Source organism: Capra hircus, chromosome 5 (assembly GCF_001704415.2).
Source record: "Capra hircus breed San Clemente chromosome 5, ASM170441v1, whole genome shotgun sequence".
Lineage (NCBI taxonomy): Eukaryota > Metazoa > Chordata > Mammalia > Artiodactyla > Bovidae > Capra > Capra hircus.
In genome coordinates this window covers 113,134,871-113,671,719 of record NC_030812.1, presented here as the reverse complement: position 1 = coordinate 113,671,719, position 536,849 = coordinate 113,134,871, and the positions used below count along the sequence as shown (strand labels likewise).

The 536,849-nt window shown below is 51.1% G+C and overlaps 6 protein-coding genes and 2 non-coding genes across 10 annotated transcripts; 5 read left to right on the top strand and 3 right to left on the bottom strand.

Moving 5' to 3' along the window:
- Positions 27,050 to 58,165, bottom strand: SAMM50 (SAMM50 sorting and assembly machinery component). The gene is made up of 15 exons (XM_018048880.1): positions 57,954 to 58,165; positions 52,470 to 52,580; positions 51,133 to 51,234; positions 50,312 to 50,399; positions 48,047 to 48,153; positions 46,814 to 46,944; positions 46,487 to 46,574; positions 45,203 to 45,331; positions 44,634 to 44,705; positions 43,427 to 43,513; positions 40,573 to 40,643; positions 39,254 to 39,321; positions 34,296 to 34,442; positions 33,127 to 33,268; positions 27,050 to 27,258 (listed from the first exon to the last, which is right to left on the bottom strand). Exons 1-15 carry the CDS (start codon positions 57,972 to 57,974, stop codon positions 27,213 to 27,215), a joined length of 1,410 nt encoding a protein of 469 aa, XP_017904369.1. The 5' UTR covers positions 57,975 to 58,165; the 3' UTR covers positions 27,050 to 27,212.
- On the bottom strand, positions 69,981 to 90,818 carry PNPLA3 (patatin like phospholipase domain containing 3). Its single transcript, XM_005709739.3, is given in 10 exon segments — positions 69,981 to 70,591; positions 70,593 to 70,650; positions 72,120 to 72,224; positions 74,397 to 74,529; positions 77,414 to 77,608; positions 80,515 to 80,575; positions 82,091 to 82,300; positions 85,653 to 85,718; positions 86,995 to 87,227; positions 90,481 to 90,818. Coding segments are annotated over 10 exon segments (1,320 nt in total). The 5' UTR covers positions 90,668 to 90,818; the 3' UTR covers positions 69,981 to 70,519.
- On the top strand, positions 123,111 to 135,478 carry PNPLA5 (patatin like phospholipase domain containing 5). 2 transcript variants are annotated; one of them, XM_018049123.1, is made up of 9 exons: positions 123,111 to 123,398; positions 123,971 to 124,203; positions 126,320 to 126,385; positions 126,658 to 126,867; positions 128,135 to 128,195; positions 129,338 to 129,511; positions 131,334 to 131,466; positions 134,157 to 134,264; positions 134,829 to 135,478. In XM_018049123.1, the coding sequence occupies exons 1-9, from the start codon at positions 123,206 to 123,208 to the stop codon at positions 134,911 to 134,913; spliced, it is 1,263 nt and encodes a 420-aa protein (XP_017904612.1). In that variant the 5' UTR covers positions 123,111 to 123,205; the 3' UTR covers positions 134,914 to 135,478. The 2 variants fall into 2 exon arrangements, with proteins under 2 accessions (XP_017904612.1, XP_017904611.1); XM_018049122.1 differs by having other exon boundaries at positions 134,157 to 134,273.
- SULT4A1 (sulfotransferase family 4A member 1) lies at positions 143,976 to 171,938 on the top strand. Of its 2 annotated transcripts, XR_001918134.1 has the most exons (8): positions 143,976 to 144,191; positions 158,323 to 158,453; positions 159,627 to 159,707; positions 161,402 to 161,528; positions 165,176 to 165,270; positions 167,486 to 167,624; positions 169,011 to 169,144; positions 170,448 to 170,548. XR_001918134.1 is itself a non-coding variant. In XM_018048879.1 (7 exons), the coding sequence occupies exons 1-7, from the start codon at positions 144,023 to 144,025 to the stop codon at positions 170,558 to 170,560; spliced, it is 855 nt and encodes a 284-aa protein (XP_017904368.1). In that variant the 5' UTR covers positions 143,976 to 144,022; the 3' UTR covers positions 170,561 to 171,938. The 2 variants fall into 2 exon arrangements, 1 of the variants encoding a protein (XP_017904368.1); XM_018048879.1 differs by lacking the exon at positions 169,011 to 169,144 and having other exon boundaries at positions 170,448 to 171,938.
- On the top strand, positions 182,434 to 439,894 carry EFCAB6 (EF-hand calcium binding domain 6). Its single transcript, XM_013964311.2, has 32 exons — positions 182,434 to 182,544; positions 182,730 to 182,842; positions 205,474 to 205,619; positions 214,968 to 215,179; positions 227,262 to 227,350; positions 238,123 to 238,189; positions 262,713 to 262,849; positions 267,018 to 267,130; positions 275,476 to 275,600; positions 282,602 to 282,750; positions 299,449 to 299,556; positions 301,792 to 301,897; positions 311,149 to 311,316; positions 312,978 to 313,037; positions 313,134 to 313,294; positions 319,335 to 319,508; positions 321,620 to 321,788; positions 344,567 to 344,681; positions 346,944 to 347,077; positions 351,999 to 352,234; positions 365,811 to 365,907; positions 371,450 to 371,568; positions 382,597 to 382,791; positions 388,783 to 388,938; positions 395,100 to 395,295; positions 398,587 to 398,778; positions 420,660 to 420,887; positions 428,431 to 428,661; positions 430,178 to 430,337; positions 431,772 to 431,956; positions 436,623 to 436,772; positions 439,620 to 439,894. Exons 1-32 carry the CDS (start codon positions 182,434 to 182,436, stop codon positions 439,740 to 439,742), a joined length of 4,725 nt encoding a protein of 1,574 aa, XP_013819765.2. The 3' UTR covers positions 439,743 to 439,894.
- Positions 212,562 to 212,633, top strand: TRNAG-CCC. The gene has a single exon. It is a non-coding gene; the product is annotated as a tRNA-Gly (tRNA).
- MPPED1 (metallophosphoesterase domain containing 1) lies at positions 449,850 to 533,602 on the bottom strand. The gene is made up of 7 exons (XM_018048878.1): positions 533,410 to 533,602; positions 519,757 to 520,043; positions 510,426 to 510,607; positions 481,358 to 481,583; positions 456,481 to 456,596; positions 454,606 to 454,719; positions 449,850 to 452,176 (listed from the first exon to the last, which is right to left on the bottom strand). The coding sequence occupies exons 2-7, from the start codon at positions 519,978 to 519,980 to the stop codon at positions 452,058 to 452,060; spliced, it is 981 nt and encodes a 326-aa protein (XP_017904367.1). The 5' UTR covers positions 519,981 to 520,043; positions 533,410 to 533,602; the 3' UTR covers positions 449,850 to 452,057.
- TRNAC-GCA lies at positions 472,967 to 473,038 on the top strand. Its single transcript has one exon. It is a non-coding gene; the product is annotated as a tRNA-Cys (tRNA).

Sequence of the window (536,849 nt, the reverse complement as noted above, 5' to 3'; positions counted from 1 at the left end):
GGCACGTGGTAGGCAATGGCTACATGGGTACCCTCGTGCACACCTCGCCCTGTCCCAGGGGAACTCCTGGTGATTCCGGCAGAGGAATGAGCCCTAGTGTGGAATCGGGCGGGTGTTCAGGAGGAGGGCAGGGCAGGAGGACCAGAGGGGACAGTGTAGGGGCTCCAAGGAGGAAAAAGAGGAGGAAGGGGTTTACTGTGGAGGTGATGTGGTGGACTTGGGTTCTGCAGAGTTGATTCTGGGTGAGGTGGGTAGGGAAGGACTGAGCCTGGAGAGCAGGTCCCAGGCTTCAGTGACTCAGGAGAGACGTGAACAGGTTTGTGGAGAAGCTCATAGGTGGGAGGACTCCCAGGCTGGAAGGGGTGGGGAGTTAAGCCTGTTTCCTGCTGGGCCCAGGCCAGCAGGATGGGGGCCTTCCCCAGCAGATAGAGACTATCAGAGGAGGCCCGACCGGGGAGGAGCATGGATGGGGTGGCCAGGTCTGGGTGTGGGTAACATTGTTTTTCTGTCTTCCCGGGGGCTGGCCCTCTCCATTTCCGGCAGCGGAGGTTTCTTTTGGCCTGCTGATTGGTGCCAGGCCCTGCCCTCCCACGGAGAATGCGCTGACCACAGGGGCAGAGCCTTGCCCTCTCAGAGCTGGTGATCCAGGTGGGCCCCACAGTTAGGAACCCAGCCAGGTGGGAGGGCAGCCGGAGTGTTATGGACCAGGGTGCTTGCCCTGCTTAACCAACAGAAACTGATCAGAGGCCAGACAAGGCTTCCAGGCAGGGCTTTGCTGGGGCTCTGTGCAGCAAGGGGGAGCGAGAACAAACCACAGGCCCCCTTCCTCACTTACTGGGGGACAGGCAAACTGGTTCTTTATGTGGGGTGAGGGTAGGGGGTATGTCCAGGGTCGAGTGGGAGGGGTGGCTTAGGTGGTTTGTCACCCCTTAGGTGATCTGCAAGGAGAGCCAACCAGTCCATCCTAAAGGAAATCAGTCCTGAATATTCATTGGAAGGACTGATGCTGATGCTGAAACTCCAATTCTGTGACCACCTGATGCGAAGACCTGACTCATTGGAAAAGACCCTGATGCTGGGAAAGATTGAGGGCAGGAGGAGAAGGGGGCCACAGAGATGAGATGGTTGGATGGCATCACCGACTCGATGGACATGAGTTTGAGTGAGCTCCGGGGGTTGGTGATGGACAGGGAGGCCTGGCGTGCTGCCGTCCATGGGGTCGCAGAGGGTCGGACACGACTGGGCAACTGAGCTGAGCTGAACTGAGGTGATGCTGAGTGCAGGGGGCAGGTGCAGTGCTTTTGCTCCTGGCTCTTCAAAAGTGGCAGTGGGGTCTTCTTGGTCTCTCTGTGTCTTTTGTCCAGAACTTGCCCTAACTGCACATGTGCGCAGTTATTTTTAGTCCTGCATTGTTTTTGTATTTTGTTGCTGAAGGAGAAGTGTGTCCAGATGCAGGCATAGCAGCAAAGCGTCCTGAGTCCCAGGCCTGTCTCAGGAAGAAGAGAAGGCATATGGATACCCTCATCCTCTCATTAGCAGCAGGCAGGATGGAGAGAACTCGAGGGAAGACCCAGGTACCCGGGAGAGGAGAGGCGAGCCAGGGATGCAGGCTGCCCGGTGTGACTGAGTGAGCGGATGAGGTGGGGAGATCAGTGATCCCCCACTAGGAACCCTGAGGATGGGTTAAAGCAAAACCCCGAGCCAGAGACCAATTCAGAAGCTACTGTAAGGGGCGAGGCCAGAGTTGCCCGTGGCAGTGGCAGAAGGAAGGGACAGGTAAGAATAAACTTTCAAGGCTGCAAAGCACAGCCCGTGGGGAGTCCTTGGATGACTGATACAGGGACAAGGAAGGGTCAGAGGGCTCTGAGGCTTCTTACCTGCACGGCCTGATTTGGGGTTACTAACCACACTGGGGATAACACAGAAAGATGGTGAATATGGTTATTGAAATCCTGATGGGATCATGGCACAGTCAAGGCTAGAATGCTCTGAATGCTGAGGGAGACTGACGTCTGGGGCAGGGGTTTCTGGCCCCTTTGAGGATCTGGTGCGCAGTATAGACTGTCTCCTCTAAGGAAACACACACACACACACACACACACACACACACACACACACACACACACGAGATGCTGCACGCTGTTTACGGACATCACAGCCAGCCCACCCTCCCACCGCCCTGGGCACAGCCACAGAACCCCGGGGGAGAGCTTGCGATCAGGGGAGGGGGAGGAAAAAAAACTCTTGGGAAACAAAATGGGAAAAGCTGAGCTCCCGGGCGTGGTCCTGGCGCCTTGTAATTGCCCAGTCGATGATTAGTTGGATATTTCATCAGTGGCTCCAGCTTCCCAGCGGACACACAGAATTTACAATTTCTGTTCAGTCACTGCTACCTTGAATACCACAAAGACAGATTGCAGCCTACTTTAAAAGATGCCGTTACACCATGGAAGAATCTCTCTGGAAGATACTCAAATCCTGCCAACCGCCCACCTATTTCAGAAAGAACTATTGGCTGCAGTCAACTGATTCTCAGTTGGAAGAGGAACTGACTTGGGCCTCACATGACAACGGGGTTCTGGAATTTTGTAGACATCATGTGTGTAGAAACTTAATCATGTTTCCAGTGCAAAGTGGTACGTACTGCTGAGAAATCCATGCAAAGCAGAGACTTCAGAGTTCAATTCATTGTCGTTCCCTCCCCCGAGGTGAGGGATGGTCCTGGCAGCCTCAAAGATGCTGGACCATGGGCTCTGTTTCCCTTGCACCTCTTGGACTAGAGGATAGTCTGATTTTTGTTTTTTTAATGGTCTTGGACCTTTGACCTTCTTCTTTTTAAAAATTTTTGACTGCTCTGAGTCTTCATTGCCTGTGTGGGCTTTCTCTAGTTGTGACAAGCGGGACCTACTCTTCCTTGCAGTGCTTGGCCTCCTCGTTGTGGTGGCTTCTCCTGTTTCCAACCGCACAGGCTCTAGGAGATGCTGGCTCAGAGCTTGTGGCTCCCAGACTTGGTTGCTCCTCAGTGTGTGGGATCCTCCCAGATCAGGGATGGAACCCGTGTCCCCTGCACTGCAGGAGGATTCTTATCCACTGCGCCACCTGGGAAGTCCTGGTTTCTTATCAAATGCAGCTTACAAGCTTTTTTACGATTATTGTGTTAGTTGTAACGTATTTGTTTTTGACTCTTGTATGCTACATATAACAATCAAGAAATGACTTAGTGGCTGTGGATGAACTTGGGTTTCTTTTGCAGGGTTAGAGGCTGGAGGGATTAACCTAAACCCCAGAAAGTTTCCCTCTCTCCAGGCCTGGCTCCTGGGGAATTTGCCCAGCATTCTCTCCAGAGCAGTCTAACTGAAACAACTTTCCAAATTGCTTTCAGAGCAGCAAACATCTATATTCACTTGAAGGTTGGAAAGTGCTGGTCGTTAAGATTGAGAAAGAATTTAATGAGAAGCAGAAAAATGATCTTGTCCTGTCCCCACCTACTCGACCTTCCACTTCTTTAGTTCAGTTGAGCACTCAGTCATGTCCGACTCTTTGTGACCCCATGGACTGCAGCACACCAGGCTTCCCTGTCCATCACCAACTCCCAGAGTTTACTCAAACTCATGTCCATCAAGCTGGTGATGCCATCCAACCATCTCATCCTCTGCCGTCCCCATCTCATCCCACCTTCAATCTTTCCCAACATCAGGGTCTTTTCCAGTGAGTCAGTTCTTTGTATCAGGTGGCCAAAATATTGGAGTTTCAGCTTCAGCATCAGTCCTTCCAATGAATATTCAGGACTGATTTCCTTTAGGATGGACTGGTTGGATCTCCTTTCAGTCCAAGGGACTCTTAAGAGTCTTCTTCAGCACCACAGTTCAAAAGCATCAGTTCTTCAGTGCTCAGCTTTCTTTATGGCCCAGCTCTCACATCCATACATGACTGCTGGAAAAACCATAGCTTTGACTAGACAGACCTTTGTTGGCAAAGTATGTCTCTGCTTTTTAATAGGCTGTCTAGGTTGGTCATAGCTTTTCTTCCAAAGAGCAAGTGTCTTTTAATTTCACTTGCCCCTTTTAATTTCATGGCTGCAGTCACCATCTGCAGTTATTTTGGAGCCCCCCAAAATAAAGTCAGCCACTGTTTCCATTGTTTCCTCATCTATTTGCCATGAAGTGATGGGACCGGATGCCATGATCTTCGTTTTCTGAATATTGAGTTTTAAGCCAACTTTTTCACGCTCCTCTTTCACTTTCATCAAGAGGCTGTTTAATTCTTCTTCGCTTTCTGCCGTAAGGGTGGTGTCATCTGCATATCTGAGGTGATTGATATTTCTCCCGGCAATCTTGATTCCAGCTTGTGTTTCATCCAAGCCAGCATTTCGCATGATGTACTCTGCATATAAATAAGCAGGTGGCAATATACAGCCTTGACATACTCCTTTCTCAATTTGGAACCAGTCCGTTGTTCCATGTCCAGTTCTAACTGTTGTATCTTAACCTGCATACAGATTTCTCAGAAGGCAGGTCAGATGGTCTGGTATTCCCATCTCTTTAAGAATTTTCCACAGTTTGTTGTGATCCACACAGTCAAAGGCTTTGGCATAGTCAATAAAGCAGAAATAGATGTTTTTCTGGAACTCTCTTGCTTTTTCTGTGATCCAGCAATTTGATCTCTGGTTCCTCTGCCTTTTCTAAATCCAGCTTGAACATCTGGAATTTCACGGTTCATGTATTGTTGAAGCCTGGCTTGGAGGAATTTGAGCATTACTTTGCTAGCATGTGAGATGGGTGCAATTGTGTGGTAGTTTGAACATTCTTTGACATTGCCTTTCTTTGGGATCGGGATGAAAACTGACCTTTTCCATTGCTGAGTTTTCCGAATTTGCTGACATACTGAGTGCAGCACTTTCACAGCATCATCTTTTAGGATTTGAAAGAGCTCAACTGGAATCCCATCACCTCCTCTAGCTTTGTTCCACTTCTTAGCATGCCACATGCATATTGCCTGTGCCACAGGTTGGCATGCACTTTACATTTAGAAAACCATTATGAAAATCAGATTACATGCAGCCACCCCTATGACAGAAAACCATTTGATTTGCTTTCTAAAGAAATGATTGATTGATTTGCTTTGGCTGTGCTGGGGCTTTGCTGCTGGTGTGCAGGCTTTCTCTAGGTGTAGCGAGCTGGACCTGCTCTCTAACTGCAATGCTCCAGGCTGCTCACTGTGGTGGCTTCTCTTGTAGCTTCAGTAGTTGCAGCTCAGGGGCTCTAGGGCTCAGGCCTCTGAGTTGTGGCGCATGGGCTTAGTTGCTCCTTGGCATATGGGATCTTCTCAGACCAGGGATTGAACCCGTGTCCCTTGTATTGCAAGGTAGATTCTTAACCACTGGACCACCAGGGAAACCCCTCGATTTACTTTTGAACCATGGCTTCCAAAGGTTCCATCTCCTTACGCAAATGGCTCAGTGATAAAGAATCCTCCTGCCAACACACGAGACATGGGCTTGATCCCTGGGTGGGGAAGATCCCCTGTAGGAGGAAATGGCAACCCACTCCAGTATTCTTGCCTGGAGCATCCCATGGACAGAGGAGCCTGGCGGGCTACGGTCCATGCGGTCACAAAGAGTGGGACCCGACTGAGCACATGATGGATGGATATAAGAATAAGAAACAAACATTCCAGGAGCACAAGCCGGATCCAGGCCCTGGGGGAGGCCCCACACCGTGTGCTCTCGGGCAGACTCAGAGCCAGGTTCTCCGGCTATGCTGTCCGTCTTCCTTGCAGATGGCAGGCTCTGGGCCATGCAGGTGGATGTCATTTGTCCTAACACTTCAGTTGCGGCAGACCAAACAAGCCACCTCGAAAGTAACCAGACAGGAGAATGAATACAGCTATGGCTATATTCATGTAATGGAATTCTACAAGCAATCAGAAAGAGCAGCAGTCACCCTATCTCAAAAACATGTCCAGGGACTTCTCTGGTGGTCCAGAGGTTAAGACCCCGAGCTCCCAGTGCAGGGTGGGGCACGTTCAATCCGACGTCAGGGTAATATGCCACAGGTGATGCGATGAGGCCAAATTAGAAAAAGAAAAAAAAAATGCATTCAGCAACAAAAGCCAGTGCAAGGCACACACTGGGGGAATCCACTCATTTGAAGTTCAGCAGCAGGTGGCCTCTTTCCTATGCTGAGAGTGGTCAGAGTTCTGAGTGATGCACGCTGGCCATGTCTTGGGCTGGCTGGGGCGGGGTGGGGCGCTGGGGCTCACACAGGTTGTTTGCTGAGTACAAATCCATCACCCACACACTGGAGGACTGTGCCTGTCACTATGTGTCAGTTACACCTCCATAGCGGCTCGGGGGAAGGAAAACGAATGAGTGACACGCCAAGGCAAGATAATTTGAGTGCTCTTCCTTACCTGCATTTGGGTTTCATTCCTTCTTAACGCGTCTCCTGTGATAATATGGCAGCTCAAGAAGCGCTTAAAGGGAGTTTTAAAAGCTGCAAACCTTCTCCCATTTCCCTTCCAGAGGAGAAGAGATATCTTTCAAAACACAAAAAACGGCCTTTAGCTCTCGGGGAGAGAGAAGAGAGCTCATTCGAAGGAGGAATGAAACTGTGAAATGTTCCCCTGTGCTGTTCATTTTCAAACCTAGCAATTTCAGGAGACTTAGAAGTGTGTAGGCAAGCGATAGAAATACTTAATTGATTCAGTGATGGAGAAAATGCCTTATTTCCCCCAGGTTACACTCCAATGCAGTCTTTCTGCCCTTCGGAGCAGCTTTTTCAAGCGAGCTGTAATCATAACATCCAAAGTAGTCGTTTGAACGGCGTGATTTAATCAGTTTGCTAATTTAGTGATCTGGCAAGGGAGAAACCTGTGATTTTCGCCTTAAATGCTAGAAGCATGAAAAGATGACCACACTTGCCTGGAATCTTGAAACTGTGGTGGTAACACTTTTTCCCAAACCACGTGTGAGAGAAACGCAAATGCCTGACTGCAGTGATCAACAGCTTTTCACTCAAGCGTTTTTGGAAACATCAGCACACTTTAAAACAAGGGAAGTTGGATTTTCATTTATTGGCAACTCCTCTGAGTCTTCTTTTCGCCTCGTAGGCAAATTAAACTACACATACACTTTGTTCCTGTAAATATTTTAGAGATGAGGAATGCATGAAAGATTGGCACCAAGTTATTAATTCCTCATGTTGCATGGGGGAGAGATTGGGAAAGTCCTCTAAAAGATTATGCCCCCTTCAAAAAAGATCGACCCCTAGCTTTCAGAGAGCAAGTTCCTTGAAAAATGCCAATATCTCTTATGCAGATGGGAGAACAAAGGCCCGGCCTATTAGACAGTAACACTTTAGTCTAAATTTCTTTCACCATTCATTTATCATAATGTATTATCACTTGCCTAGAAAAGAAAAGGCTTTACTTTCCACCTCCTGTCTCACTGGGCACAGTAAGGGAATAAAAGCTGTGCTTTTTTTTTGTTTGTGTTTTTTTACATTTATTTGGCTGTATCAGGTCTTAATTGCAGCAGAGCCGGCACAATGGCTCAGCAGTTGTGGCCTGCAGAGTAAATTGTCCCACAGCATATGGGACCAGCAACCAAACCCATGTCCCCTGCTTTGGAAAGCAGATTCTTAACCACTGGACCACCAGGTAAGTCCTGAGAGCTGTGCTTTGTATGGAGGGAAAAATGATGAAAGGTAGGGGTACTCTAGGGCAGTAAGCTTGCTGCCAGATGGAGCAGGGGAATTAGCCACCAAGCGCATCATGAGAACATCACTGGGGCTGGGGAAGACAGGGGCCAGGGTAGGGATCTATGAGTCAGACAGGAACTATTTTCCACTTTTTGGGCCAGACACCCTTTGCAGCTCCTCAGTTTTGCTCTCATAATCTGAAAACAGCCACAGACAATACGGAAGCAAACGCATGGCTTTGTTCCAATGCGAGTTCATTCTGCACTCTGAACTTTGGAGTTCATATTATTTTCATGTGTCACAAAACATTCTTTTGATGTTTCTGTCAACACAGTTAAAACATGAACCCATTCTTAGCTCACAGGTGATACAAAAAGCAGTTGGATTTGGAAGCAGATTATACCCAAACAGCATTTCATTTAACTGCATTTTTTTAATTTCTTTTTTTACTTCTTATCTGCATGTTTTTGCCAGAAAAGTAATAATGATGGCGCCACTAAAAATCAATGCCTAAACGTGCCAGTGACTCAGAGTCTGTAACTCCAAAGCAGTACACAAAAGCTTCCCGTGCATTGGAAATGTATTGTTAGCACACCTCTTCCAAAGTGGGTCAGTAACAACTGCGCTTCTTATGTCTTACTTATTCTATAAGGCTTGTTTATTCTGTAAGACTCTCCACACCGATACACAGAGGTAGGAGTATGTTGCAGCTGTTGGTGGTGGTGGTGGTTGTTTAGTCTCTAAGTCATATCCAACTCTTTTTCAACCCCCTGGACTGTAGCCTACCAGGCTCTTCTATCCATAGGATTTCCCAGGCAAGAATACTGGAATGGGTTGCCATTTCCTCCTCCAGGGGATCTTCCCGACCCAGAGGTCAAATCCACGTCTCCTGCATTAGCAAACGGGATCTTTACCGCTGGGATAGATTGTCTTTCTGGAAAATAGGAACCACTCCAACATACATCACTGAACACGTAAGTTTTAAAGCAGAGTCCAGCGACACCATAGGACATGGAGCAGGGCAGGGCTGGCTGATGTGTGTGACTCCACCCACGATGTGGGGTTAAATAGAAAAGCAAGTTGCGCTTCCACTTTCCACACTTACGTACTCATTGGCTGTACACACCCTGGGTGTCAAGGTAGGTACTGGGCATGACTCCAGGCCTTGGGACATACCATGCACCAACTCGAGAAGGCCTGCCCGGCGGAGCTTACATTCTCACGGCAGAGGAATTGAGTTAGTGATTTTGAAAACCCATGTACAAGAGAAAGACAAATATCACGATATTGCTTATATGGAATCTAAAAAAATGATGAAATATACTTATTTATAAAACAGAAAGAGACTCAGAGACATAAAAAGCAAGCGTATGGTAATCAAAGGGGAAATGGGAAATTAGGAGTTTGGGATTGACATGTACGCACCATCATATATAAAATGTATAACCAACAAGGATCTACTGTATAGCACGGGGAACTATACTCAGTATCTTGTAGTCACCTAAAGTGGGGAAGAATCTAAAAAAGAATGCACACAGATGCACACCCGAGTCACTTAGTTGTACATCGAAGACGGACACCACATTATAAATCAGCTACATTTCAAATAAAAAATTTTAAAGGAAGTTTTCAAAAAATAACCCAAGTACATATATGTGTTCTACATACGCACATTTTACACATATGTGAACCTTTACGGAAATCCACCTTTTAATCCTCAAACACTCTGTCAAGGGGAGACGGCTGATTTTGAACTCTGCCTTTCTATCTGGGAGTACTAACAGTAACTAATGGAAATTTATTCAGAGCAAATAGAACTGATTTCAGGACTAATCAGAATACATTTTGATTGAGAAAGCAGATACTCAGAAAGCACGTGATCATCAGGGAAACACACCATCTCGTGCATAAGGGAGACCAATTTCCATTTGTTCAGGGTCACGACTCCTATATTAAAGTATGTTTTAAAGTCTGTTCCATGATTATCCACCTCTCACACCTACAGTAGTTCATCACTAACTGAGACCTGAAGGCTGAGCAGCTGTAAGCAAATTATGCTTTGGAATCAGGAGAGTATTAAGCTGTGAAGCTCAGCTCTGCGTGATAAATTATCTTAGACTGTCAAAATTTCAAATTTGCAAGGAAATCAGAAAATGCAAGGCTTGAAAAGGCTATTCGATTGTCAGTGCTGTTTAAATATTTATTACTTACAAAGCAGAAAGAGACTCACAGACTTAGAGAATGAAATTATGGTTACCAGTGGGCAAGGTGGGGGAGAGGGACAGTTAGGGAGTTTGGGATGGATGTGTACACACAGCTATATTTAAAATGGATCACCAAGGACCTATTGTATAGCATAGGGAACTCTGCTCAATGTTACGTGGTGGCCTGGATGGGAGGGGAGTTTGGGGGAGAATGGATACATGTAAATGTATGGCTGAGTCCCTTTGCTGTCCGCTTGAAGCTATTACAACATTGTTAATTGGCTATACTCCAATATAAATTTAAAAGTTAAAAAAAATTTATTATGAAAAAACTACTAAAATGTGGAGCTGATTTTTTTTTTCCAGAAACACTACGGCAGCAGTAGCCTGGGCCCTTGCCCTCCAGGTGGCTGACCATGAAGCTACCTGTAACATAACCTACAAAGCGTTATAAAAGCCAGCCCCACAGACTGCAACTAAAAACACTTTTCTATAACGAAATGCTGCAGTTTTCTTGTTATCTGAAAGAAAAAGGCAAAATGTCTTTATTTTCTCTAGATGCATCATGCCTTCGATGCAGTAAATATTCAGTAAATATTTTATGAATCAGAAGAGCCTGCCCCTAGAGGTAGAAACAGCCTAGTGTCCATCACAGATGAATGGATAAACAAAACGTGGTCCAACCCTACACAGCCACATGCGATGCCTACCCACGCCACAGCAGGGACCGCCCCGAGGACGTGACGCTCAGCGAAATAAGCCAGACACAAAAGAAATACCGTACAATTTCCCTCACAAGGACACCTAGAAGAGTCGAGTTCTCAGAGACACAAAGTAGAATGGGGGTCGTGGGGGGCTGGTTTAATAGGGACAGAGAGAATGGGAGTCGGTTTAATAGGGACAGAGTTTCAGCTTTGCAAGATAAAATGAGTGTGGAGGTGAAGGGCAGTGATGGTGTCCAACAGCGAACTTAACGCCACTGAGCTGTGTATTTTACATGGTTGAAATGGTGGCTTTTATCTTAAGCATATTTTTACCACCATTTTTTAAGCCCGTGTCTAAAGCCCCAAATAAATCGGGCCCCGAAAATAAAGGTAATGTAACAAACGGAAAAGTACCGAGTGGGAAAAGCTAAGACTTTCCCAGGGAGAAGAAGTAATAGGAAAGAGAGATGGATGAATAAACCAAGCAGTTGAAGATGGAAGAGCAGAGTGGACAGTCCCCTAGAGACAGAAGAGGGTTAACTGGAGGGCCAGCCCTGGAGAAGGAGAGGATGAGGGATTGCTACACCGCCAACCCCAAGCGGACGATGGGGATGTGGAGAATCGCACGTAAATCCTGCTGCAGAGTGGGGTGCATGGCCTGGTGAGAAGGCCCCCGGCTGCACCGCAGAGCGAGCGCAGCAGAGAGTAACCAGCTTCTGGGAAGAAGGGGCTGTAGACGGTCCCTGCCCTTCCCTCTCTCCTCCCCACCCCTCCTCCCCATCCTGGTCTTCCAGCCTCCAGCTTTCCAGAGCTCCCCGCTGACCCCATGATGGCCCTTCCCCCACAATCAGGCAGTGTTGCCTCTGCTTCTGGACCCCACACAGAGCCTTGCACACACTCAGAGCCCAATCAGTGTTCGCTGGATGGTTGGAAGGATGGAAGGATGGATGGATGGATGGATGGATGGATGGACGAAGGGCAAATGATGGATGACAGGAGGCTGGCGGTAATTATGGCAGGAGGTTACTCCTGCCACTTGGGATGATTGTGACGTTTGCATCCTCCCAGGAAAGCTTTTATTGATGGACACAAAGTGTTTACGGCTTCTTCGTACACTCAGTCCCAGTGACAGATGTGGGGATGAGTAAATGAGAGAAGGCGTGACATTAGGAAGCAAAGCTTTACTGGAGCTTGCTTTCCGGCAGCCTCTTCAGGAAGGAAAGGGGGGCTGACAAAGCCTGTGCTGGGGGGAGAGTGGGGTCTAGCGTTCAAGGAGGGACTGGAAGGGATCAAACCACGTCAACCCCAAACCCCCCCAGGCGCTTCTGAGTTAATGCACACCAGCTGGCTGCTTGGGGCCGTGGGAAACCATAGGACCTAGAGGAGGAGCGCTGGACCGGGCCTGAGACTCTGCATTGCTGACGCACCCCCAAGTGAAGCTCACGCCTCTGGCTTTTTGGTTCCTGTGTCAGCCTCTGAGTGGAAAGGCTATTCAATACTCTTTTATTAAAAGGTCACCATGGGCATCTGGGATAAGAAAATCGCTGCCCGCACCCTCTCCCACCCCGGAATATCACTTGTTTTCTCAGAAATTTCCAAGTGTATGATGGTAAAAGAATCCCCTTTAACGCATTCACTGTATTAAAATGATGCACAGCACCGATCCTCCAGGGCCCAGTGGGAACCCCAGTGACCGAGCCTGGGCCTGGGAGGTTTCTGGCATTCTCAAGCTATTTTTTAAATCCTCCAACTACTCAAATAGTTACTTTTTAAAAATGCATGCTGGTTAGACTTCCCTGGTGGTCTGGTGGTTAAGAAGCCAATGCAGGGGACACAGGCTCAATCCCTGGTCCAGGAAGGTCCCACACGCCGTGGGACAACTGAGCCCGTGAGCCACAGCTACTCAACAGTCCCTGCTCCGGAGTAAGAGAAGTCACAGCCACGAGAAGCCCATGCATTGCAGCCCGAGAAAGCCCATGCGCAGCCAGAGACCTGGTGCAGCCATAAATAAACAAATTCAAATTTGAAAAAAACCTCCAAAACAAAAAAATTAAAATTAAAAAAAAAATGTATGCATGCGGCTCGCCTGCCCTCCCCCTTTCGTGGAAAGGGAGACCTGGTGGGGGCCAGGCCGAGGGATGGGAGGGGCAGACCCCTGCCAGGGAGGAGGCGCCTGGGCCATCTGCTCAAGGGAAGGGACAAAAGGCCACTGTGAGTCTGGTCGGTCGTCCCCCCACCAAAGGATGAAGGTCTCCCTTTGAAACCCGGATTCCCCCTTTTAGTAAAGGGACCATTGTCACCAGAATGAGGCTCCAAAGGCCAGGCCCGGGTGGGGGGCGTCTCTCCTATCCTGACCCCCTTCTTCACCTTCCGCCTCCTCTCCCGTCCTGACGCTCCTGCTGAAAGAGCGTTCTGTTCTCTGCCGCCCCCTTCATGCCTTCATCCCCAACTGTCCTTCGCACGGTCTAATTACAGGTTGAATTGTTTCCCCAAAGCGTGTTGAAGCCCTGTCCTGGGACCGGGACCTTGCCTGGAAGTAAGGTCTTTGTAGATGTCATGGAGTTAAGATGAGTCGTTAGGGTGGGCCTTCGTCCACAGACCGGCAGAGCACCCAGGAAGCTGGAGGCAGTCCACAAGCCAAGACACACCAACGGTCCCCTGGGACACCAGAAGCTAGAGAAAGGCATGGGAAGGTCCTCCCAGAGGCTTCAGAGAGGCCTTGTGGATTTGGACCTTGATTTCGGACTTGCCATCCACAGTCAGCCCCAGGGGAGCAGACTGACTACCCCCCAAGGAACCATATGTATTTGGAGGGTAGTCTGGCTTCCCTGGTGGCTCAGATGATGAAAAGAAATCCGCCTGCAATGCAGGAGACCTGGGTACGATCCCTGGGTTGGGAAGATCCCCTGGAGGAGGACATGGCAACCCACTCCAGTTTTCTTGCCTGGAGAATCCCCATGGACAGAAGCCTGGCGGGCCACAGTCCACGGGGTCGCAGAGAGTCGGCTATGACTAAGTGAGCACTTAGTGAAGTCAGCCAGTCCCCTGTCTGGGATATGGGGTCATCGGGGACTCCTTCTCCTGGACCTGTCGGTCGCTTGTCTTCAATCTCGTTATCAGCCCGCCTCTCTACAAGCCTGAGCTCATGCTTTTGTCTCACTCACCTGGATCAAGATAAGGGTCTCCCAGCCAGGAAATCCCAAATCTGATCACGGCGCTCCCTGGCTTCATTTTTCAAAGGCTTCCCAAGGCCCCCAGTCCTTCCTTGGCGCTCCATGGTCTTGTCACCTGACTCGCCATCTTTTCGCCTGACTCCCAGCTGTCCTACACAAGCCCTCCTTGCCTCCCCAGGCCTTGCCTCTCTGCCTTGACTCCCTCCCAGGCCCAGCGGCTCACCTCCTTCTCGGTGTCTCTCCATCCCCTGGAGGCCCTTCTGGTTGACCCGTCACACTGGGTGACACGGGCATTTGGCACATTCGCTGGTTCATTCAACAAACGTATCGCGTGCCTGCTCGTGTAGAGCTTCTGTTCTAGGGGACAAGAGCTCACACACACACAGAGTTTGAATGGAAGACTGTCGTAGTGAAGGGCAGGTATGCGGGTTTATGGGAATCCCCTGGTGTTCCAGTGCTGAAGACTCTGAGCTTTCCCTGCCTGGGGTGTGCGTTTGACAAGGTCCCACGAGCCACGCGGCCAAACAAAAAATTATGTGGGTTTAAACACCACACTGACATTAACGATTCCCACGCTTCCCTCTTCGGTCCTGTAGCCACTGGGCTCCAGATCCACGAACCTCAGGGGTTAGCAAACTACCAGCCCAGCTATCCAGCCTGTGCCAGTTTTGTAAGATCCGAGACCTAATGGTGGTTTTTAAATAGTGAAAATACATCAGCAAAAGAATGTTTCCTGGCAACTTTTTGCTCTTTTTCTTAACTTTTTTTCTTTTTTAACAATCAGATTCTTTGCCACTATTGCAGATTTTAATATAAGAATAATCAAGCTCCTTGGAGAAATGAACACTTTTTTTTTTTTTTTGGCTGCACCATGCAGCTAGTGAGATCTTAGTTCCCCAAACAGGGAGCGAAACTTCTCTCCTTACATTGGAAGTGTGGAGTCTTAACCACTGGGCTTCCAAGGAAGTCCCATGAACACATCTTTTAAATGCTTGATTTTTCTTTAATTCTGCTACCAATTATTTGGAAATATTAACCCAGAATATTTGAGAGAACTGTGTTTTAAATAGAAGTTTACTACTTCCCTGGGAGTTCAGACAGTAAAGAATCCGCTTACAATACAGGAAACTTGAGTTGGATCCCTGGGTCAGGAAGAGCCCCTGGAGAAGGGCATGGCAACCCACTCCAGTATTCTTGCCTGGAGAATGCTATGGACAGAGGAGCCTGGCAGGCTACAGTCCATGGGGTCATAGACTCAGACACGACTGAGTGACTAACAGTTTCACAACCGACATTCCAGAGCAAGGGGCCTTAGAGGCTGTGGGTGCTGTTCGAGGTTTATGTTCATTGCTGGATTTGAAACTTGTATAGAACTTGGAATGTTCTTTATCCTGAAGCCTTTTGTCTGCGGGTCTAGTGTGCCTTATTAATTTCAGAGATCTATTATTCATTTCCCCGCGGAGCAGTCAGGAACGTGCAAGAGAATCACTAGCTAAGGCTCCCGTCACCGCGTCTCCCTGAACCATCCGGACTCTGACAGGCACCAGCGGCCTTGCGTGGGAGCTGTCAGATCTGGAGTCAGGCTTGATGAAAGAGCTGCTTTCCTTCCCGGCCTTTACCAGTCTTCTGAGCTCTGTGTGCAGTTCAAATCGATTCCACTTGTTTTCCAGGCTGTCTTGGCGTTTCCATCTCATTCCTGAAGAAGGCAAGCTATAGCTTTTCATGTATACATCTTAGGATAAACATCAAGATTGGATCTGACTTAAATCACTAAATAACACACACTTTGCCTATCTCATCCGAGGTTTTCTTTTAAAACAATATATATATTTATTTTTTTAATAGAACCTGCCTGACAAACACACCTTCAGCCAAGTGATCAAGGCCAATGTCACAGCCGACAGCCACGGTGACAGCATGTGCCCTGATGTGACGGGATGAAAATGACAATTTGCCCCTGTGGTCATCCCCCTCAAGACCACAACTCCAGTCTGATCAGGAGAAAAACAGCAGGCAAACTCCAAGCCCACAACTCCAGTCTCATCAGGAGAAAAACAGCAGGCAAACTCCAGTTGCTTCTGCACAACCAGCCCAGGCCTCCGCCAAGCTGTCAAGGTCATCAAAAAAGAAAGGAAGTCTGAGAGATCGTCACCACCAGAGGAGCTAAGGAGACAGGACAACGGGGGGTCATGTGGGACCTGGGCCAGAAAAGTACATTGGGTGAAAACGAAGAAAATCTGAGACTAGACGAGTTAATGGTAACGTGTTCATGTGGGTTCATTAGTTGTAACAAACAGACCCAGACTAATGTGATGAATGTAATTAATTGCTCATTAATTATTGCAATAATTGCTCATTAATAATGAATGTGATTAACAGGCTCATTAATGTGGGAAAGCTGGCTGAGGACGGTATGGAAACTCTGCCCTCTTTTCAAAATGTGTCTGTAAACATAAAACTGTAAGGCAGAAGGCTCAGTTTTAAAAAGTTCATCATCGATTTTTAAAGAGCTGGGTTACTCTTTTCACCTTCATTTCAAAGGAGAGATTTCCATTTTCCAAGTTTTCAAAGCGCATAAGGAAGTCAAGTGGGGAATCTGTTATGAGCAGGCAGCAGCCTTCTCCGCCCTCTGTCCCCACCCAAAACCTTTGCAAATCAATTAGATATTTTTAGAATCCTTTTGGATCTGTGGTTCTTAATTTCCCTTAAATGGACTTCAGGCGTTAACCCTCCTGAGTGTTCTGGCTTCGTCAGCAGACACGAGCAGTTGCAAGCGAACCGAGGGGAGGTTGCGGGGACCCGGGGGAGTGTCCGTGTGCAGACAGAGTGCCCTCCAAAAAGCCAACCACAGTCCACCTGAGAGCTTGCTCACCTGTCCCCCACCTGCTGCTGGCAGGGCGTTCCGGTCTCGAGATGCATTTGCCCTTCCTCTGCCTTTGGCTCAGCCTCTCGGTGACTGATGACCACCCTCAGCAATCACTTAGTTTCTTTTCCTTTTCAAGTCACTCAAGGCTAGAAGAGGTGGGACTTGTTTCCTTATGTTCTCTGACAAGAGAATGACATGCAGAGAAATGAGCTCTTTTCCAGCTCCAGAGTCTCAGACACCAAGGACTGGGGAGCACTGTGTGTCTTGGGAGTGTCCGGAGAAGCAGAACCAATAGAAGATGACATATCAGTACATGTGTCTCAGGAGGGGTAGACAGCTAGACGGATGTAGTCTCCTCCTGTATAAATAGAGATAGACAGACAGATCCCAGGGCAGGCATCAGCCAGCCCACTGAGGATCCGAATAAAACAAAAGTCGGAGGAAGAAGGAGGTTGCCCTGTTTCCTGCCTCTCTGTTGAACTGGGACATCTCCTCTCCTCCTCTCCTGCCACTCAGCTGGATTTACACCCCAGCTCTGCTGGTTCTCAGGCCCCGGACTTGGACTGAATTATGCCACCAGCCTTCCCGAGTCTAGCTGGTGGACAGCCTCTGTAATGGAGTGAGCCAATTCCCTGATTAAATCTCCTTTTATATGTATATATATCCTACTGATTCTGTCTTTCTGGAGAATCCTGTCTTTGTTCAGTCGATAAGTCACGTTGAACCCTTTGCAACCCCAGGGACTGCAGCACGTCAGGCCTCCCTGTCCATCACCAACTCCTGGAGTTTGCCCAAATTAGTGTCCATTGAATCGGTGATGCCATCCAACCATCTCATCCTCTGTCATCCCCTTCTCCTCCCACCTTCGATCTTTCCCAGCATCAGGGTCTTTTCCAAGGAGTCGGCTCTTCGCATCACGTGGCCAAAGTATTGGAGCTTCAGCTTCAGGATCAGTTCTTCCAATAAGTATTCAGGGTTGATTTCCTTTAGGATTGACTGGTTTGATGTCCTTGTAGTCCTAGGGCCTCTCAAGAGCCTTCTCCAGCACCACAGTTTAACTCCTGGAAACGCCCAGCTACTCTCCCCCTGAGGCCTTTGTATAGGCTGTTCCTCTTCCTAGTTGCTGTTCCCTTCACCTGCTGTCCTGCCTGCTTGCTTCTCCTTCCTCACATCTGTCTTCAGAGAAGCCTCTTCGGACCCCACACAACAGGATCAACACACTCCTCCAGCACCTTCCTGGATCTCCGAGACGCCCTGGAGAGTCAGCCCGGGCTACCCCCAGGTTGTGGGGGCGGGCGGGACCACAAGACTGACGAGGAGCTGACTCTCAGAGAGGGCGAGGGGCAGGCCCTGCAGAACGGAGGACCAGCGGCTGGCAGCTACAGGTCACTGGAAATGGCCGGGGGGAGCGGGCACCTGGGGCGGGACGAGGATAAGGGATGAGCAGACACGAGGCCCAGGGCCTTTGGGGATAAATAAGAAGGCCACGTGGATGGAGTACGGGTTGGGGGTGGGGAGGCCCCTTGCACTCCTGCTCCAAGCCCAGCACCAAGCACGTGTGTTGAGTGAATAAGCAAACGAACAGAGAAAGTGAGGATTCAAGGCCTCTGGCACCTGGCTCCTGAGCACGAGCTTTTCCTGTTCCCCACACCCGGAAGGGCCAGAGGAGGCTGTTTCCAGACAGACAGGAGGAGAGGCCAAGCCCAGAGCTGAGGCCGCGGGGATGGGAAGGGTTGGAGTCCCGGTGGCTCAGTTCCGGCCTGGCCACTGCAGCTGGTTCCCATCGGTGCTCAGGTGAGGGCTGTGCATGGAAGCTTGAGGACCAACCCGACCTCGCCTTTACTAGAGCAGCCGCTCAGGAGCCTCACCCCGTCGGATCTCAGCACGTCCCCCCGTTAAGGACAGCATGTCCACTTTCACCCAACGTGTGCAATGTCAACTCACGCCACGGTCTCCTGACTGCGCTCTAACGCTTCCAGCCGTGGCTCTGCCTGCCTAGTGTTTCAGGGAAATTATGTTTAGATGAGCGGTAATTTCTGGGTGTGATAATAAGATTGAAGCTGCTGTACTTGGGTCTCTGACTCAGTCTAGGGAGGTCACCTTCTATTTCACATGACGGATGGAGCCAGGCTGGCTATTATCTCAGCCAGGTGAAGTCGGAATACTTTAATTGACGAAGCCCATCTATCTCGTGACAAAGTAGGAAATGCTTCCTTTGTTAGAAACGGATTGATGGAAAAGGAGGAAAAACTGGGTAGAGAGGCTGCAATTTTCATAGCTGATCCAGATTCATAGAATGTACGTTCTTCTCAAAAATGATTACTGTTTATTTCCCCAGCAGGATAATGCTGAGTCCTCTTTCGCACGAACAGTCTTTGTTCTTTAAAGTTATCTAATGATTTGGCAAAGGAATCCGGTAATTTACTCGTCAGGGGAAAGCCATGTAGACTCACAACCAGGCCTGGGGACGAGGTGACCATCAGGCCCTCTGGCAGAGCATCCTTTGTGCTTCTAGGCGGCTGGTTTGACCCCAGGAAAGCAGAGTTGAGACAGCTTCCCATGGTTCACTTCTCAGACCCACATGTGTGAGTGTAAACGTAAAACATGCCTACATTTTATTCCAAATTTAAACCAATCTTTTCTCTTTACGGTACACCCAGGTGATACTTCAGGAAAGACTCAAAATTTCTCCCCTGCTCACACCACGCTCTGGACAGTACTTACAATCCAAGCTAAAGCCCACCCACCCCAATGCGGATCACGGGTCTGAGCCCTACTGTGTGCCAGGCCCTCCACGTACATTTCCTGCAACACAGAGGTTCCACCAGCCCCATTTCACAGAGGAGAAATGTGAGGGCAGGGAGGGGAACATGGTTTATATCTGGTAATAAAAGGAGGGTTTTTAATTCCCAGCTTGTCCCTCAGCAAAGACAAGAGTCCCTTCTCACTCGGGTCCATACAGAGCCCTCACAAGTACTCTAGGAATTAGTCTGGTCCTTTGGCAACTACTCCAGTGCAAATATCGGATCACTTTCTGGGGAGGGCCTCTGCCGGCTGAGAGGACTCTGTTTGTTTGTTTGTTGGTTTGTTTGGGGGGCCGTGGCTCATGGCTTGCAGGGTCTTAGTTCCTTGACTAGGGATTGAACAGTGGAAGCCTGAAGTCCCAGCCACTGAACCACCAGCGAAGCCCCTGAAATAACTTGCTTTGGATGATGATACATCAGGGTTTCTCAATGTGTGGTCCATGGGCCCCCAGGGGCCCCTGAGACTTTCAGAGGGTTTTCGAGGTCAAAGCAATTTTTATAACACTAGTGAGTGAGTGATAGTTGCTCAGTCGTGTCTGACTCTTTGCAAACCCATGGACTGTATGACCCCAGACCATACGGGCGATGGAATTCTCCAGGCCAGAATACTGGAGTCGGTAGCCTTTCCCTTCTCCAGGGGATCTTCCCAACCCAGGGATTGAACTCAGGTCTCCCGCATTGCAGGCGGGTTCTTTACCAGCTGAGCTACAAGGGAAGCCCACTAAGATGTTGACAAAGATTCATACAGTCAAAGCTATGGTTCTTCCAGTAGTTATATATAGATATGAGAATTGGACCATAAAGAAGGCTGAGCGCCGAAGAATTGATGCTTTGAATTGTGGTGTTGGAGAAGACTCTTGAGAGTCCCTTGGACTGCAAGGAGATCAAACCAGTCAATCCTAAAGGAAACCAACCCTGAATATTCACCTGAAGGACTGATGCTCAAGTTGGAGCTCCGACTCTTTGGCCACCTGATGTGAAGAGCCCACTTAGCTGGAAAAGACTCTGGCGCTGGGAAAGATTGAGGGCAAGAGAAGAGGGCAACAGAGGATGAGATGGTTGGATGGCATCGCCGACTCCATGGACATGAGTGTGAGCAACCTCTGGGAGACAGTGAAGGACAGGGAAGCCTGGCGTGCTGCAGCTCATGGGGTCGTAAAGAGACACGACTGAGCGACTGAACGACAGCAACAAAGACGTCACTTGGTGATTCAGGTCACTGGGGTGACGTGCACTCGCGCAAGCACGACAGTGGGTACAAGCTCTGGGGCCTGGACACGGGGGAGGGCTGAGCCCCAGCCCGCACTCGAGGTCACTGTATCCTACACTCTGGGGACTGAAGCAAAAATGCCAGGTTCACTGGAGAACATCCTTGGTGAGGCAGAAACACTGGATTTCATTAAATTCTAGCCCTTTAACATTCTGCGTACTGACACGGGGGCACAGAAGCACGTCTGTCTCAGGGGAAAAGCTGAGTGGCTGGGCTGTGGGAAAACAGCCACTCTTCCCACGGAGCGTCAATCATCCTTACTTAAGGAATGACTGATGACCTGGGGTTATTCAGATGGGTCACTTGGCAGACGTTTCCTTGAAAATGAATGAAGTGAGCTTCAGGGAAAGCAACTAACAGAATTTGCTGCCAAGGAGACCATGGGAGCTTTCACGTGAAAAGTGGAACTTGGGGAAACCTGCATCTACCACTGTGAGCTTGGCAGCTTCGCAATACTTACAAGATTTTTCTGATGAGATCGGTGGTGACATTAATGAATGTGGTCTTTTAATTTTGCATAGTCATACCATTGGTCGGTATTTGGAAGATTTGCACAACTTTGTGGGCCAGTATTTCCCAAATGACCAATGTATGATGCTACAAAACTGTGCCTGGGTAGGCAACAGCACCCCACTCCAGTCCTCTTGCCTGGAAAATCTCATGGACAGAGGAGCCTGGTAGGCTGCAGTCCATGGGGTCTCGAAGAGTTGGACATGACTGAGAGACTTCACTTTCACTTTTCACTTTCATGCGTTAGAGAAGGAAATGGCAACCCACTCCAGTGTTCTTGCCTGGAGAATCCCAGGGATGGGGGAGCCTGGTGGGCTGCCGTCTATGGGGTCATACAGAGTCGGACACGACTGAAGTAACTTAGCAGTAGCAGCGGCAGACCCAGTTACAGTGCCAGATGGACCCACGGATTTGATGTAACTGAGTGTGAGAAGTCACTGATGTGATTTCAGATTCCAACTGGCAACTAACCTTTGAAAAACCATCACTTGTTGAGTTTTGGTGAATTATCAAAGAATATTCAGCCAAGTCATCTGAAAAGACTATTAAAGTAACCACCTCTAAGAACTTCCCTGGTGGTCCAGAGGTTAAGAATCTGCTTTCCAATGCAAGGGATGGGAGTTTGATCCCAGTAGGGAAACTAAGATTCCTCATGCTTGAGGACCAATTAAGCCCGTGCACCATAATGAAGATTAAAAAAAGATACTCTCCTCTTTTCCAAATACCTATCTATATGAGGTTAGAGTTTCTTATATATTTAAACCACTTTAAGTGCAAGAGATTGATGCAGAAGTAGATATAAGAAACCATGTATTTCTGAAGACACCTAATAAAGAGATTTGCGAAACTGCAAAACAATGCCACTCTTTCACTCTATTTTTTGGAATAGTTTTTTTTTCTTTCCCCCATAACATGTTATGTATGATAGCAAGCAATGGGTTTGTTATTTTAAAATGAATTATATTTTTCAAAATTTTGTTTTAATTTCTAGTTCAGTAAGTATTCATATCCATCTACATAAACAAAAGCTCTTTGGAGGGTCCTCCATAATTTTTGGCAGGGCTAAGGAATCCAAGGGCCAAAAAATCTGAGAAACACAGCTGTACACAATCATCTGAAGAGATCAGTAAAAAGATAAGAGGTAATATTTAGTTATTGTCCCTGAGATTAAATGCTGGTGCTTTTAAAAACGGTCTAATAAGTGGTTGTGTCCTGGAGATCATTGACTATGTAAATATCTCATTGAGCGGTACTGATGGCTTGGGAGAGAATTTCTGGGTGAGCATCATCTGGTTCAGAAAATGCTGTGTAAGGCTAGGGACAGGGCTGGAGTTCGAGTCCAGCCTGAATCACAAAGTACCCACTGCTTTCTCCTTGTATCTAACATTGAAACACAGGCAAAGTGATCGACGGTGTTACATGTCACCTGTGAGTTACACGGGGGCATAAAGCCTCAGAAAACCCACAGGCGGCATCCTTGGGACCCGGGAATCCAGCACCTGAAGGGACCAAACCCAAATCCTGTCCTTTGACAGAAGAGGGCTGCAGCCAGAGGGAAGGAGGGGGTGGGGCTGGTGAAGAGCCTGAAGGACCAGAGCAGCATCATGACGTGGGGCCCATGGTTATCCACCTTCTGTGCCTCCTCCCTGGACACGCGCAGGTGCTCCCACTTCTGACAGGCCCACGGCAGGAACTATATAGATGCTAAAACAGCCACCCACAGCCCGCGGGCACCCAGGGGTGGAGATGCGTGCTGGAGGAGAACCACTCCCAGCTCCAGCCCGCTGCTGCCTACAGCAATGAAGACTTCTTGTCGTCAGACCCACTGCTTTAGAGAAGCTAGAAATGGAAATCTTGGGTACAGCCACCTGATTTATTTTTTGGCCGCACCGGGTCTTCATTGCTACATGTGGGATCCTTAGTTGTGACATGTGAGCTCTTAATTGCACCACGTGGGATCTAGCTCCGCGACCAGGGATCAAACCCGTCCCCCCTCCCCACCCCGAACTGGGAGCACAGAGTCTTAGCCACTGCACCACCTTAGGAAGTCCCCAGCCACCTGATTTCAAACATTTCATTTTCTTTCAAATGCAGCTCTCTGCTTCTTGTTCTAGACTAAGGCATCCACTCCTCTTTGGTGATCTTTAACCTAATAGTGAAGCTGAAGCTCCAATACTTTGGCCACCTAATGCGAAGAACTCACTCACTGGAAAAGACCCTGAGGCTGGGAAAGATTGAGGGCAGGAGGAGAAGGGGACAACAGAGGATGAGATGGTTGGATGGCATCACTGACTCAATGGACATGAGTCTGAGTAGGCTCCAGGAGTTGGTGATGGACAGGGAGGCCTGGCATCCTGCAGGCCATGGGGTCAAAAGAGTCGGGACACAGCTGAGCAACTGAACTGAACCGAACCGCACTGTGCATTTGAACACATCTAATTATCCCGAAGGTAGGTTTATCTGGTCTTAAAGAAGCAAATTCGCATGGGATTTAGAAAGACGGTAATGATAACCCTGTATGCGAGACCGCAAAAGAGACACAGATGTACAGAACAGTCTTTTGGACTCTGTGGGAGAGGGCGAGGGTGGGATGACTTGGGAGAATGGCATTGAAACATGTATAATATCATATGTGAAACAGATCGCCAGTCCAGGTTTGACGCATGATACAGGATGCTTGGGGCTGGTGCACTGGGATGACCCAGAGGGAAGGGATAGGGAGGGAGGTGGGCGGGGGGTTCAGGATGGGGAACACATGTACACCTGCAGCGGATTCATGTCAATGTATGGCAAAACCATTACAATATTGTAAAATAATTAGCCTCCAATTAAAATAAATTTATATAAAAAAAAGAAGCAAATTCACAAACTAAAGGGAATTCTTAGCTTCAGGAGCTGTGGGGGTATGAGGAAGATGTCAAAAGTGGGGTCTATGCCGGAATCAACCTAAGGGGAAGTGTGGCCTGATCATCGTCAGCAGGGCCTGCGTGACTGTCCTTTGCTCCAGTGCCCAAGACCCTTGGAAGCACAGCCTGTTTCCTCCTTGGATAGTAAAAGCCTTGCAGACAACAGACAGCGGGGTGGGGGGTGGCTGGTGGCTCAGCTCCAGGAGCACGTGGCTGATGAACTTGTGTAAAAGGTCAGAATGCGAGGGCAGAGACCGCCACAAGGTCATGGCAACGGGCAACACGATGCATCATGGACGGGTGTTCTTCTGTAGGCATTGAGACAACTGTCTTTGCTGAAGCCAGCCTTGGTCACATGCACAAGGAGACTGGCCCAGCATGCTTCCAGCAAGGGAGATGGCAGCGTTCCCCTCCAGGATGAAGACACGGAAGGCTTCGTGTCTCGGCCCGTTCCTTTGCAGAGTGACGTGAAAGCCTTATTGAACAAATACTGAACTCTGGTCTAATCCCAAATGCTCAGGTATTTGGAGAAAAATGAAGTCAAATTAAGATGCAAAGGGAATTCCCTGGTGGTCCAGTGGTTAGAACTTGGTGCTTTCACTGCCGAGCAGCAGACGCAGGTTCGATCCCTGGTCGGGGAACTAAGATCCCACAAGGCAGGAGGCGCGGCCACAGAGACTCATGGAGGCAGGGCGGTGCTCGTCACGCTCCTTTCTATAACATCTTTCGCTCTAAACAGCAGCTATGAAGCTCAGTCCACAGTGAACCGGCCTGGGCTCTGGTCTTCCATGGACGGCACTTTGTGAAGGGCTCCTGGCTTTCTGCTCCGGTCTGCCCACTGAACCCCACAGAGAAGGGACAGAATTCTGATCTCACCCCGTGTCTCCACGGCTTCCACTCCACCCTGTGGAGCAGCAGCCTGCGAAGTGTGTTTGCCACTGAAACCGGCTCCTGACCTGGCAGACGGCCGACCTGCCATGCTTTCATTAAGGAGCTGGGCTGGTGGCCCGAGGTGACCCAGCCCTGCGTGACTAAAGATGCACCATTTCAAAAGTGACTTCTCTTTGGATTCTCCACCAGAGTAGAAGATGAATTCACAAAGGTCACGGAGTCTGAGAGTCTGGGCTACCTGGATTTTTACTGTTCCTAATTTGTAGCCTGAACACAACAGAGCTATACTGTGGGTTTCTTATTTTGCCAAGTGTATCAACGTGAAACTGGAAACAATAAAGCAACTCGGGAAAAAAAGTATGTTCTCCTAGGTTCCCAACTATTAAGAGAGGTAAAATTTTCTCCTTAAATAGCCTCTGCAAAATCTCCATAGTTCACGTGGGCAGTGAGGGGGACATACACCTCAGAGGCCTAGCGCAGGTGGGTCCCTGGACTTGGGTGGCCTTGGTGGGGATATTAACTAGGTAACGGGAGGATGAAGCTGAGGGGCACTGAGCCCCAGCCGGGGTCATGGGGGTGGGGAGGGATATCCCATAGGAAACTCTCTGGCTAAGGCCCTCTGGGGCACCACCTGCACCCCTGGACATTTTTACAGGGCACCATTTTTAGAAGTATTCAGAGGAGGTTTAAATTGTTAAAACTTTCTTCTCATGTGGCTAATTAAGTCTACCCTAAAATATTGAGAGATAGATACTAGGTGTGTTAGGCAGGATAAAGGTTCCCTAAAGATGCCCACATTCTAACTCCTGGAACCTGTGGGTATCTGATTCAGTGTGGCCGCGGCATTATTAGATTGTGGTAGAACTGAGGCTGCTGACCATCTGATGGTAACATCAGGCCAGCCTGGAGTGTCTGGTGGGCCCAGCAGTCACAGGGGCCCAGAGACGAGGCAAAGAGTCAGAGGGAGACGGAAGCCTGAGCTGTGGGCTTTGAAGACACAGGAAGAGGCCATCAGCTAGGGATCGTGGGCGCCTCGGGAAGCTGGGAAAGGTCAGGAAACCACCCCTCCCCTGGAACCTCCAGCAGGCACGCGCCCCTGCGGACACCCTGGTTTCAGGCCAGCAAGACCCATTTTGGACTCCTGGCGTATGGACTGCAAGGGGACAGCTCTGTGTCACTCTGAGCCTCTAGGTCCGCGGTGCTTTGTTAGGGCAGCACAGAAGCGGATTCACACGCCTTTAATAACAAGGCGGCCGCGCCTCCCTCCGGAGAACACGCCCTCCCTCCCTGCCTCCCTGACGTCAGGCTGGTTCATCCTCGCAGGGCGCTCACACTGGCTGACATGGCCCTGAGCCTGCAGCCCCGCACAGGCCCTTCTCAGCTGGCATCAAATTAGAGCGCGCACGCCCCCCAGCGGCAGGCTCTGCGGATCGCTTCATGGAGAACGCCCATCGCAGTCACGAGGGTTTGAGGCGGGGCTCACAGTAGCTTTGAGAAACAGCCCAGACGGACTATTTCAGTCAACCCACCAAAAAATATAATAGTAATGATGATAATGAGAGTTGTTAGTCACTCAGTCCTGTCTGACTCTGAGACCCTATGGACTGCAGCCCGCCAGGCTCCTCTGTCCATGGGACTCTCCAGGCAAGAATACTGGAGTGGGTTGCCATGCCCTTCTCCAGGGGATCTTCCTGACCCAGGGGTCGAATGGGCATCTCCTACACTAGAGGCAGACTCTTCACCACGGAGCCACTCACCAGGGAAGCCCAGGGATGAGGATACTAATAACGCTTTCTAATGCTGTTTTACAGTTTGCTAACAGCCATCCCATTGCTGATTCCACCTAATCTGTGGCAACTGAGCACTGAGACCCGAAGAGTCCGGGATGAAAGGGGAATCGGGAGACGCCTGACCGGCCCCTCACCCGGCGGCACGCACGAAGGAACACGCACAAAGCCACCTGACCTCCGAGAACGCGGCATGCGCAGCCTCGGAGAGGAACTCCCATCCACGACGCGGCCGAGGATCTGTATTTGAAAATTTATTGACATGGTTTCCCACAAGGACTGCAGTCGAAGGATCCGTGAAGCGTGTCTGTCTGGAGAGAGAGAGTGGCCCCGAGAACGTCAGTGCTGCCTGGGTCCTGGAGCCGCTGCTGGGGGGCCGGGGGCCGCGCCGCATCCACTACAGGAACCTGATCCCAGCTCCAAACTGGACGCCGTCACAGATCCTGGAAAACAAAGTGCTTTCTCTTACGACAGGAAGTCAACGCTCGGGTCTGCCCTGCTCGCCCCGCTGCTGTCAGATCCAGAGACGTGCACGGCTCAAACACAAGGCCCACAGCCCTGCCTCTCAGGAGGCCCGGGCCCTCCTGGCTGCTCGGCCTCACCCGCTGGCCCTGGCTGCTCCCTCCTCTGCATTTGGAGGACGGACGAGGGAACGAAACGGGAGACACAAATCCCCCTCCCTGCTTCCTCCTCTACTCCTGTTTCCCCAGTCCTGACCCAACTGGAGACAACAAGAGGACCTCGGAGCAAAACAGTCATCAACAACAAAACTCTGGTGGGGGTGGTGGAGGTGGTGGGGGGAAGCTTTGTTTGTTTCTAAGGCTACCAGGATGTCCCAGGGAGGTCGGGGAGGGAGCCGGGAGGGCAAAACCAGAGGAGTCCCAGGGTCTGGCAACAGCAGAACCCACAGCCCAGCAGGGTTTGTCCCGACCACCTCTTTGCTCCTCTCGCAGGAAAGACACAGGAGGTCACGTAGGTTGCAGCATCTGCCACCCACCGAAACTTTCGCAGGTTCCCTTCTGTGCACTGTTGATCACCAGCTGACAGGCCCCTGGGCCCAAGATCAGATGGGCAAGGAGGCCGAGCAGCGAGGAGGCGGCTGTGCTCACGGCAGGGTCCTGGGAGCCGAGCTCCGCACCCAGATGCACGCGTGCCCGAGGGCCTGGCCATGTCCATGACGGCCTGGCCCCTGCCCTGGCCACACACAGGCTGAGAATCACCGGCCGAGGTGCGTTCCTGGGACCCCCCAGCGATGTCAGTGCCCACCAGGCCAAGAAGGGCCCCCGGCACGGAAGGTGGTCTCCCGCACTGTCCAACTGCTGGCCAGGCTCAGAGGCAGGACCAGGGCTGTATGGTCCTGGGGTCACAACACCAGGAAGCAGAAGATTCCAGCGAAAGCAGAGTTCCAAATCCCAACCGGCAGTTGACGACGTGTTTGCGGAACACGGCGTGTTTTTGCAAGTTCTGACAGTTTCCAGAAAAACTGGACAAGAGCAGCCCCCTCAATCAGAGGAGAGCTGATGGTGTACTGCCACAACACCTGTGCCTCGCCCTCCCCGCCCCTGGAGCTTCAGACGCACGAGAGCAGACAGATGGCGGTTTTCAGCCTGAGTGAGCAGGGGACAAAATAACCTGATCAATTGAGAGACTCGACACAGAGAATCACTGCTGTTGCCACTGACCGCCTGCAGGGTCAAGGGTGCTCACTGACCAACGGCGTCAGCAGAAGTCACCTGACCAGAAGGGGCGGCCACAGTCCAGCCCCAACGTGACCCTGAGTAAACCTCACCACTGTCCTTAAATGGCAAAGACCCACAATCAGGACCGCGACTGTGTGTGCACAGCTTAATTCCGCTGAGATCCAAACAACGTGTCTTTACCTTTTATATTTTCGGGTCCATAAAAGGGGGACCAATGCCTACATTCGCTATTTAGGAAAGTGTCTGAAAATAGGCTACAAGATAAAAATAAGTCAAGTCCTAGGTTTACATGGTTCAGAAACAAGCAGGCATTCCAATAAAGGCTCGTTTACTTGAACTATATAAACAGATTAAACAACTTTACAAGCGCATGTTTATGTTCAGAGACCGTATAAACGTGTCACAGGAAAGATACTCGCTACACATACCCAGAACGGTGTCGCTGATGCCAGGAGCGTGCAGACAGCCTCACCAATCACCCGTCATCCTGTTCTGTGTCTCCTGTAAGTTGTAAGTCTGTAACTCAGGAGGCGCCTCAGAAATCGCCTGTGTCTTCAGTCGCCCCCTCCCGCTGGCACGGTCTCCGGCCCTGCAGGGTCCCCCAGCATCACGCTCTCATCCTCCCCGTGCAGGCCCCGGGCCTGAATCTGGCACGGGCAACTCAGCGGGAGGCAGGCTGATGAGGGCCAGAACTCAGAGACCCTGGTGTGTGCCCGAGGGGAAAAGGCCAGAGGAGACGGGAGGGGACGAGAGTGCCCGGAACTTAGTCCCTGCCCAACATCAAGGGCCACCCCACGCCTCGCTTCTGCCCCTGCAGAAGGGGTGCAAGCTGGTGCCCGCAGGCATCTCCTGCATTTGCCCCCTGGCTCCAGCTGTCCTTCCAGAAGTTTCCAGTCAGGTATCACCCCCTCCAGGAGGCCCTCTCACACCCTCAGCAGCCGCCGCGACCCACTTCCTGTCCTCCTCCGTCACTGACCACACGCTGCCCTCCCAGGCAGAGCCGCCCGAGTCCCAAGCGGGTCTCCAGGGACCTCCATCAGCAGGGCACAGAGTGGTCACATCAGAGCTCAGAGGCAACGGTGTCCTGTGTCACCTCCGGTACAAAACGCACCAAGCATTTCACTATGGTCTCCATCTCTGTAAAGGTCTGAGACCCTAATTACAGAGTGACTGCGTTAACTCGGGGGTGTCAGGGGCGGTTTCTACGGATGTTCTGCACACACACGATTCCCCATCCTGCCAGCTGCCTGATTTCAGAAATAAAGATCAAACAACTTCCAGTTCCGATGAGAAGACTTCAGACGGAGCCATGCACTGAGTGAAGAGAGCCCCCTGCACAGGGACACCGTGCGCGGCAGCAAGCGCTGCAACCGCCACGGCCCTAAGACGGACCCGCCGCGGCTCAGGGGGCGGCGCAGCCTTGTGTCCTGGTCTAAATGTCCCGTGCACGGCCTGCTCCCTCCTTCCGGAACTCACAGCTGACATTAATATCTGAACTACATTTCTCAGACTTAACCTGAAGAGAGGGAACAGAGGGGAGAGGGGAACACGCCGGCTCCCTGCAGAGTCTGCGAGGCAAGTGGACCCAGCCGGGCTTCCCCAGAGCCTCGATTCTGGGAGCACAGCGACACCCAGTGGCCTCCGAGGACGCTGCACCCACACTTCAGCCGGAAGGACGGGAAGCCTCCCCAAAGCCAGTGGGGCGGACCCAGGTCGCACAGCCAGGGACAGGCAGGGGCTGGGCCTGCAGCCCACCCGCAGCGCAGCCAGTCGCGGGGCCGTGGCCGCTCCTCCACGGCTGACAGTCACGGTGAAACAGCCGAGCTACAGCGAAAACGCCACCCGTGTGTCCAGGCTCCCCGGTAACAAGGAGCATCTGTGACCTCTTTATTTGTATGATCGGGACTAATCTCCACCAAACAATCGTCATGGAGACAGCCTGGGTACTCTCTGAGACAGAGAAGCTGGTAGCGAGTCAAAGTGTGCATGAGGAGACAAGAGACGGTTTTCATCTTTGCACGCTTTTGCCCGCGGGGCGGGGGTTGGCACAGCCTCACCGCGGGGGTCTCTGAGCGAGCGGCGGGGTGCTGGGCTCCTCTGCTGGCATCGGAGGTGGAGGGAACAGCGCGCACTCTGGACTCAGAGGGCTGGCGCCCCCTGGCACCCCTGACGGACACACACACCATCGTCCTGCCCACCCAGGCCCATTACGGCTTGAGAAGCGCCGGCTCGGATGGCTCTCTGTGACTCCATCCCAGGGTGGGTGCAGGGTCAGCACTGCACCTCGGCCCCTCCCTGCAAGGGATCAGTGAGCACCTGGGTATTACACCAGGGAGCCCGGGGCCACACCTGTGGCGGGCAGCTAAGATGTCACCTAGTAGACAAGCCCGGCCCTGGGCAAAGTGCCCGATCGCCCACGCTGCACTCTCCCTGAAATCAGGACACGTCACCCATCGCTATTACGTGTCTCCATCACAGTGAGCCAGGCGGCAGCCCCGGGCACCCTGCAGACGGGGGGAGAGCGGGGGACCCACTGTGCTTCCCAGGGGAGCAGCTGGCCAGGGCGACTGCACCGGTCACAGCAGCAACATGAGGAGCAACCAGCCCTGCTGACACCACACCAGACACGGCTCTGCACGTGCACGGATGCTCACTCAATCAGCCCCTAAACCGGCAGAGCGGTCACTACCACTAGCGCCACTGTCTAGACGTGAAAACAGGCCCGGAAAGGTTACGCCATTCACCCCGGGCCACACGGCGGCCGAGCTGCGCTCCAGAGAACACCCAGCCTGAGCACCCAGACCCTCCTCGGCTCTGCTCCGTGCCGAGAACAGGCAAGGTGTGGAGGGGCGCTGACCGTGGTCAGAGCCGCAGACCTGTGAGGGCGCAGGGAGGAAGGGCTCCGACACCATGGGCGGCTTGGTGGCCCCGGCCTGAGCCAGCCTTCCAGCGAGACGGGCAGGGCAGACAGCGCTGGGCCGACAGCCACAGGGGACTCGGCTGTTGGACGCTGACCCGTGCCTAAGAACACAGCCTGGTCGGAAGGCCCCCGACACAGCCCCTCCCAGAACACCGCCACCCCCCGCGCTGGGTGAAACCAGAACACTGAGACCCCCCGACACAGCCCCTCCCAGAACACTGCCACCCCCCCGCGCTGGGCGAAAAGAGGAGGGAGCGGAGGCGGCGCGGGACCCCCTCCAGCATCGCAGACCACAGCTCGGTGCCGGATGCCTGGGAGACGATGACTCAGCATCACGGCGGACCACAGACAGAACACCAAGGAGAAAAACACACAGCCATCGAGACTCTGAACTGCGTGCGTGTGAAGATACTCAGAGGTTAACAGAAACACGTGGCCTCCCCACCCGCACAAGCTGAGGCCCGAACCCTAAGCCCACGTGACGGGACCTGGAGAGGTGACCCAGTCACCACAGACGAGGGAGCTCAGCCAGGACGGGGTCCTTGGTGGGCTCAGTGTCCCTGTGAGGAGAGACACCAGAGACCTTGCTCTGTCCCCAGGTGAGGACGCAGAGAGAAGGTGCCACCCGCCGACGAGGAAGGGCACCCTGGGCCACGAACCGAACCTGCCAGCATCCTGACCCCAGCCTTCCCAGCCCCCAGACAGTGAGGGATCCACGTCTGCTCTCTAAGCCGCCAGTCCGTGGTATTACATACTAACATGATGATATCTCTGGAGAAGGCAATGGCACCCCACTCCAGTACTCTTGCCTGGAAAATCCCATGGATGGAGGAGCCTGGTAGGCTGCAGTCCATGGGGTCGCGAAGAGTTGGACACGACTGAGCGACTTCCCTTTCACTTTTCACTTTCATGCATTGGAGAAGGAAATGGCAACCCACTCCAGTGTTCTTGCCTGGAGAATCTCAGGGATGGGGGAGCCTGGTGGGCTGCTGTCTATGGGGTCACACAAAGTCAGACACGACTGAAGCGACTTAGCAGCATGATATCTCTGGGCTTCTTGAACTTTCTAAAATGAGCACCAAACACTTCAAGAAACAGCATTAATTTCTTCTTCAGCACAAATCCATGACAGCTGGAGAAATGCCAGACAGCCTGTTCCTCTGCCGCCCAAAGAAGGCTCTGGAGGGTGCAGAGCTGCGTCCATCCCAGCCTTTCCGGCTCCCGGCCCCACAGCAACACCTCATCTCCCTCAGCACAGGCCAGCAGCGCCGGCCACCGCCTCCAGCCAGCCTGCCCGGAGGGCTCCCGCTGCTCGGCAACAAGTACAAACAGCGTGAGGTCGGGGGACAAGGATACCCCACAGCCTGTCCTCCAAACCAGATGGAAAGAAAAACCCCGCGGAGAAAAGTCCCTGTATTTTCACTCCTTTGCCAACTATTCAATTTCTCCTAAAGTCTTGAATCTTAAAGGCTGTTGGTGAAGTGATTGCTGCTGCTGAGTTGCTAAGTCGTGTCTGACTCTTTGTGACCCCGTGGACTGTAGCACACCAGGCTTCCCTGTCCTTCACGATCTCCTAGAGTTTGCTCCAACTCCTGTTCATTGAGTCGGTGATGCCAGTGATGAAGCAGGTTCAAACAAAGTACGGTGATGGGAGAGTGCCATGTGCCTCTCGAGAGGACCCCCGCACCTACCTGTCCCCGCGCTGCACGCCCATGGGGACGCAGTAGTTGAGCTCCAGCCGCGCGATGTTGCCCAGCCTGAGGACGATGCCTGCCCCGTAGGACCAGCGGATGCACTCGGCCAGCTTCCGGATGTGGGCTTTGGGGCCCTCCCCTGAAAAGATAGGGGAAGGGGGCGTGACCAACCGCACGCAGCCCCCCCACTCGCTGTCTGCAGACAGCCCTAGCTCTCACTCTCCGTGTGGCCTCCGATCATCGTGAGAGCCAGGTCGAGCTCTTCGAGGAGAATGCACGAAAGTGACACTAGGTCCAAACTCAAGACAGGGCTGGGGACCACACTGCCTCGCCGCCCCAGGACGCGGGCCTCTCCATACTCTGGGCCCGGCGCGTTCTGGTCCCTTTGCCTAGGATGGCATTTTCCCCATCCCCTGAGCACCCAGGAAGCTTGACTCCAAGCCTTGGTTTCTAGACACCTCCCACGCCCCTGCTGCTGGATACGTCTGTGCCCCTCACCCAGCCCTGAGCTCCGAGAGGAAGAGACTGGCTCTGTAGCTTTAATGACCGGCACAGAGTTGCTGCTTGAGAAATGTTTGCTAAATAAATACTTTTTTTTTTTGGCAAGAGAGCACCAGATGGTTTTTCACGTATGTTTTCGTCATGTAACCAATCGCTTTACTCTGGGCGTTGTATCAGATGATGTGGGCATCGAAGGCGACCACGTGCGTGCTCGCTCAGTCGTGCCCAGCTCTTCACCACCCTACGGATGGTAGCCCACGAGGCTCCTCAGTCTATGGAATTTTCCCAGCAAGAATACTGGAATGGGTTACCATTTTCTCCTCCAGGGCATAGTTGGTACATTTAAAGATGACATAATCTAAACCAGGGGCTTCCCAGGTGGCTTAGGAGTAAAGAACCCGCCTGCCAATGCAGGAGACACAAGGGACGAAGGTTTAATCCCTGGGTCGGGAAGATCCCCTGGAGAAGGAAGCGGCAACCCATTCCAGTGTTCTTGCCTGGAAATCCCTTGGACAGAGGAGCCTGGCGGGCCACAGTCCATGGGGTCAGACACGGCTGAGCGACTGAGCACAGCAGTCTAAAGGAGACAGATCCCTGCTCGCGTCCTGTACTTTGAAACATAAGGTCAGGTGTGCCGACTGGCCGCTAAGGAGTCCAAGTCTTACCGTAGTTGAGGTTGCAGAGGTTCCCTGCGTTGAGGAAGAAGTGTGTCCTGAAGAGCTCGCCAAAGCCACCCTGGCCGGGCCGGAAGGGTAACGGGGTGTACAGGTGCAGCCCGCCGGCCCAGTAGGCTTCCCCACCCAGGTAGTCACCTAGGCAAGGAAGGAGCGCAGATCAAAACGAGTTCACAGGTTCAAGACCACCCCGACGGCCCACCATGAATAAAAGCGAGGGGTGTGCTGTGATCAGGACACACTCCATGCCTGGCCCACGAGCAACTGCTCTTCTAACCGCTGAGGCTGTCGGCCTCCTTTTAAACAATGTTTCTTATTCTCTTGGTTTGTTTTATAATTTGCTTTAACTGAAAAAAAAAAAAAAAAAGCTAATACATCATTTAGGAAAGAATGAAACCAGTAATTGATCGTATCTGTGAAATGCTTAAAATAAAACAAGTGAACTAACGGAAATCGCTTTCTCCGCAACTGCAGATGACCAGATCATTGTTGCTTGGCAAATGAAATGCATTATTCTGCAGAAATTTCAAGACGGCACTACAGAGAGACAAAATGCAGAAAATGCCTCCGCAGTTTCTGGAAATGGTCAGACTAGCTACTGACCCAAAGGTACGGAGGGCCTGCTCCCCGCTGCATAAGGACACCGTCCCAGCTCAACGTCTTCACAGAAGAGGCTCGTTCTCAAAGGTTCTTGACCACTTGGGGTTTTGTTTGTTTGTTTACATAATGCATAATAATACAAATTACTTCTACAAATGTCCCTATTATTTCAACTACAAATAGCCACAACATTAAAACAAAACCCTCTGAACTGTTTATACTTTGTTACCAAATACCATTTGTAAAGTGCCTCGGTCTCCTTTAATACAAAATGACCTGACATGACAAAGAAGACTACAGGTTGTCTCCGAGATTAACCTCAAGGGATGAACTGCTTATTCACTTAGAGACTCCAGCGTCTCCTCACCCCCGTCAACACTGAAGTTCTAGAGGAAACACCGGACCGAGCGCCGGAGATCAACCGGGCCTGCTTTTCATTTCCCAGCAAGCGTTCCTCTCCTTCCTTAAATAACCTCTTTTATTCTCATCGTGGGGGTATAAAAAAGGAAATTCTCCTTTAATTTCTACCTTTAAGAGAAAACCAGCTAACATCCCAGTGTCCTTCCTTTCAATGAATTACAATGAAATATCAACTAAGAAAATAAAATGTAAGTATATATGTGCATATCTTTCAGTCTTGATTTGCTTTTCACTTACTGTACTATAAGCACTTCTTCTAAGACTTCTTATTCTTTGAAAATGCGATTTTGATGCCTGAATAACCACATATATGGACCATAACGCAATGACCTGTGGTTCGGTCGCTAAGTCACGTCTGCGTCTTTGACCCCATAGTCTGTAGCCCACCAGGCTCCTCTGTCCGTGAGATTTCCCAAGCAAGAATACTGGAGTGGACCGCCATTTCCTGCTCCAGGGTATCTCCTGGGGCACAGATGGAACCTGCCTGGCCTCCTGCAGGCAGTCTCCCACACTGGAGGCTGACTCTTTACCAACTGAGTCACCAGGGAAGCCCAATGTAAAGACCTACCCCTTGACTACTGTCCTGTCGGTGCTGAACTTCTTGAGAGTGGACGTTAACCTGTGATGGGCTTTCCTGCACATGCACACGGTTTTAAACCATTTGAAGTATAATATACACAAAAAGCACACACATCCTAAGTGTACAATGCAGTGAATTTCCAGGCCCAGAACACACAATCCAGTGAGCACCCAGACCAAGAGACAGACACACGCAGCGCCCTGGGGAGGCCCTGTGCCCCCTTCAAATCACCACCCACACCAAGGGCAACCATAGCCTGTTGCCCGACAGCACGGAGCCCTTTACCCGGCCGCCACTTTGCACAGACAGTCACAGAGCATGCACCTGCTGGGGCTGACTCTTTTGGGGGGAGGCGTATGTTTCTTAAGTTTGTTCAGGCCACCCCATCAGTGGCTCTAACTTGCTCATCCTCTCTGCTATATCATAAACCACGGTGTGAAGACACACCGTTTAGCTGCCTGTCCTGCGGCTGGCGGGCATCTGGGCTCCAGGTTTCAGTGCTGTTATCTGTGTGTGTTAGTCACTCAGTCGTGTCCGACCCTGCAACCCCTACAGACTGTAGCCAGCCTGGATCCTCTGTCCACGGGATTTTCCAGGCAAGAATACTGGAGCGGGTTGCCATTCACTTCTAGTTCTTGTACATATATATATATATATGTATGTATGTATGTATGTATGTTTTAGGCTGTTGATAAGTATTGTCAAACTGCTTTCATGAAAAGTTACGGTGATTTACACCCTTGCTCACAGAATCCTACCAATGGCCTTTTAATAGGTAATTAAATAAAACATCGCTGTGTTTTAATTTTCAGGCAAATGGAAGACTCCAAAACTTTTATCTAGTCACTAAATAATACTTGCTACAATGAAAAAAGAAACTGTTACTTTTCCAAGAGAAAAGGACAGACTAATAAAAGCATCCTAACAGCAAATGAAAAGAAATAATTTATATTTTATACAAAAATTTATGCTGTGGATGATCACTATTTTTAATAATATAAAATAGGAGCAACAAAGATGTTTAAAAAAAGTTAAGAAAATCAGGATAGACTATTTTATAATGTAATAACATGTGTCCTATCTATACGATGTTTTTCATAACACATGGCAATTCTCTAATAAAATGTCAAGGACTGGAGAGAGTTCCTGAAACAGGAATGCTCACACTCTGCTAGACAGACTATGATTGAGCACAATATAAACCCTTGAGGATACTCAAAATCCACGGATCTGGCAATTACAACCTAGAACTTTATATTATACAGTAAAGCTTATAGATAAACACAAAGATTGAGCGAGGTTATTCACTGACACATAGTTATTTAAAATAAGAAAAAAACAAAACAGTCTATAAATGTCTAACACTTGGGATTTGATTTAGAAAGGTCACAGTATGGCAAGCACGTGAAATATGCAGCCATTAAAAATGATAAGGCTTTTATCTTTCTGAGTCATTTGCAAAATGGTATCGCTATTTTGGAGGACAGTCTGGCATTTTCTTACAAAGCTAAACATAATTTTACCATACAATCCAGCAATTGCACTCCTTGGTTTTTACCCAAACGAGCTGAAAAATCTTACGTCCAGATAAAAAAAAGCCGCACACAGATATCTCTATCAGCTTTACTTGTAACTGCAAAAAGTTGGATGTCCTGCAAGCAAGATGTCCTTCAACAGGTAAACGGATAAAACACCCTGTGGGACAGCCATGCAGTGGGGGGAGCATTATTTGGTGATAAAAAGATATGAGCAATCAAGCTATGAAAAGACACAGAGGACTGAATCACTGTAGTGGACATCCGAAACTAATGCAATACTATAAATCAGCTATACTCCAATTAAGATACACACACACACACACACACACAGCTCCTTAGACACACACACACACACACACAAATTTGATAAACACATTGACCAAAAGAAGAAAAAAAAGAGACCGAGGAACCTGAAATGCGTACTGTTTTGTCAAAAAAGCCAGTCTGAAAAGCACATACACTCTATGACTCCAACCATATGACATTCTGGAAAAGGCAAAACCAGGGAAGTAGTGAAGGAAGGTCAGAGGCCATCAGGAGCAGAGGAGGAGGCAGGGAGGGAGGAACAAACAGGTGGAGCCCAGCGAAGGTTCGGGGGTGAACGCTGGATGGATGCGTGCCATCACCCATCTGTCAAAACCCGGACACTTCACAGCATAGGCGGGGGATGCCCACGGGAACCATGCAGCTTAGTTGGTAGTAACATGTCAGTACCTGGAGAAGGAAATGGCAGCCTGCTCCGGTACTCTTGCCTGGAGAATCCCACGGACAGAGGAGCCTGGTGGGCTACAGTCCACAGGGTTGCACAGAGTGGGACACAACTGAGCGATTTAGCAGCCGCAGCAGCACATCGCTGCTGGCTCATGGGTTGTGACAACCGTCCCACACTAACACAGGACTAGTGATAAAGGATCCTACGGGCGTGTACGGTGAGCTCTGCACTTGGTGCCCAAGTTTTCCATTAAACCTACAACTACTCTCAAAAATAAAGCCCATTACACAGCGTATAGAGTCGACATTTTATGAATCACTACGCTGCACAACTGAAATTTATGTAATATTATAAACTGACTATATCTCAGTAAACAAATAAGCTTAATATAAGCACAACTGAAATTTATGTAATATTATAAACTGACTATATCTCAGTAAACAAATAAGCTTAATATAAAAGTGTAAAAAGTTTGCAAAGTGCAGAAACGCACTTTAAAAACCTTACTAAAAATCATCCATCAGTCCCATCACCCAGATAAACCCATGACTGCTGTTTAGCTGTATTTCCTCTGAGTCTTTTTATAAAAATGCATGCTTATTGCTTACTTTTACTATGTGCATTTTTTCTTAATTTTAAATGAAGTACACTACTTAAAAAAATTGCAGTTTGTCAATGAGATAAAATAAGCAGCCATAAAAAATGATAAAGTACTTATTCGTATAAACATCGTTTCATATACTGTCATTGAGGGGGTGGTGGGAGAAACAGGTAAGAACACAAGCGTGTAAGAAAACACCACGTGTATGTGGACACGTGTGTTTAAAACCACACAACGCTCACAGCTTGAGATGATGGGGTCACAGGGCACTCTTGTGTATGTTCCGCTTAGCTATACTTTCTCATCGTCTATCATTTCCTCAACAAATAAACACCTTTCCGAGCCTGCTGGGTGACGGATGTTAGGTGTCAGTTCCGCTGGTGAAACATGAGTATCTATTATTTTGGTAATTTAAACAAACAAATACATAGTTCAAAAATGAGATGTAAATGCAGCTTCGGTTTTTTTCAACGTGGTGTGTTCTGGGGAAGGACAGACCTTCGCTCTGTGGCCCGACGCTGTGCATGCTGAAGCCCCGCACGCTCGTGGGTCCGCCGAGGTAGAACCTGGAAGAGGGAAGAGCTGTCAGAGGAAGCCGCCGTCACACACCGCGAGTGCAGAGGGCGCACACTCGCTTCTGGGTGGCCCAGGCCGCCACGCGCTGCACATCTCAGGACTAGGGAGATGCACACGAGAACGGAGAACGCCAATAAAATCCAAGCTTTGCGGTCGGGGAGGTACTTCATCATATTAAAAATTGTGTATTCTGTTTGAGTATGAAAGAAATAAGTTCATACAGGTTATCATTTAGTCGCTCAGTCCTGTCCAACTCTTTGCAACCCCCATGGACTGTAGCCCGCCAGGCTCCCCTGTCCATGGGCTTTCCCAGGCAAGAACACTGGAGCAGGTTGCCGTTTCCTTCTCAAGTGGATCATCCCGAGCCAGGGATCGAACCTGCATCCCCTGCACTGACAGGCAGATTCTTTACCACAGAGCCACCAGGGAAGCCCCGTGTAGGTTACAGAAGCACAGAGAAACATTTAAGAGAGTAATAAAACAATCCTGTCCCTGGCAAGCAGGGTTAACGTTTGGGATTACAGCGAATCCTTGAACAACCCATGGGCTTCCCTGGTGGCTGTGATGGTAAAGAATCTGCCTGCAATGCAGGGGACCCAGGCTCAGTCCCTGGGTCAGGAGGATCCCCTGGAGAAGGAAACTGCAACCCACTCCAGTATTCTTGCCTGGGAAATCCCATGGACAGAGCAGGCTGGTAGGCTACAGTCCATGGGGTTGCAAAGAGTCAGGTACCACTGGGCGACTTTCACTTTCTTTCAGTTGAACAACTCAGAGGTTGATCCAAATATACCCTGCGGTCAGTCCTCTCTGCCTGAGCTTCCTCCACAGCCACAGATCGACCACCTCCTGACTGTGCAGTGCTGCAGTGTTGGCTGCTGAAGGCACCCACCTGTGGCTGGGCCCCCGGGATCAAACTCACTTTTGTTAGGGTCACAGGTACTTCCTGTCAGTCGATTTTTTGTGAATGTGTTATTTGTGTGAGAGTGTATACATACAAATTTATGTACACATCTGTAGTATATTGGTGAGATACTATATTTCGCATACATTTTTTGCATCTTTCTTGTTTTTAAAAAATTAGCATAAAGCTATACAGGGTATTTTGAAATTAGCTTAAACTTAAAAACTAAATTAAAATGTGAAATAAGTGCTCTCCTAAATAAACTTCTTTTGTAAGAAGCTGACCAGAAAGACGCAAAGGCAGCCGCCTGCAAGCCACCCATTCATTTATCATTACTCACCTATCAGCAATGCTCGATGGCTTATCACCCATGGGTACCAACATTCCACCCCAGAGAGAGGCTGAAAAAACCTGTTGAAATAGAAACAAACAACCGTTTTCTTCCAGCGTTTCTTTCCTTCCAACAAATATCAGCAGACAGAAAATGCACTGAGGTCTGGCCGCAGCCCCACATGTCCGGTGCAGAGCTCTGGGCTGGGGCGTGAAGGCTGCAGAGGGGAACTCCTGGCTCGGGCAGGGGAGGAGCCACAGCTCGAAGCGTTCTGAGGACATCTGCGTAACTCGCAACTTCAAGTTTCAAGACGTACGAGACATAAGCAAAAAAAAAACAAGCCCAAACCCTCAGCAGGGCCTGGCTCTGACACTGGGCAGCCCCCTCCCTTCTGAGAAGCCAAGCCCAGTGGGCCATGCCATGGGCAGATGGGGGAGGGGGACCAGACCCCGACAAGGGAGTTGGCATCCAAAGGCCTCTGTGGCTGGGCCTCACGTCCTGAGGACGCCTGGCCTCTCAGGAGAGGGAGGCAGCAGGTAAGAAAATACCACAGGTAAGAAATTCAGGGCTTTGCCGGTGGCTCCGTGGTGACGAATCCACCTGCCGATGCTGGAGACACAGGTTTGATCTAGGAAGACCACAGGTGCTGCAAAGCAACTGAGCCCACGCACCCCAACTACTGAGTCTGCACTCTAGGGCCCTGGAGCCCGCGCTCTGCAACGAGGGAAGCTGCCACAGTGAGAAACCCTCACACCCCGACCAGAGAAAAGCCTGCAGAGCAATGAAGGCCCGGCACGGCCAAGAATAAATAATAAACTAAACAAATGAAAAAAAAGGAATGCAGAGACACACACATCCAACCCAGCCCTCGGGGACAGCGCTTCCGTCTGACAGGTCAGGGTCAGGGCGATAAATGATCCCACGCGGGGATCCAATCTTCACGCCACGTCATCCCCGCCCAGAACTGCCCCAGTGATGCCTGAGACCACAGTGGGCCCTCTGGGCTCCTGACCCCCGGCCATCATCATGCGCCCCCCCATCTCCTGAGTGCTCCCCACAGGCTTCTGCCCAACTTGTCCTCTTGGACGTGCAAAGTCCACGTCCTTCAAAGCTGCCCAGAGGGCTCTTTTTTAGAAGCTTCTGTAGGAAGAATCACAGATGAAAACTGGGGCAGAGTGGGCAGAGAGGGCCAAGCACACGTTCTATTCTGAGAAATGCGTCTTTGCTCAACAACGGGAGAGACTGCCGCAGAACAGGGCGAGGGGCTGGGGCCTGGCACGCAGCGGGGCGGCCGCCCCTTGGACAAGACGCTCCTGACAGACTGTCCTCCCCGCCCCGCCACCCAATGGTCACAACCTAAGGGAGGGGGGCGACAAGGAACACTGATGCCCTGCCCCAAGACAGGCCCACCAGGCCGTGTGTCCCGCTGAGCTCAGTGACCACAGGAGCCCCAGGTACCCCCACGCCTAGGCCTCTCCACCCGCTCCCTCCAGCACCGGGCACCCCAATTCTTCAATGCCAGCAGGACGACGAGCCCACCCCCTGGTTCCCTCACGTCCTCACTCCCTGCTCACCCCAGTGAAATCTCACGGCCCATTACTAAAAACGAGCTGCTTTATGCACCTCACATGGCTGTCCCTGGGTGGGCTGGCGTGGGGGGGAAGACACCACTGAGGGTGGAGGGGCTCCTCAAAGACACCCCCCCCGACCAACGACGACGAGGCAGCACCCCCGCGGCCACCTTCTCCCCCGCAGCCTGCTGTCCTGCTCCTCACGCCTCTCATCACCACCTGCCGGATTATATACCCATCTCGTCGCCTGTGGGACTCCCCCTCCACCAGCGTGTGAGAGCACGGACTGCTTTATTTACTGGGGTGTTCCTGGTGCCCAGACAGTGCCTGGCAGCCAGCCCGTCTGTGTGAGAAGAAGGGAGAGACGGATGTACGCACGGATGGACAGGTGGGAGGACAGACGGACGGGCAGACGGATGGGTGGATGGAGAGCCGGGGGCTGCACGGAGGGAAAGGAGGCTGAGGAAGAGACACCGAGGCTCGGAAGAAGGCATGACGCAGTCAAGGAGGGCTGACGGAGTGCCCGGGAGTGGGCACAGGAGGGGACCGGAGAGAGCTCGCTGAACTCGACAAGGAATCGGCCCCGGCAGCCTCCGGAGAAGCAGAGAAAAAGAAAGGCAGGGACCGCACTCTGAGTGCGCCAAGTCCAGGACCAATCGGAAGCAGTGATAAACGATTTCACAGTCAGAAGAAACAGCGTGTACCGTTTCGTCAGAACTCGCACCCCGCCGCCAGGTTCTGAGGCAGCAGTGGGGTGTGGAGAGCTGCCCTAGCCACCCGGGCGCCAGGCAGAGTGGACGGAAGGCACAGTGTCTCCCGGCCTGGAGCTCCGCTGCCTCGGGCAGAGTCTGGTCACTCACTCCTCAGGTCCTGAGGGAACCAGGAGGAACTAAACCAACCAGGCTAAAAACATTTAACACAAAGATTCTGGAGACACCCAGAGCCTAAAGACCTAGCAAAGTCAGGTGAAGACACAGAATTTCTAGGGACGTAACATCAGGAGGCAAAGACGACGGCACACATGTCCTGCAGACACGTTTCTTGATGGCTCTGAGATGGTGGTGAATGGGGAAGGCGCTCTTCCGTGTGAAATGACTGACAGGTGAGTTTTAAAGGAGCTAGTTATCGCTTCTCCCCAGAGCAGCCTCAATTCTGGGCACACTTAAGAGATGACGCGCTTGAGCTTCAAGCTCGACTGTTCTCATTTCCTTTTCCGAGCTCTAGATATTCGGGAACTGCGGTCTAGTCAGATTCCAAACACACAGGTCACAAGCTGCTGGCGAGATACTCACTGTGTCAAGGATGAGTTGTTTATTCAACTGAAGCTCAAAATCTTCTTTTAAGAAGCTCACGTCCCCTCCGGTGTAGCCGGCCAGCTCCTGTCAGGGAGGGTCTCAGGTGGGACGGGGCCCACAGACTGACTGCAGAGTCACTGCGGTCAGCACTACAGGCTGCTGCTCTGTATTCTCAGAAAGGCAACAGACCAGGTCTGTGTCCCAGAAGCTGCGTCCTGGTCGTTCGGGACGGCATCCGGGGCCTGGCAGAGACACTGTCACCAAACACAGAGCAACCACAGAGAAGCTCACTCGTTACGCGTGCCAGGAGAACGCTGGCAAGACCGGCGTTCACTACAGAGCCTGCTAAGGACGGTACGGTGGCTCAGCCGCAGAGACCCGCCTGCCGATGCAGGAGATGTGGGTTCAGTCCCCGGGTTGGGAAAATCCCTTGGAGCAGGAAATGGTAACCTATTCCAGTATTCTTGCCTAGGAAATCCCATGGACAGAGGAGCCTGGAGCGCTACAGTCCATGGGGTCGCAAAGAGTCAGGCACGACTTAGCGACTGAACAGTAACAGGATTTTATGACTTGTTTGGCCCAATCAATGTTTGGAAAAAGAATATTAGCCCACCTTTCACAATTTCGCACATTTTCATATGAAAATGGGAGAAGGAAATGGCAACCCACTCCAGTACTCTTGCCTCGCGAATCCCATGGACAGAGGAGCCTGGCGGGCTGCCATTTATGGGGCCACACACAGTCGGACACGACTGAAGTGACTTGGCAGCAGCAACAGCACGTGAAAATTGGATTGCCAGCTGCTCCTCTGACACTGAGTTCAGGCAGACAGCGGGGCGGAGCCCCCTTCCCAGCCGGCTTCTCCCCGAGGTCACCGGCTGGGCCCTGCCAGTATCCGGGTCACACCCCGGGCTCGTGTGCTCATTGAGAAACCAGTCCCACAAGTCACGACTTGGCTCCTGGTCTGTGGAGCGACACATCAGAGGCTGGCTCCTCACCCTGACTCTGAGCTCCGTGAAGGCAGTCTGAGCTGCAGAGAGCATATCCAGGGCTAGGAACCCTGAGACGGACAGACACCCTCAGAGGCATTCCAGAATGGCCTTTACAGCTAAAGGCAGCTGCAAGTATTAACAGTGTGACCACCCCCGAGGGACGCCCCAGTCCCCCAGGAGCCTGTAGGGGCCACAGGTGAGGGAACGCTCACCTGGTTCACCTTCAGCAAAGCACCTCTTTTCGGCAGGATGGAGGAGTTCCGAGAGTCGATGACCATCGAGTGCTGGAAGAGGCAAGGACGGGGGTGTCTGCACTTCAGTATGGAATGACACCAGACACTCCCTGAGTGCTGGCTGCTTGCCAGGCTCTGTGCCGAGTGTTCCCTTAGGTGGCTTCGCCTTCAAGAAAACCTCCCATTCTGTGTGAGGACCCAACAGAGTCAGCGAGACAGGTCACGTCTGCTGGCTGGGTGACTCCGACCCCGTCCCCAGCCCTGTTTCCTCAGGGAGCCTGATGCCCTGACGGACATCAGCTCAGCCCGCTTCCAGCTAAGACACCACAGTGGGCCCTTATTCCCTCCGTTTCTATCACCTCCGATGTTACTGAGGAAAAAACAACGTGAGGCTGTGTCCAGATATTCACAGTGACGAGTCCTAGCCACCGTTCTAGCCGCCCCAACCGTGACGCTGCTCAGTCCCTCCCAATGGAGGGAAACACCATTCTCCCAACACATATGGCCTGGCTGCACCAGGGCAGGCACACGCCGAGCAAAGCCCTCACCGAGAGAGACGACTTCAGCGAGTGCCCGCTCTCCTTCCGGACGGCGAAGGACGCGGCCCTGGAGAGGCAGCCCAGCTCCCGCCAGACGCCCTCCCACTTGACCGTGTGGCTCGTCTTCCAGGTGGGAAACTGCAAGCAAACACAGAGAACCGTCGGCCTCCGTGCTGCGCGGACGCGGCGTCACCCCAGCCCAGGCCGCGGGGTGACGCGCCGTCAGATCATCAGCCGATTAAAAACTATGACACGCTGTGGAACGACAGGATGGGAAGAGAGGAAGACAAGGCAAGCGGGGAAGGAGGGAACGGAGGCAGGCGGGGCAGGGCTGCGGGAGAAAGCCAGGGTCGCCATCAGAGGGAGAAACTGCTTGAGCAGCGGGGCTGTGCTCCGAGTCAGGAGACGGGCGTCGCTGGTCTGATGCTGCAGGGAACTTTATAACTACCTGGTTTCTTTTCCATCGGAAAGACCACGGGACACACACCCCACCTGGTTTTCTGAAGCCAGGCAGGGTGACCCAGCCGCCTCAGCCCCCAGAGAAGAGCGGGGAGACGGGGTCACAAGCCCGTGACGAGTGGAGGCACTGGGTGGGGGGCATGCCACAGTAGCTTCCTGGGCCCCTCCCTGGAGACGCTCACCCAGCAGGGCACACAGGGCCGTGAGCGTGCAGGAGAGGCAGCAGCGGCGGGTCGGAAGACCGCACGCGGGGAGTTACTTTCACAAAGCGCATGCCTCCAGTCTTTCCTCATCAAACTAAAGCCCACACCAGGAGGGGAGGAAGGGGGACGGCTAGAAAGGAAGGCAAAGAAGGGCGGCGTTCGTCGTAAAACTGAAAAGCGGCCAAACAGCAGTGACTCTGCGACGCATCTCGCTGGGAGTGAACGCGCTATAAGCCAGCAATGAAAGTGCCCGGTAACCTGACGTGACCTTAACTGGCTGTCGGGAGCCATCGATCTGAGCGTGCACAAGGAAGCACAAACAGACGGTGTCCCGGGAAGTCAGGGGCAGGGAAGAGATGTGACCAGGTCAAAGCATCTGCCGCCGTGGGGGGTGGCCACCCTCTCTGGCCCTGGCAACGGGCACTGGGCAGGTGGGGAGGGGCCACCCGGGAGGCAGCTGGCAGCAGGACAGGGAGCACAGGGTGACCCGAGCATCGGGGCCCGCAGCTCCAAGCTTCAGCCCACGTGGGGCTGCGCGCCTGGCCCTGCGCCCTCGGCCGAGCCTGGGCATCAATCGACAGGCTCAGGTCCCACGTAGGCACACAAAGGGAAGGACGGGAAAGGCACTCACGCTGTACTCCGCTGATACGCCTCGGTCTGTCTCCCGGAGCGAGCTCCAAGGGAACTGTCCCGTGACTTTGTATAAGTTTACGGAGAAACTAGAAGACAAGGGGACAGAGCCTTACGTGCTGGGACGGCGATTATACCTGGTGTACCACCTAAATCAACAGACTCACAGCGACGCCTTGGGGCTCATCTGCACGGGGAAATCCACACATGCAGTGACGCGACAGAAGCGTCGGCCGATTCTGCAAAGCTTCCTTCCAGAAACTCCCACCACAGCTATCTTAACCCCTAAACCATGCCACTGAACACAACGACCCGCTGGGCTCCCTACTTTCTATCGAAGTTTCCGGGCTGTGGTTTGAAGAAGGACAGGCCGTACGAAGTTTCTTTTGTTCCATAGGAAAACTGGAAAGTCACCTTTTCTGCCCGGCCTAAAAGATTAGGGAGTTTGAGGCCAAGGACCTGGGAGCAAAAGAAAAACAGCAGAGGTTTTGTAAGTGAGTTCATCTCTGTCATTTCTGTTTAGAGTCCACTCACAAGAGGTGCCGTATGGTATTTCCCCTCCTCTGACTTACTTCACTCGGCATGACACTCCCTAGGCCCATCCATGTTGCTGCAGATGGCATTATTTCACTCTTTTCAATGGCTGAGTAATATTCTATCATATATACGTACCTCTCATGGACTTAGAGGACGAACTTATGGTTACTAGCAGGGAAGGGAGGGGGGAAGGGATAGTGAGCGAGTTTGGGATGGACATGTACACACGGCTGAATTTAAAATGGATAACCAATAAGGACCTGCAAGGGGAACTCTGCTCAATGTTTTTGTGGCAGCCTGGATGGGAGGGGAAGTTTGGGGGAGAACAGATACATGTATACGTATGGCTGAGTCCCTTTGCTGTCCACCTGAAACTATCACAACACTGTTTATCAGCTATACCCCAATGCAAAATAAAGTTTAAGAAAACAAATGGAATCATACCAAAAAAAAAAAATAGCAGGGGTTTAGATGTACACTAGGGTCCACCTTTCATCTGTAATTGCTTTTCTTCTTTAAAGCCTGCCTCTGCCGAGGGCACACGCCTGATGAATTTTAGGGTTAGGCTAATCCTGCTGACTGTGAAGCTCAGAGAAACTAACTCTATGTGCTTGGAGTTCAGGAGAATTTGAACAAGAAACTATTAATACGAACATGGGTTATCGACACCTCGTTCTCAAACAATCCGTCTTCATAACAAAGCGTGTTATAATCAACTCTAGGAAGATTAATGAGAACCACAGGACAGCTTACAAATAAAGACTAAAGGTCATGGGAAAGCTCTGAAATTACCATTAGTTTTTAGAGCATAGTTCACAACTGGGGACTTCCCTGGTGACTGAGACTCCACACTTGCCAGGTTGGAGGCCTGGTCAGGGAGGCAGATCCCACACGCTGCAACTAAAGATCCCTCACGCCACAGCCAAGACCCAGAACAGGCAAACAAATACATGTTTTCTGAAAAATAAAAAGGTCACTATGGCAAGCCCCACCCTCAGGAAGGGAAAGCCCGTCCGTGTCTTACCATACTGCCTTCGTTGTTCCCGACCATGGTGTTGTAACTGCCCGTTAACCTCCTTAACTCAGTTACTTCAAAGGTAACGTCTAAGCCATTGGGAAGCGCACCATCACCTAGTAAGTGAGAAAGATGAGACAATGAAGACAGTCTGAGTGTGCAGCTTTATTTTCGGTCCCGCTGTGATACATGACAGAACGCAAACTGAAGCCTCCGCTGACTTTACAACCTCCTTTGGAACACACACGCTCTGGTTTAAAGCCCAAGAACGTGCGTGAAAACCCCATCACATCCCGACACACGGGTCTGGTTTCTGCGGTGGAAGACGGCGAGGTCAGGGTTTGCTGAAAGGAGTCATAAGCAGCAGCAGCAGCATTACGCAAACACACGTCATTTGCATCACTTCCTTAGGGTACTTGTTCCCCAACAAGTGAGTTCCCTGAAAATGCCAGGGGGGCCTCAGTTCAATGGACGTTAAAACGTGGAATTCCAGTGACAGAGGGGCTCGGGTAACCCTGACAGAGAAGCAACAGCTCGACCCAGGTGTACGACGTGGATGGTTCTGTCCTTCTCACGCTGGTGGCGTGGGGCCTGAGTTCAGTGCAGCTGCCCCTCACCCATCGAGGGTCCCAGGCGGCAGGGCCCTGAGCGCCAGAAAGGCCGAGGTTGATCCTGCAACCCTGGCTAGACACCCATGGCCTCTGGGAGCTGTCAGACCCACGGACACCCAGGCAGGGGCTCCCGAACTCTCAGATTCAGCTGGTCCAGGCTGGAGCCTTGGCACCAGTTTTTTTTTTTTTTTTTTAATTAGCAGACTTTATTGTTTAGAGGAGTGGTTTTAGGTTTATAGAAAAACTGAGCAGAAAGCACAGAGAGTTCCCATAAGCCCCCTCTACACACACCGCCTCCCCTATTCACACGCTGAGAGGCGTTCCTGTTGGCTCGCGTGGCTGCGCTAAGGCTCAGTTTTGGCACTGCACGCTCTAGGCGCTGGACGAATGGGTGGTGCCCACATTCTTTCTTAAAAGCTCCTGGGTGGATCTAAAGGCCGCCAGGGTGGAGAACCGCGGACAGAAGTGGACCAGCTGACCACATACACATCACGTTCACAAGACAGGAGAGCACTAAACCTGCACGCCACCCACAGGACTCGCCACCAGCAAGCACTCCGGAGCCCTGGCGAGGGCCACTGCCACACCCGTCCCGCTGGGGGCAAGGCCAGGGGCTCTGCTAGCCACAGATGAACCTGTACTCCAGGTGATAGAAACGCCTTTCATTCACACAGCATTTTATATTTTTGCAAGCACTTTCATATACTGTTTCATTTTCATCTTCTCAAAATTATCTTCCACTCAATCCTGAAGAGTTCACTTGTTCTCTGATTCATTCCAAATTTGTAGTTTTCGGGGGGCGTCGGAACGGAGTGAACCGCCACACACGGGGTCCTTCATGACCCGCCTCCTGATCCTTCTCCTGCCTCGTCTTGTATCACTCATTCCCCACGCCTGCCTTCCGGCTCCGGAGCCCTGGAGTCCACCCAGTGACCCTTTCCCTCTGGCCTCTGGGCCTATTCTCTCTCCCCAGAACATTCCTCATCAGCCCTGCTCCCCAAACGCACTCACACGCCTCTTTTAGGTCTCAGCATCTGCGTCACCTCGTCCAGGAAGTCTTCTCTGATCCACTTTGCCTCTGCTGACCGAGAGGCTAAGTCTCCTCCCCCAGGGCCCGGCCCCAAACAGCACAACCTATCAGCTGAACTGTCCTCACTTCTCTGTCTGTCCCCAAGCCTCTTCCACTTGACCAGAAGCTTCTTTGGAAAGACACCATGTCTCGTCTGCCATAGTCTCTTCCCACGGCAGGGACTCATTAACCAAAGAATAAACACCAAGGTAAGACAGCTGCCCAATATCATAGCAATTGAGCAAGTGAACAGACACTCAAAAGTGAAATCTGACTCCCACTTGCCTCCTCTTCTTAACACATTTAGGTGGAATCTCCCAAGAGCTTATTCGGACACCCGCTGAGGTAGGCTATCCCAAAAAAAGCTATCCCAAAAAAAGCCCGGCTCTCTCCTTCTCAGAACCCTGGTCCCATCCAGGGGCTCAGCAAGCAGCATCTTCAAAGTCACCTGACCTCCCTCGGCCTGACATGAAGACCCAGTGAATTTCTTGAGAATGCATGTGCTCTCTGCCTGGACACATAAATAGTGTCCGTGATCCTAGGGGAACAGACGAAAAGGTGAAATCAGAGAGAAGCTAAAAGCAGGATGCCTACCCTGACACGTATCGATCAAAACATCCACTTGTCTAAATATTCCTAGGCGCAGTAACTTTTCACGGGCTTCGTGAGATTTCCTCATAACCTGTAAGAGAGAAAAACAGAGATGGTATTCCTCTAAGATACAGAGACATACATGGTGGCTGTGAGACCAGGCTGGCGGCTTAGCATTCGTGCAAAGTTGATGATTCCCTGAGAATATTAATCTTTAAAAAAAAAAAACAAACTGTACTGTTAAAAGTGGGAATGGCTAAACACTGCTTAAGAGATCACATGCAATGGGGACTGGAGCCAGCCGGACGTGGTCACCAAGAAGCTGCTGGCGACTCTGCCACGTACCTAAGTGTGGTTCCGAGAGCAGACACAAGAAAGCCACAGAGGAGAGGACGGTACAAGCCGGGAAAGACGCAGCTGGATAGTCAAGTAAGGGCCCGAAGAGTCGGCGGGGGCGGGTGGCAGAGAAGAGCCCACCCCACCACGGTCATGGAGGGCCCTGAAGGGAAAGTGCACTGAGCACCAAGGGGGTGCAGGAAGGGTCAAGACCCCCCACCAGCAGCTCCAAGGCAAAGCCAGGACGGCTGCAAGGGACACGGGGAGGGGCGGCCCTGGAAAGGACGGGGGAACACCTCTTCTCTGGAGTCAGGGTGGACGTGAGAGCATGTCAGTTTGTGGGGGGGCTTCTGGGAATAGAGGGGGTTCAGCCCCCTTCCCGGTAGGAGGCGAGCTTATCAGTGGGGGCGGGGTACCCGGTGGTGCGGCAGAGGTCCATGGGGTTCAGAAGGGGATGGGAAGAAGGCCACACAGAGCGGAACACTTGCCTCGATAAGGTTTTTAGCCTTAAAAACATCTCTAATTTCACACATGATGATGTCGTCCTTAGTCCTTCCAAGTCCATCAAAATGAACGTGTTGAACCACCACCTGGAGGTGATAAGGGGACACAAGATCGTTGAGAACAAGACGGGGCAAAAGACCAGACATCAGGGGTGAAGACAAATACCTAAAATCAGTTTCAAGGACTTTCTTTTTTTAATTTAATGATCCACGTTTCTTAATTCCATGCCTTTTCAAAACAACTGGTCCCTTGAACTGACTAGGTCTGTACTTCCTGTGAACGAGACTTACAAGGTCTCTGCAGCCAAATGACCAAGGGCCAGGTCAGGCCTAAAGCCAGGCAGGGTGCAGAGATCCTCTGGACCTCCTTCTCCACATGCTCCCTGGGGCAGGGGCCTCTGGATGATGCCGACTGTGACCTGGTTTAATAACTGAGCATTTTGCCGGGAGATCCTGTTTATAGCATGATACACGCCAGCTCAGAGCCGTTCCCTTGTCTATGAATACCTGCTTCACTCATTCATTCAATAAAGATGCACTGACTGCCTACGAACCAAGTGTCATACTGAACACTGAGAACATATCAGTAAGCAAGACTTTAAAATTCCCGACTCTATGGAGGTTACACTCTAAAGGGGAGAGAAACAGGCAACGTACATAGTAGAGTAGATGGCAGTGAGTAACAGAGAAATCAAGCAGGCATTAACAGGGAGTGTTTGGGCCTGCATGACTTACAGGTGATCAGAACACTATACAATTGTAATCAAAGAACTAATGAAAGGGAGGTGGGAGGGAGGTTCAAGAGGGAAGCCATATGTACACCCATGGCCGATTCAGGAGCAGAAACCAACACAACAGGGCAAAGCAAGTATCCTCCAATTAAAACTAAGTACATTTAAAATAGAAAAAAGAACTAATGAAAAGGTGTTTCCCTTTCTCTATTTAATTTCAAAGGCAACAAAGTTAAGAAAAAGTTTCATTCAGGACCCAAAGTCTTTTCTGGGAGGAGGGAACACAGTTTAAACTTTAGCACCACTTGAGTTTCTCTTTGAAATACTTTTTGGGGTTTTTGTAACATAAATACAAAAATGGGTTTGTTTACCCTTCCTACAGAAAGAATAACCGAGGAAAAACTATTCCTCTAAAACCAGAAGCTATTTCTCTAATAAGTGTCCAGTCTTTCTAAAATGTAGCTGGCTGCAAACTCTCCTTTGATAAAGGTGTCAACAAGGTTAATCCCTGTCTGTTTTCCCAGCGGCTTGTGGAAGCACGTGATTCTAGCAGCAACGGTATGGAGCCCTCGCCCTCCACAGGGTACGCACATCCTTGTTCTCAAGAATTTCCTGCTTAGCTTCAGGTTCAACTTCAACAAATTCAGCTTCTTCTCCTAATGCTCCGAAATCAGGTCCACTGGCTGGAAGAGGCTCCAAACTCTGAAAGGGAGGGGGGGAACCACAGATAAATGAACTTCCATTAAAAAGCCAGAATCTTTTCGTTTTTGTCTTTAGATGGCGCTCCAGAAAACTCAGGCCCACAGCTCCCTCTAGTGCTGGTGGCAGCGGCGTGGGGAGCACAGGGAGCGGAAGCAGCTGTCGACTTGCAAGCCTTCGGCCGGCAGCGACCCTTTGGGGTCCAGAGTATTGTTATTACAGAAAACAAAGGTGAAAATTAATCCACAAAAGGGTCAGGCACAAACTACAATGACTGCTCCATGAACTTAGTTCTGTACACCTGAGACTCGCGTGAAGACAAAAAAACCCCCCTGCTTTCCTGTTACAGAAAGCGTCCCAATTTTTTTAACCAAAACTAGATACAATCTAGGATAGTTACATTAACAAACCAAATTACGAAAAGACACTTCTCCGGACTCTGACAGATTTGTTTCGGTTCAGAAAGTCTCACTCACACACTAAGGGGAGTAGCATATGCCAGAAAGCGGCCCTTCAGTCTGAAGTGACATTGCCTCAAAAGTGTCCAAGCATCTTCTGAGGAAGGATTCTACAGTAATGATTATGGAGATATGACCATAGTATGCAAAACAATGTACATATAATATCGTATATTCATTACATACATAATTGCTTCAGTCCATGGGGCCACATGGTGAAGCCGGAGCCAACACCATGCGGGAGACCCAGGTTCAATCCCTGGGTAGGGAAGATCTGGAGAAGGCAATGGCAACCCACTCCAGTACTCTTGCCTGGAAAATCCCACGGATGGAGGAGCCTGGTGGACTATACAGTCCATGGGGTCGCAAAGAGCTGGACACAACTGAGCGACTTCACTTCATTTCATGGGGTCACAAAGAATCAGACACGACCGAGCGACTGAACAACGTGACTGCTTAACCACGGGGACTCCCGGACACCCGAGTGGCACCAGGTGAGGGCACACAGGCAGCTTGGGAGCACTATGGCACCGTAACCGGCTGCTTCCTTCCTCCACCAGCTCTCCATAGAGAAGCACTTCTGAAGCGCGCGGGCGTGTCTGCCGCCAGTGGGACATGCAGCAAGGGGGACTCTGGGCCGTTCTCGCCTCTTCCCTGGAACGTTCAATGGCCTGTCAGTAGACCCTTCATCATGGCACCGGTCCTCTGGAAAGGTACCGACCTGACAGAACCATGGCCGCTTTCCCATCCTGGCCCTTGAGGACTGGTCCTTAAAGGCGTCCCCAGGGACGGAGTGCAGCTGGGCTCCTCAGTGGCGCGCGGAGGAGCTCCACCCCGCAGCCCCCTTCTGCTACTCCAGACTCGACCCCGACCACACGCAACCCTCGCACTCCTGTCTGGGCGCACCTGGCCCTCTCCGCCCAGGATAACTAGCCTCCTCCCCAGAGATGAGCCGAAACAGCCACCCTCGGCATGGGTGAGTGAATTCTTTTTTTTTTCTTTTGTTCTCACGTTTAATAAATATCTGAGTGCCTACTGTCTAAGAGCAGGGAAGGCAGCCGTGAATAAGACAGACTCGGTCCTTCCTGCAGGGATTGACGTGGATTATTTACATGAGTAAAAAGGGAAGATGATGTCGGGCAAAGAAATAGAATTTATTTCACATAATTATCCTTTCATTTTTGTTGTGTAAATATTTAAAACAGGGGATCATTACTGTATTTCTCAAACATGCAAACAAATCAAAATAGTAACTTTTAATTTTTTTTTTTTTAATGTGGACCATTTTTAAAGTCTTTATTGAATCTGTTACAATATTGCTTCTGGTTTACACTTGTTGGTTTTTTGGCCACAAGGCATGTGGGATCTTAGCTTTCTGACCAGGGATCAGACAAACCACCTCCTGCATTGGAAGGTGAAGTCTTAACCACTGGACTGCCAGGGAAGTCCCTAAAACAGTAACTTTTTAATGCAACCTTTCATGAACATGCTTCTGTATTTATGTTTACCTAGTGCTAAAAAGTGTATTACAGACGAGTAAATCCTATATGCAGAGTATATACTATGGTTAGGAACAACACACATATTCATTGTTCTTAATCCGAATGCCTGACAGATTTTGTCTGGACATAAAGTTCATGTGCTATTGTGCTAAAAAAAAAAAAAAATTCCCTTATGGTTCCTAAAATCTCGAAGCATACAACATATTTCACCAAAGACTTGCCACACCCATCTGTAGTCTTAAATCCGAAATTTACACTCTTAAGTTCAACAGATGGTGTCTTTACAGTCTCACTAACTGCACCAAAGCTTGATGTCCTAAATTAACTATTTCACCAACAGAGATTCATTCATTCACCAAATATCCATTTACTATGTGACAAGCACTTGCAAGAGTCTCACCTTCACAGAATTTACATTGCACTGTCTGGCTAAGTAGTCAGTGAAATGAATTAAAATAAATATTTGGATCTCGCCTCTAACCTTTAAGCAGATGTCTACTGTGAGTCGACAAACTTTACTGAGCACCACATGCCAAGCACTGGGCAAGGCAGTGCTAACGGAAGAAACAGGACATGAAATAAATTTAATGAGTTATGAACACCATCTTTAAAGTGATATAGACTAGAATGAGACAGAAAATACCAGAAAAAATAATAGATATCGATGGTAAACACTGTTTCAGGAAACTTTTTTATTCCAATTTTTTTAATTTGTTGGTCTTGCCACGAAATGTGTGGGATCCTAGCTCCCCAACCAGGGACTGAACCTTTCCTGTACCCCCCGCCCCACAGTGGAAACAGCATCCCAACCACTGGATCGCTGGCGAAGTCCTGATTCAGAAAACTTTTGTTTCACATATGCATGAGGGTACTAGATAGCAAATATGGGAAGTTTTCTTACCGTGAGTTCTGACCAAAAAATTCAAACACTGGCTAGTGAAGTTAAAGAACTGAAATTATTTTTTGTCAATATATTCAACAAAGGAGTGGCAGTTTTAGTGTCAAAGGAGCTCGATAAAAGCAGTCTTTTTGTTCCTATACTCTGAGCACCTAGAACAGTGCCAGGCAGCACACGGCTGACCATCCGTAAACATGAGCTGAATGAATGAACAAATGTTTACTTTGCCAAGATGCTACAAGGGATCCAAGGCAAATAAGATGTGGTTCCTATTGTCATCTAGAAACTAAGAATCTAAAAGGTTAAGCGAAAAATGCAGAGCTGAAACAGGGCACCAGAAGAGAAATGTCAATCAAGGAGGTTGGTAACACATCCAAAACGAGGAACGGACGGGAGACAAGGTTTGTGTAGAAAATGATTTGAACTGAATTCTAAAAAACCATGGGCTTCCTTTGTGGTTCAACTGGTAAAGAATCTGCCTGCAATGCGGGAGACCTGGGTTCGATCCCTGGGTTGGGACAATCCCCTGGAGAAGGGAAAGGCTACCCACTCCAGTATTCTGGCCTAGAAAATTCAGTGGACTATATACTATGGGGTCACAAAGAGTCGGACACAAATGAGGAACCTTCACTTCACTTCTAAAAGACTGGCCCATTTTGTCAGCTATTGCAAGTGATGAGAGAGGGGAGCTACGCCCACCAGTACGGTCCAAATAGTGTGTTATTTGAAGGAAATATCTGGCAAAGTGAAAGTGAAGTCGCTCAGTCGTGTCCGACTCTTTGTGACCCCACGGACTGTAGCCCACCAGGCTCCTCCGTCCATGGGATTCTCCAGGCAAGAATACTGGAGTGGGTTGCCATTTCCTTCTCCAGGCAAAGGGAGGTTAAGTTTAATTTTGGACACCATGCTGGGACATCTGTGCCAAATTCTTTCAGGAAAACTCCTGAAAACTTCTAAGCAGCGCAACTATCTATGCTGCAGAAAAAGTTGTGCTGTGGGCTGGGACTCAGGAACATGCAGATGGTTCAGGACATTCAGTTTCAAAACATTCTGAGGCTTGAACGGTAAGGCCTTGGACAGATATTCTTTCTCTGGGCCTCAGTTAAGATTGGGAGAAGACAATGGCACCTCACTCCAGTACTCTTGCCTGGAAAATCCCATGGACTGAGGAGCCTGATGGGCTCCAGTCCGTGGGATCGCTAAGAGTCGGGCACGACTGAGCGACTTCCCTTTCACTTTTCACTTTCATGCATTGGAGAAGGAAATGGCAACTCACTCCAGTGTTCTTGCCTGGAGAATCCCAGGGACGGGGGAGCCTGGTGGGCTGCCGTCTATGGGGTTGCACAGAGTCGGACACGACTGATGTGACTTAGCAGCAGTTGAGCCTGAGATAAAGGAGAGCAGCTGGGCAGTCTGCCTACTACTGTACCCAAGCAAGTGCATTTACATGCACTGTGTGTTTCAATTCTCCCAACAGCCCAGTGAGTGGATACTACTACCGCCTCCACTCAGCCCAGTTCCCTCTTTGCGCAGTAACCAGCAGACATGAGGACTCCTGAGCCTGGGTTGGAATACTTCAGAAGATGCTTCCTGCTCTAGGAAAGCCTAGCAAGACCCCAGCAGCAGCTGAGCAGGAAACACTGGAAAAAGGCAAAAAAGCAGAGACATTACTTTGCCAACAAAGATCCATCTAGTCAAAGCTCTGGTTTTTCCAGTGGTCATGGATGGATCTGAGAGTTGGACTATAAAGAAAGCTGAGCGCCGAAGAATTGATGCTTTTGAAGTGTGGTGTTGGAGAAGACTCTTGAGAGTCCCTTGGACTGCAAGGAGATCCAACCAGTCCATCCTAAAGGAAATCGGTCCTGAATATTCTTTGGAAGGACTGATACTGAAGCTGAAACTCCAATACTTTGGCCACCTGATGCGAAAAAGCCGATTCATTGGAAAAGATCCTGATGCTAGGAAAGACTGAAGGAGGGAGAAGAAGGGGACGACAGAAAATGAGACGGTTGGGGGGCATCATGGGCTCAATGGACATGAGTTTGAGCTAACTCCGGGAGTTGGTGATGGAGAGGGAGGCCTGGGATGCTGCATTCCCGGGGTCGCAAAGAGTCGGACACGACTGAGAGACTGAACTGAAGGAACTCAGACGCCCGAAACCGCTCAGGGCAGAAAAAATTTATTCCTCCGCTTCAGGACATCGCGGAAAGCCCGCTGGCCCTTTGCCGGCCCCACTGCTAAGTGACCTTGGGCAAGTCAGGTCTCTCCTCTGGGTATCGGTTTTCCAGCTCGGAAGCCTGCCGTAGCGGGTGGAGGCATCTCTGCGGCCTCCTCCATCCGGCCTGCGGCGGCGCAGCACTGGGGCTCCCCCACCCCCACCCCGGCACCGTTCCCCGCTAGCCTTCGGGCGCCGCCGCCCTCTTTTTACCGGGGCAACCCCGGGCGCAGCCGCGAGAGCGTCTCCCCGCGACGCCCGCCCCGAGGTCACGCAGCCCGCGCGGGTCGCTGGGCCTCTTACCCGGGCGTGCACCGTCCCCATGGCTCCCTCTCTGGCCGCCGCCTCCCAGAGCAGTCCCGGCCGGACGAAAGCTCGGCGGGTGAGGACAGAGGGCGGGGCTCCGGTGACCGAGCTCCGGATTAGGGCAACACCCACAAGCCCCTAACGCGGCGGACTGGGGGCGGCCATGATGTCCCGCCTTCGCCCCGCCCCTTGGCTCACGATGCTTTCGCTCATTGGCTCATAGGCATCTATGACCCGGATGTACACGCGGGCGCCCGAAGCCCTGAGACCTGGAGATGGCTCCATCGCTGCGCGTTCGTTAGCGCTCAGAGGAGCTAGCGGCGAGTGCACAGCGGGTCTCCGTGGGGAACTGGCTAGGGGGGTGGGTTGGGCGCCCCGGAGTTGCCCCTGGGGGACAGTACACCAGCTGGTGAGCGCGTCGGGCCTCATGTGTTTCCCTTAAACCTCGTATTTAGTTCAGTTCAGCCGCTCAGTCGTGTCAGACTCTTTGCGACCCCATGGATTGCATCACGCCAGGCCTCCCTGTCCATCGCCACCTCCTCGGAGTCTGGTCAAACTCGTGTTCATGTCCTTGGCTCCGCGGTGCTGCGCTTGTCCCCGCACTCTGGCGAAGCGCCGCGCTCTCCACGCCTGGCTTCGGCTGTGGCCTCCCCCACCCCGGCCTGCGGAGCCTCACAAATCCGGATTGGCGCCCTGCACCTCTCCCGCTGGCCACGTGGACCCTTCAGGTCTCTGAAGTTCCCGGGGCTCAGGCTCCTCGTTGACAGAATGAAGGTGACGTCTTACCTGCTTAGCAGGGATGGATTACAAGGCTTTTGCAGGAGAGTGTAAAAGCTCCGGGCACAGGGCTGGGCACTGACTGACAGAGCAGCGAGTCAATGGCTCCTATTCTTTCAACTGCAGTGAATGTCAAGAGTGTTAACCAGGGGTTGACGCGGGGACTATTCACATTGTAAAGCAAGACAGCTCTGGTGTTGCTGAGTCTAAGCTTGCTCTGATCCTGGTAGGATAGGCAGTGAATCTGGGGAGAGGAGGAAATGAGGCCAGGACTCTGACTTTATTTGGAAAGCTGGCTGACTGAGAAGAGAGCAGACTGATGTCTCAAAGTAACCCATCTTGTAGGGGTCTGGATGCCAGGTTCTTTTATGGATCTGAGATGGGGGAGGGGTGAGGAGACAAAGTAAAATAAAGGCCTTTAATCTTGGAAATATTCTTTTAGAATGCCAAGTCTCAGGCAGAGAGATGTGTTAACTTCTTTCTTCCTGCCTTCTCCAGGTGGACAGGGTTATGCACAAAGGCACTTAACAGGCAGAGGGGCAGAATTCTCTTAGGCAGGGCATTATGTATGATTGTAATAGCAAAAGCAACAGAAAGCAAGTGCAACAATGTCAAGGTGGAGTCAGAATTGACTTCTCCCTGCAACATGGGGCTTTATTTTGGTGGTGGAAACAGCTTCCCGTCTCAAATGACAGCATGTAATAAGTAATAGCACATGGTGATGAATGCAGGGCGAGAAGAGACAGGACAAGAGAAGGGTTTTCAGTATCATGTGGTCTCACGTTTCCGCCCCTTCCCAGAGACCCTGACACCCTTTCCCACTTAAGTGGCAATACCTTAATTCTCTTGCCTTCCTGGGGTAAATATTAAGTCCATGTTCCCCTTCTTGCCTGGGAAGAGACAAGACATTAGCTCCTCCCAGGCACCCCTTCCCACACTGCGTTCCTTGGCAGTTGACCTAGTCATCTGTTTTCTGAGCTGGACTGGTGCCTGGAGGCGGGGCCCAGTCCTTCGCTCCATGAGCCCAGAGGCTGCACGGTGCGTGGCGTGGTACAGGGACTCAGTTAATATTTCCCGAATTACTACCACAGCAGACAGAAAAACCCTGCTTATATTACAAATGCACATTCCTGGGCCACAGCCCTGATCTACTGAACCAACCTCCAGAAAGTAGAACCTGGAGATGTGAGTTTTTTAAAGTAGGCTACATAATTCTTTTACCCATTATGTTTAAGAACCCCACAGTAAAGAATCTGCCTGCAGTGCAGGTTCCGTCCCTGGGTGGGGAAGATCCCCTGGAGAAGGAAATGGCAACCCACTGCAGTATTCTTGCCTGGAAAATGCCATGGACAGAGGAGACTGGCGGCCTACAGTCCATGGGGTTGTAAAAGAATCGGACACGACTTAGTGATTAAACAGCAACATTCTAAAAACCTTTAGGTCTGTGTTTGACTTTATCACTCATAAAGTCTCTGAAGACTTGGGCTATTCACCTGCTTATAAGGATCTTGGCCAGGATTGAGTGGAAGAGGTGGTTAGCAAGGGAGCATCTGCAGGCGGGGCAGGGCCGTGACACAGGCAGGCGAGGCGGCCTCCAGTGGGAAGGGGAAGGGTGGGCAGGGTCAAGGCTGGCCGGAGGCTTCTGGGTCTGGGCATACGTTTGAAAGACAGCGAGCTGATGGAAGAACTGGGCTGTAAGTTAGCAGTTGATCCCTGGCAAGTCACACCCTCTTTAAGGGTTACTTTTCTCCACTCTCAGAGGTGAGCTTGCTAAGGACCAGAAACAAGGTTTTTAAGTGTTTTCTATTTCACACTGGGAAATAACGGGTCCTGGGCTTTTGTACTCGTTTAGGCCATTTTGGATCACCCCTTGGCAGGAGATGACAACCAAATTAGCTCCCCTTTAATGGTTACGAGAGCTGGCTTTATGGGCAGACCCGGTGGTTGGGTTTCAGCCATAATTCTGTCACTGCTAAGCTGTGTGGACTTGGGCAGGGCCTGTACCTCTCTGGGTCAGTTTCCCCTTTAGTGAAGTGAGGGTGGTGATGGTATCCACCTCATAAGGTTAGTAAATACTGTAAAGGTTTGCCTGGCCTAGATAGAAAGGGCAGGTGCACACACACACATACACAGACACACAGCCTGCAACCAGGCCTAGAGAGCATGTGTGCATGCGTGCACACCCACGCACACAGAGCCTGCATCCAGGCCTAGAGAGAGCACGTGAGCACACCCACACACACACACAGCTGCAAGCAGGGCTAGAGGGAGAGAGAGCACGTGAGCACACCCACGCACACAGAGCCTGCATCCAGGCCTAGAGAGAGCACGTGAGCGCACCCACACACACAGCTGCAAGCAGGGCTAGAGGGAGAGAGCACGTGTGCGTGTGCATGCATACACACACAGCTGTGAGAAAGAGAACGTGCACACGTGTGGACACACAGCCTGAAACCAGGCCTAGAGAGAGCACGTGAGCACACCCACACACACTCACACACAGCTGCAAGGGAGAGAGAGCACATATGCACACCCACACACACACACAGCCTGCAGCCAGGCCTAGAGAGAGCACGTGTGCATGTGCATGTGCGTGCATACACACACACAGCTGTGAGAAAGAGAACATGTGCACACGTGTGGACACACACACAGCCTGAAACCAGGCCTAGAGAGAGCATGGGCGTGTGGGCGCACACACACACACACACACACGCACACACACACACACACACAGTTAACCATCACAGTTAGGGGAGCTTTTATAAAGGATGAAACAGACCCAGAAAGAGTAAGCAACTTACCCTATAGCCAAGCTGGACCCAGAGTGACATGGCCCCGCTACTGGCTCTTGGCCACCTCTGAATGATGCCCACATGTCCCAGGATCTGGAGACAGGGCGGTGAAGTAGATGATGACTCAGAAGCCTCCCGACCCTTAAAAGGGAGGGGGGAGTATATATAACAGGCTGTGCTAGATTGTTTCCCGGCAAGACCTCTAGGGCCCTCGGCTCAGTGCCCACAGGCCCGGCCCCTGGGGCCCCGGACACCTGCCTCTGGCCACCAAAGTGGGGCTTTGAGGGTCTTACCGATCCCCAGCTCAGACACAAAAGATTGTGATGTGTGAAAGCTTGAACACAGATTTCCAAAGATAATCTAGGAGAAGGAGCAAATTTTAAGCACGAGTCACACGAGTTGGACACTTATCTTAAAATCCGTCCTCCTGTTGTGCCGGAAGCCAGTGTGAGGAATCCCGCCCGTGACAAGGTCATGAGGAAGGAAGCTGACATACGCAAGGCGTGCTCAGACTTCAGGGACCCCTCTGGAAATTCCTAAGCATGTACCCCAACAAAAATCTGCCGGCTTTTGTGCTCTGCTTTTCCACTCTTCTGACATTTTCTGGAAAAAGTCAATTCAGGGCTTTAGTCTTCTGCATTTGAAAGAGTGTTTCAATCCAAAAACCCCTCCGATGGCTTTCTAGCCTGCCTGCAGGACTCTGCGAGTGTGATTGTTTGAGGCCTCCTGACCGCAGGAGGCACAGGAAGCTTAAAACATCCTAGGAATGTAGGGGCTTCCGAAGAGTCAAAATCTTTAGAATAGGACTGATTAAAAGTTTCATTTGTTGAGTCAATGCTTGCTGCCAAATTTTCATATCCTTTATTTTTAGATATAGTTGGTATATAGAAAAACAAGTAGTAGACCTGGTATTAGCAACATTAGATCTTCGAGTTAAGTACCTTCTTTGTTATATCCCACTGCACCTTTGTTCTATAGAGATGTAACTTTAATGCTTTAAGGAGATGCAAATTAAAGAAAAACACTTCAGGGGAAACAAAATCAACATTCATTAAGGAAGAGAGATAAAAAGTGTTAACAAGCTTCTTGGCCAGAAGATAATGTAAATCACCTGAGACCTTTTGTATACAAAATGATGTATAGAAAGAGTCTGGGCTGCGAACGCTACATAATTCTGTGTTACCCATTGATCTCCATGTTTTATCAAAAGTATAAAAGGCCTTCTGAACAATAAAGGATCGGACCAGTTTCTCGAACTAGTCTCTCGGCCTGGTTTCTTGGGACTCTGGCTCCCCCCATGTCTCTCTCTCTCCTCTTCTCTCCCCTTCCCTCTCTCTGCTCTTTACTTTAACTTCAGGCTGAATCTCCATCTGGGGCGCGGAGGCTCGCCAGGTCTACTTACTTGCCCCGGCTGTTAAGACCCGCGCGAAAGGGAGCTTAAGGCGAGGCACCCTTAGATATTCAAGTGGGCGCCGGTGGCCCAACGTAGATGGTGCAAATTCCTTGTCTGGAATTTTATTGGCCTTCCGCGTAAACCAAGCTATTCAGCCCTCTTCCTCCACTTAATCTTCTTACTACACTATAGTTTCTCAATCTAATCTTACATTAATAAACAAACAAGTCTTTCCACGCCAACGCCGTCCACCCTTCGAGTTCCCTGGATCCACCGGGGCTGGACCCCGGCCCTGTTGCCTGAACCTGAGTTTTCTCAAGTACGAGATGAAGATAGCGGTTCCTAAAGCATAATGTAGTGAGGATTTAAGGAGAGAGACCATGGGGCCTGGCTCACTGAACGCTGAATAAACTAGGCTTTCTTCCTGCATTTCCTTGTTATTCTCTTACGAAAGCCTCCTCTCAAAGATAAGCCATGACTTTGACCTGCAGATTGCAACACAAGTCCTCAGCCAAATATCTGAGAGCCTGTTGTGTACAAAGGCCAGGGTGGCTGAGGACGTGTCGAACAGAGTCACAGCTGTGCCCTCTCTGGTGGCCACAATGTGCACTTTTTTCCGGTCACGCCGTGTGGCATGCAGGATCTTAGTTCCTATCCAGGGATCAAGGCCCCCTGCCATGCCCCCTGAAGTAGAAGCATGGAGTCCTAACCACTGGACTGCCAGGGAATTCCCCATACATTAACTTTTCAAAGGCTCTGAGACGTCCTGTGATGTGTACACCTGTTAGGGTTTCTTTAACCCAGTATTTCCTGGGTTATTTGTTCTGCCATAAAGACTCCGCGGTTTTTTCGAGGTTTTCAGTGGCCCTGTTCACCAAAATTTCTGCTCTTCCTCTTTGGGGTGAAAGATAGGTTTGCGTTTCCATGACCCCATCCATGTGACTTGCTTTGGTCAACAAGTGGTGGGCAGAAGGGAGAGCTGACACCCTGGATGGAAACCTTTAAGCACCATGTTCCTCCCCTACCACCCACCCAACCCTGGGTCCAGAGGCAGGGAAAGTTTCAGGCTGGGTCACCCGGGTCCTAAGGGCACGCACCCTGAGAAGTGAAACTTTCGGGAACATAATCCCGTTTATCCTAACTGATAAAAGACCCTAGTCCCATCTGCAAGGACATCAGCATTCTGGAAAACTTGGTTTACGAAGGGCTGACCTAAATGCAGGTTAGTGACCACACTGGTTCACTTGACAAAGTCAAACCCCGAGTCTCAGAGGCCACGAGGAAGGCACGCTGGGTCTTCACAGATCTCCGCAGTGGTGACCCCTGCTCTTAGTTTGGGGTGCCCTGAGGTGAGGGCCTGGCCTCCATCCTGTCTCCCTGGCTCCTACCACCGGAGGAGTTAAGGTGAGGGGCTGAGAGGAAAGGACACAGGTGCTGGCAGGAAGCGGAAATCCAGGCGGGATGCCCGGGGCTGGGGGCCTGGCGAGGAAGGCAGCTTCTTTGGGTGGGGGTGGGAGGTGACTTGACCGATTTGGGGCCCAAGAGTGGCCTGAGGCAGAGTTCAGGCCACCAGCCCCTGCCCGGAAGTTGTTGCCACAGCCCAGGGCAGGGGCGGGCTCCCAAGAGGGACTGGCTTCCATGTGCCTGAAGTGGAAGTGGATGTGGACGGGCAGGATAGGGACTAGCTGGGGGAGAAGGGTGGGGGGACACAAGCGCCGGGACCTGGCTCCAATGACAGAGCTGAGGAGCTCTGCCCTGGGGGAGGGTGTGAGGGAGGCAACCAGGGGCAGGTGGGGGAATGTTAGGTGGGCCCTCCCCTGAACCAGGGAATCCTCAGAGTGAGTGAGGCCTCCCCAGGGGTGGCTGGATGCTTTCTGCAGAGCAGCACGTCCAGGCCCTGGGGAAGAGCCGGGTACCCAGGATGAAATCAGGGAGTCTGGGGTCCCAGATGAAGAAGGGTCTGGGCCTCAGTATCCAGGACAGAGCATGTGAAGGCCACCTGGCCTGGCCGGGCCCATCTAGGGCAGTGGGCCCGTGAACCCGCTTAGGGATGCGGGTGGGGGTTGGCAGAGGAGTTTAAAGGAGCTTGGCCGTGAGGCAAGGAAAGCAGCACTGCGCAAAGGATGCAGAGACAAGGGGAAGCAGTTGAACAATCACATTTATTATGAATTATTTCCTGATGAACGCAGAAATTTAATATAAAATGTAATTACAGGGAACGACATCATGGTAACCACCTTCAGTAACTGGGCCAACAGTCTTTCAGGCTCCACTCTAAATACACACACACACACACACACACACACACACACACACACGCAATTTCCTTAGCAAGACTGGGCTCATGCTTCTCAGCAAGTTCTGCTATCTGTTGACCAAACAGACGGTTGCTCCCTGGCATGAATCAGACTGCACGCGGCTGATTCCTGATACTGGAGCATCCCACCATATCAAGGGATCATCAATATTTGACAAGGTGGGAGAAACTTGAGAATGTTTTATGCGCTGATGAGAAACCCGCAGTGCTGGCGAGGTGAGGGCCTGGGGTGGGGGTGTGGTGAGGATGTCAGGGGGCCGGGACCTGGGGTCAGCCAATGAGGAGGAGACGGGTCACATTTAAGGTGCCAGTGAGGTGGAACCCTGGATATTCCTAAGAGAAAGTAATACACTTTCTCGTCTTAGTGCACATTTGAAAAACAATTAATAAAACACATGCTCATTGTAAGAAGGTGGAATAATCACAAATAGTAAGAAAATAAGTCCCATGTAATCCTATCTTAACACATCTCTTTCCTTACAATGACGTCAGAGCCAGTGCAGAGAATACTATCTGAATGGAAGTATCTTGGACATCGTGAAGTGCTGCTGAGGTGTGGCTGTATGTGTTTAGACCCGTGCCATGGTTCTGGCAGAGAAGGCCACTGGGACCCTGAGCTCCGGGCTCGGGGAAGGTGTGAGAGGGTGTCACCAGGAGTCCAGGTCAGCTCAGCAAGGGGACAGTGCTTTGTCCTGGGGCCCAGGTGGCCAGAGAGCCCACCACTCAGCCTTGCCTCACTCAGGTAGTGAGGGTTACCAGCACAGGAGGCCCCAGGAATGGTGAGCCAGCCAGGAGCCCCCACGGGGCACTTCCCTGCACTGCGTGCCGACCCTGTGTTTTCACAGGCAGCCCCTGCCTGCTGCCCTCACGCTGCGGTGCTCTGTCTGGCCCTGCTGGTTCTTCGGCTCCAGGACACCCACACGATGTGGGTGAGAATGGCGACTTTTCATGCCCACAAGTAGGATTTGAGCTTATTGTTCCTTTCCTTTTTGGTATCCTCAAATGCATAAATAAGAGAAACAGATGCACACATTGCACCTTGGGTCATATTACACGGGGCAGCGGGCCCATGTAATCTGTGCCTGCCAACAGATCACCACCCTGGAGAGACAGTGTGAACCTGCCTCCTGCTCGTCTCCATTAGAACTCTGGTGGGAGGCAGGGTGGGGTGGGTGGGGCAGGTGTCGGGGAGACTGTCTTATGCGCTGGATTTTTATTCTCAAGGCTTCTTCTCTGAATATTTTAATGATTCTCATAATAGATAATCCAACAGATTTTAAGAATCCTTTATGTTTAATATCAGTTCAGTTCAGTTGCTCAGTCACGTCTGACTCTGCGACTCCATGAACCGCAGCACACCAGGCCTCTCTGTCCACTACCAACTCCCAGAGTCCACCCAAACCCATGTCCATTGAGTCATTGATACCATCCAACCATCTCATCCTCTGTCGTCCCCTTCTCCTCCTGCCCTCAATCTTTCCCAGTATCAGGGTCTTTTCAAATGAGTCAGCTCTTCACATCAGGTGGCCAAAGTATTGGGAGTTTCAGCTTCAGCATCAGTCCTTCCAATGAGCACCCAGGACTGATCTCCTTTAGGATGGACTGGTTAGATCTCCTTGCAGTCCAAGGGACTCTCAAGTGTCTTCTCCAACACCACAGTTCAAAAACATCAATTCTTCTGTGCTCAGCTTTCTTTATATTTCAACTCTCACATCCACACATGACCACTGGAAAAACCATAGCCTTGACTAAACAGACCTTTGTTGGCAAAGTAATGTCTCTGCTTTTTAATACACTATCTAGGTTGGTCATAACTTTCCTTCCAAGGAGTAAGTGTCTTTTAATTTCATGGCTGCAATCACCATCTGCAGTGATTTTGGAGCCCAGAAAAATAAAGTCAGCCACTGTTTCCACTGTTTCCCCATCTATTTGCAAGGAAGTGATGGGATCAGATGCCATGATCTTAGTTTTCTGAATGTTGAGCTTTAAGCCAACTTTTTCACTCTCCTCTTTCACTTTCATCAAGAAGCTCTTTAGTTCTTCACTTTCTGCCATAAGAGTGGTGTCATCTGCATATCTGAAGTGATTGATATTTCTCCCGGCAATCTTGATTCCAGCTTGTGCTTCTTCCAACCCAGCGTTTCTCATGATGTACTCTGCATATAAGTTAAATAAGCAGGGTGACAATTTACAGCCTTGACGTACTCCTTTTCCTATTTGGAACCAGTCTGTTGTTCCATGTCCAGTTCTAACTGTTACTTCCTAACCTGCATACAGACTTCTCAAGAGGCAGGTCAGGTGGTCTGGTATTCCCATCTCTTTCAGAATTTCCCACAATTTGTTGTGATCCACACAGTCAAAGGCTTTGGCATAGTCAATAAAGCAGAAATAGATGTTTTTCTGGAACTCTCTTGCTTTTTTGATGATCCAGAGGATGTTGGCAATTTGACCTCTGGTTCCTCTGCCTTTTCTAAAACCAGCTTGAACATCTGGAAATTCATGGTTCGGAAGCCTGGCTTGGAGAATTTTAAGCATTACTTTACTGGCGTGTGAGATGAGTGCAATTGTGTGGTTTGAGCATTCTTTGGCATTGCCCTTCTTTGGGACTGGAATGAAAACTGACTGTTTCCAGTCCTGTGGCGCTGAGTTTCCCAAATTTGCTGGCATACTGAGTGCAGCACTTTCACAGCATCATCTTTCAGGATTTGAAATAGCTCAACTGGAATTCCATCACCTCCACAAGCTTTGGTCTTAGCGATGCTTCCTAAGGCCCACTTGACTTCATTCCAGGATGTCTGACTCTAGGTGAGTGATCACACCATCATGATTATCTGGGTCGTGAAGATCTTTTTTGTACAGTTCTTCTGTGTATTCTTGCCACCTCTTCTTAATCTCTTCTGCTTCTGTTAGGTCCATACCATTTCTGTCCTTTATTGAGCCCATCTTTGCATGAAATGTTCCCTTGGTATCTCTAATTTTCCTGAAGAGCTCTCTAGTCATTCCCATTCTGTTGTTTTCCTCTATTTCTTTGCATTGATCACTGAGGAAGGCTTTCTTATCTCTCCTGGCTATTCTTTGGAACTCTGCATTCAAATGGGTATATCTTTCCTTTTCTCCTCTGCTTTTCGCTTCCCTTCTTTTCACAGCTATTTGTAAGGCCTCCTCAGACAGCCATTTTTCTTTTTTGTATTTCTTTTTCTTGGGGATGGTCTTGATCCCTGCCTCCTGTACAATGTCACAAACCTCTGCCCATAGTTCATCAGGCACTCTATCAGATCTAGTCCCTTAAATCTATTTCTCACTTCCACTGTACAGTCATAAGGGATTTGATTTAGGTCATACATGAATGGTCTAGTGGTTTTCTCCACTTTCTTCAATTTCAGTCTGAATTTGGCAATAAGGAGTTCATGATCTGAGCCACAGTCAGCTCCCGGTTTTGTTTTTGCTGACTGTATAGAGCTTCTCCATCTTTGGCTGCAAAGAATATAATCAATCTGATTTCGGTGTCAACCATCTGGTGATGTCCATGTGTAGAGTCTTCTCTTCTGTTGTTGGAAGAGGGTGTTTGCTATGACCAGTGCGTTCTCTTGGCAAAACTCTATTAGCCTTTGCCCTGCTTCATTCTGCATTCCAAGGCCAAATTTGCCTGTTACTCCAGGTGTTTCTTGACTTCCTACTTTCGCATTCCAGTTCCTTATAATGAAAAGGACATCGTTTTGGGGTGTTAGTTCTAAAAGGTCTTGTAGGTCTTCATAGAACTCTTCAACTTCAGCTTCTTCAGCGTTACTGGTTAGGGCATAGACTTGGATAACTGTGATATTGAACGGTTTGCCTTGGAAACGAACAGAGATCATTCTGTCATTTTTGAGATTGCATCCAAGTACTGCATTTCGGACTCTTTCGTTGACTATAATGGCTACTCCATTTCTTCTAAAGGATTCCTGCCCACAGTAGTAGATATAATGGTCATCTGAGTTAAATTCACCCATTCCAGCCCATCTTAGTTCGCTGATTCCTAGAATGTTGATGTTCACTCTTGCCATCTCTTGTTTGACCACTTCCAATTTGCCTTGATTCATGGACCTAACATTCCAGGTTCCTATGCAATATTGCTCTTTACAGCATCGGACCTTGCTTCTATCACCAGTCACATCCACAGCTGGGTATTGTTTTTGCTTTGGCTCCTCCCTTCATTCTTTCTGGAGTTATTTCTCCACTGATCTCCAGTAGCATATTGGGCACCTACTGACCTGGGGGTTTCATCTTTCAGTGTCCAACTGTTTGCCTTTCCATGCTGTTCATGGGGCTCTCAAGTCAAGAATACTGAAGTGGTTCGCCATTCCCTTCTCCAGTGGATTACATTCTGTCAGACCTCTCCACCATGACCCGCCCATCTTGGGTAGCCCCACAGGGCATGGCTTAGTTTCACTGAGTTAGACAAGGCTGTGGTCCATGTGATCAGATTGGCCTATTGTCTGTGATTGTGGGTTCTGTCTGTCTGCCCTCGGAGGCCCTCTCTCAGTGCCTGCCAAGAGTTATGTTTATAACTCCACCAAATATTTAGGATAGGTCAGTACTCTTGCCTGGAAAATCCCATGGATGGAGGAGCCTGGTAGGCTGCAGTCCATGGGGTCGCTAAGAGTCGGGCACGACTGAGCAACTTCACTTTCACTTTTCACTTCCATGCATTGGAGAAGGAAATGGCAACCCACTCCAGTATTCTTGCCTGGAAAATCCCAGGGACAGAGGAGCCTAGTGGGCTGCCGTCTATGCGGTCACACAGAGTCAGACACGACTGAAGCGACTTAGCAGCAGCAGCAGCAAGATGTACCAGAGTGCAAGTAAGTTACTACCTTATAATGCCCCCCAAAACCAGGGGTGTCCTTGGGAGGATGGCACCCCACCTCGCCTGACACTGACTGCTTTCTGTACAGAGAGATGGGACCACAATCCTTCCCACAACCCCCAAAACTGCACAAAGGGCAGCCCAGCTCCCCGCCGCAAGGTCCCTGATCCAAACACCAGTCACCCTAGGAGCCTGCCTTGGGATAGCTGAGTGGGCAACAAGTCAGTCACAGACTCCCCCACGCCGGTCACCCTTGTGCAGTTTCCCAGCCGAGCCAACGATACTCAGAGACGCATATCCTGGGTATCCCCAAGCTCTGCACCCACCACGCACACCAAGAGTAGCTTCCAAGCTCTTTGTAAGACAGAAAGATTGCCTTTGGTTTCAGGACACTACAAACTCAGCACGGAGGTCATTCTGCGTACATCACAGGTGTCAGCTCTGGCCTCTGCGGGACGTCCACAGGGCGGGCGTCCAGGTCCATGGAGGAGCAGAGAGCCTGGCGGTCACCCACGGTGTTCTGGTTTGTGGAGGAAGGCCGTTGGCCGCTTGCTGGGATTTGGGATCTGAAACAAACGAAAAATTCTGACTCAGCCGCTGACCTGCCGCTCTGGTCTGCAGTGTCAGTGGGGATGATGGTCTGAGGTCTGCAGGGTGGCCCAGCCCAAGTCCACCGCCTCCTCGGGTCCCCCATCCCCGTACTGGGCTGACATCACCATCCCAGGCCTCCAAACCTGTGGCCCTCCCAGCCACCTGGATACCTCCCAATGGACATGCACAGGCCCAGAGGAGCCCATCGGTCACCCACACACACACCAGCTCACCCGCCTGGGTGGCCTTCTGCAGCCACACCGCCATCCCCCCCACCCCCTGCTCCTGCCTGCCGACCAGCCTAGAGCTCAGCAGCGCCTCGCAGCTGCTATCTTCCTTCAGACCTGGAGCCTGCGGACAGCACTCAGTCCTCCAGTTTCTCTGGAGAGCAAGCCCTTCCCCTCGCTGGGCCAGTTCTGCCCTCTCTGGGGATCCGGCCTCCGCAAGGCCTCTACTGTCATTTTCCCAGCGCAAGCCAGACCCCTCCATCCCTACTTTAAACCTTCCATGTCTGTTACTAGAAAAACTGGAGGGCTTGTCTCCCAAGCACCTGCCATGTGTCAGGACTGAGCTGGGGGCTCCCTAAAGCCTCGCAGACACCTAATGAGGTGAGGAGGATCAGCCCCAGTGAACAGGGGAGGAAGCCAAGGTCCACGACTTTCAGGACAAAAAATCCCAGAATCATGACTGGAACCAGGCCCTTCTTGCTCTTCATTAGTTTTCAGGATTCAGGAAGTGGTAGCAGCAGTACCCGGACCATGTTAACAATGCAGGTGGCTGGGTTCCCGCCCAAGAGACCGGGATTCAGGGAGTCTACAGTCAGACGGGAATTTGCATTAACAGATGCACACACATTCACACACAGACACACACACAGAGGGGCCCTGCCCATCTCTCCCTGCCTCACCCCCTCCCCGTGCTACCAGTACCCAGAGCCACTCCCTTCAGGCAAACCAATGCTACCTGTCCACTGGCCCTGCCCCTGCTCCATCAGCCAGCTCCTCCCTCCTCTGCCATCAAAATGGGCTCAGTGGGGGACTTCCCTGGCTGTCCAGTGGCTAAGACTCCGTGATCCCAGTGCAGGGGGCCGGAGTTCAATCCCTGGTCAGGGAACTAGACCCCACATGCCACAACTCAAGATCCCACGTGCTGAAACTAGGACCTGGCCCAGCTAAATAACTTTTTAAAAAATTACGCTCCATGGACATACCTCCCAGGGCTTCAGCACACCCTCTGCAGATGAGTCTTGGTCACTAGCTTCCAGCAGGCACCATGGGACCTCTGATGGGCTCAGCTGCCTCCTGTAAGGCAGGGCCTCTGGCACCAGGGGACACGGTCCCTGCCTCCTCTCTGGGACCTGATGACATTCCTAGCATGGCACGTGAGGCCTGAGCAGATGAGAGGGTGCCTAGTGGACCCCCAGACCCACAAGCAAATCACTTACCTGGAGGCGGGGAGCAGACGCACCATGGCTTGAGAACACACATGGGAGGTGACCCACCACAGCCACTGGATGTCGCTGGGCATGTCTGGAAGCCACGTCACCAGTCTGCAGGAAGGAAACGCAGAGACGCACACCTCGTACGTGGGTGAAGACAGGCCACAGCAAAAAGGACCAGAGGAAACCCACCTGAAGGCAGACACCTGACGACACTGCCATCGTGCAGGTACTGCCAGGGCCACTTCTAACCCCAAGCTGATAAATTCCGCAAGGCAAGCTCAGCTAAAAGCCCCAGATCAAAATGAGGCCACTTTGGATTCAGGAAAGCTCAAGGGACTTGCATGGAGATAAAAGGCCTGGGTCTTCCAAGACCCCGCTCCTCCAGGGCAACAAGGACCCTGACACAGCATCTTCTGGTTGAAACACCACCCCCTGCACAGCATCTTCTGGTTGAAACACCACCCCCTGCACCCATATCGAAGGTGCTCGGCCACATGCATGCCCGCAGAGGAAGCTGCCAAGGAGGCCTGACCTCTGCTCTCCAGGCTTCCAAGACCCCAGACACAAAAAGGACCCCACGTCTCGGGCTTCAAGAAATGTCAGCGGCCGACTTCCCTGGTGGCTCAGAGGCAGAGCCCGCCTGCCAACGCAGGAAGCATGAGTTCGAGCTCTGCTCCAGGAAGTCCCACACACTGAGGGGCAACTAAGCCCATGCGCCACAACTGCTGAGCCTGCGCTCTAGACCCCGGGAACTGTGACTGCTGAAGCCCACGTGCCCGAGAGCCTGTGCTCAGCAACTAGAGGAGTCGCTGCAATGAGAAGCCACGCACTGCAACCGGAGAGCAGCCCTCCCTCTCCGCAACTAGAGAAAAGCCCGTGCGGCAGTGAAGACCCAGCACAGCCAGAAATAAAGAAATGTTTTTAAAGTGAAACTGTTAGTTGCCCAGCCGTGTCTGACTCTTTGCAACCCCAGGGACTGGAGCCTCTGTCCCTGGGATTCTCCAAGTAAGAATGCTGGAGTGGGTTTCCATTCCCTCCTCCAGGGGATCTTCCCAACCCAGGAATCAAATCTGGGTCTCCTGCATTAAAAACAGAAAGAAAGAAAGAAGAAAAACCTACTGTATACCACATGGAATACTCAGTGTTATGCGCCAGCCTGCTTGGGAGGGGGTTATGGGGGAGAATGGATATGTGTATATGTATGGCTGAGTTCCTTCACTGTTCACCCAAAACTATCACAACATTGTTAATTGACTATACCCCCATAAAAATGTTTCTGGTGTTAAAAATAAAAAAGAAATGTCAAGGGACTTCCCTGGTGGTCCAGTGGTAAAGAATCTGCCCTCCATTGCAGGGGACGAGGGTTCGATTCCTGGTCAGGGAACTAAGATCACATATGCTACAGGGCAACTAAGCCCGCTCACCACAACTGGAGAAGCTGACATGCATCCTGGTCTGAAAACCAAGCATGACCACAATAAACAAATAAAAGAAGTCATCAAACTACTTTTTTAAAACAAAAGGAAAAGAAGGAAAAAATATGCCAGAGCAGCCAGCCCTCCTCCCAGGGCAAGGCAGGTAACTGACTGTCAGCGCTGTGGAGTGATCTGGGAGGTCCGGCAGAGCCCAAGAACTGAGCGGGATTTTGAAGGACGGCTGGGACTTTTAAGGGCTTCCCCCATAGCTCAGCTGGTAAAGAATCTGCCTGCAGTGCAGGAGACCGCAGTTTGATCCCTGGGTTGGGAAGATCCCCTGGAGAAGGGAAAGGCTACTTACTCCATTATTCTTGGCCTGGAGAATTCCATGGACTGTAGTCCATGGGGTCGCAAAGAATCGGACATGACTGAGCGACCTTCACTTTCACTTTGGGACTTTTAAACAGACAGACTGAAAGACATACTGACTAAGTTGCTGAAAAGAAAATAAACACTAAAGAAAATCTGAAGAAAATGGAGGGAAAACAAATGCCCAGGAATCCAGCAGCCACACACTGTAAGCCTCGGGATCCTTCCAACACACTAGGAATAAATCCCCCTCCCTCCCAAAAACATAGACCTACAAGAAGGGACAAACCTGCAGGAGCAATGAGAAAGGGGCTGGGGTGGCCAGGGGCTCGCCAACCAGGCACCTTTCCAGGGTGTTCCACGCAGACTGTGAGCTCCACCCAGACGTGTCAGGACCCAGGCTCTGCACTGAGCCCCCAGTGTGACTCCACTCACTGAATCCTCACCCTACCCCCCAGCCCCGAGAGGAAGCCAGAAAGCCACGGAAAGCGTTCACCTCTGGACCACAGCAATGGTAGACTCCACGGGCAGCGTGCAGGGCAGCATCACATAGGACAGGATCTTAACTGGTAAGAAGTTGCAAATCTTGTCTATGTACCCATCTTGGCTTCTGACTGCCTTCCTCAGTGCTGAAAAACACAAGTTGGAGGTCTGTTTCCCACCAGCGTAAAAACCAAGCCACCTTCCCCAGCTGGTGCCTGGAATTTCTATAAATCCTACCAATCCTGGCAGCTAAGCAATCAGAAAGTGAAAAAGTGAAAGTGAAAATTTCGCAGTCGTGTCCCACTCTTTGTGACTCCATGGACTGTAGCCTGCCGGGCTCCTCTGTTCATGGGATTCTCCAGGCCAGAATACTGGAGTGGGCAGCTGTTCCGTTCTCCAGGGGAATCTTCCCAACCCAGGGATTGAAGCCAGGTCTCCCACATTGCAGGTGGGTCCTTTACCATCTGAGTCACCAGGGAAGGAATCAGAAGCTATCACAAATGAGGTCAGATGTGGGATGTGCCTCCACAGCCCTTGGATCACCAACAGGACACAAGATCCCTGTTAAAGTGAAGTGAAGTCTCTTAGTCATGTCCAACTCTTTGCGACCCCATGGACTGTAACCTATCAGGCTACTCCGACCATGGGATTTTCCAGGCAAGAATGCTGGAATGGGTTGCCATTTCCTTCTCCAGGGGATCTTCCTGACCCAGGAATCGAACCCAGGTCTCTTGCACTGCAGGCAGACGCTTTACCCTCTGAGCCACCAGGGAAGCCCTTTTAAAGAGTCTCCTTTAAACTGACTCCCTGGAGAAGGGAATGGCAACCCGCTCCAGTATTCTCGCCTGGAGAAGTTCATGGACAGAGGCATCTGCTGGGCTACAATCCATGGGGTCACAAAGAGTTGGACGCAACTGAGCAGCTTTCACTACTACATCACTACTTTATTTATTTATTTATTAAATTTATTTGGCTCTGCTGAATCTTAGCTGTGGCATGTGGTATCCAGTTCCTGGACCAGGGATTGAACCTGGGCCCCCTGCTTGGAGAGCTGCATTGAGTCTTAGCCACTGCACTGAGTCTTCCAGAATGGAAATCCCACTTCACCACTACTTTAAATTACTTTTGGAGGCAGACACAAATGTCTCAGATCTCCCCAGCCCAGGCTTCATGAGCTTTTCTTTGCATCTGCAATTGGATTCCACTCTTCCACCTGGAACCCCTAGCCTTCTATTTTCCCTTTGTGATGACCTCACGATGCCTCAGATCACAATAACCTGAGTAGCTGCTGGTCAGTGTGATTCCTAGGACATTAGTACCTGAGGCCAGAAACAGCATCCCTTTCATCTTTGTTTTATTCAGCTGTTCAGTTCTGTCCGACTCTTTGTGACCCTGTGGACTGCAGCACGCCAGGCTTCCCTGTCCTTCACCATCTCCCGGAGTTTTCTCAAACTCATTTGCATCGAGTCAGTGACGCCATCCAACCGTCTCATCCTCTGTCACCCTTTTCTCCTCCTGCCCTCAATCTTTCCCAGCATCAGGGGCTTTTCCAGTGAGCCAGCTTTGAGTTTTCCCCAAAAGCCTGACTGGAAACTGGATGGTGCACTCATCTGTCCATCAGATAGTTTGTGATGACATGATAAAATACATCACCTTCAGTGAAGGTTCAAAACTGTGGTTTGGGGAGGAGGAAGAAGTTAGGAGGGGCTCCTCAAGAGAGAGAAGGCTTTGAGATGGGAGGACAGACGCAAACAGCATCGTCAAAGAAGAGGCCACCCCTAGGAGTCCCCCTCGAAACCCAATGTGTTTGGACTTTCGAGCAGAGAGCACAGCAGGTTAACTCAAAAGTCAGCTAGAGGACCTCCCTGGTGGTGCAGTGGATAAGGAGCCTCCTGCCAGTGCAGGGGACATGGCTTCTATCCCTGGTCCAGGAGAATTCCATATGCTGGGGAGCAGCTAAGCCTGTGTGCCACACCTACTGAGCCCTTGCGGTGCAATGACGGAGCCCATGCCCTGGAGAAGCCCCCGAAACGAGGAACCTGGGCACCACAACCAAGAACAGCCCCTGCTCGCTCAGGGACAGCAACAAAGACCCAGTTCAGTCCAGTCGCTCAGTCGTGTCTGACTCTGTGACCCCATGGACTGCAGGATGCCAGGCCTCCCTGTCCATTGCCAACTCCCAGAGCTTGCTCAGACTCGTGTCCATTGAGTCGGTGATGCCATCCAATCATCTCATCCTCTGTCATCCCCTTCTCCTCCTGCCTTCAATCTTTCCCAGCATCAGGGTCTTTTCCAGTGAGTCAGCTCTTCATATCAGGTAGCCAAAGTATTGGAGTTTCAGCTTCAGCATCAGTCCTTCCAATGAGTATTCAGGACTGATCTCCTTTGGGATGGACTGGTTGGATCTCCTTGCAGTCCAAGGAGACTCTCAAGAGTCTTCTCCAACACCACAGTTCAAAAGCAGCAATTCTTCTGCGCTCAGCTTTCTTTATAGTCCCAACTCTCACATCCATGCATGACTCCTGGAAAAACCATTGCTTTGACTAGACGGAACGAAAACCCAGTGCAACCAAAAATGAATTAAATAAAAAACAAAAAACCCAGCTGCAATGTTATGTGCCAGCCTGGATGGCAGGAAGGTTCGAGAGAGAATGGATGCCTGTATGGCTGAGTTCCTTCCCTGTTCACCTGAAACTATCCCGACACTGTTAATCAGCTCCACCCCAATATAAAATGTTTCTGGTGTTAAAAGTAAATAAATAAATAAATAAAATAAAAACTCAGCTGGAGTTTGTTTCCCTCTGGCATGGCCGCATGGGAAGGGAGACAGAGCAAGGACCCAGGGGGATGGGAGGTCCATGCGCGGAGGTGGGGGTCCCGACCGACCTGCGCTGGTCACTCTGCCCTGTGTCTTCCCGAGCAGCGCAGCTCGACCGTCACAGCTCACGGGGAAGCCGTCCTTCCTCCTCTGAAAGGGTCACTGACCACCACCGCCTCTGTGCTCCCCCTCCCCGCCCCCAGAGCCAGTACCCATGATGAGCTTGGGCGACAGGGTCTCCAGGACGCTCTCGTCCCAGGACAGCACGCTGAGGCGCACGTGGTCCAGCAGCTCGACAGGCTCAGGCCCCGCCTCCCAGGTGGCCACGCCCGGAAAAGCCTCCAGGCTCCCGGGCTCCGACTCTGCCGGGGACGCGCTCAGGCACGGATGAGGCCCGTCACGGATGCCTGTGAAGGGCACAGAAACACAACCCATCAGGCGATCTCAGGCAGCAGGGCCACTACTTGCCCAGCCACCCTGTCCACCCAGTTAGAGGAAGCGAACAGGCCTGTTATTAGTACCCAGCGGGGATCCACCTGGGAGTAATCCTCCTGGGATCCCCCCTGCTCCACCTCGAACAGGGACCACCACTCCTAACAGGGAGAGCGCGGTGTGGGCCTTTGAAGCTGGACGGATGAGGCGGGCAGCTGGCTCCGTCATGCACCGGCCACGTGGGCTCTACAGCCACATGTGGATTCATGAGGTTCAGAGGAAAGGACGATTTATAACAGCTGAACCACTGGTGAAGCCCAGTGTTCCAGGCCCTGCAGCAGCCACGCAGCTGCTCCAAGCTAAATGCCGAGGAATCAGAAGCCCAGAGAAGCGAAGTGATTTGCCTAAAGTCACACAGCCGACAGGCGGCAGAGTGATATTCGAACCCGGGTCTGACGTCAAAGATGGCACCCTTCCATCACACGACCTTGAGAAGAAGCCACAGATCGGGGAGTGTGTGCCGGCCCTGCCCTGGGTGCCAGGGCTCAGGGGCTGATCCCAGTGGGTGATTCCTGCTCTCACACTGGGTGGGGACAGTGGGACGGGTAGACTTGGATGCCCACACCTCCCCCCGCTCACCTCTCGCTTCCAACCTCGGGTTAAAAGCCCAGGGGCTGGCCCTGCATGCCCCCCGCCTCACTCCCAAGCTACACCTCCCACTTCGACTCCCTTGCATCTATCCAGCCTCTGACAGACACACAGCTCAGCCTCCGGGGACTTATTCTCTCTTAGGAATGTGTCAGAGAATCTGTTTCCAGGGAACACCTGTCCCGCCCCCATGCATCCTCTGCTGAACCCCAAGGAAGCCAGGTTGACTGAGGAAGAACCTGGCTTAGATCCTTAAACGCAAACCCAGCACCCATGCTGCAAGCGTCCAGCCCCACGCCAGGATTTAGAATTATTAAGAATCAGTCGGCATCATTTACTCCAAACTCCTCTTGCTACAGATGTGGAAACAGAGGCTCAGAGAGAGAAGGAGCTTGCCCAAAGTCACCTAGCAACTTCTATAGGGTCCCTCGTTGTCTTTTATTCCCAGGTGGCTCCCAAATTTCAATCCCAGTCCAGACCTGCTTTCTAGAACCTCGAACGCTGACATCACTATGCCTTCTGTGTACATGCATGCTAAGTCACTTCATTCGTGTCCAACTCTGAGACCCTGTGGACTGTAGCCCGCCAGGCTCCTCTGTCCATGGAGATTCTCCAGGCAAGAATACTGGAGTGGGTTGCCAGGCCCTCCTCCAGGGGGTCTTTCTGACCCAGGGAACAAACCTGTGTCTCCCGCAACTCTCGCATTGGCCAGGGGGCTTTTTACCACGAGCGTGATCTGGGAAGGCCCAGTGCCTCCTGCCTAACCACCTAAATCTGTCCCAGGGCACCACACATGGGGATCTCGAGCTTTCCTGCAGTACCCGTGCCCTCCCAAGGGCCCAAACCATGAGCACCGCCCTCTGCTCCAGTCCCAGCCACAGAAGCCAGGGGCAGGACTTCATCCCCGAATCCTCCTCCTCAGGAATCTCTGGTCGGTCGTCTCCAAGTCCTGTCCCCTCGGGCCCCGTCTACCACCCTTGCTGCCGTGACCCCAGCCAAGCCCATGGTGGCCACCTTGACAGAGGATGTTGGCCTCACCCTCTCTGTACTGCAGCCAGGGGCCCTGGCAAAGCTCCCTCTGCCTGCCCTCACCCCTGGGTCAGCAGCCCTCCCTGGCTCCCTATGGCTGTGAGATGCAAGCCCCTCTCCACCTCCACGAGGCCCAGCCTTGCCCCTCTTTCCATTCACCCCCATTCCTGCCCCCCTCTTATCTGTTCCTCTGTCCCCCACCCCCACCATTCATGACACACGCCTCTTTCCACCTCGAACAGACTACCTGTCTGCAGCATTCATGCTCACACCCCCCATGCCTAGAACATGCCTGGGCACCCTCAAAGCATCACTGCGGATTCGCATCCTCCCAGGAGCCCTGCTTTCCCCTGCCTTGTAGAACCCCACCCCCCTTCCCCTAACTGAACCCCAGCTGAACCTACAGCGTCCTGTATGTTCCTGCTGGGCACTGAGCCCTCTGTCAGCCTCCTATTTATGTACCTGGCCCCCTCCCCAATCTCAAGACTAAGCTCCAGGAAGGCAGAGGCTACATCTGTCTATCCACTGTGGAGTCCCAAGCACACAGCCAATTGCTTAGCACCCAGAAGGTATGCAGGAAGCGCTTTCTGAGCAGATAAATACATGTGTGTCCCATGAACCACACCAGCTCCTCGGTTTAGGACAAAGACTAATTCAGAGGATCAGTGACTGTAGCAACCGTTAGGGAAAAATAGCTCGAAACATAACTAAGGCTTGGTTCCACACTAACATTTGAAGAACCCAAGTTCCCCAGCCCAGACCAGGCAGGACCTTTCCCCAGAACACAGCTGGGCTGGTGGGCATGGCCCACACCTGGCTGGAGGCAGCTCTCCTGATGGCTTCACCTGAGACCCAGAAACCGTTTCTCTTCCTTCTTCATCAAACTGAAGTTCACAATTGTTCAAGCAAAACGCAAAACAAAGGAGCTGCCTTCAGCTGGCAGACAGGGACACTGCAGAGGGAAAGGAGCCCCGGGGCTATGGCCTCTGCAGGGTCAGCTCTGCTCCCCAGAGTGCAGGCCGTGGCTGCCTCCATGTCTCCATCTGTAAAACGGGGGCAATGACTTCCTATCTCTCAGGGCCGAGCCAGATGGCCGGTGACTGTACTGAGCACTGAGTGACGGTGCCAGCACGGCTGCCCTGGTGACCAAGACTGAACAGAAAACTTGCCTAAAGGGCGCAGCTGCTGCCCTCACCATACGCACCGTTCTTCTCCAAGAACCTGAGCGCGTCTACGTATCCTTGAAGGCACAGCTCTCCAAGCACCTGTGGACAAACCACGTGATGTGAACCGCAGGCAGTCACTAAGCGCCATTCCGTTCAGCAGCACCCGAAAACGGCAGGTGCCGAGCCAGGAACCCTCCGAGCTCCGAGTTGACGCCGCATGCAGACAGGGCTCTGGGCTCCCAGGAGAAGGCAGCCCTGCTTCCTGGTAGGACTCCGCTCAAACGACACCCGCTCCGCACGAGCCTGGGCTGGCACCCCAGCATGACGGGAGCTGGTTCCTCTGGTCCCTGGATGAGCCTTCATCCTCACAAATACCGGGGCCTGATCTGCTTGTCGTGGGACGTTGGGCTGCCTCCCCTGCACCCAAACCACACGGGCACCCGATGCTGAGGTCCAGCCTTTTCTCTGCCCGTGAGCACGCGCCGTCACGTATCCTGTATGGCATGGCCTTCTTTCTCCCCAGAGAGCTGTCACTGTGCGGACTCTACCAACTTTCTTACTATATTAGGGTGGTAAGGTCCACCACACTATAGCGACAATCAAAAAACAGATTAAACGGGGAATTTCCCGGTGGTCCAGTGGTTAAGACTCCACACTTTCGCTGCCAAGGACTCAAGTTCAATCCCTCAAGAGCCTACAAGTCTCAAGGCACAGCTGGGGGGAAAAAAAAAAAGATTAGACCATCAAACGCAGTGTAATTCTTGACCATGGCTGCCAATAATCATTGGGGGACTTGCCTGGTGGTCGGGTGGCTCCGGCTCTGCACGCCCAAGGCAGGGGTTTTCAAACTCTGGTCAGGGAACTGGACCTTGTGTGCCACAACTAAGACCCAGTGGAGCCAAAGTAATTAATTTAAAAAGAGAATCATTGGGATAATTAAAAAAATAAAACACAGAAACACCCTACTGCCCAGGCTGTGATGCGCTATGATCAGTCATGTCCAACTCATTTGCTCATTTGCCTTGGGATAACCTAGGCAAGAATACCGGAGTGGGTTGCCATTTCCTTCTCCAGGGGATCTTACCAACCCAGGGACCAAACCCGAGTCTCTTGCATCTCCTGCAGTGGCAGATGGATTCAGGCTGCGCATATTGAGCCATAGCCCCTGGAAGTGGGATCTCAGTGGCGACCCCCGCCCCTCTGGTTCAATGGCCCCAGGGGATTCCGGTGCCCAGCAGGAGGCAGCCCTGAGCTGAGTCCCTTTTCAAGGACGGGGTTTGTTGCTGTTGGTCCAGTCAGTGTGGAGAGCAGCTGCTGCTCTGCTCACTCAGTCGTGTCCGACTCTTTGTGACCCTTTAGGCTGTAGCCTGCCAGGCTCCTCTGTCCGTGGGATTTTCCAGGCAAGAATACTGGAGTGGCTTGCCGTTTCCTTCCCCCGACTCAGGGGAATCTTCCCAACTCAGGGATTGAACCCTCATCTCCCGTGTCTCCTGCATTGCAGGCAGACTCTTTACCCAGTGAGCCATCAGGGAAGACTGAACAGCTGCTGGGTCCCCTGGCAAAGAGGGATGCAAAGGGGAGAACAGCACCCCCAGAACTCAGAGCCCCCCTCACCTTGCCATCCGGCGGGAACAGCGACCGGAACAACAGGTAGAGGTTCTCTGTGCAGAAGGACATGTTGAGCTTGGTGAAACCTTCGTGAAGAAAGAACATGGACTTGACTCTGGGGCAGATGTCACTCTCCCCATAGAAGGGGGACACAGTGATGGTCGTTTTGGTATCAGCGAAGGGTATGTTATCACTTATTCCTCCATCCACATATCGCTTTTAAGGGAGAAGGGGAAAAAAAAAAGAAGGACACAGTGTCAGAAGCTCTGGGCTGGAGTTTTCTGCGTGTTTCAGATTAGGGATAGAGACTTCTCAGAGCCACAGGCCGACCTGGTGAGAGAAGAGGGCGTTTGGAACAACTCTTGCAGCAAATCCCCAGTGAGCATTTCTGTGCCAGGCCAGGCTGCAGGCTGGCACTCAGGACTGCCACGTGCTGTTGCGTAGTGTGTGCACTGCACCAGAACAGTGCCGGGTCTAGAGGCACACAGAGGCCCGGGTCTAGGGGCACACAGAGGCCCGGGTCTAGAGGCACACAGAGGCCCGGGTCTAGAGGCACACAGAGGCCCGGGTCTAGAGGCACACAGAGGCCCGGGTCTAGGGGCACACAGAGGCCCGGGTCTAGGGGCACACAGAGGCCCGGGTCTAGGGGCACACAGAGGCCCGGGTCTAGGGGCACACAGAGGCCCGGGTCTAGGGGCACACAGAGGCCCGGGTCTAGAGGCACACAGAGGCCCGGGTCTAGGGGCACACGCAGGCGGGCGCCTGGCCGCGTGGCCGGGCCCAGTCAGGAGCGCCCCCAGGCGAGTCCGTGTAACTCGGCCGGGCCCAGTCAGGAGCGCCCCCAGGCGAGTCCATGTAACTCACACCCACTAGGGGCGCTGCGTGCACTCAGGGCAGGGTGTGATGTAGACCGGGCCGAAAGGAGACAGATGGTCACGGGTTCGATTCCAGAGGCCCGCTGCTGCTTGAGCAATCTTGGACGAAACACTTAACCTGTGGTCCTGACTCTCTGTCCACACCTGGGCAATGAGAACCAGCGCTGGAGACTTAAATGACATGGCAACCTGGGACCTGCGCTCTTAAAAAATGGCATCTTATCCCACAGGAAAGGTGCATTTGGGGTAAGTGCTGTGAGAATCCATTTCCCCATATTCCACGGTAAGCACTCAGGCACTCTGTTGTGTCCAGCTCTTTACAACCCCATGGACTGTGGCCCGCCAGGCTCCTCTCGGCCCATGGGATGCTCCAGGCAAGAATATCTGCAATGGGGGTGCCATTTCCTACTTCAGGGGATCTTCCCGACCCAGGAGTCAAACCCAAACTCTTGCGTCTCCTGCATTGGCAGGCAGGTTCTTTATCACTGAGCCACCTGGGAAGCCCTCCTATTAATGTACTCATAGCCTTGAACAACCCTAGTGCCCAAAGCCAGGCTGGGGCAGGCACGTTTTGCTACAGTTTGGATCGGGTCTGGACCTATGAAACCAACATCCTGAATGATTCCCGAAGCTCAAACCATCATAGCCCAGCTGTCGGTGCCCATGGTGGGGGTGGGGGGGGCCTTCAAATATCACAACTGGGAGGCTTTCCCCAGCCAGTCCTTCCGAAGGGCGAAATGCCAGGGCACACTTTGGCCTACAATGAGTCCCGGAGAGCATCGGGCATGTTCAGGCATGCCTTAGGTATCAGGAGCGTCCTCCCTTGAGGACAGAAGCGATTAGGTGTGCACACACAGGACTAGTTTCTCTATTGTTGCTGTCCGTCAGCATCAAAACCCTCACTGGCAGAAAGGGACTCGGAACCCAACGTCAGGAAAGTTGAGTTAAGGTTGAGATGGGGGGAAGCAAGCGATTGTTTTTTCAATTATTTTTTATTTTTTTAAATTCATGTTTACCGGAGTTTAGGTGCCTCACAATGCTGTCTTAGTTTCTGCTGTACAACAAAGTCCATCTGGTATACACACACACAGCCCCTCCTCTGCCCCTCAAGGTCTATTGTAAAGTCCAATGACTCCTCTGTCGCGTGGGATTTTTCCTCCAGCCTGAACTGTCCTGGAGGAATGTTCTGAGTTTGCTCAGTGGAATCTCAAGAACACTCTGCTCTGGTTTTCAGCAGGTTTTGTCTGAGGACGCTGAGGGTATGACCGTGCGTGCACCACAGCGGGGGCAGCCAAGGGGAAGTGCAAAGATGACAATAACAATGACAAAACAACCCATATTTACCTAATACTTAAGGGTGCCAGGCTCTGTGCTGGGCGCTTCGCTGCATTATTGCAGGTAATTTCCACGGCGGTGCTGCAACCGCACACTATTATTGACTCCCAGTTTGCAATTCAATCTAAGAGTTAAGAAATGTGTCCAAAGACTTCCCTGGAGGCTCGGTGGCTAAGATCCTACACTCCCAATACAGGGGGCCCGGGTTCAATAGCTGGTCAGGAACCTAGACTGGGGACACCACAGCTAAGAGTTTGCATGCTCCAACCGAAGAGCCGGAGTACCGCAACTGAGACCTGGTACAGCCAAATCAGCAAATAAATGTTAGAAAGAAAGAAAGGAACATGTCAACGTGGCCCAGCTAACATGGGCTAAAGCAGACACTCGATTCTAGATTTATCTGCCTGGCAGGAGCTGTGAGAACCGCAGGTGACCAGTTCGTGGCTCCAGGCCTCAGTTTTCTCATCTGTAAATAGGGCCAGCTGTGTGTCTGTCTGGCGGAAGCTCCGGGGCATAAGTGAGGCTATTCACAACCTGCCTCTGCAAGTTGCTTTGCAATGTGAGGCCCATACTGCTGTTAAAGCGTGAACCGAAAGGGCCTCTGAAGTGCCTTCCTGCTGAGACATGGGGACGTCTCGTCTTCTCTCCCACAGCTGTGACAACCTAACCGGTCTCCAGATGTCGCCAGATGTCCTGGGACAGGGAGACAGAATTATCTGACAACCACTGCCCTAGAAGGCGGCTGCCAGGCGGCCCAGCATCCAGCCCAGAGCCTGCAGGACCAACACCTCAACTTCTGCTCTTCCTCCTGAGCCGGTGCTCAGGAATAGCCACATGCGTCTACATGGGTGTTGAACTGCAGCCCTGTCGGCAGCCTCTGCCCAAAGCCATGGACAGAGTCAGAGGCAGAGAGGACTGAAACTCTCAGCTCCTCAGAGTAAAACCTTAAGTGTGTAAATTGACTCTTGAGCATCTTACACTCTTAAGTAGGCCACCGGGCACCCATTTCGGTGCTCAAGTGGAGATCATGTGAACAGCTTATGTTACAGGTAAGCAGCTAATTATCCCACATGAAGTCGGTTTTGCTTCAAGAGAGCTTGGAAGGGGTTCAGCTATGGAATCTCTGTCTGAAGGCTGAGAGGCAAAAGGCTTTCTTCATTTAGGCACAGGTCTCAGGGGTCCAGGGTGCCTGAGCCCAGTGTCTTGTCTTCCTTTTTTTTTTTTTTTTTTTTAAGATGCTTACGAGATCTTAGTTCCTGGACCAGGGATGGACCCAGGCCCTTGGCAATGAAAGTGTAAAGTCTTAACCACTGGACCACCAGGGAATTCCCAGAAACTCAGTTTGAAAGTGGACTTACCACACCTCTGAAGGAAGGGGGAATCAAGCCAAAGACGAGAGGGATGTAGGAGGAACAATACAGGGCCTGCAAAGACGAAAGAGAGTGAGACCACAGCACGGCCCAGAGCGGGCGCCTTTCACTCCCTGGGCCTTTACAAGCCTTCTACAAGCGAGGACAGCAATAAGCCTGAAAGCGCTGCTGGCAGAGCAGGTGCTTTACTGAATGGAGGAAGATGAGCCTGCCCCCACACTTATTATTTCAGCGTGCTTGTGTGCTAGGTCACATCCGACTCCTTGTGACCCCCATAGACGGAAGCCCACCAGGCTCCCCCGTCCCTGGGATTCTCCAGGCAAGAACACTGGAGTGGGTTGCCATTTCCTTCTCCAATGCATGAAAGTGAAGCCATGTCCGACCCTCAGCGACCTCATGGACTGCTGCCTTCCAGGCTCCTCCGTCCATGGGATTTTCCAGGCAAGAGTACTGTAGTGGAACGCCATTGCCTTCTCTGGGAGATTAGATCAGGGCTTTGCAATTACTGACACTCATCAGAATCACCTGGAAAGCTTGGCCAATCACAGACTCGGGGCCCCACCCCTAAGATTCTGATCGGCAGGTTGGAGGCGGGACCCGAGAGCCTGCAGTTCTAAAACACCCCCAGGAGATACTGCTGCTGTGGGTCCCCAGGGGACCACGCTCTGCGTCTCACCATGCTAGTGAGCATTAAGCATGACGTAACACTGGTGCAATGAGAGAAAAGGGCTCCTGTGGGAATGCGCAGGTGCTGGATATCCAGAAAACGCTCCCGGAAGCAAGGTTAAGCAGAAGACGACACTGGCTGGTTATATGCGCCAGGCAGCTTGCTCCTATGGACCCGTGTTAAGTGAAATGACTCTCAAGGCATTCTCACAAAAGATACCAGCCAACCCAAAGGGTATGTTGGTATCGCCGATGATCTCTGTGCTAGAGCCAGGGGACAGAGGTGACCAAGACACGCTCCCACCCTTGCGGGGCTTCACTGGGCGGGTCCTCATTAAGCAACAGGCATCGTTGGGAGGAGGGCCACACACATAAGGTCCCTGGAGCAGGAGGTTATAAACCAAGTCGCGAAGGAGAGGGAGACACTGTTCGAACCTGACGCTGTCTGGGACACCCCAGGTTTGCACATGCTCTGGACCAGCCCGCTGGAGGCACACAGCTTACACCACTCTGGCATAGGAAGCCAACCAGCATCACGGCCCGCTAGGCTCTCCTGCATCTTAAGTAAAAAATGGGGCAGACTGGCTTACAACAGCCCCTCCCTGTGTTGCTTCCAAAACAAAATGGCCCTTCCCACCGGACAGCACCCAGGTAAGCCGCTTACGTCCACGACTTCATCTTTGGAATGAAAATCCGACACCAGCACGTTTTCTCCGTCGGACACTCTGGTAAGCGAGATGACCATCTTGCCCGAGACGAGCTGGTGGACGTTGTCAGGGAGGTGTCTCCGGAGACCGTCTCGGATGTGCTTGCTCAAACTGAAGGCCGGGTGAAGGATCCCGATGTTCCGGCTCCTGGCACTCCGGACGAGGTCCATGAGGATCTGCACTGTCTGGTCTGGGTTGGGGGTGAAGTGGGGGGTGGGCAGGGTGGGGAAGAAGGGAGGGGTGGGGGTGGAGAGAGAAATATGCAAAGGAATGTACCGCCCTGGAGGTGGGACCAGAAACCTGATGGCAAGGAAGCTGCCAGCCCTCTGCTTTGTGTAGGCCTGGGCTGCCTGATCTGGCCGGTGGTTCCTGAGCCTGAGATGTGGTTAGTCCACACTGATGGGTAAAAGACAGAAGGGATCACAAGGGCTTAGAACGACAGTAACAACAACAAAAATGTTGACTATCTCATGGATAATGTTTTGTATTGATTAGATGTGAAAATGGTAGTATTTTGGCTATACTGGGATAAATAAAACACATTTCACTCATGTCTTTTATTTCTTCCATGTGATTCAATGGACATGAATTTGAGCAAATTCCAGGAAATACTGAAGGACAGGGAAGCCTGGTGTGCTGCAGTCCATGGGGTGGCAAAGAATCAGACACAACTTAGTGACTGAACCACAACAAGTAGGAAATAAAGATACACATAATCCTGTTGGTCAGAGCCGTTCTTGAACCCACCCCCCCCCCCCCCCGGGCCAGAGGAACGAGCCTCCAGAGGCCCAGGGAGCCCTCTCTTCATCCCTCCATCAAGGCCAGATGCCAGGAACCCACAGCATCAGAGCTTGAGCATGGATGGGCCTAACCCTGCAGGGAGCAGAGAGCAAGCGCAGAGTGGGACCTGAGTTTGAATCCCATCTCTACTGCTTACTAGCTGAGCAACTTAAACACGTTACATCACTGCTTCTGAGCCTCAGACAGTATGTTTTTAATGTGGAACAACACTCACCTACATTTTGGAGACAGAGAAGGTTAGGTACACTAAAATCTGTACACGGTCAGCCCAGAGGAAGCACGTCATAAATAACTAGACTTAACTTTCAAAAACATATTTTCTTATTTATTTGTCTGCACCAGGTCTTAGTTGCAGCACACGGTGTGAAGATCTTCGATCGTCATTGTGGCATGCTAGTTCTTCCAGTGTGAAGTTGCTCAGCCGTGTCCGACTCTTTGTGACCCCATGGACTGTAGCCTACCAGGCTTCTCCGTCCATGGGACTTTCCAAGCAAGAATACTGGAGTGGGTTACCATTTCCTTCTGCAGGGGATCTTCCTGACCCAGGGGTCGATGCAGCATGCAAATTCCCAGTTGCAGCATGAGAACGCTTAGTTGTGACATGTGGGATCTAGTTCCCCAACCAGGGATGGAACCCGGGTCCCCCGCATTGGGAGCATGGAGTCTTAGCTACTGAACCACCAAGGAAGTCCCGAGACTTGACTTTTAACCTCTGGAAAGGGAAAGAGTCACTCAGCCTCGTGGCTCCTCTGTCCATGGGGATTCTCCAGGCAAGAATACTGGAGTGGGCTGCCATGCCCTCCTCCAGGGGATCTTCCCCACCCAGGGATCGAACCTGGGTCTCCTGCAGTGCAGGCAGATTCTTTACCATCTGAGCCACCAGACACTTTTAACCTCTAATGCTACAATTGCCAGACCGTCTAGTGGACACAGGGCCCATTCATGCTCCACCTGACCTCACTCACTGCCCTGGCAGGCAGTGCCAGTCCGAGCCCTGGTCATCCATGGATGTGGGGACACAGAGGGCCCGGACACGCCAGCAGGCCCTGACCCACTTCCGACTCCACTGGGCTCTCCCTGCACATGTGGCCCTTTTGAGCCCAGACAGAAGGTACACGATTGCACAGAGCTGCTTGGTTCTGCCAGGCTCTCCTTCCAGGTCAGCCCTGGTTGAGAGGTGTGCTCAGGAACCCTGCCCAAGCCACAGGCCCTGGGAATGCTCCCCGGAGCTCCCCAAAGTCAGAGAGGCAGTTAAAGCAGAAAAGCAGGGCTCCCACACCCTGCGGAGCAGTTCTTGCCAAAACCTCCAGACCCTTTCGGGGGCCTTGGTGGTCCCGAGCCTCCCCCTGCAAGCCCAGCCCCCCCACTACACCTGTCCTCTACCTGTGAACCTCCTCCAAGCTGGAGTCGGCCGACTTCTGGTGCTGGGGTCTGTGCATCTGAATCAATGAAACATTTGACTGTGTGGATGTCTCCAGGTCACAAGCCGGAGACACAAGGGTTGGCTTTTATCACAGCTCAAGTCCAAGCTGCGCAGACTGTCTGCGTGTCCAGTCTAGTCACCCCTGAGGTCACGCTTCCTGCTCTTTGCCCCTCTCCCTCTCAATGGAGACAGTTGCCAGCGTGGCCTCTCCCAATCCCCACCTTGCAATCAGCCCAGGGTCTGCTCACTGATCCTATCCAATGGCAGGGCTGTGAGTACTGGCAAGGGATTCCTGGCCTCCAGGAACAGTCACTTCCTGCTGGCAGTGCCCAGCACGGGTAGAGCAAAAAGTAAACTGTTGAGGAAGCCCAGTAAAACAGGGGCTGGTGAAAAGAAGCTCTATCGCCCAGTGTGGGCGCCAACAGCCTCACTCGCTCCAGGCTCTGCTCCCTGGCCAGAACCACAGGCCAAGGATGCCAGGCCCTAGTAATTCAGGCCCACTGGCCACCAGCCTCGGTCCTCCAGTCCCCACGTGGACGGAGACCTTCACTAGGACAAGATTCAAACACCCAGGGCACTGTGCAGGGACGTGGTGGGGAGGATGGGATGGGACTGTCCAGTCCCCAAAAGGGTCTCAAACACCAGGAAAGGAGGAGAGGAGACAACTTTGCTAATTCCTCTCCTCTCCCCAAAACATCTCTCCTCAACCCCCTTTCACCCCAAACCAGCAAGCTGCCTTCTACCTGAGAGGCACCCAGGCGCCCCCCAGTCCCCAGGGTTGGGCGGAGTTCAAAGGCCCTCGGGGGCGGTGGAGAGGGGGGTGTCTCAGCCCCTCGAGTCCCCAGAGGGAAGAAGGTACCCATCCCTGCCTGGGACAGAGCCCCAGATCTCCCTCCTGGCCGCACACAGGGCAAATGGGAACTCCGCTCCCCCGACCCCGTGATGCCCCCTCCTCCCCGTCGCTCCGAGACCACCAGGCTCTCAGTCCCGGAGTGGAGAAGGGGGCTTCCTCCAAGCCCGGGCGCCAAAAGGGAATTGAGAAGAGGATGCGCTCCGGGTTTCCACGCCCCGCTTTCAGGGCTCCCCGAAGCCGGGCAAAAAAAAGATGCACTGGAGGAAGCAACTGTTTGGGGGAGAGCCCGGGTTTACCCCCGCAGGGCCCGCTTCCAGCCCCAGCTCCCAGCGCGCGCCCCATCCCGGCGCGGAGCCCGGGACCTACCCAGCGGGATCCCGGAGAGGAAAAAGGCGCAGTGCAGCGCGCCCGCCGAGGCGCCGAAGAACTTGCGCGCGTGGCGGAGGAGGTGCGGGGCGCGCTCGCTCAGGCAGCGGGTCACCCCGATGTAGTATAAGCCCAGGAAGCCGCAGCCGGCGAAGGACAGGCTCCAGCCGCTCTCGGGGTCGTACATAGCGGCGGCAGGTTGGGGCGGTGGGGCCGGGGTCCGAGCGCGCCCCGGCTTGGCCCGGCGCCCACCCTGGCTCTCCGACGGGCCTGGGCGCCGCAGCCCGGGCTATTCCCGGCGCGACGTCACCGACCCCGGCCCCGCCCCGCTCGGACCACGCGAGCGAGCCTCCCGGCGGCCCAAGGCTGGTAGCGCGGCCACCCCGCCCTCCCTGGAGGCCGGGGGCTGGGAGGGGTGTGGACCCGGCGGAGAGGAGAGCGAAGACCTGCGCCGGGTGAGGGTGGGGGAGGAAGTTCCCGCAGCTCCTCGACAGTGGAGATCGAGCGCTTCTTTGCCGGTTCCTTTTCACCGCTTAAACCAGTTAGAACGTTACAGCTGCCTCCTTAACGTCCTTTGTTTAAATTTTAAAAAAAAATTTATTTTTTTCAATTTCGGTAGCCCTGTGTCTTCTTTGCTGCCCCAGGGGACCTCTTCACTGCAGCGCATGGGTTTCTGCGCGCGCAGTCCCTAGGCACACCGGCTTCAGCAGTTGCAACACTCAGGCTCAGGAGCTGGGGCGCGTGGGCTTTCAGGACGCCTGGGTTTCAGTCATTGGGACCCAGGGGCTTAGTTGCTCCGCAGCGGGTGGAATCTTCCTGGACCAGGGATGTAACTCCTGTGGCCTGTGTTAGTGGGCAGATTCTTATCCACTGAGCCACCATGGGAGTCCGCCACTTAGGTTCTTAATATCCTTCTGACCGTGTATTCATTTACCTTTTTACAAAAGGAAGCAAGCTTGCAGTATTTTTACAGGAGGAAGCAAGCTTGCAGTAGGCACCAGGATCTAAATGGAATTTTATGTTTTTGACTTCCTTCAAGTTTTTGCATGATGTCTTCGGTTCACGGCAAATGGTGGAGATTTTTCATCGAATGATAATGACATGAAGGTCCCTTTCAAAAATTCACTTCTAAGTCAAAATTGTACATAACAGGTTCTTGGGGGGTGGTGTGGGCTGTGCAGGATCGCGCGGTTCCGGAGGCTCAGGCCTGGGTTACTCCTTGTACCCTTTAGGAAGTGCCCGGAATCCCCTTGGGCTCTGTGACTGCGCTGCATGGAGAATTCCCACAGCAGCCCACAAAGGGAGGTTAGGCTTTTGCCCAGAGTTGCACGGCCAGCAGCCAGGTTACTGGGCCATCCCGCCCACTGTTTTGTGGACAGGGGCACCCCCTCCCGGCTCCACCAAGCCCATGTTGGGTGTAGAGTGTGGGCCTTGGGATCAGACCTCCCCCTCTGTGTAATCCTCATCTGTAAAACCACTGGTGGAGATGCTGCCAGGATTCCGAATGTCACCTATGGCCTGGACACATCGGTTATGCATGACCCCCCACCCACAGAGTTTCCCAAGTCTGAGTCATCCCCTGCTCCAGCTGAGCCTGTGCCTGGAGGTATGGGGGAGGGGCGTGCCAGGATCTGAGCAGAGGCTGAGGCTGGGGTGCTTCAGGGACTGCAGACCCCCAGGGTGAGCCATTCTGTCTCGTCTCTATGGACCAGACCCCAGGATGTGGGAGCAGACCGGAGTGACCACCTGGACCAACAGCAACCTCACACAGACACTTCATTGATGGAAGTCCAGCGCAAGGAAAGGGCTGGTCCCTCTGTTTGTCCTGGACCATGTTGGCTTGGTTAGGGTGAGGGTGGGGCAAAACTCACAGGCCTGCCCCGACTAACTGCTCTCCACACCCACCCTACACTCAGGGCTGGGACAGAAATGAAATTTCTGGGTGGGAAAATGGAGGCTGTTGGCAGGGTCCGCTGGGTCCACAATCTCTCGACGACTCCTGCCCCTTACCGGGGACTTCTACTCCCGCCAGCCCTCCTGTGCTGCGTAGCTGCTCTTAGGACTAAAATTAGAGGCTCGGAATGCAGGTTCCAGGTGAGTCGTCCTGCCAACAGCCACTGGCCTTTGCCTTCTCTTCCAGTCCACAGACACACAATCATGGCAGCTGCCAGGGACATCTGTGCTCCTGGTGTGAACCGGATAAAGGTGGGAAAGGAGAAGGGCTGAGAGTGACTCTGCGTTTCATGGATAGCAAGTGGACACACTTGTGCCCAAACAAAGAGAAGAAAGGTCTGAGCAGGGGTCCCTGGTCCTGGCTTTCTCAGCCCCTTGCCCAGTGCTCCCGCAGGGCAGGCTGTGAGCTGTGATATGGGATCCGTGTTGTTGTGTGACTCCCTTCAGTTGTGTCCGACTCTTTGCGGCCTCATGGACTGTAGCCCACCAGGCTCCTCTGTCCATGGAACTCTCCAGGCAAGAATACGGAAGTGGGTTGCCATTTCCTCCTCCAGGGGATCTTCCCGACCCAGGGATCGAACCCAGATGTCCTGCATTGCAGACAGACTCTTTATCGTTTGAGCCACCAGGGATGGCTGAGCCCCAATGCAGGCTTCGCCACTCATTAGCAGAGTTAGATTTTTGCAGGCATCTTTTACTTCTTAGCTTAGTTTCCTTAACCGTGTGAGGGTAGGCAGTTTTTGTTTTTGGGGGGGTTTTGTTGGCCACACTGCAAGGCTTGCAGAATATTAGTTCCTCAACCAGGGACTGAACCCTTGCACCCTGCAGAGGTGGTGCAGTGTTAACCTATGTTAATACTTTGTGGGAAGTCCTGGGATTAAGCTGTTTTATGGGGTTCCCTGGTGGCTCAGACAGTAAGGAATCTGCCTGCCAAGGCAGGAAACCTGTGTTTGATCCCTAGATCAGGAAGATCCCCTGGAGAAGGGAATGGCTACCCACTCCAGTGTTCTTGCCTGGAGAGTGCTATGGTCAGAGGAGCCTGGTGGGTTACATTCCATGGAGTTGCAAAGAGTCAGACACAACCGAGTGAATAACACTTTCATGCTGTTTTTCCCCACCAAGCTTCTGACGTTAATTATGTTGACAACTTTTCCAACACCACTTCAACAACCCTCAGAAGCACCAGCTGGGTGTCCAACATTCCGTTCAGTTCCGACGCTTGTTTCCCAGAGTTAACACAGTCTCCATGGGTGAAGGGCTCAGTCCACAAGACTGGCCCCACTACAGACACCAGTGGCGCATCGCGTCCCCAGAGTCCCACCACTCCCCGTTATGACTTGCTAGAACAGCTCGCAGAACAAGAATCTGACTGCCAGTCAAAGCATTTAGGAATGACCAGATCAAAGCTCTGTCTGGTAGTCTGGGGCCAATTAAGGTACATGGCGCACAGTGGTGTCGCCCAGAATAGCGAGTGTGCATTCCCTGCTCAACTTCCTGTCCTAAACATCGTAGTATCGTGATCAAATGTGGGCTGTTTTGGCAGCAGTTGTACCCAAAGACTGAGGAACACTTTGTGGTATTAAGGAACACCTGTTGCTATTGAGCTGGTTAGTCCACTGGCCTGATTGTGAGGCATGAAATCTATTACTCTTTACTTTGGCAGCCAGATGAGAATGGAACAGTAGAGTTGCACTTACTTATAGTTATAAAACTTATGGTTTTATAGTTTTACTTATAAAACTTATAGTTTTATCTTGAAAAAGTATTGACTAAGGTTTCAACTTTCAGCCATATTAAATAATTTAGATTTTAAAACTTTAGATCTTTTTCACACACACACACACACACACACACACACATATATATATATAAAGCCCAACTCAGCTCAGTTTGCCAGGGACTTCCCTGGTTTGGGCACTTGAAAGTCCTACATCCTGGGAAGACTTTTGGTCCCAGACAAACTGGGACAGTGAGTCAAACCCATGCCACTTACAAATGTCAGGGTTAGGTCTGCCTGGCCTATAAATCTTCAGTAGGAACAGTCCTAGGATTGTTCATCTTATTGGGCAGGAAACAGCCAAACCACTGGCTGGGAGACAAGTGAGAAAGTCACAGAGAATGAGAGACCAGCTCAGAAAGGAAAGAAACACTCAGCCGTCCTCACTGTTTATGGTTCTGTATTCACAGACTCGCCTAGAACTCACTAGAGCATATTTATAAATCCCGATTAATGCTAACAGCTCTTTTTCTGGCCGTTCATGGATATCTGCAGAGCAGCCACAACGTGCAGGTTGCCCTATACCTGCCGTTCCCAGCTGTGGCTGAACAGCTGTGTCTCCTGTCTCAGTCCCTGCTATAAACTAGCATCCTTTCTGTCATCGGTTTACTGATTTGTTTCACATTTTGGTGCCTTTCGGTGGCGATTTTGCAGCTTAAAATGGTCCCCAAGCGTAGAGCTGAGGGCCATCTGGTGCAGCCAAGCTCAAGAAGGCTGTGCTGGCCTTCACTGTGGAGACGATGGATGTGTCAGATGAGCTTAGGAATGGCACCAGGGACAGTTCCACATTAATGAATCATATGTGCATCATACAAGGTGTCTTTAAACAGAAGCACCTATCACGCAAGGTTGCGGGGTTTTTTTTTTTTTAAGTATTTATTTATTCCTTTTGCAGCACCTGGTCTTCAATGCATCATCAAAGGGATCTTTCGCTGCAGTGTGCGAATGCTCAGTTGAGGCATGTGAGGCAAGTTGAGGCACTTGAACTCTCAGTTGTATTAATAGCCTGTGGGGTTTAGTTCGCTGATGAGGGATCAAACCTCAGTGCACTGCATGGGGAGGGCAGAGTCTTAGCCACTGGGTCATCAGGGAAGACCTTCTTTTTTTTTTTTTTTCAATCATGGTAAAATATACAGAATGTAAAATTTCCTAGTTTAACCAATTTTAAGATCCAATATAAAGGAAATCAGTCCTGAATATTCATTGGACAGACTGATGTTGAAGCTGAAACTCTAATACTTTGGCCACCTGAGGCAAAGAACTGACTCATTGGAAAAGACCCTGATGGTAGGAAAGACTGAAGGCAAGCAGAGAAGGGGATGACAGAGGATGAGATGGTTGGATGACATCCTCAACTCAATGGACATGAGTTTGAGTGGACTCTGGGAGTTGGTGATGGACAGGGAGGCCTGGCATGCTGCGGTCCATGGGGTCGCAAAGAGTCAGGCACGACTGAGCGACTGGACTGAACTGCCCTGAAGCCTGTTTGACTTTCTCTGGTACTAAGTTGGAAGCAAGACAAAAACTGGGGAAGCTGTCAGTGATTAGGGCTTCCCTGGTGGCTCAGACGGCAAAGGCTGTGCCTGCAGTCAGATCCTGGTCTTGTGAGGATGGTTGTCACTGGGTCATTGTTTGGCTTCCTGGACCCGTTGCTAGCGATAGTGATCTGACCGCCTACAAGTATGACTCACCTTGTGGCGGGCATCTGGGGCCAGTTACTTCAGACGGTGGGTTGGTTTCCTTGGCTGGTTGCTACACATTGTATGTCAGAATTCTCTTTTTATACATGGTCTGGCTATTGTATGTTCCTATATTTAGTCTCCAGTGGGGGAATGCAGACAGAAACTTTGCTCATGCAAAACATGGAATCAACCGATACAGATGTGCTGTATATATATGCAATGGAATATTACTCAGCCATTAAAAAAGAATGAAACAATGCCATTTGCAGCAACACAGATGGACCTAGAGAGTATCACACTAAGTGAAGTCAGACAAAGAAAGACGAATCCCATAGGATCTCACTTATACATGGAATCTAAAATATGATGCAAATGAACTTATATACAAAACAGAAACAGACTCAGACGTAGAAGACACATTTATGGTTACCAAAGGGGCAAAGGGCGTGAGGGGGCCAGTTAAGAGCTTGGGATTCTTGTTGTTGTTCAGTCACTAAGTTGTGTCTGACTCTTTGTGACCCCATAAATTATAGCCATAAATTATAAAAAATAGCAAGGAGAGATAAGAGAGCCTTCCTCAGTGATCAATGCAAAGACATAGAGGAAAACAACAGAATGGGAAAGACTAGAAGTCTCTTCAAGACAATTAGAGATACCAAGGGAGCGTTTCATGCAAAGATGGGCTCAATAAAGGACAGAAATGGTATGGACCTAACAGAAGCAGAAGAGATTAAGAAGAGGTGGCAAGAATACACAGAAGAACTGTACAAAAAAGATCTTCACGAGCCAGATAATCAAGATGGTGTGATCACTCACCTAGAACCAGACATCCTGGAATGTGAAGTCAAATCGGCCTTAGAAAGCATCGCTATGAACAAAGCTAGTGGAAGTGATGAAATTCCAGCTGAGCTGTTTCAAATCCTAAAAGATGATGCTGTGAAACTGCTGCACTCAATATGCCAGCAAATTTGGAAAACTTGGCAGTGGCCACAGGACTCCAAAAGGTCAGTTTTCATTCCAGTCCCTAAGAAAGGCAATGCCAAAGAGTGCTCAAACTACCGCACTATTGCACTCATCTCACATGCTAGTAAAGTAATGCTTAAAATTCTCAAAGCCATCCTTCAGCAATACGTGAACTGTGAACTTCCAGATGTTCAAGCTGGTTTTAGAAAAGGCAGAGGAACCAGAGAGATCGATCGAATTGCCAACATCCGCTGGATCATTGAAAAAGCAAGAGAGTTCCAGAAAAACATCTATTTCCACTTTATGGACTATGCCAAAGCCTTTGACTGTGTGGATCACAATAAACTGTGGAAAATTCTGAGAGAGATGGGAGTACCAGACCACCTGACCTGCCTCTTGGAAAACCTGTATGCAGGTCAGGAAGCAACAGTTAGAACTGGACGTGGAACAACAGACTGGTTCCAAATAGGAAAAGGAGTACATCAAGGCTGTATATTGTCACCCTGCTTATTTAACTTACATGGAGAGTACATCATGAGAAACACTGGTCTGGAAGAAACACAAGCTGGAATCAAGATTGCCAGGAGAAATATCGATAACCTCAGATATGCAGATGACATCACCCTTAAGGCAGAAAGTGAAGAAGAACTAAAGAGCCTCTTGATGAAAGTGAAAGAGGAGAGTGAAAAAGTTGGCTTAAAGCTCAACATTCAGAAAGCTAAGATCAATGGCATCTGGTCCCATCACTTCCTTTCAAATAGATGGGGAAACAGTGGAAATGGTGGCTGACTATTTTTCTGGGCTCCAAAATCACTGCAGATGGTGATTGCAGCCATGAAATTAAAAGACGCTTGCTCCTTGGAGGGAAAGTTATGACTAACCTAGATAGCATATTAAAAAGCAGAGACATTACTTTGCCACCAAAGGTTTGTCTAGTCAAGGCTATGGTTTTTCCAGTGGTCATGTATGGATGTGAGAGTTGGACTATAAAGAAAGCTGAGCACTGAAAAACTGATGCTTTTGAAGTGTGGTGTTGGAGAAGACTCTTGAGAGTCCCTTGGACTGCAAGGAAATCCAACCAGTCCATCCTAAAGGATATCAGTCCTGGGTGTTCATTGGAAGGACTGATGCTGAAGCTGAAACTCGAATACTTTGGCCACCTGATGTGAAGTGCTGACTCATTTGAAAAGACCCTGATACTGGGAAAGATTGAGGGCAGGAGGAGAAAGGGATGACAGAGGATGAGATGGTTGGATGACATCACCAACTCAATGGACACGCTGCTGCTGCTGCTGCTAAGTCGCTTCAGTCGAGTCCGACCCTGTGCAGCCCAATAGACAGCAGCCCACCAGGCTCCCCCGTCCCTGGGATCCTCCAGGCAAGAACACTGGAGTGGGTTACCATTTCCTTCTCCAAAGCATGAAAGTGAAAAGTGAAGTGAAGTCGCTCAGTCGTGTCTGACTCAGCGACCCCATGGACTGCAGCCCACCAGGCTCCTCCATCCATGGGATTTTCCAGGCAAGAGTACCAGAGTGGGTTGCCGTTGCAGAGTATGAGTAAACTCCGGGAGTTGGTGATGGACAGGGAGGCCTGGCGTTCATGGGGTCACAAAGAGTCAGACACCACTGAGTGACTGAACTAAACTGAAATTATAGCCTGCCAGGCTCCTCTGTCCATAGGATTCCCCAGACAAGAATACTGAAATGGGTTACCATTTCCTTCTCCAACTATATAAACCGTATATTAACTATCATAAAATAGGTAACCCACAAGGTTCTACTGTATAGCATGGGGAACTATAGTCAATATCTTGTGACAAACCACAGTTGGAAAAGAATATGAAAGAGAATGTATACATATGTATAACTGAATCACTTGGCGGTACAACAGAAATTAACACAACATGGTATATCAACGGTACTTCAAGCAAATAAGTTAAACAGAAAAAAAAGGCTGTCCTTACAATAAGAGGAAGTCGTTGTGGGGTGGCCAGGGGAAGCTTCTTGGAACATTAGTGCTTTAACAACATGTCTGATAAGAAGGTTCAGCCCTGAGGGAATGGGAGGGAAGGAGCCAGAGGGAGACTCAGTCCAGCTGCACTGGAAAGTCTGGCAAATTCAAGTCCGCACAAATCTCCCCAGGCCTCAAGATAGAGCAGGGGGTGGGGGAGGGAGTTGCCTGCCAGGAGCTCAAGCAGAGATGTGAGAATGTTGCAGAAGCTGCCAGCGGGGAGGCTGGAGGCAGGGCTTACAGAAGAGGAGCCGGTAGGAGGTGGAAGGTCCCAAGGGAGCTATTGCCTTTGAAATGGGCAATTGCCGGGAAGCACTCAACCTCTGTGATGGGGTCAGGCACCGTGGAGACAGGCGTGAGTACTGTCAACGTGGGAAGGGACTGCACTCTTTCTGGCAAGAGCCAGGCCCCTGATGAGTGTGAGGAGGAGGGGGTGGGTTGTAGGGACTGAGAGTAGAGGTGAGACAGGGTGCAGGTTCTGTGTGGCCATGCTGAGCCAGGGAGACCCCAGCCTCCTTGTTGGAAGGGAGCCGGCAGGTTCACTTCGATCAGATTCAGCAGCTGCATCTACACCCATCTAAGCCAGAAAGACTGCTAGGTGAAGAGATGGCAGTCTGAGGACAGCCACCCCCACAGCACCCGGGGGCCTCCCACATAAGCCTCACCCAGGACACAGCCCACCCAGGACTCTCCTGCTGGTGAAGCTTTGCCTCCGTGTGGGTGGTGTGCTCCTAACCACTCCCCATTTGGCACTGCCCAGGTCGAATTGATTTTTGCTCAAAAAACTCAACATATTTTATATGCTTCAGTGTATCTTTTTAATGAGCACACGCTTAGTCGTTCAGTCGTGTCTGACTCTTTGTGACCCTGCGACCGCCTGCACACAGTTCAGTTCAGTTCAGTCTCTCAGTCCTGTTCGACTCTTTGCAACCCCATGGACGGCAGCACGACAGGCCTCCCTGTCCATCTACCAACTCCCAGAGCTTGCTCAAACTCATGTGCCAACCATCTCATCCTCTGTCGTCCCCTTCTCCTCCTGCCTTCAATCTTTCCCCGCATCAAGGTCTTTTCCAATGAGTCAGTTCTTCGCATCAGGTGGCCAAAGTATTGGTGCTTCAGCTTCAGCATCAGTCCTTCCAATGAATATTCAGGACTGAGCTCCTTTAGGATGGATTGGTTGGATCTCCTTGCTGTCCCAGGGACTCTCAAGAGTCTTCTCCTACACCACAGTTCAAAAGCATCAATTCTTCGGTGCTCAGCTTTCTTCACAGTCCAACTCTCACGTTCGTACATGACTACTGGAAAAACCAGAGCTTTGACTAGACGGACCTTTGTCAGCAAAATAATGTCTCTGCTTTTTAATATTCTGTCTAGGCTGGTCATAGCTTTTCTTCCAAGGAGCAAGCGTCTTTTAATTTCATGGCTGCAGTCACCATCTGCAGTGATTTTGGAGCCCAATAAAATAAAAAGTCTCTCACTGTTTCCATTGTTTCCTCACCTATTTCCATGAAGTGAGGGGACCGGATGCCATGATCTCAGTTTTTTGAATGCTGAGTTTTAAGCCAGGTTTCCCACTCTCCTCTTTCACCTTCATCAAGAGGCTCTTCAGTTCCTCTTCGCTTCCTGGCATAAGGGTGGTGTCTTCTGCACACATGTGGACCTTGTTCCTAGATCCCAGATTAAGGATGTGTGTCCATGCTGACTCTTTGCAACCCCATGGACTGTAGCCTGCCAGGGCCCTCCTCAGTCCATGGGCTTTTCTGAACAAAACCGGAATGGGTTGCCATTTCCTCCTCCAGAAGATCTTCCCAACCCAGGGATCGAACTCACATCTTTTGAGTCTCCTGCACTGCAGGCGGATTCTCTAGCACTGAGCCATTGGAGCACCACAGAATATAAGCTGAAGAAGGTGAAAAGTGAGGACCTGAAAGGAGCTGTGGGTCATGGCAAGGCCGTAGGGTCATGGGGCTGGAGCCTCGCTGGAGTAGGGGAGCAGCTGGAGGGGGAAGGGGATGATGCCCCTCCTGGGAGAGGGGCAAGGTTTGGCTGCAGTTTTCTAGATGTCAGAACACAAAGCAGGGGGGGACCCTGACTCAGAGATTGGTTTTGGAGGGAGGAGCCCAGGTCACCAGCTCAGGGGAAGGCACAGCCTTGCTGAGCCTCAGTTTCTGCATCTGTAAAATGGGCGTGTGCTCAGCACCTGGAGGCTCAGTGTTCAACTCAGCGCAAAGCCCAGAGACAGAAGATGCCCCGAATCTGGAATTTGGTGGGAAGATGATGGAGTCTGAACACTCTGTGGCTCATTAGGTACCTCAGCTTTGTGTTGAATGAGAGACACCAGCTCGTTGGTGCCCCCCAATCCCCTGAGAAGTGAACCCCTGCTTGTTCATCTCAAGAACTAGTGCAGGACGTTCAGCTGGGAAAGGGGAGCACCTTCAATTCAACACTTCTGGACATTTCCCTCTCAAAAGAGCACTCTGTCCACGTACCTTATGCAGAGACACCACTCTGGAAACCAGGAGGTCTTAGCTGCTCTTTATGTACACGCTGAGGAGGCACCCATAATTTTGCGTTTCTCCAGTGAGAGCCTGCTGACCGGCCACAGACAGGTTCCAAGCTGGCTCTGCAGGTGGGCCTCAGGGTCCCTGACACTGTGGCCCCCGCGGGTGAGTCTGTGCACAGGGCTCAGGGCTTTCTTTACACTCTTATCAAGCGTCTGAGACCCCAAGAGGATGAAGACCCCTCTGCCCCATCTGTGCCTGGAGGCTGACATGGAGCAAAAGTCTGCCGAGGGCAGGAGCAGAGAAAGGCCGGCGCAGGTGGGCCCTGCCCCACCCCAGCACCTTCTCCGAGGGCTTCCTGAAGCCCCTCTGAGGGCCCCTTCAGACAGGATCAGAGGCTATTTGGGTTTTTGCTGTGTGACTGCAGCCAACCCCTTGCCACTTCGGGCCACAGCCTACCCCATCAGGACATTCGAGGCTAGGCCTGGTGGCGCCTCACTGCCTCCCACGTGCAAGTGGCCGTTCCCAGGTTCGGGCGTGGAGGGGGCCCCCATGGTCCCCAAATGTCATCCAGGAGGTGAGGCTCCAGATCTGGGACCTGTGAAGAAGGAAGGGAGGGGGTTCAGCAGGACAGACCCGCTGCTCCACCCTATGCCCTCTGCGTCAGCAAGGGCCCTGACACCAGGATGGGGCGGCACCCAGAGGGGCAGGGTCCCGTCATCTCTTGGGGGTGCACGGGGGCTGATCAGGACCCAGGCCTCCTCACAGGCCCCCTTCCCCTGGACCTGCTGTGGTTTGTAGATGGCATGGGAGTCTTAAGTACCTGGGTCAGGGCTGAGAAACAGACCCTCCCTGGGAGGGTCACCGAGATGAACACAAGTCCCCCTGGAGCACCCCCATCAGTGTCCAGTGGGGAGCAAATGCTCAAGAAATGGTAACTGGTGTGACGGTCATCATTCCTGCTGCTGGGTATTTTTTCTTTTTTCAGCATTGTAGAGAATCACTCTATTTTTTAATTTATTTTCATTATCTTTAAATTTTTTTTTTTCTATTGGTTTTTACTGGACTATGGATGCTTCCCCAGGGGGCTCGGTGGTAAAGACTCTGCCTGCCAAGGCAGGAGATGCAGGAGGCTTGAGTCAAGAAGATCCCCCTGGAGGAGGAAATGGCAACCTACTCCAGTATCTTTGCTGGGAAAATCCCACGGACAGAGGAGCCTGGAGGGCTACCGTCTGTGCGGTCGCAAAGGGTCGGACACGGCTGAGTGGATGAGCGCGCACACAGTTCCTTTCCATTCTCGCACTAGTCTCCACAGCAAAGTGAATCCGCTATGTGCACACGTGTGTCCTGTCTTTTTTGGATTTCCTTCCCGTTTAGGCCACCACAGAGCTCTGAGTAGAGTTCTCTGTGCTGTACAATAGGTTCTCGTTGGTTCTCTATTTCATCCTTAGTAGTGGATATCTCTCGATCTCATTGTTCCTACCACTAGCTTTATTGTTTTCCTGGAAATTTCCTGGGAATGCAGAAATGAATGATTCATGGTCCCTGCTCTCTGGAAGCTTAGACACCAAGACATACACGTGAATAATCAAAGATAGGAAGTCCTATAGCAGAGAGAAATACAGGGCAAGAGTGATTTTCGTAACAGCAACAATAATAGCAGCTAGTACTATCGGGAACATGCTATCTGACGGCCCCTACGCGAGGAGTTGTGGAGAAGGAAACGGCACCCACTCCAGGACTATTGCCTGGAAAATCCCACGGACAGAGGAGCCTGGTAGACCACAGTCCATGGGGTCGCAAAGAGTCGGACACGAATGAGCGACGTCACTATGTGAGGAGTTGTACCTGGGTTTGGTTTCATGCTGGCAATAGCTCTGTGGGGTAAGTAATATTGTCACCTTCTCTTACAGGTGAGGAAATCGAGGCTCAGAGGTGGAGTAACTGGTCCAGGGCCCACGGCCAGCAGGAGGTGGAGTCGGGGCTTGAACCTAGGCAGTCAAATTCTTTCTTCACTGGGACAAAGGTCACCTCCGTTGGGGAGGTGGAAAGGGAGTCCGAGAGGGCTTCTGAGAAGAGGTGACCTTGATTTGTTTACGCGTGCACATCTCAGTAACCCCGCTTCCCCCCCAGAAGCAGGGACACAGGCGAGCTGACCCACATCTTGTCCCCAGTGCCCAGCGCAGGTCAAGGGGACTCGGTGACTTTGATGAAGGAGTGAGTAAGGGGCCTTCACTCTGGCCCCAGTCGTGGCCTCACCAAGGGCCTTGTTGCCAGACTTTCTTGCCCACTAGGACAGCCCGCTGCAAGCCTTGCTCTGTATACCAGGAGCCAGCCCCACAGCAGGGCTCGCTCCTCCGGGACCAAGCAGAGGGTGGAGCAGCAACATGAGGACAGGACCGTGCCGGGAGGAACCGCTTCCCTCAGGCTGATGTTCACAAAAGGAGGGTCTGGCTTGTGGAGCGAGGACCCCACATCCAGCTGCCACCCCAGCTGGCTCCAGTCCCCACAGCCTTCAGCCAAGCCCATCTCCCACAGACCCTCAGATCAGCCTTACCCCCCACCCCCACCACCATTATCACTGGCCCTTTCCTCTCCCTGTGAATCTCCATGAATCTCCGTGAATCTCTGTGAATCTCTGCAAATGCTGGCCCCTAAACTTCTTCCTCTGTGTGACTACAGAGCTCACCCTGGTGCCAGCCATCAGCTCACAGGTGACAGGGCCAGGGCCTAGATTGAGGAGGGGACAGATATTTCAGAAACTGTGTGTTGAGAGGTGGCAGGAACACTGGGGCCACGTGGCTTGGAGAAAGGACCCCAGGTACTTCTGATGCACCCCACTCAGCTGGAAGTCCAACTTTAAAAACTGTGACAGTCTACTCTTGTTATTGTTCAGTTGCTAAGTCATCTCCAATTCTTTGCAACCTCATGGACTGCAGCACCCCAGGCTTCCCTGTTCTTCCCCATCTCCCAGAGCCTGCTCAAACTCATGTCCACTGAGTCAGTGATGCTATCCGACCATCTCATCCTCTGTCGTCCCCTTCTCCTCCTGCCTTCAATCTTTCCCAGCATCAGGGTCTTTTCCAAGGAGTCAGCTCTTTGCATCAGGTGGCCAAAGTATTGGTGCTTCAGCTTCAGCATCAGTCCTTCCAATGAATATTCAGGATTGATTTCCTTTAGGAAGGACTGATTGGATTTCCTTGCAGTCCAAGGGACTCTCAAGAGTCTTCTCCAACACCACGGAGATGCTCAGAGGATGCAAAACCTTGTGCACACCAGGGCCCAGGGCAAGGAGCAGTGACCTCCGCAAGAGCCTGAGCCAGACCTGCCTTCAAGTGTTTGAGTGTCTCCTGCGGAGGCATGGAGAACTTCAGGACAGGACTGGAAGAAACAGATTATTGGAGGGCACAAACAAAACCTGGTGTGTACCAGGACCCAGGAGACTAGAGCAGTGACCCCACACAAGACTGAGGCAGGTTTACCCATGAGTGACCTGGATCTCTGGTGGAAGCTTGGGTTACCAGTGGCCTGCTATGGGGTCAGGGGCACTGGCTACAGCGGTCCTGGGAGCCACTGCGTGCTGGTGTAAGTCCTTCTGAAGGAGGTTGCTATTACCCCATTACCCCTCGTGGCAGGAGAGGGAACACAGCCCTGCCCATCAGCAGAAAATTGGATTAAAGTTTACTGAGCATGGCCCCGCCCATCAGAACAAGACCCAATTTTCCCCACAGCCAGTCCCTCCCATCAGGAAGCTTCCACATGCCTCTTATCCTCCTCAGAGGGCAGACAGAATGAAAACCAGTCTGTACATGACTGCTAGGCAAACCATACCTTTGACTGTACCGATCATTGCTGGCAAAGTGGTGTCTCTGCTTGTCAGTACGCCATCCAGGTTTGCCATGGCTTTCCTTCCAAGGACAGTCTATGGTGACCTGGAATGTGTGTTTCTAAATGGAGATTGGCCCACAGATACACTTAATTTTACTTTTAAAAAGCCCTCATATCTATTTAAAGCGATCTGAGGGCATTTTTATCCTGGCAATAGGTTCCCCTTGAAGAAACTTCGAGGAGAGCTGCAGAGGGAGGAGGGTGGCAAGGCCAGCCTTGAGAAGACATGCCTGCTTCTAGAATATCCAACAAGGAGGCGTCCCGGCTGCAGACACCAAGTAACTCTGAATGCTGGTCATGATGGCTGTGGACGTTGGAGGGAGGAAGGCCTTCCCAGGTGGGCCTTTGGAACAGCCGGCCCACTTTGTGGAAGAAAAGGCAGCTGAGTGGAACCAGAAGCACCTGGACTGCCCCAGCTGGCAGGGCATAGAGGTGGAGGACGCAGTCATCTGAGACACCAGGATGCAGATAGCTGCCCCCACGTGAAGAGCCTCGGGTAACACAAGATGTGCTGGGATGGAGTTTCTGGCAGGACTCTATCCCTAGAAACAGCCCTGAGACAGGGCAGGCCTGCCCCGTTACCCAGAGATACCGGGGGTGGGGGCAGGAGCTATTGGCACAGCCTCCTCCTTTGTGCCTGAAACCGGCCTCAGGGTGACTGCCTCTGGGGGACCCCAGGCAGCCACACCCGTGGTTTGCAGGATCCAATTCCTGAAGCCTAGATACACAGACACTCAACCTGCTCTCCAGGCCTGCAGCGGCCCCATCCCGTCCTTCTCCTGCTCCACGGGCTGCACTGGAGTCTCACCCTCCCTTCTCCTCCCTGCCCCAGGGCCTTTGCTCCTGTTCTTCCTTCTGTGTCCACCCCCTTTCCTTGCTAGGGGGATCCTCACTCAGCCTCTAAGCCCTGGGACGGCTGGCCTATGACACCCACCCTTCTGAACCCACACTGGCTGCCCTAGCTGCCCACCCGCCCAGCCCACCTCGACCCTCCTCCTGCCCATCACTCCTGCGTGTGTTTTCCTCCGTGGATGGTGGGCTCCCTGGGGGCAGCCACCTGCTCACACCTCTCAGAGACACCAGGGGTGTGGGAGGCAGTGCGTGCTGGGAGATGTCAATTTCTACTTTGAATTCTAGACCTGCATTCTGTTATGTGACTGCCACCAGCCACTTGTGCTTCTGAGCATTTAAAATACAGCTGGTGCAAAGCAGTGGAAACTATTTCCTCATTAAGCACCACTTTATTGCTTTGGTAGGATTGTATTTTGCTGAAAATTTAATATCCTAATTGAGTTGGTTTTTTTTAATAGAAAAAGGTTTCGAAAGCTTAGGGAAAGAAAGAATAAAATCTCTTAAGAATATTTGTTTATATTGATTGCAAGTTGAAGTGATCATATTTTAGATATATTGTGGTAAATAAAATACATTATTAAAATAATCTTTCCTCTTTCTTTTTACTTTTTCAATGTGGCCAGAAAATTAGAAGTAACATAGCAAGCTTGTATTACATTTTTGTTGGACCGTAATGTCCTTGACTTTGTGTGTGTTAGTCACTTGGTCGTGTCCAACTCTTCGCAACCTTATGGACTGTAGCCCACCAGGGTCCTCTCTCCGGGTAAGAATACTGGAGTAGGTAGCCATTCCCTTCTTCAGGGGATCTTTCTGACCCAGGGATTGAATCTGGCTCTCCTGCATTGCAGGCAGGTTCTTTACCATCTGAGCCACTAGGGAAGGAGTTCTAGACTTTAAGGAGGGAAAAGCTGCCCAAGTAGAAGATGAAAGAGGCATGGTACAGAGCAGCCTTCCTGACAAGGATCTGGCATTTAAATGACTGGAAACTGCCTGTGAAATATCAATATGATAAGGTCTGCCAAAAGGCTAATGAGACCCTGAGCCACATTAAAAGAAGCAGAGTGTCTGTAATGAAGAAGGTGAAAGTCAGCCCTGTGGCTGTCCCAGGAGTAGGAATTTCTGTGCTGGGTCCTGCATCTTGGAGGGGCACTGACCACCTGGAACAGGTTCAGGAGACCCACCCAGACAGGGACTGAGACACCAGGTACCTGACTGTGCAAGCTTGTCCCCAGGTGGAGGCAGTGGCTCTATTCTGGGGAGGTGGGTGCCTATAGATCTTCCTCCTGGGAAAGAAGCTTCCTTTACCAACCAGGAAGATCCCCATCAGCAGAGGTGTTCAAGCAAGGCTGGATGACCACTGGGATAATGTTAAGGGGACTTGAGCATGGGCTGGGTCCCTAGATCTCAGAGTCCTTAGGGGTTTTTGGACAGAGCTTCTCCGGGGCCCAGCACAGCTATGCCTGTGTGTGCATGTGTGTGCACGTGTGTGTGTGTGTGCGCGTGTGTGTGCGCGCGTGTGTGTGTGTGTGTGTGTGTGTGTGTGTGGTTGTGGGTGGTCCTGAGCTTTGTTTGATGTCGTTGGATTCAATCAGCTGGGGCCTCTGACTGACCCAGCTGGGGCCCATTCTAGAGACAGCCTTGGGTTATTTGGCACCAGGCCAGCTAAGTTAGTTCAGGACAGACAGTGTGAACACTCAGCCCACTGTCTCTAAATCGAGGATGCTGCTAATGCAGGCTTCCCAAAGCAGCTCAGTTCCCAAGCCAGACAGAAGGACAAAAAAGACCAAGAAATTCAGAGTCCAACCCCAGAGAGCCCACAGAGGGCGTCACTGGGTTAAACAATAGGATATTTGTTCGTGCACAAGACGTGTCTGGATGGAACTCTTCTGGCTATTTTCAAATGCAGACCCAAGGGGAGTCTACAGCCACACCAGCCTGAGCGCGCTTGATCGTGTCTGAGCTTGGAAGCTAAGCAGGGTCAGGCCTGGTTAGTACTTAGACGGGAGACCGAAGGGGAAAGGCTGGTGCCACAGACCTCACATGCTGTCACCTAGATGCATCTGTGAACCAGCTGCGTGCCCTGATAGAGCTGCGTCTGGGGGCAGTTTAGGGGAGCCGGGCTCCACTTAGAGAAGCCAGGCTCTCGTCTGGTCCTGAGACAGTTTAAACAATAGCGAGGGAGTGAGGCACGACATCCCTGCCACAGCCAGTGCCTTGCTGTGTGGGGGCTGGGGCATGTCGCTCTCTGGGTCTCACCTGCCTCAGCTGGAGTTGGGGGGCCTGACCTCAGATCCTGGAGCTGAATTCACCACCTGCCCCCAAACCTGCTCTGTCCCCCAGATCCCTAGCTCAGTCCATGTGCTGCTGTTCCCCTGGGCACCCAGAGCAGAAACCTGGGTGTTCCGGACTGCTCCCCCTCTTTCACCTCCAGTCTCTCCAGCCATGGGCCCTGCGCCTTCTCCCTCAGGAGTGTCTTCTGCTATGGCCATCTTAATTCCAGCCCCACCATCATCATCGTCCCTGCTGCCTACTGCACCAGTCCCAGCCATCAACAAAACAAAAAGACAACCTACTGAATGGGAGAAAATATTTGCAAATGATATAACTGATAAGGGACTAATATCCAACATATATAAACAGCTCATCCAATTCAATATCAAAACAAATTCTCAAACGGGCAGGAGACCTGAACAGACATTTTTCCAAAGAAGATATATAGAGGGCCAACAGGCGCGTGGAAAGATGCTCAAGGGTGTTAATCATCAGAGAAATGCTAAGCAAAACCACACTGAGATATCACTTTACACATGGCAGAAAGATCATCATCAAAAAAGCAACAGCAACAACAGCACGCAAATGACAAATGGTGAGGATGTGAAGAAAAGGGAACCCTTGAACACTGTTGGTGAGAAGGTATATTGGTGCAGCCACTATGATAAACAGGATGAAGGTTTCACACGCCAAAAGGAACTACCATATGATCCAATAATAGCATTCTTTTATATGTATCCCCCCAACCCAAAAACTCTAATAGGAAAAGATACATACACCCCAATGTTCATAGCAGCATTATTTATCAGTGCCTAGATTCGGAAGCAACTGAAGTGTCCATCAACAGATGAACGGGTAAAGAAGACGTGGGGCATATATTTCTCAGCCATGAAAAGGAACGGAATTTTGCCATTTGTAGTCACATGGATGGACTTGGAGGGCATTATGCAAAGTGAAATAAGTCACCCAGGGAAAGACACATACTGGATGATATCACTCATATGTGGAGTCTAAAAACTACAACAAGCTAAAGAATGTCACCACGAATAAGCAGACACAGACGTAGAGAGCAAACTGGCGGTTACCAAGGGGGAGAAGGGGAGGGGGAGGGGCAGGATGGGGTGGGGACTAAGAGGCACAAGCTGCTGCGCATAAAAGAGTGAGCTAGAAGGATGCATTGTAGGGCACAGCGAGCAGAGCCAATATTTCACAATAGCTGTAAGTGGAGTATCATGCCTGAGCTCACTCGCTAACCTCGAAAACTTGTGAATCGCCCCACTGCACACCTATCGTTTATGTGGCATTGAAAAGTAACTGTATCTCAGTGAAAGCACAGAAAAATTAAAAGCAGCTTTTGAGAGCTGGGAGGGCAAGTGGAAGGCACATGGTAAGGACAGGAGAGGGGCTGGGAGCCTCCCGCCGCTCGGGGCCAGCTCACAGGTCAGCGGTGGCCGCGTCTTTTCCAAGGCTTCCTCCAGCATCTGTCTGGCCGGTGGCTCCCTCGGGCTGACGAGAATGTGAGCAGGCTCCCTGTGCCCCTGACCCCCAGGGCCAAGCTGCCTTCTGCAAAGGATACATTCCTTTAAGGCATTAAGAGATACATTCCTTTAATCCCCCCGCCCCATCCTTTCCAGGGCTGCCTGCTGCCACTCAGGCCTGGGTGCCAGGTCCGCTCAGAGGACGTGCTGCAGAGGATTTTTCGGGGCCCCCCTTTTCTCACCTTCCATGTGGCTTCTATTAGGGGCCCCCATCTGTCTGTCTATATGGGCCAAACGTGCATGCCGGGCCCTCTGTCCATTAAGGGTGGGAGGGCCGGGGTCGGGCAGGGCAGGCAAGGGCTGTGTCTTGCTGCCAGCTTGCCCTCTTCCCACATTCCCAGGGGGGCTCCTCCAGAATTGGCGGTGAGCCAGCCGCATTTCCGTGGGCTGACGCCTGGCCTGGGACAGCGGCAGTGAGCCCCTGCCATTGCTGGAACTACTCCCTGGGGAAGGCAGGCGGGCTCCCCATCAGGCTGGGCTCAGCACCAGGAAGGAGGGGTTCGGCTCCGGATGTGGTGCCCGACGTGGGATCAGCAAAGTGGGGACCACCTAGCTCTGCCGAGGTGGGGAGGAGGGGTTGAGGCCCAGCTGGCATCCAGACTGGTACCTGCTGTGCCCAGCACCTGCAGGGCAGCTTCACTGCCCCGGGAATCCTAACCTCCCTCCTCTTCCTGTGAACATGACCCATCCAGGTGGCCGATCAGGCATCCTGTCCACCTTCTCCGAGCCCCACTTCCTCCAGGCACCGGTGGCGGCGTGGCCCCTTCCTCAAGGGGCTCACGGTCCCTGACAGCATGCGGCTCGTGTCACATGATTAAAATAATAACACGACGGCAACGGTGGATTACGTGCTGACCACGTGTGAGGCATGACACCCGCCCGCCCCCCCCCCCCGACTCATTCAGTCCCCACCGTGGTCCTACAGCATTGGCGGGGGTTTAGACGACTCATTGGAAAAGCCCCTGGTGCTGGAAAAGACTCAGGGTAGGAGGAGAAGGGGGCGACAGAGGAGGAGATGGTTGGGTGGCATCACCGACTCGATGGACATGAGTCTGAGCAAACTCGCGGAGATGGTGAAGGACAGGGAAGCCCGGCGTGCTGTAGTCCATGGGGTCACAGTCAGAGACAAGTGATCAAGCGAACAACAACAGTGAGAGAGGAGATACCGATCGGCTAAGTTACCCAAGGTCACCAGCCAAGAAGCACTCGGGGCAGAACTGGAATCCAGGCAGCGTGAATCATCGCAAAGCCAGCCAGGCTGGACTGGCCCAACAGTCCCTAAAGCGCTTTGGGGTGTGCTTATCAGTCCCTCCATTCTCTCCGCAGATCTGTGCAAATCTCAGGTAACCCATACTTCTAGGGAAAGGGGGCCATTCTCCTATGTTCTAATTCTTTAAAGAGGATTAATGCATACACGGGATAAAAGGGGACAGCAGGAACCTGTGTCTCCCCTGATAAATCCCTCCGTCTCTGCTCCCCAGGGGCATCAGCGTTGTAGTTCCTTGTGGCTCTCCCCAGAGATAGTTTACCCTTATATTCTCATGTGTTTATATTCTGTGTAAAGTGAAAGTGAAGTCGCTCAGTCGTGTCCGACTCTGCGACCCCATGGACTGTAGCCTACCAGGCTCCTCCATCCATGGGATTTTCCAGGCAAGAGTACTGCAGTGCGTTGCCATTTCCCTCTCTATACTCTGTATAATTCTCCTTAAAAAAAAAAAAAAAAATCACTCGGATTTCCCTGGTGGTCCAGTAGTCAAGAGGAAATGGCTTTGATCCCTGGTCTGGGAAGACTCCATATGCCAGAGTGACTAAGCTTGAACCACAGCTACTGAAGCCTGCGTGCTCTAGAGCCCGAATGTTATGACTACTGAGCCCTCGAGCCAAAGTGCTCGGCAATGAGAGAAGCCTCCGCTCACTGCAACTGGAGAAAGCCTGTGGGCAGCAACCGACCCAGCGTAAAAAAGGAAAAAAGGGAAAAGAACAAGATCCAGGTGGGGCAACCCGATGCACAGTGAGGTACGCTGCTGGCCCCTCTTCCCCTCGGGTGCGCCTCTGCGGCTTCGCGCTCCCCTGCTCCTCTCTCAAGCCGGAGACTCACTGATGCTGCTGGTGTTTGCCTCTGGACGAGTTCAGGTCCTTCTTGGGCCCCCTTTTTGGATGCGGTGCATCTTTTGAAGTCTTTCCCTCTATGGTGTGAGCTGTTCTCTGCTGTGTGTGCGTGCGTTTTCCTTCTGATCATCCTGAAGGCCCGTTGTCAGCCAGCAGTGAGGCAGTTAGGCGTTATCAACCCCGAACAGGCTCAGAGAGGGGCAGTGACCTGCCTGTGGTGGCCCAGCCTGGGAGGTGTGAGCCAGGACCCAGCTCAGACGTGCGGCCCCAGGCTCCAGCCAGCGCCTTCTCCGTAAGGCTCTTTATGGAGACAGCAGCAAGACCTGCCTGCCAGGAGTGGGGTGGGGCTGGGGTTCGGCCATCGTGGCAGGATCCGGAGGCACATGGGGGTGCTCTGTCTTGGAAGGGTTGGGCTGACACCTGAGTGAACAGGTCGGCGAGGGGTCCGGGGGAGGTTTGCGAGCCATGCTGGAGACTGTGGGAGGCAGTGGGAGGCAGCTGCAGGTGATGGGGTGAGAGTCACTGGGGAGGAGGAAAGAGGTGAGATGCTGAGGGAATCCACGGAGCCGGCGCGGGGTAGGGGTGGGAGGGGAGGCCCAGCGATGCTCCATGCTCGATTTTCAGCCTTGGGAGAGGATGAGAGGGAGTGGAGAGGTGGGGAAGATTGTTCTAGGGGATGGAAAATTCGAGGCTGGAGGAACATCTCCAAAAGAGATGGGGTGGGGATTTTCTTGTCCTCAAGGGGTTAAGACAATGGGCCTCCACTGCAGGGGGCGCAGATTCAAATCCTGGCGGGGAATGAAGATCCCACAAGCCATGTGGCCCAGCCAAAAATAAAAAGAGAGAGATGGGGGTGGGCTGAGCGAGGGCCTCCACCTCCAGGGAGACAGGCGGGGAGAGGACCTGGGTGATGACCCGGGGCCAGGAGAAGAGCGCGCCTCTCGGGAGGTGGGAAACGTGCACGTGTTCCCAGCCACCCCACCCGGCAGCCTGTTCATCGGGAGCTGGCTGGGCACCTGGCTGCCCGGGACTGGGCACCAGGCAGCCACAAGGACAGGGGTTTTCAGTCACCCGCTTTCGGGGAGGGGTGCCTTTCCCAGTGGTCTGTGCTGCCCCTCAGTGGGCACTGCCCGCCCCGCCCCCTGCCGCGTTGCCCCAGCCCACAAAGGTGGTCCGGCCACAGCCACCCTTCTCCTCACCAGCAGGCCGCCCTTGGCCTTGGTGGCCGGTGAGTCTTCAGAACTCTGTCCTGGCCCTTCTTCCTCCCGCACCCCAAAGGCCTCCTAAGCCCAGCTCCCCAACCACCAGGAGGGGCGGCGGTGGCGGAGGCCCCAGCCCAGTCACCGTCTTTCATATACGTCCATCTTTTGCAAAACGCTTGCCAGTTGGAGGCAGCATGGCTCTTCCCGTCTCACAGGGGCAGAGATAAGCTCACAGAGGGCAGGGGACGCTCTTCAGCCTTGCTGGGCCCAGTGTCCCGCCCCCCAGTGCCCCCACCCCTACAAGGGAGGCTGGAGCCATGGGGAGGCCGAGGATGCCAGGCCCAGCTGCCCAGACACCACCCTGCTTCCCTTCCTGGAGGCCTGGGCCCTTGGATCCCAGAGGGGTACGCCGGTTGGGGGAGGGAGGCCCAACATCTGTTCCCACACAGCCTGGGCCCAGCTGCTAACAGGGTACTTCCTGCCCGGACCCCTGCCCAGCCTTGCCCACCCACTAGAGCCCCATCTGCCTCACCAGCCTCATCTGGAATCTCTTCCTTCCGGTCCATTCTAAGAGCCCCTCATCAAGTCCCAGGCACACCCCATGCTCTCTTGCCCATGTGTTTTTGCTCTAGAATGCCCTGCTTGAATCTCCCTGCCTCCCTCCCTCCCCAATCCTCCTCCCTTCCAGGCTCTGCCCAAACCCCTCCTCCCAGCAGCCTTCCCTGATTGGTCCCCTTTCAGGGGTGACGAGCACAGAGAGGAAAGAGCAGCTTGTAGGGAAAAGGGCACTGGCTGTGGGCTCAGTGTTCACACCTCTGTTCTGTTTTTGCCTCACTGTGTGGCTTTGCCGGATCTTAGTTCCCAGGCCAGGAATTGAACCTGGGCCCTCAGCAGTGAGAGTGCAGGGTCCTAAACAGTGGACCTCCAGGGAAGTCCTCCATAAGTCCTTTGTGGATGGAGGTGGGCTAAAGAGATAAGAAAAGGAAGCAAGACCGGCTTGGTGTTTAGATCTGTAAGACGCACGGTTCCCATCCCCTCAGAGCTCCAGTGGTCATCTTAGGGGCTGTCCCAGGCTGAGGGGCCCCTTTGCCCCATTGTGGGTGAGGGCAGGGGCAGGTAGAGGCCCCTGGCCTCTCCCCAGGGCTGGGGCTGGGGCATGGAAGTCAGGTCAGCGCCCTGCACCTGGCGCCCGAGGAGTGGGCTGGGAGCGAAGGCTGAAGCTCTGAGTCACCTCACTCAGAAGTCCTCCCCATCCCAGGGCCGTCCAGTGGAAATCCACTAACCTGGACAGTCCCAGGCCCCCCGCAGGCACCTCGCTACACTGAGGCTGTCCGGTTAGCAGGTCAGCCCCAGGGCTGCATGCTCCCCTTTTCGGGGCCGGGCCTTGGTGACGTTGTGGAGTTGACCCCTCTTCCGTGGCAGAATTGAGGCAGCATTTCGGGAGCAGGAGGGTCTGGAGGCCCAGCAACCTGGTCCTGGCACGACCCTAACCCGCTGTGTGACCCAGGCAAGTCCCTTAGTGTCTCTGGGCTCCAGTCCCGTCATCTGTGAAAAGGGGATAATTAATCCTGCTTCATGACATCAGAGCGGGGGCTGCCGAGGAAGGGCTCTGCGCCTGGCCCTGGAAAGGGGCACCTCCATCCTCAGTCTCCTGTTGGACGCTGCGTCCTGAAGGAGGCCTGGGGCACCATCCCAGCCCCTCTCCATCCTCTGTGGACCTCTGCTGGGTCTCTGTCGGTCTCTCTGCCCTAAACACACTGAGAGCGGGACCTGGGACAGCCCTGCCGGCCTCTCAAGTCCCATCTGTCCAGAAGAGCTCCAACTCCCAATATCTCACAGGCAAAGCCTCCGCGCTGATGGCCTGAAGTCTTCTGATCAATGCTCCATGGAAATCATTCTCCTGGATTTCTTCAAGTAGGACTTGAATGGACTCTCTGATCCTAACACCCACCTCCCTTGGAGCTGGACTCAGCCGTGTTGCCTCTGGACTTAGTCAGGACCTACTGTGTCCAGCCTCCATGTTGGGCAGAAGGGAACTGGCGGAGGCCCTGGACCTGACTCCGCACCACGTGAGCCTGGTTTGGAGGTAAATGGATGACTTTGCACACACAGGGACAAGCATTTTCCAGTACTTGTCTGGAAAGTACTGTACAGAGTATCAGGACAGCTGATACTGTGCTCACCTTTCCCAAGTGTTGCTGAATTCAGGGCAGCTCTCGGTGGTTCGGGATTTTCTCCATCACTGGATGCTAAAAGGTCAATTGACTCAGGTGACTAAAAGGTCAGGTGACTCTCCAGATGTGCATGTGCGTGAAGTGACACTCTCCTTCTGGAAAAGGTTGGAGGCTATGATGTAATGATTTCCCCAATTCACAGGTGGGAAGAGAGAGGCAGAGAGAGGCAATTACTTGTCTCAAGCCCCAGTGACAGAGTCCACTTCAGAACCCACGTAGGCGGGGAGCCGCTTCTTACATCTGGGTCTTGGGTCCTGGGTGAAATGCTCTTGGAAGATCCCGGTGCAACCCCAGGGACCAGATGCAACGGTCAAGATGGAGGCAGGCCTGAGGGTGGATGGGGAACAGGTTCCGCCTGTGGCCCAGCAACCTTCCCTGCCTCCTTCTCTCCTTTTGCCAGTGGCCTGGACCACGTGACTTACCGGCGCTGTGTGTTCACAGCCTTCCACAGCCTTCACCACTCTGCCCTCCCTGCCCCGACACGGTCCTTCATGCCGCCAGTCAAGCAGCCCATCTTCTCCTATTTTAAGAATATGGGCAGTGAAGGAGGCAGATTTGACGCCTCTGACTCTTGTGCCAGTTTATGTCAGAAAGCCTGGCCTTCCCACCCAGCACTGCCCAGCCCCCGTCCATGGGCCATTTCAACATCCTCCTCCTCCCTTGGCTTGCCCCCCACAAAACTGCATCCCCAGTTTTCAAAGCTTGTAGAAATGAAGTCTGCTCTGTGAAACAACAGCCACCCAATCACAGTGCTCGCCAGACATCTTCCCCATTGGGTGCAGACCTGGCAAGTACTCCTGGTGCCCACGGTGCCCTGCAGCCTGGCAGCCCCTTTCCACTTCCAACAGCTCGTGCCAGCCGCCTCCATCACCTAAGTCCATCTGGAGGCTTGTGGTCCAGCCAGAGGTCAGACCGTTCTGTAGCTCAGGTGGTGACCTTCACCTACTTTTAAAGGATGAGATCACTCACGGCTGGGAGAAGAATACAGTAACTTATTAAAGTTTACTTGTTCCCCTTTTAATGTTAAAAAGAGAAAGAAGAGTGCAGGTCTGAGCCTCAGGAAGGCCTGACTGATCAATATCAACCCTTATAAAAAGAGACAGCAAGGGACTGCCCGGTAGTCCAGTGGCCAAGACTCTGAGCTCCCGATACCGGGTCCTAGGACCGATCCCTGGTCAGGGAACTAGACCCCACACCCTGCAACAAAAGACCGAAGATTTCGAGTACCGCAACTAAGATGCTACACGGAGAAACAAATACATATATTTTTATTATTATTTTAAAAAGAGATCCAGGGGTTGGAGGAGTCAGGGGAAGTTGTAACGGTGTGGGGGCAAGGAAGAGGAATGCTGATGAATCCCAGGGTGGGGGAGGCGTGGGCAATGATCTTTAGATCCCTGTCCTGGACAGCAGGTAACATTACCTGAGGCTCAGGGAGTAGCCACCCTGTGCCCTTTCCAGACCAGAGTCCCATTCCTTCGAGTAGAGGGCAAGTCACTGAGTCCCTGCTCACTCGGCTAGCCACACAACAGGCCCGTGAATAGGGTGACAAGGTGTTAAGGCAAGGAATAACCAGCAGATCGAGAAGATGGAAGCCTAGCGTCTCAAAATAACCATCTTACCGGGGTCTTATCGGTCCAGAGTCTTTTACAGAACACAGAGGAGGAAGAGGAGAGGAAATAAAAAGGCCATTAATCTTGCAAATAACCCCTGTTATGGCCAGTCTCAGAGAGGGGATGAGCTAATTTCTTCTTTCTTGCAATCATTCATGGGTAGACAGGGTCAGGATGACTTCCTGAACAAACGCACTTTGGTTCAACACTCAGGCAGAGGGGCAGGGCTCCCCAAGGCAGGCCGTTATGTATAGACACCATCCTTTTAGTGAACAAAAGCCACGGGAAGACAAGGTTAAAGAAATACAGATCCAACAAGGAGTCAGATTTGGTCCTTCCCTGTAACAGACACGCTGCTTAAAGCCGTCTTCAAGGCTCAGAAACCACTTCCCCACCTCTGTCTTCTGTTCTTTTTCGGGGTGTCCCTGTCCTCACCTCCCAGCTCACCCCTCCTCTCGCACACAGCGTTGGCCTTCCCTCCTGTTCCCTCCTTTTTTTCCCTCCTTTTTCTCCTCCTTTTTTCCTCCTCCTTATCTTTTCCTTCTTGCTCAGTTAGGGAGCCCCTGGAGAGGTTTCCTTATTTTCCCTTTTGGCCTCCTGCTTGGGACATTCACTGCTTCAGCGACCAGCTCTCTGCAGAAGCTCTGAAAAAGTCACCGCTCTACCCTCAGTGAGCCCGTGATCTCTGGCGAGTCTAAAACCCCCATCCAAACCCTGATGCTGAACAGAACTCACCATTCACAGCTGAAGATAGACCCCCCACCTCAAGTCCCCTGAGGCAGACCAGAAAGGGATAACTGTCTCCTGTCTTTTTCCTTTTGATATGATCTCATGTTTTTTTGCAGAGAAGTTGCAAGAATTGGGCCCAAAAAACTCTCCTGTCCCCATAAGTCCGGTTCTGGGATCAGTAACACTTGGCATGTTTGGCTTCTCTCTCTAGATAATAAACATAGACAAATAGATGTGGTTACGAGCTATAGAAAGTTAGTGATTTTTTTTTTTTGTAACTGCTGGAAATTAGGTTGCAGATACCATGCCTCTTCGACCCTAAATATCTCAATGTATTCCCCAAGAACAGCCTTTCTTTTATGAATCCACAGTACAGCTTTCAAAATTGCCAGTGCAACATCAGTGCAGCTCTGTGATTTCATTCATGGCTTACACGTACATTTTACCAACCGTCTCCACAACGTCATTTAGGGCTGTTTTCCCTCCAGGCCAGGATCAAATCCAGAGCTGTGTGTTGCTCAGATGCCACATCTCTGGTGTCCTTTAATCTTTCTGACTCTTTGAGTCCCCATGGAGTCCATGGAATTCTCCAGGCCAGAATACTGGAGTGGGTAGCCTTTCTCTTCTCCAGGGGATCTTCCCAAGCCAGGGATCGAACCCAGGTCTCCTGCATTGCAGGCAGGTTCTTTACCAGCTGAGCCACAAGGGAAGCCCGACAATATAGGAGTGGGTAGCCTATCCCTTCTCCAGCGGATCTTCCCAACCCAGGGATCGAACACAGAAGCCTACAGGGGTGATGTGTGTTAGTATCTCATTGCTGCTATAATTTAGCAAGCTTAGTGGCTTACAAAAGCACAATTTTATTATTGGGTTGGCAAAAAGTCCATTCGGGTTTTTGCATAAGATGGTTTTTGTTTGGAAGTTTGGAAGTCCAAAAGGGGTTTCATTGGGTTAAAATCAAAGTGTTAGCAGACTCTGTTCCTTTTAGAGGGTCTAGAGGACAATTGGTTTCTTTGCCTTTTAGAGCCATGCAGTCTGTGGCTCACGACCCCTTCCTCCATCTTTAAAGTCAGCATCGCAAGATCTTAAAATCTCTCTGATTCTTCCTTCACCCTCTTCTGTCTTTTAAGGACCCTTGTGATTACAATGGATCCACCCAGATAATCCAGACTAATCTCCCTGTTCTAAGATCCTTCCTTTAATCACATCTGCAAAGACCCTTTTGACATGTAAGACAACATATTCACAGGTTCTGAGTACAGGGATGTGGACAAGCCACCATTCCGTCATTTCTTGAACACTTGCTTGCTTGCTGGCATAAGAAGATGTCCTGGGCTCAAGCTTCCAGGATTCCCTGAGAAGCACTGCTCTCCCCCGATTCCTATAGAGAAGCTTCTGCTCCCTAAATTCTGAAGCCCCATGCCCTCCAGCCAGCCCCTCTGGAGTCCTCCAACCTGAAAGATACACTTTCCCATCTGCTTCCCGCCTTACCCTGGTTTCTGGTTTACACCTCAGCTCCTTCATTTGTAAAATGAGACTAATGATATCTCACTGGGCAGTTGCAAAAATAAAATACGTGACCTAGGAAAAGGGCTTGACCCAGTGCCAGGTAGAAGGCAAACACGTGACCTAGGAAAAGGGCTTGACCCAGTGCCAGGTAGAAGGCAAACACGTGACCTAGGAAAAGGGCTTGACCCAGTGCCAGGTAGAAGGCAAACACCTGCAAAGGCGTCTTATCAGTCCTCTCCTAACTGTGTCCCGTCCCTTCTCCCTAGGGCCTCGGATGCACGTTCTCTATGGCATTTCATTCCTTGCCTCCTCCTCCCCATTCCCGTTTCTCTTGCCATCCACTCCCCATAGTCACACCAGCCGATATACGTGATAGCTGACCTTCCAACCCATCTTCCAGGCAGTTAACTACATTATGTTTTTTAACTTTTAACAAATGTATTTTAAATGCAAAATGCTTTTCAGGAGTCCACAGGTTTTACATCTTTAAAAAAACGACGTAATTTTTAGGATTCAAAAATTCTGTTCTTCGAAAGAAATGACTAAGTGTTTTCTTCTGTGGTTTCAAACTATCTACGCTCAACTATTTGACTGCTCTATGCTACCCCAGACAGACTGACATGACTGAGCTGCTGTATGTATTACCGACTTTCCCAAAAGAAAGTTAAAAGAAGAGTTTGCAGGAAATGCAAGTCTCGAATACGACATTTAATGCGATATCTAACACAAAAGAAGATTTAAAAAGATCATTTCTTTCCTCATTTGATTTGCCAGGAGTTAATTTTCTGTAAAAGCAAAAAAAAAAAAAAAAAAACTTTTACAAACTGTAACACTGACAGTTCCTTTTTCACCCAAGATGTTTACTGCTCAGAATGATAACAATTACATCTTTAAGAATATAATAAAAGGGGTGGAAAACAGCAATACAATCGACAAAGTGTACATGTTAAATAAAGATTTTTAAAGGGTTCTTTTTAAGGAGTAGGAAGGATTAGAAGCTTGGGGAAATCCAGAATTTGAAAAAAAAAAAAAAGGAAAGAGAAAAAGATGTCCTCGACTGCGACCCGTCTGTTTATCAATAGCGTCTTGGGCTGTAGGACGGAGCGCTTGACCATGATCTGTATCGACTACAGTAAGGAGAAGGGATCTTCTGTGCCGGTGATCACAGGCTTCATATCTGTCCTGCCCACGGTCACAGCCTCCAGCAGAGTAAGAGGCTTGGTTCCGCCTCCACCGCTGCAAGGCAGGCTGGCAGTGTATATATATGCCTGGTGTAGGGGTGTGGGCCCTCTGGGGGACAGAACAATCCACACAAACTCTCCTACCGTCCAGTTCCGGTCCATTTGCCCTTTTCTTAGCCTCCTTTGAGTCATCTACTGTCTCGAAATAAACGAAAGCATATCCTCGGGATCGTCCAGTTCACTGGTCATGAACCACACTGCCGCCACTCAATGGTCACAGCACTGAGTGTACACGCTGAGGGGTTCGCCCTGCTGCCTGTATGTCTCCTCCGGTTAGATGTTAGAGTGATGTCGGCTCCTTCAACGCCGGGATCCTGGTGCACCTGACCTACTTTGAGATCGCTTCTCTGGCTTCTCTCCCCTACATCATTCATGCCGGCCAGGCGCTCGCCAGAACTCAATAAGAGACACGTCGTGGCTTGAGGACTGATGGCCTAATCAACCCGCTAACTGGACGGTGGGGAAGAGGAAGGGGCCAGCAACAACGGCCCCTCCACTCACGCTCTGGCCGAAAGGCGGCACCAATGCACTATTTTAAAAATACACAGCAGAAAAGCGTTTCGTTGTTGTTGCCATTCAGTCACTAAGTCGGGTCTAACTCTTTGCGACCCCATGGACTGCAGCACGCCAGGCTCCTCTGTCCTCTACTGTCTCCCAAATTTGCTCAAACTCATGTTCATCGAGTCGGTGATGCCATCCAACCATTTCATCCTCTGTCATCCCCTTCTCCTCCTGCCTTCAATCTTCCCCAGCATCAGGGTCTCTTCTAGTGAGTCAGCTCTTTGCATCAAGTGACCAAAGTACTGGAGCTTCAAGTTCAGTATCAGTCCGTCCAGTGAATATTAAGGATTGATTTCTTTTAGGATTGACTAGTTTGATTTTCTTGCAATCCAAGGAACACTCAAGAACCTTCTCCAGCACAATTCAAAAACATCAACTCTTCAACACTCAGCCTTCTTTATGGTCCAACTCTCACATCTGTACATGACTACTGGAAAAACCATAGCTTTGACTATATGGATGCTTGTTGGCAAAGTGATGTCTCTCCTATTCAGCATGTAGTCTAGGCTGGTCGTAGCTTTCCTTCCAAAGAACAAGCGTCTTTTAATTTCACGGCTGCAGTCACCTCCTACAGTGATTTTTGACCTCCCCCCAAATAAAATCTGTCACTGTAACCACTTTTCCCCCTTCTCTTTGCCATGAAGTGATGGGACTGGATGCCATGATCTTCTTTTTTTGAATGTTGAGTTTTAAGCCAGCTTTTCCACTCTCCTCTTTCACTTGCATCAAGAGGCTCTTTAGTTCTTCGATTTCTGCCATAAGGGTGGTGACATCTGCACAGATCTGAGGTTGTTGATGTTTCTCTTCGCAATCTTGATTCCACCCTGTGATTCATCCAGTCTGGAATTTTGCATGATGTGCTCTGCATACAAGTTAAATAAGCAAGGTGTTGAGATACAGACTCGATGTACTCCTTTCCCAATTTTGAACTAGTCAGTTGTTCCATGTCTGGTTCTAACTGTTGCTTCTTGACCTGCATACAGATTTCTCAGGAAGCAGATAAGATGGTCGGATACTCCCATGTCTTTAAGAATTTTCCACAGTTTGTTGTGATCCACACAGCCAAAGGCTTTAGCATAGTCAATGAAGCAGAAGTAGATGTTTTTCTGGAATTTTCTTTCTCCCATGCACCCCAACACAGCAGCACTATTTACAACAGTCAAGAAATGGAAGCAACCTAAACGTCCATTAACAGACTGTATTTGGGGGAGCAGCCACCAGAGCAGAAAGATCTCTGTAGGTCCTCATCCAAGCCTCATCCATGTCAAGTGGTAACAGTGACAGATTTTATTTTGGGGGGGGGGCTCCAAAATCACTGCAGGAGGTGACTGCAGCTGTGAAATTAAAAGTCGCTTGTTCTTTGGAAGGAAAGCTATAACCAACCTAGACTACGTACTCACATTATACTGAAAAACTGCAACCCAGACAAAGTGAGGAACGTGAGCAAAGTCCCAGGCACAGGTGGGGGTGGGGGAGGTGGCAGAGCTTAGAACCCAGACTCCCCCTCCCAGGGCTCCCCCAGGTCCCTGATCCAGCACAGCTGCAGAATTAAGTCTGACTTGACCCCCAAGACCCGATGGATATTGTGTGTCCAGCTCCCCCAGTTCCTGGCTACCAGGTTCCCTTGCACTCTCAGTTTCCTCATCTGCGAAATGGGGGCAGGAACAGCCTTTCCGTCATGACTGCCAGAGACCCGGCAGAAGAGCTGGTCCAGCTCACCCGGGCCCGTCACCCAGAAATCTGGGACTGCGCTGCGGACCGAGGGCGTGCGTGTGGGGGCGCGTTAAGATGCCCACATCCCGCTGACGCTTCCAGGGCACACCTGGTGCACACCCGGGGATGGGGACGGGGGGCGGAGGGGGGGCGGGGCGGGTCTCGGCTCGAGGGGCCTCATTGGCTGGTGGCTGGTGGGTGATGCAGCCCGGGGGCGGGCGCTGGGCTCCGGCCTGAGCTTCACCTCTTGGCCACAAGTCCAACTCGGCACTCAACCGGTGAAACTTCCCGCTGGAGCACCTCCTCTCTGCCCCGTCCGCCAGCGATCCCCCACTCCCGGCCCTGTTCCAGCCGCACCCCTGGGTCTGGCCCCATTGCCATGAGCTGCTTCGAGGAGGAGGGCAGCTGGAGCCTGTCCTTCGCGGGCGCGGGTTTCCTGAGTCTCTACCACGTGGGGGTGATCCACTGCCTGAGGCAGCGCGCCCCGCGCCTCCTCCGCGGCGCCAGCCGCTTCTACGGCTCCTCGTCCGGGGCGCTCATCGCCGTCAGCATCGTCAGCGGCATGTCTGTCGGTGAGTCCGGGGACTGACTGCGTGGACCAGCAGCGCAGGGAGCATCGGCTTACCTGCGCGAGTCGAGGCTGATTCCGACCTGAGAGGGTATCTCAGGGAGCCTGGCGCGGTGCCCTGCGCTCCCTACAGCCAGCCCGTTTCCACTTAATCCTTATGAGAACCCTGAGGACGTGGGACCACAGGCATCCCCATTTTCCAGAGGATAAATCTGAGGCTTAGAGCCTGGAAGACTGTTCCCAAGGTCAAGAGGCTGCACAGAGCGTTTATTTAGTAGTTATTTTAATATTTATTTATTTGGTTGCTCCTGGCCTTAGTTGCGGCATACAGGATCTTTTAGTTGCAGTGTGTGGGATCTAGGGATCCCTGACCAGGGATGGAACCCAGGCTCCCAGCTTCGGAAGCCCAGAGTTTTAGCCACTGGACCACCAGGGAGGCCCCCTGCGCAGAGTGTTTGAAGGCAGCGCTGGACACAGAAACTCTGAGCTGGAGTCGGAGCGGGGCGACCCTTCATTCCCACAGCGCCCGGGAGGGAGGGCAGGGGCTGAGGACCCCCTCCCTGCCCCGCCCTGCAGATTTGTGCTGCTCGCGCATCCTGGCCATGGTTAAGCGAGTGGAGCAGCTGAGTCTGGGCGTCTTCCAGCCCTCCTTCATGCCCGTCGAGACCGTCAGGCAGGGCCTGCAGGACTCGCTGCCCGCCGACATCCACATCCTGGCCTCCCAGCGGCTGGGCATCTCGCTGACCCACTGGCCCAACGGCGAGAACTTCATTGTCACCAACTTCGCCACCCGCGATGAGGTCATTGAGGTGAGCAGGGGGCAGGACGCAGGGCCTGGCAGCAGGTGGGTGAGCACCATCTCCTGCCCAGTGGCCTGCAGGCGCTTTCCGGAGCAGACTCTTCTCTGCGGCCCTGGGGAGGGGGGCGGATCAAGCAGGAGGCGGACCTCATTCTGTTTACTAACGAGGGAGTTGAGTTGCACAGAGGGGCGGCCGCGTGAGTACGGCTCTCGAACCTGCTGTTCGGGGGTGGGGGGGGGCCCTCGGCTCTACGCGGAGGGATATGGCTGGGGGCCGGGGCGAAGTCAGGCCTCTTCAGTCAGGGCCTTGCCGGGTCTGCTCTTCCCGGAAGGCGGGGTGCCTGTCACCCCGCTCCTGGTCCTCCAGGTGCTTTTTGATGCAGCAGAGAAACACCAGTTCCCTATCATGTGCCAGTCACCGCCCCACGTGGGGCGGCAGAACAATCCTTGTCTTCTGGGGGCTCCTATTCAAACCTGTGAGGGCACAGATAGTGGCCACAGGCTCGTGTAAGGAAGTAAGAAGCAATCCAGTATCAGAAGGGGACATGACAGGGAGCCCCATCGTCAGGGAGAGGCCACGGGGAGCTCAGAGAGGTGCTGGGCACAGCTCTGCTCGGCCTTGCCACCCGGGTCCCTGCAGCAGAATCCTCTTCACCGTGGTGCCCCATCGCCCAGCACGGGGACCATCTCTGGGTGCTGACCGGCGTATGGGGTGCTGTGCTAAGTCGCTCCAGTCATGTCCAGTTCTTTGAGACCCTATGGACTGTAGCTCAGCAGGCCCCTCTGTCCATGGGATTCTCCAGGCGGGAATACTGGAGTGGGCTGCCACACCCTCCTCGATGGGATTTTCCCGACCCAGGGATCAAACCTGCGTCTCTACATCTCCCACACTGGCAGGGGGAAGCCCAGCGTGTGCAAGAGCAGGGCCAGTCCTTTCCTGTGCGTTCATGTCCATGGGCTCCTAGGACTCCAGTGAGAGTCCCAGCATCCTGGCCTGGATAACACATAGTACAGGGCCTGGCAGTCAGGAGGCGCTCAGTAAACATCAGCTGCTGTTGCTCTGATGACGAACCCATGGGAACAAAGCTCCCACCGGCACCTCTATCCTGTCAGAGGTGGGATGGGTTCTGCATCTCTCAGAAAGGGCTGGAGGGATGTTTCCAGGAGTTGAGTCCCAAGAGACAGGGTTCTATGCTCCATGAGTCTGGTAAGCTCTAGGTCAGCAGTTTTCAATGAAGGGTGATTTCCCCCCCTGGAGACATTTAGCAACACTGGAGACATTTTTGGCTGTGACAGCTCTATGTGAGTGTGTGTGTGTGTGTGTGTGTGTGTGTGTGTGTTTGCCCGCACGCGCACGAAGTACTGGCAGCTACAAGGTGCAAGCTGGGGATGCTGTTAAACACCTTGCAATGCACAGGATAGCAGCCTCCCCGCAAGGGAGACTCCTCCAACCCCCAAACGTCACCCGTATCAGGGTCTCTGTTAAGCATCTTTCTCACTGCAGGACTTGTCAGAGCCTCTACTGGGAGGAGTAGACAGTGTTTTCCAAATCAGGAGAGAATCAGGGTTTCTTGTCAGAGGTGCCCCTCGTAGGATGACCCCTGGTCCAGGGAACACACTTCAGGAGACATACCTAGATTCTCAGTGGAGAATTCCTGGCAGCTGGCTAAAGGAGAAATGGTACTTGGTGTCTATCCTTGAGGGAAAAGGCCCAGCAGCAGTCCTGAGCCAGCAAGGGGCCTAGCAGGAAGAGGAGGGCAGAGGGGCTCCTGTTCAAATCCCCGCTTATGTTTCTGGTGTTTGGCTGCACTCCACCGTTTGCAGGATTTTAGTTCCCTGACCAGGGATTGAACCCTTGCCTCTGCAGTGGAAGTGCTGAGCCCTAAGCACCGGACCGCAGTAAGAATTAAAGATTTTAAAATTAAAAATAAATAAATAAATAAAATTAAAAAAAAAAAATCCCTTCTTAACTTTGAGAACTAGGCTGGGATGAGGCGATACCTCCCTCCCTGGACGCAGCTCTCCTGACGCCAGTGTGGGCTGTTCTGGGTTAGACTCCACGTCCAGAGCAGGTTCTGAATGCCAGGAGCGTAAACAGCTGTGTTCTCACTGGCTTGTCTTCCCAGGCCCTGGTCTGCACCATTTTCCTCCCTTTCTACTGTGGGACGATTCCTCCCACGTTCAGAGGGAAGGTAAGTGCATGCACTTCGGGGGCTCAGTGACCCAGTCCGCCCCATCCCTACCGAGAGGTATGTGGGTGGAGGAACCAGGGCTCCTGCAGCACTTACTGGGTGTGTCAGCCCCCCCGCTCTGGTCTCAGGGGTGCTCAGAGCATCCTGGGCTAGGGGTCAACCTAGTGGTTCGGGGCAGCTGGAAGTGATCTGCTGCCGCCAGGTTCTGGGGGTGGTTTCGTGGCCGTGTGGGCAGAGAGCACCCGGGGGCAGCAAGGCCCTCTGAATTGCAGCGCTACATTAATGGCACTCTAAGCAACAACATACCCTTCGCGGACTCACCCTCCACCATCACCGTGTCGCCCTTCCACGGGACGGCGGACATCTGTCCCCAGAGCAGCTCGGCTAGCACACACGAGCTGAATGTCTTCAACGCCAACTTCCAGATCTCCACCGAGAACTTCTTCCTGGGCATCAGCTCCCTCATGCCCTCCAGCCCCGAGGTAGGTCTGGCCCCCACCCCATGACCAGCCTTGAAGGTGTTAGAGGCTTGGCCATGATCTAGTGCCCGGTGAGTCAGACTCTTTGCCCGAGAGCCCTCCCTACAAGCTCGGGGCAGTTAGGACGTGTGTCCTGAGTCTCACGGTCAAGCCCTTGAACTCAGCCTGGGCTCCTGATGTGCCTTGCCTCATGCTTCCCATCGGGGCAGCACCCCAAGGCCACTTCTGCTGAACTGGGGTTTAAGCCAGGCCTCTGCGGGTACTGTTTGGGGTCAGGCTTGGTGACAAGGTACTGTGGTCATCTCCACTCCTCAGGGAAGGACACTGAGGCTCAGAGAGGGTAAGTAAACGTCTTCAAAGTCACCCAGCCTGGAAACAACAAAGCCAGACTTCAGATCCTAGTCCAAAGCCATGCTCAGTCTTAACGGCTGCCCTAGACTGTGGCCAGATTGACCCTCTGTATGGCAGCAACGCACAGAACAGAAAAAGCTGGACAAGAGACCCTCGTTTCCTGCTTTTTGCTCTCTGGGATTTCTGGGATGTGGGTGATTTGACAGCTGCTTGTCACCCTAACAACCTCCTTCACACCAGTCACACCCCGGCCCTCCCCTAGCCCCCCACCTCTCTTGTGGTTGTGTAGTATTTTGTAATTCATGAAACAAAGTCCTGTTCATTTAAGCTGATCCTCCCTACACCCATGGAGTGGACAGAAAATCTCAGCCCGATTTTACAGCCAAGGAAGGCGAGGCTCTCAGAAAGGTGGTGCAGCCGTCGAGAGGGCACTCGCAAGCCTTCCTGGGCCTGTAGGTGACCCCCTGCTCCTGGTAGGGCTCTGACTGAGAGCCTTGGCCATCTCAGGGTGGTCCTGGCCACGAATATCCAAGGGCAAAGGGCACTGCCGTGTATTGATCTGTAGGGGCCCAGACATCCCTGGCCAGGCCTTGTGATCCCATTTTCCAGAGGGGGAAACTGAGGCCAGAGAAAGGAGAGTTTGGAGCAAAAGCCCCCAGCCAGGGCATCAGAGAGTGGGAGGGTGGATGAAGCTGTAGGGAGGGAGTTGCTGGAGAAGACGTGCCTCCCCGAGGTCCTGGGACTCTCCCCGTCCAGTGCTGGCCAGACCCCCTCGGGGTCCTCGGACCCTGCTGAGAGGGGGTTTCAGGAAGCACAGGCTGCCCAGGGGTCCGGCTGAAGATGAGTCTCTGGCCTGTGGCTACTGGCTTGCGGGGTAGGTGCAGGCTGCTGCACCTCAGCCTGACCTGTGTGTTGGCAGGTAGTGGCCGACAGCTGCAGACAAGGCTACCTGGATGCCCTGAGGTTCCTGGAGAGACGCGGTAGGTGGCGGCCCCCCATAGGAGCTGGGCATCGCCCCCGCCAATTTGAGTTCTCAAGGACCTTGGCTCATTCACTCTCTTCCTCAGCGTCTGCTCTGTGCCGGATGCTGGGGACCCAGGGAGAAATCGTGCATGTGTCCTAGTCTCCAGCTGCCCGCTGCCTGGTGCCAGGGGGACAGATCAAGAGAGAGACACCCCCCAGGGATGAGGGAGGGAGGCTCAGGGCCACGGGAGCCCAGCGGGGGCACCTGACCCAGTCTGGTGGGTTGGGTGGGCAACGCGGGCTTTCTGGAGTTGGTGACTGATAAGCTGGGTTTTAACTAGTCATGAAGGCTGCAGGAATGTTGACAATGGGAAGGAAGAGGGCACCCTAGGCGGGGAGAAGAAGAGCAAGGGCAAAGGAACAGAACTGGGGGCTTCGAGGGTGCACACCTCAGTGAGGCCATAGGATTATATGTGTGTGTGTGTGTGTGTGTGTGTGTGTGTGTGAGACGGAGCACTGGGAGGGTCAGAGAGGTCCTCTTAGCTGGAGAGCTTGGCTGTCATCCCACAGGGCCATGCTCTTCAACATGGTAGGGCTGAGACTTGAACTCAGGCCTTCTGGCTGCAGGGCCCATGACCCTGGACCCCCACTTTATGGCCCCAAACCCTCAGCAGCAGGAAGCACTCATGGAGCACATAATATGTGCTCAGACGTGAAAAGCTCAGATCTGGGCTCGAGCTTTGTGTGTTCATTGTATCTGACTCATTGCATCCAAACAACCATACATAGCAGGTCTTAATTTTCCCCCTGTTTTCTAGGGAGGGAAGCCACGTATGGAGCTGTTAGATCCCAGAGCTGGTGGGTGGGGACCCCAGGATCTGAGCCTTGGGCTGGGTCTTCTGGGCCTGGGCTCTGTCAACCACTAGAAAGTGCAGAGGAATCAGACGGCAGACAGAGCAGGGCCAGGGAGTTCAGGACAAAGTCATTCAGGACCAGCCAAGGGTCCACTCATCCTGTGGCCAACGGGTCCCCAGAGCTAGGTTCGAGCGTCGAGGCGTGCGGGTGGTGAGGGCAGTGTGGAGCGCTGGGTGGAGGGTCACTGTCGCTGGGAGGCTCCAGCTGTGCAGACCTGTTGAGTCCCTCCTCTCCCCCCACCCAGGACTCACCGAGGAGCCAGTGCTGTGGAGCTTTGTGTCTAAGGAGCCCCCAGCCCCAGCTGATGGGACCCCAGGTGCTGCTCATGACAGAGGCCTGTCGCTCAACTGGGCAGTGCCCAACGTGCTGGTCAAGGACGTGCCCGACTTTGAGCAGCTCTCCCCAGAGCTGGAGGCTGGTACTGCCCCTCTCATTCCATCCATGCCCACCTTCCAGGTGCCCTGCATGCGGGGGGCCTGGGGCTGGGGACCCCACCTTGAAGGGGCTCGTGGTCTGCAAGAGGATAGGGCTCAGGCGTGCCACGCGTGGTGCCCACTCCTCTTACACATTGCCCCTTTCACTCCTCACCACAACCCAAGCGGGCCTGAGTGTTTTTCATTGCCTATTTCGCTGATGAGGAAACTGAAGCTCAGAGAAGGGAAGGGGCTCGCCAAGGTCTCAGGACCTACAACTGGGGGATTCGAACCCAAGTCTGTGCCTGAGAAAGCCAGGTCTTTGCCCACTGCCCAGGGAAGGGCAGAAGGTGCCTCTCCAGGTGGAGACAGACTCATTTCACCCCCGCCCCACCGCCCGCCCCAGATACTCTGAGGGTGGTGCTGAACGGTCCCCACTGGACAGTTGAGGAAACCATTGCACAGAGAGCTTAAGCGACCTGCCCAAGGTCACCCAGCTGGCGAAGTCAGCCCTCCTGCTCGCTGACCTAAATGCCACGAAGGCCCCAACAGGAAAGGACAGGCACATGTCGTGGTCGTGGGAGTGGGAGTCTGAGCAGCATCTGAGTGAAGTGTGAACAGAGGAGTTGGCCAAGCAAAAGAGGGGCCAGATGAGCACCCAGGCAGTGGGCGTGGCCTGTGCAAATGTCCTGGGGTTGGTGGGGAGGGGAGGGGGCCCCTGCGGCTGAGGGAGAGGTGGGTGAGCGGAGATCAGCTTGGGGACGATTGGAGGGTGGGGCAGAAGGCCTCCAAAGCTGCAGGAGGAAAGAGACTGGGAGCCACTGGGGCGACCCCTCACTTTCAGAGTTCACGACTGCTCTAAACTCTGGGTCCCAGTGTTGGCTGCACCCAGCTGGGAGGCGACAGGCTGAAGAGGTGGGAAGCTGGGAGGAGAGGTGATGGTGATTGAGCCCAGAGAAGGGGCAAGGGGGTGGGTGAGGAAATGAGGCGAGCCCCTCTTTCTGCCTGGGAGACCACATAGGGCACAAAGACGTATGTCAGCATCCACGCTGAGCTCCTGAGGTCCAAGCTTGGGGCTCTGGAACCCCGGCAGTATCCCTGCGGCCACAAGGGGGCACCAGAGAGCTTCTCTGAAGGCCTTTACAGCATCTCCTAATCCTAATCCTGGCCGCCTCTACTGATGGAGATACTACCTGTATCCCATTTTTCAGAGGCAGTGACCTGGTTCAGGGACAGAAAGGGACCCATCCTAGGCCACATGGCAGGTTACAGGGAGCCAGGTCCTGTGTTTTCAGGAACCTAGAGTTGAGGCTGGTGGTGTGCGCATGGCCAAGCCATAGTTTGGAGGTCAGGGTTCGGGTTCTGGCTGTGTCCCAGCCAGGATGCTGGGCCCTTGCACTCTGATCAGTTAAAGGGTTGGGGGCTTAGGAAGTGGTCGTGTGGTCACAGCTGCCGATGTTATGGGAAGGAGGTATGGTGGGCGCAGCAGGCTTTCCAGAGGGGCAGCAGAGGTGGACGGAGCGCAGGGAGCCTGACAGGCTCCATCCTGGGCCCACCACTTCCTGGCAGTGGGCTTGGGCGAGTCGCTGCTCCACTCTGAGCCTCAGTCCACTCACCTGGGAAAGGGCACACTCTGCCGTTTCAGGACCGACGAGGGAGCCTGGGCGGGCCTCCATCAGTGCAGCTGCTTCCCCTGCAGACTGGCTGGGAGTGGGGGTGTCCTCTGTGGGCCGCGGGAGGTAGAGAGCGGGCTTGGGCTGTCTTCCCTAAGGGTGACCTTGAGGGGGCGGCTGGAGGGGTGAGGGGCAACCGTGGCCTCTCTCGTAGCACTGAAGAAAGCCTGTACGCGGGCCCCCAGTACCTGGGCCTCTTTTTGCCGCTCGGGGCCTGGGCGGGCGCTGACGTACCTGCTGCTGCCTTGCACGCTGCCCTTTGAGTACGTCTACGTCCAGAGCAGAAGGTGAGGCATGGCCAGGGTCCTGGGAAGGGTCTGACCCGTTGAGACTGGTGCCTGTGGCAGGAAGGGCACTGGGGCGCCAGGGCCGGGGGCAGAGCAGGGCTGGTGTCCCCAAACGGCCTGACGCTGGCTGCAGGCCCTGAGGAGTCGTGGTCTCCTTTGGAAGACGGGACTGATGGGGTGGGTGGGTAACAGCTGTGGCTTTAGTCCACCGGAAACGGGGCCTCGTGGCCAGCCTGGACCTTCCCGTCTCTAGGATCTTTGGTCCACTGTTGCACCTGTCAGAGCCTCAGAGGAAACGAGTTCTTCCTGAGGGTAGCTCTAGGGGTTGGTCTGCCTCAGATTAACTGTGTGGCCCAAGCCAGGCATCTTGACCTCTCTGGGCCCCAGATTCCTTTTCTGTAAAACGAGGGCTTTCCAGAGCAGACTGGCTGTGGATAGGCCCTTGCTAACCGTCTCACTTTGCTGGTTCATGGATCACTCCCTGTTGTTGGCTCACTCATTCCACCAACAGTTATTGAGGGCCCATCTAGGGTCAAGCCTTGGCTGGGGGCTGGGAGGCAGGACTGACCGAGACCCAGCCCCGACCTTCTGGGGATCACAGCCCACCGATCGTCACATATTCATCCGTGCCATCCGGCTGTGCCTGCGGATACCTAGAGAGATCGACAGTGGCTGTGGGTTCCTGGGAGAGGTGTACAGTGGCTGTGTGATCAGGAAAGGCTGCTTCGAGGGGATAGCTTCTGAGCTATAATCTGAAGGATGAGTTTAAGAGTCCACTAGGCCAAGAAGGCTGGAGCAGCATGTGCAAAGGTCCTGGGACAGAAGGCAGAGGGAGTAAAGCTCATCTGAAGAGCAGAAAGGGAGGCGAGTGTGGCTGAAGCCCAAATCTGGAGTGTGTGCAAGATGGAGCTGAGGAAGCTGGTGGGGGCTAGACACACAGGGGTCTGTGGCCAAGTGAGGGGTATGGCCTTTCTCCTGATGGTTACAGGAAGGCCGTGGAGGATTTTGGCAGGAAAGTGTCATGCAGAGATCTGTATTTTTTTTTTTTTTTTTAATTCCCCATTCCCTGGAGAGGGTCTGTGACAGTGAGCCACTGGTCTCTGGCTCGCTCCATGCAGAGTCCATGACAGGGTCAGCCCTGCTGTCTGAACTGCTGGTGACCCAAAGCTGGGAGACAGCTTTCTGCTGATGTGGGCTTTTTCTTATGCAGAGCTTTTAGACTGCAACCACAAGTTAAAATCAAAAAAGACCAATGCAAATTCTAGCCATTTCAGTTACAAAAAGAAGATCAATGTATGAGTATTGATGGAGTCGCCTGCCCAGACCGCAGGGGTCTTTTCTATAAACTACATGCTCAACCACAGCACTGGTGATTCAGTGGTAGAGCTCTCGCCTGCCACGTGGGAGGCCCGGGTTCGATCATTGGCCAAAGCAGGGTGATGTTTCAAGGCTTCTCTGGTGATTCGGTTGTAAGGAAGCCGCCTGCCAATGCAGGGAGAAGGGATTTTGATCCCTGGGTCAGGAAGATCCCCTGGAGAATGAAATGGCAACCCACTCTAGTATTCTTGCCCGAAAAATCCCATGGACAAAGGAGCCTGGTAGGATATAGTCGATGGGGTCGCAAAAGAGACACAACTTAGCAATTAAACAACAACACCCTCAAAAAACACCATGGAGCAGAGCATAACTTTAAGTTTGGGGCTTCCCTGGTGGCTCAGATGGTAAAGAATTCCTGCAACGCAGGAGATGCAGGTTCGATCCCTGGGTCAGGAAGATCTCCTGGAGCAGGAAATGGCAACCTGCTCCAGTATTCTCGCCTGGAAAACCTCATGGACAGAGGAGCCTGGCGAGCTACTGTCCGTGGGGTCACAAAGAGTTAAACGAAGCTGAGAGACTGAGCAGGCACGCACTCGACATATCGGTTACAATAATAGGGGCAGGAGGTCCAGAAACAAGGGAGGGGATAGTTCAATTTGTGTTTGGCTTGTCGCAGTACACGCGGCGGGCTCTCTGAGTCTCAGAAAGCGCTGGGCCAGGCGTCCTCTCAGCTGCAGTTGGGTGATGCTCCCCTCTGCTGATCCTGTGTGGTCTAGGTGCTGAGTCCCAGGGGGCGCTGGGCAGGGGAAGGCCAGGGTCAGATGTGTTTAGGAAGCTGCTCGCAGCCTAAAGGAGCATGGATGAAGGGCATGCAGGGTGGAGGGCAAGGGCTGTTCTGGGGAGGAGGAAGGGGGACAGAAACATGGAGGCGGGAAGGGGATGGTCCTCACTCGGGTGGTGAGAAACTGAGGCCCAGAAAGTTTTCCTGACCTGCCGAGACCACCCAGCGGATGAACGGGGCAGTGGGGCTACAGTGCAAGCCGGCCTGACCCCAGGGCCCTGGCCTTTCCACCCCAGGGCTTCCCCCTTGTGCCCTTTGGAGTCGATGACCCTGAGGGCCTGGTGGTCTCCGTCAAGTTCATGGCCCATGGGGATCGTTCCCCGCCCCCTGGTGCCTCTGCAGGTGCTGACGTGCTCCACAGTGCAGTCAATGCGGCTGGAGCTCCGTACCCCGCTTCCTCCTTCCCTTAGCCCTGCTGCTTGGGTGCGGGGGCCCCCAGCTCTGCGTCGGCCCCATGGGGAGGGTGGGCTTTGCCAGGCTGCACGCTCGGCTGGGCACAGACCAGGGCAACTGTTGCTGCCTCTCCCTCCAGATTGGTGGCATGGCTGCCGGACATGCCGGCCGACTTGTGGTGGATGCAAGACTTGCTGAGGAGCTTGGCCCTCGAGGTCTATTCCAGGACGAAGGACCCGCTCCTCAGGTTGGTCAGGTGAGACGGGCCGGGGGAGGTGCCGCTGGTTCCCCAGACCCTGGGCGGGCAGTCGCATCGTCCGTGTCCCCATCCACCCATTCGTACAGCCCTGGAGCACATGCCGGGTCCCTGCTGTGGGCCAGACCTGTGACGGCCTCGAGGCAGGAGCTGGCCGGTCACATCCGTCAGTCTTGGGGGGCGGTCACCCTGCCCCCTTCATCCACAGAGATGGCCTGAGGTCACGGGGGATGAGTGGGTCTCTGCTCCGCCAGATCCCCTGCATTCCTTCCAGACGTCACCCAGGCCTGGTGTGGGGTCTCCCCAACCGTCCCTCCCTCCTGGCTGGAGGCTCCAGCATTCCACCCCCCTGCCTGTTACACCCACTCGGCCCCATCTGCTAAACAAGGAAGTTGGCACAGTGTTCTCAGGGAGCGGCTACCCTGGAACCTTCCTGCTCCCTCCGCTTGGCCAGGATAAGGGTTTATTGCAGAATTTGGGAGAAGAGCAACCCAGGGCTTCACCCAATCCCAGGCTCTGAAAACTCGCCTTTGCTGGCTTCTGCTTCCTCTGCAGCCTGCTTGTCACCAGCCCCCTCCAGCCTAAGGCTGCTCCTCTCGAGGACCTGGCCAAGGAGCCCAGACCCGCCCATCAGGCCTGAGGGGACCGTGCCAGCCCAGCCCAGCCACTAGCCTCCCCTGACTCCCATCGTGGCCCTTGTCCCGTGCCCACATCTGCCCCCAGTCCTTGAGTCCTGACCCATCTCCTGGAGCTCAGAGCCTGATCCCTAGCCCAGGGTGGGCACTGGAATTGTCAGCCACATGGAGGGTGGAGAGGACAGACTCTTGTCCCAGGCCATGTGGGCAGGTGGCCCCCAGGAGTGAGAAGAGCCCCCCGAGTCTCTCCGTAGCCCCTGCTCCTGGGGCTTCAGGTTCTTCTTTTCCGAGTGAGGCGCAGCCTCTTGGTACAGCCCCAGGTCATCCTCCCATCTCAACACAGGGAGGAAGGAAGCCAGGGGCTGAGACACATGTCTGGTTCTGGAATTTCCATTTGGGGGACTTGGGGCAGCGTCTCCAGGAATAAGGGCTTGGGCGTGTCATAGAGCAGCGTGCAGGGAGCTTCAGGGAAGGTGGAGAAACGGGCATACCAGATCCCTGGCTTCCCTGGGGGCTCAAAAGGTAAAGAACCCGCCTGCAATGCAAGAGACCTGGGTTTGATCCCTGGGTCAGGAAGATCCCCTGGAGAAGGAAATGGCAACCCACTCCAGGATCTTTGCCAGGAGAGTTCCATGGACAGAGAGGAGCCTGGCGGGCTACATGGGGTAACACAGAGTCAGACATGACAGAGTGACTGACGCTTCCACTTGCACAGATCAGGGAACAAATGGAAATGTCGGGGCGAGGAGTGCCACCTCTCTGACCCTTTCTGACTTTCTCTGTCATGCGCTAGCCCTCGGGGGGTAATCCCCGTGCTCTGCATTAGTCTAGAAACCTTGACCTCTGACTTTCTCTGGGTCTATTCCCCAGGGAACCCCCGGCAGGAGATGGGAGGGTGGGAGGAGAGAGAGGAATTAAAATCTCAGAATCTCAGCTACATGTGCTTCCATTGGGGTTCCCAAAGGCCCCTGGCTGCCACCACCACAGGTCTCTCCAATGTGTTCCTTAAAAAGATTTTTGATGAGCAATGCCTCCAGCCTGGCCCCTCCTTCTCTTTGGCACAGAAGGTGCTGGGACACCAGACCACCTCCAGCCTCTCTCAGGAGTTGCTCCTCTTCCCATCCTGAGAGCAGAGCCCACACCGTGCCCCTGGCCAGGCCCTTAAAAGACACTCAGCCTGAGGAGGACTGGGAAGGGTGGAGACATGGAGGCAGGTGTGAGAGAAAAAGACACAAAGGAATAAATGTGTGAACAAGAGACATAGTCATTCATTCATCTGACTTAATGAGTTACAGGCTCTGGGGACGCAGCTGTGAACAAAACTTATATTCTGGTTGGGGTACAAGAACAGATGCTAAACAGGAAACAGGAAAAGGTGAAAATAAGATCATCTCCAGGAATGGCAGTTCTGTGGGGAGACAGGAGGGTGAGACTGATGGAGCTGGGGAGCAACCTGGGACCAGGTGGTCCTGGAGGGCCTCTCTGGGGAGGTGGCACGGGAGGGGAAGTCTGAGATGAGACGTGAGAGCCGGCGAAGAGTTTTGCAAGCAGGGGGAACAGCACACGCAAAGGGGGACCAGCGCTTGCAAAGGCCTTGAGTTGAGAATGAAGAGGGGGTGATGGAGAGCACTGTGGGCAGCGAGGTGGTTGTGGGGTGGGCGGAGGTTGGGGCGTGGAGGGCACTGTTTGGATTGCACAGTCATTGGGGGGCAGTAAGAGCAGAGAAGCAAAAGGCGACTGAAGGGTGAGTAGAATCCAGGAGGATCTGGGCATGAGGGTGGGATAGAAAGGTGAGTGGCTCTCCAGCTCCCAGTCCTGCCTTTCTGAGCGCCAACCATCTGCTGAATGTGAACTGAGCCCGAGGCTCAGGGAGCTCGCATTCCTCTATTGCTATTTCTGCAAAGGTAATAGGGAGTCTGACCCTCACGAGTGCCCACCACTTACAGTGTTCAAAGCCAGTTATCTCAGTTAATTCTCACAGCAACTCTGGGAGGTGAGCATTATTCTGCCCCATTTTATGGGCGAGGAAACCAAAGCGCAGAGTGTGTTGGGGTAAGTGGTAAAGCTGTAAATGCCCAAGTGTGTGCTCCAGGCAGCAGAAGGATCTCTGGAAAAATCACAGCTTCATTGTGTACCTGCTGTGCAATGCTGAGCAAGGTCTTTCCTCGATCAGTTCCTCGTTTCCTTGCCTTTAAAATGACCAGTCGGTTTCTAAAGGGCCTCCAGCTCCCACAACAGAGACAATTAACACCACCGTGCTCAGAGGGAGGAGAGATGATTCCAGGAGGGGATTGGCCACAGAGGGCTAGGTGTTTAAACTGGGTCTTTATGGAAGCCTAGGTTCTAGGTTGGCAGAAAGTCACTCCAGGAGTGTGGCTGCAGGTGTGAAGACAGGTTTGGGGTGCCCCCTGGTAAGTTACAGAAACAAGGAGTCTGGCTCAGATAATGTGAAGCACCTGATCCCACAGCAAACCATTGACGGAGTTAGCATTCAAGACTAGGTCAGGGGACTTCCCACACTCTAGCCCAGTGGCTAAGACTCCAGGTTCCAATGCAGGGGGCCTGGGTTCAATCCCTGGTCAGGGAACTGGGTCCCACATGCTGCAGTTAAGACCCAGGGGAGCCAAATAAATAAATAAAAATATTAGCAGTAAATAATCTAAAATAAATAGGATCATTAAAAAAAGACTAGCTCAGGCTGTGGCTCCATCCTGTCTGCCCGCTAGAATGCTGGGTATAAATATTGAAGCCCAGACTTTCTTCAGAAATTCTGGTATTGAATTGGACCTGTCTAGGCAGGAATGTGATTGAAGCCTGTAGTTCCTGGGCGCTACTGTCCTCAGGGGCACTCTGTGGGTGTGACCATCCGCCGGAGCCAGCACCCTGGGCTCAGACTTTCTTAAGGTCATCTGTGGCAACAGGCTGGCATGTGCCTATCTGTGTCTGGCATCATGGGATGCTATTGGGTGACCTCTGCCCCAGCACTAAATCTTGGCTTCGTTAGATATCCTCAGATACCTCAACCCCTCTGAACTTAGCATCCCACCCACAAGTCTGAAACTGTACACTAACTGGATATTTGGTGATGTTAAGGAGTAATCATTACTTTTTAGTTGTGTTAATGTATTGGGAATATGGTTTCAAAGAGTTCTTATCTCTTAGAGATCTATGTTTAAGTAATGGCATAACACATGAGTTGCTTCAAAATAATCTGAGTGGGGAGGAGTGGGTGAGAGTTGATGAAACCTCAGTTGGTAACAGTTGACAGTGGGTGATGGATACATAGAAATTCATTCTATTCTTTTTATTTTTGCACATGTTTGACATATCTTGCGTATGTTTGCATGCTGCTGCTGCTGCTGCTGCTGCTGCTGCTAAGTCGCTTCAGTCGTGTCCGACTCTGTGCAACCCCGTAGACGGAAGCCCACCAGGCTCCCCCGTCCCTGGGATTCTCAAGGCAAGAACACTGGAGTGGGTTGTCATTTCCTTCTCCAATGCATGAAAGTGAAAAGTGAAAGTGAAGTCGCTCAGTCGTGTCCGACTCTTAGCGACCACATGGACTGCAGCCTACCATGCCCCTCCGTCCATGGGATTTTCCAGGCAAGAGTACTGGAGTGGGGTGCCATTGCCTTCTCCTATGTTTGCATATTTCCCTAATAAAAGACAGCATAATCTTAAAGACTTGATAGTCCGAGCAAATAGGAAAATATGCATCAAGACAGAACATAAAACAAAGCAAAACCGGAGCCACTGGATGTCGTGTCTACCCAGAGTCCCGCCTTGGGCGATCATGAGGATTCGGTGAGCTGTGCGCTTTCAGCACCGCGGACAGCGACAGGCGGCCGCTCCGCAGTCTCTATGCAGCCTTGAGTATCTCACAGGGCAGAGAACTTCGGATCTAGGTTACTTAGAAAGAGTCTCTTCAGGACAAAAGACTATCCAGCCTCTTACCAATCCCCAGAGAAGAGGCGCTCACTACCCATGGGGAAGACCAGGACTTGGTGGACAGTTTCGGCTCATAAGAATCTTCTGTTTCCTGCTCTTTAGAGATACCTTTGTCAAAAATGAATCAATCATATATGTGTGTCTGTTTCTAGACTCCCTGTCCTGTTCCATTTACCTATATATCTATGCTTATGCAAATCCCACACTTTTGATTTCTAGATTTAAGGTAAATAGATTTATAGTAAGTCTTGAAATCAAGTAGTGTGAGCATTCCAGCTCTGCTATTCTTTTTCAAAATAGTTTTAACTAGTCTAGTGGCCTTGCTTTTTTATATAGGTTTTAGAACTGGCTTGTTAATTTCTACAAAACAGTCCATTGACACTTCTCTTGGGATTGCATAGACTCTACAGATGAATTTTGAAATATTTGAAATATTTTGAAATAATTGTATCTTAACAATGTTGAGTCTTCTAATTGATGACCAGGATATACGTCACCATTTCTTTAAATTTTACAGATTTATCTCATCAATGTTTTGTAGCTTTTGTTAAATGAATCTTGCATATGTTTTCTTAGATTTATTCAGAAGCATTTAATGCTTTTTGATGATATTGCAAACAATATTTTTAAAATTTCAACTTTCAATAGTTTACTGCTGGTATTTGATTTTTGTTTGCTGGTCCTGTGTCTTGTGAGCTTGCTAAACTCATTTCGGAGAAGGCAATGGCACCCCACTCCAGTACTGTTGCCTGGAAAATCCCATGGATGGAGGAGCCTGGTAGGCTGCAGTCCATGGGGTCACTAAGAGTTGGACACGACTGAGCAACTTCACTTTCACTTTTCACTTTCATGCATTGGAGAAGGAAATGGCAACCCACTCCAGTGTTCTTGCCTGGAGAATCCCGGGGACGGGGGAGCCTGGTGGGCTGCCGTCTGTGGGGTCGCACAGAGTCAGACACGACTGAAGTGACTTAGCAGCAAACTCATTTATTCAGTCTAGCAGCTTTTTTGGTAGGGTCCTCAGGCTCTTCTATATTAACAGATAAAATTAAGTCAAAAGAAAAGTTTCAAGAAGTAATACAACTGTGGTAGGCAAGAATAACACCTCCCCACCCCCTCAAAAGATGTCCATGTCTTCCCAGAACCTGTGACTATGTTATATGTCAAAAGTAATTAAGGTTGCAGATGGAATTCAGCTTGCTAATCTGCTGACCTTTAAATAGATTACCCTGGATTATTTATTGAGAAGATCTACTATAATCATAAGGGATCTTAAAAGTGGAAGAGGGAGATAGAGGAAGAGTCAATATCAGAGTAAAATCATGTGAGAAACGGTGAACCGGCATTGTTAACTTTGAAGAGGGAGGAAGGGACCCTGAGCCCAGGAGTGCGGGTGGCCTCTAGTGGCTGGAAAGGGCAAGAAAACTGGCTTCAGCCTTAACCTCCAGAAAGGAATGGAGTTTTGCCAACACCTTCATTTTAGCTCAGTGACACGCACATTAGACGTGTGACCTACAGAACTGTAAGATAATAAATATGTGTCGTTTTAAAGCCACTGAGTTTGTGGTAATTCACTATAGCAGTGATAGAAAAAGAAGACAGCAATGAATATATATATCACCTACATTCACCAATTGTAGCATTTGCCACATTTTCCTCTTTCAATGCATGTACACATTAGTGTTATAGTTGTGTTTCGTAGAACTATTTGAAAATACGTTGCAGACAGAATTCTACATTCCCAAATACTTCAGCATCTCCCCACTAAGAAAGGAAAAAAAAAAAAACATTCTCTTACATATCCACAGTACAGTTTTAAAGTTCATGAAATTTAAAATTAATACAATGTTGCTGATGTTTAGTCACCAGGTCATGTTTGACTTTTTTGTGATACCATAAACTGTAACCTGCCAGGCTCCTCTGTCCATGGGATTTCCTAGACAAGAATACTGGAGTGGGTTGCCATTTCCTTCTCCAGAGCATCTTCCCAACCCAGGGATCAAATTCACGTCTCCTGCACTGCAGGTGAGGGCTTCCCCGGTGGCTCAGTGGTAAAGAATCCACCTTTGATGCAAGGGACGTCAGTTCGATCCCAGGGTCAGGAGATCCCCTGGAGGAGGGCATGGCAACCTACTCCAGTATTCTTGTCTGGAGAATCCCATGGACAGAGGATCCTGGTGGGTTACAGTCTGTGGGGTGGCACAGAGTCGGACAGGACTAAAGTGACTGAGTATGCACACACACACTGCTGGTGGATTCTTTACTGCTGAGCCACCAGGAAATTCTGTCACTATTATATTACAATAATACAATATTACCAGCTTATAAAGAGTCCATAGTCATATGTTGCAAATTGCCCCAAGAATGTCCTTTTCAATTATCTTTAGTCCTTTTATCTAGAACTAGTTCTTTCAACTTTTCTTTTTCGTCTTTCATGACATTGACATTTTTGAAGAGTACAGGTCAGTTGTTACACAGACTGTTCCTTTCCTTTGGTTTTGTATTCTGTCCTCATTTATTAGATCCAGGATATGAATTTTTGGTGGGAAAACCATGTAAGTGATTTGGGATCTTTAATGTGGTATGGAGTCTGCATCTAAATTTATATCCACATCTGTATTCATCTGTATTTATGCTTATATCATCATGTGACCATCACTAAAAGGAAGACATTAATAGAATGTTTCCAATACTCTGCTGCTGCTGCTGCTAAGTCACTTCAGTTGTGTCCGACTCTGTGTGACCCCATAGATGGCAGCCCACCAGGCTCCCCCGTCCCTGGGATTCTCCAGGCAAGAACACTGGAGTGGGTTGCCATTTCCTTCTCCAATGCTTGAAAGTGAAAAGTGAAAGGGAAGTCTCTCAGTAGTGTCTGACTCTTCTCGACCCCATGGACAGCAGCCTACCAGGCTCCTCTGTCCATGGGATTTTCCAAGCAGGAGTACTGGAGTGGGGTACCATTGCCTCTGAGTTTTGTGTCTTTTAAACACTGTTCTGACCTCTGATCATAGATTAATTTTGTTCGTCCTTGAATTGTATATGAAGAGTCATCCAACATACGACCTTTTATGTTTAGCTTCTTTTGCTCATCATTTTGACTGTGAAACTCACCTATATTGTTGCATACACCAATCGTCCTTTTTTAAATCACTGTGTAGTAAGAATTCCATTGTATGAATATATCACAATTTATCCAGTCTAATGTTGATGGACATTTGAGTTGTTTCTAATTCTTGTCTAACAGGTACAAAGTGTTAATTTGTTCCTAATTTCAAGCTAGCTCCTGTGATCTTTTGACCTAGCCCCATCATTTTTAATGGTTTCTTCTTCTGCCCCAAAGATATTTTAGGCTCATCTTGTACTTTCTTTGCCCAGCCCTGGAAGTGGCCTTTTCTCTGAGAAACTCTGGTTCCTTTTGGTGGGGAAGTATTTAGAAACCAAGATCTGGGCACTGGCTGTTCCTGGTTTTGCTGGAATACAGTGCTTAAAGGCCTTTTCAGCAAAGATAAGGAATAGATTTTAAAAATAAATAATAAATTCATGAAATTCCTTAGATTCTAATCTAAAAGGACAGGGTTCCTCCTTGCTCTTCCATAGTGAGATCTTCATCTGAAACACCAGCTCGTTTATTTGCTCAGTTCCTCCAGCCTTTGGCTACCTGTCTTTGTGCCATTACCTAATTGTTCTTAATGATGTTTTGGTATTTGGAATCTTCTCTTGCAGTTTTGTGAAGACATCCTCAAGCCCCCTGAATCAGAGTTAATGCTCTCTTTGCACTTTTCATCCACTGTGTACACATGGCCAATGTCCCCCTTGCCAGACTGTGAGTGTCTCAATCCTGGGGAAGAAGCAGAGAGAGAAGGTAGGTCCTATCTCCCTGCATTGCTCTGGATTCTTTTTTAAATTAATTAATTAATTAATTTGGCTATGCTGGGTCTTAGTTGTAGCTTGCGGGATCTTGGATCTTTGTGTGGCATGTGGGATCTAGTTCCCTGGCCAAGGATTGAACCTGGGTCTCCTGCATTGAGTGCAGAGTCTCAGCCACTGGACCACCAGGGAAGTCCCACAGCTCTGAACTCTTGCTGGTGTGATTATCTCTGTCCTCTCAACTACAGTACCTAGAAGTAGAGAGTACCATTCTCTTTTCACAGTCAGGGACACTGAACCTGTGCAATACCACTGTTTCTTTAAAAAAAAGTCACGAATGAACATGACTTAATTAACAAATATTTTATTGCTAAAAATTGCTAATCATCATTTGACAATGCAAGATTGTCACAAATGTTCTATTTGTAAACAGCACAGCATCTGCAAAGCACAATAAAATGAGCTTTGCCTGTGTGTGTTTCTTGAGTGAATGGATGAGGGGTTGTACTAAAACCTCTATAGAATTCAGTTGTTCTCGAATTGTAGTCTGCCTAAGAAGTACGTTTTAAACAGACTTGTGAAACACTGCACCAAAGGTCCTGGGTATCATGAGTTCTGGAGTGGGCCCTGGAAATCTTCAATTAACAGATTTAACCCTTTGCTGCTCTCAGGATATTGCAAGCGTGTGATTCACAGGTCTTATTGTGATCTGAAATTGTCTTGGTTATTCACAAATATAAGCTCCAAGGGGGCTGGGCTCTTGCCAGTATCACTGGTCTGGACCCTCAACCCGTGGCGGGTACAGATCAGAGGCTCCCTAAATATTTGTTGAATGAATGATGAATGAATCTTTTGGGTCACTGCTAGTTGCAGTGTTTGTTGAGTTTGTGTTGAAGCTTTGCTGAAGGACGGAATCGTTGGAATCCCTGGGTTGGTTAACATATGCGTGATGAAGGTGATGCAGACTGCCAGCCAGGAGGAGGGCGGGGGAGGGGTCTTGGACCGCCCTCAGGGAGGGTGGGCCAGGGGTGGCCGGGGCGGGGCTCGGGCCATGACGTCATGCCCGCATTCACGCCGGCGTCGTGACGTCACGACACGGAGCGGGGGGGGGGGCAGCCCGCCGCGCCGGCTGGGGCGGGGCGCGGGCCGGGCGGCGCCGTGACGTCACGCCTGCGGAGGAGCGCCGTGACGTCACGCCTGCGGAGGAGCGCCGCGCGGCGGCTGCGGGGCGGCAGGCTAGGGCGCGGGGCGGCGGCGGCGGCGGGGCTGCGGGGCTGCGGGGCTGCGGGGCCGGGCGGCGGCATGGCGGAGAGCGAGGCGGAGACCCCCAGCACGCCGGGCGAGTTCGAGAGCAAGTACTTCGAGTTCCACGGCGTGCGGCTGCCGCCCTTTTGCCGCGGGAAGATGGAGGAGATCGCCAACTTCCCGGTGCGGCCCAGCGACGTGTGGATCGTCACCTACCCCAAGTCCGGTGAGCCCTGCGCGGACCCCGCCCCGGCCGGCTCTGCGGCGCGCCGGCGTGGACGCTGCGGCCCGCGCGCGGGGAGGCGGGGGGCCGACTGGGGGTGGGGGGCCGAGGGCGGGGGCGCGATGCTTGGAGCCCGACAGGGCGGGGTGGGGGTGGTCGGCCCGGGGTTTGGGGGGAAACCAGGTGTTTGGAGGTTGAGCCCCCGGTGTCCGTGGCCAGGTGGCGTCCTGTGGGGATGGAGCCTTGTTTGGCGGCAGCAGCTGCCAGGCAGGCAGGCCCAGGCCCGCCACCCTTCACTGCCTCCCCTCCCGATGTCCAGCTGGCTGTGTGACCTTGGACAGTCACTAAACCTCTCTGTTCTTGGGTTCGGTTCAGCCCTTTGATGAGCGCCAAGTCCTGGTGTTGATCTTGGGAAGGGGGTGAAACGGGGCGTCAGGGCTGTGTGCGTCCCTCATTTACTGCGTGGGCACTGGCTGGGGGATGGGACTGGCCCGTGCCCAGAGTGCAGTGTCCGATGTGTCCCCCCTGATCCAGGGCCGCCTCCTTCACCCTGGTGTATCCTGGCTTCCGGGACCCAGGGCAGTCACATTTCCTAGCATTAGAATGTCGCTTTCATGACCGCTGTGTGAAGCCCAGGTGATCGTTGGCACTCCCACTGTATGGTGGGCACTGAGGCTCAGAGAGGGGAGGTTGCTTGCCCAAGGTCACACAGCTGATGAGGGGGAGGAGCTGCGATTTAAGGCCAGGCGGGTGTGCATGTGCCCAGGACCTGATGTAAGAGATTTTTGATGTAGTGCCTCTTCTGAGGTTTGTAGGGAAAAGGGGCAACTTTCCTGTTTGACATTCCTGCGGGTTTCCATTGTTGCCGCTGTCCTGAAGAGAGAGGGATTCACTGCTCTGAACCCAGACAGTGCAGTGCGTCTTTGGCCTGGTGTGCAGGGTGGCGGCCTTGAGGTCGCGTGGTCAGAGGATCAGGCTGGCAGGTTGCTGGGAGAGCCTGTAGGCTTGGCTGTCCTTGCTGTGCAGGGCCCCAGATGCCCAGGGGGTAGGCCTGGTTCTCCCAGGAAGGCGGAAGAAGGGGCTTGTGAGTAGAGGGGTGGAGAGGAGTCTGGAGGCACTGCTGGGCTGTCTTTGGGAAGAAGGAAAAGGAAGTGTGGGGATTCAAAATTGGTCAGATTTTAGAGCCAGGGATATCATTCATATATATAAGACCCCCAGCAGGGTGTGGGCGGGACAGCAGTTGGCTTGCCTCCTGTTCCGTGGGATCACTGAAGGCTGAAAATGGCCTCCTGTCAGTTTAGGGCAGGGTCTGCCTACTTCTGAATTGGGAAAAATGTGGGCACCTCTGAGGATTTCGGAGTGGCAGATGGGCAGTTGTGGTTCTCTGTTACTCCCCTCCATTTCATGAGTAGGATATGGTGGCTGAGAAGCTGGGCTGCTGGCAGGCTGGGGAGGCCCTGGGCATAGAGCTTGCTTGAAAGGCATGGCCTTGAAGCTTGTGGGGAGGCTTTAGACGGGCCCAGCGTTGGGGGCCTGCTGGGGTTCTGCAGGGACCTTGATGGGAATGAAGTGTTGGTTTAAGGAAGTTTTCTGGATAACCAAACCTCACATCTTGTTTGTAACTTGCATCTTTCAAAGATAAAAACATGTCCTTCTGAGTTTGCTCTCAGAAGGAGAGCAAAGATTGGCTCTTCCCTTCGGAAACAGAGAACCCAGCTCGGCCAGAGATCCTGGTGTGGGGTCCCTTTGCACACAGCCTGAAAGAGCCTCCTTTTCAAAGCTTAAAATTATTTTTCCCCTTACGGTCTTTCCAGGCTCTTACTGTTTCTCCATCTGCCCCCTGCTGGCTCCTTTTGCCTTTTACCTGCCGACTGGGCAGCCTGAGATGGCGCTAGCGGTAAAAAAAAAAAACCAAAAACCTGCCTGCCGATGCAGGAGACATGAGTTGTGGATTTGACCCCTGGGTCAGGAAGATCCCCTGGAGACAGGCATGGCAACCTCCTCCAGTACTCTTGCCTGGAGAATCCCATGGACAGAGGAGCCCACCGGGCTACAGACCATGGGGTTGCAAAGAGTCGGACACAACTGAACAACACAAACCCATTTTAAGGGCTTCCCTGGTGACTCAGTGGCAAAGAATCCACCTGCCAACGCAGGAGACTCTGGGTAGGGAAGACCCCCCTCCCTGCCGGAGAAGGAAATGGCAGCTCACTCCAGTATTCTTCCCTGGAGAATCCTATGGACGGAGGAGCCTGGCGGGCTACAGTCCATGGGGTCGCAGAGAGCTGGACACGTCTGAAGCGACTGAGCATGCATGCAGCCTGCAGGGCAGCCTGAAGATGCCCTTGTTCAAACTGTGTGTGAGCCAGAGGGAGAGGACGTTAGTAGCGCTCAGCTGGCGACCTGCCATGCTCCGTGCTCTGTCACTTGCAAAGGCCTCTGTTCATCATGGCAGTGAGCTGTCTGCGGACCTCTCCGACCAGAGGTGGTCTCCATTTCAGAAGTCCGGCACAGAAACTCTGGGAGGTGAAGTGGCTCGCCCAAGCTCAAGTGCCTGGGATGAGGCTTGTTTGAGTTGACGGCGGGCCGGGGAGTGAAGCCGCAGGGTGTCACGGGTTTGTGTAGGCCAGTATCTGCTATTCCTTGTTTGCTTTCCTCCTGGTTCTTAACCTTCACCCAGTCCATCCTGCTTGTCCATGTCGTGGGATGGTGACAGGAAAAGTGAGAAGTTTTCTCAGGAAGGATGACCTTGCTGAGACCAGTGCTTCTGGAGGTCCCATGTCCTCGCAGCCCCCACCGCCTGTAAAGTTCATTACTCAAAATGATAACAGAGAGGCCTGAAGAATCAGTCCCCCAAAGCTAGTTTTCACTCAACCAAAGATGGCACGCCCTGGAGGTCCTCTCCAGTGGCAGCTGGTGTGGCAGGAGGAGCTGCCTGGGGGGCAAGATCTGGGTTCCTTCCCACCCCCCACCCCACCCCGGGCTGTTGCCCTCAGGCGATTGCCCTGCTGTGAAATCTGCACGGTGCAGTCACAGAGGCTGCTTCTGCTCCCGGGTCCTTGGAGGGGCTGTTACTTTGAACGCAGGCCAGGTGTAGTTTGCCGTGGGTCTTCAGAGTGGTGAAGTGGCCCCTTGACGAGTCCCACGTGCCTGGTGCTCTGCCGTGTTAATCCAGAGGCTCAGAGAAGGCACGGACTTGCTCAGAGTCACACAGCAGCTGAGAGACAGTCAGGTCTAATCCATCCTCTGCTCCGCAGCCAGTTTCGCCCCTGCCCCTCTGGAGGAGGGAGCTGGACTCAGGCCCCAAGGAGGAGGGAGGATCCCATCTTCTCTCCCCTGCTCTGGGGTGGAAGTCTCAGGATGCTTCGGGGTTTTAGGGGTTTTGTCAGAGTTCTGAGTCCTGGGCCACGTGGACTTCAGGCGGCCGACTTCATGATTCCATTCCCTTCCCGTCCCCGCCTCCCTGCTTCCTCCTCCCCACCAGGAGTGGGTCTGCAGGAGGCTCTGGCTTGGACATTGAGGGCCTGGCTTTGGAGCCCAAAGACCTGCATGTGAGTGCAGCTGTGCTACTCACCTGCTGGCTGCCCCTGGGCAGGTGAGACCACCTGAGCTGTGCTGCCCTCGAGGGTGGGAGAGGCTGCCTCGGCGCCTTGCTGGGCAGCTGTGAGGATGGGTGGGAAGATAAGCCGGGGCTCCTGCCTGGACCAGATGCACCCTAAGCAGAGGGCAGGGTGTCGTCAATGCCAGCTTTCACCCCCTGAGCACCCATGGCACCCCGACCTTTCCTCGGGGCTGGGCATGCAGAGAAAAGTCCCGTTGGGTGCCTGTCTTCAGTGAGTGTTCAGCCTGCCGGGGGCCGGACGGCTCCAGTGTGGACCCACGGGACTGCTTGGGTTCCCAGTGCCCAAGTCTAGGGGGTCGCAGTGAAGTTGCAGGTGGCCCCAGGGCCCCTGTCCACCCCGCCCCTCTGGTGGGGAGCGTCTGACGGGAGAGGTCGCGACAGTCGGATCCTGCTTTCCTCCACGGTACTTCAGTACTTCCAGAACTTTTCTGTGTATCTGACACTTGAGCTCAGGTGACAGGCTAGGACTGTGCTGTCTTAATACGGGAGCCTCTAGTTCCCGGTGGGTATCGAAGTTTAAGGAATTGAAATAAAATTATAGAGATTCAGTTCCTCAGTAGCACTGGCCACACTCCATGAGCTCAGGAGCTGCACTTGGCTAGTGGTCACCGGCGCTGGACAGCAGGCTTCAGCTGTTTCCATCCTCACGGAGGTCCTGCAGGACGGCACCAGTCTGCGCTGTGACCCCACGGTGGGAGCCCGTGGTGCCTTCAGTGTCCGGGACCCTCCTCGCTGTCAAGTGTTGACGGTCCTTCTTTCTTACAGCCTCTGGTCCCAGGGTCTCTCTCTCTCTTTAGTTGCTAAGTCGTGTCTAACTCTGCAACCCCATGGACTGTAGCCCGCCAGGCTCCTCTGTCCATGGGATTCTCCAGGCAAGAATACCCGAGTGGGTTGCCATTTCCTTCTCCAGGGGATCTCCCTGACCCAGGGATTGAAGCCGGGGTCTCCTGCATTGCAGGTGGCTTCTTTACCGACTGAGCCTGAGGGAAGCCCAGGGTGTCTGGTGTTAAATCCAATCTTGTCTGGGCGACATCGGTTCCCAAGGCTGTGGAGATCACGTGGGCTCTGGAATGTGCTCCTTGGTTCGGCCTGGGCATCCCCGCTCCTGGTTTTTCTTTCCTTTGGCTCTCACCCATCTTGAAGTGCACCCCCGTTCTCTGGTCACTGATGGGGGGACGGGAGAGCCTGGCCCAACTCCAGCCCTGTCCCTGTGTGACTTCAGTTTGCTCTTGAAAAATGAGAGGGTTAGACCTGATAGGTTCATCTTTAGTCTTAAGAACGCTCTGGGGCAGGGAGGCCCACAGGCCACAGCCTGGATGATCTTTGGCTGAGAGCGTCCCCAGGCCCGGGAGATGGGCGCAGGGAGTGTCGTGAATGCAGCCCTCAAGGAGCTCACACAGACACTGGAAAGCCAGGCTCCTAATGCTGACCGCTGCCCAATGGGCCAGGGTGCTCATTCTCGGGGGTCAGGTAGGGGGCCCAGGAAGAGGGGCTCCGAGGAGGAGGGTTGCAGGGGGGCTGCATGGAGGAGGTGGCGGGACCTGGCTGTGAGAGTTGGTGGGGCCTCCCAGTCCATCGTGTTTGAGCCTCGGAGCAGCTTCGTGTTCTTCGTTGTTGCCTCTCTTGGATAGAAACAGGCCCCCTGAGGGGCAAGGGCGGTGTCAGCGCCCGAGGATGCAGGTTTGACTTGCAGACGGTGGGGAGGAGCCAGCCCCAGGGGAGCTGGACAGAGGGACAGAGGTGACCTGGCCTCGGTTCTGGGCTGGACGCTCCCAGGTTTCCAGGGTTGGTTATCATGTTCTCCCAGCCTGGGGAGGAGACTGGCCTCAAATCCAGATCCGGAAGCAGGCTAGGAAGTTTTGGGGGAGGAACTCGCCACCCGCCCTGAGCTCACGTTTGTGCCAGGATCAGAGTTGGCATCCCTGCCTTCCAGCTCCAGGGTGATGAGTGCCCCCCAGCGAGCACCTGCTCACCCGCCTCCCTGAGGATGTCCCCGGAGGTCTGGTTCCAGATGACTTGTCGCCTTCCTGTATCCTTCCCCTCCCTCTCCCTTGCCTCCTCCCTCTTCCTTCCCTTTGCTCTGACTCCAGCTGTTCGCCCATACTCGAGAGGGCTTGGCTTTGGGGAAGGAGGTGGCTGGTCCCAAGAGGCGGGGTTGGCTGGGGGAGCAGCCTTCTCATCACCGTATGAGACCTGGAATGAAAGCCTCCAGAGGAACCCACAAGGTTCTGGAGGAAAGATGGGAGCAGGGCCACCGGGACGAGAATCTGCTGACTCCGTGGAATTAGGAGGAGGCCCCGAGCCGACTCTGAGCTTCAGGGTCTCATGGGGGCTCCTCAGCTCTCCTTCCTCCGAGGCAGTGAGGACTGCTCTGCCGTTCCCCGCCCCCACATGCACCTCGGTACTGTGCTTCTGTGGCTCCACCACCAACCCAGGAAGTGCTCAAACCTGCCCACCCCTCTCAGCTCCCCTGCAGTCTTGGGAACCTTCCTCTCTCACCCGGACTGTTGTGTGGCCTGCCTCCTGGGTTCACCTTTCACTCTGCAGCCAAAGTGACCTCTTAGGAACGCAAGACCACGCCCCCGAGGGTTCGCTCTCTCTCCCAACTCCGCCATGGCCTTCAGGCAGTGGTGAAGTCCACCCCGGGGCCGTCCTCTGGTGGTCAGCTGTCCTGCCCCTTGCTCACCAGCATGGTGAGCACGCATGGCTCTCCCTTCCCTCCAGCCTGGCTCCCTCTCTCTGGGGTGCTCCTGCCCTCCCTTCCCTTCCTCTCCTTTTCCCTCCCTCTCGATTACCCGATGTGGACCTCTGTTTCCAGAACACCTCTCAGCTGTTCACTGTGGGACTGAGCGTCCTCCTGTGCCTCCCCCCGCCACCTTTCAGGACTTCAGAGGTGCCACACAGTTGTCTGCTGGCTTGCATTGCTTCTGGTGAAAAGTCAGCTGTGATTCTTTGTTCCTTTTGGAATGGATCCTTTTTCCCCCTTCTGGTGGCCTTCGAGATGTCCTCTTTATCTTTGGTTTTCAGTGCTTGGATATGAGGTGTCCAGATACATGTATTTTTTAGGGGAGGAGGATACCTATTCTGCTTGGGCTTCTCTGAGCGTCTCAGTGCTGTACTTTGATGCCTTTCCTTATTTTGGAAGAATTCTCAGTCACCACTGCAACTATTTCTGGTGTCCCGCTCTCTGTTCTTCTTTTCAGATGCCAACTACACGTTAGACAGTTTGATACGGTCCTATAGCTCTTGGACATTCTATTTTTTTCACGCTATTTTTCTCTTTGTGTCTCAGTTTGGGTAACTTCTGTTGGTCAGTCTTCAGGTTGACTGATCCTTCCACTGTGTCAGGTATACTGACGAGCCCACTGAAAGCATTCTGTATTTCTGTTAACCGTGTTTTTATTTTTTCTCTAGCATTTCCATCGTGGTTTTCATCTCTCTGCTGAAATATTCATCTGTTTACGCTTGTTGTCCATCTTCTCCATGAAATCCTTCAACATTTGAGTCAGAATACTTTAATATTCCCTGAGTCTGATTCTGTTGATTCTTTTGTCTCCTGACGGATTTTTTTGTTTGTTTTTTTGGTGTTTTTTTTTTTTTTTTTTTGATGTGTACTACTTTTTCATTGGATGGTGGACACTGTGCCAGCATTGGAGATAGGAATCATTTGTATTGATGCTTTGAAACCAGCCTGTCTCTTCTTGGCAGGCTGTTAGTGTAGGCAGTGAGTCAGTCTAGTAGGAACTGGGCTGTGTTTGAATTGTGTTATCACTCTGGTCACTTGAGTGACCGCTGGTGTTAACTCCTGTAGCACCACCTCGTGCTCCGCGTGGCGGGGGTGGTGCTGAGTGTTCAGAGGGTCTTTCCTCAGTGTTCCTGCCCTGTTGCTGTTCAGTTGCTATGTTTGGACCTACTTGTTAGCACACCAGGCTTCCTCCACTGTCTCCCGGAGTTTGCTCGGATTCATGTCCATTGAGTCAATGATGCCATCTAACCATCTCATCCTCTGCTGCCCCCGTCTCCTTTTGCCTGCAGTCCTTCCCAGCCCTACCTTCAGCATTTGGTCTGAATCTTAAGAGGGGTTTCTCCCTACACCCTGTCCCCTCCCTCAAGGGTGGACAGCTGGTACTTGTTGCTCTGTTACTGGCTGAGAGAGGAGGGTTTTGAGGGCGTTGCCTGGTCCAGCTGCAGCCTTAGGTAGGCTCTGGGTTTCTTGGTCTTGATGGAACTTACTCAGTGATGCCCTCCAGTGGCTGCCAACTCTGCCTTGATGGTGGGTCTTGTGCGGGAAAGAGTCTCGCATCCCTCTTTCTGCATTTGGGGTCTTCAGACCCCAGGGACGGGCTTCTGCCCTGCCCATGGAGCCAGAGTTCTTTTCTTTCACCCAGTCTCCAGCCATGTTGGGTCTTCACCAGCACCTGGGTGGGCGGGGGCAGAAGGTTTTGCTGCCCCTCCTCCAGTGGCTTAACGCTTTCTTCCCATAGAGGAGAAGGGTTCCAGGAGGTTTTCTGTTTTCCTGGAGGAGCTGGACTGACCCCAGCTGTGGCGCCTTTGTGTCCGGTGCCTGCAGAGCGCCCACGGGGTGGGTTGAGCACAGGTGCTCGTCGCTGTGTCCTCTTCAGACCTCTTTATGTGATGACCGGAAGTAGGAGGCTCCGAGCCCCTGGGAGGGGGAGTGCAATGACTGTGGGTTTCGGAAGCTCAGTGTTAGCTAACTTAGCAGCTAGAGAACCTAATGCCAGGAGGGGAGGGCAGCAGGTACGTGGACCTGTTCACTGCGGGGCCTAGGAGTCGTACACTGCACCCCTCGGAGGAGTTTGAAGGTAGGAGGCTGTTGCAAAGACAGGCAGGTTTCTTTGGGGGAAGTGGGTCCAGAGAGGGCATGGAGTTGGGACTGTCACACACAGCAATAGGCTGGGATACAGTGCTGAGTTGAAAATGGACATCAGGTGAAGACCACAACGTCACCCTCCTGCTCAGCTCTCCTGGGATGCCTGCGGTCCCCCGGGGCAGAGAGTGGAGGCGTCTCCTCTGGAGAAATTGACCCCAAAGTGAAGACTTAGAAATGCTCCCACGCGGGCAACTGCTGTCATAGTCATGAGGGTGCCGGGCTGGGCTGCACTCGCGCATGTGAGGCCCTGCGGTCAGCAGGCGCGTCCACCGCAGAGAACTGTGACCTGGGGCTTGTTCTCACCTGTGGGTGGACTCAGGGTCTCTAGATCTTAGCATCTCCAACAGGAAGGACAGAGGCCTGCCAAAAGAAGACAAAAAGCAGCAAGAGGCACTCAGCGGAATCCAACGCAATGTGCAGAGCAGAAGAAAACCTGAAAGAACCACCCCTGGCACTCTTGGCTCTGCTCCACTGCGAGAGTGAAGGCAGGTACACTCTTGGTGAAGAAAGTCACACCAGGAATGAGCAAGTAGGGATCCTGAAAGAACTCTTGGAATTAAAAACATTGTAGCTGAAAGTTTTAAAACTCAGCTGTGAGGTTTGGATGGTGAAGCAGAGGAAATGTCCTGGAAAGTGGAACAAAATTGTTACAAATTGATGACAAGTGGGAGCAAAGAGGTAAGAAAAGTAGAAGGTCTCAGAGTTCCAGAAAGAGGGAGTAGCGAGATCGGGAGAACTGGAAGTCAGGATTTCCAGACTGGAGCTTGAGTTAAAGGCCCCCTTGTGCCTGAATGTGTCTCCAGGCACCGTGAATAAGAGACCGGGCTGAAGCACTTAACTGTGAAATTTCAGAGGAGATCGCAAAGCTTCCAGAGATAAGAATGGGCCACATTCAAGGGACGAGGAACCAGGACCTCAGAGTTCTCAGCACAATGCTGGCAGCTGGAAGATGGGAACAGTGCATTCAGGGTCCCCAGCCTGGAACCCCATACCCAGCTCAGCCAGCCGTCCCGAGCCAGGTAGAAGCAGGCGCTTGTCGTCAGGCTCCAGCTCATAGAGGGTGGGCTCTGCCGCTGTGCACGCGGACACCAAGGGGCACATGGCTAGAAGACTGGGTCCTCCCAGCCCCACGGAGACGCAGGGAGACATTTGTGGGGTGCCGGGGGCACGACCCTCAGAGATTCATGGGGTTTGAGCACAGCCCCTGCATTTGGCTGTGTGGGGAGTGTTTGCCAGGAATTATTATCCAGAGTCGGGCAAGGAATTGTTAATAGGCACATAAAACAGTGAGCAAGCAGGCAAAGGAGACAGTCTCGTATGAGCAAGGAAGCGTTACCACCACACGCTGTACTTTGGGTTAGACCAAGAATTGTGCCAAGACCGCGTCGGGGAGAGAAGCCTGCAGGAAGGAAGGCGGCTCGGTCAGCAGTCAGTAACCCATCAGAACGTACAGATGTGAAATAACGGTGTAAGCACGTCAGAAACTGGAGGGTAAGAGAAGAAGAAGCAGGGCTTTGCTGTGTTCACAGGAGTGGGGTGGGGAGGGGCATGAGATTTCTGACCTCAGTCTTTTGACTCTTTATACAATTTATTTTTGACTGTGCTGATTGCCCTTGCTGCGTGCGGGCTTTCTCTAGTTGCGTTGAGCGTGGGGGGCTCTTCTTCCTTGTGGCTCAGACTTAGCTGCCCCCCGGCTTGTGGAGTCTTCCCAGACCAGAGATCGAACCTGAGTCCCCTGCATCGGCAGGTGGGTTCTTAACCACTGGACCACCAGGGAAATCCGCTCCTGACTTTTAGACCAGGTATACACGTGTAATATTAGGTAAAGAATAAAAATGAAAGGATCAGAATTCCAAAGTTTCCCAGCCCCAGGATCCTGGCGCCTGGGGGTCCATTTCCAACTGGTTCCGACCATAGCGTGCTGGTCCGTCCTGTCCCCAAGGGTTCTGGTAGGAATCTTGACGGGCTCCACCGCAGCCATCCCCAGGGAGTTCCGCCCAAACCTCAGTGTTCTCTGCCGATCAGAGTCACTGCCACCGCCTTGGAGCCGCCAGGGAGCAGTTTCCCTGCCGTCAGCAGAAGCGCGCCTGTGAGCCATCGACTCGCATCTGTTGACTTGAAAACGAGCTGCCGGAAAGCGTGTGGCTCGTGTTACTCCCGCCTGGCCAGTCCCGCGTATCCCTGGGTTGAAAGCCTGGCTCTCCTCCACCTCACCTTGAATTTGCTGGGCAGCGGGCTGGCCTCCTGGGCACCTGTCCCCCGGGGGATCAGACACAGAGGGGTGGCGGGGAGGGGGCTGAGGCCTGGCTTCACCCCCGCCTGCTTTTGCCATCCCGTCCGGGTGGCTGGCTGTGGCCCCCGTGCTCCCCAGGGGTACTGGGGAGGCTGTCCGTGCAGGGCTGTGGTTCCCGCCACTCCAAGCGTCGCTCTCCCTTCCCCAGCTCTGTGACCTTGGCCCGGAACCTGAACCCCGAGCTTCTTTATCCACCCTGGGGGTGCTTGTAGATCCTGCCTTGGCCATGGCGGGCCTTGCCCCTGGTGTCACCCATCAGCCCATCTTCGCGGGAAGGCGGCCTGGCTTGAGGTGTGGGGAGGCTGGGGTGTTTCCAGCATGAGCAGTGCAGGTGAGCAGTGCAGCGCCCACGGGTGTTAGGGGGTGTGACCTGGCGCGGCAGGAGGCGGGGGTCCAGCTTCTCGCTGGAGCCCAGAACGGGGTGCAGCCTCGCAGACCACCTTGGTGTTAGTGCCTTGAGACCTGTGCTGGCCTCCTGGCCCCCCAGAGTGACAGGTAGTACCTGGGTTGTTCTGGGCCACTGAGTTGTTGGTAATTGGTTACAGCTGCTGTAAAAACTAGTAATACGATGCAGCCTCGCTCCCTGTGCACACGAGCTGCCCCCCGTCAGCTCCCCAGAGGTGCCCAGAGCGTTGCGTGCAGCTGAACAGGAAGCCCAGGTCACCCAGTACCCCCAGGGCTGGGGAGGCTTGGAGGGTCCAGGGAGGCCTCTGAGTGGCGGCCCAAAGCACAAGTCCAAGGTGACCAGGCAGAAGGGCAGCCCGTGGCAGGCCTGGGCCCCGGGTGCTGGGCGCAGGGGGTGGTGGAGAAGGCTGGCCGCAGCACAGAGGGTCAGAGTGGGGGAGAGGAGGCCGCAGGCTGAGCAGGACTGTGTCCCTGGGCGTGAGAACAGCTGGGCCTGGGCCCGGGATTCCCGGCCACGGTAGCCAGGAGGGTGGGTGGACGGGCTGGGCAGGGTGGCCCCTCGGCCGTGGGACCTGGAGGCGCCAGTGGGCAAGGCAGGCGCCTGGTGGCTGCCTGCAGGGCCAGTGTTTGGACTTCGGCTGAGGGGCTTTGTCTGGACCCAGGTAGTGACTATCTGGTAGAGTCATCATCCCCGGTCATTCTTTTCCGTGGTGGTTTGGTCACATCTGGCCAGCCTGGGGACACCGGGGCCGTTGCCTGAGCTGGTCCTGTGTCTCCCACTCCCCGTCCTCCCTGGTGCCCGGCAAGGGCATGGTGCGCCCTCCTGAGCTGGAGACGGGAGGGCCAAGTGGTGCTCCACCAGGAAATGGACTTACAGGGCTGCCCTGGAGAGGGGGCTGCGAGGGACAGGCTGCAGAGAGCTTCCTGTGGGCTCTAACGAGGCTGGCCTTCCGGCGCAGCTCCTTAATGGAGGCACGGATGGAGCTTGTGAAATTGCTGTGTCGACGCTGATGTTAGAAGTACTAATGTGCAGAAATGGCTGTCTGGGTCATGCCTGTGGGGGCTGCTGGGGTGGGGCGGGAGCGCTAAATGCAGCTCCTGAAGAACTTCTTGGTGGTGGTCTAGCCGCCCAGTCGCGGACTGCAGCCCGCCAGGCTCCTCTGTGCATGAGATTTCCCAGGCACGAATACTGGAGTGGGTTGCCATTTCCTCCTCCAGGGAATCTGCCCAACCCAGCAATCAAACTCACGTCTCCTGCACTGCGGGCAGATTCTCTACCGCTGCACCACCAGGGAAGCCTGAAGACCTCCCTGGGAGGAAACTGCCCATGGTCTGATTTCTAAGGGTAACCCCTCAGTTCCCACCCCCACTCTCCCCGCCTGCCCCCACCCAAGTGCAGCTGCCTTGAGCTGCTGGGTGGATGGGCCTCGCCAGGAGGAAGAGGCGGATGGGGGCCACACACTGGCGCTGTGACCTTGGGCACCATCAGGCCTCAGGAACCTCCCCTCTAATGGGGGCGATGGTCCCTGCGTCTCAGGTTGGAGGGCGACCACAGCCGCAGAGCAGACTCCCTTTGGCGCCTCGCTCACTGTGCTCAGCACCGCGTCTGGACCCAGCCCTGCCGGGCGCTGCAGCCCTTTGTGGCCCCTGTCGTCCTAGTCTCGGGGGAGCATCCTGCTGCTCACCGACGCTTCCGCTGCTCCCAAGGCTTGCTCTTCTGAGGAGCGCTGCAGGGCTGTCCTGCTCTGTGCCTCTCAGCGTGGTCCTGGCTGTTGTCGTTCCTCAGTTGCCCAGTCGTGTCTGACTCTGCGATCCCATGGACTGCAGTGCGCCAGGCCTCTCTGTCCCTCACCATCTCCCAAAGTTTGCCCAAGTTCATGTCCATTGCATCAGTGATGCCATCTCATCCCCTGATGCCCTCTTCTCCTTCTGCCCTCAATCTTTCCCAGCATCAGGGACTTTCCAGTGAGCCAGCTGTTCACATCAGATGGCCGAAATACTGGAGTTTCAACTTCAGCATCAGTCCTGCCAATGAGTATTCAGGGTTGATTTCCCTTAACATTAACTGGATTGATCTCCTTGCTGTCCAAGGAACTCTCAAGAATCTTCTCCAGCATCACAGTTTGAAGGCATCAATTCTTCAGTGCTCTGCCTTCTTTACAGTCCATCTCTCATAACCATAGGTGACCACTGGAAGACCAGAGCCTCAACTACAGGGACCTTTGTTGGCAGAGTAATGTCTCTGCTTTTTCAGCACACTGTCTAGGCTTGTCGAGGTTTCCCTGCCAAGAAGCAAACGTCTTCTGATTTCATGGCTGCAGTCACCATCCGTGGTGGTTTTGGAGCCCAAGCAGAGGAAATCTGTCACTGCTTCCGCCTTCTGCTCCTCTGCGTAACTGCAGGGCTGTTCTGGCCCATGTCTCTTGGTGTTGTCCTGGCACATTTCTTGTTATAGGTCAGACCCGTGTTTTGGTTTAGTAGATACCAGGAGATGTGGTTTTCATTGTAAATAATAATTGACTGGCCAGCCATTCCCCTGGACCCTCATCACTCTTGGGTAAATGGAAATTCAGGTTCTGGAAGCCCAGGGCTGAGATCACACGCTCATCACAGTCCTCAAGTCCCTGGGGGAGGTAGGCACCACGCGTCCTGTTCTCCCCTTATGGCGGTCTCGAGAAATCTCCTGTCTGCATTCGGTGCTGACAAGACAGGAGTTCAGAAAGGCTGGCTGAGCCACAGTCACCCCGAGAGGTGGCATTGAGGCACACAGTGTTCCTCCACTAGACTCAGGACACTGCTGAGACCTCCCTGCAAAACCTGGAGCCCTTCAGTCCTTTCCTGGGGCGGTTGGTGCTCCCCCAAGAGTGGGGCTGGCCCTCGGGCTTCCTTCCAGGCATCCCCTCACCAGCTTCTCTCCCTCCAGGCACCAGCTTGCTGCAGGAAGTGGTCTACTTGGTGAGCCAGGGGGCCGACCCTGATGAGATCGGCTTGATGAACATCGACGAGCAGCTCCCGGTCCTGGAATACCCACAGCCAGGCCTGGACATCATCAAGGTGGGCTCGAGGCAGGCGTCACAGCACACGTGAGCCCCTTGGGGCCTTCCTGTGGTTGCTCCTGAGGGGTTCCTGGGGCCCCTTTGGTTGGAAGGAAAGCAGCGAGCTCCTGGGACCCCAGGTGGCCGGCAGGAAGAGACTGCCGGCCTGAGCTGGTGGTGATGTCCCTGGAACTGAACCAGAGGGTGATGGGGGTGACTTCGAGGAGGAAAGGAGGCAGCTGCCGGGAGTAGGGGGGCAAGGTGGAGGTGAGGGGCCTCCTCCTGTGGTTCATCCTGCCTGTTGGGGGGACTGGGTAGGATGTGCTTGCATCATAAATACTTGGTACCAAGAGTGAAACAAACATCCCCGAGTCCCGTCTGGCCCGCCCCTCATGTTATCTGGGTTTTTTCCTCTGCACCCTCCCCTCTGCCACCTCTCAGTTCAGGCCTCACTTCCCGCGTGGCCCCCCTGTCCATTCTCCTGTGAGATGGGCATTCTGAAGCTCTGAGAGCACCCCCACACCCCCAGGTCAGTGTTCGCATTGCTGCCGGCCGAGCCCCACTGTGGAGCTGGGTGGGCGCCCGCTGCTGGCGCCCTGCTCCTGGCCTTGTGGTCCCGCCCAGAGCTGAGCTGACCTTGTGACGTCAGAGCCCTTACAGCACTTAGAGCCCACAGGACAGGAAAAGCGAGGGTCCTGGTGGTCGAAGGGTGGCCCCTCTGGACAGGAGCAGCGTGGTCGGGCTAGGGCCTGTCGGCGGGGACCCCTGAGTCAGGGCCTGGGGGCGGAGCGCTGGCTGATGGAGGGGCCGGGCGTGGCAAGGCGCAGCGGGGGGGCCCTGTGCTGAGACCACTGCAGAGCCCAGCGGCCCTCCTCCCTGAGCTTCTGTTTCCTCTGTGGCCCTTCATGGCCCGTCCTGCGGCCGCTCTTGGCCGCTCCAGGCTGCAGCCTGCCCTCGTGTGCTCTGAGCAGACCCTTGCCAGTATACTTAGTCTCAGGCTGTGGGGTGCCTGTGTCTGGCTCATGTCTGTCCCCCAGGGTCCAGCCTGGGCAGGGCTGGGGGTCGTATCTCAGGGAGATGTTTCTGGGGCAGGGGTGCTGGTCCTGACTTGTCCAAGGCCCCATAGGGCCCAGGGCCCGTCAGAAAGTCTGTGTGTCCTCCTCTGACCGCCTCCCCTCTCTGCCCGCCACAGGAACTGACATCTCCCCGCCTCATCAAAAGCCACCTCCCCTACCGCTTCCTGCCCTCCGACCTCCACAACGGCGATTCCAAGGTAACCCTGGCTCCCCGCTGCTCCCAACCGCTTCCTCCTCCTGGAACCAGGGACCCGTGTGCCAGTCCAAACTGTGGTCTGTCACAGGCACGAGTTCCCAGAGAACAACCTTGGTGGGGTGGGACCCCCGGAGAGACGTCCTGGAGCCTTGTCGCTAGTGTTTTATATCCATGTTGCTTACCTGGGTTCTTCCTCACAGTTGAACTTGACCAGCCAGGGCTCAGCCTCTGCCTGTTTGAGACCTAAGGACTCAACGGCTGCTTTCACTGTCTCTGCTTTTTTTCTGTTTCCTCAACTGCATGAGATGTTGGAGACCTATAGTTCTCACCACCAGGAGGGTCAGGACCATAGTTTTTCCGTCTTCTGCTGATTTTAAAGTAGAGCTAGAGACACCGCAGCATTCATAGCAGCCCAGGGTCCCATCGCCAGGCTGCGGAAGCACCCTCAGTGCCCGTCACCAGATGAATGGGCATGAAAGGTCTGGCGGGTGTGTGCAGTGGGAAGCCATTCGGCCGTAAAGAGAGAAGGGGATTCTGCCATTTGCAGCAGTGGGGCTGGACTTGGGGGGCGTTAAGCCAGACAGAGAAGGACAAATACTGTTCGGCATCACTTTATGTGATTTTTTCAGTGGAATCTGAAAAGCTGCAGCAAACTAGTGACTGTAATAGGAGCAGCCAGACTCAGAGATGAAAAGGAAGCCAGTGGCTACCAGTGGGGAGAGGGAAGGGGCAGGGCAAGACAGGGATGGGGGCCAAGAGATACAGACTATTGCAGAAAATGGACATGGACTTGGGCAAACTCTGGGAGACGGTGAGGGACAGGGAGGCCTGGCGTGCTGCAGTCCATGGGTCGCAAAGAGTCGGACACGACTGGGCAAGTGAAGCACAGCAGCAACGCGTATAAAATGAGCTACAGGGGCACGTTGTGCATCATGAGGAATATAGCAAGTGTCTTATATGAAAGGAATGTACTCTTTACACATTTTGAATGACTATTTTATACATGTGACATACATAATACTGTATATCAGCTATCAGTTCAGTCACTCACTGACTCTTTACGACCCCATGGACTGCAGCACGACAGGCCTCCCTGTCCATCACAAATTCCTGGAGTTTGCTCAAACTCACGTCCATTGAGTTGGTGATGCCATCCAACCATCTCATCCTCTGTCGGCCCCTTTTCCTCCTGCCTTCAATCTTTCCCAGCATCAGGGTCTTTTCCAAGGAGTCAGCTCTTCACATCAGATGGCCAGAGTATTGGAGCTTCAGCTTCAGCATCAGTCCTTCCAGTGAATATTCAGGACTGATTTCCTTAATGATTGACTGGTTTGATCTCCTTGCAGTTCAAGGGACTCTCAAGAGTCTTCTCTAAAGTATCAACTGTAGTTTAATAAAAAATAAACAAGTAGTCCTAGAGGACAGAAATGTGATTAAATACGCAAGTAATTGTCCTAGCTGATGCTGCCGTGTGGACGGGAGTCCATCTCTGCTGAGACAGGGCAACGGTGAGAAGGTATTTGGTCCTGGCGTGTGAAGGGCTGGCCTCGCCGTGGGTAACGGGGTAGGAGAGCAGCTTGTAGGTCAGTGAAACCTGCTCGGGGAGGCCTTCCTGGGCCGGAGGATTGCAGACTAACCTCCTCCGTGTGCCCGCCTATGCCTCCTTCCTCCTCCTGCCCACCCCCGCCGCCGCAGGTCATCTACATGGCCCGGAACCCCAAGGACCTGGTGGTGTCTTATTACCAGTTCCACCGCTCGCTGCGGACCATGAGCTACCGAGGCACGTTCCAGGAGTTCTGCCGGAGGTTCATGAACGACAAGCGTGAGTGTCTGCGTGGCGCCCCCGCGGGGGTACTGCCCATCACCCCAGGGCTGTGATGGCCGCGGGGCCGGCCTGCTTCCCTGCTGGCGGGCAGCGGAGCGCGGGCTGAGGGGGGTCAGGAAGTTTCTGCCAGGCCGAGCGGGCATCTGACGCCGAAGCCCATGTCTCTCCCCACACCCCTGTGGTTCTAAGTCCCTCAGTTAAAAGCATCTGTATCCCTGCCTGGATTCCAAGCTGTGAGAAGTGGCCTAGATCCCCCCCGTTATTGGTGCCCGAGGCCAGCGTGGAGGCCGCAGCTTCGTGTGAGGGTCCAGGGCCTTCAGCTGGACTTGAGGGTCAGGCTTGAGCCACAGGCCGGTGTGGCAGGTGGGGTTCACTCCGAGGGAGGGGCGGGACAGTGCTCTGGGCAGGAGGCTTGTTCCCAGGGGAGAGGCCTGAGCAGGGGCTGAGCATGCCCAGGGCCCCTCCATCCGTGTCTGCGCCCCTGTCGGGGAGGAGTGGACCAGGGAGGGAGCTGTCCCCTTGGCCGTGGGGTTGGTTCTGGTCCCCCACCTGCCAACCCTGGCTTCTCTGCACACCTTGCTGCTTAAGACTTTGCGCCCAGGAGAGTTTTGAAATTGATTAAGTCCGTCTGGAGACTCTCCTGCAGATACACGTCCTGTTTTATTTCCCAGCTCAGGAAACCCTCAGCCTGGTTGTCCATTCGTTGTCCGGCCCAGGCAGGGCAGGGGTTCTGCAATGAGATTATGTGGCAGGAGCAGGATAAAGCGCATAGAGGCAGTACAGGAGCGCAGCACCCCAAGTTTACATGGGACCTGGGGTGGCTGAACTGGAGCCTGGCTGAAGACCAGACCTCCTGAGTGAGCTCCCCACAGTGTCTGAGGCCCTCTCTTTGCTGCCCTTGCATCTCTGCTTCAGCCTAGCCTGGGGAGGAGGGACCCCAGATGGGAAGGGACAAGTGTAGGGCCCCGGGGCTGTGCCTTAAGGCCCTGAGGACCTACTGAAGGCCTCTGTTCAGCCTACCTTCCCCCAGCCCGTCAGCTGGCTTGGGCCCCTCCTGGTCTGTCAGGCGTTTGGTTCCCAGAGCCGTGTTTTAAGTCCTGGTTTGCGTTCCCGCCTTTAAAGCATCCACCAGCACGGGAACACCACCATTGCAAATAGTGGGTGTCCACCGCATTCACACTGCCCCCTGCACAGGCCGGAGGAGTTGTAAGTTATCCAGTACAGGCCCCTCCACCTCGTGAAGGTCACGTTATTGTCCAGCACTGACGTTCAAGGCTGTACACGCTTGCTGTGATCCCTCAAAGCCGCTGCACCCAAGCACCCAGTCCTGTTTATTCCCCGCTCTGAGAAGGCTTGCCTTCTCTGTCCACGGTACTGAAGAGCTTGAGTGATGTGCAGAAGAGGCAGTGAAACTCGCTGTCTGTCCACTGACAGCCAGGGCGCACTGCCCCGAGGCCTGTGTCGGGGGTCGTGACGCACACACTACAGGGCGGGAGTTGGGGGGGGACTGGCCCCGAGTGCCAGGGGACAGGAGCAGGGTGGAGGAGTGCCTGCATCCCCTGTCTTCTCGGCCTCCCTGTCCCTGAGTCGCCCCCCACCCCTCTGCCACCCCATCCTCAGGCCCTGGTTGTCTGTCTGTGAGTGTTCTCTGGGAGGGTGGGGGTGTTCTGGTCTCCCATGTCCATGCCCAGTGGACCGTTCAGTCCTAGGACACCGGTCTGCCTGCCAGCTATGGGCCCAGACTTCGGAGAGTCTGCTCAGGGCCCCCAGAGTTACCAGCCTGCCAGCGAGTTGGTCAGGTCCCTTCCTCCTCTGGACTCGCCCCCATGCTCAAGATCGGGATGGCTGGCCTGGCCCTCATGTCCTGCCCTGTGCGTGGGTCTCCTCCCGGTGTGGGAGGAGCAGGGATGTGCCAGGCCGACGGGAGGGTGCGAGACCTGGAGTCTGAAACCTTGGGTGCGGGAGACCGGGCCAGGAGGGCCAGGGTTCATCCGGCCGCGGGCCCAGTGAGGCCTTTGGCTGTAGCCTGCGCTGTTGATTCATTTCTGCCCACTCACCCCCATCCCCTTGCAGAGCGCCCCCTTCCTTCTCCATAAAGGGCCTTCTGCTTTGCTCCACTCCCCCGCCAGTGCCGCCTTGACCAATACCTCCACTCCCAGGACCCACGTCTGGCTGTGGGCCTAGGCTGCTGCTGCGCCGCGCCTCGCCAGCGGAATGGCAGACTGCTGATGGACTGGGCTGGCGGGGTTGGGGTCCCCATGTGCCAGCCTTGGTCGTCGGGTACGCATGGCTCTGGCACTTGGGGAACTTCAGTAGTACACATGGGACCCCCAGTGCGTCCCACCAGAGAGGACACACAGCGATGCCCCCGCTGGTCCCCAGGAGCTGAGACCTGTACCTGCTTCTCTGGGGGCAGCAACCTAGCGGTAGGGGGGTGGGGCGCAGGTTCTGTCATGCCGTTCACAGAGGAGGAGGTGCAGACAGGTTCAGGGCCTGCTCCGTCTCATGGCCAGTGAGGGTGTGAGAGGCTGGCTGCCTCTGATCCAAGTCCTCGTCCTCTGCCCTCCTGCCTGGCCACTGTCTGATGGTGCTGTCTGCCTCGGACCCCGCCCGCCTGTGCCCCCCCTGCTTCTCTGAGGCCCCTTTGCAGCCCCCTGCCCTGCTTCCTGCCCAGCCCTCGCGGATCACTCCAAGCTTGCCTGGCATGGGAGGTGCCTGCCCCAGGCCTTGGGGCTCCTTCCCAGCGCTGGTCACTCCCATGTGGCCAGCCTTGGGCTTTGCCGTCAGGCTGGGAGCTCCTCTGGCCTTGGGCCGTGTGTCGTGTCCTGGAGTTCGGGAGGTGGATGCGTGCTCAGTTAAGTGAGGGCCTCGGCAGTGTGGCCACCACTCTTGACTGGCCCCTGTTATCCAACCAGACCTGCTTCCCAAGGCCCCACCGGCCCAGGGTCCCCCACGTTCCCTGGCCGAGACCTCCCTCTGGTCCACCTGGAAGCCCCCTTGGAAGCTGCCCTCACAGTGAGGGGCATCAGTGTAAACCAGTGGTGAGAACCCATAGTTTTTACGAAGAACGCTGTGAAGCGGCCTGGCCACACTGACTGGTACATGGGTCCCCCTGTGGCCGTGGGACCCCAGCCCCAGGCCACAGCCCAGAGAATCATGGGACACGCTGGCTGTGCTGGTGTGAGCTCGCGTGTTGGGACGGCCCGCTGCCCCTCTTCGTGCAGCGCCTCCCGTTCCTGCCTATGTTTGCGATGTGCGGGCCTGGCGGGCCCCATGTCGGCTCTGTCTAGAGTGCCGCGCCCCACCCCACCCCACCCCGAGCTCTTGTCTTCCCGACTGCAGACCAACTGGCCCTGGGCCCAGCTCCTCTGGGCGGCCCTCTCTTGCAGTCACCACTTGTCCAAGAAGCTCCTGGAGCCGGCGCCTGCGCACCCAGGGGACGGAGGCCTCCCTGCTCAGGGTCGGGCCTTGGGCGTCTGGGAGGTGGGGCGGAGGCCAGCAGGCAGGAGTGGTGGGGCAGGCGGCCAGGGGGCGTGTGGCTGCCGGAGGAGCCGGACCTGCATCGCAGCTGCTGGGCAGAGGACTGAGCCGCCATCCACGCGCCCGTCCCTCCTGCGACCTCTCCTGTCCCCTTGTGTCCACAGTGGGCTATGGCTCCTGGTTCGAGCACGTGCAGGAGTTCTGGGAGCACCACATGGACTCGAATGTGCTTTTCCTCAAGTACGAAGACATGCACCGGGTGAGTGCCGGGGGGGAGGGGGGGCGGCGCCTGCGGGGGGCGCCTGGGGCGGTGCCTCGGGGGCGTGTCCTGAGGGGGTGGGTGCCTGGGGGCGGTGCCTCGGGGGCGTGTCCTGAGGGGGTGGGTCCCTGGGGGCGTGTCCTGAGGGGTGGGTTCTCGGGGGCATGTCCTGAGGGGTGGATGCCTGGGGGCATGTCCTGAGGGGTGGATGCCTCGGGGGCGTGTCCTGAGGGGTGGGTCCCTGGGGGCGTGTCCTGAGGGGGTGGGTTCTCGGGGGCGTGTCCTGAGGGGTGGGTACCTGGGGGCGTGTCCTGAGGGGTGGGCGCCTTGGGAGTGTGTCCTGAGTGGTGGGTACCTGGTGGTGGGTGCCTCGGGGGTGTGACCTGATGGGGTGTGTCCTGAGGGGTGGGTGCGTCCTGAGGGGTGGGTGCCTTAGGGGCGTGTCCTGAGGGGGTGGGTACCTGGGGGGCGTGTCCCGAGGGGGTGGGTGCCTCGGGGGCATGTCCTGAGGGGGGTGGGTACCTGGGGGGCGTGTCCTGAGGGGTGGGTTCTCGGGGGTGTGTCCTGAGGGGTGGGTGCCTTGGGAGTGTGTCCTGAGTGGGTGGGTACCTGGTGGTGGGTGCCTTGGGTGTGTGACCTGAGGGGGTGTGTCCTGAGGGGTGGGTGCCTCGGGGGCATGTTCTGAGGGGTGGGTGCCTCCGGGGCGTGTCCTGAGGGGCAGGTCCCTGGGGGGTTTGTCTTGAGGGGAGTGTGCCCTGGTGGTTAGGTGCCAAGGGGCAGGGGTGATGCTCCAGGCTCCGGTCGGTCCCACAGTGGAGCCCTCAGGGAGGGTGTGCGCCGCTCCCAAGTTAGGGGTGGCCTGCAGTGCTTCCGAAAGGTCTATTTATTTTTATGCTTCGACGGTGGTGGAGCACCACCCAGCACCCTGTCCAAGGTGAGGGGACCAGCTCGGGGTGGCCGAGTCTGCGTTTCTCGTCCAGGCTGTCTGTCTGTCTGTCTGTCGGGGGCGGGGAGCTGGTTTGCAGGCTGCTGACCACCCGGCGGGTGTGTGCTGGTGTCTGGCCTCTGCTCCCTGGGGCACATTCTGGGCAGCGTGTCCGCCGTCACGTTTGTCCATCCACTCAGGGCTTCGGGCATTTGGGCTGTTCCCATTCTGGGTAACTGTGAGCAGAGTTCTGTGGGCGTTCCCGTGTCTGGGCGGACACTAGTTGTCTTTTCATCTTTTTTTTCCTTTACCTCTGTGCTGGGATGGGAGGGCGTGGGGCTCCAAGGTAGGGTGGGATGAGGAGCCCGCCTGTCCAGCTGCAGATGCAACTGTAGGGCCTGGTGCCAGCTGGCAGGTTCCTCCCAGTGCCTCGCTTTCGAGTCACTTAGTATTTCATCCTGAGAGAGCAGGGCGTGCAGTTTACAGAAAACTTCAGAGCTGAAACACAGCCCTGTGGCCCGCTTCTCCAGACTCGCCCGGAGGCTGTGTCTGCCTTGCAGGCCTGCGGGAGAGGAGACAGCCTCTAACATTCTCCTCATGTGGCCCAGCCACCGCCGGCCGGTGTTTGGTCTGCCAACAGACAGCCCTGGCTATGGGCAGGACGCTGGGCACGGCGAGGCTGGGGCAGAGGCCGCGAGCGGCTTCAGTGTTTCCTGGGGCAGGACGTGGCCATGGAGGGGCAGGGCTGTGTGGTGAGCAGGTGGGCAGGGCCCCTCGGAGACAGTGAGGCAGCGGTAGCTGTGCCGTCGGCAGTGCCGGGGTGCTGGGGCCCACAGACGGCTTCGCATCAGCGTAACGAGCGTCACTGAATCTTCACAGTGAGCCAGGTTCCCTGCCCCGCGAGGTGGGCAGGCCCTGGGGCCCCAGGGTCCCCTGGGGCCTCCTCAAGGCTCTCCTGAGTGCCGTTTGGGTTCCAGCTGATGGCGTGGAAGGAAGGGGAGAGCGAGCTGGTCCTGCCCCTGGCGCAGTGCCCAAGCGCCTTCCTTTACTGCTTGCTACTTTTGGACATGGCCGCCGCTACATCAGGGTCTGCTTCCAGATTCCCAGAGGGCCGGGGCGGGAGCTAAGCGCCCTCGGGCGATCTCTTAACCCGGATTCTTATTTCCTGAAGATTATGGTGTCTGGTTTGTCTCGAGGAGTTGAGTCAGGCCGTGCATAAAAGGTCCCGAGTGGTGTTCTGCAAAGGCGCCGCCTCTGACGGGCTCCCGCGTCCCCACCCTTGTCTTCCAGGACCTGGTGACCATGGTGGAGCAGCTGGCCAGGTTCCTGGGGGTGTCCTGCGACAAGGCGCAGCTGGAGTCGCTGATCGAGCACTGCCACCAGCTGGTGGACCAGTGCTGCAATGCCGAGGCCCTGCCCGTGGGCCGGGGTACGTGCCCGTCCGGCCCCTAGGGCCCCCGCCCCCTCCCTGCCGGCGTCCTCACGCTTTCCAGACCCCATCCTCCCCCTCCCCGGCCCCGAGTCAGGGTTCAGCCTCATATCTCCCGAGCCTTCCACTCCCCAGGGGGAGCGGAAGAAGGTAACCCAAAAAAGGGCCACTGAGGATCCTGGAAGCCCCTGCTGCAGTCAGCCTGTGACCCTGCACAGGGTGCAGAGTTCACGGTGGGGTGGCTGCTGGCAGGGGGATGTCTCAGGCTCTTTGGGCAAGAGGTTTTCAGGCAGACACCTCCTCAGACGTCCCCCACCCTGGCAATGCATTTGGGGCTGTGGAGTTGAGGAGCACAGAGCGTGCACACAGCTTCCTCGAGCTCCAGCTGGCTCTAGGGGTCTGTGTGAGCAAGGGCGTCTCCCTCTGTTCCCCAGGGGAGGCAGCCACACAGGTGAGGTGCAGCGCATCCCAGGGAAGGGGTGTGTGTGTGTGTGTCTGTGGTGTATGTGCTATGTGTATATGTGAGGGGTGTGTGTGCGCACACGTGTGTGTATGTGTGTGTGTGTGTGTGTGTGTGTGTATGTGTGTGTGTGTGTGTACGCATGTGAGAGAGTGACAGCAAGCAGGAAGTGCAGACCTCTCCAGGGCTGGCTGGGCAGCTGTCACAGAGGCCAGCACGCCCTCCCGGCCCAAGAGCAGGGTGCTAGGGGTGGAGCCGTCTGCGGTGCGGGCAGGCATTCCCGCAAGAGTCCTCCTGAGGTCCACGGGGGCTGCTCTCTGTGCCCCGAGGGCTCGTGCTCTTTGCAGCTGCTTCACGGTAGACGGCCCAGACATTCACATCCGCGGCACCTCAAATCGTGGCCGAGCCTGGTTCCTAGCTCCCGGGTCGGAGGGGAGGGCTCGGGAATGGCACCGGGCTCCACGAGCAGCTGCCCAGAGGGGAGAGAGGAGCTCCTCCGCGGCCTGCCGGGCTGCTCTGGCCTTTCGTCCTCCCTGTACGGAGCACTGGTTGGGTTGTCGACCCATGTGGCTCCCAGGCTGTCCTGAAGGTCAGGCGGTTGGGTGCCTTCCTGTCAAGGCAGGCAGGCCACTCTCCGGGAAGACGTTAGTTAACGAGCCACGTCACCCTGCCGTTTATTTCCTGGCTGCATCTTCACGAATGTTTATAATTTAAGATTTATTTGCTCTTTTTTAGTTTTGCGTTTGCTGTGTTTTGTTACCCTTGGGTGCGACCTTCTCCAGAAGCCCCCCTTCCGGCTCACTCATGTGCTTAAGAAGTGTCAAGAGCATACTGCATGCACAGATGCTTCTTCCGCTGTGTTTGCTTTTATCATCGTTTACCTTGGTTTTGCTTTATTTCAGTTCTTCGGTTTTGTTTTCTTTTAGCACATTGCCTCTTTGCTCGGAAGACCTCCTTGCGTTGGTGAGAATGCAGGGGCTTGAGTAGCCAGCTGCATTGCTTAGATTTGATTCATGTCACAGCATAAATTGCACTGTCTTGAGTCCAAATCCTAAACCAGGTGGGTGACTCCTCTGACGAGCTCTCGGCTGCCTCAGCTGAGAAAAATAATCATGGAAAAAAAACATATGGTGTGGTGGGTCTAGAGCTTGTAATTCTGACCCTGAGGTGTCCTTAGAGGGTAGCAAGAACAGTCTCTTGTTTCTTTTCCTCTCCATCACCAGCATATAATTTTTCATCACCGAAGAGAAAATCCGTATCACTTTGGATCTGTTAGCTCAGTGTTTGCAGGGTTGCAGTTTCATACATTAGGTCCTGCCAGGACAGGGGCGACTGTTAATAGCGCAGCTTAATGAGAGATGCTTGCTGGGACGGTCAGAGCTCTGCCGTCAGAGATGCCAACGGTGAACAGAATTCTAGGCGAGCATCTCAGTGCCCTGAGGCCGGTGTGTAAAAAGCTTGGCCACAGTGCTCTGGGTGACGCACTCACTGCAGACGGGAGGGCAGGAACCCGCTCCAGACTTCCTCACAGTCACCATTCATAGTGACCAGAACCAAAGATCTTGTAGTTAAGGAAAGTGGGTTCAGCAGTTTTCGTCATTTTGATCTCTCTCCCTTCACAAAGAAGGGGAAGGCCCGTGCCGGCCCATCAGTTTGTCGGCTCCAGGCCCCTCATCTCCTGCAAGGGGTGGGCAAAGGGGGTCTGACCAAGCCTCACTGGACTGTCACTGTGATAGAGCAGCCACGAGGGCCTGGGTGGGACTGATTTTGGTGTCGAGTTGGGAGCTCTGATGGCTTTATTCCCTGTCAGTTCTCCCCTGATGTCACATGGGCAGGCTTCTCGAAATCTCCACCCTTAACCTGGCCCTGGCAGCTCCCTGCCCACCATGAACCATTCTGCCTTTGTGGGGATGATTTTCGGTTTCCCTTTAAAAATTCTCCAGAAGCAACAGCCGCCTTGGTGGAGCTGTTGAGCTGCGTGAGTAGTGGTGTCACAGAGCACACAGATCCCACATGGCGCCTGAACGTCAGACCCGGGCCACAGACACTGCCCGTCCTCGGGGGTGTTGGGACTCGCGCCTGCTCTGCCTAGTGCTGGGAGCCAGTGGTGGATGGGCAGCGCCTCCCCAGGGCCTCAGCTCTGCACATTTCTGGTCCTGGGTGAAAGCACACCGGGATGGCCAGACTCAGGGAAGCGGGCTCAGCTAGCCTGTGGTTCACACGGCCGTCGTGGTCCCCATGGGACAGGTTCAGAGGGGTCCGGGGATAGGTCTGGAACCTTCCAGGTCCCTCTCCCCAGCTCCCTGTGGTTTGGCAGGTGACCGCCAGTGAACTCAGCACGCCTGCCCCTGTCTGTGTTGCAGGAAGGGTCGGGCTGTGGAAGGACATCTTCACTGTCTCCATGAACGAGAAGTTCGACCTGGTGTACAAGCAGAAGATGGGGAAGTGCGACCTCACGTTCGACTTTTACTTGTAATATCAGCAACCGCACACTTGCATGCTCACAGTGCCCAGACACTATAGCTCAGAGTCCCGTTTGCACTCATTTGTTCCTTGCTGGACAGACTCTGGAAGTGAGACCCCGGGGGAGGGAGGGGACATGGCCGGAGAAGCTGGAGAAAGCGGGTTTGAGTTCTGATCCAGAGCAGCTGTCTCGCCTTTGAAGTCTAAAACGTCTGCCCACAAAGATGGCGATTCTGCTGGACCACGTGTCACGTCTGTTAACATATGCAACTAGAGTGTCTGCCTTTATTACGACCCACACTACGTATTGTATTTTATAGAGCTTTTCACTGGAAACCTGAATAAATGTCAGTAAACCAAATAAAAGTTCATTTCCGAGGGGCTCAGGAGAGCCACACCCAGGTGGTAGGAAGCGCTCAGGGTTGACTTTATTTTTTTTGTCATTCACATGGCACAGCCATTCGGTCCTCCCCTGGTGAGGACCGGGGTGAGGCTGGGGTTGGGGGCCCGAGTTTCCCCGGTGGCTCAGTTCTCAGCAGCCGCCCTGAGTTGCAGCAGGAGCTGTTCTCAGGGCGGGGGAGTGTTTTCAGAGGCTGCCCTCGGGCCAGCGGCCCCGAGGCCGACGCAGAGGACCCAGAGGGGTGGGCATGTGATGCGGTGACCCAAGAACGGCCCCCTACCCCCACCCCCCACCCCAGCAGAGACAGAACCTGACTTTTCGTTCCACGGTCTTTGATTCCCTGAAGCAGAAACCTGCTTATGTTGGCAAACAGATGGCTTGATAGTACTTTCTAGAACTCCTGGGTCTATACCTACTGTTCATTGTTGCATCTGGGCCTGCGACTCTCAGCCCCAGAGACCCACCGAGTGCGTGTGGCGCCCCGTCTTGGCCCGGATGGCCTGGCGGTGTCGCCTTGGTGCTGCTCCAGGGCCTGGAGGCGGGGGTCTGCCCTGCCCCGCCTCCCGCTTCCTTTGCTGGCCCACGGCAGGCTGGAGGAGTGACAAGAGGCAGTGGGCGAGCTGCAGGGCTGATTGACCTGCACGCATGTCGCCGCCCCTGTGCACCGGGCTATCCTGGCTGTCCGTGGCTGGAAAGTGCCCGGGGTGGTGGGGCCAGAGGAGTCGCCTCCTCCGCAGGAGGGTCTGTGCTGAGAGTGGACGGGAGCGCTTCAGTCGTTTTGTCAAGGAGAGCAGCTTGGACGGGGCAGGTGGTCCTCGGCATTGTGCAGTGGGCTTGGCAGCACCTCTTTTCTGTGTATCTGCGAGGGTGGCTGCTTTCTGTGAAATTTGTTTTCTATTTTTCTATTTTTAGTACTGTATGGATGTTACTGAGCACCATGTGTGAGACTTCTCTGTGCTTGCTTGCATCTTTAATAAAGACATATCCCATGCCTCGTGTCCAGCCTGTGCTGACGGGGGTGGGGGCAGTTGGGGGGCCCCCCACCCTGCCATGGTCCCCTCTGGATATCAGGGCGGTAAGAGCGAGCCCACTGACCCCCGCCCCTGGGGTGAAGGTCTTGGCCTGGGTTGGGTGGGCTGGGTCACCGGGACTCAATATTCCAAGGGCTGAGTGTCCCTTGCTGTGGGTCCCGCCACCTTTTGGAATCTCTTTGCAGCTGAAGTGAGAGGGAGGGTGCGGGAGGAGAGAAGTGGGAAGAGGTTTGGCCACACCTGGGGTCCAGGGCGTTCGGGCTCAGTCTGGGAAGGTCCCTTTCAGCAAGGCAGATGGTGGTGTAGAGTCTGAGCTGCTGACTTTCCTTTGCCTCTGTGAATTCCAGAGCCCATCTAACTGATGCCTTGTGGGAGGGAAGCCCAGGATGTTCTTTTATTGGATAAAAAGCCTGGACTCTGAAAAGTCACGCTGATCTTCAAATGAACTAGCTCCTTTGGGTCTCCGGTGAAGTCCCAGAATTTATTTTGGTGTCTGGGATGACCTAGACCCCCCTTGGGCCCACATCCAGTCTGCTGTGTTCCGGGGTGAGGGGTCCGCTCCTAAATCACCTCCAGATCACCTAAAATCAGGCGGATTATAATAAAGGTGGAGCCGCTGAATAGAGAGGCAGGGTGAGGCTGCATGTTCACGGAGCTCAACGAGCGTCCCCTCCAGCCCTGCCCGGTGGATGTTTCACCACAGTCCCTGGATCCACTCAGGACACACTTCGGATGGCCGTGGGCGCTGCTGGCGGCACTAGGGTCCCCAGCCTGTGTGGCGTGCCCGCTCTGGCAGGGAAGTGATGTCATAAAACCTGGGGTGTGTTCAGCCCCAAATGGGCTGCTGGGGACCCGTGTGCTCCTGAAGGACCAGGGAGGCCAACAAGAAGAGGCCCCCTGAGTGGAGACCAGGGGCAGGTGAGGGACCCCGGGCTGAGGGCCTCCTGGGGATGGGGGTGTGTGCTGGGCAGTGCTCAGAGGCTGGCAGCCGGTGCGGCCAGGAGCCCAGCTCCCAGAAGGCCTCAGGGGTCACGAGAGTTGGGTTTTGTAAGAAGAAAGCCTAAGAAGGCTTAACTGAAGGAATGCTGCCTGGAGGTGCCCCCCTACCCTCGACCCCTCTGCAGGTAGAAGGGGTGAGGGGCCGGTACCGGCCTCCTGGTTCACCAGATCCACAGAAGGAGGAGGTGGTTGGCTGTGTTAGAACATCCCCAAGGTACCTTCTGCTCCAGCCCCTGGCTCTGAGTGCTCTAGGGTGTCGTGTGCTGGGAGCAGTTGCTGCCTCTCACACTTGGGGCAAAGTCAAGGGCAAAATGACGAGGCCAAAGGTGCTGTGGATCCTACGAGTGAAGCCAGGTTGGAGAGCAGAGTGACCCGGGGGGTAGTAGCCCCTGGGGGTGGGTGGGGTTTGAGGGGCCAAGGTGAGGGACAGATGGACAGGGCCAGAGAGGCCTGGGCAGTGGGCTGACCTTACGGATCCCACCATGGGGTTCTTGCACGTCCCCGTCTCCAGGGAAGTCCCGGCTTGCCTGGCCTTTTGACTTCGCAGACTAACAGGATTCCAAAAGGCACGTGGGGGACCTGCATAGGCTGTAACGCCCAAGCAGCTGGATTCAGCCACAGCCCTCCGCCAGCTGGACCTGTCCCCACGGCCTCCAGGCTCTGACACGGCCATCCAGGACTCAGCAACCATCCCCCCCACCCCCCACCACGCACCTATTCCCTTCATCTGAAATACCCAAGAAGGCCCTCTCACCTGAGCAGGTAAGCCACGTAAATTCTCCAAGCCAGTGTGACAATATATATACACTCTCCATCACGCTAACTTCATGGGATGGTCACAAGATTTAAAAGTGGCTTTGAAAACACGAATGTAATTCACAGAATCGCAGATCTGTGCCCGGCCTTGCTGATGAGCACCCCCTAGTGGCCAAGTCACAGGTGACAGCCGATGTCCTCAGTCCGCGGGGAGGCCCCCCAGGCCTGTGGATGCAGGCGGGTGTGCAGTCCTTGTCCTGGGAGGCCCCATGTGTGACACAGCTTTATCGCCTTTCTGAGCGGGGTGGCTGCTGTTTGCAATGGTGGAGAGGGTCCTTGGGTGTCCCGGAGGACTCCGCCCTGTGGATCCTGTCCTCCCGTAGAGCCTGGTCCCAGCCCTGCCCACAAAGCATCACCTTCCCCCTCTCCCTGCTGAACAAGCGCTTTCAGACTGGGGTCCACGTCGGCCAGGTGGTCCAGCCTCCCGCAGTGAGGAATGCCCTCTGACATCCCTGGATGTCCAGTCCCGACAGGCTCACCACCTTCTGGGACGGTCATTCCATTGCTGGGGGTCCTCTCCGGCCACTGAAGCAGACCCCCACCTCTCAGCCTGCCTCCTCTCTGGCCTCCCTGAGATGCCCAGCCCTGCCCAACCTGGTGAATGTCGCCCCTCTACTCCCAGGTGTTCCCTGCCTTCCTCTCATCCCGCCCCCGTCTACTGCTCTGCACTGGTGTCCCCGTGCAGTGACACCCTGAAAGCAGGACGGAGCTGTATTTTCCTAGGTCAGAATATGGCATATAATTAGCACCTAATATTTTCTGAGAGGCATCTTGCACTGTTGGAGTGGGTTTCATTTTTTCTGAACAGCATCTGCCCTGCCCCTTCTACCCACTGCTCCTGGTCCTGGCCTTGGGGAGCCCATAACTTCCTAAGGAAGACCTAGGCTGGTGCCCTGCCTCCTCCCCAGTCAGGAACAGAAGGAGTGGTGCAGAGAGCCAGCCCTCTGAAGATGCCGAGCAAGGAGAGGCGACTTGAGTGACAGCAGGGAGACGGCTGAATGGAAGAGACAGGGCGAGAGCTGGTCTGTAAACAGGCGGGATGTGAGCAGGGCAGGCACCAGAGACGGGCGTGCAGGTGGGAAGAAATACAACGCACTGCAATGAGTCAGGCATTCGGTTCTAACCCACTCTGCCCCCACTGGTGGTGGGACCGAGGGGACGGCCCCTTTTCATCTCATAACGAGGAGGTCTCATCTCAAGTGTTTTGACATCCTACCCTGTCCAAGCATGCTGTGATTCTTAAGTGGTCAAACTGCCTATCCATCCAGCCCCGGAGGAGCTGATCCATAGAGGAGAGCGTGACGTTTTTAGCCGGGGGTGGACTTTGCTGGCGAGGGCAGAGAGGATTGGTTATGTGAGCGCCCGGCACACAGCTTGGGCCCAACACCGCCTTCTCCGAGGCGTGCTGAGCCTTTGCCAAATCTACACATCAAATGACAGCCTGATTCTCACACTTGGATCCCTGTAAGCGAGTTGGCACTAGATGTCTGGGCTGCAGTCTTTAAATCTGTCCCCCTCACCATTGACGAAAGGAATCTGTGCTCTATTAAAAGCCTTCTTTAAAAACCAGAGAATGCTAAATGTGTTTAAAATATGAAAAAAAAATCAACCAGAAAATGCATTTTCCCCTCTTGAGAGTTGTCATCTTTACATGTATCCGTGGTGTCGGGCACCAGCTGGGAACAAAAGTCTTAAAATATCGCGAGCAAGGCCATCTCTGCAGAAGGAAAAACTTCCAAAGCCAATAAGACTCTCTTCTCCAGTCTTTTGCATCCTCAAAAAAAACTTAAGTGATTTGGTTAAAAATCTCCCCCCACCCTATTTTTATCATCTCTTATTTCTCCCCTTTAGAGTCCACAGTACATGTGATTTCCAGAAAAAACTTTTTTTTTTTTACTCAAATGCAGCTGGTACCTTGGCACCCATCTCAGTCTGCCCAAGAACCCCTGGCTGTTTGGTCCCCTTTGCCTGGACTCCACCCAGACGACACTGACTTAAGCTTGAAGCTCAGCTCGGGTGCGGTCTACTCCGAGAAACCCCTGGCATCTCTCGCTGCACCTCCTCCCAAGGGTGGGGACCACTGCTGTGCCCCTCCTAACAGACCCCGAACCCAGGGACTATCTGCTTCTTGAGAAGCAAACCATGTCTCACTCTCCTTGGTGCCGAGAAGCCAGCTCAGAAAAGAAGTGCTGACGTCCGGAGCGTCCCGACTGGCCACTGAATTCAGCCTACCCTGGGCGTCTCAACAGCCTCGGACTTCACCAGCACGTCATCTGTGCCTCACTGCCTGGGCCCTCTCTGGCCTGGCCACACAGCTCACTCCTACGCCCCCCGCAAGCTCTTCCTCAACTCGGCTGGACCGTTTTGCCCTCTTGAAAAGCCCTCCTTGCTATTTCTGCTGCTGCTGCTACGTTGCTTCAGTCGTATCCGACTCTTTGCGACCCCATAGATGGCAGCCCACTAGGCTCCCCCGTCCATGGGATTTTCCAGGCAAGAGTACTGGAGGCGGGGTGCCATTGCCTTCTCCGCTGCTATTTCTAAGTGTTGCCAATTCATGTCCACCACCTGCCTCAAGCTGGCCTCGAAAGACAGTCTCCAGGAGGTCACCATGAATTAACTTAGCTCTCTGACGCTGCCATCCTGTGGGTACCCAGGCTTCCATTTTTACCAAAATGTCAGAGGGGTTGCAGATTGGGGCAGACAGATTGTCAGGGGCTGGTGGCTCTCTCCCTCCTGGGTCCCTACCACACTTGGGACTCTGCAGCAGAAGAGGCCAGAACCTTCCTTAGTCCAGAGAAGGAGTGACCTGGGTGTCCCCACTCTCTCCATGAGACAAGCCGTGGCAGCAAGTACTTTTCTCCTTAGAATGGAGTGTGCCAGGAGTGTGCCTTGAATTCTCAAAGAGTAATAACTCTCTATAATGGGATATTGGTTTACAATTGTTAAGAAAACATTTTGTTCCTGGTTTCAAGTTTCCTTTCCCGAGGAGGTGTTTCCAGCCGCAAGTAGAGACTATAAGCAGAGCCTGTGCCTCATTCATCACTCTGTCCCCAGCCCGTGTTTAGCACAGCGCTCCGTTCCTATCAGGTAATCAATAAATGCTTGTTACCTAACTAAAGGCAAATTAAATGCTAAACACCACTAATTACAAGCTGTCGCGAGATCCTGGCTCTCCGCAGAGAGAAGTGCGTGTGACTGTCAGGGGTTTGCCAGCTGCCCAGGTGTAGGAAACACGAAATTGTTATTTTCTAACTGCCTCTTTGTTCCGGAGGGAGGGCCGTTCCTCTCAGATTGCTGCAATAAGACGTTCGGAGGGCAGAATGCATTAAAATTCTAAACACTGGTATTCTTCACCGTGGAATCTTGTTCAGGGGTAAGATAAGTGGATTTTGATTCCTGTCTTCGCGAACAGAGACAGGCAGTAACTGTTAAGGGAAATGAAAGGCGCCCCCATCTACTGGCACACAAAAGGGGAAAGAAACCCAGGAGCGGCTACCCGTCTCTCCACAGATGATCCTAAAATGGTCCACTGTTTACAGACGATAATCAATTATTTGTAGCGACAATGTTTAAAATGTGCAATTTAGTTTCTGGTTGATTGAACTAAAATGAACAGCTGCGTCATCTGTCAAGGTACATATCCCGCCCGGAGAGGAAGTACCTATTTTAGCAAAGACAAAAAATAACCACGGTGGTTCTTTCCAAAGAGACGCCTGTACCTCATTTCTTTTCGTTTAATTTTATTTTCGCCCAAGGACAGCTCAGGAGAGTCTGGTCTCCATTCTGCGAGGCCACCAAAAGCACAACCGCCAGAGAAATCTCAAGTGGGCTTCCCAGGGACGTCCTCCGCTTCTCTTTAGATGGACCATGCATTCGTGGCTGGTGCCAGCTCGTCCATCCTTTATTAATAGGCGAGGTGGAAAATAGCACTTAACTTCTGAGGGGTTAATCAGTTCCTGCTACTTATTACTCTACATGGAAGCATAACCTCCACCTATAACATCGCTGTTGATTAACCACGAGATGGTCACAGCCTTGCTCTCCCAGCCTGGTCTCCCAGAGGTACTGAGCTGTGCCGAAAATGTAGCTGTGCGTATTCAGTACCTGGAGGGCACACATAGCTCTTCACCACCCCGAGTTTCTTCTGGATCACTGAGGGATGAGCTGGCTGCTGGATTATCACAGGTGTAAATGTACTTCCTTCACCTTTCCACGGGTTTGCGTCTCCAGATTCCATCAGAGGTTTTCAGAGGCAAAGTCTCACAGTGGTTGTATAGTAGAGGCTGTAGCAATTTCTTGAGCAGGGAATGTACCTGGTTTCAGTAGTACTGAAAGGTATCTTTTTTTCATTTCGGCTGTGCCACATGGCATCTGGGATCTTCCCTGACCAGGGATCAAACCTGCGTGCGTGCTGGCTGGATTGTTTCACTCGTGTCCCGACTCTTTTGTGACCCCATCGACTGTAGCCCTCCAGGCTCCTCTGTCCATGGGATTTCCCAGGCAAGAATACTGGAGTGGGTTTCCATGCCCTCCTCCAGGGGATCTTCCTGACTCAGGGACTGGTTCTTGTCTCCTGCATTGGCAGGCAGGTTCTTTACCACTAGCGCCACCTAGGGGTTTACAATGTTATTTATTTTACTATTTATTTTTGGCCGCGCTGGGTCATCACGGCTGTGCAGGCTTCCCTGTAGTTGTGGCGAGCATGGCCGCCCTCTTGCTGCGGTGCTTGGGCTTCTCGTGGTGGTGGCTTCTCTTGTCTCAGAGCTTAGGCTCTGGGGTGTTCGAGCTTCAGTAGTTATGGCCCTTGGGCTCAGCAGTTCCAGTTGTTAGGCTCTAGAGCACAGGCTTAATAGTTGTGGGGCATGGGCTTAGTTTTTCCATGACAAGTGGGATCGTCTCAGACCAGGGATGGAGCCTGTGTCCCCTGCATTGGCAGGCGGATGCTTTACCCCTGAGCCACCCGGGAAGACCAGAGCATGGAGTCTTAACCACAGGATGGCCAGGGAAGTCCTACACTCTTGAAAAGTACTGAGGATCCCCCAGAGCTTTTCTTTTTTGTGAGTTATATCTATCACTATCATACGAGACAGTAAAAGTGATAAAAAAGTTTAACATTTGTTTACCAATTCATTTAAAATAACAATAAACCTGTCACACAGTAACATTTTATGAAACGATTGTATTTTCCAAAACAAAAAGAGCGAGTAAAGAAAGGCCGTTTATATCTTTACGAATTCTTTAATATCTGCCTTAACAGAAGACAGCTGGATTCTCCTGGTTTTGTTCTCATTCAGTCTGTTGCAGTGTCATGCATCATGGAGCGTCTGGAAAACCCTACTGTACACTTAGGAGAAAGTGAGAGTGAACATACAAGCAATACCTTACTCCGAAGACACTTTTGATAATTAGGGACTCTCTGAAGGGGGTCTCAGGACACTCAGGGGTCCCCAGACCACCCTTGGAGATCTGCTGACCTGCACAGTTCAGTCCAAGAGCTGGTGAATGGCAATGGGGTTTAGGACACAAGGGGCAGAAGTGGCCTCTGTGGAAAGCACCCTTTTGGTTCCAAAGTTCCAAAGCCTCTTTTGGAACAAGAGCAGAAGAGATGGGGGCCAAAGTGATCGTAAGGCAAACGTACATTCCCTTCTTATGGACTGGTTTTCTCAGTGGGGCCTGAGGTGAGGTCACTCACTTAGGGTGATGAGTTAAAGGGTGTGGGAGGTCTGAGCAGAGAGAAGACATGAACTGACTTTCTCAGTGAGTAGAGAACTAGCTAGCCAGTGATGGACAGTCAGATCGACAGGAGGAATCCTTTTCTGGGGCTCTCGGCAGGTCACCCTGTAACTTACCAACTGACAGAACCGTGTGGCCAGGATTCCTCAGTAAGGCTGCGCCTCTGGGGCCATTGCTTCTCTCACCTGTGAGTTAACACAGTGACGAACAGGCTGACGCATAGTAGGACCTGGGACTCAGCCTGCTGCTGCTTAGTCGCTTCAATTGTGCCCGACTCTGTGCAACCCTATGGACTGTAGCCTGCCGGGCTCCTCCATCCATGGGATTTCTCCAGGCAAGAATACTAGAGTGGGTTGCCATGCCCTCTTCCAGGGGAACTTCCCAACCCAGAGATCAAACCTGGGTCTCTTGCACTGCAGGCAGATTCTTTACCGCAGAGCCACCAGGGAAGCCCAGGACTTAGCCTGCCTGGGTTCTAATCCTGCTTTTGCCACTGACTCACTGTGCCTGTCTGTGCCTTAGTGTCCTATCTGTAAAACGGGAATAATTACTCCTAGAACCTACGTCCTAGGGCTGTTATGAAGATAAATGAAGATTAAGTGCACGTAAAGTATTTAGATAGGTGCCTGGTAAGCACAGTGCTCCGAGGAGTCAGCCACATTATCGCTACTATTACTGGGCTTTCCTGATAGCTTAGGAAGTCAAGAACCTGCCTGCAATGCAGAAGACCTAGGTTTGGTCCCTGGGTCCAGGAAGATTCCCTTGGAGAAGGGAACAGCAACCCACTCCTGTATTTCCAATGGGAAATCCCATGGACAGAGGAGCTGGTGGGCTACAGTCCATGGGGTCCTAAGAGTTGGACACGAGCGACTAAACCACACACCATTATCCACATGACTTATTGAATTGCTACTCAGCCTGTGAGCATGGTAAAAAAACTGGCTCATTGGATAACTATTTATTTACCTATCTACTGGGGTTGGAGGAAGACCGGGATGTGAGCGCTGAGGATGCCAGGCTGGGAAAAGCAACCTTGTCCTGCCTTTTCCCCAGATCACCGGGAGGAGGACACAACTGGACACAGGAGGCGACAATCAGAATCGCTAAGTGCTAACACGCAGGAAGGGCGCAGACGCGGTCGGGGCTTAGACACCTGCCTTCATCCTGAGGCCTTCCCTTGCGGCTCAGCTGCTACAGAATTCGCCTACAATGCGGGTAGATCTGCGTTCAATCCCTGGGTTGGGAAGATCCCGTTACGAAGGGAAACGCTACCCGCTCCAGTATTCTGGCCTGGAGAATGCCACGGACTAGTCCATGGGGTTGCAAAGAGTCGGACACGACTGAACGACTTTCACTTGGACTTTCTTCATCCTGACCCCAGGCTCTGGGTGGGTACGCTTGGGTTTTTTTAACAGGTGAGGAGTCTGCTTCGCAGGATGAGACTAACCTTCCCCGGCCACGCGGCTCGAAGAGGTACTCTGCGACCCGTCCGACAGCTCGCGCGACGGCCAGGTTAACAGAAAAGCGCTCCCACATTGCCCGCCACCTTGACTCTCACCGGGGTACGAGCCCCGCGGAGGCCATGACCTCGGGCGGAAGCTCCTCCCCCGTGGCGGGGGGCGGAGCCACCGGGCAGGCCTGGCCACGCCCCCTCGGCGACAACTTCCTAGTCTACTTGGCCAATCGGAGCTCCGTTTCTTCCCGGGTGGGGAAACATGTTCTCCAGTCAGCGAGCGCCGTCGTCGCTCGGGCAACAGCGTCCTAGCGACACCTCGTGGGCTGGTCCTTCGCGGCCAGGGGGCCCTGGAGTCCGCGCGCGGAGTTGGCTCCCATGAGTCGGAGGATTGAGAAAGGGGCCGGGGTAAGGCGGAGCGGCCTCGGCAAGAGCGCACGAGCCCGGAGCGGGGAGTGTGGGGGGCGCTGAGGAGGGCCCGGGAGGACAGCTCTGGGGTGCCACAGCCCCGGGACACGTCGCATCCCCTCCTTGTCTGTGGCTAAGAGGCGGTAGTGACCCGTTTACTCGTTTCACGCACTAGTGTATGTGGCGCGCTTGCCTGTGCCAGGAGCCGTTGTCGGGTCTGGGGGCTCCTGCGGTGAATTCGTTGTTATTTTTCAGTCGCTCAGTCACATCTGACTCTGCGATCCCATGGACTGCGGCTCGCCAGCCTTCTCTGTCCTTCACTGTCTCCCAGAGTGAATACTCTCCTGCAGTGACTAGCCCCATCCTTTTTATATTTCTATAAAGACCGACTATAAACAACGTAGAAGGTGGTGAATCTGTCTCCCAGTCTCTCTGAGGGTCACATCACTCTGACTCATGTTTTCTACTTCCGTTTGTCCCCACAGCAGCCTTTCGAATATTTTAAGTTCCACCTTGTAGATGAGGACTTGAACCCCGCAGGGTGAAGGGGGCTGTCCCTGAGAATCACACCACTAGAAGTTGCAGGGCCAGAATTCAAACTGAGCACTTCTGTCTCATGTCAGAATCTTCAGGCTTTCTCGAACATTCCTCTTCCTCAAACTGCAGGAGTGATCCCTGCCTCCCTCAGAACTCTGTTTGGAAGCACTCTCTGAAATGTTCAGCGGTTATTTAAGACCATTGGCTGAATTACCCCATACCTCCTTTTCCTTCTGTCCTGAAAATCTTTGCCTTTCAGGATGCCTTGCCCCTTTTAAGAAGACTCTTATTTCGTTTTCAAGAGGAATAATTTAATAATGTTTCTTAAATTTTGTGTGCCACTAAATGAGTGGACTTACAGAAATGCTGTAAAAATTTTTTTTAATTTTCAACTTTCACATACTGCTGTTCCTTCTCTTTTATCCATTGCCTTCAACAGATGTGTTTACTTGGCTAAATCTGGGGAACTGAAAGTGAATCAGGCAAGGGCCCTTTGATTATCTGTGAACATGTTTGTCTCCTACTCAGCCTTACTGCAAGCTTTAGGAGGGCAAGGATTTATTTCAGTCACCTGTACTCATGGGAACAACACCATAAGTTTAGGGCCTGGCTCACGGCAGGTGCCTGTGCTTGTAGATATTTGTCAAGAATCGCTTACCGGAGACGTTAAATCTGCTGTCCCCTTTGTCTTCCGTGTCCCTACCCTTTTGCAGCTGTCCACCTCTCCCGTGCAGAGATCTCTGCATCGCCCTTGCTGTGACCCCTCCAGCTGACTGGCACATGGAGACAGAACCAGCTCTAGCAGAATGCTCAGGAGTCTGGGGCCCGCCTGGAGCAGGAATCCACTGGGAGCCCACTGGCTGTTAACAAGACAGTTGCTTTCGTAAAGCCTCTTGACAGATCAAGTGAATGTTTAAGGTTAGTAGATGAGGAGAGTCACTGAAGTTTCTCTTGGATGACTCCTTCCCCTGCCAGGGTTGAAAAATAAGCTGTTTAATATAGATGAGAAAGTGTGATGAGGCAAGAAGCTAAAGTCACTTTCTTCCTTTAAATATCACAAGAGAGCTGACCTTTTTGTAAAATGTATTTATCTAAAATTACCCCAGATCTGGCTTCCCCTGTAACTCAGCTGGTAAAGAATCTGCCTGTAATGCAGGAGGCCTGGGTTCGATCCCTGGGTTGGGAAGATCTCCTGGAGAAGGGAAAGGCTCCCTACTCCAGTATTCTGGCCTTGAGAATTCCATGGACTGTATAGTCTCAGTTCAGTTCAGTCGCGTCCAACTCTTTGCGACCCCATGAATCGCAGCACGTTAGGCCTCCCTGTCCATCACCAACTCCCGGAGTTCACTCAGACTCATGTCCATCGAGTCCGTGATGCCATCCAGCCAGCTCATCCTCGGTCGTCCCCTTCTCCTCCTGCCCCCTATCCCTCCCAGCATCAGAGTCTTTTCCAATGAGTCAACTCTTCACATGAGGTGGCCAAATTACTGGAGTTTCAGCTTTAGCGTCATTCCTTCCAAAGAAATCCCAGGGCTGATCTCCTTCAGAATGGACTGGTTGGATCTCCTTGCAGTCCAGGGGACTCTCAAGAGTCTTCTCCAACACCACAGTTCAAAAGCATCAATTCTTTGGCACTCAGCCTTCTTCACAGTCCAACTCTCACATCCATACATGACCACAGGAAAAACCATAGCCTTGACTAGACGGACCTTAGTCGGCAAAGTAGTGTCTCTGCTTTTGAATATTCTATCTAGGTTGGTCATAACTTTTCTTCCAAGGAGTAAGCATCTTTTAATTTCATGGCTGCAGTCACCATCTGCAGTGATTTTGGAGCCCCCCAAAATAAAGTTTGACACTGTTTCCACTGTTTTCCCATCTATTTCCCATAAGGTGATGGGACTGGATGCCATGATCTTCGTTTTCTGAATGTTGAGCTTTAAGCCAACTTTTTCGCTCTTTTCTTTCACTTGCATCAAGAGGCTTTTTAGCTCCCCTTCACTTTCTGCCATAGGGTGGTGTCATCTGCATATCTGGGGTTATTGATATTTCTCCCGGCAATCTTGATTCCAGCTTGTGTTTCTTCCAGTCCAGCATTTCTCATGATGTACTCTGCATAGAAGTTAAATAAGCAGGGTGACAATATACAGCCTTGACGCACTCCTTTTCCTATTTGGAACCAGTCTGTTGTTCCATGTCCAGTTCTAACTGTTGCTTCCTGGCCTGCATACAGATTTCTCAAGAGGCAGGTCAGGTGGTCTGATATTCCCATCTCTTTCAGAATTTTCCACAGTTTATTGTGATCCACACAGTCAAAGGCTTTGGCATAGTCAATAAAGCAGAAATAGATGTTTTTCTGGAACTCTCTTGCTTTTTCCATGATCCAGCGGATGTTGGCAATTTGATCTCCGGTTGGCAATTTCCTCTGCCTTTTCGAAAACCAGCTGGAACATCAGGGAGTTCACGGTTCACGTATTGCTGAGAGAATTTTCAGCATTACTTTACTAGCATGTGAGATGAGTGCAATTGTGCAGTAGTTTGAACATTCCTTGGCATTGCCTTTCTTTGGGATTGGAATGAAAACTGACCTTTTCCAGTCTTGTGGCCACTGCTGAGTTTTCCAAATTTGCTGGCATATTGAGTGCAGCACTTTCACAGCATCATCTTTCAGGATTTGAAATAGCTCAACTGGAATTCCATCACCTCCACTAGCTTTGTTCGTAGTGATGCTTTCTAAGGCCCACTTGACTTCACTTTCCAAGATGTCTGGCTCTAGATTAGTGATCACATCATCATGATTATCTGGGTCATGAAGATCTTTTTTGTATAGTTCTTCCATGTATTCTTTTCACCTCTTCTTAATATCTTCTGCTTCTGTTAGGTCCAGACCATTTCTGTCCTTTATTGAGCCCATCTTTGCATGGAATGTTCCCTTGATATCTGTAATTTTCTTGAAGAGATCTCTAGTCTTTCCCATTCTGTTGTTTTCCTCTATTTCTTTGCACTGATCGCTGAAGAAGGCTTTCTTATCTCTCCTTGCTATTCTATGTATAGTCTATGGGGTTGCAAAGAGTCGGACATGACTGAGCAACTTTCACTCCAGATCTAGGTTTGTGCAATTATACAGATTGCATCTTTATGCTAGTTAAATGTTGATTCACTTTCCACACAGTGCTGTCTAGGACATCCACGCCATTTAGAAGAGGAGATGTAAAGGGAAGGAATGTTTGGGGAAACTCTGTGAATGGAGATAACATATGAACATGATACACTTCCAGTAGGAAAGAGCTTCGTTTTTACTTTTTTTCTCTTGGTTTCAAACTTTTACTGCTCTTTTGTTTAATATGTTTCAGGCACCACCGTTATCTCTTCACCTGTTTTTCTGCAGTTTGACTATTTTATTACCATTGCTCCTCCTGGCTAATACTGAGCACTCACTGTGTTCCAGGCACAGTTTGGAACCTCTCATTACCTTTTTTAAATCGAGTGCTTCTTGCCTAGGAAACAGTACAGTTATTATTCCCATTTTATAGATGAGGTAGCAAGGATGTAGAGCAGCTACAAAGAGGGCTGCACAACAGATAGGTGCTGGCATGTGACCTCTGCTCCAGGACTGCCTGGGGACAGAGCCTGCTTTCTCAGCCAGTCCTCTCACGCTCTCAGAGATGGGTGTGCTCTGCACATCCCTCTGCACGTCTGCACTGGGCTTTGAGGGGACTTGTAACAATACATACAATATGGTAAATAGGAAAGTAACTTGAAGAAGGAACAGTCAGATAATTCGTAATGATTAATATAGTTGGGCTGCAAATTTGGCTGCGAGCTTCTTTTTTTGTTTATTTTTAGTCAAATGAAAGATTCTTTAAATTTTTTATAGTGGTTTATAATTTTTAAAAATTTCACAAATGATTTCACGTAATCCCGTAACAACCCCGTTTTCCTCCTCACCTCCATCTTGCCCGTCCCCCCCTTCCCTCTCCCCACTGGTAACCACTGATTTGCTCTCTCTATTTGTGCATCTGCCTCTCTTTTGTTTTATTAGCTATGAACTTCTCAAACTCAGGAAAAAGAAAATTAAAAACAAAACAACCAAAAAAAGAAAGAAGTTGAAGTTATTTTGTCCAGGCAAATAAGGCATTTTAATTCCTCTGGAAAAAAGAAAGTGTTTCTAATGCCTCCATCGAAAGGACGTTTCTCCGGGGGTTCATCAGCAAGTCCCAGAGGATCTGGTTTAACACAGAGTGCCCAGCATGTAGGCTCAGTGTCCTAGCTATTAAGGGAAACAAATGTAGACTGTTGCATTTGTATAGAATTTTTGAGTAGTACAAGGCACAAATCAGAGTCAAAACTTACAAAATACGTAACAGAATAAGATTAAACAATAGCCAGCAGAATAGAAATTTTCAGGAACACCTCCTGAATTTTGTTTTCCAGTAAATGGTGTTATCCGGTCCCCGGGGTTGGTTCCAGTCATTTGTGTGCTTAGCAGTTACCTATTGAACACCTGCCATGCGCCAGGCCCTGGTCCAGGCAGTGAGGACACTGCGGAGATGGTCAGCCACCCTCCTTTGCCTTTGGGGGCTCCACCCTGTCATTTTCTCCTGCTGGGCCGTTTCTGGACTGACTTTGGTCTGCCATCCTTTTTTGCCCTTCCTGTAAAACCCAAGACCATGCTTAGCACCTTGCACCGTAACGGTCTCCCTGCCTTCCACCTGGGCTCTGATTTTTCTTGCTCTGCCTTCCCAGGACCTAAAGTCTGTGGCAGCCATCAAGGAGTGAGCACAGCCTACTGCGTGTCAGTCTCTTTAGATACATTATCTGGGTCCTGCGACAGCTTTTTTTTGTTTGGTTGGTTGTTTGGGGCCATGCCCCGTGGCATGTGGGATCTTAGTTCTCCAACCAGGGATCGAACCCACACCCCCGGCATTGGAAGGCAAAGTCTTAACCACTGGCCCGCCAGGGAAGTTCTAGCATCAGCCTGTAGAGGGCTTCACTCAACCATTGTGGGTCACTTGCACCTTGAGGGCCTGGTGGAAGCCACGTATCCTCCCTGTGGAAAAATCACCTCTCACACCCTTTGGAATTTAATCTCAGAGAGTTTGAAGGTCCGGAAGTGCACACACGTGAACCTTGTCCATAGATCCCAGGTTAAGAATGTGCGTGCATGCTGTCTCTCAGTCGTGTCCGACTCTTTGTGACCCCATGGACTGCAGCCCGCCGGGCTCCTCTGTCCATGGGATTCTCCAGGCAAGAATACTGGAATGGGTTGCCATTTCCTTCTCCAGGGGATCTTCCCAACCCAGGGATCAAACCTGTGTCTTGATTAGCAGGTGGATTGTTTACCACTGAGCCACCTGGTAAGAATACTTGATTTAAAGAGAGATATTATCTCCATTTTGCAAATGAGAAAACTGGGTGATGAGGTTAATTACCTTGCAAGTTTGCATGGTCGATAATGGAACCAATTTTGACTCCATGTCTTCTTGACTCTAAACCCTTGATGCTCAGTAAATGCGGGAGTAAGGGTGTAAAAGGTCCAAAAGGGAGCTTTAAAGTGAATATGCCCCTGCTGCGACAGAGCATCATTTGATGTCAGAATAGATGGGGAGAAGATTTTTCTCAAGGATCTGGATTTAGCTGCCAAAATCTTCTGTGCTGCTTGCAACTTTTCCCCAGTTTTGTCAAGTGATAATTCCACCCTCCTCCCCCCGCCCCATGATTCCAGTTCCAACAGTTTTCGCCTCTGATGCCATTTCTGTTGGGCTGTGCACATTTCTTACTCTCGTGTTGAATTATGTTTTCTCTGGATGCCAAGGCAGATGGATGGCACTTTTGTTATGATTCTGATATAAATAGCATCTGTTAAAAACTGGACATCAGTGCTTATCTGACAAATAAACAAATACATCTGTAGGATAGCCTTCTTCTAATCGTGTTTTTGCCAGTGGTTAGTAAGTGTATTTGATGGTCTGTGACTTGGTGCTTGTTTGGGGGGCACTGGTTTTATTTTCCTTGCTCATTTCAACCTTACTATACATTTTGATAGACTCATATTCATGAATGTCTTAGAATTCTCTTTATTTAGAAAACCTAAACTGAGGACGACGACAGGCCAGGGGTGACCTAAAGAACTCATCGCAGTGCCTTGCTCATGCTGAGAACACTGGTTAGCTTTCAAGGTCGAGGGTGAAGTGAGTCCAGGCTCCTTACCCTGGCCGCGTTAGCTGTTAATAGCCACGGTCCCCCCAGAACAAGGATCAACAGAGTGCGCCCTGTGTGGCCAGGCCCTGTGGCAGGTGCTGAGTAAAGACGGTGAGTGCAGCTGGCTGTCTCCATGGGAGGGCTCCCTGGCGAGTAGGGGCCACAGATAAACAGCCGAGAGAAAAGCCTGGAAGCCGAGAATCAAAGTGAAGGTAGATGTGGGGCTAGAGGAAATGGCACCCCACTCCAGTATTCTTGCCTGCAAAGTCTCGTGGACAGAGGAGCCCGGCAGGCTGCAGTCCATGGGGATGCACAGAGTCAGACACAACTAAGCGACTGGGCACACACACACACACACACACACACACAGCTGGTTAACCATGTTGAATTGGGACACACACACACACACACACACACACACACACACCTGGTTAACCGTGTTGAATTGGGACTTCCCTGGTAGCTGAGTGGTTGAATTCCACCACAGGAGGCATGAGTTTGATCCCTCGTTGGGGAACTAAGATCCTGCGTGCCATTCATTATGGCCAAAAATAAAATTAAAAACAGACAAAAACCAATGTTGTGTTAGTTTCAGCAGTACGGCAAAGTGATTCGATTATGCAGCTACCTGTCTTTCTTCAGATTCTTTTTCATTATAGGTTTTTTTAAAAAAATATTTTATTTGGCTGTACTGAGTCTTAGTTGCAGCATGCGGGATCTTTAGTTGTGGCATATGAACTTAGTTGTCACATGTGGGATCTGGCTGCCGTTGCGTTGGGAGCACAGAGGCTTACGCAGTAGACCACCGGGGAAGCCCCTCAGTTACAGCCATACAGGACGCTGAGTACAGTTCATTCCCTCTGGTCCTCAGTAGGCCCTTGTTTCCCTGTTTTTTATGTAGTGCAGTATATCTGTCAGACCCCCATGCCCAATTTATCCCTCCCCCCTTTCCCATCTAGTAACCAGAAGTTTATTTTCTATGTCTGTGAGTTCTATTTCTGCTTTGTAAATAAGTTCCTTTCTATAATTTTTTTTAAAGGTTACATGTAGAAAAGATATCATATGATACTTATTTTTCTCTGACTTTCTTCACGTAGTGTGACAGTCTCTGGGTCCGTCCATGTTGCTGCAAATGGCATTATTTCCTTCCTTTTTATGGCTGAGAAAAATGGGATATTATATATATATATATATACATACATATATATATTATGTCTCACAACTTCTTTATCCATTCATCTGTGAATGGACACTTAGGTTGTGCTGCTAAGACGGGTCTTTTTGAATTAGAGTTTTCTTCTTTTCTCGATTATATAAGGCACGATTACTTTAAAGGAGGATAGGAAGGCCTCATGAAAGAGGGGGCTCTACCCTTAGTCTTGAAAGATGAAGTGTGGTGGGAAAGGAAATTCTAGCAGGACTGAAAATTCGAGCAGGAGCGCGACCCAGTACACAGAGGTGAGGAACTGCGTGGTATAGTCGTTTGGCTTTTGTGTGAAATGCAGCGGGCATGAAGCTGTGGTGTCTGGAAGTTTCTTGTGGCCAGGTTATTAACGATGTGAGTGACCTTATACCCCACAATTAGGAGTCTGACTTCAGTTTATATACCTGGAGTAGTCATACAAATGCATGTTATGGTTTTTTTTTTTGGAATTAAAAAAATGTAGGTTCACAGAAAAGTTGCGGAATTAGTACAGAGAGTTCCCATGTGCCCCCGGCTTCCCCCATGGTACCATCTTACAGAATAAGCACAATACACTTAGCAAAACCAGGGTGCTGTCCCTGCTGCAGTCCTAGTAACAAATAGAGACTTTATTCAGACTTCACCCGTATTGACAGGACTCAGTCTTTTTTCTCGTGGAGCATAGTTCTGTGGAATTTTAGCACGTGGGTAATTTTGCCTTGCACGGTTTTTAAGCCAGGGAGTAATGTAACTGTGTGTGTGCTTTAGCAAGAGAGATCCTGGCCACAGAGGAGGATGGATTAGAAGGGAGTTGGAGACCTGGACGCGATCTAAGGGGCTGTTTCTGGAATCCAATGAATGAGGATGAACTCGGAGAGTGAAGGGAGGGGTGGAGAGGGTGGGGGGATCAACGTCACAGGTGTCCTCCAGGTACCGCAGACAGTCCCTGCTGCCACTTAGAAATAGGGCCAGATCCCAGTCGTGGAGAAAGAAGCAGGCCTCAGCTGTCATTACGGACCGTGGTCGGTTTTCTAAGGGCTGCTGCTGCTAAGTCGCTTCAGTCGTGTCCGACTCTGTGCGACCCCAGAGACGGCAGCCCACCAGGCTCCCCCGTCCCTGGGGTTCTCCAGGCAAGAATACTGGAGTGGGTTGCCATTTCCTTCTTCAATGCATGAAAGTGAAAAGTGAAAGTGAAGTCTCTCAGTCATGTCCGACCCTCAGCGACCCCATGGACTGCAGCCTTCCAGGCTCCTCCGTCTATGGGATTTTCCAGGCAAGAGTACTGGAGTGGGGGTGCCATTGCCTTCTCCAAAGGGCAGTAGGAAGCAATTGGAGTTCTTAAAGCAAGGAAGTAACAAAAGGAGGTCAGCATTTTAAAATGTGGCGGTAGTCTCTGTGTGTGTGTGTGTGATTTGTGTATGTGATGTGTGTATATGGTTTTGGTGTATGTGTGCGTGTGTGTGGGTACGTGCTTGCGGTGTGTATGTATAGTGTGTGTGAGTTCGAGTTATGGGAAGAGAAGTGGTGCTCGTGGTGCTGGCATAAAATATCTCTACGTGAGAAACCCAAAATTTAGCGTGAAATTCACGTACAGGACCTGCCTGCGGCGGTGGGCACAGTTCTCCAGTAACCTGCAAAACCGCTAGATTGCTCTGCAGACCCGAAGGCTCTGTTCCCGTGGTTTGGTGAGCTAAACAAAAATATCCGCCTAACCCTGCCACTTTCTTAATTTCCAGAATTCACCAATTCAGAAATAGTTTTTTTTGAAGGAAACGAAACAAAATAGCACCAAAACAAACACCTTCACCGCCCCCAGTACCACATGGAGCAGTCCCAGGGCCGCTGCTGTCTCCTGAAGGTCTGTGTCAGCTGACGGGTTGGAGGGGCGCGGTGGGCTCCCTGGACGGTGCCGGGCTCAGAAAGCTGGTGGTGTTAACCATGATCACTTCCGTCTGGTTTCTTTCTGTTGTTCACCCAGCAGGCGTGTGCAAAATGCTGCTTCTGGGGCCAGAATTGTCTAGGAAACTTGCATATCGTATCAGCAAGCATTGGCCCATACATTTTGAAGTTGGGGTCCTCCGTTGGGTGCTCCGTGTGATCCTGGCTGTTAGACAGCTACGGCGAGCTCTGCAAATGCCTCCCCGCGGGCCAGCAGAGCCCCCTGCACGGCGCAGGTCCCCGTGTGCTCCTGCAGGTGGCAGCAGCTGCCCGGCTTCCTGGTACTGGGCTCAGGCGGGGAGTCCGTCGCCTGTGCCCTTTGCCAACATCCGAGGACTTGCTGGGCCGGCTGCGATAAAAACGGGACGCGTTCAACACTCCTGGTCGGCTCACAGGAGTGGGGAGGGCCCAGTGATTTCCAGCAATCATGTCTTAAAAGCCTGCCAGGGAGACCGTATTTGAGCCGGGAACAACCATTTGACGGCCGACGTGCGGTCAGTTCCTCCGAAGCAACTTGTTTTTCTGTCGTCTGTTGCCGCATCTCAGCACACTAGGTGTGGTGGTGAGTCTGGAAATGATCGTTAGGTAAGAGTGAGTTTCTGAGGCACTTTCTGAGATTAGGTGTTTTTGTCCATGGTAGAGAAGGTGTATTATAAGCAAAATTGCAAGAAGCTTTTTCTTTTTCTTTAAGGCTCTGTGTTCTGGGCCAGCAAGGCATTCATGCTGATATAAATGGTCCCGAACCCACAGCACTCAATTCAGTTAGACTCAGGAAGCATTGTTTTTGGACCGCTGTCATCAGATGTGGTTCCTGCTCTCGGGGCATTGATGGTTCTTAACAGGGAACATCTATCAAACAATCCTAAGGGTCATGGATGCGAATTAAGAAAACCTTTCACTCAGGTCACTGGTTCTCAGTACAGGGGATGAGAGTGAGAAATCACAGATGATGCCAAGACTTGTACCTTGGCTAATGGGAAAGAGAGTTAGGATCTGGAACAAAATCCAGGAGTGGCGGGGTGTGAGTGAGTGAGTGTGTGTGTGTGTGTGTGTGTGTGTGTGTGTGTGTGTGTGTGTGCGCACATGTGCATTTTGGGAGGAGAATGCTGTTTGGATGACCAGGCTGTGAAAATCCTGCCTTCATTAATTTTACAAATACTTTTGGAGCTGCAGAGGTGTGCTGGGTATACTGGGGCAGGGGGTACTGTAGCATCAAACCACTGTTTTATTTCATGCAGTCTATAATGAAGTGTATAATTTCCCAAATGAAGGCATAATTACCTGCTGAGATGCGTGCAGCTCAGGGGAAGGACAGGCTGTAATGAGAGACTCTACCAGGAGGATGTGGATGATGCGAGCAGGGGGATGTCTCCAAGGACGGAGTGGGGACGTCTCCAAGGACGGAGTGGGCACGTTCAGATCTGGAGGAGAGAGGAGTTAGCCGGGTGAGGAGCAGGACGGGGGACCTGGGCAGAGGGGCCCGTGGGGCCGAGGGAAGCAGGTGGGGAGGATGACAAAGGCCGGAGCTGGGTCCTGTGCTGCCGGGTAGGCCCTGGCAGGCACGTTGTGTTGTGTATCTAGCGTACGTTTATTGCCGTTCAGTTCACTAAGCTGTGTCCGACTCCCCGCGACCCCATGGACTGGCATGCCTGTCTGTGGCTTCCCTGTCCTTCACTGTCTCCTGGTGTTTGCTCAAACTTATGTCTAGTAATTCGATGCATGTTTATTAGAGAATGTTTAAAGACTGATGTTACCACCATCCCAACATAGCTATTTTTGTCTATAAAATAAACCCTGTCCACCCTTGGAAATAACATTTTTATACCGTGTGTATATAGTATACCTTTCCTCTTAACCTTGTCCTAAACATGTTTTTTCATTTCCACGTGTTCTATATTATTTATAATAGTGGTAAATAATCACCTGCTCAGACTTGGCGAGCCTTGTGTTATATATATTTTTGAAATATTTATTTGTGATTTATTTGGCTGTGTTGGGTCTCAGTTGTGGCCCACGGGACCATCATGTCACGCGGTGGGGAGGGGGGGTCTTCCGTGGCGGCTTGAAGCTTAGTTGCCCCGAGTCACTGTGGGATTTTAGTTCCCTGACCAGGGATCGAACCCACGTCCCCTACATTGCAAGGCAGATTCTCAACTGCTGGACCACCAGGAGAGTCCCTTGTATTTTATTTTGAGTTAGTTTCTGAGCTGGTGCGGGTGGGTCTTGTGGTGTATATGGGTAGATGTGAAATTTATGCTGCAAGAGAACGTGTTTGTGAAAATGAGGTTTGGGAGGAAGGTGAAAGCCCCTGCTGGGGTCTGAGGAGACCTTGGTGTAGCGGAGGGTGGGGACCCTGGGTGGAGGAAGGCTGAGAGGCTCAGACTGTCCGGGCTGCTGGCTGGGAAGGAGGTCAGTTTATAAACAGGGAATTTTTCACTAAATTGAATTCAGATGACTGGCTAAATTGTTTTTTGCGATACCCTATCATTTGAAATATATTTGTAAATCAACTTGCATTCCTATAATTCCTATGTTTAGAGCAGTGAGGGGTTGCCAGCCAATTCTAAGATCTTAAGGGAGTATGGGACCCAGATGAGGGAGGCAGACTGGGCTTCACACATTAGTGCCACGAACCCAGGAATCCTAATGTTTGACTGGTTGTTTATGTAGACGGTGTTTATTTGCCACGTTGTGTCCGACTCTTTTACGATCCCATGGACCGTAGCCTGCCAGGCTCCTCTGTCCATGGGATTTTCCAGGCAGGAACACAGGAGTGGGTTGCCATGGCCTTCTCCACTGTGCAGATGGCTTGCTTTTAATTTTCTGCTTGTTCTGTTGAGGAGGTTGCAGAATCGTTAGACTGCTTTGCAAATGCAGGGTACCCTTTCTTGACCATTGATAGTTTTTTTAATCGCTTTATTAATATGTACAGACTTCATGGTTCTTATCTCTGTGTTGGTGTGAGCTTGCCCGCAGACCACTCACAGGCACCTGGGCCAGTGCACACCCCTGTCACAGTTGGGCAAAAAGCCCGGGGACTCTGGGTCTTGGCCTCATGAGTAAATCTGGCTTTTCCTGCTAGTGTTTCATTTTTCTGCCTCTGAAAATGGATGAAAAATGAAATGAAACGTTAGTTGCTCAGTTGTGTCCAACTCTTGTGATCCTGTGGACTGTAGCCTGCCAAGCTCCTCTGTTCATGGAATTTCCCAGGCAAGAATACTGGAGTGGGTTGCCATTCCCTTCTCCCAAGGATCTTCCCGACCCAGGGATTGAATCTGGGTTTCCTGCTTTGCAGGCAGATGCTTTATCGTCTGAGCCACCAGGGAAGCTAGAAATGGGGATAGCGGTATCTAACTCACAAGGCTGATGATTAACCAGTGGCCAGAAAAATGGGTTCTTGTGAGGTGACGGTGGTTGAATCCCCTAAATACAGCATGTGCTGGTCTTTTAACTCCATTTTGATGTCAAACTGGGAACTTTCCTCATGAGCTTCCTTAAAAACTATAGACTTGTCCTTGTAAATCAGCTTCAGGTTCTTGTGAAGTAGTAGTCCCAGCTTGTTATTAAAACACAGATGGCTGGGCCCCCTGACCCGGGAGATTCAGGTTGGTCGGTCTAGGTGGAGCCTGGGAATTTGCATTTCTGAAAAGGCCCCAGGTGATGTTGGTATAGCTGGTTCAGGGACCACATTTAAAGAACCACTGAAAGCTGTATGTCTGCTTCAGTAGCCTTTTAAAACTAATTTTTTTTCTTTTTTGGATGGAAAAGAAATGCACAGAGAAAATAATAGTATTAGTAACAATGGAAAACCATGTTCTGTCTGCTTGAAGAATCTGGAAATGCAATAATAGCTCCAGTCCTGTTGAGATGGACCCCGAGGACGTCTCTTGGGCAAAGTCTTGAAGCCAGCCCCGGAGCCGGGAGATGCAGGTCAGGAAGACAAGGCATCCCTGTGACTCTACGTGAGCTGTCAGGGCAGCCGGACGTGCTGCAGAGTACCTTGTTCCTGCTCTTTGAAACACGTGCCGTTTTCTTCAAATCCTGAGTTAGGTCTCGAGCTCCTGGGAGGGCCGGGTGGGTCTTCTTTCTGGCCCTCCACTCACGCCTGCAGCACTGGCTGGAGAATGAATGGTTGAGAGCAGAGTTGGTTGGCAAGTGCTTCCACCAAGGATGTTTAGGTGGGACACCCAGACAGGAGGCTCCGTGTTCAGAGCTGTCCGGATTTGGCTCTCTGAAATATTCATGTTGTAATTGAAGTTTCACTAGCTTTCACAGTCCTGCAGTTGGTAGGAATGAGGATCGGAGAAGACCCAACAGGTCATCCAGACCCCTCTCCCGCTGGAAGAGGCTTGTTCCCTGCAGTGCACTCAGCAGCATTAGGAGGAATTACTTTTCATATGATTACTATTTTTTTTCTCTCGTTCTGTCTTCAACTAAGTGTTTCTTGAATTGAATCACTTTGCATTCAAGTAATAAAATGCACAACAGGCAGTCCATTTCTGGGTGATTATCTCACTCCTCAGGTGGTGTAATAAGGCAGGAGGCCAGAGCCCTGGCATGCCTTATTGTTATTAGGAAGGGAGTTTATGGACAAAATAAAGAAGGTGGCTGTTTGCATCAGCAATAACCACAACGAGGAGCGCGGTCATGGCCAATCCGCCCCCCCCCCACCCCCGTGCTCGGAGCGCAGGGCAAGCGGGAGCCCAGTACCTTAACCGTGTAGGTGGCGGTCGGGGGCGGGCAGAGGCGCAGCACCACTGCCTTCAAGGAGCTTGTTGTTTATTTTGCAAAAAAGCAGCCAGAAAGCCTTGGCTGTTGACTTGATACCTGGGAGGGGCCCGTCTCGGGCACCAGCTCCAGGCTTCACATTGTGTGCCTGGGCCAGTCGCTTCCCGCCCTGCGCTCCCGAGTCCTCACCTAAGAAATGGAAAGAGCCGTAGGTGGTTGGGCTGGGAAGGGTTAAGTGATGAGTTTTTTTTTCATAAATCTTAAGCGCATTTCCCGGCTCAAAGGAATCCCTATTAAATGCTAATAGGATTAGAATAATTTTTTTTTCCTCCTTAAAATTCTTCATAAGCTGGAGCTTCTGTGTCTCTTCTTCAGCCTGTGCTTCCACCAGGGATGTTTAGGTGGGACTCCCAGGCAGGCTCTGCGTTCACAGCGGTCCGGGTTTGGCTCTCACGTGCCTCATCGTTCCCGCACCCTCGGTGTTCCTTCGTGAGCACGCTGTGGCGTGTCCTCACTTCCTTCACACACGCCCTCCTCTTGCCGCTTCACACGTGCTGTCCAAAAAGGAAAGAAAGAGAGTGAAGTCGCTCAGTCATGTCCGACTCTTTGTGACCCCCGTGGACTGTAGCCTACCAGGCTCTTCCGTCCATGGGATTCTCCAGGCAAGAGTAGTGGAGTGGATTGCCATTGCCTTCTCCAGGAAATCTTCCCGACCCAGGGATCGAACCCTGGTCTCCCGCATCGTGGGCAGATGCTTTACCATCTGAGCCACCAGGGAAGTCTGCTGTGCAAAATGCGGACCCAGATGAAACCCAGCTTGGTGGCCTCCCCATGCAGCAGATGACCGTGGCTGGAGAAGAGCCGTGCCCGCCTGCCCTGGCCCCAGGTTCCTGCCCTGGCCCCAGGTTCCTGTCCGCGGGCCTCGGGTGGGCTCTCTCAGCCCGCTGCCGGTCGTGCACGCTGCTTCCCTGCCCTCCTGCTCACCTTCCCGCCCAGCCGGCCGGCCCTCCCCCTCAGTCCTGAGATGCCTGTCCCCGTCCTCATGTGCTGCTGCTGACCCGACTTCCCTTTCCCTGAGAAAAGAGAGCCGGCAGAAGGGGACTGCCGCGCGCCTTCCGCTCTGTGTCTGCCCACACGCTCTGCTGCTTGGGTGTCGTGAGCCACTGCTGTGCCCCGAAGAGGCTCCGGCACCCGAGCAGATCCTGTCTCCACCGGCAAACCCACCAGAGCCACCCATCCCCCCCCTTCTCTGCTGCTTCATCCCTCTTGTTCCCCAGGGCTGGTCACCATCACGAGTACTCAGACCCGCTGCTGGTTCTCCTGTGATAAAGACGGCTCTCTGTGGATGCCCATCTCTCCTCTGCTGCCCCACCCCACCCCCTGCTGCTTTACAGCCAAGTGCTTGGAAACAGGTGCCTCTGCCTGCTGTCACTTATTCTTTTCCGAGTTCATCTGAACTCAGGCAAGCTTCCTGCCAACCACCCAGTTCCACCAGTGTGGCTACTGTTCGGGCCATCGGTGGCTCCTGCCTGGCTTCGTCCCGGGGCAGTTCTTGGTCCTCATTGTATGTGACTATCCCTGTAACCTTTGACGCACAGCATCACCCCCTCCTCCCTGACACGCTTTCTTCACTCGGTTCCCTGGACACTCCAGTCCCCCGGTTTTCTTCTCCCTCTGGTTGCTCTTCCTCAGGCTCCTTTGCTGGTTCCTCATGTCCCTGAGCTCTGAAAGTCAGTGTACCCCAAGGCTTGGCCCCGGCAGCTCTTCTTTCTCACACTCCCTTTCTTGGTGGGCTGGTCTGATAGCTGTCTTTACATGCATTGTATGCTGATGATCCCTAAACTTCTGTCTTTATCAGACCTCATGCAGCCAGCCGCCTCTTCAGTATCTCCACCGGGCTATCTGGCAAGCGTCTCAGATGTAACATGTCCAGAAGGAGTTCCTGATCTTCCCCTCCAGACACAGTCTACCTGCTGTCTTTCCCATCTCAGTTCGCAGCCCCTCGATCCAGCCTTTCTTTTGCACACCAGATTAGATCTGTAAGGGAGGGCACTGGCTCTTCCTTTAGAATGTGCCTGGAATCTGACCACTGCTCAACACTTTCCCCAGAAGGACCCCGCCCCCCGCCACAGCTTCTCTTGCGTGGGCCATGGCAGGCGACTTGTAGCCGCTCTTCCTGTTTCCTCTCTTGCCTCTGTCGGTCTATTCTTGACATGCAACCAGAGGGATCCTTTAAATACAAAGGCCAGAGCGTAATCCTGTGCCTAACCCTCCAGCTGCTCAGCGTCTTCACAGCCTGGCGCTCGTGGGGCCCAGGTGCTTTCCCTCTGTCTGCCGCCTGCTGCCTCTTTGCCCTCCTGGCGGCTCTGCTCCCTCTGGCTTCATTCAGACCTTTGCTAGTGTCACCTGTCCTCCTCCTCTGCTCCATTTATCCCCGCAGCAGTTACGCATGTGTATAGTGCTAGTGCTAAGTCGCTTCAGTCATGTCCCGACTCTTTTCAGTCCCGTGGACCACAGCCCCCTAGGCTCCTCCGTCCACGGGATTCTCCAGGCAAGGAGACTGGAGCAGATCCCCTTCTCCGGGGATCTCCCCGCCCCAGGGATCCAACCTGCACTTCTTGTCTCTGGCGTTGGCATGCGTTCTTTACCACTAGCGCCACCTGGGAAGCCCACTCGTGTGTTTAACTTATTTATTTGCTGTATGTCTTCCGTTACTAGAAGCTAAGGTCCCTGAGGGCCATGATTTTGTCAGCTTTGTTCATTGACCGCCCCCCCCCCCACCCCGCCCCAAGGCTTCAGTCTAGAAGGAGCTTAATAAGCACCTTTTGACTGAGCATGTATCGAGCCATGTTCTTCTGGAAATTTACCAATGCTATGATTCTAGGTTTCAGTGCAGTTAAGTGTGTCTGGCTAAAGAAGGAGATATGTGGGAGAGTGGCGGAAGCTCTCAGCCTCACCCAGCATTAGCCCTGGGGCGATCCCGGCCTGCAAGGACCTGCCGACAGTCGGTGGCAGATAAGACAGATGCAGACTGATGCCGTGCCGGGCAGTCAGGGCTGCCCGAAGAGAGGGAAGCTGAGCACTGGCCAATGTCGGTTTCCTGTACGTGAGGAAGTTCCGATCCACTTCTTCAACCCTGTAAACTTGAGATTCTTCAGACCCAGTGCTTTAGAGGTGCTGGCTAGCCTGATTCTCTGTACTCAAATAGTGCCGTGCACATCCACCTCGATTTGACTATTATTAGTTATGCACTTATTCAGCGTGAGGCCCAGTAGGGAAGCTTGTTTTCTTTTTCAGCCGTGCTGGATCTTCACTGCTGCGCGAGATTTTCTCTAGTTGCAGGCAGCAGGGGCTACTCTCTAGCTGCGGTGCACAGGCTTCTCATCGCGGCGGCTTCTCTTGTGGCTGAGCCCCAGCTCTAGGGCGAGAGGACTTCAGTAGTTGCAGCCCACGGGCTCAGTAGTTGCGGCTCCCGGGCTCCAGAGCACAGGCCCAGTAGTTGTGGCACACGGGCTTAGTTGCTCCGCAGCATGTAGGAGCTTCCTGGACCAGGGATCAAACTTGCTTCTCCCGCATTGGCAGGCGGATTCTTTCCCACTGAGCCACCAGGGAAGCCTGAGAAAACTTTTTTTTTTTTTTAGCTGCAAAGGATAGCCAAGTTAGGAGCCTCAGACAGGTGCTGGCTGTAAAACTTCCTTGTAGCCCTGAACTTAGGCCTCTTGGCTCACTTGAGGCAAGGGAGAGTTTGTTTCTTATACCTAGAAAGCAGTGAGTCAAAAATTTGCCCTGATTTCTGAAATGCCAATAAGCCACAGTCTCTGAGTTGCAGATTCCTAAATGCATGTACTAGCGTGGTGACCACTGAGGGCTAGTGCCTTCTGCTGGCGGGTGTAGGGAACACGGCCAGTTTTCCTTGAACTGTGGGGCATGAGCCTGGGTGGGCGCTTCCCCACAGCGCCCCAGAGAAACAGGACATCCCCGATGCCAAAGGTGCCCAGGGCGGCAGCTGCTCTCCTTGCCTCCGCCTCCTTCCCTCCCTCTCCTCCTTCTGCTCCTTTTTCGGTCCTATTCTGATGTAGTTCACATACCATAAAATGAATCCTTTTAAAGCATACAGTTCTGTGGCTTTCAGTGTATTCACGGAGGGTGTGACCGTCACCACTGTCTAACCTTTGTCACCTCCAAAGAAACCCCGCACTCATTAGCTGTTCATATCCCCCTTCCTTTAGATCCTGGCAACTGCCTACTCTGCTTTGGATCTTCCCAACCCAGGGATCAAACCTGGGTCTCCTGCATTGCAGGCAGATGCTTCACTGTCTGAGCCACAAGGGAAGCTGGCTCCATTTCTATAGATGTATTTATTCTGCGTGTTTTGTATCGGTTGAATTATATAGTATATGGTTGGCCTTAGCGTAACATTTTCAAGACTCATTTGTGTTGTAGCATGAATCAGTGTTTCATTCCCTCTTATGGGTGAATTTTGTACGTGGTGGTTTAGTCACTCAGTCGTGTCCGACTCCTGAGACCCCATGGTCTGTAGCCCACCAGGCTTCTCCGTCCATGGGATTCTCCAGGCAAGAGAACTGGAGTGGGTTGCCATTTCCATCTCCAGGATTATGCATAGCCTGCTGAGTGCATAGACCACTTTTCGCTGATCTGTTTCCTCGCTGATGGGCCTTTGGGCGGTCTCCACTCTGCACCCTGTGTGTATACTGCTATAAACATTTGTGTACAGCTTCCACGTGGACGTTAGGCTTTCAGTTCCTCACCGATGCTTGCTATTGTTTGTTTCTTTGATTATACCAGCCCGTGTGTGCTGGGTGCTTAGTCGCTCAGTCGTGTCCAGCTCGTTGTGACCCCCATGGACTGCAGCCCACCAGGCTCCTCTGTCCACGGGGCTTCTTCAGGCAAGAACGCTGGAGTGGGTTGCCATGCCCTCCTCCAGGGAATCTTCCCCACCCGAGGATCAAGCCCAGGTCTCCCACGCTGCAGGTGGATTCTTTCCTGACAGCCACCAGGGAAGCCCCCTTGGGTGTTAATTGATGCCTTCTTGTGGTGCTGACTTGCATTTTCCTGATGACTCATGATATTGAGCATTCTTCATGCACTTGTGTATCTTCTTGGGAGGAGTGTCTGTTCAGACCCTTTGCCCATTGTTAAACCGGGCTATTTGCATTTTTATTATTGAGTTGAAACGGTTCTTGATATAGTCTACATACTAGATTCTTATCAGATATGTGATTGACAAATAATTGACTCCATTCTGTGGGTTGTCTTTTCAGTTTCTTGATAGTATCCTTTGAAGCACAAATTTTTTTATTTCAGTGAAGTCCAGTTAACATTCCTTCTTTGGTTGCTTGCATTTTTCATGTCATGTCTAAGATATCATCACATAATTCCAAGTCACAAAAATTTGCATGCATGTTTTCTCCCAAGAATTTTGTATTTTTAGCTCTTAAATTTAGGTCTTTGGTTGATTTGTCATTAATTTTTGTACATGGTGTGAAATGGAGGTTCCATTTTATTCTTTTGGCTGTGGATATCCAGTTGTTCCAGCACCATTTGTTGAAAAAACTATTCTTTCTACATTGAATGATCTTGCAGCCCTTATCAAAAATCAATTAATGCTGCATCTAAGGGTTCGTTTCCAGATTCTCCATTTTATTCTGATGTGTTGTGCCTTCATTTTCACTTATCTAGAAGTATTTGCTGATTTCTATCATGATTTTTTTTCTTTGACTCACTGGTTATTTAAGAGTGTGTTGTGTAATTTCCGTATATTTGTGAAAACAGAAGCAGAAGATATTAAGAAGAAATGGCAAGAACACAGAAGAACTGTACAAAAAAGATCTTCAGGACCCGGATAATCACAATGGTGTGATCACTCATCTAGAGCCAGACATCCTGGAATGTGAAGTCAAGTGGGCCTTAGAAAGTATCACTACGAACAAAGCTAGTGGAGGTGATGGAATTCCAGTTGAGCTATTTCAAATCCTGAAAGATGATGCTGTGAAAGTGCTGCACTCAATATGCCAACAAATTTGGAAAACTCAGCAGTGGCCACAGGACTGGAAAAGGTCAGTTTTCATTCCAATCCCAAAGAAAGGCAATGCCAAAGAATGTTCAAACTACCACACAATTGCACTCATCTCACACACTAGTAAAGTAATGCTGAAAATTCTCCAGGCCAGGCTTCAGCAATATGTGAACCATGAACTCCCTGATGTTCAAGCTGGTTTTAGAAAAGGCAGAGGAAGCAGAGATCAAATTGCCAACATCTGCTGGATCATGGAAAAAGCAAGAGAGTTCCAGAAAAACATCTATTTTTGCTTTATTGACTATGCCAAAGCCTTTGACTGTGTGGATCACAATAAACTGTGGAAAATTCTGAAAGAGATGGGAATATCAGACCACCTGACCTGCCTCTTGAGAAATCTGTATGCAGGTCAGGAAGCAACAGTTCAAACTGGACATGGAACAACAGACTGGTTCCAAATAGGAAAAGGAGTACGTCAAGGCTGTATATTGTCACCCTGCTTATTTAACTTCTATGCAGAGTACATCATGAGAAACGCCCGACTGGAAGAAACACAAGCTGGAATCAAGATTGCCGGGAGAAATATCAATCACCTCAGATATGCAGATGACACCACCCTTATGGCAGAAAGTGAAGAGGAACTAAAAAGCCTCTTAATGAAAGTGAAAGAGGAGAGTGAAAAAGTTGGCTTAAAGCTCAACATTCAGAAAACGAAGATCATGGCATCCAGTCCCATCACTTCATGGGAAATAGATGGGGAAACAGTGGAAACAGTGTCAGACTTTATTTTGGGGGGCTCCAAAATCACTGCAGATGGTGATTGTAGCCATGAAATTAAGACGCTTACTCCTTGGAAGGAAAGTTATGAGCAACCTAGATAGCATATTCAAAAGCAGAGACATTACTTTGCCAACTAAGGTCCATCTAGTGAAGGCTATGGTTTTTCCTGTGGTCATGTATGGATGTGAGAGTTGGACTGTGAAGAAGGCTGAGTGCCGAAGAATTGATGCTTTTGAACTGTGGTGTTGGAGAAGACTCTTGAGAGTCCCTTGGACTGCAAGGAGATCCAACCAGTCCATTCTGAAGGAGATCAGCCCTGGGATTTCTTTGGAAGGAATGACACTAAAGCTGAAGCTCCAGTACTTTGGCCACCTCATGCGAAGAGTTGACTCATTGGAAAAGACTCTGATGCTGGGAGAGATTGGGGGCAGGAGGAGAAGGGGACAACCGAGGATGAGCTGGCTGGATGGCATCACGGACTCGATGGACGTGAATCTGAGTGAACTCCAGGAGTTGGTGATGGACAGGGAGGCCTGGCGTGCTGCGATTCATAGGGTCACAAAGAGTTGGACACGACTGAACGACTGAACTGAATTTTTTTACTTCTAATTTCATTCCCATGTGATTGGAGAACATACTTTGGTGTTTTCAGCCCTCTTAAATTTGTCGAGGCTTGTGTTACGGCCTAGCGTATGGTGTCTGTCCTGGAAAGCGTCCCCCGTCTCCCTGGGAAGAACGTGTATTCTGTCGTCGTTGGGTGAGCTGTTCTGTAGTCGTCTGTTAGGTTCTGTTGGTTTAAAGTGTTGTCGTTCAGGTGTTCTGTTTCCTTGTTAATCTTCTGGCTAGTTGTGTCCATCCTGAAAGTGAGTATTAAAGTCTCCGGTTATTATTGCTGCAGTGTCTGCTTCTCCTTCGAGTTGACCAGTTTCTACTTCATGTATGTTGGCGCTCTGTTATCAGCTCTGCGTATATGTTTGTTTTACCTTCCTTGATTCTTTCTTTCATGCTCTTTCCTTACATAGGTCTGAGTTCTGCTGCGCATGAGTGTTTTTTAATCTTTCTGAAGAATTTATTTTAATAATTCTTACAAGCAGGTCTACTGGTGACATTTCCTCAATTTTTGTTCATATGATCAGGTCTTTGTCTTTAAATCTGAAGGGTGTTTTGCTGGATACAGAATTCTGCATTGGTGGATTTCTTTTTTCCTTTTGACACTTGAAATATTTCATTCCACTCTTTTCTTGTTTGCATGGTTTCTGAAGACAAGTATGTGTAGGCCATACTTTTTTTTGTTGTTGTTGCAAGTGTCAAAATTTTTGTGAAAACTGGGCATTTTAAGAATGTGGCAATTCTCAAATCATCTTCTCCCTCCTTTCCATTTTGTTTGTTCAGAGGCTCATCTAAACTAACTTGGTAAGTTCTGTATCGTTAGTCACGTATGGCCACCGAAGTGTCCCTGACTGGTCAGCAGCTGGGACAGAACTTTCTTTAAATGCCTGGACACAGCAGCCCGATAGTCTTTGCTGAGGGCTCTTGGTGTGTATTGAGCCTTCTGTCCACACTCAGGCAGGAAGTTTACAGCCCTGCCTCGGCCTTCACCTCCTGCTTGTGCAGAGCCTCCCACGTCTTCCAGTGCTGAGGGCATTCTCAGCTCTTCCTGAGCAAGCACATAGCCCCAGACATGTGCACCTCCTTCTAGATCCCCAGGAATCTGTGGGAGCTTCTCAAAGCCCCTCTGGACATCTTGTTCCCCAGCTTTTCCATTTAAGCCATTTGGTTAGTCTGTTATTTGCTCCACCTGTTATCCACCCGCCTTGGTCAGCTAGAATTTTAAGCAACAATTGCCCCTGAATTTTTGTTTTTTTCAATCAAATGCCTTTTGACAATAGCTGGTCCTCCCTGGGAAAGCTCTGAATCAGTTCAAATAAAGACAGCCTTGAGTGTGGGGGTCTTTCAGGGAGCCCTCAGGTAAGTCATAGAATGAAGAGTTTATGCTAATGGGGCTTTGAAGGTGCTTCCACCCTGTTCTTCCCCTTCCTGGGTCTGGTGGGCTGCTGGGTTTTCCCTGTGGTGGCAGGATGTTGGTTTCATGGCTACTGCAGATTTGGGTATGAGGGGAGATGGGAACAGGGGAAGTCAAAATGCCACAAAACGGGGGTTCATTCCCAGATTCTGGCATCTCCCATGGGTGAGTACTCCCCAGGTTGCTGCACACACGGGTTAGTTTCCGGAGTTCTGAAACAGCTGATTCTGACAGTTCTTGCCAGTGTTCTTGTTACTCTTTTGGAGAAGGTTTTCAGAGGCCTTCACCCTACCATTTCTGGTGCTGTTTTCCTCAGCTACACCCCTGACTGTGTGTTGGATGAGCTCAGAGGACCTGAACTTGCCACCCCTACTGCCCCGCCTGCCAAGAATGAGTCACTAGTAGTTGAGGTACACGTGTCCTGTCCAGATGCCTCTTTGTTTTCCCATGTTTGAAGATTATTGGATCTGCTATAAAAGCGAGTCTAAAACCCACAATTTTGTATTCACTTTAAGAGGGGGCCTCTGAAACATTGGCGAGGTCCTGACCAGCCGCATTTTTACCGTCCCTGGCTGCCCTTTCAGAAAAGGAGGAGACGGGAGGCTGGCCTCACTGGGGGGTGTGCTTGAAGGTCATGTGACCTGTTTTTGTTCATTTTCCAGGGATTTAACGTGCAAAATGGCGGTTGTACCAGATTGGCATATTATGTGTCCTTACACACGGAAATTCACACATTCAAGACCTCACTCTTCACCTTGCAGAGTGTATTCAAGGAGTGCTTTCCAAAATATGTTCCGACCTTCTTCATGTGAGTATTCCTGAGCAGATGCTACTGATAGCAGACATCACTGTGTATGTGCAGTACATGCTGGACTCTGCACAGAGGCCTCACGATATGTTGTCAGCCCAGTAAAGCTGTGAAATAGATTCTGTTACTGCCCCTATCTTCTGTATGGGGAATCTGAGACCCAGGTTTATGAAGCCACTTGCCCAAAAGTTACATGGTTTTTAGGTGGCAGGGTTGGGATTTGAACCCAGATATTACAGGATCCATGGAATTAAACTACTATATTATCTAGTATACTACCTCACTTAGGTTTTTTCTTAGTTAATATACTATATTTTTTGAGTAGCTTTTTAAAAAAAATTTTTTATGCTATGCCATGCAGCTCGCAAGATCTTAGTTCCCTGCCCAGGGATTAAACCTGGGCCACAGCGGTGAAACCACCGACCGAGCCTTAACCCCCGGACCACCAGGGATGCTCTGAGTAATTTTAGGTTTACAGAGAAACTGAGTTAACGTGCAGAGAGTTCCTGTACACTTCTTCACTCCCATCCCCAGGTTCCCTCATTGCCAGCATTTGCAGTAGTGTGGGACAGTCATTACAATTGACACACCGTTATTGATACATTACTAGAGTTCACACTCTGTTTTGTGCAATCTCTGGGTTTTGATCGATGTATGACGACGTGTGTCCACTGTTACCGCATCTCACAGAACTGTCTCACTGCCCGGAAGCTCCTCTGTGCTCTGCCTGTTCATCCCTCCCTCCCCCTGACTGCAGGCGGCCACCGGTCTTCCTGCTGTCTCCGCGGTTCTGCCTCTTTCAGAATGTCACTTAGTTGGAATCATGTGGTCCGTAGCGTTTTCAGATTGGCTTCTTTCACTTAGCACTACGCACTTAAGGCTCTTTCATGTCTTTTCATGATGTGACAGTTCATTTCTTTTTTTTCTCTGAATAACATTCTCTTGTATGGATGTATAACCGTTTGTTCACTCCTCAAGGACATCTTGGTTGCTGTCATGCCTTGGCAATTATAAATAAAGTTGGTATAAACATTTGTATGCAGGTTTTTGAGTGGACCTAAAACCCTAACTTACTTGGATCAGTCAGTTTTAAAGCAATAAAATTTGACATTATAATTTCTCCAAAATGTGCATCTTCTCATTTGTTCCTTCCTCCCTCCCTCTCTTTCTTCACACACATTTTCTGAGCCCTAATATGTAAAAAGAACTGTCCTAGGGCCTGAGGATAAAGAGCAGGTCCTGTAGAGGGTCTGCCCTGGAGGAGCCCATGGTCTTGGAAGGGAGAGGAGGCGTCCCAGCCAAGAGAGACCAGGGCTGGACCAGACACGCGTACGCCGTGGACGCACAGCCCGAGGAACCGGAAGGGCTCAGAGCAGCACGATGAAAGGACAGGCCCGAGGAGAGGCGAGCTGGCCAGAAGTCACGCTGGCCGCCGCGCTCACCTGCTGTCCGCGGGAGGCCGCGGGCACCCGCCGGAGAGCCGGAACGGAGTCCAGACGATTTCTGGTGGGCGTGTGTCTGCTCGGGTCTCTGGAAGGAGGGGAGAATGGATGTCGGGGTGACTGGCTGTCTCCACCACAGACATTTATTGTCACTAACAAGTCTGCTCCACGCCCACAGTGTTCTGCGGATATCTCCTCGTTAACTAGCTTTCTGACTGCACAAAGAAGAATGGAGTGAAGCGGGATTACTGGATTAAGGGGCGTTCACACTCCTTAAGGCGCCGCCAAATCGCCTTTAGGAAGCTTGTAGCTCCACATCCCCACAGATACCAATTAAAAGTACTTGTTTCTGAGCACCCTAACACAGACTGTTGTCTTTGACCTCTTGTCCACTTGCTATGCATAGACCACGTTCTGTTGCGCTGTTAACCTGCATCTCCCCAATGGCGAGGTGACCTTTGATGGTCAGGCCCATCAGATTCATGTCTTCCTTTGACGAGCTGCCGCCTCATGCCCTTTGCCCGTTCACCCACTGTGGGTGGGTCTTTTCAGTTATTTGTGTGAGCGCTCTTTGTTAAAAATATGAATGCTTCCCTGGTGGCTCAGACGGTAAAGCGTCTGCCTGCAATGCGGGAGACCCAGGTTCAGGTTCAATTCCTGGGTCGGGAAGATCCCCTGGAGAAGGAAATGGCAATCCACTCCAGCACTCTTGCCTGGAAAATCCCATGGACGGAGGAGCCTGATAGGCTACAGTTCATGGGGTCGCAAAAAGTCGGACACAACTGAGCGACTTCACTTAATATGCCATCAGTGTCTTTTTTCATCTGTCATTTGCCTTTTATTTTTATGGATGGTTTTTAAAATGTACTGAATTATTTTTCCTTTTCTAAATAAAAGTTATATATTTTAAATAAATACACTTCAATAAAAATGTCCCTTAGCACCCCTTTCCTCTCCAGAGTGGGTCACCATTGAGTGTTTGGCTGCCAGCGATGGTGCGTCATTCATGCACACACACGTGTAGATATGTAATTACATAACTCATATTAAATACACACAATTCATGGGTAAATCTGTGAGCCACAGATACTAGACACCCTGTTTCCTTTTAAGATGCTTTTTGCTTTATGTTTCAATTTGAATAGTTTCTGTTGACCTGACTTTATACTCATGAGTCCTTTCTTCTGCTGTGTGGATGGTCTGCTGTTAAGCAAATTAAATGAACTCTTCACTTTGATATTGTATTTTTCATTTCTAGCTTTTTCATGCGCTTTAAAAAAAGTTTCTGCTTCTCTGCTGGAATCCCCCACATGTTCAGCATGTTGTCAATTTTCCCTTAATCTCTTTAACATATTTGTCATTCTTAGTTTAAATACTCGATTACTTCCGCATCTGTTCTCTCTGTGGGTCTTTTGATGACTGGTTTTGCTCCTCATTGGGTCATCTTTTCTTATTTCACCTGTCTTGCAATTTAAAAAGATTTAGCAGCAGACATTTGTGTAAAGAGTAGTGTGTATGCGCTTAGTCATGTCCGATTCTTTGCAACCTCATGGACCGTAGCCTGCCAGGCTCCTCTGACCATGGGATTTCCCAGGCAAGAACGCTGGAGTGGGTTGCCACTTCCTTCTCCAGGGGATCTTCCCGACCCAGGGATCGAATCCACGACTCCTGCGTTAGCAGGCGGGTTCTTTACCACTGAGCCATCAGGGAAGCCCCCAGGAAGAGTAGGGAAGTGAAGCTGCTCAGTCGTGTCCAACTCTTTGCAACCCCATGGACTATAGCCTCCCAGGCTCCTCCGTCCATGGGATTTTCCAGGCAAGAGTGCTAGAGTAGGTTGCCATTTCCTTCTCCAGGGGATCTTCCTGATCCAGGGATCGAACCCAGGTCTTCCACATTAGAGGCAGATGCTTTACCGTTTGAGCCACCAGGGAAGCCTCCCAAAAGAGTAGAGACAGAAGTAAATCATATTTACCACCAGAAAAACGAATGCTGCTTCCGCTCAGGCTTCTGATGAGATGCCTGGCTCAGTTTATTTCTTGGTTTAGCTGTGTCTGGATTTGGTGTCAGTGGTGGTTAGATTCAGGTGACCGCTTGTTTCAAACACTTCCCTTCAGCAGACCCTGAGATCTGAGCAGCGTGGACACTCCAGCCATCTCTGCTTCCCGGTCCAGCTGCCAGCCTGGTGTCCTGGGGGGGGACTCTGCTTCCAGCCCTCCTGCCACAATTGGAGGCAGTTTCTCCAGCTCAGCCTCCAGCTTTGTGCAGCTCAGGAGGTTCCCCTCCACTTTGCCCGCCTGCCTCCAGTCTGCAGCAGGCCACCAAGGGGCACTTGGTGAGGGTCCCATAGGCTTCAGAGGGGCTTGCCTCTGGTCTGTACTCAGCCATTGTGAGCAGCTGCCTGACCCTTAGGGAAGACCCCCCATGTCTCAGGGCATAGCTCACAGCCCCCTGCCTTGCTCTCAGCTTCAGGTGCTGCCACTGCCACGTGGGAAGGCCCATGTGGATGGGTGCAGACTCGCTGTGTGCCTGAGGCTCTCAAGGCGATACAAGTCCATGGGATCAGCCCACACAGCTGCTACATGCTTCCCATTAGTGGTTTTCTCTAAGCCCCTGTCTAGGATGAATCTGCTTCTCATCCCAAGACTTTGCAAGAAGGAAAGGAGTCCTGGGTGCTTTCTCTCCATGGAGTGGCTGGTCCTTTCTGTTTTCTTTGCATCCTCAGTTCTTTGATGGGTTTCAAACCCTTCTCTCTCTCTCTCTCTTTTTTTTTTAGCTTATCCTCCTGGTTCTCTTCGCTGGGGTCAGAATGACAGTCTCTGTGACTCTCTATATCCTAAATGGAAGTAGAAAATTTTGTCAGTTCTCCTCCAGAAAGATCCTATCAATTGGTACTCCCACCAGCTGGTTATACAAGTTTGGTTGTTGCTTTCATTTTAAACCAAAGAAGTCATATTAGTCTTATGAAATAAGAAGTTTTCCTTCAGGTAAAATCAGATAGTTTCAAATCAATATTTTCTGATACTTTAAAATTAGAATTGTTGATTGCTAAGAAGGGGGTTCTTGGGAAGCATTGAAAATACACGTGAAAAGTCTGAAAAAAGATTTCAAGACAGAGACAGACATAAAGGGGTCCCTCCATGATGCTGGGTGCAGGAGGAGGAATTCCAGGGTGTGTGGGCAGAGGGAGAAATATTTGTCACTAGCTGACATGGGGCCCTGCAGCTCCGCCACATGAATCAGCTGCTTCTGAGGTTCAAAGCATCGGAAAGGCAGAGGAAAGCAGACAGCCGCCCCTGCACAACCAGCATCCTTGGGGATTTAAGTCCCTTCTTCTCCCCCAGGCTCTGAGCCCAGTCTTCTGCCTGCCTGACCTCTCGTATGTAAGCACTTGGCTCCATGTCCTGAAACACCAGCGCAGCAAATAGCAGCTCTATTGTGACCCCTGTCCTAAGCTCCAGGTTGCATCTGTGGTTGCCCCCTGACCTTTCCGCTTGAGCATCACCTAGCGGGCATCTCAAACACAAACTGATCGGACATCTCTTGACACCTGGCATTCTCCATCCCGGTAAAGAGCATCATCCTGTATCTAGTTCCTCAAGTGCAAGGAGTTATCCTTGATTTCATTTTCTCTTCATCCCCCAGCCCCCTCCAGCTCACCAGGCCAATCTATCAGTGAGACTTTGTGAGCTGTGTTTCTAGGTTATGTCTCTAATCTGTCTCCCCCCGCCCCGCCCCTGCAAAACCCTACCCCCACCACAACCTGGACCTCGTTCAAGTCACCATCACCTCTTGGATCTTGGAATTGCTTCCTCACTGAACTTCTCATTTCTTGCCCCTCTGTAATCTACTCTCCTCATAGCAGCCAGAGTAATTTTTTAAAAGCCATATACGTTAATAAGATCACTCACTGCTTGAACTCTCCTGAGTCTTCCCATTGCCCATGGTGAAAACCCCAGTCCCTGTGCAGGGATCTGAGGTATCACGCACTCCGATCTCAGCTGTCACTGCCTCCCTGTCTCGCTGGACACACGCCTCTGTCCACAGAGGTCTCTCGCCTCCCTGGACCCGTTAGACTCACTCTTGCTCAGGGGCTCTTTACCCGAGGCTCTTCTCCCTGTTGAGGACACTCTTACTGCAGCTGCTTGCCTGGCTCATTCTGTCCTGGTTTCAGCTCATCAGACTGCTCAAGAGAGGCTTCCCCCAACTCCCCGACCTGAGACAGCTCCCCGGCCGCCCTCACCTCCGTGGTCTGTCCTGCCTGTAAGCACGTGGCACCGTCTGCCGTCACATCATCATTTATCTTCTGTGTCTCGTCCTGCTTCTCTCCTCCGGAGTCTATCTAAGCTTTCCAAGAGCAGAGCTTCCGGTCTTACTCACGGCAGTCCTGCCAGTGCCCAGAGCAGCGCTGGCATATGACAGGTGCTCAGAAATACCTTTTGAATGAATGAATTCCACATCCTTTCAAGCTGGTGTTTCGAAAGGGTCTCTTCTCTTCCTGCCTGCCTGCTTTCCTAAGGCTCCCACACAGCCAGTCCCCACACCTGGATCTCCAGCACCACCCTCTGACCTCTAGATTTGTGTATTCAGTTTTCGAATGGACATCCCCACTTGGATATCCCAAACTGAGCTCCTTAGCTTTCCTGCAGACTTTTCTGTTCCAAGTGTCCATTGCTACGAACAAACTCCCCCAAACATAGAGGCTTGAAACCTCAACCATCATGTGTTTTGCTCACAGATCTGCAGTTAGGTCTCTGGGATGGCTTGTGTCTGCTCTTTGCACTTCAGTGGGGGAGGTGCCAAGGCAGGGGGCAACTTGACATCTGGGGCTGGAATCTTCTGGAGGCTGGCCCTCTCAAATGGCCAACAGGTGGTGCGGGCTCTTGGCTGGAAGCTCAGCTGGGGCTGTTGGCCAGACACCTCCACGTGGCCTCCAGGGAGCCTATGTGGCTCCCTGACCTCCTCACGGCACAGCAACTGCTGTGAGCGTCTTAGGAGGGCCAGGCAGAGGCTATAGTGCTCTCTTTGTGGCCGTGTCTTAGCAATCACATCGTGTCAATTCTGCCCTAGTCACAGACTCATGCACATTTTAAGGGGGAGGGATGTACACCCCACTTTCTAATGGGAGGAGAGTTAACACGATATCATAAGAGAAGCGTGTGTGGTGGGCATCTTGTGTGGCCATCTCAGACAAAACCGCCAGCCAACCCCATCTCCATATTCCTTTTCTCACGGCTCACCCAACCACCCACGCGAACTTCGTCTTCACCTCCTACCTCACCCAGCGCGTCACATCAGAGCGTTCTGTGGTCCTCCTCTATTTCAACAGCTCTTTTAGTCACCTCTACTTGGCCCTCGCTGACCATCGCATTAGTGCAGACCTCCTTTAAGACTCATCTGAGCTGGCCGTAATCACCCAGCTCGTCTTACACCACCCCTCTCCTCCCCTTTCTGTTTCTCTCCTGTGTGATACCAGAGGGAAGTTTAAGAATGAACGAGGGCTTCCCTGGTGGTCCAGTGGCTAAGACTCTGCACTCCCATTGCAGGGGCCCAGGTTCGATCCCTGGTCAGAGACCTAGATCCTAAATGCTGCAACTGAGAGTTCTCACGCTGCGAGTAAAGATCCCACGTCCTGCAACGAAGATGGGAGATCCCTCATGCTGCCCCTAACACCTGGCTTAGGCAAATAAATCAGTATTCGAGAATGAAGATTGGGCCGTGTCGCCTTCTCAGTGACAGTCCTGCTGTAGCATCTCACAGCCAGAGCGCGAGGCCAGAGGACAGGGCCGCCTGCCTTGTCTCCTTCTGACTTTCCCAGTCTCCTCTGCTGGCCAGGGTCTGCTCCATGCGGCCCCTCCCCCTGCCATCCTCTACAGCAGCCCCACTTCCAGCCCCCTATCTCACTCTCGGGGAACACAGCCTTGCCGTGGAAGTGTCACTGTGTCCTCTAAGATTTTCCTGAGACCCTCAGCCTGTCACCCCAAACCAGCCGTCTATGTTCTGGGTCTCCAGTGTTATCCCCGTTAAGTCATGCCCTCCCTGGAGGTCGCTGTGGGTATTGTGAGCGAGAGGAACCCCCAGCACTGGGCACAGGCCTCGTGTGTGCACAGTGAGCAAGCTTCAGGGAAGGCGGGCACTGGGGTGACGGCCTGTGCAGCCCCTGGAAGGCCCGAGGGGTCCCTGTATCCTGCCGCATTGCTCCTCCCGAGCTGAGGGCACCTGGGAGCTCTTCACGGCAGGTGGGGGCGCTGGTAGGTCCTCTGTTACCACATCAAACAGTCACCCTGCAGCTGTGAGCAGGCCCCTCGCTGCCTCTGGGAAGGTCCATGCTGACACTCCGAATCTGCTGATATCATCTGGCCCAGGTCACCCCAAGGCTAAAGCCATCGTGTCCACGTGCCAGAAAGGTTCCACTGCTTGATGAGGGATCCTTGTTTCAAGGGAAATACCTAGAGTCACCCGCTCCACGCCACCGCTTGTGAATGATTCGACGAAAAGCGCAGCGACATTCAAGACATTTCACATGTCCAGAATTTACTGCGTAAGACAGAGGTACTAAATGGACTGTGGTCACCAAGATGAAAAGTGACTACAATGGTTTAAAGGTTTATGTGATACTGGAGAGGGTGTGGAGAAAAGGGAACCTTCCTCCACTGTCGGTGAGGATGTAAATCGGTGCAGCCACTGTGGAAAACGGTATGGAGGTTTCTCAGAAAACTAAAAATGGGACTTACCATATGATTCAGCAGTCCTACTCCTGGGCACGTATCCGGACAAAACTATAATTCCAGAATTATACATGTACCCCAGTGTTCATAGTAGCGCTATTCACAATAGCCGAGACACGGAAACAACGTAAACAAGCTTCATTTTACATAGTGAGTGAGTGAGTGAAGTCGCTCAGTGGTGTCTGAATCTTTGCAGCCCCACGGACTATAGCCTGCCACGCTCCTCCAATCAGGGGATTCTCCAGGCAAGAGTACTGGAGTGGGTTGCCGTTTCCTTCTCCAGAGGATCTTCCAGACCCAGGGATCGAAACCAGGTCTCCCACACTGTAAGCCAGATGCTTTACCGTCTGAGCCACCAGGGAAGTCCTGTATATATGTATATGGAGTACTGCTCAGCCGTAAAAAGGAATGAAATAATTCCATCTGCAGCAACATAGATGCAGCTGGAGATTATCATACTAAGTGAAGTGAGTCAGACAGAGAAAGACAAATATGTATCACTTATACGTGGAATCTAAAGCATAACACAAGTGAACCCATCTATGAAACAGAAACAGGATTATGGGCATAGAGAACAAACTGATGGTTGCCGAGCAGCTCAGGTGAGGGATGAAGAGGGAGGCTGGGGTTTGCAGACGCAAATTAGCGTGTATAGAACGGGTAAACATCAAGGTCCTACTGTGTGGCGCAGGGAACTATATTCAGTACCCTGTGACAAACCGTAATGGAGGGGAATATAAAAAAAAGAGTGTGTGTGCGTGTAAGGATATAACTGAGTCACTTGGCTGTACAGCAGTAATTAACCTAATACTTTAAATCAACTAATGCTTCGATCAAAAATAAATTTGAAAGAAAAAGCTTTATTTGCGATGACATTAATTCTTAACTAGGTTTTAACTCCAATATCCCGTGACATAGGTCCTTTCTAGGGAAGAATCTTTGCCTTTTTCTTTCATTCTAATGTTATTGCTGTTGTCTATATTGATTGAAATGTCAATTTCAGAGGTGAAAACAATGACTGCAGATTTGCCATTGCAGGTCATCTGCTTGTAAACCTGGATATAGTAGAAGAAATACTGTTTTAGAAGTCTGCTGGGTCCTAGTACACAGAGAAATAGTTTTCATCATCATAGCCTTAAGCGTGTCTAGTAAATAGCTCTCTCTCTCTCTGTCTCTCACAGCCACAACTGTTGCAAATCCAATACTGTCGTCCTTAGATGTTAAACGGATTTTATTTCAAAAAATTACTGAGCGAGGAGATGAGTTGAAGAGAGCCTTTCAGCTGCTCGACACCGCTCGCAGCATGACAGTGACCAAGAGTGAGCTGCGGAGGGTCATCACAGCCTTCCTGCTGCCTCTCACGAGAGAGCAGTTTCAGGACGTTCTGGCTCAGGTATCGGGCGAAGGAGGCTCGGAGCCACCCGGCATGCGGCGGGGCGGTGCAGGAGATGACAGGGCATGTGACCTAGCCGGGCTTTCCCCGCGCTGTCCCACACAGAGGTTCGCTTGTCACAGCTCAGTGGAGTCGTGGCAGGTTTGGGGCCATCACTGTGTGCTCGGGTCGTATTTTGTACGTAGCACTATCACAGTCATTCTCTTTTATTTTTTTTTTTAAGGCTTCCATATACACAATATTTGGGGGCCTTCCTTGGTGGTCCAGTGGCTAAGACTTTATGCTCCCAACGCAGGGGGCTGGGATCGCTCCCTGGTCAGGGAACTAGATGCCCCCCCCGACCCTGCCCACATGTCACAAGTTAATTTCACAAACATAACTAAAAACGACTGCATGTGTGGCAACGAAGCGCTGTTCATTTTTAAAGGTATGTTTCCTGTCTGTTTTGCAGACTGCATAATATCCATTGATCTGTCTTCAAATTCACTGACTTTTTCTTATCATCTCCATTCTGTTATTAAGTCTATTCAGTGAATTTTTCAGAGAAGGCAACGGCACCCCACTCCAGTACTCTTGCCTGGAAAATCCCATGGATGGAGGAGCCTGGTGGGCTGCAGTCCATGGGGTCGCTGAGAGTTGAACACGACTCAGCGACTTCACTTTCACGCATTGGAGAAGGCAATGGCAACCCACTCCAGTGTTCTTGCCTGGAGAATCCCAGGGATGGCGGAGCCTGGTGGGCTGCCATCTATGGGATCACACAGAGTCAGACACGACTGAAGTGACTTAGCAGCAGCAGCAGAAACAGCAGTGAATTTTTAACTTTAGACATTGTATTTTTCAGTTCTAGAATTTCCATGTGGTTCTTTTTTATAATTGCTATGTATCTGCTTAGGTTTATTGATTTTCTTTCAATCATGAACATATTTCTTTTAACTCATTGAGCATATGTAAAATAGCTGCTTAAACCTTGTCTGGTAATTCTCATCTCGGGGTTGGCCTGTTTTGATATTTTTTTCTCTTGAGAAGGGTCACGTTTCTCTGGTCCTACGTTTAAAAAAATCTTTTTTTATTTTTTAAATTATCAAAGTACAGTAGCACATTTAATGGAGATTTGGAACATACAGAACAAAGTCACATATAGTTCAACTATATATTACAATTATTTTTTCAGTAGATAAGTTAAAAACTTTCGTTGGAGTTTCAATATCAAGCTCTTAAAAATTAATATAATGAGTAGACAGAAAAGTGGAAGGGGATAGTAGACCTGAAAAGCACTATGAACCAATCCAACATAATTAAGATTTATACAGTTTTCACATAACAGCAAGATACAAATTCTATTCAAGTTCCCATAGACTATATACCAGGGACATAAAACAAGGTGCAAACATTTCATGGTCTAAAGGTTTTGAAATCATACTTGTCCTCTTATCACTGTGGAAATCTGTTAGAAATCAGTATCAAAAGATATTTGAAAATAACCCACATATTTTCAAGGGCAATGTGTCCTTTACCAAAAGATCTTTGACTTAGCCATTGAAAGCCTCAATAAAGTTAAAAGACTGAAAAAATACAGAGGGTGATTGCAGAGAAGAAAGCATTTAAATAAGAAATTAATACCAAAATGATAAATTAATATCAAAGATACTTTAAAAACCCCATGTATTTGGAAATTAAATGTCCACTTGTAAATGATGGGTATATCTAAGAAGCCATAACACGGAAAATTAGAAAATAATTGTAACAATAAAAATGAAAAGAGAATTTATCAGAATTTGTTGCATGCACCTGAAGCTGCTCAGTGTAACTAAATGCAATGTGGAATCTTGAATTAGGTACAAAAACAAATAATTGGTCCTTCACTGTTGAGTGTATTTGAATTATATCCCAGACTAATGGTTTTCAATAGAAATATAATGTGAAGCACATATGTAATTTTAAATTTCCTGGTAGCTACATTACAAAGATAAAAAGAAATCAGTGGAATTAATTTTAATAATATTTTTGTTTGACCAAAATGTCTCATTTCAACATGCAATCACTATTCAAAATTGGTGGTAAAATATTTTACGTTCTTCTTTGTGTACTAAGTCTACAAGGCCTGGTGTGTACTTAGAGCAGACCTCAGTTCAGACACCACATTTCCATTAGGAACACTTTACCTGTGTCTTATTACTGTTGTTCAGTCACTCAGGCGTGTCTGACTCTGTGTGACTTCCTGAACTACAGCGTGCCTCCCTTCTCTACCCTTTACTGTCTCCCGGAGTTTCCTCAAACTCTTGTCCATTGAGTTAGTGATGCCGTCCAACCATCTCATCTTCTGTCGCCCTCTTCTCTTCTTGCCCTCAATCTTTCCCAGCATCAGGGTCTTTTCCAATGAGTCAGCTCTTTGCATCAGGTGGCCAAAGTATTGGAGCTTCAACATCAGTCCTTCCAATGAATATTCAGGGTATCAACCTGAATATCAATCCTTTAGGATTGACTAGTGTGATCTTCTTGCAGTCCGAAGGACTCTCAAGAGTCTTCTCTAGCGCCACTGTTCGAAATTCTCTGATACTCAGCCTTCTTTATGGTCCAACTCTCACATCCCTACATGACTACTGGAAAGACCAAGCTTTGACTATACAGACCTTTGTCAGCAAAGTGATGTCTCTACCTTTTTTTTTTTTTTTTAACCTGTATTGTATTTCATAAAATTTGCAATTGAAAGAGACACGGGTACCCCAGTGTTCATTCCAGCACTGTGTATAATAGCCAGGACATGGAAGCAACCTAGATGTCCATCAGCAGATGAATGGATAAGAAAGCTGTGGTACATGTACACAATGGAGTATTACTCAGCCATTAATAAGAATACATTTGAATCAGTTCTAATGAGGTGGATGAAACTGGAGCCGATTATACAGAGTGAAGTAAGCCAGAAAGAAAAACACCAATACAGTATACTAACGCATATATATGGAATTTAGAAAGATGGTAACGATAACCCTGTATGCAAGACAGCAAAAGAGACACAGATGTATAGAACAGTCTTTTGGACTCTGTGGGAGAGGGTGAGGGTGGGATGATTTGGGAGAATGGCATTGAAACATGTATAATATCATATATGAAACGAATCACCAGTCCAGGTTTGTATGCTTGGGGCTGGTGCACTGGGACGACCCAGAGGGATGGTATGGGGAGGGAGGAGGGAGGGGGGTTCAGGATGGGGAACATGTGTATACCTGTGGTGGATTCATGTTGATGTATGGCAAAACCAACACAATATTGTAAAGTAATTAACCTCCAATTAAAATGAATAAATTTAAATTAAAAAAAAAAAGAAAAAAAAATTGCAGTTGAAATACTAATTTCACCTAGTCATTCCAAACATAAAAATTTTCCCCAAACGGACTTAATTTTAGCGTTTAAATTAATCAACATTAAAGGTAACAGTTCATTTCGTCAGCTGCCCTGGCCACGATCCGTGTGCTTTGGAGTCGCGTGTGGCTCTGGCTGTTGACTACGCAGCCTGGTGCCCTGGACGCTGTTACACTGACCTCTTCAACTTTCAATGCCTTTGCTTTGGCAGGCAGTCAGCTTCCAAATTCTGTCTTGCCTGCAGCAGGCAGTCATTCCTATCTTGGTTCAGCTCTTTTGCCTTTTTTTAAAAAAATTATTTATTTTTAATCAGAGTATGGTTTCTTTATAATATTATATTGGTTTTGCCATACATTAGCATGAGTCAGTCATAGGTATACATATGTCCCCTCTCTCTCGAACCTCCCTCCCCCCTGCACCCATCCCACCCTCTAGGCTGCCAGAGAGCACTGGGTCGGGCTCCCTCTGTTATACAGCGGCTTCCCATGAGCTGTCTGCTCTACGTGCGGTGGTGTGCGTCCCCACGCCACTCTCTCCATTCGTCCCACCCTCTCCTTTCCCCGCTGTGCCCGCAAGTCTGTTCTGTATGTCTGCGTCTGCACTCCAGCCCTGCAGAGAGGCTCAGCAGTACCGTCCTTCTAGATCCCATATATGTGTGTTAATATGTAATGTTCGTTTCTCTCTTTCTGACTTACTTCACTCCGTGTAATAGGCTCTAGGTTCATCCACCTCATTAAAACGGATTCAAATGCATTGCTTTTTTACGGCCAAGTAATATTTCACTGTACATATGTACTCAAACTTCTTTCTCCATTCATCTGCTGATAGACATCTAGGCCGCTTCCGTGTCCTAGCTGTTGTAGACAGTGCTGCAGTGAACACTGGGGCTCATGTGTCTTTTCCAATATGATTTCCTCAGGGTCTATGCTGAGTAGTAGGATTGTTGGGTCATGTGGTAGTTTCATTCTTAGTTTTTAAGGACGCTCCATACTGTTCTCCATAGGGGCTGGATCAGTTTTCACTCCCACCTCTTTAGTCTTTAGCTGGGACTCTTCACGTGTGACCTGCACATGCCTGGTTCAGGTGTCAGCTGGAACGTGGACAGAGTGTGTACACAGGAGGTGGGGCTCCTCCTCTGTCTCTCTCCTGTTTCAGATCCCCCTCACATTTCTAATGGCTGCGGTTGCTTTGAGTTCAGTGTGTTGGTTCTTCAGGCCAGAAAGACAGTGGGGGTTTTGGTGGGGGTGGGCGGGGGCAGATTTAGCTGCTTTGTGCTGACTACTGACTGTGGCCGCTCAGGTTCAAAGCCATTAAGAACAGGAAACTCTGTACATGTCCTTTCTTCTGAAGTTGTAAAGGGTTTTCCTCCCAAACCTGTCTGCTTTCTTTCACTCTCCTGAGCCTTTAGTTAGTCCCTTTTTGGTATTTTGACAGAGTCTGCGGGAGTTGACTGTGGGAGGTTAGTCTGTTCAGAGCTTTCTCTGCCACAACTTCTGCCACTTTGTGTTTTTAAAAAAGCAGTCCCAGAGTCAGGGACAAGTTGGAAGTATAGTGCAAAGAACAACTGTTTTTCCTAAGCCATTTAGAAGGAAGCTGCTTAATTACCTCAAGTATCTCAGTGTTCAGTTCAGTTCAGTCGCTCAGTCATGTCTGACTCTTTGCGACCCCATGAACCGCAGCACGCCAGGCCTCCCTGTCCATCACCAACTCCCGGAGTTCACCCAAACTCATGTCCATTGAGTCGGTGATGCCATCCAGCCATCTAATCCTCTGTTGTCCCCTTCTCCTCCCACCTTCAATCTTTCCCAGCATCAGGGTCTTTTCCAATGAGTCAGCTCTTCACATCAGGTGGCCAAAGTATTGGAGTTTCAGCCTCAGCATCAGTCCTTCCAGTGAACACCCAGGACTGATCCCCTTTCGGATGGACGTGTTGGATCTCCTTGCATGTTTCCTTAAAACCGGCCCTGTTCCGTACTCCCGGAATGCAACTGTAATGGTAGAGACAGGAACGTCGTGTCACAGCGACCGACTCAGCCCGGGCCCAGGTCACAGTCGTGCGGCGCGTCTGGCAACTCTCCTTTCATCTGCACATCTCGCAGTCTGTCCTTAGTTTTGAGGACTGTGACACTTTGAAGACTGCAGACCCGTTATTTTGTAAAGTGTCCCCAACTTGAGTTTGTCAGATGGTAGGCGTTTCCTGGTGGCTAGATTGGGGCCTGCATCTTCGGCAGGAATGTCCCAGAAGCCACGCTGTGCTCGTCTCATGACCTTTTGCTGGGTTGCAGGTGACTTCCACTTGTCCCATTACTGCTGCTGTTCACTGCGGTCGCTCCATTAAGGTGGGAGCTATAATATAGACTATATATAGAGATATAGCTATATATATAGATCCCCCTTTCTTTCCCCAGCAGAATGTTCTTTGTGCACCTTGTGATTAATGAGCAGTTTGTAGGAGAAACCTCTGAAGCTGTGTGGATGTGTCAGCCCTCACCAAACTTCATGTGTTCTTTATTGTTTACATATTTGCAGGGACTTGAGATTTCCTGTTTAATAAGTGGGTTATGACCCATTGCTTTCGTGATTTATTTTGATATTTAAATTGTCCCTAATTTAGCCACAAGAGCACCTTCATGCTGGTTTCTGTGTCCTTTTGACATGTCCCCAGCATTTTTTGAGCACTTTCTGACTTCCTGATACAAGCTCACCTGTACTTTCCATGCTCAGTCCTGGAATCATCCATCTCTTCAAAGAGCTCTGGTTCTTTTTAATGGAAACAGGCATCCAGAATCTGGGATCTAGGCAGCAGGGCTGCTCATTACTCTTGGACGCCACTGCTCTGGGCCCTCTAAGTGGGCAGAGCTCCAGGGGCCTATTCCATATGTACATCGGTGTACATACATGTGGGTGCGTGTGGGCAGAGCTCCAGGGGCCTATTCCAGACGCACATCCATGTACACACATGTGCGTGTGTGGGGGCAGAGCTCCAGGGGCCTATTCCATATGTACATCGGTGTACATACATGTGCGTGCGTGTGGGCAGAGCTCCAGGGGCCTGTTCCAGATGCACATCCATGTACACACATGTGCGTGCGTGTGTGCTCAGTCAGTCAGGCCCAACTCTGCAACCCCATGGACTGCAGCCGCCTGTCTCCCCCATCCATGGGATAGATCAGGCGAGCGCACTGGAGTGAGTTGCCATTTCCTCCTCCAGGGGATCTTCCCAACCCAGGGTCTGATCCCACTTGTTTCACTTATTTGAATATGCTGGCATGTGACTCATCACCCATCTCCCATCTCCGGCGCCCACACACCTAAGTGGATGCCCTCTGCCCGCCGTGTGGGTGCACTCCCTGGCTCTGGACCAGGGCTCCCCACACGGCAGACACCACGTGTCTCTGCCCCGTCTAATGACTGCAGGACTGAATTGTGAGGGACAGACAGGGAAGAAGGGAAAGGGAAGGAAGGTGAAGAGCTTTCCTCCTCTCCTTTTAAAAAATGTTTCCCCTTTATTCGCTTCCAGAATCTCACAAATAATATATATTGATTCTTTCACCTGTCACTTTTATTGTATCCACATTTAAATGAGAGCTTTACTAAGATATGGCCTCCATATCACAGCCTCCAGCATTACTGGTGGATGGGCCGGTGGGGTCTCTGCAGTGACTGTTTATTGATTGTCTGGCTGTGCTGGCCTTCACTGCTGCACAGGCTCTTCTCTGGCTGTGGGGAGTAGGGGCTGCTCCCTGGCCGTGGCGCGTGGGCTTCTCACTGCGGCGGCTCCTCTTGTTTCAGAGCACGGGCTTTGGGGCACCCGGACTTCAGGAGTTGTGGCTGGTGGGCTCAGTAGCTGCAGTTCCCAGGCTCTAGAGCACACGTTCACTAGTTGTGTTGCACGGGCTTAGTTGCCGTGAGGCTTTGTGGAATCTTCCTGGACCAGGGATTGAACCGGTGACTCCTGTCCTGGCAGCAGATTCCTTCCCTCTGAGCCACCAGGGAAACCCTTGAGGTTTTTAATATATTCACAGAGTGATTCACAATCAGCACTATCTAATTCCAGAACATTTCATCATCCCTGAAAGAAACTTTCATGTTCATTAGCAGTTACTCTGCACTCCCCCTTCCTCTAATCCCTGACAACCGTTAATCTACTCCACGTCTTAAGAGCTTGTGTAGTCTGGCTGTTTCATAAAAGGGAATATGGAGTATATGGTCTTCTGTGTGTGACTTCTTTCACTCAGCGTGACGTTTAGCTCTGCTAGACATCCACACTGCAGCGTGAAGTGGAACTTCGCTCCTTGCTATGACCGAATAGTTTGCACGGAGACGACGCAGCTTCTTTGCCGTCGGGTGCTGGACCTTTGGGTTGTCTCTGTGTTTTGGCTTCTGTGAGCAGTGCTGCTGGGACTTTGACGGGCAAGTTTCTATGTGGACATGTGTCTTCACTTCCCTTGGGCACACACCTAGGAGTGGAAGTGCTGTGTTGCGTGGTAATGTTCTCTTGCTTTTAAAGAACATTTGTCCTCACAAACATTGCATCCGTTCCATCCCAAGCTTGATTGAACTGATCTTTTCTTTATACCACATGGAAAGTGAAAATATTATTTCCTGCTAATGTCTCCCTATATTCATGATCTAATGTTAATTTAAAATTTTGACAGCCTCCCAAGCTAATCAGCTATGCAGGAAGAGGAACAGCACAGAAAATGTGAAGTGCGTGTCTGTTTTTTTTTTTTAAAGCGACATCTGTTTTAAAAAGAAGTCACTGAGAACCGTAGAACTTCAGAGCCTTTACGTAACAGGTTCCCGTGGTCTGTCTTACAATCAGCGTGTGTTTCTAGAACCTTGAGCTCTCGCGACCCACACATAAACCCAGGAGACTGGAGTGCGGTGCCTTCACAGGAGGCCAGGGTCACCGGGAAAGCAGGGCAGAGCTTGTCTTGCTAATCCCTGGACTTCACAGGGTGTGTGACTTTTCTAGGTCTTTTAATGACTAATCCACGCGGTGACACCCAACTTTCTTTTCCAATAGTCAATATAAGCCTAACTGGCAACATATAAAACTGGTCAAATAGTTCATGGAAATCTCACCCTTAAAATTAGAAAAGAAGGGGCTTCCCTGGTGGCCCCGTGGTAAAGAATCCTCCTGCCAATGCAGGAGACATGGGTTCAATCCCTGATCTGGGAAGATCCCACGCGCCGTGGAGCATCTAAGCCCATGCACAACTGCTGAGCCTGTGGTCTAGAGCCCGGGGGGCCGCAACTACTGAAGCTCTCTCGCCCTAGAGCCTGCGCGCCACACCAAGAAGCCACTTCCATGAGAAGCCTGCTTGCCACAACTCGAGAGTAGCCCCCACTTCCTACAACTAGAGAAGAGCCCGCCCAGCAATGAAGACCCAGTACAGAAAAAATAAATAAAAATGTACAAAATGCATTAAAAATCAGAAGAGAATTTTCCAGTTTTAATAAATTTATTTTAGCTGTAATTTTATCTCAAGAACCATGTCAAGAATGTTTGAATGTCAGGGTGATGATAGACAAGGCATTGTTTGTTAGCTACCCTGTTCCTTAGTTTCATTAATAGTGAGTGATATGAATTTTTTTTTTAATGTGTCTCAGCCTCTGAATATCCATATAAGTTAAACATTTTGAAAGAAGTTGCACCGGTTACTAGATGCCGGAGAAGGAAAGCCAAGGTCTATTCTGGTCTTGGTGGTTGTCCCAAGGAAAGAGGAGCCTGGGAAGGTTCTCATCAACATGCTGGACGTGGATTCACAAACTGTGCTTTGCCAGCTGCAGTCTAAGAATTTGCTTCCAGTGATTCATCAGTGGATGGTTTTGAGTCTCAGGACATTTTTGCCAGAATCGCAAATCCCAGAGAAGTGAACCCTTAGCCGAGCCTTTCCTTTTAGACTGGATCCTTGAGCTTAGTTTGGAAACTAGGCATTGCAAAAATTTATCTGCCACCTTAAAATGTGCATCAGATCACAGGTAGTACCTGTGTTCTTGCCTGGAGAATTCCATGGACAGAGGAGCCTAGTAGGCTGCAGCCCATGGGGTCGCAAAGAGTCAGGACATGACTGAGCGACTTTCACTTCACTTCACAGTTCAGTTCAGTTCAGTTCAGTTCAGTCGCTCAGTCGTGTCCGACTCTTTGCGACCCCATGAATCGCAGCACGCCAGGCCTCCCTGAAGTAGCACTAATTTTCCCAGGTGGTGCTAGTGGTAAAGAACCCGCCTGCCAATGAGACGTAAGGGAGTGGGGTTCAACCCTTGGGTTGGGAAGATCCCCTGGAAGAGGAGGGCATGACAACCCACCGCAGTATTCTTGCCTGGAGAATCCCCATGGACAGGGGAGCCTGGTGGGCTACAGTCCATGGGGTTGGAAAGAATTGGACATGACTGAAGCAACTTAGCACGCACGCATAAGTAGCAATATGAAATGTGACAAAAACCTCAACAGTTGATGGACTTTTTTTTTTTTTTTTGCCGACAGGGTGGTTAGTGTAGTGAAATGAGCTTGGGCTCTGGAGTCACAGATTTCTGAGTCCAAGGCAGTGCTGTGCGGGGAGGTCATTCCTCTGCTCTGTGAAATGTGGAAGGTTTCAGCTTCCTCAGAAGGTGGTTTGGGGCTGGATGAGTTAAAATCAAGAGCGGTGCCTGTGCCCGTTTACGAAGTATGAGCTCCTTCAATGTCAGCTTCTTCTCTTCCGCGTTGACTCTTATCACTGCTAAGACCAAGAGGGCATCCAGTCTGGGAAACTGCACGGTTAATCTGTCCTTGCCCTTCTTCTGTGGGACTAGGGAACCTCTGAGGTGCCTACCCAAGTTGTATCTACTGAAAACCACCCTGTCAGAAGTCAGAGTCCTGGTGTCCTTTCCAGGAAAAGGCTTTGCAGAGGTCCACCCTGTGAGCCACTCTCCCCCCGGTCCCATGTCCTAGTTACACATGTTTTAAACAGTAAAGGGAAATGTGTCCTTTGGGGAAGACCGAGATAACTGTGCTAGGCTTTGAGGCTGGAATTTTAAGGGCTAAGTAAATATCAAACTTGGTTGTATGGGCTCAGGAGCTTTTCAGCTGTTTGGGAGATTGTACTTGTGTATTTGCATGAAGCTTAAAAAATAAATTTATATTGACTGTGTGTTTATTTTAATTTTAGTTTCACATGCTTTCTGGGAAATAATTTTTTCACTTTTTAAAAAAAAATTGGCTTTTTATTTAAAAGTAATTTCAAGCCTCCAGCAAGTTTGTGAAGGAAAGTATGGTACAAATGATGGCCATTTACCCTTGCCCAGATTTGTTGACTGTGAACATTTAACCTCATTTACTTCTCCTGGAATCTCTCATTCCCTCTGCACATATACAAGCGATATATACTTGAAATACACAAATAATGTGTATGTAATTTCTTCTGAATCATTTAAGACGAAATTGCTTACACTAACGGTGCTTTCTTTGTTTTTTGGCTGTGCTGAGTCCTCATTGCTACGCACGGGCTTTCTCTCGTTGCTCTGAGCAGGGGCCAATCTTCGTTGCGGTGTGAAGGCTTCTCATTGCAGTGGCTTCTCTTGCTGCAGAGCCCGGGCTCTGGGCTCTGGGCTTCCGCAGTCGTGGCTCTCGGGCTCGAGAGCACAGGCTTCAGCAGCCGTGACACATGAGCTTAGATGCTCCACAGAACGTGGAGTCTTCCTGGCCCAGGGCTCGAACCCATGTCCCCTGCGTTGGCAAGGAGATTCTTAGCCACTGGACCACGAGGGAAGTCCTATTATTGGTCCTCTACTTCTAAATACTTCAGTGTGTATTTCCTCAAGAATAAGAACTGTTCTCTTACCTAATCACAGCACGCTTATCAACTTCAGTAAACATTGAGGTAGTAATACTTTTATTTAATCTAGAGTCCGTATTAACCCACCTGGCCCAATGATGTCCTTTGTAGGATTTTAGATTTAAAAATAACTTTTTTTCTACCTTAAAAGCATATGACTGTGTAGAAAGGGTACATGATACTCAGAGAGTAAATTGTGCTGTGGCCTCAGATTCTTGGGAAATATATATATATTTATACACACACACACACGTATATATAAATACATATGTAAAATATATTAGAATATATTTCTGCTACTGTTACTTTATCTTTTTAAAAGACATTTATTTATTTGGCTGAGCTGGGTCTTAGTTGAGGCATGTGGGATCTAGTTCCCTGACCAGGGATGGAACCTAAGCCCTCTGCACTGGGAGCGAGGAGTCTTAGCCACTGGACCACCAGGGAGGCCCCTACTTTATCCTTTAGAAAGACCTGTTGCTGTTGTTGTTCAGACGCTCAGTTGTATCCGACTCTCTGTGACTGCATGGACTACAGCACACCAGGCTTCCCTGTCCTTCACTGTCTCTCCAAGTTTGCTCAGACTCGTGTCCATGGAGTTGGTGATGCCATCCAACCATCTCCTCCTCCTGCCCTCAGTCTTTCCTGGTTAGATGGGCCTAGATTTTAGCTAATTCTGTAGAGGGCTTGGTGGCTTTAGTTGAGCACAGACTGGCATTCTGGTGTGTCTGCTGCTCGTGCTAGGTTTGCTGAGGGCGCCTGCCGACTCAGATGCCTGGGCCGAGTGGCTGTAAGCGTTCCTGGAGCGCCCGCCCCGCTCAGCGAAGCCTGCTGTGCTGCCCAAGGCTTGGCCCTGAACTCGCTAACGAGCTGCCATTCTTCTTGTTCGGGTGTAGATCCCCCTCACCAGTTCTGGGGCCGTTCCGTACCTTGTATTCCTGTCCAGATTTGGAGGAATTGACCTGAGTATCAATGTTATAAAGAGGTAAGTTTTTTTTTTCTTCCCTCGTATGAAATTGTGAAACTTGAAGTGATGTGAGATAGGACACAAGCACATTAGAGCTAACCATGTCAACAGATACAATCCTCAGGCAAAAAGTTGACTTAGAGAAGATTCTGATGTCTAAATGGGATATGTTTCAGGATAAGAGAAATAATATTGTATTCAAAGTGGAAACACAGCAAATTAAAACCAGACTAACATGATTCGCAGGTGGTGCTGGTGGTAAAGAACCTGCCTGCCAGCGCAGGAGATGCGGGGAACTCGGGTTTGATCTCTGGGTCTGGAAGATCCCTTGGAGAAGGAAATGGCAGCCCACTCTGGTATTTTTGCCTGGGAAATCTCATGGACAGAGGAGCCTGGAGGGCTATAGTCCGTGGGGTCACAAAGAGTCAGACACGACTGAGCACACCCAGAACAACATATTTATGTGGGGCCTTTCATATTTGGAAATAAGGAATTTAATTTTTTTTCCACTACACTGCAAGGCTTGTGGGATCTTAGTTCCCCAACCAGGGATTGAACTTGGACCCTGGCATTGAAAGCGCCACATCCTAACCCTGGACCACCAGGGAATTCCTTGGAAATAGGAATTTAAATTTTGAAGTAAGAGTATTAAGATGCCACATTTTAAATTTGTTTTTTTTTTCATGCATTTTTAGTGTCTTTCATTGGCTAGCGATCATATTTTTATAGCTAGAAATGAAAAAATTTTTTGAAGATCTTTGTATGAGGTCCTCATAGCTGTAGCCTGAGCGTGGGGCTCATTTGTCTTATCTGCAAAACGAGAGTGCTGAAGCCTGAACTTTACTGTCTCTGTCAGCTGTAAAGTTCTTTGATTCTAGTGTGTGGTAGAAAATATTGTTTTATAGTAGAAAAATTATTGACTCAGATTATTCTGCCTCTTAATGAGGAAGCTTCATTTTCTCAGGAATTGTGTAAACAATTCTAACAGAATTAAACTTGGTTCTGAAATATTAGCACATTCTGGTATTGTGACTTTCATGATCGCAGCCATCTTGGATGTAGCTCAGTTGTGAAAATTAGTGCAGCCTTGCAGAGAGGGAAGGGGGATTGCTGATTACTGGGTACGGTTTCTGTTTTGCGAGGTGAGCAAGTCCCAGAGATCCCTTGCATCGAAGTATGGATATATTTACATTACTGAAAGTGAAAGTCACTCACTCGTGTCCGACTCTTTGTGACCCCATAGACTATACAGTCCATGGAATAATCCAGGCCAGAATACTGGAGTGGGTAGCCTTTCCCTTCTCTAGGGGATCTTCCCAACCCAGGGATTGAACCCAGGTCTCTGGCATTGCAGGCGGATTCTTTACCAACTGAGCCACGAGTGAAGCCCAAGAATACTGGATTGGGTAGCCTATCCCTTCTCCAGGGGATCTTCCCGACCCAGGAATCAAACTGGGGTCTCTTGCATCGCAGGCGGATTCTTTACCAACTGAGCGAGCTGTACAGTAAAAATGGCTAAGATGGTAACTTGTGTCCTTCCCTGGTGGTTCTGATGGTGAAAGAGTTCGCCTTCGATGCAGGAGACCTGGATTCGATCCCTGGGTCGGGAAGATCACCTGGAGAAGGAAATGGCAACCCACTCCAGTATCCTTGCCTGGAGAACCCCATGGACAGGGGAGCTTGGCAGGCAACAGTCCATGGGGTCACAAAGAGCCAGACACGACTGAGCGACTAACACTTAAAAAAAAAAAAAATCAGTGCAGCAGCTCCACCAAGAATGACAAATTATTATCTGCTCTGGGATCTGGGACTTGTGATCTGCTGATGCTCTCTGTCGATGATGAGCTAGGATAACTTCCAGACTCGTTCAGAAGAACGACTGGTTATTTCATAGGCATATTCATGCTCTTGACCTAATGAAACCATCCCCATTTGGGGGATAAGTAACATAATTTGAGTATTCTTTGCTGAAAAAGCTCAACAGTTGGAAAAAAACTAAAAGCGGAGAGTTTTTTGTTTTTGTTCAATTGTGAAATCTCAGTCTAATAATTTGAGATGAAAAGTATCATACATTACTTTCTTAAACACAAAAGACTGAATATTTAAAGTAAATTAGAAAGATTTCCAGCTTACTCATGAAGCTAAATTCTCTTTATTGTTTCAGTTCATTTCAGTCGCTCAGTCGTGTCTGACTCTTTGCGACCCCATGAACTGCAGCACGCCAGGCCTCCCTATCACCAACTCCCAGAGTCCACCCAAACCCACATCCATTGAGTCGGTGATGCCATCCAACCATCTATCCTCTGTCATCCCCTTCTCCTCCTGCCCTCAATCTTTCCCAGTATCAGGGTTTTTCAAATGAGTCAACTCTTAGAGGCAGCCAAAGTATTGGAGTTTCAGCCTCAGCATCAGTCCTTCCAGTGAACACCCAGGACTGATCTCCTTTAGGAGGGACTGGTTGGATCTCCTTGCACTCCAATGGACTCTCAAGAGTCTTCTCCAACACCACAGTTCAAAAGCATCAGTTCTTCTACCCTCAGCTTTCTTTATAGTCCAACTCTCCCATCCATACATGACCACTGGAAAAACCATAGCCTTGACTAGACGGACCTTTGTTGGCAAAGTAATGTCTCTGTTTTTTAATATGCTGTCTAGGTTGGTCATAACTTTCCTTCCAAGGAGTAAGCGTCTTTTAATCTCATGGCTGCAATCACCACCTGCAGTGATTTTGGAGCCCAGAAAAATAAAGTCAGCCACTGTTTCCCTGTCTATTTGCCATGAAGTGATAGGACTGGATGCCATGATCTTATTCTTTAAGGCCATGTATTCGAGTGAATTGGAGAAGGAAATGGCAATCCACTCCAGTGCTATTGCCTGGAAAGTCCCATGGACGGAGGAGCCTGGTGGGCCGCAGTCCATGGGGTCGCTAAGAGTCGGACACGACTGAGCGAGTTCACTTTCACTTTCAGTTAGAGTGAACAGAAAATTCTGTTTCTAGTACTATGGTAGGCTACCTCCATGGACAACACTTCCACTGAAAACAACTAAAATGGTGGATTAAAGGTAAAATATTTTAATGCATTACTGAGCTGGAAAGAGGAAGGAATTCTTAGAGGCTAAGCATGCGGTAAGAACTGGAATCTAGAGAAGTTTTGTATAAAGACAGTTTTTGCCATAAACTCTTGGCCAAATCTTGGTGAATTGGTGCTCCAGTTTTGTTTGGTCTTTGGAGTGAAAGGGATAAGAGACAAAGCCTCCAGGGTGTATCCAAGGTGGAAAAGCCAAAGAGAAGACCAGTACCTGTACAGTGGGGACCCCTATACTGTCCTGTAAGGATAATTATCAAAATATAGATCTGCATCACAGAGACCTACCAATTTCAACACTGGCACTGGGTGAATAGAGGAAAGATTGTGATCACAAGTCAATGTTAATGAAGATCTGTACCTAAGATAATGCTACCTGTGTGGTCTGAGAAGTCTCAGGCTAAGAATTTCCTTAAAACTGGTCCTGAACTGGGTGTGCCCTTCAAGGGAGGGATGCATCTACAACACAGCCCTTAAAGAAAACCACAGATAAAGTGTCACACAGAAAACCTTGAAGACATATGAAGAGACAAAGAATGAGGACCGCAAACAAATGGAAATCATATCCAGTAGAATCAGATCTGCAAACACGTGCAATGTTGGACCTATCAGATACAGAATCTAAAACCAGTGTTTTAATATCTTTAAAGAAATGAAAGAATGGATTCAATACACGAATGCAAAACAAGAGGCAACAAAAATAAAGATTTGAAGAAATACAAATGGAACTGCTCGTACCAAAAGGTAACAGCTACTGTAGAGTACAATTTTAGTGGATGGGTGAAAATAGTGGGGTCAACACAGCTGAAAAGAGCATCAGTGGAGTGGAAAACAGGCCTGAAGGTGGTGTCCAGAATGCAGTGCAGAAACAGAGATACAAAACATGGTGGACGGGAATAAGGACATGGGAGGCGGGAAGAGAAGGCCCAGTGATATTTCTTGGTGAATTTCCAGATATGTAGGAGAAGGAGTGGGACAGGGACTATATTTGAAAAGGTAATGGTTTAGAATCTCGAGCCAGATAAATAAAAAGGGATGCCTATCTAGACATATCACAGTGAAACTGTAGAACGTTAAAATCAAAGAGAAAATATTTAAGGCAGTGAGAAGAAAAATGGGGTTGACTCCAGGGGAGTAACAATTAGACTGACAGTGATGTCTCAACAGTGACAACGAAAGGCATGAGACTGTGGGAGCAGCTCTGCAGTGTGCTAGGCTAAAACACTCGCCTTCCTAGATTTTTTTTTTAAGCTATATTTGTAAGAATAAGAACGAGAGCTGTTTCTGTGGGAACCCCTGGCTGCCTTTCCTCCTCTTGCCATGGTGTCTGCTCACCCACTGGGATCAGACTGTTTGGAAAAGGGATCCACATCTGGCTCCTTTGCCTGTGATGTTCAAGGTTACCTTTCACCTCCATCTCGTAAACTTTCTTCACACTGACTTGTAGGAAAACGAAGCAGCCTTTGCATTGGAATATCCTTCCCAGGTGGCTCAGTGGTAAAGAACCTGCCTGCCAATGCAGGAGACACAGGAGATGTGGGTTCCATCTCTGGGTCGGGAAGATCCCCTGGGGAGGGCATGGCAACCCACTCCAGTATCCTTGGCTGGAGAATCCCATGGACAGGAGAGCCTGGCGGGCCACAGTCCACGGGGTCGCAAAGAGTCGGGCACGACTGAGCAAGTAGCACGCTCACTTTCAAAGGTTTGGACAGCATCTTTGAATTTCTGAAGATTAAAGACAGCAAGAAACATTAAAAAAAAAAAAGCCTGAGGATTAAATAACGACATTTCAGACAAAAACTGAGATGGTTCATCTCCTGCAGATCTCGATTAGGGAAATGCTAGAAGATATGCTACCAGCGAAAGGCAGGTGATCCCACGGAAACTGCAAGGCCCTCTGTGATCCGGCTGGCCTCCTGATGGGACTGTGCTGCTCTGCTCTTGTTTATTGTGTTCCCAAACTGATGACATTCTTTTTGCTCCCATCTTAGCACTTTTGACTGGTGGTTCCCAGCGTCTGCAATGCTTCCACCAGATAAGCCTGTAGGTCACTCCACCCACACTCTTGAGGCTAACACACAAGTGTGACTTTCTCAACATAGAACGTGAGCTCCACAAGGGCAGGCAACTTTATCCATTTGACTTACTGATGTATTCCAAGTCCCTAGGAGAGTGCTTGGCACAGATCAGGTGTTTACTGTGCTTCCCAGGTGGCTCAGGGGTAAGGAATCTGCCCGCCAGTGCAGGAGACACAGGAGACACGGGTTCGATCCCTGGGTTGGGAAGACCCCGTGGAGTAGGAAATGGAACCCGGTCTGGTATTCTTGCCTGGGAATTTCCATGAACAGAGCAGCCTGGCGTGCTACAGTCCATGGGGTGGCAAAGCAGTTGGAAATGACTTAGTGACTAAACAGCAACAGCAAAGGTGCTTAATACATATTTATTGAATAAGAGGTTGCAAAAACACCAACTGAAGTGAAGTGAAGTGAAAAGTTGCTCAGTTGTGTCTGACTCTTTGCCACCCATTTATAGACCTAGGCCTGAATACTGGAGTGGGTAGCCTTTTCCTTCTCCAGGGGATCTTCCCAACCCAGGGATCAAACCCAGGTCTCCCCCATTGCAGGCAGATTCTTTACCAGCTGAGCCACAAGGGGAAGCCCAATGACAACCAACAAACGATACCTATAGTCAACAGCCTGAATGACTGTCGTGGATGCAACACTGAGTGAAGGAGGAAGACGTGAACAAATACTTCTGTTCACATGTGAAGTTCAAAACCAGACAGACTGAACTGTTCTGTTTAAGGACACATATCTAGGTGGTAAAGTTATAAGAAGACAAAAGATAAATGTAAATGAAGATAAAAGTATGTCAAGGCTGTGTATTACCACCTTGCTTATTTAACTTCTATGCAGAGTACATCATGTGAAATGCTGGGCTGGATGAAGCACAAGCTGGAATCAAGATTGCCGGGAGAAATATCAATCACCTCAGATATGCAGATGACACCACCCTTATGGCAGAAAGTGAAGAACTAAAGAGCCTGTTGATGAAAGTGAAAGAAGAGAGTGAAAAAGTTGGCTTAAAGCTCAACATTCAGAAAACTAAGATCATGGCATCTGGTCCATCACTTCATGGCAAATAGATGGGAAAACAATAGAAACAGTGTCAGACTTTATTTTGGGGGCTCCAAAATCACTGCAGATGGTGACTAAAGCCATGATATTAAAAGATACTTACTCTTTGGAAGAAAAGTTATGACCAACGTAGACAGTATATTAAAAAGCAGAGACATTACTTTGCCAACAAAGGTCCACCTAGTCAAAGCTATAGTTTTTCCAGTAGTCATGTATGGATGTGAGAGTTAGACATAAGGAAAGCTGAGTGCTGAAGAATTGATGCTTTTGAACTGTGGTGTTGGAGAAGACTCTTGAGAGTCCCTTGGACTGCAAGGAGATCCAACCAGTCCATCCTAAAGGAAATCAGTCCTAAATATTCACTGGAAGGGGTGATGCTGAGGCTGAAACTCCAGTGCTTTGGCCACCTGATGTGAAGGACTGACTCCTTGGAAAAGACTCTGATGCTGGGAAAGATTGAAGGCAGGAGGAGAAGGGGACAACAGAGGATGAGATGGTTGGATGGCATTACCGACTCAATGGACATGAGTTTGAGCAAGCTCCAGGAGCTGGTGATGGACAAGTAAGCCTAGTGTGCCGCAGTTCATGGGACTGCAAAGAGCTGAACATGACTGAGTAACTGAACTGAAAAGTAAATGATATCCTAAGTGCTGGGACAGTGGTTACTACGAGGAGGAGAGAAAATATTTAAACTGGAAAAGGGCAGATGGGGCCTCTTTGTGTTTGGCTCTAATTCTTTAAAAATTATAATTTTAAAAAATTGTGTTTATTTATCTATTTTTGGCTGTGCTGGGTCTTTGTTGCTTCATGAGCTTTTTTCTAGTTGCATCAAAGGGGGCTACTCTCTAGCTGTGATGTGCGGGCTTCTCACTGCGGTGGCTTCTCTTGTGGAGCACAGGTCTTGGGCACGCGGGTTCAGTAGTTGCGGCTCGTGGGCTCAGTAGTTGCGGCTCCCGGGCTCCAGAGCACAGGCCCAGTAGTTGTGGCACACAGGCTTAGTTGCTCCGCGGCATGTAGGAGCTTCCTGGACCAGGGATCAAACTCGCTTCTCCTGCATTGGCAGGCGGATTCTTTACCTCTGAGCCACCGGGGAAGCCCCAGCTCTCATTCTTAATTTGAGAAGCTGTTAAACAGGTGTTTGCCTCCATTGTAAGCAAACTACGCATATGTGCCGTACATACTTTTCTGGTCAGGGTTACATCTCATAGTAACAATTTAAAGCGATGAATTTAATAAACAGATGAGATGCAGCCCAAGAAATAGGTGAACTGGAAGATCGGTCAGAAACCATGAGGCAGAGTGTAGCACAGACACAGAACATGTAACTGGAGCTCTTACAAAGAGCGCAGCGAGACAAAGGACGGGAGTGGCACACAGAGACCACAGCCCGGCCCGGCCCACCGATGGGAGGGGCTGTCCTGTGGATCCAAGAAGCCACGTCTCCAGCAAGATTTAAAACAGAGGTGGGGGCAGAACCCCAAGGACCAAAAGATGCAAAAACAGTAAAACGGGGACTTCCCTGATGGTGCCGTGGTTGAGACTCTGCTCTTCCGCTGCAGGGGCCCAGGGTTTGATACTCTGGTCGGGGACCTAAGATGCTGCGTGGTGTGATGCGGCCAAAAAAAAAAAAAGATAAAAAAAAAAAAGAAGCCAAAGGGCAACACTTACACAAAAGTGACTTTTCAAAAATAATCTGTCGATTTACTTCTTTCTGGCTAGCTGGGTCTCCGTTGCAGTGCGTGGGCTTCTCACTGCGGTGGCGTCCCTGTCGCCGAGCACGGGCTCTGGGCCCACAGGCTTCCGTAGCTGTGCCTTTCGGACTCAGCAGTGTGGCGCCACGGGCTTAGCTGCCCTGTGGCGTGTGGAGTCTTCCCGGACCAGGAATCAAACCTGTGTCCCCGACATTGGCAGGCAGATTCCTATCCACTGCGCCACAGGGAAGTTCAAAAGTGACTCTCGAATGGATGAATAACTATGATGTGTTGGAAGACCATCACTGCCTTCCTAGGACTGTTGATCTAAAGAAAGCAGTTCAGTTCAGTTGCTCCATCGAGTCCGACTCTGCTACCCCATGGATACTGTACCCGCCAGGCTCCTCTGTCCCTGGGATGCTCCAGGCAAGAGTACTAGAATGGGTTCCCATTCCCTTCTCCAGAGGATCTTCCTGACCCCGGGATCAAACCTGCATCTCCTGCATTGCCGTCTGAAGAGGGGCCCTTTGACAAGTATGCTGGTTGTCATTTCCAGAGCAATTGCTACACGATTAAAAATGGACTGCGTAACTCCCAAACTCAAAAAAAAAAAAAAAAAAGAGGCACAAAAACTGAATGATAAACATTAGATCAACCCAAAAGAAGGCAAGAAGAATCAGAAGAAGCAGGACAAATGGAAATCCTGAAAATATCAGTAATTATAATAAATATTCCATTTAAATGTAAAGTCCACGAAAAGAAAAACCTAAACATAAGTTTATAGGAAGGTTAAAAGTGAAGAGATTTAAAAAGACATACCATTCCAAGAAATACCAATCTAAAGAAAGCTGGAGTCACTGAGTTAGTATCAGGTAATAGATGGGGCTCTCTTGAAGGAGACAGAGATGGAGTTTGGGGTGGCAGAGGAACTGCCTTGACCAAATGCAGAGGCAGAAGGAGGAGGGAGGAGGCTGAGGTTGAGGGGGGCAGCCTCCCTGGGCCCGCTGATGGGGGGTACCCAGGTATGTCTACCTTTTACTCCTTAAATCTGAAACATATGCTACCTGTAGTATTTTGTATCTCTTCAAGACCTAATGAGAACAGTATTAAATATATGACATTTAACAGAGAATTGTAAGGCTGGATTCCTGGTTTCATCTTTAACTTGGGTCCAGCACTCAACTCCTCTGAGCCCATTTCGTTCTATCTAAAATGAAGTTAATTTCCCTTTAAAGAGCTCCAGTGTCTTCCCCTCATCCCACTGTGAAGTCCAGGCTCCTCATCAGGGACCCCCGCACCGCCGGGCTGGTTGCCTGCCTCCATCTCTGAGCTCACCCCGTGTTCCTCGGCCCTGCTTAGTGGACTCTGGTCCCCCAGCCCCCGCAGTGCCAGCCCTGGGATATGCCAGACTCCTGCCACCTCTGGGCTTCCTGCCGCTGCGTGCTCCCTTTGTTTTGCTCAGAGAGCTGTTCCTCCGAGAGAGTGGCTCTTGGCTCCTCAACGTGTGGGTCTCTATCCCAATGCCCCATTGTCCACCCTGTCCAGGAGACGGGCCTTTCCTTCTTACCCTATCTCTCCCCCACGCCACCCGCACTGCCTGCCTTTATTGTTTTCACAGCACTTCTTATTACATCAACTTACCAGCAAAGGTCCGTCTAGTCAAGGCTATGGTTTTTCCAGTAGTCATGTATGGATGTGAGAGTTGGACTATAAAGAAAGCTGAGTGCCAAAGAATTTATGCTTTTGAACTGTGGTGTTGCAAAAGACTCTTGAGAGTCCCTTGGACTGCAAGGAGATCCAGCTAGTCCATCTGGAAGGAAATCAGTCCTGAATATTCATTGGAAGGACTGATGTTGAAGCTGAAGCTGCAATACTTTGACCACCTGATGTGAAGAGCTGACTCATTTGAAAAGACCCTGATGCTGGGAAAGATTGAGGGCAGGAGGAGAAGGGGATGACAGAGGATGAGTTGGTTGGATGGCATCACTGACTCAATGGACATGAGTTTGGGTAAACTCCCGGTGTTGGTGATGGACAGGGAGGCCTGGCGTGCTGCGGTCCATGGGGTTGCAAAGAGTTGGACACAACTGAGCGACTGAACTGAACTGAACATTGCTTATCTGCTTGCTTATTTCCTGTCTGTCACCGTCACTGGCATTAAGCTTTTTCAAGACTGGAAATGGTCTTCTGCTCGACACGCTGTCCAGACCTGGGTGCAGGAGGCGCTGGATAAATACTGTGAAGTGGCATCTGGTGTTCTTTGTCCCCGTCCTAGCCCCACGGTTGATTCCAAAGGGAGTCTGAAGCGGTCTATGGGTGGACAGAGGATGCAAAATCAGAGTTAATACAAGCAGATGGAGCCAAGCGACTGGTTACAGACATTCAGCCAGGCTCAGCCCTTTTCAGCAGGGCTCAGCGTGCACTGTGGCGTGAACGGGAGCCCGCAGGGTCAGAACGCAGTGTCGCAGTCCTGGGTGGGGAGGGGGCGGCAAGGCCAGGCCACCCGCGTCTGAAGACTGGGCCTCCACTTCCCCATCGTGACCTTTGGCCCGCCCAGCTTCCTCTGCAAAGCGGGATGTCTGCTAACCCATGGAATGAGGCCTCATGGAGTGCAGGCCATAATTAACTCAGTCCCCGCACCGCCCTGGGAGGTGTCGATGTTGTATTTCATTTTACAGAAGAGGGGCCCCAGGCCTGGAGAAGCTAAGTAACTTGCCTGAGTTCACACTTCTGGCAAACGGTAGTACATAAGAAACACCTTGCATTTAAAAATATGCAGTGTAGAAATTCTTATCATTTTCATCCCTGTGTGTCCTATGTAAACGTTAATTCAGTGAAAACATGCTAACAAGAGGTTTTTAATTGTTGTCTTTAAGGGGAGGTGAGAATGAAATGAATGGCTGTCGGACATTAAAAGAGCTCGAGGCCCAAGTAGGAGAAAAGGTAATAGAGATCTTTCAAAGTTCTTCCGCGCCCTCAACCCTACCCCCTGGCCGCCCCTCCCACCGCCCCCCCCCACCCCCCGCCCTGCCGCTTGTCAAAAGTAACTGCTAGCAGAGGGAACTGATGGAGCTGATGCAGAATGAGCTGGGTCTTGTCATCTGCGTTCTCATGTCAAAGTCGCCTGACTCAATAGATGGCGTGTGAGAGCCCGCGTTCCCTCGCCTTCGCCCGCTCCGATGGCATCGTCTGTGAGGAACCGTGCCGGCAGAAGTCCTGGAATGTTAATTACCTTTGCTTTAACTTTGGATCATCATCCGCACGGTGGCCCCTCGGTTTCTGTCTACAACCGAGGCAAGGTTTTCTTTAGAATGAGAAAACTGTTACTTTTCAGCAGTAAGTGCCAATCAAGAGCAGCATGGTAAAAATAACCAGAGCAACGCAGGGAGATAGACATTTATGTATGGAGTAATTTAGCCACAAAAGCTCCCGCGTGTGTTTAGGAAGGAGCATGTAGCTTCGTTCCTGTTCGCCGATTACAGGTGGATAGCAGGGCACAGCTCGGGAGGGAGGGGTGTTCACAGCGTTTAGGGTTGGACTCGGACCCCTATTTAAGATGCATGTGAGCCTGCTCAGTTACATGAGCAGTTTGAGAATCATAGTTTAATTCACTTGATTCAATATGTTGGTTAGAAATGTGACAAATTTTCTTTCCTTTTTGAACTCTTCTGAGATTTTCATACTTTCCAAATCAAACAGAGCCAGAAACCCACAAAATGTTTGTCTAAACCCCACAAAATGTTCTCCCGGCTTGTGCCGTTAACACCAGAAATTCATCTTAGTGTGATAAGTTTTCAGCATTATGTGCTCCCAGAAATCTGCTTTCTCTGTCGTTTATATCAGTAGGAACCCTGGTACAATCACTTGCTGCTTCCATTGTCGTTCACTTGTTATTCTGTAAGAGATGCATAACACGCTGGATATTATTTATGGTATATGTCCTCAATTTGTCTCTTCACAAACTGTGTTAATCATGAAATTATCCTGGGACAGTCAGCTGTTTACGATGGGCATCCTGTCAACTTAGATGCCGTTGTGGATCAATAATGTGGCTTGACGGTTAGGGGAGCCTGTGGACACAGGTCCGGCTTGTAAGTTACTGAAAGTGAGGCTTCCAAGAGGAAAGCTGGAGGGGACTTTCCACTGGCTGGCTGGCCTTTCATCTCAGCTGTCTTTTCATCCCAGCCTCCTTCCAATAAAGCCCTCCCACTAAGAGTGAGTTTCAACCAGGGCAGTTTTCGGCTGGTTCTGGAGAGAACAGAAAGGTGACAGCCGGGGCTGAGCAGGAGGGGACGCCTGCTCCCTGGCTCTCCCTGCCGAGCAGTCAGGCCCACACAAGCTGGAGCCCCAGCTCGACCGGCGACCCTGGCCCTGGGCAGGCAGGTGGCCTGGGATGGGCTCTGCCATTTACCAGCTGGTGGTCTTGGGAAAGTCCTTGCCATCGAGTTCCTTCATCCGTGGTTGGGAATAGGAACACCCATCTCATGGTGCTGTTGTGTGGCTTAGAAACCTCCGGTATAAAGGGCCTGGAACACTTAGGCGATGCCATCTGTCATTATTATGGTGATTACTACAGTTTCCCTTGACGAACAGGTAGGAACTCATGAATGTCATCCCTTCCCACGGAGCCCAGAATAAACAGAACAAACCCAATACCCTCCTTGGCTGCTGGCTGTGCAGTAGCGTGTTTCCAGCTGCCACTCGGGTCCTGCAGTCGGACCACACTCGAGCACTGGTGACAGAGAGGAACACCTAGCAATTAGTGAAAGAAGACTGTCTTCATACATACGTTGTCATTGCTGGGCGAGCCACACATTTGGGGAGTGAGAGATGCTAATGCTTTTGTTTTAAATATAAGTCCACGAGCCTCACTGGAGCCAAGAATGCATGCAAATGTCTCTTGTGAATTTTGGGAGCCAGACTTTGCTAAATGTGTGTGTGGTCTAGCCGTCCTAAACCAACAGGCAGTTAGCTGCTGGCACCCCAAACTGCCCGAACCCCAGTGCTTGTGTATCTCAATTGATTTCTTCTGCTGTGAGCGTGGTCTGATGGCTGGTTCCTCAGCCTTGCCCTAGTTCAGGTTCACTTAGGCCCTCCAAGGGGCTTCCCTGGTGGCTCAGTGGAAGAATCCGCCTGCCAGTGCAGAAGATGCAGCTTCAGTCCCTGGGTTGGGAAGATGCCCTGGAGGAGGGCTTGACAACCCACTCCAGTATTCTTTCCTCGAGAATCCCTGGACAGAGGAGCCTGGTGGGGATATAGTCCATGGGGTCACAAAGAGTCAGACGTGACTTAGCGAGTCAACAACCATAACAACCAGACCTTCCAAACGCCCTAGTCTGGGACTTCTACCTCCAACTGTATTTCCTCCCTATGAGTCTCCTGGGATTTCCCTGTAGCTCAGATGGTAAAGAATCTGTCTGCAGCACAGGAGACTTGGGTTTGATCCCTGGGACGGGAAGATCCCCTGGAGAAGGGCATGGCAACCCACTGCAGTATTCCTGCCTGAAGAATCCCATGGACAGAGAGCCTGGTGGGCTACAGTCCTTAAGGTCGCAAAGAGTCGGACCGAACTGAGCAAGTAACACTTTCACTTCCCTTTCACTAGACCCTCCAGTGTGTCTTCACATTCAGTTGAACCCCAGGTCTCCCTGAGCCTCGTTTTCTCCCTCCCTCAAGGCGGAGATAGACAGGGTGGTCTCTGGGTCCAGACTCTCTGCCCTTTGGGGACTGTGACCCGGGGCTTCACATGAGGAAGCTGCTGTCTGCGTCCGGGGGCCCTGTATCGGTGAGGAGGAAGCTTTGCACGCCCAGGTGGTCCCCAGGGTGCCATCCTCAGGCTCCGGGTCCGGGGTCCTGGTCCTATCTGCGCCCAGGTTCTGCCCCGTGGGCGCTCTGTGTCTGGTGCGCCCCTGCTTGCCCTCCCCTCTCGGCCCTGGCTTCTCCCGGGTCACGGAGATGACTGTGTCCCTGGGCTTCTGTGCCTTTGGTGGGTGTCTCCTTGGCTGCTGTCAAGCTCCCTGGTCTGCAGACACCTCATGGTCTCAGTCTGCTGGGAGGCAGCAGGGCTCAGTGGGCAGGACGCACCCCTGGCATGAAGCCCCATCTCTGCCCCTGCCCACGGGCCCTCAGGCCTGTCACTGCTCTTTGCCACCATCTCTGAAGGCGAGGCAACAGCACCGACCTACCGGAGCGGCCACGAGAATGAGTGGGAGTAATGCCAGCGACGCCCTTGCGTACAGTGGGTGCTCGATAAATGTCTGTCCCTTGATCTGTCCTGCCAGGCCCTCCTGTAACCTTTCCTGTGGGAGCTTTACCCATCTCCAGGAGGCGGCCCATCAGCCACCGCCACCAAGGTGTCTGGTTGTCCTGCCTTTTGAGAACTGTCCAACTGAGCTGAGATGATAAGGAACTTCTCGTCTTGTCCAAGTCTGAAGGAGCATAGATCAGGGTCTGCTCACTCACATCTCCTCCAGTCACCAGGAGGCGGCCAGCATTCCAGGTCTGACACATGGATACTGCAATATCAGGGTTTTGGTTTTTTCCCAGCATGCCCTTTCTGCCAGTATGACTCTCCCTAAACACGATGGAACGTCTCCTCATGACTCATAGCCCAGGGTCTTGTCCCCACACAAACCCGTCACTGGTGGTGGTCTTGCTCCAACCCTGGTCACTCCCTGGTGCAGTGGCTGGACTCCCTCCCCTGAGGCATGTGACCATGGGCTGGGGGCGGGTGGGAGCTAACATCTGAACAAATGGAAGATGGAGGGTTTCGTTAGAAAGAGACAGGGTGGGCAGACGTCAGTGGCTTTGGAGAAAGTGACTGACAGCGTCTGCTTCAGCCACCCAGCAAAAGGACCCGCAGGCTGGCCGGGCCTTAATCTTTTGGACAGTGATGAAATTTTTGGATTTTGCCAGCTGCGATACCAATAAGAGGTGGCAGAGACTGAGCATTTACTAGGAGCTGTTCCAAGTGCGTTACTGTGATTACATATTCAGTTTCCAGGAGAGCCCCCTGGGGCAGGTGCTCCTGGGATCCCTTCTTGATGTGGAGGAAGCTACAACAGAGGCTGAGCAGTTGAGCCCTGTGTGCACAGCTGGGGACAGAGGAGCTGCAGTTCCTGCCTTGGCAGCTGGCTCTGGGTCCCGGCTACTAATCACCAGCCACCCTGCTTCTCAAGGAGGCCCTTTAGGAAAGGCAGTGACATGTCGTTTGTGTGTGGGTGCGTGTATAGTCAGTGCTGTCCGGCCCCGTGGACTGTGGCCTGCCAGGCTCCTCTGTCCCTGGGATTCTCCAGGCAAGAATACTGGAGTGGGTTGCCATCTCCTCCTCCAGGGGATCTTCCCGACCCAGGGATCGACCCCAAGTCTCCCGGGTCTCCTGCATTGGCATTGGCCGGCAGATTCTTTGCCACTGTGCCAGCTGGGAAGCCCCAATACCTCGTTTGCCTGTAGCAAATGTGACTCTTGCTTATGCCTGGAGGTGGACCTGGCCTCCCTGATCACCGCCATATGAACGAGCGGAGGTTGTTTGCTAACCCCGGAGTTGCGTTGTTGGTTGTGTGGCATCCACTTCAAACGGGCATTTGGGAGTTTTCTTTCCCTTTCCTGCCCATCTCGCACTCGTTCGCAACTCCTCAGTTGCTTACGTTCCTGTCGGCCCTGTGGGGCCCTAGCCTGTCCTGCAGCTGCGGCAGCACCCGAGAGCTAGGGATTAGTTCTCCACCGACTTCAGGTGAGGACGCTGTCAGGACAACAGGGCCAGAGCCGGGCTGCGGGGCATTGCCAGGGCAACCACGTTCAGGTCTTTTGACCCTGTTTCATCTTTCATCAACTCCTGACATGAGCGTGAGGTGGAGGTCAAAGAAGGGGCGAGCAGGGGAAGAGAATCATCTTGTCCTGCCCTCGAGCTGGGGGGCGGGCGGATGCTCCCTGTAAGTCGTGTCCTGGGAATGGCCAGGACACAGGAAGCTGTTCTCAGTTATGTAAGAACTTCAGTGTGTGTTTAGAAAGGTCGCGACGAGTCTCCTCCCCTCCACAGGCAAGAAAAAAATTGTTTTAAATTGAAGACTAGAATTCAAGAATGTGCAAGACAGCAAAAAAAGACACAGATGTGTATAGCGGACTTTTGGACTCAGAGGGAGAGGGAGAGGGTGGGATGATTTGGGAAAATGGCATTGAAACATGTATACTATCATGTAAGAATCGAATCACCAGTCTATGTCCGATGCAGGATACAGCATGCTTGGGGCTGGTGCACAGGGATGACCCAGAGGGACGTTGTGGGGAGGGAGGTGGGAGGGGGGTTCATGTTTGGGAACGCATGTACACCCGTGGTGGATTCATGTCAATGTACGGCAAAACCAATACAGTATTGTAAAGTAAAATAAAGTAAAAATAAAAATTTTTTAAAAAAGGGAAAAACAAAAACAAAAACAAAACAAAGACATGAGAGAAAAAAAAGGAAAACTAAACACACCTCACCCAAAGCCCTAGGTCATTGGCTCTCAGACCACATCACCGCCCCATCAAGAATGCCTTTCAAGTCTGGGTGCCGTGATGTCAGAACATCTGGTCGACCCAGTCAGCCGCGACGAGCCTGTCTGTGGGACACCGAGTGAACTGACACGGGTTTTTATGGGATCACCCCGGTGCCTTGGAGTCGCACAGATGCAGCTCAGTCATTTCAGGAGCAATTAGTAAATAATTGGAGGCACTAAGCTGCTTGCTTGCTCGGTAATGTCGTCACAAAAGTGAAGACATGCAAGTGATGGGTATATTCATTTTCTTAAATAGGTGGATTTTCTTAAAAAAGAGATTTAAAAAATTATCGCTTGAGGAATAAAGAAACAGTCGTTAGGATCACAGCCATTTCATAAACATACCTTAACATTAGAACACCACATTAGCACTCACGAATGTATCAGAATACAGCCTATTTGCCTAATAAAAAGACTGTGTCAGGCTCAAAATGAGGCCATTTACTAAAACATACAAGCTTTTGGTTAATTCGTAATATTCTCCTAATCCCGCTTTTATCATCTCTCCTCCGGTGCACTTGGTATTAATTGCCTATTATAGCAGGTATTTGAACACATCTCCTCTTTCATCTGAAGAAAATATTAGCATATCACGGGGCTGTTGGGACAGCTTGTATCTGAGGCACTTTCTCCTCCTGCAGAAAAGCCTATCAATCATAACCGAATATAGTGATTAATAATGTCACAGCTCTTGTTCCTGTGTCTCTGTGCAGCTAAATGAAGAGCTGTGCTTACATTTTGATCTCAAGCATTTCACATAACAAAATAATCAGCTGCCATTTTATTTAAAAAAAAGATATTGAAAATGCTCCTACCCCAGGACCTATTTTTGGTTACTCTATTATTAATTTACTAAAGGCTTCATCAGGAAAGTTAATCAAAGATGCTGTTATGTCAGAATTTATATTTTTTCGGTCTAAGTTTATCTTAAAAAAAATCTTTCTTACATGTGGCAAGTCAACACAAGATTGCAGGAATAAATGTTTAAAACAGCACAGTGTGGGGGAGACGGGCCAGTGGGTGGGGGACAGGCCAATGGTGTGGGGGGGACAGGGCAGTAGTGTCAGGGGGACAGGCCGGTGGTGTTGGGGGGACAGGCCATTGGTGTTTGGGGGACAAGCCGGTTGTGCGGGGCAGGCCGGTGGTATCGTGGGGACCGGCCAGTGGTGTTGGGGGGACAGACAGGTGGTGTTGGGGGGACAGGGCAGTGGTGTTGGGGGGCAGGCCGGTGGTGTTGGGGGGACAGGCCGGTTGGGGGGCAGGCCGGACCCCTGGCTAAGTATGCATCTGAACCAAGGCACTCTGAGTGGCCCCCAAGCAAGCTAGTTTCTCTGGGACCTGTTTTCTCAGCAGTGAAATGGGGAAGCAGTTTTCCAAGATTTTTCCAATAGTGTTGAGACTATGGGAAAAAAATATAAAATGAGCTCACCATAGTGCAAGGCCCACGGAAGTCTTTCAGAAAATTAGGAGTTTGCATTTGGAGTGGATAAAACCAGAGAGTTAATGTGGAAAATAGAAAGTGCTCGGTCATCTACGGTTTAAAGCTACTACGCGGGCTGCGTGCTGTTGGCCCCCGTGTTTCTGCCTCCATCTGCTTCTCCAGACTCACCACTGTCCACAGACCAAACCAGGGCAAACGGTCTCGCTGACGCCACCCAAGAAGCCTTCCTCCCCGGACCTCTCTCAATCTCAGCGAGTGGCTCCAGTCCGTCGGTGAGTCCCGTCTGCTGTGGCCTCTGCCGTATCAGAGCCCCGTGTGCTTTTGCATCCCCGTGGCCCCCGTGGACGGCCCTGCCAGTCACCCCGGGGGTGGTTCTTCCTGCTGCCCGCCTTGCCCCTCACAGTCTCCATTTTTTGCGACACCAGAGCCGTCTGTTCTTAACGTGAGTCAGGTCTCATCTGACTCCTTTGCTTAAGACGCCGCATGGTTACTGGTCACTTACTGAATGAAATTCGGACAAGCACCCGGGTGTTTTGCACTTAGCATGAGGCTTCCCCCCTGGAGTGGCACGCCTCCACCCCTGAAAGTCTTTGGATTACACCATCTACAATTGCTCAGCACTCAGAACATCCTGAGGTTTTGTTTATCTGCCCATCACTAGGAAATACGTTTCCTGGGAGTGGGCGCCTTCCCCACCCTGCTCCCTGTTGTCACTTTAGTGCCATGAACAGACCCCGGCACCTGATCTGAGCTCAGTAAATATTTACAGGAGAAGTAACTAAGGTGCTGCAGGAGGTGTGCACAGGAGAGACACCACGAGGAGGGTGAGAGTGGAGCTTGAGCTGGACCGTGGATGGGCTTTCCATCCACGTTGAGGACAGGGCAGAGGGCGAACGCGGGGCGGCACTCAGGACTGCAGCCTGGCGGGAGGAGAGGGTGCGGAGGTGAAGCGGGCAGGGGACGCGTGGCCGGGGAGGAGACCAGCTCTGTGACCGCTCCACACCGAGTTCTGTTTCTCAAGGCAGAAGGGACAGAGCAACTCCTGAAATGCAGACTAGAGAAAAGGGTGGAGGTGTTTGAAGGTGAGCTGTTGTTAACCCTAAAGCATGGGGCACGGGGTGGTGGTGCAGCTTGTTGATGTTCCTGATGGGGTGATGGCCTGAGAGCAGAGGATTCAGGCGATGACGTCAGCAGAGGAAGGCTGCACGTGAGGGGAGAGCAGCTGGGGTTGGGGTCCCTGTTGGCAGGTCCCAGGATAGTCAGTCCCTCACCGGTGTCGTCAGACTGTGCTTGCTGCACACCTCTGCTGTGTGGGGTCCTGGCGGTCCTGGGGGCCCTGCTGCCTCTCCTGGGGTGCAGCTGTATGAGTTCTGGGGTCAGGGTGATGGGGCCCCAACATGCATGGGCCATGGTGTCTGGGCAGGAGCTCCCATCCCAGGCCTGTGGGTGTGGTTAGGAAGAAGGAGAGACACGAATCTAGATCCTTCTAGATTTTCCTCCCTCTTGGGGCTTATTTTGTAGCTGTGTCAGTTGTTCAGTGAGTAGATAGAATTCCGATTAGATATCTTTAAGCTGTTGTGGTGTTGGAGAAGACTCTTGAGAGTCCCATGGACTGCAAGGAGATCCAACCAGTCCATTCTTTTTTTTTTTTAATTTAAATTTATTTATTTTAATTGGGGGCTAATTACTTTACAATACTGTATTGGTTTTGCCATACATCAACATGAATCCGCCACGGGTGTACACGTGTTCCTCATCTTGAAGCCCCCTCCCACCTCCCTCCCCGTACCATCCCTCTGGGTCATCCCAGTGCACCAGCCCCAGGCATCCTGTATCCTGCATCAAAGCTAGACTGGCGACTCGTTTCTTGTATTATATTATACATGTTTCAATGTCATTCTCCCAAATCATCCCACCCTCACCCTCTCCCACAGAGTCCAAAAGACTGTTCTATACATCTGTGTCTCTTTTGCTGTCTCACATACAGGGTTATCGTTAGCATCTTTCTAAATTCCATATATATGCGTTAGTATACTGTATTGGTGTTTTTCTTTCTGGCTTACTTCACTTTGTATAATCGGCTCCAGTTTCATCCACCTCATTAGAACTGATTCAAATGTATTCTTTTTAATGGCTGAGTAATACTCCATTGTGTACATGTACCACAGCTTTCTTATTCATTCATCTGCTGATGGACATCTAGGTTGCTTCCATGTCCTGGCTATTATAAACAGTGCTGTGATGAACATTGGGGTACACATGTCTCTTTCAATTCTGGTTTCCTCGGTGTGTATGCCCAGCAGGGGATTGCTCAACCAGTCCATTCTAAAGGAGATCAGTCTTGGGTGTTCTTTGGAAGGAATGATGCTAAAGCTGAAACTCCAGTACTTTGGCCACCTCATGCGAAGAGTTGACTCATTGGAAAAGACTCTGATTGGGGGCAGGAGGAGAAGGGAACAACAGAGGATGAGATGGCTGGATGGCATCACGGACTCAATGGACGTGAGTTTGAGTGAACTCCGGAAGTTGGTAATGGACAGGGAGGCCTGGCGTGCTGCAATTCACGGGGTCGCAAAGAGTCGGACACGACTGAGTGACTGAAATGAACTGAACTGAAGCCGTTTGTGGCAGGTGAGCATCTTAAAAATGAAAGTCAAAGGTCGGGGGAGATATATGTGATGTATATACAGAAAGTTTCTCTTTTCATTGTGGCTGCTAGGAAACCCCAAACCAAAGCTGGATTTTTGTTCTGTGGTAGAAACTATGCCCTGGAGGAGGGCATGGCAGCCCACTCCAATTTTCTTGCCTGGAGAATCCCCGTGGACAGAAGAGCCTGGTGGGCTACAGTCCATGGCATCACGAAGAGTCAGGTATGACTGAGCGGCTAAGCACAGCACAGCAATGGTGACTTTTAGGTGGCTTTAGCTCTTCTCCCCGCCCCCACCCTCATGAGGGGAAAGGCTACGCACTCCAGTATTCTGGCCTGGAGAAGTCCATGGACTGTATATAATCCACGGGGCTGCAAAGATTCATACATGACCGGGCGACTTCCACTTTATGGGCTTCCTGTGTGGCTCAGCTGGTAAAGAATCCACTGGCAATGCAGGAGACCTGGGTTCGATCCCCAGGTTGGGAACATCCCCTGGCGAAGGGAAAGGCTACCCACTCCAGTATTCTGGCCTGGAGAATTCCACCCGGCTCTTTTTTAGCCAGATCCGATCCCTTTTCTCCGTTTTCGCGGGCCTCCTTTGATGTCTTTCTGTGTGAGCTTGCTCACTCTTTGGTAGAGACAGGCTCTGCACCCTTCCAGTGAGTCAATGCCGAGTCCTCTAGGAAATCGGGGACAGGGGAGGGTGGGGACATGACAGGAGCAGGAAGGGAAGTCGGCCCCTTTGTTAAAGGTGAGCAATGCTGGCCACTGCGCCTCCCACACGTCCCCAAATTGAAAGTTTGTGTTTATGAGGCTCTGAATGTAGTCTAATTTTTTCCTATCTGGTTTGGCTCATCTCTACCAGCTGGTAAATAGGAAATGTTCACGGTAGGAAGCCAATACTCTGCAGAGTGTAAACAGATGGAATCGATATAAAGTGACAAGTTAGACTGTGCTATTGAGAATACAGAGCCAAAACCAAGAACATAACAGTCAAGCTACTTACTCCGTTCCAGTTCATTTAGTCCTGAATAGCGCTTCATATCTGCACAGCTGTGTTGTTCTTTTTTATTTTTCCCCTTTCTTTCTTCTGGGTTGATAATGACAATTTCAAAGAAAAACTTTAATTAAAGATTTTATACGAAATAGCCAAAAGTAGAATAATAAGGAAAATGAGCATTGATGTGTTTATTGTAAGAGAAATCTTTTTCCTTGGCTTCAATTTAAAAAAAAAAAGAGAGAGAAGTGTACTCCTTAAATTTAAAATGAGTTTCGTCGTGGCAGCAGAAAGGTGCCAGACTGACAGGGTGGCAGCCGAACCCCGAGCTCCGCTGAGGAGCCAAGACACAGGCCGGCCAAGGGCCCCCTCCCCAGCGCCCCCAGCCCCAGGCAGGCGGGTGGGCTGTGGCCCCCAACCCCCTGCTGCTGGAAACCTTCGATGAAGGTGGCTCCAGGTGAGGAAACAGGAAACAGCTAACAGGAGCCAGTTCGAATGGCCGCACCCTGGTAAAACCTCTAGGCCGTTGCCCTCTGGCCCGAGGAGGGTTTGCCATCCCCCAGCCCCACCACTCCGGAAAGGGGCCCTGCCAGAGCCAGGCCTGGACGCGGGGGTTGGGGGGTGGGTTCTGGGCTCCAGGGAGGGAACAGAAGGCCCTTCCTCACCTCCTTTCAAGTCTGGGTGGTCATATTTATTTGGGTTCACAGCTTTCTCCCCTGGAGCTCCCTTCCCAGTGCCATAAAGAGAATTTTAAACAAAGAACCGTGGAGTAAGAATCATCCACTGTTAGCAGTTTATTGAACCCGTCTGAACTCATCGGGGGTACAAACGGGAAGCAGTTTGATTCTTTGCTTTCCAAGCAGGGGCTGGCGAATCTGCCGCCTCCCGGAAGGAAGGCGGTCTCAGAGGGTCCGGGGATAACAGGCCCAGCGCAGGTTACACCTGCCAGCTTCAGCAGCCCATCCGCCCTCCTTCCAGACCCCGGGGCCCCGGGGGGGTGGGCAGGGACCTGCCCCTTCTCCCTTCTTCGGCCTCTTTTCTCCCCGGTTCATCAGGGGTGTGATGAGGGCTGAGGAAGAAGAGGGGGCCTCCCCGCCCCCCGCTTCCTCTGTGACTGCTCATGGGGCACTCGGGGACTCACAGGGATGGCGCTTCAGGGGCCCTGAACTGTGTGGTTTCCCGGGGAGACGGAGCAGCTCGGGGCTTACCCTCCCCTCTCTCCCGGTGCCCCGCCCCAGTTGTCCCCCTCACCTGCTCCTGCAGCTCCAGTCTCCCCAGCTGGTGAGCAGCTCCTGGGAGCAGACCAGCTCCCTTCTACCTTTCTTTCTCTTTAAAAAAATTTTTTAAACAATTTGTAAAGGTTGCTTTCCATTCACAGTTATTACAGAATATTGGCTGTTCTCCTGTGTTGTAGAACACATCCTGGAGCCTATTTTACACCCACTAGTTTGCATTAATATTTCCCACCCTTGTATTGCCCCTCCCCTGCCTCCATTGGTTACCACTAGTTTGTTCTGTGTATCTATGAGGCTGCTGCTTTTTTCGCTGTATTCACTGGTCTGCCATATTTTTTTAGATTTCATATGTGATATCATGCAGCATTTGTCTTTCTCTATCTGACTTCCTTTCCTTAGCATCATGCCCCCCAAGTCCATCCATGTTGCTTTGCAAATGGAACAAGTTCTTTCTTTTTTATACCACATCTTCTTTATTTATTCGTCTGTTGATGGACACTTAGGTTGCTTCCATGTCTTGGCTATTATAAATAGTGCTGCTGTGAACACTGGGATGTATGGTGTATGTGTCTTTTCAAAGTAGTGGTTTTGGGTTTTGGGGGATATATATTCAGAAAACTAGGATCATGGCATCCGGTCCCATCACCTCATGGCAAATAGATGGGGAAACAGTGGAAACAGTGGCTGACTTTATTTTTCTGGGCTCCAAAATCACTGCAGATGGTGACTGCAGCCATGAAATTAAAAGACACTTACTCCTCGCAAAGAAAGTTATTACCAACCTAGACAGCATATTAAAAAGCTGAGACATTACTTTGCCAACAAAGGTCCATCTAGTCAAGGCTATGGTTTTTCCAATGGTCATGTATGGATGTGAGAGTTGGACTATAAAGAAAGCTGAGTGCCAAAGAATTGATGCTTTTTAACTGTGGTGTTGGAAGACTCTTGAGAGTCCCTTGGACTGCAAGGAGATCCAACCAGTCCATCCTAAAGGAGATCAGTCCTGGGTGTTCATTGGAAGGACTGATGTTAAAGCTGAAACTCCAATACTTTGGCCACCTGATGCCAAGAGCTGACTCCTTGGGAAAGACCCTGATGCTGGGAAAGATTGAGGGCAGGAGGAGAAGGGCATGACAGAGGATGAGATGGTTGGATGGCATCACCAACTAGATGGACATGGGTTTGGGTGGACTCTGGGAGTTGGTGATAGACAGGGAGGCCTGGCGTGCTGCAGTTCATGGAGTTGCAAAGAGTTGGACACGACTGAGCAACTGAACTGAACTGAACTGAACCAAGGAATGAAATTGCTCAGTCATGCAACGGCACCCCACTCCAGCACTCTTGCCTGGAAAATCCCATGGACGGAGGAGCCTGGTGGGCTGCAGTCCATAGGGCCACTAAAAGTTGGACACGACTGAGTGACTTCACTTTCATGCACTGGAGAAGGAAATGGCAACCCACTCCAGTGTTCTTTGCCTGGAGAATCCCAGGGATGGAGGAGCCTGGTGGGCTGCAGTCTGTGGGGTCACACAGAGTCGGACATGACCGAAGTGACTTAGCAGCATGGTGGTTCTATTTTTTTTTTTTTTTTTTTGAGAAACCTCCATACTGTTTTCCATAGTGGCTGTACCAATTAATGTTCCCACCAATAGTGTAAGAGGATTCCTCTTTCTCCACATCCTCACCAACATTTGTTATTTGTGTTCTTTGTGATGATGGCCATTCTGACAGGTGTGAGGTGATATCTCATTGTGGGTTTGATTTGCGTTTCCCTACCGATTAGTGATATTGAGCATCTTTTCATCAGCCTGTTGACCACCTGCATATCCTTTTTGGAAAAATGCCTACTCAGTTCTTCGGCCCATTTTTTTATCGAGTTGTCTGTTTTTTTATATTGAGTTGTATGAGCTGCTTGTATATGCTGGCCATTAATCCCTTATCAGTCATTATCATTTGCCAATATTTTCTCCCATTCAGTAGGTTGTCTTTTTGTTTTGTTGATGGTTGTTTTTTTTTCTGCTGTGCCATGTGTGTGTGCCAAGTCTCTTCAGTGGTGTCTGACTCTTTGCAACCCTATAGACTATATATAGCCCATAGGCACCTCTATGCATAGGATTCTCCAGGCAAGAATACTGAAGTGGGTTGTCATACCCTCCTCCAGGGGATCTCCCTGACCGAGGGATTGAACCCGAGTCTCTTGTCTCCTGCATTGGCAGGTGGGTTCTTTGCCACTAGCACCACCTGGGAAGCCCCTTCTTTTGCTATGCAAAAGCCTTTAAGTTTAATTAGGTCCCATTTACTAATTTTTGCTTTCATTTTCTTTGCTTTAGGAGATGGATCCAAAAATTATTGCTGTGATTTATGTCAATGAGTGTTCTGCCTATGTTTTCCTCAATAAATTTTATAAGATCCAATCTTACATTTAGGTCTATATCCGGTCTACATCTCATCTATTTTGGGTTTATTTTTGTATACGGTGTTAAAGAATGTTCTAATTTCAGTCCTTTAGATGTCAGTCAGTCAGTTCAGTCGCTCAGTCGTGTCCGACTCTTTGCGACCCCATGAATCGTAGCACGCCATCACCATCTCCCGGAGTTCACTCAGACTCATGTCCATCGAGTCCGTGATGCCATCCAGCCATCTCATCCTCAGTCGTCCCCTTCTCCTCCTGCCCCCAATCTCTCCCAGCATCAGAGTCTTTTCCAATGAGTCAACTCTTCACATGAGGTGGCCAAAGTACTGGAGCTTCAGCTTTAGCATCATTCCTTACAAAGAAATCCCAGGGTTGATCTCCTTCAGAATGGACTGGTTGGATCTCCTTGCAGTCCAAGGGACCCTCAAGAGTCTTCTCCAACACCACAGTTCAGACACATCAATTCTTTGGCGCTCAGCCTTCTTCACAGCCCAACTCTCACATCCATACATGGCCACAGGAAAAACCATAGCCTTGACTAGATGGACCTTAGTCGGCAAAGTAATGTCTCTGCTTTTGAATATACTATCTAGATTGGTCATAACTTTTCTTCCAAGGAGTAAGCATCTTTTAATTTCATGGCTGCAATCACCATCTGCAGTGATTTTGGAGCCCAAAAAAATAAAGTCTGACACTGTCTCTACTGTTTCCCCATCTATTTCCCATGAAGTGATGGGACCAGATGCCATGATCTTCATTTTCTGAATGTTGAGCTTTAAGCCAACTTTTTCACTCTCCTCTTTCACTTTCATCAAGAGGCTTTTTAGCTCCTCTTCACTTTCTGCCATAAGGGTTGTGTCATCTGCATATCTGGGGTCATTGATATTTCTCCTGGCAATCTTGATTCCAGCTTGTGTTTCTTCCAGTCCAGCATTTCTCATGATGTACTCTGCATAGAAGTTAAATAAGCAGGGTGACAATATACAGCCTTGACGTACTCCTTTTCTTATTTGGAACCAGTCTGTTGTTCCATGTCCAGTTCGAACTGTTGCTTCCTGACCTGCATAGATTTCTCAAGAGGCAGGTTAGGTGATCTGGTATTCCCATCTCTTTCAGAATTTTCCACAGTTTATTGTGATCCACACAGTCAAAGGCTTTGGCATAGTCAATAAAGCAGAAATAGATGTTTTTCTGGAACTCTCTTGCTTTTTCCATGATCCAGCAGATGTTGGCAATTTGATCTCTGCTTCCTCTGCCTTTTCTAAAACCAGCTGGAACATCAGGGAGTTCACGGTTCACGTATTGCTGAAGCCTGGCTTGGAGAATTTTCAGCCTTACTTTACTAGCATGTGAGATGAGTGCAATTGTGTGGTAGTTTGAGCATTCTTTTGCATTGCCTTTCTTTGGGATTGGAATGAAAACTGACCTTTTCCAGTCCTGTGGCCACTTCTGAGTTTTCCAAATTTGTTGGCATATTGAGTGCAGCACTTTCACAGCATCATCTTTCAGGATTTGAAACAGCTCAACTGGAATTCCATCACCTCCACTTTAGATGTAGCTGTCCAGTTTTCCAGCACCAGTTATTGAAGAGTCTGTCTTTTCTCCATTAGATATGCTTGTCTCTCTTTTTGTAGATTGACCGTAAGTGTGTGGGTTTATTTCAGCGCTCTCTTCCCCTATTCCATTGTGATTCTGTTTTTCCGTCAGTACCATACTGTTTTGATTACAGCAGCTTTGTAGTATAGTCTGAAGTCAGGGAGCATGATTCCTCCAATTCTGTTCTTTCTCAAGATTGTTTTGGCTATTTGGGGTCTTTTGTGTGTTTCCCTACAAATTTAAAAATTATTTTCTTCTAGTTCTGCAAAAAAAAAAAAGTGCCATTGGTATTTTGATAGGGATTGCGTTGACTCTGTTAACTGCCTTGGAGAGTATGGTCGTTTTGATAATATTGATTCTTCCAATCCAACAACATGGTATGTCTTTCCATCTGTTTGTGTCATCTTCAATTTCTTTCATCAGTGTCTGAAAACTATTTTGGAGTACAGGTTTTTCACCCCCTGAGGTAGGTTTATTCCTAGGTATTTTTATTCTTTTTTGAGGTGATGGTAATGGGATTGTTTTCTTAATTTTCTTCCTGGTACTTCACTGTTAGCCTTCTGCCTTTCTTCTTCTCCACTTAACTCATGGAAAATTCACATATCCTGTCCATGCCAATAATAGTCACACAGACTGCTCTAATCTGCCCCTCCTGTTCTGGTGTCTCTATTCAGTTCTCAGTTCCTCCCACTGGGAGAGAGTAGAGCAGATCACTGTGTCCCCAGAAATGGCATGCCTATCTGCCCTTCTGCAGGCACCTGTCCTGTCTGTACAAGCATTTTGTTGGCTTAACAGTGCTTCTTCCCCATGAATGATGCAATCACTCATCCATCTATCCATCCATCCATTTTTCTCTCCATTAATCTATGCATGCATATAGCCATCTATCCCCTCCATCTGTCCATCTATCTATATTCATCCATCCATCCTTCTATCTGTTCATCCCTCCATCCATCATCTATCCATCCATCCATCATCCATTCATCCATCCATCATCCATCTATCCATCCATCATCCATACCTTCATCCACTTGACAATTATCCATTGATCCAGGCCCCATTCTTGGCCCTAGACTCCTGTCCACTTGTGACCTTCTGCTCTCTCAGGCTTCTGTTAACCTAGGTTGGGCGGTGGGGAAGGGAAGGAAGTAGACGAGTTGCCTGAGTGGGGCAGTAGCGCTGATTCAGCCAGTTGCTATTCCGCAGCATATGTGTGTGTGGCCATCTGGTTATTTCTATCTCTGTCCTCAGCCTTTGGTCTTGATCAGTGATCCCTATCAGACCGCCGTCTACTGAGTCTGTTCCCGGTGAGGCACCTGCGCACGTGAGCTCATTTCATCTGTGCACTCTGACGCAGTGCCCACTCATTCCCATTTCACAGATGAGAACACTGGAGTTGCAAGGAGTCAGGTCTCTGTTCCAAGGTTACCAGAATGATGGCAGCCTGGGGCACTTTGGTTCTCCGTGGTTGCTACCACCTCTGAAGGAGGTTTCTTGTCCCCATTCCTCCTTGGCTTTACTCTTCACAGCAGACATTCTCTGCTCCTTATAGTAATATTCGTGAGTCTGTCCTCTATGAGTTCATCCAAGTCTTTTGGAGAAAATTTTAATTCAATTTTGCTCCTATCATCCCCCCTCCCTCAAAGTAATTGCTTCCTTCTTTTTTTACTTCACTCTTCCGTGGGCTTCCCTGGTGGCACAGACAGTAACATGTCTGCCTGCAATGCAGGATACCCGGGCTGGGAAGATTCCCTAGAGAGGGATATGGCAACCCACTCCAGTATTCTTGCTTGGAGAATCCCATGGACAGAGGAGCCTGGAGGGCCACAGTCTATGGGGTCGCACAGAGTCGAACACAACTGAGCGACTCACGCTTTTCTGTGGAATGGGGCTTTTTTTTTTTTTTTTTCCTTTTCTTGAAATGTTTGGTGAGTGAGTCCTGGTTTATGTAGCCACACTTCAGACCTTTAAGGCTTTCTCTCCGGCTTCTCCCAACCCTGCTATCCAGAGGGCAGACTCCAGCCTTGTTAGTGCATCTTCTCCGTGGTTCCCATCCCTGGATTGCTTGGTTCTTGATCACCCCCTGGGCTCAGTCATCTCCCTAGATGGGGACTCTGAGGCCAAGAAGAGGGTTAGATGCTGCCTTCTCACAGGGGCCGTGGTGCTGCAGGGGCCACGGGGGCCGGGGCACAGCTGGGCAGAGCTGTGCACTCCGAAGCCTGGCACAGGGCTCAGAGCTTGACAAGAAGGCTCTTGGCCGGGCCCCTGACCACCCAGAATGGAGTGGGGACTGAGTCTGGGGCAGGAGATGGGGCAAGTGGCTGGGAGGAGAAGACCTAGGGGGCAGGTCTTCAGAGAGCCTCAGGCCATTTTCTGGCTCCTGAGTCTTTAACTCAGAGTCATAATTAGCTATCATTTCGGTTTTCTTCTTATTTACTTATTTTTGAAATATTTATTTATTTGGCTGTGTGGGGTCTCAGTTACCACTCAGGATCTTCCCTGCGCCACGTGGATCTTTTGCACCAGCTCTCTAGTTGAGGTGTGTTGACTTAATTGCCCTGAGGCCTGTGGGAACTCAGTCCCCTGACCAGGGATTGAACCTGCATCCTCTGCCTTGCAAGGTGGATTCTCAACCACTGGACCACCAGGGAAGCGCCCCCCCCCCCCGCCCTTTTAAAGCTGCTTCTGTCTGTGCACCTGATGCTGCCTGAGACCCCCATGAGGGTACAGGCGAGGGAGTGGAACAGAATCGCGAACGTCTGTGAAGATGGTCAATATTCTTATCCTGGTCAGCCAGACTGTTCAGCCTGGGTGCTCAACTCAGGAGGAAACTTATTTACACAAATGAACAGGCGTGGCTGGGTGCCATTAAAGTCTACTTTTGGGTCTTGAAATTTGAAACTCGTAAATAACCTCCACGTGTCACAGAATACCCTTCTTTCGATTTTTTTCCCCCAACCACTTACACAGGTACAAATCACTCCTAGCTTTCCAGCATACAGAAAGAGGCTGCAGGCAAGAGGCTGCAGGACATGGAGTGCAGGAGGGCTTCCAAGGGGGCACTAGTGGTAAGGAACCCGCCTGCCAATGCAGGAGACGCAAGAGAGGCAGGTTCAGTCCCTGGGTTGGGAAGATCCCCTGGAGGAGGGCATGGCAACCCACGCCAGTATCCTTGCCTGGAGAATCCCATGGACAGAGGAGCCTGGTGGGCTACAGTCCATGGGGTCACAAAGAGTCGGACACGGCTGAAGCTACTTAGCATGTACTTGGCACACACACACGGAGCGCAGGGAGCTCTTCTCCCACAGGCCCCAGAGCCGCGCCAGGAGAGCACCCTCTCCTTTCTGAGAAGCTGGGTTTGGAAGGAGGCCCTTCCCTTGTTATAAGCTGCACAGCCTTTTTCTCCTGCCATGGACTTGGCCCTCTCTGAGCTCCCGCCCTGGGAAGCCAGGGGGAAGTGAAGGGTGATGGATCTCCTGGAGAGCCTAGGTCAGGCATAGAGTGGAGGTCCCCTCCTGGGGGGAGGAGCTGGGTACCCCTTTCAGGCAGGGCTACACCAGGATGTCAAGGTGGAAGTCAGGGGGACAGTGATGGGTCGGGGTGCAGTCAGGAGAGCCAGACTGGGCAGGGGCAGGGCCAGGAGTGCATCTGGGCAGCGGTGGCCGCAGCGAGCTCACTGTGCACTTGTTTCTAAGCACCTGCTCTGTCCGGGGACTGTTCTAAGCCTGAGGACAGGCGAGTGAAACTGAAACCCCCTCCCTGGCGTTTACTCGTCAGTGAATAAGGAAGGCGATCGAAGGAAATCTGACACGTCCAGGTGTGGGCAAACGCGCAGGAGGAAAGGGAGGAGGCGCGCTTTTGTGCAGGCCATGGGGAAGGCCTCTGGGGCCGAGGCCTGAATGAGGGCCTCAAGGGAACCCGTCGTGCGGAGGAAGCCAGGCGTGCAGAAGCTTCGCCGGAAGAGAAAGCGCAGGCTGGCCTGTGTCGCTGGATGGGGCCGGGTGAGGTCAGGAGGTCGTGGGGTCAGGTTGTCCAGGGCTCTGGGCTGTGGTTGAAGAGACCCCAGAGGGCCTGTGACGTGAAGGCACTCGGTGTGGGGTGGGTTGTGGGGAGCAGGGGGCTCAGAGGCAGGGACTCTTGATGCTGACGTGTCCGGCTGAGCCCAAGCGGCGGGCGTCTGGCCGGCCCAGAGAGGAGCCGGGTGCTCCCCCGCGGTCCGCCTGGTCTCCCTGCCCCTCTCCCTCGCCTGTCTGTCTCCCTCCTCAAGTGCGAGGGCAGTGGGCTGGGGCAAGGCAGGCCCTTCCTTCCCTTCGGGCCGCTTCTCCTTCCGTCCAGTGTGGGAGCAGCCCTCACGCCGCGGCCCCAGCTCCGGTGCCTCTGATAAACCTCACCATCTGCAGCTCCGCCAAGACGCTGCCAAGCTTCAGTCTGACAAGCGATGAGACTTGGAGACATACCTCCGGTTGGGTGCGCGCTCCGTGCCAGCTCTGCAGCTCCCTGCTTTCCCCGCGGGGCCCATATGGGTTGCTTCGGGTTTTTTAAAAAAGCACATCGCCTCCCATCCTCCCGTTTTACCAGAAGAGGTGAATCAGGACTTGGCATCAGACAGAGTGCTGAGGGTTTTTTTTTTTTCTTTTTTTTTGGCCTCAGCCGCAAGTGCCCTAGTGGCTGGGGCTTCATGCTTTCAGACAAAGGGGTGGAGCTGAGGGTGGACATGCTCGAGCCCTTTCACGGCAGCCCGTGCTGTCCAGGCAGCTCTGGGCTTGGTCTTCTGGGTTTTGAATACTGAGCTCGGTTCAGCCAAGGACCCCCAGTCGGTAGAAGTGGGAGACGTGTATACGGGTTAGCACCGGGCTTGGCGCATGACAAAATCCAATGACTATTTATTCAATGATCCTGTTACCGTAGCCTTGATTGCAGTGAATGTTATCCTTATCGCTCTCAGGGTTGGCTCCAGGGAGGTGTGTTTGCAGACATAGAACACAGCTTCCTCAGAGTGTGGCTTTCTCCCAAGCAGGTGCAAAGAAGCTGGATTCATTCATTCGTTCACTCTGCTGAGGCAGGTGCTCTAGACCCCGGGGGTGACGTGGTCGACAGAACCCCGCTCTCAGGTAGCCCACATCCCTGAGGGAGAGACGGGCAGTAAAGACAGGCTTGAAATTAGTTGTGAGGAGTACCAGGAAGATGAGGGCTGGGCGTGGGGTCAGGGGAAGCCTTTTGGGTAAGATGCCACATAGACCAAACTCCGAGAGAAGCAAGGGAAGAGCCAGTGGGTGTCTGGGGAGGAAAGTTCTGGGCAGAAGGAAGAGCAAATGTTCCTGAGGCCAGAGTCGCCTGGCTGGCAGTCCTGAGGAGTGGCAGGGACCGGGACAAGGCAGGATCACTGCCAGGAGCCAGTCTGTGGGGCCCCGGCCTTTGACCTGGAGGGGTCAGAGTGGTGGGCGGGCTGTAGGCAAAGGGGTATGTGCCTGGCCCTGGATACACAGGCCCCCTGCTGCTGCTAGAGCCTCAGCCGTAGGTTGGGCGTGAACACAGGGAGCCCAGGTGGGAGGTGGTCCCACCAGCCCAGCCCAGCCCAGCCCAAGGGCGCAAGGCAGAGACACAGGCTGGAACCTGGAAAAGTCGTCATGGGAGGGCTGCTGGGCTTTTGGGACCGAACATGGGTGTGAGAAGAGAATCTGGTGGGCAGCCCTGCCGCAGCGGGACAGGCGGAGCCAGTGTCTGCTGGACTCTCAAGGGGGACAACCTGACTAGAACTGAGAGGCAAGGCCAGAGCTGGAGACAGACAGCTGGAGCTATCCTGGTTACGAAGGCCAAGGCCAGGGCCACCGGGCAGGAGTGTGGTTAGACAAGCCAAGAGACCCAGGGCTTAAGTCTGTGGCTGCCCAGACTTCAGAGGGACCAGCAAGAAGCAGACCAAGCCCAGGCAGGAAGCCAAGGAGAACCCGGAACGGGTGCAGAAGCCGGGGTGGAAATGTGCGCCCAGAGGAGGGGGTGCTGAGCCGGGTGGAGGGCTGACGCGTGGGCAGCAAGATGGGCCCCAGGAGACCCTGGACCTGGCCAGGCCACCACCCCGACAAGGTCACAGTCTCTGTGCGGTGGTGGGGACAGAGCCGACCGGCTACAGGGGAGACACTGGCAACAGAAATCACAGACAGCTCTTCCGGGGGGATTTCTGCACAAAGGAAGAAGTGGCTAGAGGCAGAGGCCAGGCGAGGAGGGAGGTCTCCCTTCTAAGGTGGTTCAGGTACTGGACATCATCGCGTGCGTGAGGGCAGCAGGGTCGGCGTCCAAAGCAGGATGGGACCGGTCCCTGGGTGCCGAGGACGGGAACTATCCCTGGGTGTGGAGGACGGGACCCGGTCCCTGGGTGCAGAAGCACAGGGCGTTGGGTTCCAGTGGCTTCTGTTTTCCCTGTAAGTAAGGAGGAAGGTTATCTGTGATGGAGGAAGGAGGCGGATGGGAAGGGAGGTGAAGAGCAGAGACAGTGGGGAGCGGAGACAAGGATTCCCACGCACCCGCTACAGGTGGGGTTGGTGTCTCGAGTGAGGGGACCTGGGTAGGGCTCCATGGCCTGTCCTCTCCGGCCACATCAGGCACTTGGAAGAGGCTGTGAGTAGGATTTGGCCAGTGTTAGGGTCTCGCCCAGACAGGAGGAGGCAGGCGGAGGGGGCGGGTGGAGAACAGAGGTAGTGGGTCATTATAAAGATGGACAGTGATAGTCGCTCAGTCGTATCCGACTCTGCGACCTCATGGACTGTACAGTCCATGGAATTCTCCAGGCCAGAACACTGGAGTGGGTAGCCTTTCTCTTCTCCAGGGGATCTTCCTAACCCAGGCATCGAACCCGGGTCTCCTGCAAAGCAGGCAGATTCTTTACCAGCTGAGCCACAAGGGAAGTCCAAAGATGGACCGTGGTAGGGGTATAAAGATGGAGTGTGGCGGGGTTGTGGAGGGAAGAAGGTTGTAGGGGGTCAGCCCCCAGGGAAGGGAGCTGAAAGTTAGGGGGTCCTTGGATGTGAGGCTTGGTTTTGGAGAGCAGTACTTATTGGTGACAAGGGGTGAGTGTGAGCAGGGAGGTGACCTCCAGACGGGAGGAGGACGCGGGGCTGAGTCAGAGGTTGTCCGCGTGGACAGCATGAACGGTGCTAAGGCAGGGCAGGTGTGCAGGGCTGACGTCCTCTGGGCGGGGCAGCAGAGGGGACAAGATGACCTGGCCAGGAGGAGCCAGGGGCAAGGCCATGCCCCCTCCAGCCCAGTGCTTCCTCTGGTGAGATCCCCAAGGCGTTCACCCTGGGGTGGGCGAGCTGCCAGGGGGCTCCTTCAGGTCAAAGGGAGCAGTAAAGGGGGCAGTTGGCAGAGATGTTGAGGAAATTGGGAGCAGCCCTGTCCATCTTGCAGCCTTCCCTAAGCCCCTCCTTGCGGTGCACTGGCTCCCCTCTGCGTCCGGGCTGGACTCGGTCTGATCTGGAGTGGGATGTGGAGTCAGGCCTCCCAGGATCCGGCTGGACCGGACATTCATCACCCTTCCTGCACAAGCCTGCCGTCCCATCCGCTGCACTCACTGTCCTCTCCTCCTAGCTCAGATGCCGCCTCCTGCAGGAATGCCCCCGGGGGGCTCCGCTGGAGGCGCTTGTCCTCTTCTGTGAAGACCCACAGCTCCTCCTTTGTCTGTCTCTGGTGTTGGGCTCTTGTTCCCATGGTTCCTATCTTGGGCAACGTTTGTTTACATGTCTTCTTGTCTCTGCGGGAGGTGAGTTTTGGGGATGGACTTGATCCATGGACCGTGGATGCTGGGGGTTGGACCCTTAGCATCATCGTCGTCTAACCAGGCGATGATGGGTAACTCGTGCAGCCTCTTCAACCTCAGTTTTAACTAAAAGTGGGGAAATGGTGCTTCCTTCGTGGGGCTCTGTAGGACTCACTCGTGGTTCTGGCCTTGGCACGCTGAGCCCCAAGCCCCAAACCCCACGTTGAGCTGTTTCTCTCCTCCACGCAGAAGTAGCTTACGGCCAGCACACAGCCCTGTTTCCCTGGGGCCTTACCAAATGCCTTTCAGGTCCGCATGCTCAATAAATATGCATTTGCTGAATTTGGGAAAGATTTGGGCAAGATTGCTATAAAACTTTTCCTGTAATGTCTTTTAAAAATTCAGAGGGGGTTGAAACATATACTCATATTTTTCTAGCTCCTAGTAAAAATAGTTTGCATATGGCTATGAAAAATAAAAATTGTCCACGTCCAGCTATGCCAGAACTATAGCTTTAAAGTATCAAGTTAACAAAAAAGATTTTTTGTATGGCTCTTACAAGGGAATGAATTGTGTATGAGACCTACCACTTTACATCAGAAGGAGTTTTTTCCTCAACTTACTAAGACCAATTTATAGAGAAAATTGCTTTGAAAACATTCAAGAAATGGAAAGTGTCCTTTTTTCCGTAGATGAGTCATTTCGCAATATCGACGAGTGTGCGTCTTTGGAAACATTTTATTTTACAAGAAGTGTTTAAACACGTTCACCCTCCCAATGTTTTATTACCACCCTGATTTTTAACACTGGATCTTTTGACTTCTCCTAAATCGCTTTTTATATGCAGATTTTCAAAAACATTAAAACCGTCATCAAAGCCCTTACGCTCATTGATGTTAACACGACTGGTCTGGTCCAGCCACACGAGCTGAGGAGGGTTCTGGAGACCTTCTGTTTGAAGATGAAAGATGAGGAATACAAAAAGTAAGTAAGCAAAGGCGCGCTGAGATGCTGCTCAGCAGAAGCGCCAGCCAGCTTCAAAATGGGACTTGTCAGGTTTACTGGATCCAGGCAGCGTCTTCCCTCCTGCCTTCTCTGTCTTGACTGTTTTCTTTTTCTTTTTTAAATAGTTCTGACACTGGATTATTTTTTAATATTTATGTTATTTATTTATGTGACTGTGCCAGGTCTTAGTTTTAGGATATGAACTCTTAGTTACAGCACGTGGGATCTAGTTCCCTGACCAGGGATCGAACCCAGGCCCCCTGCATTGAGAGGTGCAGCGTCTTAGCCACCGTACCACCAGGGAAGTCCCTGTCTTGACCATTTTTAAAAGAGATACCCAGTCAACGTTTCTCCCATGTTCCTGAAGCTCTCCGCAAATTCTCAAAAATGAGAGCTAACGGTTCCAATTGCTCCAGCCTACCTCGGGTGAGAGTCAGTTGGCCTGCAGCTCCAAACACATCTCGATTATTTGAGCCATCCATCACCAGGGTCTCCCTCTGCCTGCCCGGCACCACGCCCTCCGCCGCCCGGGATTCCGGTTCCCAGATGATTCCTGCTCCAGGCCTGGGGTTAGGAGAAGAGTGAAAATTTCACCGTTCATTCTTTGGTTGCTGCGCTCCTTCTTGGCCCTCCATCCTGATGTAGCAACAGAAACCGACTTTTCCTTTGAGAACTGTGGTTGCCGAGGTTGGGGCGGGCATGGCAGAGCTGCTCCATGGCATTTGAAAACCGCGGCCACCTGCTCCTGACTTGAGGGCAGTGTGTGGAAGCGGCACATTTTTTGAGGCTCTGATAAGCTCCAGATCATGTAGAAGCCAAATGCTCAGATTTTGTGGCTATCTGACTTTTGAATGGAAGCCTCTGGAGGGGGCGCCCATGTGTAACCTCAGTCAAGAGGTCCTCGTCGACTTCCTGCCTTTTCCCGATTTTCTCAGCACCCTCCAGGCCATTAACAAAAGTACCAAGCCTGATTATTTCTCCCTGAGCCTAAGGGTTTCACATCACACCAGAGTTATAAATTGCTAGTAAAATGGGCCGTTGTGGTTGCTTACATTGTTTTATTAAATAAAGACAATGTTGCCTCTGTTAGGAAAGGAATTTGCTCCCAGAGCAAGGAGGACTGGAGGGCATATGACAACAGCCTCTTGGACCATGGCAGGGCATAGAAAGCGAGATTTAAAATATGGATATTTCTGAGTCTTTTGAATATTTTCTTCTTCTTTTTCTCTTTATAACCCACCTCAGAATATAAAAGACATAATAGATGTTTTAATTTTTACATCTTTCTGACTGGGAAAATGTCCAGAATAAGATCCAAACAAAACAAATTAAATAATTTTGTGCACGCAATTATAGAACAGAAGCAACACTCTTCTAAAACAGGCAATCAAAATACAAAACAGTGTTTTATTTGACAATAAACCTTGTGTTTGGCACTGCAGTCTCCCAACCTAGTAAATCTATAAAAAATGTTACTGTCTGTTTCCCTATCTCACAAGTATTGAATAATAAAGAACTCCACAAATTTTTATTTGAGATTTTTTTTTAAGCCTCAAAAACAATACTGTTTGTGTGATAAGGCTGGAGGAACTTAACATAATAGAATTGCTTTCCTTTAGAACTGAAATGGGGAAGATCAAAAGTAGACCATTTCTTCAATTGCTTTAATGCTTTTCTTATTGAAGCTGGAGAATATACTCTTTCCTTGAGAAGCTGCTTCAGTATTAGCTTTGCCTTTTCAGTGTTTCAGCAGGAAACACAATGCATTTTTGAATCCTTCCTTTTATCTAACAGCTTTCTCTTTAATATCAGCCTTCAGCGTGGGGCGGGGTAGGGGGAGCACAGGGAAGGAGGAGTGGGCTGCGCTCTGAAGTCAGGCTTGCCTGGGGTCAGGTCTGTGTCTGCCCTCCCTAGACTCCTGGGCCGCTCTGAGATTCAGCATTCTCTTAAAGACAGGAGGACTCAGGAGCCCGCCTCTCCAGGCTGGAGGACTTGGAGGAATGTGCCAAGGGTGCCTGCCATGTGCCTGGCACATAGTAGGTGCTAGTTTCACAGTGACAATCTCATAATCATGAAGACTCCATGGGTGCCGCTACTCTCTGAGAAATAGCTCTCTGAGGCTGCAGAATGCCATCCAGCCTGTGGCAACAAGAACTGGGGGAGACGATCACGGCCAGGTTCTACGCCTGGCCCGACTGTCCTGAGACCCGCGGGGTTTTCTCTTCCTTTCCCATCTCGCACCCCTCTACTGTCCTGCGCATTCCCCTGCAGGACGAAATATTTGAATCTGGGTAAAATCATTTTTGTGACCTTGAAAACCAAAGAAACAAACAAACTTAGTTGGTCAGTCTGCTGCCTGGGCAGATGAGTGCAGCCCAAGGCGCAGTTGTAGTTGGTGGTGCTGAAGGGTTTGTGGGTCCATTGGCATCCTTTCCTTTGTCCCTGAAGGCGGCCTTCCCATGTGGCCATCTTGGCCTGGGCATCCACACACGTGTGGGTTCTCCCGCCTGCAGATCAGGTCCCTGGGAAAATGGCCTTTATTGCTGTATCTTGGGAATGTGTCCGACTTGGGATTGGGAATGCCTTGATTCTTGTTTAGGAAAAAAAAAAAAAAAGGCTTCTGAGATACTGCATCCTTGGGAAGTACCGAGGCTTCATTTTTGAATCATATCTGTAGGAAATACTACCGTAGGATTGTGGCTGCCTGTTCTCAGCGACCGTGTAGCGGGTATTACGAACGCCGGTGGGCTGAACTTTAGGAAAGGTCGGGATCCTCTTGAGCCAGTACCAGTTGGAAGGAATGCTGAGTTTTCACAGGAAGCGGGAGAGCCAGTGATGGGTTTTTTTTTAAATCAGTATGCTGACATTTTCCTGGAGCGGCAGAGCAGCGGAGACTTTTTGCAGGACAGCAACTCGGAAAGGAGCCCATCAGGGGCCGCCTTCTGGGTTCTTGTGCTTACAGCTTATGTTTGCCAGGCAAAGTCTACGGATGAAAGATGGAGCTATTTAGGGAGTCTCAGTGTTAACATCTGGCAGTTATCATATCTCAAGATAATTTTTCTTATTAGGACAATAGGCAGGATTCACCAAAGTGGAAAAAAAAAAAAGGTATGCATGGAAATGAATACACGACATTACTCTTTGTTAAATTTGGAAAACAGAAAAATAACAAATACTTTAAGTGATAATTACTAAATTTTTAGAAAGCAGCATGAAATTAGATAATTATAGAAACCAACACATATGGAGACAATATAACCAAACATTTAAAAACTGTCAATTTTTTTGTATAAATGTAATAATGCAGAAATTATCTAGAAAACCATTTATCAAGTGGCAGATTTGAATAATAGAAATTTCATTTTAGAAAGAAAAAAGAAAAGAATCCAAACATTCCATTTATCTTGACTTTAAAAAAAGAGTGTCTCTGTATATTTCAGAAAGAGACACTGCTTAAGTGTTTTTAAAATTTCTCTTTCTATACATGCAAGTCCTAGAAGGCTCCAAGAAAAGCTCCCCCCTCCCACCTTTAACTGCTTTAAAATGATATGCCATCCTGGGCACAGCTTCTCTCTGTGAAATGATGCACTTGCCCAAGAAGCTGGGCTGTGTTCTGTCCTCCCCCAGCTCTAGATTTGTCTGGTTATAGAAATTGTATGCTGATTCATGGCCCACATCCATCCCCCACCAATTATTAAAGGAAATGGGACCTGCTTTTGCCGTCTGAGTGCAGAGCTGCCCCTCACCCACTCCCACCAGAGAGGGGAGAGGACCCTAGGGGTGCAGGCAAGGGCATTCCTTTCATGGGTCCTAAGACATTCCTGTCCAATCATACCAATACACAGCCCTCTGGAGGCAGAGTGGTGAGATTCCCCACCCACCCCCCGCCAAATATCTGCATTTTATTTGCTTAATTTATTTTTTAATTGAGGCATAGTTGAGTATGCTAGTTTCAGGGGTATTTTGCATTTTAAAAATCTTACAGTAACATTTCCTAGGGTTTACTTCTATTTTCTAGCTCTAGCTGGAGAAATGCATTAAAATTAATGCTAGCCCCAGTGTAAAGGTACCTCAGTAAAAAACCTGCCTCATTTTTTAGATGCTCTGTATCATAATTTCTGAATACTAATGAATGTTTCTGTTTAAGGTTTGCACAACACTACGATATTGATAAAGACGCTGCAGTGGATTATAAGGTTTTCTTGAAGAACCTCAGTTCAAATAATGACTTGAACCTTAAATATAATACGGGAAGTCAAGGTCAGTCTTTTTAAAGCGCACAGCTAAAGCTTTCAGTATCCTTTAGCCTGGTAATTCCCCGTCTGTGACTCTGCCCTGAGGAAGTGCTTTAAAATACGGAGAATGCGTTATCCACCAAGACAGTCATGGCATCCTTACCTGTGAGATGACATAGGTGTCTGACAACAGGGAAAGGGTTAAGTGAGTCACAGCTTATCCACATGGTAAACTGTGCAGCCACAAGCAGTGATCTTCACAGAGTTAATTATAACTTGGAAAAAGGTATGTGCGATATCAGTAAATGATTAGAAAGGAACTCTGAACTATGGATTGTCTTTTAAGTGGGACGTCTCTGGGTATTTGATTCTTTCTGCTACCTCTGTATTTTCAAAAATTACTGATAGTGAACATGTAACTACTCTTTTAATGATGGGACAAACCTTGATACGAAAGGGGAAATAGTTGAGTCGGTGTAGTTATACCGGACACTTAAAGCCAGGCTCATGTAGGCATACAGCCTTGAGAAGGAAAAGCTTTCCTCGTGCTGGTGGAAATCCCAGCCTCTGGGACGTAATGCCTAGGGTTGCACAGTTCTGCAGAGAGCAGGGGTCCAGCTCCTCCAGGGTAGACATATGAAGCATGCAGCAGGAGGTGCTCCCTTCCAGGCTCTAGGTTGTTTGAGGCAAGCAGTTTTCTTGCCTCAGGGGTTTGCCACGTGGGACTGGCTCATTCAAGATGGGTTGTCACTGTCTGAGATCAACACAAGTGATTCCAGCAAATATGCATGGACTACTTTCTCTGATTCCCTGATCTGCCTGACTAGCAAGCTTAAAAAAAAACAACAACTATAAATTCTCAGATTTCAGCCCAGTTTCACTAACCGAGATAGTGTATAGCAGACCCCAGGACTCTTACTTTTCAAAGCCTTACTAGTTTGGGGAGTTACTAGACAATATGGCCAGCCAAGGACCCTTTCATCCTTTACATTGTGTTAGCTCACCTGCAAGTCACTGTGCTAACAGGCCCTTCACTGAGCACAAAGCCAAGTAAAATACTCTTGACTTTAAGAAGAGTGTGTGTGCGTGCAGGTGTGTGTGTGTTTGTAGGTATATGAACATACATATATGTTAATAGGACTAGTCCTGTTAATATTTCAATAAGATGGATAAGATAAAGCATGTCACATAAAATAATCTTAAAAAAACATCTGTTTATTGTGCTCTGTGTAGTTACTTTATAAACCTTAACTTTCAATTTTTTCTCAACAGCTTTGTGAGGTAGATATTATTATCCCATATCTTAAGAGGAGAAAACTTGGACTCAGAGGTGTTAAATGAACTTCCCAAAGTAACATAGCTAATTTGTGGTAGAGTCAAGATTTGAACTGTTAAGCTCCGACTCTTTGTGACCTCATGGACTATACGGTCCATGGATTCTCCAGCCCAGAATCCTGGAGTGGGTAGCCATTCCTTTCTCCAGCGAATCTTCCCAACCCTGGGATAGAACCCAGGTCTCCCGCACTGCAGGCAGATTCTTTACCAGCTGAGCCACCAGGGAAGCCCAAGAATACTGGAGTGGGTAGCCCTTCCCTTCTCCAGCAGATCTTCCCAACACAGGGATAGAACCCAGGTCTCCCACACTGCAGGTGGATTCTTTACCAGCTGAGCCACCAGGGAAGCCCAAGAATACTGGAGTGGGTAGCCTACCCCTTCTCCAGCAGATCTTCCTGACCCAAGAATCAAACTGGTGTCTCCTGCATTGCAGGCAGATTCTTTACCAGCTAGCTACCAGGGAATCACTCAGTTCCAAAAAAAAAACTATTTAAATGCCTAGAAGAGAAAAACAAAGTGTCATGGCGTTCATGGGAGGAAGAAGGATGTCTGATTAAGGGGACACTTTTGCAGGACTGGGGTTCACAGGATGTGTGTGAGGAGCACCAGGGGAGTGAGCACTCTGGGCTAAGGGCCCTTGGGGGTAACATGTTTGGCAGAAGCGTGGGGCTGTGCACACTAAGCTCAAGTGGGATAGGAGGTGGGATCTAGCCTGATTATAGAGGATGTTCGAAACCAGTAGGGTTATGTGCCTAACTTGGTAATCACAGTAAGCGACCTTGCCTCCAGAGTGTTCGTTCATTGCCAGCCACCAGGCTGAACATGCTCCTGTACTGGGTCTTTTTGTATTTCCTGCAGCCCTGGGAGGCAGGCACTGATGTGGATGAGTAACAAGTTAAAGTAAACAACCAAACTGTCCCTACCACCCAGGAATAACCACTATCAGCATTATTCCTGGCATCTGTTCATACCTCAATACGGAAAGGAGAGACAGCTCTCTAACACTAGTAATATTATACATCTTTGAATAAAGCTTCTGTTCCACTTTTCAGATTCATTTTGATGATAGAAACTATCCTTATGTCGAATGGTTTTGCTCTTCTCTATTGAATACATTCTCTTGAAGTGCTTTATTCTCTTTGTCTTCTTCCTCTGTATACATAAGGATCATCTTAGGTCTTTTAGCTACCTCTGTAATTTGATTTTCACTAAGGACCATGTTGCTATGTCCCCTTTATTCGATGATGTTGTTTCCTCTGGCCTACTCTATTGTTTTCCTCTCTCACCGTTTTACTGTCTTGTTATTGAACTCTTGTTTTAATAAATTTGTGTTCTTATTAAAATGTTCTATAAGTAATTCTGTACTTGAATTATGTTTTCTTCCAAGGTAGGAGCCTTGATTTTTCACCTTATATTCCTCTCCTTCTTTCTCTATCCACCACCCTCTTCCCCTAACTTTTTTCTTGTAGAGTTTGTGTCAAAAGAAATTTGCATTGATTGAGCATATTTTTTTCCATTATATTAGTACATCTTCAGCTAATCCCAAATAATATTATACTAATTCACATGAAGGGCTTCCCTGGCGGCTCAGGGGACACTGCAGGAGACACAGGTTCAATCCTTGGGTTGGGAAGATCCCCTGGAGGAGGAAATGGCAACCCATTCCAGTATTCTTGTCTGAGAGATCCCATGGACAGAGAAGCCTGGCCGGCTACAGTCCATCGGGCTGCAAAACTTTGGACATGACTTAGTGGCTAAACAACAAAAAACAACTCACGTGAGTTACAAGAACTTTAAGCAGCATTTTCTGGATTCTTCTCTCCTATCCTTTGTTATATTGCTATCATATATCATACTTGATATACACCATAAACACAGGCAAGCTGTGCAGCTAGGCCAAAAAGAAAAAAAAAGCAAAATCAAAAGACTCTTCCGAAACCCAGGGTACATTTCTCAGCTTCTGTTGTTCTGCTGAGATTTCCTGTCTGTTCATTCATTAGTAGTATACTGTCCTTCATATTCTCAAACACTGTTACTTAACATTTTTAAATACTTTAAATTTTTTAACTGCTAATTTCAACATCTAGGTCATTTCGCTATTTGGTCTTTATTGATTTCCTTTCTAAAAATGTGGCTCATAGTGTGCTATGGTTTTTTGTTTGTTTTTTATCTATGTCTAGTAATTTTGGAAATTATCCTAGATACAGTAAATTTTGCCTTGTAGAGATTATGAATTCTATTATGTTCCTCTGAAGAACTTAAGTTTTTGTTTTGGTAGCCAATTTACCTTCAGTTCTGTTCAGTTCAGTCGCTCAGTCGTGTCCGACTCTTTGCGACCCCATGAATCACAGCACGCCAGGCCTCCCTGTCCATCACCAACTCCCGGAGTTCACTCAAACTCACGTCCATCGAGTTAGTGATGCCATCCAGCCATCTTATCCTCTGTTGTCCCCTTCTCCTCCTGTCCCCAATGCCTCCCAGCATCAGAGTCTTTTCCAGTGAGTCAACTCTTCGCATAAGGTGGCCAAGGTACTGGAGTTTCAGCTTTAGCATCATTCCTTCCAAAGAAATCCCAGGGTTGATCTCCTTCAGAATGGACTGGTTGGATCTCCTTGCAGTCCAAGGGACTCTCAAGAGTCTTCTCCAACACCACAGTTCAAAAGCATCAGTTCTTTGGCACTCAGCTTTCTTCGCAGTCCAATTCTCACATCCATACGTGACCACAGGAAAAACCATAGCCTTGACTAGACGGACCTTTGTGGGCAAAGTAATGTCTCTGCTTTTGAATATGCTATCTAGGTTGGTCATAACTTTCCTTCCAAGGAGTAAGCGACTTTTAATTTCATGGCTGCAGTCACCATCTGCAGTGATTTTGGAGCCCCCCAAAATAAAGTCTGCCACTGTTTCCACTGTTTCCCCATCTATTTGCCACGAAATGATGGGACCAGATGCCATGATCTTCGTTTTCTGAATGTTGAGCTTTAAGCCAATTTTTTCACTCTCTTCTTTCACTTTCAGCAAGAGGCTTTTTAGTTCCTCTTCACTTTCTGCCATAAGGGTTGTGTCATCTGCATATCTGAGGTGATTGATATTTCTCCTGGCGATCTTGATTCCAGCTTGTGCTGCTTCCAGCTCAGTGTTTCTCATGATGTACTCTGCATAGAAGTTAAATAAGCAGGGTGACAATATACAGCATTGATGTACTCCTTTTCCTATTTGAAACCAGTCTGTTGTTCCATGTCCAGTTCTAACTGTTGCTTCCTGACCTGCATATAAGTTTCTCAAGAGGCAGGTCAGGTGGTCTGGTATTCCCATCTCTGGAAGAATTTTCCATAGTTTATTCTGATCCACAGTAAAAGGCTTAGGCATAGTCAATAAAGCAGAAATAGATGTTTTTCTGGAACTCTCTTGCTTTTTCCATGATCCAGCAGATGTTGGCAATTTGATCTCTGGTTCCTCTGCCTTTTCTAAAACCAGCTTGAACATCTGGAAGTTAACGGTTCACATACTGGTGAAGTCTGGCTTGGAGAATTTTGAGCATTACTTTACTAGCATGTGAGATGAGTGCAATTGTGCAGTAGTTTGAGCATTCTTTGGCATTGCCTTTCTTTGGGATTGGAATGAAAACTGACCTTTTCCAGTCCTGTGGCCACTGCTGAGTTTTCCAAATTTGCTGGCATATTGAGGGCAGCACTTTCACAGCATCATCTTTCAGGATTTAAAATAGCTCCACTGGAATTCCATCACCTCCACTAGCTTTGTTCGTAGTGATGCTTTCTAAGGCCCACTTGACTTCACATTCCAGGATGTCTGGCTCTAGGTGAGTGATCACACCAGCATGATTATCTTGGTCATGAAGATCTTTTTTGTACAGTTCTTCTGTGTATTCTTGCCACTTCTTCTTAATATCTTCTGCTTCTGTTAGGTCCATACCATTTCTGTCCTTTATCGAGCCCATCTTTGCATGAAATGTTCCCTTGGTATATCTAATTTTCTTGAAGAGATCTCTAGTCTTCCCCATTCTGTTGTTTTCCTCTATTTCTTTGCCCTTAGTAAAAGACTAAACTCTATCTTCCCCGAGGGGGTTAACATGTGAAATCTATGTTCTGCTGTTTCAGGCTTCGCTGGGTGTCTTGTTTTCTGCTTTGCACATCTGTAGTTTCTGGTGTTAGCAAGAGATTTTGGCAGGTTTTATTCATAAGCTTTGGAGATTCTCTTCTCTCCCCTTTTCCTTTATTTTTGTGCTTTCCCTCTTTACCTTCCAGTCACTGTGATAGTCTTGAATTCTTTTTTTGATTCCTAAAACCAGAAAGATCCTGGATTTATACCCAAACTCTAGCCACTTAGCATAATGTTCCAGCCAAGGCCTGCCCTCAGGCAAAAAGCCAAGGAAACAAGAAACTCAGTGAGTTATTTTTCCATTTCTCCAAGTGTTGACTCCAGTTTATGTCATTTGCTTTCCAGTGCCTTCAGAGAGTTTTTTGTATATATTTTGGCCAGAGTTTGTCATTGTTGTCTGCTAGGAGGGTTGCTTCAGTCTGAGCCAATCCACCATGACCGGAAGCAAAACTTTCTGGTTGCCCATGTTGTTTCTTCTTGCTTCAGTTTATCAGAGTGTAAATTTTGAGGGGAAAAATTGGAAGGGGGCAGTATAAATGCATAGTGAAAATCTTATGTTAAACTTATAGTTTATATTTTATACAAACTATATAAAAGTTATAGTCATAAAATTATTTTAAATTTTTTTTTGCTTTGCTGATTTTTACCCTTTTTCCTTTTACTTATTTTCTTAAGTATTGTAAGAAAGGCATCTCCAGTTCATACATTTGCAGTGACCCACTTCTGTACATAGAACAATATTTATCTTCTACTAATTTTTCATATTTCTGGATTTGCTGCTTTTGTTCTTAATAAGCCATTGTCATCTTGCTTATCAAAAACGCCATCCATTTGAGCGCACGAGGAAAGGACACTGGGGTGTGAGTTCGTTTTTCCCGCACCTGCGACGTACATAGCTGTCCACTGAAGCTGTTTTGCATTTCCTCTCTATTCCATTTCAAATCAACCAGAATCCTTCCCAGGAAATTCTGGGAAAATCAGGAGGGGGCAGGAATTATTAAGCTGCAGAGAAGAGGGAAAGCTGCTCTGACTGCAGTGAGAGAGGAGCCAGTGAATATGGCGCAGCTGAGTTTGTCAGCCCCCTTCTGCGGCACCTAGAGCTGCTCGGCCCGCTTCCCGCATACTGACTGTCCTGCGTGTAGAAAAGCCACCCACAATGCATTGCTGCAAACGGATGAACTTCCTGCGGTGAGCCCCGGTTAGAGTAGCAGCAGCCCCCCAGGGCGGAGCGAGCGCAGGAAGAGGCGTCGGGAAGCAGGGGGGAGACCCACCTCCCCGAGTGAGACCGGCCTGGCTCCCCACCCCTCAGTGAGTGAGGCCCTCGCAGCTTCCGTGTTCCGAGAGCCCACGTTTCAAGCACTGGGCATACTGGAACCACAGAACTCCAGACTGTGTTCTAAAGGACTGGCTTTGTATTTTATCCTGTAGCCACAGGGATCCACTAGAGGAGACTTCCTTTTTTTTCTTTTACTTTTCTTCTCTTTTTTTCTGTTTCTTTCTTTCTTTCTGTTTTGTGTGTGTGTGTGTGTGAGGTAGAAAATATAATTCCAGATGACTAGCAGTTTGTTAACTGCAGCTGAGTAGTTATAAGTGTGCTTAATTTGAGTGGAGCTTATTTGCAGACATTTTAGGAAATAAATCTGGGAAACCATTTGTGATTCTCTGCAGTCGACTTTGACAGAGAAAACGGCTATATCTTAGATTTATTTTATTCTCTTTTATTATAAAAGTAATACATGCTTGTCGCAAAAAGGCCAGAAAGCACAAAAACACAAACTCCCACTTCCCTATAATCCTGCCGCTGTGTTCTCTTGGTGTATTATCCTCCCAGGTCTTATTTCTGATGCGTAGATGGATGGATGGATGACAGAAAAATACCCAAAATAAGTGTTAAAGTGAAAATTAAATTATGATAAATTGTCTTTTCTTTCAATCATGGAACAGTTTCAAGGGAGATTTTTTGCATTCATGGTTTAGACAGGCCCTTTGTTTTTAATATCTGTGAACCATAATTTATGAGACCAGTCTTCCATTAGTGGGTATTTAAGTTGGTGCATTTTCCCCCTGCTTATAGAATATATCCTTGCACGCACGCCTCTGTCCTATTTTCCTCTAGGATAAGGTTCTAGAAGGGAATTTGAGAATATTCAAGTACCAGGTTTTCTGCATACAAGCCAAAACTGATTTCTTTCTTTGTCATTTGCCTTAATCCCTGCCTATTTGACAAGTAGGAAAAAATTAACTGGTGTTAATTAGACCTTTTAAATTACGAATGAGTCTGAGCAGTTTTTCATACCTTGCTTGGCTTTTTAAATGTCCTTTTTAAAAATGTCAATTACATGTTTAAACCTTAGTCTATTGTGTGATTGGGGATTTATATTTATCTTACTGATTCATGAGAGCTACTCATATATTGTGGAAATTAAGTTGTATTTCTCACATATATTAACAGTAGTTTTTCCCAGTCATTTTTCTTTCATTGTCACCTGTGTGTTTTTTAACCAAATCAAAATTAAATATTTATGTTGTCAGGACTCTCCATTATTTACATGATTTCTGGCTCTGATGCGTGCTCTGGAAAGGACTTCTCACACAGCGATTGTGTATCTCACACAGTGATTCTGTATCGATTACATGATATTCATCTTAATTTCATCCTACTGCTTTTCTGGGTTTATTAGTCTACTTAGTGTACATTCGCTCTGTCTAGATTTACCCTAGATAAGATAGCAAGTAGATTAATTTCATTTTTTTCTAAGATGTCTAATAATTCTAATAGCACTCATTATAAATGTTTATGTTTCGGTTTATTTGAGTCTTAATCTTTAATATGCAGGTGATAATGAAAAGGAAGTACTTAATACTTGAATGTATGTTTGACAGTCTTCATAAACTGAAGTTCTTTTGTTTTAATAGAGGTCCTGTGGGAGAATCAACGAGTCAAAAGTTCCAAAAGAGAAGAACCCCCCAGTTCCGCTGTATCTGACAATGTCTGGAAAAACTACTCCTTGGATGAAATTGAGACGGCCTTTTGCCTAGAGGTAAGATTGTTTTCCCAGTGCCAGGGTTATCTAAACTGTGAACCGAGAAAGTGAACAGCTCTGGAAAACCACCAGCCTAGACACTGTCTCCAAACTGTGTTTGGAACCCGCCGACATCTCCCGGAACACTGAGACCTCCGCAAACAAAAATGCATGGATAATAATGACCTCGATGAGAGATTGATTCTCAGGCACCACCTTGGTGCCACTCACGCTCTTAAATCTAGCAAGAAATATTTAGACCTATATACAGACATGATACAACTTTGCTTAGTAAAATAAAGGAGAGCCTGAATAGATGAAGAGGTCTTTTCTAGTTCTTGGACTGGAAGATTTAGTATTAACACATGGTCTCTCTACATCTGGGTGTGTATATTTATATACGGACACACATATACATATATATTTTTTGTTGTTCTGAAAAGTTACAATAGAGGGCTTATGCTGTCACATATATGACATTTTATAAAGACATAATAATTAAGACAATATAGCAGTGGTACAGCAGTGAACATTCAAATTGAATTAAAGCAATAGTTGGTTAATGAACTGATCTTGATATATGAATTTAGCACACAATGTGCGGCCTTCCAGTAGAGTGATGGGGACAAGGGAGGAGAATATTCAGTAATTATTATTGAGATAATTCCCTAGACAGCCATCTGGGGAGAAAAGCTTGGAACCTTCCACTCTTCACACCAAAATAAATTCTATATGCACCGCTATTTAAGTTTGAAAATAAAAAATCTGAGTGAAAAATTTTAAGCTTGAAATTTAGACGTTTAAGCATGAAATAGAGCCCCCAAATCATTAAAGACAAAGATTGGTAAATTTGTCTTAAAATGAAAAAGCATTTGTACAGCAAAACTTTGCATAAACAAGTGATAAACTTGGCAAAGCGTGTGCCACGTAACTGACAGATAAATAATAACTGTCCCTAACATATGTAGAACTTTTTATAAATTATTAATTTAAAATTTTCAGCAGAAAATTGTCAATGAGAAAAAAGTAACCAAAGCCAATATAGATTAAGGGCATTGGAGGAAGGGGCACATGAATATTCCATTGGTAGATTAGTAAAAACTTGTTTTCCTTAGTTGTTGTTAATGAACTTATTGTTTTCATGAAAACACGGCCATTCCAAAACACATGACCATTATGAAAAGATGTAAGCAATTCTGAAAAGTATAAAGAAGAGAGTAATAAATTAAATCCACCACCCAGAAATAATCGAAGGCAACATTTGGTGAACATAATTCTAGGCCTGTCTTTATATATTAATAGAAGGATGGCTGCATCAGTGGGTGGGTGGGTGGATACACAGAGAGAAATAATTTTATAAGAAGAGAATCATGTTCCTCTTTACAAATAAGGCATATTTAATTTAAATTTCTTTGAGTTTACCAGAAGTGAAAAAAAAAATCATCACCGCTCATGGGGTTTTCGGAGAAGGCAATGGCAACCCACTCCAGTACTCTCGCCTAGAAAATTCCATGGACGGAGGAGCCTGGTAGGCTGCAGTCCATAGGGTTGCTAAGAGTCGGACACTACTGAGTGACTTCCCTTTCACTTTTCCTTTCATGCATTGGAGAAGGAAATGGCAACCCACTCCAGTATTCTTGCCTGGAGAATCCCAGGGATGAGGGAACCTGGTGGGCTGCTGTCTTTGGGGTTGCACAGAGTCGGATACGACTGAAGCGACTCAGCAGCAGCAGCATGGGGTTTTCTCAGCAAGAATACTGGAGTGGCTTGCCATTCCTCCTCTAGTGGACCATGTTTTGTCAGAACTCTCCTCTGTGACCCGTCCATCTTGGGTGGTCCTCTATGGCATGGCTCATAGCTTCATTGAGTTACGTAAGCCCCTTCACCGCAACAAGGCTGTCATACCACTCTAATGGCAGAAAGTGAAGAGGAACTAAAGAGCCTTTTGATGAGGGTGAAAGAGGAGAGTGAAAAAGCTGGCTTAAAACTCAGCATTCAAAAAACTAAGATCATGGCATCCGGTCCATCACTTCGTGGCAAGAAGAAGGGAAAAAAGTGGAAACAGTGACAGGTTTTCTTTTTGGAGGCTCCAAAATCACTGTGGACAGTGACTGCAGCCATGAAATTAAAAGATGCTTGCTCCTTGAAAGGAAAAGATGGTTTCTCCTTTCCTTGAAAGGAAAGCTATGACAAAGCTAGACGGCATTTTAAAAAAGTGGAGACATCACTTTGCCAACGTAAGGTCCGTCTAGTCAAAGCAGTGATTTTTCCAATAGTCATGTATGGATGTGAGAGTTGGACCATAAAGAAGGCTGAGCTCTGAAGAATTGATGCTTTCGAATTGTGGTGCTTGAGAAGACTCTTAGAGTCCCCTGGACAGCAAGGAGATCAAATCAGTTGATTTCTAAAGGAAATCAACCTTGACTGTTCATCGGAAGGGCTGATGTTGAAGCTGAAGCTGCAATACTTTGGCTGTCTGATGAAAAGAGCTGACTCATTGGAAAAGATCGTGATGCTGGGACAGCTTGAAGGCAGGAGGAGAAGGAGGTGACCGAGGATGAGATGGTTGGGTAGCATCACTGACTTAATGGACATAAGTTGGAGCAAACTCTGGGAGATAGTGATGGACAGGGAAACCTGGAAATCTGGCTCCGGTCCATGGGGCTGCAAAGAGTCGGACACGACTGGGCGACTGAACAGCAATGAAAAATGGGGCTGCTTCTGTGCCCGGCAGTGTTATAAGCGTCCCTCAGGTTTTCAGGCCTCGTGGCAACTCAAGAAGCTGGGTACCGTTATCATCCTGGTTTCAAGCTAAGGAGACTGAAGCTTGAGGAGGTTTAACAACCTGCCCAGGTTACTCTGCCAGAGACTCTCGGGCCCAGGTCCTCTTCATGACACAGTCCTCAAGTGAAGCCAAAGATATTTCTGGACTTTCGATATTTCTTTGCCACAAGAAATATTCGGTCCCAAGAAGGACTTCGAGACAAGAAAAAAGATTAAGAAAGCCGTGACGAGTTGGAGAAATGACGGTGTTTTGAAGAATGTCTCAATTACAGACAGTAAGGGCTGGCTCTGCTGTGAAACTCCTCGAGACTGGCACTTCCTGTGTTTCTTCCACCCTCCCTCCCCTCACAGTTTTCTGCTGTTTGTATTATGTTCTTAGAGTTTCTAATATTTACATTCTGTCCTGCTACCATAATTCCCCCAGTTGTTTCACCCTCATTTTATATCTGCGTGAATTCAGGACATATCGCTCCCCTTGCTTATCCCTTTCAGAGTACTTTATTTTGACTTGTTCTTGGGTTGCCTGGATTTCATTGTCAAGTAATTCCCTCAAGAAAGGCTCATGCGTGCTTTATTCCCTTTGTTTTTTTTTTTTTTTTTTTCATACTATCTCTCTCTCTCTTTTGTTTTATTTGAACAACAACTTGGCTGGATATAATTCTTCCACCATCCCTTCTTTTACTCAAAATGTTGTTTTCCTACAATGTCTTCTGGCAGTGGGTCTTCTAGAGAAGAACCCTGAGGTCAACAGATTTTTTTTTTTCCCTTCCTGTAGATAACTTTTTTTTTTTCCTACCATGATGCCAAAAGTATTTTTTCTTGATCCTTGAAATGCAAAAGCAAAACTCAGCTGGCTTGGCATGGAGCATTCTGTCGGTTTCCTGGAACACGGTCTATTCTTTTGATGAATGGAGATTCAGTTCCTCATACCAGGAAAAATTTCCCTGTGTCGTGTCACAAATACCTCCTCCCTCCGTCCTCCCTACCCCTCCTGTCTTCCTGGCATGTTTGTTTCTTTCCTTCAGTGGTCTCCCCGCTTTTCCTTACACTGGGCCATCTTTGTCTATCCTTGATGATAGTCATCCTCTCTTAGTATGCCATCATCTTCATTTTTCCTCTGCTTTCACTGTCAAGCCACTCCTTCTTTGTTTGGCTTGCGAGATCTTAGTTCCCCAAGCAGAGGCTGAACTCAGGGCCCTGGCAGTGAAAGTGCTGAGCCCTAACCCCTGGACGGCCAGGGAATTCCCAAGCCATTCCTTTAGCATTAATTTTAATTTCAGCCTTGTCTTTTATTCTTGCTGTTCCTAATTTGTTATTAGTTCCTTAGTAATGGTTTTGTTTTCTTTTTTTTTTTTTTCATTGTTTTAGCATCTTCAAGCTTTTCTTGTGATGAATTTGTATTCTTACTTAGCTCCTTTTTATCGTATGAAACCCTCGCTGGCGATATATGTATGTATTTTGCTGCTGTGTGTTCTTACAGATTGGGTTGTCTTCTGCTTGACATTTGTTTGTTTCTTTTCTGTAGAGTGTTTGCACAGTTGCAAAGCCATCTATTTCCATCCCATTTGCGCTTGGCTTGAGATCCACTTGTATGATGGATGTAGTTGTATTTTCGCTGCTGTACAGTTTTCCATTAGCTACATATACACAAATTATAGACTGTCCCGTGCTTGGACATTTGGGTGGTTTCTGGTTTTGTGCTAATTCAAATGATGCCACTGTGAGTGGTTGCCTACATATCTTCTGGTGTGTATATGCAAAAGTTTCTGGTGTGTATGGGCAGAGGGAATGATACCCAGGCATTCCTTGCTAGGTTGTAGGGAACACATTCTCATCCTTCACTGGCAGTATCCAATTCAGAATACCAATTTGCACTCACATTGGGAGCATAAGGGAATTCCTATTGTCCCATGTACTCACCAACGCTTGAAGTCATTAGTTTTTTACATTTTTATAAGTCTGATGATATTTAAATGGCATTTCAGCAATAATTAAATTTTATTTCTCTTTCTACTGATGTGTCAAATAGCTTTTTTACACTTTGCAACCTTTCTTCAGAACATTTTTGGTAAAACTATATCCATTTTTAACAAAGATTTATTGAGCGCCTGTGTGCCTGTGTGCCTGCTAAGTTGCTTCAGTCGTGTCTGATTCTCTGTGACCCCGTGGACTGCAGCCCCCCAGGCTCCTCTGTCCATGGGATTCTCCAGGTAAGAATGCTGGAGTGGGTTGCCATGCGTTCTTCCAGGGGATCTTCCCAACCTAGGGGTCAAACCGGCATTTGTTACATTTCCTGCATTGAGAGGCATGTTCTTTACCACCAGCGCCACCCGGGAACCTCCTGTTGAGTGCCCAGCACTTGCCAAAGTGTGATTCATTTTAGATCATTATTAGTGAACAAAACAGGCACAACCTTGGCTTTCATGGAGATTGCATGACCATATATCAGGGAGAGAGATGTTAAGCAAATACACATTTACAAATATCATTTTCCTAGGGTGGTGTGACTAGAAAGGACGGGGTGTCATGAGAGAGAGTAATGAGGCATCTCATTTCAATTGGGGATCAGGGAAACACTTATAAAAAACACTTGTAAAAAACCGAAATAAGTGTACCTTTTGTTTGTCGGTCAATACTGTGATGGTTGCCTTGTGTTGTTTCAAAATATAGTGCAGATACACACTAGTTCTTATGGGAGAAGTTTCATGACATGTTGTTAAATGAAAAAAAAATTGTTAAAACTGAAAGTGTGGTATGGTCCCATTGTTGTAAAACTGTAATATACTCTTATGTGATCATGTTGGAGTTTTTGGAATACCATATGAAAACCTGTGGGTTGTGAGACTTCCAGGTATCTTTATGGCCTTGTTTATACTTTGCTGAATTGCTTGCATTTTTTTCTTTTGTTTCATTATGAACAGTAATGATGAAAATTCCAAAAAAAGTTCGACGTGTTGCAAAGACCTGACTTCTGTTTCATTTCTAGGCTTTTTTCCCCTAAGTGCTCTTGATTTTGTCAAAACGCTTTCCTAGGAAAAAACCATATTGGAAACTGAATGTCATTAAGATAACAAAATCGGATTTCATTAATCCAATAAATATACCGAGACCAGACGTCTGGCTTTGGCTTCTCTCCACAAGTTTTCTCCCAGGCAGCCCCTTCTCCCTGAGAGAGAGAAGGGTACATTTAGCCACATTTTGGGTTAATTTTATGCAACTCTAAGGAGCTTAGGCCCTGGGAGTCTCTAGATTCTTTTAAAGATTTCCCCCTTAGATTTCCGATATTCCTGTGCACCCTGAGGAAGTCTTAATGAATGTGCTTCTTCTTTGTTTAGTGGATAGAGACCCTTGTATGTATGTTTCCATGTTCCAGCAGCTTTAAAAAAAAAAATTGGCCATGCCACATGGCATGTGGGGATCTTAATTCCCAGACCAGGGATCGAGAAATACAGCGTTTAAAAACATCACCTTCTACACCAAGTTGATGGTTCTTTTGTTTATCTTCTTATCCCAGTTAGCAGGAAAAAGTGAATTCATACAAAGTGGAGAGGGTTGGAAATATTGAAGAATATTGTTATTACTCAATAATAAACAGCAGGAAAACCTTTGGAAATAAAACCAATCTTCACAGCATTTTTATGAGTCATATAAAAATCAGTGGTTAACCTACTTTACTGCATTTTAGAAGTCCCATAAGCAAAGCTCATTCACCCTGATTCTTTGTAATTCCCCATGAAAAAAAAAGGATAATTAAAGAAATGTCCAATGTGTACAAGGTTTATGAAATTCTTATATTAACGATTTCCCTTACAGTAAAAGCAACTTCTATTTTTAATAAGATGCTACCAGCTTTTTGTTTGATTGACCTGACTTAATCAGGAGCAGCCTAGCATGGGCTCACAGTAAGGATGGCTTGCAAGTATATTAAGAAAGATGTATCAAACTGGCAGATCCACCAAGTATTTTTAGCACTGAAATTTGAGTTAGAGCTATTATATGTGCTGTTTTTCCCCAAGAAAGTTGTCTGCCTTGTCAGTTGAGTAGCTGCGGCTGGGGATACTGTTTTGTAGTAAGCTCATCAATTAAACATTTGAAGTTCAGTACATGCCATAGTAACCTTTTTGATCAGTTTTGGGAAAGAAAATGTGAAGAGGTTTTGGTGAAAATAAAGTGGTTGGATGGCTCTGCGCCACTGATTTCTGTGAATGCCGCACTCTAATTTTAATTCACCACAGCTTTCCAAGTGCTATGAAAAGGTTGAAAAGGCCCTGAGTGCAGGGGACCCCTGCACAAGTGGATATGTATCTTTGAATTACCTAAAGATTGTCCTCGACACCTTTGTATACCGATTACCAAGAAGAGTTTTCATCCAGTTAATGAAAAGGTAAGAGTCGCATTGTTTCCTTGACATTTTTTCCCCCAGACGTCAACTGTGAGAATAAGGAACAGCTTCATTTATATTTTATTAATGTTTTAGACTTTTTTTTGCCACTGAAAATTTCAAACACATGCAAAAGTAAAGAGAATAACGCACTGAACCTGCGAATGTGCCCACCACCCATCTCAAACATTCCACTCCTGGCCAAGCATTTCATCCCTACCCTGGCCCGCCTCCCCTCTACCTCAGATATTTCTGAAGCAAATACCAGACATCATATTTCATTGAAAAGATCTCACTATGTCTCTTGATAAGAACTCTTGTAAGAAACATGGAGCAAATACTGTTTCACACTTAATAGAATTATCAATAATATTAATAAACATCCAGTCAGGATTCAGATTTAACTGATTGTCTCCCATTTTCTTTCATAGCGAATTTAATCTGTACATTGTGATCTGCCACAATTCGTTTTTAATCTGTAGGGACCCTCTCCATTTGTTTATTTTTTTCCTCCTTAAGATGCATTCATAGAAAAGGTCTGGACTGTTTGTTATGTGGAGTTTCTTAGAATCTGAACCTGACTGATTGCAACCCACAGTGGCGTGTAACCTGCTCTCCTGTCTCCCTCCCCCACCCCCTGCCCCTGAACTGGTAGATCCAGGTTCAATTCTGGGGGCAAGAATGCTTCCCAGGTGGCAGCAAGCACGCGTGCGCTGCCCATCTTTCTCCTTGTGATGTCAGCAGCTGTGCTGATCATCCCTGTGCCCATCAGATCACTGGGGATTGTGAAGCGGTGACACTCTGTGTGTCTCTTTTCTCCGCTTCTCACCCGGAGTGCTTCTGTAATGAGAGCTTCCCCTCTCCCACCGTCTGGTAACCGTGAGACGCAGTGTAGAGAGGCAGCAGCTGCTTGGTTCTTTCCCTTCGCTTACTGCTTTTCAAAATAATGAGTTGTGTTCCCAGCATCCTCTAGAAGTGAGCAATGAGTGATTCTTCTTGAAAAAAATATGTGATTATGAACTCATGAGTGTTGACATATTTGGTGTGTTTCAATTTATCAGAGTTATTATTCCCCTCGATACTCAGCTTGCCCTGTCTTGGCCAGGGGAGCCTTTTCGTGTTGGCTCTGAGTCCTGCTGGGTGACCCTCGTAAGTCCTTGGGTAGCACTCCTTGGTGTCAGGGAATGCCCCAGGCCCTTCTGGGGCGTCTCTTGCCCACACCTGGAGTCAGCCATTTCTCCCAGGACCCCTGTTTCCTTTCAGTTGGAAGTGGTATGTGTAGACCGACCTCTGGGTGAGGAATACTGTTTTCAGTTTACCCAGCTTTCTGTCCAGGTAACTAGAAATCCTTTTCTCCGGGGACGTAGGGTTGAGGCTGATGGAAGCTTGTCCTGCGAAACTCTGAATCGTTGGAGGGCACCTCAGGGTTACCTGGAAAGGCGAGGCATGAGAGACAGAGAACGGATCTCGACCACAGCACTTCCTTCCCTTCTCGGCGCCCTGTATGTCACCGCCACTTAAGCCTTTAGCTTCCTTTTAGCTCTGCATGCATTTTTTGTTTAATCAGTCAGTCACCAAGCAATTCCTGAGCACTTGCCTCGGAACTTGCTGGGGACTAAGAAAGGCACGATCCCTGCCCTCGAAGAGCTTAACCTGCTGGCGGGGAGACTGATGTCAACAAACACACACGGAGTGAAATAAAATGTGCAGTGTAATGAAGGCTCTAGGGCTTCCCTGAGAGCTCAGTTGGTCAAGAATCTGCCAGCAATGCAGGAGACCCCGGTTTGATTCCTGGGTTGGGAAGATCCCCTGGAGAAGGGATAGGCTACCCACTCCAGAGTTCTTGGGCTTCCCTGGTGGCTCAGCTGGTAAAGAATCTGCCCACGATGCGGGAGACCTGGGTTCGATCCCTGTGTTAGGAAGATCCCCTGGAGAAGGGAAGGGCTACCCACTCCAGCATTCTGGCCTGGATAATCCCATGGCCTGTGCAGTTCATGGGGCTGCAGAGTTGGACACGACTGAGCGAGGTATATGAAGGCAGTGGAGAGGTTGGCAAGGACATAACGGAGAAAAACGGGAACTCAGACCATTCTACGGTGGCTGACCTGGAGGGGCCTCTCTGAACGAGTGAGGTCAGGGAAAGCAGCCCAGGGCAGAGCCTCCGGGGCGGGGCCAAGGCCCTGTTGGGGGGCTGCCCCAGGAGCCCTGTTCTGGGAACTCGAAGAAGCCAGTGCCTGGAGCCAAGTTGACAAGAGAACAGGAGGGTGGAGACCTGTGGCGGAGGCAGGCAGGGCCGGCAGGGACTGGGGCTTGTGGTAAGCGAGGAGGTCGCAGACAGGCTTTGTGGGGGGACTCCACCTAGAGACCCCGTCTTCAGGCACACGGCTTCCTCCTTGGCCGGCACCTTCTTTCCTCAGAATGTATTTCTAAAAGTCTTATTCACCTGCAGTGTGAATGCTTTCCCGAATTTTTATGAGAATTGCCAAGAATTGTTTTCTTGGAAGATAGCAGCGACTTACATTGCTGTCAACGTGGTGTGAGGGTTCCGGTTTCATATTCTTTTCAGTGCTAATATTAACATTGTATTAAAATATTGATGACCCAAGAGGTGTAAAACGGTAACCCCCTTATTGCTTTAATTTATGTCTCTTGGAGGGATTGCTGAGGTTGGATGTTCCATGAGCCCAGAATGCCCTTCAGGTCCTAATTGGTCAATGGCCCCACGGATGGTTTTTCAAGTCACTTTCATCACCTTTTGGTTTAATAATTTTTTATAATTATTTCGTTATTCACAGAGAACCCTTTTGCATCATGGGTGCTGCAGCTGTTTGTCCCAGCTTGCTATTTCCCTTTCATTGTGACTCCTCATTGTTGCGAAGTTTACATTCATTCCAACATCATCAGATGCACTCATCTTTGCCCTTTGCGGCGTCTTCTGTTGCTCCTACCAGTTACCATCCTCATCTAGGCTTGATAAAAACTCTTTTCTACCCTGCTTGTTTTTCCATTTCTTTGAACACAAAACACTTCAGTCCCTCCTGAAATAAGGTGGGTGTCCCTACTAAAATATTTTTTTTCCAAACAGATAATTTATTTACACCACCACTTTTTATGTAATCCTTTCCCTCCCCTTGTTTTTAATGTCCACGTTGTGCCATTAACTCTATCCATAATTTGGTTTAATGTGTCTTTCTGTATTCTCTCCCGCCAGTCTTTTTGTGCCGGGACGTTTCTGTCCAAGGTTCTGTCTACAGCTGGCCATCCGACAGCCCTCATGTTTTCTGTTAAACCTTGGGAGAGCACATGGAGGTGCCTGCGCTGCCACCGTTCTCTGTTTCTCATCTGTTCCTTGAGTTTACATAGTGACTGTTGCAGGCCTTACCCCTGATTACGTCACCTTCTACGCTGAGAAGGGAGAATCTGCTTCTGCCATGAAAGCAGTGGGCTCGTGAATGAGAGGAGGGACTAGTGTTCCCGGCAGGTGGCTCTGGGGTGGCAGGGGTGCTGGGCGCAGGGGCGGGGGTACTGACTTCTGCTCTCCCTGCTCTCCCCTCAGGCCCCCCAGAAGGTGGCTGGGACACGTGGTGTCGCTAGAGGGAACTCTTTAATTCCTCTCGATGTTTCTATTCTGAGCATCACAAGAAGCCATGAGTCGTCTTCTAAATTTAGGCTTAGACTTTTTGTTAACGTACCAGGATGTGCCCACGATGGCACTGGACATATTCTGCATGAGTTTTGTGTTTAAACAATGATTTAAGGGGAAACCTGTACATGACTGTTGACAGCTCTGTTTATAATCACCCCAAACTGGAACCAGCCCAGGGCACCTCAGCAGGTGATTGGATCAGCAAGCTGCTTTGCACGATAGACTATTTCTCAGCAACAAGAAGGAAAGAACTGTTGATACGCATGGATGACTCTCAGAGACGTGCTGTGTGAAAGAACCCAGTCTCGAAGGTTCCTACCTTAGGGGTCTACTTAGCTGATGGTGGGCAAGAGGAGACCCTCATCACTCCAGCATGGGGGGTGGGGGAGGGCCTGACTCCAGAGGGCCAGCAGCAGGGAGGCTGTGGAGGATGAGGCAGTCCTGGGTTCTGTGTGGGGCAGTGGTTCTGTGAATCTACATGTGTGATAAATTCATGTAAATGTGTACACACAAACCCATTTTTATTGCACTTGAAATTGAGAGATAAAGTTTTAAAACTCATCCCTTTTTTAAGGCAAACAATACAGAAAAGAATAAAGGAGGAAGTAAATGAAATCTAAACTCTCGTGCCCTACAAAAAGATTTCAGAAATTATCCTCCTATCACGTTTAAAAATGGAAAGAAGAAAAAAATAGGCTTTTTTTTTTAGTTTATTTTTAAAAAATACTCCAGATCTAGGACCTAAATTAAAAACTCTTAACAGCTTGGTAATGAGACATAAAATCTTGATCCAAATAATATGTTAGGGATGTTAAAAGCTATTTTTCATATATATATTTTAATGTAATGGTAGGCTGTAATTGAACCGATATCTTGACCTTTATTACTAACATGCTGTGCTTTTCATTGTCGCCTAATCTTTTATATAAAATAGATCTATTAAAAACCAAACCAGTGTTTAAATATGAAGAATGAGGTTTGCAGGAGAGTTGAGAGGATGGAATAAATGCTGTGACTTGCACGTTCACCAGAGCCTGGGCTTCATCCATCCATCATGTGAACAGGTCCCCACTCAGAAGCATCTCCTGGTGAGAAATTTCCCATCCACGCTGGGAACATCAGTAGCCTGGCAGAGCTAAGCAAACAAAAAACAAGCCATTTAGCCCAAATTATATGAAGTGTAGAAGCAATACCCTGGGACATGTTTCCAGTTATTGCCCAAACCTTTTTTAACCCACACGTCTAGGATCTCTTCTATTTGTGTGACATTCTAGAAAAGGCAAACCAGTGGGAATGGAGGAGAGATGGTAATCGCCAGGACTGGGAGCGGGGACGGTGTGACTCACAGCAGGCAACACAAGGAGGTTTTGGTGTGAGGGAGCTGCTCTTTCTTCGATTGTGGGCTTTTTCGTCTGGAAGTGCACTGGGCAGGGTCCAGGCAGAAAACAGGTGGCATGTAAGTTTACTGAAGGAACTTTTACCCTGGTGAGGGCAGGACGAGATGTGCAATCAATAGAAGGGAAAGCATTTCTCTCTCCTAGGTCTGAAGGGGCAAGAGAGGAAGGAGTTAGTGCGAGGAGCAAGAAGGGTGGCTGAAGGAGGGAGCCACCCGAGAGCAGATAAGGCCTTCAGCAGGAGTGTGGCCAGAGCCATGCTCAGCCCAGCAGGGAGGGGCTGGGTGGCAGCCAGCCTGCTCTCTCCTCTTGCCATCCACTCGCCTGCTGCCGCCTCCCACTGGCCAGCCCATCTGAGAGCCAGAGGCCCGACGGGCCAGTTGGAGCAGGTCATCAGGATGCTGTACAGTGGGGAGGAGGGCAGAGAGTGGATCTGGACGGACATGTCTGGCGCTGGCCATTCTCAGCCTTGGCAGCCTTGGAGGGATGAAAGCCCTGGTCCTTTGTAGAGATGAAAGCCTTGTGTCCCCAGGCGGGAGCTGCTCAAAGTCCCCACACGAAACCTAGGATGTTAGTATGAAATATCCATAGCTGCATTCGAGATGCCAGGGACTCTGTGGATTTGCACACGTGAATGCCATCATCACCTGATTACATTTGCAATAATCTGGTCAGTTTCTAATACCCAAGTATTAGTAGTGTTTGCATGGGTGGCCAGGTGATTTCAATGAGGAGGTTGTAGAAATCAATCCTTTTCCCACCCCTCATCTCTAGGCTCAGAGGTTAAAGTGTCTGCCCGCAATGCAGGAGGTGGGTTCGATCCCTGGGTCGGGAAGTTCCCCTGGAGAAGGAAATGGCAACCCACTCCAGTATTCTTGCCTGGAGAATCCCAAGAACGGAGGAGCCTGGTAGGCTACAGTTCATGGGGTCGCAAAGAGTCGGACACGACTGAGCGACTTCACTCTCACTTTCATCTCTACACGTTGCCAGTGGCACAGTGTCTACACTTACCCCACAGAAGTGGTGTTACTTTTTGTTCACTCTTATGAAGGGTGGGGTCTCCTCCTTGGCCTTTCCTACCATCAGAGCCCTTATTCCACAGAGAGCAAAACCAATGTGAGGATTCTGCAATGACTAAGAATACTTACTCCAATTATATTTTCTGAACCTGGAGGAGCAACCATGGGATGAGTCGATGCTCTTACTGGAGCCGCTGTAAAGTGCACTTGAGCTCCAGCTCGTCGTTGTTCATTTGCTCATTTGTGTCCAGCTCTTTGCAACTCCATGGACTGCAGTACGCCAGGCTTTCCTGTCCACTATCTCCCAGAGTTTGCTCAAACTCATGTCCGTTGAGTCGGCTCCATCTACCACCTCCATAAGCCTCTGACCTACACACCATGCTGGCACTTTGGTTCTTCAGAGATTATCATTAGTCTGGAGCCACTATCTATTCATCCTGAATGTGAAAAACAAATTTATGTTTCTTCTCGCTAATCCAGAGATGAGTCACATGCCGCTATAAGACCCCCACCTGGCTTCATGGGGTGGGAAAGAAAGATTAGGAATAACACTGGACTCCCAGCATCAGAATCCAGAGGGACAGGGGCCTGAGGAAATCAGAGGAGCCCCTGGGGCGTTCTTAAAGTCTTGTTGAATTTGTTTCAATGGTGCTGCTGTTTTATATTTTGGTTTTCTGGCCCTGAAGCATGCAGGATCTTAGCTGCCTGACCAGGAAGCCAACCCGTACCCCTTGCATTGGAAGGTTAACTCTCAACCACTAAACTGCCAGGGAAGTCCCCGGAGGCATTTTTAAGAATTAAAAAACCCAGCAATATCCACCTTTGTGACTTTGGTTAATAACGGTTATGCGTGTGATTAGCAAAATTATCTGCTGGCTCTATTTTTTGAAAATTATGTTTATTCATGTTGATTATAAAAGCTGTACAGGCTCAAACTAGAAAATAGAAAAAACGATAAAAAAGAAAAACTACCTGTAATTGTAATGGCCAGAGATGGCCACTATTAATATTTTGGTCTATTTCCTTCCAGAATTTTTATGTGTGTGCATGTACACATGCTTAACATAGTTGATGCCATGTGAGAAATAAATTATGTTCTGTTTTCTTACAGCATATTACATCAGGAGGATTTTTTGTTGTTGTTAATTAAAAAAACCTTTGAAATTAATTTTTAACAGCTGCCTAATGTTTTATCAGCCCTTAAGTCAAAGGTTTTGAATGCTTCCAAGGTTTACATTCCATTTTGCTAAGATGCCCTTCAGAAAAATGTTGATTTATTCTCAGGGGTGAGGTTCATGAGAGTGCTTTTCGCCAGCATTTAACATTGCTGTCTTTAAATACTTGCTAATTTGACAGGTGCCTGGTTGCTATTTTGATTGATATGACCTTGCTTGCCGTTGAGTTGGCCCGTGTTTCACGTTTAACAGTAACTTCCTTCATGAACAACTGTTTGCTCAGGTCCTTTGACCATTTCCTGTGTTTTAAAAATATTTTGGTCCCAGTACAAGTCATATAAAGTTCTTTTTCAAGTGTATAGTTTAATGGGCTTCCCTGGTAGCTCATATGGTGAAGAACCTGCCTGCAATGTGGGGATCTGGGTTTGGTCCCTGGGTTGGGGAGATCCCCAGAAGAAGGGAATGGCAATCCACTCCAGTATTTTTGCCTGGGGAATCCCGTGGACAGAGAAGCCTGGCGGGCTACAGTCTGTGGGGACACAAAGAGATGGACACGTCTGAGTGACTAACCCACACAGTTTAACGAGTTTGGGCAACCGTGTGTATCTAGTAGCCACTCTCTTGGTAAACGTATGGGACGCTTCCGTCGCCCTGTGGTGTGCTCCTGCGCTTTGACAGCAGTCCCTCCCCTGACCTCTCAGCCCCAGGACCACTGGTCTGCTCTCTGCCCCTGTCACTGTAGTCTGGTTATTTTTCGGCGTTCTCACGAATGGGATACGTGGTCTTTTGTGTTTGACTACTCTTTCTTTCACTTTCCAAGGTTTAAGATTCACCCATGTTGCTGCCCATCTAAATGTCCCACTAACTGTTATTGCTGAGTAGCATCCCATAGTGTTTTCCCAGTTTGGTGGGGAATATCCCATAGATTTTCCCCAATTTGTTTATCTACTCAGCCGCTGATAGACAGCTGAATTGCTTTCAGTTTGGGGACATTGTAGAAAGCGTTGCTATTAACATTCGCATACAGGTCTCATTTTGTGTGGACATGTTTTTATTTCTCTTGGGTAAAATACTTCGTAGTAAAATTGCTGGGTTGTATGATGAGTGTGGGCTTTCTGGGTAGCTCAGTGATAAAGAATCTGCCTACCAATACAGGAGACTCAGGTTCGAACCCTGGGTGAAGATCCCCAGGAGAAGGAAATGGCTATCCACTCCAGTTTTTTTGCCTGGGAAATCCCATGGGCCGAAGAGCCTGGCGGGCTACAGTCCAGAGGGGGTCGGAAAACAGCGAGATACGACTTAGTGACTAAACAGCAACAACAATGATGAGTGGATCTTTAAATTTATGAGACACTGTCAAACCACTTTCCAAAGTCACGGTATCAATTGTAGTTCCACCAGCACTATGTAAGAAAGCCAGATGCTTCACTTCCCCACCGAAGCTTGGTACTGCCGCTCTCCCTAATTTTAGCCATTCTAGTTTGTGTAGAGCTATCTCTATTTTTAACTCTCATTTTTTCTGATGACTAATGATTGTGAGACTCTGTTCATGTGATTATTGGCCATCTGCATCTCTTCTTTTGCAGATCGTTTGTCTCTTTTTACAGGACGGTTTCTTTTCCTGTTATCGATCTGTGCATGTTCAGTTGCCCGCTGTGTCCTGCATTGGCCTGTGTGTTCTTTACCACTTGTGCTGTTCATTATGTCTTCTGGATATTAGCTCTTTGTCACATACGTATTTTTCAAATATTTTCTTTCAGTATGGCTTGCTTTTTCATTTTCTTAACTTGGTCTTTTGAAGCACAGAAGTATTTTTGTTTTGATGAAGTACATTTTATCCATTAAAATTTTTATGGGTAATTTTTGGGGAATTCATTTTCAGAAATCTTTGCCTAACCCAATAGCACAAGGATTTTATCTTGCTTTATCTTTTCTTCTAGAAACTTAGTAATTTTAGCTCCTATATTTAGGCCCATTTCTAGTTAATTTTTGTGTATGACGTGAGGTCAAGGTTCATTCTGTTCCTGCACAGATATTCATTTGTTGAAAAGGTGATCATTTCCCTAATGAATTATTTTGCACCTTTGTCAAAAATTAATTGACCGCATACGTGTCAGTATGTTTCTGGACTCTGTCCTCTTCCAGAAGCTGTAAGAATACATCTTGAAACAGTGCCACACTGTTGTCTTGATTCCTGTAGCTAAAGAGTTAAGTCTGGAAATTAAGTTGAAAAAGTCCCCTACACTTGTTCTTTTCTTTCAAAATTGTTTGACTATTCAAGGTGCTTTGCCTTCCTATATATTCATTCAGCTTGTCAATACGTTTTTTTAAAAAAGAAGGAAAGCAAGTTTGCTAAGATTTTGTAAGTAAATTGGGCAGATTTGCCACTTTTCTGAGTACATTGGGAAGATTTTCTTCACTTTGATAATATTCAGTTTTCCATTCCATGAGCATGGTACATCTTTCTGTTCATTTAGGTCTTTAATTTCCTTAGGCAAGATTTTGTTGTTTACAATGCTCAGATATTGCACATATTGTATGTATTCCTAAATATTTTTATTTTTTGATGCTAATATAAATCAATTAAAATTTTTTTCATTTTCTCACTCTTCATGGCTAATACTAACAAATACAACTGATTTTTTTGGTTATTGACTTTACAACACTGTGACCTTACTAAATTCACTGATTAATTTGTTCTGATACTTTTATTGTGGATTCCTTAGTGTTTTCTAAATAGACAGTCATTGTGCCTCTAAGTAAAGGCAAGTTTGCACCTTCCTTTGCAGTCTGTATGCCTTTTTTTTTTCTTGCCACATGTTACTAGGTAGGACATTAAGTATGACAATAAGGACATTAAGTACAATGCTGAGCAAAAGCGGTGGGATTAGACACCCTTGCCTTGTTCCTGATTGTAGGTAGAAACCATTCCGTCTTAAACTGTAGCGATGTTAGCCATGGGTTTCTTGTAGATGCCCTTATTAGGTTAAGGGATTTCCTTTCTATTCCTGTTTTGCTGAATTTTTAAAACTGTGTATGTTGATTTTTGTCAAATGTTTTCCCGCATCTATTCTGATGATCATGTACTTCTCCATTATTCCATTAATATTGTGAATTACATGGACTGATTTTCAGATGCTAAGCCAATTTTGCATCCTGGGATTAAACCCCACTTGGCCCTGATAGATTATCCCATTTATATACGGTTCAGTTTTATTTGCTAAAATTTGTCAAGGTTTTTTTGGTATCTTTTCTTCATGAGTGCTGGTGTGTCTCAAGTTGTCTTTTCTTATAAATGCGTTTTGAGAGGGCAGCACTGGCCTGGGAAGTGTGCTCGTCTGTTTTCTGACTGGCGTCACGGCTACTGCTGCCGGCACTGTTACTGCCCCCACTATTGCTACCATCTTCCTTAAATGCCTCATAGAGCTCATCTGTGAAGCCATTTAGCTTTGAGGTTTTCTTTAGGGGACTGTTTTGAATTACAAATTCAATTTAAAAATGAATATAGAACTATTCAAGTTTTCTGTTTCTTCTTGGGTCATTTTTGGTAATTTGTGTTTTTCAACAAATTTCATTTCATCTTGGGTTGCCCTGGTGGCTCAGAAGGTAAAGCATCTGCCTGCAGTGCAGGAGACCTGGGTTCGATCCCTGGGTCAAAGAGATCCCCTGGAGAAGGAAATGGCAACCCACTCCAGTACTCTTGTCTGGAAAATTCCATGGACGGAGGAGCCTGGTAGGCTTCAGTTCATGGGGTCGCAAAGAGTCAGTCATGACTGAGCAACGTCACTTCCGTTTCATCTTAGTTATGTCTGATGCTCTTTTTATTCCTCTCTGAGGAGCCAGCGTCTCCATCTGCTATCATTTTTGTCCAGCCTGAAGAACTTCCTGTGCTGAGGAATATGTGTACTAACTCCAAATTGGGAAAGGAGTACATCAAGGCTGTCTATTGTCACCCTGTTTATTTAACTTATATGCAGAGTACATCATGAGAGATGCTGGACTGGATGAAGCACAAGCTGGAATCAAGATTGCCGGGAGAAATATCAATAACGTGAGACATGAAGATGACACCACGCTAATGGCAGAAAGCGAAGAAGAACTAAAGAGCCTCTTGATGAAAGTGAAAGAGGAGAGTGAAAAAATTGGCTTAAAACTCAACATTGGGAAAACTAAGATCATGGCATCCGGTCCCATCACTTCATGGCAAATAGATGGGGAAACAATGGAAAGTCAGAGACTTTATTTTGGGGGGCTTCAAAATCACTGCAGATGGTGACTGCAGCCTTGAAATTTAAAGACGCTTGTTCCTTGGAAGAAAAGCTATGACCAACCTAGACAACATATTAAAAAGCAGAGACAAATTAAAGATTTTAAAATTAAAAAAAAAAAAGTTAAAAAAATAAAATAAAATAAAATAAAAAGCAGAGACATTACTTTGCTTTCAAAGGTCTGTCTAGTCAAAGCTGTGGTTTTTCCAGTAGTCATGTATGGATGTGAGAGTTGGACTATAAAGAAAGCTGAGCACTGAAGAATTGATGCTTTTGAGCTGTGGTGTTGGAGAAGACTCTTGAGAGTCCCTTGGACTGCAAGGAGATCCAGCCAGCCCATCCTAAAGGAGATCAGTCCTGGGTGTTCTTTGGAAGGACTGATGCTGAAGCTGAAGCTGCAATACTTTGACTGCCTGATGCGAAGAACTGACTCATTGGAAAAGACCCTGATGCTGGGAAAGATTGAAGGCAGGAGGAGAAGGGGACAACAGAGGATGAGACGGTTGGATGACTTCACTGACTCGATGGACATGAGTCTGAGCAACCTCTGGGAGTTGGTGATGGACAGGGAGGCCTGGCATGCTGCAGTCCATGGGGTCACAGAGAGTCGGACACGACTGAGCAACTGAACTAAGTGTACTAAAGATGGATTCCCTCAGGTTTCTCTTATTTAGAGAAGTCTTCGTTTCTCCTGCATTTTGGAATGATACTTTCTTAGACTGACAGCTCTGTGTAACCGTTCTTTCTTCCAGCACTTTACTGTTCTGTTCCACTCCTCTTGGTTCCATTGTTTAGAATGAGAAGTTGTCTGTTAAGCAGTCGTCCTCTTGTGTGTGATGACTTTCTTGTTGCCCTGACTCTCAGCTTTGTGACTGTGGCGTGCCTTGGCGTGGCCTGTTTCAGGCACCTACTGCTTAGTGTTTATTGAGCATCTTAAATCTGTAAATGTGTATTTTAATCAAATTTGGGGGAAATTTTGGCTCTTATATCCTCAAGATTTTTTTTTTCATACCCTATTCTCTTTTTTCCTTCTGTGACTGCAATTACATGTATATAAGACTGTCTTATGTCTTTGAAGCTCTATTCATTTTATAAATATATGTGTATTCTGTGTTTGTTATATTTGGTGGTTTTGGTTGATTTGTATTTATATTCACTCCTTCTCCCCTCTGTCTTCTCCATAATTTTGTTAATTCCATCAAGTGATTTTTTAAAAATTTCAGGTAGTATTTTCATCATTCTAAAATTTCTGCCTAATTCTTTTTATTATGTCCACGTCTCTGTGAGATTTCCTATCTTTTGACTCCTTTATATCATTGATGATGCTTATAATCATTGCTTTAAAAATTCTTATCTGATAATACCACCATTTGGCTTATTTGGGATTCCTGTCCATTGACTTTGTTTTTCTCCTTACTAATGTTTCATTTTCCTGGTTTTTCATGTTCCTGCAATTTTAGATTCTGTCTTAGAAAGTTTGAATGTTAAATCCTGGGAACTCTAACTTCTGTCATAATTATTTTTCAATGAGTGTTGTTTCTTTTGTTTCGGTAGGCACTTATTTTAGTTGAACTGAAGCTGCATATTCTGTTTCTGGGTGGCAGTTGTGATTTTAATTCAGACCTTTTGTGTTCAGCTACACTTTTTAGTAGGTCCTGATCACATGAGATTCAGAAACCAGCCAGAAATGTGGTGGGACAGAATTTGGGGATCTCTCTCTAGTCCCTTCTTTTTTCTAGGATTTCTGTTTCTCTCTAGGTTTGTAATTTATCTGGGCTTATTAACCTTATAGTTTTCTAAGCTACAAAGACCACTTTTTTTTTTTTTCCTACTGGTGCCTTTGCTATCCCTCATGTTACAGTACCCTAGCCTGGGTTAGATGCACTGGAAATATCCTCACATCTCCTCTCTTCTCAGCATAGATCTCCCACCAGAGTTCACTCTTTAGTTGCTTTTGTGTGACATGCTTAGTTGCTCAGTTTTGTCTGACTCTTTGCAGCCTCATGGACTCCAGGCTCCTCTGTCCATGGGACTCTCCAAGCAGGAATCCTGGGGTGGGTAGTCATTCCTTTCCAGGAGTGGAACCCTGGTCTCCTGCGCTGCAGGCAGATGCTTTACCAGCTGAGCCACCAGAGAAACCCCTACAGTGCTTTTAGGTAGCCGCTTTTGGCATTACACTCAGAGCTCGTTTTGATTATCTCTAAGAGGATTGATCCAGAAGGATCTTACTCCACCACTACTGGAGGAAGTCAAGTTAATATTTTCATATTAATTTGTAAAGCACTTTATGTTTTAAAAATATTAACAATTTGTTATGCATCATCATGAAAGATAACCTTGTAAGTCTATTGTTTGGTTCAAACTTTTAATATTTCTGATATACAGAAATTTATTATTTTGATGTAATTAAATAAGTTTGTGATTTCTTCTCTTAAGTTTTGTTTAAAAATCCATTGTCATTCAAATACCAGATAAATATACACCTAGTTTTTTTCTTTTTTCAATGGTCCTAGTTTTTATGTTTAACTTTTTAATCTCTTTTGAGTTTATTTTTCTGTAGTATATAGATTGATATTTTTCCCAAAGAGCAAGGTAATTTCCTAAACATAATATATGTAGCTGATCATATTTTTAATAGTAGTCAGAATGTTTCCAACATAGAAAATTAATTTTTAACTTTTTAATTTTTTAAGGTGAAAATATATAGCATTAGCAAACTGTATCAAAACAGTGCTTGAAGTCTGGAAAAGAAAGTTTGAGTAGGAAAGATGAAACTTTGTTTTATATGTTAATAGCAAGGCATTAAACCACTGTCGCAACCTACTTGTTGTAAATCTGATGAAATCACTTAGTCAATCAGTCGCTCTCTTTCTCATGACCCCATACATGGCGCTAAGAGCAGAAGTAATAACCAATCAAGCGTTAGCTGGCATAAAGTAATCATAATTGAAGTGCTGTACAAATGTTAGCTGCTGCTGATTCTGATACTTAGGTGGTGATAAATGCAATAAAGGATAGCGGCATGGAGCTGCAGGGCAAACAGCCCTGCCTAGGGAAATAAGGGGAGGCTTCCTTGAGAGAGTGATGATTAAGTTGAGGCTTGCAAGAGCAGCAGAGTTAACTACCTAAAGTGTGGGAGATAGTCAGGGGGAATGTGGCAGTTAGCAAAGGCAGCAGCGAGTCTAAGGAACCTGCGGCAAGAAGAGTACGAGCGCTGTGAGGAACCTAAGGAGCTGGGAGCAAGGGGCAGCGTGGTACGGGGTAAAGTTGGAGGTGTGAATAGGGTCAAACTCTGCAGGCCGCGCTTACTGAGGGACTGTAATTTTTGTCCTAAGAGTAATGGGGAGTTGTGGAAAGATTTTAAGCAAAAGAGTGATACATTTGCATTTCAAAAAGAGCAGGCTGATTAGAGTGTGAAAACATTTCAGTGGAAGGCAACAATAGGTACAAGGAGACCAGTAAGATTCAAGTGAGAAAAGATGGTAGCTTGACGCCACACGAGGATGTATGAATGGATGGACAGTTGGGTGGATGGGTGCAAATGTAAACCTCGGTTGAGATGGTAGCACTACAGTCGTGTGTGTGTGTGTGTGTGTGTGTGTGTGTGTGTGCCTGTGTGCTAAGCCACTCAGTCGTGTTCAACTCTGCAGCCCTGTGGACTGCAGCCTGCTGGGCTCTTCCCTCCAAGGGATTCTCCAGGCGAGAACACTGGAGTGGATTGCCGTGCCCTGCTCCAGGGGATCTTCCCAGCTCGGACTGAACCTTCGTCTCTGACGTTTGTCTGCATTGGCAGGCAGGCTCTTTACCCTGAGCACCACCCGGGAAGCCCACTGCAGTCTTAAGGCAACTTCAGTTTGTTTCCCACTGTCCCTTTAAATTTCCTCAGTTGGATTGGTCCTTTTCCCCCTGGATGAAAAGTATGAGCAGACTTTGATTTTTCTGGTTTGTCTCGAATCACACAAACAGCCCCAGCTTACTAGTTGCAATAGCCGCAGATCATGGCCAAAGCTGTAGACCTGATTTAAATGTGAATCGTGTTCCCAGCCCAGTCAGGGCCTGCTGGGGGCACAAATGGCCTCTTCCCCTCTCCCCACTTTGCACTTCTCTTCCTTCCCCATATTGCACACTTGGGTTCTGACTCCTCCAGAGCGGGAGTGCCCAGAGGAAGGAGAGGAAAAAGGGGGAGCAGGAATGTTCGCACTGGACTGGCTCTCCTGTGAGGTGGAAACTGCATTCTCTGGGCCTAGCAAGTGTCTTTTGTCTGCAGGCGCTTCCTTTCAGGAGAGCTCTGGCTGGGTCTCTGGGTTTCACACTTGGCTCTCACGTCTGCAGTTCTTTGATGAGGGCAAATGCATCTCCATCTCAGCTGATCCCTTACTTCTTCCCTCCTCGGCCCCTGGGAACCTGGAGATAGGGAAGGAAAGCTTTCCTTTACTAAGGTCCATTCATTCTTCCAAGTGGCCTTCTTGGGCGGGACCTGGATGACTCTGTGTATTTGTGTGTACTCTCCCGCGTGTGGCCCATGTGAGATTCACAGGAGATCCTCCGTGTTATTTCCCTGCCGACTCTGAGAGTAAGCCAGCAGTCTTGCCAACACCCACTATGCCTCCATAGTGGTCAGCGGCTGAGCAGCTCATCTTCTGTCTGCACGATTTCTGTTCTCTGATACACGGGACCCTCCGCGGCAGGAGCGCCCCGGTAGAACACCTCTTCCCACAAGGCTTGAGATGTGGGTACACATTGTCCATCCTGCTTAATGCTGGGCTTGGGGCTCTCTCAGACATAGCTAAAGCTTTTCATCCCAGATTTTCTCTCTTATTCCTCTATTTTCTGGAGCTAGAACAGGAACATCTTGGGGCTTTTATTCTGCCTACCACTCCAATTGAACTCTTCAAATAATGAATCTGAAAGAATTATTTCAGGAGCATTAGAATTGTAATCTAATCCCTTTGTTTCTCCCTTCAATGTATGCTACTGCGAACAAAATATAGAGATATGGAGATGTACAGTCAGTTTGTTTTTTCCTTGCTTTAAAAAAATCAATTTACAGTATTATTTTACTAAATTATTTTGTTTACCTTATATACAAAATTTCATATAAATTCACCACTGCCATTTTAGTTCAGTAGTAAACACCTAATCCATGAAGTGTTATAGAAAAAATTGTTTAAAATACTATCTTTGTTTTTTCTAATCCAGATTTGGGCTTAAAACCACCACTAAAGTCAATTGGAAGCAATTTTTAACATCATTTTATGAACCTCAATATGAAGGTAGCAATAAAGCTCCCTTGACGAAAAGAAATAGGTATGTAAAAGAAAAAAACAAAAAACCTGAAGTTTGGTCACACATATCATAATATGCAAAAGGTTAGAGAATATTTGAATTACTTTTTCTTCATTTATTGAATGACAAATTAGTCTTCATTGAATAATTACAGACTTTTACATAATAATGTATAGCTTAAGCTGTAAGGTAGGTATAATTATTATTCTAACTTCTAGATGGCAAAATGAGACATGAAGGGGGTCTTCACTAGATCATAGCTTCGTGAGTCATGGAGGCAGAATCGGAGCCTAAACGTCCTCAGTGCAGACATCCACCCCGCCAAGATCAGTCTCTGAGCACCAAGTATCTCCTTGTGGAACTGGGTACAAGCGTGTGACTCCTACATGCTGTGTGGAAAAGAGCAATGTATGCTGACTTCCAGCCGCACTCTGCATGGTGCATATACTGTGGATTATTTGCCTTGAGTGCCATTATTTTCATTTTCATTCTAATGTCTGTTATACCTTGAGATGTACATTATCACATAAATTGTGGTAGGGGCCCCGAAACATACAAACCACTTAATAATATGACATTTTAGCATTTAGACTCTCACTCCAGGAACTATTTTGTTTGTGTTGATGTGCACCCTGTATTGATTGCCCGCTATGAATCTTAAGGAAAAAAAAAAACAAAACAGCCTTTATAACTTCAGCACATTCATTGAAAGCACTATGCTCTATTGTAAAGTGAAATATACCACAGGGTTAATTCCCATTTCACTAGCTCCAATCCCTGTCTCAGGGTTTATGAATGTTTAATGAACTGCCCTGGTCACCAGCCTTCCAGGTATTCAGAGCCCCTCGCCCCGTGCCACGCGCCCCCACCCCCAGCCATACAAGCAGTGCTGTGAGTTCGTTTCTTAAGTGAAGTTACTTCTGTTTCTTTATAGTTTTCTTGTCCCACAGCACCTAGTTCAGGACTGTACAAATTAGCCTCTGAACTTTATTTACTTTAAAAAAGTAGTTCTCAACCGGGCACCGTCTTGGCCCCCCAGGAGACATTTTGCAACGTCATGGGACATGTTTGGTTGTCCCAGCTGGGGCAGGGGTGCTTCCACTCTCCACTGGATGCAGCCCGGAGATGCTGCTAAACATCCCTCAGTGCACAGCAGGGGACTTCCACCCCCTCTCCCCTCCTACCCCCGCAACAAAGAACTGTCCGGCCCCAGCGTCAGTGGTACTGTGGGAGATAAAACTGATGCAAACATACCCATTCATGCCAGTGTTTGTGGTCTTCAGAAAAGCCAGGTTCCAAGTCACACAAAGAACGCAGACCCAGCATTTCTGCTACTTCTTATGTTCCGTAAAAGTGGTGGCAGGGGTGTGTGTGTTTGTATGTTCTCGTACAACTGGAAAAAGCTGAGACAGCCGCACAGATGCAGCAGTGAGCTCCCCTAAATGATCTGAGAGATGTTCAGAGCCAGTCTGGTTCACCGCCATTCTTTATTTTGTGGGACGTGTCAAACCATCTAATTGAACCCTGAAAAGGGAGGCTGGCAAGTGTACATTGCCAGGAGGTTCTTCAGCCTCCCCTGTGATCAGAATCCCTGGTGAAGTTGGCTCTGAGATCCCCGGTGGGTGATCAAATGTACATGCATGCTGCTGGCCCTGATCTCAGGGGATGAAAGCAAGAGGCAAGTAAGGGAGACGGGCCTGATGACAGAGGTGGTCATGGCGGTCATGCCGCTGTCAACGATGAGGGGCAGCTTGTGAAGGTCGACGTCCTCACTGTCCCAAAATGAAATGTGTGTCCTCGGTGATGATGTGGGCGAGTGGGCTACAACATGCTGCCTCTACAAGGAGGTGCTGCTTTCAGCAGTGATCTCAACAGTGATCAGTTTGTTCTCAACCATGATCTCAGAGTCTTTCCTGGTCTTTTTTTGAGACCAAAGGCCTGAACTGGCCTGACGGCTGGCCACAACTATTCGGCAAGGGAAGGGGAGAGTGATGGGGCTGCAAGACTAATTGACGCCCGTGGGAACTGCATGCAAGCTGGCTCCCTGATGAGGTGCCACGTTGACTGAGTGACAGATGGGCCCACACGAGCATGTGACACTCTTTGGAAGAGGAGCCATCCAGAAATAGAGCGTTAGTATAGATGTTGTTAGGGTAATTTTCGTTTCTTTTCTTTTCTTTTCTTTTTTTTTTTTTTTTTGCATTAACAGAAGGTCAAGAACATTACCTTATTCCCGTCTTTCTCTTAATTTTGTAGCATCAACTTTAGAAATCAGGTTCATAAGGAAAACATTATCACGAAGTTATTTAGACATGAAGATCACTATACATCGTTGAAGAAAGCACTGCTGCTCATCAAGTCTGTAAGATTTTGAAACTCTGGTGAAAACTCCCTGTTGCGAGGAAGGCTAACACTCAACAGGACCAATAAAAACTGTATACTCATTCATTTATCACTCACCAAGTATTTTTGAGCTCCCATTATATGCTATGGGCTTCTCAGGTGGCTCAGTGGTAAAGAATCTGCCTGCAATGCAGGAGATGCAGGTTTGATCCCTGGGTGGGGAAGATTCTCTGGAGAAGGAAATGACAACCCACTCTAGTATTATTGCCTGGGAAACCCCATGGACAGAAGAGCCTGGTGGGCTACAGTCCACGGGCTTGCAAGAGTTGGACAGAACTTAGCGACTAAACCACCACCACCATTATATGTTGGCACTTATTCTGAGTGCTTAGGGATGCAAAGCCTGACGTCATGAGCTGGGTCTAGTTGGGAAGATAGGGAACATAAAGCTTACTGCAATGTAGTGAGATGAATGCCAGGGGCTGAGAACAACATGTCTCAAGACTGTTGAGGATGGAGTGACTCATCACCATTAGCTGTATAATTAAGGACCAACCTTGACCTGTCAAGCTTTCCTCCCATCCCCACCCTAGAGTTTATGGGTTCGTAACCAACTCGTAGCCCTGAACGGGAACATTTTCTTAGTCCCAAAATAGTCTGTTTAACTGCTTACCTGTCCTGCAAAGGGAAGCTTGTTCATGATTTTGCTTTAAACATTAGCTTCTGTCCCACTTTCACGTTCATTTTAGAAAGCAGCGTTCGGATGCTTTTGGTTCAGAGCCACGTCTCACAAGTTCGTTATTTACTGAGCACATCCACTTACTGAATCTCTAGTAAATAATCAGGAGTGCACTGAACTACTTTGCCTCAGGCTCAAACACAGAAGAGGAGTCCCCTGGCCACTTTGCCTCAGGCTCAAACACAGAAGAGGAGTCCCCTGGCCTCCGGGTCCCCCTGACCAAGCCCGCCACCCGGGGACAGTCTCCGCTGTGGGCCGGGCTCGGGGGAGGCTCCCAGGGCCTGGAGGAGGGCTCGTCGGTTGCGGTTTGCGCTCTGCTCTGGAGGCCGCAGCTGCACGCCTGTGTCTGTCTAGAATGCTTCCGCACAGCGTGGATTCCAAGCTCTGGGTTCTGCTTTGTCCAGAGGAGATGCTCTAGCTGGTGTGCCAGGCACAGTTCATCTTCATACCTACTGGCCTGTTCTCTGAGAACAGCCAGGAATAGGGAACCCATTCTACATGCCAGGCTCTGCCTCCAGTGATTTTTGTGGTGTCCACTCATGTTAGCCTCTCAACACCTCCGTCAGGCAGGCACTGTTGTTACCTTCACTCGATCCTGTTTGTTTCACCCTCATTTGCTGAGGAAAGGAGGCTGGGGGGTGAGTGCCCGGCCCGACGCTCCCCCTGCTAATGAGCGGTGGGGCTGAGATTGGAAGCAGCTGCCCCCCGAGCTGGCGCACTTCCGCCCTGCACTGAGCCGCCTGTCAGCACTTACCAGGCCGCCGCTTTAAGATAAACGAAGGCTCCCATGTGTTCACCCCCCTCAGCTTTATTAGTATATTGAAGAAGTAATTTAATTAAAAACAGTGAAATCTTCACCTCTGCTAATGGAGGGCTGTAATAATGCTTACTGAGCCGAATCTCAGTGACTTAACAGTCCCTGATGCACCTCTGGACAAATAGACTGATGAACGCACACAGAAGGTGGGGATTGAGTGTCTGCTCCGCGCCAGACTGAACCCACGGGTGAATAAGGCCAAGTCCCCACTGCCGTCGAGTTCACCCTCCGGAGTATCGCAGGAGAGCCACAGGCATCACATACTGGGAGCCACAGAGGCGGGGTTTCCAATGGGGATCCCCCCACCCCACGCCTGCCAATCATTTGCCTGGGTCTTGGCCACATTCTGGGGCCTGGTAGGAGAAGGAGAGCAGAGGGAAAGAGCCAGCAGTGGGCACGGAATGGCATTTGGCCACAGAGGTCGGCCCTGGGAAGCAGGACCCACTGCCGCCGTAGAGAAGGACGCAGAATTGTTAGAAGACAGGCTTTCAGTCTGCTCCGAGTCACACACCCCGCCGAGCCGTGTGTGCTGCCTGAGTATGCCTCTGCCCTCGTGCCAAGTGGACCCCCTCACTCCACTGACTTACGTTTAAGTCGGGCATGGCTCATTTTCTAGCACCCAGAAACAGTTTGTACCCTGCCTATTCATGTACTTCATTCTCAGTGCGGTCATCTGCAGCTCACATGATATTATGAGTAGAACGTCCCAAAGAACCTTCCAAAAGTTATTAGAATTCATCATAGAATTGAGAAGGTCATTGGATACAGGGTCAATATACAAAGATCAGTAATATTTCTATAAACTGCAATAAGCAATTGGAAAAAGAAGTTTTAAAATATTATTGCTAATAATCCTTTAAAAAAGAAACCCCAAATACCTGGAAATATATCTAACCGAAAATGTGCAAATCCTCTGTGTTGAAGACTTGGAAGATTGCTTATACACATAGCCACCTGCTACAAACTCAGGGTGTATAGAAGGAAGACATGCTTCTCAGCTCATTCTCTGAGGCTGATGTTACCTTGATACCAAAGCCAGTTGAAGAGATCACAAGAAAAACCACAGACCGATATCCTTCATGAATATAGTTGCAAGAATTCTCAAAAATATTAGCAAACCGAACCTAGCAACGTGTAAAAAGAATTAAATGCTATGGCCACACGAGGTTCATCTCAGGATGGCAAGGTTGGTTTAACTTCCAGAAGATCAATTATCATCACACACAATAGAAACAAAGGACAGATCTGCATGACCATAAATGCAGAAAAAAAAATTTGAAAAATTCAACACTCATTCATGATAACAACTTTCAACCAACTAGGAATAGAAAGGAAATTCCCTAACCTGATAAAGGGCCTTTGTGATAAACCCAAAGCTAACAGCATAGTTGGGCTTCCCTGATGGCTAGTAAAGGCTTTGCTTGCCAATGCAAGAGGCAAAGATCTCAAAGGTAGGAAAGATCCTACCCAGGGATAGGTAGGAAGGAATTGGTGATAGGTAATAGGTGATAGTTAGGAAGGATAGGTGAGAAGGAAATGGCAACCTGCTCCAGCATTCTTGCCTGGGAAATCCCATGGACAGAGGAACCTGGCAGGCTACGGTCCATGGGGTTGCAAGAGTCCGTCACAATTTAGTGACTAAATAACAGCACAGTTAATGACAAAAGACTGAATACTTCCCCTAAATCAGGCTGCTGCTGCTAAGTTGCTTCAGTCGTGTCTGACTGTGCGACACCATAGACGGCAACCCACCAGAGTCCCCCATCCCTGGGGTTCTCCAGGCAAGAACACTGGAGTGGGTTGCCATTTCCTTCTCCAATGAATGGAAGTGAAAAGTGGAAGTGAAGTTGCTCAGTCATGTCCAACTCTTCGCAACCCCATGGACTGCAGCCCACCAGGCTCCTCCATCCATGGGATTTTCCAGGCAAGAGTACTGGAGTGGGTTGCCATTGCCTTCTCCGCCCGAAATCAGGAAAAACACAATAATGTCAGCTCTCGCTACTTCTTTCCAACATTATACTGAAGTTCTAGATGATGTAATCAGGAAAGAAAAGAAAGAAAAGGCATATACATTGGGAAGAAAAAAGTAAGACTGTCTTTAATCACAGACCACTTAGTCCTGTAATAGAAAATTCTAAGGAATGCACTCACACACAAACTGCTAGAACTAATAAATGAATTCATCAAGGTTACAGGATACAAGCTCCATGGACAAAAATCAGTTGTATTTCCATGAATTAGCAATGAACAGTCTGAAAATAAACTTCAGTAAGCAATTCCATTCACAGCAGCATGAAAAGAATAAAAAACATAGAAGTAAATTTAACAAAAGAAGGCCAGGTTTGTGTACTGAAAATTATAAAACATGGTAAAAAGTAAAAGAAGATGTAAATAAGTGAAGAGACATTTAATATTCATGGATTAGAACACTCAGTATTATTAAGGTGGCAATTCTCCCCAGATTGATCTGTAGATTCAATGAAAGCCCATCAAAATTCCAGCTGGCTTTTTTTTTTTTTTTTGGCAGAAATTGTAAATCTGATCTTAAAATTCATTTGGAAATGCAAAGGTTGCAGAATAGCTAAAACAATTTTGGAAACAAAGAGTGACGTTAGAGTACTTAAACTTCCAGATTTTGAATCACAGGAAAAAGTTAGAGTAATAAAGACAGGGTGGTACAGGCATGGGATAGACATTGCTCAATAGAACATAATTGAGGGTATGGAAATAACCCCTCACATTGATGGTCAATTAGTTTTCAACCAGTTCAGCAGGTGAAAGAATAATCTTTTCAACAAATGGTGCTGAGACAAGTGGGTATGCCAACAAAAGTCATATAGTCAAAGCTACGGTTTTCCAGTAGTCATGAACGGATGTGAGCATTGGACCATAAATAAAGCTGAGGACCAAAGAATTGATGTTTTCAAATTGTGGTGGTGGAGAAAAACTCTTGAGAGTCCCTTGGACAGCATGGAGATCAAACCCGTCGATCCTAAAGGAAATCAACCCTGAGTACTCATTGGAAGGACTGATACCAAAGCTGAAGCTCCAGTACTTTGGCTCCCTGATGTGAAGAGCCAACTCTTGGAAAACACCCTGATGATAGGAAAGATTGAGGGCAGGAGGATAAGGGGTTGACAGAAGATGAGACAGTTGGATGACATCACCGACTCAATGGGGGTGAGTTTGAGCAAACTCTGGGAGATAGTGAAGGACAGAGAAGACTGGAGTGCTGTAGTCCATGGGGTCACCAAGATTCTGTCATGACTTAGTGACTGAACAATGCAAAAAGATGAAGTTAGACCTTTCCTTTACATTATATGCAAAAATTAACTTAAAACAGACCATAAACCTAAATATAAGAGCTAAAACAGTAAAAGTCTTAGAAGACATATGTATAATTCTTTGTGACCTTGTGTTAGGCAAAGATTTTTTTAGATGTGATACTAAAAGCATGATCCACAAAACAACAAAATGTATAAATTGGACTAATTTAGAATCAAAAACTTTTGTTGTTCAGAAGATACCATTAAGGAGGTGAAAAGACCACAAACTGGGAGAAAACGTATGCAAATTCTATATCTGGTAAAGGACTTATATCTAGAATATATAAGAACTCTTAGAACTCAATAAGAAGACTACCCAAATTTAAAACGGACAAGACTTTAATAGACATTTCAGCAAAGAAGATATAGGGGTACCCAGTTGACACTGGAAGCGGAGCTCGACATTGTTAGTCATCAGGGAAATGTAAATCAATAGGGCAATGAGATACCACCTCACACCCCCTGGAGTGGCTACTGTCAGCAAGACAGATAGCAGTAAGCGCTGGTGATGCCGTGGCGATGGCACTTACACACCCCCCCCCCGGGGTCATACAATGGTACGACTGCTACAGAAAACAACAGAGCCACGTCCTAACAATTTAAAACAGATTTACTACATAACCCAGGAATTCCACTCCTAGATATGTCTGCCCAAGAGAAATAAAAACATATGTCCACACAAAGGCTTGTGTGCAAGAGTCCACAGTAACATTATTCCTCATTTCCAAACTGGAAACAGTCCAAATGTTCATCAACTTATGATAATACAAAACGTGCCGTATCATACAATGGAATAGTAGTAACCGGAATAAAAAGAACAAAATACCAATCCACGCAACATCATGGATGAGCCTCACAAACGTTATACCTGTTGAAAGAAGGCAGATGGAAGGTGCATACAGATAAAATGTTGTACAAGTCTACTTACATGAAATATCCAGAAAAAAAGCAAATATGTATAGGGATAGAAACTAGATTAGTCCCTTAGGATAGGGTAGATAGGATAGTGACAGCAAATGGGCACAAGGTTTCTTTGGGGTGATGGAAATACTCGAATTAGAGAGTGATAATGGTTGATTTCAGAACTTACACCCCCAAAAGATGTGCTTTTCGTTGCAGGGGACTGGAATGCAAAAGTAGGAAGTCAAGAAACAAAACACCTGGCGTAACAGGCAAATTTGGCCTTGGAATACGGAATGAAGCAGGGCAAAGGCTAACAGAGTTTTGCCAAGAGAACGCACTGGTCATAGCAAACACCCTCTTCCAACAACACAAGAGAAGACTCTACACATGGACATCACCAGATGGTCAACACCGAAATCAGACTGATTATATTCTATGCAGCCAAAGATGGAGAAGCTCTATACAGTCAGCAAAAACAAGACCAGGAGCTGACTGTGGCTCAGATCATGAACTCCTTATTACCAAATTCAGACTTAAATTGAAGAAAGTAGGGAAAACCACTAGACCATTCAGGTATGACCTTAATCAAATCCCTTATGATTATACAGTGGAAGTGAGAAATAGATTCAAGGGACTAGATCTGATAAATAGAGTGCCTGATGAACTATGGACGGAGGTTTGTGACATTGTACAGAAGACAGGGATCAAGACCATCCCCATGGAAAAGAAATGCAAAAAAGCAAAACGGCTGTCTGGGGAGCCCTTTCAAATAGCTGTGAAAAGAAGAGAAGTGAAAAGCAAAGGAGAAAAGGAAAGATATAAGCATCTGAATGCAGAGTTCCAAAGAATAGCAAGAAGAGATAAGAAAGCCTTCCTCAGTGATCAATGCAAAGAAATAGAGGAAAACAACAGAATGGGGAAGACTAGAGATCTCTTCAAGAAAATTAGAGACACCAAGGGAACATTTCATGCAAAGATGGGCTCGATAAAGGACAGAAATGGTATGGACCTAACAGAAGCAGAAGATATTAAGAAGAAGTGGCAAGAATACACAGAAGAACTATACAAAAAAGATCTTCACAACCCGGATAATCACGATGGTGTGATCACTCACCTAGAGCCAGACATCCTGGAATGTGAAGTCAAGTGGGCCTTAGAAAGCATCACTACGAACAAAGCTAGTGATGGAATTCCAGTAGAGCTATTTCAAATCCTAAAAGATGATGCTGTGAAAGTGCTGCACTCAATATGCGAGCAAATTTGGAAAACTCAGCAGTGGCCACAGGACTGGAAAAGGTCAGTTTTCATTCCAATTGCAAAGAGAGGCAATACCAAAGAATGCTCAAACTACCACACAATTGCACTCATCTCACATGCTAGTAAAGTAATGCTGAAAATTCTCCAAGCCAGGCTTCAGCAATATGTGAAGCGTGAACTTCCAGATGTTCAAGCTGGTTTTAGAAAAGGCAGAAGAACCAGAGATCAAATTGCCAACATCTGCTGGATCATCGAAAGAGGAAGAGAGTTCCAGAAAAACATCTATTTCTGCTTTATTGACTATGCCAAAGGCTTTGACTGTGGATCACAATAAACTGTGGAATACTCTGAAAGAGCTGGTCATACCAGACCACCTGACCTGCCTCTTGAGAAACTTATATGCAGGTCAGGAAGCAACAGTTAGAACTGGACATTGAACAACAGACTGGTTCCAAATAGGAAAAGGAGTACGTCAAGGCTGTATATTGTCACCCTGCTTATTTAACTTCTATGCAGAGTACATCATGAGAAACGCTGGGCTGGAAGAAGCACAAGCTGAAATCAAGATTTCCGGGAGAAATATCAATAACCTCAGATATGCAGATAACACCACCCTTATGGCAGAAAGTGAAGAGGAACTCAAAAGCCTCTTGATGAAAGTGAAAGTGAAAACGTTGGCTTAAAGCTCAACATTTAGAAAACGAAGATCATGGCATCTGGTCCCATCACTTCATGGGAAATAGATAGGGAAACAGTGGAAACAGGTCAGACTTTATTTTGGGGGCTCCAAAATCACTGCAGATGGTGATTGCAGCCATGAAATTAAAAGATGCTTACTCCTTGGAAGGAAAGTTATGACCAACCTAGATAACATATTCAAAAGCAGAGACATTACTTTGCCAACAGAGGTCCGTCTAGTCAAATCTATGGTTTTTCCAGTGGTCATATGGATGTGGGAGTTGGACTGTGAAGAAAGCTGTGTGCCAAAGAATTGATGCTTTTGAGCTGTGGTGTTGGAGAAGACTCTTTAGAGTCCCTTGGACTGCAAGGAGATCCAACCAGTCCATTCTGAAGGAGATCAGTCCTGGGTGTTCTTTGAAAGGACTGTTGCTAAAGCTGAAGCTCCAGGACTTTGGCCACCTCATACAAAGAGTTGACTCATTGGAAAAGACTCTGATGCTGGGAGGGATTGGGGGCAGGAGGAGAAGGGGACGACAGAGGATGAGATGGCTGGATGGCATCATCGACTCGATGGACACGAGTTTGAATGAACTCCAGCAGCTGGTGATGGACAGGGAGGCCTGGAGTGCTGCGATTCATGGGGTCACAAAGAGTGGACATGACTGAGCGACTGAACTGAACTGAATGGTTGATTATTGAAAATCATAAATATTAGTTGTCGACGACTCCTACTTGGACATTAAAGAATGGTCACTCCCCCACCAAAAAGTACCCTGAACATACCCTGTAAATTACTTAATTTTCTCCAAGGAAACCTGTCCTTTTCACGTTTTGGACCCTGAATCTGTAGTTGGCGTTCATGCACTGTTGCATCACTTAAAGTGTTTGGTCAGATTGATATTCACAATCTCTCTTTATGAAGAGATGGGGCCCTTTATTTCCCCTGCCTTTCCAGTAAATAGTTTCTCTCGATTTTGATAGTCAATTTACTTATTGACAATTTTTTATTCTGGGAGAAGAAGTTTGCCCCCCAGTATTTTGCTCATGTTTTCTTTATGGTGCGTGGCTGAAATTTTTCTCGCTAAGTAATTGTCCATTTATGTAATTGACGAGGTTGGTGGTAGTGCAAACAAGCATAATTAATATTCTTAGTAAATTGGCAAGTTGCAATTGAATTTCCAGGAAATCCTATGCCCAGTGTGGCTGAGCTGCAGGGTCCTCAGGTGGGTTAGGGCAGGAAAAGCTGTTTGGCTTCTGAGACCACCAGCATTCAGCCTGTCCTGGGGAGAGGGTCAGCCTCTTTCTTGCCACATCCTGACAAAGGACATCGTAGCAAGGGCACTGGCAAAGTTCTAGATTCCCTCCCCTGACTGCTCTTGACACGTGGGTTATACAGTGAACATCAGCTGAGGTTTTTGTGTTTGAAATCACAATTCTATTTGGCCCCAAATCTTGATTTATTAAGTGCTGCCCAATACATGTCATGCTTTTCCTTCCTTTTCTTCCTTGTTTTAAAAAAAATTCCCTTATAATATTTTCATGCTCAGAAACCTGACGGACAGATAACAGGGCAGGAACTGCAACGCGTTCTAAATTGCATGGTTGTAAACATAAGTGACTCAGAATTCAGAGAACTAATGCGAGTACTTGACCCTGGGTGCACCGGGTGTGTCAGCGTCAGCAAGTTTACTGAGCTGATTGAAGAGAACCCTAAGGTGAGTTTTGCCACAACTTCACGTTTCTTTCTTCTGTTTATGGTAGGAGACGTAAGTGTTGTTAGTGAAATAAGAGATGCAGGTGGAATATGGTTTGAATAACTGAATGCACATTTTCCACCAGAGTTAATTTTAATTTTAAGTAAGAGTTGTGTTGAAAAGCTGTTTGATTTTAACTTTTAGTTTCTAAACCTGGATTTGACCCCTGGGTTGGGAAGATGCCCTGAAGAAGGGAAAGGCTACCCACGCCAGTATTCTGGCCTGGAGAATTCCGTGGGCTACAGTCCATGGGGTCACAAAGAGTCAGATACAACTGAGCGACTCTTGATTTTCTAAATCTCACTGAAGGATGAACGTTGACATTTGCCAAAACTTTCCTTGAATGGCAGCACTTGATAACACCAGATATAACTGCTTTTCACAGCATTTCAGTAGCACTGCTAGAACCTGCCTGCCCATGCAGGAGACGTAGGAGACGCGGTTTCGATCCCTGGGTCGGGAAGATCCCCTGGAGGAGGGCATGGCAACCCACTCCAGTATTCTTGCCTGGAGAGTCCCATGGACAGAGCAGCCTGGGGGGCCACAGTCCATGGGGTCACAAAGAGTCAGACTTGACTGAAGCGACTTAGCACGACTTAGCATTTGAAATAAAACAACACAACTGCTTCTTGCCTCTAGTGGCAGACACTTAGGGTATTTAGTTCTTTTGGCTGAAAGTTGATAGTTTTGTTGTTATTGATCCTTCTATAACTTTAATAGCTATTTAGCATTTTAAAATTTTAAGAACTTTGAAAAAATCGGATTAGTTTCAGATAATGCATGCCATGGACATTAGCAGAGCCTCATTGAAATGTTTGTTGAAGATTTCTTTTTACCAGGTATAGGTTAGCTTTTAGTTTAAATTTTATGGTTTGTGTACATTCATGGTAAGTTGCTTCAATTGTGTCCGACTCTTTGGGAACCCATGGACTCCTGTGACCACCAGCCTCCTCTGTCCGTGGGATTCTCCAGGCAGGCATATAAACAGATGGATTAGAAACACTGGAACACGAGATGTGCAAATAGAAGAAAATTAAGATCACCGCTAATTCTCACATGGAGGAATTGTATGACGTTTTTACTCACTCTTGCATGTTCTTCTAAACCTTTATACCTTTATACACACACACACTAGTTTTTGCAGCTTTATTGAGGTATAATTGATATATAAAAGTACACAATTTAACATACAGTATACAATTTGATGAACTGGATATATGCATATATATTTTTTTCATATATGATATCTATTTTATTTTAAAATGAGATATGTAATTAGTGACTTTTAAATTTATCATCAGTTAACATAGTGTTAACCCTTAGTGTCAGTAAAAATTCTGCTATGTAATATTAAAAGATACAGAGTAGTCCCCATTGTTATAATCTGGGTGTTCATTACTTAATTTCTAGGTGATGGATTTTTTCATGCTTGTTGTACTTTGTAAAATAAACACAAGTTGAATGTTGTTATCCTCATTTCCAGATAGGAGCTGGTGGGCTCGAGGTCTAAACTATTGGCTAGTCAGGGACAAAACTGACTGCCCAAAGTCCGTCTGCCTCCTAAGCCTCCACTGCCTTTATGAGTGATTTGTATTTATACACATTTTCTGTTTCCCAATCAGCTGCACAAGATACCTGCCTGTAAAGACACCAAGATGCCTCTCTTCCTGGCTTGGGATTCAGTAAGTAACGCTTTCCTGTGTGGCCCCAGGGTGCTCCCTCCCACCCCAGGTTACAAACATGCAACTTGGTAAATATCATTTTTTTCCCCCCGGTAGGTGGAAGAAATTATTCATGACTCGATTGCTAAGAATCCATCAGCTTTCTGTAATATGCTGCGGTCATATGACCTCGGAGACACAGGACTCATTGGGCGAAATAATTTCAAGAAAATCATGCGCGTATTCTGCCCATTTTTAACAACTGAACATTTAGTAAAGTAAGTTTTCAGGTAACAGAATTAGTTCATGTGACGTCTTCCTTAAAGTCTGTTTGATAATTCTAAACCTTTTTCTACGTGTTTTCTGCCGTGTTAGTAGGTAGTACTGGTAATAGCTCCTAGTTATTGAGCCCATACTAAGCCTTGAACGTTGGTTGAGAACCTGGCATATATACTATATGACTGAATCCTTGCCACAAGTGTGTAGGGCTGCATTACAACTCCTTTTCCTGAATAAGGAGACAGAGGCCTGAGGACGTTCAGCGAGTCCTTGGAGACACACGGGAGTGAGCCATGGAGCCTGGGTCCCATCCTGCTTGCCATGACCCCTGTGGTCTGAATCTTCATGCTGTTTTACCTCCCAGGGTGTCTGGCTGCGACCAACCAGCCCATAAATGGTAGCCTGACTGATAGTTTATATATATAATTTATAGTTCATTTTAGTTTAAAACTTACTTTGTGGTAGCTGAGCCGAAGCTGGAGGGTACAGGGATATTAGAGAAAGAAGAGAAGGGTGTCCTGAAGATTCCATGGGTCCTGCCTGGTGTCTGTTCCACCCTCCAGGTAGAAGGGCTTGCCCCCTGTGGCGTTCCCTCACTACAGATGACCTTGACAACCAGCAGGCTGGAGTGGGACTCAGGCAGGATGGCGCCTGCCACAGGCTGCCCTCAGAAACGGGTGGCCAGTGCTCCCCAGGGTGTGGGCAGTAATCTGGGAGATTCCTGTAGGTGGAAATTCAGAGGCATCACAAGGATGCTCTTTCAGTCCTTCCAAATGGAATGTTAAAAATCTTATTTTTTTTTACTTTGCTTCATATTACATCGGTTTGAAGTGACCCAGTTGTTGGCCTCTCTTTCTATGAACATTCATAGCCCATTTTCCCCATGGCTTATAAGAAGTGGGGGCAAGGCTTTCCCCATAAGGAGGGGCTTTCGAGAGCTTGGTGTGCTGGGCCAGCTGTTTGCATCCATCCAGTTTACAGAACTCTTGCAGGAAGGTCAGTTTGCTTGGGGCAGGGGGAAGAAACCAAGCAAAGGGAGAAGCAGGTGACAGCAAGCCCAGAGGCGGTTCTGGAGGAGCTCAGGGAGGGGTGAGGGCTGGGCTGGGCAGTGGGCGAAGGCGGAGGCCACGGGGATGTCCGTGTCTGCAGGGCTTGCTTATGACTGTGCTGAGTGCTCAGACCCAGGGGAGAGGGAGAGAGAGGGAGGAGCCCAGGGCTGGCTGGGCAGCTCAGTTGTCCTTCCACTTGGTCTATCACTCAGTGAGTGTTGCATGAGTCTCCTGCCTCTGGCCATCCTGTTATATCAGTAAAAAAAAAAAGTGAAGTCGCTCAGTCGTGTCCAACTCTTTGGGACTGCATGGACTATAGCCCACCCAGCTCCTCCATCCATGGGATTTTGCAGGCAAGAGTACTGGAGTGGGTTGCCATTTCCTTCTCCAGGGGATCTTCCCGACCCGGGGAGTGAACCCAGGTCTCCTGCATTGCAGGCAGATGCTTTACCATCTGAGCCACCAGAGAAGCTCCTGTTATATCAGTCAGTTCAGTTCAATTCAGTTACTCAGTTGTGTCCGACTCTTTGTGACCTCATGAACTGCAGCACGCCAGGCCCTGTCCATCACCAATTCCCAGAGTCCACCCAAACCCATGTCCATTGTGTCAGTGATGCCATCCAACCATCTCATCCTCTGTCGTCCCCTTCTCCGCCTGCCCTCAACTTTCCCACCATTAGGGTCTTTTCCAATGAGTCAGCTCTCTGCCTCAGGTGGCCAAAGTATTGGAGTTTCAGCTTCAACATCAGTCCTTCCAAAGAATACCCAGGACTGATCTCCTTTAGGATGGACTGGTTGGATCTCCTTGCAGTCCAAGGGACTCTCAAGAGTCTTCTCCAATACCACAGTTCAGAAGCATCCATTCTTCGGCGCCCAGCCTTCTTTGATAGGTTTACAGAAAGGCCTTCATTTACTGGCGGTGGGGGGGGGGGGTGTCTAGCGTGGGGGAAGGAGAGCAGAAGCGCCCGGCGTGGCGTGCGAGCCCCAGAGTACCATGTAGGCACAGTTCTGGAAGCCCGGAGGGTGGGGCCAGGGCACCGAAGGCGAGCAGCTTCCCAGGGACGTGAGGCTGGAACCCGGAGAAGAAAGGGGAGAGCCTTGCAGGACGTGGGGCAGCAGGGGATGCTCCCGCGGGACAACTGGGCGGGATATGTGAGGAGAGCGGCAGGGGCCCGCGGCGCGGGGCGGGAAGGGCAGGCGAGAAGGACGGGCACCCCCCCCCCCCAGGGGACCGGAGTCATCCAGTGGGCAGGGTCCTCCCCACCCGCGGGCCGGCAGGGCGCGGGCGCACCGAGTCCCTGTCGCCTCTGCCGTGCGGCCCACAGCCGAGAAGCAGAGCTGAGGGCCAACCGGAGGCCGCGAGAGGGTCTAGAGGGGGCGAGGGGCCACGCCCGGTCTGTGCTCTGTAAACACAGCTCTGGCTCCAGGGAGGGGGACGGGTGTAATGGGGGAAAGGGGAAGGAAGGGGCCGGAAGGAGGAGGGGCAGAGGACCGTGGGGCCGGCTGCTGCGGGGTGGTCTGCGCAGCAGAGGAACCGCCCGCTGACTCTGGACAGGGAGGCTGACGGCCGAGAGCGCAGCGGTCTCCGGGGATGCCCGGGGCTGCTCCAGCCGCCAGGTGGGAGAGACAGGGCCGCTGAGAGAGCAGACGGGGTGAAAGCGCCAGAAAAAGGGCTGCAGGAAGACGTGGGGCTCAGAGGGGAGTCTGGGCCGGGACGAGACCCCGGGGTCCTCACACGACCGCTTGCTCGTTTGTTCGTTCGACAAGCGTTTGTCTAGGGTTGACGGTGGACTGGCTGGCTGAGGTGAGCAGGCCTTGGGCAGGACCTGAGGGCACCACCAGGCAACCAGGGCCCCGGCTGGTCCCGCAGCAGAGGAAGCCGAGAAGGTCGGGGCAGGGGTGCCTGAGGCTAAGGGGGCAGGGGCCCAGCGAGGTCAGAGGTCACAGAGGAAGCAAGTGGGGTGAGCAGTTGGGTGGGGGGAGACCCAGCAGGTCCTCAGGATGTGTGTGGTGCAGAGAGGCCAGGGTCAGGAAGGGAGTCCCCTGGCTTCACAGACAGGCTCTGGCAGGCCTGTGGGCTGGGAAAAGCCGAAGACTGCAGCCAGCATCTGCGGAGGAAAAGCAGATGGAGCCAGGGTGGGAAGAAGGGTTATGGGGGTGCTGACCTAGGAGTCCCCCCTCCAGACTTCTCAGTGCAGGGGGAGGCGAGATCGCCAGCTGAGCGGGCAGGTCACAGGTGGAATGGGAGGCTTGGGAGTTAAACGTTTGCAGCAGCTTCCAAGGGCCAACAGAGGGGAAGCTCTTGAAGTCTCCGTTTACTTGTCCCTAAAAAGAAGATGACGCCCAGTGGCATTCATGTTCTACCTGAGTACACTTGATTTTCTTTATATCAACTCCTCTTTTTCTGAAGTATATTAATTTTTTAAAGCCTTTTCTTATATGTAAAAACATCATCACTCACTGTAAAGAGATTACGCTAAGTCTGCCTTTCATGAAAACAGTATGATTAAATCCTAATGAAATGTCTCTATCTGCCAAAGGCTCTGAGCAGAAGCCTTGCTATTGCTTTGTTAAAATGTAGGTTAATAAATAGAAAAAAAAATATGAGTTATGTTCGATGCCACTTAAAGTAAAAGAAATGGGAATTTGCAAACAAGTGGAAAGACAGAGCAGGAAGGAGAAGGTGGTTCGCGCATGTGTGCTGGTGGGTGTGTAAATGAAAAAGCCTCTCTGGAAAGCAGTTTGGTGTAACAAGGGGCTTCCCTAGTGGCCCAGATGGTGAAGAATCTGTCTGCAATATGGGAGACCTGGGTTTGATCCCTGGGTGGGAAAGATCCCTGGAGAAGGGAATGGCTGCCTGTTGCAGAATTCTTACTTGGAGAATCCCATGGACAGAGGAGCCTGGCAGGCCCCAGTCTATGGGGTTGCAAAAAGTTAGACATGACTGAGTGACTAACACTTTCACTTTTTTCACTTTGGTGTGAAAAGGACCATCCCCTGCCCACTTTGTCCCTGTGGTTCTTCTAGGAAAACGTACCATGAATACATGTGGAGGTTCAGGGTGTGTTTGGAATACCACTGGCTGACCTGCCAGGGGTGTTGGGTTGGGGTAGGGTGGGCAGGAAATGAGGATGAACCCAAGCTTCTGGCTGAAGCACGTGGGGACTCAGGGTTGTCATCTGAGCTGGGGGAGGCTGAGGGGGACAGTTTCCGGGAGTAGAAATCAGAAGTTTCATTTTAGACACGTTAACTTGGAAAGGAGATTGGTGCACATCTCACCACCCAGAGTGGCAGGTCACCCCATTCGCCTCCTTCTCCACCTTCCCCGACCCCACCTCCCAGGTGCTCCCCACCTGTCGCCCGGCTCCACTTTTCCTGGCTCCTGTCATTTGTTTATGTTTATTACCTGTGCCACCCCACCAAGGATGTAAAATGTGGAGACTTTGTCTCTTTGGGCTGAAGCTCCAGTACCTAGGAGTGGAAGAGTGCCTGGCTCATGGACAGGGCATCTTAAATGTCAAGCGAGGAAATGAATGAATGAATGAATGAACGTTAGTGGGTTGATCATGCAAGCACCTGGATTTTTGAGATGCAAGCCTTTCTATCTCTTCTCCATTATGTAACCAGTCTTTGTCTAAGCTACAAAATGAATTTGCTCAATCATGTCCGACTCTTTACAACTCCATGGACTATAGCCTACGAGGCTCCTCTGTCCATGGCATTTTCCAGGCAAGAGTACTGGAGTGGGTTTCCATTTCCTTCTCCAGGGGATCTTCCCAACCCAGGGACCAAACCCGGGTCTCCTGCATTGCAGGGGCAGATGCTTTACCATCTGAGCTACCAAGGAAACCCTACAGAGATGATCACATTAAAACCCTGCTTGAAGCACTTGGGTGTCCTCTTGCCATTAGGAAAACACCAGCTGCTTTAACAGAATGTGGCTTCCCAGCCCCTCAGGATCCTCAAGCCCCTCTGGAACTCGGGCTCTGTAGCCAGAAGGCCTGGGTTCAAATCCCAGCTTGGCCCTGAACAAGCTGTGAACTTGGGCAAGTGCGGAGCATAAGAGCTGTGGTGAGGATCAAATGAGGTGATAGACACAAAGCCTGCCACCCAGGGTCAAGCGTACATGGAGCTCTCATTTGCTGCGGCCATTCCCGCAGGTCCCAGCCCAGCGAGGCTGATGCTGAGCTCTCTGTTGTGTCCGGGTTTTCAGACGATCTGTTCCCTCCTTTCAGAACGAGCCTTCCCCAGCCTCTTGCAGCTCCGTGAGGTGGGCTTGCTGTGCATTGGGAGCATGGAAGTCTTAACCACTGGACCACCAGAGGAGTCTCAAACTAACCCATACTTAAATAATACAATTGGAAGAAATCCATCAAGTGTGTATATCTCTGTGAACCCATCACAAGCTGTCAACCCAGATTCTAAACTTTTTCATCGTCCTTAAAACTTCCTTGTGCCCTTTGCAAACCCTCTCTTCCACCCACCTGGCACCATGTCACTGCAGATGACTTGGCATTTTCTAGGATTCTCTGTAAATGCAAGCGTACAAGATGCCAGGTTTTATTCACCAAGCATAATGTCTGTGCGGCTCACTCACACTGTTCTGTGTATCCACAGTTGGTTCTTGTTCATTGCAGAGTAGACTTCTCTTTTATGGCCTTCCCCAGCCTTGTGGATCCATTCATCTATGGATGGGCATTTGGTTTATTGCTAATTTTTCTCTTACAATGAAAGCTACAGGTATTATACCAGTCTTTGTGCAGACATACGTTTTTATTTCTTCCAGCCAAGTGCCTATGGGTAGGATAGCTGGATCCTCTGATGAGTATGCCTTCGGTTGCCCCACTGTCTTCCAAAGTGGGAGCGCCATCTCGCACTCCACCAGCCGTGGAGGAGACCTGTAGCCACTCACCTCCTTGCCGACACTTGGTAGGCTCCTTCTTATTTCAGCTGTTCTAATGGGCGTGTTCTAATTATTTTTAAAATTCAGACTCTGCAGTAAGTTTCAGGATATTGCTTCAGGAAGAATCCTTTACAAGAAACTTTTGGCATGCCTAGGAATTAATCGACCGCCCACTGTCTCTCCAGTTTCCGTGCCAAAGGGTCAACTGTTAAACGAACAACTTCAAAAAGAGGAGCAGCCGCTGCCAGACCTTTCTGAGAGGTAAAACAAAACAAAAGCATGTATTAAAACCACGGTGCCTACCGCAGGATATGTTAGTTGCTCAGTCGTGTCCGACTCTTTGCAACCCTGTGGACAGTAGCCCACTGGAGCACGCCAGTCTCTTCTGTCCGTGGAATTCTACTGCAAGGTAGACAGTAAATATTTGTTGACAAAAATGAGTATTTAAATATTTGGGGATTTAAATAAGAAAGATGGCAAATGATGAATGCAGTGATTAGAGTCAGGGCGTTTTAGAGCAAGCAGAGATCTTAGGACTACGCTACACTGACTAATTAATTCCAGGATTGAAAGCACTGAGACCTGAGAGGAGGTCTGGGGACTGGCCTCACATTATTTGGGCTTCCCAGGTGACGCTAGTGGTAAAGAACCCCCCTGCCAGTGCAGGAGATATAAGAGACATGGGTTCCATCCCCGGGTCAGGAAGATACCCTGGAGAAGGAAATGGCAACCCACTCCAATGGAATCCCATGCGCAGAGGAGCCGGCAGGGTACAGACCATAGGGTCGCAAAGAGCTGGACACAAATGAAAGCCACTTTGCATGCTCAGGTTATTCACAGACTGAGTGGACACCCTGGGGGAAGGACCCAGGACTTTCAGCTCCCAAAGAACCCATCTGCCACTCAACTGTTGCCTCCCTGCAGTCGCACTTTTTGCCAGAGTTGTAGCTTCCTTACTGCTGTATAATATTTATTGCAAAATATACTCATAACACTGGTTAACATTTTCTAACATGAATGATAGAATTACTTAAATGATTGCCAAATTGAATCGTAACAGTAAAACGTACTTAGTAAATCCATTAAAAGTCAGACTGATGAATATTTTAGCCCTTCATTTTGAAAAATATAGGTTTAGCCTAATGAAAAGATATTATTTTAACTTGCTTGTTCTATAGCTTATACTAAATCCATAAGGAAAGATAAAACGTAGGACTAATTGGCCGACTTCACTTTGTCATATCCCCTTTAAAAAATTCTCAAGTGTAGAGCAATGGGAATATTTTAATGCTAAGGTGATGAAATTTGACTATCTGGGCACTTTAATAGTAGCTGCTTTATAGGTGAGTAGAAAGATGGTATTTTAAGAGAAAGGTAAAAGATTCTATAAAGTGCTACGTCTGCCTCCCAAAAAAGCGGTGAAAGAAGTACTAGCAGGTTAGCATTTCATCAAACGTGGGCATTCCTGGAGAGCTCTTAGGGCTGGCAGAAGCAGCAGGTGAGGAGTCGAAGTCCATTCTCCGGACCATCTCATGGCTATCCAAATGAGGTCTAGGAGGCTGCAGGAGGGCTGGAGAATTGTTAGCCTTCAAAGACACATAGATTCTCACACTCAGACACAGAGCACACCACGTAAGATCTGTATTATATAGATTAAATCGATTTCACAAGTCAACTTGGATTAATTGTGGACATCCCTTCCTTCCCCTGGCTGTCTGATGATCTTTGATCTGGTGACCACAAAACAGCCTGTTTACCTTAAGGCTGTGTAGCAGGCTGTGACTTTGCATTTTCCCAGTTCACTAAAGTATCCTTTCTCAGCCGTGTCTTCCCACTCACACGCCAGATTCAGCCAGCTCAAAGCACAGCTGAAAACCTCAGGGCTGACACCAGCCCCTGCCCCAAAGCTCCCCACCCTGGCCTGCTGCCTTGTGCTGGGACCTCGGCCCGGGAGGGGAGCTTACCTGACACAGTGACACAGAGCTGCTGGCCTGGCTCTGAAGCTACGAGCCATGGGCGTGTAAGAAGTCCCCGAGTCCCTCCCTTGACCTCAGCGTCTGTCTGCGCGTTTGTGAAAAGGGGATGGAAAGCCCCTGTGTTGTCCTGGGTTGAACCATAAGCGGGTGAGTTCTGTAGCAGGGGTCCCCAACCTCCGGGACCTCATGCCTGGTGATCAGAGGTGGAGCTGATGTAATAATAGAAGTGAAGTGCACAATAAATGCAGTGAGCTTGAATCACCCCCAAAGCATCCCTCCCCCTTTCCGTGGAAAAACTGTCTTCCACAAAACTGGTCTGTGGTGCCCAAAAAGGTTGGGGGCTGCTGGCTTATAGAAAGCGCGCTGCTGCAGCTGTGTGCCTGCTTGTGATTTTAGAGCCAAGCCCGCTGAGAGCCAGGGTGCCATGGCCAGGAACATGACAAAGGAGGAAGTCATTGAAAAGCTCAAAAGCTGCATACGGCAGCAGGACCCAGCACTGAGAAAGCGGTTTCTCGACTTCACCAAGGAGCCTGATGGCAAAATTAACATGCATGACTTCAAGAAGGTAGGAGAGTAAGGTTTCTCTTCGTTTCTGCGTTTCCTCCTTTCCGGAAGGAAGTTCAGTTGTCTTACTGTGCCGCTGCTGCTGAGTCGCTTCAGTCGTGTCCGACCCTGTGCGACCCCAGAGACGGCAGCCCACCAGGCTCTGCCGTCCCTGGGATTCTCCAGGCAAGAACACTGGAGTGGGTTGCCATTTCCTTCTCTTACTGTGCTACCAGGCTCTAAAGGCACAAGCATTAAGGTTTTTTTCAGTCAGGGTTTATTCCAGGGCAAAACGGATTCATTTCTAGGCATCTTCCGACAATGTAAAAGGATTCTTCTGGCCAAAAATATCCTTGGCAACTTTCTTCAGACTATGCTTCTGATGTGAATGCGGCTGGTTTTTGATAGTTAACCTTTCAAAACAAAGGGTTCATTGGTGCTTTCCTTGGCCATCCACTGAGGACCCGGCTCCGTGTGCGAGGTGGGGCAGTGGCGGGGGGGCAGGGTGAGGCTGCTCAGGGCCCCCCCAGCCCTGCCCGCGAGGGCTTCCCGGGACGCTGTGATAACAGAGCTGCGGTTTGTGCCGCAAGAAAGTGGGGGAGAAAGAAACTGGCAGTGAAAATGGGAAGCTCAGAGTGCTGATTTGCATGTGCTTATGGGAACTGGGGAGGTTCATGCCAGAAAGAACTCACTTTGAAGGGTTCTGCACAGACTTCTCAGGAATGAATTTGCACTATTGCTTAAAATTCCTATTATGATCCCCCTGGTTCATCATCTGCAGCTATTTTAAAGGGAAACCTTGCCGCTAATACGTAGTAGTGTCCGTGTGGACACCTTCAGAAGAAGGCAGTGAAATATATTTCCAAGAAGAGAGGTAATCAGATTAGCAGCTGCAGTTTATCTAGTGCCTGCCCCCATGCCAGGTGCTGAAATGGGCTCTGTCCGAATCTCATTTCCAAGCCTCTCATCGGCAGCAGTGTGGAGGGTGGGTGGAGGAGGGGGCCGGCTGGTGGGGGGAGGGGGGAAGGGATTAGATGGCTGTGGAAACAGTCCAGACCTCCCCTTTCCCAAGCAAGAGACGTGGAAGTGGAGGATCTAGGTTTGTGAGCCTAAGGGGCCCAGCAAGGAGACATGGGGTAACAGGTAAGCGAGAGGACAGAGTCAAGGATGGTTCCACAAGTTCTGGCTTGGTGGGGGGGGGGGGGGCGGGGACCAGGAACTGGGAGCCAGCCGTTGCCGACTGGTAAGAGCAGCTTCGGTGGGTAAATGGGCAGGAGTCATGGAACCCTCCCAGGGCCTGGTCCCAGGTTCCACCCTGAATCACCTGGCAAATGGGGCCTCTTTGTGTTTGACTCTGATTCTTTTTTTTTTTTTAATTAAAGGTTCTTTATTTTTGTTCTGCTGGGTCTTCGCTGCTGCGCGGGCTTTTCTCTAGTTGCGGCAAGTAGCTGCTCTCTGTTGCGGGGCTTCACATTGTGGTGGCTTCTCTTGCTGTGGAGCTCAGGCTCTAGGCTGCGTGGACTCCAGCAGTTGCAGCTCGCAGGCTCCCGAGCTCAGGATCACTTGTTGTGGCGCTCAGGCTTAGCTGCCGCGTGGCCATGGCGTGTAGGATCTTCCTGGACCAGGGATCCAACCTAGGTCCCCTACACTGGCAGGTGGGTCCTCAACCACCAGGCCTGCAGGAAAGTCCCTGGTTCATTTCTTTATTCTGCCTGTTTATCTTCCTCCAGTAAAAACATATGCTCCAAAGGTAGACATTTTTATCTCTTTTGGACAGAGATGTATCCCAGTACTTGGCACGCAGTAGGGCCCAGAGGACATTTGCTGGATGAACAGGTGAACCTGAAGAGTTAACTAGAAACCCCAGGGGAACCTGAAGGGCCACCACCTGCGGAGTGAGGCAAGCAGCCGCTTCAGAAGCCAGTTGGGGTTCCTAAACATGAGGCTGGTTCCCCTCTCCACCTGGCGCACCCACCCTGGCCCCGTTCTCTGCCCCCTGCCCGTCCCTACATCCCGGCCAAGCGGAGGGGCAGCTGCAGCTCTGCTCTTGCTTCCCGGTGGCACCGGCACGCCTCTCCCCTCCCTGGTTGCTGGCTTCCTGGAGACATGCCAGTGGGTGGCAGGGGGTGCGGAAGGCAACACAAAATACTAGAGGACGGAGATGCAGGGAGAGGAGTCTCTTGTTTCAGGAGACTTGACAACCGGTTCACGGCGAACACAGTTAGGGGAGTATCCCACTGGCTTCCCTCTTAGTGACTTGTTGGGTTTAACTTCTGAAAACCTCCTGTCGTGACCAGCCGTTTAACTTGAAGATCAATAATCGTGGGGTGACTTTCAACCATCCGCTGGGGACCCAGATTTCAACTCGATAGGCTGGTAACCTCAAAGCATTATGTAAATGTAAGTTTTCATTGTTAAATTATTTACCAATGAGAGCAATTCTACCGCTGGTGAAGTCAGAGCTGGGGAAATCATGGGCTTATACTATAGAAAGAAGCCAGAATTTAGATTGGACATAATGCAAGGCACCCAGATGTTAAAGGTTTGCGAATACCCAACTTCAGTGGCAAGGAAACCTTTGAAACCAACTCTGCAGAGAGCTTTAAGTGTTAACGATGACTAATTCTGTAATGGGAATGATAGCAATGATAATAACCATGGTGATAATGCTAACCGTTGCTAAACTAGTGATGGTCTCGCTACGCTGACTGAAGACTTACTGACTCTGCCAGTGTACAGGCACTGGGCGTGTTGCTTCACAAGCGTTACTTGTAACTGTCACAGGAGCCCCATGAGACATAGATCACATGAAACCCACGTCGCAGATGAGGAGACCAAAGCTTAGGACTTAAGATCATGGCTCAGCGTGGTTCAGCTGGTAAGCCATGCAGACACTCAGATTTGAATCCATGCCAGTCTGTATCAACCTCAGACCCTTGCTGGGAGTCATACTGGCTTGGTGGGTGTCATACAGGCTGTGTGTGTGTGTATGTGTGTGTGTGTGTGTGTGCTTAGTCACTCCGTCATGTCCGACTCTTTGCAGCCCCATGGGCTGGGGCCCTCCAGGCTCCTCTGTCCATGGGATTTTCCAGGCAAGAATACAGGAGTGGGTAGCTATTCCCTTCTCCAGGGGATCTTCTTGACTCAGGATTGAACCTGGGTTTCCCACATTGCAGACAGATTCTTCACCTTCTGAGCCACCAGGGAAGCCCATACAGGCTAGCTGGGTACAACCGATGGCAGCTTTGAGCTTGCATCTGGCCTCAGAGTTTTGTGGAAAGGACATTACTTTTAATAAGAATGCCCCTTCACTGCTTCCTACCAGTTTGATTGTGGGGAGGCAATGTTCTTCCCCTCCCTTCCCCCATTCTTACCAGTTAGTAGCGCAGTGGCTGCAGAGTTTCAAGCCCGGGGCATTGGGAGTGAAGCTCTAAGTCCTATATACTCACTTGCCCAGTTCTGTGTCCATGTACTTGTTCATCCTTTGAACACAGGCAGTGCTTTGCCATTGGCTTGAATACCTTGCAAACCATCATTTGTAAAAATCACTACAGATAGTGACTACAACCTTGAAATTAAAAGACGCTTGCTTCTTGGAAGAAAAGCTGTGACCAACCTAGACAGCATATTCAAAAGCAGAGACATTACTTTGCCGACAAAGGTTCCATCTAGTCAAAGTTACGGTTTTTCCAGTGGTCATGTACGGATGTGAGAGTCAGAACATAAAGAAAGCTGATCGGTGAAGAACTGATGCTTTTGAACTGTGGTATTGGAGAGACTCTTGAGAATCCCCTGGACTGCAAGGAGATCCAACCAGTCCTCCACCCTAAAGGAAATCAGTCCTGAATATTCATTGGAAGGACTGACTGATGCTGAAGCTGAAACTCCAATACTTTGGCCACCTGATGCAAAGAACTGACTCATTGGAAAAGACCCTGATGCTGAGAAAGATTGAAGGCAGGAGAAGGGGACGACAGAGAATGAGATGGTTGGATGGCATCACCAACACAATGGATATGAGTCTGAGCAACCTCCGGGTGTTGGTGATGGACAGGGAGGCCTGGTGTGCTACAGTCCATGGGGATCACACAGAGTCGGACACAAACGAGTGACTGAACTGAACTGAATACCTTGCACTCTAAATTAGAAGTGCTGTTTATTCTTAGCAGCCATCACCTTCCCTGTGGTGGAGGCAGGAGGTGATGGGCTACACAGGTCCTCTTAGGAGAGACCCATGAGAATAGAACCCAGAGCCAGGCGGAAGCTGACAGGCCCCTGCGTCCCTGCATGGTCATCACTGGACTCTGTTGCTGTTTTCACCTGCCGGGTCAGGCAGCTTTTGTCTGTCATGCAGACTCTTATTTGTTAACTGGTAATGGACTTTCCCCCTTTTCTCTCTTGATTGTAGGAGATATCAGAGTTTCTCGTTAGTGTAAGATAACCAGGGACCCCACACTGAGTTGAGAGCCCTGAGAGAGGCAGAGCTGCTGGGGTTTTCATGAGCTCATGGTCAAGTATGCAATTTCCACTGTGGGAGGGAAAAGGACTGCTCTTTCTGGAATTGTACTAGCCCTGGTCTGGGTATTTTGCATCATCCATTAAATCGTTGTTCACAACAACCCTGTAACACATATTCTTTCTCTCAGGAAATCCCACTCTTCTGCTTCATTGCTCGGGCCTCTGCACCACAAATCCTGTGACTTCCGTGTGTTTTTAAATGTCCCAATTTATTTAAATAATGAGTCAAGAATTTGTAATGTTGCCGAAAACCATTTTTGAATTTTAGGATGATCTAGAATCTGTATATTCCTTCTCCAGATACATTTCCCCCTTTTCCTATCCTTCATCTGCTGAATTAGCAGCAAACTCCCAAAACAGTAGCTTAAATGTTTAAAGTGGCTATTTTTCTCCTGTAAGAGAGACGTCTGAGGTTGTTGCTATAGGGGCGGTGCAGCAGCTCTACATTGTCTGCAGACTGTACTTGTCTTCCCACGTTGCGTCTAGCTTCTTACTCTTTCAGTCTTAGCCTCATGTATACAAGATAGCTGCTGGAACACCAGCTATCACACACATGCTTCAGGCATAAAGAAAGGAAAAAGGGAAGGGCAAAGGCTTGAGCCAGAGAAGGCTTTCTTTTTTAAAGGGCTTTTTTTGGAAGCTCCTCAAACTTAACATTTTGTTGTAATGTATCATAAGCTTCCGCTTACATACACACTCTTTGGCTGGGCACATTACTACCTCCAGAAAAAGCAAGGTTCTCTCCTATGGGAGAAGGAGAGAATACACATTAGGCAGGCAAATACAACAGTCTCTGCCATCCTTTCTCTCGGTAAACATTGTGAGAGTGCCTGTTCCACACTTGAAATAGGACTAAGCCACACGGGGAACATGGATAAAGCAGAAGTTTCATTGCTTGGGACTAGTGGCCCATGGGGGACATAAAATGACTAAACACCCAAGGACACGTAAGTCAAGATTAGTCTAATTGAGTAGTTAGACTAATTGAGCTATTCCATCCATCAGGAATTTGAGGGCAGCTTTACAATTCTGGTTCCCTGTAATTGGCTGTTCCTAATGGGAAATTGTTATTCTTCATCCTCAGTAAATACACTGAACATTGTTCAGCTCACTGTTATTCTCAGTCCCATTTCTGGAGTCCCAGCAGAGGCCCCGGCGACAGACACAGGCTGCAGAGCTCATCAGCCAACACACACAGAGCCCCCAAGACGTGGATTAGGGAAGCCAGAGTCTGTAACAGCCCAGCCCAGTGTCCCAGATTCTTAGCAGTGTTGGCCCCTTCTGCACCTTCCTGAAGGCAAGGATATCTCACCTTGCTTATCAGGAGGTGAGCTTCCTCACTTCCTTCCAGCAGAGTACCTTAAGCCCTTTGGGTGCCGGTCACACTCACATATCTGGGGAACGGGTGCCCACCCCACTCACTGCCATCAACTGCCACACAGTCTTCTCCATCTGGGGACAGGGACCCTGTTTAAACCAAGCCCCACAAACACCCTTGAGCATCTCTTGGCTGTTCCTTACCGCTTCCTAATCTTACATGTTTGTTTCAAGGAGACGAACCAGTTGTGTGTTCGAGGTCCCTCACATCTTCAGTTTTGTTGCTCCAAGCTCCACACACCCATCAAAAGTCTATATTTATTTCTCTATCTTCCAGCAATAATTCTCTTGACAGATGCCAAACCTGGAGCCTCTCGGCATCTGGCCATGCCCAAATGGGCCAGTTCCTCCAGGCCCGGGCAGCTGCAGACCCTCAGTGTCAATGGACCACACCTCTAGGGATTTGTTTTTGCCTGTGTGTTCTCAGGGTCTTCCTCCCTGTCGGGCCTTTGTCTCCTAGGTGTGGAGACTTGCATTGTCCTTTTTTAAGTTTTCAGTTCAGGTCCTTAGACTCCAGCCCTGGCCTGTTCCAGAGATGAGCACATGTCTGGAAGGGGGAGCCAGACATGCTCTGAGCCTGCCCCCTCCGACTTCGCCACTCCGGCACCATGTAACTAGCGAACGCTCTGCTGGAGTGGCTCTCCGTCTGGCCCAAACCTATTTCTCAGTCCAAAGTCCACTCCAGAGGCGTCTGCTGTTCCCAGGGGAAATGCAATCGCCTACCCTCAGTTTGACACTGGAAGTGTGAAAGTGAAAGTTGCTCAGCCCTGTCCAGCTCTGAATACTGGCGTGGGTAGACTTTGCCTTCTCCAGGGGATCTTCCCAACCCAGAGATCAAACCCAAGTCTCCCACATTGCAGGCAGACTTTTTACCAGCTGAGCCACAAGGGAAGCCCAAGAATACTGAAGTGGGTAGCCTTTCCCTTCTCCAGGGGATCTTCCCAACTCAGAGATCGAACCGAGGTCTCCCACATTGCAGGCTGATTCTTTACCAGCTGACCTATCAGGGAAGCCCTTGACGCTGAAAGGTGAGTCCTGTCCACCTTGGGATTTTGGTCCCTTGAAACCTCATGGCTTTTGCAGCTTTCTGATGCCTTTTTGTTGTTTTTACTTGACTTTTTAAAATTGTTTTCGTTGGGAATATTTGCTTGCTGTGAATTGCTCCATCCTACCCAAATGCAGAAGTTGAGATCTCTCAGTTTTCCCTTTTCGAAGTAACAAATTTATTTGACTTGTTTTTTTTCTCTTGTATAATTTGTTTTATATTTCGTTATTTCTGCTGTTACCTCCATTATTTTCTTCCTCCTACCTGCTAGGGATTTAATTTGCTTTTCTTTTTCTGATTTCTTGAGATAGAATGTTAGATCGTTGCTTTCCAGCCGTTGTCTCTCTAGTGTGTGAACTGATGGCTATCCATCGTCCTCTAGGTGCAGCCTTAGCCGCATGGTACAGTTTTCCGTATACTGTGTTTTCACTGTCATTCATTTCAACATATTTTATAATTTCCATCATGATTTCTTCTTTTCTCCAATTGTTTACTGTTTAATTTCCACATAGTTGATATTTTCTAGTTTATCTCTTATTATTGATTTTATTTATTTATTTTTTTTGACAGGTATTACTATATTGATTTTATCATCCAAGAAGTCTAGTTTTTTTTTTTTAATTTTTTTTTTTTTAGTTTTTTATTTTTTAAATTTTAAAATCTTTAATTCTTACATGCGTTCCCAAACATGAACCCCCCTCCCACCTCCCTCCCCATAACATCTCTCTGGGTCATCCTATTATTGATTTTAAAATTGATTCCATTGTGATCACAGAATAGATTTTAAAGTCTACACTCATCGAACCTATCATCCTCTGCTCTAGCAGCTGGGCTATCAAAGGGTGTGATTTTAAAGTTAAATCACTTCAACTGATCCTTCTAAATATGCTGAGGCTTGGATTATGACCCAGCATAGAGACAGTTTTGGTAAATGTCCCAGAAATACTTCAAAACAATGTGTAGTCCATCATGGACCTTTAGTTTTCTAAGTAGGTCAACTAAGTGGATTTTATTGTGTTTTTCAGACCTTTTGTCTCCTTATCAATTTTTTGCCAGCTCATCCCATTAGCTGTTGAGAGAAATGTGTTGAAGCCTCCCAATTGATTGTGGATTTGTCTATGAGATCCTTTTTAGCTCTGTTGCTTGCTGCCTTGTTCACTTTGAAGCTAAGTTTTTGCGTATACATAGACCCAGAATTGCTGACGCTTCCTGTGAGCTGTCTTCTTCATTATCACAGGACTCTCTTGGTACAGAGTGATGCTGCCTGCCTTCAAGTCTACTTTAGACTGATAATAATATAGTTACTTCAGCTTTCTTTTGATTCATGTTAGCATAGCATATTTTTTCCTATCCTTTTACTCCGCATTTCCTGGGTGCTTATATTTAAACTGCCTCACATGGACAGCATATAGCGGGTATTTCAGAAAACAGACCATGACAGCCTCAGTCTTGCACTGACAGCAGCCACTTCATCTGACGTTTAGTTACTGATGGAGTTGATTCTCCTGGAGAAGGAACCAGCAGCCCGCTCCGGAATTCTCGCCTGGGAAATCCCATGGACAGAGGAGCCTGGTGGGTACAGTCCGTGGAGTCACAGAGAGCTGGACATGACTGAGCACATAAGCACACAGAGTTGATTTCATATCTGTGAATATCATCTCACTATGTTTTTCTATTTGACCCGGCTGTTTCCTGTACTCTTCTCTTTCCTTTCTTACCTTCTTTTAGATTAACTATTTCTACCATTCCACTTTCCCCGCTCTCAGCCTGCTGATGTGTATGTTCTTCCATCAGTCTTTAGAGGCTGCCTGAGAGATTTGATGTGAATCCTTGTCTTATTGTATGCACTTAAATATGTTGTTATTTTTACCACTTCTCTAGCAATGCTAGATATAAAACTAATTTCATTCACCCCTTCCTATCTTTTATGTTACTGTTGTCACGCATTTAAATTTTCCTTCAATGCTGAATCCCATGGGATGCTATTTTTATGGTAAATAAGATATCATATGTATCTGCATGCTTACCCTTGCTATTTCTCTGCATCTTATGTTTCTGTATGCTTGCGCCTGGACTAATTTTTTCCGTTAATTTATCGCTATTATTTTTAGCTAGAATGGCTCTTCGCTGCTGCGTGTGGGCTTTCTCTAGCTGCAGTAAGCAGGGCCTCCTCTCTAGCTGCAGTGCAGTGCTTGGGCTCCTCATTGTGGTGGCTTCTCTCGCTGTGGAGCATGGGCTCCAGGGCACGTGGGCTTCAGTGGTTGCGGTACACAGGCTTAGTTGCCCTGCAGCATGTGGAACACTCCAACAATAAAACCAACCACCCAACCAAAGGAACTCCCTTCTAGCGTGTAGTCCTCAAAGTTTTTTAAGAAAAGGCAGAGGAACCAGAGATCAAATTGCCAACATCTGTTGGATCATGGAAAAAGCAAGAGAGTTCCAGAAAAACACCTACTTCTGCTTTATTGATTATGCCAAAGCCTTGGACTGTGTGGATCACAATAAACTGTGGAAAATTCTGAAAGAGATGGGAATACCAGACCACCTGACCTGCCTCCTGAGAAATCTGTGTGCAGGTCAAGAAGCAATAGTTAGAACTGGACATGGAAAAACAGACTGGTTCCAAATTGGGAAAGGAGTATGTCAAGGCTGTATATTGTCACCCTACTTATTTAATTTATATGCAGAGTACATTATGAAAAATGCTGGGCTGGATGAAGCACAAGCTGGAATCAAGATTGCTGGGAGAAATATCAATAACCTCAGATATGCAGATGATACCACCCTTATGGCAGAAAGTAAAGAAAAGAACTAAAGAGCCTCTTGATGAAAGTGAAAAAGGAGAGTGAAAAAGTTAAAAAAGTTAAAACTCAACATTCAGAAAACTAAGATCATGGCATCTGGTCCCATCACTTCATGGCAAATAGATGGGAAAACAATAGAAACAGTGACAGACTTAATTTTTTTGGGTTCCAAAATCACTGCAGATGGTGACTGCAGCCATGAAATTAAGACACTTGCTCCTTGGAAAAAAAGCTATGACCAACCTTGACAGCATAGTAAAAAGCAGAGACATCTTTACTTTGCCAACAAAGGTCCGTCTAGTCAAAGCTATAGTTTTTCCAGTAGTCATATATGGATATGAGAGCTGGACAATAAAAAAGCCTGAGCGCGCCAAAGAACTGATGGCTTCAAACTGTGGTGCTGGAGAAGACTCTTGAGAGTCTCTTGGACTGCAAGGAGATCTAACCAGTCCATCTTAAAGAAAATCAGTCCTGAATATTCATTGGAAAGATTGATGCTGACACTCCAATACTTTGACCACCTGATGCATAAAACTGACTACTTGGAAAAGACCCTGATGCTGGGAAAGATTAAAGGCAGAATGAGAAGGGGACGACAGAGGATGAGATGGTTGGATGACTTCATTGTCTCGATGGACATGAATTTGAGCAAGCTCCTGGAGCTGGTGATGGACAGGCAGGCCTGGCGTGCTGCAGTCCATGGGGTCTGTATATTGTCACCCTGCTTATTTAACTTATATGCAGAGTACATTATGCAAAATGCTGGGCTGGATGAAGCACAAGCTGGAATCAAGATTGCTGGGAGAAATATCAGTAACCTCATCTGAGGTTATTGAGTGACTGAGTGACCGACTGAGTGACTGAATGGAACTGAACTGATGCCTGTGTGCCGTCACTCCAGTCGTGTCCGACTCCTTGCGACCCCGGGGACTGTAGCCCCCCAGGCTCCTATGTCCGTGGGATTCTCCAGGCAAGAATACTGGAGCGGGTTGCCATATCCTATCCAGGGGATCCTCCTGACCCAGGGATTTAACCTGCCTCTCCTGTGTAGTAGGTGGGTTCTTTATTACTGAGCCACTGGGGAAGCTCTTCTAACTCAGAGCATGGACTATTCTTTGAGCCCTCATCCCTGAGAAGTCCTGAATTCTGTCTAACCTTAGTTTCCTCAGGACTCAAAAAGGTGAACCACCCCCCCCCCCCAACAACAAAAAAACCTTCAGCTTTTCTGAGGTTTTCTGCTTTGATTCCTAAGCCTTCTGTCAATTCCCACCCCGTGGCTTCTGAATTCAGCCAGTACCTCGAGGGGAAAACTGACAGTATCAGGGTCCGTTTTCTGTTTTCCCTTCTCACCAGGAAACTGAAAAGTGAAGTCTCTGATTCTGGTCTCTGCAGTCCCACGAGCTCTGCTTGTTTCTCTCTCTGCTGGTAGCGACCGCCTGCCTGGGCCTTCAGCCCCGATCCTGAACCCTGGCTCTGCTCCCAGAATGGGTCTGTGACCTCCTTCTCTTCCGAGTTCTGAAGGTCCCCCTTCACTCCGACTTGTGTCCCTTTGAGCCCTTGTTGTCTCAGCAGCTGTCTGTATGTCAGACAGGTGTTTTGCTGTCTTTTGTCTGGCTTTCTGTTTGTTCTCAGTGGAAGCAAAGAACTGCAAGCTGAACACCAACCCTTCCCTTTTTGATGGGCATTCATTTCTTTTTCTCTCTTTTTCCCCTCTTCAAACAATCATTCTTTATGTATCTCTATGTACTGATGCTTTCATCTCTATGGAATGGATTCCCTGGGGTAGGATTGCTTAATCTGACCCCAGCCTATACCCTGCCCCACCCCAGCCTCCGGCTACCACAGCTCTTCCCTAACACTCTTGTTTGCGTCAGCTTCAGCCTGGTTCTGTCCCCCAGCCCCTTGCAGCCCTGCCCTCCTCCCTGAGATGGACCTGCTACTCAAGCAGTTATCTGTGTCCTTTTTATTCTCTGCCCTGTCCCAAGCATCTGAAACAGGGCATAAGTACTCAGTATTCTTGGAATGAACCCAATCAATTTTGGAGCATTGGAGAATTGCGTTTTAAAACTCTGCCTACAGCCATACCACCCCCTGTATGCACCTGATCTCATCTCAAAGGCTGATTCTGAGCCACACTCAAAGTCTCAGAGTGAAAAGCTTTGAGTCAAAGCTCAGTCATGTCTGACTCTTTGAGTGCATGGAATTCTCCAGGCCAGAATCTGGAGTGGGTGCCAGGAGTCAAATCCCAGCTCTGTTGCCTAACAACTGCGTGACCCTGGGCAGACCTCTCTGTGCCTCAGTTTCCTCCCCTCAGTGGAGATCGTTTTAGCAGCTACCTTGTAGGATAGTCTGTGTGTCAGTCGCTCAGTCATGCTGGACTCTGCGACCTCATGGACCACAGCCCACCAGGCTCCTCGGTCCATGGGATTTTCCAGGCAAGGATACTGGAGTGGTTTGCCATTTCCTTCTCCAGGGATTGTAGGATAGTGATAAGGATTAAACGAACCAATACGTGTGTACTAGCTTCTTAGGAATTTGTAACAAATCACCACAAACTGGCTGGCTTGAAGCACAGAAATCTCTTCTCTCACAGTGCTGCGGCCAGAATCTGAAATCCGGGTGTTGCAGAGTGCTGCCGCCCGCCACAGTTTGTTTATGTGAGGACCCTTCCCTGCCGACTCTGGCTCCCAGCCTTGCTGGCTTGGCGGCCCCTGGCTGCCCTTGGCTTGCTAAGCTGCCCTCACGCTGACCTCTGGCCTCTTGCTTGTGTCTGAGTCTTCACCTGTGTTGTCCTCGCTCTCCAGAGTCCCTTCTTTTTATAAGGACTTCCGTCCTTGGACTTGGGCTCACCCCTAATCCAGTGTGTGCATGCGTGCGTGCGTGCCCAGTCATTCAGTCATGTCTGACCCTTTGTGACCCCATGGGCTGTAGGCCACCAGACTCCTCTGTCCACGGAATTTTCTAAGCAAGAATACTGGAGTGGGTTTCCATTTCCTCCTCCAGGAGATCCTCCCGACCCAAGGATCAAACCTGCGTCTCCTGCATCGGCAGAGGGATTCTTTACCGCTGAGCCATCTGGGAAGCCTAGTCCAGTATGACCTCATGGGAACTCAATTACATCTGCAAAGACCTTGTTTTCATTAAGGTCACATGTGCAGGAAACTGGGTTAAGATTTAAGCATATCTTTCTGGGGACTCAAGCAACTCAATACAGTCGGTTAGCCCTTCCAGTAGAGCCGGCGCCCGAGGGCAGGGTTTTGGTCTTTTGTTCACCTTTGAGTTCCTGATGGCTTGAATAGTGTCTCGAATGTAGGTGTCCCCCAAAAACTCTTGAATTAATTAATACTGTATTAGCTCTTTGTCTTCCGCACTGCAAATATATTTATAAAACCTATCATTTGTCTCTTTGTTTTATCCTTTGCCATTAAAGTGTTTTAAGATTTCTGTACAACCCAATGTATCTGTCTTCCATTCTTTTTTCCTCTTTTCTTTCATTAAAGATGAATTCTAGTCTTGCTTAATAAGTTTCCTTCTTCCCTGGTCCCTGCGGGTCTCCCTCTCATACTTTGCAGATAATCTAGACTTTCTTGCGAGAATTTTTTACTGCTTTATTTTTTAAATATGAATTCCGAATCCATATGGAGTTAATTTTTTTGGTACTGTGTAAAATGAGGCTCTTCTATATTTTCCCTTTGTCGTTTGTGAAATTCTCATTATCCTAGGGCATACTTCTGAAAAATTCTCATTTTGTTGCACAGTTCTATACATCCTTTTCTATATCAATGTAATTTTTTTTTTAATTTTAGTAAAACAGATCTTTCCTTATTTTTTTTCCTCCCTTCTTGTATTTTCTTGGCTACTCTCAGGCCACATTTAAATCTTTCCATATAAACTCTATCCATATAGAGTCACCTCCCAGATGCATTATTAAGATCATAATTGGACTTGCGTGAAGTTTATATGTTAAAAATGTATCTGCTTTTGAAATTGAGAAGGGAGAAATAAAGTCAGGCACAGAAACGGGTGTGGCCGCCCGGTGGCAGCTTCTCCCGCCACCTTGACCTTGTGCTCGGCTTTGGGCCCCATGGTTTGTCTTCACCTGCCCTTTGAACAACAGACATGACTCCAGGACTTAAGAACAGTCTCCTCTGAAGCAGAAATGGCTTGTCTGCTTTCAACTGCAGTCTTCACAGCTTGTTACTAAAGTATTGGATTCATTTGCCCATGGAATGTGCTAAGATTTTACATGTGTGCAAAAAAGCACTCTACATTCTGGGAGCTTGCCTCCAAGGTTAGACATGTCTGGTCCATTTGCGAGTCACCCCGGGAATCTCCTTGTTACTGAAAGTTGCCAGGTCACCTTGTCTTTTATTCTCCTTTCACAATTTCTGAAGGTTGCATTTAGGCTCAGCATTTTCGTCACTCTGAGCCTTTTAAACACAATTTTAGTCTTGTTGTTCTAGGGGGATAATATAGTTTAAAAAACTCCACTAAACCAAATCATATTATCACTGTTTTCATTATCATCACGCCTGCGTCAGGAAAGGAAAGAAAAAGCCCCACTGTTTTATAGCTTGGTGACTGTAGTTATCAAACCCTCAGTGTGTCTTGAAGGTCCAGAAGATGGGGGGATAGATTGTTTTTGGAAGCATTTTCAGCACCATCACCCATGGGTCAGGTGGAACTGGGTCTGGACCAGAGAGATCTCACCTGAGGGCTAGGCATGTCTAGATTTGGGAGAGTTGTTGGATTGTGATAGTGATATCTTTCTAGAGGTCATAGCGCTGCCACCAAATATACAGGATCCCATAGACTCGTGGAGCCGGAAAGGACCTCAGAGTTCATGCACTTGCTGTCCTTCACCCCCTCTTCATGGCCCTGCCTCTCTGCTCTCCAATACCTCAGGGGATAGTTAGCCAGTGGTGCTGGACATGGAGTGTGGCCGAGATAGCCTGAGTAGCAGCTGTGGGTCGAGCTTGGCCTTGGGCTCCAGCGATCAGCTGTTAGAAGAACTTCCCTGGAGCAGCTGCTGTCCCATCCGCAGGGTCCCCAGAGTGAATGCCTGTGAAACGGGCCTACAGCCACCTTGCAGGCTGAACCAGGAACCTCCCGCCAAGGCCACCTTAAATGAGCCAAATTGCGCTTGAGCCGCAGACCCACTGGTTCAAGGACAAATCTTTGTTTTGTCATTGGCCACCACATTTTGGATGATTGTTATGCAGTAGCTGGCTCACAGAGCCTCTGTCCCTGCTATCAACCTGCCCCAAACATATGGGCCACAAAGCCTCGGGGAGCACCCAGACCCGGTCTCAACCATGTCCTCCGCAGACTGCTGGGCAGCTCGCTGGAGTGGGGAGTGGCACACTTCCCGTCGTTCGTGGAGCCCGAGCCTCAGCTGTGAGTCCAGACTCAGCCACAGCGCTGGGCTGTTTGTCACTGGTTACCGAGCATCCCTGGGCAGTACCCCCGCTGGAGTTATTCAGGTGTCTCTGTGCTCAAGCCTGTCCCTAGGGACAGGTGCTGGTGTCTCTGGGCTCCAGGCTCCTCATCTGTAAGTGAACCTGTAAATGCCGCAGCTGACATGCTCCAGGCTCTCCCCCCGCGGAGTCAGGAGACAGTGGTATCTCATGGCATGAGGCCGACACGCGTTCAAGCCTTTGCTCCACCGCTCACAGCCAGCTTTCTGGCAAACAGCTGTTTTTACTTAGCCGTCCTGAACTCTGACCTCCTCCTTTGTAAGGTGGACTTGGTCATATTTCTGTTGAGGAGCTGTTGCTCTGCTTACAAAAGGGTAGTGTATGGGAGTCACTTAGTACTGTGACCGCACCTGCTATATCTTCAGTCGGGGTCTCTTTCTTGGTGACACTTGTGAAGCGTCCGTTGCCCTCTGGAGACATGTTTGCTGCTCTGAAGTCGGCCCTGGGTCTTGTCATTGGGCCGTTGATGCTGGGACTGTGCTCGAGATGCTCCCCAGCTTCAGATCCTGCTTCTGAGTCCCTGTCTCTGGAACAGTCCCCGCCATCGGTGTCCTCACACAAGGACACTGAGGCGCTCGGTGTCTTTTATCTGAGATGCTCCACACCCTCCACACTCTGGAATATTCACAATATTCCTACCACCTACGAAACTGAAAGGAACTCCCGTCCCGTGAATCGTGCTTATAGCAGGCAACGGCCTCTCGAACTGAATGCACCGTGGCCACTGCAGGCGATAGCACCGTGGTCGCCTCTCATGTGGGTTTGCATCCGCTGTGAACGCCCTGCTTGCTGGGGCCACACGGACAGTCCGATTGTGTGCCTGAATATTCACAGAAACATTTGCCAAAAGAGTTTCAGCTTTCTGTCTGAGTACACATCTGTTTTAAGTTCGGTACTCTTTTCCAGCCTTGGTGCTCTAATCCCTCATGGCAGATTTGCCTGTGATCAGGTCGTCTTGATGACTGAATTCTCTGATTGTTTCTACCCTCTGATGACTGAGGCAGCTAAGGGTCAGGAGGGGCTGGAAGAGCAGGAATTCCTGGGATAGGGAATGGAGGGTGGGGAGATAGAGTAAGTCTGAAATTCTAGAGAAGCCTTTTTTTTTTTTTTTTTTTTGCCTGTTTCATTTTGACTATGAATGTGTATGTCAAGAAGTAGAAGTTATATTATTCATTAAAAATAAAACCCAGAGCCCACATTGGTTCTTTCACAAGTAACGTGGGAGAATCTTCAGGTGGGGAGGAATGGCTGAACAAGCAGTCTCCAGGTCTGTCCACCCGACTTCTACCTTCGCTTCACATCTTGGTCTTCAAGTCTCTGGCTTCTGTATAAGCTAGAGTGTAAACATGAGCCTTTCCCTTGGTCCCCCAGACTGACAGTTTGCAAACAGAACATGACTAAGTGCAGGGTTAAGGGAGGAACAATGAAGATCATGGCTGACCCGGCACCAGAGCCGTGCACCTCCGCAGGTCTGAAGCTTCTGTAGTTCAGGTCTCAAGGACAAGTACAACCTTGCAGTTCTAAGCCCGCCTCCCTTTCCTCCTGCTTCCTTGTGTCTGCCTCCCGGGACAATGTCTTCTCCTCCTGCCTAGCAGTATTCTGGGTAGTCTAGCTACTACCTAGCCAAGGATAGATGACCACTTGCCACTCATATCTGCCTCACATGGACTGTCTCACATCAGGCACAAGATTCACCCAGACCTGCAGTAGGAGAGGGTCTTCCCAGATGGCACTAGTGGAAGGAACCCGCCTGCCAGTGCAGGAGACGTAAGAGGCGTGGGTGTGGTCCCTGGGCCAGGAAGACCCCCTGGAGGAGGGCATGGCAACCCTCTCCAGCACTCTTGCCTGGAGAATTCCACAGAGGAGCCTGGCAGGCTACAGTCCACTGGGGTCACAAAGAACTGGACACAAATGAAGCGACTTAGCACATAGTAGGAGTTGGGAGAGCATTCAGGGTTCCCTTACACTGACATCCCTGCCTCTTCTTGTCATTCAGCATTTACTGAGCACCTACTGTATGCTCTTGGGGTACATAGGTGGAAAAGAAGTGCTGGTAATTTCTCCAACCAACAGCCATTTATTTGTCGAGTGCCTGAGGGACTGTTTACAGTATAAGCAAGCAGAGGGACTATGGACGCTCAGAAAAGAGCATTATCCCTGCAAGCGGGTGGGTGGGCGGGCAGCTGGGAAGACGTTTGCTGTGCTGGTCCTCGCTGTGATCTAAGGATGTGCGTCAGGGAGTTCTGCTTCTCATGTGAGTAAATCAGCTGCTACTAGACCAGCTTTCCTAGAGACATAACTATGAACACTGGACAGTGTTAAACAAGTCAGTAAATTAATGAATAAATAGCTAAATAGAGTACCCAAAGGTCCTGGAGAATGAAACCAAGCAACTAGATTCTGGAGAGGAGTCAACTCTTGGAAATGGAAATAGCATGGGGAAATGTTCCCATGTTTTCAGCTTCTCATCTGAGTGAAGGCTGAAGTTGGTGCCACGTATGGTAGATAAAATGCTGATAGAAGCCAGCAGCCTTTCCAGCCTGAAGAACCAGAGAGCAGAGGGAGGTCTGAGTGACTGATGCCACTGGGGAGTAAAGGGGGATTTCTGTAGAGGACGGAGCCAGAATGTGGGTGCTTTAAGCTCTGCTTATGAATTCTTACCAAATCTCTGGCTGACCCTGATGAGACAAAAGCAGGGCAGACTGCTAGGAGCCTGGCTCAGGATAAAGGAGGCAAACTGAGATTTAAACTGCTGCCCAGCAGAGTCCAGCCAACTCTACTGTGTACTCAAAACAGGTAAACAAAATGTAACAGAATCCAGAATCCCCACACACCATAACATTCAGAATGTCCAGGAAGCCCACCCAATCTTACTCAACATATGGAGAAATAGGGAAGAGTGTCCTTTCTCAAGAGCAAAGACTCTGAGATGATCCAGACGTTAGACTTAGCACTTGAAATTTTTAACCATTAAAACCATGCTCAGTCATGCAAAGGAAAGTGTACTCATAATGAATGAAAACATAGGAAATCTCAGCAGAGAACCAGTCCACGATCAAAGTGATGGCCCAGGAATGGCGGAAGTGACGATTCGGAGAATCAGAACGTGCCGGCCACAGTTTGTTCTTCTTTGAGGAACTTTCCTAAGGAAAACGCCTCCTAGAAAAGACCAAAGGACAAGACTTCAAGGGTTAAACACTTGACAGTCGGTTTTATACGTGTTGCAGTTTAGCCCTACATTGTGTTATAAATCGCCTCCACGGGTTCCGATAAATCGAGTTGATTGGTGGCCCTATTCATCCCAGGAGTGAGTGGCGCAAGGAGAGGCTTGAGAGATGCTCATGTCGGTGAAGACCTTGGCGCCTCTCTGGGGCCTGCGCTCCTGGGCATTGCGTGTTCGGTGGCACTCTGTGCCCGTCGGGAATGGCACGCCTACAACCTCAGGACAGGCTGCCTAAGGCACGCCCAGCCTCCCCGGGCTTCTCACCCCTCCAGGCTGTGGAAACATTCGCCTACAGACATTTTCTTACCATCCATTACATATGTTTTTATGAAAGGACTGAGCAGGAGGAATTTGCAATGAATAATTCATGTGTAATTGTTTTCAAAATATAAAGTTTTTTTTTTTGTTTTTTTTTTTTTCAAAGAAAGCCACCGACCTCTCCGTTTCAGAGCCCCTGCTGCTGCTGCCTGGGTGCCTGTGCGAGAGCCACGGGTGGGCTGTCTAAACGCGTACCCTGTCCCGAGCTGGGACAGACTCCTGCGCAGAGTGGGGCGGGCGGGTATATGTGCAGATGGCGCAGCGCCGCCAGAGTCCCCAGCCACGCACTCTGCCCAGCCCCCAGGTGGGCCCTCGGGGTAGTCTGGGCATCCAGCACTGCTCCCCGCCTCCGCCGAGCCCCCAGGCAACACTGTAACACCTGTATCCCCCCTTCCTTCCTCTCTGCTCCCATTTCTGCACCAAGCCCGACCTGCAGCCTGTTTACTTCAACACAGAGACAAGCCCAGCCACAGCCAGGGCCTGACCAACTGGGCAGGTGCAAACACAGCGAGCCGCAATCACATTCAGCTCATCACTCACACAGATGGCCAGAGAGGCCCGCTCCCGGGTCCTGGCCCACGCGCCGGAAAGGGCAGCACAGAGCAGGAGCCGGCGGCTGCCCTTCTGCTATGAGTGCCTTGGTGCTGCTAGGTGGCTCTATGTTTGACGGCTCTAGCCTGTGGGGGCTGGGGCGGAAGGCACCGCCTGTCAGACCCTGGGAACCGAGGAAGACCTGTCTCCTGGCGGCCTCCTGGGACATGGAGAATGGCAGGTGGCCTCGTACCCTCTCACTGGCGGCTTCCCCCTTCTCTGGTGTCCTGAGGGCATCGCAAGGTGGTCTGCGGAGACCCAGATTAGCCTTTGCCTACTGGTCTGTTTGGATCCGTGTGAGGGGGCTCTTCCCCCACTTCCTACTGTCATTTCTTATCTGCTTCCACTTGTTCTCTTTGTCTGGAGGCCAGTGACCTTTTTCCAGCAGTGGCTTTTATCAGTGGTTAAGAAGAACGAGTTTGGATCCCAGGTTTGTCCCTACCTAATCATGTGTCTGGGGCAACTCTCATAGCCTCAGTTTCTGCATCTTTAAAATGGAATTAGTAAGAGTCCTTTTCTCACAGCTTAAATGAGATGTTAATACCTGTAGAGACCTCAGGACAATGCCTGGCTTGTAACAGGCATCGTTGTTCAGCCGCTCAGTCATGTCTGACTCTTTGCAACCCCATAGACTGCAGCACACCAGGCTTCCTTGTCCTTCATCATCTCCCAGAGCTTGCTCAGACTCATGTCCATTGAGTTGGTGATGCCATCCAACTGTCTCATCCTCTGTTGTCCCCTCTCCTCCTACCTTCATCTTCCTCAGCATCAGTGTCTTTTTCCAATGAGTTGACTCTTCGCATGAGGTGGCCAAAGTATCGGAGCTTCAGCTTCACCATCAGTCCTTCCAATGAATATTCAGGACTGATTTCCTTTAGGATTGACTGGTTCGATCTCCTTGCAGCCCAAGGGACTCTCAAGAGTCTTCTCCAACACCACAGTTCAAAAGCATCAATTCTTCAGTGCTCAGCTTTCTTTATGGTCCAACTCTCCCATCCATACATGACTACTGGAAAAACCATAGCCTTGACTAGATGGACCTTTGTTTGCAAAGTAATGTCTCTGCTTTTTAATGCTCCATCTAGGTTTGTCATAGCTTTTCTTCCAAGGAGCAAGTGTCTTAATTTCATGGCTGCAGTCACCGTCTACAGTGATTTTGGAGTCCAAGAAAATAAAAGTCTGACACTGTTTCCCCATCTATTTGCCATGAAGTGATGGGACCGGATGCCACGATCTTAGTTTTCTGAACATTAAGTTTTAAGTCAGCGATTTCCCTCTTCTCTTTTACCTTTATCAAGAGGCTCTTTGGCTCCTCTTCCATTTCTGCCGAAAGGGTGGTGTCATCTGCATATCTGAAGTTACTGATAAGCACTGCTAAATCATGATGATGTGGGTGGTGATGGTGGTGATGATGGTGTTGATGGTGATGGTGGTGATGATGGTGATGGTGGTGATGGTGGTGCTGATGGTGATGTTGATGGTGATGGTGCTGATGGTGCTGATGGTGATGGTGGTGATGTTGATGGTGATGGTGGTGATGGTGGTGCTGATGGTGATGTTGATGGTGATGGTGGTGATGATGGTGATGGTGGTGATGTTGATGGTGATGGTGGTGATGTTGATGGTGATGGTGGTGATGTTGATGGTGATGGTGGTGATGATGGTGATGGTGGTGATGTTGATGGTGATGGTGGTGATGGTGGTGATGATGGTGATGTTGATGGTGATGTTGATGGTGATGGTGGTGATGATGATGGTGATGTTGATGGTGATGGTGGTGATGATGGTGATGGTGGTGATGTTGATGGTGATGGTGGTGATGGTGGTGCTGATGGTGGTGTTGATGGTGATGGTGGTGATGGTGGTGCTAATGGTGATGTTGATGGTGATGGTGGTGATGTTGATGGTGATGTTGATGGTGATGGTGGTGATGGTGATGATGGTGATGGTGATGGTGATGGTGGTAATGTTGATGGTGATGGTGGTGATGATGATGGTGGTGATGGTGATGATGGTGGTGATGATGGTGATGTTGATGGTGATGGTGGTGATGGTGATGTTGATGGTGATGGTGGTGATGGTGATGTTGATGGTGATGGTGGTGATGGTGGTGATGATGGTGATGTTGATGGTGATGGTGGTGATGGTGATGGTGGTGATGGTGATGGTGGTGATGGTGGTGATGGTGGTAATGATGGTGATGGTGATGGTGGGTTCTATCTCATCCCATCCTCCTGCTCCCTCCCCCCGATTCAGCTTCCTCCACAGAGTGCAATCTGTGCAGCACTGGCCCCACCATTTCTCTGCCCTCTCCCTGCTCTGGCTTCCTGTGCCGCCACAGCCCCTGACCAGCACCATGTCAGTGGCTTGTCTGTGTGTGCCCCACCCCGCAGCACTCAGGCAGGGCCTTCACTCTAGCCCGTCTCCATGCAGCCTCCTGCGTCTGTCCTGGGGGAGTCCGGTCATCCTGGGTATCTTTGGTCCTTAGGTGCACAGACATTTTGAATTAAGATTCAGTGTCCTTTTCTGGAAGGAAAGTCATGTCTTCTCATTTAAATTGTGAACACTTCGTAAGAGTCAGGGGTGCTGTCTTCTGTCCCACTTCTAGCACCCCTTTGGGGGCACTCACCTCCAGGCAGGTAGCTGTGTCCCGGTTGCTGACTAACTGGCTCTTGGCAAAGGGCTGCCAATGTCACCTGCCCCTGGAACAGCCCAGACCATCAGTTCCTCCTGGGCAGAGTCATCTAGGGGATCCTGCCTCCATCTGCAATTCAGGGAAGTATGTTTTCTCAGTCGCCAGCCCCCCAAGCCCCCACCTGCCGCACACACAAAACAGGGATCGTAGGTCAACAGTAGGTTATGTGTGGTGGAGTGAAGGGATCCTGGATGACTTTCAGTGAGTGGATCACACAAGGAGAGGAAAACAGGTGTCCATGGATCCCCCACAAAAAGCATAGTAACTTATCGTTTAAACTGACGAAACTCCGGTCAAAATTCTAGTTTTCCCTCCTCAAATCGCCCTGCTTTACTCTACTCTGTTCGTGTTTCCTAGCGTGTATGTGAATATATATAAACCTAACTTTTGAAACTTGAAAGCTGCTGCCGTCACAGCAAATGTGAATTTGGACACCTGGACGGCACAGCCAGTGACAAGCTTTGCAGCAATGCCTGCAGCCTGCATGCCAGGTTGACCAAAGCCAGGTTGGGCCAGGTTGGGAGCCCGCCTGCACCTCTGTTCTCTCGCTCAACCAACCAGCCTTGCCCAGGGCCCCAGCCCCAGGACACCCGGCCCCACCCGTGGGAACCTGGGGGTGGGAGCAGACAAGTAACAGCCAGGCTGGCCCGCAGAGGCCATGGTGATGAGCTCGTCGCGGGGCTGGAGGGCTCAGCCAGCAAAGACCCAAAACCACCTAACAGCCTTTCCCCCTCACTTGTCTTCCTCGTCAGGTCCTAGAAGCTAATGGAATGCCCATGGATGACGATCAGTACGCTCTGTTGACCACAAAATTAGGATATAAGAAAGAAGGGATGAGTTATCTTGATTTTGCAGCAGGATTCAAAGGTAGCTAACAGCCAAGTACCAACCTGGCTCCCACGTGGGGCCCCACGGGTCTTTCCGCATGGGGCACCAAGGCCGCTGGGGTTGAAGTAGTGTGCGCTGAGATGTGGAAATCACATGCGTCCTAAGACTGAAACAGACATTCTTGTTTAATTCTATCTGTGTTTCAGCCTTTTTTTTTTTTTTCCCCCACTCAGCTGCACTGTGAGTGCCGAATTTTGTCTGGCAGAGCCTTCTACAAATAGTAAGAGCACAAATGGTTTCTAAAATTGACTCCCAAGCCTGTGCTCCTCCAATCACACCTCGTGTCCTCTAAGGTTTTCCTCCTAAAAGTAGATGCTGGTTATTGGTCATCAGAGCCACCTGTGCACCAGTGTGGATCATGTCCTTCCTGGACCCAGAGGTTCTGAAAGATTCAGTGACTTGGCCCAGATCAGCCGGCCCTTGTCCCTCCCCTCCCCCCTCCCCGCAGGGTTGTCAGGGGACTCATGGTCCACAGTGCAGTCTGCTCAGCGCCCGGGTCCTCCCATTTGCCCCTTGCCCCTGTTCGGCTCTCCCAGCCACACTCCCGGCAGATGGACGACCAGCACCCAGCCTCCCACTTCTCAGCTCTTGTCTCTCCCCTCCCTTGTCTCCACTGTTACTGAAGTTTAGATGGACAAATAAGCCCTCCAGAAAAGCTGCAGAAATCCGATGTATATATCCACGAGTGCACGGATTATATGAAAGCACTGCAGACTGGACAGGACAGAACCCACACCCTACTTGCTTTATGCTGTCCTTCCCCGGGGCTGCTCTGAGCGATGACTGGATAGTGCAGTGGGTCTCGCTCGAGGAGCTGGCAGCTGTGACTCCGCCAGGAAAGAAGAAGGTCCCATCCAGCACCCCCCACCAGATTTCATTTGCTGATCCTAAAGGAGAGAAGTCCTGCAATCCCCTACCCCAAAGACAACACGAGAAGCTGTGGAATTTTAGGATTTTGACACTTCCTTTGGTTATACGCTTTGACCTTTTTGAGGCAATAAAAAGATGAGAAAGGAGCCCGCATTTATCTCAGTGAGTGCTTCCAATGCCCTGGTGCAGCCATCACCGAGGCAAGTAAATCGGGGGCCTAGGGTGAGCAGAGACTTCCCGAGGTTCCAGAGCAGGGGGCTTGTCATGAGTGGGCACCTCGCCCTGCAGCTTCCTCTCTTTCCCCTCTCCCCCACTCCTCTGTCCCCCATCAGTCCCTCCAACACATGGCCAGATGCTGGAGGTGGGGAGCTGGAGGCTCCAGGCCATGGGGGGTGGGGGTGGGCAAGGCAGAGGGGATCAGGCACCAGGGGGAGGTGTTATCCGCCGGGCGTAGCAAACCCGGGGTGGGGAGGCCACTCCAGACCCCGGTGCAGGCGAGGTGGAGGCCAGGTTCAAGGCTGAACTAAAGGCTGCCCATGAGTTCCGGAGGCCCTGCCTGCCATTCATCCCCCAGGCCACATCAGGGAGGCGGTTACAGCATGTGTAGAGAGTCGCGTCCTAAACCAAGTCCGAGGCTGCAGCCTGGCTTTAGAGAAGGCCACATTCAAGTCATTGCAACCTGAGGGAATTTGGCTGGTTTTCAAGTGGAGGTTACACTTCCTTCCTCCGTTTCAGGGAAGAGAGAGACGGCCTCATCAGTCATTAACCGGCTGGGCTCTGGAAGCCGGCGGGCCTGGGGTGAGCTCTGTGACCTCGGGGAAGTTGGACCCCTATGTCCTCGTCTGTAGAATGGGCATAGTAATAGGTCTCCTTGTGCATAAACCAGGCTTAAGGAGAGACTCTGCCTCGTAGGACCGTGGAAAGGGCCAAGATTTGCCAGAAGGTGTCCGGAGGCCTTCAGTCTAACATCCAGCACAGATGTGGGCAGAACCTGTCCGGTGACTGAATTACATGTTCCTGCGTTGAGGACCTGATTCTAGGAAACAGAACGGGCAGGAATCCCCTTTCTCTGCCCCTGGTAACTAAGGGATAGACAAGCAGGATGTGGTCCCTGTCCTAGAGCAAGGACGGAGGGGCCAGACGCGGAAGTGTGCCAAGCGAGGGGGTGGCCCTGATGGTCTGAGGACAAGCTCTTCTCGTGGTGACAGGTGCACTTCTAAGATCAGAACAGAGTTCACGCCATGTTCCGTCACAAAGTCATAGTACCGGCGAGAGTTCTAGCAGGACTGGGAACTGAAGAAGTTAAGCGTTGAGATAGAAGTACAGAGGCGCACCCACCGCTAACGGAAGCCTCCTGATTCGCTGTTTCAGATCCTAAGATGAATGGGGCAGAAGTGACCCCACCCCAGACTCCAGCTCTTCCCAAAGGTGACGTGGACAGCTTCTTTGTCACTGCTGAAGAGTGCCTGAGACAGTTCCCCCGGAGACTGAAGGAATTCTTCCGGGTAAATCACGGCCTCCCTGCTGCCTGTCTTATCTGGACCCAGCCCCCCGCCCCGTCCTCCTCACTGTTCAGCCACAGCAGGTATGAGCCCTGCAGCCCCAGAGCTCTCCTTCCTAGACTCAGGCTTGCCCCTTCTCCGCTTCTGGGGAAGGGACTTAACTCTGCGATCCCCTCTCCTCCCTTGCTGACACTCTGCTAGGCCTGCCTTCTGCCCCTCAAAGACATTGGAGAAGTAAGGAGACCCTCCTCATGAGACAGGGAGGAGTGGGAAGGGTCCCGAGTCACAGCGAATTTAGGGTCCTTTCGACCATCCTATCCACTCCTTCCTGCGCTCACCAAACAAGCTTTGTGCACTTTCATGCCATAAGCTGGATTCTCTGCTGAAAGCTGGGGCTGAAAACTGGGAGCCCTGCTCAGGGAGCTCAGTCCAGCCCCAGACAGATGGTCAACAGACAACTCAGACACATTGCAACTGGCTGTCATAGAGGGACTGGTACTGTCTATGGGGGCACAAGGAAAACAACTGTTAAGGAGGGCTTCCTGGAGGAGGTGACCCCCTAACGGAATCTTAAACCCTTAGCCTGAGCTGGCCAGGCAAAGAAAGGAGCGAGAAATAGAAGAGTGGGCTTACTCAAGGCGGGTGGCAGACAGGCCACGGGCTTTCGGGAAAGCTCCCAGCTCTGCGTGACCGAGGCATGGGTTGCATGCAGAAGTTGTAACGAAAAAGACGGGGAAAATAGCAGCCATTCAAACACAGAGGCAGGGACAGAATGGCCTCAACTATTTTTGTGTTGAGAAGTAAAGTGAAAGTGAAAGTAGTCAGTAGTGTTCGACTCTTTGCGACCCCATACACTATACAGTCCATGGAATTCTCCAGGCCAGAACACTGGAGTGGATAGCCGTTCCCTTCTCCAGGGGATCTTCCCAACCCAGGAATCGCACCCAGGTCTCCTGCATTGCAGGCAGATTCTTTACCAGCTGAGCCACAAAGAAGTAAAACAGGGTCATTAAAGTGGGAAAGAAGATCAGTTTGATAAACTTACCATTTAGCTTCAAAATGGGGCAGAGGCCTAGTGTGTGGAGACCCCAGGGTGAGGAGACCCCAGGGTGAGAAGACCCCAGGTGAGGAGACCCCAGGGTGTGGAGACCCCAGGGTGAGGAGACCCTGGGGTGTGGAGAACCCGGGGTGAGGAGACCCCAGGGTGAGGAGACCCCAGGGTAAGAAGACCCCAGGTGAGGAGACCCCAGGGTGAGGAGACCCTGGGGTGTGGAGAACCCGGGGTGTGGAGACCCCAGGGTGAGGAGACCCTGGGGCGTGGAGAACCCGGGCTGTGGAGACCCCAGGGTGAGGAGACCCTGGGGCGTGGAGAACCCGGGGTGAGGAGACCCCAGGGTGAGGAGACCCTGGGACATGGAGACACCGAGGCACGGAGACCCCCGAGTGTGTAGGTGCGAACACCTCAGCAGACGAAACAATGTTGAGTCCAGGGGAGGGGAGGTGCGGCGTGCCCTGTGGGTAGAGCCAAGTCCAGGAGCAGGGCAGCCAGTTTACTGTGCTTGAGACATCTTCCCGGCACGGATTGCCGATTGGAGGTTCATTTTGGTTATTACCGAGCTCCCATTTTACAGCAGACACACTTGTGATTGTCTGGCTTGGATTTGCAGGGTGGCTCTGACTTTGACTGATGGCCCAGCCGTCAGACCGTGCATCCTGATTCTCGGTTTGAAAACACACGACCGTCATAAGCAGACAGGGAGAAGGGTTCGTCCTCATCAGACAATCCCACGTGCCCAACCGAGAAGAGCACGGGGCAGGCAGGGTTCCTCGTGGGGTGGACAGCCTGCTTCTCTGAAGAGTGAGAGCCTGGCGGGAGGCAGAGAGGGCAGAGGGGGAAGTCGAGGCACCGGGTCAAGCTGTCCCTCGTGCTGGTCAGCTGGACCCTGAGAGGCCATCACCTGCTACCCCACCAATGAAAACCCAGACCCCTGTTCTGGCCCCTCTATGCTGTCTCCTGTCACTCATCTTTCCCAGTGGGGCCACAGAGAAGCCAAGCTCCCTGCTGGCACCATCATCTTCCTGGATTTCTTATCAGTGAAGCTTGGTTACAGCACACGTATGTCCTATGTTTCCTAAGATGGTCTCTATTTTAAATAATTAACTAACGGATTGATTTAATAAATGTACACCAACACCCACTCCATCCTGCAAGGAACTTTTAACCTAGTGGGTGAGACAAGCAAACCCCTAACTGCCAGGGTATGCATGATACAGACTCAGGTGTCGCTTACATCCAGGACCCTGGTGGGGGCTCATTGCCCTCAGGGTGTATGTAAATGGAACAGAGTGTGTTTTGGTGGTTGACTGGGAAGGTCCAGTCACTTTATTTCCTTTCTTGAGTTCCTATTTGTGAGGAATTCTTGACTCTGTCTCTCCATCAATAATGAAAAATCTATCCTGAATTAGTTGCAAATGCTGTTAGTCCTGCTGCTGCTATTTGCTTAGTGATCTGTAGCCAGATGAGTGGATCTCAGCACAGGTGCGTCCACAGACAGCAGCAAGGCTGAGCAAGGTGGCCTCACCCTCCCAGGCCAGGCCAAAGACCACGAACAGTGGAAGGAAATAATTCATTTTAGCAAACAGGGGGCATCTCCCCTCCCTGACTATGGTGAGGAAAGCAGACACCAAGACCCCCTTGGTGACCTGGAGTCATGACCTGGGCACAGGTTCCCATGGCCCTTGTGGGCTCACCTTCAACCTCACCCTCTAGACAGGGTCTGTGCAGGTTCAGGCACGTGTCTGTGGATTCAGGTACGTTTTAAAAAAAGGAAACAGGACCAAGCCCCCATCTCCCCTGCACCACACAGAAATAGGATCTTCTATACGTATGCTTCAGCCACTGTGTTTTTCGCTTCACCATTTGTCTTGAATGCCTGACCCTGCAGAGTGGTCTCCACACATTGCTCTGCTCAGGGTGGCCCCTGTCTCTCAGAATGAGCCGGGGTCCTGCCTGATTGGCTGCAGCCCCTTTATGACCCATCTCGACACCGCCTCACCCCAACCCTGGGTTGTGCTCTGGCCAGCACCCTTCCTCTTCTTGTGTCCTTGCACATTTCTGCTGCTTTCCCCGGATGTGGCCTGAGCTGCTGAAAGAAGGCGCTGCCACTTCTTGAGCTGGAAGGCCCCAGAGGATGAGCTGGAGGCCGGGAGTTTGATTTGGACCTTGCTCATTCTGACATCCCGGAGAAGGCAATGGCAACCCACTTCAGTACTCTTGCCTGGAAAATCCCATGGATGGAGGAGCCTTGGTAGGCTGTAGTCTATGGGGTTGCGAAGAGTCAGACACTACTGAGCGACTTCCCTTTCACTTTTCACTTTCATTCATTGAAGAAGGAAATGGCAACCCACTCAAGTGTTCTTGCCTGGAGAATCCCAGGGACGGGGGAGCCTGGTGGGCTGCCATCTATGGGGTGACACAGAGTTGGACACGACTGAAGCGACTTAGCAGCAGCAGCATTCTGACGTCCAAGGGGAGATGCTGCAAAGCCTTTGGAGATGTGCATTTGGCTGCTGTGGGAGGGCTGGGAGCTGCGAGGCGGAGGGAGTCGTGGCAGAGACAGGCCCGTGGTCCCAGTGGGTGGTGCCCCTGCAGATGAGGCTGCTGGATGGTGGCACCTCTGAGGGGCATGGGCAACCCTTCATGTCGGCTCCCACCGTATTTAACGTAACGATTGCACACATTGGTGAAGTGATTGCACACTTTGGTGAGTGAACAAGTGAGTGAATACAAGTAGGTCTTCCACAAAACTCCAACTGAGTCGAAGCAGGTCTTGCTTTATATGACCTCTGTGGAGGGTCCTAGGATATGGAGGTGCAGGCAGGGCCCCCAGAGTGGCTGGAGAGACCCCGGGTGGGGCCGTGTGAGGTGCTGGTGGGGCCAGGGGTGGGGACAACAGCCACAGCGGCTGTGCTCCAAGCCCGAGACCCAGGAAGCCCGAGTCGGGGGAGCGGGAGTGTTGGCCCAGATGGACCCGATTCAGATCCCACTGCCGGGCACTCGCTGTCCAACCTCTGGCAACAGTAATAGTAACAAACAGCGTTTTAGACCCTAACGGAACCTACCCATCCGCTCCTAAGCACTTCGCCTGCTTGGCATAGTCAGTCCTCACGATGACCCCGTAGGCAGGGACTCTGTCCTCCTCTGTGATGGGTGAGAAGCCTGGCGAGGTTCAGTCTCTTTCCTCGGTCACTCTGCTAGTACCGGGCAGAGCCGGGCTTGGAAACTGAGCAGCCTGGCCCCCTGGATGTGCCCCGAGCCCTGCAGCCTGACTGTAGCCTCAGGTTCCCTGCCGGCCTCTGTTCCCTCACCTGCAAAGTGGAAGTCACCGCAGTGCGACCTGCAGACGCAGAGGCGGGGCTCAGGAGGGCAGGCGGGGCCTTCATTTCAGTCCAGGCATCAAAGGTGCCCATCCTCCGGGCAGTTCCTTGGCGGAGTTAGCTCAGTGCCAGTTCTCCTGTAGACAGCAGCTGCCTTTTTGAAAGGCGTTGCCATTTCCAAAAGCCGTATGAAAACATCAAGGATCAGATTTTTATATGTTCTGGAGAGCTCCAGCATACTCGGTCTTCACTTCCGATTTTGGAAGTACCACTGGCAGAAGCCAGAGGGGCAGGAGGGAAAGAAAAGCCACTCCAGGCCCTTCCCTGAACTCTGAGCACTGAGAGAGTGCCTGAGGACAGAGTTCACCGTTGCCCTGGGAAAGCAAGCCGTGGCAAGGGGACTCCCAGAGCAGGGAAATCTCCAGGAAAAGCCGCAGCGGAAGCACAGCCCTGCCCTCTTGTTGGGGATGAGTCCACAGCGCAGGGCGGGAGTGGGGTCGGCTCCAGGTTTCGGGGGCCGGGCTGTGACGCTGTGTCCCGGCTCCAGGACCCATACGCCGCCTTCTTTAAGATGGACACTGACAGGGATGGCATCCTCACCATGTACGACCTCCACCGCCTGCTGCAGCACCTGCTCTTCAACCTGAAGGACGAGGAGTTCGAGCGCCTCCTGGGCCTCCTCGGCCTGAGGCTCAGCGTCACACTAAACTTCCGGGAGTTCCGCAGCCTGTGCGAGAAGAGGTCGTTCTGTACAGATGACGACGCGCCCCAGAGACTGCTCAGGTAAGAGGCCAGCGCGGGGCGGTGTCCATGCAGGCACGGTGCCAAGGGCCGGGGCTGAGGGCGGGGCGGCTGCCGTCCCGATCTGCTCACTCTGTCATTTCCTTAGTTCAAGAAAAGCCACTCTCAGGATCTCACGCTCAGTGCAGAAAGACTAGAAAATGCAGAGACAGGTGAGAAGATACACTTGATCTGAGCACCCGTGAGCATCGTTTTTCTTTTTTTTTTTTTTCTGTACTTCACTGTGCGTCATCCCAGTCTGGTTAATTTACACGTAAATATACACGCGTACTTGTATGTTCTCGTTGTTATGAACCCAGGGCCAGGTAGATACGCATGTCGCTCAGCCTTCCAAGACCTCTGGGAGCACCGCATGTAGAGGGTGGAGCTGGGTGCTTGTCAGGAGAACACGTGGACTCCCCCAGGCCTGAGCCCTTAGCTTGGGCAGTAAGCCTGGCCTGGGGAACCACACAGCACCTTGTGATTGGTGGAAACCGAGTGTCCTCTCTGTCTTTTTTCCATGCACATAAATCCACCCATGTACTTGTATATTTGTCTCTTTAAAACCCTGGGGTCAGCGGCGCCAGCCGCTCTGGGAGATGCAAGGACCCCTTCCAGCCGTTTGTCAGGCAGAACTCCCCACCCCTCACCCCTGTTCACCCCACGCTAGCCTCCCTCACAGTAGGAGAATCTGTGTGTCCAGCTGAGGCCGTGACTTGTTCGTCTCCTTGGCTTCGCTCAGTAAAGGCATCTGCTCCTTGAAGTAGTGACGGGCCTCCCATCTTACCTGGGACCTGTCACAGTCGCCTCCCCCACTGAGATCTGCTGACAGGCATGGATGAAGGAGACATTCAGCCGCTCCCTTACCAATTATTACAAGGACAATATCAATATTTTTTGAAATCTTACCCTCCCCTTTGCTAGCTCAGGGCTGCCCTTGGTACTCAGTGATTCAGCTCAGTAGTGACATCATCCCTGGGCCCTTCTGCCCTTAAGGCACCTCCAGCCCCCAGGGGCTGCAGACAAGTGCCTACCCCCAGACAAGGGCATTCCCCAGGAGGGGAGCCCCGAGAAGCCCCTGCCCCCGGGCAGACTCTGTGCCACTTGTGCAGGCTGCAGAGGCCACTGACCTTGCCCTTTAATTTTCCCCTCTGAACTTGCTGGTTTTATTTTGTCTCTACCTAAAAAGCTAGCAAGGAAGAAAACCACTGTAGTCTCTTTCTAAGTGAAGCGATCATAGAACACATGAGTTGGACACCTGCTTCCAATTGCTCCAGTTGTGAGGAGCTTTAATATGAGACTTGATTGCTTAAAATTCAAACAAAGCAAGAAAATATCCTTCAGAAAGAATTTTCTGGAGAATGTATGCAGAACGGATATGGAAGATTTCAACCACAAAGTGCAGTCTTCCCATCCTCGTGATTCGGCCATCTTAGTTGTGTTATTTGTTCATCCATCCCACGTTTACCGAGGGTCTGCTGTGAGCTGGGCATCACCCCAGGGCTCGGTGGTGCAAAGGTGGATAAGATGAACACTCTCCTTGAGGGACTTGGGGCTGAACTGCTGCTGCTGCTGCTAAGTCGCTTCAGTCGTGTCCGACTCTGTGTGACCCCAGAGACGGCAGCCCACCAGGCTCCCCCATCCCTGGGATTCTCCAGGCAAGAACACTGGAGTGGGTTGCCATTTCCTTCTCCAATGCATGAAAGTGAAAAGTGAAAGTGAAGTTGCTCAGTCGTGTCTTGACTCTTCGGACACGACCCCATGGACTGCAGCCTACCAGCCTCCTCCATCCATGGGATTTTCCAGGCAAGAGTACTGGAGTGGGGGGCCATCGCCTTCTCCGGGGCTGAACTGGGACAAGTACAAAATCACAGGAATACAAGGATATCTGAATTGCTCCAGGAAGGGGAGAGACCAAGCCTGCTTGAGGTGAACAGGAAAAGTAGGACATTTCAGTTAGATCTTGAGATGTGAGGAGGAGTTTGTCCAGTGCGAGTTACCAGACTGTGGTCCAGAGCCAGGGCGCAGCATTTGCAGAACCGCAGAGGAGGGAGCGCAGAGCCTACTCAGGACTGGGCAGGGCGTGCAGGCACAGAGTGGCATGCACAGTGGGCGAGGAGGCCTGAAGTTGCAGGAGGGCCTGGTGAGAAGGGGCTTGAGTGTCAGGCTTGGTCAGCAGGCCAGAGAGGATCCTCTGCCGTGGCGTGTCGGAGGGCGTGTTGTGGCATGCAGACATCCTTCAGCAGCCACAGAGTAGAGGGTGGATGCAGAGGCTGGATCCAGGAAGACCAGCTTGGGCCTCAAAGGTCTGGTGTAGTCCGAGCTCTGAGACCCAACCAAGATGCTCCTTTAGAAAGCCAAGCCTTCCCACGGCCGGAGCCTGAACCTGTGCTTTGTGAAGATGTATCTTTTCATACCCTACAACCCTTCAAGGAGGCATTGCTACCTGAGTTTGCAGATGAAGGAATTGGGGTCTCGAGGAGAGTTTCTGACTGGTCCAGAAGGACCCAGGTGATGGGCAGTGGACAGAGATTGGAACTCAGGGTGCCTGTGGGGAGGGGCCACCTCCTCTGTGTGGAGAGTTGGTCTCTTTCACCCCCCAGTCTCACTGTTCTCCACTAGCCAAACCTGGCTGCCTTCCCTTTTTGGAAGCCATCCCGCCCTCTCACTTGGACCCCTCTGTGTTCTGGGCCTTTACTTTCCACCTGCATCATCAAAGTGCAATACTTTTGAAAACTTTGAAGGTTCATAACTTTGTTGAAGACAGGAAGACCATCTTGTTTGCTTCATAACTGCACAGCATTTTCGTCTTTAGATGTGTAAACACCAGTTAGAGTGATTAGCCCAATGACCTGATTCATTTACATCGTCTGTTCCCTTGTTTAAAGCACACGGGCCTTGTCCATTTATCTGCTGACAACCCACATCACGTTCCTTCCGGTGCGTGTACATCATCAAAGATGAAAGGATGCTGTCAGTGTCCTCTTAGCAAAATTAGACGGCCAGCTTCTCGTCACAACGCATTGCATGATCCAGTCCTTCCTGAGGAATTTCCTTGCTGTTCTTGGATGTGAACCACTCACTCACTCATCAGGAGGTTTGGCTTCTATGATCCAGTTCACCATCACCTTCTGGTTCTTCTAATCGTTGTGAAACATCTTGCGATCTCAGTTTTCTTCCCTTTGCCATCTGGGCATGAAGTAAGAATTCTCAGTTCTCAACTGTGTTCAGTGAAAGCTAACGAAAGAGCAGGATGGGGTCCCTGGCGTCTTTTGTCCCTTTCTGAAAGACACTGTTACACTCAGGGCAGTGCAATCAGAAAACCGAGGGGCGATGTAATCAGGGGATCTATTTCAATGTGATATCATCCTGCCACCAGGAGACTCTATTTTCGTTTGTTTTCCTGTTATTATTTAGTCTCCTTTTTCTTTTTAGCAGAACTGGAGACAATGAATGAAAAACAATTGAATGTTTCCTAAAATAATGAAATAGATCTAGGATCATTAAATCAAGCTCACTAAGACCCCGTGATCTGTCCTCTTCTAAGAGGGCTTAGTGGACGCATGTGGTAATTGCAAGATAAAAGGAGTTTTATTTCATAAAGAAAATAAATGCCCTTTTTGTGTTTCTTTGGAAGATCTCTAAGAAAGAATAAAAGTCATGAATGCCACTTTCTATTTTCTGGATCATACAGACTTGCTATTTATTCTTTAAATATTTGATGGAATTCAGCTATGAAATCATTCAGTCCTGGAGTTTCCTTTTCAGAAGAATTTTAGCTGTAAATCTGATTACTTTAATAGTTACAGGATCACTTAAGGTTTCTATTCCTTCTTGACTGAGCTTTAATAATTTGTGTCTTTTAAAATATTGGTCCATTTTGTTTAGCCTGTTGAATTCATGAGAATAAAGTTGGTCACAGTATTTCCTTACTGCTCTTTCAATAGCTGTGGGGTCTTTAGTGATATCCCTGTTTTCATTTTTTGATATTGGTAGTTGATGTCTTCTCTCCTTTTTCGTTGACCCATTTAGCTGAAGGTTTTATTAATTTTATTGATATTTTCAAAGAGCAAGCCTTATGTTTCCTTCATTTTTCTCGGTTGTTTTTCTGTTCAATTTCATTGATTTCTCTTCTTTAATAGTTTCTCTTCCTTCTTGCTTTAAGTATGCAGTTGATCCTTGAACAACACAGGGGTCACAGGAGCTGATCCACCCCCACAGTCAAAAATCTGTGTAGAGCTTTTGACTCCCCCAAACTTAGCTACTAATAGATGACTGCTGACTAGACAACTCACAAATAACAAAGTTAATTAACACACAGATTATATATGTATTATATACTGTATTCTTATAATAAAGCAAGCTAGAGAAAAGTTAACATTGTTAAGAAAATCATGAGTGAGTGAGTGAGTGAGTGAGTCGCTCAGTGGTATCCCACTCTTTATGACCCCATGGACTATACAGTCCATGGAATTCTCCAGGCCAGAGTACTGGAGTGGGTATCCTTTCCCTTCTCCAGGGGATCTTCCCAACCCAGGGATCGACCCATAAGGGAGAGAAGATGCATTTACAGCGCAGCGCTTCTCAGTACTGCAAGTTCCTGTTGTCTGTTAGGAGATGAGTCGTCCGTCAGCACCCATGTCTGTGTTGTCTCCTATGATGCAGAGCACTGGGGGTGGCACCCATGCTGGTGTGCGGCTCTCCTCCTCAAAGACGGAAAGATGATGTGAGAGAGAAGTCCATATCCACTTAGAGGTATAACAGTTCATGCGCGGACATGACTTCTTTAAAGGAGCTCAGTGCAACCGATACAGTCGCTACCTGGTGGCCTAGCCTACACGGCAATGGATTAGTCATTGTAAAATCTGTATGGCATACAGTGCCTCTGTGCATGCTGCTCGGTCACGCCCCACTCTTGCCACCCCAGAGACTTCAGCCCACCCAGCTCCTCTGCCCACGGAATTTTCCAACCAAGACTGCTGGACTGGGTTGCCATTTCCTCCTCCAGGGGATCTCCCCAACCTGGGGATCAAATTCATGTCTCCTGTATCTCTTGCACTGGCAGGCAGATTCTTAACTACTGAGCCACCTGCAAAGCCATGGCATACAATGTTGCAGTCACATTCGAAATGCAGTATTGGAGCCATTGTTACTCTAAAAAAAACCCCTTACCTGTGATAGTAGACTGATACTCGGTCTCTCCAATCTGAGAGAGAGAGGGGGCAAGAGAGGGAGAGACATACTGCCTGGTCATGTAATTCTTTGAAAGTAAAGTTATAAATCAGGAAGAAAATTAAGGCATTACTTATATATTAAATATCACCTTATGTCTATGTAAGGATAGACTAGTGTCTACAAATATTTTATGCATTTATGACAGACCTTTCTCTTAATTTTTTTCAATATTTCTAGGCTGTGTGGCTCATCTGTGAGTTTTTTCATATTATCACAAATCCCCCAACATTTTCCAATGTATTAATTGAAAAGATTGGCATATAAGTTGACTTGTGCAGTCCAAACCTGTGTGGGGCAAAGGTCAACTGGAGTTTGTCCTGCATTTTTATTTTCTTAAGCTGAAAGCTCAGATTTTTATTTGAATTATTTCTTAATGCTGTCAGTTTTCTCATAGGCATTGATTGAGCTGCATTTCACAAATTTGGACAAGTTGTAGTTTTTATTTTCACTCAGTTCAAAATATTTTCTAATTTCCCTTTAGACTGTTTATTGAAACCATGGATTATTTAGAAGGATGTTTTTTCTTCAAAATATTTCCATGGTTTCCAGCTGTTTGTTATTGATTTCTAATCTAATTCTGTTAAGTTTAGATAGTGCACTTTGTATGATTTTAATTATTTTAAACTTGTTAAGGTTCATTTTATAACCCTAGAAATGGTCTATCTTGGTGAATGTGCTGTGCTTAGTCGCTCAGTCATGTCTGACTCTTTGCGACCCCTTAAGACTGTAGCCCGCCAGGCTCCTCTTCCATGGGGATTCTCCAGGCAAGAATACTAGAGTGGGTTGCCATGCCCTCCTCCAGGGGACCTTCCCAACCCAGGCATGGAACCCAGGTCTCCTGCACTGAGGCAGACTCTTTATCCCATGTATACTTGCAAATAGTGTGTATTTGGCAGCTGCTGGGCGGGGTGCTCTGTAGATGTCAATTAGATCAAGGTGGTTATAGTGTTCAGAGTCTTGCTTAGTTTCTATTAGTTCCACCAGTTACCAAGAGGGGCGTGCTGATGTCTCCAACAACGATTTTGCATCTATTTCTCCCTCCGTTTTTAATCCATTTATGCTTCATGTATTTCAAATCTCTGAGAAAAATGTATGGTTATATTCGCCATTTCTGCTTCTCTTCTTTTCTTTCTGAAGTTCCAGTTTTCTCTCTTCTGCCATTTCCTTCCCCTGAAGAATTTCCGTTAGCAAGTCTGTTGGAGACCAATCTCAGTTTTCCTTCATTGATAATACCGTTATTGTTCTTTCATTCCTAACAGTTTTTTTTTTCCTGAATATAAAATTAAAAGTTGACAATTCTTCTGTTAAAGCACTTGGAAAATGTTGTTCCATTATCTCTTGGCCCCTGCAGTTTGTGAGGACAAATCTACAGTCACTCAAATGGTCTTCCCCCTGTGGTGGTTTAGCCACTAAGTCCTGTCCAACTCTTTTGTGACCGCACGGGTTGTAGCCCACCAGACTCCTCTGTCCATGGGATTCCCTAAGCAAGAGTACTGGAGTGGGTCGCCATTTCCTTCTCCAGGGGATCTTCCCGACCCAGGGATCAAACCCGAGTCTGCTGCACCGCAGGCAGAGTCTTCACCACTGAGCCGCCGGGGAACCCGTCTCTATATGTGCCATTGTTCTTAGGTTGCTTTCAGGATTTCTTCTTTATCTTTAGTTGTCAGCAGTTTTAGTATGAGGGCTTCCCAGGTGGCGCTAGTGGTAAAGAACCCACCTGCCAACGCAGGAGACGTAAGAGACGCGGGTTCGATCCCTGGGTTGGGAAGATCCCCTGGAGGAGGACGTGGCGTGTTTGAGCGTGATTTTCTTTGAGTTTATCTTTTTTTGAGGTTTGCTCAACTTCCTGAATCTGTAAATTTATGTTTTTCCACCAAATTTGAGCAGGTTTCAGCTATTACTTCCAGAAATTTTAAACTTGTTCCAGTACCAGCCTTCGTCTGTTCTCCTCTCAGCACTCCGGGGACCTGGGTGTTAGATCTGCTTTTGTGTCACGGGTCTCTGTATCTTAGGCCCTGGAGAGGTTCTTTTCTTCCCCTCTGTTGATCAGATCAGATTATTTCTAGTCATCTGTTTTCAAGTTCACTGACTCCATCAGTGATAGCTCTGTCATCTTCCTTGAGCCAATCCAGTGAACATTTTATTTCAGTTGTATTTTTCAGTTCTAAAGTTTCCACTTGTTTCTTTTTTTTTTAACTGCTATTTCTTTGCTCTGAACTTATGTCTTTCCATTTATTTTAAGAATGTGTACTCTTTACCTCATGATTATAATAGCTGCTTTAAAATGTGGTATTTTCGACATCTAGGTCATCTTGGAGTTGGTGCTTGTTTGTCTTTTATCTTGAAAACTGCTGGCATTTTCCTGGTCCTTCAGATACCGAGTAATGCTGGACTGTATTGTGGACATCTTTAATGTTCTATTGTGACCCTCTGTTCCTGTTAAAATCCTTGGCAGTGTGTGGTTGGTTGATTTTCAAAGCAGGCAATCAGTCCAGTTAGTTTCAGAGTGCATGTCCTGACCTGCCCTCCGTGGTTTCAATGTCAGTCTATTTTCCAGGGCCGTTGCAGCTCTATCAGGCCAGCCCATGAAGGCAGCTCCCAGGAGCCAGTCCTGACTGCACGTAGCTTCTCAACGCTTTCACCGGGCTGCTTTGGGTTCGTCTCACGTGTGCACACATCAGAGCGTGTGCCCCTGGAGCTCCCTCCATGCGGCTGAGCTTCCCTTTCTCTAGCTCTCTCCCCTCTGTGCTTTCCTCCCACCCTCTCCAGCAGTCAGCAACCCGCTTTTTGGCCTTGTGGTTGGAAACCCTTAGGTTTTGGTCTCTCTGTGCTGTTCGTGCGTCTCATGACTGGGTCCCCCTCCAGGGCAACATGGCGAGAGAGAAAAGGAGAAGGATAATGACGTGGATTCTCCAGTCCTCCTTGAGCACAGAGACCCCCTTCACCTTCCCCTCTGGTTCGAGAGAAGGATTTCAATTTGGGGTACCACTTGGCCAGTTAAGGTCTGTCTAGACAAGGCTATGGTTTTTCCTGTGGTCATGTATGGATGTGAGAGTTGGACTGTGAATAAAGCTGAGCCCCGAAGAATTGATGCTTTTGAACTGCGGTGTTGGAGAAGACTCTTGAGAGTCCCTTGGACTGCAAGGAGATCCAACCAGTCCATTCTGAAGGAGATCAGCCCTGGGATTTCTTTGGAAGGAATGATGCTAAAGCTGAAACTCCAGTACTTTGGCCACCTCATGAGACGAGTTGATTCATTGGAAAAGACTCTGATGCTGGGAGGGATTGGGGGCAGGAGGAGAAGGGGACGACAGAGGATGAGATGGCTGGATGGCATCACTAACTCGATGGACGTGAGTCTGAGTGAGCTCTGGGAGTTGGTGATGGACAGGGAGGCCTGGCGTGCTGCGATGCATGGGGTCGCAAAGAGTCGGACACGACTGAGCGACTGAACTGAACTGAACTGACTTGGCCAGTACCATTGCTTGGCGTAGAAGTGCGGTTTTGTAACTGGGCTTGCTTCCCTTGTGTCTCAGCCGGTAAAGAATCCGCCGGCAATGCGGGAGACCTGGGTTCAATCCCTGGGTCTGGAACATCCCCTGGAGAAGGGAAAGGCTCCCCACTCCAGTACTCTGGCCTGGAGAATTCCATGGACTACAGTCCATGGGATTGCAAAGAGTCGGACACGACTGAATGACTTCCACTTTGTCTTGCCTCAGATCAGGAATGGAACAGTAAGAAGTGGCAAGAAAGGGGAGGATTCCCTCATATCCTTTGCACTTCAGGGGCTTGCCTTCCTAGTTCTTTGGTCAGAAAATCAGGCTCTCTCTTGAGGCTTTTTCTGTCCACATCCAATGCACAACTCCACAATTAAAACTGTCTTTAAGCAGCCCTTAAACTGGAAATAAGGAGGGAAAAAAACCCCAACTTATACACCATATAAGTCGATCTTCGAGTTTTGATCCCCTCCCCCACCACCAGTATCCTATTACTTACTTTTGGGTGTCCTCAAGAGAATTACTTTCTGTATTCTGTCCAGAGTTGTACTCAGTGGGAGAGAAAGGGTGAAGTAGACATGCCTGCTCCATTCTCCCTGGGACATCTCAGGACCCTGGCCCTGGCTGGAATGTTGTTCCCCAGGATTGCACCGCACCTTCTCATCACTCAGGCCTCAGGGAGCCGCTCTCTGGCCTTCTTGGCTGAAGTGCCCCCAACCCCACGCTAGCCCCTCATTCTCAGTCACATTCAGTATCTGAAGTTACCTGATTCACTTATGTTTCCAAGTGTCTGCTACACGTTCCCGCCATCAGAGCGGGAGCGCCTTGTGGACGTGGGTTCTGTCTGCCTTGCTTGTCACTGTGTTCGTAGGACCCAGGGCAGCAGGTGGGAGGAGTTCGTGACTGGTGGGCTGGCTGATAGGAAGGCTAGATCTAGCTGTCAAGGTCTAAAAGGGCAGGCCGTAGGAGAGGAAAAGGCCATGGAAAAACTTCCAATCTCTCCAGAGGAGACAAAGATATAAAATGGAACAGAGAAGAAATGAATGGGAAATCAGTTGGAGTCCCGGGTTTGAGCATGAGTCACTAAGAAAAATAATCAAGCCTCATAGCCCAATAAAGAAATGAGGGTGTTTTGGATGTCTGTTTAGACAGTGGGATCATTTTGGTAGTGAGTTGACTTTGCAGAGATGGAACAGGCCTCTCAGGACCTCCATCCTTTTTGGGGGAAGTCCAGGTGAGCCCTTTGGGGTCAGGTGAAGTCTAATGGTGACGCAGGGGACTATGTGTCATTAGGACCTACAGTCCTTCAAGCAACAGTTGTGAAAATGCAACATAATCCACCCAACCTTCCAAAACCTTAGTGGTAAAGTAGCATTGCAAGGAAATCAAAGAGTTAATCCTAAAGGAACTCAGCCCTGAATATTCACTGGAAGAACTGATGCTGAAGCTGAAGCTCCAGTACTTTGGCCCCCTGATGTGAAGAGCAGACTCATTGGAAAAGACCCTGAACGCTGGGAAGGTTTGAAGGCAGGAGGAGAAGGGGGCGGAAGAGGATGAGGTGTTTCGATAGTATCACTGACTCAATGGACATGAGTTTGAACAGACTCTGGGAGATATTGGAGGACAGAGGAGCCTGGTGTGCTGCAGTCCATGGAGTCGCAAAGGGTCAGTGATTGAACAGCAACAAAAATGAAGTAGCAATAGAGGACTAGACTGGCTGATCTTTGGATCCCTTCCCGTCCTTGAAATTCCATGATTCTGTGAAGTCCGGTAGGCAGTTGGAGAGAGATGGAACAGGGAAGCAGGTGAGGTTGCCGTGCCAGTGACACAGAGGTGTGGATGAACAGCAGCAGGCGGTGGCCGGGGGCAGGAACAGGGACGGCTTTTCAGACGGCTAGATGAGGTCTGGGGGGAAGGAGGGAGGAGGAGTGGGGGGCAGGTGGAGAGGGAGACGCACTCCCTGGGGGCACATGTTCGCCAGGTGGTAGGAGTTCCAACACACGCTGTGATTTAAAGAGCAGCGTCACGAAGGGGATGAGAAGGGGAGAGACGGTTAACAGTGCCATGTGTTAGTATAGAGACTCCCCGGCTTGGCAGTGTAGAAGCCACAGTTCACCTGTGTACCCCACAAGCTGGCATCTGCCAGAAGAGGAATGAAAGTGGGCCCAGCCTCATGTGGTCCATGTCAGCAGGAGGAGGGGGAAGACTCCGCCCAGCCGCTGCCGGTCCTCTGCACCTGCCCGCTGAGCGGGGGCAAGAACTCTTGTCTGCCAGTCCACGGGGAGTCAGAGTCTATGTGATTCACCAAAGCGCCGCTCTGAATAAGACCCTTTCCAAGTGACACAGAGGTCAGCAGCCCAGTGTGGGCTTCTGGGGTAACGAGGGCCACCGTGTTCTCAGTGACCAGTAGGTACAGAGTGCCGTCATCCGGGAGCCTGGGGGCGGTCCCGGACAGCTGAGACTAGCAGCAGAGTTTCTCAGAAGGATTTAGAGGAGGAGCCTTAAGAGCAAATGATCACTGCTTGATTTGTTGGCTCCAGTGCCTGCTGTCTGTGGTGTTTTTTTTTAAATTGTGTTAGTTATATTTTTATCTTTTGGTTGCAAGGGAGGGCTTCCCTTGTAGCTCAGTCAGTAAAGACTCTGCCTGCAATGCAGGAGACCTGGGTTTGATTCCTGGGTCAGGAAGATCCCCTGGAGAAAGAAATGGCAACCCCCTCCAGTGTTCTTGCCTGGAGAATCCCATGGACAGAGGAGCCTGGCGGGTTCCCAGTCCACGGGGTCGCAAGAGTCAGATGCAGCTAAACCCTTAGCATTACCATGTTGTGGCTGCCCTGGGTCTTCACTGCTGTGTGCGGGCCTTCTCTGGACGCGGTGAGCGGGCGGCTCCTCTCTAACTGCGGTGTGCAGGCTTCTCCCCGCGGTGGCTCCTCTTGTTGCGGGGCACGGGCCCTAGGCACACAGGCTTCGGTACTGCAGCACACGGGCTCAGTGGTTGTGGCTTGTGGACTTAGTTGCCAGGAAGATGTGGAATCTTCTAGGACCAGAGGTTGAACCCATGACCCCCTTTATTGGCAGGCAGGTTCTCAGCCACTGGGCCACCAGGGAAGCCTTCTGCTGTCTGCTCTAAATGTAGGATGGGAGCGGGATGCCCCAGGAGAACTTCTCTTGGAGACGGCGGCTGCAGGCCTCACTTGCCCCGACCTTGCACTGGGCTAGGCGCTCCAGGGGAGCTGGGAGAACTGAGCTCCTTGAATTGAGATACAAACGTTAAGCAAAAAGAAGATCCCCCGCGCACAAAACCACGGTGGCCCTCTCACCTCTGTGAACTGAGCCAACTAATGGGTCCTTTCCTCTGAGGACTGACGTTAGAGGAGCTGCCAAAGCTGTAGCTTCAGCTGGAATGAAAATGATGAGAAAGGCTCGCCTCCAGCCTGGGAGGGCCCTGAGCTGAGGGGCCAGGATTCCCGGAACTGGCTGTGTGATTTCGGCAGGCTGTTTCACCTCTCCAAAGCCCAGCGTCCCCCTTTGCAAAGTGGGGTGACGATGCCAACGTTGCTGGGAAATCCGTGTGGCAAATGACCAGCAGCTGCAGCCCGACTGGAGCTCGTGGGGGTCATGGTTACCTCAGAAACCACATCCGCCCCACCCGGCGTCGTATAGAGCTGCAGAGCGGCACGGATCGCATAAACCTTTGCTGCATTTTTTTCTTTAGATTTTTTTCCCCACAAGCATCTCACCTGCTGGAACATGAATTATACTTCTCTCAAAGGGTGACCTGGGGGACTTCCCTGGTTAAGACTCCATGCTTCCAGTGCAGGGGGCATGGTTTCCATCCCTGGGTCAGGAAGATCCCCTGGAGAAGGAAATGGCAACCCACTCCGGTATTCTTGCCTGGGAAATCCCGTGGACAGAGGAGCCTGGCGGGCTGCAATCCATGGGGTCACAAAGAGTCAGACAAGATTTAGCAACTGAACAACGACAACAGGGGGCTAAGATCCTGCGTATTGCACGAGACGACCAGAAAATGAAAAAAAAAGGGCAGCGTGGGCTTTTCTGCTGTCCTCTTCCTGGTTTTCCGGGCTCCTTTGGGGAGAAATTCCTGTGAACGTCCCTGTGGGGGCTTGCTCACTCACCCTCAGGCAAGACACCCCAATCACCCACATGCCCATGAGTGAACAAGGATCCGAGCAGGGTGACCTCAGAGATAGAAGTGGCAAAAGGTTTTATAGGATCTGCTCCCCAAATTTGTTGTGAGTGGAAGAGTCCAGGGCACCCCAAATTCCTTCAGCCATAGTCTTCACTGTGCTTCGTGGTGCCCTAACCACACTCTTTTTTGAAAGTGTCTTCAGCGCCCACTGTTCTGTGAGTAAATAGAATTTTGATCATTTTGTATTCCACAGACTCAACCTTTGAGCATAAGCTGAGACCGAGTCTGTAGGTCATGTTCCCCTAGGGTTCCCAGACTGTTTGCTTTGGTCCGAGTTATCACACCCACTTGTACATTCAGAAATGCAAGTTTTTGGTTGTTTTCATCCAAAGACAGTGTTGTGCTGTGTTTTTTTTTTTATCCCTTTGGGATTGAACGAACCCTTTTTGTTTTGTAAACCGCTGGAAAATTTGAACAGCATTTATCTGGAAATAAGCAAGGACTCCTAACTAAATTTAAGATTTCCCTAACGTGAAGCTAGGGAGGTAAGACTGTATTTTAAGAATTAAGTTAGACCAGATGTGAAATAGCAGACTGTTATAGTACCTTTGTCACGAATGGGAGTAGGGGAACCCCTTGGGAGATTAATGAGTCTTTTAAATTGAAACAGAATTATTTATAATTTTTTTTTTCTTTTAAGACCAAAACAGAAGGTCGCAGATTCAGAACTAGCTTGTGAACAGGCGCATCAGTACCTTGTCACCAAAGCAAAAACCAGATGGTCAGACTTGTCTAAGGTGAGAAAGCGATTGTTTCCTTAAAAGGGAAGGGCAGCTATTTGTGTTCCAAGGTCATTGGGATGATGGAGCTGTTTTGATCCAGTCACTGAGATAGGAAAGCAACTTTTATACCAATGTAGAGCCTTGGGGGCTGCCGTCTATGGGGTCGCACAGAGTCGGACACGACTGAAGTGACTTAGTAGCAGCGGTGCCTCCTTTGATTCTTAAAATACTTTTTCAAAATAAATTCTCACATTCAAGGTCAATTTTGTCTTTAGGGGGAAAAAAAGTAATTTTAGGAGTTACATGGACTGAAATTCCTGGCTTTATCTCAGGTTTGATATGAATTAAAAATTTAAATGAAGCAATGTGAGATGCTATCATATTTCTTTTTACACAGTTATAAAGTGTTAGTCACTCAGTTTTGTCTGACTCTTTGTGACCCCATGGAGTGTAGCCCTCCAGGCTCCTCTGTCCATGGAATTCTCCAGGCAAGAATACTGGAGTGGGTAACCATTCTCTTCTCCAGGAGATCTTCCCTACTCAGAAATTAAACCTGGGTTTTCTGCATTGCAGGTGGCTTCTTTACCGTCTGAGCCACCAGGGAAGCCCCCACAGTTATAAACATGCATTTTAAAGAGATATTTCCTCCTTTTCTACCAAAATCATAAAAAGCACATTTTCAAGGTGAATACCCTCCATGTGCAGTGATATAAATTGTGATTACAGTGTCAAGATGGACACACACTCTAACAATGACAGCTATACCTGCAAGACAGTAGATCTGAAATGCAAGCCCAGCTCCTAAGTTTAGACTGTGATGTCACTACTTCTCAATGCAACAAGGACCCAGTAACTTCACTTTTAAAAGTATTTGTAAACTGCATTATAGGAGTACTTTCACACTAGTCTGAAGAACATCTCTACTTTATTTCACTTGGCCATTTTCTTTCTGTGCTCTCTCTTGGCCTGTGTCCAATGTGAAGGCCTGCTTTTAAGCACCCACACCGCCTCTTCCTTGGTCCGCATCCTCATAGCATGGACTCTCCCAACCTGGGCCAGCAAATCACATGGACCGAGGCTGGACTGGCCTTAGAGTAGTCCCCTGGGCTGAAGAGCACAGGGCGTGATCTGGACTGCACATGGTGGGCACACAGGGCCCATACCCCAGCAGGGAGAGGGCAGAGCTAACACCGTCAGCCACGTGCCCGCCCTGTTCCTGCTTCTCTCCCACCTTCAAGCTCCCTCAGGCTGGACCAACTCAGGAAAACAGCCCCTTCTCCCCAGTCTGCCTCTCCTCTTGGCTGCTCTGCCCTCCTTCCCTTACGGGAACAGCCGCCTCTCTGTGCTGCTCCCTGTGGGGCCACCTCCAGGACCCTTCGCCGCTTCTTCCAACCCCGCCTTGACATCGTACGAACTGAGTGCCCAGGGGGTGTGCCTGCTCCCTTCTGGCAGAGCTCACGGACCAGGGAAAGGGACAGTCACAGAGCAAAGGCAGGTTATTAACAAGGCGGCGGACGCCGGAAGGAGCGGGCTGCTGGGAGCGGCCGGAGGCCGGGGAGGCCTTGCTTCTGCCTTGTTCTGTCCACCCTCCCTGAAACACCTCCACCTCAGCTCCCTGGCACCCTGCAGGCCCCCTGACTCCTGGTCCGGCCCCTCGGCCAGTTGACCTCCTCCCTGTCCTAGCCCTTTCACTCCACCTTGATTCCATGGCCTCTCTTAGCTGCCTTCATCCTTGGCGCTGGGCACAGCCCCAAACTACGTGTGGAAGAGCCGTGGGGACCCCAGAGCTCTGGGCTGCAGCCCTGGTGTCCCCCCATGGAAACCTCTTCCATCTCTCCTAGAACTGAGCCTGGTGGGAGTGGAGCGGGGAGGGGACACGGAGGATTATGGAGGAAGAGGGATTTCAGGGGCCTGGAAGGGGGTGGGGTGGGGGGAGGAGGCGCTTTCTCCAGAACCGAGCTCTGGGCCCCCTCACTGGCCCTGCAGGACTCAATGACCCAGAGCATGTGGACCACCCCGTCTCTCTCTCGGTTTATACTGAGTGCTGCACTGCAGGGATTAGTTCGGAATTCTAAACTGGCAGAAAGTAAAGCCCAGAAACAAGATCCGCCGTATTCCCGCTTGACCGCCTGGTGATGGCACGCGGGTTCCCATGGGCGCTCACATCCACGCTCTTCACTGCCGGGCCCCAGCATTTAGAGATGGTGAAGGTGTCTCCTTTCCGCTGCATTTCTGTTGGGAATTCACGAAACAGCACCTGCTAATATCCCAAGGGGTGTATTCTCCAGGAAAACTGCACTTGAACAAGGATTCAGGGTTTAGTTATCTTGTGACCTGCATATATAGGGTCACATAGCCCGCCAGGCTCCTCTGTCCATGGGATTCTCCAGGCGGAATACTGGAGTGGGCTGCTACGCCCTCCTGCAGGGGATCTTCCTGACCCAGAGGTCATACCTGAGTCTCTTAGGTCTCTCCTGCATTGGCAAGGGGGTTCTTTACCACTAGCACCACCTGGGGAGCCACCTAAGTCATGGGGCTCCCCATTCCTGCCACACACCACTGGGGGTGCGTCCCGCTGGATCCTCAGAAACACAGAGGCATCGTCCCCTCTGGGGGCAGCTTAATATGCTCATGTCTATTGAAGTATTTTTGGAAAATAAGGTCATTGGTTTCTTCAGCAAATATTATTATGAGCTGACTATGCCCTGTCAGTGAAGTCGCTTAGTCGTATCCGACTCTTTGCGACCCCAATGGTCTGTAGCCCCCCAGGCTCCTCTATCCGTGGGATTTTCCAGGCAAGAGTACTGGAGTGGGTCCAGATATCGAACCCAGGTCTCCCACATTGTAGACAGACACTTTACTGTCTGAGCCACCAGGAAAGTCCTTGTTGCAAGGTACTACAGATACAATGACCAAAAATAAGATAAAATGAAGACATGTCTGTGCGCCCAGAGACTTGTAGCGTAAACACCAACAAGAACTCTAAAGAATGGTACGGATCACAGTGGCAGTGGTGCGCACACAACGGGGTGCCCAAGAAGAGGTCACTAGTAGAAGGATGAGCAGGGGTTGGACAGGCGTGCAGGGGAGGTGAGAATGCCAGGCCTGAAGCTGAACCAAGGCAGGGGGTTTGCGGGGCTGACCGGCACAGTGGGGACAGCACGGATGGGGCAGACCTCGGGGCAGACCAGGTGGTTTTCAGTGTAAGGCAGTGGATGGATCACAGCCGGCTGCACATGCTGTCGCTGTTTTTAAAAATTGTGGCAGAGGCTTCCCTGGTGGCTCAGTGGTAAAGAATGTGCCTGTCGACGCAGCATACATGGGTTTCATCCCTGATCCGGGAAGATCCCACCTGCCATGAGGCAGCTAAGCCCATGAGCCACAGCTACCGAGCCTGTGCTCGAGATCCTGGGACCTGCAGCTGGGAGTGCACACTCCACAACTGCTCCAGGCCCTCGTGCCCTGGAGCCCTCCCACGGCGACTGTACCGCAGCCCCTGCGCTCGGCAGCTGGAGAAGAGCCTGCGCAGCCACAGAGACCCATCACAAAATAAATACGCATATGAATAGTATTTGTATGTTTTCAGATTTCAGTGGTGTGTGGCAGGAGTAAATAAATGAATGAAGGTATTGTTTTAAATTGTGGTGAAATAGACATAACATAGTTCTTCTGACTTCAGGGCCCCAGGAAGTGCTGGCCCGCTGGAGCGGGCTTCGGGAGGGGGGTGGTTGTGGGTCTGGGTCCAGGGTCAGCCTGCAGGTAGGCACCTCTACTTCCCCAAGGCTGGGATCTTGGGTTCCCTGACCAGAGATCGAACCCCGGGCCCCTGCAGTGGAAGCGCCGAATCCTAACCACTGGACTACCAGGAAGTCCAGTAATGCATCTTAATTAGCCAGTAGGCAGCTCCCTCCTCCTTGTTCTCTTATTAGAGATTTTTAATCAGTTTGTCAAATTCTACAAAGGAAAAAAAAAATTATTGGGATGTTTGGCAAGAAATGACATCTTTACTACATGGGGCCTTCCAATGAATGAACACAGTGTAGTTCCATTTATTTTGATCTTTTAAAATGTTTTTCAAAACACTTTTAGACTTTCTTATGTAAAAACCTTAACAATCATTTATAAGACTTGCTCCTCAGACTTTTCTATTTTTGGTGCTGTTGTAAATGTTATTTTTTTAAAGTTCATTTTCCATGTCTGATGTATTAAAATGTGAGTGATTTTGCCTATTGATACAGAATCCCGGGGCTTCCCTGGTAGCTCAGATGGTAAAGAATCTGCCTGCAATGTGGGAGACCTGGGTTTGAGACCTGGGTTTGATCCCTGGGTTGGGAAGATCCCCTGGAGAAGGGAACAGCTACCCATTCCAGTATTCTGGCCTGGAACTCCGTGGACAGAGGAGCCTGGTGGGCTGCAGTCACTTGGGTTGCAGAGAGTCAGACACGACTGAGCAACTTTCACTTTCACTTTTCATAGGATCCAGATTTATTGCCACTTTCTCTTATTATAATACTTTATTTGTGGATTCCTTGTACACCTGTATATACAGTCATGTCATTTGTGAATAATGACAGTTGCATTTCTCCCTGCCCTGTTGTTATACCTTTTACCAGTTTTACCTTGCTTAACTACACTGGCTTGCACCTCCAGTACAAGGCTAAATAGCAATAGAGATATTCTTGTCTGATTCTTAATCATCCAGAAAACGTTTCATGGTTTCGCCATGAAGTAAGGTGCTTGCAGAGGGCTTGGGAAGTGAACCCAGTGTGTCTTCCGCCCAGTGTGTTGGAAGGAGGAGGAATGAACTATTGTTCAGAAAGTTTAAGACAGTGTTCAACGCCCTGTGTTACCTGCTCTCCTAGTCTGTGGTCCTTTAAATGCCTGGCACATCCCCAGAGACCTTTTGCACCCCTTGGGGGTGTTAAAATGGTACCATGTCACCTCATCGTAACAACTATAGAGTCTCATGTCCCTTGTTTTCCCTCTGACCGCCGGAGGCCAAGTTCTCCAAAAAGTGGAGATGATAACCTCAAACAGTTGTGGGCCACACCTCACCTCCTGGGCTCTGGTTGGCCCTTAGTTCTAACAGTGTTTGAACCCAAATTGTTGCTCAGGAAAAAAAAATCCCAGCCACACGCTCAAGACCACTCATTACCTGGAAACAAGCCCGTTCTAGCATGTAACACTTGACGTTTTGCTCTGTTGTCTTGTTGAGCAGAATGAGGACTTTATTTGGAACGTATACGAAAGAGTAATTAGGGACTTCCCTGCTTGTCCAGGGGTTAAAGATTCACCTTCCAATGCAGGGGGCGTGGGTTCCATTCGTGGTGAAGGGGCTGAGATTCCACCTGCCTTGTGGCCAGAAATCCAAAGCATGAAACAGAAGCAATATTGTAACGAATTCAATAAAAGACTTTAAAAATGGTCCCCATCAAAAAAAAGAAATCTTAAAAAAAGTCAACAGGAGGCGACGTGCGCAAGGGGAAGTCTTAGACTGTCCCAGATGCTCTCTGAGAGCATTTTACATGTTACTAAACGCTGTCTTGTAATACTGTAGAATTTTATAGAAACCGACAGTGAGGGCAATGGCATCCTTCGACGACGGGACGTGAAGAACGCGCTGTACGGCTTTGACATCCCCCTCACGCCGAGAGAGTTCGAAAAGCTCTGGATGAGGTGAGTGGCATCTGAAGACTGTCCCTTCCTTCCTGACTGCCAATTCAGCACCGGGCTTTCATCACAACTCGGAGGTCAGGCAGGGCCAGGAATATTATTCTGTGGTTGTACCTGCCCTGTTCACCCCTGAAAGCAGCCTTGGCCAACAGGCCGGCCTTTCGGAACACAGGAACCAGGTCAACACTTGTCACCAACATTGAACGTGAGGGTTTTGTGTTTCTCAGGAACTGCGCATTTGAGCACATCCTTTCACTGTTTTGGAGAATGAAGTCCCTCCCCAAAGACTCCTCTCTAACAAAACTACCTCCGTGGACAGATCTGCAGTGGGTTAAGGGAAGCGCAGTCTCTCCATTGCCCGGAGATGGAAATCGATGCTACACAAGTGTTTTATAGATTAATAATTTCTTGGAAGAAAATAACCAAACTTTTGGCAACTTGGAATAGTTTCCCGAGGGTGTCTTAAACTGAAACTAGGAGCTAGTATTGGCTACATTTTTCAAAATGTGCTTTAGACTAAGCTATTTCTGAACCAGGCCCCCCATCACAACGTTCCCTGGGTGGATGTCTAAGTTTCGAGGTGCGCTCACCCCGTGGTCCATTTCCGAGTTCCAGCTCCGTCTCTGAGTTGCTTCCTCCTCCATTATATGTTAGTCGCCGCTGGCAGCCCCCAGGGTCGTACCCCAGTACTGCAGGTCCTCTTGGGGGCCAGCTCAACGGCGCAGCTCATGCAGTTTTTCTTCAGCATTTCATCTGTTTAAAGTGGAAAGCTATAATGTTGGCCGAGTTTAGAATTAGGTGGGCTGTTTTGTGTCTAATTTAGAAAAGCATCGTGAAGTTCTTACAAAACCCTTATTTTTCTTCTAGATCAGTTCCAACCAAGGGTGAGTTTGGTCTCCCTGCCCGTTTTCCCTTTTAACAGACTGAGTGAGTGGGTCCACCTGAGGACTCAAAGGACGGGATCGCAGCCGGCAGACGCATGGAGCTCTCACCACGTAGACATTTCGGATGATGCGGTGATGACTGTGTCATTCTGACATTTAGGGAGCTGTTGGTGGGCACGAACACCACCCCCCCCCCCAACACTGGTGTGAGCGTCGCCTGTTATAAGTGCCAGAGGAGGGACAGGTCCAGCAGACAGGGAGCTGAAAAGAGGTGCTCTGGGTGTGGAGGAGTGATGCTGAAATGGTTCCTAGGGTCTAGATGGGGCAGGCAGATGGGCGAGGGGCTCTCCAAGCGATACCTGGGCTCCAGGCTGAGGAAGGAAAGGCGAGGCTGATCGCCCGGTGCAGTCCTTGCTTTCGGGCAATCCTAACGGGACACCTGGAACAATGCAGTCTGAGTGGCTGCGAATGTGGGTCAAGTCTTGCTTCTGGAAGATGAGTCAGGAGGCCGTTCAGAGGAGAGATTGATGGGGGGTGTGGGGCATAAGGGAACGGCTGTCTCCATCAGGGAGGGGTGGGATGAGCCCCCAGGCTGGGTGCCAGCCTTAGGGATGAGGGGTATGAGAGTCAGGTGTCCCTGGGGGTTCCCTGTGGAAGGAGGGCACGCCTAGCCCTCTTCCTGATGGGAGACAGGCAGGCTTCCCTGCTGATGGAAGGGAGACTCTCACCATTACTTTCCGCTAAAGTTTCTTCATCCGTGTATTTCCACTATTCTATAAATACACAATGTCTACCCTGTGCTGCAAACTGAGATGAGGACTTCGTCCACCTTTGTGTAGCCGGCTGTCCGCCGTGGACAGTGAGTGGCTGAGAGCTCTGCAGACACGTGGTCATGACCCCTGCCTCCACCCCTTCACAGCGGTGCGGCCCCTGTCAAGTTACTTAACTTCTCTGGCCTTGCTGTGCTCTGCTAAGTTAACTCCAGTGGTCAGGGTCATGGTCAGGGTCAGGGTCAGCTGTAATAACAAACAAGGCCGACATCCCAGGGGCTTGCCCCGGTAAGGATGTCACAGTTTAATGTGGGTGGTGGAGAGCTCTGCCCACAATCATTCGGGGACCAGGAGCCCGCCCCCCATCCCCTGATCTTACGTGTCTGGCAGCAGAGAAGGGGAATGAGCACAGAGGACTGTCTGGTCAGCTTTGTAAGGTCCGGGCCTGGACACGTGACTGTCACTTTGCCCAGACTCTGTGGACCAGAATCCCTGCATGTGGCTGTACCCTGGCCAGGGAGGCTGGGAGAAACAGTCTGGACGTGTGTCCAGGGAAAAGGGAAAGAGGAGCAGAGGTGGGGAGCCCACAATGGCGTCTCCACATGCGGAGTCACCTCCAGGGTGGGTGGGAAAAGGGGCGATGGAGACAGAGGGGGCCCCAGGAGTGTGTCCACAGTGTCCTGGTGGGGCCACAGAAGCTGCTCTCATATTTAGAGCTGAGCGGGACCTAAGGGAGAGACTGATTACAGAGATGTCAGATGGACCAGAAGTCTGAAAGGGACTGTGGAGTTACTCAGAGGCCAGGAGGCTGCTGTCCACCCCCCAGGGCTGGAAGAGCAAGGAGAGGGTTACCCAGAGACAAGGGGCTGCTCCCCACCAGGGACTGGAGGGCAAAGGGGAGACAAGGTATTTCCTGGAGACCAGGAGGTGGCCTCCACCCCCCAATGCCTCTTGGAATCTGCTGGAATCTCAGTCGCTGGGCTGAACAGGGCCCCCTGGGAACAGCCTGGCCTTGCCGTCTCCCCACCTCCGAAGGACACAGCTCCCCAGGAGCAGCTTCCCAGGGAAGACAGACAGAAGGACAAACACAGGGTTGAGAGCCACCAGATGAATGTCCAGCCAAGTGGCAAAGGGGGGTCACATCCCAGGACTGCGGGGTCACCTGGGGGGGCCCACACATCAGCTGAACCACATTGTGAAGGGAAGGACAAGGTGGGGACTCTGTCCTGAAGGCCAAGTGTTTAGTAGGGACAGATCAAGGCAGGTTTCCACAGTCTAGAAAGATCAGTCTGGCCACAGGGAGGAGGATGAATTGCCAGAGAGGCAAGGGAGGCACGGAGGTGAATTTGGGGCTGTCTTGGGGTTCTAAGTGAGAGGACGGGGTAAACTTCTCTGGGTGGGGGCCTGGAGGACTGGGAAGGACATGATAGGTGTGACAGAGTTAGCCTATAGCAGCCTAGAAAGGGGCTTCCCTGGTGGCTCAGCAGTAAAGAATCCGCTTACAAGGCAGGAGAGTACAGTTTGATCCCTGGGTTGGGAAGATCCCCTGGAGAAAGAAATGGCAACCCATTCCAGTATTCCTGCCTGAAGGGCTCTAGTCCATGGGAATCACAAAAAGTCGGACATGGCTTAGTGACTAAACAGCAGTAGCAGCTGGAAAGAGAGGCTGAGTGATGAGATCAAATGTTCCTTGGACTTGTCTGATGAGCTTGGGCAGAAATCAGGAGGCCACCCTGAGGTGGCTGAGTAGCCCACAGCTGAGGGCTGTGCTCTGAGCAGGGCTGTTTCTTGTCCCCTGGAGCCCAGGGTGAGCTGTGTGACCTTGGACCAGTGGCTCACCTTCTCTGAGCTTCAGTCAGCTATCCCATGGATGGCATGGCCATGTGACCAAACAGTATAATGAGGCAAAGATAAGCATAAAATCTTTACTTCGCAAAGATAAGCATAAAAATCAGTAGCAAAAAGATCACACAGATTTGCAATTACTTTCTGATAGCAATATTAATGCACATTCATTTTAGAAGACTTGGAAAATCCAGAAAAGCATGTCAGTTCAGTTGCTCAGTAGTGTCCGACTCTTTGCAACCCCTTGGACTGCAGCATGCCAGGCCTCCCTGTCCATCACCAACTCCCAGAGCTTACTCAGACTCATGTCCATTGAGTTGGTGATGCCACACAACCATCTCATCCTCTGTCATCCCCTTCTCCTCCTGCCTTTAATCTTTCCCAGCATCAGGGTCTTTTTCAATGAGTCAGTTCTTGGCATCAGGTGGCCAAAGTATTGGAGTTTCAGCTTCAGCATTAGTCCTTCCAATGAATTTGAATATTCAGGACTGATTTCCTTTAGGGTGGACTGGTTGGATCTCCTTGCAGTCCAAGGGACTCTCAAGAGTCTTCTCCAACACCACAGTTCAAAAGCATCAATTCTTCTGCCCTCAGCTTTCTTTATGGTCCAGCTCTCACATCCATACATGACCACTGGAAAAACCATAGCCTTGACTAGATGGACCTTTGTTGACAAAGTAATGTCTCTGCTTTTTAATATGCTGTCTAGGTTGGTCATAGCTTTTCTTTCAAGGAGCAAGCATCTTTGAATTTCAAAAAAGCATAAGGAAAAGGAAAAGGTAACAGCAAGAAAGCGGCTGCGCCCCACTCAGCAGGCATGACAAACTCGGTGGTGTGGTTTCTCATCCATTTTCTGGGCATTTCTGTGACCTCGGTTCACCGTGCTCACCCTCCCCCTCCTCCCTCCTCTGGCCTGCTCCTCTCCACGGTTCAGTGTTTGCTGACACTACTCACCCCGGTCTCCTCCCTCCGCATCCCCACCTGCCTGCTGCACAAAGCAGAAGGTGTGGCCTGGCAAGGGGGCGGCCAGCACTGGGCTGCCCAGGGTCCCCCTGCCACTGAGCCTCCCGCAGCTGCTCATACAAGGGAGGGGCATTCTTCCACCCAGCATGAGTGACGGGGACCCCAGGCAAGGTGGGAGCAGCTGGGGCCAGTGTGACACTTTCTGCCAGCTCCCGGGGTCTACTGGTGAGAATAAGAAAGCCCACCCCCAAAACTGGGTAGCTGGAAGTGATCAGGAAAATAACATTCAGCTCTTTTGAAAACGCAGAATTAGAAAACATGGAGACTATAGACAAAATAATTGCCGTCCCCCGCCGCTCACCCAGCACTTAAGCGAAGCACCTGCACTCTATTCGAGCTTTGAGGCGTCCGGAAGGTCTCATTAACACCGCGGAAGTAAATTAATGCATTAACCCCCAGATCTCAGTGACTTGGCACGTGGATGTTTTGGTTCTTACTCACCCGAAGTCTAGCATGTCTAGCAGTTCTTCTGGACACTTCTCTTCCAACTGGTGATTCGGGATCTGGCTTCCAGAGATGGCTTCATTCTTCAGCAGGGTCCCCGGGGGTCTGCAGAGTGAAGCAGGTCAGCCTAGAGTGACTCACCTCTGCCCCCAGCCCATGGCCGAGGGATGGGTGGGCTGTGGCCCCCGCTGACCTCTTGGGGCAGACAGAGCGGGCAGGTGCGTATTAAGCAAGCCTGGCTCACCGAGGGTTAAAGATACACAGCCCTCAAACCTGGAGGAGGCCCTAGTGAAAGGAAACCTCCCAAGTGAAGCGATAGGATCTTTCAGCCCAGGATTTCAGGAGCAACATGTTTGGTTTCAGAGAGATGGCTGAGAATAAATTACAGGATGAATGTGCATTCGCTCACTCCTTCATCTGAGGCGATCATTGAGCAGGAATTTCCTGAAACTTTCAAGATTGCAGGCCCAGTGCCAGATTCGGGGGTTTCAGAGATGAAGGCAGCCCCTTGCCCACAACTCAGCCAGGAAGACAGCATCCCCATGCCAGGAGAGAGAAGCCGGGCAGCCTGGGCTGTGGGTGTTGCGGGAGGGACCCTCGGTGTGCGATGCCTGACCCTAATCCCCAAATAAGCAGTCATTAACCAGAGCGGGGAGAGGGCATCCCAGCTAGTGGAGTGGCCCAGAGTTGGGGGTCGGGAGCGGGAGGCCCCCAGAAGGGGGAGGGTGCTGCCTGTGTCAGCAGAGCCCGAGGGGACAGGGAGCCCCAGGACCAGGGCTCCAGGGGACATTCCCTTCTGGGGGCTCAGCGTTCTGAGCCCCTTCTGTAGCCTAGTTTCCTTGGGTAGATTTCTGTTATTTTGGACCTAAAACCAACTTTGCCAGGAAACTACGAAGCCGGTGTGTTATAAAAACACACAGACGACTCAAGCAGGACAGCCAGCAGCCTGGGAAATTTGACTATAGAGGTCTGTTGTGTATAACCAGCTGGTCACGCAGACCTGGTAGAATGTTCTGGAGATGATGCCCAATTTATGCACATTTCTTGTTTGGGTAGATACGCTGTACATCAGCATTCCAAGATGAAAAGCAAAGACTATTACAGAATCCCTGTGTCCTGTGCATCAGCTCACATGAACACGTGTGACTCACGTGGAGCTTTGGGTTGTCTCCCTAGGCTCTGCCAAGAGAACCTACCAGGGGCTGTGCTGGACTGGAGAGCCCCGGGATGGGAAAGGATTTGGAAAGGCTGAAGGAACAGTTCAGGAAAGGAAGGACTGGGACTTCCCTGGTGGTCCAGGGATTAAGACCCCGCCCTCCAATACAGAGAGTGCAGTTCCAGCCCTGATGGGGGAACTAAGATCCCACATGCCGCAGAGTGTGGCCAAAAAGTTTAAATAAATAAATAAAACTTGTTTAAAAGGAAAGGAAAAAAAAAGAGAAGGTTGAATGGGACGTGCTGATGGCAGGAGTCTAGTTAGAAGAGCTGGACATGAAAGGGGGCTCAGCTTGGCGAGGACTAACCCGGTAGGCCCCTCACCCTTCACGAAGGGTGTTCTAGCAGCTGACATCCTCTGGAACCAGGAATGCTGGGCAGTCCCAGAAAGAGTGGGTCTCCCTTCTCTGGCGTGGCTGCATCTGAGGCCAGACGGCCACTTACTGGGGCGCATAACGGCCAGACTGTGGCCCTGGGTGGGGCCGAGGCAGATGGTATCCGGTCTGTGCCCCCCTCGCCAGCCTGGGTGAATGTGCCCACTGGGCACCAACCCTCAGGCAGCCAGACACTTCGCGCTCTGCAGGGCAGCTCTCTGAACAGTCATGCTGCCCTCGCCATGGATGTTCCCTGAGAGGACCCACATGTCCGAGCTGCCCAGGACCGCGTCTCCCTCTGCTGCCAGCCTGGGTCGTCCGTGGGGCTCACACCAGATGCTCTGAGTCTGGGGTCAGTGGTGTTGGAAGGTTCTTCTGTCATTTCTGTAAGAATCAAGCGCTAAACCAAGCCTGAACGAGTAAGACTTTCTCAGCCCAGCGATCGATGTGAATGTATTCACGCCGTGTGTACAACCGAACGGCTGTGTGTGCAACAGACAGGCAGTGATCTGATTATGTCATAAATTAGTGGCCATTGCCACATGCAAATGTGGGTTTTTATGGGCCCTCTGCTTTATATGCACATTTTTCCTGGTGCATCTGTTGCCGAACCATTTTAAAATTCAACCTTTATAACCAAGTTGATGTTTTTTTTAATGTGACACAAAGGATTATGTAATGAAGGGTGAGGTTATGTAAGCTGAATTAACTGTCTTATTATTCACATGCATAACAATATTTTAGTTGCGGTTGTGCAATCTGGTCTTCTGTTCCTTGGAGATGCGGAGAGACTGTGTATGATCTTTATCAATGAAGTGATTAAGAAGTGTCTTTTCATTCAGTCCAAGTGTCACGATTTAGAGTTTGTGGCTGGGAATCCCGCGAGTGTCCCCCGCGGGGACGGCAGGCCTTCCCTAGGGACACACACGCTTCATGTTCACTTGCTCAGTGACCAGGTATTGATAAGGAAGCGTTTGCAGGGTGGGTTGCTGGAAGCTGTGAGTTTGCCCACCAAGGTAAAACAAGGCACGTTTCTCCTCAGGAAGCTTCCCATCGAGCCAGGAGGGGAGATTCGGACTGGAGCGGGGGACGTGGAGGCAGGGCGTGCTTGAGCCTTTGGGTGGCCCTGGTCCCAGTTCCCCAAGCACACCTGCCCCCGGTCCTCATCACGGCCCGGAGGGCCCCGGGGCGGCGGAGGTGCAGTCCTTTGACCTTAGGACCAGAGAAAGAGAGGCTCCAGACGGGTGCCCTGCTGGCCGGGGCTTTCTTGCCGGGCCGGTCGTCTGTGCCCCTTCTCTCAGGAGCCCTCCCCCTGGGGTGGGGTGCCCTCGGGGAGCTTTCTTCCAGGGGTGTCTTTCTAGAGTGAGTCACAGCTGCATCTGGTGGCATGGGGCTGGCAGAGATGTGATACGGCTCAGGGTAGGACCACGGCCCAGGGGTCGCCCTCGGAGCTTGAGAAATGGCAGCCCCTCCCCCTCCCAGGTGCCCTGATGGAGACCTAGACGCCCCCTTCGCAGCTGCCTGGTCACCAGCAGTATGGGCAGCCATTTGCTAGCAGCACCAGCCCTTCCTGCCACCTGGAATAGAAAGCCAGGTAAGGCTTCCCGGGGGCACTAGTGGTAAAGATCCGCCTGTCAATGCAGGACATGCATGTCAATCCCTGGGTCGGGAAGATCTGTAGTAAGAAACCCACTCCAGTGTTCTTGCCTGGGAAATCGCATGGACAGAGGAGCCTGGTGGGCTGCAGTCCATGGGGTCTCAAAGAGTCGGGCAGACTGGGTGACTAAACATGCACACACAAGCCCAGGAATCAGAGCCCCCCGTGGGCCTCCTCTAGTGGGTGGGCCACTTCGCTCTATTTTAGAAAATTCATCGAATGAAGGTAGAATGATATTTTGGGAGGGTTGCAAGCCCTGAGGCTGTACAAATGACAGATGCCACTATGCCAAAGACTTTGATTGTGTGGATTACAACACACTGTGGAAAACTCTTAAAGAGATGGGAATACCAGACCACCTTATCTGCCTCCTGAGAAATCTGTATGCAGGTCAAGAAGCAACAGTTAGAACTGGACATGGAACAACAGACTGGTTTCAAATCGGGAAAGGAGTACGTCATGGCTGTATATTGTTACCCTGCTTGTTTAACTTCTATGCAGAGTATATCATGAGAAACGCTGGGCTGGATGAAGCACAAGCTAGAATCAAAATTGCTGGGAGAAATATCAATAACCTCAGATATGCAGATGATACCACGCTTATGGCAGAAAGTGAAGAGGAACTAAAGAGCCTCCTGATGAAAGTAAAAGAGGAGAGTGAAAAAGTTGGCTTAAAACCCAACATTCAGAAAATGAAGATCATGGCATCTGGTCCCATCACTTCATGGGAAATAGATGGGGAAACAATGGAAACAGTGATAGACTTTATTTTGGGGGGCTCCAAAATCACTGCAAATGGTGACTGCAGCCATGAAATTAAAAGATGCTTGCTCCTTGGAAGAAAAGCTATGACCAACCTAGACATCATATTAAAAAGCAGACACATTACTTTGCTAACAAAGGTCCGTCTAGTCAAAGCTATGGTTTTCCCAGTAGCCATGTACAGATGTGAGAGTTGGACCATGAAGAGAGCTGAGCACTGAAGAACTGATGCTTTCGAACTGTGGTGCTGGAGAAGACTCTTGAGAGTCCCTTGGACTGCAAGGAGATCCAACCAGTCCATCCTAAAGAAAATCAGTCCTGAATATTCATCGGAAGGACTGATGCTGAGGCTGAAGCTCCAATACTTTGGCCACCTGACTCCTTGGAAAAGACCCTGATGCTGGGAAAGATTGAAGGCAGGAGGAGAGAATGAGATGGTTGGATGGCATCACTGATTCGATGGGCATGAGCTTGAGCAAGTTCCGGGAGTTGGTGATGGACAGGGAGGCCTGGCATGTTGCAGTCCATGGGGTCGCAAAGAGTCGGACACGACTGAGCGACTGAACTGAACTGAACTGAGAAAGGTCTGGAAGTTTCTCCCAAATCCTCAGTAACAGTGCCAGCAGTCAGGCACTGATCTCCGCCTGCAGGTGTGAGAACCCCCCACCCCCTTGCTCACAGGTGCAGGCCAGGAACCCAAGCGCAGATGGTGGGGAGGTGGTGATGGGAGGACCTCGCTGGTGTTAGACCTCACCACTCTCCCTGCCTCTTAGTCACAGGAGGGAACACTCCTCACCTTCTGGGACAGAGTACCTGATGAAAACAGGCCTGGCTGCTGGGAAGGAGGTGGAGGTGGGGTCTGCAGGCCTGTGAGTGCAGAGAAGGGAGTGGACAGGGGGCCTTAGGCTAGCACCCACCTTGGGGGCTTCTTACCCCACATCCTCCACCCACCGCTGCTCCCCTGAGAGACGAGAAAGTCAGGTAAATAAACCCATTTTCCTTGTCATCACTCAGTCGAAAGGGTCACAGAGGACCCAGGGAGCATGTGATTCTGCAGTCCTACTGTGTCGGGTGGGCTGAGCACAGAGAGGGGCCCTGCCTTGCACAGGAGAGCCGGCCGCGTTGACGCTCCGGCCGACAAAGCCCCAAACAGCAGCCAGCTAGAGCGTTGCACCCCAGCTCCATGTAAATATTTGGTCTTCAAAACACTGAGTTCATCTGAGAAAAAAAATCACCTTGACAAAATGCTGTCTTTACCAGTTAGAGAAGAGGACCAAGCTCTTCTGCAAGAATAAATGCTTTTCTTTAAAGAAAATTGAAAACTTGCCTTAAAACTTTTTATTGAAGTAATTCTTCCTATTCTATTTGAATAATGTTGGAGAGATAAAAACCCTCCATTATGCTTTTTTCTTAAAAAAATGAATTATAATTCAGAAAAATCCCAATAATAGAAAATGGCATAAAAGGTATGCAGCGTAATTCTTATCTTGTTTTCCTTCCTCGCCTCTCTCGTTGGTTGTGTGTAATTGGCATCTCTTCAAAGAGGAAATGGGGAACTGGAATCAAGGGGCGTTCATTTATTTGAGTATTAAGACTGAATGTGCTTTTTTTTTTTTTTTGTCGGATTTTTCTTCTGAACCTTAGCATAGTTCTTCTTTTGTGAGGTGCTCAGTAAAAGACCCCTGAATGAGCGGAAGGGTTCATTTTCATTTCCGTGGTCACGGTCATCTTTCTACCAAAAGCTGGTGGGTGAATCCGGCTGCTCTCATGGGGTGAACCGAGACCACCTCGAATGAGGTGATCCTCCTGTTGACTGGAGCAGTGGGTTTCAATGGAATGTTGATGAGCATATGGATGGCCTGGGGATCTTGTTAAAAACAGATTCAGATCAGGCCTGGGTGGGCCCTGGGCTCCAGCACATCTGACTCCCTCAGGGAGGCCAGTACTGCAGGAACCTAGGGTGTGAGGAACCAGGCAGATGGAGTGTAGACGGGGTTAAAGCCCTGTGCATGCCCCCTCGGCGGCTACAGCTGAGAGTTTTGTGCTTGTCTTTAAAGGTACGACAGTGAGGGAAGAGGGCACATCACTTACCAAGAATTTTTGCAGAAACTGGGGATTAACTACTCAGCAGACGTTCACCGGCCCTTCGTGGAGGAGTACTTGAACTTCATGGGTCATTTCACGAAGCCTCAGCAGGTGCAAGAAGAGCTGAAGGAGCTGCAGCAGAGCAGGGAGAAGGCCACAGCGGCCAGGTGAGCCGGCGAGCACCTGGCAGGGGCCGGTGTCTGTCCCACACTGACCCTGGTTGTTCTGAGCCTGTCCCTCCCGGGGCTGGCAGTGCTGCCGTGAAACTATCACACTCGTTCGCTGCTGTAGATTCTAGTGCGTGTGCGTGCTCAGTCGTGTCTGGCTCTTTTGTGACCCCATGGACGGCAGGCCACCAGGCTCCTCCGCCCATGGAATTCTCCAGGCAAGAATACTGGAGTGGGTTGCCATTTCCTTCTCCAGGGGATCTTGCCGACCCAAGGATGGAACCAGCGTCTCCTGTCCTGGCAGACAAATTCTTTGCCACTGAGCCACCTACAAAGCCCCTGTAGATTCTAGAAACTGGTGTTAAGTCGCAGAGCCGTGGAAACAGTGACGGACTTTATTTTCTTGGGCTCTAAAACCACTTCAGACAGTGACTGCAGCCAGGAAATTGAAAGATGCTTGCTCCTTGAAAGAAAAGCTATGACAAACCTAGACAGTGTATTAAAAAGCAGACGTTGCTTTGCCAACAAACGTCTGTAAAGTCAAAGCTATGGTGTTTCCAGTAATCGTGTATGGATATAAGAATTGGACCCTAAAGAAGAATGAGCACTGAAGAATTGATGCTTTTGAACTGTGGTGCTGGACAAGACTATTGAGAGTCCCTGGGACTGCAAGGCTATCAAACCAGTCAGTTCTAAAGGCAATCAAGCCTGAATATTCATTGGAAGGATGAATGATGCTGAAGTTGAAGCTCCAATACTTTGGCCACTTGACTCAAAGAGCCAACTCATTGGAAAAGACCCTGAATGCTGGGAAAGACTGCAGGCAGAAGAAAAAGGGATGACAGAGAATGAGATGGTTGGATGGCATCACCAATTCAATAATCCTACCCAGCCCTATCCAGCCACACTCTCAGGTCATTCACATTCTATAGGTCACCCTTGGGCTGCAGAATCACTGCAGATGGTGACTGCAGCCATGAAATTGAGAGACGCTTACTCCTTGGAAGGAAAGCTATGACCAACCTAGACAGCACATTAAAAAGCAGAGGCATTACTTTGCCAACAAAGGTCCGTCTAGTCAAGGCTATGGTTTTTCCAGTGGTCATGTATGGATGTGAGAGTTGGACTATCAAGAAAGCTGAGGGCAGAAGAATTGATGCTTTTGAACTGTGGTGTTGGAGAAGATGCTTGAGAGTCCCTTGGATAGCAAGGAGATCCAACCAGTCCCTCCTAGAGGAGATCAGTCCTGGGTGTTCATTGGAAGGACTGATGTTGAGGCTGAAACTCCAATAATTTGATGCGAAGAGCCGGCTTATTGGAAAAGACCCTGATGCTGGGAAAGATTGAGGACAAGAAGAGAAGGGGACGACAGAGGATGAGATGGTTGGATGGCATCATCGACTCAATGGACATGGGTTTGGATGAACTCCGGGAGTTGGTGATGGACAGGGAGGCCTGGCGTGCTGCGGTTCATGGGGTTGCAAAGAGTCGCGATTGAGTGACTGAACTGAACTTGAGAACTGAAGCTTTTAGGTCTGTACTAACATACACACCTGGCCCCTCCTCTGGGCAACTGGAATGCAGGGCTCAGGAGGACACGCCTGTCTCCCCTTGGTTTAGAACAGTGCTCGACACCTAGCAGGCTATCAGTGAGGACTTGTCCAGTGAGTGCATGAAAGGACACATTCTTAAACTCAGCAGTTCAACCTTGGAGTATTTATCCCACAGAAACAATTCAGAGGAGTTCAGCAGGTCCGAGGTATGACTTGCAGTGTGTCTTCAACAGCAGCAACAAAGTAGACACCTGTCCATTGCAGAGGAATACCCTAGCTTGTAGAGAACACGGCTGCAAGGAAGATGAGGTGGTGTGTGCCAGTTATAGTCGTCATCATGGAGCCTGTGGGAGTGTTTGTGATGGAAGACTGGTGGGCAATGAAATTTTAAACAGTCTGTGTGCCTTGATGGTAACCATACCAAACATACGTGCCTGCCCACGAGGACCAGAAGATGCTGTGCAGAAGGCATCTTGTTGTATTTGGATGGTGAGACTGTGCATGGTTCTTTTCAAAGCTTAAAACTAGTCACTAAGGCCACATTTTAAAATGTTTAAAGAATGGATAAAGAAAATGTGTGTGTGTGTGTGTGTGTGTGTATGAATATGTATCTACACACACAATGGAATATTATTCAGCCATAAAAAAGAATGAAATCTCACCAGTGGTGATATCATGCACGGATCTTGAGGGCCCTATGCCAGGTGAAATAGATCAGTCAAAGGAAGACAAGAACAGGTGGTCTCACTCGTACGTAGAATCCTAAAAAGACAACAACCAGAGCAAGCTTGTAGATCCAGAAAATAGATTGGCTGTTGCAGAGGTGGGGGGGGGAGTGTCAGAGGGGGTGAAGGAGTCCAGAAGCACAGCTTGCAGTTATGATAGGGTAAGTCCTGGGGACGTGAGCACAGTAAGGTGAGCGTAGTTAGTAGTACTGTGCTGTGTGTTTGAAAGAGTAAATCTTCAAACGTTCTCATCCTATGGATGGTGACGAACAGTATCTCCACTTATCCTTACACCTTACATCCTTACACTTATCCACACACCATGTCACAGTGTGTATGACGTTGTCATTATCTTGTGCACCTGAAACCGACACGATGTTATATGTCAATTATGCAGCAATAAAAAGTTAAACGTGGGAGAAAATGTTGCCACATTTGACATGACGTGAGATGAAACAGACCCTGCGTCAGTCCCGGTCCTGGGCGGCTCCACGGTGCTCTCATCTGCGTGTGTGTCCGTCTGCCGTCTGCCACTTCAGCTCTCTGTCCACACCATCTCCGAATGAGTGAATGAGCTAAAGAATCCCCCGGAGGAGAGAAGCACTCCAAGGACACAGAGATGGGATGTGATGGCTGAATGGGGTTTAAGAGAAAGGCCTGTTGAACGCACCCCTGAGTTACGTCCAAGCTGCTAAGTTATAAAGCCCAGAGGCAGAGAATTGAGTTGGTGAAATTTCAAGTAAAAATATGCGCAAGATTGGCATAAATCACATATGCCATAAAACGAGTGAAAAAGTGGAATTTATCTTTCCCAGACAGGGCTGGCCTCATTCCCCACGCGTGTGCCCCCTTCCCTCCCCTCCTGCCGCTTGTGAGTAATGAGGCTCAGAGAGGAGCCGCGCGTCCTTGGCGATGCCCACACACTTTCTCTTCCCGCTCCCGTTTACTGGGCGCGTGTGGGTCCGTGGCTGGGAGCGCTCCGAGCCAGTGGACGATGCCCCTCACGTCTTCACAGCGCCAAGCTTGGCCAGTGCCATGCCGTCATGCTCTCCTACCCAAGAACACAAGCCCGGTCCATAAAAGTTCCCGACCAGCCCCTGTTTTCTCAAGGACGTCACACTGTGAAGCTGTCGAGTCACTTTGCCCTTCAGGTTAGCCCGCTTTTCAACTTTGGTGTCAGTGGGTCTTCCAGAGAACCCTTCGGAATGCAGCGTTTCCCGGACTTTCAACCTCCTCCTTTATACCAGACCCTGATAAGATTCACAGACAGGAGTCGTGCTCACCAAAGGGACTGTAATTTCACGTTTGCTTCTTAAATTTAAGTGAATCAACTTTGTTTAAAGTGGCCTGAATACATTTTTAAGATTCAGAAGAGTCCTTTCTCAAGCCCGTATTTATTTTCCAGGCCTTGCTCTTTTGGGGCCCAAGTCTGAGTTGAAGATCCAGGGTCAGGGCAGCATCAGTAAACGAGCCACAGAAGCACAGCTGGCGGTTCTGAGATGTGAACTGAGAGGCTCAGGAGCAAAACCGGCTGGGTCACCCAGGGTTCTTCCCACCATGCTGGCCTGGCCTCGGGGGGTGGGGGGGAGCTCTGTGGCCCCACCCTCGTGGGGCTCCTGTCTTGCGTCCAGACTGGGGCCCAGACGCTGCGTCGGCTGCCACCGGTTCTGTTGGGCAGCTGGCTGGATCCCAGACCCGAATCCTCACTCACTGTGTGCACAGACTTACTCTGCAAGGGAGGTGATTATTGCCTGGAAACCAGTCCAAGAAAGGCTCAACGCCTCAATTCTCTAAAAATATGTATCTCCAAAAAAGTTCTGATTTTTTTTTTTATACCTTCATTTGCTTCCCTTTTTGAAGGATTAAGTGGAATGTAATAGTTGTGATGAGGAGTAACCAGTTTGTAACATGGGACTGAATTCAGAGTACACCTGTGCGGGAATCCAGGCAGTTGCCTCTCTCGACACACATCCTCGGACAGTTAGCGCAGCTCATTTGTGTCAGCTTCTTGGAGGCACACATCGGCCAACTCGGAACCGGGGGCCAGTCAGGGAAGGGAGACGGTGACCCGCACGGCCTCAGCGTCCTTGCCTCCCCCACCCCAATATACTCTCAGACTTTGCTCTCCTGATTTCTGACTTTCCTGTTGCTATGGAAAATTTTTTTACCAGGCACACTCAAGGAACCTATTTGTGGGTATGTATCCACAAAGGGGAAGGCAAAAAGAGAAAAGAGTGGCAGAGGATGAGCTGGTTAGATAGCGCCACCGATTCAATGGACAGTTTTCTCAATGGCGAAAACTCCCAGAGATAGCAGAGGACTGAGAAGCCTGGCATGCTGGGGTCATACAGTGTCGGACACAACCTAGCGTCTGATGACAGGAACAATCCATAATACATATCTTGGGTGATAGACAATTACCAGAGAAGATTTCGAGTTTGGAGTTTCTGGCTTCCTCTTTTCCCCAACTAAGAAGCTCACCGCCGAGCTGGAGTCAGATCGGCACGGTGTTCAGGGTAGTAGGGAGAGCTTTCTGGAGACCTAGGTAAGTCGGAGTTATAGAATAGACTCCATGCCCCGTAGGTCCGGAGCGAGACAGCTCATTCTCAAAGATGTCCACATGTCTTTATTCCCTTACCAATAATTTCTGTTAAGTCTGGGAAGAATTTTCCTGAAAGACGGAATCAGAAGCTTGAACACATTCCCAAGGAAATGAGCCCTCGAACTAAAGCAGGAGCTACAGCTAGATGTCGTCCCTGTGTCCCTGCGAGGGACAGCTGGCCAGCCCGGAATCCGCATGGGCGGACGCTGCCCCCTTCCTATAAAACGGGATGACAGTTACCCGCCTCCCTTGGCAAGAAGAAAGGGTGGGAGATGGAGCATGAAGGCGGCACAGGTCCTGGCTTGCCAGCTGATCCACGCAAAGGATGGCTGCGCTTCTTCACAGCAAAGGACCTGGCAGCAGGCAAGGGCTCCTCGGACCCCTGCACCCCCAGCGCTCACCGACGGGGCCCAGGCTCTTCGGCGTCCTTAGTCCCACTCCTGCTTCAGGGCCTTGGCACTGGCTATCCCTGGGCCCAGAGAGGGCTGCAGGGGGCTAAATCCCAGCTGAGTCCTTCAGCTGCCATCTCTGCTCAACTGTTGCCTCCCCAGTGAGGCCCACTTGCACCCACTACTGGGGGTTGCAGCCCGGCCCACTGTGAACATTCCTACCCCTGCTCACCAGCGCTCAGCCATCCCACTGACCCATCGTACAGGGCATTGATGTCTTCTGTTTATCATCAGCCTTGCCCCACCTGGAATGGAAATTCTGCTAGGGTGGTTGCTCTGACACCTAGAGCAGTACCTGGCACATGACAGGCACCCACCGAGGCTTCATCAGGGAGAATGGAGGTGTATTTCCCATGTCTGTGATATCACTGTATTTTTAAATGCTTCGCTCCGTTTTTAAAATACTCATTCTAGTATAAAGCCAAGGTTGTAATTTCTCTAACATAGTTTTGCTGATAAGAATAATAATAAAATGATAATGATTTTTTTTCCAGAGTACCTTTCAATGTATGTATTGCACCAAGGGTGCAAAGCATCTTCAAGATTAGCTGGTAGATGAATCATCAGATCATCCCATTAGAATGATCATGGAGCTCTTGCTCCAAAGAAATTATTGGTTTTCCCTGCTGGAGTGTGTGTGTCTCAAATGTATTCTCTTTCAGGGATAAACTTAAGGACCACGATCAAGATATCAGCAAAGCGCTCGCCAAACTAGATAAATCCAAAACTGGCTACATATCCTTGTGCCGGCTGCAGAAGCTGCTGCAGGAGTGTGGCTGTTCTCTGAAGGAAGAGGAGCTGATTGATCTTCTAAACAGGTTTCCTTTGAGCAAGTTAACTATGGTTCTCACAGCGCTGAAAATCAGGCTGGTCATGTCGCTTGCATGAATTTTTCCTTCTCTGTCCACTCAAACAGCCTTTCGGCATCGAGGTAACCCCCATGCCACCAAAAACTGAGTTTCAACCTGTGTTCAGAAGTAAAACTATAATGTACTCCCAGAACATTTATTAGCCAATGTGGCTCAATTAAAAAACAAAAAGAATGAGCCTTCTAATAATCCTCTGGTCGGGCTGTGTTCTAATGGGTTTGAGTCAACCCAAAGCAAACAGAAAGCAACTTGACAAATACATAATTTTCCTGTGGGTGTGTCCAGCAGCACAATCATCATTTTTTTTTTTCACATTACTTTTCTTTCACCCATGTTATTCATACACTTGGGCAGGAGTCAAGTCATCCTTCAAGGCTTATTAAAAACAGCAGCTCTCTGCCCTGATGTCCCCCACCCCCACCTTCTCCTCCCTAGAGTCAATAACTTCCAATGCTTTAAATGCCTATTTTTGGTACTTAAGTTAATAGTCTTAAGTGACAAAGTTAAATAGCTACTTACTGATTTTTCACTTTTAAGGCAGTGTCTATCGGCTTCCTATCAGGAAACTGGGTTTAACTCCTTTTCACCCATCGCATAGTCACCAGCCCCTTCCCTCCCCAGCCTCCCCCGCCCCATGGAAACCCATGCACAGTTACCCCCTGGGCTCCCCATGTCGCCATGTTACATTTTGCTGTAGTTGGGTGTTCAGGGTTTATATTTCTGTGATGAAATGATCGCTTTTCTTTCCCTATGTAGTGTGTTGTTTCCCCTGGAGTTAATCAGTATTTTTTCTGTTTGCTCCGTTTCTATGTACTTCTTATCATTAATTAAACCCCAGTTCACTCCCATTTGTGAAATCTCTTTCTAGTGTGTTCAGACAACCTCAGCTGATCTGTCAGCTTCCTCTACTCGAATGTGCCTTTTCATGTTCCTCAACTCAGAAATTTTCTTGATTTGTTTCATTAACGAGCTCCTCTCCTGTTTGTTTTTTTCTGAGCCTCCTACTGTTATTGACTAGTGAGCCACTTAAAGTGTCTCCCAGTATTTTAAACCTTTCCTGTCCTCCATCCCTTTTTCTTCTTGCTCCACCTTCTGGAGATTTTCTCAATTTTAGTTTGCAACCCTTCTTTTGAGATTTTTATCCCTGCTAATAGTACTTTTCATATTTTAAATTACCAGCGCATGTTTTTAATTCTCAGAATATTTCTTTTCTATAGTATCCTGTTCTTATTTCATGGATATACTGGTTCATTCCTCTGAAACTATTAACAATAGATTTTTTTTTTAAGTTTTCTTCACTTGAGAAATGTCGCTTCTCTCCTCAGTGTTGCCTTTTCCTCCCATCTTCCATGTTAGACATTTTCCTCAAAAATATGCCCCTAATAAGAGTGAGATACTAAGAAGCAGATTAAAAGTTCTGCACAGATACACAGAGCTAGTCAACTTTGGTTGAACTACTTTGGCAGGGTAATCTGGCAGGCAGTTTCCTTGGGAGACTCCCAGTGTCAGAACCTTTAAAGCTTTTCTTTTGAGCTTGTCAGATTTCCCAGGGACTCAGGTTGCCAGGTAAGTCATAAAATGCTATGTTAAGTTTCAGATAAACAGTTTTTGGTTTTTTTTTTAGTGTATGTTCCGTGCAATATTTGGTATACATTTACACTAAAGTTATTTTTGTTCATCTAAAACCCAGCTTGCTGGGCCCCTCCCTCAGGCTCTCTGACTTAGCCTGGGCCCTGGGAATCTGCATTCCTAACAAGGTCCTGAGTGATGCTGACGCTGATGGATCAGAGCACCCTGAGAACCCAACTCCTGTCACTTTAGGAAGAAGCGAACTAGTTATGTGCCCCTTGAACTGCAAACTTTATCCTCTTGTAATTTTGAATCAAAACAATTCATTTGATTGCCCCTCCTCAAACTGCTTCCACGTGCAGTTTCTAGCTTGCCACGTCCCATAGCTGTGCAGGCTGGCAGTCCTATGACTGAGCACCTGCATCTCACGTTCCTCTCTTTGTGAGGTGAGGATATTAGCATTCCCTCCCTTCCCACTAAAAAATGTGAGCGGTTGCTCTAGAATTTGCAGCCCAAGTGGACAACTAGCCTCAGTCCCACATCAAGTAACACATCACTGCTTCATGGGAGGTGCAAGCACCTTATTACAGAGTAAGTGTTCCCAAGTCCTGTCTGCTGTTCCTTAGGGGTCCTCACCCCTGGGCCACAGACGGGTACTGGGCCGTGGCCTGTTAGGAACCAGATGGCACAGCAGGAGTTGAGCAGCGGGCCAGCTAGCAAAGCTTCACCTGCCGCTCTGCATCACTCGCATTACCTCCTGAACCATGCCACCCACCATCATCAGCGGAAGAACTGTCTCCCACAAAACTGGCCCCTGGTTCCAAAAAGGTTAGGGACCTCTGCCTTATAACATTGCTGTTATCCACCTCACCTGTCCATTTGCTATAATCACCCAATACATTGTTATTGTAACACTGAGCAAACAGTGGTTTATTAGACCAACTAAGAATAAGAAAGAAAAATATTATTATTTTTAGAATATTTATGTATTTATCTGGCTGTGCCGGGTCCTCGTGGTGGTACTTGGGATCTTCCATCTTCATTTCGACATGCTAGAGCTTTAGTTGCTGCGTGTGGGATCTAGTTTCCTGACCTGGGATTGAACCTGGGCCCCTGGCATTGGGAGCATGAAGTCTTAGCCACTGGACAGCCTGGAAGTCCCTCAAAGACATCAGTTTACCTTCATTTATTCCTTCTCCCATGCTCTTTTTTCCCTGAGGTAGATCCATGTTTCTGGCTCTTTGATTTTCTTTCTCTCAGAAGAGTGTGTTTTAGCATTTTTGAAGGCCAGGGTGGCTGTGATGAATTCCCTCGGGGATTGTTTGTCAGAGAAGGTATTTATTTCTCCTTCACTTTTGAAAGATAAGTTTCACCGAATATAGTATTCTAGGTTGGTAATTTTTTTTTTTCCTGTCAACACTTTAAATATTTCAGTCCACTGTCTTCTTACTTGCATGATTTCTGATGAGAAACCCCATGTAATTCTCATCTTTGTTCTTCTGTAAGTAAATTTTCTGCCCTCTCTGGCTTCTGTAAAGATCTTCTCTTTGTCTTTGATTTTCTAGTATTGCCCAAGTTACCACTTATGTGTTCCTGCTGGCTTACAGCTCCAAAGGTCTTTGTTCCAGGAAAGCAGCTCTTGGCTATGATTGTCTGTGTTCACCCATCTCTCCAAATTTGGAGGTAATGTTTTGCCCTGTGACCTCAGTTTTCTGATGGGACCAAGAAAGTCCATTGGTTTTCAGTCTGTTCGGCTTCCTTCTTATCGTAAGGATGAGACTGGCCCTTCCAAGCTTTTAGGCACGGAGCCCCGCTACCCCCTTTCTGCCACCTTTTCTCTCCGTGTCCCACCTTTTGTCAGCTGCGATTTTTTTTTTTGCAAAAGCTGGTTAGCTTTTACATGGCCTGCAGCCGCAACCAGATCCTCTCTGCTTGATTCACAGATTGATTATAAAACTCAAATGCCATTAAACAGCATTTCAGAATTATGGCTGTGTGCATGTCCATAATTCATAGTATTCAGTGTCCAAGCAATGAATGAAAATTAACTTTCTTCTCAGCGGCTCTACCCCTGGGCCTCTGTGTCCACCTCAAGCCATTTGCGGAAAGGCTGTAAATGAATATGTATAGAGTCATTACTATGAAATGCTGTAAACTCTACTGTAAACTACTTCCTAGAACAAAGAGAGTAGGGTGATTTCTTTAACCATCGCTGATTTCTAAAGTGGGGCTCAGTGTCTTCTGGAGTTCAGCATCGTCAGCCTTCAGCCCCCCCAGCGTCTGCCCCCTAGTTGTCTGCTCCCTCCGATTTCCCGTGGGCTCACTCCACCCGAGAGCTTGGCTCCTCACGCCCTGCTTCCAGGTCACCACCAGGAGCCTCCCAGACTGTCCAAGGTCGGAGCCCCTGTTGCTTACGCCCACATCTTTTTATTTCTGAATTTGCATTCTTATTTTGCTGGAGTATTTTCCTAAGAAAAAGGGGGACAGGAAAACAATTTTCTCAGTTCTTTGTCTGAAAATGCTTTTTGTTTTCCTTTGTACAGATTGTTAGCTTGCTGGAACATAGACTCCTAGAGAGCAAGTCATTTTCCCTTAAAATTTTAAAGGATAGTGTTCTATTGCCTATGTGTATATACATGTATATGTATACATGTAGGTATATGTACGTACATGTAAGTGTATGTGTGTGGATGTGTGTGTGTGTTTGTAGAGAGAAAAGAAGGACCATTTCATCCTCAAATGCCTGTATCCTCTTCTTCCTTAAATAGGGTCTCCTCTCACTAAATCTATTTCCAGCTGAACATGAATTCAAATGCATTCAGTGAATAAATCACGAAAAATAGCACCAGATAAATAATCAACTAAATGATTACAAGAGACTCTTGTTAAAATGCAGTTAGGCCTGATACTTTCGTAAACACCACAAGGGCTGTGGAATTTCTGTAGTCCACCTGTCAATGGGGTGATCAACTTTTTTACGAGTTGAAACCTTAATAAGGATCCATCGCTCAGTTGCTTGTTTCTTCTCAAAGACCTCTTGATGATAAACATCTCTGTTATTTATAATTATATGTAGATTATTCTTTTCTAGAACCAAAATAGACTTTTCTAAATAATACTGAGATTAGCATATGCATTTGATTTTATTACTAAATTTTAATACCAAGTTGGCAATTTACCCTGCCGATGAAATGGAGCTGATTATCCTCTTCCTCGGCGTCTCGGCCGCGCGAGCCAGAGACGCAGGGCCCGTGGAAAGCAGCTCTGCAGCTGTGGTTGGAGAAACACGGCTCTTGGCTCCTTCTCTTTAGAAGCTGCTATTCCCGTTGCTGGAAACCTTCCTCTCCACTTCCTGGCGTTCCGAGCTGTTCTTTGATACACGCTCCATCTTGCGAAGGAGTGCATAGGGGTTAAGATGCCAGTGATCCCCAAGGAATCTGTTACAGAAACGTGAACTTTGAGTGTCATCAAGCTATGTTTTGCATTATTTTACATCTTTAATAAATAAGCTCTATAGTCTCAGGAAACTTGGATTTGCTCTCGCAGAGTCTTCTTTTAGAATTAAAGATATTTTTCTGTGTGTTGGAGTGGAGCGCAGGAGCCTCTTTTTCTCCGTGGATGTCCTTGTTCAGATGCACACCCAGATGGAATTTCTTTCTAAAATATTTTTACTTATTTATCTGCTGCGTCGCATCTTAGTTGGGCCATGTGAGCTCTTTCGGTGCGGTACCCAGACTCTCCAGTTACACCGTGTGGGCTTAGTTGCCCCGCAGCACGTGCGGTCTTCATTCCCCAACCAGGGATCGGACCTGCATCTCCTGCCATGTAAGGTGGATTCTTAACCACTGGACCACCAGGGAATTGATATTTGAGAAAATACTAAGCTGTGTAGGTTTTGTTAAAAAAAAAAAAATGTTTTGGGTGCTCTCAGCTTGCCAACATAGTTTCAACCACTCTGAAAAAGAATTTAACATCTATTTTACTCAGCCCCTCTTTTCCTTGTCACTGGCTCTGACGTGCTTCCCTGATTTCAGAGTCCCTGCCTTTTCTCAGTGAGGGCCGTGGTCAGCTAAGGTCTCGAGGAGCACAGCCCCTGCCCCCACCTCCCGAGTCCTGCCTCCATCCCAGCTCTGCCATCACCGTCTGCATCTCCCCAGATCACGCCTCCGCACACGTCACGCCCGTGCTGAAGCTCCTGCACCTGCCCCCATCACAGGGCCGGATTCCTCCAGCCGGTCCTCCTCCCCAACCCTCTGCTCTTCAAACCCTGTCAGCCTGACTGTCCAGCCTTCAAGACTCAGAGCGCAGCGCGGTCTGTGGCCCCAGCAGCAGCAGCAGCGCCGCACCCTCTCCTGCTGTAGCCCTTCCCTGAGCCCTCTTGCAACAGCATAGCTGACCCGTGTGCGGCCCCTACAGGCCAGGAAAGGGCGCCTCACCTTTGTTCATGTCCTCTGCACTGTTTTGTACTCAGCAGGTGTTTGTTGATTGAGTAAGTGATGGCATTTTTAACTAATATATTGTGTTCTTTCTTTGGGGACAAGTTGGGGAATCGGCTGGCACAATAACTCCATCAATTACCTTGACTTCTTGCGAGCGGTGGAGAATAGCAAGCCGACGAGACCTCAGTCCCAGGAGAAAGAGGAGAGCGTGCCCATCAATTTTGCAGCCCTAAATCCAGAGGAGGTTCTGAAGAACATCCAGGAGGTCGTCGCCGCCTCCAGCCTGGCTTTGTCAATGGTATGGCAGGCCACACACGCCTTTACATGGGGACTGAGGCCCTGGCACCATGCCAGCTCCTGAAAACCACCTCACAAACCGGCCCCTCCCGCTGGGCCCCTCCCCCTCCCTCCACTCTCCTGGGGCATCAGAACCCGGTGGTGGGTCGGGACCAGACTGTTTGTGTGAGCACACGTGTGTGTCCAGTTTTGCCCCGTGCAAAGCTGCCATGATCACAGCCAGCATGTGTTGTGTGAGGCCGAAGCACTCGCCTCCAGCAGAGGCAGGATCTGCCGTGAGGGCAGCAGTTTCTGGGCAAAGAGGGCAGAGGATGGAGGCCTCAGGAGAGAGTGGGCTCCCGGGCCCATGTGGGTGGGCAATGCCATCTCAAGGTGGCCTTGAAGAGTCTGCCCAGGGCAGGGCTGTGGCCAAAGACTCACTGTGACCGGAGCCCCAGGAGTGTGAGAAGGGAGTCCCCCCAGTACACTGACGTTGAGGCTGACATTTCTTGACCCCATGGGGTATGTCAAGACCCAGCCTACATGGGTATAGTGTCATGGGATGCATCCTCGGAAGACAGTGCCTGGGCCATGCTCCTGGCGAGGGGCTGGTCCCCCTTGAGGGTCCCCACGTGAACTGCCCCCTGCAGCAGACGTGGGAAGAGGAGATGCCGTGTGCAGAGGGCAGGCCTTGCCACCTGATGAGACGGCGAATCCAGAGACGCCTGTGCGATGTCGGGTGTGTGGTCCAGACGGCACAGTGGGAGCAGGGCTGTCTCTGTGACTGCGATACACAGACCCAAGGACCCGCCCAAACACCCAGGCCCAGGCTTTTTAACTCCCTTAGCGCTGGGAGGCAAGCTGGGCTCCTGAGTCCAAGCCTCAGGGGTCAGGGGTGAGACGAGAGGCCAGAGGCAGCCCAGCCAGCCCGTGACTGTTCTGGAATGCCAGCGAGCATGGCCTTCCTCCCGGACAGCAGAGATGGTCTGTGTATAGGAATTCAACGAGGATCTGACACTTTTGTGTCTTTTTTTTTTTAACGACTATCTAAAGATCACAGATTAGTATGGCCTTGCTGCAGGTCAGCTGGAATCCCCTCTATATACCCTGTCGACACCAGGCTGCCCGGGCCCAGGGGTCGCCTTCTGAGGGTTGCAAACTCAATGTGCACGGGGGGCCGGAAGTAAGGAAGTGACGCAGGGCCTGGGGGTGGCCGCAGCAGGCCGGGGGCACAGCCCTGTCCAGAGGGCAGCTTCTGCTCAGCGCCTGCGCTGACCGACCGCTGCTAAGCTGAGAAATGGTCCCAGCTCGGCTAGATCTTTGCATTTTTTATGAGCAGCTATGAAAGCTCCTGATTTCTCAATGCCAACACATGTTTCAGATCTGTCAGAGGCACCGTGCGGGCCAAATAAGTCCACTGCAGGGTGGCCCTGCCCTCCCCCAGCTCAGGGTGGTTCTCAAACTGAGGTCCATAGAAACTGCGGGAGGAGCTACAGTTCTCACTCCCGAGAAGCACTCCTTAGGAGGTGAGGTTTTAAGCAGGAGAGTGAGATTCTCTGGCCACAAGACTGCAGGTGGCCTGAATGGGGAGGGTGGCCTTTGTGGCAGGGAGGGAAGGAAGGAATAACTGTCTGGGGAGAGGGGTCAGCATGGGGACCAGAGACACAAACGGCGTCTCCGCAGGTCCTGGGGGACCCATCTCGGTGCAGCCTCTTATTTCTGAAATGATGCAGCGACACCTTGTATATCTGTGCAGTCTATAGCTCCCTGCTGCTGCTGCTGCTGCTGCTGCTGAGTCACTTCAGTCGTGTCTGACTCTGTGCGACCCCATAGACGGCAGCCCCCCAGGCTCCCCCGTCCCTGGGATTCTCCAGGCAAGAACACTGGAGTGGGTTGCCAGTTCCTTCTCCAATGCATGAATGTGAAAAGTGAAAGTGAAGTCGCTCAGTCGTGTCCGACTCTTCGTGACCCCATGGACTGTAGCCTACCAGACTCCTCCATCCATGCCTTTGCATATCTGAGCCTCCCTGCCCCCAGCCTGTGGCTTGTCAGGCTGGACTGATGCACGAGGAAGCCACCCAGCCCCGGGGAAGTGTGGGTGGCGTGGCCACAGTGAGCCAGAGCCCAGCTCATCCCTTAGTTCCATGGAGCCTTGCGGCTCCACGGGGCCTTCTAATGCCCTCAGGACAGGATGTTCAGTCAGCGCCCTTCATCTGGAGGGTTGTTCCCCTTACCAGCCTGCTGAGATCCACTGTGCACAGGTACCTGGGGCGGATGTGTCTTCAGGTTTGCTGTAGTAAAATTTAGACCAACGCGAGTTCTGAAGTCCCGGTTTTTATACTGAAGACGTTCAGCGCAGAGAGGTTGAGGGCTTACTGTGGGTAACACGGCCAAGGTTCAGAGTCTACCTCCCAGCCGTGGCGCCAGAGGCTTCCCACCATCCCTGGCTGTGTCGTAATACCACAGGCAAACACAAACTCGCAGCCAGACAGCAATTTGAGGTTAATTTAGTGACACGGATAACACCACCCCCTGGACCGATGAGGGTGCCTAATTAGTCCTGAGTGACAATTAACTGCAAGGGAATTTGGGTTTCGGTCTGCAAGCACGTTCAATTCTCACTTAAGAAACTAAGATCTTAACCTGCACCTTGATATAGGTTTTCTAATGCAAGAGAAACTAATGATTTTGTTTCAGCAGATGGGGGAAACGTGCTTCCTTTTTATAGCAAATGTTTGCACTTTGGTTTGACTGCTGTTCTGCTGGGTCGACACTGTCTTCCCCAGCTCCTCCAGCACAGATGTCGGTGGTGGGGTGTCCCTGGGAGGGAAGGCCGTGCAGGCTCTGGCCAAGGGTGGGCAAAGGACAGCAGCCTCAGGGTTCAAGCCTTGGTGTGGGGTTGGGAGGGGTGGTCCCCGAGTCCTCCTCCTGGCCACACTTCTGATGTTAGACTCCTATCACGAGACCCCTGCCCTACATCCCAGTGCAGTGGAATTTCACCTGAGCCTCTAGAGGCCTCAGGCAGGTTCCTTCACCCCTCGGCTTCAGACCAGTGAGGGCGGGTTCCTCTTTCACTCCTCTTTCTCTTCATGTCCAGGGAGGGAGGGAAGTGAGTTTCCTCAACAACACATCGGCTCCTGTACCAGGCGCACCTTCTACCTGCCTCTCAGTCCTGGGGCATTCATTTAGTAATTTAGAATCTACAGGGAACGCCCATTCACTTGATTTCATTTGCATTCCAAAAAGCAATACTTAAGAAAAAATATTTTTGAAATATTAGACTGTAATATCTGCTTTATTTTTTTAATTGTAGGCATTTTCTGCATTGGATAAAGAGGACACTGGGTTTGTAAAGGCTTCGGATTTTGGACAGGTTCTTAAGGATTTCTGTTACAAACTAACAGATAACCAGTATCATTATTTTTTGAGAAAACTCAGACTTCATCTCACCCCCTACATAAATTGGAAATATTTTCTCCAGAACTTCAGCAGTTACGTTGAGGAGGTAAGAGTGTCCACAGCACATAAGCATTTCTCTTTGGAAAAGGACTAAAATTAGTCTTGGAAAAATAGATAATTGTTTAAAACCGTGTCACATAAATCGGCAGCCACCTGAGTTAATTAGCTTATTATAAATGAAAAGTTGATATTGATTCTACGTCGAGTGTCAGAAGGTACATATGTATCCTTTATTTTACTGAAATTTTATTTTACTGATTTTCAAAGAAGTTTAGGAGAGGCTTCAAAGTTCTAGGAGTCATAGATCCCTGAAGATGATCTGGTGTCCGGAGAAGTCCAGCCCTGAGGGAGCTGGGACCCACTTAGGAGACCCTTGTTGGGACCCACTGTTCCCGGCTCTGGGCCTTGCAGCAGCCAAGCCTGGGGTAGGTAGGGGTCAGCGTGGTTGTAGTGGGGTCCTGGGGGGAAGTCTGAGAGGACTTCCTGGAGGAGAGTGGATGGCTGCTGTCCACGGGGCTCTCGTTCATTCCCGGGACTACTTCTCCGGCTGCGTGAACTGTCCCTTCTTAGGCCGTTTCCTCCGTCTCTAACTGCACATGAACCAGCGTCAGTAGTGACGATCACAGGCTACTGTCAGTGGGCTTGGACCTCTTTGGCCTCCATTCTGTGCTGAGTCAGAGGGTGCTATGGTCCCTGCCTTCCTGGAAGGGGAGATAAAAACAGATGTGAAAAATACAAAAATAAGGCGGCAGCTAAATCTCAACAGGCTGTGCTGGGATGTATTTAATTGCACCCACCCACACACACACACACACACACACAGTCATAGCTGGATTCTTCTTGCCTGGAGAATTCCATGGACAGAGGAACCTGGCGATGTATTTAATTGCACACACATACACACACACACACACACACACACTGTCATAGCTGGATTCTCCTTGCCTGGAGAATTCCATGGACAGAGAAACCTGGCGGGCTACAGTCCACAGGGTCGCAAAGAGTCGGACGCGACTGTAGCGGCTTAGCACACGGGCACACGTAGCTGGAGGCTGGGGTCATTTACGACCGCACACGTGTATACAGTCAACATCTGAGTCCATGAATCCTCAATCACTTACGTGGGATAAGCTCTCGGAAGTGAGATGGCTAGAGCAAACAGGATGAACGTCCTTAAGGTCTGAGGCTCAATGCAGTGATAACGGCAGCAGCAGGGTCTGTGGGCGAGGCACTGTTGTTGACGCTTTATGCGCACGAACCGGTGTATTCTTCTGCAGTCACAAAGCGGCGCACGCTAGTAATACCCCATTTCCTGGACGAGAACGCCGGGGCATGGGTGTCAGGTCGTTGGCCAGTCACTCCCGGAGGTGGCGGCAGAGCTTGCCAGTGGCCCCCGACACCTGGCTCCCGCCTCCGGGCTCCTAAATGCTGTGCCAGCTCCTCTGGGGACTGCAAAGAGTTTCATCTTTGCCATTTAGATGGTCATTCCTGTGTACTATTGTGTTTCCTGGTTTAAAACTATACATATATATATATATACATACATATATAGATATATACATATGACATTATATCAAACTCTGTCTTCAGAGCTTTAGGTTTTCTTGCTGTACTATCAGGAATTTAGGATTTATTCATGTCATTACATTGGCGTCAGTTCACTCACTGAAGCTGCTGTAGAACTAGCCAGTGAAGTGACAAGTGGATACATTCTGTTGAGTGAGCAAACCCTATTCAGTTGTCCTGCTGCTCACGGCAGGCAGGTGGTTTGCCGTTTTCTCCGCAGCAAGCAGAGCACAGTCAGCCTTCCGTGACTGTGTCCTTCGCACACTCAGGGTCACTCCGCGTGGACCGACTGGGTCGGGGAGGGGGCGGGACGGCACAGGTTCAGCTCCACACACCCCCACGGTGGCTGCAGCGATCAGTGTGTACTCCTGCTGGCCCTGCGGGAGAGCTCCCCACGCACCATATCCTGGAGCCCTGGGTATTATCAAGATTCAGTGTCTGCCAACACTTGCTAATGTTATCAGCCACCCAGGCTCCCTCCTCTGGGAACTGCCTAAAAGGGCCCACTTCTTTGTCGGGTGGTCATTGTAAATATCTCCCCCCGATCTGTGAATTGTCTTTTCTCTTTGTTTATGGTGACTCTCCCTATTTTTATGTGACATATCTTTTCGCTGATTTTGAAAGAAATACCTGTTGAGAAAACTTTTGAAAATACAAGTGTTAAAAAAAAAAAATAAGAAAACAGTCATTTAACCCCACGATGATGGTGCAACAGTAACAAGCTCCATCCTACTGAGCGAGACCTTCTGAGCTCCGGGTCCACCCCGTGCATCACCTCACCTGGGACGAGGGAGGGGATGGGTGGAGCAGGTGGGCTCGGAAGTCGGGTACCACCCGCCTGCTTCCTCAGCCGGGTGGATGCCAGGCAGTTCAGCTTCCGAGCTGGTGGTCTTCCCAGGGCCCAGGGGCTGCTTCGGAGAGCTTGTTCGCCTATTTCTAGTGCATCCCCGCCCCGTTCTTTTATTGTCGTGAAACACGTAGACTGTAAGTGTCACCGTCTTATCCTTTTCCAAGTGCACAGCCCAGGGGCATTAAGTCCACCCATGTTGCTGTGTAATCATCTCCAGAACTCTCTTGATCTTGCAAAACCAAGCCTCTGTCCCCATTAAACACTTAACTCCCGACCCCTCTCCCCCAGTCTCTGGCAAACACCGTTCTGCTTTCTCTATGAACCTGACAACTTTAGGTGCCTCGGATGAGTGAAATCATAACGGTATCTGTCCTTTCGTGTCTGGCATGGTTCTCTAAGCGTAATGCCTTCAGAGTTCATCCTTTTGTAGCACGTGTCAGAACGCCCTTCCTTGTTAAGTCTCATAATATCTGTTGTGTGGATAGACTGTATTTTGCTTACCCATTCACCTATCAGCACTCACTTGGGTTGCTTCCAAGTTTTACCGCCTGTGAATAATGCCGCCGTGAACCTGAGCATACAAACCGAATGCGTGTTTTTACACAGTGGAGGTTACGCTGTAGGTGTAATCGCATATCTTGCTTTTTTTCTCCTTAACATTACATGTCACTTCAAGTTCTTCCAAACACGAGTTAAATGTCTGTATAACATTCCATTGACTCTTTATTTTTAAGCATTTAGAGTTTTTTTCCCCCAAGTTTTTGAGATTGTCATTTACTTTGCAGTGAACACCTTGTATGTCTATGTCCACATTTTGGATTTTTTCTCCTAAAGAAGGAAACTGAGAAATGAAATAACTGGGTTCAAAGGATAGGAATGCTTTTATTGATCTTGAAAGCAGCCCCATTTAAAGAAAATAATTTCTTCTTCTGTGAGGTTGCATCCTATGAAATTGCTGTCTTTAGAGCCTAAATGATTGACTACTGACAATTTCATATGGTTTAAGCTAAAAGTGATAGTTGCCGTTTGTATCCATTTACATGATTAGCAATCATTGTGATGGAGAAAATTAAAGTCACCCCTCGGGATAAAGTGTTAACATTTGGAATGAAAGTGTTAATCACTCAGTCATGTCTGACTCTTTGCAACCCCATGGACTGTAGCCTGCCAAGCGCTCCTCTGTCCATGGGATTCTCCAGGCAAAAATACTGGAGTGGGTTGCCACGCCCTCCTCCAGGGGATCTTCCCGACCCAGGGATCGAACCTGGGCCTCCTGCATTGCAGGCGGATTCTTTACCACCAGGAAAGCCCAGTATTTTGGTATATTTACCTCTAGTCTTCTTCCCGATACAGATATCCTTTGGCGGCGGAGCGGGGCCGGGGTGGGGGGGGGGGGTGCGGGTCAAGGACAGGGAGCATGTGCTGCTGAACTAGGGGGTTGTTGGGGCTTTTCCTCAACTCTTAAAAGACTTTTTCTTAAACACACATTTATTATTTGTATCAAAGTAGTATATGCCCATATAGAAAAAAAAAAGGAATTGTTGCAAAAGATTTCAGAACAGAGACCACTTGATCAGCTGTTCACCCCAGTCCCATCCCACAAAGCAGCCCCTGTAACACCCTGCTGGGTGCTGATACCTCCTTATCCCTCAGCTTCTTGTCCCCCCAGTTTCTTAGCCATCCCCCCCCCGGAACTTTCACCATTTCCCACCCCAGCACCCAGCCTCTCCTCTAGGCCCCTGCACATCCCTCCCGGAGCTGCCTCTTCCCCTCCCATGACATCACTGGCATTTCCGCGTCAACAGTGTGTCTCTAAAGCGTGGATCTGGTGGGATGTGCCCCCTCCCACCCACTTTGTCCATCAGCCAGGGCTTCTGGTGGGCCGCTGTGCACCCAGCACTGGGCAGGGTCCTGAGGTAAGCCATTGAGCCAGGCCTGTATCCTAGCAAGAGAGACAGATGAGCAATGAGAACACGTATCAGATGTCAGCATCTGATCTGTGCTGTGGGGTCAGATAAAGCTGGGCAGAGGAGGGCCCGGTGAGAAGGGGACGTCTGAGCTGAGACCCAGTGGAGAGGAGGGAGGAAGCTGCGTGACCACTGGTGGGGGGCGGCGCCCTGGAGAGCCCGGCTGGCTTGAAGTTTGGCTGCCGGGGCTGGGGCGAGGGGCAGGGCAGAGAGGGCCAGGAGCAGGCGCCCAGGGAGCGATGGGGTGGGCGGCCTTGTAGCACTTTGAACCGCATGGAGACCCAGAGAAGGTTTGGGGAGAAGGGTGTCGTGACCATGCGGGGCCTCGGGGGAGAAGACCCGGGGGCCGGGGGCCAGCAGGGAGGCTCCTTTGGCAAGTGGAAGGCAAGAGAACGAGTCAGGAGCAGGCCTTCGACTGAGGAAGGAGGCAGGGGGCAGGTGTCCTGGGGCATCACCAATGCCCCATCGCTGGACTCACAGTGGCTTCCAGGCCTCCAACTGCTACAGCGTGGCCTTGCCAAGCACCCATGAGCACGTGCCCAAACCCTTCCCATGGGCCCCCCTGGCCACGCGGAGTCCTCACGGGCCCCGTCCAGAGGTTGCACCCTTGGCAGCGGAGGAGGTCCGACCCTGCTCACGGGTCCCTCTGAGCATCTCTGCCGGCTCTGGAGTCCCTGAGCCCGCAGAGCCTCGAGTGTTGCCCCCTGCTTCCCCCCATGCTTGTTCTACCTGATCTCATCTCGGAGTCCCCTGCACCTCCGGAAGCACCTTGCTGAACATTCCTAAGAGGAGGCTTTGGGACTAATTGTAACGCGGGTGACGGCAGGAAGTGTGCTTCGAGACAGAAGGGAGCCAGGGGGCTGGAGGGGCTGCAGCAGGGATGCCGGCACCCCCCGGCCCACTGCTCGGCCTGTCTGCATGCACTAGGCACTTGAGGTGAAATGGTATCAGCCCCTGAACTGTCTCGGGGAGGAGGTGTGAAGATGGAGGTGCCTTTACCAGAAGAGCAAGTTGAGGCTGGGACTGCTCGCCTGAAGGATGGGGCACGGGCCGACCACGGATGTTCCGGGCACGTCCATCTGCTGTTGGGGGAGGGGGCAGGGGCAGACCACCTGGGCCCCGCACCCCTCGCTCCAGAATTCAGGTCCCAGACCCTGGAGACATCTCAGCAGGGACACGGTCAGCTCCCACGAGGGTGGACTGGGATGGCGAGGCGGCTGTGGACGAGCCAGGACCTGCCCCACCTGGTGGCAATTTCAGAAGATAGTTGCAGGCCAACGACCATTCTTGACAGAAGGAAAAGAAGTTAACTAACAACAGGAACAGTTAATGCATCCTCCTCGAGCTCATTAAAAACGACACCAGCCATCCCTTCCTCTAGGGGATGCATGGGCGGCAAGTAATTAAAAGGAGATTACCGAAATGTAATTAAGGCAGTTGGGACCTCTCGAGGAAGTTCGCCGTGAATAATCCCCGGCTGAACTGAACCCGCTCTTGGAGAAGGGACAGCTGCAGAGGTAGGGGAGGCGGCGCGAAAGGCCTTGCGGGAGCTGGGAGCACCCGGAGCGTGAAGACGGCGGCTTCACCCGTCTCTTAGATGGGGTGCCAGATGCCCCCCCAAACCTGTATAGATCTGTCTCCTGTGTCCATCACACACTTCAGGGAAAAACGCCTCAGCTCCCATCACACCAAATGCTGCGGTACTTTCCAGATCCCAGGGTGCAGCTGAGCCCCGGCGTTTCGGCCCCCGCTGCCCCGTGGCACACCCCTGAAGCGCTCCTCAAAGTGGCGGGGGGCGCATAGCCAGTACAGATCGACCATCCTAGCATTGGCTCCACGTGTGGGCCCCGCGTTCCCCCCAGGGACCCCGCACCACCACCCAGCCCTGAGCCCACAAGCTGTGGACCACCGAGGCAGGCACCGGTCAGCTTTGCCAGCCAGAATCAGGATGAGACACATTCGCCTAGGTGGCACCAAAGAGGAACAAGGAGGTATTATGAAAACCGAAGCGCTCCCAGGGCCTTGGTTGCAAAGTAAAGAAAGATTAACCAGGACAAGCCGTGGACGTCAGCACCAACACCTTTCTCACAAGATTCTCGCAAGCTGGGTGAAGACGTCACCTGAGTGTCTGCCCTCAGCAAATACCTCTTTTTCATTTCTGGGAAAAACATTTTACCTTCAAAAAGCTACGTGCGAGCTATATAGAGTATCACCTTGTTTGTAGAAAATCATTTCTGTTTAACATTTAAGTCTTAAAGTGAAATTTCAGTATCCTTGGTGAATATAAAATAATGCTCAGAGCAGACATAGAATTTTTAAAAGACACAGTAGGAACCCGTATAAAATCTTTCTACTTTATTACCATGGAAATAATGAAATTTTTAACAAAGTGCATCCTTATTCAATGCAGAGTGATTATTTTGCCACATTTTAGCTAACCGAGACCCGGTGAGATCAGTCCTTACCTGGTGTTTATAATATATCACCTCTGAACTTATCCAGCGAGAGATTAAGCAACTTGGAGGTGATTTTTTTCCAAGAGAGAATTTAAGGTTGTAGTTTTCAACCAAAGAAGAGACTGTAACCCACATCAGAATGGTTGTAATCTTTCATGAGCATCATGTTTATATTGGTTGCCAACAGTGTTACTTTGATTTATTTTTCTTTTTATTGTAAGTATAATGGTGTCCATGTATTTTTAATGAATATTGTAAAGAATGGGGACATTTCCTTTTCAGGAAAAGGCCCAAAGATTATTGGAAATAAATTAAACAAATTATTAAGATATGCCATTCCAGTTATTTACTCTTTCCCCTGATGCCAAAAAAAAAAAAAACCAAGTGCTCTAGATATAATTTGGGGGATTTTTGAATGTTTCCCCTAAATTTCACTGACTTTCCACTTGCAATGGAATACTTGCTTCCTGTTGTCATTGTTGTCCTGGAGACGGTCGAGGACACGGGAGCATGGGAGGGATAACTCAGGTCACTTGGACACTTGGGGTGACCTTGGTGACAGTGCAGGGTGAGGGGCTCTGGGCCACCATGCCTGAGCTAAAGGAAAAGAAACACAGTCAACCGCCTGGAATGAAAATGACACCGTCACACCAGGGGAGCAGTCAGGGGCCAGCCTGCTCAGGTTACCTGACCACCAGTCAGCATGACACACTGTCCTTCTCATGAGGTTAAAATGCACGTGTGCATGCTAAGTTGCTTCAGTCGTGTCTGACTCTTTGTGACCCTATGGACTGGGCTCCTCTGTCCATGGGATTCTCTTAGGCGAGAGCGCTGGAGGGGGCTGCCGTGCCCTCCGCATGGGATCTTCCAGCCCAGGGATCGAGCCCGAGTCTCTCTTGTCTCCTGCACTGGTAGGCGGTTTCTTTACCACTAGCACCACCTGCGAAAGACCCAGTTCTCCCAAACCCGAGTGGTTGAAGCACCCCACAGTCCAGGGCCCCACCTGGACCTGGAGCTGCCAGTCAGAAGGAAGAGCAGTGCCCCCCGCCACCCGCGCCTTCGTCAGCTTCCAGGAGGGGTGGGCGGTCGGGAGGACTGGGCACCCGCTGCTCTAGCAGCTGCCAGACAGGCCCCGGCTGGAAGCGGGACGGGCTCGCCCGCCAAAGCAGACTCAGCCTGGTCTCCACGCACCTCGCAGAAAAGCAAAGGGGCCGTGCCAGGCTTGCAGCCACCTGAACCCGCTCACCGCCAGCAGGGCCAGCCTCAGCCCGTCTCCAGGGGGCCCTGGGCAACTCCTCCAGTACCTCACGAGCATTCCCCTGGTATCCGGGCTGGCATTCCCTCCCTATTCGTACCTAGGCGGGATGCTCTCTGCCTGTTCAAGTAAGCAGACTGTGGTGTAGACTCTGCCCCAGAGACCCTCACTCATTTTGTCCCTCCAGGGATTTGTGATCCAATTCAGTTGCCTTGTTTGGATCAATTAAACACCAGCATTGAGCTGTACTACTGATTCTACAAGGTCGTGACCGTATCAGGAAGCTAGGAGTCAATCTAAGAAGTCGTCGTCCCAAGCAAGCCTTGCAGAGCAAATCCAGGATAGCACTTGAGTCTTAACTGTTACCCTGTACCTGCGTGTCTGGCTTGGAGGGGAGCTGCTTGGGTTCTGGCTTTAACTGCCCCATTCAACTGGGAGCTTCTTACCTCCCCACGTTTAGCAAATGTGAACAACGATGTGCGAGGCCCTGGGCCAGCCCTGGTGTCCAGGCTGGTAGGAGGACAGGTGAGCATGCACACACCTCCCCAGGGGCTAGGACTGCTCTGGCAGAAATGGCTCCAACCATTCATGAAGGAACCAGAAAGCTCCACCTCTTGGCCTTCACTGAGGCCTGAATATGAATGGTCCCTGATAAGAGACTCGGAGGAGGAAGCGCGTCACCTCCCTGGTGATTCTGCCCAGCCAGTTCCTGCATTTTCTTGCCACCCACAGTCAGATACCAACGTCCAAACAGAGGCTGATACCCACTGGGCATGTGCTGTAAGCCCAGCTCTGTTCCAGGCACTTTACCTGAATTAACTCAGCTCATCCTCTTAAGAACCCTTTCCAGTTCAGTTCAGTTCAGTCACTCAGTCGTGTCTGAGCTCAGTCCCATGGACTGCAGCACGCCAGGCCTCCCTGTCCATCACCAACTTCCAGAGTTTACTCAAACTCAGGTCCATTGAGTCAATGATGCCATCCAGCCATCTCATCCTCTGTCATTCCCTTCTCCTGCCCTCAATCTTTACCAGCATCAGAGTCTTTTCAAATGAGTCAGCTCTTCGCATCAGGTGGCCAAAGTATTGGAGTTTCAGCCTCAACATCAGTCATTCCAATGAACACCCAGGACTGATCTCCTTTAGGATGGACTGGTTGGATCTCCTTGCAGTCCAAGGGACTCTCCAGAGTCTTCTCCCGCACCGCAGAGGGGCCAACAGGAACAGAGAGCTTCAGCATGTATTCCCGGTTGCACAGCTAGAAGCACCAGGGCCAGGATTAGAAATCCAGCCAGCACCAGGCCCCTGCTCGCAGCTTGCTGCTGTCAGTCTGAGTGTCTGAGTGTCGACCATACAGGGCTGCTGTTCTGGTTAAGCGAGTTAATGCGGAAGAAGCTTTGCATGGTCCTGAACATAGCAAACACCAAATGTCTGCATTATTATTTTCATTCTCTCCTCTGTCATTGAGTGCCCGGTTAGTGTACAATGTTCAGTAATGATGTGATTACACAGCGTGTAATTTGTTTGGGTGGAAGAATTCATTTTCATAGTTTCATAAATGACTTCAGCCAGGAGTTTATTGAATCATTAAAGGGTCGCAGGGGTAGCTTAAGTGTTTCCTCTGTTTCTCTGCATTTTATGGCACTTTCGTGCTACCGAAGGGTCTATGGATTGGGTGTTGGCAGACGCGTCAAGTGGGTCCTCTGCGAATTTTGAGCTGTGGAGGGGAAGTGAGCCCAGGGAGCCGGAGTGGGAGGCCCTCGATCTACATGGTCAGGGCAGGGGAGGCAGAAAGCGCTCTCTGATGAGCTCTCGGTGCATCCGGACGTCAGGAGTTGGGCTTCCCAGGTGTCAGGATCAGTGCACGCAGAGACCCGAGATGGGAAACCCATACTTTGGGAACAGCTGGAGTGAGGGTTTAGGGCCGGGGTGAAGAGAAGGAGAGGGAGGGAGATGTGAGGTGGGGACAGAGGGTCCCGGAGGGAGGCCACGGGGCAGGGCTCTGGGGTGGGTCTCCCCTGTGCCTTCATGGGCATCCCAAAGCATCAGCTTCTCCAGGCAGGGGCTGGCCTCAGCCGTTCAGGTCCCCATGCCTGGGACAGAGGCCCGCAGTAGGCCCTCAGTCTGTGTTGATGCCTTTCTTGGGTAGGCTCTGTACTCGTGCGTGTGGTGGGGGCTGGGGCCATGGGAGGATGGGAGAGCACAGCTCTGAAGTCAGGCCATGTTGAGCTCCCTCATCAGCTCACAGGGGAGCAGCCCAGGTCCTGATCTCTTCAGGGAGAAGCCCCACTTACTTATCTAGAAACAGGGAGGACACAGCTGCCCCCAAGGGCAAGGAGAGGGTCAGAGGCGCTGCCGCAATGCTGCAGCTCAGAGTCTGGATGAAAGAGCACCGCAAAAGGTGGCTCCCAGGACTGGGTCTCAGTAAACCTGGGTTCAGTTTGAAGCTTGCAACTTGGCTTGAGTGGAGCCCTTCCAAAGGAAAAGGAAGCTGAAATCTCCAGATCTGGGTCTGTTCATCGCCCAGAAAGAATCCCTGCTCGGTCAGAGACCCCAGGGTGGGCAGGTCACATCCCAGGAAACCCGAGTGGTACCTGCAGTTCTGGCATATCTCTCTCACTTCTGCATGCAGCGTGCTGAACTGCCAAGGCCGATCCGTCCATCACTAAGGCCTCCAGACCTCCCGATACCCGAGTGTCCACCCTTGGCCCCATGCGCGGGGGTCCCTGGGAGCTGCTGAAGTTGGTTCCTTGATCCAGCGGGAGGCGTCTGTATCAGCACAGTTGCACGCAGAGCTTTCACTTTATTTTCATCTAGATTTTTTAAATGTTTTATCCTTTTTTTTTGACAGGCAGTTTTGCTGCTGTTGTTATTTTTAGCATTCATTAATTCACTGTAAATACAAATGAAGATACAGTACAATTAATTTGTTTGCTAATCAAAATATTTGATGAAATGAAGCAATTTTTCAATTCTTAGAAGTAATTACACTGTTCTTTAAAAGGAAGAGGAAGAATTCTTTACCGAGTATTTCTAATTAGGAGTTTTTGCTACCTGCTGGGTTCTTATTCTGTATGAAATTTCAGGATTTTTTTTTTTTACTCCTCCTCTAAGGAATCATGGGAAAAAACTGTTTAATTGTCTCCCTAAGTATTCAGAACAAAACTTAGTAGAAGAATCATGCAGTCTGATTAGCTTAATTATATCCTTCCTAAGACTTAAATCAATATACCGATGTGTTTCTAACCCGAGAGCTGGAGCAGGCCTTGCTGAACCATGTGGTCCCAGCCAGGTGAAGGCCACCTTGGACGCCCACAGCACGAGCGACATCAAGTCCTTTTGCTCGGTGACCGTCAAGGAGCAGTGAGAGCCAAAAGGCCCCCTTGTCTTCTCTGCAGTCTGAGCTCAGTACCTTTTATTCCTCACTGGCCAGAAATTCAGAACCGAATCAGTCAGCGTCGCTGTGTAACAGAGAGCCCCAGCACCGCCAGGACTGTAAACACTTGTTCAGCTTTTGCCTGTGGGCTGGCTGGCCTGGGCTCAGCTCTGGTGGCCTCCCTGGGATGTCTCTGCTCCCTGGGACCAGAGTGAAGCAGGTGAGCTCCTCTCAAGACAGCACCACAGACACAGCAGGGCTTGCTGACCATGCAAAGTCTTCTTAATGCTTCGACCCCGTGGCTCTGGCTGACGTTCCCTTGGCCAAAGCAGTCGTATGGCTGAGCGCAAAGCTGTGGGATAGGGAACCATTCTCAGCTCTTCGGTGGGAGGAAACCCAGAGCCGCGTGGCAAAGGCTGTGGGGACGGGAGCTGAGGAAGCAGGCCTTGAGTGCCCCGTGCCTCCAGGAAGCATACACTCACGTGTCTCCATCTCCAGCTGCACTGGATCTCTGGACAGTTCGCCCACCCTCCCTGACGTGTTCTTGCTTCCCTGTTGTCTAGAGAAGTTGCTTAGGATACTATGTCATGGAAAATTGATAAGTCAGCGAAGACATGGCTGGACATAATTTATTGACAGGGTACTAGAAGGCTCTTTTCTAAAATCACTCCCTTAATAGAGCTATTGAAATGAGAGTACAATGAACCCGAACATGAGCTAACAGAATTCCCGGGTCAGTGAGCCGTCCAGAGCCCACCCTGCCTGTGTCGCTGATTCTCGTCCTTGGCTAACTTTCCCCAGCTGGTTTGAACTGGGGGGCACAGGCTTCTCCCTTGGGGTTTCCCCATGCGTGTGTGCTCAGTTGCTAAGCCATGTCCACCTCTTTTGCAGCCCCGTGGATTGCAGCCAGCCAGGCTCCTCTGTCCGTGGGATTTCCCAGGCAAGAATACTGGAGTGGGTGGCCACGCCCTCCTCCAGGGGACCTTCCTGTCCCAGGGACCAAACCCATAACCCCCTTCAAATATGAGTTCCCCACAGCAGAGCCAGAGCTGATTCCGGAACCAGTGGGGTGCTCCCTGTCTTTCCCCTGTCTCCTGGAGTGATTCTCGTGGGGAGTTCCCTCCGACTGGTGTGGCTGTCACGACACTACAGACGGAGAGCCTTGGCCCAGAGAAGTGAGGCACCTGCATAAGGTCCAGCTGGAAGATGGGAGAGCAGGGCGGTACCCTGGCCATCCCGAATCTGAGCCCACGGCAGGCCCGAGGCCGCTGGCTAGAAGCCCAGGTTCTCCCCCGCCCCGGGGTGTGTGACCACATCTAGACCAGGCTCCCACCCCGGGCAGGTTGGCTTAGCCTGCAGGCCAGAGCACGTGCCAGGTACCTCTCCCTTCCGATGGCTTGCGACAGAGACCGTGGCAGCCAGGAGCCAGGACTCAAACCTACGTCTGCCCCGCCTCCTGACTCAGGCCAAAATGTCTCTTAAAAAGCCGGCAGGAGCGGCGCGAAGGCCGCCCGTGCCGGCCAGCCATCGGGTGAAGCGCCGCATGTGTCATCCTGTTGAGATCTGAGGCTGCCCTTGGAGACTGTTCGGTTTTATCCCCATGGGTAAAGGGAGGGCGGAGGGTGTGCGTCTTGCTCGAGGCCACTGGAAAGAGCCGTGCGGAGCTCTGTTCAGCCCTGGCCGGCGCCAAAGCCCTCAGTTGACCATGAGCTGTCCTCACCATCCACCCCGGCCCCTCAGCTGGACCGGCCCAGCCTCTGACCTTCTTTGGCTCGATCCAAATCAGCCAAAACTTGGATTCCTGGTGTGGCTTCACTGACAGTGCTCCAGAGGCATGTGCGACCATCCCTTTTTCCTATTCCATGTCAGGCGCTGAGTGATGATGGCAAGTGCGGCCTGAGCCCCAGGGGGACAGGACAGGTTCGGGGGGGGGGCCTGCACTGAGCCTGTAAGCTTCCCCCGATGGTCACCAAGCACTGGGGAGGGGCTTTGAGCTGGGGCAGAAGAGGTAGGGGCTTTGAGCTGGGGCAGAAGAGGTAGCTCTGGGAATTCAGCACAGGTCTCCCTCTGACCCCCCAACTCAGGCCGCCTCCCTCTGACCCCCAATCCAGGCTGCCTCCCTCTGACCCCCCAATCCAGGCTGCCTCCCTCTGACCCCCCAATCCAGGCTGCCTCCCTCTGACCCCCAGTCCATGCCGTCTCCCTCTGACCCCCCAGTCCAGGCTGCCTCCCTCTGACCCCCCAGTCCATGCCGTCTCCCTCTGACCCCCCAATCCAGGCTGCCTCCCTCTGACCCCCCAATCCAGGCTGCCTCCCTCTGACCCCCAGTCCATGCCGCCTCCCTCTGACCCCCCAATCCAGGCTGCCTCCTTCTGACCCCGCACTGGTTGGAGCCGCCTCTTGGGTGAGTCCAAGCAGTAGCAGGATTTAGAACCACTGGATTTCACTGTAAAGCTTGGTTTTTACTAAATGAGATACTTGGCTACATTTGAGTCCAAGCAAAGCTCCGCAGACGCGCGGTGCTATTAGCCGGCTCTTTGCTGACTGTGTGCTTCCTGCCGTGGCGCATTTTTCCTTTTATGTATTGTGCTACTGCTGCCGGTAGTCACAAAGGGGACGGGGAGTTTTCTTTTCGGCGCAGGTGGTCTGTATTTCTCTGTGATATCAAGAGGGACAAGTGTTTAGTAAAACAAGGATCTATACGAATACCCTTGAAAAAATGAGAGAGGATTCCTTCCAAACATGGAAATCATCCTGTAATTGGGTCAAACAGTAGTGCATAAGATTCCACTATTTTTTTTTTCTCTCTCATTTGTAAAGTCACCGGAAGAGCCTTGCAAGCATCCAGTTGTCAGATGACGGGCTGCAGGAGGAGCGGACCCACCGCTCCCGCTCCAGACAGTCGTGGGGACGGAAGCAGGCGCCCGACGCCCCATCCCTTCCCCAAGCTGTCTTGCAGCTGTGATCCCTATCCTGAGGAGGCCTTTTATGTAAAGCGTAGTTGGTTTTGGAAAGTGACATTTGCATCTGAAGATAGTGGTGTCTTTTCTGATGAGGAGAAACATTGCTTCCAGTTATAGAAAAAGCCCTATTTTCCCCCATTCAGATAGAACAGTCACGTGACAAGTGCCAGGGACACAAAAGCGCCAGACCAAGAGCCATCTGTCCCTCCCCGGCGTCTCCAGTCACCCGGAGCGCGGCTTTGCAAAAAAGCAAGGTGGGGACCAGAACATGGGTGCCTGACTGCCTCAAGCCCAGTGCCCCTGATGGGCAAGCCGGGAGGCCCTGCCCTCCCGAGGCCAGTGGGTGCCCCGGGTGGCATGGGGTGGGGAGGGCTGGGACTGTATGCCCAGGGTCCGGGGACTTTCTGGTCCCAGGCTGGTCCCGCGTGCACCAGGGCGATGGCCATGGTGCCGCTGGGGCGGGGCCCCCGGTGACCTCTGTTTCAGTTTGTGCCCTGTTTGTAGTTTCCAAGTTTTCTGCCATGAACACAAAATATAATCACCTCTGCTGGCAGCCCAAGAATATTCTCCAACCGGCCGTGAAACCAGCTTTGGGACAAATCCGAGTCGCCCTCCCTCTCTGCGTCCTCAGCCTGGCCCCTGGTGTGGCTCTGGGGGCTTGGGGAAGAGAACTGGGGGGTGCAGGAGGCCAGCGCTGCTCCCCCGACCTCCCGGGGCCCGGGGACCTTCCGGTCCCAGCTTGCTGCGTGAGGTTTGCGAGGATGTGTGCCTCCTTCACCTCAGGGCTCTGAGGTTTCCTCCTCAGGGAGCGATTCCCATCAGCTGTGTCGAGAGTACACAACCCGTCTCATAATCTCTGCTCACCTGTGAAACTGGCTCTCCTCTCTCTCCCCGGCCCCAAGACCCTCCCCTGGCAGAGGCTATTTAAGGATCATCTTTTACTTCCATCTCCCACGCATCAGCAGAAGAGCCAGGCACGCAGCAGACGCTCCCGGGGCGGCTGTGGATGGCCCGATGCAGCCGTCGTGGGCGTGTGTTGCATGTTCGTCCTCTCTGGGTGCAGCACCCGTGTGTGGGTCACATACCTGCCTCAGGTGCTTGGGCTGCCCCCGTTCCCGCCCCTCCCCCTGGGGCTCTGGGATTCGGTGTGACCCACGTGTCACTGTGATTTCCTGCCCAGGCAGAGATGGGCAGTCACACCGAGCAGGGCTCCTGGACCCCCACCCCTCCTCTGCATTGCTTGCCACCGAGCCGTCCCTGCCTCCTGACCTCCGGACCCCAACCCGCGGGAGAGGGAGGCAAGACTCACAGCTCAGGAGCCCCAGTCATCTGCCCGCCTCTGCCCGGGCTTACTCCTCCTCCAGAGAACAAGTGTTAGTGCTGGGGTGTGTACACATGTGTGCGTGTGTGTGGTCAGGTGGACCAGTTCGCTGCACCCCTTCCCATCTGCACACCGCAAACATTTTACCATACCGTTAAACTATTTCTTGAAGCCTTCCAAATAGCTACATTGTAGAAATACTGTGGTTTATTTAGCCATTCTCCTGATCTAGACAATTTTGACCTCTAAAATGTTGCTAATCTTTTGTGAGCTGTGTAAATAATACTGTGTGTGTGTTAGTCGCTCAGTCGTGTCCGACTCCTTGCGACCCCATGGACTGTAGCCCCCCAGGCTCCTCTGTCCATGGGATTCTCCAGGCAAGAATCCTGGAGTGGGTTGCCAATTCCTTTTCCAAACAGTACCGTAACGATCGTGATTTCATGAATTCATCTTGTTTACTTCCTTGAGGAGAGTCTTCAAAGGGCAGGTGCCGGGTGGGAGCACAGGCACCCTCACAGCTCCGCCTACCTTATTCTGCCTTCCCCAACGCTGATATTGTCACTCCAGAAATTTGTGTTTCTTAGAAGAAAAACAAACGAATCTTGGTTTCATTTCCATTTTTTTTTAAGAGTGGTGAAATTTTTTAAATAACTATTTCACTTGTGGCCGCACTGTGTCTTCATCGCGGCACGTGGGCTTTGCGTCAGCTGTGATCGGCGGGGACTGCTCTTCAGCTGTGGTTGCGGACTTCCTGTAGCAGTGGCTTCTTGTTGCAGAGCGCAGGCTCTGGACGCCAGCTCGGCACTTGTGGCACGTGGGCTTAGCTGCTCCACAGCCTGTGGGATGATCCCAGACCGCGGGGTGAACCTATGTCCCCTGCCTTGGAAGGCAAGATTCTCAACCACTGGACCACCAGGGAAGCCTCTAGATCAGAGCTTTTTAACAGAAGACCTAGGGTGGCCATGCAGAGCAGTCATTTGTTTGATTGGCTGTGTTGGTGACACTGCTTATACATTTTTTCTTTGAACAAAGGTCAAGGCCCCACTGTGTGCCGGGTTCTTTAAAGCACTCAGGGACTCAGCAGTGAGCAAAAGACCGGAGCCCTGGCCTTGAAGTTTATTTTCTGTTGGGATGGAGAACAATTAGGGTAAATATAAGGGGGATCAGGGAGCGGAACGTGGGATGGAGAAGGAGAAGGGAAAGGGCGCGGGAGTGAACGTGTCGTTCGGCTCAGGAGCGTGGTGTGAACCCTGAGGGCAGGAACAGCAAGTGCCAGGGCCCTGAGGCAGGAGCGAGCTTGTGTGTATGAAGCACAGCAGGCGGCTGGCACAGGGTGAGGTCAGAGGTCCCAGTGGGCGGGCCGGCGGCCCTTGTGATGCCCTGCCGGTTGCTCCAGGCAACGTGGGTAGCCACTGGAGAGCTGTGCATGACCTGACCTGCACTTTACAGAGGTCGTCCTCAGGGGAAAGTGGTGCTGGCTTCTGATTATGGCTCGGCCCTCCCGCACCCCTCTGCCCAGAGAACAAGTGCTAACACGTACGTGCATGTGATGCTCCTGCGTGTGTACTTTTAACAGATTGAGGGTGGAAGGAAGGGGGCTGTGATTTGTGGCAAGACGATGGTGGCCTGGACCAGGAGGTGAGGGTGGAGCAGTCAGCTTCCAGGTATGCACTGGGCATGGGGTTTGGGGGGGGTTTGGATGATAGATGATAGACAGATTGCATGATGGACGCATCACAGAGGACTCCAGGCTGGGCCACTGGGCGTTTCCATTTGCTGAGATGCGGGCCTTGGCAGGGGCGGGGGGCGGGGGGGGGGATGGTATTTTGAAGCTGTTAACTCAAGAGGGAAGAGAGAATCCCTTTATGAAACTGGGATGTTCAGTTTTGCTTAGGAGGGCTGCCCTCACCCAAAGGTATCTTGGAGTCAACCAGAGCCACACTGCACCCGGCTGCTTTTCGTTTTTATTCCACTTATAAGTGATATCATATGGTAATTGCCTTTCTCTGTCTGCCTTACTTCACTCGGTGTGACAATATCTAGGTCCATCCCTGTTGCAACAAATGGCACTGTAAATGCCAGAACAATGTAAACGTTCCTTTTTATGGCTGAGCAATACTCCATCGCGATGGCAGCCCACTCCAGTGTTCTTGCCTGGAGAATCCCAGGGACGGGGGAGCCTGGTGGGCTGCCGTCTATGGGGTCGCACAGAGTCGGACGCGACTGAGGCGACTTAGCAGCAGCAGCAGCTCCCCATCGCATGTGTCCCACACCTCCTCCTTCCTGCTGCCTTTGTAGGTTTGCAACAATGGGCTTTGTGATGTCAGGGCTCAGTCACAGAAGAGGCTTCTTCTCTCTTAAGAACAGCCTGAGTAGGTGTCCACTGTTCTACTTGTATGTCCTGGGCCTTACTATTCTCATTCTGTTGTTCTGTTTATATCAAGTTTGTGATGTTTTGATATCTGGTGACTCAAAAACATCGTTGATAGCCTCTTCCAAAAATTTCCTGGCAAATCTCACATATTTATGTCTCTATATTAAGTTTAATATCTATGTCTAATGGGCCCCCCCCCTCAAATAGCCATTGTGATTTTTGCTAGAGTTTTATCTATTTATAATTTGAAAAAGGTTTTCTCTTTTGAAATGGAGTCTTCACATCCAGAAACATGGTATGTGTCTGTTTTTAGTTCAGTCTTGCTTTGATAACCTTCAGCAGAATGTGTCTGGCTTTCTTCATATAGGTCTCATGCCTTTCAGATGAAATCTGTCCCAAAGTATTCAATAGCTTTGTCATTAATGTGGATTTTCTTTTATGAGATAATTTCTAACTAGTTATATCTATTGTATAAGAAAAAAGGTATTGCGTTTTCTTCATTTTTTACCTTAATTCAGCCACTGTCATAATTGTATTGAGATTTTCTAGTTGTACAATCATACCCAAGAGTAATGATAAATGTTGTTTTTCAGCATTTGTTTTCAGCTGTTTATTTCATCTTCTTGTCTTAGTTCAAAGGCTAGAGCCTCTAAAAATGTGGCTAGCAGAACTGACAGTGAGCCTGCCTGTCTTGTTTGTGACTTTAATGGAAATGCGTCCTATTTCACCCGTGTAACACATTCACAGATAGTGTCTGATTAATGCTCTTGTGTTTAAGATGTTCATTTTACTCCTGTATCGTATGTATGCTCTTTTCTCTTCTATACCATTTTATCAGGAATGACTGCCAAATTTTGTTAGATGAACTTTGCCATGCGTTGATATGTGACCTTTGCTAATTATAAGGAAGACTTCCTAATTCTTGGAGTAAACCCTAGTTGATTTTGGTGTGCCCTTTTAAAATACAGCACTAAATATTCCTAAAAAATTGGTTAAAAAATTTTTTTTGTTATATTTGCCACTATGTCTGTAAACTAGATTGGCTCATATTTTTAAAGTGTTTTCTTGATTATATTTTTGTGTTAGGGTGATATACAATGAACTGGAATACTATATATCCCTTTTTGTATTCTGGAATAATTTGACTAATGTAAAAGTTGTCTAGCTTCCCTGTTAGCTCAGCTGGGAAAGAATCCACCTGCAATGCAGGAGGCCCTGATTCAGTTCCTGGGCCAGGAAGATCCCTTTGAGAAGGGATAGGTTACCCACCCCAGTATTCATGGACTTCCCTGGTGGCTCAGATGGTAAAGAGTCTGCCGGCAATGCAGAGACTGGGTTGGGAAGATCCCCTGGAGGAGAGCATGGCAACCCACCCACTCCAGGGCCTGCATCTTTTTAGTGATAGATGGTAGCTCTTTTAACAGCTTTTTAAACTTCTTTTTTGATTACCTGTCTATTCGTAATGTTACTTACGTTAAATTTAGTAATCTATATCTTGCTAGAAAATGATTCAATTTCCTCTGGAGTTTAAAGCATATTAACCTAAGATTGCCCATTTTACTTTGTTAGAGCTCTTCCATATCTGTTGTTAAAACAGAAGAATTTCTGATTTGTTTTTTGTGTTAACACTTTCAAAGGGCATTCACACACCCCGTCTCATGGAAGCCTAGATTCCTCCCTGGAAAAACGAGGAAACTGAGGAAAACTTGATTCAGTGGCATGTGGATGTCACACGGCCAGTTAGGGCCAGAGTCAGAGGGGTCTCCACCTTCCCCTGTGCGACACGACACCCGTGTTCTTTCCAGTTATGCTCACCCATGGCACGTCCTCCTCAGGCCCCAAAGGTGTGACCAGCATAAGGATGGACTTCGAGCCTGAGTCTCCACCCAGCAAAGATCCCTCTACTCTCTGACCACTGAGGCCCGTCATGGTGTTTAGGGAAAGGACTTCATACTCAGACACAGGAGGCATGTTTTCAACTGTTCAAAAAAGTGTAAGATGCGTCTGTAGGATCACTATTTTTTTCTAGAATGAGAAATGAAAGGCGTTCATTCACTTTGCAGATGGCTCCCAATGGACGTATTTGAAAGCATCTGTCAACCTTTGGGTGGTCGAGGATGTAGTGGGCTGTGGTTTGAGTGTAAGGGTGTATAGCCACGCTTTTGCGGGTGTTGTCAACAGCATCCCATGTTTGATACACTTTCGTAGAGGAACGTTCTGCTCTGTCCTGCAGGAAAGTAGCATATAATACACATACTCCTGTGGAACTGCTGAACTTGAGTCATGACCAAGTTTTCACATAGGTTGTGGGGATTGGATGCGATCATCTGGCCAGGTGCTGGTGCTTTGAAAGAACCAGCCTTCTAGCCACCAGTCACTAATGGTTTTGGCTGGAGCAGCCCAGAGGATCTGAGAATCCACCCTGATTTGGGGACAGCCGTCATGCCTTGTTACCCCTGGGTTCTCGTGGAGCCCAGCCCCCACCTGCCACCCCAGGGCCCCACCCCTTCCACATACTCCCAGAGCCCACCTGCTGATGTGGTGACCACAGGTCTAGCCTCTGGGGCCTTTTCCTAGTGGCAGAAAATAGATGCTGCAGGCCTCGCCCTTCCAACTACCCTTGCAGGAGGCTCAGGACTCAGTCGCCGCCCCCCCACCCAGCCCCGGCATCTCCCTTCCAACTCCAGTCTCCTCGGTGCCCAGGGTAGACACAGAAGCCCTTGTCATTTCCAGGGCTGTTGAGAATCAATCAGTAACTGACTCACTGCTCTTCCTGTGGTCTCTCTGCCCACCACACTGATCATCAGCTACTGAACGTGGGCTGCAGGCCTCCACGGGCCCCTCTGGCTCACCGGGCCACATGCTTGTTGCCAGCCCATCAGCCTGCCATCCAGCAAGAAGATCCTCTCTTTCCTCCTGGCTCGCTCCTCCCTGCAGAAAGCTGCCCTGTGCCCAGACTGGTCCTATCCCTCCTCAGGCCTCCCCAGCACCATGGACAGCATCCCCAGGCCCTGTGAGCACCTCCCAGGGGTGCAAAATGAGATCGAGGCAAGCAGGCCAGCTCCGTGGTCCCTGCAGCTCCAAACGCAAGACTCTGTACTCGCCAGGATTAAATCCCTGTGGGCCTCAAAGTCTCAGACTTAAAGGACACTTAACCAACAGTGGAGCTGCAGCATAATATGGTAGCAGTCAACAAAAAGAAACACCATTCGCAGGACTTCCCTAGTGGTCCAGTGGCTAAGACTCCACTCTCCCAAAGCAGGGGGCCCGGGTTCCACCCCTGGTGAGGGAACTAGATCCCACACGCCGCAACTAAGAGTTTGCATGCCACAACTAAGACCCGGCACAGCCAAACAAATAAATTAGCAATGCCATTCACATCACAGCTGTCATGAGCATAAATCAACCGGTACTGAGGGCTGGAAATGAAAGCAGTCTGGATCCGCATCCCTATTGATTCCCTTACCACCCAGAGCAGACATCCACTGTGTGTGTGTTCAGCAAACCAGAGGACAGGCCAAGTGAGTGAATGGCTGGGGGTAAGAGGTGTGCCCTCCTCTGGCCCAGCCCTGGCCCTGCCCTGCGGGCTCAGTCGCTTTGCTCCCTGCTCTGCGGCTGGTCAGCCCAGGCTCCCGCTTTCCAGGCAGATCTTCACCTGCAGTCAGGCCTCTGGGTCTCTCTGACTCCTGGCTCAAGTTCCTCATAAAGCTTGCCTCCTGGGCCCCACCCTTGCCTGAGGTGCCCAGAGCTAAGGCAATTCATTATTCACTATAGGGATAAATTTTCTGTTCTGTTTTGCCCAGACCGCTGTGGAGTGGGCTGAGAAGATGCCCAGAGGTCCACGGCCCTTATCGCCCAAGGAAATGGCAAACCAGGAGTTGCTGGCTCGCCTGCACAAGGCTGTGACCTCCCACTACCACGCCATCGCCCAGGAGTTCGAGAATTTTGACACCATGAAGACGAACACCGCCTCCAGGGACGAGTTCCGGTCCATCTGTACTCGCCACGTCCAGGTTCTGACGGACGAGCAAGTAAGGACTGCATTCTGTTCAGCCTCCTATGCAGTGTTGTTATGAGCGTCAGGCCGGTTGTTTCCCAGAGTATAGAGAGTTTAAGGTTTTTCTCTATTTTTTAAATATGAGAAGGGTTTGTTTTGGGTTTTTTTTGGCAGGTGGGGAGAGAGGAGGTTACTGTTGTTGTTTTAAATCTTACTAAAGAGACACAGGAGCCTTCTGTTCCTGTAACAGGTATGGAATTCACCATCTCAATTAGAATGCAAGTCATGTCACCTTTATTTTTAAAATCAAATTAAACTCGGCTCCAACTCCCATTACCCCTCTTATTCCTTCCCTGGATCATCCCGGGCCCCAACTGATCCAGAGAGATGGCCGGTTTCTCTCCACACTTGAGCCGGGGTGGGGGTTGGAGATGGAGGTGAGGCTGGACAGAGCGGGTGCTCAGCACGTCCCACGGGTGGACCATGTCCACGTCCCCCACCCAGACCCCAACATCCCAGGGGCTGAGCAGCCAATAGCACAGAGCACCAATGATCCGAACACACGCGTGGCCGTCCCTTTCCCCCAAGAAAACGGACTGCCGCCAGCCCGCTCCTGCGCGCAGACAAACCGAGGCCCTGTCCATTCCCAGAGAATAATTCAGACGAAAAAGGAAATCCAGAACACTCACAAACGCAACCCAGCCTCCCCTCTTCCTCCCGGGTCCTCTCTGACCTAGCCCAGGCGCCTCCTACAGCTCCCCATGTGGGAATGTCATTCTGTCCCACCCACCCCCACCCCCCACCCCAGAGCTGGGAGAGACTCCACCCCAGAGCTGGGAGAGACTCCACCGCAACCTCAAGACTCCTAGTCTCAGAGTTTTAGGGTGAGGACTGAAAGTAACCTTGAGCGATGGTCACACCCACCCTCCAGCCCTGCTCAGGCCGCTGAACTCACTACCCTAAAGAACGAATTTGTTAAAGATATTACTAATACGATCATCAGATTTCACTTTCCCAAAATGCCAGCTTTTCTTAGGCATTGTGATCATTTTTTTGCTAAGAAAAGTTAAGCGCTCTTTCCAAAGAATTCTGTCCCAAAGAACAACCACACCAAGTGAAGCTGTTTGAAATACATCTCTCCATTGCTACCAATGGATGGAAGCCTTTCAAATTAATACAGTTGCATTTATTATTCTATGGAGCCAACTAATAAAGGTTTTGCTAATAAAGGTTTTGCTAATAAAGATTTTTCATTCCATCTAAATGAGTAAAATTTTACTCTAATTATAGATGTAAATTAATGACATGCTGGCGTATCTGGCATTCTCAACAGAGAATTTGATTTTAATGGTCTACAAAGAAAAAGCTTCACCATCCACAGCACAGACACCCCTACCCCCCACCGCATATCCCCTGCCACACAATCAAGCACTTACTTTTAAACGCTGCCTTCTAAAAATACACGGACATATCTCAGAGACAGACTGCACCATCGAAAGCGTCAAAGTCTGGCATAAGTACCACGGTTTAAGTTGGGTGATGATTAGCAGAAACTGTGCTATACTGGGGAAGGCTGCTTCTACATACAGGCTGGTAAACAGAAAGCAAAAGCCCCCGAGATCCATATGTTTTCTCCTCGCGTGAGCTGCTTAGCCAACAACCTTCTCAGGTGGATGGTCCTGAGTCTGGCAGAGTAAGACACAGAAGTTATGTGCACACTGGACTGGACACGTCTAGACCCTTCAGCCCAGCATGGGGACGAGTCCACCAGAGACACTGGGACAGGTCCGGCCAGGTTCAATAGCCTGCTGGTACAGAGTCTAGGACTTAGTTTATCTACGTTATAAACTTATCTCTAAAAGATCCAGTCATCGTGAATCCGAGGGGCCAGCTTTCTTGACTTAACAGAGCTCCCTAAATTGAAAAGTGCCCCATCTCTGGAAAACTTTTGGCACAATTAACCTTTCAGGAAAGGAGAGTGGCTTTCAGAGCAGGTGAAGTTGGACATTGAAGGTCTTCATGGCTCTGCATAAAGCATGTTATAAAAGGCCATAGAACTGTGTCCACTTGGATCTGGCTGAAGGAGACAGGGGCCCCACGGGGAGAGCCTGTCCCAATGAGGCGATTTAGACCAGCCCACGCTGACTGCCTAAAGACTGTGACTACGCAGCTGCATTAGGGAGAGGAACTCAAACACTTCTGAACATTCCGGATGTGATGCTTCTAAAGCAGACACCTCCAGGAAGTGAGAGAAATGCAGGCAGGCTTGGATTCCAGCCCTGCTTCTGCACTCGTCCAGCTGTGTGACCCTGGAGCACTCAGCCTCTCTGAGCTTTGGTGTCCTTCTCTAGGAGAGGGGACAGTGCTCCCCAGGCTGGCCCAGGTGCCCTCCACCCAGGCTGCAGTTCTGCCTTCTCCGTCTTTGACCCCTGCTGTCTCTGCCTGCCCCCGGCCCCGCCCCCTTGTATCTGTCTGGTCAAGTGAATTCTTGACCACGCCTTTCCCTGCTGGGGCTGACCACGCCCAGCTTTGCCCTACCTACCTCCCCTGCCCAGCTCTCCATCATCACCCCTTGGCACACTCTTGCGTGTCCTTGCACACAGCGCTGTCGGTCTTGGCTGCACAGTGAGTGCCCAGAGGCAGCAGGCACCCTCTCCTTCACTGAGGAGTGGACTTCTGGTCCTCTGAGCAGAGTGCTGACGTCAGGTCCTGGGGAACTAAGGAGGGCCTGCTCCCTGCCTCCCTTGAGTCTGCATCCCAGGAGGGTAGAGAGAGATTAAATGCCTGTGGGAACATCATTTCTGTGATCCCACACCACTCTCTGCTGTAAAGGGAGGTGTGGCATGCTAGGAGAACAGAGCTAGGGGCTGGTCTGGACCCGAGGGGTCAGGGTGCGTTCCTTGAGGACACAGTGCTGGCATGTGGGCCCAGGAGACACACCCTGCTCATGGGGTCTTTGTTCCTTGAGGGGCAGATGGACAGTATATAAAATGTGTTAAGATGTGTGTATGTTGGATGGCCATAGAAGCAAAAAATAAAAACCAGGAAAGAGGGCAGTGCTGGGGAATTGTAGGGAGGGGTGGGGGCAATACATTGTGAGGACGACAGTCAGGGGAGGCCCCTGAGAAGGAGACATCTGATTAAAGACCAGACCAGGTGGATGGCTGGGAGCAGACGAGGTCGGATCATGGATGTGTTTCGGAGCTGGAAGTAACAGGATTTCCTCAGTGAATCTGAGTGTGAGAGAAAGACAAGGGGCAGAGGATAAGGAGGCCGAAGGAGCCAGGGATGGGGTGCTGTGGGGTGGGGGTGGGGGGCAGGCGACAGGGTAGGGGGGTGTTGGGTGCCTCACTGACCTGATATCCACAGTCACACACCTTTGGTCCCACTTCCACTTCCTGTTCACTTCCTCTTTTGCTCAGCCGCATCTTTCAGGGACAAGTAAGCCAGAGAGCTTCTCTATTTCATGCTCATCCTCAAAAGATAGTTTGGCTGGGGATAGAATTCTAAACCCAAGTGTTCTCCCCCTGACACTTTAAAGCGATCTCTTCGCTGCCTTCCAGCATCTCTCTGTGCGGGTGAGACCTCTGCTAATTGTCACATGCTTTCTCCAGGGCCCAGATCCCAGCGAGGAAGAAAGGCAGGGGCTGCCCGTGCCAGGTGCCTTTGGCCAGAGGCCCTGCACGGAGAGACTGGGGGTGAGGTGTGAGGAGGCGGGAGCCAGGTGGGCGGTTGTGATGAGCCCTCAAGGCTCCACACACATCTCGCCCAGGCGGCTCAACCCTGGGCATGGTCCCCACTTGCCAGGTGGTCCCGAAGCCGCCTTAGCTGGTTCTAGAGACTGGGCTCCTCCTCTGTTGGCCTCCAGGCCTCTATCCTGAGTGACCGTGGAAATCCGGTGCCCACTGTTGGCACAGGCCAGCCATGGCTCTTCCCAGCTGCCTCTGTTTCCACGTCAGGCGGTGGGCAATGGCCTCATTCTAACTGCCCGTCTCACACAGGGGCATCTCGTCCCTGTTCCCAGGAGAGTCCCACCCACCACCTGCATCCCACCAGGCCTCCAGTGCCATGCTGCTCTTCTCTGTCTCTCTTTAATCCCATTGCTCTGTTGTGTTTGAACGTAACTGTGCATTTTAAAAAACAGTTTCCACCTCTTGGCCGAAATTCTCCATCTGTTCATGCGTGTTGTGCAGCTTCTCTGTTACATCCATGGACACATTAGTTCATGGATCTAACGTGTTGTTTTAATCTCATTAGTTTAATGTTTTAACGTCCTTGTCTGATAATCCCCACACTGGGGGTCATCTCTGAGTCTTACCTATTGACGGCTGTATCTCTCAGCAGTGGGTCAGTTTTCCTTTTGTTTGTGTGTAGAACTTTAAAAAAAAAAAGCTGAATTACAGACAGCATGTGCAGGAGAATGGTAGACTGTGGTGGAATGCTGCTTATGGCTGGAAGCAGGCTCACCTCTCCGCCGCCAGGCTGTGAGTGTCAGGGTTTGTTGTGTCAGTCTGGTGGGTGATCGAGCCTCATTTGAATTTTGTTACTGCTACCCTCACCCCTTGTGTGCTCGGGGGGCAGATCCCTCCAGCAGAAGGAGCCCCCTGGGCTTGAGTGGACGTGCTTTGCCTCCCTCAGCGGCTTCGCTTCCCAGGAGAGGGTGTCTGGAGAAGCGGGTGGTGTCTCACGTCTGTCCTCCACCAGTAGCTTGACGTAGCCCCTTCAGGAGCAGCAGCAAAAGCCGCAGAAGGAGGGCTTGTGAGCTTGATCATTCCCTGTGCCCGAAACTCCCAGCCTGAGCGCCAGCCCCCGTTTGGCCTTCGGGAATTTGCTAACATCTCAGCTGATTTCTTCCCACACTCCCACTTCCTCCTGAGCCCCACTGGGCATGAGAGCTGGGGTGTCAGGATTTCCTTGGAGCCTTGGGGCTTGATGGAATTCAGTCCTCTTGGCTCCTGCAACCTCAGCTCACAGACAGGCTCGAGAAGAGTTCTGAATCTGTAGGTATTTGGCTTTTTTCTTGCTGGTAAGATGGAGCGGCGTTCACTTGCTGCTTGCCGCCTCACGAGCAGAAGCAGAACCGAGGTCCTGAGTCCTTCGTGTTTAGTAGGCCGCTGACTGCTCCTCTGCATTCCCAGGGGCCTTTCAGCAGGCCATGCTCCGCCACTTGACGTGGAAACTCACTTGCTTTTCAGCTGATTCACAAACCACAAGAATTCTGCCCAGGTTTCACGTCCAGCTCACAAGCCTGTAATTCTCCAGAATCCACTTTTGGGGTGCCCATTCCCAGTCTTCTCGAGGCCTCGCCTGTCCCTGCAGCACCCCACCCCCAGCTGCCATCCTGAGCTGCATCCCTGGCTCCACCAGTGTCCTGGGGCGTAACCTGTCAGGACTGGAGAGCCACGTGTGGCCTCCTATCCTTTCCCGGCCCACCCAGGCCCCTGTTATCCTGTTGCGGTGTAGTCACTAACCTATGTCCTACTCTTTTGCAACCTCATGGACTATAGTAGCCCGCCAGGCTCTTCTGTCCATGGGATTTCCCAGGCAAGGATGTTGGAGTGGCTTGCCATTCCCTTCTCCAGGGGAATCTTCTTGACCCAGGGATTGAACCCGTGTCTCCTGCATTGGCGGGTGGATTCTTTGCCACTGAGCCACCAGGGGAGCCCCAGAGTCATCCTAGGGATGTGTATTCTTCCCGTTAAGACCCCTTCAGTTACAAGAAGATGAGAGTAGGGTTTGTGTGGTCCTGCATTGACCTCACTGCCTCACAGGATTTCATCAGGAAGGTGGTGGGCCCTGCCTCGTGTGCCTGAGAAAAGCCCCTTTTGTTGTCCTGGGCTGTTTTGTAAATATCTTCACATCTGTGCTTCAACTTCTCGCCGCATCCCACCCTTTGTCTCTGTCCTCATAGCATGACCTTCTTCCTGCCCGCCTCCCAAGTCTTGCCAAGATAGGAGGGCATGAGAGCCCACCGGCAGCCCGCCCTCCTCTTCAGCTGCATCTCTCTTCCATAAAGCCCTTCCTGATGGGTGCACTCAGAACATGGTTGAGTGTCCTGTCCCCTATCCCTCTTCATTTCTAAAGGGTCTTCCCGTCTGGTCAGTTTTATCATGTGAGTCTTTGGGGATCTTCAGCCATTAACAAACATGCATTGAGACCCCAGTGAGTGTCAACCCCTTTGCAAGACAGTTGGCATTTAAAGATGACTTTCAGAGGCCCCTCCAGGGAGTCTCTCGACCAGGTGAGGTGTCACCTACAGGGGTGGCTTCCTCAGCATGCAGGTAGGAAGAGAAGAGCATCCGGTTTCCTTGGTGGTCCTGGGGAACTTTCCTGGAGGAGACCTTGGTGCCGGTGAGGTCTGTCTGAGCCTCTGTGGCCACTTTCTCAAGGACCCTCACTTCCACTCCACGAGGTAGGTTTCCCTCATTGATCAAAACGAAAGCAACATGCAACTCTGGATGTGATAAATGACACTGAACTACACACACACACACACACGCACACACACCACACACATGAAGTTGTTGCATAAGATGTAACCTGGAGGGAAGTTGGGCGGAGGATCCCGGGGACCTCTCTGTATCATCATTGGAACATCCTGCAAACCTGTAATTATTTCAAAATTAAAAGCTTAGCACAGAAAGCTTAGACAAGAAGATTGTCCCAAACTAAACCGTTTCTCCTTCTCAGGGCCTGGAACGTTCTCCCACTCTTCCTCAGCCCTCACTACGTCTTGTCCAGACTTTCAAGCAGCGGCGGACATGGTCCTTTTAATTTGCCCCTGGAGCAAACCCCAGTGGAGCAAGCAAGCCGAGTGGCTTTCTGACCAAGTCGAGGCACAGGGCAGGAAAGTTCCTCCATGGCCTCAGGGTCGGAGATGCGGGCTGGAGGCTGGGCCTTAGGGGCTGTAAAAAAACACAAACGGAAGTTAAATCACCATTCTTCTCAGTTCCCTGAAATCCCTCGAGCCACCTAGAGTGGCTCCCGTGGCACTGAGTCGTTTGGGGATGTCCCGGCAACATGGGGCCCTCACTCAGCCCGGTGACAGCAGCCGCGCTGACGCCAAGGCCATAAGCTGCTCCCCGTCCTCCAGACGCCTCTCTTCTCATCTCCTGAGAGGGCACTGTTTGCCCTGAGGGTGACTTACACTGCACAGCGGCCCCGGGCTGTTCGCAGTGCTCTGGGGCTGTTCTGCAGGAGGGAGCCTCGCTGGGCTCCCCGGGGACCCAGAAGGCTGGGGTTTGATTTGCGTTTTCCCCTAGAACATTCTTCCTTCTTGCAGCTCAGTCTTTGTGACTAATGGCAAGATTTAATGGCCTTAAAGTGCTCGCTAAGGGCCCAATTCAATTAAAAAATGTCCCGCAGAAGCCATGGATAATCCGTGCCCCCACCCCCCCAGCCAACCCTGCTTTCCCAGGAAGCTGGAGCTGGCCGGCCGGGTGTTTTCCATTTTTCAATTTTTGTTTAACTTGACGTGAGCCCGGGACCCAGCGAAGGAGCACATTGCCTTCGCTGGCTTCTGGCCCCCTTGCCTAGGGTGTGCGCTGACCCAAGGGTGACCTCTGCTTCTTTGCCAGTTTGACAGGCTCTGGGAAGAGATGCCCGTCAACTCCAAGGGGAGGCTGAAGTACCTGGACTTCCTGAGCAGCTTCAACGCGGACAAGCCGGCCACGCCGCCGGCCACAGGCGACTCAGCCAAGGCGCAGAGGGGGAGCAGCGTCCCCGAGGTCTCGGACAGGGGCCGGTCCGCAGGGTCGTCGCCCACTCGTGACCCGAAAGCGGGGCCCAAGTCACGGAGTCACCCCTGCGTGAGTTCCTTCCCGTCTCTCGGCATCTCACTGGGTCCACGTCTTCCCCAGGCCAGGAACTTCATGTCCCCAAGGGTTCCGGTGACAGAGAAAGTGTCTTAGAATGAGCCCCTGGGCCCGGGGGCGGATTCTGGAGAGGAGCCACTGGTGGGTCCTCTCAGTCACCTGCCTTGGAGGGGAAGGAGGTGTGGGCATCGGGGGCAGAAGAGACGGAGGGGAATTGGGGGCCGGGGGGCAGGACCCGGGGGAGGGGGCAGGTCAGCCATTGTCAAGGGCGTTGTCACCCAGGAACACAGATGCCCCCAGGGTGGACAGATCTGCCAAGGGCCACGTACTGAGAGGTAAGGGGTATTAATGCCCATTTTACGGTTGAAGATCCAAGACTCTTAAGAGGGACCTGTGTGGGCTCAGGGTCCCTTGTTAGCACAGAGAGACCTGTCGGCAAACCCAGGCTGTCTGACCACACAGCCCTGGTCCTGGGCCAAGCCCCCCAGCCCAGGATGAAAGGAGGGGCTCAGTCTCGCAGAAGGTCTCCCTTCCTCTGTAAGAAGCATGACAGGGTCTCTGGGGGGCGGGGGTGGTGTTTGAGGGGATGGCAACCAGGCACATGAGCAGAGGTCACCACCTCCATGCTTCATGCGGGGTGAGCCATCCAAGATGGAGCTGGCTGTTCATTCATTCTGTCAACATGTGTCTACTGCGCACCTACTGTGTGCCGAGAATGAACACTGGCCCCTGCACTTGTGGAGTTTATGATCTCATAGGGGACGATGGGCAAGCCAGTGAACCTGCAAGTGGAGTGTGTGGATCATAGTCAAGGGGGTCAGAGCACCCCAAGGACATCCACGTGCCAGTCCCCAAAACCTGTGATGTGTACCTTACCTGCCGAGGGGGGAGTCAAGGTTGCAGATGGAGTTAGAGCTGCTTATCAGCTAACGAGATTGTCCCCGAGGGTCCAGGGGGCCCAACTGACTGTATCCAGTCAATGGGGGCACAGAGGCGCGTGGGACATGCAGGAGAATGACCCACCCACCATTGCCTGGTGGCTCAGATGACAAAGAATCTGTCTGCAACACAGGAGACTTGGGTCCAATCAGGGGTTGGGAAGATCCGCTGGAGAAGGGCATGGCAACCCACTCCAGTATTCTTGCCTGGAGAATCCCATGGACAGAGGAGCCTGGCGGGCTACAGTCCATAGGATCGCAAAGAGTCGGACATGACTGAGCGACTCACACACACACACCTCTCGTTACAGCTTTGAAGGTGGAGGACAAACGGGGCCTTGAACCAAGAAATGTGGGGGCCTCTAGAAGCCAGGAAGGGAAAGGCTATATTTACACCGAAAACTGTTCTGGTTAAAACGGCAACATCAGCACTTTGGTTTTGTCTTTCATTCTGCTTCTGAAATAACACTGCCTATGAATTGTGCACCTCTAGACCCAGGTCACATCTGTCGGTTTCTCCTATGACATCCCTCTAGAATCTCCAGGTACAAGACCGTTTTCTTTCTTGCTAGACCCCCTCGAGCGTGAGCGGGACCCCGCCCCTGCAGAACTGCGAGCCCATCGAGACCAAGCTTCGCAAGAAGGTCCAGGGCTGCTGGCGCGAGCTGCTACGCGAGTGCAAGGAGAGGGACCCCAACAGGCAGGGCGAGATCCCCGGCCCCGAGTTCCTGGGTGCGTCCCACTCCGTCCCCCCAGGGTGCTCGGGCCCACCTCCCGGCCCAGGTCCCCTCCTCCCGGTGGAGACCAGGCAACCTGCGGGAGCATCTAGGGGACAAGGGCTCCTGATGCCTCCACCCTCACCGGGCAGGTCCACACCCACTGGATCAAGTCAGCACACGTGACTCTTGGGGCTAGAACCTGCAGGCTGGTCGTGGTCTCTGGGCAGAATATAAACAGGGACGGGTTTTGAGAGCCCAGGAAGGTGGCCCGGGGGCCAGGGGCAGCCGAGGACACAGCTCGGCGCTGTTGGTTCAATGTTTGCCATGTATCACTTTGGTAAACTTCAAATGGGCTTCCCTGGTGGCTCAGAGGGTAAAGAATCCACTTGCATTGCAGGAGATCCAGGTTCAATCTCTGGGTCAGGAAGACCCCCTGGAGAAGGGGATGGCTGCCCACTCCTGTATTCTTGCCTGGAGAATCCCATGGACCAGAGGAGCCTGGTGCGGGCTACAGTCCATGGGATCACAAAGAATCAGACACGCCTGAGCGACTCATAATTACTTGCTTACTTATCACTTTGGTAAACTTCAAATATTTATAAAAATTGGTTGGATTTACGCTCCCTCTAATTGCTGCATACTGTTGATGCAACGAAAACCCAGAGCAACCAAAAATAATTAATTATAAAGAAAGAAAGACAGACACAGATCCTCAAAGTGCATGATGGTTGTCTCTTCAGGGAGGTCCTGGTGTTCCAGAATGGAACTTTAAGATCATCATTAGAATGAAAACACCAAATGCACAGTTTGGTGTAGCCTAGCACAGGGTTGGACACGACTGAAGTGACTTAGCAGCAGCAGCAGCAGCAGCAGCAGCAGCAGACCCCTGAGAGCATATCTCTGAAGCCCAGTTGAAAACGCTTGCGCAGAGGGCCAAGTCTGAATTGCTGACCCCAGGGGAGCCCCTGCCGGGCCCACACCCCAGCACATGGAACCTTCCCTCCTCCCCACCTGCCCGGCCCTGCCCGGCCCTGCCCGACTCCTGTGCGGCGGGAACCTCGCTCCACGCTCTCGCTGCCTGCGGTCATGGCCCCCACAGTGCTGTGTTCCTACTGCTGTGACTGCGGCAACAGAGACCAGGCCAAGCTGGGCCAGCAGGCTAAGCCAGGACAGAGGGAGCCCAGCAGGACGCGGGGTCCCCTCCGTCCTGGCCACACTTACCTATGTGTTTCCACATCCGTCCTGGCCACACTTACCTATGTGTTTCCCCTCCGTCCTGGCCACACTTACCTATGTGTTTCCACATCCGTCCAGCCAGCGGCCGCAAGCCTGTAAAGCAAGGACCCGGCTGGGGCGTCCCAGCAAGTGATGAGTGAGTGAGTGAAAGCTGTGATTGAACCAAGAGGGAACTGCCCGCCATCAAGTGAACTGATGTGCTTGCCTTCAGCTCTCGTGGAGAAATTCAACCTGGACATCACCAGAGACGAGTGCCAGCAGCTCCTCGTCAAGTATGACTTGAAAAACAACGGGAAGTTCGCTTACTGCAGCTTCATGCAGAGCTGCGTCCTCCTGTTAAAAGCAAAGGAGACCTCACTGATGCAGAGAATGAAAATCCAGAATGCGAATAAAATGGTATGTGAATCACCCGGAGGACGGGGGTGGGGCCGGGCTAGCCGGGTTTCTTTCATTTTTCTCAGCTCCTCCTAAACTCTGTTGTTTCACTTCATGCAAGCGGTGCATGTATGAACCTTTACAAACCTGTAAAGGTCTGGAGACCCCAGGCTGGGAACCAGTAGCCAGGATCCAAGGCTCGCAAGCCGGTTGAGTGGCACCTGCCCAAGGGGACCTCTGTGGGTTGACAGAGGGAACAGTCGGTGGCTCACAGGACCGCCGGGAGCAGATTTAGGTCACTTGACTGGAGGCACAGGTTGGGGGGGGGCGGCGGCCACAGTGAAGGGAAACACCTGTGCCTTACACGTAGCTGCTTGCTCGCTCACCCGGCGTCGGAGACGGCAGACCTTGCTCAGAGACGCGTGATCTTTCTTGCATAAGCTGCACCCACAGTGCGTTGTCTGCAGTCCTGCTGTTGCTTCTTTGAAGAGGAATGAGACCCTAAAGATGCTTAAATCTTGCAACTGGAGGGCCCCTGGATTTTTACCCTTTTTCTGTCATTTGTAACTGTATGATTCTCACCCACACCCAGGTCAACCACACTGTTAAGGACATGGCTTTCTCAAGTCTTTCCAAAGCATGAAGACTTTCCACACTCATGTTCTATCATCTGTAACACTGAATTAAGTTACTCTGAATTAAATAATTACGAACAGGCGTTGTTGACTTGGAGACAAACACAGCCGATGCCAGTCACCCTCAGACCCAGCTGTGGGGACCAGAGGCGTGGGGCAAGCCTGGCAGCCCCCAACCCAGACCCCTACCCAGGCCCCCACATCTCAGCAGCGGCAGAGTGATGGTGTCCAGCCCCCGCAGGATCCAGGGGAACCTGAAGGAAAAACGGCGTCGGCGGATGATTTAGAGAGAGATAAGGAAAGAATATTGTAGATAAGAAAATAGAGGAGAGAAAGAGGCTGATATTCCTTGGTTTACATAGAAAGCCAGTAAAACTTCGAGACAAGAAGTTTGCCCTGTTCACGGAGGCCACAGGTGCCTTCCCGGTCTCCTGAGGGAGTGAAGACGCAGAACGTCTTCCCGTTCAGGTCTTTGAAACCTGGGCAGAAAAGTGAACGCAGGGAGCCTCTATGCTCCAAGGGATCAGCCTGAAAAAAGAAAGTAAGAGAAAAAAAAAAAGAGAAAAAAGAAAAACACGGGGTGACCAAGCTTCTTCAAGTGAGGCCCATTGTTTTTATTTTCAAAAGGGTCTTTTATACCTTTACTTGTACGCAGAGGGAAATGAAAGATGCAAAGTCATACAGAGTCAGCCCAAACATTACATCTGTTTTGTCTTTATCGAAACCAGGATTTTTCTGCAAACCTTTCCCATAAACAATATTGTGTACATTATCTTTTGTCCTTGGAGGCCTGTGAACATTTTATGACCCTCTTTTGATAAAGGCTGTTCAACCAGAAAACTTATTTTCCCTTGAAATGTTTTTTCTTATATTTCTAATCTACGTCAGCCTCAAAAAGTATTAAACAAGTTACATTTCTCACGGAGTAAAGGTGCAGTGAGTTACAAGAAAGAACCTATTAGCTCAAAAGTCTGATGTGGTTAATTTCAAGGCTACACTTGTTTTTCTTACTTTCCAACTATGTTAACTAATGCACTCCCAGGTGCACCGTGGATAAGAGATATGGGAACTTAGCAACAAGCATTGGCCCAATAACGAAATCCTACATTAACACTACTCTAATAACTTTTAACTCTTTGAAAGGCTCTATGTTTTAGGCTTTCCATGCCTCTCACAGTTGGGAGGATGTAAATAATCATATGCGTAGCTAGATATACCTGCCAAGCAAGCTATAATGCTAACAGAGGGGTTTTGATTGGAAATACTTTTCTCATGTCCAGGAGACTTATTAGCTATAGTCCTAAGTTGATTTTCTCCAGAGAAAGGTGGTCAGGGTTAGCCCCCTGTTAATGTCAGAGGAGTTGGTGAAAGTCATGAAGTAGTAAAACACAGATTCTGGTTCTGGGGTAGATGTTTGAGAAAGCCTAGGGAGCCCCTTGAGTCCTGAAGCCTTGCTTAACAGTTCTCTTCCACATGACCTTGTCATGGGTGGGATCTCCCGTGGTGGCTTCCGGCAAGCCAGCAAACAGTGGATTCCATACAGGGAAATCTGTCATTCTGTGCAAAATCGGGCCGCATCTCACCATAGTTTCTAGTTTAGACAAGCAAGAGCTAGCACCAAAGGCTTACAACAAACTATGGAAGAAAAACTTGGCTTTATGACAATTATTTCTCTAGCTCAGTAATTCTGTAAGTAGAGAAAATACTTTCCTCGTTCAATCATCAGAGGGCCAGCCTGCGAGCATAACTGGAGAGCCATGGAGACACCTGCCTGCTCTGGCCCTCCTCGGCTTCTTTGGGCCTCAGTTCTGTAAGTGAGGGGTGGCCTGCTGGGAAGAGGCTCCACGCCCCCTTCCAAGCCCCCCGTGTGCAGAGGCCAGCCTGCTTCTAGGTGAATCACCTACCCTCACAGAGGCGTCCAAAGGCTGCTCATGGACTGCTTGGGGGGCTGGGGCTGACTGAGATTGTGTATGGGAAGTGAGAGACGCTCTGGGATAGGACCCCCCACCCCCAACCAGGAGCCTGGGCCCCCGGGCAGATGTCCCAGCTCACCTCCGTGTGCCCCTGCCTCGCCCCCAGCTCTGGTCATTCACCCAAACCCAACCACAGCCTCCGCAGCTCAGGACAGTCCTGCCTTCCATCCAGGAGCCCACCCTGGGCCTGATTGACAGGTGGTGAGACTCCCGGGAGCCTCTCCCAGGAAGGAGTGGGACCAGGGCCCGCCCTGCCCTTGCCTGGTCCCCTCTGCAGGTGGCCCCCGGCCCCACCGCGCCAGCCGTCTCAAGGGCCATTTCCTTTTCCAGCACTTTGAGGCTTTCTCTGTAGACTTAACAGCAGACACACTCCTCTGAGGAAGTGAGCTGGGGCTTTGCTTTTTTTAAAAAAATAATTCTAGTTATTTATTTATTTTGTCTGTGCCGGGTCTCTTTTTGCTGCACAGGCTTCTGTCTATTTGCAGCAAGCGGGGGCTACTCTCGCGTTGTGCTGCGCGGGCTTCTCACGGTGGTGGCTTCTCTTGTTGCAGAGCGCAGGCTCCAGGCTTGTGGGTCTCAGTGGCTGCAGCTCCCAGGCTCTAGACCACAAGCTTTCCCTGCTGGCTCAGATGGGAAAGTGTCTGCCTGCAGTGCCAGAGACCTGGGTTCAATCCCTGGGTTGGGAAGATCCCCTAGAGAAGGAAACAGCAGCCCACTCCAGTACTCCTGCCTGGAAAATCCCATGGACAAAGGAGCCTGGTAGGCTGCAGTCCATGGGGTCGCAAAGAGTCGGACGCGACTGAGCAACTTCACTTTCAGCAGTTGTGGAGCACTGGCTGAGTTGCTCCGAGGCACATGGAATCTCCCAGGACCAGGGATCTAACCCCTGTCTCTCCTGCATTTGTAGGCAGATTCTTAACAAGTGCGCCGCCAGGGGAGCCCCGGGACTTTGCTTCTGGGGGGCACTGCTAGCAGCCAAGGACCCCTGGGTGGGGTGGTGTCCCAGGCTGGGATGGGAAAACCCTTTCTCAAGCCAGACTTAGGTGTGGGAAGAGCAAGTGCTCACAGAATCCCTTCTCTTCCATGGGTGGGGACCAGCTGATTGGTAAATCGGCCACTGAGGAAGCTACCGGGCATCTGGTGAGTTTCTATCATAGGTGCTAAAGGATGCAAAAATTGAAAGCAATTTAACATTGTGCTAATGTGTTTTATGTGGTGCCATGTTAAAAATTAAACTTTCCCAAAATGTATTACACATTATTGCCTACAGTTCACCTCTGTGATATTCAGACATGTGTTGGGGCTAAATCATGCTAAAATATCTTGTTTTCAAATCTAATAGCACCTAAATGAAATAATCATAGTGTAGTGTGCTGTCTAATTACTAGATATAATTACAACCTTGCGATTTTTTAAAAACTCTGTTCATTATAAGAACCTACTAGAAGATCCAAATTGAACCTCTTTTTCCCCCCCCCCAAACTATTTTGGTTATCTGCCTGGCCATCCCCTCAAATACACGGGGAGAGGGGTTCCCTGGGAGGTGGTCTGGTAGTGTTGGCATCAAACGGAGCCCCGAGGGGTCCTGATCCTGCCCCTTTGCCTCCTTGAGCCTCCATTTCCCAATCCAGGAAATGGGGATGAAGAGACCTACCTTCCTCCCAGGAGATGCTGTTTGTGATGAGCTTTGTTTAGTCACTAAATCATGTCCGAGTCTTTGCGTCCCCATGGACTGCAGCCCGCCAGGCTCCTCTGTCCACAGGATTCTCCAGGCAAGAACACTGGAGTGGGTTGCCATTTCCTCCTCCAAGGTATCTTCCCAACTCAGGGATCGAACCTACATCTCCTATGTTGGCAGGCAGATTCTTTACCACCGAGCCACCTGGGACGAGCCTGCAGACTCCCTTCCAGCTGGGAACCCTGGGTGGGGAGTGAGCTCTGGAGGCCAAGACGGAAGCCAGGCCCAGGAGAGGAGCTCACAGCCCCTTGCTTCCCCCTTGGGCCGCAGCCTGTCCACACCATCCTTCCCACCCCAGAGCTCCTTTCTCACCTCCCCATGGGTTTTGGCTCTTCTCCCAGAAAGAAGCCGGTGCCGAGACCTGCTCCTTTTACTCCGCCCTGCTTCGGATTCAGCCCAAGATCGTGCACTGCTGGAGGCCGATGCGGCGCACGTTCAAGGCCTACGACGAGGGCGGGACGGGGTTTCTCAGCGTGGCTGACTTCAGGAAGGTGAGCGTGGCTCTTGCGGGGCTTCTCCCTCCAAATAGGACGTGGTTGCCAAATGCCAGCGGCCAGAAAAACCTCACCAAAGGAGCCCCCAGCCCCGGAGGAAGGCCCAGGCGTGGGCAAGCTGTCCAGATCTCACTTCCTGGGTTCCCCCAGGTTACTGGAGGCTGCGTCCACTTGTTGTCCGCTGCCAACCCCAGGCTGTCCCCACCCCAAAGGCTTTTAGAATCCCGCCAGGCCTTCCCGGGGCACCAACACCTGAGTGCAGCCGTCTGCTGCCGCTGCTCCTCAGAGCACGGCCTACACCCCACGCGAGGCCGCAGAGCAGAATGACGACCTCGGGGACTGAGGCATGTCCCGGGCGTGGCTACTCAGGGTCTGCAGAACCCAGCCCTGCCCTGCAAGAGCCCCCTGCTCAGTCCTCCCCTCTCCCTCCGCTGTCCTGGCATGGAGGGGCTGCCCACCCCGGACCATGCAGTCTGGTCAACCAGCTACCCCAGTAGAGACTGGACTCCGGGGCCTCTCCTGCCGGTCTAGGGGAGCACCTCGCCCACCCCAGTCTACCAGCTGTGATCGTGACGCCCCCCAACAGCCCCACCTCTGGAACAGAATCTATGCTAGACTTTACCCTGCAGACCTTTGGAAGTTAACATTTGGAGGGTTTCCTCCCAAAGGAAAGAAACAGGCCACCCTCAAGGGTGACTTAAAACTCCCACATTTGGAATAACGCAGAACCCCTCAAATTGTCAGCGGGCCTGCTCCCATTCTTTGCTTCTCTCTCCCATCCCCGCCCTAGCTAACCACTGAGGTTGAGAAAATAATTGAAGTCTAGAATGTTAGATTAAAAATCAAATATTACAGCCCGGAAAAAATACTCAGTCAAGACATCAAAGCAAGAAAGGGTTATTACCTCTCAGTGCACTTAGGAAAACTGTATTCCTTAGATTTCTCTGCGCTTCAACAACTAAAACAAAAAATTTTTTATGTAAAAACCTTTTCTTAAATAGCAATGCAGGCAGATGAACGGCAGTTAGTGGGTCTGAATTTGCAAGGACCCCCTGGAAAATCCCATGGGCGGAGGAGCCTGGTAGGCTGCAGTCCATGGGTCACTAAGAGTCGGACACGACTGATCGACTTCACTTTCACTTTTTACTTGTATGCATTGGAGAAGGAAATGGCAACCCACTCCAGTGTTCTTGCCTGGAGAATCCCAGGGACGGGGGAGCCTGGTGGGCTGCCGTCTCTGGGGTCACACAGAGTCGGACACGACTGAAGTGACTTAGCAGCAGCATGCAGGGCACTAGAGAATGAGGGGCCCCCTGGAGCAATCCCCTACCCCTTCCCCAGCAACACACACACAGTGGGTGGGGCCAGGCCTGTCGCTGGAGGTCATGAATACCCTGTCACCTCCCTGACGTGGCCTCCAGCTCACAGCGCTGGTTAGTCACTCACTCATGTCCAACCCTTTGCAAGACTATAGCCTGTCAGGCTTCTCTGCCCATGGAATTCTCCAGGCAAGAATACTGGAGTGGGTTGCCATGCCCTTCTCCAGGAGATCTTCCCGACCCATGGATCAAACCTGGGTCGCCCGCATTGCAGGCAGATTCTTTACTGTCTGAACCACCAGAGAAGCCCCGCTCTTTACTTTGGGGTCAAATACAATTCTCAGCCAGAGAAGAGAAGGAAGATAACACCCTAGGAACTTGGGGTGGGTGACAAGCAGGGAGGGGGCAAGAGAAACGGAGACATTGCCCTTGGCAATGAGACCTGATGGGTGCTGGGCCCTCCGGACCCCAGGTTCACTCCCCTTTCTTGCTCTCAGCCCATCAGCCCCAGAGGCAGGCCAGCTGACCTCAGCCCCATGGGCCCAGGCCAGTCCTGCTGGCCCTGGAGGAAACTGGGATTCTTCCAACCCCGCTCTCTAGCCTCCTCTGAGAAATGAATTATAACACGAAATATATGTAGGAAATGGATAACCTAATCTTCGTATTTATTTAATAGAGTATCTATCACAGTTTGTCTCCGTTGCATGTAACAGAGGTGAAATAAATCACAGCAGCTTAGACATGGTAGTTTTCTTCTCATGTAAAAGAATCCCAGAGGTAGGAAGTCCGGAGCTGGCATGGTGTCTGGACTGTCATCAGGGACATCTGTATTTTTTTTCCTACCATCCTCAACACCTGGATTCCTTCCCCAAGGTCACCTCATAGCCCAAGGCAGCTGCCGGAGCCCTAGCATCACTTCAGCATTCCAGGCAGCAAAGAGAGAAGGAGGGCATGCCTGTTTTCGTTAGAGGAGGCTTCCTAAAGTCCAGCATAGCATTCTCATTTCGTTTTAGTGGCCAGAACTGTGAGAGAGGCTGAGAATTGTCACCTTTCATTTTGGCTGGGCACACAGTAGCCTGGAAGTGAATCAGGGTCTGATGATGGAAGGGGAAGGGCCAGTGGATATTGGTTGGGAAACCAGCAGGCTCTGCCCTGGTTGTATTACTGTTGAGTCGTAACTACGCGCTGAAGCCTGCGCCTGCCCTCCTCCCCTCCCTTGAAGCTGCACCCCAAGGCCTCCCACCTAGTTACGGCTCCGTGGCTAGTCTCCCCTCCAATCCCCTCCGCTCTGTCCATCTTCCTCGTCCTCCACGTTGACCAGCCTCACAACACCTGTGTTGCTAAACAGGGCTGCCTTGCTGGAGGGGTGGGGGGTGCGGGGGGAGGGCGTGACTCTGGAGGTGGGCTGTCCAGGCTCGGGGAGGGAGGAGAGGTGGGCAAGGGCCCAGCCCCTTCCTGGCAGCCAGCCCCCTTGGTCTTGGTCTTGAACAGCTCCAGTACCAGGGGCGGCTCCTCTCCCCCACAGGTCCTGAGGCAGTACAGCATCAACCTATCCGAGGAGGAGTTCTTCCACATCCTGGAGTATTATGACAAGACGCTGTCTTCAAAAATCTCCTACAACGACTTCCTCCGGGCCTTCCTCCAGTAGGGGCCCCGCACCGTGAGCCCAGCGCCGACAGACAGGGACCGCGGGGCCTGTCCCCACGCCTCGGGAAATCTATCAGCAGAGGGCCTCATGAACGTCCGGGGCATCCCCCCAAGCACAGCCCACACCCGCACCCAACCTGCGTCTTTCTGAGGTCAGCCCAGGCCTGGGCTCCAGGGTTGGCAGCGGCCGCTCTGGAGGGCCCCGGGCTGCCCCACTGAGCTCAGGACCCCTCTTAGTCTGAGTAGATTAAAATGTTAGCCTTTGCAAGAATGATTCTTGAAACTTTAAAAGAACCACCAACAATAAACTTGGAAACTCAGAATTTCTGCCAGTTTTATTCGTTAAGAGACTGCTGGGTGACTCAAGGACAGCCCCCCGATGTGGGTCAGACCTGCGCCCCTGCTAGGCTTGTCCACAGGGCCCCTTCTCTGTCCTGGGGGCACAGACACCAGCCGGACCCCACGAGGAGCGGCCGACATCTGAGTGAGGCCCCGTCGGTGCAGCGGGGGCGCAGCCCTTCCGGGCCCAGCAGTACCCATTTCGGAACACAACAGGGTCTGACAGACTAGGTGCTGGGCTGTGTGCTTAGTCGCTGTCGTGTCCGACTCTTTGCAACCCTTGGACTGTAGCCCGCCAGGCTTCTCTGTCCAAGGGTTCTCCAGGCAAGCACACTGGAGTCAGTTGTCATTTCCTCCTCCAGGGGATCTTCCCAGCCTAGGGATCAAACCCAGCTCTTGCTCTTTACCGTCTGAGCCGCCTGGGAAGTCACACCAGGGAAGACAAGCCAAGAGAAGTTTTAAATCACCATAATCCTATCCACCCATCGTGAAGCAGATGGAAAGGAAACAGAGCCTGTTGCCTTCTGGAAGGTTCTGGAAGGAACTGGAGAGGCAGGCAAGAGGGCTGCCCCTGAGCTGTGTGACCCCAGCTGTCAGGGAGGGGTGGGGACCAGGACCCCCCACTGTCACCCCGAGTAAACTCAGGAGCACGACACAGCCCAAGGCCCTCCCTGGGGGGGCACCACCCAGCACCCACCGCGGCCCCAGCCACCAGCAGGGCAGGTTCCCCGGGGACCTGGGCAGTGGCCTAGCTTCTCCTCCCCTTTCCTGGGGCCATCACCGCCCATGACCATGCCTCGTCCTCCTCTCCCTGCTCCCACTGGACGCAGCCATGGCTGCTGATCAGGGAAGGAGGCAAATGTTCAAACAGAAGCCAGCCACAGGGGTTCTTAGAGAGCCAGACCAGCGCCAACTTCCTCTGAGCCCCGCTGGCCACACTGCACTCCAGCCAGCCGGTGGGGTCTCCACTCCCACTGCAGAGAGGGAGACCCTGAGGCCCTGGCGGAGGGGAAGGATGCCCTGTGGGATGCATGGGAGTGAGGAGGCGGCTCCTGGAGTCCTGCTCAGCCTGGTGAGGGAGGCATCGGGGACCAGGCTGAGGAGGTCTGGCTGGGCCAGGACTGGGGAAACCCCAAGATCCCAGAGAATCTGAGGGCCCTGAGGGAGCTCAGAGGAGGAAGATGCCCACCACAGGGGAAGGGGTGCCCAGGCAGCCCGAGTTCAGGGAGGGGGATGTAGGATGGGGCCGTGGTTCCAAGTTGATGCCGTGGAGCAGAAATGCCCTCCACCCCAGCAGCTCTGCTAAGAGGGGAGGTGGGCGGATGCCCCTGCCCCAGCATTCGGGGCCCCTCCTGTGTGCCCACTCCCTGCCCCGTGTGCCTGGCTTCAGCCTTCCTGAGATGCTTCTCACACAGCCTTGCACTCTGCACTTGCCCCTCAGGGAATGCCAACTTGTCCTTCAGCACTCAGTGCAGAGCCGCCTCTTACAGGAAGCCTTCCTGACTTCCCCAGGCTGAGCTGGGCATTTCCTCTGGTGCGTTCAACAAGTGGCAAGTGGCCCGTCCTGACACAGAAGCAGGACTCAATGGGGTCATAACTGGCCACCTTCAGACCACCAGCCCTCCTGAAATATTCTCAGAGTATCTGTGGTGTCAGTGACACTGGGTTCAAGTTCCAGCTCTACCGTGACACTCAGCCAGATCATTTTGCCCTCTCTGAGCCTCAGTTTCCACATCTGTAAAATGGGCAATCATCCCCCGTTCCCCCAATATACATACACATGGAAAGAACTTAACCCTGCAGTGGGGTTTTTCTCTAAGAGTTAGCAGGGCTTCTGAGTAGAGGGTTGTAGGTGAGTGGGCTGTTAACTACACCCTCCTTTAACCCCAGGAGAGGTGGGGCAGCTACTGCTTTTTTGACACCTGGACCCTTCAAGCCTGAGTCAAGAGAGCAGTGCAGGACCAAGGCTGGGGGTGTCCCGCTGCCCCCTGCTCATCCCCTGGCCTGTGTGCAACTCTCCTCTCTGAGCCTCCATCACCACATCTGCAAAATGAAGAGAACCCCTGCTTGCCTCAGGCTCATCCATCCATGGGTGTTTTCCCAGCCTCACAGGTCAAACATGCACCTGCCTCCTAGAGCCCCCAACAAGGTAGGTCAAAGACAATCAAAAGAGAAGGGATCAGGCCTGGTCGGGGAGCCCTGGGTCTATGGAAGCCCAAAGAGCCCTCGCCCCACACCTGGAGCTGGACCTCAGACGGAACCACAGCAAGAGGTCAGGGAAGGGTTTCAGCCCAGGGCCCTCAGAGTCAAAGCGGGGAGCCTGGGGGCTGGGCTGCTTCCGGAAGGCAGCCCCGTGTTCCCAGGTGGGCTCTGGGGCTCCTCTCCTCTCTTTCCTGGGTCCTTATACCCTGGTCAGGTGTCTTCATCCCTGGGTTTCCTTCCTAGGGCCTGGCCCAGCTGGGAGCAGCAGGCCCTCTGGATCCCATGGTGTAGAAAGAATGGAGTGCCTGCTTTCTCCACCTAATAGAACTCATATGAGAGCCAATGGCCCCACCTGTCTCCCCTGTGTGCATCCACGTCCCTTGCTTCTGACCTTGGAGTCCCTGTCTCTGAATAACGTCCATTTCCCCACTCCTTGAAGCCACTCTCAGCCACATGACTTGTTTCGGCCAATGAGCCACAAGTAAGCATGACGCAACCAAGGTCTGAGAAGCACCTGTGGTTTGGGGCCTTGAGACACTGGGGAGGGCATCACTCCCTCCTGTACAAGACAAGAGATGAACAACTTTCCATAAACCCACATGGAAATGGAGTTCAACACAAACAGTTCACTACGGTCTGGAGATAGACAGGTACCTACAAGGAGATGCCAGACCCAAGTGCTTGCTTTTACGGGCTAGACACAAAATACCATGTAAACCAGCAAGAGGATTCAGCTGTAACATTTCAACAAATTGCCCAAAACCAAATGCGGGCTAGCCTGAGGATGTAGAGACTCAGGGGACTCTGACATCAAGGAGCTGGGATCCTCCAGGAAACGCCGCAGGAGCTCACAGACATCAGGGGGTTCTGGAAAAAGGTGCCACCTTCCTGCACCCCCTGTGGAGGGGCTAGAGGAGGATCCAGCTGACACTTTGCCAGAAGCCACCTCCCTGTCCCTCGAAGGGAGCAGAAAAGGGCTCCATGCAGAGAAGAGGACACCAAGACCGCGCCCAAGGGAACCCAGCGCATGAGAGGGGGCAAAGCGGGCATTCCTCCTGGGGACGGGTGGGGGAGAAACCCATGCAGGAGCGCAGGGGCACGGAGGAAGGCTCCCAGTGCTCCCGGGGTCTGAATCCGAACCACCCCCTCCCCTATCACCATACCAACCATCGCCGAATAAAAGGGGAACCAGCTAAGAGAGCCGCAGGAGCGCGTCTCTCCAGGGGGCCGCACAGAGGAAGCCCAAAGGCAAGGAGGGAGCAACAATAGTGCAGCCCAAGTTCTGACGAGACCGACCCGAGCCCCACGCTCAGCTCCCAATCGAAAGAAAGACAGATTCTTCCCCGAGCATGAAAATGCTTACCTCAGTATCTACTGGGCATCCTGGGTGGCGCTAGTGGAAAAGAACCCCCCTGCCAATGCAGGAGACGTAAGAGGCATGGGTTCAATCCCTGAGTCGGGAAGATCCCCTGAAGAAGGGCACGGCAACCCACTCCAGTGTTCTTGCCTGAAGAATCCCATGGACAGAGGAGCCTGGCGGGCTGCAGTCCACGGGGTCACAAAGAGTGGGCCTTGGGGGCACAGGCACCAGCCGGACCCCACGAGGAGCAGCCGACATCTGAATCAGTGACTCAGGGGCTTAGCACACACGCTCAGTATCTATGCTCCTTTTGTATCAGAAGTTAGCAAAGCACAGCCAGGGGACCAAATAGGGCCTGGGTTCTATCCCTGGCTAGGGAACTGGTCTGGCATGCCTCAGCTAAGACCCAGTGCAGCCAAATAAATTAAAAAAATTTTTTTAACAGATTATAAATTAAAGCAAAATTTTGTAAATATTCTTACATATATGTATGTTTGCATGCTCAGTTGTTCAATCGTGTTCAACTCTTTGCAACTGTAAGGACTGTAGCCTGCTCGTCTCCTCTGTCCATGGGATATTCCAGGCAAGAAGACTGTGGGCTACAATTTCCTTCATATATGTATATATGAGAAGTAAAGGAATCTATTTTTTATTCTTTTAAATAAAAAACAACTAGAGTAGCCAAAACAAACAGAGAGCTCTTTTTGCTCTCTGTGAAAAAGAGCAAAAGCATTCATACCACCCAACTTCAAGCTTTAGCCATAAAATTATAATAATCAAGAAAATATGATTTTGGCAAGATCATAGCACTATAGATCAACGGAACAAAATAAAGTGTCCAGAAATAAACACACGCAAATGTAATCAACTGACTTTTGACAAATGTGCAAAGGAAATTAAATGGAAAAATAGCGTTCATTTGAAAAAATATGAAATTTGTCACGTATCTCACACCTTACACAGAAATCAGCTCAAAATGTACTGTAGACCGAAGTATAAAATTTCTACAAAAAAAACATCAGAGAATCTGCATGGCCTGGGGTTTATCAATGGGCTACACCAAAAGCACAGTCTATAATTTAAAAAATTGATAAATTGGACTTAATGGAAATGAAAAACTTTTGCTCTGAGAAACTGTTAAAAGAGTAAAAAGACAACCTACAGACCAGAAGGTCTGCAGATCATGTATTCACTTAAGGTCTTGTGTCTAGCGCCTAAAGAACTTCAAAATCCAAACACAAGAAGACAGACAATCAAGATTTTAAGAAGGGCACAAAAGATCTCAGCATGCGTTTCCCAGGAGAAATATGGCAAATAAACACAGAAAAAGATGTTCAGCATCACTAGTCATTTAAAAATGGAAATTTAAGCCACAATGAGATAACACACCTACTCAAATAGTTAAAAAATTTTAAATACCAAATTCTGTTGAGGGTGTGGACTAACAGAAATATTCATGATTGCTGGTGGGATTACAGAAGCATTCCCTTCTCCAGGGGATCTTCCCAACCCAGGGATCGAACCCAGGTCTCTCGCACTGCAGGTGGGTTCTTTACCAGCTGAGCCCCCAGGGAAGCCCTTTTGGAAAACAGTGTGATTTTAAAAGGACCAAATAAAAGAATCTTTTAGATGGTGGGACTGCTTCCTATAGTGCCAGGGTCGTGGATATATAACTCTAAGCATTTGTTGAAACCCCTAGAACTGTACATCACAGAGTGAACTTGACTGGTGGTGGTGGTGGTGGTGAGTTGCTAAGTTGTGTCTGACTCTTTTGTAAACCTATGGACTGTAGCTGGCCAGGTTCCTCTGTCCAAGGGATTCTCCAGGCAAGAATACTGGAGTGGGTTGTCATTTCCTCCTCCAGGGGCTGAGCCCTTATCTCCTGCATTGCAGGTGGGCTCTTTACCGTCTGAGCTACCAGGGAAGCCCCTTACATGGATTAGTATTCTAAAAAATATTTCCTAGCTCTGTCCACTAAGAGGGCCTAGAAATAGCGATACCCCAGTAGCAACTAGTCCCTCTACAATCCAGATCTGAATTTCTACATAAAAGGAGCCAGAACTTGAAGGAGAAACAGCGGACGCACTGGGGCAAGGGAAACGCAAGATGAGCCTGCTCCAAAGTAAGGGAGCAAAACAAACAGACACAAGGAATATGTCAGAAGAACACAGGAACCAATTTGAAAGAACTCCCGAACGGTCAAAGTTAGAACAGTCTGAGCAACCAAATAAATGACAGCATTAGGTCCTAACCTAAAGATTATCCATGCTGATATAAATGAGTAAATGGCAGAGAAGGGGCAAATCTTCCCTACAGAACAATTTCAAATAATAAATGTAGGAGGGAAGAAGTTGAAATAGAAAATCACCATGAGAATACCGCAGTAACCACTGCTCCAGGCAAGACCCATGGATGGATGCTAAAATCAGTGGGGAAAATGTTAGGTGGTTCGAATAGCCTGGAGATGGCTCCTCCAAATAGGTGTAAGTCAATGTGGTGATTTTATCCTATGTCCACGTTCTTGGATGCCTCATTCCCCTCTCCTTGAGTGTGAGCTGGCCTAGTGACTGTTTCTAACAGACCAAGTATGGAAAAGGAAAACTAGCATTTTCCAGCGGAGAAACTCAGCAGATATCATGTGACCATGTGATCAAGACTAACAACCACACGAACGTCCCTGGTGGCGAGGCAGGTAAGAATCTGCCAGCCAACGCAGGGGACACGGGTTCGATCCCTGATCCAGGAAGACTCCACATGCCCTGTAGCAACTAAGTCCGTGGGCCACAGCTACTGAGCCTGAGAGTCTAGAACCCCTGCTCCATAACAAAAGAAATCACCACAACGAGAAACCTGCTCACCACAGCTAGAGAAAGTCCACGCACAGAAAGGAAGACTCAGGGCAGTGAAAAATCAATAAGCAAATACTTAAAAAAAAAAGTTTAATAACCACGTGGTAAGTCACAGGGGTCTCACGTAACCCCAGATATAATGCTTTGTGAAGAATGCATCACCTCCACACTCTTCTCCTCCTAACACACAACCCCAGGCAAATCCTGAGAAATCATCAGAGAAACCCAGCTGGAGGAACAATCTACCAAATACCCAGTCCTCAAAACTTTCAAGGTCATGAAAATTGAGGAAAGGCTGAGAAACTATCACCGACCCACAGAGGGCTACGGAGACATAATGACCAAATGCCACGTGGACTCGTGGATGGGACATTGTTCAGAAAGATCCAAAGGAAGGGCTAGTAGCCTTACACCGTGCTAATCTCTTGGTTTTGATAAATGGACCATGGTTATATGTAAGATGTTAACATCAGGGCAAGCTGTGGGGACTCTCTGTACCATTTTTACAACTCTTCTGTACATCTAAAATTATTTCAAAATGAAAAACCTGTTTAAAGTGGGGAAATTGTTTCCTGTTCAGGGCCCAGCCAGGCTCCCTCTTCCAGGAAGCTTTCCCTGATCGCCCCTGAACACTGGGCTTGATATTCCTCGGGTCCCCCGAGCCCGACCTGTCTGCCATTCACTGAGCCCCAAGCATGTGACAGCTGAAGGGTTCAGCTTCTTCCCTGGATCAGAGGAGCCTTCCAAAGTACCCCTCAAGCTTCCAGACAGCAGGGCCTGTTTCCCATATCCTGGAGGACCTTGCAGTCTGGTCCTTCAAGGGAGGGTGGGACTGAGGACCCTGTGAGGTGTCCAGGACCTTCTGCAACAAGACCCCCAGCTGGGAGTTGTGGGTGATGTTAGGGGAGGGTCTTGGGTGAAGCCCAAGTCTGCAGAGCTTGTCATCTCTACTAGTTTATCCAGGGGGCTGGGGCAAGGGTCTCCTGGAAGAAAAAGGCCTGAGGATTTGGTCCCCATGGAGGCTGAAGGGGGCAGTTCCCTTGTGGCTCAGACAGGATGTTCAAGACTCAGCTCCATGAAAGCCAAATTGCAAGAAAAAGCGGCTGGGGGCTGGGCTTCCTGAGTGTGAGCTCCCGTAAGGAAAGAGGCAGAGGGAAGGGTCGCAGCTCATTGGGCTTGCCCCCTGGACTCCCAGGGACAATAGGAGTGTTGGAGGGGACCCCATCCTGTATCAGAGACGGCTGGCAGCGTGAGTGAGCCCAGCATGTTAAATTCTCTTTGCTACGGACCCCGCTGCACCTCTGAGTAAAGCTGCACAAGTTAGAGCCGAGGTGGGGGTGGGGGTTGGGGGGGGTGCACAGTCCATGGTGGCGTCAACCCCTCTCCCCACCCCTACCTGCACCTCGTCTACACGGAAAGCAGCAGGAGCACAGGGCTCAGAACTCAGCAGCTGCCACGTCTCCGAGAGGGCGCTTGTGCTCAGTGGTATCCAAGTCTGTACGACCCCATGGACTGTAGCCCGCCAGGCTCCTCTGTCCATGGGATTTTCCAGGCAAGAACTCTGGAGAGGGTTGCCCGTTCCTCCTCCAGGGAATCGTCCCAACCCAGGGATCAAATCAGCGTCTCTTTCATCTCTGCATTTGCAGGCGGATTTTTCTACCGCTGCGCCACCTGGAAGTTTCCCCAGCAGAGTGGGTACCAGGCACTAAAGCAGCACCCGCAGTGAGACAGCGCCACCAGAGCTGACGGCAGCCCTGGCGGGCCCCTGCCCCTGTCCAGGAGCCCTGCTCGGAGAATCAGTGACCGAGCACAGCCGCAAGAGTGCCTCGAATCGAGCAGCTCCTCCCCCAGCCTAGGATGGGGACCCGAGGCCCAGGACCCGCCACTGCAGCCACGTCTGAGGCTCTGACGGAGGGAGCTCTCTGGAAGGGCAGATTACAGGTGGGCCAGTCTGAGGACAGGAGAGGGTCATGGTGGGCTGATGCCATCTGGGCTGCCCCCAGCCTGCTCCCCAACCCCATGGCTCTGGTCCTGACCCACAAATGAAGGTCTCCAGAGAGGCTCCTCCCCTCTGTGTCCATTTATCACACCCCACCCCCAACCACAGGACACCTCCCCCTACATCTCCCAAAGGCACCCCCGGCCCTTGAGTCCCAAAGAGGATTCATCATCCCCTCCTCAAACCTGTTCTTCCTGCCCCGTGTTCCCCCTCCATGACCAGCAGCCAACACACATTATATCATCTCTGGCTCCCCACGCCCATCCTTCATCAACCCTACCTCCTAAATCCATCGCTGACATCACTGCCATGTCCCTATTGCAAATCAGGTCCAAGAGAGGTGCTGAGTGAGTGTTTGTGGGGTGGATGGATTGATGGGTGGGTGAGTAGACGGATGGACAGTAGTTGGACTGGATGGATGGAAGGATAGACGGATGGTGGTTGGATGGATGGATGGATAGATGGATGGTGGTTGGATGGATGGATGGATAGATAGATGGCGACTGGATGGATGGATAAATGGATGGTGGTGAGATGGATGGATGGATGGATAGATGGATGAATGGATGAATGGATAGATGGTGGTTGGATGAATGGATGAATAGACAGATAGTGACTGGATGGATGGATGGATAAACAGATGGTCGTTAGATGGATGGATGGATGGATGGATAAATGGATGAATGGATAGATGGATGGATGGAGAGATGAGGAGAGATGGATGGTGGTTAGATGGATGGATGGATAAATGGATGCTGGTTAGATGGATGGATGGATGGATGGATGGATAGATGGATGGTGGTTAGATGGGTGGATGGATAGATGGATGGTTGTTGGATGGATGGATGGATGGATAAATGGATGGTGGTGAGATGGGTGGATGGATGGATAAATGGGTGGTGGTGAGATGGATGGATGGTGGCTAGATAGATGGATAGATGGATGGATAGATGAATGGACGGATGGACACATGCAAATGGCAGAATTCTACAGCTAGGGAGCTTTGGAACTGTAGTCATTATATCTGCCAGAGCTTTTCCTGGGCAACATCTGGACCCTGAGTTTGACAAGGGCTGGATTGGAACTTGCCACTTCCGGGAAGAGGCCAGAGCTAAGGCCACCTCGAAATACTGTTTGGTGGGGGACCAGGTGCTCGAGCTATGTGAACGTGACAGGACACGGAAGTGCACGTGCCAACCACCTCTGAGGGGCACTGGAGCCAGCAGAAGGATGCTAGTCGCTGGCACACAGAAGGTCTTCGGCTTCTGAACTCAGCCCAGGACTTGGCCTGGAGGACACCTCTCCTCCCCCACAGGCCCCACACAACACCCAGAGACCGAGGAAGAGACACCGGCGGACTTCTCTTTCTTTTTACAAAGACTTTATTGTCTGACATGCTTGACAAAAAAAAATTACAGCCACAATCAAGTTATGCCGAAATGATTGAGGAGCACGCCATCATCTTTCATACCTCAAGGACTTTTAATGAATTTTTCTTTTAAAGTAACAGCTGCCTTCATAACTTTTATTTTCCACATAAAAATACACCATATTCTGAAGATACCTTAGGAAAAAGTTTTTTTTTTTTTTAAGTTTATAGTTCTTGGTCCGCATAGAAATTCAGTAGAGGCGATCAAAAGAGTCTGGAGTCATCGCCACCCATTTAAGCACACATATGCCGTGCGTCTGACGTGCCCCCAGAGACCCTGTAAACATCCCCGGCTACCAGGAACCACGTGGGTTGAACAGGACTCCTGAAGCCCTGGAGGCCGCAGAGTAAATCTGGCCCCAGCTGCTCCTGGTTCCCTGGATGGGCCCCTCGCCCTGTGGGAGCCCCACTCTCATAGGGAAGAAATCACGGTCTCCTGGGACCCTGGGCTCAGAGATCCAAGTCCTCCAGGGCCTTTCCGTGAAAAACGAACCAAACAGGTGCTGAACAGGATCCTTAAAGAAAAAGCCTTGAGTCCTGCATCGCCTTGTAGGGGCAGAGCTTTGGGTGCTGGCAGCGCAGGGCACTGTGAAGCCAGAGACCAAGTTTCAAATCCTGCCTCTGCCTCTTTTGAGCTGTGCTCCCTCAGGCTAGCTGCCTAACCTCTCTGACCTCAATCACTTCATCTCTAAAACAGGGCCAGCAGTACCCGCCTTGCTGGAGTGTCAGAAATGAGATCACATCTGCAAAGGGCTCGTTAAATGCTGGTTCCCAGGCCTGGGATGAAGAGGAGGCAGGCAGGTTACTCCTCTTGGACACACAATTGAAGGGGGCACCAAAAAACTCGGTGATCCAGATCAGATACTATTTTAATGCAGTGTTTTTAAAAACCAAACTTAATGCAGGGGAAAAAAACATCTATGATAAACAAAATACCTAAATTTTAAATAAAGAATCTAATGCTGCCCTTGCCAATTCTGCCTCACCAGCCTCACCCCCAAGCAGGCCCAGCTGGTTCTCTATCCATCAGAGAGACTCAGCCCAACACTGCAGTCCTTGAAGTCCCCTGGTGGAACTGCGGGAGTCCAGTCCCGGCTCTGGCTCTGGGCCGTGTTCCCATTAGGGGGCAGCTGGTCCCTGGTACCACAACTGTGAACCATTCAGCCATCCCAGCCAACGGCAGGGGAGACAGAACCCAAGGGGTGAGGGAAATCCCACTGGGGGCGAGAACACATTCGAGGATAGCAGTGGGAACCCCGAGGTTCACCTCACTAGGTTAAGAGGGCTGCAAGTATGTGTGAGTGTGCGTCCACATCCCCACGGGCGCACACAGTGGGCAGGGCTGCCTCGGCCCATGGACCCCCTGGCTGCTGGGCTCTGCAGAGCTCGGCACTCCCCAGGGGACCAGGGGCGTCCAGCACGTGGGGACCCTCCAGCCCAGTCCTGGGTCTTCAACAAGCTCATTCTACAGAACCAACCCCCCTCCACCCTACCAAGTCCAGGCTCTGAGCGGGTGTCCACGATGCTCAGGCCATCGTTCACATCAGCAAAAATGCCCACAGAAAGAAAACACGGGATGGCAAGAAGCCGATGGCTGGGTGGCCTGGCCAGGTGCAGCCCGATTCCTGAGACGTCCCTGATCGCTCCCTCGGAGGCCTAGGGGAAGTGGAAGGGCTGCCCGCACTCAGACTGCGACACCCCACCCACCCACCTCCCCAACCCTGAGGCGTGCAGCCGCTCAGACCCTCAGTGAGAGGGAGATTTTGTGCCAGAACTTCAGAATCCGTCCAAGAGCAGCAGCTTCCCGAACCCACAAGGGCGTCCAAGAGCAGATGAAGACTCCGTCACGTCCTAAGCAGGACATGGCTGTGAGCATAGTAGGTCCTTTAACAAGGAACACATGGAAGGGACACACAGAAATCAGCGATGAGTGCAGATTCCCCAACAGCCCCGCAGGGTCCCGACTCCAGGGACAGTCAGGGGTGATTTTCTTCATTCCAAGGCCTCAGCCCATCGGCTGGGCTGGTTCCCGGAGCTGGACAGGCTGTGTGCAGGGAAGGAAGGGCGGCTGGGGGTCCGTGCTCTCGGCCGGGCGTATGGAGCTGATGCGGTGGGAAGGGCTGGGGCCACGGGGGCAGTCAAGAGTTCCGGGGGGTGGGGAGGTCGATGACTATGGGTGGATTCACAGGCTGGTAGTTGACGGTGCACACAGAGGCATTCACGTAGGTGGTCGTCCCATCCGCCATGACTCCATACCCTAGAAAGTAAGCACAGTGGGCTGAGAGGTGACACCAGGACCCGGAGCAGTTGAGGGTGATCTGATGGGTGTGGTAGTCAGAGGGCACTTAGCCACAGGAGGCTAAAGATGTCTGGGGCAAGCTACCGAAATTAGCAAGACACTCCTCCCGACCTGCTGTGAGCAGCAAATGACATAATCCACGTGTTCAGCCCAGTGCCTGGAAAGTGTGTGTTGAGACATCATCACTGACATCATCAGCAGCACTACCACCATCACCATCATCATCATCTCCACTTCTATTATTAATACTACCATCATCACTATCAATACCACAACCACCACCACCATCACCACCATCACCAACACCACCACTGTCATTATCAGAACCATCATCACCAACACCATCATCACCATCACCACTGCCATCATCATCACCATCACTGTCATTATCAGAACCACCATCACCACCACCGCCATCACTGTCATTATCAGAACCATCATCATCACCACCACCACCATTACCATCACCACCACCACCACCATCACTGTCATTATCAGAACCATCATCACCACCACCATCATCACCATCACCACCATCATCTCCACTTCTATCATCACTACTATCGTTGTCAGCTCAGTATCACCAGCACCACCGCCACCATCATCTCCGTCATCAACACCGCCATCCTCTCCACTTCCATCCTGGTCACCATCGCTGTCCCCATCACCGCCACTGTCACGGGCTTTCTTCTCCACACCTCTGTCCTCATCATACCCTCTTCCCACCACATCTACTTGTCAGAATCCTCTTCAACCTTCAGCTCAGATCACCTCCACACCAAAAGGGACACTTCCCCTCCTCTGCACAGGTTACGAGTTCTTTGGAGCCTGCGTTTTGCGTGTACAATCATGCAGGGTGTGGTCTGGATCAGACGATGGTGTTACATGCCCACTATTGGGCTACAGAAAACGACAGGCATCATTATTATCCATGCGCCATCCACCTCTCCCATGACCTTTCAGACCCCGCCTTTGAAGGCTCATCTGCTGCCCAGAAGTCTGTGAGCTCCTCAGGGTCTCGGAGGTATGATCACTCCCACCCCTGACAGCATGATGCAGAGGGAAGGGTCTGAGCCTTGCTGGTTTCTGAGCTGGAAAGTGATCTGATGTGAACCAGACAAACTTGAGGCCCAGGAGCCCCAGCTCGACACAGACAGAGGTTCAAGAGGCCAGGGGACAACGTTGGGGGGAACCACAGTGGTCCCCCTGCACCACGGGAGCCCAAGTGCTTCATGGTGGGGTACGGTGGGACCAAGAGGCCTTGGACAGGTGGGATAAAAGTTCAAAAGGAGCCAAAGGAGGGAGCTGTCCAACTGGTGCGATTAGGCTCCAGTGAGGAAGGCTGAAGTCGAATGAGGTGAACCCTGGGCAGTGACAGGGCGGGGACAGGGTGGCAGTCAGGACTGCAGCTGCCGACATCACCAGTCACCTTCACAGCCACCCTGCCCACTGCCTGAGATGATATGGACACCCCCTCAACTCCAGCCATGTGGAGACAGCAGGCGGTCCTGCCCCCAGGACAGAAGGCAGAACCTCATCTCTGTCTTAGGTGGGGACACTGGGAGGAGAAGTGCCACTAGAGCCCCTCAGGTAGGCAGGCAGCCCTCCACATTCATAAGCACCTACTGTATGCCAGGCCACAGAGACATGAACAGGAAGACAGGCTTCCCGCCCTGTAGACAGCTCACAGTGTACCCCCAAATGCAATGCTTCTCTAGGTCACATCCAAATGTCCCCTCCTCCAGAAAGCCCCCTGCCATCTCTGAAGACTTCTCAGGCTAGAGGCACGGCAGAGGTGCAGGGCTCTAGGAAGTAAAACTTACCCCTGAGTCTTGCCAGACGTTGCCCTCATCGTCCTACGATGAAACACTTCAGCAATAGGTAACTGACAGCCAGTGTGTAGATAGGCGTATGTAGATACAAAGTGTATGTAGGAGGTGGGCTATTTCCCGCTGGCCAGGGAGGAGGTGACCGGGTTCAAGGGAGCCAAGAGGCACCCCCTGAGAAGCCAGTGAGGTGCACCTCCCCCACCAGCGTGTGATCAAACCAGTCCATCCTAAAGGAAATCAACCCTGAATACTCATTGAAAGGACTGATGCTGAAGCTGAAGCTCCACCACTTTAGGCACCTGATGGGAAGAGCCGATTCACTGGAAAAGACCCTGATGCTGGGAAAGATTGAAAGCGGGAGGAGAAGGGGACGACAGAGGATGAGATGGTTGGATGGCATCACCAACTTGATGGACATGACTTTGAGCAAACTCCAGGAGCTAAGTGAAGGACAGGGAGGCCTGGCATGCTGCAGTCCATGGGGTCACAAAGAGTCAGACACAACTGAGCAACTGAACAATAACAACCACCACGTGTGCGGCCCCCACCCTTGCTGACCTTCGTGGATGTGGCCAAAGACGTGCAGCCGCGGCTGGACGCGCCTCTGCACCGTGTTGAGCAGCTCCACGCAGCCCACCCGCTGCATCTTCTTGGGGACCCAGTCCAGGAAGCCTGGCAGGGGAGAGAGAGGGAGGGCAGTGACGAAGCCCAGGCATGCCTGGCCCTGGCCCCGCAAAGCCCAGGTCTCAGCTCTGCAGTCTCAGGGACGTGGCAGCCCTGGACCCGCCCTGCCCTGCCCCAGCCTCAGGGAGGGAAGCCTGGCTCCAGCGTGCACCTCCTGGGGCCTTGTGGCCTCCTCCACCTCCCTTTTCCCCTGCTCCTCTCGCAGGGCCACACAGAGAACACACGGGGTGGCGGTGGGGTAGCGAAGACGGCTCCATAGCTGAGAGCCTCCAGACCATTCATGCTCAAAGTGGCCTCAAGGCTGGTATCCACCCATTGCAGAGAAAAGCCAGCTGAGGCCTGAGAGGGACTGGTGAGGCCCAAGGTGAGCCAGCAGCAGGGAGGAGTCCAGGAGCAGAATCTGCAGGTCGGAAACTTTATAAACAAGCATCACAAAATGAGGAAAATGCCCTCTTTATTCACTGTAGCCTCACGCACGTGCCCGCGTCTGGGTCTGCTCGCACAGCCAGCCTCCCGGAGCCGCCCATATGGTGGCGGCTTATTAGCCTCACATGGCTACACAAACGAAGAGTAATTGATTACTCCAAGAGGACAACGAGGGCTCAGCTCAGCCCCTTCTCTGCTTGGGCGGGAGAAACAGGTTCCTAAAACTGCTGGGGAGGGGAAGACGGACCCTGCAAAGAATCACACAGGCTGCAGTGGACCTGACTTAAAGGAGAGAGGGGGGCGGGGAGGAAGAGGAGGGGGGAGACAGGAAGTGGGAGGGAAGTGGGTTTGCAGCAGACCCTTGGGTTTAAGTCCCAGGCTCTGCTACCTGCTGGCTGTGTGACCTTGGACAAGTCACTTAACCTCTCTGTGCCACATTCAACAATTCATTTAACAGCTGGGCTGGGCTGAGCACACAGGCAACCCCCAGAGCAGGGGCTGTGTGTTGTATATGAAGCAGACGTGGTGAGGCAGGAACTCAAAAGATGCTGGTGGGGGAATGGATGGGGAGGAGGAAAGTAGGGAAGGAGGAGACGGAGAGAAGGAGGGAGAAAATGAGAAACCTGCTCCAAGCCCACTACAAGCCACGGGTCACGCCTGAACAATGCCAGGGCCCTGGGCCTCCAGGTTCCCTCCATTTGGAAATGGGGAACCTTTAGTGAGGGTGGAGCAGGCACCCAAGTGTGCTGGCTGGTCATCTGGCACACATAGGTGCTCAGGACAGCTTCTCCCAAAACAGTTATCGGAGCGAGGGACTCTGGGGCTGCGCTGGGCTTCACCTGGCAACCCTTCCCATCTGGGATGACAAGTGGTGTTGTCAGCTTGGACCGGAGTCGGGGCCGTGGGGGCTGGGAGGAAAGCTGGAGACTGCTGGGGTGGGTGGTCTCCCGGGGTGAGGGGTGCACAGGATGGGGGCTGGTGAGAGTGACCTTGCGGTATTCAGCCCCCAGAACTCAGGTCTTTGACACCCCTGGCTCCACAGTGCCCACCTGTGTGAAAGGGGTAGCTGAGTCTGACCTTACCACCTGGCTATGAGCAGTCCAGGAGGTAACACGTGGAGCCCCTGGCACACAGTAGGTGCTCAGGAAATGAGAGCGACAGTGGGGTGACTGGCACCCCAGCACCACGACTCGGAACAGAGCCCTTCGGCAGCCCCCTGGATAGGCCCAGCGCCCCCTGGCCCCAGCACCCAGAGCCCTGTGTCCTCCCAGCACGAGCGGGCATCGGGGCCAGGAGCCCGAGGCGGGGGCGGATGAGTCTTACCCAGCGGTGGTCCGTGCGTTATCAGGACGTCCACGCCTTCGGGAATGAGGTTCCATTTCTCGAGCAGCGCTTGGCCACGTGGGAGGTTAAAACCCCAGCCATAAAACCAGGGCTGCCTGTAGGAGAAGAGCAGGGGGTTCAGAGGTGGCCATCGAGAGTGGGGGTGATGAGAGGCAGGAAAGGTGGGCCTCAGTGCCACTCAGCCATCAGGACCAGTCGGATACCCAGGACCTCACAGAGGAGGTGTCCACCCGGATGGGGATTCAAAGTGTGAATTCATCTAGACTCTTGCCCAGGTAATGACCAGTCTTGTCTGTTTTTGGCTTCATCTCACTCAGGATCTTAGTTCGCAAACTAGGGATCAAACACATGCCCCCTGCAGAGGAAGCTTGGATTCTTAACCATTGGAATGCCAGGAAAGGCGCCTGACACACCTTTTCCCGCTTCAGTTCAGTTCAGTTCAGTCGTTCAGTCGTGTCCGACTCTTTGCGACCCCATGAATCGCAGCACACCAGGCCTCCCTGTCCATCACCAGTTCCCGGAGTTCACTCAAACTCATGTCCATCGAGTTGGTGATGCCATCCAGCCATCTCATCCTCTGTCATCCCCTTCTCCTCCTGCCCCCAATTCCTCCCAGCATCAGAGTCTTTTCCAATGAGTCAGCTCTTCTCATGAGGTGGCCAAAGTACTGGAATTTCAGCTTTAGCATCATTCCTTCCAAAGAACATCCAGGACTGATCTCCTTTAGAATGGATTGGTTGGATCCCCTTGCAGTCCAAGGGACTCTTAAAAGTCTTCTCCAATACCACACTTCAAAAGCATCAATTCTTCAGCACTCAGCTTTCTTCACAGTCCAACTCTCACATCCATACATGACTACTGGAAAAACCATAGCCTTGACTAGATGGACCTTTGTTGGCAAAGTAATGTCTCTGCTTTTGAATTTGCTATCTAGGCTGGTCTAGGTTACTCCTTCCAAGGAGTAAGCGTCTTTTAATTTCATGGCTGCAATCACCATCTGCAGTGATTTTGGAGCCCCCCAAAATAAAGTCTGACACTGTTTCCCCATCTATTTCCTGTGAAGTTATGGGATCAGATGCCATGATCTTAGTTTTCTGAATGTTGAGCTTTAAGCCATCTTTTTTACTCTCTTCTTTCACTTTCATCAAGAGGCTTTTTAGTTCCTCTTCACTTCCTGCCATAAGGGTGGTGTCATCTGCATATCTGAGGTTATTGATATTTCTCCCAGTTATTGATATTTTTCCCTCTTGCTTCACTAATAAAAAAAATATCTTTTTTCTATGATGAACAATATTATTGGGTTGGCCATAATATGTTATAGAAAAAACAAACTTTTGGGTCAACCAAATATTCATGTAATTTTTTTTAAGTGAAAGTTAAAAAAAAAAAAAAGCTCCTGCCAAAGACCTCTCTTGCTCTAAGCACTTCTAAGGAAATCTAGAGGAGAATACTCTCACCTGTCCCCACAGTGGGAAAATGCTCATCCATCATCCTTCCCACATTTGGGGCCAGTGGGGACTTACAGAGGGGACTGAGGGGAGATCTGTTCCCTGTCACTCTCCCAGCCCCCACCAAGAGACAGAGGGTCCTGGGTGGGAATGCTCATTCCTGTCTCCACTCCGAAGGTCCCAGCAGGGGCTCCACAGCGCTGAATCCACCCTCAACATCAAGGTCAGGGCCAGATGGACAGAGACCAGTGAACAGAATTCCAAGCTGCTGCCCACCTCAGCCCCAGAGGGATCCATGCAAGTCATTCCCCGTCAGTGGGTTCAATGGGGAGCATGTGACCTTGACCCTTCCAGCTGGAGGCAGCCCCAGATGTTTCCTTCAGTGATGAGAGAAAGGAACGCCGTCACACCTGCATACCAACCAGTGAGCTTCCTACCCTGGGAGCTGTCAGCACCTGGTAAACTGTCCTAAAGAGAGATGGCTGGAACACATGGTCCAGGGCAGCAGCTGGACCAAACTGCATCTGACACCCCCCGCACCTCTGCACTTCCCAGTTACATGGGCCAATAGAAAGCCATTTGAACTGGGTTTTCACTGACAACGAAAGTATCCCAACTAAGAGTCAGCTCTTAGGCCTAAGTCATTATGAGATCCCCAAATTAACACAGCCCTTTAGCATCTACAAAGTCACCATCATCGCCGTCACCATCACCATCATCACCACCACCACCAACAACAACACCTTCACCCCTTCATTACTCTCATCACCATTGGGGGTCAAATTGTGTCTCCCCCAAAATATTAATGTATGTGGAAGTATGAACCAATACCTGTGAATGTGACCTTATCTAGAAGTAGGGTCTTCACAGACATAATCAAGGTGAGGTCATACCTGATTAGAGCAGTCCTAATCCAGTGACTGGTGTCCTCAGAAAACACAGACACACAGCGGTAAGGGCCATGTGACAATGGCTGCTCAGACCAGAGTGATTGTCTACCAGTCAAGGAATCCCCAGGCTTCCAGCAACCACCAGAAGCTGGGAGAGTGACAGGGAACAGATCTTCCCTCAGTCCCCTCTGTAAGAACTAACTTCAGTGACACCTTGATTTCAGACTGCCAGTCTCCAGAATTGGGCAGAATTGACACCTGTTGTTTTAAGCTTCGTGGTTTGTGATAATTAGTTCTGCAGCCCTAGGAAACTGATATAATCACCATCACCACCATCACCCCCTCATCAGCCACCCTAGGGACCTTCACACCTGCAGCAAGGTGGGCAGACAGGTCTCTTTCTTCCTATTTTATGGAAAAATTATCGCCAGCATTCCCTGCACACCTACTTTTTGCCAAGTGCCAGTTATTCCTAAAGGAAATAAATCTTGAATATTCATTGGAAGGACTGATGCTGAAGCTGAAGCTCCAATACTCTGGCCACCTGATGCAAACAGCTAACTCACTGGAAAAGACCCTGATGCTGAGAAAGATTGAGGGCAGGAGGAGAATGGGACGACAGAGGATGAGACGGTTGGATAGCACCATCGACTCAATGCCCATGAATCTGAGCAGACTCCAGGAGATAGTGAAGGACAGGAAAGCCTGGCCTGCTGCAGTTCATGGGGTCACAAAGAGTCAGAAATGACTCAGTGACTGAACAACAGCAATCTGATTACACTGCAGGAAAGGGTTCACCTAACTCTTACAAGAACCCAGTGAATTAAGGGCTAGGATTATTCCCATTTTTCAGATGAGGAACCAGAGACTCAGAGAAGTGAGCTGGCTCAGGGATCTGGGCCCAGGTGCAAGGACTTCCAGGCTGGGCACCTCCCCACCATTTGCCGACATACTCTGTACAAGTTGGTCATGGGGCTGGGCTTTCACATTCAAAGCCTCTCATGTGCCCAGAGCTGCCACTAAAATCCCCCTCACGGCCCATAAGCACCCCCGGGGGAGGCTGACACCCCTGGCTATTGACCCACTGCCTCTGCCTTGTTGGCAGCCACCCAGTGCCCCTCTATGGAACCCTGGGGGTTTCCAGGGAACAGCATTTGAGAACTGACTTAGTCCCACCATGGTAGGTTCTGGACAAGACTGAGGTTCAGCGAGAGAGGAAGGGAGGTCCCCAGGGTCACACCATGGTCAGTGTAGAAGTCATTCTGGAACCCAGATCTGACCCCCTCTCCCTGCAGCCTTTGAGCCAGCAGTGTCAAATCCTGGAACGTATGCTTGTGAAGGAGCAAGGTGAGTGGCCACACTGGCCTTTTGGGGGCAAAGGTCCTTTCCCATTTCAGACACTTGTGGGGTTCCCCTCTGCTGCCAGCCTTTGCTCACTCGTGACCCCTGCCTGGGACACTGGGTCCCTCCCCTCCTCTTGCCTGCCCCCTCCCACAGCACATTTCTCCTTCAAAGTCCTGTCTCCTCCACCTTCCCTCTCACTCCAAATGCCCAGCACCTGCCCAGGGGAAGGGCAGATGTTTGTTCAATGACCAGTGTTGAGAGAGACAGCCTGGATGAATGAGTGAGCTTGTGAACAGGATGTCAAACAGAACTCTTTTTGTTGTCTTGGGATTGCAGCCAAAACCTCAAGGCTGGATATGATCCTCCATTTGGAATGAAAGCCCCCAGGTACCACCCAGAAAAACTTACTACTAAAAGCAAGCAGTACACGCCAGGCTACCATCTCCCCAAGTCCCCACCAGGCTAAGTTTAGATCTTGATGGAGACTTGTGGCTCCTGCCTTGCTCTTCGGGTGGGGGTGGGGTCCCTGGACCCCCAGCCATGGGTGGGTACCAGAGGGACCACCCGTATAGGTAGGGACCTGGGAATCTGCCCGCAGGGCCCATGAGAGAGAAATAGACAGTGAAGGGCGCACACAGAGAGCTGTCTGCACCCCCAGGTCTGGGCTGTCCCAAGGGATCCCCAACCTCAGGATGCGCCCTGCATGTGATGAGACCAGGTGCCTGGGGCTGGGGAAGGCAGTGAGGTGGGCAACCCTGGGGAAAGCCCCCTCAGAAGGTGCCTCCTCCCTCAGGCATACCTGACCCAGGCCTGCCTTAGCATGTCTGCAGAAAGCTGAGGGTTCTCTCTGCAGAAAACACCCCCTCCCAACATACACACGATTTTACACCCAACTTGGAGGGCATCAGAAAAAAATCAGAGTTTCAGAAAAACATCTATTTCTGCTTTATTGACTATGCCAAAGCCTTTGACTGTGTGGATCATAACAAACTGTGGAAAATTATGAAGGAGATGGGAATACCAGACCACCTGACCTGCCTCTTGAGAAACCTGTATGCAGGTCAGGAAGCAACAGTTAGAACTGGACATGGAACAACAGACTGATTCCAAATAGGAAAAGGAGTACATCAAGGCTGTATATTGTCACCCTGCTTATTTAACGTATATGCAGAGTACATCATGGGAAACACTGGGCTGGAGGAAGCACAAGCTGGAATCAAGATTGCCAGGAGAAATATCAGTAACCTCAGACATGCAGATGACACCACCCTTATGGCAGAAAGTGAAGAAGAACTTAAGAGCCTCTTGATGAAAGTGAAAGACGAGAGTGAAAAAGTTGGCTTAAGCTCAACATTCAGAAAACGAAGATCATGGCATCCGGTCCCATTACTTCATGGCAAATAGATGGGGAAACAGTGGAAACGTGGCTGACTTTATTTTTTTGACTCCAAAATCACTGCAGATGGTGATTGAATCCATGAAATTAAAAGATGCTAACTCCTTGGAAGGAAAGTTATGACCAACCTAGAGAGCATATTAAAAAGCAGAGACATTACTTTGCCAACAAAGATCCGTCTAGTCAAGGCTATGGTTTTTCCAGTGGTCATCTATGGATGTGAGAGTTGGACTGTGAAGAAAGCTGAGCGCCGAAGAATTGATGCTTTTGAAGTGTGGTGTTGGAGAAGACTCTTGAGAGTCCCTTGGACTGCAAGGAGATCAAACCAGTCCATCCTAAAGGAGATCAGTCCTGGCTGTTCATTGGAAGGACTGATGCTGAAGCTGAAATTCCAATACTTTGACCACCTGATGCGAAGAGCTGACTCATTTGAAAAGACCCTGATGCTGAGAAAGATTGAGGGCAAGAGGAGAAGTGGGCGACAGAGGATGAGATGGTTGGATGGCATCACCAACTCAGTGGACATGGGTTTGGGTAGACTCCGGCAGTTGTTGATGGATAGGGAGGTCGGCCGTGCTGCAGTTCATGGGATCGCAAAGAGTCGGACACAACTGAGCAACTGAACTGAATGGGAGGGAATCCTGGGATCATACAGACCTGGGTTAGAATGGGTCCACCTCTAATTACCTACGTGATCTTGGGCAAGTGGCTTAGTGTCTCTATGCCTCAATTATCCCCCCTGTAAAATGGGCATAATAACAACACCATTTGCCTCAATACGGCTTTGAAAACAATTAATCCAGGTAAAGTGCTCACAACAGGGCCTGGTCCAATGCTTTTCAACTGCCATCCTCTCCATCACCATCACCATCCCCACCACCATCATAACCATCATCAGCATCACCATGTCAACAGCACAACCACCACCATCAGCAGCACCACCATCATAACCACCGTCATAACCATCACCACCACCACCACTATCATCACCACCATCACAATCTCCATCATAAAAAACCCCTCCTGAAACCCTCTCATGGAACCTGGATGAAAAACCTTTAGCCTGCTGCTGCTGCTAAGTCGCTTCAGTCGTGTCCGACCCCATAGACCGCAGCCCACCAGGCTCCCCCATCCCTGGGATTCTCTAGGCAAGAACACTGGAGTGGGTTGCCATTTCCTTCTCCAGTGCACCTTTAGCCAAGGGCAGGGCTTTTCAAACTGCGTTTTGAAGGGTTAAACCACATTTAAAAAAAAAAAAAAAAAGAAGAAAAAGGAAAGGAAAAAAGAACAGAAAACATCAGAGTACAGCATAGCAGGGAAGGGACACTTCAGTTAAATAGATTTGTATTTAAATAGACACCCACGTAAGGGTGTACTGAGTCACAATGCAAAAAAGACAAATGCTTTTCCTACCACAGTTCCTGGTCAAAAACGGTTGACAGCCCTAACATACAGCTCACAGCTCTGCCATTCTGAAGTCCTCAGGCTCTGGGTGCCCTCAAAGCCCCACTTTGGCTGAGCCGGGACAGGGTCCCTGCAGGGGAGGCTGCAGCAGCCTGGAAACCGCTCCCAAAGCCAAGCCTGGTGGTCCCCGGAAGCCCGCAGCCCGTCAGCTTACAAGAAAAGGAGCAACGCCCTTCTGGTGCCGCCTTGCAAACACAGCATCCATTTTTCAAAAACCCTAATCAAATATTTACAAGAGGGGAACGAGACCTCATCAGTATGGAGAGAAGACGTCTGCTCATTCCCATGAGTCGCGGCAGGAGTGGCTTTTTGGAAAAGACACTCAGCAACATATCAGAGGCATCTCAGGCCCCCTGGGAGCCCACCCACACGAGCCCCTGCCTATTCCACCTTCCCTTCCAGCACCCACGAGCTTGCATCTGGGGGTGGCATTTCCCCAGAGATGGTTCTTGGAAACATGTGCCCTCATAATCCTGGGAAGCTGGAATCCATCCCACCCCCAGGGATACCCAAGACATTTGCTCAAGGGCACCCAAGTTGGCATCAGACACCCTGCCTCTGCCCCGGGTGGGATGCTCCCAGACTCTGTGTGTGTGTAAACTGGGATAAGGACGCCTGTGCCCTAGATCTTACCCATTAGAGGGGCTCCTTTCTGCTCGATGCTGCGCCCCACTGGCTGACACAGAGGGCAGGGAGAGAGGGTGGGCGGGAGGACATTTATGAGAACGGAAGTACCACCACCACGAAAACACACCTCCAGATTTCCAGGGGCGCTGTCACTGGGAAATGGGCAAGTTCTGGCCTTGACTGAAATTTGGGGAAAGCAGACAGTCAAGTCATGCAAGGGACAGTCCAGAGGAGATGCTCTTCAGGGGGTCTGCAGGCTATTAGCAGGCCTTTCCTGAGGGAGGCCAGAAGTAGGGGCCAGAGCAGCAGGAGAGGCCAACTCTTCAGAGACCACACTCCCCAGAGTCCGGAAAAGCCATGCGTATGTGACATCCATCCAGCTTTGTGCCATGGGAAGAGACGCCAAAGGGCGGTGGGTGGCACTTGCCCTTCCTGACAGTGAAGTTGGCCCAGATTCCCCCGGCATCCTCAGTTGGTCATTTGACCCCCTCTCCTGGTCCAGCGGGGCCTTCTGGGATCAGAGGTGAAGTTCAAGGCTGCCCGGGGTTCCAGACAGAGGACAAGGCAGGCAGGGGCTCTCGGGGACTGTCATCCAAGCAGCCAAGCTCCAGCATCCCCCACCCACCCTGGGGGCAGCTGTGGTCCGAGGCCCACAAGTGTGCCTGAGACCCTGGTGCTGCCAAGACCATGGTTCCCGGCCCCAACACCGCTGGCATCTCGCCCGGACCCACAGCCTGACTGCCCCCAGGGCAAGGAGCCCCGATGTCACCGTCCAAGACACATCACAGAGCCCAAGGAGCTCGGGCGGATCAGAATTCCGACTGAGTGATGGCAGGCGGCTTTATGTCCTGAATTTCTGTCTTTCTGTTCTAAAGTAACCATTGGAATAATTTTCTTACAGAATGATAGTTGCCATGACAACCAGAGCAAATTTTCCTTTTCTGAAACAGATGTCTCATTTAGTTGAAAATTAGAATGTGAACAAACCCATGGGAAAAATTAATTCAAACTTTAACAGAGCGCTGAATACAATGTAATCTCTCAGAGGTTAACCCCTTAACAGCTTTTTTGTGCGCTTATGGTAACCTTCGAATCCCGTCTAATTAGGCCCGCTTAGCCAATATAAATGACCTCCACATGGCCAATCATTTAACGGTTTCCCCCTGAAGTGTGAATTCTGGGCTCCCTAACAGCAGGCGGGAGGGAGGCGATACTTGTCTGTAGAAAACAGCCTGCCCTGCTCTGGTTTTTCCATCTCCCCAGGTAAGGCACACACCCCTGGGAAGGGGGTGTACCGGGGGCCATTTAATCAGCCACCTCAACTCCCGGGGATGCTGGGGTGTGGGGCGGAGGAGGTCCAGGGTGCCTTAGGTACAGCTGGACCCGGCAGTAAACCCAGGTCAGGGCGCAATGCCTGAGAGTGGAGGGCAGGGAAGGGGCCCCTTACTGGAGGGTGTCAAGAGGCCACTGGGGTGACACCCGCACCGGCCAAGCTCCAAAGACTCTCCACGACCCCCAGTCCTCACGCCCATCCCAGGACGCCTCCACGAGCCCCAGGTCCTCACGCCCATCCCAGGAGGCAACTGCCGTCACGGCCTCATTACAGATGCAAAATCTGAGGTTCAGAGAGGTTTTGAGATTTGCGCAAGGTTACCTGGTGGCATGGCGAGGACTCCAATCCGGACTGCGAACTACAGAGCTGGGCACTCCGCCTCCACCCCAGAGCGACGAACACAGCGCCAGGGGCCCTGGCCGTCTGCCTCAGCGAACCCCACTTTCCCAGCCACACTCACACCTTAGCTCAGTCAGTCCTCAGGACAGAGCTCTCGGGAGGCCCCACTTGAGAGATGAGGAGACAGTGCCACAGAGAGGCCAAGCAGTGTGTCTGAGCACACACAGGAGGCTAGATCGCCTGGACCAGGGCTCCTGGCTCCTGTACCCTGTGCCCAGTGGGCCACTGACCTGAAGAGGATCCCGCTGCGGTGGCCGGGCCCCTGGTTCTTCTTCCATGACAACTGTCTGCCTGTCCCTCTGAGCAACTCTTGAATGTCCCCTGTCTGCTCCCCTTCTCTGAGCCTGGCTTCAGAGAGAGGATATGCCTCTCATACACCCTCTGACTTCTACTCCAGAACCTTCCATGGCTCCCCATCACCTCCAGGGCAAGCCTGGACCAACAGGGCCCCTGGGCTCTGCCCCAGCCTACCTTCTGGACCGTCTGGCTCAGACTCCCCAGTGAGCTCACCACCCACCAACCACAACGATCCTCTGCTTCCTGAACCCAGCCCAGCCTCTTCCCACCTTTGGGTTTTGGCTCGTACTGTCCCAGCCATCTGAAACGCCCTTCCCAGCCTCTCCTCGGAACCCATGACCGGTGATATATTAAGACCTGAGTCAAAGGCCACCTCCTCCAGGAAGCTTCCCCTGATCACCTCCATCTTCGAGCACAGGTAACCCTTCCTGCTCTGAGCACCCTTGCACTGGCTCCTTCAGGGCAGGCCCAGGTCAACCATCCCTGAGTCCTTCCTGCCCAAAAGATGGCTGGGTCTAGGCGGACGTCAGGGAGGGCTTGCATCAGGTGTGCTTGAATGAATGATGGAATGAAGTGACAGGTGCTCTACCTGGCAGACAGGCAGGTGGGAAGAACTGAGCATGAACCCTCTCCTCCCAGCATCCTCCCAACAGGATCCTCCCCAGAGCCCCTGGAAGTCCTGAAGCCCTGAGATCCCACCCACCCCCCACCCCCCCGCCCCCCCGCCCCCAGGACCAGAAACAGAACTCTCACCATCTGCTGAGCTTCCCATTCTCCCTCCCGCTGCCACAACCTGCCTGGGGGAATTGTGTGCCCATTTCACAGAGGGGGTCTCAGAGGTGATGCTCACATCTTTGGCTCCTCCCGACTCCCCTCCCTCAGGGGCCCATCCCTGCCTCCCCAGGCAGCCCGTTCCCCAGGTGAGGGCCAGGGTGGCTGCCCTGCAGATGGAAGGGAAGAGCCTCTCACAGTGCCCGCTCCCGCAGGACAGGTGGGCTTCCGCTTCCGCCTCTCCTTCTGCAGGAGGAAGGCTGCAGGGACTGGCAGGGACCTCTCACCGCAGAGGCCACCCCTGAGGTCAGACAAGCCTGACAAGACAAGACAAGCTCAGGCAAGATGAGTGGAGCAGGCCCACTCCAGGCCCAGCACGAGTCCTGATCCTCACCTACCCTTCCTGCCCCAGCACCCTCTCCCCCAGAGGCCAGGTTTCTGGGGCCACTTCCAGGGAGCTGGCCACGGCCCCTGCCTCTCAGGTGAGGATGACACCTGTCACTGGCCCACGTGTGTCCCGGGACCCTCTCGGCACCCCAGCGAGTCTGTGCTCCATCCACAGCAAGGGACACCGAGGCTCAGAGGGCGGTGACGTGCCCGGGTCCCCCGAGCCAGTTCCTGCTGACTCCTCATCCCACAGTTGCCCCGGTCTCCCGGGGAGGTCCCGGTTCTGAGGGAGACGGGCACGCCTTGCTCCTTCTCTGCATCTCCCGGGCTGGTGAGTCGAGGGGGCCTGGGGGAGACGCTGCCACCCACCCTGCGGTAGGGCCAGTGAGAGCGGGCCTGTCAGTCACACTCCGCGCCTGGCGCCCACTTACGGCAAGTCAGCAGCGAGGTGAGTGAACCCAAAATGGGGTCCTTTGTCATTGCTAATTAATTTTCCCCACCCTTTCACGCTCAGAGTCATCCATCTTCTGTTTGGCTGGGACTCTGCGGCGGTAAGAAGGCAGACGATGCGTTCAAACATTAATCTCGTGTAGAAGTGCGCGTGTGTGTGTGTGTTGAGGGGCCCTTCTATAAAGAAAACTGTGAAATCAGGAAAGATAAGGACGGGAAAGGCAGAGCAGAAGAGTCTCGTGTGTGAGAGAAGAGCATCTGTGTGCAGGAGTGTGTGTGTGAGAAGACAGAACACACGTGTGCAAGAGAAAGTGTATGGGAGAGGAAGAGAGTGTGTGCATGTGTGTGTCTGTCCTGCATGGGTGGTGTGGGGGCTCTGTGTGTGTATGTGTGTATGAGTACATGTATGTGTGCACATGTGTGACAGAAAGCATATGGGAGATACAATGCGTACATGTGTGTGCCTGTATTGCATGTGTGGTGTGAAGGCCCTGTGTGTGTGTGGCTGTGTATGTGTGTACATGTGTGTGTGTGTGTGTAGTGTGAGGGCCCTATGTGTGCACAGCTGTGTATGTGTGTACATGTGTGTGTGTGTGTGTAGTGTGAGAGCTCTGTGAGTGTACAGCTGTGTGTGTGTACATGTGTGTGCATATGTGATGGTGGTGTGGGGGCTCTGTGTGTGTACATGTATGTGTGCATGTATGTGTTTGTACTTCATGTGTGGTGTGGGGGCCCTGTGTGTGTGCGGCTGTGTATGTGTGTGCGTGTGTATTGCATGTGTGGTGTGGGGGCCCTGTGTGTGTACAGCTGTGTATGTGTGTACATGTGTGTACTGCATGTGTGGTATGAGGGCCCTGTGTGTGTGTACATGTGTGTTTGTGTGTGTATTGCATGTGCAGTGTGAGAGCTCTGTGTATGTACAGCTGTGTATGTGTATACGTGTGTGTGCGTGTATATTACATGTGTGGTGTGGGGGCCCTGTGTGTGTACAGCTGTGTATGTGTGTACATGTGTGTGTGTGTGTACTGCATGTGTGGTGTGAGGGCCCTGTGTATGTGTACATGTGTGTTTGTGTGTGTATTGCATGTGCAGTGTGAGAGCTCTGTGTATGTACAGCTGTGTATGTGTATACATGTTTGTGTGCGTGTGTATTGCATGTGTGGTGTGGGGGCTCTGTGTGTGTGCGGCTGTGTATGTGTGTACACGTGTGTGTGCATGTGTATTGCATGTGTGGTGTGAGGGCCCTGTGTGTGTGCAGCTGTGTATGTGTGTATGTGTGTGTTTGTGTGTGTATTGCATGTGTGGTGTGAGGGCCCTGTGTGTGTGCAGCTGTGTATGTGTGTATGTGTGTGTTTGTGTGTGTATTGCATGTGCGGTGTGAGAGCTCTGTGTATGCATAGCTGTGTGTGTGTACATGTGTGTGCATATGTGCATGGTGGTGTGGGGGCTCTGTGTGTGTACATGTACGTGTGCATGTATGTGTCTGTACTTCATGTGTGGTGTGGGGGCCCTGTGTGTGTGTATACATGTGTGTGTGCATGTATTGCATGTGCGGTGTGAGAGCTCTGTGTATGTACAGTTGTGTGTGTGTACATGTGTGTGTGCATATGTGCATGGTGGTGTGGGGGCTCTGTGAGTGTACAGCTGTGTGTGTGTACGTGTGTGTGCATATGTGATGGCGGTGTGGGGGCTCTGTGTGTACATGTACGTGTGCATGTGTTGTGTGGCGTGCATGTGTGCCGCGTCTGTGGGGTGGGGACTCTGTGTGTGTAGCTGCGTGTGTACATGTGTGCACCTGTGTGCGTGTGTTGGGTGGTATGCATGTGTGCTGTATGTGCTGTGTGGTAGTCCTGTGTGTGTGTGTTAGTGTGTGCATGTGTGCGCATGCACCCAGAGGCAGCAAAGCGCGGGGCCAGAAGGTGAGGAATTTCTTCCTCCAGCCAAACTTGTCGACTAAAGACTCTGCCTGTAAATGCAGGAGACACAGGTTCCATCCCTGAGCCAGGAAGACACCATGTGCCCCGGAGCAGCCAAGCCCCTGCACCACAGCTACTGAGCCTGTGCCTAGCGCTCACAATCCACGTGCCACAGAGCCCGTGGCACGTGCACCCCAGAGCCCGTGCTCTGCAAAGAGAAGCTGCCTCAAAGAGAAGGCCGCACGCTGCGATTAGAGAGCCGCCCTGCCCTCTGCAACTAGAGAGAAGCCCACACAGCAACAAGGGCCCAGCACAGACGAATAAATAGAGATCAGTCTAAACAATCCATCGGCCACCAGTGGTGTATGAGGTTGACAAGTGTCAGATCCGGCGGAGGAAGGAGGGGAACTGACCGCTGGTGGAGGACACTGCTCATCCCTGGGGGACCCTCCCAAGCCCATCACGTTGCCATCACAGGACTGACCAAGGGGGCACTTGGGGGCACCACAGCTTGGGTGGGGCTTGTGGTCAGCCTGAGAGGCAGCCTTCCCAGCTTCCCTTGAACAGACACAGGCTGTTCCCAACTTGGGCTCCAGGTAGGGGAGAGAGGGGTGAACCCAGATTCTGCGATGCTCCAACCGGCAGCTCCGGAGGCCTCACTGGGAGCACCTGGGCAGTGCCCCGGAACGGGGCCCTGGAGCATTTACCACTGATGGGGTTCCTGGGACCCTGAAGTCCAGCCCCGACTGGTTCAGCAGCCTAACAGGGGCTACAGGGAGGATGTGCCAGGGGACAGGCTGGGAAACCACAAGCAGGTCAAGGCTGGCCACCCCCGGAGCCGCCCAAGTCCAGTTCCTGCCTATGGCTGAGATCCTAGACCTGTCGCTTGACTCCTGACGCCTTGCCTCACCCTCCCCCACAAAACAAGGATACGAACAGTCCTGCCTTGTCCTGTGGGGAGTGCCTGGCAGAGTGAGGGGACTGTGGAGCAGCTCTTAGGAAGTCTGCAGAATGAGGGTTGCAGGTCCCCAAGCAGACTAAGAGCCTTGGCCTCTCTTGTCTCAACAGACCAAGCCCATAGCCCATGCTGAAACCATCTAGAAATGCAGGATGGAGTGTAACAAGCACGGCTTAAATGCCCCAGGACCTCCAGCCTCTGAAGCCGGGAATGTGGGTCTTCATGGCTGTGAGGCAATGGGGTGGAGGTTAGTAGGGGGTGTGACCTCAAAGCTGGCCCTGAGAAGGCTTCTGGGATGGCAGACACCTCCACCAGGGAGAGGATGCCTCCCCTGGACCCCCGACCCAGGCTTCCAAGGTGGTAAACCTGCAGTACCCCAAAATTCTAGGCCAGGAAAGGACTGGAAAGCAGTCCCTGGCTGTGTGCACCCACAGGCTGGGGCAGACATGCTCTCTGTGGGGTACCCCCAACTCAGGCTTCCCAGGATCCCCTGATAGAGCTTTGCAGAACATAAACGCCCAGTCGTGTCGGACTCTTTGCGGACCCATGGACTGTAACCCACCAGGCTCCTCTGTCCATGGGATTCTCCCGTCAAGAATACTGGAGAGGGTTGCCACGCCCTCCTCCACGGGATCTTCCCGACCCAAGGGATCGAGCCCACATCTCCTGCATTGCAGGCGGATTGTTAACAGCTGAGCCACCTGGGAAGCAAGAACAAGAGCAGGCAACCTCAAACTACAACACCCCAAACACCTTGGAGAATTACTGCAGAGCCTGAAAAGTCAGTATTTTTTTTTTTTTTGTAAGATTTAAAACATTTTCTTAATAGCAAAAGAGCAAAGGGTTATAGGTGGTTGGAGTCGAGTCCCAGACCCAGTCACTCCTCACTCCGAGCCAGGAGGACCGAGGGTCAAGAATCCAGCAAGGGGCGCAGCTGTCCACACTGGCCTCACTATGGTCACCTACCAGCCTCTGGCCCGCAGGGGCAGTGCGGGCTGCCTCGGGCCCCGCCCCACCCAGGATCCTGTCCCACTCACCCAGCCTTCCCAGGACTTTGACCACATGCTCGTAAGAGGTGCTGAGAAGCAAGGGAAAAGTTAGGAGCTCATAATTTCATCCTCTAATCTTTTTTTCTCTAAAAGATGTATTTCATCAAGTCTTTTAGAAAGCATTTTATTTTGGCAACCTCTCTGTCCTCAGTTCTCGGCAGGCCCAGAGGGACTCTCAGTTACTGTGGGACCTTCAGCCAGTCACTTCACCTTGTGGGCCTCAGTCTTCTCAGCTATATAATGGGGACAAGGGTCAGACCTCCTCCTGGTGGTGAAGGTTTGAGCCGCTGGAGCAGCTACAAGTGTAGAGCCTCTGGTCAGCTCAGTGGTATAAACAGTAACTATGTTATTGTCTCATCAGCACCTCTGGGGCACAGGTTTTAAATTCCCTGGCAGCTGAGTTCCTGTCTGCCCACCCCACCCTGCACCAGGCCTGCTCTGTACACACAAAGAAGGGGGAGCTCAGACTGGGGTCCACCACCAGCCTCGCCCAGGGCCACACAGGCTGTAGGAAGACAACCTCTCCCAGCCCCCATTCTGGGCAGTCAAAGCAGTAGCTGGAAAGGTCTGGGGGTGGGTGGGACCACCGTGTGTTGAATGCCTAGTGTGTGCCAAGCATCTTATGCAAAAGACCTGAATCCTAAGAACACCCCTGCACAAGGGGAGTGCCCACTGTCATTTCACAGAAGCCAAGATCTGACCCGAGGTCACCGCGCATGCTGGCTGTTTGCAGAGCGCCGGCCCCTCAGCCTCCCAGCTACCCACGGCAGCCAGGCCTCCGAGTCACCGAGCAGGATCCCAGCCTGGACGCCCAGCAGCGGCCAGGCCGCCACTTCTCAAAGTTTCCTGTCTCAGCAGGTTTAGATGCCTTCTTTCAAAATACCAGAAGTAATTAGACCAGATGGACTAGCTGCGTGCCAACTTCACCCCCTCTCTCACTCCTTTAAAAAAAAAATCAAGGCCGATTTCAGTTAAATGAGAACAAAAAATGCATCCAAAACCCATAAATGAATACGGTATGTATACGGAATTTTTTTTTTCTAACACTTAGGATTTTGTAACAGCTGAGCTCTTCCTCTTCTTCTGCGCTTGGTTCCCGCTCCCTTCCTCTAAGCTGCTCTGGGCCAAGGCTCAGTGCCCAGGGCCCAGTCTACATCTGAGGAGACCAGAGATGACTTCTAGAAAGTCACGGTGCCCCAGGAGGGTGGCCACACAAGTCTGTGGCTCCCAGGGAGACCATCCCTCCCGCACTGGGCTGGATGGGGGATGCGGTGATATGACCTACCCCTGCCCGCCCCGCCCGCCCCGCCCGGAAGACAGGTCCCTGCTTTCCTGGAGCCTCGACTATTCTGGTCAGGAAAAGAGACTTGAAAGAAATTGGTTGCCAGGGTAATTAAGACAGTGTGGTCCTGGAGCTAAGTGGACTGAAAGGGCAGGAGACAGCCCAGACACAGCTCCCCGCGTGTCAGGTGAGAAGGGCAACACGGAGCAGCCGGGAAGGACGAACTCCATATGCGTGCCGGGCCACGCGGAAAATCCCCAGACGGGATCCCTACCTCACGCCGTCAGTGCAATCACGGCCAGTGGAGCTAATACCTAAACAGAAAAGGCAAAACCGTGAAGATCTCAGATAATGTGGAAACATATTCATGACTTCAAGGGAGGACTTTCTTAAATAGGACACCGAAAGCACTAACCACAAAGAAAAACACAGACCTGTGAGTGCTTAGACTGCTTCCCAGGTGGCTCAGATGGTAAAGCGTCTGCCTGCAATGCAGGAGACCCGGGTTCGATTCCTGGGTTGGGAAGATCCGCTGGAGAAGGAAATGGCCACCCACTCCAGTACTCTTGCCTGGAAAACTCTATGGATGGAGGAGCCTGGTAGGTTATAGTCCATGGGGTCGCAAAGAGTCAGACACGACTGAGCGACTTCACTTTGCACCAAAATTAAGACCTTCTGGTCATGGCAGCCCACTGCTGTATTCTCGCCTGGAGAATCCCATGGGCAGAGGAGCCTGGCAGGCCATGGTCCATGGCGTCGCAGAGAGTTGGACATGACTGAAGTGACTAAACGCACACGGTCCTCGGAAGGCGCCACCAGGAGAGGGAAGAGGCGGGTCGTAGGGGAGGAAGTGCCACTTGAGACATTACACATGATGACGGGCTTGCCTGCCGAATAAAGAATCTCTATGGATAAATACAAAAAGGGCAAACAACCCAATTACTTTTTTAAACGGGCAAAAGACCTGAGCCCATCACAAAAGAAGAAAGCTAAGTGGCCAAGATTCTCAGCCTCACAGGTCATCAAGGGAACGCAAGTGAAGACCCCATAATGATACCAACCCAGCCACCAGATGGGCACAACTTACAAGTCGCACAAGCTCGCAGAGGGGCGAGACAAGTGACTGCTGCCTCTTGGCCCCCACTGAAGAGCTGTGCAGAGGATCTCCGGACCACCCCATTCCCAGGTGTGTGTGTGTGGGCATCCTCATTCAAGAGTATATCTCTCTGTGCACTAAGATACATGTGGGATGTTCATAGTAATGTCATTTATAATGGGCCTATTTGTAGAATGGATAAATAGGTCAGGAAATGTTCATACGATGAAATCCTACACAGCAATGAAAAAAGACCCAAGCACAACTGCACACGATGACACGGAGGAATCTTAAAAACAGAATATTGAGTGAAAAAGGCAGGCACAGCACAACATAGGAGCCCATCTTAACAACATTCAAAAACCAAGCAGAACCCAGCTATCTCAGGATTAGGGTGGCCAGACGATCTCCCCATTAAATTTGAATTTCAGGCAAACAATATATAGTTTTTTCTAGTGTAAGTACATTTTGGTGGTTCAGATGGTAAAGAATCTGCCTGCAATGCAGGAGACCAGGGCTCATTTCCTGGGTCAGGGAGATCCCCTGGAGAAGGGCATGGCTACCCACTCCAGTATCCTTGCCTGGGAAATCCCACAGACAGAGGAGCCAGGTGGGCTACAGTCCACGGAGTCTCAACGAGTCAGACATGACTGAGCAAAAACACTTCCATTTTTGACATTTAAAATATTGCAGAGGGCATACTCAGATTAAAAAATTATTCTCTCTCTGCCTCTGACCATCCTGCAAAGTGGGGTTGCTAATGGTGCCCTGTCATGGGGGGAAGAGCCAGGCTGGATCCATTCTTGGGCCCCCCCCACTTCAGGGGGCCAGGCACCCAATGGCCACTGTGGGCCTCCAAATGCGTGTCAGACAAGAAGTGGAACCACTCAAGTCTGACCCACTGGTCTCCCAAGCAGAGCATCTCTAGGTGGTCATACTTAAAGGAAAGGCCAGTCATGATAACTGAGTTTTCTGTCTGCTTCCTCCTCCTGGCTGACTTCAGTGAGTTCTCAATATCAAGGCCAGCCTGGTCCCACTCCTGAGCTCCCAAGTCCAGCACCAAAAGGACCTCCCCAAGAGCTGGCCAGTGCATCCGTCCACTTACAGAGAATCATCAGCCTCAGGCCCTCTAGGAAGGGGAGAGGTTGGGAGGACACCAGGCCCACCCACAGTGTATGTCTGCTTGCATGCCCCTTGTAGCAGGCAGCTCACCACTCAGCAAAGCCACACTGCCTCTCCTCTGGGCTCCCACCTGTGGGATACATTTCCCACACTGATGAGAACCTGCCTCTTGTCCCTGCTCTGCCTCCTCGGACGACACAGATTGGGTCTGGCCCTCAGCCCGGGGCAGCTTTGCCCACGCGCCCCAGATGCCATCAGTATTAGGCTACTCAGGGCTATCAGTTTATCTGATCTCTGATCCCTGCCTGCTGGAGTTATGATGCTGCTAAAGTTGCCTGTCTTCCACGTGGTACTCAATATGTTAAGGGCACAAGAAAAAGCAAAGGAAAACCCAGAACATCTGAATTTAATAATAATCACCATCAGCTTTGCTGTCTGTCCCCTCCAAGCGGCCATATGCCCAGGTGGCTGGCACCGGGGGCGAGCTCACCCTGCCTCTCGCTCGACAGTTAGTTGGGTGGCGGCGGGGGTGGGGGGAGCGGCGCACAGACCACCTGCCCTCGAATTAGGCAGATTCAGCAGCCGGGCCACGAGGTTCTTCGGCCAGGAATCCCCTCTGGGGAACCGTCAGTGCTCTTCCACCGTGTGGCTTCACCCAGGGGCAGCACAGAGAGGGCGCTACGGCCCCCTCGCTCAGAAGGGAGACAGGCTCACAGAGAAGTGACGTGCTGAGGTCAGACGAGGAGTGAGAGTCGGGACAGTGGGGATGTCCCTGTGTGTCTGGGCCCACGGTACAAGCATGACTGAGCCCCAGCTCAGCACACCCGAGAACGTGAGTGTCCCTTCCAGGCCTTGGATGTAACGTGCCAGGTCCCCAGGGGCTCAGGACACTGGCTACAGGCAGAAAGAGCGCCGGGAGCCCAGGGGGAGGCCACCACCCACCACGGCAGCTGCCAGCCCACCCGACGGCCCAGCCTCTGGCGTCTGCTCTCTCCCTGAGACCCTGGAAGCCACACTCCGCCCCAGTGTGCCCACGGCCCTCTGTCTGGCCCTCGCCAGGGCTGTTCCCTCTGCCTGTCACACCCTTCCCGGGCCCCCAGAGCTGCCTGTATCTATGGCTCTCCCGTGGGGAGCCTTCCCCAACCCCAGCTCCTAGAGCTCCTCGCGACTTTTGTTGAATCAGCGAGTTGGTGGTTGACGTGCCTCTCGTGAGCATGAAAAGCCCGTGACTGCAGGAGCTGCATGTGCCTGGCTCATGGCACACCCCCAGGACAAACACCTGATTGGTGAATAAACTGATCATGAGAACATCACTCTGATCCCCAGATCTCAGTGTCCTCACGGGCCAATAAGGCAGGTGTGAGGTGCATCCTAAGGCTGTTCAGAGAACCCAGGGACACATGAAGAGCATGTTGTTCCACGCCTGGCGCACAGTAGGTCTTCATAAATGGGCATCCAACGTGGAGCAGACCGAAAGTCAGGAAGAACCACCCACCAGGGGCCTGGGCAAGCCACATCCTCACCTGGGCCTCTACCCGCTCTTGCATTAAATGAGGTGATTGCAAGCCTGGCCCTCCCCTGGGGCTGCTGAAGTACTAGCAGGAACATAGCTCCCTCTGTCCTGGTCTCCACCGCAGCAGTAATAAACACAACCAACCTTCAAGGGCTCACTCTGGGCATAGCCTCCATCTGGACAGGCCCACACAGACCTCACAGCCTCCTTATAAGGGAGCTAGGATCATTTTCCCAGACAGAGGGACCAGAGAGGCTAAGGTACTTGCCCAGAGTCACACAGCAAAGAAGTGGTGATGTGCGACAGTTTGAACAGCCCTTCCCTCACCACTCCACTGCCCAACCACGACGGTAGCTGAGATGCCAGTGGGCCTGGCGGCAGGGGCCCGCCTTCCCAGGCACGCAGGTCCCAGGGGGGTAAGGCGGCAGAGGGAAGTCAGGATTAACTCCACAATGCCCCAGAAGCAGGTGCAAGCAACTAGATCACGCAGAGAAACTCAGGGAAACTTCCCCAGCACAGGAGCCCCTATCTCGCCTGCTCCCAGCCCCAGACGGGGCCCAAGGGAACTGGGGTTGCTACATGGAATGCCAGCTCCTGCATCTTGGAATGCAGATGAGATGCCCTTTAGCCCTCCGTCTGTGTCAAGGGCTGTGAACCAACAGCAGCCCAAGAAGAGTCTGAAGGGCCCAGCACGTAACAGTGGTTCCTTCCCATCTCCTCCGCCTATGGAAACACCAATTCAGTTCCGTTCAGTCGCTCAGTCGTGTCTGACTCTCTGTGACCCCGTGGACTGCAGCATGCCAGGCCTCCCTGTCCATCACCAACTCCCAGAGTTTACTCAAACTCATGTCCATTGAGTCGGCAATGTCATCACGGAAACGCCATGCCTCCTTCAAATACCCCCTCCCACAGGGAGCCCTCCTGGATCTCACCAAGCCCCACGCGAGGTCCCTTCTCTGTTCTGCAGCCCCTCCCACTCCCACAGCCTGGGGCTGGGCCCGCCAAGGCGTGGGGTAGAGGTGCGCACCCATCTAGGAGGAAGGATAAAGGTCAAGGAAAAGATGCTCACCCCTTTCAGGCTCTGGGGGACCTGCAACTAAAGGGTCCAAAACTGCTGGTTCTGGGGCCACAAAAGGCAAAGCAGAGACCAGGGGCAGCTGGAGTACGCTGCAGCTGGACCCCAGCAAGGCCAACAGCAGCCTCATCCAGGCCTCAGCAGCTCTAGCATGTGGCCTGGAGCTGGCAGAGGGGCCACAGGGCTGGCCTGGCAGCCTGGCCAGGAGCCTGGGGAGCTGCCTGTCAAAGGGGTTCTTTGGAGCCCAGCTGTGGGGCTGCATCGAGCTGCTCTGGGTGGGACGGGAAGGATGCTGAGTGACGCCTGCTGCCCCCCGGCCCTGCCGTGCTCCATCCCACATGCTGGGCTCTGGGCAGGGGGAGGGGGGGTGGCTCCACACAGCAAAGAACAAGAATGATGTCTCTGTTCATGGAAAGTTTGGTGCAGCCACTCGGCTCAGCTGAACCCTCCTGACAGCTTTACAACCACTCTCCACGGGACGTGCCTGTTATTCCCATTTTGCAGAGGCAACGGAGGCAAGGAGAGGTTAAGCAACTCGCCCAGGGTCACACAGCCCATAGGAAGTGAGGCCAAGAGTTGAGCCCAGGCAGTTTGGTCCCAAAGCCATGCTGTTAACTTCTAAGGAATACAAGTTAAAAAAAAAAAAAAAAGTTGTGTGTCTGTGTTTGGGTGTGTGGGTGTGCAGGGGAGAAAGGCTGTGGGAGACCACTAGGCAAAGAGATCCAGCCCAGAGTCCCTGGTCTGACACCTGACCCTCCAGACCCTTGACCCTCATCTCCTGGCCTCCGCACCTGCACCTCACGCTCCGGTCCTCCCATCACCTCCAGGCCTCCGCTCACCCTGCTTCCTCCTCCAACAACCACCTCCTTCTGCTTTTTACCCTAAACACACCTCCACTCCTGGTCTGAGCTCTCATGGCCTGACTCGGCCACCTCCTCTCCCAGCCTCGGCCCCGAGCTCATCCCACCTGATTGCCACACCAGACCCTGTCTGGGATCCCACGGGCTCGCAGGAGGGTTTGTGGGGACCCTGTACATGACGAGGACTGGGGAGGTGACCGCAGGCACCTCCAGGGGCTCAAGGACAGCCCGGCATCTCACCCCTGCCCCTTGAGGGAGCCTTGGCAGGGTGGGACCATGTCCTAAACCTGCCCGCGGCATCCAGGCAGCAGGGGTCACCTGCCGCATCAGCGGGGGCAGCCCAGGCTTCCTGGCTACTCTCAGCTTGTAGCTGCTCTAGCTGAAGTCTCTGCACCCGGACAGACCCTGTGTCCCCCGGATGGCCCCATCAGCTCCCTAAGTGCACTGCTCTGGCTGACGGCACAGACTCAGGCCCCATCACCCTCCACGACTGGGAATGCCCCTCTCCTCCCATGTGGCTCTGGTCACCCCATCCCCTCCAGGGCCCCTTCCATGATCAAGCCACTCTTTCAAGCTCCTGAGGTCTCTCCTTCCTGTGTATCCTCCTCCCCCTGCCAGTACTTGGCATCTTGTAGCCACTGCCAGCTGGGCCTCTAAGGGCCAGTCGTCTGTCCACCTGTAGAACAGGGACAATAAAGGAGTCTTTACAGGGGTCAAGTATTAGAGACAGTTCTTATGACAACCTAAGCCCAGGGCCCAGCTTACTGTAATCGCTCAGGGATGATTTCTTGTCATAATCATCATTATCATAATCTTAACACCATCATCATCACCACCATCACCTTCATCATCACCACCATTATCACCATCACCATCACCACCATCACCATCACCAGGACCATCACCATCACCCTCACCAGCACCACCATCACCACCATCACCACCACCACCATCACCACCACCATTATCACCATCATCACCATTACCACGACCACCTCCATTATCACCAGCACCATCACCACCACCACCACCACCATCACCATCATCACCAGCACCATCACCATAACCACTATCACCACCACCATCATCATCATCACCATCAACTTCACCAGTACCACCATCACCACCATCACCATCACCAGGACCATCACAATCACCTTCACCAGCACCACCATCACAACCATCACCACCACCATCATCACCACCATCACCACCACCATCATCACCATCACCTTCACCACCACCATCACCACCACCACCATCACCACCACCACCACCATCATCACCATCATCGCCACCACCACCACCACCATCACCTTCACCACCACCACCATCACCATCATCACCACCACCACCATCACCACCACCATCACCATCATTGCCACCACCATCACCACCACCACCACCACCACCATTATCACCACCATCACCACCACCATCATCACCATCACCTTCACCACCACCATCATCACCACCACCATCATCACCACCATCACTACCACCATCATCATCACCACCATCATCACCACCACCATCACCACCACCATCACCATCATTGCCACCACCATCACCACCACCACCACCACCACCACTATCACCACCATCACCACCATCATCATCACCACCACCACCACCATCACCACCATCATCATCACCACCACCACCACCATCACTACCACCATCATCATCACCACCATCATCACCACCACCATCACTACCACCATCATCATCACCACAATCATCACCACCATCACTACCACCATCATCACCATCATCACCACCACCACCACCATCATCACCACCACACCATCACCATCACCACCACCACCACCATCACCACCACCATCATCACCACCACCATCACCACCACCACCATCATCACCACCATCACTACCACCATCATCACCATCATCACCACCACCACCACCATCACCACCACCACCATCACCACCACCATCACCACCACCATCATCATCACCACCATACCACCATCATCACCACCACCACCACCATCAGCACCACCATCAGCACCACCACCATCAGCACCACCATCAGCACCATCACCATCACCACCACCATCACCACCACCATCATCACCATCAGCACCATCACCACCATCATCACCATCAGCACCATCACCATCATCACCATCATCACCATCACCACCACCACCACCACCATCAGCACCACCATCAGCACCATCACCACCACCACCACCACCACCATCATCACCATCATCACCATTACCATCATCATCACCACCATCATCACCTTCACCATCACCACCATCATCACTATCATCAACACCATCATGACCACCATCGCCATCCCTCAAGTTACTGTGGACACACTGACCATCACAGAGACCAGTAATGACGTGTTCTCCCCCTGATGCCCACTCAGCCAGGTGAGCCTAGGGATAAGGCCTGATTGCTCCATGTCTCCAACAGGGAACAAAGTCTTGATGCATGCTGGTGGTTTAAACAACTGCTGTCCCCAGTACAGTAAACCAGGCCTTTGCCCCTCCATGGAAATTCTGACTGCCTCGTCTCAGTCTGGCTAATCGGTCATCACCTCCACCCAAGCATCTTCCGTGTGTCAGAGGGACAGACAATAGGGAGATTCCTGGAGTATAGGATGATGGTTAAAAGCAGGGATTCTGGAACCACCTGCCTAGGTTTAATCTCAGCTCTGCCCATTCCTAGCTGTGTGACCTTCAGCAAGACCCTCATCCTCTCTGTGCCCCAGTTTCCTCTCCAGGAAAATGAGGATAATAATGGTACCTGTCTAAATGTGAGCCAGTATAACATATCTAATTATCTGTCAGATATGGGGAAACCAAGGCTCAGAGACTGGCAGTGACCTGCCCAGGGTCATGCAGTGTCAGGGGACAGCTGGCCCCAAGTCTCTGCGTGGTTTCTCCCAGCCCCACCTGCCTCTGAGCACTCGGCCTCAGCTTCACTGTCCCCCCCACCAGCCCCACCTGCCTCTGAGCGCTCGGCCTCAGCTCCACTGTCCCCCGCACCAGCCCCACCTGCCTCTGAGCGCTCGGCCTCAGCTCCACTGTGCCCCCCACCAGCCCCACCTGCCTCTGAGCGCTCAGCCTCAGCTCCACTGGCCCCCCCTCCCTCGCACAGCTCCGCCGTCGCCAGCGGTCAGGGCAGCAGCCGCACACTCACCACGGGGAGCCGTAGACCCGGAAGCCCCGCACAGCGACCTCCGAGTCCTGCAGGTAGATGCAGTTGGTCAGCAGCGACTGCACGTTCTCGTAGTTCTCAGGCTTCAGCTTCGACACGGACGGGAAGTAGTAGAAGTCCTGCTTGATGAGGTCGGCCATGAACTCCTGGTCGAAGGTCAGCTCGTGGTTGCCGGCGATCACGATCTTGTACTCATAGGGCAGGCTGCCTGCAGGGCCGACACAGACACACACACAGACACAGACACACACACACACACGGGGCACCGCTGTTGGCCTCCGGAGGCCACAGGGCAGTTGCGGGAAGGGGGGCAGGCAAGAGCCCCTGGGAGCCCTAGCAGAGGTGACCCTTCCTCCAGACAGGTGCCCTCTGACCAACAACCCTGAGGTCTCCCTGCCCCCGTTTCTGCTGGGTGGCCGACTGAAGCCCCCAGACCAGCAGGAGGGGGCTGGGCAGCTTCCTGCTGGGCCTCTGAGCTGCAAGGCCCCCGCCTCATTCTCAGGACTTCGCCGCCTCCGGTTCTTCAGTCCGGGCCAATTCCGCCCGGGAAGGAGACCCTGCTCCCGGGTCCCCACCTCCCCGTCTCAGGTCCCTTCACCTGGGGGCTACACAGTGGGTGGTTCTCCTGACCCTTGGTCTGTTCATCACTGCCTCATCAGTGACCCCACTCCCCCCACCAAAAAATAGACATCTCTTTTTTGGGGCCAAACTGCACAGCCTGTGGGATCTTAGTTCCCGGACCAGGGGTTGAACCGGAAGGCAGAGTCTTAACCACTGGACTGCTAGGGAAGTCCCCAGACTTCTTTACAGGTTGGAGAAAAGTAGCATTCTCTCTTCTCTGGTGTTTGTCAACTCAGGGAGGTTGTCCAGTGACAGGCATGGGGGCTCTAAGCACTGACAGCTGGGGCTCAGACGCTAACGAGCCATACGACTGACTTAACCTCCTCTGTTTAACGGGCCTCTGTTTCCTCACCTGTGACATGGGAAGAAACATGTCTACCTCACAAGACTGTCCTGGGATCAGGCAAACCAATGAATGGAAACGCAAAAAGGCTTCTGAGGTTCAGAAAGGAGTCGGCCTCCCTGGGCTAGAGTTTGCCAACTAGAAGCCCACAGGCCAGCCCTGCCCACTGACATACTGTTTGGCAAAAAAAAACTTTCTCATCTTTTTAAAATTTCAATTTGTTTCCCACGTTAAAAATTAGAGAAACTCCCAGTAAAATGTCATTCTTTCTGTTTTCTATAAATCGATCCATTTTAAATCTCACAATCTTGGCCCAGGCAAGTGCTAGGTACCTATACCTCCTTCAGGCAAGAAGCAGAGGTCAGTTTGGCACAGTCCCAACCTGTCTCTACCACTGACACCCATGCCCACTGCACTCATTTTAAGGCACTGGGGTTTATGGCCCGGGCCACAGTCCTGGAGACAAGAAGGGGACAGACCTGGCCCCTGCCCCTCGGCTGCCAACCAGACCACGGTGCTGAGCTCTGCAAGGCCCCTCTGCCTCCCACCTTACCCACCCTCCTATCTGTCATCCCAGCCTGGCCCAGGGGTGCTGAGCAGTCTGCTTGTTTCCCTCACAGGAGAGCTTCAGGGGCAGACAGGAAATATGTGGGCTTCACCCACCTCCAGCCCAAGCAGGTCCCAGCAGAAATCGGGAAAGCAAAGGCCCCACCAGGACCCCAGATGACACAGTGCAGAGACCCTGCCCCCCAACCTCCAGTGATGCTTGGGCTGCCAGTGGGGAGGGGAGAGGGCCTGAGGGCATCACAGAGAGAAACCCGCCACTTCCTGGACCTCGCTGTCGGGCCAGCCACCCTTGGTAACAGGCTGGGTGCTCCCAAGGCAGGTTCGGCAACCTCTGGTCTCATAACTGGGGAACTAGGTTCCCACGTCAGGGGCCTGAGGTCCCACAGCAGGTGAGCGGGGCAAGTGATGCTAGGTGCTAGTCCAGCTGACCCCACACCTCCGGGTCAGCAGCTCAGATTCTTTCAAGGCCATCAGGCCAGCTCCTCGCCGCACTGCAGTCACAGCTGGAGCAGTGGCCATCACGACTGCCTTCCAGCGCTGTTTCTCTGCGTTTCTACTTCACATCACTCATCCATCCCACCCCAAGTGCCTCCCCGCACTAATGTATTTATGTCATGTCTCTGACTGGGGGTGTTGCTTAAGCAAATTAGCAAATTACTCCAACCGTACAGTTTCATTTATTTCCGCAGCTCCCAACTACCAGGGCCTGGGGAGTGGGCAAGAGACGCTCAGCTCTCTCCTGCTCCTCCAACCTCGGATCAGAGGAGGTGACTGAGGCTTCTTCCCTCCCAGGGGAGGACGAGTTCCTGTACACAAAGCCAGGCAGGGGCAGGAGCCCCAACAAGCTGTCGTGACACCCTCAAATACCGTCTGGTCTCTCCAAAACGTGGGTGCCGTGCAGCCTGGAGGCAGGCGGCTCATGCGTGTGTGAACACAGAGACCTCTCAGGACCACCTCCTCCTGAGCTGGAGGTCCAGCCCCAAGCACATCTGTCTGACTGTGGCAACTTGGACTTGGCAACTCACCAGCTATTTAACCTTCAAAGACACTTAAGCTACTATCCTCATTTTACAACTGGGAAAACAGAGGCTCAGAAAGGTTACACAAATCAATAATAAAGTGGTGCACAAGCACAGAGGGTTCTGGGCATTTAGTCTTTGTAGCTCGGCCTCATCAGACTCACCCTGAATCAGCACCATCATGTCACACTGCTTCTCAGGGCGAGACAGATCACTGGGTGGACGGGTGATGGGTAGGTGGGTGAGTGAGTGGATGGGTGGACAAAGATGAATGGATTATGGACAGATGGAGGCGTTTATAAATCAATCCACCCATCTTGAGATAGTCTGTCTCCTTTATACCAACCGATCTCTCTCTAGCTGGATCCCTCCCTTTCCTCCAAATTTTTCCTCCAACTGTCCTAGTGTGGCTTATTTTTCGGGCACACAGAACAGTGGTCACACCAGCCAGCCTCCAGGAGGACACACAGGCTGAGGTGGGGACTCGAAAGACAGGACATTCAGGAAGAGTGGCAAGGGGTCCTGAGGGTCTGCTCAGCTCCTGGGCCTGGTGGGCCTCGCTGGGTGGGCCAGCGGGTGGTCTCCCAGCCTCAGGTCTGGGAGAAGCAGCAAGTCCTTAGGGAAACCAGCCCTCCTCCTGGCTTTTCAGAGCTGGTGCGCATTGTTACGCAGTTGTATTCTGCGTGGTAACATTCAGCTCATCTTTCCAAAACGATTCCTTTCTTCTCAGCCAGCTCACTTGAGATCTTGGCGTTTGCTGGCCATGGGTTTGCGGGTAGTAAAAAAGACCCATCAAGTATACATCAGCAGAGCACTGGAAGATGAGCATATTGTTTTAACTTTTCACTGGCCATCTATGTCCAAATAGACACGCACCCACACGTGGAATGCACACAGCATCGAGTGTGCGCGGGGTTCAGGGCACAGGGAGGGATGCCAACAAAATCCACTACTTGCGCTTCCAAGATTAATCTTCCTCCAAAAGGTTACAATTCTTTCTCGCTAACACTTTCCCATCCCATTTAACAGAAAATGCTGCCTTCCAACTGCATAATCTGTTAAATTCAACAAGATACGTGCAAGCTTCTCCATAATCTACACTGTTCCCGGAGCAGCGTATGGAGCCCGGCGGAGTTTTAGTGTCTCTGAATGCAGCGGCTCCCCCCGCCCGCCCATCCCCGGCTCGCAGAAAACAGCAGAGGGGACTGGAATAAAGAGACAGCGTTAACGATCTCTGATTGCATTTTTAGTGCATCTTTGACAGTTCTGTGTTTAAACACTTGCTGATGTCTGGGAGAGTCACGTGGGCAGACTTCTTGGGATGGCACGCAGTCTAGAGTAACTCTGGAATGCGGAGCCAGCCTCGAGCCACCGTGGGGGCTGCACATGGCTTGGGTTCCCGCATGCCACTGCCGTGCCCGCTTGGAGGACAGGGGCCGACGATGCAGGAAGGGAATTCTGAGTGCAGCACAAGCGGGCAGGGGAGGCTGAAGACGGGAGCCTGGGACAAGGGCAGGGCTGAGCGACGCAGCACACCGCAGAGGCTGTGCTCCCCACAGACGCTGGTTTGTGCTGCCCCATGCCAGGCACTGTGATCCGCAATTCACACTCAATGCTTCTAGGTACCTTAGAAAGCAAAGCTGGACCCCACCTCCGCCTCCTGGCTATCTGGCCTGGAGGGCAAACCATCATTTCTCTGAGCCCCAGCATCCTCACCCATAAAGGTGGAATGCTCAGGGCTCCTCACAGAGATCTTAGAAAAATCAAACCAGGGAAGACATGTAAAGCCCCTGTATTGCACTTAAACAGGGGGTTGTTTTAATCAGGGGTGGTAAGACTCGCAGACTTGGAAATGACTGTCCTGTGGAAGAAGTTTATACTCACAGATCCCTAAAAACAGGGCAAAGGAGTGGAGGATGAGCTAGTGAATAAGGCGGGTGGGCTCTGGGGGAAAGGGCTGATCCTGGATGTCTGCTCCCAGCCCTGGGGTGACCAGGACAGCATACAAGAACCTTGGAGAGGGTGTGGCTGGGGACTGGGGGTGGGGTGGGGGTGGAGAACTCTGGATCGCTGGTTCGCTTCTGAAGGGTGTGCTCAGAACCGAGTCCTTACTCTTCTCAGCAATGAGTTAACTCTGGAGGGCTAGTCCCGCCGGGTTCAGCCAGCCTCCAAGATGCCAAGTCAGAATTCAGAATACTCAAAGGCAGGATTTATACAGCCTGGATGGCAGCTGTCATCATTGTATTTAGGGCTGGAAGGAGAATGAAATGCCATGCTCTACCAGGAAATCCAGTATTCTCGGGGCTTCCCTGGCGGCTCAGAGAATAAAAACTTTGCTTGCAACACGGGAGACCCAGGTTCACTCCCTGGGTCGGGAAGATTTCCTGGAGAAGGGAATGGCTACCCACTCTGTATTCGTGCCTGGACATCTCCATGGACAGAGGAGCCTGGCGGGCTACAGTCCATGGGGTTGCAGAGAGTCGGGCACGACTGCGCGGCTCAAGCTTTCACTCCCGCTCTTTCACCAGGAAATCCAGAGATGGGAGCTGGGAGGACGGAGATGAGAAAACAGACCTAAGGAAGTTAGGTCACTCGCCTGGGGTCACAGCGTGGCACCGGAATCCAGACTGCCTGGCCAGCCCTGGGTGTTCAGACCCCCACTGTGGGACAGACGGTCCTGGGAAGGTGGCCCCTCTGCCAAGCTGCAGGCCAGCCCGCTCGGGCCCTGTGTGGGAAGCTCTGGATTTGTAACCCAACACAAGTGCCCATATTTAAAAGGCAAGTGCAATTTTTCTTCTGTTTCCTCCTAATAGCCAAAATGTTTAACTTTCAAACATTTGTTTTTCCTGGGAAATGTTTTAAAACCAGGAACACTCAGTCCTCATCTCCTATTTAAATGCTCGTTTCAATCGCTACGGCAGACCATGTATGACTTGAGGCTGAAAAGGACAGTTGAAAGGCTTCTGTGTTCTTTCTCCCCAAAATCAGGCCTCCTGTAGCCAGCAAGATTTTGTGGAAACTTCCCCAGAAGTCACGGCTTGCCAGAACACACACCCGCCCACCAAACACCTCAAGAAAGGCCCCTTGAGACCTTCACCCTGCGCCGAGCTGGCGACCCTGTATGTAGCAGGCATGCAGAACTCAAGGCTATGGCGCCCCCTCCAGGCCAGGCCCCGTCGGTGCCACGACCTCACCTTCCGGCAGCACGACACACCACGCACCTCTGAGCTCCTAAGGCTTCCGGACACTTGCTCACGCTGTTCCACCCACCTAGGACTCCCTTCTTGCCTTCTTCCTGAGCCAACTCCAATTTAACTCACCCGTCACCAGTGGGCCCAAGTGCCACTTCCTCCAGGCTGCCTTCCATGATCACCCTCTTTCACCCAGCCCTGCCCAGCCTGCACTCTCGCTGTCAGCTGCTTTATCCGCTTCCCCCATCAGCCGGACGTCCTGACACTGGAACCCACCTGCTTCCTCTCTGCACCTAGCACAGGGCTGGCTACTCGGGGAGGTGCTCATACACGTTTCCTGAATCCCACGCAGGACCAAGGATGAGGGGTGGATGGTGAGGTCACTGAGTCACCAAAGGTCCCCCAGGCAACCCACCACGGAATGTTCTTGAAGGGCCATCACTAAGATGTTGACCAGCACATTGTACGGCAGACCCCAAATGTCATGTCTTTCACTCCCTCAACAGACATCAGTGGGGCACGAGGCCCGGGTGCAGAGCTGGTACCCAGGGGCTCCGGGAAGAGCCTGGGCTGGAGGCTGGGAGGCCTGGGCTTAGCCTCACCTCTGATACCACCTCCCCGGACCCAGGTGAGGCCTCCTCTGCTCAGGCCTCAGTTTCCCCATCAGTCCCACAAGGAGGGAACATGGAGGTTCTGACCTCTTTTCAGCTTCCTAAGACCTTCCAGGTGATGCTGGGATGGGGGTTCCCAAGGCAGGCGCTGACAGAGTCAAACAGAAGGGCTCACACAGGGCGGGTGTCCTGAACACCCACGTTGCCTGCTTGTTGCTGACATCCTGTGACGTCAATGGTAAAGGAATAAAAGGGTGTGACTCTCCCACAAGAAGCAGGACGAGCTAAGGCCAGAGCCTCAGGAGGCCTGGGGACCCGGGCTCAGGTGCAGAGCCTGACCTAGAACATCCGGGAGCAGGCAGGCCCAGAACCCCCCATCAGACTGTCACCATGCCCTTCACCCCCTAATCTCTGCAGAAAAGAGGGCATTTACTCTCAAGGGAAAACAATGGCTCCACAGCCCCACTTAGAGACCACTGGCCTGAGGGGGGATGGGCAGTGAGGCCAGAGCCTGAACAGCAGGAAGATGAAGGACAAGAATGAATATGGTGACCTTGGAGGCCCCAGGGCCCTTCCCCGACACGCTCTCAAACTCTGGAAGCCAGCCTTGCAAACCGGGGAACTCATCTCTGGGGAGAAAGACACATCCAGAAGGAAAACCTACAGATAGCAACATCAGGCACTCCCCAAAGAGACGGCCAGGGCTATGGTGGTACATTCCCCCTCCACATATACACACAAGTATACACACAGCTTATCAACAGCTCTGGGACTTCCCTGGTGGTCCCGTGGCTAAGACTCCATGCTCCCAATGCAGGGTGCCTGGGTTCGATCCCTGGTCAGGGAACTAAGATCCCACATGCTGCAACTAAAGATCCCACATGCCGATCGAAGACCAAAGATCCTGCTATTGAGATCTGGCACAGCCAAATAAATAAATATTAAAAAAAAAAAAAAACAGCTTTCAAGTGTCTCGTTCTTAAACACAACACATAGGGTCATCAGACCTCACAGAAAAGCCTCCAAGCTGAAAATGGGCAGAGGCGCAAATAAGAAGAAAGGAAATTGGAGAAAACGGGGTTGATGCAGGGGAAAAAAAACATATATATATAGTTATCACCATTGGTGAGATGATAGAAGACATTGCATCCATGAAATTCTAGGAGGGAACTCTTAACAAAAGAAACTAAAATGTGGCAGAATATTTTAGTTTTGGTTAAAGAGTAGAAGAGGTGGTTGAGGAAATCTCCCTGAGCTTGAAACAAAATAACAATGAAGTGAGACAGAAATCAGAGAATCAAAAGCAGAGATTCCACATGTGAATACTATGAAAAAGAAGTCAGGAAGAAAAAAAGAGGGGTGGGAAACTTTGGAAAAATAATCCACAGGATTAAAGACAATCTTTGCTCCATTTAAAGGGTTACCACAATAATGAATAAAAACCACTCACATCTGAGACACACTGTCTAGAAACAAAACAGGTCATATACAAAGGATGAGATACTCAATAGTGACAAAGGAAACAAAGAAAATGGAGCAACGCCTTCCACATTCTGAGGGAAAATGATCTGTTACCTATAATTCTACACCCAAACTACCAATTACGATGGAGGACAAAATACTTTTCCTAACATACCATTTGGCCAGACATTTATCTCTAGCGCATTCTTTCTCAGAAAGCTACTGAAGTGTATGCTCCACCAGAATGAGGGAATAAACTAAGAAAAACGAAGTCACGGGACCTCAGGACCAGGGGCTCCAAGACAGAAGGAAGGCAAACGGAAATGGTGAAGGGCGATCCCAGGATGGTGAGGGTGCAGAGGCCTGGGCAGCTAATCCAAACTGGGGCAGGGGTCAGACGCTTAGGAAGTACAAGAAAAATGAGCCAACAGATGGTCCAGCCCAGCTCACCACACTGCTGAGAGGCATTTAAAACCCTGCAGGAGACAGGGATGAACCACGATGGGTACACGGGGAAAAAAGTAAACAAACCAACCAATTAATTACTTTACGAAAAACAATAGGTTACACAGTGAATATTTACCCAAAAACTGTGATGGGATTGTAGAAAAGGATCAGAGATGTGTATATACGGATAGAGAGACTAAGTCTCTTAAGTGTTCACTGTAAGACATTAAAAAGGAATCTCTACAATTGAAAAATAAAAAGCAGCAATATGAGGTTGTTACTTAGAGACATCGTGGTAATAAAGCAGCAGCTACCCAATATGCGCAGGGGACAGAAATCACTAGGGAGAAGGCTGTTGGCTTTACCATAAGCCTCGTGGCTGTTATAACTCACTGCGCACATGCATTACCCTAGCAGGTGGCACAGCGGTGAAGAGTCTGCCTGCCAAGGCAGGAGACGCAGGAGACACTGGCTTGACCCTGGGTCGGGAAGATCCCCTGGAGAAGGAAACGGCAACCCACTCCAGTACTCTTGTGTGGAGAATCCCATGGACAGAGGAGTCTGGAGGGCCACAGTCCAGGGGGTTGCAAAGAGTCTAACTAATGCAACTGAGCAACAATAGGGTAATAAATAAAACTGCAATGAAATTAAACGAAGGCATCGGAGGCCAGGCACTCCTCACCTGCCTCCTACCTCTGCCCAGGGCAGCCTGATCTCTCACTTGTTCTACCTGCTACTCAAAATCTAGAACCAAATCAAACGAGGCCACAGCTGAGACTGGTGGAAAGACAGAACAGGCAGAAAAGCTGAACTGGTTGATTCCTCTGTGATTCTGAGGGTCTACATACTGGGAGGTCTGGCAACCAGGTTCAGAGGCAGGTGATCCAGCCAAGCAGCTCCTCACCTGGCAGGTCCGACAGCCACGAATGACATCGTAGATGTCACCTGCTGAGAATATGAGACAGGCTCCCCCGTGCCCTACGTCTAACCCTCACAACAGCCCCACAAAACGGGCAGTAGATTGACGGATGAAGGAACTGGGGCTCAGTTACGTTAAAGAAGTGCAAAATGGATAAGCAGAGAAGTGGGAACCTGAACCCTGATCCATCTGTAGCTGAAGCCATGATTTCTCCATATCTGTCACAATCACCCAGACATATTATATACACCAAAGTTTTTGCATTAAACATTTCTCTAGAAAAAGAAAAAATGGTGCCATACACTTGAGTCCTTACAAAACCTCCTACTGAGGAGTTCTCAATGACTTTATTTTAAACAACACAATATTTTCAAGATATCTTGTGGCTTTGTAAACAAACCTTTAAAGACCATTTTGAAAAGCAATACAGATTTTAGAACAAATTAAATGAATTCAGCAAAGGTGCAGGATACAAAAACAATGGGGAAGACAGTTGCATTTTTAAACACAATAAACAATCTGAAAAGGATAGTAAGAAAACAACCCTATTTGCAATAGCATCATAAAGAATAAAATATATAAAAATAAATTTAACCAAGCAGGTAGGAGATCTGTATGTAAAAACTCCAAAATGTCTGCTAAGAGACTAAAGAAGACACCAATAAGTGGAAAGATACCCTGTGCCCATGAATTGGAAGACTTCATACTATTAATATGTCAATACTGCCCAAAATGATCTACAGATTCAATGGCATTACTACCAAAATTTCAATGATGTTTCTTTCGGAAACAGCAAATCCATCCTAAAATTCACATGGAATCTCAAGGGTCCCTAAATAGCCAAAGTAATCTCGAAAAAGAAAAACCAAGTTGAAAGTCTCTTACTTCCTGACTTCAGAACTGACTACAAAGCTACAGTAATTAGAACAGTATGGCACTGGCATAAATGCAAACACACAGATCAGTGCAATAGAATAGAGTCCAGAGATAAATATATACGGTCAAGTTATTTTTTACAAAGAACCTAAGACCATTCAATGGGGAAAGGACAGTCTTCAACAAATGGTGCTGGGAAAACTGGACATCCACATGTCAAAGAATGGAGCTAGCCACTTAACCCATGCTTCCTAAGTCACTTTAGTCACATCTAACTTTTTGTGACCCCCTGGACTGTAGCTCACCAGGCTCCTCTGTCCATGGGACTCTCCAAGCAAGAACACTGGAAAGGGTTGCCAGGCCCTCCTCCAGGGGAGCTTCCCAACCCAGGGATCGAACCCACATCTCTTATGTCTCCTGCATGCAAAAAGTGACTCAAAATGGAACAAAGATCTGAAAGTAAGAGCTAAAGCTATAATACTTTTCAAAGAAACCATAGGAGGAAAGATTCGTGACACTGAATTTGGCAATGATTTCCTGGATATTACACCAAAGCACAAGCAACGAATGAAAAAATGTATCAAAATTTAAAACATCTGCACATCAAAGATACCACGAGCAGAGTGAAAGGCAACCCGAAGAATGGGAGAAATATATCTGCTAATCACATTATTAGGGAAATGCAAATAGAACTATGAGCTAATAACCTCACATACATCAGAAAGGTGACTATCAGAAACACAAAACAACAAGAGCTGTTGAAGATATGGGGAAATGACAGCCCTTGGGCACTGTTGGTGGAAGAATAAAATGAAACAGCCAATGGTACAGAAAATTCTCAAAAAATGTAAAGCAGAACGAGCATATGATCCAGCAATTGCATTTCTGAGAATATAACCTAAGAAATTGGAAACAGAGGCACAAACAGGAATCTGTACACTCATAGTCACAAAGGCCAAAAGGTGGGACCAACTCAAGTGTCCATCAGCTGATAAGTGGATAAATACAATGTGCCCTATCCATACAATGGAATATAATTCAACCTTTAAAGGGGAGGAAATTTTGACTCCATGCTTCAACGTGGGTGAACCTTAAGGATATTATGCCCAGTGAAATAAGCCAGTCACAAAAGAACAAAACCTGTATGATTCTCCTTGTAGCAGATGTTTATAGCTAAATTCACAGAGACAAAAGTATGGGGAGTACCAGGGGCTGGAGGAGTTAGTGTTTCGTGGATACAGGGTTTCAGTTTGGGAAGATAAAGAGTTCACGAGACAGACGGCAGAGAGGGCTCCAAGACAGTGTGAATGAGACAGACAGAAGTGAGGGCCCCATGACAGTGTGAAGCAGACAGACAGTGCTAGACAGTGCTGATGGCCCCATGACAGTGTGAAGGAGACAGACGGTACTGATGGCCCCATGACAGTGTGAGGAGACAGATGGTACTGATGGCCCCATGACACTGTGAGGGAGACAGATGGCAGTGATTGCCCCATGACAGTGTGAGGAGACAGACGGTACTGATGGCCCCATGACAGTGTGAGGAGACAGATGGTACTGAAGGCCCCATGACACTGTGAGGGAGACAGACAGCAGTGATTGCCCCATGACAGTGTGAGGAGACAGACGGCAGTGATGGCCCCATGACAGTGTGAGGAGACAGACGGCAGTGATGGCTCCATGACAGTGTGAGGAGACAGACGGCAGTGATGGCCCCATGACACTGTGAGGAGACAGACGGTAGTGATGGCTCCATGACAGTGTGAGGGAGACAGACGGAAGTGATGGCCCCATGACAGTGTGAGGAGACAGACGGCAGTGATGGTCCCACGACAGTGTGAGGAGACAGACGGTGCTGATGGCCCCATGACAGTGTGAGGAGACAGACGGCAGTGAGGGCCCCATGACAGTGTAAGGAGACAAACGGCAGTCAGGGCCCCATGACAGTGTGAGGAGACAGACGGTAGTCAGGGCTCCATGACAGTGTGAAGGAGACAGACGGTACTGATGGCCCCATGACAGTGTGAGGAGACAGACGGTAGTGATGGCCCCATGACAGTGTGAGGAGACAGACGGCAGTGAGGGCTCATTGACAGTGTGGAAGAGACAGCCGCCAGTGATGCCTCCATAACAGAATGCAGGAGATAGACGGTCATGAGGGCTCCATTCACAGTGTGACTGAACTATATCCCACTGAGCTGTATGCTTCAGGAAGGTTACAGTGGTAAATGTTTCTATATTTAATCACAAAAAAATTTTAAATCATCTTAGAAGAGAGCTGAGCGCCTTGAATCCTAGGTAGAACCCTAGGTTCTTGGGACCCTGAGAGTCCTCAAATCTTAGAACCCTGTAGGCCATTCATTCTGACCTTGGAAGCGAACAATCCTGGATCTTGGAAGTCATCAGCGTTTCAAGGTGGACAGGGACTGAGTGGCCATCTAATGACTGGATGCCCTTACCCACCCCACTTTATCAGAAAGCCCTAATTGAGGAGCTCCAGGCTAGGAAGTCTATACTCGCTTCCACCCTTCCAAAAAATTCCCAGCATGCATTTCACCTGGGATCTGACCACCGTGCATGAAAGGCAAGGATACAGGGTGGAGATCTGACCCTCACGTTGCTGAACAAACATTTTCCATAAGGTTCTTCTGGTGCCTTCTGACACCTACAGACCAACCATTTAAAGGGGGGAAATTGATCCAAACAATCTTTGCAGTAAACTGAAGTAAGTATTTGAACATGGTGAAGACAAAAGATTCCTATTTTTAAAATACTTCTTAGTGAAACCAAGTGTTTTAAAGCTAAACCAACATTTTGAAGATTAAGATACAGGAGAGTAAAATCCTCTCACCACTTTTGCGTATGCTTTCCTTCATTCCACGGTCACTTTCCTTGGTCCTAGTAAGTGCTGGACCCTCTGTGCTGGGAGCTGGGAACAGAGAGGTTCCCCCTCCCCAGCCCCTTCTCCTGTAATCTAGAGTGGGAAAGACACACGCAAGCTATCTGGGATCTGTAATGGGGGTGGTGGTCTTCCCAGGTGGTGCTCGTGGTAGAGAACCCGCCTGCCAGTGTAGGAGATGTAAAAGACCTGGGTTCGATCCCTGGGTCAGGAAGAACCCCTGGAGAAGGAAATGGCAACCCGCTCCAGTATTCTTGCCTGGAGAATCCCATGGACAGAGGAGCCTGGTGGGCTACACCCATAGGGTCGCAATGAATCAGACATGACTGATCATACATGCATGCATACAACGGGGGTGGTACCAAGTCCTAAGGAACCATACACAGCAGTGAGTTTTCCTTTCCCCCATCAGAAGAGAGGGGGGAGCTTAGTAAAGGCGGATGAGAGCGGGCATCAGAGAAATAGCAGCTCTCCAGGCAGACAAAGCTGGGAGGGGTCTCCGGGGAGACTATGCCCCACAAGCAAAGGCATGAAGGTGGGAAAACCCACTGGCCAGGTATTCGGCAACTGCTTAAAAACCTAGGGCAGATGACAGTGCGAGAGGGGGCAGGCCTGGGAAGGGACAGATTGGGGTCACAGCAGGAGGGGACGCCACTACCCAGGAAGGTCTGGACTTCACCCGGGACACAGCAGGGAACCAACAAAGAGTGTTAAGGGGAGAGGGTTCCGGTTGGATTGACGAACAAAAATCTTCTTTCAAACACCAGTATGACAAATGCTAGTCTGGAAAGTGACTATTTGGAGCGGCTGGGACGCCACCAGAGAAAGCCCCTCTTTGTCAGCTCCACGCTTCCCCTTCCGTGTCACGGCTGTCAAACCAGCCCCGAATTAGCTCCAAATGGCCGTCCCAGAGCGCTCAGATCTTCATTTGTATCGTGCACACTTGGAAAGGTGTGAAATCCCTTCTTAAGAGAAATTAAAAAAAACAAACCTATACACTTTTTAAAAACTGATTTTCTTAAAAGCAAATTTTACAGAACTAAATCCTAGGTTTTAAATATCTGATATTTTTTAACAGGAAGGCAGGGAGCTTCCCTGGTGGTCCAGTGATTAAGACGCCATGCTCCCAGCACAGGGGGCATGGGTTCTGTTCCTGGTCAGGAAACTAGATCTCATATTTCACAACTAAGACCTGAAACAGCCAGATAAATAAATAAATAAAAATATTTTCAAAAGGAAGGCATCCTTGCCTGATATTAACAACAGTAATTAAAAACTCCCATAGGGGAGTTGGGGGAGAATCGATACAGATATATGCATGGCTGAGTCCCTTTGCTGTTCACCTGAAACTATCACAACATTGTCTGTTAATGGGGAAAAAAATGTGACTGAACACTGCATGAATAAGAGATTAAATCTGGTCCATCATTTAAAACAAAACGAAGCAAAAACAAAGCTCCCATCAACTGGGTATCTGCTTGTTGCCAGGCATCTTAGATGCAGTCACAAAACAGCCACAACAAAAACAGTAGGGGCATTCATTATTGTGTGAGTAGCTCTCAGGTCAGGCCCTGTGCTGAGCCCAGATCAGTCCCTGCCTCACAGAACTCTCCCAATATCAGCCCCATTTTACAGATGAAAAAACTGAGGCTCAGGGAGAGGACATAATATGCTGAAAGCCAGGTGGCTTGGAAGAATGGAGCCAAAATCCAAACTCAAGGGGGGTCTCTCCAGATCCACATGTTTAAACAGGATCCCACCTGCAGTGTCTTATTCAATCCTCACAACAGCCTACAAAGAAATGTGTGTGAGCCTCACACTGCAGATGAATACATTGAGGCCCAAGAGAGTAATCACTTTCTCAATGCTCCCCAGCAGGCATGTGGCCAGGCAGGATGAGGGAGGCAGTCCTGCCCGCTGCAAAGCGTGCATGCTCTCCACTGGCTCTTCTCTCACTTCTGGATTTGTAAATCATTTCATTTATAAATAAGAAGTAACAATATTGAGAGCTGACTGGGAGGCTGTTGCTGTCCATGGTGCTGAAGATGCAACATGACTGAGATAAACAGCACAGTCCCTGCCTTTGAGGAGTGAACCTTCCTAGGAATCCGCAATAAGCGAACAAAGAATTAAGCACTAGGTCAGGTGGGGATAGCAGATATGGAAAAAAATAAACCCAGGTGAGAGGGACAGGGCACATTGGGATGGGGGCGTGGATCATGTAAGGCCATCAAGAAGGGCTCTCTGGGAAGGTGACCCCTGACAGCCAGGACCTGGGTGACTCCCAGGAAACTACATTCCTACACCAGGCCTCAGTCTCCTCATCTGTAAAGTGGGGATGTCATTACTCAGGATCCAGGCTGTTTGTCTCAAAGGAGAAGTGACTAAACAACATGAATGCACCTTTTAAACTGTAAAGTGCTGTACAGAAAAAAAATCACTGTTCAGCTCTCATACAACCTGTATACAAGGCCTTGTAGCAAAATGTGGCTCTCACATATGAAACATAGAGTGTTGAACATTCTTGTGTCCCATCAGCAACTTAAATATGACTTTGTGAATTGGTTCTGATGTTATAAAGTGTTACTTCTGACCACAAATACTAAAACACACTTGGAAAGGAGGAATCTGCTGATAGAAAGGGCATGCATTTTCTGAATATACAAGGTCACCTTGAAAGTGAAAGGTGTAGTCGCTCAGTCCGACTCTTCGCGACCCCATGGACTGTAGCCTCCCAGGCTCTTCTGTCCATGGACTTTTCCAGGCAAGGATACTGGAGTGGGTAGCCATTCCCTTCTCTAGGGGATCTTTCTGACCCAGGGATCAAACCTGGGTCTCTCGCACTGCAGGCGGATTCTTTACTGTTTGAGCCACTAGGTATTAATAAAGGAATTTAAAATTTTTAAAAGAGCCTAGGTCTTGGGTTAGAATCTCGATTCCACTTTTATTCACTATACAATCTCGGGCTAGCTCTCCACCTATCTGAGCTCAGTTCTTTCATCCACAGAGACAGTAACAGCAGACTCTTCAAGGGGTTGTCCCGTCCCTACAGTAGCCATTAACCCCCTGTGGTTATTTTATTTAAATTCATTGCAATGAAATGAAACACAAGAGTCAGTTTCTCAGTCACACTAGCCACCATTCAAGTGTTCAATATCCCCAAGAAACAGGTGGCTGCAGTACTGAACAGCTCAGGGCCTGACTACTTATCAGCTGGGAGCTGGCTAGAAATGCAGAATCTCTAATTGATACCTACAGGGCATTTCATCCAAAACCAGCAGAGGTGACTTTTTTCTCTGGTGCACATGGAACTTGCTCCACAATAGATCACATTTGGGGTCACAAATCAAGCCTTGGTAAATTTTTAAAAATTGAAATCATATCAAGCATCTCTTCCGACCACAATGCTAAAGACTAGATATCAGCTATAGGCAAAAAAAAAAAAAAAAAAAACACACACACACAAACATATGGAGGCTAGAAATGCAGGATCTCCAGCCCATCTCACAACCGCCAGACTGAGACCTGCACCTCAACCAGATTTCCCACCACCTCTCCAGGGAATTCTCATGCACCTGGCGTCTGAGCAGGGCCGCCTGGGAGAGACCGGGGTGGGGGTCGGCAGACACTCCACAAGAAGGGGCAAGCTCTGTAAGCCATGGCAAGGATAACAGGACAGGGCAGTTCCCACACCCTCTTTAAGTGGTGGTCACAACCTCCAAACCAAACTAGTCACTGAACCTCTGACAAAGGCTGGGGGGGCAGGTGCAGGGGGCAGGCAGAGGAAGGTGGTATAGACAGAAAAATGGAATCTCTCAGACATTTCGTAAATGTGTGCACAGGGGGACGGAATATTTCAATTCTGTGCTGGGCAGGATTTTCTGGCTTGTTGACTATTCCTGTTTTGGAATGAAGTCCAACATGAAAATGACATTTTAAAAAACCCACAGACTGATTTCATATCCAAACACATCTCTCCATGTTTGTAGAAAAAAAAAAAAAAAAAGCATGCCAGCAAGAGAATCTTGCTTCCCCCAACTCTCTCGAATGGCCAACCAGCTATTTCTCTTCCGACCAACGACTTCCTCCAATGGCTCCACAGCCCACAACCAGCGGTGATGAGCAAAAATGCAGTTCAGGGCAAAGAAGAAGGTTCACAATGGAAAACCCAGCAAAGCCTCAGAAAACAGGTTGTTTTTAACCCTTCGTCTCTCATCGGCACAATCACCAGTCTGGGAGGAAGGCCTCACCATCCTCCTCTAGACGGACGAGGACCCTCAGATGCAGGGCGGGTGAGTCACCGGCTCTCCATCTCACACACCTGGGAGGCGGCTGAGTGTCTCCCCTGGTCACAGGCTACCACTTCACCCAGTTCTGCCTCCTTGACATCATGGCATTTTCTCGTTTATGTTCCTGTTGCATGGGAGTCTTGGCTGTTTTGCTACCCACCATATCCTGGGCATCTAACAGCTGCCTTAGACTAGGGGAGGCCCTCAGTAAATGTACGCTGAATGAATGAAGGAGCGCAACCTAATGGCAAGTAAGAGCTCCAGCCTTGGACTCTTGGACAGCCTGCCCCTTTGAGCTGGAAGGCCTGCACCCCGCCCTCCACTTGTCCAAACACTGCCCAGACGCCAAGGTCTCCCTCCTGCATGAAGCAACCCCACCTGCCCTACTTGGTCCCCATCCAGCCTCTATGGCCCCCACTGGCCCTCAGGCCCTCCAAGCGCACCCCAGGCCCCATGCCTCCTTGCCAGTCCTCGACGGTTCCACCAACTCTCCAACTCAGAGCGGCTGCCCCCACTGAGAATGTCCTCCCTGACGTGGACATGGCTGGCTCCCTCCAGTCTGGTCTCTGCTCTGGTGCCACTGCATCAGAAGGTGATGTCACACCCTGCCCCCTCATCCCGGATCCTCCCAGCGTGCTATAGCTCTGTTTGCCCATGGCCTGTCTCCTGCGCGCTCACTGCTGTATCTTCAGTGCCCAGAATCACACCCTGCACATAAAAAAGGGCTCAGCAAACGTCACTGAGTAAAGAATCAGGTGCAAATGGGAAAACACACAGTAATGATGGTGACTGCTGTGAGGTGGTGTTAAAAAAAGTAAGATGGCAAACTCCAGACAACAAAGATACATAAGACAGTGGTAGGAGGGGGTGTGGTGGGCACAGTTCGGGGACCTTCAGGGGAGAGTGGGAGTGTTGATTAATTTTAGACTAAGTTGGATATGCTTATTAAAACATTACGAGTAACCACTAAACAAGTCGAAAAAGAATGGCGAATTTCCAAACCAGTAGAGGGGAAAAAAGAAGCTTCAATCAATCCAAACAATAAGCAGAGGAGGGAGACAGGAAGCACAAAATGAATGACAGAAATGTTTTATGTCCTAGAAAAGACTAAATAGAGATTCATTATTTTTTTTCTATTCACATTATTCAAATCAAAAATCTTTACCAAGGTCCCCCTACACAGAAATTACCAGAACATAAGTCTGATCCTCAAGAGTCACAGCTGAAACGGACATCAGGCATTGCTACGGAGGACAGACCAACCAGAGGGCCTGACACACCTCCTCCACCCAGCAATCACAGCCATCTGCAAATGCGTCTGCCTTTTTTCACCTTGGCTCCCAGGAAGCTCAGGCTCCAGCACAGAGAACCCATGTGAGCCCCAGGTGTTGATATTCTAAGCCTGCCCTCTGAACTGCTCTGATTTCTTTTTCTTAATTCTGGCTCTCAATTCATCACCAACACTCTACCATTTTACCATGCTTACTGTTTTTTTATAAACCATCTCAAATCTTTTCACACAAGATGAGATATAAATAAGCAAGCATAAACCCAAACGAACAACAAAACACAAAAAATAAAACTAAGGAAAAACTTTCAGAGAGCCTATACCTTTCAGAGAAATGCATCTGTACCTTATTTAAGCATTTTTTTTAAATTAATATAAGGCAAAGATTTTTAGGATGACAGTCTTAAAAAAAAAAACAACCACAAAACATGTTTGAAATACACACACACACACACACACACACCTGCAGTGGGTCTCATTTCATTTCCAAAGCCATTCTGTTGTAAATAGATAATTAGCACTTAAGCACACCTTTCAAGGGGTTTATACATTAACATGAAAATACTATAATTATGGCTGGCCAAAATCGCTTGACTACCACTTAGAATTCTAGATTTTTCATCTTTATTAGAAGTTAATTTTCTCTCTTTTAGCCCCTGAAACACAGCTTGGCCTTGTGAGATTTTTTTTTTTTTTTTTTTTTGGTGAAGAATACAGAAAGTTAATTTTTTGAATGAATACCAAACCTCTGCTCTCCTCGCCCTCCGATTTTTGATGTGAGCATCAGTCTCCCTCTTTCTGGGCGACCACTTGTTTATCAGTCAAGCCGGCCGCTGTGCCTACACACGACCAAAATCCCTTGACACCAACCCACTCCCAAGCAGAGACAGCCAGAGATGATGTGAGGCCCAGAGTCAAAAACAAAAATTTTTTGTTGTTTTAAATATTCAATCTCTAGTCTTTGTAGGAATAGCAGCCTCCTGTGTCTGGAGGACGTCTGGATCAGGCCTTTTAATCCAAACTAACAAGCAAATGAGCCAGAATCTGCTCTAAGTCTACTGTGCACATCCACTGATGTCTATTATGAGCTCTCTAAAAACTAGAGTCGTGTGTACGTGTGCACTCGGTCGCTCAGTCGTGTCTGACTCATGTAACCCTGAGGGCTATAGCCCAGCAGGCGCCTCAGTCCATGAGATTTTCCAGGCAAGAATACTGGAGTGGGTTGCCATTTCCTCCTCCAGGGGGATCTTCCCAACCCAGGGTTCGAACCCCAATCTCCCGCATCACAGGTGGCTTTGTTAACCATCTGAGCCACCAGGGAAGCCCGCTTGGTGACAAAGACTTGCTCACCTCGTGCCAGGCCTGCCGGGTTCCGTGGACACGTTAACCATCCCCCCAGCCCTCCAGCCCGTCTCTCCCAGCAGCCTCTCCTGCTGACCTCATCTCAACGCTGTAGCCAGACCCCCGGCCTGCTCTGTCCCTTGGGCCCCTCCAGGTCCACTCCCAGGTACCCCTGCCTCTCCTGGGGCCCCAGCGTCCTCCTCCGCCTCCTGTGACCATGCATCACCCAGCAGCCGAACGAGTCTTTCAAAACACCAAGTCACACCATTCAGTTCAGTTCAGTCACTCACTTGTGTCGACTCTTTGCAATCCCATGGACTTCAGCACGCCAGGCCTCCCTGTCCATCACCAACTCCCAGAGTTTACTCAAAGTCACGACCATCGAGTCAGTGATGCCATCCAACCATCTCATCCTCTGCTGTCCCCTTCTCCTCCTACCTTCAATCTTTCCCAGCATCAGGGTCTTTTCCAGTGAATCAGTTCTTCACATCAGGTGGCCAAAGTACTGGAGTTTCAGCTTCAGCATCAGTCCTTCCAATGAACACTCAGGACTGATCTCCTTTAGGATGGACTGGCTGGATCTCCTTGCAGTCCAAGGGATTCTAAGCCCCCGTGGCGTCTTTAACACTTAGGATAAAATTCGCACCTTCGCCCTACTGTCAGCAGACCTGGGCCTTCCTCCCTGGCCTCTACCGTCTCTGGGCTCAGCCCTGCAGACCTTGCCTGCAAACCAGGCAATTCAGGGCTGGGTCCTTCTCTACTGGACCCTCATGGGTCCTCTTTTAGGCCATCCTAAACCATCTGCTCCAGGAGTTGGTGATGGACAGGGAGGCCTGGCGTGCTGCAGTCCATGGGGTCGCAAAGAGTCGGACATGACTGAGTGACTGAACTGAACTGAAACCATCTATACTAAAAAAAAAACAACAAAAAACAAACCTCCCACCTTGATCACTACCACCTCCCCCTAATCATCCGAGTCATTGATCCAGTCACCTAAGTGACCTTGCCTGTTTAGTGCATTGTCAGGCCCTACATGGATCCCTGGGCCCTCTGGAAGTAGCTACATCGGTCATCACTCAATCTTCAAGACAAGACAGTGAACACAGCGCCATCCCACCCTACCCCACCCAGGATCTGGGATGACTGGGATGTGTGTAGACCCCTCCCCTGTTCTCCCGTGGGAGAGAGGGACACTCAGCTCACCCACAGCCTGGCCTCCCGGCTCAGAGGCCAGGAGGAGTGTGGTCCAAGAGGAGAGCCAAGCTGGGGCCCAGGGAGGGGCCTGGGAGGGGCCTCAGTCGACACATGGTCCAAACATCACATTTTCCGGACGTGGACGTGAGCACTCAGCAGGGAAAACGAGGTCAAGGTCAGAGTCAGAAGCGGGGGGCCCAGAATCAGACACCCAGATCCACTGAAGGGGCTGCGAACCCTGACCTCGGTCCACACGAGGCCTGTCCACCCAGACCTGCCGGCCTGCTGAGCCGCTTACACCCTGGGATCGCAGCCAGTCCTGGGAAACCCACCGCACCCCACCACCCTGGCCACGTTGGGCAGGACAGCAGGATGGCTCCGCCTAAGAAACCCAGAAGGTTTTCAGCCCCACTCGTGGGGTGTGCATACACTGGGCTGGGGCCACCCCAGTCCTGTTTCTCAGGCCTAATGCTCTGATGCCCACTGTGGGGACAGTCCGCAGCCCGGGGCAGGTACTGGGCACAAAGAGACAGATGTGAACACGAAGGTCCAAGGCTCTGGGAAGAAGGGAGCCTTTGCATGAGGTGAAAAACAAAACTACAATTTTCTCAGGAATAAGACAAAAGCAGTGACTTGCATAAGCTGCTGCGGACAGAGCTGCGGGGACTGGGGAGCGTTAACTTGGCCTCGGCCTCACCCGGGGCCTCACCCGGGGCCGGGGTGGGTCGGTGGGGAGGGAGAGAAGAGAAGGGCTGAGGGTGGGCAGTGGGTGGGGAGGTCGTCAACTTCCAGCCGCATCTGAAACGGTTGTTCCCGCAAAGAAGACCAGTTCTGCACCCAGGCGTCATCTCCTGCTCCTGCACAGGGACCGTGAGGCCCCCCACTCCTTGCCAAAGCCCCTCGGGTCCACCCGCAGCTCCTATCAGGGTCTCCCGTATCTGATGGCACAGAGGCAAAAAGACGGCGTGGAGCCTTTTCGTGCCCAACCACCCCCGGCCCCTGACCGCGGCCCCGCAGCCTCCCTGCAGCGGCAGAGGAGGCAAACACGGAAGAAACCCACCTCGGAACGGCTTCTCCGCTTTCCCTTTCTCTCCCTTCCTCTCGCACAGACTTTAATTAAGGGTTTACTTGCAAAAGACCTAGCTCTATTTAACCAGATCCTTGGACCCCTTTTATACTGTCTTATCCATCGTTTTATGGTAGGGAGCCAGTAAAAAGTTAATTATAACTTCTAAGCACTCCATGTCCAGGCCCTCGTCTTCCTCCCCGCCCAATGCTGCTAAGCGTAGAGTCACTTAATTAAGCGACTCCTGGGTGCTCTACAGGCCTCTCAGCAGACGCCCGCCAGCACCCCTCAGGGCCAGGGTGGACTCCGAGGACCTGCACTTGACCCAGCTCAGCCTCGACCCTCAAAGGGCTCACAGGTCCTGCAGGAGGATGGGGAGGCTGGCAGGACGGCCCACTTGGGAGCCCAAAGCAGCTCGGCAGGTGGCAAAAGTGAGTGACGAGGACGTGGGCAGGACAGACAACAGCGGGGCCCAAATAACAACAGGAGGCCCTGATAGCTTCAGAGGGAAGGGAGCTGGGGTTGAAAGGGTCTCAGTGGAGGCCTGTGCCTTACCACATACCCTCTGGGGGTGGGTCTGCAGTTTGGGAGTTCAGCTTGAGACAGAACAAGTCTAAAATCCTGGTGAACAGCCAGGAGGAAGTGTCTTCTGAGTCAACTGAGTAACACGCCAGCTGGATCTCAAAGAGAGATCTGAGCCGAGGCAGAGTGGGAGGCGTCTGTGAGTCTCGGCGGGAGCAACGTCGGGGCGGGGAGGGGCGGGTGTGGGGGGGAGCTCATTATCATCCGGAAAGAAGGCAGTTGAGAAGCTCAGGGTTGGTCCTGAGCGGAGCCACCATCAGCAAGGAGAACCAGGAACGCAAGGAGGAGATGGAGAAGGGGCGCCAGGAGGGAAGCTGGAGAAGGAGACCCCAGGGCGGACAGGGAGGTGGAGAGGAGGGGTGAGCGGTCACTCCGAGGCCCGTGCCGGTCTGAAGCTGGGAGTTCCAGGGGAGGGGAGGGGCTGTGGAGGCTGCAGGCTTCTCCCGGCAGGGGGTGGGGCGGGAAGGAAAGCCTGGCGCCTGCCAGTCACAGAGAAGGAGCCTTCCAGCATCTCGCAAATCCCACTGGGAACAGACAGTTCTCGAGGGCAGGGCTGTCACTTCCAGCCGGAAGAAACGGCCAGTGTTCTTGCCTTGGGGCAGACGCAGGCGGTGTCCAGGCCTCGGGGTCATCCTGGGCGTGGGTGCTCCTGGGTGCTCAGCACCCCTGGCTTCCAGAGGGGAGCCCACACACACCCCCGGAATACCTGTCCCTCCCTAGGCCAGGTCCCCAACACCCGCTGGCCTCAATTCCCAGCCTCAATCTGGAGACACCCCCTCGGCCTCTGCCCCTTCGAAGACCCTCCCCAAGCCCCATGTTGTGAGAGCCGCAGCTCTCGCTCTCCGGTGTCACGGCCCTGCCCTCCTGGAAGCCCCTCTTACAGCTGCTCCCTGCCGCCCGCCGCGGCAACCAGCCCTGCCAGGAGGTGGGGGCCAGCTCACAGCACACCCACCCCGAGTCCACGCCTCTGTCCAGGGCTTCCCCGGGCTGAGGCCTGGTCAGCGCTGGGGGTGAGGCTCGTCCCGCCCTCCAGGGGCAGACGGTCTAGGTGGGGCAGACGGGAGGCATGAAGACACAGGGGCCTCCCTCCGAGGGCCACCACCAAGGCCTGAACAGGGAGCCTTGGTGTACGGGGGGGCCAGGGACCAGTGCAGCCCAGCAGGGTGGGAGGGGGCCATGGGGCGTGTAGCTTCACAAGAGCTACATTCGAGCCGGGGTGGGTCGGACTCTGCCGGGTGGACGAGAAACAGCCAGAGGACAAGAATGAGCCAGGGTCCCGAGCGGGGAACTGGAGTCAACCAGTGTGGTCAGAACAGAATGGCTCAGCCAATGCTGAGGCTGGTTGATTGGCAGGTGTGTTTGTGGGGTCTCGGATCAGGGAGAGGCAAGCTTTTTATGACAACAGCCAGCACTCCTCAAGGGCTTCTCCCCGAGTCCGCAATGTACTAAGCATATGACTTGTCACTCCTCCCCAGCCCTATGGGGTAGGCAGATAAGTCTTCCCATTTTACAAATGAGGCACAGAGAGGTTGAGTGACTAAGTGAAGGTCACACAGCAAATAAGAGGCTAAAGCAGGGGTGAAGACAGGCCTGCTTGACTGCCAGATGGGAGCACTTAACCTCCCTGCTGTCCCACCTCCCTGCACAGACACGAGTTACTGAGCCAATCAGTCTGCGGGCTCCAGGCTGCCCATCCGTCATCACGCCATTCCTGCAGATGAGCAAGGAGCTTCCAGCACATTCTTTTCCATTTTCAGTCAACTGTGCTCTTCTTTTCATTCTTTACAGCTGGAAAGCCAGTCCTTAGCAATTTTTTAGCTGCTTACTGGGACATTTACAAATCCATCTGGCGGTTCTATTTCATGAATGTGTTGGGGATATTAATGGCCCATGGGAAAAGGGATCTGTCAGGGGGCCCTATCACCCCCAACCTAGTGCCCTCTAAAGAACACAGATCCAGACAGAAGCCTGCAAGTGGGCAAAATGCGGACACCCTCACAGCCAGGCCGAAAGCAACCCACCCGACAGCAAATTGGAGACGCGTGAGGGGAGCCACACATGTCCCCGGTCAGGCACCTAATCCTCTCTTACAAAAGGGTCTTTATTAATTTTTTAAATCTCCTCCTGTCTGGAGGTGGCTCCTACAATATGATTGTAGGTGTTCTCCATGAGATCAATGAGCAGGGAAGAAGCTGGTTATGAATTTCAGATCAGCAGCTTTCTCACTCAGGAGGAGGAAGGGCTGGGCCCTGCTGGACAGGGAAGGGACTCCAGGTGACCTCCTGAGTAGCTGGATGATGCCAAGACTGACCTGGGCCCAGCACCGTCCCCACCCCCATCCTGGGATACGCCGTGCATCAGACTCCAGAGAGGCCAACGTTTCTTTAAAAGCAATGAGATTTTAGTGTCGTCTTCAGTTAAAGCTACGAGAATAATACATGCTCCCCACAGAAAAATCAGAGGGATAAAAGAAACAGAGAGCCACAAAGAAGAAAATAAAAATCCCCCCCAGTCCCAGACATCACTTCTGGAACATTCCAGAGCCTCGGACCTCACTGGCCTTGCTGCCTCCATCCTACCTCTGCAGTCCAGGCCTTTTTAAAGGTCACTCCCTTCTGCAAACCTTCCTGAAGAGCCCAGCTCACTTAGAATCAACCCCAAACTCCTGCCGCTGGCCCATGGGGCATAGCTGCAGTGGTGGAAACCCTCCCCTGTGCCTGCCCGTGGGGCCTCTGCAGCCGCTCTGCCCCTGCCTGGAATGTTCCTCTTGCAGGGCTCACTGTCACCTTCATGCAACACCCAAGGCCAGCTCTTCAGGGAGGCCTTCCGTGGCTGCTTCAAGGAGCTCTCCGTCACCATCACCCGGGGCCAGCGCTCCGCAGACCTCATCATGAGAATGGTCCTCTTGGTGCTCCCGGTGGGTCCACCCATGCGGGGCATCCCCATCGTCAGACACAGTGGCCGCTCCTCACTCCTACCATCACCCACTGCACACTCGCCCTGTGTTCTCAGAGAGATGCACCGAACGGAGGAATGAATGGCCCCTGCAAACCTTCCTGCGTGTGTGTGTGTGTGTGTGTGTGTGTGTAAGAACTGCCCACATAGATGAGGTTGTAGGTCAACATTTCTCGGAAACTCCACATACTTTGACACACAAACCATCTACCGCTTCTCCTTGCAATTCAACGTGCAGGCTGGGGTCAAATCCCCCAGCCCCACATGGGACCAACCCATGACCCCTACCTCTACCCCAAGGGAAGCCCTGATCTGGCCAACGCCACCTCCTGGGGGCAGTAAGACCATCTGCACAGCCTTTTACAGATTGTAACACTTGAGCATTTCCTCCAGCCCAATTGAGCCTTCAAACAACCCACCTCTGAAGAGGCAGACAGGGTAAGGGAAGCCTGACCTCCTCCCCATTTAAAATGAGGTCAGGGAGGCTCAGAGAGGTCACCTGACTGCTGCAGTCACCTGGGAGGAAGCTGACCCTGGACATCTGGCCCCAAAAGGCACATCTTTATTTCAAAACAGAGAAATTTCACCATAAAAACAAGAGAGGTGATACAGAGGAGATGATGAGAGCTTGGCTCCAGAGTCCAACTGCCTAGGCTTCAATCCCAGCTCTGCCACTTGCTGGCTGTGTGAGCTCGGGCAGGTTACTTCACTCCATTGAGCCTCGGCTTCTCTGTTAAATGGGGATGATAATAGCTCCTGCCTCATCCCCTGACCAAGAGAATCAAATGATTTAAAAATATACACAAAGGGCACCCAACACACGTGAAGAGTCGATAAACACGAGCTTTTTATAAAACCACACCTCCTGAGTCCGTCTCTCCACCATATCACCAACCACATCCCTGGGCACGTGAAACACCAGCCCACAGAGGTGAGTCCCTTTGCGCAGCAGGCAGGTTCCCAAGAAGCTGACTGCAGTTGGACCACCTAAACCGTTCCTACTGATGCTCACATGCAAATCGCCCCCTCCCCTGCGCCCCGTTCAGTCACTCCTCAGCCTCAAGCCCCTCCCAGTCCACTTGAGTGACAAGCACTGACATCTGCAAACACTTCAAGGCTGCCAAGGGGAGAGGCCCCTTTTGTAAAAGGAAGACCCTCTGCAAGCTCACCCTTCCCACTTGCCAGGATCCGGGGAAATAACTCAATCCAACACCAAGTGCAAATTACCAAGAAAGCCGCCCAAATTCCCATGGCATCTAGTTCTGACTTCTACTAAGTGGCAGGTAGAGAGATTTTCCTAAAATGGCCATCTCACCAGGCGGGCCTCCCAGGCCCCTGGCTTCCACTCGGCTTCAGAGTCTCTAGGAGGTCCCATGCCTGTTTTCAGGCTCATTGCTTTCACGTTCCCCCAGAGCCCCTCCCTCCAGCCCGGACACATAACACCACCTCTCACATGTCCCACGAATGCTCTGGCCTCAGCTACCCCTTTCCCCGCACAAACTCCCCGATTTTCAGGCCAAACCCAGCCCAGCGACAGCTTGTCCCCAAAACCTCCCATCCAGGGGGAGGCCACCCTCAGCACCCAGCCACCACCCCTGGCCACCAGCCCTCCACCCCTGGCCTCTCTCCCCCGCCCCCCCCGCCCCCCCGCCGCCCTGTGTACATGCAACTGTTGGCTTCATTACTCACTCAGCATGGAGAGGAACACATCTGGGCCGGGGGTACATCAGAAACAGTCCCCACTTTTGGGAACCTCAGGGCGGGGGCGGGGGCCAACATCGCCTTTGGTCAGATAAGGATCCAAACAGGGCCCACGTCCAACAGCTGCTCCTCACATCCAGCTGGGCAGCAACAGTAAGGAGCCTACCAAGCGGGCCTGGCAGAGCACGTGCCCAGCCACCAATGACTCCTGCTCTCTGCCGGGGACGTGGGCTCTCGGTTCAGCCTCACGTCTCTTTGAGACCCTGGAGCAGGGGGCTAAGAAAGCAGCCTCGGGACTGGCCTGCTGGTCCAGTGGTTACGAACCTGCCTTGCCATGCAGGGGACACAGGTCAGACTCCTGGCCGCGGAAACAAGGATCCCATGTGCCATGGGGCATCTAAGCCCAAACGCCACAACTGACTAAAGAGGGGTGAGGCCCTCAGGAACTAAGACCTGATGCAGCCAAAATCCAATAAATAAATATTCAAGAGAAAGCCGTCTCCGCGAGGGCCCCCTTCCTAGGACCTGGCAAAGGAAGACGCACTGGGGCAGACTTGCCTCCTGCAGGAGCGCCCCCCACCCCATCCCAGCCCTCACAGGTTTCAGCCCAAACAGGGGCCTCGATTAGGATTTCCCATTTGAAAGATCAATATTGAAAGCTCCAAGCCTGCCAAGAGGAAGGAAAGGCCTTGCTTGTAAATATTTGTCTCGACTGGCAAAGCCGGGCCTCTCTCGCTGCAGCTACCCGCCTCGCTCCTGGCCCTCTGCTCGCGGAGCTCCCAGCCAACTGCACAGCGGGATGCCCCTGGGGAGGCGCGGGGGACCGTCTGGCGGCCATGAGGGGCTGCGAGGGGAGGTGGGCCGGCCCTGGCCCCACGCCTCCGAGACAGCAGGCCTGCCCACCGGGGCCGTCCAGCGGTCCCCACTGGGGCCGTGGTGGAGAGAGTCACTGTGAGGTTTCTCTGGATTCCAAGCAAGCAGCTTTTCCCGGGGGGGCACCCCATATTTACATCTTTCTTATTTTGGAAGAAAGCATAACTAGAGACAAAACCCTGGGGGTTGTGCTTGCGAATCATGGCCCACCATCTCCCACGGCATGGGACAGCGCTCGCTCTGCTGCCTGTACCAACAGCTGCCCACGGAGGAGCCCACACCGGGACCCCTGGGCTCCTGCTGGGGCCACGGAGGCCAGGAGGGCCCTCTCACCTGGGCCACGGTCAAGGGTGGTGGGTGTCTGAGCCGGTGCGACCAGCTGAGCACCTGCCTTGGCATCACTGTTCCCGGAGTCATTCATTTGTTCACCCACTCAGCCACTGACTCACCCTCTCATTCATTCATTCATCAGCTATTTGTTGGGTACTTACCTGGACCAGGTACTGGGGGCTGGACACGCAACCAGACAACAAACCTGGGTTTGCCTTTGGAAGTGAGTCTCCCAGGCCAAAAACTATCCCACAAATAAAGTCACAGCAGAGACATGTGCTGGGGCAGGAGACCTCCCAGGTGTGATGAAATAGTCAGAGGGGTGAGGCCTGGTCCTGGAGGTCCGGGGGCTTCCCAGGGGAGGTGGACAGGTGACAAAGGCCAGGGAGGGGCCAGGCAGGGCAAGGAGGAAGGGTGGTAGGCAGGGGTCTGCCCCGAGTCTGGCCGCTCCCAGGCGCCACCCCTTCTGGCACCTACCCAGCCACTCGTTGAATTTCTTCACCTCGCTCGGGAGCCCCAGCTCCGTGAAGTCCCCGGCGTGGATCAGCACGTCGCCGTAGGGCATCTGAATGGGGTCCGTCCTCGAGTGGGTGTCAGACACGCAGACAAAGCGGGTGTAGCCAGGCGGCTTGGGGGCGTCATGAGGCACCGGGTCCACCCTGGGGAGAGAGGGGACCGTGGGGTCCAGGGGCCAAAGCATCGGGCGCCTACAGCACACGTCCCATTCAGATCGGATCACGTGTGTTCCAGATCGCACCCACCCACATCCGAACCCTGACCCTCCACTAACCAATCAGGTGGAAGATTCCCCCCTGAGCCTCAGTTTCCCCTCTGTAACACAGGAACCCCCGGGTGTTGTGTGAAGGTTAAAGGAGGTGATGAGTGGGAAGAGCTGACAGGTACAGTCCAGCATGTGGACCTACGTGCACCAGAGTGATGACCACAATTGGCCTGCTATTTGACAAGCTGTGCCTCTCAACCATTTTTTTTTCATCATCAGCCCCTAAGGGACCTACAAAAGATGCTTTTTCTACTCACCCCTCTCTTGTGCAATTTTAACACCACAGATACACTGTATATCTGTTCATTTACTATGTGTGTATCTGTGCTTTATAATAAGAGTAAGATTTTTTCACCCCCCAAAAATCCAGGTTTCACCGCCTTGGGGGGGGTTGCTGTCGGCCCCATGGAGGATGCATGCACTGAAGTCCTCATCAGGTTGGAAGAACTGACTCTGCAGGGCCGTGCAGAGAGAGCATCCAGGGAGAGCCATGTGTGAAGGGCAGCATTTCATGGGAACTTGCAAGATAAAGGCATGAAAGGCAGGCAGCAATTTTCCAAACCTATGAGCTGGTCTGATCATGTTGAGAATGAGGGCTTTCCAGGGTCCTGCAGGAAAACAGCTCTGGATTTAGAAGACCCAGATCTGCTGATCATCACTAACATATAACCTCAAGAAAATGCCTGGCCTTGGTTTGCTCATCTGTATAATGGAGCTCCGTCCCACACTAGGCAACGACACTCAGGAAATTTAAAAGCTGTAGCTGTGTAACTGTAAGTTCTCGGTCCCCAGGAGGCCCTGGAAGCCCTCTTGCTTGCACATGAGGATACTGAGCAGGTGGCCCGGGTGTCCCAGGGAGTAGATGCAGACCGTGGGAAACAGCCCCAGCTCCCCGCTCCCAGTTCAGTGCACTCCCCGAGAACCCCGGCTCTTGCCTCCTCAGCTGACTGGTTCTGCCAGGCTCAAAACGCTGAAAAACGACACAATGACATTTCAACGAGCTGCTCTCTCCAAATGAGTATGCCGCTCGAGGAGTTGTGTTTAAATCTAATTATGCGGCAAACCAAAAGCAGTACCATATCAGTTACATAAATACTTTTAAAGACATCTTTCTAATTATCCTTTTTTTTCAGACAATATACTTCGAAGAAATTTAATTAACACCTTACAAGAGACGTGGGTTCAGCATGCTAATGTGCAGAGAGCACGAGGAAGCTCCATCCGCCCAGCGGCAGCCGCAGCCCCGTGCCAGCATCTCCCTGTCACCCAGCCTCCGGGGGAGAGACTCCCAGGGCCCTTTGCTGGGGGTGGTTAAGTCAAGCGAGGACCCCCAGCGGGTCAGAGTTAGGTCCGATCGGGGAAAAGGAAGAATTTCTGAGTCTGATGATGGCCAACGGGACGGTTCTCAGAGTCCTTTCTCTTCTCTCTCCATTCTTTCCTTCCTTCAGTCCCTCATTCATTCAACAAAACACATCCTGAACGCCTACTGGGTACCAGTTATGAGCTCAGAGCTGAGAACTGAATGAACCAGGCCACGTCCCAGACTGATGGTGGAGACGAGACTTGGCCAGGTAGTGACAATAAAGCCACAAGGTCGGATGGGGGAGCAGAGGGCCTGGGGGCCAGAGAAGGCCCTAGTCTGGCCTGGGGCCCCCTGAACTTGCCAGGAGGAGGTGATGCCTCAACTGGTCGAGAAGCGCACATCTCCCTCCCAGGAATTCCTGCCACTCCTCTGTCCTCTGGGTCACTCCCCGCCGCCACCCACTATATGACAGACAAGTCTTGCAGGGAAGAGGCCTGGGAATCCACCTGTCTGCCCCTAACACAGCTGACACTGGAGCAAGGCAGCCAGTCACTACTGGGCTATTGGCCTGGTGCAGTAATTAACATGAGTGAGTCAATCAAACTCATCCATTCATTCATTGGCCTCACATACACCGAGGCTGTAAAGATGCCACAGGGCAGCTGAGACCAAGTCAAAGAGACAAAGAAGGGGGACACAGGGAGTGAGACGCCATTCCCAGAGCCACCTCGGGCCCCAGCAACCCCTCGTCCTGTGTGTCCCTCCGTGGAGGAGCCCCGAGCCAGCTGACGCCCCTGCTGCCAGCCAGCCAGGAGCACATGAATTCCACGGGCACTAGTCGGGCTGGGCCTGCTACTGGAGCTCAAGCTCTTTAATTAACTCCGCTCTTGTTTCTCTTCGCCCTGAGGCTTCTGAGCTCCGTGAGGAGGCAAACCTAATAATCCCCAGAGGAAAAAACAAAAAACAAAAACAGACTTTTATTTCCCTGCACTGTCCTCCAGCTATTTGGATTGTAACAAATGCTCAACCTTGAAATAATAACAACAGTAATGATACTGATGATTCCCATGGGTTGAGAGCTCATTGTGTGCAAAGCACTGTCACGCATCTGCTCTCTTCACCCTCACAGGGACCCTCTGAACAGGGCACTCTGCATGTGCCCATTTTATAGATGAGGAAACTGAGGATCAAAAAAGGCTGGCTGGGGACTTCCCTGGCAGTCCAGTGGTTACGACTACACCTTCCCATGCAGGGGGTGTGGGTTTGATCCCTGGTTGGGGAGTTAAGATCCCATAGGCCTTGTGGCCAAGAAAGGAAAACATAAAACAGAAGCAATATTCTAACAAATTCAATAAAGCCTTTTAAAATGGCCCACTTTAAAAAAAGAATTTTTTTTTTTTTAAAGAAAAGGTTGACTTGCCCAGGATCTCAGCTACGGAAGCTGGTGGAGCTGGGGTTTGAAGCCAGTTTTCAGTTCCAGAATTCACACCAAGCTGGACTGTTTCCAGGCCTTACTTCATCGCATCCAGTCAATCTATAGACAGATGCTCCTGAGTGTCTACTAAATACCAAACACCTGCTAAGGACAGGAAAGGACACCCATGGAGACCTTGTGCAGCTCCTAGAAACCCCGCCTGTGTTTTGAAGGGAGGGAAAGAACAAGAATGAGGATCCTGAGGACAGCACACAAAGGGTGGGAGGGCTTGACGACATCAGCTGAGCCCGAGATCCCCCTGTGCCTGAAGCTGGACCCAAACCTGGACGTGAGCCAGGAAACTCTCCTTTACCCATACGGCAGTTTGCAATCTGGCTAACCCTTGAGTTGAGGCAGCTCTGTGTAGCAAGTAACTGAGGGCTGGAAAGGTTAGTCCCACACCCAGGACTGGTGCTCCTAAGTTAAAGAGTAGAATTTGAACCTGGGTCTTCAGAATAGGAATTGGGGCATTTAACCTCATAAAACAGAGGAAAATGGTTATTTCCCAGCCATGTTCTTCAGGGGACCAGAGAGAAAGTATGGAAATAAATGTTCCAGGTTTGGGAGGGGGCAAACTCGACTCCCCCAAAGCGTCTACCTGCCGAGATGGCCCCAAGCAAGTCTGTGGCTCTTTGCCTCTCTCTGACTCCTGAAACCTGTCACCGCGTCCCCCCAGCCTCACCCGGGACCTTCCCACAGGAACCCTGGCGGCAGGGATGGTGCAGAATAGAGAACCCAGCCTCCAGCGCCCAGATCCAGGGTAGCGTCTGGGCTCAGCGACCTCCTCACTGTGCCCAGGACCCTTCCAGCCTCCCATCCGGCTCTGTACGGTGGGGACCACCCACTCTCTTGGAGGTGTTGTGAGAACTGGAAACCTGATCCATGCCCCTTGCAGCCTGTGTCCTATGTCCTGGCCCTCTTCTCGGTCTCTCTCTCCCCTGAGCCATTGACACCCTGGAAATGCAACTACTGATGCCAAAAACTCACATAGGCATGGAGGGCAGAGGCCGTCCCCCATCCCGTCATCTCTATTTCTGGGCAAACAGGGTACCCTGAAGGTCAGGGGGCTGGATGACACAGGACTTGTCTTCAGTGAAGTTCCAAAACCATGTCCAGTCATGTGACTGGGCATCAGCCACGGCTTTTAGAATGAGAGATACCTCTAGTCTCCTCTCATCCTACCAGTGGGGAAACGGAGGCCCAGGAGAAGGCAAGGACTGGTTGGTGCTGAGCTGCACGACTGCCTAAGGCTCCTTCCCACCAAGCACTGGCTCCAAGGCAAGCCTGCACCCGGAGACCCCATGCCTCCCTTCCTCCCCACCTCCTCGCTTTGCTTTTGCCGGTCCTCCAAGCCCAGGGGTTATGCCGCCACCACCAGGAAGCCCTCCTTGATCCCCTCACTCTTCCTGGGGCATGTGCCTTGCCTGATCCTCGCTCCCTTTTCTTTCGCTCCTCCTGTCCCGCCGTGCTAGGCTCGGGAGATAGCCCATGTTGGTGGAGGGGAGGGACGCTTACAAAGCTCTCCCACGAGTGCATGTATCAGCATAGGCTGAAGCAGTGCCATGAATGGGAGGCTCTGCGTGCCTAGATCTGGGGGAGGGAGGGCAGCCAGAAAGATTTGGCGAGAGGTCGGGGAAGGCATTCCGAGGAAATGAGATCCGAAGGATGAGTCCGTGTTAGCGGACATTGACTAGGGGAAGCAGCCTCTGCAAAGCCTGGAGGCAGGAGGGAGAAAGCAAGGTCCCAGAAAACAGAACTGCACCCGGAGCCCTTCGGGGGAGGTTCAGGATGGCATGTGAGAACAGACAGAGCCCAGGTGAGGGCCTCCTGCTGGCCGTCCCACCCCAACCCCCACCTCTCCTGGGCTCAAAGCTGACCCTCCCTGTCTCCTGGAGACCTCGCAGCACCTGGACAGGCTAGGGGCCACCGGGTCCCTTCTGAAGCCGCCATCTCACCTAGTGAGGGCATCAGCTCTCCAGCCTTGCCCAGTGAGGAGGCCGGGAACCAGGGGACACTCTGGCCTGGCACAGAGTGATGTCCCCCACCCTGCCACATTCATCAAGGACCCCACACAGCCTGACCCTCCACAGTGCTTGGAGGGTCTTTAAATGATTACACCAGGATGAGATGGCTGGATGGCATCACCGACTCAATGGACATGAGTCTGGGTAAACTCCGGGACTTGGGGATGGACAGGGAGGCCTGGCGTGCTGCAGCCCACGGGGTCGCAAAGAGTCGGACACGACTGGACGACTGAACTGAACTGAGCTGAGTCTGCACCAATAGGACTCCTTTTAAAGACAAAGAGGGACTTCCCTGGTGGTCCAGCAGCTAAGACTCCATGCTCCCACCCAGGGAGCCTGGGTTTGGTCAGGGAACTAGACCCCATGTGCCCCAGTGAAGACCCAGCACAGTCAAACAAATAAATAAATATTATAAATAAACAAAGGCCAAAGAGGAGTTGCCACGCCTGGCCCCAGTCTCCTCTAAGGCAGACTCCCATGGGAACCTGTCCCTCCCACACAGATCTTGCCTTCTCAGTGAGCACCAGGCCAGCGGTCCACCGGTCTGGCCCAGGACAGAGGGGCAGGTATCTAAAGGGGCTCTCCCCAGGGGCAGTGCTGCTTGGCACCCAGGGTCGGGGTACGGGGGGTGGTCTTTGATCTCAGGGCTCAAAACCCAGAGCCCCAGATCCAGACACTCATTCCTCAGGCAAAGGCAGCCTGGTTACCACCAGGGTCTCTGGGGGCAACCGCATAAATCATAGGGCTCCATCGGAGGCCACGTTTGGGCTGTCACTGTTGTTATTAAATATAAATTGTGGATTTATTAAATAAGGCCCCTCGCTCCCTCACCCCGAGACAAAGCCCAGGGTGGCGATAAATCACGTGTCAGGAAGTGGCATCTCCCTCGGTGGAGACTTGCCATGGAAACCCACACGCTTCCTCTGCGCGCAGGGTGTGAGTCGGAAGAAGAGGGGGTGGGAGATAGCAGCCACCCACCCAGTTCTGCGGGGGCCCGGCTTCACCTGGTTGTGTGCAAAGCTGCATTTCAAGCCAAGGTGACCCAAGCGGGCAATCAGGGAGCACCGGGCCAGGAGTCCAGAGCCGGGGCTCGCTGTATGCTCTCCTCGGGGGCCCAGCCAAAATCCCTGAGCCCTATTGCCTGAGCCTCAGGAGGGGACCACACAGAGCAGGCCAGGAGGGATGGAGCGGGGCAGGCCGGTGTGAACCTGCTCTGCCCGCAACAGCTAAGTGACCGCAAAAAGCCATTAAGCTTTTTCTCCACAGCACTTAGTGCTATCAGAACCCTACGCTACTGCACTTTATGACTTTCACAGCATAGCCCACGGCATCATCAGCTCAGTGCAGGCGAGGCTCCATCTGTGGTCACTGCTGAGTCCCGAGCACCTAGCCTGACAGGCACGGACACCTGCCGCCCGGCCCCTCTCTTAATGGATCCACATACTTAATCCTCAGCAATATAAGGAGCAGCATCATGTAGGCAGGGAAACAGAGGCACCAAGAGACACACCACAGTCAAGCGGCAAAGCCAGGACTCAAATCCAGGTGGTCTAGCCTGGAGCCCATGGCAGTGATTCAGTCGCTAAGTCACGTCCAACTCTTGCGACAGCATGGACTGTAGCCCGCCAGGCTCCTCTGTCCACAGGATGGTCCAGGCCAGAATACTGGAGTGGGTGCCCATTTCCTTCTCCAGGGGATCTTTCCAACCCAGGGAAGGAACCTGGGTCTCCTGTATTGCAGGCAGACTCTTTACCACATGAGCCACCAAGTATGCCTCCGGAGCCCACATTCCTAACTAACCAGCGTGCTTGGCAACTTGCTCACAGACACCCTGGGTGGGTGAGTGAATGAAGAAATGAACCAATAAGCCAGAGTTGTTAGATGGGGGGAATGACTCCTCTCACAAGGCCGCTCACCGCCCTTCCTCTGACACAGCCTGGCCCGCAGGGGCCTGCGTGCTTCCTGCCTGGGTTGGAAGTTCCTGGACATCCCCGATACCTTTGGCTCAGACCCTGCGGCAACTTCCCGACTTGCTGCTCCTGATCCTGCTTCTCTGGGTCTCAACCTACAAGGCATCTTCTCCTCCCTCCAGAGGGTCCTCCCTCAGCCCTTTGGCTCCCCACAATTCTCCTGACTTCTGTAGCCCTAGCTCTGTTCTGCAACTGGGGCTACCCAGGGGTCCCCTACATGACAGCTCTGCCTGCCTCTATCTGCTGTGCCCAGGGACCCCTCTGAATGGGCGTGCACACAGGCACACACACACACGCACACACACCCCACCTGCTCCGCCTGAGGGCCTGGGGCTCTCACGCATCCCCAGCAGCATCTGGGGACCTCAGGCACTGTCATTTGCAGCCCAGGAGGGCCAACTCCATCAACAGAAGAGAAAACCCAGCCCTAGGAAGGCCTCCCCTTGCAGCCCCCGTGCCAGGCCTCAAGGTCCCAGAGAGACCAAGGCCGCCCATCCTGCCCAAATCTGCCAGTCTGGTTCCAGACTGGACATTGCAGGGAGTTTCCCAAAGAGAAATCGTGTTGGTGTCCTTCAGTCGCTCAGTCATGTTCAACTCTTTGCGACCCCATGGACTGCAGCACGCCAGGCTTCCCTGTCCTTCATCTCCCGGAGTTTGCTCAAACTCATGTCCGCTGAGCCGATGATGCCATCCAACCATCTCATCCTATTGACAATGCCAGCCCTGCAGCCCCCACGGAAACGAGCATTTACCAGAGCAGGCACTGCAGGGAAGAGGGAGTTCCTAGCGCTGGGGCCCACCCCCAGGCTGGCTCCCCCTGCCCTCCGGAGCCCTTGCTCCCGTGACTGATCCCTCACCCACCCTTTGCAACAGAAGACCCGTCCTGAGGGAACCACAGGGACACGGGGCAGCGACCCAGTCACACCACCTCTGGCCGGGCAGTGGAACCCCCCAGGCTCCTTCTCGACTTGGGTCACATCCCGGACCCTCCTGTCTTGCTAACGGGCAGCGGCCAGCACCTCACGTGACCACTGCCCCCCAGAGCCAGCACCCGTGGCCCAGGAGGAAGCCGGGCCCTGTGTCCTCGAGGGGGAAATCTGACCAGCCTGCTGGTCTGGGGGCCTGCCCTGGGCCCCACAGCCCAGGAACGTCCCATCACAGCTCTCATCTGCTGTTCGGTCACTGGGGACTCGTGGGGCTCCCCACTCATCAGGGGCTTGTCAGAGACCCAGCACAGGGGCACCCCGAAGGGGCTGAGAGGAGTTTCAACGATGGAGCAGACAAATGCCTAAAGTCTCAGAGGAAGGCACGTAAGCTCTCCTGTCCACAGACATCACTGGGAAAGGATGCTAAGCATGGCGAACGCCCTGGATTGGAGGCAGATGTCCGCTCTGGCACCTGCCAGCTGTGTTGGGCTCACGGGGGGTCACCTGTCTGGCCGGACTGATGGACAGGCCAGCGGAGACAAGGAGGGGAGACGGAGTGACACAGGGAGCCGCCCAGGGCCGGGCCTGGAATCTATCCACCTCTACCCCGTGCCATGGGCTCCTCTCCCGACCGCTGGAAAAGACCCAGGGAGCAGAAAGGTTCTACTCATGCGCGGATCCTGAGTCTGTGCTCTCATTGCTCTCCTGCTGGGGCGCCTCTGATATTTCCCATCCGCCCCAAAGGGCAGGTGGCAGAATTCCCCAGGCCTCTGGGGGAAGCCAAGGGGGTCTGGGCAGAAGGAAAGGAGAACAGTCAGGCCACGACCAGGGTCTTGCCCTGTCCTGTCCTGAAGCAAGCCTCGTCTTGCCCCTTCTCTATGCCTCAGTCTCCCCATCTGTGCAACAAGGAACAGGAATTAGACCAGGGGGTCAGAAACCCAAACACCAAGGGGGTGGCAGCTGGAACTCAGCGCCCCCCCCCCGCCCCCCAATGCTGCCACGAGGCCAAACGGGCCCGGGGTTGCCACGACTTTGGGTTTTGTAGAGCAAAGCCAGAAGTCTGGATTTTTACGGGCCATCACCTCGTTTTTCAATGTTTGTAAAACGTCCTCCTAGCCAAAGGAAACAAGACTCCGGCCAGAATCGGCCCACAAGGCCAGCACACTGCAGCTTCTCCCCCGTCCCTCCTGTCCCGAGCCTTGTGATCCGTCGCACAGGAGACGGTGGGGTACCCCGAGTCCAGGAGCCCACCCCCGAGCGGCCCTCCCGCTCTCGCCTCCTCCTCCACCCCGGGGGATGGGGTGTGGATTCCATCGGGGCGCCCACTTACATCTGCACGTGCGGCGGCTGGAAGCGGCCCTGGTTGATGTTGTAGAAGGTGAAGGCCTGGGTGGGGTTGGAGCTGTACTCGTCCACCTCGACGATGAGCCGGCTGTGCTGGTGCCTCCGGGCGGCCATCACGTGGGACTGCGAGAAGGCCATGCCCAGGCCGCAGGGCAGGAGGGCCAGGGCCTCTGCCTTCAGGACGCCGGGGTCCCACCTAGCGCGCCACATGGACCTCCGCGGGCCCCGCGGGCATCTCCCGCCGCCCGGCCCCGAGCCAGACCTGGGAACAGACTGAGGAGATGGAGCAGAACCAGGCGACAGTTAATCTGTTTGGGATTTGCTTTATTTAATGTCAGATGAAGATTTAGAAAGAGGGAGAGGGCGGGGGAAAGGGAAAAAAAAAAACCCACAGTCGTACAGCTCAAAAACTCATTACAAATCTTTCCAACTCAGCAGTTTGATGAATATACTTTGGTAAAAAGAAAAGGGAAGGGAGGGAGGGGACCAAAAAAAAAAAACACCACACCACCATGGACAAACGCACGCATGGTCCAACATGTTTAAATACTTCAGACTTTTTTTCTGCCTTCAACAAACCAACCCCCCCATTCCCCCCTTCCCCACCCCACCCCCGCCCACCCCCACCGCTCCGCCACCCCCCAGAGCCCATAGGGTGACCATGAGATGCAGAAGACAATGGCCGGTATTCTGGAAACAGGTAAGGTAAGTTTTACTTTTCAGGATTGGGGAATAAGAAGGAATCCCCTCCAACCCCGCCCCCTCCCCACAGACCTCCCCCCACCCAAGCATACACACTCTCCCACACAGACCCACACGCGCACCCCTGCAAGCCCAAGCAGGTGAAGACAGCGCGGGCACAAATTCCTTCATCAACAACCATTTCGCCTAAAGATCTTTTAGCAGCGCCTGGAGAAGGGATTTTCCCAGAAAGGTTGCCATATACCAGCTCAACTCAGGGGGTGGCCATTGGGGTGTGGGGTAGGGAAGCGGAAGCCCTACTTAAAAAAAACAAAACCTTCTCAAAAGCTTTGTAAGGATCTCAGGAATTTCACTGTGCCCAGTCAAACCTTGAATCCACTCATAATCACAGCTCACAAATGCTATATATATTTTTTTCATTTCGTTCATTGGAAAGTGCAGTTTGTATTTTAGTTGCTGGATGAAACTGTCCCTTTTTGATTCCAGCTCAGCTATGTGGAATCCTGGATACGATTCCATCCCACTCTGATACACAGACTTGCCACGACAGCCGCGGCTTCTTAACTAAGATCATCTTTTTTTTTTTTTTTTTTCTTGCTCTTTTCCATAATTTTTTTTTAACTATGTAAATAGGAAACGCTCCAAAGATTTGTTTTGTTTCAGGTTTTGGTCATTAAGACCCTCTGACGATTGCATTTGTGCCACATTTAACCAAGGAGAAAATAACATCATTTAAACTATTCTTGGACAGTCAGATCCCAGTCACGTTAAACGAAGAAAAATCCTCTTTGCACGTGGAAGAAGAATAGACACAGTCAGAAAATAAACTAGGTTAGGAAAATGACAAAAATTAAAGACTGGAGAACATTTTAATTAGGTGCAAAGGAGAAGTGGTTATTAATTTTTTTAACTCTCAACAAGCATGCTCATACAGAGTGCAATAAATAGGAATATCCTTCTCTTCTCCCCTCACTCCCTCTTCCCCCCCTCCCAAATACATCCTGATTCAGAATACACACCCCTCTTATCCACTTGGGAAGATCAGGGGAAAAAATCAGCCTCTTCTCTCCAGAAGACGACTTGCTCCTGTTCCCCGTCCCGTTCTTTGTTTCTAAGCAAGTCAGCTCTCTTACTGCGGGCTGTGTGGCTGGCCTCCTGGCTGAGTGAGTCCAGGCATCCAGGCCTCTGGCCTGTTACCATCCTGTTATCCCTGGGAGAGGCCTTGGGGCAGCAAACACTGAGGTACAGGCTCCATCAGCCCAGGTCTGAAGAATCTGAGTCCCCACCTTGTGCTGAGCTGCTGGGTTGACCTTGAAGTGTTAAGTTGCTCAGTCAAGTCCGACTCTTTGCGACCCAATGGAATGTAGCCTGTCAGGCTCTTCTGTCCATAAAATTCTCCAGGCAAGAATACTGGAGTGGGTAGCCATTCCCTTCTCCAAGGGATCAAACCCTGGTCTCCTGCATTGCAGGCAGATTCTTTATCCTCTGAGCCACCAGGGTGTGATCTCAAGCCAACTTCCTAATCTAAGTCTCAGCTTCCTCTTCTGGAAAGTGGATTTGATAACAGTAACATCACCTCCCAGAGCAGCTATATGAGGTAAATGAACAGGAATTCTGAGCACAGGTACCAAGTTCCTAGCTAATATTCTCAGGTACCATTACAATCACAGGGGCTTCCCTGGCGGCTCAGTCGGTAAAAAATCTGCCTGCAATGCAGGAGACTGCCTGCAGTGCAGGAGGCCCGAGTTTGATCCCTGGGTCGGGAGGATCCCCTGGAGGAGGAAACGGCAACCCACTCCAGTATTCTTGCCTGGGAAATCCCACGGACAGAGGAGCCCAGTGGGCTACAGCCCATGGGGTTGCAAGAGTCGGACAGGACTCAGTGACTAAACCACCACATCACACGTCACACTATTCAGCTCAACTGGAGACCTGTGTGCAGAAGGCCCGCTGTGGGCAGGTGCTGCCCAGGCACTGGGGTGCCCGTGGTCCAAGGGCATTCAATACAAGCAAAGCAGACAGCACAAGCAGCCTTGAAGAACCTCAGTTTTCTCAGATGCAAGCTGACCACATCAAGGTCCTGCTTGAAATCCTCTCCCTGGCTCCAGTGATGAGCACCCAAGACCAGTGGGCCCTAACCACGCTCCAGCTACACAGGTCTGCGCCCAGCGGGCTCTAGTGCTGCCCAGATGCCTCCAGCTAAGGAGTGCTGTGCTCAAAGCACACACTTCAAATCCTCTCAGGGGGCCTTCTCTAAGGTCACCACCTACCTATGACATAGATACTCTGGTTTCTCCCATTTTGCAGATGAGAACAGTGAGTCACAGAGAAGTGAAGTCTCTTGCCAAGTCCAGCGTGGAGAGAGAGAAGGTGATGCTGAGATCTGGATGCAGGCAGCTTGGACCACCTCTGTACTCCTCCCCAGCTGGCTAACCTCACCCTTCACCCCTCCACAAGGCCAGTATTTCCCCCAGAGAAGCCTTGATCAGGGGTCTTTGTCCCAGGGTCCCATGAACGGCCTGCATGTGCCCTGGGGGCTGAGCCTGGGTCTCACTCCAGTGCTCATCCCCTGGTACCTCCGACACAGCCCCCACAGCTCTGCGACCCTGAGCAAGGGGCTTCACCTGCCAGAGGCTCTGTTTCCTTGTCCACGAAATGGAAGAGAAAAAGAGTAGCCAGCATCAGACAGTCATGAGGATTAAATGAGGTGACATGTGTAAACGGCTGATCACAGAGCCCGGTGCCTAGTAAACGCTCAAAAACGTTGTTAGTGTTGGTTTTATCATCACCATCCTCATCAGCCCAGGGCTCATCACAGATGATTCATAAATATTGAATTGGTGGATGTGCGGATGGAGGGATGGAGGGAAGGATGGAGAAATGGAGGGAAGGATGATGGAGAGATGCAGAGATGAAGGCAGAGATGAAGGGAGGGGTGCAGGGATCAGGCCCTCACCCGTCCCCCTGCCCCCAGGGAGCAGGTGGGTGCCTGCATGCCCTGCGGCCAGCCACAGTGGGGGAGGACACTCAGCACCAGGGGACTCAGCCAGGAAAGGCAGGCAGCACAGCGTCCCGGGAGGCACTCCGCAGTGAAACGCTGCATTTCACATAAAGGGGGTTTGCAATGGGCCCTGCTCAGAGAAATCAGGGAAACTGGGAACGCAGAGCTTTCTTTTAATACCCATTTAATATTTATGGAGCCGCAGCAGCATCAGCCACCGTGCAGAGAACACAGCCGATCCACGGGACGGGAACGCAATTCCCCAGCAAATGGCTGTGAGCTTGGGAAGCATTCACACCTGGTCCACAAAAGCGCACCGCGTGCAGGCAACACACGTGGAGGATGCTGGGACAGAGACCACCCGGGCTTCCGTCCCAGATCTCTGGCCAGTGGAGGCCAGAGATGTGACCTTGAGCAAGTCATACACCCAGGCCAGGCCACAGGGGCCTCCTCCATGCCAGGGAGCAGGAAGGAAGCGGGACCACAAAGAAGAGGGTGGAACAGGCTGGTTAATGCCTTTGCATCCGTGCATGCTCAGTCGCTTCAACCGTGTCTGCCTCTTTGAGACCCCGTGGATGGGATTCTCCAGGCAAGAACACTGGGGTGGGTTGCCATGTCCTCCTCCAGGGGAGCTTCCGAACTCAGGGATGGAACCCGCATCTCCTGTGTCTCCTGCATCCAGCAGAGTTCTTTACTGCTGAGCCATTAGCGAGGTCGCTCGGTCGTGTCCAACTCTTTTCAACCCCGTGGACTGTAGCCCACCAGGCTCCTCCGTCCATGGGATTTCCCAGGCTAGGGTACTGGAGTGGGTTGCCACTTCCTTCTCCAGGAGATCTTCCTGACCCAGGGATCGAACCCAGATCTCCCACATTGTAAGCAGACACTTTACCGTCTGAGCCACCAGGAAAGTCGCTGACCCATTGGGGAAGCCCAATTAGTGCCCTTCCTTATTCAACAAATGTTTGCCTTGGCCCTGCACACAGTCACCAGCCCAGATGCCACAAAGAGCAGTAAAAGAATCAACAGGGCACTGCCCTCGAGGAGGTGGGAGCAATAAAGCAAACCCCTCAGTAAACAGAAGAGATGCCCACAGACAACAGCAGGTACCAGCAGGGCAGGACAGGGTGATGGAGTAAGGGCTGCGGCAGAGGCGGGGAGAGGGCGGTGACTTTAAACTGATGATCAAGCAAGGCCGACTGAAGAGGCGACATCGTTCCTAAAATGAGTGCTGAGAGGGAGCCAGCCACGCCCAGAAACCTGGGGAAGAGAATCCAGGCATCGGGAACAGCAGGTGCAAAGGCCCTGAGGCAGAGGCAGCATTAATGAACTGTCTCACTGCATTATTATTGCTCTTGGCCCTGGTGCGCTTCTGCAACAGAGAAGGGCCCAGACTCTGAGGTCAGTACTGCTTAGCCGTGGGACCCTGGGCAATCCCTTACCCTCTCTGTGCTTCCGCTTCCTCACTAGCCCCGTCAGGAGGTAACAGAGGGGATGGCAGGGAAACTGTGCTGGCCCCTCCACAAAGGCCTGGTCAGTCCAGACTGGGAAAGCTGAAAAGCTCTCGAAATGTCTGGGTTGAAAAATTCCTCCATTTTTTTTAGGGATTGCTTTTCAAAAGCCTTATTCTCTTACAAGGCAGTTTCTCTTTCTGTTTTCCCTCAAAGGAATTTATTTGTTGGCGCCCTGAGTCAAGTCAGGCCGGGAGAAGTCCGGGCGCCGGCCAAGGTACCAGGTGGTGAGGAGGCATTAGGACCTACAGCACTGGAAGCTCACAGCCAGGAAAGAGGCCAAGCCAGGCGCCCCCTCCCGCGGCCGCCCCACAACCTGCCTGCCCTCCGTGGTGCGTCAGCAAGCCCACACACCACACCAGCCTCCAGAAACAAGGGCCCAGGAGGCACCCTGACCGCGCCATTCCCTCCCACACACTAGAGCTCGTCAGGAGCATCCTGCTGCCCTGAGGGGAAGTCCGGCCCTCAGATCAGCCAGAGCCCCATTCAGGCCCACAGACCAGCCAGGACCCCACGCCGACCCCTCAGACCAGCCCAGAACCCCACACCGACCCTCAGACCAACCCAGGACCCCACGCCAGCCCCTCAGACCAGCTCAGGAGCCCACTCAGCCCCTCAGACCAGCCCAGGACCCCACGCCGGCCCCTCAGACCAGCTCAGGAGCCCACTCAGCCCCTCAGACCAGCCCAGAACCCCACACCGGCCCCTCAGACCAGACCAGGAGCCCACTCAGCCCCTCAGACCAGCCCAGGACCCCACACCGGCCCCTCACACCAGTCCAGGAGCTCACTCAGCCCCTCAGACCAGCTCAGGAGCCCCCGCTGGCCCCTCAGACCAGCCCAGGAGCCCACTCAGCCCCTCAGACCAGCCCAGGAGCACATTCAGCCCCTCAGACCAGCCCAGAAGCCCACTCAGCCCCTCAGACTAGCCCAGGAGCCCACTCAGCCCCTCAGACCAGCCCAGGAGCCCACACTGGCCCTCAGATAAGCCAGGACCCCATGCCGACCCCAGCCTCACCACTCGGGCCACAGTCTCCACTCCAGGTTTGCACACGGCAAGTCCCCACCTCAGAGCCTTCGCTCCTGCTCTTCCCTCTGCCTGGAAGGCTCCAAGCACGACCCTCACCCCCACCCCGGGCACCACACCTGTCCCCTGGCTCAGGGCCTCGGGGAGATGTCGCCCGCCCCGGCCCCCAGCCTTCCCGGGCTTTCTCTCACCAAAGCTCCCAGATGAACGTTCTGAGTCTGAGGCTAGAAGCCAAAGGATAAAACAATACCCGAGCAAATGAACCAGTGAGAGAAACCACAGCCCTTGGGCCTCAGGTCCAGACTCCAGAGCACCTCTCACCTCCTCAGATCCCAGGTTTTTCACCTGCAAACACGTGGATACCAGAATCGCCCTCCCAGAGCCACTGGCAGGAGTGCAGGGCATGGCGCCTGCAGAAGCACCTGCCAGAGAGCTGGCACACAGCAGGTGCCCCCCAAGCACCTCTTCCCCTCGGGTCAGAAAGTTCCAGCAAAGCCCAGGAGCTCCGCAAGGAGTTTCCCAGCATCAAGCAGAGATTTTCAGATACTCAGGGGGCTCCAGGCCCCCACCCGCCCACCCTGTGGCCGGGCGGGCCAGAGGTCAGTCCTTCCCTGGGTGATGCAATTGGACACGCCCAGTACCACCTGCCCCGTGACGAGTTTTCTAGGCAGACTTCACCACTCTCGTGTCCTGGGCACCACAGGACTCCAGCCAACTCTGAAACACACGCTGTCCTAACTCAGAGGGAAGATCCTATTCTGGGACCCAAATGACTCAGATGGGAAACTGACCCTTGAAGGGCTTGGGACCCAGCAGGAGGAGCTGGACAGATCAACGGGGCAACTCAGACCCTAGAGGGGAGGAGGCTCGGGGGCCCCGAGAAGGCCCCTACCTACACCTACCAGCATGTGCCAAAGGCCCAAAAACAGAGCATCTTAACAGCAGGTGGACTTTCTGCAAAGGAGAGGCCTGAGTGCTCCCAGTAGCCCAAATCTGCCCAGCGGGCCTGAGAGGGAATCTACGCGCCACTGCGCTGCCAGGGCCGCCAATCGGCAGCCCCAAGACAGCTTCCTTTTTCCACTAGGCTTGAGCAGCACTTCCACAGGCTCCTCAGGGCCAGGACGGGCCCGGGACAGTCTCAGCTCACATCTGCTGTCCCGTCAGTCATTATGACCAGCATCCTCTCCGGCTCTCAAAAGTGTCCCTATTTCAACAGCTGAAAATGTCATGAAGGGTAAAGGTCACTGTAATCAAAGCCAACCTGAGGCTGTTAAGGGGACCAACATCTGTCTCTCTCCAGCATTAGCATGTTTGGAGTGGCTCAGAGGTACAGAACCGGCCTGCCAATGCAGGAGACGCGGGTTCGATCCTTGGTCCAGGAGGATCCCCTGGAGGAGGAAATAAATGACAACTCACTCCAGTATTCTTGCCTGGGAAATCCCATGAACAGAGGAGCCTGGAGGGCTACAGTCCGTGGGGTCTCAAGGAGTTGGACACGACTTGGCGATTGAAGAACAAGAAAGCTGTAACTGTGAGGCCAGGGCAATGTTATATTGTCCTGAATCCCAAATTCAGAGGACAATCAATGACCGCACAGGAGAGACTACCCATTAAACAGGAGACGCCCCTGAGAAACACCTGCCCAGAGAGACTGCACTGCAGCAGCGTTCCGACAAAGCCCAACACCTGGAAAACTTCTGCAGGATCCCAACACCGTCTTCGCTCCCACACCTCTCTTCCCTGGACCTTGAGTTGGGGGGGTAGCTGGCAGCCCCCACCCCGCCAAGGGGGCAGCCCAGTAAGCAGACGATTGGATCCGGCCGCTCACCCAGAGCGATGCTGAGAGAAAGGCAGCTCAGCCAAAGGCACTGACGCTTTAGTTGAGAGCTTAGTAGCAAGGTGGTGAAATGTCACAGAAAATCCACGCTACCACGTCCTAAGTCTTGGCTCCCACCCCAAGCAAAATGCAGGGGAAATCGAATCTAACAGAAGAGTATTAATACCAAAGTGGGGGTTTGGGAATGAGTCTCTTACAGGCCATGCTTCCACACGAGCTCAAAAAAATCACTTTTAAACTGATTTTCCCCCCTTGTTTTGTTCGTGCCAGCAAATATGCAGTCGATTAGTCAGTAGTTGAAAATATCAGAAAAGGTAAAAACAAAAGCACCGCAAGAACTCGAAGGAAAAGAAAAGGAACAGACAGCCCAGTTGGAAAAAAAAAATTCAGACCTAATCCCCTGATATCCCGAAAATAAAGCTCTTATATTTGACCTCCTCCTTCTTCATCAACTGTGGATTCCAAGGGGGTTGGGGAATGCTGGCCTGCAGCTGATATTAGCAGCCACGTTGAATAAGTTGATGAGCTAAGTCGATGAAGGAATCCACAAATACTATGAAAATTAGATAGACCATATTCCTTGAAAAAGGATCAACCACAAGTGACTTTAAAGCATTTACCACTTTCAAACCTTTTAGCTGGGCCTGTTTTGAATTATGACTACACGATTTTAAATTACACTTTCTAATTCCTCGCCGCCCCCCACCCCAGCAGCCGCTGCCACTTCATTTTCCAATTATGTACTTTTATTTCAGAATGATGAAGAGAGCTACTTACTGGATCATGTCCTGTCTGCCACAAATAGCTGCTCACTTATTCCTTGAACCTTAGACAGGAAGACAGTCAGTTCACCCGGCTGGTCTTCAAATTCGGAATATCCTCCATTCCCATAGCACCCAACGAGGCCCGAGAAGCAAAGAAACCCTCAAAGCTCGGGTTGAGAAATAATGTTTGTAAACCACTGCTCCACTCCATAAATTATTATAATTCTTGGTGCTTTCTATATCCATCTAGCCGATCAGCAATCACATAAATAACGGTGAATGGACTGATTTTTCTTCTGCAAAGTGCTATGTCCTAGTTTTCGAAATAAAGCATTTGGAGATTCGCGAGTCTGTGGGGTTGAGGCGGGATGCTGCTCAGATTCGTTTCAAACGTGCACGCAGACATACCCACACACAAAAGGAAATAAGAGGTACGCGTGAAAAAAACAGGATTCTGCGTCCCCTTCCCATGTATCCATCAAGTCATACTCCATATTCCTGGGGGTGTGGGACACACACGGTGGCGGGGAGGGGAGGCAGCAGGGTGGTCCTGGGTGTTGGCGTTCACATACGATTTGCAAAGAAAGTAAACGTGGATTTACAGTTCTCGTGGAAATCTATTAAACAGATGTCACTGAAGCATAATCAAATCGGCACTATGGTAATTCTACACTTAAGTCAGAGATTGGGGTTTTGCCATTTTTATGATCAGTTTAAGTGCTTTTTTTTTTGTGATCATGCAGGAATCTGCAATTAAGGATGAAACCTCCAAAAGTATGATCAATTAACGAATGTGTCTGAATGACAAACTTAACAAAAGCAAAACTCCTTCTCTATGTGTCCCCCACCCCCACCACACATACGCCCCTTTGTGCAGGGAGCCTAGGGTGGGGGAGGGACCGGCTGCCTTTTCCATGAGCACCGCAATCCCAAAGCGCTTCGTTGGGAAGGGGGAGAGGCAGGGTGCGGGAAAGAGCTCACGCTTCTCAGGTAGCCAGTGCAATATATTTTGCAGCCTTGCAGGCTGCGGTACTGTCGGGAAATGCAGAAGAATGAAATGAAGGGGAAACGTGAATCAGGCATCATGTTCTCCCGAAAGTGATGAAATTAGCACGGGCGATGCCAAAAGTCTTTCCATGTGTGCTGAGCCTCACATCCTTGGAAGGAGGGGATGGAAATGTGAAGTCGTGCGATCCAAGCAAACTTTCAGGATTTGGGGTTGGGGTGGTGCAGAGAGGGCTCTGTTCAATTCTTGGTTCTGAACTCAACACATATCGCTGTCAACCAGAGGGGTGACTTTTTGTTTCGGCAGCTGCATCTGCCTCTGATGTACAACCAAGGTCTGACGTCAAGCTGGCCCAGTTCACATCCAAGAAGAAACCCCAAATGGTAATTCACAGAATGGTATGGAAAGACCAAAGGACATCTCGAGCCACCACCTGAGTTCAAAATTAAAATATATAATCCCAATTTGCTAAGACTGTCTTTCATGAGATTGGCCTGCTCTTATCAGTCACAGATACTTTAAATGGAAATAAAGCATATTGGAGTCTTATCTCATTTGGGGGTGGGGGTCAAAATAAAGTCTCTGTTTTGGCAGCAGAATAACCAGGTCACCAGGGAAAACCACAGCAAATGAAATTAATCAAGAAATTATATATACCTTCTCTCCAACACGGGTTGCTTTTGTTTTTTTACAATTTTGTCACTTCTTCAGCTCCAAGTCACACAACGTCAGTGGCAGTCTGGAGAGGATGCTTGCTAGCTGGTGGTCTCATTCCACCTGGGGGACATCGACACCCCAGGAAACATGGTCGCAGGGAAGAACTGCCTTCAGGGTGACCTAGCACAGTCTTGGCGGTTCTCACTATGGGACACATTCCCTTCACCCCCGTCTCTTCCCTGCCCACCAAGTGTTTGGCACAACTGATCCTAGAGGGTAAGACGTCTAGCTGGAAGGAAGACCCCAGGACAGCCTGTCTCTCATCCGAGATTCCACTGTGATCAGCAGGCACAGATCAAGCCTGAGATTCCATTCCCGGGCTCCTACACCTGGGGTGTCCCTCTCCCCAGGACCCCTCACTCCAGAGGCGCAGGCAGACAAAGGTAGACAACACTTGCTGAATGGAGAGATCTCAGAGAGAAGAATGAAAAAGGGGGGATGCTAGAAAAGGCCCCTTCTCTGTTCCTGGAGAGGGAGGGGTGATGGAAGCGACATGTCGCGTTGTCACACTGAAGATTTTTGACAGACAATTCAGCAATAACGCAGAAATTCCACCCGAACGGCAGCTCGCCGCGGAAACTTGAAAGGCATTAACTAACCTCCACTAATTGCGTGTTTTTCTGTGCATAATATTTACTTGTTAAAAGTCGTTGCCTGGCCGATTAATTTCCTCTGCCCTGCTATTTGTGATTGGTTCACGGGCCTGAAATTGGAAAAATGAAATCATTTTGATAGATTAAAAGATGACTGCACTGTGGGGAGGGTTTTGTTTTCTCCACTAGTCCGGAACCTGCACCCAGAATGTTGGTTTTTCTCCTAGAGCGCTACTCTTCGGTGAAATCCTGCTACCATCCTTAATTCTTCAAACAAGTGCAGAGAGATGTGTCCTGTGTGAGATGTGTCCTGAGAGAGATGTGTCCTTGCAGGTGAGAGTCTGCAAGGGAATGCAGCAAGTTCAAGGGAAAACAAATGAATTTAAATTGCTTTCATCGGATGAAGATTTAATCGTCTCACCGGTGGACTGGGAAATTTTTAAAAAGCAGGCTTTTCTTGAATGGTTACTTTGAGTGTCAGCGCAGTCCTGACACAGTTAGGGTCTTAACAGAACGACCCTAAAGCCCTAGTCTCGTACCTCTACTCAGACCCCTTTGTCCATAAACACAGCCTACAGGGTTAGGGTGTATGTGGATGATTTTAAGTGTTCATATGGCAACTGTATCCGAGATATGACATCCCTCGGGTAGGTGACAGAATCTGAGCCTACCCACATCAACATCATAGGGATCTACTTCAATCCAGGTCTTCGGAAATTCCTAGGGCTGAGAAATAAATAGGAAGGCAGCCCCACGTTGAACCACTTCCAAAGACACGATTAAACCACTGTGACTGGATTATCGCCTTTTGACTAGCCATCAGCCAATTAATGGACCTCCACGGAGTGAGCACTCAAATAGATGTAACCATTTCGCAGAAACCCATCCTAAGGAAAAAGGTTTTACAAGTGTTATGGGGCTGCCACTCGGAAAGCCAATTTGCAAGGAGCCGGGCATCATGAAGCACAGTTTATTATGCACGACTCTCACACCACGGTCCCCACGGACACTGTGCCCGGCTCCAGAATGCCTCCCGATCCCCACCAGCTGGCTCAACAGCCCCAGCGTACTGCCCACCACCAGAGGCCTGCCTCAGCCCAGCCAAATCCACCAGCCCCTCCCCAAACAGCCTCCCAGTACATTAGTTCCCATGGGTGGAAGCCCGGCTTCCAACTTGAATGTGGCAGTCAGCCGGTGGCCTCTCCGACATCCCCCAAGCATTTTAGGCAATGTGACAAATTATTCGTGTAGTTGGTGCATTTTTCTGTTGTTGCAAATACCAGCCAGGGTATGGACGATGGTAGTGTCAAACCCCCAGCCCCCAGCCTGGCTGAGCCCTGCTAACAAGTCTCCCACCACCATTCAAGTCCTGCGGAGCCAGCTCACCATTCACCAACCAACCCACTTTTGTTCCCGGGTTTAATTTCATAATTGTTTGCCACTTAACACACTCTCCTCTGGCCCATTCAATAGGGGTCTTAGAATCGGAGAGGGAGAGGCAACCAAGCCCCGAAGGGATGGGAGAAGCTCAGCCCCCAGCACCCGGGCAAAGACTTCCCAGAGAGGACAGCTAAGTGGCCTTGGGGGCCAGTTTCAGAGTGGGGCCTCCTGATTCCAGCCCAGGCTCCCAGCCCCAGTGGGGATGCGATGGAGGAAAGGGGGGTGTCTAGGACCCGAAGCCTGGACACAACAGACTCCTGGACACATCAGCTCTCAGCCCGACCCTCTTCTGTTTCCACCGGGTCAAGGGAGACTGGCGTGAGAATTCACCTTCTTGTAACAAGTACCAGAAGAAACACACAAGAGGCAGAACTGCTGCTTAGCCTGAGCAGCCCCTGAAATATTGCCTGCGAGGGCTGGAACCTGCCTGGGTAGCCACGGAATCCCTTGCGACCGGCACAGAGCAGACAGTAATAAACATGTGCGGAATGAGTGAGTGGATGAGTGGATGGATGGGTGGATGGCTGGGTGGGTGGATGGATGGATGAAGTTTCCAGCAATGCCGAGCCAAAGTGGCCACTGGATCAGCATCAGTCCCCGCCTCCTGCGCCCCTCAAGTACCAGCAGGGGCTTCGCTGCACACAGTAGGCTCTCAGCGTCGAGGGGCTGCTATTGTTATGACCATCCTTATCACTTGCACCCCACCAATGCGCTTCTTCCACCAGCAACTCCGCCAGCAGCCAGCAGCTACCCGCAAGCCGGGGAAAAGTTTCGCTGACCCCTCGGCCCCAGTCGAAGTCCAGCGCTCCGGCCGAGCCCCTCCCCGCGGCACCCGCTCGGCCCACGGGGCAGCGGGGCTGCGGGGCCAGGGCGCCAGCACCCGGCGAAGGAAGCCGAAGTAACTTTGCGGGCGCCCCTGCGCCGCGCCGCGGGCGTCACCCCGCGCCCGGAGAGGGTCCTGGCCGCGCCCCCCGCCCGGCCCTGCGTCCGCGCCCCGCGCCCCCCGCGCGCCCCCGGCCCGCGTCCCGCCCGCCCCCAGCCCTACCTGGCCCCGGGCTCCTCTTCGGCGGCCGCGGCGGCCGCGAGCAGCAGCGCGCACGGAGGGAGGCAGGGGCCCGGCTCCGGGGAGGGAGGCGCGCAGGGGCGGGGGCTCCTCCGGCGGCGGCCGCCTAGCCGCGCGTCCGAGGCAGCAAGTGGGAGCCAGACTCCTCCTTCGGGGGGCGGGGGGCTCCCCGCCGCCCGCTCCCTCGCCCGCCCGCCCGCCCGCCTGCCCGCCGCGCGCCTCCGAGCCTGCCCGGCTCCCCCGCCCGCCGCCGCCCTCCCCCTCTTCCTCCCCGCCTCCCCCCGCCCCGGCGCCGGGAGGGGCGCGATCGCGCCCTCGGTCCCCGGCCCCGCGCGCCCGCCCGCCGGGGCCCCCGCCGAGCCGGCCAGGCCTCGGCCCGCGGCCCCCGCCCGGGCCCGGCGCCGCATCCCGCCGCCCCAGGGGGAAGAGCGGGCCCGGGCGCGGCGAGGAGGAGGGGGCCCGCGCTGCGGAAAAGGGCCGGCGCGGCCCCGCCTCGCCCCGCGCCCCTCTCCGGCCCGCCCCCCGGCCCCCTGGCCCCGCAGCGCGCGGGGTGGGCGGGGAGCAGGGCGGGGGCGCGCTCACCTCCGGATCCGAGGCCGCCGCCGCGGGTACCGCGTGCTGGGGCGTGCGCGGCTCCTTCCGGGGCGCCGCGGCCCCCCGCCCCCGGCCCGGACCCTCTCCCAGGACCGCGAGGGTACCTCGCCCGGAACCCCTCCTGCCGGGCGTCTGCGAGTCCTCCTCCGCCCCCTTTTCCGAGAGATGTGGGCCCCCAGCCCCTAGGCTACGTAGGCCTGGCCCCCCTTCGGCGTCCTCATCTCTTCCCTCTGGGGGTCCCAGGTCCCCGACCCGGGGTACAATGGGTGGCCAGCGGAAAGCTAACCCAGAGTGGGCAAGTCATCAGGTCGGGATCTGAGGACCTGGCCCCTGGTTTGAAGAAGGCTCTGACTCATTGGGGAGAGAGGGGAGCAGCACCTGGCGGGCCCACCCTGGGGAGATGGACTGGCCCCTTATGACCTCTCACCCCTGCCATGGGTGGAGACTGGTGGCCACAGGGCGCAGGTCAGGCTGGGGCCTCCCAGACGGAGAGGTGAGGAGGAGAGGCCCATCTAAGGCACCTCGACAGAGGTTTGTGGGTCCCCCTCCCCTGGCACACTCGCATGACATTCTGCTTTCATCAGAGCTTCAGACACAATCCCCAAGGACAGGACACCCTGCTGGGGAGGGAGGCAGACAGGGGCAGGGCGGGTGAGGGAGGGGAAGTGGGAGCCGCTACCCAGTGGGGCTTCCTGGAGGTGGCCACCCCCCAGAGAAGTGGGTGTCATGGAAAGAAGGTATGGAAGAGGCATTCCAGGCAGGGCCTTGGCATATCTGAGATGACAGCTTCCTCAGAGCTGGGGAACGAGGAAGTGTGGGCAGGAGCGGGGAGGAGATGGAGCCAGAGCTGAAGGGCTTGGATGCCTGCCTAAGGGGGTAGGCTTTGTCACTGGGAGCCATAGAAGGTCTTTGAGTGGGAGCACCTGACCAGCTTTACCTTCTTAGAGTTTGCTCAGGCCAGCCTGGGCTTCCCAGGCTGTGCTAGAGGTGAAGAACCCGCCTGCCAAAGCAGGAGACATAAGAGACTCGGGTTCGATCCCTGGGTCGGGAAGATCCCCTGGAGGAGGAAATGGCAACCCACTCCAGTATTCTTGCCTGGAGAATCCCATGGACAGAGAAGCCTGGCGGGCTACGGTCCATGGGGTCCAACGAGCTGGATACGGCTGAAACGACTCAACATGCACAGGCAGCCCTGGAGAGGAGGGGAGAGGCTGGGACTGCAGAGGGAGGTGATGGAGGCCTGGGCTGGGGCCAGCTGAGGGGGGCCTGGGCTGCTCACCCCTCTCCTGTTCCCTTGTCTGTGGACCTCACTGCGCAGTATCTCTGGGGCAGAGAGTCTGGGCTGGAAACAGAAGATGAGCTGGGCAAGCGGGAGGGACAGGTGAAACATGCGGTGGGTGGGCACAGAGACAGCAGGCCACCCGGTCTCCTTCGGGGCCAGTCCTGGAAAGCAGGTCCCCCCCAGCGACCCACAAACCTCTGTTGAGGTGCCTTAGATGGGCCTCTCCTCCTCACCTCTCCGTCTGGGAGGCCCCAGCCTGACCTGCGCCCTGTGGCCACCAGTCTCCACCCATGGCAGGGGTGAGAGGTCATAAGGGGCCAGTCCATCTCCCCAGGGTGGGCCCGCCAGGTGCTGCTCCCCTCTCTCCCCAATGAGTCAGAGCCTTCTTCAAACCAGGGGCCAGGTCCTCAGATACCAACCTGATGACACCCCCTCACAATGGTGTTTCTCAGGCCTCCGAGGCCATGCTGACCTTTGCAGACGCCCAGCTTGAATAGGCCTGGCCCTCTGAGGGTTGGAGCCCCAAGGCAGGCCCTCCAGGCCAGGCGGAGAGGAGTGGGAGCGTCCCCTGGAAATTTAGGAAAGAGACCCCCGGGTAAAGCACAGGCCTGCTGTTGAGAACGTTTGATCTTTCCACTTTCAGCGCCACAGCTCAGGTGGCTAGAGCGCCCACTGGGTGTCTGTGTTGTCCTGGGAACTGTGTGTCTCCCAGGCCTGTGTTGGGGACCAAGGACGCAGGGGGTCTCCATGAAAGGCCAAAGGGGGGACACACCCAGAGACCACTCCGGACCCAATGTCGGCTTGTAAGGAGAGAGGCCCAGCCTGCGGGATGGTGCCAGCCCTCCTGGAAGAGGGCCTGGAACTGGGCCTGGGAGAAAGGGCAGAGTGTGGACAGGGGACAGGAGCCTGATAGGCGTTCCTGAGGGCACGGACAGCAGGGGCCAGGACGAGCAGGGCGGGGAGGGCAAGGAGACGCGGACCCCTGGGGCATTCCATAGGCTGGCCTTGAATGGCGTGCCCAGCAAGTCGTGGGTGCCCCCGAAGGCTTCTGAGCGAGAGGTTCCGTGTCGCAGCACCCAGGACAAGGCCAGTGTCGAGTGAGTGAGTGAATGAACAAGCAGGTGGAGAATGAGGTCTACTAACCTCAACTCCGCTTAGCACACAGAGCCTCCCGGCTCCCGCAGCCCAGCTGTCCGACTCTGCAGTGTGAAGGAGCATCCCAAACTCCGCCAGGCACATCTTCCTCCCCGCAGGGATGGAGGCTTCCCGAGCACAGTGCCTCCAGGAGTCCAGTGCACCTGCCTGGGAGACAGGACTTGGGCTCAGTAGCCCAACAGACTCCACCCGTTACCAGCCAAGGACAAAGGCTCAATTGGTTCATGACCTCGCAGAACGTGGGGGACGCGTGGCTGGGAATTGGTGGAGAATTTTGGGTCTGGGGGCGACAGCAGGGACATTCTGGTGACACTCATCCTCTAAGTTCAGCTTCCTCCCGTCCTCTGATCCCACCCGCCCTCCCCTCAGCTCCCAGACAGCGCCTCTTACC

Excerpts from the sequence above, each read along its gene's own strand:
- SAMM50 (XM_018048880.1), bottom strand. The coding sequence starts at position 57,974 with ATGGGGACGGTGCACGCCCGG. Across the intron at positions 46,575-46,813 it reads CCCGGAAACTTCGATAGAAA|TTTCTCCGTAAACTTATACA; the intron begins GTAGGGAGCCCA and ends CTTGTCTTCTAG. Across the intron at positions 34,443-39,253 it reads CGTCGGGCCACAGAGCGAAG|GTGACTACCTGGGTGGGGAA; the intron begins GTCTGTCCTTCC and ends TTCCTTGCCTAG.
- MPPED1 (XM_018048878.1), bottom strand. The coding sequence starts at position 519,980 with ATGTGGCGCGCTAGGTGGGACCCCGGCGTCCTGAAGGCAGAGGCCCTG. Across the intron at positions 481,584-510,425 it reads GAAATTCAACGAGTGGCTGG|GCAGCCTGCCCTATGAGTAC; the intron begins GTAGGTGCCAGA and ends TCGGCCCTGCAG. Across the intron at positions 452,177-454,605 it reads CTTTGGCCACATCCACGAAG|GGTATGGAGTCATGGCGGAT; the intron begins GTCAGCAAGGGT and ends CTTACTTTCTAG.
- PNPLA5 (XM_018049122.1), top strand. The coding sequence starts at position 123,206 with ATGAGCTGCTTCGAGGAGGAGGGCAGCTGGAGCCTGTCCTTCGCGGGC. Across the intron at positions 126,386-126,657 it reads CTCCCACGTTCAGAGGGAAG|CGCTACATTAATGGCACTCT; the intron begins GTAAGTGCATGC and ends TCTGAATTGCAG. Across the intron at positions 134,274-134,828 it reads CCGCTCCTCAGGTTGGTCAG|CCTGCTTGTCACCAGCCCCC; the intron begins GTGAGACGGGCC and ends CTTCCTCTGCAG.
- SULT4A1 (XM_018048879.1), top strand. The coding sequence starts at position 144,023 with ATGGCGGAGAGCGAGGCGGAGACCCCCAGCACGCCGGGCGAGTTCGAG. Across the intron at positions 159,708-161,401 it reads TCCACAACGGCGATTCCAAG|GTCATCTACATGGCCCGGAA; the intron begins GTAACCCTGGCT and ends CCGCCGCCGCAG. Across the intron at positions 165,271-167,485 it reads AGTACGAAGACATGCACCGG|GACCTGGTGACCATGGTGGA; the intron begins GTGAGTGCCGGG and ends CTTGTCTTCCAG.
- EFCAB6 (XM_013964311.2), top strand. The coding sequence starts at position 182,434 with ATGTTTGTCTCCTACTCAGCCTTACTGCAAGCTTTAGGAGGGCAAGGA. Across the intron at positions 301,898-311,148 it reads CACTGCTGCTCATCAAGTCT|AAACCTGACGGACAGATAAC; the intron begins GTAAGATTTTGA and ends TTTCATGCTCAG. Across the intron at positions 431,957-436,622 it reads TCCAGAATGCGAATAAAATG|AAAGAAGCCGGTGCCGAGAC; the intron begins GTATGTGAATCA and ends CTCTTCTCCCAG.